We start from the raw sequence: 549,010 nt of genomic DNA, 5'->3' as shown, positions 1-549,010 counted from the left end.
CTATCTGAGGCAAAGTGTTTATCTTATTAGGTCAGTACAAGGAAAAGACTCAGGTAAAAATCAAGCTTTAACAATTCTTGATGCAAGGTGAAAGGAATGAGGTTTGGTGGGCTAATTGTCCTAAGGCTACTGAAGCTTAATTACAACACATCACTTCTGGAATCATCAAGGCACACAGAGCACCTTATCTAAGGTATTGATTAATCTGGCGTCAGGGAGTCTCCTGAGAGTTCTGGTACTTTATCTAGTTTTGCATCGGGGGCTAGCATGAGGACACAGCAGGTTGTATTCTTCAAGGAGATGTGAGAACAAAGGTCAAGACACCAGGTACTGGGAAAAATATGGTAAGAGAGGCTGTGCAAACTCCATTATATCTCAGTCCAGGGTTCATGCCTGGTCCCCAACATCCCAAAGGCAACCCAAACACTCCTCTGATCTTCCATTTCCTCCCCTGTAAAGTGGGTTCACAGATCTCTGTGTTTCTCACAACGGTTGTGATCAGATAAGACATGTACACAGAAGCACATTTTAACTGTACAGCACTGAAAACATACCTTAGTGTGGCAAGTACATAATAGAAATGACACACATGTAACATCACCAGATGACACAACACACTAGAATCCATTTTTTTGTGGAAGAGCACAGAAAGGAAGTAAAGCAAAGGGTCCCTGATGGCTGACTGTGTTAGGCAAGGGTGCCCATTGTTTAGACACCACCAGTTTAGATGCAGCTGTGAAGGTGTTTCTGGATGTGATTTACATTAAAATCATTAGACTTTAAATACAGCAGATTACCCTCCATAATGTGGGTGGGCCTCGTCCAATCAGTTGAAGACCTGAACCTGAATAGAACAAAATAAAGACCTCCAACAAGCAAGAGTGAATTCTGCAGCCACTATCCATAATGAAATGAGTCAGTTTCTTAAAACAAATCTCTCTCATGCCAGGGATAGTGGTGCACACTCGTAATTCCAGCACTCAGGAGGTGAGGGCAGGAGGATTGTGAGTTTGAGGTCAGTTTAGGTTATATAGCGAGACCCTGTCTCAAAAAAACCAATGACCAGAGATCACCTTAGTGGCAGAGTACTTGCCTACCATGCACAAGACCCTGGGCTCAATCCCAACCAACACACACACCAAAAAATCCTCCCCACCATCTATGTATGTGTGTGTTTGTGCGCACATACACGTGTACATGCATGTGCCACACACACACATTGTATTGGTTGTGTACCTTTGGAGAGTCCTGAAAGACATGTCCACATGTGTGCATTTCTCACAGAGCCAGGCTGTAAGTACCCTGGACAAGGATTCACAATGCAGTGCTCTGAGAGGCAGGGGTCTCATGAGGACTCATACCTAATCCCACAAGTGCTTCTCACCCTGTGCTCACTGTAGGTACAGAGGTAAAGGAACCCAGTAACCCACTCCAGACCAAGAACTGCCCTTGTGCTTTATCCCCTCCTCTGCTCCTGGGAGTCTCCTCTCCAGACAACCCGATTCCAGGCCCTTCCCTGTGTTCTTCCCACCAGTGCATCTACCACCCTCTCACCAAGGGAACCAAATCACATTTCTCCCTGGTGTTAAACCCCTGGGTCACCATCCCTGCGCCTTCTCATCAGCACTGCATTCTTTCGAATCATAATTACATATGCCCTTCAGTTCCTTGGGGCATTGGTTCCAAGACCCCTTTTGAATGCCAAAATCCAATGCTCAAGTTCCTCATACGAACTAGCATAGCACTTGCTCATGACCTACCTACACGCTCCTGTAAGCGTCACCATCTCTAGATTACTGCAAATGCCATGTAAATAGTTATTAGACTGCATTTTGTTATTTTTTATTGTATCACTGTTTTCTTTAATATTTGATTAACAGGAAATAATTGTACCTATGTATGGGATACATTGTGATATTTCAATACATGTATACAGCATGTAATGGATTATTAATTAGCATTTCCATTCCCTTACTATTTATGTTTTGAGCCTTAAAGATCCTCTCTTCTAGTTTTTCACAAAGCATATAGTAGGTTTTATGAACTATATGTGATTTACGATTGTGCTGTGGAAGACTAGAATTTACTCCTTGTCTGTGTTTTGGTGCCTATTATCAAATCTCCTTCTATCCCCTCTACCTCACTCTTCCCAACCTCTAATAGTCACTATTCTATATTCAAGTACATTTGATTTTTTAGCTTCCACATATGAGAAGCGGGATTTGTCTTTCTGTGTATGACTTATTTCAGGTAACATAATAACTTTCAGCTGCATCTGTTTTACTGCAAATGCAAGGATTTCATTGTTTTTATGGCTAAATAATATTCCTCTGTGTGTGTGTGTGTGTGTGTGTGTGTGTGACACATTTTCTTTATCCATTCAACCGTTGATGGACACCTAGGTTGCCAAATATTGGCTATTGTGAATAGTGCTGTAATAGACATGGAGTATGGGTGTCTCTTGGATATGCTCGTTTCAGTTCCTTTGGGTATGTACTCAGGAATGAGACAGCTGGATCATGGTTTAGATCTACTTTTAGTTTTTTGCATTCTCACCGACAGTGCTTAAGAGTTCCCTTTTCTCTGCATCTTCACCAGCATTTCTTATTTTCTGTATTTTTGAGGATAGGCACCCAAACAGGTGAGATGATATCCCATTTGGTTTTGATTTTTGTCTCCCTAATAGCTAACATTTTTCACTTATCTGTTGGACATTTGTATTTCTTCTTTTGAGAAATATTTGTGTAGATTCTTTGCCCATGTGTTTTACCAGATTACTGTTTTTGTTGTTGAGGTTTTTAGTTCCTTATATATTCTGAATATTAATCCTTTGTCAGATGAGTAGATGACAAAGATTTTCCCCCATCTGAACACAGTCTCTTCACTCTGTTGAAAGTCTCTTTTGCTGTGCAGACGCTTCTTAACTTGATATAAATCTCATTTGTCTATTTTTGTCTTTAATTACCTGTGCTTTTGGGGTTTTTATCCAAAAAAAATCATTGCTCATGCTTCTGTCTTAAAGACTTTTCCCTATGTTTTCTTCTAGCAGTGGCATAATTTCAGATCTTCTATTTGGGCCTCCTTCGATCCATTTTGAGTTGATTTTTAGACAGGTTTAGTGTCATTCTTCTGCATATGGATATGCAGTTTTCCCAGCACCACTCAGCAGAGACTTTCCTTTCTACAATGTGTTTCTTTGAGCTTCTGTCAAGAATCTGTTGGCTATAGGTGTGTGGGTTTATTTCTGGGATTTCTATTCAGTTCCATTTGTCTATGCACCTGTTTTTATGCCAGTGCCATGCTGTTTTGGTTGCTATAGCTCTACAGTGTGTCTTAAAATCAGGCATTGTGATTCATCCAGCTTTGTTTTTTGTTGTTTCCTCAAGACTGCTTTGGCTCTTTTGGGGCTTTTGTGATTGGCCATGAATTTTAGAATTTTGTCCTAGTTCTGTGTGGTCTTTGGATCGGGAAGGCATTGATTGTGACTTTGCTTTTGTTTTTGCCTTTTTTGCATCATCAGTGGTGTTAGTAGGGATTGAACTCATGACCTTGCACTTACCTACCAAGTACACATGAACCACACCCCCAGTCCTTTTGCTTTTCAGCTTGTTTTTGAGATAGAATCTCATGCTTTTGCCCAGGCTGACCTCAGACTGTGATCCTCCTACTTATGTCTCCTGAGATGCCTACTGGATTTATGCACAAGTGCCAGCACACCTGTGATTTTGAGCTTTCTGCATCCCCAATTATAAGAATCCACAAAGGCAGATATGGAACAGAAGATCAACTGTACTTACGTGTTCTCAGTCTCATGCCCACTGCTTCCTACTCAGCACCTCTGCTCAAAGGGCTATTTCTGTTTAGAATACTCTTGTCACCTTGTCTTCTCTTGTCTAGCTCATGTAACCCCAGTGCAAGCATCACTTCCTCTGGAAGGCCTCTCCTGCCAACCCTTGCAGCAGCATGCACCCCCAGCTCTTCTGAGGAGCTTCTTTACATTGCAAAGATCAGGCTCTCTTTTATTCATCTTTGCCTATAAAGCACTTGGCTCCATGACTGACATGTGGTGGGCCCTCCCCAAATGGTTGACTGATGGAAGTGGATTAAATGCATCAGATGCCCAGGTACCAGCTACTGTGCTGACAGTAGAGGAGGACAGTGGAGGATGGGGAAGGTGTCTGTGAACACACCTAGCTGGAACCAAAGAAAAGATACCCTATTTTACCTTGGGGGTGGTCAGGAAACCTGAAGCTAGTGATCTGGTGAGTATCTAGTTGGGACGAGACCAGAGGAAGGCAGTTTCTGAGCCGTGCACATGGCTAAAAAGGTACAAGTGTGAAAGAGGGCAGGATGGCATTGACTGACAGGTTTATGGGTTCAGAAAGACAAGAGGCCATTAGGCCTGAGCCTTCAGAGAAAGATCTAGAGTTATGTAGAGCCTGGGAAGTAATAAAGCAAAATAATGATAATGATGGCCATAAGAATAACAAGCCAGACTAAAATAGAATGAAAGGTGGCTGTTAAGGGATAGCAGAAAAAGGTAGAGAACAAGCAAATAAAACTGGAGACTCTTAATTGAAGAGAAACAAAGTGCGGGCAAGTGGAGAAAATGGTGACAGGTGACATGCTTTTGTTTAGAAATCCAATACTTCTCTTAAAATGGTCACAGAATTTTCTATTAATTTCATTTAGAAAGACTTTTGGGGAATGATGAGCTCTCTATGACATAATAGGATGCTTTCTTTGAAGTTTCCATGAATTTTTCATGGCCGCCAACATTAATTACATTGTTTATCATAATTTTCCCTCCTAAAAATGTTTCAGAATGTAGTCATGAAATTTAAAACATTACCTTAAACCCATATGAAAGAATAAAGTAAAAGAACATTCAAGAAATACAAAAGAGGAAATTAAATTCAATTTTTTTCAAAGGAACTTTACCAAATCCTAATAAAGGAATGATTTGTAAAATCAATAATTTCTTTCTTCTGTGCCTGTAGAATCAAAGTGGTTCAAAAACAAAACAAACAAACAAAAAAAAGAAGCCAAACTTTTTACATTAAGAACAACTGGCACACTAAAATAATTATTTATAAGTAATAACATGTTAGTCTGAAACTTTAGATACCAGCCCTAACTCTCAGAACTGGGAAAATGCACTTGGCCCAGTTAAGAAGCCACTGGAACACTGTGGGTTTGGCATCTCAAGTCAGGCCCAATCCCTTTGCTATTTGAATTCATTTATTCTTGGCAAAACATAACTTCCTGCCCCTAAGAAGAAAGATTTTTAAAGTCTCATAAAAACAATTCCAAAGTTTTCTTGAACTTCAAAAGGCTCTTACAAAACAACATTTTTATTAGTTAAGTTTATGGAATATGGTGCATATGGATATTTTCTCCTATCTTAAATAAGTAACAATTATAGCAAAACCAATGAGATGTAGAGTTTGGAGATATCTGGCAAAGGAGAAATCCACAAGGGACCTCTTTATTTACCATGAGTTATAGGAAAAGACATAATCTCCAAAGAGGGTCTGTGTTCTCTCTAGGAACTCCAAGACTGGAGAACAGCCATGTTTCTCTGTAGATTATCAAAGCCCAAAGCCCACTATAAGGGAGGCATCCTTACAGTAGGGTCCACTAGAGCTCTCAAAGGTAGAAGCAAAAATTTCCACTAGTCCACTATCCTTTTTGCTAATTAACACAACCTGTAGGCACTACTTCCTACCATGAGAACCTCTCTCCCAATTCCCCTTTTATGAGACAAATAAATGAGATACTCCATGAAATGACTCTCCCGGACCAGTTCCAATAGCAGGAAGCAAAGGCAACCTGATATGCTTACTGAAGGCATCTTACTTGGTGGGTCATGTTCTTCAAGAAATGGAGAAGTTGAATCATGATAGAACTTCCATCTTAGTCACATCCACCTTAATCCTTGCCAGCACTTGGGCATTACTTTCCCAAGATGGGACCAGGCCCTTGCGTGGCCCTGGTTTACCAAAGAAACCCAATATTGGTGGAAGCAACCCTAAAGAAACCTGGTTCCAGGGTGAGGACTTGAAGTGGGGGGATCAAAGAAGTTAACATTTCTAAAACCCACTAGACTTTCTGTAAAAAGTGCTGCAAGCACCACCCTCACAAAGTGACACAGTACAAGAAGGGCAAAGATTCTCTATAAGCACTGGGAAAAACGGTGTTATGACAGGAAGCAGAGTGGCTATAGTGGGCAGACCAAGCCGATTTTCTGGAAAAAAAAAAAAAGCTAAAATTACAGAGAAAATAGTGCTGAGGCTTGAGTGTGTTGAGCTCAACTGCAGCTCTCAGACAATGCTGGCTATTGAGAGGCAAGCATTTTTTAAATGGGAAGAGATAAGAAGAGAAAGGGGCAAATAATCCAGTTCTAAGCTTCATCTTCCTCATAAATGAGGAAAATAAAATCATGAGGTCGAGTTCAAAAAAAAAAGAAAGGAATGGAGACTGTTGAAAGTCTCCTTCTCCAGTAAAGGGTGAGAATCAGCAGAAAGAGCCATCCTGTAGACAGAAGCATATGAAGGTTGTGAGTCTTCCCAAGTTCAGAGGGGCCTGGGAAACAGGGCCAGAGAGAAGACCCAAAGGATGCTGCTCAGCCCTTCCAGATGACTGACCAACTTGGTTATTCTTAAATTTTGAGTCATGAGTTAGTTTGAAAGTCTTAGAATTCAGTCACCGATTTATTTTATATGATAGATCTTTCGTTATCCAAGCATTAATTTGGTGAATTCTTGAGGATGTCAAAAACCATCATGGCCTTAAATGTTTACAAGTAATCTGACAACATGTAAAAATTAGCCCTCACTCCAACAGCTTTCCTGGCTGGGTCTATCCCACACTTAAAATCAAATCGTCTTTCAGCAGTTTTTCCTGGTAGTCTATGGTTGTAAATCCTAAACCAATAGTATTCAAATGCTGCAGATTAATAACACAGGGAAACACAAGTCTTGCAAATGATGGAGTGGAAGTGACTTTGGGGATCTGCTCAGAGTGCAGGCCTGCCTGTTCCTCATCCTGCCCTAGAAGGTAGATGGACAGATAGCAGCAGAGTGGGACTGTCCTGTGTTCCACGATCAGGGAGGAGAGGTCAGAGCTGATGGGCTGAGAACATCCTATGGGCCCCAGAAAACAAGCATGATGTGTGAATAATAGATAGTGGGCCAAAAAAACTCCACCCAAAAGCTCCTAGACCCCATAAACAGCTTCAGCAAAGTAGCAGGATACAAAATCAACTTTAAAAATCAGTATCCTTCTATAACATCAACAATGAACAGATTGAGAAAGAACATAGGAAAACAATTCCATTTATAATAGCCTCAAAAAAATCAAATACCTAGAAATAAACTTAACAAAGGACAAAAATGACCTCTACAAGGAAAGCTACAAATCATTATAGAACAATTGAAGAAGACTACAGAAGGTGGAAAGAGCTCCCATACTCATGGGTTGGCAGAATCAACATAGTAAAAATGGCTATACTACCAAAAGCAATCTACATGTTCAATGCAATTCCCATCAAAATCCCTATGACATTCATCACAGAGATTGAAAAATCAACCCTAAAGTACATTTGGAAACACAAAAGACCACCAATAGCCAAGACAATACTGAACAAAAAGAGCAACCCTGGAGGTACCCGATTTTAAACTATACTACAGAGCCATAGCAATAAAAAAACCAGCATGGTACTGGCATAAAAACAGGTATGAAGACCACTGAAACAGAATAGAGGACCTGGATATGAATCCACACAGCTATGCCCACCTTATTTTTGACAAAGTCACCAAAAGCATATGATGGAGAAAAAACAGCCTCTTCAACAAATGTTGCTAGGAAAAGTGGTCATCTGCCTTCAGAAAAAGAGCCATGCCTGTCACCCTATACTAGTATCAACTCGAAGTGGATTAAAGACCTTAACATCAGACCTGAAGCCTTGAGGTTAGTACAGGAAAGAGCAGGGAATACACTGGAAGCAATACATTTAAGCAAGGACTTCCTCAGTAGAACTCAAGCAGCCCAACAACTAAGAGAAAGAATTAACAAATGGGATTACATGAAACTAAAAAGCTTCTGCATAACAAAAGAAATGGTCTCTAAATTGAAGAGACCACACATAGAATGGGACAAAATCTTTGCCAGCTATACACCAGACAAGGGACTGATAACCAGAATATACAGGGAGCTAAAAAAACTAAACACCCCAAAAATCAATGAACCAATAAAGAAGTGGGCAACTGACTAAACAGAACTTTTTCAAAGGAAGAAACCCAAATGGCCAAAAAACACATGAAAAAGTGTTCACCATCCCTGGCCATAGAGGAAATGTAAATCAAAACCAACACTAAGATTCCACCTCACTCCTGTTAGAATAGCTACCATCAAAAACACCAACAAGAACAAATGTTGGCGAGGATATGGGGGAAAAGGAACCCTCGTACCCTGCTGGTGGGAATGTAAACTAGTATACCCACTATGGAAAACAATATGGAGGCTTCTTAAAAAACTAAACATAGATCTGCCATATGATCTAGCAATCCCACTCCTAGGGATATACCCGAAGAAATGTGATTCAGGTTATTACAAAGGCACCTGCACACCCATGTTTATTGCAGCACTATTCACATTAGCCAAGTTATGGAAACAGCCAAGATGCCCCAGCACTGACGAATGGATAAGAGAAATGTGGTATTTATGCACAATGGAATTTTACTCAGCCACAAGGAAGAATGAAATTTTGTCATTCGCGAGTAAATGGATGGAACTAAAGAACATCATCTTAAGTGAAGTTAGGCTCAGAAGGCCAAAAATCACATGTTCTCCCTCATATGCAGATTATAGACTTAAAACAAATGCAGTAATATTATTGGGCATGGGTCACACACCAAGGAGAGAACATGCACAGGAGGAATAGGGAAAGGGAAGGAAACCTAAAACTTGAATGTGGTTGATGTGCTCACTGTAGAGGAGCAAATACAGCAATCTTAAACTGGCAGAGGCCGCTATGGGAAGGGGACTAGGAAGTAGTGAAGAGGTCTGGTAGAAATGAACCACTGTGGGTTGTAATACACAAGTGCATAGAAGCAAGACTAGGAATCTCTCTGTATAGCTATCTTTATCTCAAACTAGCAAAAAGGCTATGTTTTTCATATTATCTCTTATCTTTTCTCTTCCACAAAAATCAGAGAATAAGAGGGCAAAGAGGGCAAAAAAGGTCCTGCCTGGAAGTAGTGGGGGGGAGGTGGCCCAAATAATGTATACACATATAAGTAAATGTAAAAATGATAAAATAAAATTAAAATTAAAAAAATAGAGCGTGGAAAGAAATCAAAGGTGCCTGTTTGCAAGGTTCTCACTGAAAAGCTGTCATAATTTAAACATCAAATGATGATTGAGTAATTATTAGTGTAATGGCTAGTTGGGATGATTTGCTCTATAAAAGACCATGAGTAAATCAGGAACTAGACAAGGATGCCCACTATCTCCACTCCTATTCAACATAGTACTGGAATTCCTAGCCAGAGCAATTAGGCAAGAAGAAGGAATAAAAGGAATACAAATAGGTAAAGAAACTGTCAAAATATCCCTATTTGCAGATGACATGATCCTATACCTTAAAGACCCAAAAAACTCTACTCAGAAGCTTCTAGACATCATCAATAGCTACAGCAAGGTAGCAGGATATAAAATCAACATAGAAAAATCATTAGCATGTCTATACACTAACAATGAGCAAACTGAAAAAGAATGTATGAAAACAATTCCATTTACAATAGCCTCAAAAAAAAAAAATCAAATACCTAGGTGTAAACCTAACAAAAGATGTGAATGACCTCTACAAGGAAAACTATAAATTTCTGAAGAAAGAGATCGAGGAAGACTATAGAAAGTGGAGAGATCTCCCATGCTCATGGATTGGTAGAATCAATATAGTAAAAATGTCTATACTCCCAAAAGTAATCTACATGTTTAAGTCAATTCCCATCAAAATTCCAATGACATTCATTAAAGAAATTGAAAAATCTACCATTAAATTTATATGGAAACACAAGAGGCCACGAATAGCCAAGGCAATACTCAGTCAAAAGAACAATGCAGGAGATATCACAATACCTGACTTCAAACTATATTACAAAGCAATAACAATAAAAACAGCATGGTACTGGCACAAAAAAGACATGAAGACCAGTGGAACAGAATAGAGGACCAGGATATGAAGCCACACAACTATAACCAACTTGTCTTTGACAAAGGAGCTAAAAATATACGATGGAGAAATAGCAGCCTCTTCAAAAAAACTGCTGGGAAAACTGGTTAGCAGTCTGCAAAAAACTGAAACTAGATCCATGTATATCACCCTATACCAAGATTAACTCAAAATGGATCAAGGATCTTAATATCAGACCACAAACTCTAAAGTTGGTACAGGAAAGAGTAGGAAATTCTCTGGAGTTAGTAGGTATAGGCAAGAACTTTCTCAATGGAACCCCAGCAGCTCAGCAACTAAGAGATAGCATAGATAAATGGGACTTCATAAAACTAAAAAACTTCTGCTCAACAAAAGATATGGTCTCTAAACTGAAGAGAACACCCACAGAGTAGGAGAAAATATTTGCCAGCTACACATCAGACAAAGGACTGATAACCAGAATATATAGGGAACTTAACAAACTAAATTCTCCCAAAATTAATGAACCAATAAAGAAATGGGCAAGTGAACTAAACAGAACTTTCTCAAAAGAAGAAATTCAAATGGCCAAAAAACACATGAAAAAATGCTCACCATCTCTAGCAATAAAGGAAATGCAAATTAAAACCACACTAAGATTCCACCTCACCCCTGTTAGAATAGCCATCATTAGCAACACCACCAACAACAGGTGTTGGCAAGGATGCGGGGAAAAAGGAACCCTCTTAAACTGTTGGTGGGAATGTAAACTAGTACAACCACTATGGAAAAAAATTTGGAGGCTACTTAAAAAGCTAAACATTGATCTACCGTTTGATCCAGCAATACCACTCTTGGGGATATACCCAAAAGACTGTGACACAGGTTACTCCAGAGGCACCTGCACACCCATGTTTATTGCAGCACTATTCACAATAGCCAAGTTATGGAAACAGCCAAGATGCCCCACTACTAATGAATGGATCAAGAAAATGTGGTATCTATACACAATGGAATTTTATGCAGCCATGAAGAAGAACAAAATGTTATCATTCGCTGCTTAATGGATGGAATTGGAGAACATCATTCTGAGTGAGGTTAGCCTGGCCCAAAAGACCAAAAATCATATGTTCTCCCTCATATGTGGACATTAGATCAAGGGCAAACACAACAATGGGATTGGACTTTGATCACATGATAAAAGCGAGAGCACACAAGGGAGATATGAGGATAGGTAAGACACCTAAATATTAGTTAGCGTTTGCTTCCCTCAACGCAGAGAAACTAAAGCAGATACCTTAAAAGCAACTGAGGCCAATAGGAGAAGGGGACCAGGAATTAGAGAAAAGGTTAGATCAAGAAGAATTAACCTAGAAGGTAACACACATGCACAGGAAATCAATGTGAGTCAACTCCCTGCATAGCTATCCTTATCAACAAAATTAGAGATAAGGGCAAAATAGTTTCTGCTGGGTATTGAGGGGGTGGAGGGGAGAGGGAGGGGGTGGAGTGAGTGGTAAGGGAGAGGGTGGGGGCAGGGGGGAGAAATGACCCAAGCCTTGTATGCACATATGAATAATAAAACAATAAAAATTAAATAAATAAATAAAATAAAAGACCATGAGTTCAAAATCAGAGTTAAAAGAGAAAAGTTAAAACAAATAGTATAAAATAGAACTGTAATACAAAAGAAAGATAAAAATGAAATGCATGCTTGAATCACTAATTATTTCATTAAGAGATGTATATATGCCTATATATATCAGTGTACATATGTACAGTTTTATACATATATATATACACACAAATTTTGCTGCTACATTATTTTACACACAAATATGTATGTGTAATAGATAACACATGTTCTCAGTAAGTAGAAAAGAAAAGTGGACAGAAAAACTGGGGGGTGGTTGTCTATTTTCTACATAAATAGAGGAACTCTACTCAAGACAGGAGGGGCTGGTCAGCATCCCAGACTTACATTATAGCCAAGGGGACTGGCATTGAGCTACTCTGGCAGTCACACAGAATAACCAACTAGAAAGAAAATTCAGCAGTGTATTGCAAAATGATAAAACAGAAAGATGGCCCAAAGAGGAGAGTTCATTGAACGGACTAGCTTCCTCATCTCCTAGGGCCAAAACCTTTAGGTAACTCGCAAATTATAAAATACTAACATGGAACACACACATTAGTGCCTAATGATGATGTAAAATTGAGTCATGAACCATGAGAGTTGGACAATGGAAATGTATTCAACTATGTGAAGCTGAAAAGATGCCTCACGGGGAAGACATCAAGTCTCAAAAAATTTAAATCAATATGTCAACTGGGACTGAAAACATACCATGAAAGACATGAACACTAATGGGCATTTAGTCTACTGAGCAGTGTGCAGGCTTGAAGCTCCTGGACTACACTAGAAGACCCCACCCCACCCAAGGGTTCTGCGTTCTTGTCACCTCTGCTGGTCTGAAGCCACACCCCTTTTAGGTGGGGTCTAGAAAGATTACTGGGACCAGTCTAAGGAAAACAGCCTCAGGAAAAAGTAAGGATAAACACTGCAGTAAAAGCAAAGATCAGGATAAAGCCTTCTATTAACTGCCTTAGCAGTTATGGCTCAAGTGGAGTGCCTGCCTAGCAAGCACAAAGTCCTGAGTTCAAACTCCAGTATGTGCCCAAAATAAATTGTCTTAGTAGTGAGTGTGTTAAGCCCTTTTACAATGCTGATAATATTATGTTGGTCTGTTTTTAAAGGCTTTTATCTTTTCTTCCTTTGTTTTTTTTTTATTATTTTTTTTTAATCTGTTAAAACAGGGTTCATTATGTAGGCCAGGCTGGCCTGAAACTCCTGATACTCCTGCCTCAGCCTCCTGAGCACTGGGATCATAGGCTAAGGTTTTCAACCTTCAAAAGCTAATCCAATCTTTAAGTTGCAATTTTAATTGCTTAACATGTTTGATGACGTATATAAGTATTATTTAAATGTTGGGGTAAATGATTAAGATAAATTTTGTAACTATGTGAAGACAGTACAATTGTTAAATTTTTTTAAATGCAAAAAGTTTTGTGACTAGTTAGGCGAATACAGTTATGCTGAATACATTTCCACACTCAAAGGCATTTAATGAAAGATCTATGTCTTCCTTGTTCATTCTAAAACTAACCACTTGCATGATATTAAATCTAACTTACTTTCATAAAGTTTTTCTCTCCAAGGTAAAGTCTTGACTCAAACCCCTGGTACATCAGAGCTGATGTGCCAATTAGCCTGGTTTCACCTTCCTTCCCACTGATTCTATCAATACCTTAGAGCAATAAAAAGGGAAAGACGTAGCAACGGCTTTAGGGGATTTTTAGGATGGAGAGAGGAGCAAAGGTGTCACAGTGCCTACATGAAATAGATACTGTTTAGAAAAGTGACTGACTCTTCCCACACCTAAGTAAGGGGAAATGCTATAAATTATGGCCATAAAGCATGCAGTGATGCTGCTGTGGCTCTAGTCCTCTGCTCAAGAGTTCCTCTCAGTGGACCAATGTTCAGAAAACTGGGCTGTTGCTGTGAGATTTTCAGTGAGTTGTTTTACTTGACTTTTTCTCAGTTTACAGAAAATACATTGAAAAAATTGGCAACGATACCTTCTTGTTATTGTGAGGATAAAATAAAAGAGGGTGGAATTTCTCCTTTAAACGTATAAAATGTTATAAAATTTAAGGCAGCTGGGAGTTGTCATGGAGGAGGTAAGGTCATAAGAGGGAAAAAAAGATTCAGAAAACCCAGAAGATGAAGTAGGCATTTGAAAGACCATAAAGTGATGAATGAGTGACACTGATTGATTTAAAATCTTTTATGGTGTCTTAAAACAATAACAACAATAGCCCAGAGTAGTGGTACACACCTGTAATCCCAGCTATTCAAGGGAGGTGGAGACAGGAAGATTATAATCTGAGGTTAGCCTGGGAAAAATTAGCAGAACCCTACCTATCTCAAAAGTAAACTGAAAACAAAAGCACTAGGGGTGTGGCTCAAGTGACAGAGTGCTTGCTCCAGGCCCTGGGTCCAATTCCTAATGCACACACACACACACACACACACAAGCCTTTTCAAAGGGAGGAATAACAGAAAGAAGCTTCTTTCAGAAGGAAGGGGCTCCTGCTAATTTAGCAAGGACAAGGTCATTCAATGGCCCATCCAGGCTCTGATGAGCAATTAGGACAGAATGTGGAGATGGTTCCTGGTCCCCATCTTCCTGCCACACGATCTACCCTACCCACCCACCAGGCTCCATGCCTAGGGTGACAAAGATGGGAAGTCTAGAATCAAGGACTGTTACGTGTTCACTTACAAAACAAGATGTCATCTCCACCATGCAGCACAGCCAGACGGTGATTTCCCCAGGGACTGTGCCAGGGTTCTCCAAGCTCAGGTAAGAGCTGCATCTACCACCCAATCTCCTGCAGCCAGGTAACCACCCTGCCTTCCTTCTCCACAGGAGGCATGGGTTCCCTTGATTTTTGTGGCCAGCCAGATGAGCAGGTGCTACCTGGCAAGAAAGCTCTTAAGCTATGCCTGACTCTAGATTGTCACTGCTGTCCCATCCATATAAACCCTTAGCTTTTTAATCTGGACCTTGACCTTGAACCCAGCTCTTGACATCAAAGCAAATTACCTCCATCTTTTCAAATATCTCCCACACCTTTTAGGTTTAAAACCTATAGCTCCATTGAGTAAGATGTCATTGGGGAGCAGGCATTCATACACACAGCATGGCTACACGGAATGCTCATTTAGTCCCGGGGGAAAAACACGTGTAAAGGAGACTCAGTAGACACCACTATGATAGTTACTTTTTAAGTGTCAACTTGACTAGACCACAGGGTGCAAGACATTAGGTCAAGCATTGTTCTGAGTGGGTCTAGGAAGGTGAAATTAACATTCATATTGTAGACTGAGTAAAACAGTTTGTCCTCCCCAATGTGGGTGGGCCACACCCAGCCAGTTAAAAACTGAATAGAACAAAAGGGCTGACCCTCCTGTGCATGAGTAGAGGGTTCCGCCTGCCTGATTCCTTGAGCTGGAGCGTTGCTCTTTACCTACCTCCAGACTCCAACTGAGAAATCGCCTCATCTTAGACCCCAAACCTGCTTGCTTGCAGAGTAGAAGTGCACAGCAAGTCCTGGGGCTGCAGCTTGTCAACTGTCTTGGAACTTGCAGTGTCTATAATCAGGATTGAGCTCCCCCTCAATATATACTTCTATGTTTTCAGTTCACTTAATGTATGCAAGTGTGAAATGTCTGGCCTTTATTTAAATGCTTCAGGAACAAAAGGAAGAAAACAGGCTAGATGAATTATACATGGCAGAATCCTGCTAAATGGATGATGCTAATGTTGATAAGTTGGGGGGTGGCTACACTGGATTCATTACAAACTATATTGTGTATGCTCAAAATTTTCATAAAAATTGAATATACTATACATTAAATATGTATTTCACTTAACCCTTATTAAGTCTTTTTTGTCTTAACAGATTTTATTGTTTTAGCAGGAACATGAAGCATCAATATAAGAAGTGTTGTTGGTGAGTATTTAGTGCCCTGCAGCTAGAAAAATGATGTTATTTTCAAGAGATCAGCAGGAGGAAGGACAGAGGATGATCCTCTGAAGCCATGGTCTTTCTGAAATTCCAAGCAGGAAGGAGCCCAGTCAGAAGAGAAGAGACAGTTGCTGGCACAAGGACAAGGGCTAGATTATTGTGCCTTTTTTTTCCTAGTATTAGTTCATTAAATTAGCTTTAACAAAGATCCCTCTTGTAAATTTTGTATCACCTTGGCTTTGGGTACCCATGGAACAATTTCTCAGTGAAAGTGAGAACTTTAAGTCAGACTGAAGTTACTACTGGGAGAAAGAGGCTGACTTCCTTCCCTAACCAATGTCTGAAATCCTCTCCAACCATGAACCTAGAGCATCAAGTCTGACAAGCTGATCTCAGCCCCTGAAGGACAAGTTTCAGTGTCCATGGAAAGCCTGCACAGCTGGATCTCCAGTCTGACTTATCAGACTGTCAGGTGTGGCACATTAGACAGCTCACTCTGTCCAGTTCTAAGGTTCTGGTTTGCTTTGGGATAAGATGGTACAGAGTTGTACCATCCAGGCCCTCTATATGAATTCTTCAACACAGAGTGCAATTTGCACTTCATAAAGAGAAAAAGTAGAAAATCAAATAATTCGTTTAACTTGAGCATAACTCCAAAAACTTATTGCTCCGGAGAGTTCCTGATACCTGTCTATCTCCTTGCCCTGGATTTTTTCAGGTTTGATTAGATTTCTCCTCAAAGCAAACTCCAGAAGTGAGGAGAGGTTATATTGCAATGTGACCACTAGATGGCAGCAGGAACCTACCACAGAATAGTCCCAAAGCTGCAAGCACCCTCAGACAGCTGTTCCAACTAACTGAGCCTGCAGTGTCTCCCCTACACCCCCTCCTTTTGTCTTTGATTATAAGGAATCTATATGAGTTTCACCATTGATGGGAACACAGATATTCTTTTGTTGCAATCCCAGAATACTGACATGCCTTTACTTAAATATTTTTATTTTCATCATGGATTTTTTGCATCTATTTTTATTTTTTAAAAATAGTACATTAAGAGCTGGGGATATACTCAGTGGTACAGCACTTGCCTACCATGTGTGAGTTCCAATCCTCAGCACCACCAAAACAATAGTACATTAAAATTATTTGTTTTAGTTACTGAGGTGTTGGTACTCAGGACAAATGTATCATTCTCCTCACCTTAGCTTTAAAAAAACAAGATTGCTTCCAGTGACCAAGAAACTAATCTTACATAGAAGCTAGATCAAAGCAGAATGGAAGACACTAAAAGTGTCATTTCAGAGAGCTCAAACACAAATGGAAGCTCAATAGTAATAATAAATGGTTTTCGAATGAACCAGGACTCAGAAAATGAATGCATGAGCAAAAGATAAGACCTTCCTTGATCTACCCTTCTTCCTGTTTTGTGTTCACTGTTTCATGGTCTTCTTTATCACTCTTATCCTTCCAGAGCAACACCTGCCTCACTGAGCTCTACATTCCCTATCTCACACCCTATTGTTTTAAATTTCCCTCTATTCTCATCCTGCACCCCCTTTTGATGTAGAAAAGTTGCCCCTAGTTCTGCCTCTTGTTCTATCTTACTGTTTTTTTAGAGCCCAGAGGAAGTGAGAAGATAGGGTGGCTGGGAAGAGAAAATGGGGAAATAGTCAGAACATGAAAAACATCAAAGAACTGAGTCTGAAAGCCAATTTTCTCCATTTAGACTACAAATTCCTTGGGATACAGATTATCCCCCACTAGAGCCAGCATAGTGCCTTGCACAAAACAGGCACATGACAAAATTTAGTGGGTACAGATGACTACTCAAGTTAGCTAGCAATGTGTTTACACAAACAATGAAAAGTCAATGCCCTGTAAATGCTGGCTTCGAGAACTTTTAGCAGATAACATCTATTAACACTATAGCTGACTCCTTTTATGCCTCTCCCCTCCTCCCAGTAGCTTCAAGTCTTAATTTCTGAAAGGTATAAAAAGTGGACAAATTTCAGCTTCCTCTTGGGACTTCCTCCAAGATCACACTCACAGTAAGGCCACAGACACTGTGGCGTGGCCCTCATAATCAGACATGGGACCCTTGACCAACCTCTCCTTAACTCCCTGCATATAAAACATGCTGTGCACTCAGAACCCCATTCTCCACCCAAATAGGTGGTGAAGGTCTTAACCCAATTCTGGCTCAAGGTGAGTAGGGGGTTATGGCCCTGGTGTTCCACCCACACACACACATACCCAGGCCAATGGGCAGTTATTTGTGGAATGAACAGAGGTTGGATACCCAGATGAGGATATCTATCTCACTGCTGTGTTCTGGTGCCATGGTTGTAATTCCATATGCAGACCTAGCCTTCAAGGTCACAACATTAAGTATCCCCATTTGTTGAGATAGAGAACAAATATTATTCAACAGTGTGTCCACCTTACTTAGAACCTTGACATATCTTGAGTTGTGATGTTGGGCCTTATCTGTATGCTTGCCTTGGGCCCTGAAGTGGTCAGGGAAGGCCTGACTACTGACTCCTGCTACTCACTGGCCCATGAACCTTCACAGCTTTCTTTACCCACTCCTTTGTATACAGCCCCTGTATCCTGTGTCAACTCTTCTTGAATTATCTCAATGTGAGAGTGCTCTGTGTTTATTGTTGCCCTGACTGATAGTACAAAAGCCTAACAATATCTTGTGCATAAGATCTCAATTTTAAAGAAAGTCATTGACTCTAATAGGTAGAAAAGAGAGTAAACATAAAACTGATACAGAATAAAACTCCTACTGGGGTCAACTCAAGCCAGGTGAAGTGGGGTAGGTATATTAAGGTAACACTCTTAGGGACATGTGTTCCTGGAAGTTACAGGCATTTCAAAAGCATGAAGGAGGGACACCTAGTCCAGCCACACTGGGCTATTGCACTTGGTCCATGGGCCACTGAGGTATCTTGTTACTCTTTTCCAATGATCATTAAAATTCTACTTTGAAATAGTTGTGTAATAACACACCAAATATTCCATGAAAGTACTGATGAAACGATCACTGTTCAAGTGAGATGTTCTTGAGTGGATCCCTCCGATTTAGTTGTCCTGGTATCTGTGGAAACAATATTGAAAAAGATGGCAATGCCCTCACATCATGGAAGGTAAGCTCTAGTGGATGAGACAAGATAACACACAGATAAGCCTCCAGGTATTTTACTAATATTTACTAAGCATCTTCAATGCTCTTCTAGACTCTGAGGACACAGAACTATATGAAATACAAACATAGATCCCCTGTCCTAAAGAAAAAGAGATAGAAAAGAAAGTTAAGAAGTCAAGTAAACACATGTGATTTACACTGGGTTCCCTCAAATGCAGAACCTGAGGAATAGCTTATGGGTTACACTTCCTTTGACAGTGAAATCCCAGATGAACAGGAATGAGAGAAGAGGTAAAGCATGGAAAGAAGAAGAAATAACACAGGGGATGGGAGACCAAGCAGGCTATAGCTTCCCTAAAAATACAGCTGTGTCCACTTGTACCTGAGCAGGCATACGGGAGCAGGAATAGCCACCTCAGAGGAACCAGCTGCCCAAGGCAGTAGCTACCTTGCTGCCTCCTAAGATGGTGACAGCAACTTGTGCCTGCTTTCCTGCTCTCCAGCAAGATGGAACCCTTCCCTCTATAGACCACGGGAATGTAGAGGGTGTCAGAGATCTGATCTACCTGAAGGGCCTCGGCAGGCAGAAAAAGCATAGACCATGGGATTCAGGAAGTTTTGTAAACTGGGCAAGAGAGTAGTTAGAAAGCAGCAAGAGTCTCAGGAATACAAGGACAGTAGAGATTTGCAACTTTGCTAGAGCAGCCAGAGAAGATGCTCTGAGTAGGGCATCAGCATTTGATGAGTACTTGAACAGTAAGGTGAAGAGTGGAAAACAGTGTCTCATCCACAATCCCATACATAAAACCTTTGAAGAATGATAAGATCCAGCACTGGAACATTTACATCTTAGAAATCAATATCCTGCACATCCCCCGCTGCACATGATACCTTCAGCAGGGCCTGGGCAGCACCTCCCATCAATCATCAGCATCGCTGCAGGAAGTGTTTATCACACCAAGCAGCGTAAATAAACCATGGCTTCATGTCAGCTCAGTACACATTTGGCTGCTGCATGAATTTATAACAAGTCTGCTTTTTTTTTTTTAATGTTTCAATGCAAGGCCCTGTTTTAAGCATTCACACGCAGTAATTCATTTCAATTTCATGTCTACTCTAGGGACAGTTATGCAATTTGTCGCTCTGTGTTACAGACAGTAAACAAAGATGCAGAAGGTTTGCCCATGTTTCTGATGCAACAGAGTCCAGCTCACCCACTCCTGGGTTAGCCCTCTTAACTGCTATACCATAGGCAAATGCAAATGTCCTGAGGTGGGAATGAACAAACTAGCAGGAGGTGATGAACAGGAAGGAGTTGTGGAGGGTGAATGAGGACCCTGGAAGGGCTCATCCTGTAGGTTCTCTGAAAAGCTAAGAATCCTAGGTAAAATGTCTCCTTCTTCTAAGTGTTTCCATCTGCCTTTGCACAAGTTAACATGGCCTATGTCATCATAGACTCCTGGTGGCTCCTCTATAGGGAAGATATGGCAGGAGAACATTGTGGAAGCAAGTGGACTTATCACACCTCCCATCCCACCACTTCAAATTCCACATCCTGATCTCCACAGCCTCATAAAACCCGAATAACACATTGAGGACTTCAGCTTGAGGAGGCTCTAAAAATGGGAATGTGGATATTTTCTTGGCCCATATTGGTCACATTTAACTAAAAGGAAAAAATCTATACCAGAAATTCATTTACTGTCTACAGTTTGTCCCATATAAATCCTCTCTGAGAAATTTCCTTAAATAAATGCTTCCTTGTGTTTTATTAAACCCACTCCTACCTTGACATTGCTTCATGCCTGCTAGGACTTTTTCAGTCAGTTATTCCTATTATGTCACATGGTTCCCACAATGCCGCTTGACAGCTTGCCTCACTTTATCACAATAATGGGACTGGACACCATGTGTTTGTTCCAGAGTGCTAAGCCACAATGACAGTCACATTCTTCTCCCTGCATCTTCCCTAGCCTTAAGTAGAATCTGGAAACACTGCTTGGAAAATTCGCCCATGGGCTTTTGGAAGGGAATGTGCTTGATACATCACTGTGCTCCTGGATCATGAACCATCAGAACATGCAACATTAAGGCACCTACAAGCTAGCACTCAACAACACTCCTCATCACAGCCTCATAACTACTTCTCCCCAACTGCCATCAACCACATCACTGCCAGTTCTCTGTCCTCTTCCCTTAGACCTGTATAGCACAATACAGCAACCAGCCACTGTGGCTGCCAAGCTTGGGAAACATGGCTTTTCCAAATGGAGCTGGGCCGTCAGGGCAAAATGCACACCAATTTCCAAAACTGAATATCCCAAATCCAAACAACTGGAACACATCTCAATAATTTTTATATAATCAGTCACATGATAATATTTGGGGTACATTGGATTAAATAAACTTATTAAAATTAATATGCTTTATTTTAACTTTTTAAATGTCATTATGAACTGTAAAAAAGGAAGAAAGAAAGAAAAAGAAGGGGGAAGGGGGAAAGGGGAGGAGGGGGGAAAGAAAAGAAGGGGAGAAGGAGAGGAAGAGTGGGGAAGGAGAGGAGGGAAAAAAAAGATTGAAGGAAAAAAAACTATGCCTTAAAGCCATTGCCTGTTTCCTCTGGTTTGTCCTGATTCTAGGTTTCCCAGACTCAGTGGTATTTCTGTCATTCAAGGAGGTCCCCACACTCAAAGTCTATGAAGTGACTTTTATCTTTAAGGGAACAAGTGTACTACAAGCTTCCTTTGATCAGCTTCGTTTTTCCTCTGGTCTCCTGCGAGTCTCCCACCACATTTCATGCAGGTGGAGTCTCTCCTCATGAATGTCACCAAGGGGATGGGAGACTTGCTCAGCTCACTGGGGCTTTTAAGGCTTTTATCTGAACCACTGTAGGTATATTGATTGCCTCAAGCCCAACCTAGCTGGGACATGGTTTATTAAAAAATAGTAATATTGGGGAGCTCATTATTTTCTTCTTGCAATGACTTCCAAATGCATAGAGAAAGAAGAATGCACAAAGCTCTTTCTTCTTGGAACAAGTAGATTTCTGGATATAATTAAAGGCAAACTTTATCTTCCTATCTTGATAAATATTATAATGTGCCTAAATGCTATTTCATCTCTTTAAATGACTATGGCTAAATTGTTAAAATATTGCAAATATACCATCTGTAACAGCACCCTTAAAAGGAACTGAGTTACATCATGAAAGGATATTTTTTACAACTTTCTCAAGATTTGCTATTGCCATTTATAAATCAAGTGTATTTTTAAGTTACCCTCGCCCCCATACCCAACCTCCTTCTTCCACTGTAATTGGGAAATAGCTTTGTTACACTCATCAGAAGACAGCCTTGGGGTCTGAATTAGGCTGGACAAATGTCTTCCTTCTTTTCAGGCATTAACTCTACAAGGAGAGTTAGTTTGGCCAACGTTCTTGGAGAAGTCATTTTCAGCTCTGCAACATCACAAAGTAAATATTCACCTGGTTACGTGCTTTAAATCATTTTTTCCTCCACTATGCGAAATGCCCTAAAGTTTTTTGGGTTTTGCTTTCCAACTCCAGGGAGTCCTTGGAGAGTCAGACTGAATACTTTGATGACTGGCAAATGCTAGTGATCTCAGCCAAAGACCTGACTTCATAGTCTGCTCTTTTGTTTTATTCGCTGACTGTCCAGAACACAGACCACAAAACTGGCTCAACCTTAGTGTCCCAAGCCTATGGCAGGTGCTGTACGTTTTCTGTGCAAGCCCCTCCTCTGTAAGCCCTCTATCATGGACTTTTACTAAGTCTAGAGACTCAGCCAACCCCTGAGTAAGAAACTGCCTATGCTGGCCATGTAAGTAAGCAGGGAGAAAATACTTTAGGAATAGAAGAAGACATTTCTTTCATTCTCAGGGGACCAGGGCAGCAGAGAACAGTGTGAATGTGGATTCGTGTGTCACATGGCCTGTCTCCCTTTCAATTCCACACAGAGAAATGGAGCCAACTGCCCATTAAGGCTGAAATGGTAATGTTGTGGTCTTGTATGTCTGTAAAGAGAATGAGAAAGGGCATAGGAAGATGAAGAGAGAGAACAAGACATTTCCTCAAGTACTAAAATTACTCCATCCAGCTTCTCCATGTGCCCTCCAGAGCAAAAGTGTTGTGTACACTGTAGAAACACAACACTTGCAAATACCTGGTCTCTCCCACCAGAAGTGCATCTAGTGCTTTGACCTGTTTTGGATAAGAATTGAATTTGGAGAATGGAGTAGGCCTGCAGGCAGGTCATTTTTCATCTAAAGAAAAGATTGTTGGTTGCTTCCCAATACCCATCTCCCTTCTTTCTTGGTCATAGAACCGGGGACCAAGCGCCCAGCAAAGTGTCCACATTATCCCCTCCACTGATACAGCTTGACACACCATCTACTATGAAACCAAAGATAAAGGCTCAATCCACAAGTCACACTATGATAGAAATTCTGACACTGCCTTGCTAATTAAGTTTTCCTATTTCCCCAAACCCAATAAGAAGACTATGCATTATTTGGGGTTCTCCAAAGAAGTAGGGTATGTAGTCAGATTGTTCTCAATGTCCAGGTTTTCAGCTTCACAGTGGCACAAAAGCAATAAGAATTCAAAAGACACCGTGCTTTTAATGTTGATGTTTTTCTAGGCTAGTGATATGCACTACAATTTCTTTGTCATGCTGGACAACGGCAGCAAGCTCAGACCTCAGCTAGCCACACAATCTCAGCAATACCTGGCACTCTATTGTGTACTGTGGTAAGCCAGGACATTCAGGAAGTGAGGTATATTAAATGTATTTTTGCTTTACAATATTTTCACCTTATGATAAGTTTACTGGGACATAACCCCATTTTAAGTTAAGAACCATTCATGTACACAGAGAAAGATTTAGTCCAAGCATTTCACTTGTGAGGTTGTGGAAGTCAATAGGTCCAAAATCTATAGGGCAGGCCAGTGGACTGGAGACACAGGAAAGAGTTGAGGCTGCATCTGGAGTCAGAGGCAGCCAGCTGGCAGAATTCCTTCTCCCTCAGGGAAGGCCTGTCTTTTTTGGTCTTGTGGCCATCGACTAATTGATAAGAGCCACCCACATTATGGTGAGTAATCTGCTCTCCTCACAGTCTATTGATTTAAATGTTAATCTTATCTTAAAAAAAAAAGCCTCACAGAAACACCTAGAAGATTGTATGACCAAATATCTGGTACTATGTCCTAGCCAAGATGACATATAAAGAAACCATGACAAACCACTCCATGGAAATACCTACTAGAAAATTTAAGACATCGTACGTCTCTTCCAGGATGCACACTGTCCATTCATCATTAGTCAGGGCTTCCTGGTCCCCACCATAATACAATGAGTAGCACCCACCTTCCATTACCAATATGTGTCCATTCTTGACCATGCTGTGACTGCCCAGGTCAGGGTCACTGTGTGGGAAAAAATAAACCTCAACACTTACTTGTCACTAGAGTTAAACTCAAAATGGATCAAGCACCTCAAAGAAAAGCCAACACTATGAAACTTTTAGAAGAAAATATTTAGAAGATACTATTCTCAATAGTTAAAAACAGGAATTACTAAACAATGCAACATTGGCTACTTACATACGTGGTAAAAGCCTAAAGGAATGCGTGGGAATAAACTCAGGATAGGGGCTCACCCTGAGTTAGTGTGGCAGGAAATACCCCAGGCAGAGGCTCCTAAGGAACTTTATGGTCCTGCTGATACCAACCAAGCAGGGCCCCTCTTCAGAGCTCTGGGTCTCATATCTACCTGCCCCTCCTCTCAGCTTTTAAGTGTCAGCATCCCAGCTGCTTCTCTGCTCTCCAGCTGCAGGGTAGCTGCTGCCTACAGCAGCTGTCTCTGTGACACCTCAGGCTGTCTTCCCACACTTCAGTTACCTAGTGACGAATATTTCACACTTCTCTATCTAAAATTCCCTTTGTTTAAAGAACTAGTACAGCATTAGTCACTAATTGTACCATGATTAGTAAAAGATTACTTAGATTGGATTGTAATAGTCTATGGGTATTCATTTTATTAATATTCTTCATAATAAATTATGAATAAAACAAGTATGCTTTTCTAATAAATATTTCACTATTTCCAAGATGAACAGTCTCTGCATCAGAGCACATCATTGCTCTGCTTAGACCACTGCAGCAGTTTCCTAGTGTTCTGGGAGAAATATCCAAACCTCAAGCCTGGGCTGAAAGTCTCTACCATCTACCATTCTCACCGTTGCTTCCATGATGGAATCTGATTACAATAAAGTTCAACCACATTTTATGAGCCTTTAGAGCAATACTCTTTAATCTGAAGATGTTCTGTTCTTCTACTCTCCCTCCCATATGCTTCTTTCTAATTCAGTGAAAAATGCCTGCTGGAACGGAGAACATAAGTTACTCTTAGAGTTGTTAGCAAGTGACACCTGCCTGCTTCATACACAGGCAGCCTATAGAGAAGTCTGTTGATCAAAATATACTACTGCTCATTTTCATAGCAAAAATAGCATCTCTCCCATTCTAGGGAGAAATCTGCACAGAAGGTAGACATATACATCTTCAGGGGGGAACCTATCCATGTAGGAACATTGTGTATATTTACATATGTATATCTACCATACTTACAATATGTAAATATGTACCTACTATAAATATACATATATATATACACACACACATACAAGTACGTATTGTATATATACAATACATTGCATTAACTTTATTTTTCTTTCTGGTTACCTGGGAATTTTCTTGCTACTCAGTATTGAAGACCAGCAGCTTGCTAACCATGTGGTACTGATTCTCAGGCATACTTTTTTGTCCCCATTTCAGTAGCATTAGAATCACCTGAGAATTTGTTAGAAATGCAATTCCTTGGACTTTATCTCCAAGCTACTGAATCACATTTTTTTCATAAGCCCCTCACATGATTCTAATGCATGCTAAAATTTGAGAAGCATTGATTTAGAAATGGCCAGGCACAGTGTCACACCTGTAATCCTAACTACTTGAGAGGCAAAGATTAGGAGGATCAATGTTTGAAGCCAGCCCTGAGAAAACACTAGCAAGACCCATTCTCAATCAATAAAATCTAGGTATGGTGGTGTGCACCTGTGATCCCAGCTATAGGAGGTTGTAGGGAGGAGGATAGTGGTCCAAGGTCAGCTCCAGGCAAAAATGTGATACCCTATCTGAAAAACAGCTGAAGCAAAGTGATAACCACTCTAGCAAGCATGAGGCCAAGTTCAACCCTCAGTATTGCCCCCCCAAAAAAGAAAGAAAAAAATAGCAAGAGTTGTTTTGCAAAAAAGTGTATAAGATGAAATGGAAAAGACAGAAAAAGAACCATGAAAAACAAAGTAAAATAATATTACCAGAAGACGTCATAGAAGAGAATAGCTACAAAGAACCCACTAACCACCAAGCAGGATGAACTCACATAGACACTAGCAAGTAAATGTGAAAAAAAGAGTTCTAAAATTGTCCACATAGGAAATACTCTTTGCTCAGGGAGTCCCAGGCAATTCTTTCAATGTCTAAACTATACCACTGAATCTGGTGTCTCCAGCCTCCCACCCAAGAAGAGTAACATGGAGTCAAAATGAGTCAGGATTAAAACCTCTCAATTCCTTCCCACCTACTTCTCACATGGCTTTTCAAACCTGGTAAATTCCTTGGTGTTTTCATATCTGTTATAGAACACTGACATGAAATAAGAATGATTTCAGATAAAAGTGAGAGTGAAGAGCTGGGGGTATAGCTCAATGGTAGAGTGCTTCCTAGGCTGACTTCCATTTTGAGCACCACCAAAATAATTTAAGTTGAAGAAGCACAAGTGCTTAATTAAATGGTATTTGTTACCTTTTAGATGCACCAGACTTTATTAACAATGACATTTTAATTGCCAGCTGTAAGGAAGAAACCAATCCTGCCATAATTTAGCAGTTTTGAGTCTAGCAATATTAAACTATATAGTTTCGTTAAAATACACATTAAAAAGAAAAACATAAGGTTTTAGCAATACATTTTATTTTGATCAAACACAATAGTTGAACATGTTTCATTTTTAGAAGGAAAAACTTAAAAATATATGAGGAATTTCCAGGACCTTTTTGCAATTTGGTTAACTCATTGTGACTTAATTCCAAAATTACCAAGCACTTACGCACCCACCAGGCTCTGAGGGGGCTAGAGTAAAAAGCTCCTCATGGAGCTTCCGTACTGTTGAAAGACTGAACTCATCACAGGTGGCAATAGGTGCCAACTATTTAAAGGCAAGGATCAAGATGCTGGGAAGAGAACAAGGTTGGGGAGGCATCCTTACAAAGTGTGGTTAGCAACCCTGGTGCAGGTAGAGACCAAAGGGATGAGCAACAACCATCCATGTAAAGAGAAGGATTCAGACAGTCCAGGCATAGGAAAGAACAAATACAGAAGTCCTGAGAGGGGAAAGAGTGGAGGTTATCTTGGGAAGTCAAAAGACTAGGCAAGGGAGAGGCACAGCAGGGGTTAGATACACACAGGCCTGATGTCTATGGGGAGGAGTAATGAAAAACCAAGGGGAGTTTTAAGCAGGAAGACACATTATTTGTGTTTTTAAAAGATTACTCTGCTCACTCATTGGAATGGTTATTATTAAAAAATAAACAAAGTAACACATGTTGGGAAGGACATGGGGAAACCTGAAGTCTTCCTGTACTGCTGTTGGGAATGTAAAATGGTGCAGCTGGTGTAGAAAGCAGGAGGAAAGTTCCTTAAAATATGAAAAATAGAATGACCATATGATCTAGCAATTCCACCTCTGAGTATAGACTCAAAAGCAGGGCCTCAAACAGACATTTAACAGCAAAGTTCATAGCAGCCTGATTCACCATAGCCAAAAGGCGGAAGAACCCAAATGTCCATTCTTGTGGCTGATTGAATAAACAAAATGTGGTGTTTACATAAACAGGATATTATTCAGGCTGCAAAAGGAAGGAAATAACACATACTAAAACAAGGATGAACTTTGAAGATATGCTAAATGAAATAAGCCAGACACAAAAGGACAAGTATAACACAATTCCACTTGACATGAGGTACCTAGAGTTGTAGAATTCTGAAGCAAAAACAAGCATGGTGATTACTAGGCCTTAGTGAGAGGGAAGGAACGGAGAGTTTCTGTTTGAAGAGGTACAGAGTTTTAATCCGGAAGCTGAAGATGTTCTGAAGATGGACACTGGTGATGGTAGCACAACTCCATAAATATACTTAATGCTATTGGTGAGTACACTTAAAATTGTTAGAATGGTAAATTTCATGTTAAGTTTATTTTACTGCAATAAAAATGCCTTCAAAGATACATAATTCTGCTGTGGTATGAAGACTGGGTGGGAGAGGGACAATAAAGAAGTAAAAAGACCAGGTGGAGGACTGTGGAAAGCAGAGGCTGGGGCTAGAGAGGGCAGCATCTCCTGTCATTGGTGAGGCCATCCTGACAACAGAGTCTATATAGACAACACAAATAGCGTCATATTTGCATTGAACATAACCTATACACATTCTGGTGTGTACTGAGATTACTAGAATACCTAATAAAAAAAAGACAACACAAATTAAGTCTTCAACTTCCATTATGACAAGTAGATTGAGCAAAGGCACTTGCATTCCTAACCCAATGGGTTCCATATTGAGTTGGTTTAAATATCAACAAACAAGCAAACAAACAAGCAAAACAAATGCCCACAGTGTTCTGTTTATGGGTGTGTGTAGGATACACATGCAGGTGCCACACAGAGGAGGACCACAGCGCCACTCTCTAAAAAGTGGGACATCCTCCAAGGATGTTCACATGGAGGATCAACTTGGATTTCCAACTACTTCTTGATATAAATGATACTTTAAAATCACCAAAAAAAAAAAAAACAAATAGGTAAGGCTCCACCAATTATAAACTTAAGCACTGAGATAAACACTGAAATATTCCTAAGGACTGAGTACTTTGGGTTTTTTTTTTATTGAATGCTTTTTACTTCAACAAATACAAATATTAATTGGTCAGTGAATTTTGCCTAATACATTTTTATAGTGTAAGTGACTAGACTTCTCATCTGCATGACATGTACATACAGAAAAAAATCTAGCAATTACCACAATTTTAAATATTATGTATAGCCAGACGCAGGGACACATGCCTGTAATCCTAGTACTTGGGAGGGTGAGGCAGGAGGACTACAAGTTTAAGGGGTCAGCCTGGGCTTCAACACTTTCTCCAACACAAATACATATATATATATAATTTAAAAGATCCTTTGTGCTGCATATTTAGAAATATGCATTTCTTTTTCTGAATATGTTTCTTCTAAATTTCAGGTTAAGTTCCTGTGATTTCTGCAGTATAGTTGAACATCCCTTATCCAAAATGCTTGGGACCAGGAGTATTTTTGGTTTTGGAATTGTTCAGATTTTAAAATATTTGCATGTACATAATGAGGTATCTTGGGGATGGGACCCAAGTCTAAATATGAAATACATTGTTTCATGTACATCTTATTTACATGGCCTGAAGGTAACCTTTTTTTTTTATTTCTTTTACTCATATATGCATACAATGTTTGGGTCATTTCTCCCCATTTCTCCCTGCTCCCTCCTTTTCCCCCTACCCCTCCCTCTCTCCATCACCCTCTCACTGAAGGTAATCTTATACAACATTTTTAGTGCACCCTTGGAGGTCAGGTGTGGAATTTTCCACATGTGGTGTTATGTAGGCACTCACAACTTCTCATATTTTAGAGCATCTCTGAGTTATGGATCCTTGACCTGTGTAAAATATTCTACTCTGGATATCTTGTAAAAGAAGCAAGAACAGCTCCCATACGAAGCATTAGGCATGTTTTAAAGTGATGTGTAATATGTCACCACAAACACTCAGAAGGACTGTTTCCCCAAGAACACCTGTTTGACAGACTGGTGGCAAAAAGTGAAACGATTACCCTTTGCTGATACTTGTTCTCTTTCTATTCTCAGGACCTGTTCCAGAGTGATTTTCTTTTATGTTATAAATGAAGATTTGGCTGAGGGGATATTTTCCCTCTTTTCTTTTGGCTTCTCTCTCCTCCCATTATAACTTATAAATCATGTAAGCATATTTCTTGGTGAAATATTTCAGAATGTAGCCTTTCATTCTGTTCTGTCCTGAAAGAGACATTATAAAGCATTTCATGCTGGCACATGAACAAACAGCTTCCGTTTGTAAAACAATGTCTCTGGTTTTTAACTCCAACTTCCTGAAAGTTATTCCAGGGAAACAAATCTGAAATGCTGCATTCTCTTTGTTCAGATGGAATTGCTACATCCTAATAAATTAATCTTCTAAGAATTTTACATCTTTCTTGACAGCAAAAGTTCTGCAAACTGTCTATGCAAGGACAACAGAAAATTAGAAGACAAAGGGAAAGGTCTCCACAAATCCTCTGTAGGCCACTGTGTGACCCTGGACTGAGCACCAGGACAGTCTTGCTCCAAATTGAAAACACACACAATGCTTAAGCCAGCTGGGAAACTGAGATTCTGCACATGTGAGCAGAAGATGTGCTAGAGGACTTCTTAGCTGAGCATTGAAAAACCTAAGATCGTCACCATGGCTACTAGTGCACAGTGAATAGCTCCATAGTTAAATTAACAGTTGCTAGGAGTTCTAAAATGAAACAAATCAGAAGTAATGTCCAGACGTTAACTTCTGAATTGTTTTCAAGGGAAAAGGAGCTTCCTTCATTATAGTCTGCAACACGAGAGGCAAGAGTAGATTTTGTTTTTCCTGCATTTTCTTCTAAATTAAACCATATCACTCTTTCCAAATCTACCAGGACCATTATGATCTACCATCACTATGAAGAACAGTAGTTGCTTTTCATAGAGCCCCCAACTAAAGTCACTATGCTCTGAATGAGTCAAAAGCAAAAGGTAGACCAGAGGAGGATCACAGTTCGAGGCTGACCCCAAGCAAAAGCTCAAGACCGTACTTGAAAAATAACAAAAGCAAAAAGGGCTGGTACAGCTTTGCCTAGCAAGTACAAGGCCCTGAGTTTAAAACCCCAGTACCAAAAAAAATTGAATTTTCATCTTATAAATGTATACATATTCAGGTTACTTAAAAAAAACTGTCTGATTTAGAATTTTATTCTCAATACTTGAAAATATTTAGTATGATCCTGTGTTAATGTTTAAAAGTACTAAATTCCTATTTTAACTTCCTATAAAAATGCAATGTGAAAATCACGGATCCTATGGTGCACTTTTACTGAGTTATAGGGAAGTTCTTGAAGACATCCTAGTTCAACAAAGCATTTTAAATTTTTACATTGATGTCACATTTAACCATAAAGCTAACTTTTTTGAAACACAAGTGTAATAGCTACATACATGTTCCAGAATTGTCTTTTATAGGTTTTTCTGATAAAAAAATTCTATTTGGTTCTTATTAAAGCCAAATAAAGGCTGTATTCCTGTGTGTCTCAAGTTTTCATGTGCATGTGAACTTCCTGGGGATTGAAATGCAGTTCTGGGCGTTGGGGATTTAGCTCAGTGGAAGAGCGCTTGCTTAGCAAGTGCAAGGTCCTGAGTTCGGTTCCCAGCACCGAAAAAAAAAAAAGAAAGAAAGAAAGAAAGAAAGAAATGCAGATCTGCATGCATTAGTTCTGGCACAGAACCTGAGAATCTGCGTTTCTGACAACCTCCCAGGGCATGCTGTCCACCGCAGTTCATTAAGTATACTTTGCTCCCTGTCTACCCCGTATGTGTTTTGACATAGAAGGTTTTCTCAGTGATTGTTAAATGAGCAAAGCACAACTCTAAGCAGTAGATGTTGTATGATTCCATTTGGGGGAGAAAGCATTTCTATATTTCCCTCCCTCAAGGGAGGGAAACTGTTCTTTAAAGCGACATCTGCAGAACTGTTTCTTCCCATTGGAAAAATGGCATGATTCCTCTCCAGCCTGGATTACATACCATGTAGTAAAACCACCTGAGTAGGCGCCTCCAAAGAATGATCTGGGAAGAAGTATAAAAACAGATAGACCATTGAACTGTTCCACATAAGGACAGCATGGAGGATGGAGTAAGGAGAGGCATTGGCTGAGAGCGAGGCTGTAGCACTGCAGTGGGACCCTCGCTCTCCTGGGTGAGCCAGTGAGGCATCCTCAGGATGAAGGAGGGAAAAGGTTTTTGAAGATGGAGCTGTCTTAAGGGCATGCTGTGGTCTTCTGAAACATATCCCAGCTCCCTGCTCCCACCCTCAGCAAGAGGAACCCCAGGCTCAAGGAGGAGGGACTGTGTCCCATGTCCAAGTGCACACAAAAGACTGGACATGAGGGAGATCAAGACAGCGGTGGAAACAGGAAATGGAAGCAAGATGTGACCAGGAAAATTGTTGGCCCAAGTCCCAGGGAGCCCTAGAGAAACTGTAAGGCAAAAAAAACCCCATTTTCTACTGTAAAGGAGTTGTCCCAGGGTGAATTATGTGTAAAATTTACAGAATAGAATGATTCCCACCGATTATAGGACTTGGGGTCATCTAAGAAACTGGTATTTACTCAATGTATACAGAAAAAAAAATGGTTTGGAAAAATACACACCAAAATGTTGACTATATTTATCTTTGGGTGGTGGGATTAAGGATAATTTTGGGGGTTTATCTATATTTTGTAATTGGACAAGTAAAATGGATTACTCTGGAGTTGAAAAAAACTGTTTAAATTCTACTCCAACACCACCAAATGATGCAACAATCTAGCAAAAGTAACGTTCAAGCCGAGGCCTAAGGAATGAAGGAGCATTAAGAGTGGTTAAGGGTGGGACTCGGTAGGAAAGCTCTCCACATGCCAAGCCCCAGCCAGGGAAGAGCTCGCTGCATTGGAAGAGCTCAGAGACGGCGCTGTTGGAGTGGGGAAAGAGGAGAAAAATGGCAGGTGGAGACCCAACAGATGTGAGATAGCATCCAGAGCCTCAGAAGCCACAGAAGGCAATGGGATTTTATTCTAAGGACCAAGGCAAGTCATTGAAAGGTTTTCAGCAGGTAGCCATAGGATGTGGTTATGTTTTTAAAATGTCAGGGCAGGAAGACCAGGTATGCTGACTCATGCCTATGATTCTAATTACTTGGAAGGCAAAGATAGGAAGATCTTGGTCTGAGGTTAGCCCAGAGAAAAATTTAGTGAAACCCTATCTCAAAAACAAGCTGGGTGTGGTGGCTCAAGCCTCTAATCCCAGCTACTCAGGAGCAGAGTTAGGAGAATCAAGGTCCAAAGTTAGGCTAGGCAAAACAGCAAGACCCTATCTGAAAACAAACTAAAGCAAAAAGGGCTGAGGTCATGCTTCAAGTGACAGAGCACTTGCTGCCCAAGGCCCTAAGTTCAAACCTCAGTACTGCCAAAAATAAATGAAATAAAATAAAATAAAATGTCAGGGCAGGAGTATGGATAAAAGTGAGATTGATGGGCAAAAGTACAAGCTAGGGGTCACTTAAGAGTCCTTTGCAGTGCCTACATAGCAAAAGACAGTGGCTTTTAACTTTCTGTGCCACTAATGCATCTAGAATTGACAGGTCTTAGAGGTGGATGGACTAAGGAATAGGAAATTTCAAAATAGACACCAAGGCTAGGGAGCATGGTCTCTATGGTTTAGAGCTCAAGCAAACAGGTGAGTGGAGGTCATCTTTTCTGAGATGGAGACTCAGGGGAAATAAGCTTTAGAAGGAAAAACAGAAGTCAATTTTAGAACTGTTAAGTGAGAAACACATGTACAATATCCAAGGAAAGAAGATTGGTAGAAGATTCAGTGAATGAGAAGTGATGGATGAACCAGAAGTCATCAGTGTCTAAGCAGGGAGGATTTACAATTTATTATCAAACTGGGACACTTCTAAGAGCAAGGGAATGTTACTGAGAATTTTGCTGAGGTCATAGGTAGAAATAGGGTCACCTATGGGAGGACATTAAGGCAAAGAGAAAGGGACCTAGAAATGACCTCTGAGGAATTCTAATATATATCTGCAAGTAGCAAGTAAAGGAGGAAGGGCTAAAACACAGAAAGAAAAAACATTCCAGAGACTGCAGTAGCATGAAATCTAAATGAGAAAATATTCTAAGAAGAAGGGATGTTCAACCCAGTCACACAGAGCTAACGACTCTAGTAAGAGTCTAGTAAGATTGCTGAAATGTCCGTTGGTCTTGGCCACATGGGAATCATTGATAACCTTTGTAGAAAAGGTTTAGGTGGAATGATGGGTACAGAAGCCAGCAGAGATTGAGCTGAAGAGAAAGTAGAAGATGAGAAAGTAGAGGAGGTACATACATAACTCTTAGGAGAGTCTTGACAGGAGATGAGAATACAGACATACAATAGCAATGGCGAGAGAATGTAGAGGAAGGGTAAAGATGGGAATTGTGTAAGAGACACTAGCGGATGCTTGAATAATAATGAAGATAACTCAGGAAAAACTGTTCTAGCAGAATAAATCTACGTAACAAAACCCAGAAATAACCCAGGTGTCTACCCACAGGAGAGAAGATGAATCTATTACGGCACATTCACACAATGGAATATTACACATAAGTCAAAATGAATAAACTGTAACACAGCAATGTTGATGGGTATGGGCAAAGTGAAAAAAAATAAATCCCAAAACAAATACATATACTGTAAAACTTTTATAAAGTGAAAATGCACCTTTTAGGACCCTAAATAAATGGAATAAAGCCATGTAAAAATAGCAAAAAGGAAATGATGAACATGGACGTTAGGATGGTCATTCCATGTCATCTCATGTTGAGATGGGGGTGACAGGAAGAAAGATTGGGACCTGGAACCTGGGACTAACATGAGATTGCAAATTTCCAACGTGTTTTTCAAGTGATGGATTGTAAAAAAAATAAAAATAATCATGAATAGATCTACGTTGGGATTACGACATTAATCACATCCGTGGTTGGCCCGTGTCTCTGAGGTCCAGTGGCCGGGTCTGGGGGGTAGTTTGGCGGAGAGTCCAGGTTGTCATGTCTATAGCAACCTGAAGACAGTCTCACAGTCTCCTATTGACTTCACACCTATTGCCAGCAAAAGGTGAGAGAAAGGAAACTGCCACAGAGACACAATCAAAAGCTGAAAGAGAAGTCCTCCAGTCTTTTCAGTGAGACATTTCAAGGCATTTTCTCTAACCAGGCATGCAGACGTGTTCTGTCATCTTCAACTCTGATATTTCCTCTCACCTCTTTTCCTGGGTATCAGAAAATATTCTGTCCATCAGTGTGAGTTGTTTGGGGCTATTTTATTCTCCAAATCTGCTGTTCTTCTTGCTTCACGTACAGCAGGTACTTGTCTCATGTGAAAATGATGAACTAATCGTTCTAATTTTGCTATAGTTATGTTGACATAAGACTGCATAATTATGTCATTTTAACACGTCATGCAATTCATAGGCATGTTATTAGCCTAAGCCCCGCAAGCATGCTCGGTGGTCTTATTGAGAGCTACATTTTCCCAGTTGAAAACTATGTTTTCATTTCTCTCCATATGAGCTACTTTACTAAGCTTCCTTTGACTGATTTCAGCCCATCCCCCCTTGTCAAGATCAAATTGCATTTTAAGAACATCTCTTCCATCATTTGGAATTCTTCCTCAATTTTTGTCGTTTGCTGATGTATTCCATTACAGACCTTTCCACTTTCACTTCCAAGTGCTTCCGAAACAAATACAGAGGAAAAACGGAGGCAGTCACTCGCCAGTGAGCAAGTCAGAATTTTGTTGCATGCTAAAGCAAATGCAATAGGACAGCTCCGAGACTCCTTCCTCACTGTGTGGCTAGCAGCTGTTACATACACTTGCACGAAATCTCCCAGTAGCTTGGCTTTTGCTCTTCCTAAATCCCAAGCCCTCTGCAGATGGAGTGGGGGGAGATCACTGATTTCCTAGGGGTTATATTAACCAAATGTTCTTCCCTAGAAGCAGATTTGGCCATATTCTCTCCCCCAGGAATTCTCCCTCTGAGAAGACTCCAAGGCTCTGTAAGCCAGTGCTTTAATCACCATCAGCAACCCTGAGACTACTCGTAGTGCTTCAGCAGCCTGCACAGCACACACCAAGCAAGACAGGCAGCTGGCAGCCAGATTTTCCACCCTTCTTCTGGATTTTGATTAATTTGTTAATGTGTTAATTGATTAATCTCTTCATTTATTTAAGTGACTATAACGTCTAGTGTGCACTCAGCCTATCATGGCTTTGGGTCTAGTTGCTCTGTTAGCTACTTACAACACGAATAACTCACCGTGGCTCCTGCCTGCCATGTTCCAACGCTGTCTTCCCCACTTAGGATGTTTCTTTTGGACAGAGGCAAGCACAATACAAGCCAGGACTTGAAATTTGCAAGATACAACATGTGGGAACGTAAAAGGCTAAGCAGTAAGAAAGTTGGGCCCAGAGTTCCTGCCATAACAAAAGATTGGAAGGAGGCTAGAAAAAAAACAGAGCATCCTGCCTGCACAGACTTACAGATAGGGGAAGGAACAGCTTGGAGGCTGTGTCCTGTCCTACCCGGCTGAGTCCAGCATGAAAGGAACACCTTAAAACTCTCTTAGAGATGATGTTCAGAGCCAAGGATCCTACACCTTGCTTCTTGGGTGAAATCCTGGGAATGGGTGCTTTGGGGAGAAAGGTCCCTATATCTGCAAGACCTCAAAAAAGAACACTTTGCAAAACCAGCAAGCCCCCAGCATTCTCTGTGCTCTGCCCTGCACATGGAGAGTAGGTTTGTTGCTGATGGAGTGTGAAGAGCCAACCAAATGTTTCTTCTAGCAGAGAAGAACAATGTGAATGGGATATGGAGAAGCAGGAGCATGGGTGGGTTTCTGGTGAAGGTCACAGACTCCAGTGAGAGGACACAACCCAAATGGCACAGGGACTGTGTGAGTCAGGCTCAAAGAGAGACTTTGTCTGCCTTACTAGATACCATGGGTCACTGCTGGTTACCATACCCAGGGGACTACTGGCACTGTCAGAAGATGCCAGAGAGACTGAGAAGGCCACCCAGTTCCAACTCAGCAGGGCTATGATACCGAAGCCCCTTCACATGTAAGTGCAAAAGAGCATGTGGGGAGGAGAAAACCCAAGTTGATTGAGAATATCTTGAATTCGAATAAGAAAAATCACTGAAGGGAAAAAGTTTACCTAGAAGGAAGAAAGGAGAACAGGTTTCTGTACCAAGATCATTTCAAAATACAGTTTAAACCTGTACTGAAAAAGTGATAAATTCTACTTTTCAGACCCATGAAAGAGCATCTTCCACATTGATAAGAAATACCCCTACTTTCAAAGAACCACAATGCAGCAAAGACAAACATAATTTGTATTCAAAATACTTATAAGTATTATAGTCTAACAAATAACTCAATTATAAGCTTAATGCCACACTTCCCCATAAACTCCTTATCAGGGACCCCTACATAGCACAACGTCCACTACACAGCAGATGCTCAAATATTGTTAACTGAGGTAATTATTATTATTATTCATGCTGATGAATATTATTAATTATTGAGATAGTAATATTTTCACTGACACTTGTGTGCTGGCCATTACACCAAGCCCCTAAGCACATGTCGTTTAATATTTGCAGTGAAGAAACTGAAGTTAAGAAATGAGGTAACAGTGTGCTGAGAATCTTCCATGTGTGCCCCATGCTGTTCTGTGCCCTAGGAAGCTGTCCTGTGGCTAGAACATCAATGGCCACTTTGCCTTCTGACTTTTAGTGGAGTTTGACTGATAGAGAGTCCTGGAAGAAATCTATGTAACTGTTCAGGGTCCATACAACTCATCTCCTGATGAGCCTTCTCAGGCCTCTCTCCTTCTGGCTTCATACAGCATCTCTCTCCCCTCGCCCCTGAATGCTAAGCTGAGGTAGTACTCTGTGCTTCACTTAGAAATCACCCTCACCTTTGCAAATAATTCCCATTAAACCCTCCTCAGATTATTCTAATTTTAGTGCCATGTCTTTCAAACTAGGATCTGGCTGATCAGAAATTGTGCAGTGTCACCCAGCTAGCAAGAGTCAGCACTCATATTGACTCAGGTGTGGATATAAGCAGGGCAGCTCCTAGCACTGGCCTGGTCATAGATCTTGGGTTATACAACTGAACAAATCATTGGCTCCAATGTCTATTCCATTTCTGTCCCCTACAGGTTGCCAAGAGTGCAATGCACCATGGGGGGGATGATGAATGAAGGAAAGAAAGAAGTAAAGACGGAAGGAGTGGGTGGTGGTGCACTGGGGAAAGAATGATGGAACATCGGAACTAGGAAAAGTGATATTATAGAAGGCAATAAGAGGATGAGGAATAAGTTATAATCAAAACCTGACTAGTAACGTTTATTATTTCTGAATTAGAGCCAGTAATGGCTAGGCAGTAACATTCAAATGGTAGTCATGAGAATGGGGGGTTTGATGTGAGTGGCAATGAAAGTCATGTCCAGATAACACAAAGATAAGAAGTCAGATGATTTGGTTCCAAGATCAAAGGTAATGTCAGGGGCTGATTAATGAAGGGAATGAGTCTATTGTTAGAACGTGCTACAAACATAATTGGGGAGCCAAGGAGATGACAATATCAAGGATAGTCCCGGACATCTGAAGAGGCCAGTTTTAGAAATGTGGAACAGCACAGAAATAACAATGGATTCTCAGGAGCCACGGCTTTAAACCCTGGGCACACACTGCACGGGAGGACAACCCACCATCTCCTGAAAGGGAAGTCAGATTCTTTGACCACAGGACAATTGGATCAAATTTCATAGTAAGTACAAGACCAGCCCTAAGGAAGTGAATTAAACCCTTTTGCAAACTATGTCTGCTGGGAGGTTAGCCTGCTCCACACAAATGGCAGTCCACATTCACAGCTCAAGACACATGGGTGACATTATGGAGATCCAACTTCCTTTGGTGGCTTTGGTTTGCTTGTTTTTATAAAAATAGCTTTCAGGAGGGATCATAACAGTAGTCGTGGCTCTGGACTAACTCCCTGAATTAGCCTAGGTAATGCCTTCACCTGTCTCTTCTCAGTATACTCATTATTAGGAGGTGACTGGCTGCTTACTGATACTTGAAAAGTTCTATTATTGAGGTAATGAAAAAAACCAACATATAATGGTAACCTTTGACTTTCTCTTTAGAAGCAACACAATAATCATTCAAACAATATTAATTGAGCAGCGACTTTGCACTAAAACTGCTGTGTGTTACAAACTGTGCTAGATGTTGGCAAAAAAAGAAAGAAAACAATAAATGAAACTGATAACAATCTCTGCCTTTAAGGCACTTATGGGCTACTCTAGTTAGAGCATGGGTTAAAAGAAATGCAAATTTACCATTAGTACCTAGCTGCTTCCTCCACTTATGACATAATCTGTTATAGATTTGCAGCACACTTGGGGAACTGCAGTCTAACAGCCATTTTCCCTCTTCCATACTGATAAATACTCCCATACTGCCATTCTCCCATACTGATAAATACTGAGTGCAGTGACAAGCTGGCCAGTCTCCACAGGTTAATCACAATTAAACTTCACCAGTCCTTGATATGCTGTTCCCGTTTCCCAAATACTTCCAAATATTTCCAACCAGAAGTGATCTGCCCCAAGACTAGCCAATGATATATGTGGGGATAGGTTTTCTGAAAGATTTTCTCTTTTGGTCAAAGGAAAACTCTGCCTGCTTGAGACTCAGGCATGGGTTCTGATGCCAGAGACCATCTTGCCAGCACAGGGCAACAGGCCTGAGGATGAAAAGTCCCCCAGCTGGTACTGGTGGAAGCAAGCCCAGGTCATGGTGACGCCACTGACAGTCCCCTGCCTCCCAGCTTCCAGCTGTGTGAGATAACTAGAAGTTTCACTACAAGCCACTCTTGCTGGGATTATAGCCACAAACTCATATGGACAAGAAACTTTTCTTTAAATAGGCTTCTGAAGCCAAAGTCAGACATATTGTGAAGTTCTATCTCAGTCATGAATGTAGCTATCCCTTCCTGTGGGTGCTGCACAGATTGTGCAGCTTCTCTGGTCTCCAGCCAACAGGTCTTGGTACTGAAGAGTATGAGACTTTCTGCCCCTCAGAGATGGGAATTCCCTGTTCCTGCACCCTAAGGTATCTAGGATCACTGTGTCCAGCCAGCCTCCCTTGGAGGCTCTCTCCTCCCTGTGGCCACCAGTACGCTCCACAATGACTCCCGACAACACAGGGGATACAGGTGCAGGCCTGGTGCTCCCCGAGCCCTTCAGCCACAGGTACTTCCCAGACTTGGAGAAATTATTCCCTCCCTCTTACATAAAACCTAGAAATGCCTGTGGTCATCAAGCAACTTCTTCTTTTAGCCACACCCAAATTCCTGAGGAAGTTACAATGGACCAGGTTACCAAAATTGTTGGAGAAAAAGAGAAAATAAAGGGAGAAAAAAAATTCAATATTATCCTACCTATGTCACTCTTATGTACAAAATCCTTTAGTAATTTTTCACTACTTCTAAGTGGGACTGCCAACCTCAGGTAGGATTTTTTCTTCTGATTCTGCTTCTGCTTCTGCTTCTTCCCCCTCCCCCTCCCTCTCCTTCTTCTCTAGGATCTGAACTCAGGGCCTCTCTACCTTGCTAGGCAAACACTCTACCACTTGAGCCACATTCCCAGTCACCCTCCCCCATTTTTTTTCCAATTATGATTTCTGAACTAAAGTATAACAGTGTCACTCAACTACTGTATTAAAAACCCTGATTTACAAAAGTGATTACTCTGGCCTAATAGGCCATATATATGAGGCTGGATGAAAAACAAAAATGGTGAAGTTAATGGAGTCTCAACACATTTTTAAATAGATCATTCAAGAGTTTGTGGCAAAATAATGAGCTAGAAAGTTATCAAAATGGATGCAACACACAGATAAAATTGTGCATATGAGCAAAGGCCATTGGGCTATCTCCCAAAGCATTTAAAACCATACATGCAAAAGATTTACAATCTTTTAATCACAGAACCTGCACACTGTTAAGAACACTACAAATATATTACAAAATTATGTCTCCTTAATAGAATATGCTGGCTTATAACATTTTGCAGAAATTAAGTTATTAATAGTAAATTGTTTAGACAGCCTCACTATGTAACCCATACCGGCCTTGAACTCATAATCCTTCTGCCTCAGCCTCCTGAAGACTTGAAATTACAAGTGTGCGCCATTGCACACAGCTTAAAATGGTAACTTAAATTTTCTCTTAAATGTCTGTTTTCTTCATTAACAGAGACCCCCCCCTGCCCCCCAGTCCATGTGCCCCTTCCTTCTTTGCATCAGAACACCAGTGTGTGGTTCAGTCATGCACCTGGATGAAGGCTGCCTTCCTGCCTTCCCCTTGCCTATGTATGGCCATGCTGCTCAGTGTTGAGAGATGGTGGTGAAGCTCTTTGTGGGCTCCTGGGAAGGCTGCTTAAAGGGAACTGACTCACCTGGGAGGAGACTTCTGTTCTTCTTCCTTCTTCCTCCCTGCTGACTGGATCACAAAAGAAACTCCCAGGGAGAGATGCAGCTAGGATAACGGGACACAAAGGAAGGGGACCAAAATGCTGGAGACCAGGTTGCTGCTAGAGCAGCCCTGAGTTCCTGTACCCCATACTCCTTGTTTCTGACAGAGAAGGGGACCTTATTTTGTTTAAGCTACTGTTAGTTCTCAGTCACTGCGGCCAATTAACACGGTTTGGGAGGGAACACTGACACCACAGCCCTGACCACTGCCCATATGAATTTGTAGCCATACTCTCAGATGGCCAGGAAATATGTTTCTTAAATAAGCTTAAATTTCATTCTGAGCCCACAGAATGACCAAAGTTCCAGAATCAAAATCAAATGTAAGGACTGGGGGCGGGGCTCAAGTGGTAGAGCACCTATCTCACAAACTCGAAATCTTGAGTACAAACCCCAGTACCAGCAAAAAAAAAAAAAAAGTAAGTTTGAGTATTTGTTTTAACTTTCTTTTGCCATTTTTAAACCGCTCATCTTAAACTCTTCACTTTACTTGCTAAAACCTCACAACATATACAGCAGACTAATTTGGGAGACTGGACAGAATAATCAACTCATTCCTCAAAATATGCATATTTCTTCTCTATGTCTGCACTGAGTTTAAAAACAAAAAAGAAGAAAAAACAGATATAAAAGGCCCATGAGCAGAATCTCTATAGGTTCCTCTATTAGCAGATGTACCTGCCTACAAATATTTCAAATTCAGACTGCAATTTTGTAAAATTGTAAATATACAGATTTGCAAAATTCAGAATTTACCTAGGTACACCACCACTAACAATTTTTAAGTTACACAAACTTGAAGGAGCATGGCAGTTTTCTAAAATTGATCTAATCAAACTGCCACTTTCTTTGGGAAAAGTGACCTGAACCCAAGTCGGTTCATGTGGCACCCACCCTGGTTTTGGCTGATGCCCTATACCAGCTGCTGTTTAACTGGTTCTATCCTCAGTGATTCCAGCCAATTAACAAGTATATTCCTATTCAAACCCTAATTAACAGTGGTTAGAGTGAGATTTGATTTTTTATAGGAAGACATCATAGATGGCACCACAGAATTCACCCACAAGAGGAAGCGCCCCTTGTCTGGTTTTCTTGCCTTTCGTGATGCTAAATTGATCAGAGCATAATTGATCAACACTTGACTAGTAGTTTTACCATCTGTTGGTGACCATTCCCTGCACCCGAAATTTTATTAGAGCCTTCACAAGGCATTTTCCCAATTCCTTTTTACCTTCTTTATTTATTAGCTGAAATTTTTCTGTACAGAAAACCTTCCCCTTTGTCTGGCAAGGCCATTTGATTACCCTGGAAAACAGCTTATACCAGAAAGCCAAGATGACTACTTAATTCTCTTCTTTTAATTATGGGTCTTCAGAGTAATGAACTGTGCCCGGACCACTCTTGTTCTTAGCCAACCTGAAAGACACCACAACAACGCATTCATTATGGCACTGACCATGCATATTAATGAGCATTCAGCCACTGCTCCCTTCAAGACCTGTTCCCTGACTATTGAGCGTTTCTTTATGCTCAAGGAGCATGCGGGGAGAAAACAAAGCAAAAATGTTGAGTCACGGCCAATCTTAGTTAAAACTGTGAAGCAGGTGCTTGCTTTCCCTGCTCATTACCCTACTCCTTTATCCCTCCTAATTCTCTGCTATATTGAAATGCCCAGAGCTGTTTCACTCCTCACTCAGTGATGCCCAAAGCTTCCAAATTCTTCTCTCTCTGTGGCCACAAACAACTATGATTCCCACTTTCTTTTCAATTGTAAAATCATAAAATAATGCACAATACGATTTCAGAATGGAGTATTAAAGAAATATGACATCACACCAATGAGAACAACAGTTGGTACTGATTGGTGTAAATGTCTCCAAAGTCCTTTGCTACTGCACTTCATGCATCCCATGGTAATCCGTCCCATCTATGTTTTACCCTCAACTAGACCATGAACTTCTCAAATTTAGGATTCCATCTTACTCATCCTTGCATCCTCTAGCACATAGCATGGTTCTTGTAGACACTCAGTAAATATTATGAATGAGAACAATAAATGAAATTTTTTCATGAATGAGAGCCAGTGCTATGTATCATACACACACCAATCCATACCAGAACCTGGGATGGGAATAAGAAAGGAGCACCTACCTTCTTGTTATAAATCCTCAGCCATAGCAAATCCAGGCCTTGAAGAAGGAAGGGGTGGAAACAGAAGGGTACCTCAGTACCTGCACCTGTTACAAACCTAGCAGCTGAATTATAGCTGTCAAAGAACAATGTTGTTTGGTACTATCTGACACTTCTGTAAAGAAAAACGCAGCTCACATTAGCTGGCACTTTAGTCATCAAATACTGGGAAAACTCAAAGTAATTATGTGTCATTTGACTGTTTGGAGAGGGCTGTCCCTGCACCCCCCAAATCTCCCAAGAATAATGTATTTATTTATTACTACATAATATATATGGCACATATCTGTACAATATATATATACACACATGTATTTATAATACCATATGACAACTGAGACAGGTAAAGGAAAATTAGTCATGTAGAGTCTCAGCATTCAATTTTCTCTCATCTCACCGTACCTTCCCCAAGAACTATTCTACTAAATTCATTTGCATATTCTCCCTGGAACTTTTTGTGTGACTTAGGGAAAAAAATATAATGATATTTTCCTGCCAACACTTCTTTTATAAACCTGGTGGTTCATTGTTTGTGGTCATTTTCAGTGATACTTGAAAATGTAACCATACATGCAAAACTAAGTTTATTGAAATGTCTAGATGTTTAATCAGTACCAACGTCAATATTTGAGTTTAGTTGAGGTTGCCTAATATTCTTGCAAATTTTTGTTGATATGCTATTTTATACAAACCTAGACATTCAATTTACCACCCAAACTAGTATAATAGGGTTAATACTATCACAGAAAGACATTGTAAGATTTTACTCTTAACTGTCCAGAGACACACACTGTTTTCTTGTGTGTGTAGATTTAATTCCCTAAAAATAATATTAATGCCAGTTTGAGTTGAAAAAAATTATTCTTAGCTTACCATTCCCTAATAAGGCAAACACACAATACTGAAAATACTGTTAAATCTCTTCTAATTCATATTTATGAAACAATGCTCTGCAGAGCTTAACGTTCAGATCTATGTGACTTATTCTTTTGCCCTGTGCTCTCCATTTGCTGGTGGATCATTCCACAGTGCTCCGCTCTGCCATCCAGTCCCCTATCCGCAGTGTTGCTCAGTCCTTTCTCCCTGCCCCCAGGTAGTAGGCACCATGGCTCTGTCTTAGCATCTGCTTTCTTTTTCCCAACAAAACATTCTTATTTTTTCTTTAAACACAGTGAAACAAAATTGCAATTATCAAAAAAGAGATCAGCCTTAAGATTGCACTTTCCCTTTAATCCCTGTCAAAGTCAATGCCAGGTAATGTTGGTTTGCTTTATTAATGTGTTTCTAATGCATCTATTTTTTTCTAATGTAGAAAATGAGATATTACCCATGTGCCCCATGGATAATGCTGACCTAGACCTGCCCACCTTTCCCTGCCCTGCCTATTTCCTGACAAAGATCCATCAAAACCCCCTGAGCCTTAGAGCTGGTCGTGTTACTCATTAGTTGGAGCAAAGGAGTTAACCATGGTGTACATGGAGCCTCTATGAACATAGGGCAATGCTCCAGGCAGTAAGATAGGAACTGTCCCCTCACTTCTTTGTTCTTACTGTGGAACAGAAACTATGGCCTCATCATTACATCCCTTCACTCACTACATTAGTTGGGACCTGGAGGGGAGGGGCAGGCTTCTGTTTTGGAAATATAAAAAGAAAAGAGCAGGATTCCTGAGCAAAATGAGAGGCTTAGACAGGATCCTGCTTAAGTCATGTTTTCTCCTGAAAATAGATCAAGGAAAGGAAAAGAGATGGGGATAAGATGGCCAGAAAAAGAACAGAGTATCTCCACAGCCAGCTAGTATCACTCCCATTAGAAGATGAAGTGTTCATATGGTGAAGCTAGAAAACTCAAGCCCATCAAGTGGGATCTTTCAAAGCATCATCTATTAAAAAAGATCCCTCTTAGTGTCTTCAAAGGGCCTGTTTACTTACTGCTAAAGAGCACTGTGTCACCTGAGTACTGGGCTCTAAATGTCTTGGAGACGAGAAAACAGTGCATCCTTTTTCAAAGGTTTCTAAAAATAGCTAATTATGAAGATGATGGTCACCTTTCTTTCCAGGCAACAATAAGTTCTGAAAGGAATAAAATGAGAGGCCAGCTTCTCTTGATTCGCTGATGAATTCCTTATGTACTATGAGGAGAAATGGCTGGGTTAGAACATTTGCTAAGAACTAAAATTTGTACATATGTTAAGAAACATCATACCATAAAATGATTCCTAGAATATACTTGGTAAGTTTGTAATATAATATATCCAAACAAAACCAATGCTTAGGTATAAATGCAAATGACCAATCCTTACCAATCATGAGATTCTACATTCTGATTGGCTCAAGGATGAAACAGGGTCAAATAAGATCAAATCGCCAAGTAGGTCAAATGCAGTTATACATCTGGACCCTCCATGACTTTTTTCTTCTCTGAGGTTTTGAACTGGGAGAACTTGTAAGCCTAAAGCTTTTCAGTGTCCTTTCCTCTCATTCCTGGTTAAGTAGCAGACATAGTTTGGGGGCACTGGCCCAACCTCCAGGGGCCAATGCCCCTGCCTCAATGGAATACACAGAACTTCTGTTTGATGACTGGGATAAGAGGTGATCCTGCTCTTGCCCTGGAGAACATGGTGTACTGATGTGACATCTTAAGCTGCTTCAAGTCAACACAAGAGTATGGTGAGCACAGGAAGGGAAGAGCCAAAACTAACAGACACAGACACAGAGCCCTGATCAAACCTCTAAAATGAAACCTCTAATTTTGTAAACTATGCAACTACTTCATCATCGAAGTCCACTTCACTACATTTTCTAGCACTTGCAGCTCAAAGCACTCAAACAGATAAAGAGTTTGCTACTAAGAATGAGGAAGTAAACCCCTGAAAGAGAGACATAGCTGAGAAGAGGCAGGACAGCAGAGGGCAGTGTAGAGCCCAATATTCCAGCAAGGCCTGTTCAAAGGCAAAGCATCAACAACCATTCATCACCTTAAATTGTGCTGCACACCCTGTACAGGAAAGTACATAAAAGCAAAAAAAAAAAAAAAAATCACCAAGAATCCTGCTGGCTTCAAAAAAGAGGGCTGAAGGATCTCTGGGCCTGCCTTACCATTTATGTCACAGTCAGACCCCCACAGGCCTTTGAATACACCCTAGTGGCCTGGAGTAGACATTGTCCAGATTTTAGGAGGTGGAAGGAAGGTCACAGAGTGAGAGGGATTTAAACCACATTATCTCTGAGGTCCTAGGAGTCTGTAACTTTCAAATACAGTGTATTCTAATAGCTTCTATTGATTTTTTTCTAATTGTATTTTAGTCGACTAAGTCAGCCATAAAATTAGGAGGCTGTCATGGATCCTAGAGTATCACCAAGTGACAATACTTTTAAAATCACTATTATTAAGCTGTAACTGTTTCAGATCTTCTCATTCTTGAACTTTTGCGAGCTCTATCAAAATAGCTCACGGCATTTAGAATTCACAATTTTTAAAACTTTATTACAATAACTAAAAATTATTGTGTCAAACCCATCAAGAGTTATCAGGATCTTTATAAGAACAGTACTATCAAATACAGCACCAAGAAAGAATATTGTATAAAATCTATGTAACTAGATTTGTTACTGTAGAGGTGCCGTAAAGGGAGTAGGTGAAAGTGAATCACAAGGAAGCAGAGATCTACTTTGTGTTATGTGATAGGAAGAAAACACTAGGAAAAAAACTTAACTGTGCACTTTGCCAAAGAAACAAAATTATCGAGGGTGATATAATCAAATCTAAGGCCATATCCTAGAGGTAGAACACCAGAGTTCTGTGTTAGAGCTGAGCCTCTGCAAACAGGTTGCAAGTTGGGATTTCCAAGAGCCTGTGTTTCGAGGACTTCTTACCACTTGAGTCAGGACCAGCCTGAACCAATTTCTACAATCATCAACATCAAAAAAAAAACTTAGTAAATTAAAATGGCACACAAAAAAACCTGTGCCATTGTATGTGATAGTGAAGATGGTAAAATGTAAGCTTGGATTCATCAACATTTTCTCTTTAGTTAAAAATAGTAAAGAACAGGACAAGGTATTATGATGTAAAAGGGAGAGAATTTCCCGAGCTCAGGACAGCTCTGCATGATGAAATAGTGCAGTAACTATTAAGAGCATGGGCGTGGAGCTAGGTTGCCTCAGTTGAATCCATCTCTACCACCTGTACATGGTCACCCTCCTGTCCCTCCATCTTTTCATATGTAAAATACAGCTGATAACACTACCCCATAAAGCTAAGCCCATTCCATGGGCTAATCAGGTTAAGATAGAACAGGACCTGGTGTCTGGCAGAGCCTCAACACATATTCCCATGTCCCTAACACCTGGATGCTGTCATTTTGCAAGATGCTCAATAATATCAGCTCCATTATGAGGTTCCATAGCTCACTCTGTCTACACAACTGCTGGTGGCTTTCTCAGAGCTAGTTGACTTCTGCTGGCCTGGACTTACTAGAAACCTTGTGACTCTGCTTAACCAGGCTATTCACCTGCCATATTCCCTGAAGCTCAGTGTCTGAGACTGTCTGAGTGCAAATGGAACTTTACAGTTCCATGTATGAAGTGAGTGACTTTTGTTAAATGGCTTCGTGAGGACAAACATGGTAGTTATTGACACAAGATGCATTGCACTGGATGGTGGTCACTTTCCCCTGTGAATTGTAATAAAACTCCCCCCAAGAGAGTGTAAACAGCTGCATTGTTAGGTTTAGGGATACCTTCCTGCACAAACAGGATATATGTCAAGGCTAAAAATTGGGTTACTGTGCAAGTAGGGGAAAAGTGATGGCACGGTACTTACAAAATTATTTTTAGTAGTGCCTTCCGCACTGCTGCCAGAACTGTCTCTGAGACACAGATGGGTTTGTGTTACTCTAAGGCTTAATGGTCTTCAAATGGCTTCTCACTGCCTACAAAATGGGCCAACTCCTCCACAAGCTTGGAAGAATTCAGTCCCTCTCTACTGGATGAGCCCCCTTGGCTTCACGGAACACCTTGCACTTACTGGCTTCTATTCCTTTTTATACGTGATTCCCTCAGTCAGAAGCGTTTGCCCTTTCTGGTGCATATTATCTTCCATCAAGCTTAATTGGTGCACTAGCTGTGTTGTGCTGATGGTTACTTCACCTCTTACTCGCTTTCAGGACGCATTAGTCATCTCTGATCTTCTCGGAGAGCGCTGTATTGGGGATACAATGGAATCAAAGCAGATGTCATCCTAGCTGTTATGGAGTTTAGAGTCCAATGAGGAGTCAGATATTAATATCCCAAATATGAAAAAACTATGGGAAGAAAAACATGGTGATATAAGAAAATTTAGAAATTTTTTAAAAATCTTTTAAGAGATCTGAAAAATCACTGTGCAAAAAACTAAGTGAAGAGGGCAGGAAGAGAATAATCATGAATGGGGATATGCGCAAAGGCCCTGTGGCAGGACTGAGTCTGTGTGCAAGGGCTGCAAGTGTAGAGTGGCTGGAAGAGAAAGAATGTTGGGGAATCTCTATGTAGTTCAGTTGACTCTGGAGAGTCAGACAACAGGCATTCTTCTTAAGCCTTAAGCTACTCCAATTAATTCTCTGTGTAATTTAGGGGAAGATAACATAAGATTTCAAAAAAGCTCCATACGGAATTTGTCAGATTTTCAATATATTGTTGATACTGAAAAATCATTCTCTATAGAAACTACTTCCAGCATGCATAAATAAAATTTATTCTTTCAGTTCGTTCCACTCTGTTTCTGACATGCAGCTCATGAGTTACAAAAGATGTGGCCAGCACCAGAAGTTATCTCTGCTTAGAAAATGAGGTAGCAACTTGTTTTCCACTGCAGGAGTAAAATCAACCCCTCTGCAGACTCCACTGCCTGTGCGCCCTCCACGCACACCCCACAGGATATCCTGTAGAGGCCAGTGAGTACATCGCTGGGGCAATCAACAGCTCTGCCTTAGTCCACCTATGTTATTCACCAGGCTTCCAGTGTCAGTGATCCCAGAAGACTGAGTGTATCATTCTCAAAGAAAATTCTTTCCAAAAATTCAAGAGATTCACTTGCCAGGATCTGTTTGTACAAAAAAAAAAAAAAATAAGGGGGATGTTTAATCTCTCAGAGTTCATTACAAAAGCAAGAATTTTTCTAGATTCTTCAGTGCTGAGGTTTGAACTCAGGGCCTTGTGCTTGCTAGGTAGGTACTCTACCTCTTGAGCTGTGCCTCCAGCCTTTTTTCCTCTGGTTGTTTTGGATATACAGTCTCCCCTTTTGCCAAGGCCAGCCTGAACTGCAATCCTCTTCTATGCTGCCAACCGTCACTGGGATGACAGACACACACATCACTACATCCCGCTTTTGTCCTGTGCATGGGGTCTCACAAACTTTTTGCCTAGGCTGGCCTGGAACTGCAATCCTCCTGTCTCAGTCTCCTAAGTAGCTAGGATTACAGGCATGAACCATCGGCACCTGGCTAGGTGGTAGATTCTTTGTGGAGTTTTTTGTGTATTTTGTTTAAGAAGGACAGTTTTATATTTGAATTATATGTGCACTGTAACTAGAATATGCAAAGACTTGATACTTATTCTCTTTACTCTTTCAATAGAATTATTAAGTACTTACCATAGGCTCATTGCTATCATAATTATGGTCACAAACATTAGTGATCTGTATATTTTATTTTCATAACTCAGAAAATTAAAGTGTGATGAAAAACAAAGTGGCCTCTATAAGACTTTCACATGCTTAATTTGCTTGATTTTCATATGCACAAGTAACAGGTATTAATTTCTACTTGGCAATTGAGAACATTAGCATACCATAAATATAGTGCCAGTTCCAGAAATGATAGATGGATGACAGGAATTTTGAAGATGAGACCAGAATCAAACATTCCATCACTTTTGATAGAATCAGAACAAAGCTTTCCATTCCATTTACTGAAGGAAGTTACAGAGTAAAGCAAAAATGTAACTCCTCTCTCAATTCTAAAGTTAGGGCTCTTTTGTTTTTACTAACTGTATTTGTGGGAGCTTCTTTCCAGCCATTCAGGACAAGGAGTCCCACAGGGATAGAGAGAAGAGGGAACCATGGCAGACAGGTCTGTGCCCTGTTTATGCTGGTAACCCTGCTGTTGCTATAAATGCAGCTGTCGCCTGCTTGCCCACAGGCGGCCTGTCTTCAATCAGACCTCCATACTCCTTGTTCTAGTTCCCTACTAAGTTCGGCCTCGGGTTCTCTCTGTTCTTACATGACTTCCTCGGATACCAGAGACTCCCACTTGCCGCGCAGCACTTCATACTTCTGTCTCCATCTGTCAGGTCTCTGAGTTCTCATGATATCAAATTCTCAACCTGGAATTTATGACTGTGAGGAACTGAATCCTCTCCAAGCAAAATAAGGGAGACAGCAGTGTCCTTTCCCCCATTAAATCGCTGCTTCATCAAGCGTTGTCCTTGTGATTCTGGAGAACTTAAACTCAGTATTTTGTTTACAACCCAGGGTCGTTCTGCTTCTTGTGACTGTATATGCTTAGATTAACTTCTTGAAAATAGAGCATTGGCAAAAAGAAGATCTCTTTAAAACCAGATCCTCAAGGACTTCAAAATTCTGTGGAAAGAAGCTATAAAGAAACTGAAAACTGACATTTAAAACCTACAAAAATCTTTCACCTTGCAAGACAGAGTAACTTTAGTTCTCTTCAGAGACTTGTTATTTCTTTGCTCTTCATGATAAGCAAAGAGTCACCCTTAGTTACAAAAATAAAAAGAAACATTAATCCATGATCTTTGGGGACACCTCTGAAGCCCCATAAACCCTTATGTTGGCATCGCGACTGAGAAACCATCAGGTCAATGTGCTGGTACCAGCTGGATGGAGCCTCTGCACACATTGCTGTGTTGGTAGTGGTGTTGGATGGTCAGTCTGTCAGAGAAAAAAATATTTCTTTTTCATTTGGGACTTAGGGTACACTCTGCTTAACAGTTGTAGAGAGTTTGTGCAAAGAAACTGCATTCTTGTTTTAGCAAAAACTTTTAGACAAGATGAGAAGCTACCAAAAAAAAAATCTGAGAATAGGATGGATATCACCTTCCTCAAGACAAAATTGAAGAAAATGCCCAAAAGAAAACTGGACAGACCCTCATGACCTTTGGGTAGGAATGTGCTGTTAAGTTTTCCTATGCTACAGCTTTGGAGACTATCCAGACTTCAAGAAATGAGCTGATTTGACATGATTTTGTCTTAAGTGATTAACTAATTAAGGCCAGAATATGAGATCACTCAGACATTATGCAATAGGGACTTGATGACAGTGGATATTTCAGCTGGTCATCTAAGATAAGACATAATTCAGGAGCATAAGAGGAAGTCCTTAGACTTGGTGAGGGAAAATCTTCTTGCCCTGTGGCTGTCTGTAATAAACCTGAAGATAACAGGCAAATTCTGTTGCTTTCCTGATAATGAGGGACAACCCACTGCCACCTACATGGAAACAGGCTGGGAGCAGCCCTATCTACACCAGAACTAATCATGGGTACCTGGAAGATTTTGTAGGAGTCTGCATCTGTGAATCTGAAAGTCACCCTATCCAGATACAGCAGTGTATCTTTCTGTGTTAAACTTCCTATGGACTAAGCCCAAAATTTCAGTTTAAAAAAAAACCCAAAGTATAATACAATAAGAACTGAAATGAAAAAGTGAGTAGAGGGGATAAATGCAGTCTGAGGAACATAAAGGAAAAGTGATGAGGGAAAGTATACAGAGCCTCAAGGACTTGTGGGACATCATCAGATGAACCAATGTATACATCATGGAGATTCAGAGGAAAAAAGATAGAAAGAGACAGAAACAATATTTGAAAGAAATAATGAACAAACATTTCAAAGCTTAATGACCCCCAAGTAGAACAAACTCAAAGAGTTTGTCATGCTGTTAAATTACAATGAACTTGGCCCAAGGCTGTAAGTTTGAATCCCCACAAAAGGTACAGCAATCCACCTGATACACACAAGTGACTGCCGAATTTAGCAATATGTATGAAGGTGTGTGTATGTATATTGGGGGCTGCTGTACTGGGGTTTGAACTCAGCACCTCACACTTGCTAGGGCAGGTGCTCTACCACTTGAGCTATGCCTGCAGCCCTTTTTGTGTTGGTTATTTTTGAGACAGGGTCTCACCTCATACAGGGACTGGCCTGACTCTGATCCTCCTATTTGTGCTTCCTGGAATAGCTGGAATGACAGCCATGCGCCACCTTGCCCAGTCATTGACTGAGATAGGGGTCTTGCAAACTTTTTACTGCATCTATCCTGGAACACATAACTATGTTCCTACTGATGTCTACCTCCCAAACAGCTAAGGTTAACAGGTATGAGCTCCAGGATATATTTTGTAACAGCTGAATCTCAACCAATCACAAGCAGCCAAGCTTTAGCCAATCATAGACTGACAACTGATCAGACCATGCTCAAAAAAGGAAACCTGGCCAAGATGTAACCAATCAAGCTACATCTGTACCTCACTTTCATTCCTTGACTGTTAATACTTCCTGCTCAAACTAACCATTCTCTGAATCTCCTGAGTCAAATCAGCTGCCCAATTGTAAATCATTGTTTCCTCACTCTGTTAAATTTGTCTAAAGGTTTTAATAGTAGTCAGACTATCAGAAAGACAAAGGCAGAGACGTTGAAAGCAGCAAGAGAAAAGTGCCTGATTCTAAGAGATTCTGAATAATATTAACAGCTGATTTCAGATTTAAAAAAAATCATTGTGGTCAGAAGCCAGTGGAGCAGTATAGTCAAAGTACTGAAAAAAAAATCTGTCAACCAAGAAGTTATATCCAACAAAACTGTTCTTCAGAAATGAAGGAGAAATTGACATGTATTTACAGACTAAGAAAAAAAAGAACTTAGCAGAATAACTGGCAGTTAGCTTGTGCCCAAAAGCAACCCGTCTTACTTATACCTAATCACATGCTCATTGACCAATTTTGTTCCATTACTGCTCTTCTTATTTTAGACTGGAAAATCTTGATCCTGACTTTCTATTCCAAACTAAAAGTGGAATTGTATCTCTGAATTTATTTAGAATGTATTTTAGACATCAATGGGAACTAATAGGCATTTATTAAGGCTTAATGTAACCAAACAGATTTAAAAGTACATTTTCTGCTATTTTGAATTAAAATATTGATACAGCTCTGCCTCCCTAATTTCCATATATGTATCTAGCAGGTAAGAATCAAGGAAGTTCCCTTAGAAAGATGAAAAAGAAGTATAGCTATAAACATCTTCCAGAATTCACTTAAAACTTTTGGTAACTGCTAAGAGTAGGTTAGGCTTATGATGCACATCTTAAATATTGTCCATTATTTGAGAACTCGCAGTATGGACTTTGTTCATCTTTGGCAAAGATGCTTTAAAAATAATCAAGCACTACAGTCTATCTGCCCATTGGATGTGCTAACATTAGTCTAATTATCTTTGACTTGATAGAGGGTGATTTCTAACAAGACAGGGGTGAGACCAATGAGCAAAAGTCTCACTGAGGTCAAAGGATTGCTAAATGGGATGCCTGAAGTAAACTAGGACATGTTGGGAGACAAGGATTCAGAAGTGCACATCCATGAAGTCAAAATGTCCACGAAAAAGGATAGAGAAAGTGAGGTGAAGAACATTTATAAGATACAAGAGGGACTCATTTGTAAATTATTCTGTTTAAGAAAACTAGAGCCAGGCATGGTGCTGCACACCTGTAATCTAAGAAATTGGGAGAATGAGGCAGGACAATTGTGAATTCAAAGCCAGCCTGGGCTACCTTTGTCTCACTAAAACAGAAAACTGGAAAGACTAAATTCATTGGCCAAAAGGGATTAGGGTGATACTTATCAACAGTTGAGACCCTAGGAACCAGAGTACAACATTTATTTTTCAATAAGCTTCTTTTACTGCAGTTTTGCCTGCTTAGGGAAAAAAAAAAGAAAACCCACAATCCATGAATAGTATTAGACAGAAAATTAAAATTATTCCTGTGCTATTTCTCTCTCATGGACTGCTAGTAATCTGGGTTATTTGTGTTAAGTGCTAATTTTGTTCCCCCATAATCCATAGGTTGAAGCTTAAACCCCCAGTCCTTCAGAATGTGACTGTATTTGAACACAGAGGCTTTACCAAGATGATTAAGTTAAAATAAGGCCAATAAAGTAGACTCTAAACTTACACAACTGGCATCCTTCTAGGAAGAGGAAATTTGGACCTAGAGAGAGAGAACACCTGGGATGTATGTATAGAGAACAAAGGTTATGTGAGGTTATAGCAAGAAGGAGGCTTTTTTTGGGGGGTGATGGGAGACTGGGGTTTGAACCTAGGGCTTCACACTTGCAAAGCAGGCATTCTACCCCTTAAATCACACCTCCAGTCTATTTTGCTCTGGTTACTTTGGAGATAGGGTGTTGAGAACTATTTGTGCTGGCTGGTCTTGAACTGTGATCCTCCTAATCTCAGTCTCCCAAATAGCTAGGATTATAAGCATGAGCCACCAGCACCCAGCTAGAAGGTAACCATTTGCAAGCTAAGGAGAGAGACCTCAGGAGAATCCAGACCCGACTCCCTGATCTTTGATTTTAGGTTCAAGAAAGGAAATTTCCACTGTTAGGTCCGCTCTGTAGTGGGACTCTCAACTGTTTTTTTCTTTAAGATCTCAGAATTCATTCCATTTTACTTAGTCTTGAGTTCAGAATCTTAGTAAAAGGGAAGAGAGTGTCAAATGAGATTCAGTAGCCCATTTCCCATTCCCACCAGGCTTTGACTTGAATCTGTGCAGATCTAGGCTTGGACTATGAAGACCATCCTGCAAAAACTCATCCACAAGAACACAGCCGAGTCTTTTCCACAGCTTGTGCCTGGAAAAGTTTGAGTACAAGCTGGCAGTAATTTAAGAACATCCTACAAGTCCAAGTTCTTTCCTGCCTGCCTCCACCACATGTTTTCCTTGTAGCAACTGATTTTCCATTGGCAAGCAGGCAAAGGGATTTTATCATTCTTGAGTTGAGGTGTTTCTGCTAAAACATCCAGGAAGTGAACAGGGGGAGAAAGAGGGGTCATTTAGTCCTAAGGAAGCAAGAGGTGAAACATGAAAACTGAGAATCCTTATGAAGGACAGACAGCTTGGCAAGATGACACAGATTCTATTACCAATGACAATTAATACAGACAGTTTTATCTACTTGGAAAAGTTACAATGCAAACCTAATGTGCCCTGGGGTAGTCCAGCTTTTGTGTCCTAGTTGCCACGACACTAATTTGTGCATAGCTTTCTACTCTTCCTGATTTTAAAATATTTATAGAAACCACCAACTTTTTGGTCACCAAGCAACTTGTGTAATCCCTCTACCGGGAAAAAAGTGGAAATTGGTCAATAAACAAAAGCCATGTTAGACTCTCCTGTGTTGTTTATTTCTCATGTCACCAATATAGCTAACTCGTCCTTGGCAGCAGAAGCCCTTTTAAAAAATCTACACCTGGTGTACTGAATTGAAGCCTGCCAGCTGCTCAGAGAGGAGCTGGTCCTCTGTGACTTCCTTGAGAGCAACCTTCACTGCACCCATCAGCAAGCACACTCCATCTTTAACTTGTCCTGTGAGGCTTCCCTGCTGTTCTGTCAGCTAACGCAGCACGTGCAGAGTGGATGCTCTCATTCAGAACATGCCTGGATTCAGTGATGCTCCATTTGACGCCCAAGAGGCTGTATAAACAGTAGTCCTGCCATGAATGCCTGGCATTGCCAAAAACACATGGCAAGAGAAAGGGTGTGTGTTAGAATGCTTGTTGCACAGAGGGAGACGTGCATGCATTTTTAAACAAACAACAAAGTTAAAGGCATAATTACTGCTCCTGCCTCTTTCACATTACAGTCTCCTACACTGTGAGAAGACAGTCTTCATGCATCTCCTGAAACCACAGTATTCAAGACCACAATTTTATAAATGAGACCCAAAGAAGACTGCTCAAGGTCACATAAAAGGTCACTTTTTTTCTTAATGTTTGAGGAAAGATGCTTGTGAAAATTTCACAGGCCCTATGTCCCACAGATTCTGATTCAGTGAGCCTGGGCCATAGCCCAGGAATCTGTGTTTAAACAACGTCCTCCTCCTCCATTCTAATTCAGGTGAGAGATACAGGCCCAATGAGTTAATTAATAGCAGGTCTTTTGTTTGCTTTCGGTTCTGGTGGTACTGTTGTTTGAAATCAGGGCTTGCTAGGCAGGCAGTCTACCACCATCCCCCCACCCCTTTCTTTGCTTTAGTTAGTTTTTGGATAGAGTTTCACATTTTCCCTGGGGCTGGCCTTGCACTGTCATCCATACTTGTATTTATAATCTTCATGTGGCTGGGATGACAGGCACATGTCACTATGCCTTGCTTATGGTTGAAATGGGTGTCTCACTAACTTTTTGCCAAGGCTGGCAAAACCATCATCCTCCCTATCTCTACCTCCCGAGCAGCTGGGATTTACAGGCATGAGCCACCAAATCCAGCAATAGCAGGACTTACTGCTCTCTGTAGTAGCAGCAAGCTACCTCTTGTCTTAAATCATAAACAGATCTTTGGAACTCAGATTGAATCACATCTGCTAAGCCTGGCTCACAAGCACCTAAAGAGTTTGTAATTATTTCTTCATAAAGCCATGAAGGGATATTTATAGTGAACTCTTTTATATAGAAGATTATTTAATCATAGAGATGAAAGAGTCAAATACATAGCACTTGGAAAACTGACAGGTTTACATTAAAGTGACTGCCTTTTATACAGACAAAACTGGGGTTGAAAAAAGTTTCCCCACCTTTCAACAAAACCAGTGTCAGGCAAGAAAGGACACATGGCGGGGTGAGGGGAGGCTACTGGCATGTGACAGCAGACAGACTAACCTGGGAGTGAGTGGATGTGGTCACTGTGCTCCTAACCCACTTGGTGGCCTCAACTCACAACATTGTGAAATCTTGGTTTCCTGTCTAAACACACAAGACTGCACTGGCTCCTAATCCGATGGCCCCCGAGAATCACGCAGGTGCAGATTCTTCAGCTGTACTCTCAGAGATTTTATTCGGTACACCTACTTCCTCATAAACACAGATGTGGGGATCTACTCGACTCCAGGCAACTCAGTTCCCCTATAGTGTGGGAAGCCATGAGCTCAAGGAACCAGACACCCTATTGGCAAAATCTGGCCTCACACTCCCAGACTTGGAGTGGCAGACCTGATGTGGAAGTGGCCTGTTTGGGGAAGTGCTTTCTGCTTTAGATGGGAATCCTAAATGCTATAAATTACTTGTATGCTTACATACAAGTAGTTTAGTTTAGAAATTTTTTTTTTTTTACCAATTTGCCTTTAGATACAATGATTCTTTTTGGCAGTACTAGGTTTGAACTCAGGGCATCACCCATGCTAGGCAGGCACCCTATCACTTGAACCACTCCTCCAGTTGGATATATTGATTCTTAATACATCCCACAGCATGTGACAGTTCTCTTAAACATAATTCAAGGTGCAAAAAACTGGGGATTGGATCATTTGAATTGGAATCCTCTTCCAAATTCACTTACTTCTAATCATAAATGGATCTCAAATTAGTTCAAACATTTTTCCTCACTTTTCTGACAAAAAATAAATATGGTTACTACAATTTTTAGTAGTGAGAGACTAGTTGATGTTTAGGCTTACATAAAATTATAAGGGCCAAAATAATATGAATAAAAAAAGAGTCAGAAGCCCAGGGTCATCTTATAGACTCAGACATGGAGGCAGGAATTCTACGTACCAGAGTCAATAGATGGTTCCACAAACATTCACTGAGCAAATCGAACACCTACAATCTTCCAGATATCCCATTGAGGGGACGGAGGGAATAAATGCAGAAAGGAAACAGTAGTGTCTACTTCCTTTACCCAACAATGAGCACTAATTCAATACCACGTATGTAGCATAAACAGTGGTATACTGAAGTTGCCTCATTTCGGCTGGCAAGACCTCATTATTACCATTTTAGATTTTGTAAGTCAGTTGATAAATATAGCCATAGTTTAAATTATTTAAACTTATAATAAAATGCATTATATTATAAATAATAGCTATAAATACTCAAAAATCAGTACTTCCTAATTATTTTACTACATTTTGTCATGATCTTTACTCTTGGGATTATTTACAATCATTGTATCCATACTGCAGAAACACACAGAATACGTCTCTTTTAAACTGCAAAATTAGTGACATCACATTGGTAGCTTCAAACCAAAGAATTACAGTAATACAAGACTTGATTCAGCTTGCTGTTGCTTGAGTAGTCCAGAAGTTGGCAAGCATTTTCTAGAAAAACACATGATAAACACGTCAGGTTGAAGGCAACACTCTCTCTGTCACAACTACTCAATGCTACCGTTGGAGTGAGAAAACACTCAGAAGTAATGTAATGATGTAAATGATGACATGCCTTTGTTTCAATGAAATTTTATTTACGAAAATAGGTGGCAGCTGGATTCAGCTTGAAGGTCATAATTTGTTGATCCATGATCCAGACTTAAGGAGGTAATGAAGAAATGTATATCAAATTTAAAAATGTACTGTAACATAATGTAACCAGTACATTATGAAGAACACAAAAACATTCAGGAAACATTCTTCCAGTATTCTAAAATTATTTTCCATTTCAACAAATAGGACTTGTTTCATTAGTGAATCAGTGAAGCTCTGACACTATAGTTTCACTTTCATCTTACTTGTTAACTTAAAAATATCAGCAAACATTAATGTCTGAACTAATTTAAAATTTTTATGTTTCCAAAGTAATCATTGTGTCACTAGTTTTTTTGGTCAAATGTAACATGTTTGCAAATTGGATGACATCACTAATGTGTTTTTTCTTTAAAAAAAAAAAACATTCAAAAATAAGGAAGTTTTCTGGCTTAAAACATGAAAAGATCAAGCAGGTATTACAGTTGATACCATCAGTAGTGCCAGCTCCAGGTTCTGGCTGTTCTATCCTTGCTGTGTGTGACTTCCTGCTTAGGCCTGATATAAAATGACTATACTACTTCTGAGTTACACATTGGCTGACAAAAATATCCAGAGGAAGCCAAAAAAACTCCCAGAAAAGAATGGATGCACTTTTCCCATAATCTCTAATAAACCTCTCCTTGGTGCTTGGTGCTTATCGGCACAAGTTGAGTCATGTGACAATTCCTGAGCCAATCCCTGGCAAGGGGGATAAGCTTTACCCCCAAGCCCACTCTCAGCCTTCCTTCAGGTAGAACCAGCCCAACCAGAGAACTGGCAGGGTGGATACCTAAACATACAGGGGATGAGGAAAGTGCTGATGAGAAGATCTCTATATGTGTTCACTGTAATTTATTTTTTATTTAGCTAAGCAAGCTAGGTTGTTCCTATTATTTTGCCAGGCATGTGAACCTAAGTCAGTAAAGAAATCACTGAGCAGTTTGCTGAGGGGTGAAGGGAGGTGTTTTCAATGCTAAAGGGTGGGGACATTCATCAGCTATGCTAATTGGCATTAAAATTTTCCCTCTGCATATGATATAAACAAGCCTCATAGCTCACTGATTAGTGTGTCAGTTTTAGTAAGGGTCAAAGTTCATTGTCCATCATCAACTCCAACCAATGAGAACCGGCTGTGATTAAATTCAGCATTCAGTTTTGGTAACTCCTAGGCAAGTAAAATTTTCTTTTTCATATCACTATGAACCTTGCATCAATCATGGTTCAGCAGCCAGCAACCACACTTGCATTTAAATGGAAGGCATTTAACTCAGAGATTTGGATATGCAGGGAATTGACAGGAAGAAAACCCGACAGCATTTCAAGAAGCCACAACCCCAACCCTAGGTTGGAGGGACAAAGGGAAGGGCAGTAACAGTGGAGTACAAAAGCCAACATCAGCTGATGAATCTGAGGACAGTGATACTCCTCCCCAGAGGCTAGAGGTGATGTCCTGCCAGGCAGGGCATGGGACAGAAACACCCTGGGCATCTCTTTTCTTCAAGTCCTCCAGTCTCTCCACAAGGTCTTCCTTTGGTCAGAGGAAGGAATGGATCTGACTGCATATAGGTGGAGGCCTGATACAGAGCATCTGTCACTGAAGGAGCATGCATGTGAAATGTACATTGACAGAGACACTTCCAGAAGTCTATCTAGTCAGAAGAATGGTATCATTTTTTTCTGATTTATAGTGCTTCTATTTTCTTATTTATAATGCTTTGTATTTTGTTTTTCAATGAATATAGATAACTAAACTTTGTTTTTAATTACAAGTTGATTTTAGCAGTTGTGTTATTTAGGAAGGAGGTGATATTGCAAATGGTTGGTCAATGAATCACAGGTACTTTCATAAAACCTTCTGTATTTCTATTTATGACGATGTTGCCTAGTAGGGCAGGTAGGTATAATCCATCACAAGAAGTCAACTCCAATTCTTTACAGTGGAAGATCTACAAGGATAGACAAGTCTTTCTTTTGCTCTCATTGGCTGTCCCTTGCAATAAAATATCAATACATTATTGTGCTAACAGAATGGACTTCCAGTTCTTTGGGGGTGAAGAGTGGAAATAAAAAAGTAGAAAATAAAAAATGTCAAAGGAAATGTCATTTGGTCGCACAGGTCAAATGGTTCCAATAGTTATCTTCTCTGTAAGAGTAAAGTAAACTTGTAGAATTATCACGAGACAGGAAGATAGTGATGGACAATGTTTCCTTCAATGCATGTGAAGACCACATTGCATGGGAACACATAGAGAGGGTTAGAGAGAAGCACGCTCACACTTCCAAAGCCCTCTGAATGAATGAACATACCAGGATACTAGGAAAAGGACAGGAAGGAGAAACTCTCACTTGCTGTTCTCACAGAGATCTTATTACCACCACATAGCCCTTGCTACTGTTAGCAGACAATAGTCGAGCACTTGCCTGTCCGATAGGTGTACATAACTGCTAACCCAGGCCAGTGCATTCCAAAATGCTTCTCAGGATGTTGAGAGACTGGGTGAACTGAAAATCAATTTCCCTGGTACAATGTATTATTGACTTCAACTGCCCATTAAGGGGAGCTTTTTTGGAATACCAATACTAGAAACTCATGCCTAGAAATTATAATTAAATAAGTCCTGTGTAGACTTGGATCATCCACAGTTCTAAAAACTTACCAGCTACAGCCAGAGTTAAGTCTCCTAAACCAGACAGAACTTGGCCTAAGCCTCCCATGGCCTTATATCTAAACCTGTATCTAGATAAACACATGAATCTCTCACTGGGAACACTACCACAGGCAGTCTGCCTCTCCAGCCCAGAGCAAAGACTGAATGGAATTTTCCAGTTGTTAATTTTAGACAGTTTGAAAAAGGCCATTTTGCTTAACTATTGCCCCTACTCAAAAGCAAGAGTGAAGGATCCAGGGATCCAGGTCTATTTAGCCCATGGAAGCATTGTAGCCTACGATCCTTTTCCTCCATAGAGGGTGAGGTGTAGAACTCAAATAGGGTAAAATATTTACCTAATTCTTTGCAAGTAGTTTGGGCATATTGTACCTTTGCTTATTTTCAGGTCCCATACAAGACATGTTCACATGAAAATTTAGGTGCATACCCACAAAAACAAAAACACAGATAATTTCCTAGTTTTAGTCCAAGTCTTGCTTGGAGCAACTGGGCCTTAGCTATGTTACTGCCCCCATTTCACAATAGTGAAACTGGAAAGGGATAAGTTTGATTTTGCCTAGTCTAGGGCACTCTATCACATTTTAGAACAGACATAGAGTTACTCTTTGATTTTCAAGTGAATGTCATTTTTGGCATGCATGAAATCAAATATCCTAATATATAAAGTCAAATTATCTATCTATCTATCTCTATCTATCTATCTATCTATATATATATATATCTATATATATATCTATATCTATCTATCTATCTATATATTTTTTTTTACCAAAACACATTCCACTTTAAGGAACATAGTAGGAGCATGTCATTGTCTTATGTAACAACACCTTCAAAATTGACGTGGAATTTGGACCAGGTCTAATAATAAAATTTAGACCCTAACAGATAACTAAGTAACACCTAAGAATGTACCCCAAATTGTATCAGAAATAAATTCCAAAGTTTTTATTTGTAGAGGAAGAAAACAACAGGCATGGAAGAAAGTAGGAACATTAGAGGTGATTGGAAGGAACCTTGGACCAGAGTGCAGGGGGTTTACAGGATTGCATGCCATGTTGGCTAGGATTTACACACTTACTGGAGTGTTTGGAAAAGAATCAGCAGTCTGTTATTACTTAAAAATAAAATTAAAAGATGTGAGCCAATAGGCTCCATTACCTAGAAATCTGCCTGTTTTCACTTAAGAATGTTGTGGAAAAGTGGGTCTAGTGAATGCATATTTTCAGAATTTCATACTTTTCCTTAAGCAAAGAAAAGGTATGTTTAAGCCATCATGCAAAAGAAAAAGACCTTGTTAAACAAGTGTATCCTTTCCTAGCTTTCACATAACCTTCAATATATGAACATTTGACTCAGTCATGCTTTCTCTCTTTCTCTTTCTCCCTCTCTCTCCAATTGTGTTGTGATTTTGTTCATTAAGGGACTTGTCTAATGGGATTGTTTCTTTAAAAACATTCCCCCTTTCAAATGAAGTCATAGGCAAAAAAATAGTCACAAAATCTCTTTCAAAAACTTCTGTATTTTCCTTTTCTCTTTGTCTTCTCTATTTTGTGAACTCATAGTTACAACCAATAGCTCCACCCATCCTGCAAAAGTGAAGATCTGGTACATCACTCTTCTCCTGGGCATTTGGCAAAGCTCAGAGAGAAGGCTATACTGTCTTTTTCACAAGCCAGCTTTCCTGTCCTCTGCATTCTACCTTAGGGAATACACTGTATATTTCCTCCCAGTGTCATCATATGATCCCTTCCTGGTGGAAGAGGGAAAGGCAGGTTTCTATAACTACATTACACCTTTTGGTCAGAAAGAAAAGCAGTGTGAGCAAAGCAAAATTCCCTTGGTGATAGGGGAGGAAATGCTGTTGGAAGCAGTTGCTTAAGAACAAAAATATAAATGCAGATACTCAGGCAACCAGGTGACACATCAATGATTGTGGGCCACGCTCAAGTAGCAACTAAAGAATTAGAAACCTGTCAGTTGTTCAGCTTAACCTCAACAGTGGATACCAGAATAGTGGGTCAGGTCTGTATCAATTCATTGCCAGCTCTGACAGCAGAAGTTCTTGCTCCAAGTAAAAGATACGGATTTACAAGCCTGGCCTGGGAATTATGCATCCAGCTACAGCAGATCAGGTCTGGGTGCTCGGCAGATATGTACAGTATGTACAGTATGTTTAGGAATTAACAATCATAAAACAAACAAAAATCTTCAAATAGATAAAAACAGTATGTTTAGGAATTAACAATCATAAAACAAACAAAAATCTTCAAATAAATTAGTTATGAGAATGTACCAAAATGTTACTAAATCTTGCTTCAAGGGAAAAGTCCTACAGCAGATCAGTTCAAAGATTCAGTAAGGTGTTTTGTAGGAAAAGAAAATACTCAATCAGTGTTTCTCCTCCTGAGCACTATTGACACGTTGGGCCCGATAATTCCTATTGCTGGGGATCTCCTATACTACAAAATGTTCCCTGCCTCTGGCTGAGAAACCCAGGGTTAGATTAGCATCATTAGACTCAAAAAAAGAGAAAGGTTTGTTAAAGGTTATTAAACGCTGAAGGATATCTGGGCAGACGACTGACTGCATTTTCTGGACAAGGTGTCATCTCATTGAAGTACCTCAGGACATTGCCTGGACATTTGATCAGGAATTCATTCTCCCTCCCTGGAAGGAGACTGTGAATGATGGCACACAAAAGTTCTGTCCCATATCAAGTTTGGGGCAATTTTCTTTTACAACTTCTTTGTATCCATTACCATCTCCTCAACCATTCAGGCAAGAACAGTTTTCACATGTGCTGCTATTAAGGGAAGCATATAGAGCATGCAAAAGTAAGGTCAGCAAATTTATAAATATTAACATTAAATGGCTTGCATGGGAAAATTAAAGTGCAAGCGCCAGGTCTTCAATTTCAGGAACGCTTTTTTGAAGACCAAACATGTTTTGAGCTCAAAATTGAGAATCTGGGGCATTTAGAGTAGAAAAAGGTGCAAAAATATAGCATCCCAACCCCCAAATCAGAACTGGTCAAAATATAGAGACAGAGTTAGACATAGGGAACTGTTTCTGAAAGGGCTTTATGCTTGAACCCAACCAGAGTTAAAAAAAACAAATATCGGGGAGTGGGTAAATCAAGAGAAACACCCAGATCCTAGGAGTAATAAGGCCAGGTCAAAACAGATAAGGGTATAAAATGACTCTGTAGCAGAGCACTAGAGGACTGACCATGAGTCATGCTGCAAAGGAAGACAGCTAGACCTTGGGGGAAGCTGCAGCTACACCAAGAGCTGGGTCAGCTAACTGAGGAGTATTAGACCACAGTCCCCAGGCCACACTGGAAGAAGGAAAAGCCACAACAGTGGTGGACAGTCTGACAGTGGATGCAGCAAGAGCAGAGCACAGAGAAGTGGAAGTGGGGCAAAGGAGAAGATCTCAGAAAGTATCAAGACATGAGCTTAGAGGCATGGAGGAGGGCAAGGCTGGGGTTTGAACTCAGTGCCTGTGCTTGCTAAGCAGGCAAGCTACCACTAGAGCCATGCCCCCAGCTCTTTTGGCTTTAGTTATTTTTCAGGTAGTGTCCTGTATCATTTTTTTTGCCCAGGGCTGGCCTCAGACTGTGATTCTCCTACCTATGCCTCCTGCATAGCTGGGATTTCAAGCACGTACCACCACACCCATTCTATTAAAACCATATCTTTTAAAATAATAAGTGATAACAAAAGAGAATGTACAACTAACAAGGCATGTTAGGAATTATGGTATACAATAAAGAACATAAGAACAAATAATTATGCCACAAAAGAAATAGGAGATGAAAAGGAAGAAATTCTTAAAACAAAAGGGAAGTGGTGAAAGAAAACACAATTTGAAAAATCTGAGAGAAAATGATAGGTTTAGAAAATAGGCAAAGAAGCTTTGGCAAACATGGTATAAACATCAATAATTCAATAAAATTCCTGAACTAACCAAAAAACTTAAAGCTGCTTATTTTAAGGACATTTTGTCTACATGGCAAAAAATCAAATCAAACATCAATACATTTTCTCATACAACTATCAAGTATTCAAAAAGAAAAGGTGGGGAGTGGGGACCCACGCAAACAGACCAAGTCACTTGGTGAAAAAAACAGATTGACATTTACTTTGTAAGAGCAATGCTTTGTGCCAGAAGACAATTGGGTAGTACCTATAAGTGGCTAAGAAGAAAATGTAAGCCAAATATTTTACATCCAGGCAAAATGACTTAATTATTTTTTTTTATTATTTATATGTGCATACAATGATTGGGTCATTTCTCCCCCCTGCCCACACTCCCTCCCTTACCACCCCCTCCCTCCCTCTTCCCCCCACCCCCTTGATACCTGGCAGAAACTATTCTGCCCTTATCTCTAATTTTGTCGAAGAGAGAGTATAAGCAATAATAGGAAGGAACAAGGGTTTTAGCTAGTTGAGATAAGGATAGCTATACAGGGAGTTGACTCACATTAATTTCCTGTGTGTGTGTTACCTTCTAGGTTAATTCTTTTTGATCTCACCTTTTCTCTAGTTCCTGGTCCCCTTCTCCTATTGGCCTCAGTTGCTTTTAAGATATCTGCTTTACTTTCTCTGCGTTGAGGGCAGCAAATGCTAACTAATTTTTTAGGTGTCTTACCTATCAACATATCTCTCTTGTGTGCTCTTGCTTTTATCTTGTGATCAAAGTTCAATAACCTTGTTGTGTTTGCCCTTGATCTAATGTCCGCATATGAGAGAGAACATACGATTTTTGGTCTTTTGGGCCAGGCTAACCTCACTCAGAATGATGTTCTCCAATTCCATCCACTTACCAGCGAATGATAACATTTCGTTCTTCTTCATGGCTGCATAAAATTCCATTGTGTATACATACAACATTTTCATGATCCATTCGTCAGTAGTGGGGCATCATATGTTTCCATAACTTGGCTATTGTGAATAGTGCTGCAATAAACATGGGTGTGCAGGTGCCTCTGGAGTAACCTGTGTCACAGTCTTTTGGGTATATCCCCAAGAGTGGTATTGCTGGATCAAATGGTAGATCAATGTTTAGCTTTTTAAGTAGTCTCCAAATTTTTTTCCAGAGTGGTTGTACTAGTTTACATTCCCACCAACACTGTAAGAGGGTCCCTTTTTCCCCGCATCCTCGCCAATACCTGTTGTTGGTGGTGTTGCTAATGATGGCTATTCTAACAGGGGTGAGGTGGAATCCTAGTGTGGTTTTATTTTGCATTTCCTTTATTGCTAGAGATGGTGAGCATTTTTTCATGTGTTTTTTGGCCATTTGAATTTCTTTTGAGAAAGTTCTGTTTAGTTCACTTGCCCATTTCTTTATTGGTTCATTAATTTTGGGAGAATTTAGTTTGTTAAGTTCCCTATATATTCTGGTTATCAGTCCTTTGTCTCATGTATAGCTGGCAAATGTTTTCTCCCACTCTGTGGGCGGTCTCTTCAGTTTAGAGACCATTTCTTTTGTTGAGCAAAAGCTTTTTAGTTTTATGAAGTCCCATTTATCTATGCTATCTTTTAGTTGCTGTGCTGCTGGGGTTCCATTGAGAAAGTTCTTACCTATGCCTACTAACTCCAGAGTATTTCCTACTCTTTCCTGTACCAACTTTAGAGTTTGTGGTCTGATATTAAGATCCTTGATCCATTTTGAGTTAATCTTGGTATAGGGTGATATACATGGATCTAGTTTCAGTTTTTTGCAGACTGCTAACCAGTTTTCCCAGCAGTTTTTGTTGAAGAGGCTGTCTTTTCTCCATTGTATATTTTTAGCTCCTTTGCCAAAGACAAGTTAGTTATAGTTGTGTGGCTTCATATCTGGGTCCTCTATTCTGTTCCACTGGTCTTCATGTCTGTTTTTGTGCCAGTACCATGCTGTTTTTATTGCTATTGCTTTGTAATATAGTTTGAAGTCAGGTATCGTGATACCTCCAGCCCTTGTTCTTTTGACTGAGTATTGCCTTGGCTATTTGTGGCATCTTGTGTTTCCATATAAATTTAATGGTAGATTTTTCAATCTCTTTAATGAATGTCATTGGAATTTTGATGGGAATTGCATTAAACATGTAGATTACTTTTGGGAGTATAGACATTTTTACTATGTTGATTCAACCAACCCATGAGCATGGGAGATCTCTCCACTTTCTATAGCCTTCCTCAATCTCTTTCTTCAGAAGTTTATAGTTTTCCTTGTAAAGGTCATTCACATCCTTTGTTAGGTTTACACCTAGGTATTTGATTTTTTTTGAGGCTATTATAAATGGAATTGTTTTCATATATTCTTTTTCAGTTTGTTCATTATTAGTGTATAGAAATGCTAATGATTTTTCTATGTTGATTTTATATCCTGCTACCTTGCTGTAGCTGTTGATGATGTCTAGAAGCTTCTGAGTAGAGTTTTTTGGGTCTTTAAGGTATAGGGTCATGTCATCTGCAAATAGGGACATTTTGACAGTTTCTTTAACTATTTGTATTCCTTTTATTCCTTCTTCTTGCCTAATTGCTCTGGCTAGGAATTCCAGTACTGTGTTGAATAGGAGTGGAGATAGTGGGCATCCTTGTCTGGTTCCTGATTTTAGAGGGAATGGTTTTAGTTTTTCTCCATGAAGTACAATGCTGGCTATAGGTTTGTCATATATAGCTTTTATGATGTTGAGGTACTTTCCTTCTATTCCTAGTTTTCTTAGAGCTTTTATCATGAAATGGTGTTGGATCTTATCAAAGGATTTTTCTGCATCTATTGAGATGATCAAGTAGTTTTTGTCTTTGCTTCTGTTAATGTGGTTTATTACATTTATTGATTTTCGTATGTTGAACCACCCCTGCATTCCTGGGATGAAACCTACTTGGTCGTGGTGAATACTCTTTTTGATGTGTTGTTGAATTTGGTTTGCCATTATTTTGTTGAGGATTTTTGCATCAATGTTCATTGCTGGGTAGAGTATCCTGGGGTTGAAGTTATTTTCATTCAGTGCCCAGAAGATCTCACCCCAAGCTCTTCTTGCTTTTAATGTTTTTGTTGAAAAGGCTGCTGTAATTTTGATGGGTTTACCTTTGTATATTACTTGTTTTTTCCTCTCTTACAGCCTTCAAAATTCTTTCCCTAGTTTCTAAACTTGTTGTTTTAATGATGATATGTGGTGGGGTAGCTCTATTTTGATGTGGTCTATTTGGTGTTCTGGAGAACTCTTGCATGTGTATGGGAATAGCTTTCTCTAGATTTGGGAAATTTTCTGTTATTATTTTGTTGAATATATTACACATTCCCTTTGCTTGCACCTCTTCTCCTTCTTCGCTGCCCATGATTCTCAGTTTGGTCTTTTGATGGAGTCAGTGAGTTCTTGCACTTTCTTTTCACAGGTCTTGAGTTGTTTAACTAATAGTTCTTCAGTTTTTCCTTTAATTATCATTTCATCTTCAAGTTCTGAGATTCTGTCTTCTGTTTGTTCTGTTCTGCTGGATTGGCCTTCCGTTTTGTTTTACAATTCTGTTTCGTTCTTTTTTCTGAGGTTTTCCATATCCTGGGTCCTTTCCTCTTTAATGTTGTCTATTTTTGTCCTGAGTTCATTTATCTCTTTATTAATCGTGTTCTTTGTTTCACTTTGGTGTTTATACAGTGCTTCTATGGTTTTATTTATTTCTTCTTTTGCTTTTTCAAATTCTCTATTTTTGTTGTCTTGGAATTTTGAGTGTCTCCTGTACATTTTGGTTGACCATATCCAGTATCATCTGTATAAAATTCTCATTGATTACTTGTAGTATTTCTTCTTTTAGATCGTTCTTGTGGGCTTCATTGGGTTCTTTGGCATAGTTTATCTTCATTTTTTTGGAGTCTGGATCTGAGTATCTGTTTTCTTCATTTCCCTCTGGTTCCTGTACTAATTTTTTGCTGTGGGGAAACTGGTTTTCCTGTTTTTTCTGTCTTCCTGTCATTGCCCTTGGTGTTGTTATTGTCCCTGTACTGTGTGCAATTAAGTATTTTCTAGCTTGTAATAATAACAATGGTGATATTTAGAATGGAAGGGTGAGAGGAGTTGGAAAGCAAAGAAGTTAAAGAAAAATGGAAAAACAAATAAACAAACAAGTAGAAAAAACATAAAGGAACAAAAAAAGAGTTTCAAAGATATAAACAGGGAGAGATAGTGTAGTAATCAACAGTAAGTTGAACAGGCATTAGAGAGACAGAAAGGATTGAAAAAAATTAAAAATTAAAAATAAATAAATGAAAAAAAAATCTCCAAGTTCAAATGCAATAAAGTTTCAGTCTTAATAATTTTGGTGTTAGTCCCTCAGCCTCCAGTCGTGGAGATGATGTCTCAGAAGTAGTTCTTTCATTGTCTCATCAAAGGGGAAAAAAAACCAAACAAAACAAAACAACACAAAATTTAAAAAACACCACAAAGTGTCCCAAGTTCAAATGCAATACAGTTTCATTAAGTTTTTCATCATGCAGGTGTAGTTCGGTTGTTGTCTCATCAAAGAAAGAAAAAAAAGAGTCTGGAGACAGGTCTGTGAATGGCTATCTGAGGCTGTGGCTCATCTGCCCACTGCTGTCAGCCTGCTGTTGCTGGAGGCTTTATTTATGCAGATCTCAGGAGTAAACTTAGCATGCACCTTGGCCCCGCAGGCTTTGTTTACTTAGAGTGTGACTGCCACTGGTGCAAGATTTCACCTTTCCAAGCACATTGGGGGAGGTGACACTGCACCCACTTTCTCAGGCCTGCTTGTTTATTTACAGCTCATGTGGGAAGTGGTTCTTCCTTATTTTTCATACAGATTAAAAATCGCTGAAAGAGAATCTGGTTTTCTGAGTTGAAAGGTAATAGCTTCGTGAAAAATGGTGAGAGTGATGGTTTTTGCTTTCTGTCAGCAAAACCACAAAGATTTAGGAGGTGATTTAATGATATTTCTAAAATTAATATTGTGGAAGAATGAGTAATTCTACTAAAAATGTTTAGAAATATATTAGAGTTTCAGAAAAACTAGAATCCCTCAATTTTACAGCAGTTGTATACAGCAAACTTACAAAGCCTTCAGAAAGATAATTAAGGGACCTGGAAAATAAAATTTATGGGGCAAAGTTAGAGAAAAGTCCTGTTCAGCAAAGTAGTTGAGAAACTGAATAATAATTTTCACATCTATAAAAGTGAAGAAGGAAACCAGCTGGTTCCAATCTCCGTTAATGATGTAACCAGAAAGGGAGTTCAGGGGGAGGGGGAAATGTGCAACTGAGACCTGGACTAACTACAAAGACCCTGGCAGCAAGATGTGTCAAACACAGGATGAGTTACTAAGAGAGGTTGTAGCATTACCTCCTCCTCTCCTGAGAGATGCTTCCCTCATCTGTCTGACATAGTGCAATCCAGCCTCAAGAGAGGTGAACACTTTCATGACTTCCAGGCTCGCCTTGTGCTGTATCTCAGACAAATTTGGACAAGGGTACATTGAAAGCTGAAACAATTACATTGCCTTCCATCACTCTCCACCCCAATGTCCAATAATGGGATAGTTACTGTAAAAGTTTATGAGGCAGCGTGGCAAAGAAGAGCTCCAGCAGATAACTTAACAAAAAGAATGGACCATGAAACAGCATAAACCTGGCTCCACTACACACGAATTTCAACAAAGAAACTTCATTGTGTCCTGTAAACCTAATTAAAATGTTTTTGCTGGTTTCCTAAATAATTTGTTTTACTTTGGACCTTCCTATTAATACAGACTCTTAAAAGTGGCTATAAAGCAGAGCCTTTTGCAAGATGGTCATGTATTATTTTGCAATCATCTTTCATTATTACTTCTTTTGTTATTTGGATTTTGAATATTAAACATTAAATTAACATCTGTCATAAAATAACAATGAAAAAGTGATCAAGGATTGTTCCATCACATTGGGGAATAAGGATCAAAGAAACAAAGCACTGTGAAGAAACCACTGGAATTCAGCCTAAATTCATCAACGGACTTAAATGTCACAGACATAGCTAGTGCCTTGAGACCTAATTTTTAAAAAATTTACCTGTGATTAAAAAACCCCACATAAAATAAATTTACCATCTTAACCATTTTAAGTGTACAGTTGAGTAGCATTAAGTACTTTACACTGTTGAACAACAAATCTCAAAACCTTTTTCATCTTGCTATATTGAAACTCTATGCTCATTAGACAATTTCCCCTGACCCCACTTCCCACCCCTGGCAACCAGAGCTTGCTCTATTGTCCCTGACTACTACTCATTTTTATAAAAGAGAGTAATTTTAACAAAATACTCTGTTAATCTATTTTTATTACCTTCTACTTAATTACACTATTTTAGACATAATATTTAGGAAAATTTTTAAAATCTGCTATTGGCCTTTAAATATAAATTGCTCTCCCTTGAAAAGCAGAAAGAATCTATTCATATTTTACAATGATAGTGTATGTAAATATAAAATTATTTTTATATTAGACTTTGGAGAGTCAGACTAATGGAGCTATTCTGGAGAGTAAATTTCTGGCAGTCAAAAAAAGGGTGCATATATCCTATGACCCTACAATCTCACCCTTGGTTATATATCCCAGAGAAAATATCACATGATCCAGAAGAATCTTCACTGCAGCTTTACAGAACCAGAAAATGAACCAATGAATCCACACTAAGGAAGTACATTCAGTAAAATTTGAATGTTTCTAATTAGAAAGCTGAGCAATCACATTTACCAGCCTCCTTTGCAGCTAGGGCTCTGAACATGACTGAGGCTCCTCCATCAGGTACACTTGCATTGTTACAGGGGCTTCCTAATCACACTGGCCTCCTGTGACAGGGCAGCTTAATTCTGGTGCCACCAGTTTCCACGTTCAGGAGCTCCTTGATGGCCCTTGGGTTCCTAAAGCAATTCTTGAAGCCTCAATCTTTAATCTTCCTAATGATCCTGAACTATTAATTACCCTGTATTAAATCCATTTCTGCCTGAACAAACCAAAAACACATCTTAGTCTGTATTGAAAAGGATGCCTTGAGCATAACCTGTCAAGACCTGAAAAGAGCAACCTACATCTCTGTAGCAGAGTAAACAATGTTTACGCTTTTAAAAAAATTTTTGCTAAAAATAAAATAGTATCTAGTATGTTTCATGGTCAGTAAATTTGGTATAAATAATAAAGCTGCTTAAAAATAAACACACAAGGGTATCTCCCACCAGCTATATATACAAAATGTTTAGAAATATAATCTGTCCACATTGCCAAGCACAAATATGACTTTATTTATACCAATATGCTTAGTGCAAGACTTGCAGGCACCTCAAGGGAAACCTTGAATCATGTTCTATTTATTTTTCTTTTACTTTACAGTCTCAGCTAAAATTGAATACATTTTCTTCATTTATCTACTTTTACTCTAGCTTATATGAAACTAAGTCTGGAATTTGAGGGTTCTTAAGGAAGCTTCTCAGATGGTCCTGCAGCTACAACCACAGCCCCACCAGCGTGTAGGATGTGCCTTTATTCTTAGTGGGCACTTTCTACAGTCCCTTTCCAGCTAGAAACAGACATTGTCAACATTCAAGAAGGAAGGACAGAGTAATGCTAGTGTTACAATAAGGCGCATAGTTTTATAGAAACAGCACATTGTTAGGTTGTCCAGGGTTGATGACAAGGACTACATAAGAGGATGTTGAGGCCAGTGAAAGGAGGCCTCTGATAAAGACTGCAGTTCTCTGTCCACCTGTAGCCATAGGCCCCGACACCTGCAGTGTACCAGAACTTTGGGCACCTTGGCTAAGCTTTCCTCATTTCTATCTGTCATGCTGCAGCCATCTGCACCTTGGGAAAGGAATTGGGAAAATATGTTCTTATTTATCAAGACAAAATGGAAAATTTTAAGCCTTGATAGTCTAGAAAAGTAAAGTGAATCTTGATAGCATTGCTTTTGTTATTTAATTACTAAATGATGAATTTGAGGATTAAAAAGTTGAATACCAGTGCCCAACCTAATACTCATTAGCTCTAAATCTTGAGTCATTCAAAACAGGTTTCTATTACTTCAGGGGAAATTTCTTTCTGGTTTAATCCTGGAACTGGAGCTAGAATCATAAAATATTGCATATGAAATCTTCTTGAGGAAAATCACACAATTGTCAGGTGTTAGTGTAAAAATATGTTATATTCTTGTTATCCGTGTAATGACTATCAAGTTCTAAAAACAACATCTGCTCCAAAACTGTTGCTACCAGACACGGATCATACTTCTTTAGTAAATATTTATCAGGCATAAGTGTTTGTTGGATGAATGTACGTATGAATGACTACCCCGTGATTGATTGTAGCATGCAGTGAATACACAACAAGATGACACACAGAGCCAGAAGAAAGGAAAGCAGATGTTTCTTTGCTTCATTATCCATTATTCTCACTGAAGATGCATCAACTAAAGTGTAATCACTTTCAAAATCCCTTGCAGGTGTTTTATTTAGCTCCTTTGCTGTAGTTCCAAGGACTTTCCACATTCTGGGATCTGTGGTAATGGCAGATAATAATATATGGTGACAGTAATTCAATTAGGAAAGGGAGGGAAATGTGTGTCATGGCAACTCTCAATGACCACAAGACATAAATCTTGCTTCGGCTGATTTTGGAGCAGTTTGGTGGTGGATGTCATGGCAATACCCAAATCCTAATGGATGCACTGATGTGTTTTCCAGAGTCATTTCACAGCCTGGGTGCATCTGTGTTAAAACTGCTCAGTCTCTGATGGAAATGGAAAGCATCACTTCCGATGGGAAGCAGAAAAACACTAAAGAACTGAACAATTCTTAAAATCGTGTATCAAGCATTCTCCCACTTCCTCTTCTAGAGATACTAGCATGTTCAGCTTTCATACAGAAGCTTCTCAAATAACACTGAAATATGAAATCAACAGTTGATTTAATACTCATAAGAAATCACTTTTCAGATTTAATTACAACAATGACTACTTACATGTGCACAACATATGATCCTGATTTTTCTTCTAAATTTGAAACAAACTCTAAGCTCTGGAGGTTATTTCTGATCTAATATTTTACAAAAAGTTTTCTTATAGCTTCAACATCCCAAAGAAAATAACATAAGAAATGAAAAATCTTGAAAAGTTTAGAATCTTTGTCTCTTGGCCATGAGGGGGTTGGTTCTAGGACCCTTTGCAGATACCTAAATCCATGGATGCTCAAGTTTCTTACATAAAGTGCCACAGTACTTGTGTACATTCTCTCATATACTTTAAATAACCTCTTGATTACCTGTCATACCTAGTACAGTGCAAATGCTATCTAAGGAATAATGAAAACAAAAAGGTCTGCACATGTTGAATACAAGTGCAATATTTTAAAAAAAATAAACATTTTGATCTGTGAATGGTTGAATCCATAGATGTGGAACCCACAGATACTATATTTTGATGTTGACCACCACTGTCTGGAAAGTTCCTAAAGATTATGTGAGGCATAAGCTCTTCCACTAGTCCAAAACACTTTTCCTAATACATTTTCTAATGTTCACAAAGAAACTTATCTTCTAAGAAAACTCCAAAGATAGCATATTCCTGAGCTCTGTCCCAGACCAATTAAATTGGGAAAAAGTACATCCATTGATTCTAAGTATTCATGAGCCTTCTCAAACATCAGCCACCCCTACTTAAAAAGCTAGACATTGATCTACCGTTTGATCCAGCAATACCACTCTTGGGGATATACCCAAAAGACTGTGACACAGGTTACTCCAGAGGCACCTGCACACCCATGTTTATTGCGGCACTATTCACAATAGTCAAGTTATGGAAACAGCCAAGATGCCCCACCACTGACAAATGCATTAAGAAAATGTGGTATCTATACACAATGGAATTTTATGCAGCCATGAAGAAGAACGAAATGTTATCATTCACTGGTAAATGGATGGAATTGGAGAACATCATTCTGAGTGAGGTTAGCATGGCCCAAAAGACCAAAAATCATATGTTCTCCCTCATATGTGGACATTAGATCAAGGGCAAACACAACAATGGGATTGGACTTTGAGCACATGATAAAAGCTTTAGCACACAAGGGAGGGGTGAGGATAGGTAAGACACCTAAAAAATTAGTTAGCATTTGTTGCCCTTAACGCAGAGAAACTAAAGCAGATACCTTAAAAGCAACTGAGGCCTATAGGAAAAGGGGACCAGGAACTAGAGAAAAGGTGAGATCAAAAAGAATTAACCTAGAAGGTAACACACACACAAAGGAAATTAATGAGAGTCAACTCCCTGTATAGCTATCCTTATCTCAACCAGCAAAAACCCTTGTTCCTTCCTATTATGGCTTATACTCTCTCTACAACAAAATTAGAAATAAGGGCAAAATAGTTTCTGCTGGGTATTGAGGGGGTGGGGGGAGAGGGAGGGGGCGGTATGGGTGGTAAGGGAGGGGGTGGGGGCAGGGGGTAGAAATGACCCAAGCCTTGTATGCACATATAAATAATAATAAAAAAAAACATTAGCCACCTAAAAATTTGCATGTCTAAGTTCTAGGTAATGTTGATGCTCCTGGTCTCGGGACCACTTTTCCATAACCTTTTAAAATCTTACTAAAATCTCTGTAAGAAGTGGTGATTCAGAGATTCCAAGATGGCGGCTAGAGGTAGGAAGCAGAAAGCAACCCTCCTATAGTGAAATCTTGTAGAGACGCTGGAGACACACTTTGCAGGCATAATCACCGAGAAAAGGCATAACTTTGACTCCTCCACATCTCCAGCCGGCGCAGAGAATCTCCACTTCACGTTAAACGGAGAAACGAGGAGGGCTCCCGGGGCCGCCAGTGGCCGGCGCCCATACAGCTTGGGAAGACACGGACGAGGTGAGCTTCACGGTACCACGGTAGCCCCACAGACAAGCCTGGGCCAGAGCAGCATAGCCCCCTGGACAGACTGACCTCCACCCGGGAAAAAAAGAGAAACTGAGTAATAAGCAATAAGAACAATAAAGACACACGGGAAAGAGGGTGGGGCACACTGAGCGCTGAAGATTGGGGGAAGGGAATCCTTCCTGGGACTGTAAATAAACAAGCCAGGCGGGCCGGAGAGCCTCTGGCGGGAGCGGCCCAGCAACCAGGAGCGGGAAAGCTTGTGAGAGGAGGGAAGACCCACTTCCCACATGAACTGTAAACAAACATGGCGGCCGGCAGGATCAGCAGCACCGCCCAGTAAGCAGGAGCAGGAAAGCTGCTGAAAGTGGCAGTGGGAAGAAAACTTCAGAGGAGAGAGGCTCCCACATGAACTGTAAATAAACACGCAGGCCTGACAACACGGGGCAGTGTCACCTTTCCCAGTGCTTGGAAAGGGGAAAGCCTGTAGCAGAGGCTCCGGCACAGGAGAACTCTGAGCAAACAAAGCCTGTGGGACCAGGTGAGTGCTAAGCTCACCCCAGAGATCTGCATAAATAACGCCGCCAGCTACAGGCTGAGAGCAGCAGGCAGGCAAGCCACAGTTGCAGATACCATTCTCAGAACTGTCTCCAGATGCTTTTTTTTCTTTTTCTCCCTACCTTTGATGAGAGAACAACCGAATTACACCTGCAAGCTGAAAAACTTACTGAAACTGTATTGCATTTGAACTGGGGACACTTGGTGGGGCTTTGTGTGTGTGTGTGTGTGTGTGTGTGTGTGTGTGTGTGTGTGTGAGTGTGTAGTTTTGTTCTACTTTATGCATACCCTTTGATGAGACAACTACAGAACAACATCTGAGGCACCAACTCCAGGACTGGAGATTGAGACAGACACCCAAATTATTAAGACTGAAACTGCATTGCATATAAACTTGGAAGTTTTTGGTTTTTTGTTTTTTTTTTAATTTTCTATTTTCCATTTTATTTTAATTCATTTTTATATATAGATATTACTTTCATTTACTTATTTTTTTTTATCTTTGATTTTCAATCCTCTCTCTGTCTCTCTAATGTCTGTTCAGCTTACTGTCGATTAATACACTAACACTCCCTGTTTATACCTTTGAAACTCTCTTGTCTGATACCTTGTTCTGCTTTCTCCCTCTTGTCTGTATATTTGTTTTCCCCTTTTCTTTAACTTCTTGCTTTCCATCTCAGCTCACTCTTCCATTCTAAATATTACCATTGTTATTATTACAATCTAGAAAATACTTAATTACACACAGTACAGGGACAGTAACAACACCAAGGACAATGACGGGAAGACAGAAAAAACAGGGAAAACAGTTTCCCCACGGCAAAAAATTAGTACAGGAACCAGAGGGGAATGAAGAGAACAGAAACTCAGATCCAGACTCCAACAAAATGAAGATAAACTATGCCAAAGGACCCAATGAAGCCCACAAGAATAATTTAAAAGAAGACATACTACAAGTACTCAATGAGAATTTTATAGAGATGATACTGGATAGGGTCAACCAAAATGTACAGGAGACACTCAAGAAATTCCAAGACAATAAAAATAGAGAATTAGAAAAAGCAAAAGAAGAAATAAAGGAAACCATAGAAGCACTGTATAAACACCAAAGTGAAAGAGAGAACACAATGAATAAATGGATAAATGAACTCAGGACAAAAATAGACAACAATAAAGAAGAAAACTGCCAGGATATGGAAAACCTCAGAAAAAAGAACGAAACAGAACTGCAAAACAAAACGGAAGGCCAATCCAGCAGAATAGAACAAACAGATGACAGAATCTCAGAACTTGAAGATGAAATGGTAATTAAAGGAAAAACTGAAGAACTATTAATTAAACAACTCAAGACCTGTGAAAAGAAAATGCAAGAACTCACTGACTCCATCAAAAGACCAAACTTGAGAATCATGGGCATCGAAGAAGGAGAAGAGGTGCAAGCGAAGGGAATGCGTAATATATTCAACAAAATAATAACGGAAAATTTCCCAAATCTAGAGAAAGATATTCCCATACAGATGCAAGAGGCCTCCAGGACACCAAACAGACCAGATCAAAATAGAACTACTCCACGACATATCATCATTAAAACAACAAGTTCAGAAACTAAGGAAAGAATATTGAAGGCTGTAAGAGAGAAAAAACAAGTAACATACAAAGGTAAACCCATCAAAATCACAGCAGACTTCTCAACAGAAACATTAAAAGCAAGAAGAGCGTGGGGTGAGATCTTCCGGGCACTGAATGAAAATAACTTCAACCCCAGGATACTCTACCCAGCAAAGCTATCATTCAAAATAGATGGAGCAATAAAAGTCTTCCATGATAAGCAGAAACTAAAACAATATGTGACCACAAAGCCACCATTACAAAAGATTCTGCAAGGGATCCTGCACACAGAAAGTGACACCCAACTTAACCATGAAAAGGCAGGCAGCACCAAACCACAGGATAAGAAAAAGCAAGACAGTAGAGAGTAACATCAAGTTAAGTACACACAATCAAACCTTCAAACAAAAAGACAACTAAATGGCAGGAATCACCATATACCTATCAGTACTAACACTTAATGTTAATGGACTTAATTCACCCATCAAAAGACACCGCTTGACAAAATGGATTAAAAAAGAAGATCCAACAATTTGTTGCTTACAGGAGACTCATCTCACCGACAGAAATAAGCATATGCTTAGGATGAAAGGCTGGAAGAAGATTTACCAAGCAAATGGCCCCCAAAAACAGGCAGGAGTAGCAATACTTATCTCTGACAAAGTAGACTTCAAACCTACATTGATCAAACGAGATAAAGAAGGACATTCCATACTAATAAAAGGGGAAATAGACCAAAAGGAAATAATAATCATCAATCTGTACGCACCCAATGTCAACGTACCCAATTTCATCAAACATACCCTGAAAGACCTAAAAGCATATATAAACGCCAACACAGTGGTTGTGGGAGACTTTAACACTCCATTATCATCAATAGATAGGTCATCCAAACAAAAACTCAATAAAGAAATCCAAGATCTAAAATATGCAATAGATCAAGTGGACCTAGTAGATGTCTACAGAACATTTCATCCAACCTTACACAATATACATTCTTCTCAGCAGCCCATGGAACCTTCTCCAAAATAGATCATATCCTAGGGCACAAAGCAAGCCTCAGCAAATATAAGAAAATAGAAATAATACCGTGCATACTATCTGACCACAATGCAGTAAAAGTAGAACTCAACAACAAAAGTAAAGACAAAAAACATGCAAACACCTGGAAACTAAATAACTCATTACTTAATGAAGAGTGGATCATCGATTCAATAAGAGGAAATTAAAAAGTTCCTGGAAGTCAATGAAAATGAAAACACAACCTACCAGAACCTATGGGACACAGCTAAGGCAGTCTTGAGAGGAAAGTTTATAGCCATGAGTGCATATATTAAAAAGATTGAAAGATCCCAAATCAATGACCTAATGATACATCTCAAACTCCTAGAAAAACAAGAACAAGCAAATCCCAAAACAAATAGAAGGAGAGAAATAATAAAAATAAGAGCTGAAATCAACGAAATAGAAACCAAAAAAACCATACAAAGAATTAATGAAACAAAAAGTTGGTTCTTTGAAAAAATAAGCAAGATCGATAGACCCCTGGCAAACCTGACTAAAATGAGGAGAGAAAAAACCCAAATTAGTAGAATTAGGAATGCAAAAGGGGAGATAACAACAAACACCATGGAAGTCCAGGAAATCATCAGAGACTACTTTGAGAACCTATATTCAAATAAATTTGAAAATCTTAAAGAAATGGACAGATTTCTAGATACATATGATCATCCAAAACTGAACCAAGAGGAAATTAATCACCTGAATAGACCTATAACACAAAATGAAATTGAAGCAGCAATCAAGAGTCGCCCCAAAAAGAAAAGTCCAGGACCTGACGGATTCTCTGCTGAATTCTATCAGACCTTTAAAGAAGAACTGATACCAACCCTCCTTAAACTGTTCCATGAAATAGAAAGGGAAGGAAAACTGCCAAACACATTTTATGAAGCCAGTATTACACTTATCCCAAAACCAGGCAAAGACACCTCCAAAAAGGAGAACTATAGGCCAATCTCCTTAATGAACACTGATGCAAAAATCCTCAACAAAATAATGGCAAACCGAATTCAGCAACACATCAAAAAGATTATTCACCACGACCAAGTAGGCTTCATCCCCGGGATGCAGGGGTGGTTCAACATACGAAAATCAATAAATGTAATAAACCACATTAACAGAAGCAAAGACAAAAACCACTTGATCATCTCAATAGATGCAGAAAAAGCCTTTGATAAGATCCAACATCATTTCATGATAAAAGCTCTAAGAAAACTAGGAATAGAAGGAAAGTTCCTCAACATTATAAAAGCTATATATGACAAACCTACAGCCAGCATTATACTTAACAGAGAAAAATTAAAACCATTCCCTCTAAAATCAGGAACCAGACAAGGATGCCCACTATCTCCACTCCTATTCAACACAGTACTGGAATTCCTAGCCAGAGCAATTAGGCAAGAAGAAGGAATAAAAGGAATACAAATAGGTAAAGAAACTATCAAAATATCCCTATTTGCAGACAACATGACCCTATACCTTAAAGACCCAAAAAACTCTACTCAGAAGCTTCTAGACATCATCAATAGCTATAGCAAGGTAGCAGGATATAAAATCAACATAGAAAAATCATTAGCATTTCTATACACTAATAATGAACAAACTGAAAAAGAATATATGAAAACAATTCCATTTACAATAGCCTCAAAAAAAAAAATCAAATACCTAGGTGTAAACCTAACAAAAGATGTGAATGACCTCTACAAGGAAAACTATACACTTCTGAAGAAAGAGACTGAGGAAGACTGTAGAAAGTGGAGAGATCTCCCATGCTCATGGATTGGTAGAATCAACATAGTAAAAATGTTGATACTCTCAAAAGTAATCTACATGTTTAATGTAACTCCCATCAAAATTCCAATGACATTCATTAAAGAGATTGAAAAATCTACTGTGAAATTTATATGGAAACACAAGAGGCCACGAATAGCCAAGGCAATACTCAGTCAAAAGAACTATGCAGGAGGTATCACAATACCTGACTTCAAACTATATTACAAAGCAATAACAATAAAAACAGCATGGTACTGGCACAAAAACAGACATGAAGACCAGTGGAGCAGAATAGAGGACCCAGATATGAAGCCACACAACTATAACCAACTTGTCTTTGACAAAGGAGCTAAAAATATACGATGGAGAAATAGCAGCCTCTTCAACAAAAACTGCTGGGAAAACTGGTTAGCAGTCTGCAAAAAACTGAAACTAGATCCATGTATATCACCCTATACCAAGATTAACTCAAAATGGATCAAGGATCTTAATATCAGACCACAAACTCTTAAGTTGATACAAGAAAGAGTAGGAAATACTCTGGAGTTAGTAGGTATAGGTAAGAACTTTCTCAATGAAACCCCAGCAGCACAGCAACTAAGAGATAGCATAGATAAATGGGACCTCATAAAACTAAAAAGCTTCTGTTCATCAAAAGAAATGGTCTCTAAACTGAAGAGAACACCCACAGAGTGGGAGAAAATATTTGCCAACTATACATCAGACAAAGGACTGATAACCAGAATATACAGGGAACTTAAAAAACTAAATTCTCCCAAAACTAATGAACCAATAAAGAAATGGGCATGTGAACTAAACAGAACTTTCTCAAAAGAAGAAATTCAAATGGCCAGAAAACACAGGAAAAAATGCTCACCATCTCTAGCAATAAAGGAAATGCAAATTAAAACCACGCTAAGATTCCACCTCACCCCTGTTAGAATAGCCATCATCAGCAACACCACCAACAACAGGTGTTGGCGAGGATGCGGGGAAAAAGGAACCCTCTTACACTGTTGGTGGGAATGTAGACTAGTACAACCACTCTGGAAAAAAATTTGGAGGCTACTTAAAAAGCTGGACATCGATCTACCCTTTGATCCAGCAATACCACTCTTGGGGATATACCCAAAAGACTGTTACTCCAGAGGCACCTGCACATCCATGTTTATTGCGGCACTATTCACAATAGCCAAGTTATGGAAACAGCCAAAATGTCCCACCACTGACGAATGGATTAAGAAAATGTGGTATCTATACACAATGGAATTTTATGCAGCCATGAAGAAGAACGAAATGTTATCATTTGCTGGTAAATGGATGGAATTGGAGAACATCATTCTGAGTGAGGTTAGCCTGGCCCAAAAGACCAAAAATCGTATGTTCTCCCTCATATGTGGACATTAGATCGAGGGCAAACACAACAAGGGGATTGGACTATGAGCACTTGATAAAAGCAAGAGCACACAAGGGAGGGATGAGGATAGGTAAGACACCTAAAAAACTAGCTAGCATTTGTTGTCCTTAACGCAGAGAAACTAAAGCAGATACCTTAAAGCAACTGAGGCCAATAGGAAAAGGGGAACAGGTACTAGAGAAAAGGTTAGATCAAAAAGAATTAACCTAGAAGGTAACACCCACGCACAGGAAATCAATGTGAGTCAATGCCCTGTATAGCTATCCTTATCTCAACCAGCAAAAACTCGTGTTCCTTCCTATTATTGCTTATACTCTCTCTACAACAAAATTAGAAATAAGGGCAAAATAGTTTCTGCTGGGTATTGGGGGGGGAGAGGGAGGGGGCGGAGTGGGTGGTAAGGGAGGGGGTGGGGGCCGTGGGGAGAAATGAACCAATCCTTGTATGCACATATGAATAATAAAAGAAAAATGAAAAAAAAAATAAAGGTCTGATAGAATTCAGCAGAGAAAAAAAAAAAAAAAAGAAGTGGTGATTCAAAACAGAGCCACTCAAGTAATTTGACTGAAATTACTAATTGTTGAATTAGTAATTTCTGTGTGGGTTCTCTTTCCTTCAGAGATGAATAATTTATAGTGTATAATTTATAAATTTTATTACTTGTCCATACATCTAGAGGTCTATATAGCACCTAGAAATGAGTTATAATATTTCAATTCAATTGCCTTGAATGTCCTGATGATCTCCATTAATGAAACTAGCTTTCCATAAGTTTACTATTTTATTATTATTACTGACATTGTTTTGGAAGTTCACTTTCCATGGTAGAAGATTAAACAACTTGTTAGCTTAAATTATAATTTCTAAATATTTAGGTATATGGGATAACATTTGTGTCTTGTCTGGATCTCACAAATATTAGGGGCAGGCTTGAATTATAACTCACTGCACAGCTTAGGAAACTCAATAGAAAAATGAAATAAACAAAAGAAATATTTAAAACATTAAAAAGTTGGAGAAAAGTTTAAATATTTATGTGATTAAATATCTTAAGAAGATAAGAAATTCATGATATTTCTAAAAATTCTGATCAGAATCTTTATAAATTTATTTCTGGAATTTAGAGAATAAGAACTCTCTCATGGAAATAAAAGTAGTGAAAATAAAAAAATTTCAAAATATGTTCTGATTGAAACGTAACAGCAAAAAAGAACCCAAATATTTCAATCAGAGCATGAATAAAAGACATGAACCGACATTTCACCAGAAAGGATACATAGATGGCAAATAAGCAAATAAAAAGATGTCAACATCATTAGATGCTTATATTTACCCAAATACAAATTAAATATAAGTTAAAGTTACAGTGAGATATCCTATATACCTGTCAGAGTATATTAAATAAAAATAGTGGCAAAAATCAAATGCTGGGGAGAATCTAGGAAAACTGACCCACTGTATGGTACTAATGAAAATATAAAATGACACATTACTTTGGAAGAGTTTATTTCCTAGAAAATTAAGTGTGCAGCTACCATACAATCCAGCAATTGTATACTTGGGCATTTATCTCAGAATATGTAAAGTTATGTTTACAAAATAATATATATTATATTCACAAGAACTTTCATAGCAGTTTCACTCCTAGTGGTCAAAAACTGAGGGGAGAGAGGAAGACATCAAATCAGAAACATCCAGCATGTACCTCTGTTGCCACAAATCTGAAACAAAACATCAAAAGTCCCTGACTTTTATATCTCTAAATCCCAAAGGCCTCCTCTTCTCCATTGGCCAAACTAGCAACTATCCTGAGTCTTGGTGTGGACCCAAGAAACAGCTTGTGACTCGGGCTCAGACTCATGGACACAGGTCTACTTTGGTGGGAAGTGTGTGCCATGCCACAGACGGAAAGCAAGGTCAATTACAGTTGGGGATTTGTGACCCAAACGATGAAAAGAGGAGAGACCAGCTGTATGTGAATGTGAGTGTGCTAGAACGGAGACTGGCCTGGCTAGGGCATTTGGGGTCACTTAGTATGCTGTACTTCATCCCTCCATTCACAATTGCTAGCCTCAAAACAAATGCCTAGGCATGAACTTAACCACATATGATACAAACATCTACAATGAAAAGTATAAAGCGCTGAAGAAAGAAACTGTAGAAGACACTAAGAGATGGAAAGTCTTCCCATGTTCATGAATGAGAGAACTAATATTGTGAAAATAGCCCTATTACCAAGAGCAATCTACATAGTCAATGCACTCCCCATCAAAACTGCAATGATATTCTGCACACAAATAGGAAAAAAAATCCTAAAATTCATATGGAAGCACAAAAGCTATTAAATAGTCAAAAGTGATCCTGAGCAAAAAGAGAAATGCTGGAGGTATTACAATATCTGATTGCAAACTATACATACTACTATAGGAACTACTCAAACTTCTATAGTAATTATACTTAGTAACAACAACAGAATGGTACTGGCACAAAACCAATCAATGGAATGGAAAAGAAGACCCAGAAATAAACCCACACAGCTATAACCACCTGCTTCTCCACAAAGGTGTTAAAAACACACATTGAAGAAAAGACAACCTCTTTACCTAATAGTGTTGGGAAAACTGGATGTCCACATGTAGAAAACTGAAACTAGATCCCTATCTCTAACCCTGTACAAAAGTCAATTAAAAATGAATTAAAGATCTTAATGTAAAGCCTAAAACTTTGAAACTACTAGAGGAAAACATAGGGAAACACTTGAAGATATGTAAGCATAAGCAATGACTTGCTGAATAGGACTCCAATTGCCCAGGAAATAAGAGCAAGTATTGACAAATAGGGTTGCATTAAGTTTTGTTTTTAGTGGTTCCAGAGTTTGAACTCAGGGCCTCATGCTTGCTAGACAGGCACTCTACCACTTGAACCACACTTCCAGCTAGATCGTATTAATTTAAAAAGCATTTGCATATTGAAAGAAACAATCAGAGCTGGATGTGGTGGCTCATACCTGTAATCTGAGCTATTTAAAAGGTGGAGACTGGGAGAATCACAGTTCAAGACCCCATCTCAACCAATAAACAGATATGCCTGTGATCCCAGCTACACTGGAGGCATAGGTAGAAGAATCATTGTCTGAGGTTGCCCTGGGCATCTGAAAAATAACTAAAGCAAAAAGGGTTAGGAGTGTGATTCAAGTAGTAGATCGCCTGCCTAGCAAGTGAAAGATTGAATTCAAACCCCAGTATCCCCAAAAAAGAAAAAAATAATAATCAACAGAATCAGCAGAGTGAACAGACAGCTTATAAAATAGGATCAAATCTTTGCCAGCTATTCATCTGACAGGGCACTTATATCCATAAAATATAAAGAACTCAAAAATTAAGCACCAAAAGAATGAGTAACCCAATCAATAAATGGGCAATGGAACTGAACAAATGGAGAAGTACAAATGAAGAAGTACAACGGCCCATGCCTACATGAAAAGAATGTTCATCATCCTTAGCCACCAGAGGAATGCAAGTCAAAATTATTCTGAGATCCCATCTCACCCCAGATAGAAAATAAACAACAAATGCTGCTGAGGATTCCTGCAATGGGAACCCTTGTTTGCAGCCTGTGGGAATGTAAATTGTCCAGTCACTATGGAAATCAACATGAAAGTTCCTAAAATAATTAAAAATAGGACTTCCATATGATCTCACCATACCACTCAGGGTATATACCCCAAAGAATCAAAACCAACTTACTATAGATATACCTGGATATTCATGTTTATCATGGCAGTATTCACAATAGCCAAATTATGGAGTCAGCCTGAGTGCCCATCCATAGATAAATGGATAAAGAAAATGTGACACACATACACAATGGAGCTTTACTCAGTCACGAAGAGGAATGTAATAACGTCATTTACAGGAAAATGATAAATCTAGAGATCATCACAGACTTTCACCGTGGTGAAAAAAGTCAGTCCCACAAAGACAAGTACTGCATGTTGTCTCATGCATGGAATCTGGGAGGAAAAAGGAAGAAAAGAAAGGGGGACTACTATGCATGTGGAAAGGGAAAGAAAAGGGAAGAAAAAGAAAAAAGAATGGAGGGGTAAATATGATTAAAGTGCATTATATGCATGTATGGAAATTATGGACCCCTTATTTTCTACAACATATGCTAAAAAAATAGCAATACCAAATTTTACATATTGCATGATTCCATTCATTACATTCTCAAAATGACAAGATTATTGAAATGAGGGGCAGCTTAATGGTTGCAGGAGTTAGGTTTAGGGTAGGAAAAGGAAGAGGGTGTGGCTGAGGAATCCTTGTCATAATGGAAGTGTTCTACATTGTGACTTTCAATATCCTTGATGTGCTGTTGTACTGTAGTTTTTGCAAAATAGAATCATTGGAGGAAAGTGAATAAAGAATACATAGCATCTCTATTACTTTTTACAACTGGACATGGATCTAAAATTGCCTCAAAATAATAATTTTAATTTAGAAACACAGCAAGCAGCATGAGTTTTATATGGTTCTCTTTGTCCGCCAAGTCCTATGGGGCAACAGAGCAATCCAGGTATATTCTGCAGATGCTGTAGGTTTGTGTCATTGAGCTTGAGATACAATAATATTGATGGTGGCTTCAAGCAAACCTTCCAAACTTTGCACCAAAGGGACACATTACCTTTATTATGGTAGATTACAAGTATAACTGTCCTCTCTTAGAAAGGGAGACACTATTTCTTTCAAAACTTCTGTATAAAAGTATCTTTGGAAAGATAGTTCAGAACAAAATGTTATTAATCACTCAGCTCATAAAACATGTAGAAATGCTAGAGACCCAGGGAGAACTACTTAAATAAAAATAAGGAGAAAATTCAAAATGTTTCCACAAGGAAAATATAGTTCTATTCAGATTTTTCATTACTAACCCTAGAAATGAAAAGACAATGAAGTAATGCCAAGTCTAAGGGAAGTTATTTGTGACCTAAAATTTTATAGCTACCCAAAATATCAATTCAGTAGGTGATAAAATAAAAACGATTTGAAACATGCACAGGTTTAAAAACTAGTAATTCTTAAGTATCTTCTACAGAAAACTACCAACAACTTATGCAGAAAATCAATGAAAGTAGAAAGGGAAAATACGAAGTATAGTATATTCAACATAAGTGATCAGCAGAGAAATTCTTTTTTTTTTCCCTAGGTCTGTACTCTTTTTTTCTTTATTCGTTTATTCATATGTGCAGACATTATTTGGGTCATTTCTCCACCCTGCCCCCACCCTCTCCCCTCAACCCCCCTCACTTCCAGGCAGAACCTGTTCTGCCCTGTTCTCCAATTTTGTTGAAGAGTAGACATAAGCAATAATGAAAGACAAAGCATTTTTGCTAGTTGAGATAAGAATAGCTAGACAGAGAGATTCCTAGCATTGCTTCCATGCACAAGTGTATTACAACCCGAATTGATTCATCTCTACCAGAACTCTTCACTACTTCCCAGTCACCTTCCCTTAGTGACCTCTGTCATTTTAAGGTTATTGTATTAGCTCCTCTGCAGTGGGGATATCAAACTTTCAAGTTTGGGGTTTCCTACCTTTCCCTATTCCTCCTGTATGTGTACTCCCCTTAGCGTGTGACCCGAGCCTAATAATATTACACTATTATTGCATTAGTTTTAGATCTAAAGTCCGCATATGAGGGAGAACATATGATTTTTGGCTTTCCAAGCCTGGCTAACTTCGCTCAGAATGATGTTCTCCAGTTCCATCCATTTACTTGCTAATGATAAGATTTCATTCTAATTCATGGCTGCATAAAATTCCATTGTGTATATAAAATTCCATTGTGTATAAATACCACATTTTCTTAATCCATTCATCAGTAGTAGGGCATCTTGGCTGTTTCCATAGATATTGTGAATAGTGCTGCAATAAACATGGGTGTGCAGGTGCCTCTGGAGTAACCTGAGTCTTGGCAGAGAAATTCTAAGATGATGGTGAAAGAAATCCCAGGATAACTGTGCAGCAGTTATAAGAGGTAGAAGAGTATGCACTTTAGGGTTGGGGGTGTAGCTCAAGTTGTAAGTGCCTGCCTAGCAAACATGAGGCCCTGAGTTCAAACTCCAGTACCACAAAAAAGGAGCATTGACAGGGAATGATAGATCTATTCAAATTTGTAGCCTAATTAGCAACAGGTTGCTATGTTCTGAATTTTTGTGTCCCCTACCGGAATTCATTTCTTGAAACCTAAACACCAGTGTGATAGTATTAGCAGGTGACTGGGGCCACTGAGAAGCAAGTGGGTCTTCAGGGGACAACCCCTCATGAGTGGGATTAGCACCCTTATATCAGTACCCGTATAGAGCTAAGAGACCCTTGGGAAGCTAAGCAGCTTGTCCATCACGTAATGATGCAGCTCCATGTGACAACTTTGAACCACAAAGCAGACCTTTACCAAAAACTGAACCTACCACTGCCTATGTCTTGGTATTCACAGTTCCAAGCAGTGAAACATACATTTTTGGCTTTTATAAGCTACCTATTTTATGATATTTTGTCATAAAAGTCTTAAAGAATAAACATAGCTATATTTTAAAAACTAAGTAAAAAAAAAAAACTTGAAACAATTATTACCCCCAGAAAAGCAAAGTTGTGGAAAAAAAGAACAGCACTATAGTACTTGACCAGCAGAGACAAAGATTCAATAACCAACATACTTCGCATACTGGCATTGGATAGCTGTGCTGAAATTCCACTGAGAAGACAGGTGCAAAAGAATTGGAAGAAGCAATTATATAAAAAGTAAATTCTCATCTGCCGATACAACGCAACAAATGTTGCCTACCATTAACAACTAAGAAATCACTACTTAAATATTTCATTTGAAAAAGTGGAAGTAACTTCAAAAGAAATAGTTTAAAATGTTGAAAGTGGCTTCTTCATTGAGTAGAGGGACTAGAAGTATACATGAATGAAGCAGGGGAATGTCTCTGTGGAAGCTAATAGTTTTCTTATTAACTTCAAATTTAGTATATATATTTAAATTCCATATGACTTTCTTAATTCGGACAAAGTTTATTTGATTCAAACAAAGTAAACTGTTACAGAGCACCAGGTTTATGGGGCACTGCTGGAGGCCCTGCCACTCTTAAAGGCACTAAGTCACCTCCGTTCCCATTTGTTTTGTACGGTGGGATTCCATGCAGGTTAATTTTAAGGCAATTCTGTTAAAATATAAGTAGCCTGATAAATAAAGCTGAAACCCAAAGTAATAATACAATCTAACAAAATAAAATGTCATAACAAAATAAGTAAGAAAATAATATGCAATAACGGCAAGTACCATCTGAATGCCAAGTGATAAATTCCTCATCATAGGACATCACATATCAGAAATGGGCTAATGTGACAGAATTTGAAAGCCAAAAGGTGATTTTTGTTGTTCTTGTTTTATATCAACATATGACAGACCAAGCACTATCTAACAGTCAACATGTAATCCTTCTCAGGAAGGAAAACATTCCCTTTTACATTTATATCAGTCAAATGTTATTAATGCATTTATACATCTAAGTCTTTTGATTGTGAATGGTGGCAGTTCAGTTCAAATTACCTTAAGGGAAAATAAAATGGAATTGATTGATTTGTGTTAACTGATGAACTTGAGTAGATTGTTTGGCTGTATGTACCCAGGAGCTCAAATACCAGGCCTCAGGTAGCAGGTCTTACTCTGCATTCCTCAGTTCTGGCTTCTCTATATTGACTTTATTCCAATACAAGACCTCCACCATGGCATGGGGCTGCAAGCTGGTATCCAACCGTCTCAGTTATCCCACAGGAAAGAGTCAGTCTTCCCCAAAAATTCTATACAAGATCCAAATTGTTCTGATGGAACCAACTCAAGTCATGTGCCTTTGCATAAATTAAGGTCCATATGGAACACTGTAAATTGGAATAAAAGCAGCAGCTATGCAAATGCTGGCATAATGCCTATTGTGTAAGATGCCAGTCCAGGGGACTAGTTACTGGAAAAGGATATAACTTACTTACTTTGTGTCCAATGGCTGGCCAGGGGTTCTTTTGCTCCATTGGGACAGAAATCACAGATAGGCATTTCAGATGAGGGCTACACTAGATTTCCTTCAACCTCACCAACAGTTTAGACACACACACATGATCTGATGCTACTTGGGAGGCTAAGATCAGGAGGATCGTGATTTGAGGCCAGCCCATGACAATAGTTTTCAAGACTCCATCTCCAAAATAACCAGAGAAAAATGAACTGGAGCTGTGGCTGAAGAGGTACTGCACCTGTTTTGCAAGCATGAAACCCTGAGTTCAACCCCAGTTCCATAAATCAAACAAACAAAAACAAAGCAAAACAAAAACACTGAGGACATTACATGGAAGGCCTGGGATGTGACTATGGAGTCTTAACTGTCAGGACGTGGGTTCTGCAGTAAATTGCAGCACAGTAAAGCCACAGGGGAACAACACGTTGAGCCTTTTCTCATGGTTGTTCGTAATTTATTTTGTCCTTCAAGTTAGTGTGTGACATATATACCAAGTTTTACCTTTACAATGTTTTCTATTCCACTTGGGTAGAATTCTGGGCTCTTTTCTTTATTGCAAATTTTATTTCACCATTCTCTATTAAATGACCAAATTATATATTCTCCTTGAAAACGAAGCAAAGCAGATCTGGAGGTAACTCTGGACCTCTCGAGTAGACATGGGGGTGAGGTAGAGGAGAAGTAGCTCCACCATAGTGAAACACTGCCACAGGAAAGTTCTCTGCACCTTGACGTCTATGGTGGTCCCAGCCTGCCTTCACGCATAACGCACTGTTCCAGGGACCATCTCTAACTGAGACCTCAAACATCCGCCCACTTAAGACAGAGGTACAAGTATGTTTTCAAAAACTAGGGTAACTAGTAGAAGAGAAAAAAAACAGAGGTCTGGAGTTGATTTGGGGAGCAAAAGAACACAAACATTATAGTCTATTTTATATACATGTAATTTTTCCATGGTTGGCATGTATTATACATATAATTTAAAAACTCCTGCAGAATCATACTGAGCTTATTTTATCACTGTATTATCCCCAGTGTTTGGCCCGTAGTGTATGCTAAATGGATAAAAGATTGGAATTGGATGGATGGACAGATAGACAAATGAGTCATTCACAAAATTAACTGCAGTCATTAAAATAAATAGCTATATTTCTACGAATCAAAACCAAAATAAATTGTGTTAGTTTTGGCTTCACAAAATAGAAAAATCCTTAATTCAGCAAAACTTGCAAATTAAGTACAATTCTCTCTTAGGGACTACATAAAAAGAAGTGGTCCCTAAGGAGAAGAACTGAATTTAGAAAGGATCTGGCATCTATCAGTGCAACCACATTGCCAGCATTGGTGCATCAGCCTGTCCTAAGGCAGTCTCCTTACAGTCACAGGAGAGTTGCTACAGTGCCAGTTCCTCCATGCAGTATGGGTGTGTCCAGCATAGGAGCTGCCTCTCCCATGTATTTTAAGTACAAGAAAAATGCTTTCTAATAGATTTCCTTTCATGTCCTGGCATTATAAACTCATTTCTAAATCAAGGCACAGGAAAAAGAATAGAATTTCCACTGGGCCCCGAGGCTCATACCTGTAATCCCAGCTACTCAGGAGGCAGAGGTTAAAAGGATGGATGTAGGAGGCCAGCCCATGCACAAAGTTACCAAACTCTACCTCAATCAGTAAGTTGGGCCTTGTGGTGCAAATGTCTATAATTTTAGCTATGCAGAAGGATCTACATCTGATGCCAGCCACAGGCAAAGATATGAGACCCTATGTGAAAAATAGCAAAAGCAAAAAAGGGTTGAGGAAATGGCTCAAGTGATACACCACCTGCCTATCAAGTGCAAGGCCCTGAGTTCAAAGCCCAGTACTGCAAAATAAAAAAAGAAGAATTTCCATAATTGTCAACCCCATGGTAAATAGCTTGGTGACCCCCATGGTCATACAGTAGAGGGCTGAGTATTTGAATGAAATCAGGATTCTCTATTGGTGGAGGAAGAAATGGTCTTTGGCTATACTACAGGAGTACTTGCCAAGGAGTGAGTGAGTAGAAGAAAGAAGTGGCAAAAAATTGTATAATGTAGTTTCTAATGGTGTCTTTTATAAGATATTATATAAAATTAGTGATAGATTTATAAACACATACATTCTATACTCCTAATATTTGCATTTTTGATACTATAAGTACATATTGGCTATATGGAAAAATTACTGTCTCACAAATTTCTCTGCTTCTAACCTATAATCTTCCAAATATTCCTCTACCTAATGTAGTGAGTTTCACCCTCAGGGCAAAATAACCTTACACTTTACAGAATGCTTTGGCATCAGTGACCTTTTCCTTCTTTTCTTCCTTAGCTTATGTGACCACACTTCTTTATCTCTGACTCACCTTTCAGTTTCCTTTGTTCCTTCAGTTAGTGTTCCTCAGCACTTTTGTCCTAAGTCCTCTTGTCATGCTATGCAAGTTACTTGACCAATCTCTTCTGCATTGATTTCCTTAAATGCTGTGTAAAACCAAATGTCTAGTAAGGGTGCATCTTCCACACTGTTCTTTCTCATAGAGTTCAGAAGCCATGCCTGATGCTATTGATGTTCACTGATACCTGCATTCTCTTCTTTGTGCACAAATGAGAATATATTTTTCAGCTACTATTGCAGTTCAGAGTGACTATGCATGTGTTCTTGATGTGAGAGGAAATAATATTTATCACTTCTAGGTTGGCCCTTAAACCTGAAGCAATACTCTTTCTGCCAGGTGAATTAAAGAATATGAGAGACTTGGAGGAAAGTCCTAGATGGAAGGAGCCTAAGCTATCACATGGAGCAGATGCCCATCCTGCCACTCCAACCCACACTGGGCTTTTAAGTGGGTGAGAAATAAACTTTTATTGTATTAAACTACTGAAGCAGCCACTGCAGATTGTAACCAACACAGACCCACACACCTAATCCCTTCCATAGCTTTGTCAAACCCAAGCAGACACAGAGCAAGCTCTTCTTTTTCTTCTTTCCCCTGACGTCCCCAATTCTTTTTCCAGTTCTGATATCTCTCTGTGACTACCTCATCTGCCTAATTACCTAAGGGACACCTGCCAGTCTTACATCCCTCTCTCCTGTATCAGTTAGGGACAATCACTAAGAGCTCTCTGGAATGAAATCGCCTTTCTCTGTGCCCACTGCTGCCACTTTCATGCCAGGCATCGTTATGTCTGACTGCTGCAATGGCTGTTTGTTTTCTTTGTTTATTTTTGCCAGTGTGTTCCCTATAGTAAAACCAGATTGGTCTTGGAAAAGTGCAAGTGTACCCATGTTCCCATTTTACTCATTATTCTTAGAATAAAGTTTAAATACCTTTGCATGGCTTAAAACACCCTATGTTACCAGTTCTTTCTGTATCTCTTTCAGTCCCATCCCCTATGTCATTTCCTCTTATACCCAGTCTCCTACTATGCTTAACATTCTTCTGTTCCTTGAACATATTACAAACTGTATTTCTTTTTGCTACTGCCTATTAATGTAACAGCAGTAACACCATTACTTCTGCAAATTTCCACCATTTTTAACCCTGAGTAATACACAGAGTCGTATATTTCCAACACTACTTTATTTTTTTTCTTTTATTATTCATGTGTGCATACAAGGCTTGGGTCATTTCTACCCCCTGCCCCCACCCCCTCCCTTACCACCCACTCCGCCCCCTCCCTCTCCCCACTACCCCCTCAATACCCAGCAGAAACTATTTTGCCCTTATTTCTAATTTTGTTGAAGAGAGTATAAGAAATAATAGGAAGGAACAAGGGTTTTTGCTGGTTGAGATAAGGATAGCTATACAGGGCATTGACTCACATTGATTTCCTGTGCGTGTGTATTACCTTCTAGGTTCATTCTTTTTGATCTAACCTTTTGTCTAGTTCCTGGTCCCCTTTTCCTATTGGCCTCAGTTGCTTTTAAGGTATCTGCTTTAGTTTCTCTGCGTTAAGGGCAACAAATGCTAATTTTTTAGGTGTCTTACCTATCCTCACCCCTCCCTTGTGTGCTAAAGCTTTTATCATGTGCTCAAGGTCCAATCCCATTGTTGTGTTTGCCCTTGATCTAATGTCCACATATGAGGGAGAACATACGATTTTTGGTCTTTTGGGCCAGGCTAACCTCACTCAGAATGATGTTCTCCAATTCCATCCATTTACCAGCGAATGATAACATTTCGTTCTTCTTCATGGCTGCATAAAATTCCATTGTGTATAGATACCACATTTTCTTAATGCATTCATCAGTGGTGGGGCATCTTGGCTGTTTCCATAACTTGGCTATTGTGAATAGTGCCGCAATAAACATGGGTGTGCAGGTGCCTCTGGAGTAACCTGTGTCACAGTCTTTTGGGTATATCCCCAAGAGTCCACCACTACTTTAGATGAAACAATTGAGAAGTTCTGATTCTGGCAACTAACTAAGAGGGAATGATAAACACTGAGATGTTTTGACTACTTAGACCAGAGCAATTTGATCATGTAAAAGCAAGCTCCCTGCCTCTGGTACAAGTCCAAGAGTGTAAGACAGTTCTGGGACTGGGGATAAGAGAAAGACACACTTCAGTTCTCTTAGCAGCTTTTATTTCCTTCATCCTTTTTTGAATCTATAGATATGACCATTCATTTCCTCATTCTCACTTTTCATAAAATTTCATTAATAAGCAAGCAAGGAAGAAACAGAAGAACACATCCTAGAGCCACACTCTTGCTCCCTCCTTCCAGTCCTGATTTATCTCCATGAAGCAGTCCCAGCATTGCTGAAGTTAAAAGAGTCTTAAATGATGGCCATATTGGAGTGATTCCATTATCTGTACAGCCATATCACTGCAGAGCTCTCAAAACACTCTGTGTACTAATGTGGCATAGTTACTATTCTGGTGTACCCCTCTCCCAAATGAGGCTCAGGCAATGAGGAAACCAAATAAGATAGGATGTCTAATTTTTGGTAAACTATCCAAAAGTTTACCAGTAAGGGATATCAGAGAAGAGGGCAGAACAAAGTTAGATTTCACCCATTACTAAAAGAACCTTTGAAACTTTATAAATGTGCTTCTCTCCTCCCCTCCATGTCTGCCTCCAGATTTTTCTGACAATATTATTGAAGCCTGCTGGGAAAATGGAAGGTTGCAATGAAGCTAGTTAAGAAGTGGTTAATCAAACTGAGTGATCTAGTCTAGGAAAACCCCACATCAAATGCAACCACACTGAGCAGTTAGAGTAAGTTCCTCAAAACCTCAGAGTACAACCTTCCATGAACCTCATGCCTTTGAGTTAGGTACTGTGTTTAGCACTTTATGTTTTTGGCTCTATTCTCTACTCCAAGAAGCTAATTCTGTGAGATAAACATGATTGGCTCCAATTCTCAAGTAATAAAATCAATGTTCAGAGAGAACAATTTTCCCAAGACCAAATTGCTAATACATACCAAATATATTACTTTGTGTGTGCTTTTTCTACCACACATACTGTTATAAGAAAGAGTCTATGGGAGTATCTTGGTCCATTTAGCTGCTATAACAAAAATACCATAGACTGGGTTGCTTAAACAACAGAAATTTATTTCTCCCAGCTCCGGGGGCTGGGAAATTCAAGCCCAAGTTATCTGCAGATTTGGTGTCTGGTAAAGGCCTGCTTCATGGTTTACAGATGTCCATCTTCTCATTGTATCCTCATGGAGTGGGAGACAGGCAGACAGAGGTGCTGTCTTATCTCCTGTCTTTTTTAAAGGACACTAATTCTCATTCCTGAAGGTTCCATCCTCATGACCTTCCAAAGCCCCTACTTCTAAATACTATCATATTGGAAGTTAGAATTTTAATATACAAATGTGGAGAAGACACAAGTGTTCAGCCTATAGCAGGTAGATTTTTAAAAAACTAACTTCTTCTCATTAAAAATATGAAAAAGAAAGATATGGATCATTACATATTTTAGTAACTAAGGAGATATCCTGGCTACAGAATATGTTTTCCAAAGATTACATAATTCCTTGGATTGATAAATTCTAGAGATAGGTTGGAGAGGAAAAACACAAAAACAAAGAAAAGGGTAGGAAGAAATAAAACCACAAACTCTGTTTATCCTTTGGCCTCTGCAAAGCTTGGAGTGAGCTTTAGATTAAAAAAGAAGGGCTGGTGGAATGGCTCACATGGTAGAGTGCCTGCCTAGCAAGCATGACATCCTGAATTCAAACCCCAGTACCACCAAAAATAAATTCCAACACATATTCAACATCAGTGGGTCTTCAATTACAAACTTACAAACATAAAAGATTATTTTAGAAACCCAAAATGTTTGTTTGTTTTTCTTTTCATAGGTAAATGACTTTTTTTATATTCATTTATTCACATGTGCATACATTGTTTGGGTCATTGCCCCCCCCACCCCCCATTCCCTGCCTCTCCCCCACCCGCCTCCTCACTTCCAGGCAGAATCTGTTCTGCCCTTATCTCTAATTTTGTTGGAGAGAAAACAAAAGCAATAAGCTAGACAAAGCATTTTTGTTAGTTGAGGTAAGGATAGCTATACAGAGAGATTCCTAGCATTGCTTCCATGTACCAATGTGTCACATCCCAAGTTAATTCATCTCTTACTGACCTTTTCACTAGTTCCTGATCCCCTTCTCATGTTAAGCTCTGTCACTTTAGGGTTCCTGTATTAGTTCCTCTATAGTAGGGACATCAAATACTTTCATGTTTTGGGTTTCTTGCCTATGTCCATACTTTCCATGAGTGCTCACCCCTTATCATGTGACCCAAGTCCAACTACATTGCTGCACTTGCTTTAGATCTAAATTCCGTATATGAGGGAGAACATACAGTTTTTGGTCTTCTGAGCCTGGCTAACCTCGCTCAGAATGATGTTCACCAGTTTCACCCATTTACTTGTGAATGATAACATTTCGTTCTTCTTCATGGCTGAGTAAAATTCCATTGTGTTAAGTACCACATTTTCTTAATCCATTCTTCAGTAGTGGGGCATCTTGGCTGTTTCCATAACTTGGCTATTGTGAATTAGTACTGCAATAAACATGGGTGTGCAGGTGACTCTGGGGTAACCTGTGTCGCATTCCTTTGGGTATATCCCCAAGAGTGGGATTGCTGGATCATATGGCAGACTTATGGTTAGATTTTTAAGAAGCCTCCAAATTTTTTCCAGAGTAAACCCAAGATATTTTGAAACTTATTTGTATATGATATTTTTATTCCTTCATGTGAAATATGCTCTTTAATCCATTATTACAAAATTATATAGCTATCATTTTTTAAGTGACTTTAGTCTTTACTATGGTTGTGCCTTGGGACTTAGCTCACATGGCATCTCATGCAGAAGAAAAATGCCCACTTGATAGTACCAAATTGTTTTTGCCTCTTTTAACATAATTTTACATGGTGCTAGATTTCTTTTCATGCACATAGAAAGAGTATCGGTTCCTGAGTAGACATTCAATGGTAGACATGGGAAGGAGGAAAGGAAAGAAACGGGAGAGTAGAAGAGAGAATGTACTAATTGGTCTGCTTGACCACATAGACTACCAGACACCAAGAAAAGAATATTTTCCCACAATGTACTCAGTCATGGAAGAGAACACCAGTGTTGTTACCACTCGCAACATTAATTGAGTACTTGCTATGTACAAAGCTCTACTGTACATATGGCTGTTATTCTTCATATTGTTATGGATCAGGACACTGAGAAACAGAGATTATGCAACAAATATAATCACACTTGTAAATGTCACACTAGTAAATAAAGAACCATTATCTAAACCTTAGATGAGTCTAGATCTCCTACCCATAAGTAGGATGTTCTACTACCTTCCAGGTAAACAGTAAATCCCAGTGTTCCAAGTGCCAAAGAAACAGAGGAATATTCTGCTGATAGGAAAAGTGAAGGTGCTTACATAGCGCTAAGGAGCTGGATTGAGAAGGTACTCAAAGAGGAATGGTGTTGGGTTGAATCATGGGAAGGAATTTTTCAATCATTGTGATTGGAGGAAATGAGGAAGGGAAAACAAGCCCAGGCAAAAACAAAATTTTGCTCCAAATTAGTGAGATTTGGACATGACATTTCCATGTATGAAGAAAGTAGTAAGGGAGGAGGCCACAGGGCTAGAGACTATCAATGTAGGTTGGAAACTGTGAAACCTGTTTTCATCTTCATTCCATATTTAGCAATCAACAGCTGTTTATCAAACACCCACTACATCCCAGAACATTGCATGAATAAAATAGAAGCCCTTAATGGGGCTGACGTCCTAGTGGGGGTGACAGACAAACAGGTATACAATGTAATTAGTGCTAGGAGGGAAATAAATCAGGTAAGGAGGCATAGAGCAAGGAGTGGCTACCATTTGAGATAGATGGTCAGGGAATGCCCTTCTACCAGGCACTTGCACAGAGAACAGAGTGAAGGAAGATTTTCTCTTACAAACAGGGAACATCCATGAAGGATTAAGAAGGAATAGGACTTAATGAGATTTCCTTTTCTGAAAGCCAACTCTGGCTAGTGACGTGGGGTGCTGAGAGGAGACTGAGACTCAAGTAAGGAGAATTAGATAGAAAATTATTATAACAATTCAGACACAAAGTATGATGGACTTAACTATAGCAGCAGCAGAGGCGTAATTTAAAAATGAGAATAAGATCCGAGTGGGCTCTAGAATGCTGAGGAGGAAGTCTCTTTTCAATAACTTGGACCACAGGCAACTGTGAACATGTTAAAAGCCCAAGGATATCAGGAAGCTGTTAAAGAGAACAGCCAGGAGTTATTTATTGCTTAGTCTGCAGCAACAACAGATACGAAGATGAAAACCTCAAGAGAGAATCTGGACCTTTTCCTCACTTCCAAAAGCAGGAGTTACAAGGAGGAAGAAAACCTAAGAGCTGTCTTAGCCTGCAGCCTGTATCATCCAATGTCTTTAGGTCCTGGGTGAAAGTGGGAGTCAAAGTTGGCTGCTCAGTTCTTCATAGTGACACTAACTTCCTCAGCTCAATCTGCCACCAGCTTGTGAGTGCCCACCACAGTGATCACTGGCATGCTCTGCAGATACCATGAGGCCAGGTCCTGCCAGGGCAGCAGAGACAAATAAAGTAAGGAATTACACACTGGCAATGGGAGAGAGCACAGAGGTATATAGTCAGGAGTAAGGGACAAGGAGTCTGGGATGTGCCTGACCTGGCTTCCTTTACCCTACCCTTAGAGGATTAAAGCAATTTAAACAAGTCATAATGAAAACAAATACCAAAGAGATGGGCAACAGGGGACTTCAGGACACTGCCCAACCTGGAGGTTGAGGACGGCATGAATCTTTTCCTCTTCCCTAAAAGAAACAAGGCAGTAGTGGGTAGGATTCTGGGGAAAAGTAAAAAAAAAAATATTACTAAATCAGAGTTTCTACAAATAACAGGTTTCTCACAAGATAGTGATGGTTGTATTTTTTTAGAGTGATGACAAAATTAAGTGATTTTAAAACAATCATTTCCAAATTTGCAATAGTTGAAATAATGTTTAACAAGCATTTCTGTAATGGTCCCTCTGTATGTTCCCTAAACCCTGAATTCTGTAGAGAGCCCTGTAAACATGTAACATGACTCCATGTGTGGAATAAACATGTAATATTTTTATGTATGCCATGATGTACAAAGACCGGTGGCACTAGATGAAACTCTTGTTGGTTTTTAGACAAGATGTGATTTGCAATTAAGTTTTATTTACCACAGTGTCCTTGTCACCTAACAGAACAATGCATCAGGAAGAGGTTAATAAATGCTAAGAAACTGGGAAACTGTTTTAGAGCCTCTGGTGGCCACTTTGGTGGCTGGAGGCCCATTTGGGCACTGGAGATACTTTCACTATGTAAGTCATTTGGTTCTGGGGAGCTAAGAAGAACTGGAGTAGGGCAGAGAGGAAAGAAAGTTGGTTACCAACCAGACTCAAGAGGCAGAGACAGGGAGCTCCCAAAGATTTTGTCCAGCATATTCAGCCCAGCCATTCTCAGGAGGGCAGGTGGCAGGGACCTGGCAGGTCCTGCAGTCATGTGATGGACAGTAGAGTTGCATGATGTATATATACAGTTAACTCCCACACAGTCACCTACTTCTGTTCCATGGAAGCAGGGAGTGGTAGAAATGGGGGTGGCTGTCAGGGGTAAGGAGCCAGGGGAAGGAGATGAGAGAAAGAGAGGATAAATGAGAAATAGCCATATGGCTTCTACACACTGAGCTTCTTCAAGTGGGAGATGTACACCCATTGTTCCATTAGCCACCTGGTCCCCACAATGCCTCTCCCAATGGGAACATCTTACTTCAAATATTAGGTCTTTTTAGAGTAAGGCATCTAAACATATGTATTATATCTTGCTCTCAATTATAGGGAAAGAAAGAAAGCAAGCCACTCTAACTTTGTTGCACTTATAAGTGAAGGTATCTTATCTCCACCGTGACACTGTCCTAAGATTTTCAAAGGCTATTTGGCACTTCACGATTTTCACTTCATCTGCTGGACTCAGTATCTCAGGAAGCATGCATTGTTATATTGCTCAGGGACCTGTTGGTGATGAATTGAAAAAATCATCTTTTTCCAGCAAGGGAATAGATGCTACTATTTTGAACAAGATGTGAATTTGCCAACTTAGCAATATGATGAAAAGCATACATGCGAAGACATGGCTTTCCCTCAAGAGTATTGCTCTGAACATGTCAAATTTAGCTAGACCTTCCTAACTGTAAAGCAATGAGTATCACTTTTCCTTCACATTAGTCAGTCTCATAAAGACTTACTTCTTCCTAAACCATATCCATCATAGTCTTCCCAGCAGCCCTTGCTCTAGCTCTAAGACAGTTTTACCTTTGCCACACTTTCACACTTTCATGTTCTGGAATCTTTATGCTGATCTTTCAGGGTGAAAAGTCCTTTCTCCCATCTTCTACACCTACAGAAATTGTATTCTTTCAAAAATGTGTCTGAGTAGCTCCTTCTGTATTGTGTTTATTAATTCACCTTCTATATGCGCCTACTTGTCTACATTAACAGTCGCAATATACTTAATGTGTTGCTTGGTGAGATAACAGGTATGGAAAGGACTTTGAACTACATGTACAGTGCCCTCACTTGTTCAGTACATTATGTCCTGGGATTCTACTTTGTCTTCTCCCTGTAATAGTAGTTTCCAATTGCTACCATAACAAACGATCATAAACTTGGTGATTTGCAATAACACACACTTATTAGCTTACAATTTAGGTAGTCAGATATTGGATCTCACTAGGATAAAACCTAAGTGTTAGCAGGCTTACGTTCCTTTTGGAGTCCAGGGAAGAAGCTATTCCTTGCCTTCTCTGGCTTCTAGGGGCCTTTTCATTCCTTGGCTCATGTCTCCTTCCTCCAACTTGAAAGCCCACACACAGCACATTCAAATCTCCTTTGACAATGACCCCTGCCTCTATCATCGCATCTCCAGCTTGGACTCTTTCTGTCTTCCTCTTACTTACAAAAACCCTTTTCATTTCTCTGGGCCCATCCAGATTATCTCCCCCATTCAAGATTTATAATCGCATACACAAAGTCGTTTTTGCATGTGAGGCAAAGAGGTTTCCAGATTTATGACAGGGACATCTTGGAAGGCAGCTATGCTAACCTCTATACCACCAACGCTTCACTGACAGGGACATCTTGATGGTGAGGGGAATTTTATTCTGCATACCACGTCTCTCTACTGAGTGTTCCCCACCTTCACTGAAATTGACAGATAAAAATTGCACGTGTTTAGGGTGCACAATGTTTTGATATATGCATACATTATGAAACAATTGCCACATTCAAGCTAATTAATACATCTACCATCTCATGTAGTTGCCTGTTTTGATGTGTGAGAGATCTACCTTTTAATAAGTTTTAAGTATATATTAACTCTCATGTTGTGCCTTAGGTCTCCAGTAGTACTGAAGGCTTATACCCTTTGACCAATCTCTCTACTTTTGTGTCAAGTAATCCTCATTCTACTCTGTTACTACTATGAATTTGACTTCTTTCTAGATTCCACATATAAGTGAAATCATGTAATATTTGCCATTCTGTGTCTGGCCTATTTTACTTAGCTTAATGTTCTCAGGGTTCATTCAGGTTGTTGCAAAGGGCAGAAATTCCCTTTTTAATACAGAATAATATTCCATTGCATATATAGTCCACATTTTTTTTGCAGTAGTAAGGGATGAACCTACGGCTTCATACTTCTTAGGCAAGCCCTCCACGTCTTCTTTATCCACTTGTCTGTCAACAGATATTTCCTCATCTTGGGAACTGTGTATAATGCAATAAGCATGAGAGTGTAGGTATCTCTTTGAGAGAATCATTTTATTTCCCTTGAATATACACCCAAAAGTGGGATTGCTTGATGATATATTAGTTCTGTCTTTAATCTTTTAGGATCTCTTACAGTATTTCATATAATGGTAGTACCAGTTTACATTCCCACCAGTAGTACACAAGGGTTCCTTTTTCTCCACCTCCTGACCAATACCTATTGTCTTTTGACTTTTTGTTAATGGCTGCCCTAATGGGTGTGAGGTAATATCTCAGAGAAGTTTTGATTTATAAATTTATGATGATTAGTGATACTAAAATTCTTCTCAAAAACCTATTGAACATTTGTATATCTTCTGTGGAAAAATGTGTATTCAGAGCCTTTGCCCATTTTTTAATTAGGCTATTTGATTTTTACTATAGAGTTGTATGAGTTCCTTATACTTTGAGTAGTAATCCTTTATTGGCTATGTAATGGTTAATGTTGACTTTCAACTTGATTGGATGGAGAGATGCCTAGGAGGTTGATAAAGCATACTTCTGGGAGTGTCTGTGAGGACATTTCTAAAGACAGTAAGATCATGAGGGCTCTGACCTAATCAACAGTTTAACACAATGATGGATTCAAATTTTGAATAGACTACTGGAAGGTGGTAGAATGGTGGAAGGTGGGGCCTAGTTAGAGGAAGGGAGTAACTGGGTGGATGTCTTTGAAAAGTCTATCTTTGCCCTGGCCCCCTTCTGTTACTTCTGTTTCCTGTCCACCATGAAGTGAGCTGCTTTGCTCTACCACATGGTCTCCACCATGATGTTCAGTTTTACTATGGACCCAGAAGAAAAGGAGCCAAGTGATCATGGATGGAAACCACGGAAACTATGAGCCAAAATACATTTTCTTCCTCTTAAATTATTTCTCTCATGTATTTGTCCCAGTGGCAAAAAACAGACTAACATAAGATATATGGTTTATACATTTTATTCCATTTTGTAAGGTGACTTTTCATTCTTAGGTTTCTTTTAGTATGTAAGAGCTTTTCAGTTTGATGTACAAAACAGTGACCATGTCATATTCATCTCTGTATCTTTCACAGCAGCACCATAGTACCAACCATGTAGTAGATGCTCATTAAAATGAGTAAAAAGAATGAGTGCTGCCCTTATTGTTCTATCTGTTGATGTTGACCCTATAATAATCACATTTGCTAATTAAAGTCTAAATTCCATCAGACAAACTTAAATACCAATTGATCAAAACCAAGTACTATTTCATAGTTAAACATAAAAGGATAGATGAGAAAAGATTTGGGGTCCTCAACTTCAGAGATGCTTAAGAAGTTACTTCTACAACCTTGCACACCAATGACTTGTATGCTGACCAGCTAAAGGGAGAAGAAAGGATTAGATGTGAGATGGGCTGCCTTGCAGAAAGGACAGGTATCAGTCATCTACCCAATGGCCCTCATCCATACAGAAACCTAATTTTGTTCACTTTCCTCTCAGTAGCCATGCTCTCTTATTGAGGTTGCCCTCAGTCTTTGTACTGTATCCTGAAAGTCCTTCATTTTCTTGAAGGACTTTCATTCTCTTACCAAAATTTGATTTTGGTGTTTCTAAACCAACACATAATCGGATGTGATTCTGTCCAGTTAAAAGTGAGGGGAAATTGACTAATATGCTTCAGAAGGGCCTATATTACTCTTAGAAAACAACTACAAAGACAGAAACATTTCCCTTTCTCTACCTAGAAAATCTTGCCTTCAAAGACCACCTCAACTGTGGCATCTACCATAGGGAAAACAAAAGAGAATGGCAGACAGAAAAGATAGAAGGGTCTGTATTAAAATTTGAGCAATCCTTCAAATTGCCCTTCCTTCAAACTCCTAGGTATTCAGTATAATAAGTTTTCTTTTTATTTGGGCCACATTTTGGTGTGTATTTCCCAATACTTGTAGCCTTTGGTAAATTGTAGATATCTACAAACTCTTTTCTTCTTCCACTGAACAGCAGAATCTAATTTTTCTCCTGGCTTGGCCAATAGAACACAATGCAAGACTTATGAGCCCATCTACCTTTGGACACCCAGCTGGCGCATCTCAATGACCTAGAACCCCCTAAACTATTTGCTGTACTTAAGACTGGCAGGTGAGGATGGGAAGCAGGGAAGGACAGAGCTCAGCCTCCAGGAAACAAGGCTGGTCTCTCTTCCTTGGTTATGACGAAGGAGGCAGAGTCCACAGCAAGAAGAAAAACAGTTTTGTTTTCCTTTTTCCCATAGCCTATTACAATGCTATTTCAGAAAGGAGAATTTAGCATTCTAGTCCATAAGGGAAAAGTCACTGAGAACTGCTACAGTACATTTAAATTGTTTCTAGAACTAAAGTGATGAAAGGGTATTTCAGAGGAAAGATTCGAAGGTTAAAAAGTTCATAGAAAAAACTTTCCTTATCTATAGCCTGACCTTCCCTTCAAATCAAGAGCATTTCAGTTCATATCAGGACAATTAATAGACCTGCAGAAGCAGTATCCCTAACAAAGGTGATACTTAAAAGTGCCTATTACACTAAAAAGCAAAATATACTACACAGCATAAAATTGTCCTGTGGGTCCATTTCAAAAATTCAATCTTTCCAAAAAAGAAAAACATTCAAAGACTCAGCACCTTAGAAACTGAACACAACCAGCCAAACATGAAAGGAGGTTTCGATATTGATAGATAAAAGGGCTGTGTTGAAGCTATTACATTTAGCAAAATCTGGCAGCAATTTGAAAGAGGTAATTTCCAGAGGGGTTATCATTCAACCATAGTGTCTTTCTTGCAATACAGAAAGAGAAATAAGGTGGAGGTTATGACTCTTTGCTCCATCACAAAGGAGCATGACCACAGGAAGTTCTCCATGCCTGCAGTTAGAAGGCCTGGCCCTTGGAACTCAAACATCACCCTGGGGAACTTGGGCCAGGTCACTGGCTAGAAGTTTCCCTTCCTCATTCCTGACTTGGAGATACCACTTACTCCCCTCCGCCTACCTCTCAAGGACTCAAATGGAAGAAGTGTGAATCTGAATCAGTTTTGAAAAGGAATTTTTCACACTTCTTCCAGTTAGCCTATCAAATCTATCAATCAAAGTCAGGCTTACAGTTGAGGTATGGCCTTAGGATAGAGGGGATCCTGCCCTAAGAACCTAGAATGCCCAAGGTTACAATGATGTGTGTGAACATATCCCAGAAAGAATAAATAGAAATGCAATGTTTTCCTGAGGAAATAAATATTTGTGTGGGCATAATTTTTCCTCAAGTTAACTCAAGTCCCTTTACTTTCTTTGGTATTTTTAAATTTCATTATGAAAAATTTCAACTACAACACAAAAATAAAGAGAAATACATAATGAACTCCTATATGCCCATCATACACAATCACAACATTCTGCTTGTTATCAATTGACTTGTAGTGTCCTTAAATTGATACCTTGAAGCTCTAAATCTAGGACCTTAGGATGCAGCTGCATTTGGAGATAGGTCTCCTAAAAAAGTAATTAAGTTAAAGAGAGGCCATTAGGACTGGACCTAGTCCAATCTGACTGGTATCTTTGTAAGAAGGTAAAATGAATCACACACATAAAAAATGACACCTGGGGATAAGAAAGAAGATAACCATCTATATGCCAAGGAAAGAGGCCTCAGGAGAAAGAAAACCTGCCAAGATGTTGATTTTTGATATACAGCCTCCAAAACATGAGAAAATAAATTTCTGCTGTTTACGCTACCCACTTCATGGTTCTCTATTACAGAAGCCTTCTCAAGATAATACACTAATGCTGTCCTCCTCTATTATTTTACTTTTATTTTGCCAGAGATCCTTAGTAATTTGGGCACTGATGAGAATATTGTCCTTCAGCTCATGGGCATCCTAAACTAGCCTGAAGAGGTAGTTAGGACCATGTTCCAGGAGAATGTCATCACCTGAGTCCCACTGTCTCAGGAACAAACAATATACGAAATGACAGCTCACATGGCATTGCACATCAGGTAACACAGAACAGTCCCTGAGGGATGGGAAACACATGAGATAAGCCCAATGGATGCCCCAGTTTACGCCTAGAAAAAGTTTTCAGCTATGGTGCAAGAATGGGAACCCAGGCAGAGCCCAGTGATTTGATGACATAGTTAGGAATCTAAGGACCACTGGCTACACTTTGTTGGACAGAGTACTAGAAAGGTGATAGTCACACAGAGACAGAAACCCAGGGATCTGCAGAGGGTCTCCTTCAAGGACTAAGTATCCACCTGCATTTGAGGAAATTACCTGAGGCCTGGGGTGGGGTGAGGTGGTGGCTGGAAAAGAATGGAAGAACAGTGTCCAAAGATCATATGAGATCAAGAATAATACTTGCTCCTGAGAGCCAGAAATTATGGAGAATTGGTTAGAAAGCCAGAAAATCCCTGTCTAAATAGTAGGGAAATTTTAATTCTTGACTAAACCTCCTGATAAAGCTTATAGCCAAGAGACAAAAAGATGAATCTATTTCTAAGAAAATAACTATTGCAAGATATAGCAGAATATTTAAAGGAATAAAAAAATCCAGCAAGATATAACATACAATGTCTAGTATCCAATCAGAAGTTGTTAGGTAGGTAAAGAAGCATAAAAATACACCAATAATGACAAGAAAATGAATAAAAACAGATCCAGAAATTATATAGATGACAAACTTACTAAGGTCATGAACCAGTGCTAGTGTAGTATTGTATTATAATTGTTTTATAGCTGAAATTGAAACCATACTCCACAGACTCAGTAAGTTAAAGAGAAGATCAAACAAGGTATGAAAAATACAAAGATCCAATTTGAACATCTCAGAGATGCCTGCAATGAAAAAAACACTGTATGGTATTAACAACAGCTCAGATATTGTAGAAAAAAATTAGTAACCTGGAATACATAGCAATAGAAACCATCCAAAATGAAGCGCCAAGAGACAACAATAACTAAGAAAAATGAACAGAGCACTAATGAACTGCAGAACAATTTCAAGAAAACTCAAAATTCAGGTGTCCTTCAATGGAACTTTACTGAACAATAAGAATGAACAAGTGATACACACAATATAAGTGTAAACAGTAATTTATACTTATAAATACCCTTATAAATATAAGTATAAATAATTATTCTGAGTGAAAGAAGGCAAACAAAGAAAAGAATATGTATTGAATGTTTCCAATTATATAAAGTTCTAGAAAATGGCAAATAATCTATAATGACAAAGTGCAAATCAGTTGTTGCACAGAGATGGGGGCTGGAGCAGGGAGGCACAGAGGATGATTACAAATGGGCTTTTGAGGAAGGGTCAGGGATGCTCATATCCATCATCTTGATGGTGATGAGGGTTTCACCAGACCCTTTAAGTGTGTAGTTTATTATATGTCAATTATACCTCAATAAAGCGATTAAAACCCAGGCTTTCCTGGTTACAATGGCTGTACGTTTCCCCACCAGGCTCTATGTTACCTTGCATGGCAGAAAGGATCTAAAATAAAAGCCTTATTACTGACACCATAGTGTCAACAGCAGTTTGCAGTCTTTAATCCAATTTCTCCGACCTTGGGGTGGAGCTTGTTAGGAAGACACAGCTGCCTCTTCACAGGACTCCTCTGCAGGCACCAGAGCCACAGGCCTCAAACTCACCAGGAATGGGCCTGTAGTACTTACCAAGTCCTCACCCGGCCCAGGTGCAGCCTTTAAGACATCCTGAGAGAAGCCAGTGTCCCTCCATTTTTGACTCCAAGAATCCAGAGGAGTGTAACTTTTCAAATAAGACTGTCTTTCACCATCACAGGCAAGCTTCTCAGACAGCAATTACTGAGACTGAGATTCTCGGGAAGCAAACACTGAGACCTAGTTGGGTGCATAATGATTTTTTAGGGACCACCCATGAAAGAGAAGAGACCGAAGTAGGATTGGGTGGAGGGAGAATCAAACTGGACCAAAGTCCAGCAAAGCCTTGGACACCTTGGAGGGAGGTTTGGAGTATTCCTGTCAGGTCCCTTACATTGGTTCTTTGCACCTCTGCTATACTCCTGCATCAGATGCAACTGCACAGGAATAGCTATGAAAATGGTTGAGAATGACCTGAAGGGGATAATGGCTGGATGCTGTCCAGCAAACTGACCCTTTGTGGGGAGCCAACAGGTGTATTGAATAAGCTGCATATTTGAGTTTGGCACAGCCCCAAACCGCAGAAGGGAGCAAGTGTCCAGTAAATTGCACACTTAGATTGGCACAGCCTCAGTTGCAGAAGTGGGCAAGATGGAGTACAGCTGCTTTTTCCTTTACTGTTTATGTTTGGAGAGAAGCTGTCACAGGTTCCTCCTGTTCCTGAGGATCACAGTCACACCCCCTCCCCCAAGAACTGCTGCTCCACCTCATTTTGCCACTGTATATAATAAACTCACTGGAGGTGGATGGTGCTGGTGTGTCTCCATCAGAGCATCCAGTCTACCTGGCCCCAGCTTTATGCATGTTTTGTCTTCTGTCTGTTGTCTTTTCTGACATCTCCCATCACCCCCAGTTAGGTTTCTAGGACAAGCTCTTGCGGGTTGCAAGAGCCCTTGTAGAGCCAAAATGACTTAGGATCATTATACTGTGTCTTATCATTAAAAACACAAGCAAGCCAGGCATGGTTGTACACACCTATCATTTCAACATTCGGGAGGCTGAGGCAGGCAGATCACAATTTCCAAACCCAGCCTGGACTACATAGTGAGACTTGGTCTCAAAAACCAAACAACAAAAAGCACTGCAGGCAGGAAAAAAAAATTAGTGTGCAAAATATAAATGTGGTCTCTTGATCATTTTGCTCAGCAGGAAACACATAGGAAAGGAAATCAGGTCCTCTAATTACAAGTGGATCAACTTCATTAATTTCTCTTTTGTACCCTCCATGCATTGCTCAAGGATTCCAAGCCTTGCCACATTTTGAGAGGTTATGTTGGGTGACAGATTTCAGAGCTGGCAACAAATGAAAATTAAAAAGTAGAACCACATGCTCAACCTACAAGGAAGAAGCCACAAATTGCATTCAAAAGAGAAAGCATACTGTTATTAATGTAGAGTTCTCTGCCTTCTCTGAAATCTGAGGACACCAGATAGGTGCAGCGCAGGAGAAACTGGCTAAAGATAATGAGTCAGCCAGCAGGGACTGAGATCCTATTTCTGGTGCAAGGAGCCTAAAATGGGTGTTGGCAGAAACAGCAGGAGGAGCGTGGTTTGGCAGGTCTGTGATTAACGGGAGAATTTCAGGGAAGTGTCGTGCAGTAATAAGATTCTGCCAACTACCAAGAGCAAAGAGTTAGCATCTAGAGGACCAAGAATAGAAACAAGTGGCTGCATTGGTATTTCTCAAAAGTGAACTGTCAGGCGAAAGCTTTTATTAGTCAAATGTTAATATTTTACTGCTGAATGATAGTGCTTACAGGGTGCAGAAAAATGAGTAAGAAGTCATAGAATATTCAAAATGCTGCTCTATGAGAATAAAATGCCTTGGTTTGAATGAACGAAACGAGAATTTTCTTAGATATGAAGTCAGGGGACAAGGGTAAGCAGTGCTGAGGATGGAATAGGTGGTAAAGATTGGCACAAATGGGCCTCTGGTGCTTCTGTCCTCTCTGTCTCTTCCACAGCCTCATAGAAGCCATGGTCCCTAACAGTATTGGCTCTTATTCCTCATTGCTGTCCTCTCCTGGTCCCCATTCACCAACCCCTTCCCAACATGCCTGCTCAGCTTCTTTTATCCATTAACACCTTAATAAGAATGCACAGCAGAGAGCCACTGAGCCTTTTGGTTGATCTCTAAATAAATTAATAATAATGTATATGAGCCTTCTAGAAGCATTTGGATTTTAAAGAAGAAGCAGGGGTGTGGGAGGGGGCACTTTCTAGGTTGTTTAGAGGTCATCCAGGGGTTCTCAAGTCACACAATGTAAGCAGTGACCACATTGGGGGTGGGGGGTAGGCCAGACCACAGTCTAACCTTTGCTCAGTAAAGTTCATCAGCATGACAGCATGAAGAACCATCTATCTCCTCCTCTCATCTCAAGGACAGTGTTGTCTTTCTATGACTTTTTTCCTGCCTTTTTTTTAAAAACAGATTTGTTTCCCTCTGAGCACATTGATGAGGCAACTGGTACAGTAAAAAGAACAAGATGGACCCTGACTTTTTCAAACCCTTTGAACCCTACCTTTGAACCTATAATTCGTCCCTAAAATCTGGTGATAATATCTACCTTATAGGATATCTGTGAGGAGAACTGTTTGATGCTTGGGACATGCCAGGCTCTTGGAAGTCAGTTTCTTTTCTCCAAACCAGAGAGTCATAAACTAAGACTGCCATGTGTTCTCCTTTGCACACCAGCCTAGACATCCCTCTAGAAAGAATCCCCAGACACTGAGTAGGTGGGAAAAACAACCCTTGTGCTTACACCACAAAAGGCCACATAAGGGAAACTACGAAGTGACCTCACCATATTCAAGACAGTGAAGTGCCTCCCTGAGCTCTGGGTCCTTCAAACATAAAAGGAGGACAGCCTCTAACGGCCCTCTCAATTCCAGAGGAGCAGAGTGAAGGTCAAGGAGAGAATGACTTGGGCTAGGGGTGTTGCTCAGTGGTACAGGGTTTGCCTGGCAAACAAGAGGTCATGAGTTCAATTCCCAGCACTGCAAAAGAAAATAAAAAGGCTTTTAAATTATACACTATTGAGTAGCATCAAGCAAAAAATGAGAGCTAAGGAATACTGGTGTTAAAAACAGGTCTTTTCCAGGAGTGAGTACACCGAGAGCAGGGAAGAAGAAGAATGATTGTGGGGGGTGGGGGAGGGGGGGTAAATCTAAGATATGTTGTAAGCACATAAGTAAATATCACAACGTAACCTCCTGTACAACTCTTATATGCTAATGAAAAAAAGAATCAACACTTTGACTTTCACCTGTCCTACTTTCCTCCTGACACAAAATTAAGTCTAGATTCACATTTAACCTCATCTATGAGGTTAAATTTATTCTTTTTATTTTCAAGAAGCTAAAATGGTCTCACTTTTTGGCAGGACTGGGCTGCAACTGCAATCCTCCTACCTCTACCTCCTGCATAGCTAAGATTACAGGCATGAGCCACCATGCCCAGCTATGTTTCTCAAATTAACCAAAATTATTTGGGATGAAGAAAGCTGTCTATACATAGTCTATATATCTCAAACTAAAATTTGATTTCAGAAGGAAATCCACACCAAATTAACATAACCAGTGCAGCACATGCTATTGTGACAGCATTATCATCTGTTCCAATAACCATGGCATCTGATGCTCCCAAACGATGCATTCCTGGAGAAGGGTGAGAATGGAAGACAACAGGAAAGATATCTGTGAACCTCTGGGAAGTTTCCCGAGGCCTTCAAGAAATAACTACCTACATTTTCATATGTGGGTCTATAAAGTCGTGGTGAGGGCAAGAGGCAGAAAGCTGGGGATCTCATTCATATTCACAAGCCGTGGAAGCTGGAGAAACATCTTGACATGTGTGACACATTCTCGTGTCTACAGACACAACCAGGGACCAGAAGGCAAGGGAACAAAACACTGATGAAGCCCCTCCCCCAGCTGCCCTACATATTTAACATTCAGAAGTCCCCTAAGGTCCTTAAGAAGAAGACTTCCAAAGTCAACTGAGTCAAATCCTTTCCATGTCACCTTCCCTGAACATATTTAATTATGAAGAAAGCATTCACTACCAGCTCTGAATCTTGATATTGTAATTAAATGCACCAGAGGAAAAGCCTGTATTGTTTGAACCAACACCATAATCTTCAGGGTTTCCTTTGGTCTAGCTCAGTCTCTACAAAGGTCTTAAAACAGGAGGCCAGTCTAGGCAAATGAAAACACATATGCCACTGAATAGGGCTGGGGAGAGAATAGGGTGGAGTACAAGTAGAGAATTGAGGGGATATGTGGGCAAAGAGAAATACCTTGGTCAATATGGTTTACATGACCAGGGTAAGATATTTCCTCAACTACAAGTTACTTTAAATTGGTGGAAATTTGACAAGTACACAGAAGCATTCAGTGTTTGCTTGACTTGTAGATAACAAATGAAAGAATAAGACTTTTCTGAAAAAAATTGTATTTTCTTTCCTTCTAAAAATTTTTATCAGACCAAGGAAAGCTTGCTAGCAGGATGTCAGGGAACAGGTATGTTAACCTCACCCTCCTCACTTCTCCCCATCTCCTTGAAGACTCTGCTGTGGCCTAACCCACGCAGAATGCCCACTCCTTAGTGGAGAGGTCCAGGCCAGCACCAGGTCAAGAGGAGTAAACGGGGTTGGAGGCTGGGTGAGAGAGAGAAGAGGCAGAAACAGCACAGCCTTCAGGAGAAAATGTTGACTGAATTGCAGCAACCTCTCCACCACACTGTCTACCTCCATAGCTGAGGGCCTCTTCCATCTCACCATTCTGCTCACCTGCCTTTGTGAACCTCTGGGCCCTCTCCTTGCCTCCTGGATTTCCCTAGGTTACCCTTTGTCTCATCTAAGATATAGATTTTTTTAAGCAATATTATAATTCATGTACCATAAAATTCACCCTTTCTGACTTATCACTTCTTGTTCTGTCCCTAAATCTTCAACAGCTCTTTTTGGCTCCAAAAATAAAGGACTTGTTATTCTTCATTCATGCCCGGTACTGAGAACTAAAGGCCCATGCAAAAATCTGCATGTTGTTGACATGTAATCAGTGTTATGAGCTGTATGAAGAAAAGTTCAAGGGACTAGGATTCCATCCTGAAGTGACCCAGCAGTCTGTCTAGTGGATGACAGCAGTTTCCCCCAAGTTTTCAGATACCAGTGATATAGAGAATGATATAGAGAAGACCCAAGAAGCTTCCAGAGAGAGGACAGTTTCCACCAAGAATAAGAATCAAAATGCCTCAAACATCTTGACATCAAAACAAGGCCGGCAAGCAATGGAACCTTCTCAGTCTGAAAAAATCATGGTCTGACCAACCTGGGGTTGCAAACAGCCGAACTGCCAGCTAAGCACAAAGAAGTTTCCAGATATGCAAGGGTTCAGATTTACCTAATCTGGATGCTTTGTCAAGGTGTAAGTGTCAGGGCAGGCCTCCAACAGAAGAGGTAGGAAGAGGAAGACAACTGGAAGCAGGTGCCCTTCCAGTAGATAGTTGTCCCCCCTGTCTTCTTCAACCTTGCCATGCCCTGTCAAGTCTCCTTCAGGTGTGGCCTTTGAAACTCATAACCAAGAAGTGGTAGAAATGGTGGCATCTGGCTTGTGAACCAGGTCCAAAAAAGCCTTGGCATCACCTGCTTCTCCTGGGACCTTAAGTCTCCAGATGCTTTCACTGAGAACCTAACCTCAATGCTTGGGGCCGCTCAGGTCACACTAGGGAGCCACATGGATGTGTCTCATTCAACAGTGACCACTGAGACTAGGTATTAGTCATCCTGTCTAGGTGCCAGACACAGGAGTTAACACATGAGAACCAGTCCCAGTTTTGAGTGGGGGCAGGCCAGCAGAGTCACCTCAAATACCTCCCTCTAGTGCCCACAACCTTTACCCTGGTCAGGCTGTCTGCCATCTCTGTAGGCAGAGACTACTGCTGGGGCTCCCCAAAATCAGCTTTCTTGATTATAGTCTCATGCAGAGAATGAACTGAAAAAGTTAACTTTATGGGCAAAAATTTTATCCTAACTTGAATAAGCAAGAGGTTTGGAGAAGATAAAGCATGATGTACATGCATACTTTTTTTTTTTTTTTTTCATTTGCAGAGTGGAGAAAGTCACTGGACCCAGACACAACTGCAGACATCCAAGTCCTACAAGACTGGGTCTCTCTAAGAAATACAGCTTCAGCTGGTTACCTAACCCCTGCTTGGAATGGTCAAATTATGCTTTATTGGGTCCTTAAGTCCCAGTGGACTTTCAGTCCCATGTCAGACTATTCGCAATTAGCCAAGGCAATTATACCTCCTCATCTTCCACCACCTCCTGCAAACACTTGAATGCTTGCAGCAGCCCTTCCAGCTGGGAATGGTAACAGATATCTTCCCCCCAACACCTAGAATCCAGGGAACAAGGAATTTCACTCCCCCTTCTAGTGGTCCTAATTCACCACTTATAGAAAACACCTCCTGCAATTGTTGAGTTCAATGTCCCCAGGATCCTTTGACACTTGTTTTTGCTAAGTCAGATTTTTCTTACCCATTTCCTTTGTGGATTCTTTTTACTAGAAATCCTTGTTAGCTGACAAGCAAGCTGGTATTCCCATAAGCCTCTTCAGCTCCTGTGGCAGGAGACAAGCTTACGCTACTCTCCAAGTGGTCAACTCCTCTAGGTCAGAGCCCACGACTTTCTCTTTATGTCCCCAAATCTTGTTTAATGCCTGAAAAAAAAAAAAAAAAGAGCCAACTGGCAGAAGTAGGAAGACAAGCCTTGTTAGGCTACTCTACATGAGTGAGTGAGTGACTTCAGGGCAAAGGTCCCTGTGACTTCTTCTCCTTTGGAATCCTTTATGAGTTGCTTGGGATCCTCCAGGCTCCTGTAAGGGCTGCCTCTCTGCCACCTGGTTTCATAGTCCCACCCATTCTGGGCAAGTCCTCTCACAAGACACAGGAGCACGAGCTTTCTCATTGAAGAATGACCAGTATGTCCAAATGTCAGTTGCAAAACATGGTAAATAGTGTCCCCAAAATGCATGTGCACCTGGAAGCTCAGAATGGGACTTTATGTGGAAATGGGGTCTTTTCAGGTATAATCAGCTGAGAATCTTGAGATGAAAACTGTCCAAGATCTGTGATTGCCCTAAATCCAACAATGGATTGCTGGGAGAGCTGGTCTCAAACTTCTGGCCTCCAAAAGTAGGAGAGAATAAATTTGCATTGTTTTAAGTCCCTCCCCGCCATGTGTGGTACTTTCTTACAGTGACCTTAAAAAACTAAAACAGAGTGCCAGTCACCCTTACATATGACAACACCTGCCTTCACAGCTCACTATCTGCTTTCACCCAACTTGTTTGCTCCCAGCTTCTGGAATATACTCTGCTTGGCAGGTGTGGGTGAAGATGGTGTGATATGAAATAGCGAAAAAGAACATCGGCTTTAGAATCAGGTTGTATGCCACAACTGGGACTGAGTCACTGCTATGTGATGCCTCACTTCTCTTTTCTGCCAAGGGGAAGTAAGATGCTCCATACTAATGAGCTGATTCGAGAATTTGGTGAGATAATATGCACAGGAGATTCTGAGGTATTTTAAAACTACCAAGTGTATCTGGACCAAAACTAGAAGGTAGGACCATGTGTCAGAGTGATATGATACAAAAACAAACATCAAATTCAAAGCCAAAGATCTCTAAGGTGATTAAGCTTTTCAGCTTTTGTTGCATCCGGAAACCACCTGGAGATCTTTGAAAATGCATGAGTCCCACCCAGACTAACCTGTGGAGGTGGGGTGCTTTGATAATTTCTAAAAGGTTCTCCTTTGTCTAACCTTTCATATTTGTTTCTGTTTCCCAAGACATGCTCTTTTCAGTAGTCTACCTAGTGATGTCTTCAGTAGTTTGCTTCCCTTATGTCACATCACAGGAAATGTGATAAAAGAATGAGGGTTCACACACAGAAAAAGTCAATCCCCAAACAGTGACCTTTGCCACAATCCCCAGTAGCACAGACACTTGCTGGAAAGGATACCACTGATCACCATCTTCATCTCTATGACAAACTGCACAGTCAAGATGGCTGACAACAAACCCTTCTCCTTCGGTGCTAAGCATGCAGAGTGACTGTTTATTATACTATGACATCTATTCTGCTTTGTTGTTGATGTTGTGAATGTGTGGAAGGGATTCGGGTGTGCATGTGTACATTTTTAAGTTTGTGTATATATTTCCAAATAGCAATAGGCACTTTATTTCCTGTCTAACCCCATTCCTTTAGCTATTTCTGTGCCTAGCCATACAAAAACTTCCCATAATGCAGCATTGCATAGTCCTTTAGCATAAGCCCTTGTTTCCTTCGTGAAGAGACATTGATTGCATTCCCATCTCAAGTGTATGTAAGAATGTCATTTCTGCAGTCACAGAGCATCACAATGTATCCAAAAATAGGTATTAGTGAAGATAGTTTTGAATCTTAAATCTAGTACAGACCTTCCTTAGGAGAGAGGCTGACAGTGTCCTTAGTGATGGCGTCGCCTGTTGCCCTGGGAATAACCCAAAGATCCTATGACATTTCCTGGGATCACATGAGCTAAGTGTAAGGATGCCTTTTAGACACAAGTCCCATGTTCACTGAGGAAACACTGAGGAAGGGAAGACTCAAGAGGAAAGGAATGCATAAGTCAGTTATGTGACTAGGCCTTACAAGACTTCTATCTGAAAAAAATGTTACTTTTAGCTGGTAAATGAACTGCAAAAGAGCAAAATGAGAAAAAAATAGATTGCCTAAATTTTAATCCCATTAAATTCTGAAGAATAATGTATGGGATAATTACACACTCTCTGAAGATACTAGCAGATTTGTCATTTTGACATGTCTAACTCCACCCCAGACAAGCAGTACTAAGCTTTGCTGTTCACACTGTCTTGGGGCCTGTAGAATCAAGTCCAACCACTCAATTGCCTACCTTCATGCACATTTTGTCACAATCTGAGTTTCAAGTGAACAGACTGGTTCTTCTGCAGCAGATACTATATGGTTTAAAATCTATTTAAGTATGCATCAATGTAACTAGATCACCCATCCATGCTCTATCTAACCTGGCTTATATACTTTTGTATTTAATAAGTATTAAGCATTTGCTTTTGTGATGCACTGCATGAAATACCATGCCTTATAATTTAATATTATAAATTCTGTACAGTAATACAATTACTATCCAATTTTCAGACCAGATTGAGGCCAAAGCAGATAAAATATTTTATTCTAGGTCTTTTAGCTCAGAAAAGGCAAAGCTAGATTTGACCTTGAGGAATTAAGATTCTAGAGCTTACCCAACGAGGGTCCTATGGTGTATTAAATCTGGAAAGGGCTCTGCAGAACACCTAACCTAATATCTTTAGGCTTTTTTTTTTTTTTCACAATAGTGGAAGTCTTTTATCAAGTGAAATTTTATGTGGATGTCATTGTGATAAAGTAGTTGGAACACAGCTCTTTGTTCTAGTTGGAGAAAGTGGGGGATTCCCTGAGATTTACAGCCTGACCAGGCTTTCTGCCATTATTTATAGGCATGTGTGTCTATGTATCAGGAGCCAGTCAGCAGCATGTTATGACCAGGTCTAAGTTCTTGCCCGTTCTGTGAAAAGTGCATTATGGGAGTTTTCTAGCTCTATAGTCTAATTCCTCCCATGTCGATGTACGCAGTCTTGTTGAGACTTATATTCTACTCCCCTCAGTACTTTCAAGATCTGATCTCCCAGGTTCTCCTGGTGTCACCAGTATACATTAGCCAATTGTTTATGTGGCGAAGCTAGGTTCTTTTGGATCAGGGACATATTTCCCCCTCCGTGCTGAGTCCTTACCTAGGTCCTGGTCTGGAGGAATGAGGCAAGCTGAGGGTGACTTGAGGACAAATACCATCTTTCAGGGCTTCTTTCCCTGGTCAGTTCTCTGATCTCCAGGGAAGGGAAAGGAAGAGGTTTCTGTCTTCGCCCAAAGACAAGAAAAAGAGGTTTCTTCTACTGGCCCAGTGAGTTCAGCAGAATCCAAACAAGGTTCAAGGTTCTGGGGGGGGGGGGAGGAGCTCATCAATCTAAACATGTTTTCTTTATCAGAGCCTTTATTTGCGTAAGAAATCTGTCCCACCTGTGCATTCAGGCACCTTTTCCCTTCCCCACACAGGTCTGATGGTCCTTGCAGTCTGCTCTGTGGTTCGATGAGAAAAGAGAAGAGACTTTCTATAAAAGCTACCATGAAGGACTTCTCATGCTTCACTCTGACCCTACCATAGGTGACTGAACGGAGCCTATCATTTTCTCACAGTCAACATCAAAACCCTTTAAATAACTACTTCGTCCAGGTATTCAGGAGCTAGAGCTGATATGTGGGCAAATCCTTCACGTGTACCTCATTTTAATCTACCCCAGGTGAGTCTTTTTATGAGGCTTCTCAGCCATACCACAGGTTGTCATCAGGAATCACTCACTTACCACCAGCAACGGGCACTTGCTGGTTGATTGTGGTTGTTCTAGAATCCTATCCTACAGGTCTGCTTCCTAGAGCTACTCCTGGGATAGTGTATTTTGGGCTCCCCCAAATCAGTGTTTGAGACAAGTTGTGTATGTAGGATCTAATTGCAGGGAAGAGGAGTGAGCCACTAGGAAAAGTAGAAAAGGGGAAAACAACAAAAACATCAGCAATATAGGGGAATTATTGACATTGCAACTACAGACAACAAAGGTTTGATTTCACCAGGACCTGCTGAGTGGTGTAGAAAGGGCATCCCAAATCCGTGCTCTGGAGGAAGTAGAGGCAGAAGCATTTATTCACTAGTCCCTCCTCGCCACCTCCCCTCTGGGAAGTTCACTCCCAAAACCAGTTCACATGGAATAGGTGCTCTGGTCAAGAGGATGTGAGGGGTCCAGGGAGCAGCTGATGCACTTGTTATCACCTTCCTTCCTCTAAGCACTGCACCACTACCCAGCAGTGAATAGATCTCTCCATTGTCTGCTCTTATGTCATCATCTTTTCCTCTCCAGAATCCCCCTCACCATTTAAACATGCTCAACTGCAATTTATCTTAATTTTTAATTGACATGTACCACATGACTTGAATTTATCCTTGTACAGTACTGATGCTTTCAGTAATTCTCAGTGTATTTATAAACTAATGATATGCGGTGATATGTAAGGATTTGCCTATTCAGGACATTTCATATAATAGGGTCATGCAATATGTGGCCTTTTGTGTCTGGCTGTTTCACTTAGGATAATGTTTTCAAGGTTTATCCATTGTTGTACTTCATTCGTTTTTATGGCTGAATTATTTCCACACTATAGTTATACTGCATTTTGTTTATTCATTCATCAGTTAAGGGACAGTGGGTTTGTATTAGAGTTTTCCAGAGAAACAGAACTCTCTCTCTCTGTCTCTGTCTTTCTGTCTCCAACCCCTTCTCCCCCCACTGCCCTCACAAAAACGATTGATTCATGCTGTTACGGAGGCTGACAAGTCCCACAATCTGCAGAGTGAGTCAGCAAACTGAAGAGTGAGAAGAGCCCCTGGTTTGGTTCCAGTCCAGGATGAGCCTAGAGACCCAAGATGAGCCCACGTTTCAGTTTGAGTCTGAAAACATGAAAAAAGCTAATGTTCCAGTTCTAAGGCCATCTGTCAGGAAGAAGTCTCTCATTCAATGGAGGGTCAGCCCTTTTCTATTCATGCCTTTACTGGCTTCATGAGACCCACAAGCATCATGAAAGCCAATCTTCTTTGCTCAGTCTACCAATTTAAATGTTAATCTCATCCAAAAACACAGCCACAGAAATATCCGGAATACTGTTTGTCTACATAGCAGAGCATCCTGTGGCCCAGTTACCTTGACATAAATTAACTAGCACTGGGTTGTTTGCACTTTTTTGTCAATCATGAATAATACTGTTTTGAGTATTCCTATACAAGTTTGTGTGTAGACACATGCTTTCGTTTCTCTGGGTGTATACCTAAGAGTAGAATCTCTGGGTCATATGGTAACTGTGTTGAACCATTTGTGGAAGTGCCATGCTGTTTTCCAAAGCAGGTGCTCCACTGTAATTCTCAACAGAATATGACTCCATATTCTTCACAACCTCACCAATACCTATTATTTCTGTCTTTTTTGAGAATAGCCATAATAGTGGTTGAAAAGTAATGTCTGGTTGTGGTTTTGATTTTCATTTTCCTGATGGCTAATGGTGGTATTGCCTTTCCACATGCTGGTTGCTTGTATGAATATTTTATTTGGTGAAATACCTATTGAGATCTTATGCCTATATTTTTTCAGTATCAGGGTTTGAACTCAGGTCCTATACCTTGAGCCATTCCACCAGCCCCTCCCCCCCCTTTTTTTTGTGTGTGATGGGTTTTTTTCAAGGTAGGGTCTTACAAACTATTTCTCCAGACTGGCTCTGAACCATGATCCTCCTGATATCTGCCTCCTGAGAAGCTAGGATTATAGGCGTGAATCACTGGTGCCTGGTTTATGCCTATTTTTTAAATTGATTTCTTTTTATTATTGAATTGTAAGAATCCTTTAATTATTAGTAATTTCTTAAACCTTAAACCCCACCCTCTCTACCTAGAATTTTTTTTTTTTTGGCAGTACTGGGGATTGAACCTAGGGCTTCATCCGAGAGACAGTGCTCTCCACTTGAGCCACACCCCCAGATCTTTTGTTTTCATTTTCATTTTGTTTTTGAGATAGGGTCTTGCTAACTTTGCCTGGTATGACCCCAAACTCACGATCCTCCTGCCCCCACCTCCTGAGTCACCTGGGACATTCTTAAGGACCAGCCCCACTCACTTCACTTCTCATCCTTAGGCCTCCCCTCAGGCTGCCCTTCTTGTGCGATGGGTTCCCATACTTCCTCTATATGAGTTTATAAAACACCCACGGGCTTGTCATCCTGTGCTTCCCCCACTATGGCACTTACAAGAATCCACTTTTATTAAGTGCCTGCTATGGGCAGGTGTGACACCCAGCTAATTCTCTCAACAGTTTCATGAGATATGTACTATTATTATTCCTATTTTCAGACATTAAAACTCCATTTTCTAATAAACAGAGGAACTAGGATATGGACCTAGTGAATCTAATCCACAACCTGTGCTTTTCTGTGCTACATTGTTTCTTGTTGTGCTATATGATTATTGAATTGAAACACTATCTTTCTAAATGATACAGAAAATAATGGTGCATCTTATAGATAATGAAGTATAATACTTTTCACAGTATAGGTTCTCGCTATATACACAATAAATGCATCTAGCACATAATAGGCACTCATTATTTTTGAAATGGTGTTGTATTGAGACTTTTTGGCTCAGAACTGTGAACATTTTTCTCTTTTAACTTACTTTATAACTTTATTACTAAGTCACAGTTTTGGTCAAAGTTACCTGGAACTCAAGAGCTAACTCTTAGTGGTAAATTAAATTCACTTGCTAACATTAACCATTGTTCTAAACAAGAAAAATTAGCTTATATTATTTTGATTACATAAACATGAAAACCATCATCTTCCCCTGCTCTGAAAGGGCACCCTGCTGGATTGAACTTGAGCCACACTAGTGCCTTTCACTAGATATGTACAGTAATGCTGCATATATAAGGAAGAAATTTAGTTTTAAATGTAAAATTATGAGGCCTAGAAAAATATTCCAATGAAGATAAAAGAATTCCAGCATGAATCCTTTAGTAAGAAGATCTTCCCAAGCACAAATGACTGTGAATAGCCAGGACAGTACTGAGCAAAAGAGCAACACTGGAGGTATCACAATACCTGACTTCAAACTGTACTACAGAGCTATAGCAATAAAAACAGCATGGTACTGGCAGAAAACAGAAATGAAGACCAGTGGAACAGAATAGAGGACCCGGATATGAATCCACACAACTATGCCCACTTTATTTTTGACAAAGTCACCAAAAATATACGATGGAGAAAAGACAGCCTCTTCAACAAATGTTGCTGGGAAAACTGGTTATCTGCCTGCAGAAAACTGAAACTAGAGCCATGCCTGTCACCCTGTACAAGTATCAACTCAAAGTGGATTAAGGTACTTATATTAAGTACCTTAATATAAGATCTGAAACCTTGAAGCTAGTACAGGAAAGACCAGAGAACACACTGGAAGCAACAGGCATAGGCAATGACTTCCTCAGCAACTTGGCTCAGCAACTAAGAGAAAGGATTGATAAATGGGACTACATGAAATTAAAAAGCTTCTGCACAACAAAAGAAATGTCTCTAAATTGAAGCAGCCACACACAGAATGGAATAAAATCTTTGCCAGCTATACATCAGACAAGGGACTGAAAACCAGAATATACAGAATATACAGAAAGCTCAAAAAACTCAAAAAAACCTTCCCAGGGGAGAGGGTGTGGGCAGGGGACGGGGGAAGAAATGACCCAAACAATGTACACACATGTGAATAAATGAATAATAATAATTTAAAAAACCCTAAGTTTCCCAAATAATGACTCAATGAAGAAACAGGCAAATAAACTGAATAAAGCCTTTTCAAAGGAAGATGTTTGAATGGCTAAAAAACACATGAAAAAATGCTCACCATCCCTGGCCATAAAGGAAATGCAAATCAAAACCACACTAAGATTCCACTTCACCCCGTTAGAATAGCTACGATCAATAACACCACCAACAACAAATGTTGGCGAGGATGTGGGGGAAAAGGAACCCTCATATACTGCTGTGGGAACATAAACTAGTACAACCACTAGGAAAACAGTATGGAGGCTTCTTGAAAAACTAAACACTGATCTGCCATATGATCCAGCAATACTACTCTTAGGGATATATCTGAAGGAATGTGAGTAAAGTTACTACAAAGACACCTTCACATCCATGTTTATTGCAGCACTATTCAAAATAACTAAGCTATGGAAACAGCAAGATGCCCCACTACTGATGAATGGATTAAGAAAATGTATTTATACGCAATAGAATTTTAATCAGCCTTGAAGAAGGAAATTTTGTCATTCACATGTAAGTGGATGGAACTGGAGACCATCATCTTAAGTGAAGTTAGCAAGGCTCAGAAGGCAAAGCCACATGTTCTCTCTCATATGTGAGATACAGACCTACTACAAATGCAGCAGTATTATGAAACTCACTAAGGGGAGGTCATGCATGGGAGTGGCAGGGTAAAGGAAGGAAAATAAAACTTGAATAGGGTTGATATACTCTCTATACAAGAATGAATATATAAATCGTAAACCAGGTGAAACCACCATAAGAAAGGGACTGAAGTAGAATGTATTAAATTAGAGAAGATAATCCAATTGGGGGTGTAACATGTGTATACATGGAAATACCACAAGGAAACTCCTTGTATAGCTCCCTTTATCCCAAATAAACAAAAATGTCATGTTTTTCTTTTTCTCTTCTGCAAAATCGAAGAACAGGAGGGTGGAACAGGTCCTGTCCACGGGAGAGGGTTGGCACTAGTTGGAGTAGGGAACTGGGGGGAAAGAGGGTAGAAGGGAGAATACAGGGCAAAAAATGTGTACACATGCATGTAATTGTAATAATGACACCAGTTGTATCTCCCCCATGTATTCCATGAATTGGGGGAGGGGGAATAAAAGGGAGTGGTGGAGGGGGTGAATTCAAGTGTGATATAGTTGATACATGGTAAGAACCTTTGTAAATGCCACAGGGTACTCCCACCCAGCACAACAATAAAGGAAAAAAATTAAAAACAAAAAACAAAAAGATCTTCCTAATGCTACTTCTGTTAGCTAATTCACTGTTCTTTCATTTTTTACTTTATAATGTCCATGAAAGGATATTTACAGGGCATTTCCTATGTGCCAGAGACTGATGATAAACAAGCAAACCAACAAATAAACACAATGCTCCAAAGAAATAAAACAGCAAAGGGTTGGAGGATATTTAGAGACACTACCTCAGATTGTACAATCAGGGAAGGCCTTTCTGAAAAGATGACATTTAAGACCAGAATGACACAAAAAAATGAGTCACTTGCAGTGCAAAGACCTAGTGCAGAGGCAGGAATGAGGTTGGTGGGTTTGAGGATAGACTGTAGTAACACAGGCGCTGGCAGAAGATCTAAGTAAGCAGGGCCACAGCCTTTGTATCATAAGTGTGTTGAGAATTTGGGTTTAAGTACAAGCCATGGCTATTTGAGGGTTTTAAGTAGAAGCAGGGTACAACTTTTTTATATACAAATATATAGAGATTCATACATATAATTTTTCATCCATTTTGTCTACTGTGGGGAAAATAGACTAATAACTATTTTATTAGAAGTTATTTCAATAATCCTGGCAAGACAATGGGGACATAAGGTGATAGAGGTAGTGACAGAGTTAGAGATGGAAAGAAGCAGGAAGATTGCAGATATATTTAGGAGATGCTATCAGGAGTGGGTTCTAATGGAATGTGAGAATAGTGGGGTAAAGATGGCCTCCCAGGATTTTGACATGAGCTTCATGGGAGATGAAATGCTGTTTGGTAGGAAGTGGAACATTAGGAGAACAGACAGTAAAGGAGATGCAGGATTAAAATTGAAGGCTTTTTTTAACATGCTTATTTGACTTCAAACCTCTCATAGCTGTAGTGGAGGAGAATACTACCAACACATTTGTGACTTAAGAAATCTGGCACTGTTTTGAAAGTTGCATCTAAGAGGCATTGCTACATGAAGATTCTTGGCACATACCTTGAGGAAACAACACAATGTATTCATCACTGACTGAAAAATGAGCTCATGCTCCATAAAACTTTATCCTATCTGTAGAGTATATTCTTCATGAATATTTAGGAGACAATTAATGAATGAATATTCTCATACAAATTTATTTTAAATCTCAGAGGTGTCAAAATGTTCTCTACAAAAAAAGGTGGTATAAAATCTGACACTACTCACAAAAGAACAAACATAGAAACCAATTTTGATAGTTTCTCTTACAATTTTGTTTTTAAAATATCAGAAACTCCTTAAATTGTCCTGTTGAACTCCTCCTCACAACTGAATTGAGTTGGTGACACAGAGAAAATGATAGTAAAGAAATCCATTGTGGTATTTCAACTAAAAAACAAAAAGAAAAAAAAAATACTTCCTGATTTGTTTATAGTCACAACACAGAACTTCAGTGTAGAAACCCTTTTTTTTTTCACAAGTCTGACGCATAAAACAGGCTCAGAAATGTGTCTCCAGGAGCAAATAGAAGAACTACGAGCTAGAAGTTCGAGGTGACAGTAATACATAAGAGTCAAAATCCAGTGATGATGATCCAAGGGTAATGGGAGATTTGAGTTGGTAGAGGAGCCAACACAGAGTTCTGACTGATCTTTGTATAGTGGCCTATCATGAGATTTTAAAAATTGTTAATCTTTACCTCGCTGAAAATGCTAACTGAAAACTTGAGCAGGAAGGTGTCAATGAACAGATCACTGAAACAAAGAACCAACCAGTAAGGTGGGATAGCAGCTGGAATACAACGAAAAAACATCAGAAGATATGACTATAAACTGTAAATCTGGATCTTTGACCATGTGTCTCCATATTGCTCTCCCAAAAGTCATAAAGGCCTCCATAGGTACTATCTACTGAAAGTTGGCCTACATGCCAAACAGAAGTTAGAATATTGCAAATCCAATACTTAGGCCTCCTTACCTAATTTGCTATGATTGATGTACTCTCCTGGCCATGTCTTGAAGGATTGAATTTTATAAAGGAAAATTCAGAACACATGGTATTTTAAAGTATGGACATACTGATGAAGGACACTGCAGAAAATCTAAATTCTGAACTTTTCAGCACTCAAGGTCAAACTACTTATACTATATTGCTGACTGGTCACAACTATATCTTCTAAGCAAAATAGATAAAGAGAACGTTGAGAATATGAGGCATTAATATTAGTTACTGAAAAAATGTCTCATCATTGAATGGTTACAATGCCCTTGATATTGTGTTTGAATAGCGTTCTTTTCCATTCAGCTGTGTCTCATTATTTTCTGTACAGATAAGAGGTGCTGTACAGTATTCTTGTGAAATCTATTGTTATCCTTTCCTGTGTCGGTGTGGTGGTTTGTTTTACCCATCAAGTAATTGTGAATTTCTTGTTGAGAAATTTGTGGTTACATAAATAAAAGACAGATAAAAGGACTTTATGGCAATGGGCCAGGAGCTGTATGTTTGTTTTAGCAACCCTAAAATCTAAACATTTATATGCCATATTTATGAAGAGATTATACAGAAGACATAGCAATATTTATGTGGTACATTTGGTAATGGAATAATTACAGACACAAAATGTACAGCAATATCAAATCTACCAAATAAGAGATAACAGACAAACTATACCTATTTTTCTCTCTCTCATCTTTCTCTCCATATATATGTACATCATAAATTCCAATGTATATATTTCTATATGTTCCCTCATATATAATATTTATATATTCTTTCCAATCAGAGTCTATGGAAATTTAAGGAATTTAGAAAGAGTTTAGAGCCTAGAAGTCCCCAGAATGCCAGCAAGATGGCAGTAACACCCTCATCATGATAAAAATATTTAAGGAATTACAATGCCCATCATTCTATCCTTGGAGCTTCCTTGAATTTAAGCTTAAACCAACTATGACCTAAACGTATATTTAATGACTTACTCTTCTGGTTTTCTTTATCTTGCTGCCAAGATATTGCTAAAATTCCTGTGGTGGAATGAAAGGTCACCAAACTCAGAACCAGTAAGTGCAACTTTCAGGACCCACTAGGCAAAGAAATATGCTTTGGTTTCCCCAACAGTCAAATGAGGATCATAAAAATATTATAAAACATAAGAATATTACAAAACAAAATACCACATCATTCACTTAGGAATAAAATTAATTTAAAAAAGTAAAATCGTTCCCTCTTATTAGCACAAAGTTGTCTCTTTTTTTGGGAGCTGGAACACTTGAGACTTCTTAACCCTAAAATAACAAGGACCGCCAAGTATGTAATTCATACCTAAGGATGCGGGATTTACCTCTTTACCTAAATCTAAGTCAGAGATTCAACAGCATTTAAGCTGGAAGAAAAGAAATTTAGCAAGAATAAGCTCATGATATTTCTTAAGGAAAAAAATATTTGGATAAACATTACAAGAGACATCAGAAAAATTTAGAATGAATCTCGTGAAAATACTGTGTAACATAAAGAAATAGACCATACATAAAAGATCCTGTGACATAACGCAGCACAAGAGTTATGGAAGGTCATACTTGTAAGTTGCAGAGAAAATTTTAGATAACGTCTTATTTATATCAAATAAAATGTAAGACCTAATTTCTATTAATCAAATGGTCTTCTGAAAATTTCTTAATTTACCTGGAGAATACCCTAGTGTTCAAAAGCAGAATCAGCAACATTGCTGGTTTGGCATGTTCTCACTGTTCCTCATGAAGAGTGAAGTCTCAGCTGGCAGAGTGGCTCAAGCGACAGAGCACCTGCTAATTAGCATGAGGCCCTGAGTTCAACTCCTAGTACTGTGAAAAAAAAAAAAAAGAATGAAGTCTATTGAACTTCTCCTCCTTAACATTGTGTATACCTCTGTGGCTGCTTCAATGAATATAATATGGTAGAAATGATGCTATCTAGCTTACAAGGCTAGATTATAAAAGCCTGAAGGAATTCTTTTAACATTCCTTACAGTGCAGGTCTACTGGAAATAACTCAAATTTTTGAAAACTTTTGCATAATTCAGCAAAAATTTGAGCACTCTCTTGGGGCTGGAGGTGTGTCTCAAGAGGCAAAGCACCTGTCTAGCAAGTTCAAAGTCCTGAGTTCAAATCCCAGTAATGCCCCCCCCCGCCAAATTTTGATCATACTCATAGACTTCTTGTAGAAGTTTAAGTTGAACCAGTTTTCCAGACTATTTGGAAATTTATCTCCAAATTCCTATAATCCTAAACAGAGTCTGAAGGGATATAAATCAAAATAATAATAGTTGGTGATTTTTATTTTCCTTTTTTATCTTTCTCTATTTTTGAGTTTTTATATAGATTATTAATATTTTCTTTTCAGAAGAAAAGAAAATTTATAGGTATAAAGAGTTAATTAGTCTGGCTTAAGTTTGGGGAATAAATTTAAAATCAAAATCACCAAATAAATATTCTTCTTATTTCATATTACCAGACAGACATAAGTTCAAAATCAGTTCTTCCATTTACTACTTCAGTGGTCTTGGGCTTTCTCACTTAGAAGATGTCAATGATAGTACTTACCATCTTTGCCTTAAATCCCCTTGGTGATATAAAGATGAGTAAGTAAGAATAGAATTGATATCTAAAACACTACTTTCCCAGCATCACCAAAAGCTAAGTGGCTAGAAGAGGGCTTTCTTTTCAGCAGTTCAAGTCTAGAAAGGAGACAGATACTTGTAGAATGTCATAATATGGTAGAAGCAAAATAAACAGAAGGTTTTGTTTGCTTTTGCTCTTCTATCCACAGGTAAAATAATCATGGAGGACTTCCCCCTTTCAGCTCCCCTATTTTCAGATTTGAAAGCTCCTTTCAGCTCCACATCTCACTTCCTATCTAGAATGATGCACAATGGGATGAAGCAGAGTGTTAACAACTCTTTGCCAGGAGGACATCAGATGAGGCAGACCCATATCATGTTCTCAAGAATATTTTGGTAGAGGCCAAGTGCAAGAGAAGCTCTAGAACAAAGGGAATAATCTAAGGATGCTACTTCCAAAGAGAGGATTTGACCTTGAAGTATAGAAACATATAAATATCTTTTTGAGAATCTGCCACCCTCTATGTTCTCCCACTTGTCTGCATCACCAGTGAGACATGGATTGATCCAAGTTGAATTCTAAGAGGTGAATTCAACCAACCTGATAATGTCAGGTGGCTTTTGTTTCTGTCCATAGCATCTCTGCTTTATCATAAGGGGATTACATATCTGCATTTCATTATTCCTTCTACCAGCAAATTAGGTATCATAGAGAGTGGAGAAACTTTTTCAGGCCATTGTAGTACACTGGAAACTTGCCTTAAAATGAGTTCAGGCACCTCCTCCCCAAGTGCCTCGTTTTAAATCCAGGGAATAATTTTTATCATCTGTGGCCCATAGAAATATCACACCCTTTAAGACGTAGCCCATTTTCATTATCTTTCTTTTTTCAATTAACTCACAATAAAATAAAACAAGAAAAGTGTTTTTTCATATCTTTACTCTTTCAGTAATGTGCAACATGAACATAATGGTGTGAAGTCAGAAGTGGCACAGTAGCGAAAAAAGATGTTTATAGTTGCAAAATTTCAACAGTTACCTTCTCCAGGTTCCCCCAAATTAGCATATTTGTTAACCAAATTAATTAAGAAGCTTTTCAAAATAAAAGCAATGTTTTAAATAAATATATTCTTTCATAACCATAGAACATTTAGTTCTGTGGGAGGTAACAAACAAATATTACACTCAAGTACTTTATGAAGACATTCGGGTAAAACTGATCCAGATGCAATTAGAAATGTACCCTAATTAGTCATTTACTTCTTTTTTGTAAGTGTTTTTCTGTATGTGTTAAAATTATAGATGTTGTATAATCAGTTTTTACATCATTGTAAAGATGTTATCTGACTCATGGAATTTATACAAGCTTGACACAATGATATGATATTGCTTGAACATTATAAATTTAAATTTGGTATACTACATTAAATCCAATCAAAATCAAGACCTATTAGCTGCCCATCTGTTGTAGAAAATGAATGCTAGACTCCTGGTCCACAAGAATGAGACTTTACAAGTCCTGAAATTTCATAATTGAATGTTATTGTCACGTCAAAATCTTTATTTCAACAGAACTTTCAGTGTGCTTCAGAGTATCACATGGGCAGGTATAAATAAATTTATGACCAGCTTTTCCATTGAAACCATTTGTTTCATAAATGACTATAGAAGACTTCCTAAAATTTGCTTTTATTTAATAAATACTTTAAAGCATTTTCTAACTGAAGAATGACTTTACTGATGTTTCCAGAAATTCTGATTGTTTAATCTTTCACTCAATTTTATTTCTACTGTAATTCTTAGGAATTTTAATCTATATTTAATCTATCAAAACCTCTATGTTTTGATAAATTTAGCTTTCTTCAATAATAAGCTATGCTAAGATCTCTAAATTAAACGACAAAGGCAGAAAAGTAAACTTAAACATAGCAACAGGTAACAGTAAGTGCTCATTAGACTTTCCGGTTAACAAATCTGTCTTAAAATGAAGAAAATATGGAGGAATAACTTACTAAATGAAGATTTCTCTTTCTCTCTTTCTCTCTCTCACACACACACACACATGCTCATACATCCACAGGCATCCATACATGGGTGTGTATACATGTCTCAGAATTTAAAACACTGTGATTAAAGGTTTTTAACTTAGATAAATTAACTACATTAAAATACTGACACTGTGAAAAATTTTGCTCAACATCCCATAGAGGACATCATTTTTGTGAACATGTAAAAAAATTTTGAAAAAAGAAAACAAGAATGAGAAACCAGAGTCCCTGGCGAGAAGGATGTCACAGGTCCACATTGCCAAGGGTCACAGTTTCCCATTGTCCTCGCTGCTTTCCTTCTCCACTATGGCTTCCAGGCTGCGCTTGCCCTTGACCTCAGCACCAACACCGCTGCTGGAGGCTTTACTCAGTCCACAAGATAGGCATGCCAGCTGGATCTGCTTCATGTTTTCTATAGCTTCATTCTTGGCATTCTTCAACAGGTCTCCTTGTCCCTACAAACAGGTAGACACAGACACAAAGAAGAAAGTTTTATGGGCCAGGCTCATCCTGAGTGACACTGCTCTAGACACCTAGTGTTATTGCTGAATGAGAAAACAGACCCAGACCCACAAGCTTACTTTTCCAGGATTTAACCCAAGGTTTTTTCCCTGTATCATTGAGGGACTTTTCTTTGCAAACCCAGGACTTCAATCTGAGCCTTACCGACTCAACTGACTGCATGGCTAACTGCTGACCCTGGAGATTTTTGTAGTGGGCATCCTCCTCCTTATGCACTGAGGACAGTTGACCCTTATATCATTGTGGTCTGGGACTTTGCACACTGCTTCGCCTCCTACCCACTCAGACCCAGCATCCCTAGGCTTGGAGAAAAGAAGGAAAGACGTTCTTCCTTAGAAAATTGAATAAGCCCTTCAGTGTAGAAGAGTTCACAAAGCAAAACATCTTCTGTAATGTAAATCACACACCCTGGGCGTGCTGAGCTTGTTCTTAATATATTGAGTTATCCTTGCAATCTTCCTGTTCATAAACTATTAGTTACCCACATTCCTTCTGAATTTTCCATCATCCTGAGGACAATGTTCCCATCTGGCTAATGAAGTCTCCAGAGGCTCCAGAGGCTTAACACATCCAGCAAAACAAAAAGTAAAGCAGGATTGCAGGGACATGTTGGCTGTCATTTACATCAGTGCCTGAGAAAGATGTTTTCCTCACTATCCTTTTTATTCTAGTTCATTGTTACAACGATCAAGTGTGTACATTAGTTACTGGCCCAGGGGCTGGAGGAGTGAAGTGGATAGAGTCTATAGTAAATAGACAAAAGAGGAAGTAGCTCCCCCTCTAGGCAGTGCCTGAGAGTGTGACCCTGAAACTGTGAAGTCAAAATGGGAGGAAACAGAAGTTTGTGCTGATGCTGAAGCATTCTTCTATAAAGCAGAGGCTTGCTCAGAGAAAGGATAACTCACCTATTATATACAAAGTCCTCCACGATGACTTGCTATACCTCTTCAATTTAATGAATGCCTTTTTCTTGGGATGTATGTGGAAATAAGTATTTAAAATGCCTTAGAATATATATTTCCTCAAAATCTGTAGAGGTACTTGGCAATTCTATCCTATGTAATGACAGCTAAGTCCTTCTAATAATGACCTTTAATGATACAGGGTGGGGAGCTGGGCTTTGCAAATGTTTGTGTCAAAATGAACTTCCCTTCTGTTACCTGAGTCACGAATGGGATTTTAGAAGTAGACTTGGAGGTTGTATAGTTTAGCCTTCCCATAAGGAAAAACAAAGGAGAACCTGATGAGATTAAACGCCTGGCTCAAGGTCATTGCTGGCTGACTGAACTAGACTAACGCTCTGGTCTTCGCTTCTTGGCTCAGTGCTCTTCCATACACAGCATGTGGATAAGCTAGTCAAAGATTACAGCAGACTGAGGACGGTCCATGAGAGACGTATTTTCTGAGGGAAAAACAGTCACACCACCACAGAATTGGGGGCGTCTATTCCTAACAGTATGGATAGTGAATAAGGCTCTTCCGGACATTGAAAAGTAAAGTCACATCCGCTTTGGAAAATGCATTTTTAAGTAATAATAATATTACAATACATAAAGTACTTACTCTGTGCAGGCACTCTTCTTTGTGCCTTTCCTATGTTTATTCATTCAGTCATCACAACGTCCCTATTAAGTAGGTGCTTTTATTAATCTCGATTTACCCATGATAAAACTGAGGCCCACAGTGACCATCCTTCCCAAAGTTACAGCTGCTCTGTGGTGGAGTGGTAGTTGGTTGGCTTGAGGGTCTGTGATTTCACCACATCACACATGGCATTGCTCAAAGGCAAAGTATGCACTCTCTTTAACATGCAGCGAAGCCACCTATTCATTGTTCCCCATGGCATCAACACAGACAGAAAAGAAAAGCATTGTCTGTGTGACCCCACCTGATGGAACTTAGAGATGGGCTCTGGGGCCCAGAAGACAGGGTGCAGCAAGAGCATGCCAGCAGAACAAATGTCAGTGTATCTCCCACCGATTTCAACCTAAGCCATTTTCTCTTCCATAAAAATGATAAAAATATTTTCTTACCTTCCCCATAGTTCTAAGATTAAATAAAATGTGTTGAAGAGCTGTTTATGATTTAAATGATTATAAGTGAACTGTGCTATATAAAGTGATTTGGAAAGCAGTTAACATTTTCTATTACTATAATAAATATCTTTGTACCATCTATATTTTAGTATACATTTGATAAACTTGTTTAAAATGCATGTACAAAGAGTCTGTTTTACAGATAAGCATATCACTACTGTCTTTGTAAATGGAAAGATTCCTTTCAAAACAAATTGTACTAACAATGAGATTATACCTATGATCATTTTCAGTATTACTTGTAAGTGATCTCTTTTTACTTAGTTTTGAAATTATCACCAAGCATTTAAAAGCAAATTTGTGTATGAAAATATCACAATGAGACCCCTTTGTACTATTTATATACACTAATAAAAAAAGCAAGTTCTCTCTGACTGTATGAGAACAAAACATGAAAAAATACCAAGCTTAACACTGAATACGTAATGCTCTCACATGCCTTTTCCTACAGTAGGTTATGAAATGGATTTTAATCAACCCAAATGTCATCTCATCCATTCTGAGAGGTGGCATCCAAGCCTAAATGCCAGACTGTGCCAGTTCTGGTAAAAAGAAGTCAGTCTCTCTAGAAAACAATGGCCAATTGGAGAAGACCGTTTGTACCAGAACACAAGAATACAACTACATCATCTCCTGATACCCAGGAGACAACACACGCTGCCTGCACAATATAGGCAGGAAAAACAAAAACCAGAAAGTCCAGAAGCTACACTAGTAACTAATAAAGGAAGCAAAGATGGAAGGCTATGAAGAGCTTACACTTTAAGAAGGAAGAACAGGGGTTATCATTCTGTTCTGAGAAGTCACATACTACCTTCTCCTCCTGGGGTCCTCCTACGTAACACCAGACCAGAAAAGTCTCTTTCTAGACAAACTGTAGAGAGGGTGAAATTGGTTGTTAGTAAGCCCATCCTAGCATTCCTTTTTAGTGCTGACTTTTTTGCTGCTTTATGTGCAGCAATTTCTCCTAACCATCTAGCTACCTCTCCATTCTGTAATAAATACTTGCCAGCCAGCTGATAGCACATCCTTTCCCTGAGATGTATGAGATAAAGTGTTCACAGGCAGTGTGTATTCAAGGTGTAGTCTAACGGGGCATTCTTAAAATGCTTTATTTCAATTCTCCCCAAGCAGAAGTCTTAGAGGAGAAGTCAAGAGAATTCATCTTATTTGGTGGTATATAATTTAAACCTCTCTTGCATATTAAAATAAATTGGGGATTGTCACAGCATAGAATGCAAAATTAATGTACAATTTGACCACAGAACACTCAACTTGAAAGAAATGTCAAACTGCAACCGGCTTTTCTATATTAGAAATCCCATGGGAATGCACAGTTCCTCTGTTCTGGTACCAAGGGTGCTTCAGGAATAAAATGAAAAGGACTACTTTAACTCAAAGGAAAGTAAGGGTAACACAGAGCCTTAGGCAGATTGACGCTGATGGTTCAAAAGAACTAACAGAGTCCTAAGACTAGAAACCACTGCTCATTCTCCAGTCATATGGCTTCTGAAGGTTACATTACCTGACAATTCCAGCATAGTTTAAAAATAACAGTCTAGTCACAGAAAATCACAGAGATCATTATAGAAATTTGAGTCCAAAAATTAATGATGACTAATGAATATTTTAAAAACAAACATTAAGCATTTCTTTTTTATGTAGTACTGGGATGAGAACTTGGGGCCTCACACTTGCTAAGTAGGTGCTCTACCACTTGAGCCACTCTGAGAGTCCTAAAGCATTTCTTTCCAAATCTTTGCAACTGCATTAATTGCAATTAAAGTATATTATCTAAAAATCAGGAAATACCCAATGGATTTAGACTGTAAACTGAGCTGTCACACTGTTATCATCATGACTTTGATTTCCTCTGGTAAGTTGATTACTGACAATAAAATATTATCATAATACAAAATAGTAGCTAACATGTTTTGAAAACTTAGTATACTAAGCATAAACCAATATGCACACATTTTACCATAACCATAAAAGAAGCCAGAATTCTAAATATAAATTACGCATTAGTTATATATTTTATAATCTATCTGAAGACATTCAGGAGTTTTGTAGTTCCTGTTCTTACCAGGAAATGCAGTTCTTCTTCACTGTTTGAAAATAGTTTTGGCTACAGTCTGGTAGAGTAACTCACAAAAGACATCTGTGGTTCCTTCACACCCATTTTTCCCATGAACTGCACTATCCCTTGTGATATTAGTGCGTAAAAGAGCAGAAGGACATCATAGCCAGAGTCCTTGTCATGTGTGAAGAAAATGCATTGGCTGTCTCAGAGCATACCACAAGTATTTAAAGCAGCTAATTGGGACTCTGGGAATGGAATGACCCTCACATGTACACAACTACACACATAAACACATGGAGCTCATCTCCAGGCTAGTCGTGTGGGTATCTCTGAGCACACACTCAAAGACAAACTGCTTTCCCAGGTCTTCTTTCCACAGTAGAGTCTACATCCACAGGTAGAGTTGGCCCATGGGGTAGGAACAGCTCTTTATTTGTTCCAACCACCATTTGGTGGATCACACTGTGGTGAGCTATGCACAACCACTATCTCACTAGTTCAAAAACCATGATTTTATGGAATCTCTGTATTGTTTAAAGAGATTAAATGCCTTGCTCCAAAGAAGACAAAACAACTATTATAATGTCTTCCACTTGATAAATTAAAGCACCAGGTGAAAAATTTTTTTTGTATCATGACAGATATTTTCCTCTTAACGCTACACTTCTGGTATGTTGCTGTGTTTGAAGTAATAGGTAAAGATATTCAATGATGGCAGGAGACCCTTGCTCTCTAGAATGAAAGCCTTACTGTGTAAAGAACGTACATGATGTTTACAAGAGTTACAGGACACAAAGCTGTGGACATTAGGAGGTTATATATAAGATACCTTAATTGCACAAAAAATGTAAGTTTCCAATACGTTGAGTTATCAGTGCCAAGATTTATTATTTTTCAACATCTTGACAACTGATTATTTTTGGTGCATTCTAACTGTCACTAAAAAAGTTGAATTTTTGTTCAATGAACCCTCAAAAACTATGGCTGAATGGTCAGAGAGTGAGCCAGGTCCAATGATCTTGGCTTCATGGAATTTTGTCTGTTGAGTTTTTGAAACTCTGAACCCAAAACAAATAAAACACTGCTTTTTAAACCATTATCATTGGACTGGGGTGTGGCTCAAGTGGTGGATAACCTGCCTAAATCATTATCATAGAACACAATTAAGTTATGTAACCTTTATAAGAGCAGAAATGTAACTACATAGGACATGCTCACCCAAACCATTAGATTTTTAAATTTCACATCGAATTCATTTTTAAAAATAATTCTGGTGACTGATATATTTTAGAATTAGTCATTAACTGTAGTTAACAGAATATTTTTGAAGACTATGAAGGCAGAATGTAATAGGTCTCTTTAATAACCTGGGAATCTTGTACTGAGGGGAAAATAATTTATAAAATGTAAAAGATATTTTAAAGAAATTTCAAGAATAATTTAATACCAAAGAATTCATTGGAAGTTGCAAAATGAAACGGATACCATGTTTAATAAACAACACAACATAAAAGGCTCTAGAAAATATGAAGTCATAGTGTTAATATTCAACATGATGAAAATTAAATTTGAAAAATCTTTTAGCACATTTCTTTCTCAAATAACAACCTGCATTACTACAATACCTTTCTCATTGGAAAATCTTGGTTAACTTGAAGCTGAAGGAATGAAGGACCTCAGTGACTTCAAGATGGTAGTTAACTGCACTGTAAATGAAAAAACTTTGTCCTAGCCATGATTTGCAAAAATATCATAAATACAGAGAAGTCCATTTTCATGTCCTTGCTCTTACAGAACACTCTATATAAATGAAGTAATTTAAGGTTATTTAAATGCTACTCACTAGTTGAACAACAATAACAACAATACATAACAACCAGGCTAACAGGTACGGGTAACAACAGATAATATTTGCATCACTCAATAAGACCTACTGCACTGACAGCCCTTGTTGACCAGAGCTTTAAGAAGAAGTATAAAATTGAATGTCTCAGATCCTCATTTGTTGTCCTAGTTGTACTGTGATCTAAGCTATCTGCGTGTTCATTGAAACATACAGACCTCTTCCCTTTGCAACAAGAATGACGTGATCTCCTTTAGCTATCAATGAGAACTTAGGCTTTAATTTTTACTTCATTCATCTATCCATCAAACAAATATTTACTAAACATTGACTATGCAACAGATTTTTCCTTTAGCCAGTGGTTCTTAACCCTACCCAAACCAAAGCCTTTTAAAATTAGAATTTTTAAGTTTCTCTTTACTAATCTAAAATGAAATTTATAAACAATATAACCCACTTATGCATGATTGAAAATAAAGTAAATATAGTACCCTAGTTATAAAATAAAGAAAAAAATAAGAGAATACTCCTGTAAAATAATGTGCATTGCAATATGTAAATGCTCAGGCAGTTGCACCACAAGCCACAATCATGTAGGCAGATGCTAGTATTTAATATGAATGAATTCAGATTTAAAAGAGAAATAGGAAGATCAGATGCTATTACACACACACACACAGGAAAATGACAATGTAGATGAACCAGAAAGACTCTAGTATAAAACAAATAATGGCTACCAGCCAGACTTATTTGCATATAATCAAAAAAGGAAGGAAATATCAGGCAGTCCCAGAAAAACCTGGTAATTCTTCAAGTAAGGAAGAAAATAAGGTCCATATTTTACAACAAAATTGCCAAATCTTCAAAAAGACCTCAATGGATATTTTCTTGTGATTGGTAATATCAGTTCCTACTTCATGAAATTCCTAAGAGGTGTTGTCAAAAATAAAAAAGCATCAAATTACAATCACTATCTCATCTCCCAGTTTGTGCCAATATTACTGCATAGTAATTATGCAAACAAGTGGACATAATGCCCAGAGTGAAAAAATTATTTGATGATTTGGAAACAATGTCTTTATTTCATTTAGGCTTCTCTCTCAGAGCTCATGTACTGGGCCCTTCACATGATTTCTTGCAGGAATTACAACTAATAATGATAGTTAATATCATGTACTCAAGTACTCCAAACTGTATTTTAGAGGGTATAGCTAGGTAGGGCTTTACAACTATGCCTGGCATTCAAGGCAAACTTGGCTGACTGCGAGTTAGTATTATTATTTTGTAAACAGAAATTTAAAGGATTTCAGTAAATACAATGTTATCAATAATGACAATGTCATAGACAAGTCTTCTATACTTTATAATATGTGAGGAAACAAAGAACTCCTTGCACAAGGCAATTCTTTATTATGTCACAAGGTCCTACATAGTGCAGGACATTCTTGGCTTACTCAATCAACTCCACAATTACTTAGAGCACTCCCTAGAGGGCAGTGCCACGCCCACTGAGAAGCACAGGCTGGACCAGGGGAGTGCAATGGATAGCACAGACACCATCCCTGCCCGGACACAACTTCAGTCTAGTGAAGAACTCAGGCATCTCACCACCTCAAAGGCAAAGTTGTGTGAAGTCACTAAGCTATGCTCAGCGCAGAGGGAAAGGAAGGTGTGGCTGTGAGGACTTGAGGTCTAGGGGATCAGGCAAGATTTCCCTAAGAAAGTAACAAGGGAGCAATGATTTAGAAAGATGAGTAGGCAACCGCGTTTCTTTCCTGGCATCTCATAGTCAGTGAAATGCGGCATAAGGATCTTTTGATACTTGCCTTGAGTCCCCATACTCTATAGTCCTACAGTTAGAGATGGCGTGGGAGTGTTCTGGAAGGATTCTGCCTCTATGACACAGCATCAAATTGCCAATACATCCCATTTTTACTTATACTTTCTCAATTTAAAATCTCTTTTCCTTGAAATTTACACCTGAAAGGAACACTGAAAGTAGAAAATGGTAAAAATATTACTTAGGGACAGTATTATTTCATTCTGTTAAAAGAGAGTTGTTAATAAAATTATTTCAAATTTTTGAGACTTTGAAGGAAAGCAATACTGTTTTCGTAACTTTACAAATGAAGAAATAGACTCAAAAAAGTAAAGAAGTAACCGTGAAGGACAAAATAACCATGCTGCTTCCCAGGCCAACAGGTGGTTTTCATCACAGTCCTATTCTTTTTATTTAGCTTCTGCTATGATTTGAATATGGCTAAGTTTGTGCCCCAAGCCATCACAGATTGGAAGCTCAGTCTCCAACGACAATGTTAAGCGGTGGTGGGACCTTAAGTGATGAGGCCCAGTGTGATGATGCCAGGTGACTGGAGAACATGGCCTCAGCAAGAGCTAAGGCAGTCCTCATGGGACTCTTGTTAGTCACTATAAAAATGCCAGTCTCCATGCCTTCCATCTCACAAGTAATCTCACACGTTCCTGCCATGATGCCAAGTGCCATGATGTGATACAGCCAGGGAGAAGTTGGCCAGAGCTAAAGCCATGCTGCTGAACCTTGAAGACTGCAGATTTCTTTTATTTATAGAATACCCAGGCTCAGGCCTTTTGTTACAGCAAAGTAGAATGGACTAATACATGTACATTATATGACACATTACACATGCTATCTAATAGATCTTAGAAATATAGAGAAGGAAGGACGGCAGAGTGGCCTAAGCTATAACAGCACCTGCATGAAGTCCTGAGTTCAAATCTCAGTGCCACTCAAAAAACATTAGAGAGAGAAGGAAAGACAGCGTGAGACTTCCTTGGTTTATAAAAGAAAAAATCTGATAGAGTCCCATAAACGTCCAAGACATGAATACTACCTTTAGCTGAGACTGTGATTTCTGACCTTTGTCTTCATTGTAGGTATAGAGTTTGGAAGCATTTGTTAACTTCAATCTGAGTCAAATTTTCAGAAAGCTGTAATTATGAAAGTGATGGCACAAGACTTGCAAGTAGGGGAAATGCTAGAGAAAACAACAAGTTTACGATTTAAAGATGTCATCATAAACCCTGATAGATGAGATCCAAAGATATTGTTAAAGAATTAAATGCATTATAGGCACCAGCTGAACATTTCGAAGGACGCTATTAATGTGAGGCTTCTCACTTAATCCTCAAATGCTAACTTCTTGCAGCACTGATGAGCCCAAATAATGTCCCATATGGATTGGCTGCCCAAGATGGCAGCACACATACTCAGAGGAGCAGAACCAGGACACCAGGAGTGAGGAGGAAATAAATGGGACTCCAAGGGTTCCATGTTTCTTTCAATGATCTGGCCTAGAGGCTTGGAATGATAGCCACATCACTGTTCTATAAGTGAATCTACAGTGTGGGCTCCACCAGCAAACCACTTGGATTCAGATACTGGTGCCTCCACTTAGTAACTTTTTTATTTTGGACAAGGTCACTTGGTCTTTCAGTTTCCTCATCCGTGAGATGGCTATAGTAAGTGTACCCATCTCATGGAGATTGTAAGAGAAAGAACAATAATATACAAAAAAATCATTTAGAATAATGCCTAGTGTACATGGCAAATTATTGACAGCTGTTATTATTCTATAAATAGAAAAAGAGTTTCAGTACATGTAATGTTTTCTATCAACAATGACAATGTTTGATAATGACAAAGTCTACTGTATTTTGCCTTATAAAATTCGAGGAAACAAAGAACACCTTGAAATTTAAAAAGACACACTGGCAAAGACACACTGGTGAGGGAGTATGATAGCCCCAAGAATGAAAGCCAGGACTGCATCACTGATTCATCCTATGAATGACCTTGTAATTATTTAATTTTTTAAGGGAGTAATAATTGCATTGATCTGAAATTTCCTTGGAAAACCCCAGAGTATGTCAGCCCTTTCCCCCTTCAAAAGCTTATTTTCTTACTTGAAATTCAGAGGCTACCACATTTTTTAGTATAAAACATGAAAGGGTGCTCAGTCTGGGAATAAAAATTTTAAGACAGCTGTTTCATTTAAGCCAGATGAAAAAGTAAAAATGAGCTGAAATCATCTGTCACCAAAAGAAATTAATGACAAACATTATCTTTTGTGACAGACCTGTTATATTTTTGAAGATACCCTAAGATAGGTTCTACGAGGGTTCTCTGTTTGAGAAGCCATCTGTCTGCTGTGGGCAAATGATTGCAAGCTTAATCCACTTACAGAAAATGTCAACAAAATTGCTTCAACACCAGTGAGCTGAATAATAGAAAACCCTGAGCTAAACTTTAAAAATATCATTCAGCTGCAGAATGCTTTATGAATTTAGGTTTGTGTGATGACACCAGTGTCCCGAGAATTCTCTAGCAGTCATTTTGACAAAAGGACCATTCAGTAAAACAATAGAAGTCACTGCTGTGGGTTCCCCTGCCCCCTACTCTTTCCTTCCCTTGCTGTGATCATCTGCCTCTGTGTCAACAGATCTAATAGGAAAAGGCAGAAGAGTAATATCCACCTTTAGCAAGGTGACAAACATAATTAATCCCATTTCAAATGAAACTTCAGTAATGGATGATCATCAGCAGAACAAACAAGCACCATCTAAGGTTCCAATACGTTGAATTAACTTTGCATGGATAATAAATGACCCTGAAATAAGAATTCATACAACCACTATGATTGTCACACAGCAAACACAGACAAAGAAAGAGCTTACAAGAGAACCTCACCTTGGCCAACTCATGCTACTTCCTCTTCAGAAAGATCACTTACAATGGCTTGAAAGAGGTAGGATACACACAAAAAAATTCAAGCCTGGCCACTCTGCAGTCTTTCTGGTTTCCTTTCTTGTTATGTAATCTCTGTTCCTGCTTTCCATGGCAGAACAAGCTATAGGGATAATACTATTAGAAGAATGTTTTTAAAATGCATTCTGGTGTTTGCTGGGTAAGGTTTCCCTTTTAGAAGTTTCTGATTACATGGCTCACATTATTGGTTACGGAATCCACCCAAAAAAGTAATTTTTCAGAAATGCCAGAACAGGACTGCAGATGAAACATCAACAGTTCCCAATTAGGGTGAACTGATCTGAAAATGGACTCAGCTGCTTCACCCCTACACAGTGCTGGGAATATCAGCGCACATGTGGTTTCTTGTGACATCTGGCCCCATGCACATCTCCAAGGGCACACTGCTTTCCCAGCGTGTGGCAATCCCTGCAGCCCAATGACAGTACTGCATCTGGTCTAGACATGCCCTGTTACCAAGGACATTCATTCTTTATTCTCGGTCTTAAGTAGTCTGAAATTGTCCCCTTTGAGAGTTCATCATAGCCTGTTCAGGGCTGGCCTGCTCCCTGGCCCCATGGGCCCCCATTTATGCTGGCATGAGCTTCAGTCAGTTCAGTGTCACTTTGAGGGAACAAAGAGTTATTGGGAAGACATTTTGAAGGGGCAACCACCTTATACCCTCCACCCAATGAGTCACTTTTTAATGAGACTAAGAAAGCTATCAAATGAAATGTGTCACTTCTTCTTAATAGTTACATTAAGGATTTGGCCAACTTAGCTTCGCCAATCACGGCTGGTGAAGATTGGTCATTAATGAGTATTTGCTCTGGCTTCCCCAAATTCATTAGAACACTTGGTTAAAGATCAGAATAACAGCTCTTCCAAGGAAATTGTCAAGACCTATTTTCTCTAATCCAAGACTCAATTAGGTTTTATTTTTAAAACTTATTTACTTATTAATTCTTGTTTTGCATTTTGAGACAGGATCTCACTGTGGAGCCCAGGCTGGCCTCAAACTGGCAATCCTTCTGCCTCTGCTCTGAGGACTGGGTTTACAGATACGCACCACCATGTTTCAGATTTAAAGCTCAAGCCATCCACAATGCCAAACTGTTAACAACATGTTTTCCTCCAATTTTTTGTTTATTGTAAATGTTTTCAGCCCTACACAAAAGTTCAAAGACTGGCAGTTGTTCATACAATGTCATGTTAGCTTGGTCAACTCAGTTCTCCCCATCTGCATGTGTTTACTGCGCCATGCCATGCATGCTGTGAAGGTAAGAACATTCTGTATAACCATGATACTTCTGCTATCCCCCAAAGAAATTCATACGCATTCAGGATCGTCACCTGATGGGCAGTGCATACTGAAACTGCCCAACGTCCCACAGCATCTTGGATCGTGTTACTTTTTAATCCAGAATCCAGTCAAGGTTCCCATATTGCTAGCATCTCTGAGAATTATGACCCAGTTCTGTGGATGGTGAGTAAAAGCATGACTGTCAGAAGCACAGCACCAGGTCACAGCAGTGAGTGCCATTTATGCGAGAGTCACACGTTTCCACAGCCTCCGTCCTGCCGAGTTTATGGATAGACACCATCAAAGGCATCATATACACTTGCCAAAACATTTCTTCTAAACCTCAAATACCATCACTCTTACATTCCTATTTTTAAATCAACTTTAGAAATATATATGACTGCAATAATTCACCATATAAGCCAGGTGTGGTAGTGGTGCACACCTGTAATCCCAACATCAGGAGGCTAAGGCAGGAGGATTGGGAGTTCGAAATCAGCCTGGGCCACATAAAAACTCCTGTCTCAAAAGGAAAAAAAAAATTTACCATATGGTCACAAAATCCACTCAGTTTTGTTTTTCTGTTAATGACACTCTAATCCCTCTTCTTCTCCAGGCCTCAGATTTCTTCCCAGAATAGATTACTGGGAGAACGAAACTAACAGCCACACAGTGGGAGAGAAGCATTCATACTCAGTTCCCTAAGAGATCAATAACTAATATTTCTTTGAACTTAGACAAGTGAACCAAACACACACACACAGGTTTTTTTGAGGGACTTTAAATTATCACCATGTAGAAAATTCAGATCTTCATCTGACAAACCTTGGTGACATTTTCCCTGGCCATTGTCTGAAGTTAAATAAAACACCCCCAGGCTGACCTTGAGTTGGGATGGCACTGCTCTGTTCTTCTTGAGCCAACTCTCCCCAGCCATATTTACACATACCCAGTAGCTGGTTAGTGACCTATGAGATAACCTCATGCCAGACAGTAATGACAATAATTAGACAAACAAATTAGATTAATTCTTTAAGAGATTGGGAAGTTCAAAAGTTTGAGTCAGTTCCAACAGAAAGAAGAGCTAGAAAATATACAGAGGAGGACTAGGAATGAGGTGCAAGCCTATAATCCCAGCTACTTGGGAGGAGGAGGTAGGAAAATCACTTCTGAAGCCAATCAGGGCAAAAGCGTGAGACCATATCTGAAAACCAACCAAAAGCAGGAGACCCTGAGTTCAAATCCCAGTGCCCCGAGGCAAAAAAAATACATATACATATACATACATATATATGTGTGTATATGTAAGAAAGAGAGGAGCAGAACTGAGCTCTTCTAAGCCCACAGCACCAGAGTGAAAATCAACAAAACTTTTGCTCCCAAAGGAGAAGAAACGATAACAAGTCCCCAGAAGCCTGTTTGAACTGTGGATAAGCTTCTAGCCTGTGAGGCTGCCTGTTCTGGTCTGTGGCTCCTTCTCTTCCTACAGGATGTGCTCCCTACATGGTCACACTGTCACCTAAAGAAGCCCAAATGAGTTTCTGTTCCCTGTAACACACATGAGGAAAAAAAATATTTTAAATACGAAATGACAAGCCTGTTACAATTTTAATCACACTACTTGATTGGTGAGTAACAAAGGCAAAATTGGGTTTAAACTATGCTCTTGTCCCAGTTAAAGCTTCCTAAGCTTCTTGTAGACAAAACCAGACAAAAAAAAAAGGACAGAAAGAATAAGTTTGTGGCTGCTGTCAGCGGCAGGAAGAATGACTAATGACTTATGAAGCAGCTCTATGACCTTAGAAACATCCCTCACTCTTGTGGGCAACGGTTTCCTTTTCTACTAAGCATTTGATCTGATGAGACCTTCTTTGAGTTCACCTTACATGCTAAAAGTTTATTAATTAGGATTTGGTTTAAAATCATGGTGTAAAAATTCATCATTCAATTGTGTTGTATAAGAAAGACTGTCTAGGTTACTCCAGAGGCACCTGCACACCCATGTTGATTGCAGCACTATTCACAATAGCCAAGTTATGGAAACAGCCAAGATGCCCCACTACTGACGAATGGATTAAGAAAATGTGGTATCTATACACAATGGAATTTTATGCAGCCATGAAGAAGAACGAAATGTTATCATTCGCTGGTAAATGGATGGAATTGGAGAACATCATTCTGAGTGAGGTTAGCCTGGCCCAAAAGACCAAAAATCGTATGTTCTCCCTCATATGTGGACATTAGATCAAGGGCAAACACAACAAGGGGATTGGACTTTGAGCACATGATAAAAGCTTTAGCACACAAGGGAGGGGTGAGGATAGGTAAGACACCTAAAAAATTAGCTAGCATTTGTTGCCCTTAACGCAGAGAAACTAAAGCAGATACCTTAAAAGCAACTGAGGCCAATAGGAAAAGGGGACCAGGAACTAGAGAAAAGGTGAGATCAAAAAGAATTAACCTAGAAGGTAACACACATGCAGAGGAAATTAATGTGAGTCAACTCCCTGTATAGCTATCCTTATCTCAACCAGCAAAAACCCTTGTTCCTTCCTATTATTGCTTATACTCTCTCTACAACAAAATTAGAAATAAGGGCAAAATAGTTTCTGCTGGGTATTGAGGGGGTAGGGGGGAGAGGGAAGGGGCGGAGTGGGTGGTAAGGGAGGGGGTGGGGGCAGGGGGGAGAAATGACCCAAGCCTTGTATGCACATATGAATTAAAAAAAAAAAAGAAAGACTGTCTATCAGGAAGGAGATAAGGAAGCAATTAAATTGGGAAGAACAGGGTCCAGTGAGAACACATAGCAGGGCTACCTGGCTCTGTTTTGGGGAGGGAGGGTCAGGAGGAAGGAGGTATTGGCAAAGGCACCCTGAAGACTTGCTACCTGAGCTGAGTGAACAACCTGAAGCAGGTAACAGTGCCCCATGCAGGCTTGAAAGAACAGGGTGGGGCCTCCAGAGACCAAGGGTACAAGACGTGCTTTTGAGGCATAAGGACAGCACAACTGCTTCTTGGTGCCACTGAGAAACTGGAAAACATTGTGTGGCTGGAGCAGTGCATGGAAAAGGCAGGTGGTGGGAGATGGAGCTGGAAAGGAAGGAGGGGAGCAAGACAAGAGGTCATAAGTAGCTGCATGGTTCCTGTGCAGGAGCCATGGATCTTGGCAGCCTAAAGGAGGCACCGGCTGTGAAAATGGCCACGGGCAGTCTTACATTTAGAAAGTTCACCCCAGCTGCTGTGCTGCGGAAGAGGGCAGAAATGTATGAGAAAGCAAAGACTTCTCACAAACTCGGTGGGTAAAGAAATGAACCAAGGTGTGGGAATGGAAATGAGATGTTCACCCAACAGTGCCTGGTAACTGGCTGGAAGTAGCTCATTAGGTGAAGGAACAAGGCTCACTCCCAGGATTCTTTCGGGGATAACTAGGTTGTCATAAGGTCTTTCAAGTAGGAATATAAGAGGTGTCACTGGGGCAGGCAGGAGGTGTGGATGCAGGTAAACAGTTTGAGACATGCTAACCTTGCTGTGCTGTGGTCTCTGGGGGGTAGTAGGATGTATGAAGTGTGGTGGTGGAGTGAGTGTGGGTCATCTGCAGATAAGGAGAGACACCTGGGTCAAAGATTGACGTTTGAGCCTGACAGCAGGGTAACCCAAACCATGTGCACAGACAGCTGTCATCCAGGGAGCGAGGGTGGAGTAGGAATAGAAGGCAGCCGAGGCTAGAACCCTAAAAAACACAAGCATTTAACCTAAAGGCAGAGGAAGGGGGACTTGCAAAGGATCCTGGGAAAAAGGAGCCCAGGGAGGAAGAAGACAGGAGAGTGAAGTGTCCCAGAAACCCTGTTGTAGGGAGGAGGGAGTGACTGGGAAGTTCCCAAGTAGTGGAGGGAGATAAAAGCTGTAAGTGTTCAGGAGATTTCAGACAAGGAGGTTCTGGTGACCTTGGTGAGAACAATTTAATGGAGTGTCAGGGGAAGAAGACAGATTAAAGCTGGCTAAGGAGTGAGTGGGAGGTAAGGAAGTAGGCTCAACAAGTATAAACAACCTTGTTAAGAAGTTTGGCTGCAGGCTAGGAAAGAGGAAGGAGAGAAGCTGGAGGGGCTGAACGACTTTTCTAAGACCCTTTTATGTATAGAAGTATTCTTTGTTCAGTTAGGCTGCACATGGGATTGTGAAAGAATAAAAGACAAAATACGAGATGGAATAACTAAAAGCTCCTACTAGGACTGACTGTTCTTCAAACTTGATTTTCCTAGTATTCCAATGTGGGTTTTTCTTTTTATTTCAGAGCCCCTTTATTTGTATCATGTGGAAAAATAAAAATATAGCTGGCCACTGGTGGCTCATGCCTGTAATCCTAGCCACTCAAGAGGCAGAGTTCAGGAGGATCACAGTTTGAAGCCATCTGAAGCAAATAGTTTGCAAGACCCAGCAGCTCAAGGTGTAAGCCCTGAGTTCAAATCCGACTACAATAAAATATATATTAATAGAAAAGTATTATTAATCTTATTAATAGAAAAGTGAAAAAGCAAAGATGTCTTCGGTGCAGGACCTCGAGACCAATGGCGATTTCTCACTTTTTTCAGCAGGTGGCGCCCCTGTTTTGGGCTTAGGGAGTGATTGTCCGCGAACAGCTTGTGCTCCAGTGGGTAGAAATGTCCTCGTAAAATCATTTGGCTTATTAATAAACCCTAATTCCATGTACATTTACCCCATTCATTTGGGATTTGTAAAAGTGACTGAAAATAAATTCCAAGAATGTACAAAGTCATAAAAGTCCATTATGTATCAACAACCCGTATAAGTCAACATTTAAATTCTAAATGAACACTACATACACAGATTTTCAAATGGAAAATATCTTTCTTGGCATAATCTGAATTTGCCATGCTCTTCAAAGCCAGAACACTTTTCTAATTACTTGCTTTCCAAATCTGGTGAATGGAGGGAAAAAATTGCAATTTAAAAATATGTCCAATTTATTTTATATAATAAAAATAGGTTAAAATATCCATGCTCTTGTATATATACAGTGGTGTTTTTACACTTACTGTTTGGAGAATTTTAATATATATATAACTTAATCTAATATTACGCACAGCTCCTAGGCTGTTGTACTTTGTTTTTAGTTATAAGACAAAGTTTTCCCTCTATTTGACATGATTGAGCATATGGAAATGTTGTCATCATGCATCTACATTCAAAGTAAAGAAAATCTGTGAACTGAAAGGTGGGTGGAAAGGTCCACCCCACAGATACTTCCCTTTGGTTCTCACCCACTGAATGGTGCATGGAGTGCCAACTAAGAAAAGAAGGGAAAAGAGAAACCGCACAAAGGAACACACTTACACTCGTTCACCACAACAGTTAAAACCAATTTCGTCACTTGCAAATCTGCTGAGGAAATGGGTTTATCCTTTTTAACTTGCTAACAGAGCAAAATGAATATTAGCACCTCAGCTTGGGAATGCAAACGGGAACAGGTTAGTGCTAAAGGAGGGAGGCTCCCTCTACAAAGCCTTGGGTCAATCCCATGGTCAAGGGCCACAAAACATTTGATCTCTTACTCTTTCTATCTTTCCTTGCTGAAAAACTTGGGGTTGGGTGAGGGAGGGAAGAAAACGACAGATTAGCCACTGAGAAAAACTGCCTCCAAAGAAGATGGGACTGTCATAGATTTATAATCATAATGTACTTCTTGTTCAAGGACATGTTTGGAGGGGAGTTTTATACACTATGGAGAAGTCGGGAGAGAGCAGAGGAAAACTGTGTGCAGAGACACAGGAGCAGCAATAAACACGGGATGTTTGAGGAACTCCAGAGGACAGTCATGGCCTGAGCACAGGGGCTCAGTAGAAATTAATGGGGGAAAATGAAAGTGTGTTATTTAGGAAAATGACATAGTTAAAAGAGGGGGCAACCCCTCCCTGGAAACAAATTAAATGAATTATAGACACCCACAGAAGATTTAAAACTTTGTTACCCTAGAGACTTGAGAAGCTATATTTATTCCTCCAGGGAAAATAAGTGCTCATTAATATTTGTATACTAGATCTGGTCAAGTCTGCTATGGAGCGTAAGCAAAAATTTGCATATATCTATTTCCTGTAAACATAAACTCATTCTAAACAGTCTACCGTGTGATCCCATGGCCACTCTTCCAGCTTTCCATATTTATTTATTCAAATCGCCAGGCTGACACCTGCCAGAGGATGCTTCAGTACTAGCAAGAAATCAATGGATCCTGGTGGCTGTCTCAACTTCCTTCAAAGGGTGACCTTCAGGTGTGGCAGCGAAAGCAAATCCCCCACCGCAACATGGTTTTTTATAATCCTCAGCTTGAGTTGCATATTAGTAAAGTCTTCCACTAATGTCAACTTCAAGGGTATTAAACCATCACAGTTGATTTCCTTATTCTATACTCAACGTGTTCTTTCTTTTGTACTTGAAAAACTGGAGATCGGCTGTACTGAAGTCAACTTTACTTTCTTAGCTATTGATGGTCAATAGTATTTTTAAATGAAAGTTTCCAGGATGCCTCCTAACTGTACACCACAGGAGTGTTCATTTTAGATAGTCAGGTTTTTCAAATAAAAGGAAAAATAAAACAATCCTCTAGTTATTGTAGACAAATTGCTCACACATGCAACAGAGTGCAAAACCCCAATGTTCAAAATGGTAAGAGAAAACGAAATCTGTCTCTAGTCTAAAATCATTCAACATTTTGAAGACCAGACTAAGGTGAGTGAGATTTATACTGTGGAAGTGGATATGTACATGTATATGCCTGCCCCTAAGGAGTTACCAGTCAAGGGCTCTCTCATTTTGCTCTACAATTTTGGTGTGACTCTATAACCCAGAAAGTGCTGTCAGTGAAAATCTCACTGAAGGGCTCTGCTGTCCACTCTGGGAGTCATTAGCCATGTGTGGCTACTGAGCACTGGAACACCACTCATGAGATGAGGAACTGAACATACAATTTCATTGTAATAATGTATTTAAATAAACACCTGTGGTAGTGTCTCCTGCACCGGACAGCATAAAAAAAAAGATGGTGCCAACCTTCAAAACTATAGTGAATTAAGTAAAATTTTTCCTGTCTCTGCAGCTTTTTCCTGATAGCACTTGCCACAGCTGTAATTAAATAACTGCCTATGCTCACACTTGTCTAACCCTGCATCTCCTGCAGGAACAGGAACCCCTGAGTGCAGTGGTGGCCTCCATCCTGTCCATAGTTGGATACCAGCAGTGAGCACAAACCCTTGCCCACAGCAAGGCTCCCAAGCGTTAGCTGAATGAAAGAATAAATTGAAGTGCCACTGAATACATGTTCACCTCAGCCTAGAATTTCCCAGACCACTACCACCTACCCCTAGAAAAATCTCATTTTTAAATTTCATTTGGCAAGGAATTGACAGCTTGCCCAAAACTTTGCCCATCCATTTATTTCTAGTACATGCCCACTACATTTTACTTGGGTCGTTTATTGTTCTGGAGAGTTCTGGAGAAAACTATCAAGTGACACACCATGATGCTAGCTGGCAATACCCAGGTCAGGTGGAGTAATAACAGACACACCTGAGGGAGGCCTCAGTCAGTGCCCACACAATGGGTAGATTTGGCGGGAGATAAGTGAGTGGAATTCTTCTAATCATACTGCAAAGAGGCTGTCCTATCCGCCACACCGAGAGCAAGTCATGTGGCCAAGGCACCCCACCTCACATAAAAGTGCATTCTAATTGTGTTTTCCAGCCAATGAGCAAGACAAAATTAAGGGATTTTAAATTTTTTTCCTGATGGTTTTATATCAGGAAAGTAACTTTATCTTCCAGCCCTTCCTCCCGGGTCACCATACTAGTATCCAAGGGTTGCCATAACAAAGAACAACTTTGCTGGAGTGGCTTAAACAACAGGAATTCATTTTTCTCACCTTTTTTTTTTTTTTTTTGGCAGTACTGGAGTTTGAACTCAGGGCCTTGCACTTGCTAGGCAGGTGCTCTACCACTTGAGCCATGTCTCCAGGCCTTTTTGCTTTATTTTTCAGGTAAGATCGGCCTGGCTTGCCATCCTCCTACTTATGTCTCCCTTATAGTGCAGGTCACCACACTCAGCTTTGGTTGAGTTGAGGTCTCACTAACTTTGTGCCAGGGCTGACCTGAAAATGTGATCCTCCTGTTTCCCACCTCCTGAGTAGCAGGGATTATAAATGTGAGCCATCATACCCCACATTTTCTCGTAATTTGAAAGGCTAAAAGACTAATACTATACGATGTCAAGCAGGGTTGGTTTCTCCTGAGGCCTCTCTCCTTAGCTTACATACTGCAACCTTCTTTGCAGTATCCTCACGGTCTTTCCTCTGTGAGCAAACACGCTTGGTGTCACTTCACATGTCCAAACCTCTTATCTTCCACCAAACATATTGTGTTAGGGTCCACCCTAATGACCTCATTTCAACTTACCTACCTCTTTAAAGACCTTATGTCCAAACATGGTCACAATCTGAGGGACTAAGGGCTAGCACTCTTAAGATAAGAATTTTTGAGAAAGGTACACCATACACTATATAAGGATCACCCCTCTTCCCACCTGTCACAAGTGCACTTGTTACTGCTATTCAAACCCAGTAGAAACCTCTTTGTGAAAAACAAGGGATTAGCTTTCCCACTGTTCTGTGAATGACCAACTCTTTCCTTCAGACAGATGCCTGTCTGAAGATGGGCATCTATCCCTCTGCATTTATGTATTTGTAAGTTGAGAGCTCAGTTGTCGTTATGAAGCACCATGTTACCATTGTGATGTGACTTCATCCTCTGCATGTGAAATGGTGGTGTAATGGTGGGGCAACCTGCCAGTGCTCCAGTCCTGACACCGACCCTCCAGAGCTGCTTGAACTTGTTAAGGGTCAGCTAATACTTAGCCTCTCTGTCTCTTGGTTTTCTTGTGGATAAAACAAGAATATTAATTAAGCCTATGTCATATTGTTGTTATTAGAATTAGATGATTTAATAAGGACAAAGCACTTGGACATTATCTAGAAAGAGTGAGCATTTCATAAATATTAGTTATTACTATTTGCTATGGATAAAGTAAGTATATTCTGTAGTTTTAAAATGTAGAGCCAAAAGAGAATCAAATCCATCAGTTCCAGTTTTAGGGTAAATATTCAGATTTTCCCTAAAATGTCCCATTTCTTGCCAAATGTGCCCATGGTGTATTTCAATAATTCTATAAGTTATTGGATAAAAATAATAACAAACTCAAAATGAAAGGATTATTCTAAATGCGTAATTGAAACCAGACAAGGAAGGCTTGCCAGTTTGAGGCCAAAGTGAACACTAGGAAAAGGAATATTTTCTCAAAGCATTTTCATGTATTTATAGCATGAGGTATATGGTGAGCTGTTGATAAAAATTTAAACAGTGATAATTCACAAAGGGAAGAAGGAACTCAAAGATGAAAGTTATGCAGCTATAGTTAAAAGATTAATATCCAGAATCTACAAGGAACTCAAAAAAACTCAGCACCCAAAGAATCAACACCCCAGTGAAGAAATAGGCACATGAATTAAATGGAATTCTCAAAGGAAGAGGTACAAATGGCCAGTAAATACATGAAGAAGTGTTCAACTTCCCTGGCTATAAAAGAGATGCAAATAAAAACTACACTTAGATTTCATCTCACCCCAGTTAAAATGGCCATATTCAAGGGTAGTAACAACAACAAATGCTGGCGAGAATGTCGCAAAACAGGAACCCTTACACACTGCTGGTGGGAATGCAAATTAGTATTACTATGGAAAGCAGTATGGGGTGATAGACATGGATCTAGTTTCACTTTTCTGCAGGCAGAAACATTTGTTGAAGAGGCTGTCTTTTCTCCATCATGTTTTTTGGCACCTTTGTCAAAAACAAGGTGGGCATGGTTGTGTGGATTCATATCCAGGTCCTCTATTCTGTTTCAGTGGTCTTCATACCTGTTTTTATGCCAGTACCATGCTGGTTTTTTTATTGCTATGGCTCTGTAGTATAGTTTAAAGTCGGGTATTGTGATACCTCCAGGGTTGCTCTTTTTGTTCAGTATTGTCTTGGCTATTGGTGGTCTTTTGTGTTTCCAAATGTACTTTAGGGTTGATTTTTCAATCTCTGTGATGAATGTCATTGGGATTTTGATGGGAATTGCATTAAACATGTAGATTGTTTTTGGTAGCATAGCCATTTTTACTATGTTGATTCTACCAATCCATGAGCATGGGAGATCTTTCCACCTTCTGCAGTCTTCCTCGATCTCTTTCTTAAGAGGTTTGTAGCTATCTTTGTGGAGGTCATTCACATCCTTTGTTTACTCCTAGGTATTTGATTTTTTGAGGCTATTGTAAATGGAATTGTTTTCATATATTTTTCTGAATTTGTTCATTGTTGGTGTATAGAAAAGCTAATGATTTTTGTAAGTTGGTTTTGTATCCTGCCACATTGCTGAACCTGTTTATAGAGTCTAGGAGTTTTTGCGTAGAGTTTTTTGGATCTCTGAGGTATAGGATCATGTCATCTGCAAATAGGGATACTTTGACAGTTTCTTTACCTATTTGTATTCCTTTTATTCCTTCTTCTTGCCTTATTGCTCAGTCTAGGAATTCCAGGACTATGTTAAATAGGAGTGGGGATAGTGGGCATCCTTGTCTTGTTCCTGATTTCAGGGGAAATGGTTTTAGTTTTTCTCCATTAAGTGTAACGCTGGCTGTAGGTTTGTCATATATAGGTTTTATAATGTTGAGGTACATTCCTGGTTTTCTATTCTATTCCTGGTTTTCTTAGAGCTTTTATCATGAAGTGGTGTTGAATCTTATCAAAGGCTTTTCTGCATCTATTGAGATGATCAAGTGGTTTTTGTCTTTGCTTCTACTAATATGCTTGTTACAGTTAATCATTTGCATATGTTGAACCACCCCTGCATCCCTGGGATGAAGCCAACTAGGTTATGGTGAACTTTCATATACATTGTTGGATTTGGTTTGCCATTATTTTATTGAGGATTTTTGTTCATTAAAGAGATTGGCCTATAATTCTCCTTTTTGGATGTGTCTTTGTCTGGTTTGGGGATGAGTATAATACCGGCTTCATAGAATGAGTTAGGCAGTATTCCTTCCCTTTCTATTTTGTGGAAAAGTTTAAGGAGAGTTGATATTAGTTCCTCTTTAAAGGTCTGATAGAATTCAGCAGAGAATCCATTAGGTCCCAGACTTTTCTTTTTTGGGAGGCTCTTTATTGCTGCTTTAATTTCATTTGGTGTTATAGATCTGTGTAGGTGGTTAATTTCCTCTTGGTTCAGTTTTGGATGATCATAAGTATCTAGACATTTGTCCATTTCTTCAAGATTGTCAAATTTATTGGAATATAGGTTCTCAAAGTAGTCTCTGATGAGTCCCTGGATTTCCTTGATGTTTGTTGTTATCTCCCCTTTTGCATTTCTGATTTTACTGATTTGGGTCTTTTCCCTCCTCATTTTAGTCAGATTTGCCAGGAGTCTGTCAATCTTGTTTATTTTTTCAAAGAGCAAGCTTTTTGTTTCATTGATTCATTGTATGTTTTTTTTTTTTTTGGTCTCTATTTCATTAATATCAGCCCTTATTTTTATTATTTCTCTCCATCTGCTTGATTTGGGTTTTGCTTGTTCTTACTTTTCTAGGAGTTCGAGATGGAGCATTAGGTCTTTTATTTGAGATCTGTCTGTCCTTTTAATATATGCACTCATGGCTATAATCTTTCTTCTTAGGACTGCCTTTCCTGTGTCCCATAGGTTCTGGTAGGTCGTGTTTTCATTTTCATTAACTTCCAGAACCTTTTAATTTCCTCTTTTATTTCCTCAATGACCCACTGATCATAGAGCAATGTGTTGTTCAGCTTCCAATTCTTTGCATATTTTCTGCTATTGTTTTTGTTGTTGAGTTCTAGTTTTAATGCATTGTCATCAGATAGAATGCATGGGATTATTTCTATTTTCTTATATTTGCTGAGGTTTCCTTTGTGTCCTAGGATATGATCTATTTTGGAGAAAGTTCCAAGGGCTGCTAAGAGGAATGTATATTGTTTGGATGTTGGATGAAATATTCTGTAGATGTCAACTAGGTCCATTTGATCTATGGTGTGATTTAGTTCTAGAATTTCTTTATTGATTTTTTTGTTTGGATGACATATCAATTGGTGATAGGGTAGTTTAAAGTCTCCCACTACCACTGTGTTGGAGTCTATATGTGCTTTTAAGTCCTTTGGAGTATGTTTGATGAACTTGGGTGCACTGACATTGGGTGCATATAGGTTGATAATTGTTATTTCCTTTGGTGTATTTCCCCCTTTATTAGTATGAAGTGTCCTTCTTTATCTCATTTGATCAATCTAAGTTTGAAATCTACTTTGTCTGATATAAGTATTGCAACTCTTGCCTGTTTTCGGGGGGCATTGGCTTGGTAAATCTTCTTCCAGCCTTTCACTCTAACCCAGTGTTTGTTTCTATCAATGAGATGGGTCTCCTGTAAACAACAGATTGTTGGATCTTCCTTTTTAATCCAGTTTGCCAAATGGTGTCTTTTGATGGGGAAGTTGAATCCATTGACATTCAGTGTTAATATTGATAGGTATGTGGTGATTTCCTGCCATTTAGTTGTTTTTGTTGTTTAAGGATTTGATTGTGTATAGCTGAATCAATGCTATTCTGTGATTCCTTGTTGGAATTGTCACTATGAACCCCCCCCCCATAATGAATATATCCTAATAAAAAATTTATAATAAAAAAGATTATATAAAAGAAACTCTATGTGACTGGTGGAGTGGTTCAAGTGGTAGAGCACCTGCCTAGCAAGCATGATGCCCTGACTTGAAACCCCAGTACTGCTAAGAAGAAAAAAAAAAAAACTCTAAAGTTCAACCACTTGGATTATTAATTATATCTTAATCTTACTGGAAAAAACAAACAACAACAACAAAAAAAACCCTAGAATATAGTGAAAACATTTGTCCCAATCCTCTTATGAGCAACTAATGGTACTAGTTTCTAAAGTCTTACTGCACTGAGAATTTTTGCTATTCTTTTATAGGTTTATATTCATATAATTCAATTTGACAAATATCTTGAGTACATACCAAGTATTTCTTCCAAATAATAAAATATGTGGACCTTGAATTGTAACTTGTAAAACGAGGTCACCAAAAACTAGATATAATATATACTCAATACATCTGTGTGTGCACATAAATCTGTATGCTATATGAATTGGAGACTATGGCTGGAAGGAGTCAGAGCCCCTTGTGCAACTCTATAAAATAATCCTAAGACAAGTCACCAGCTGCCTGATAGTCAAAAGATGGCTACCAAGAAGACAAAAATCAAAGCTGGCTTTGGCTCCACTGACAGAAAAGCTAAAACCAATCACCTGCCCAGTACACAGTGGTACCTGCCTGTATTCTGCAAGGCCATAAGACACTAGTGGGGAAAGATGAGACTAAGTAAAAGGGCAGATGAGGGAAAAGGAAAGTCCACAGAGGTGGAAGAAGAATGTGGAGAACAAAATGTCAGTCAGTGGAGCTGACAAGAAGTACAGTACAAGTGGCACAGGGGCAACAAATCCATGGATATTAAAACAGGTTTGGGGGTTTGATCCCCAGTACTGCATAAATAAATAACAGGCCTGGCACTTGAGCATTAGATGATGACTGTAGACACCATGACCATGGATGTTAGCAACAGGCTTTGGAGTCACACTGATCAAGTTTTGCATCCTAGTTGATCCCAGTATCTGAACGCATTGCATAGCTTCTGCAGGCCTCTGCTTTCTCACCTAAGCTCAGCTCTGTGCTTAAGTGCAGTCCCACCCTGAAGGAGCTGGGTTTAGTATGAGAAAAAGACAAGAGGACAAGGCACTACAATATAGTGACTCAGCATGGTGAACAAAGTAATAAAACTGTGTATAAGCTGCACACATCACACTAAAGGAGATCATTTGGTTTTAATGAGAATGGGGGTATAGTAGAGGGGAAGGAAAGCGTCCCTGGAAAGGTAAAAGAGAAAGAGTGCTGGCCCTGACTGACTTAGAGAAGCTGGTCAGGTGACTCAGAGAGGAAAGAGCATCACCTCAGCCAGCAAGAACAGCACGTGTGAAGACATGGAATCCTGAAGCTGTGGGGTATGGTCCAAGAGACAGAACTGTGGGAGCGTGAAAATGTGACATGGAAAAGGCCTTGTCACAGAGGATCTTCAATGCAGGCTGAGAACTCCAAGTGCTTTCTTATAGCTGAAGGACAAGCATCAAATCATTTCTCTCAAGTCTACTTGGGCTATTAAAAAGGGTTTTTTAAAATGTATTTTTAATTCTTAAATAGATTTAGAGCATTTTTCCAAAATGCTCTAAATTAATTTTTAATTAATTTTTCACTCACAAGGAGGTTTTATTTATTTATTTATTGGCTGATTGATTGATTGACTTGTGGAGGTTCTGGGGTTTGACCAGAGCTTTGTACTGGCTATGCACGCACTCTATTGCTTGAACCATACCCCTAGGCCCAGGAGATTGTTTTAGACCTGAAAAGAGGATTGGATATTATTTTTTCAGTGTCTTCTGTGTCTGTTGTGGAGTTATAAACAAAATCAACAATATTTGGTTGTCAAATCAAAGCAAAGTTTCCTCACCTAACATACTCTGGATTGCCAAGCTCCTTTATTGTGCTTCAGTACACACATAAATGATAGGTTCACAAGGAAACATATTACCGCATATGAATTCTTTTGAAATTATTAAAGATTTCTCTTAAATGTAAATCTTTTTAAGTAATCACTATATTTCACAATGATTATAATTAATATGAGTAACAGTTAAAGGCATTCAAAACTTCATGGAAAACAGAAAGCTAGAGATAGAAAAACACTTAGACTGGCAAGTATACAACAAATCTGAGGGTAACACTCACACGGATTTGATGTTAATGCCTTTCCTCCAAAGTTTGTGCAATGCACAACTTACACAATACCAAGCACAGTTCTGCCCAAATCAGGCATCAGATTGATAAACCTTATGCAGAAAGAAAGAAACAGCCCTGATAAAGAAATGTCTACTCAAGAGGTTCAGGAAGATAATTTTGGTTGTACTGATGTGTAACTTCAATAAAATTTATGAGGTCTCATTATCAATTGTCAAGGCCAGTGTAGTTCAGAGATCCCTCTGGAAACCGCTCCTGGGCATCCTTGACACATGAGCCAAAGGAACTGGCCTTCCCAGGAGTAGCTATTTAAAAAGTAAGCACAGTACAAATCACTTCACTATTTGCTCCCTCTCCCTCTGACCAGAGAAGAATTTCTAGAACAAAATTACACTTCCTGAGATGAACCAAATCATTTTTAAGGTGATGGCTATTAAGCAGAGGATGACAGAAATGATTCCATCTGGTCAAGGTAACTGATTGAGAAACAAAGAATATGTTTTCCAGAATTTGGAATTAGAATTTCTACTCTGACAGTACTTTTAATTAATATATTTAATTATTATATTGCTTTAATTATTATATTCTATGTTTTTCCTGAGAACAGAATTAGATAACCAAAAACCCAGAGGAAAATGTCATTCTTCTAGTACTATTATCATTGTCTATGTTTGTTTTTACAGAGCTTATAATGAGCAGGGTCAATAAATGGGTTGTTTAATATAAGAAACAGAGGCCTATGTTATTAACACAAACACACACACACACACACACACACACACACACACACGTGTTCCTTTCAATGGCATTTTCCTCTCCCAGGCTAAAATGTATTACAGATAAAGTTGAACCGGAAGGAAGTGGCTGGTGCTTTCTCTCTCTGGTTTCACATTACAGGGAAAGACTTTAAGGGCTGACTCAGGATACACAATATACATTGTTAAGAATCTTTAGTTCTTACTCAGATTCAATATAAGGACACATTGCTAACACATTACTTTTTCATTTATAAGAATTCACATGCTAGATGCATTTTTAGGAGTCTTAGATATCAGTTTCTTGATCGATATCAAACCCACAATAACCAAAAGCCAGTTTCCTGCAACATGTGTAGTAAGACTAGAGAATCACCTGGAAGGTAACAGAATGAGGAAGTGGTGCGTAACCAGCCATGTTTTCATCATCAAAAAAATTGTGTGAGGTTTGAGTGTCTACATGATTGTTCCAATGTACGTTCAAAGTGTGCCCTTCTAAGCAGTGTGCAGGAATAAATTACTGATTGAACAATGAAGACTTGAGGAACTCTAAAATGTTTTACCTTCTCTCTGTGTATTTTTGCCATTAGAAAAAAAGTGAAGCACAATTAAATCTAGAAAAACAGAGAATCACAGTGAAATACACCCATATTTCTGAGCCAAGGCAATTAGAACTTTTGTGGAAGCCTGTACTTTCAGGGTAAAATTTTAGGGTATATAATTTGTGTTAGATTTTAATTCTGTGACAAAATACCCAAGACAAACAACTTATAAGGAGGAAAGATTTATTTCGGATCATGATTTCAGTCCACGGTCACTTGACTGTCGGTTTGACCTGAGGTAGCACAGTACAACATGGAGGTGCTCACCTCATGGAGAACAGAATGTAAAGAAAGAGAGAGGAAGGGGCCAGGTCTCAATACCTTCCTCAAAAAAATCTCCAAAATGACCTAACTTCCTTCCACTACACCCCACCTCCTAAAGGCTCTACCACTTCCCAGTAGCACCATAGGCTGGCAACCAAGCCTTTAGCACATGAGTTGGGGGGAATTTAAGATCAAAACCACAGTGGTAGTATATTTTAAGTGTATATGAGATATGCATCTTTTAACACATGCTTAAGAAAAGGAGTTCAACTCTCTGAGACTAGATTAGTTGGATAATTGATCACGAATTTCTTTTGAGTCCAAGAGTCTTGATACATCCCAGACATAAGGATCCACTGTCTTTTGTTACACTTAATAATGCCAAATGCTGAGTAGCACACAACTGGAAAATCCAGTTCCTTAAAGGATACCTCTCAGACCTCTGGATGGCAATCTTGGAATCCTGGAATACACTGTAAAGCAATTTAAAAACTTCCCGTATCAGAACACAATTGACTCAAAAGTCTATTGAGAGTAGTATCTTTTAAGTAAACACTCAGAGTCCCCCTATTTTTAGGACACGCTATTTTCTCCTGGCAGATTTAAAAACCAAATTGTGCGGGGCTGGTATGCTTCATTTAAGGGTTCTCCTCAGCCTCTAAAGGGCTGCAATCTAATGACTTGATAACCTTTCCACAGATTCATCTGGTGATGCAAAAGCCAAACACTCAAGTCTGAGTCATGATATGTGATTAGGCGTAGTTTCCGACATTAATCTGATGATCATAATGGTGACAATGATCCTTCTTTCTTACCTTATTCAAATAGCTTTCCCAAGAGTTACGTGTGATTTTTTTTATGAATATAAAGTGATTTTCTTAACTCTGAGGGGATTTCCTTTTGAAAGAGTCTTATAATTAATCTTGTCCTAAAGTCATGATTGTTTTCTTTAAGGGAAACTTTAGTTCTTAATTACTCTGTTGTGGTAAATAGGTATCTTCACTTACTACAAATGCTTAAAGTATGGATAATACATTGAGAGTGGTTAATAACAGCAGATTGTTTCGTAAGAAGTGAGGAACAGAGGAGAAAGTTTTATCCCCTGGCATGTTCCCTTTCTTGCCTCATTGGCTGAACTATTTGGACGCATTAACCAATCTTGAGAAAATGTCTGCCACCTCTACTTAGCCAACTTTAGTTCTGCTTCTCTCCTCCCCTGAGGTCCTTGACATTTGATCCACCCACTGTCTGGCCAAAACACACCCTTCCCTATAGCCTCTCCCAAGAAAAGACCAACCACAAGAAAAGACCTTCCCTAATGGCAAGATCAACAGTGGAGTCTCCACTCTCCCATGAAAAGTTCTTCCTAACCTTCTTTGCCCCTCCATATAAAAGAAAAATCCTTTTTGCTTGACCTTTGAGATGCTTGCAGATCTTATGATAGGAGCATTGTATTATAATAATATTCTCTTTCCTTTGTTGAAATAATCCTTTATCTAAATCTGGATTTGGTTTTATTTGACCACTTGTGTGTGTTGTGTGTGTGTGTGTGTGTGTGTGTATGAGTGTGCAACTGTGTGTGCACATGTGTCTTTGTGTGTAACTACACATACATATGCATTCGGAACACTGCTAGGATTTGGGTTAATAATAAGGAAATTAGATGTACGCCATTTTTTTCTCTAATGTCAAAAGACGAGCTTGTATCTGTAAAACCTAAACTGGTGACAAGAAATTAGAATGTAACAATTTTGTTATCAGCCTTTTATTTCTACTTTATCATTGTAGAAAATAGTTAGCAGAGAGTTATATCCAAGTCACCTTAGCTAAAATTCATCTCACTTTAAGACTCTGTATGTAGAAACTAGATTTTCCCTAAGGAAAGTTTTCCTGTGAGAAAAGGGAGAACTTTGATAACCTCACAGCTGGAGCCAAGTTCCCTGGTCTCTGATGTATCTGTTTATTAGGATCTGGCCACTTTTGAATTATTCAGAACCATGATAAAATGCAGCTTTCATCTGGGAAAAAAGTGCACCTCCGAGAGACACTAAATTTAGTTCTACTGGAGATAAGGTAGAGTAGTGCGTGCTCCCACGATCATGTCAACAGCCTGGCTTTTATCTCTCCTAAAGGCTGAGGCAGCACAGCTGGGATGCAACCACCTAAGGCAGAAATCTGGACACCACATACGGCCTGCTTATTGTTAAGAAGCATTAACATTCCATCCGAAGCATCCTATGTTGTTGGATAAGAGCTATTTAAAACCATGTTGTACTTGTAACTTTTTATCAATATAGATATATTAATTGTACTTTTTTCTTTCCTTTTTTTTTTTGGCTATATTGGAGTTTGAACTCAGGGCCTCACACTTGCTACACATGTACTCTACTACTGGAGCCATGCCCCCAGCCCTTTTTTGCCTTTTAGTTTAGTTCAGATAGGGTCTTTCATTTTACCGCTGGCCAGCCTTGGACCCTGATCCTTCTTCCTCCTCCTCAGTAGCTGGGACCACATGCCCTTGCTGCCATGTCTGGCTTGCTTTTGAGATAAGATCTCACTAGCTTTTGTCTGGGCTGGCCTAGAACTGTGATCCTCCTGCCTCAGACTTCTGAGTACTGGGATTGTAGGCATGATCTACCATGCCTGGCCTAATTATACTTTTCTTTTGGCAGTACTGGGGTTTGAACTCAAGGCCTTGTGCTTGCTAGACAGGGATTTTATCATTTGAGCCACATCCCCTGCCCTTTTGTGCTTTAGCTATTTTTTGCATATGGTCTCAAGTTTTTCCCTGGCGCTAGCCTCAGACCACAATTCTACCTATGCTTCCCTTGTAGCTTGGATTATAGCGATGAACCACCATGCCCAACTTATTGATTGAGATAGGGCCTCACTAACTTTTTGCCTGGGCTGGTCTTGACCATGATCCTCCTGATCCCCACCTTCCAGGTAGCTGTGATTACAGGCATGAATCACCATGCTCAGCTTCCAATTATACTTTTTAAGGAAAGAATTCACCTGGGGTTTTAACACTAACAGTCATATTTTATATTACTCAACTCTCCTTAATCTCTCTCTCCTCTCCCTCTCTGCATCTCTTCAGCTTTAAACTACAGAAATCCAACTTTGTATTATCCTTTTCTGCAGTTTAAGTTGTCAAATGAATTTTATGGATTCACATGGACATAAAACATTGGCCCAGATTACTTTTTAGAAGGTAGGTGATTAACAACGTGACTCATGAGCAATTTGCTGTAATAACAAATCAGCTATGAGCCAGTGAGTGGTAATTAAATGAGCAAGGCGGGAGCTGTGGACCTCTCTGGAGCATGTGGAGGCATTCCAGCACATCTTTATTTTGATTTGTTTTCCTTCCACCATTATTTCCAGATTATTTTGGCAAACACACCCCAGTACCAAGATACAAGGCAGTGTTTGGGGAATCTAGGAAAAATGAACTTCCTCCTAGAAGTTGTCCCTGACGTCTCCACAAAGTCAGATCTTACCACACAATCTCATGGTGCCAGGCAATTCTCCTGTATGACACTCAGAACAATGACAAATTTAATAAATAACTGTCATTAGATTGTCAGCTCCACACAAACAGAGGGCCATGTTTTATTTACCAGTAAATACAGGCACAAAACCTAGTACCCAGTAGGGACTTATAGATATATTTATTAAATGAATTAATTCAGTTTCACCAAAAATAAAATAAAATTTCAATTTATCATTTGCTAGATGGGCATGGTGGCACACACTTGTCATAATCCCAGCATTCAGGAGGCTGAAGGATCTTGAGTTCAAGGCCAGTCTGGGCTACATGGCAAGACCCTATTTCAGAAAAATAAATAAATAAATAAATAATACAGATTAGAAGCCTCCTTTATGCTTGGCAATGCCTTATATATAAATGTTAAAGTAGAAATAAATTAAATCAATTTCTTCTGCACTAATGAACCAAACAGTAAGAGGGTTTTAAACACGTGTCTTAGGAGTACCTTTTTAAACACCTACTTCCAGGATAAAGACAAACTTAGCTTATGATGCCCCAAGAGTAGATGCTATGCCTTTCAAATGCCCTTCACCTCTTAAGGCCTAATCATACTGTTTTGGGATATAAAGACAATGGTACACTGTCACCTAAGAGTCACACTGTGCTCCGCCATTCTCTTTCTCCTGCCACCGCCTTCTTCCTGTGAAACGTAAGGCAGCTGGCTAAGGCCACAGGTGAGTCAAGCACTTGCTACAATGAGTGAGACTAAGCCAGCTGTCACCAGTGTCAGGCCTTCGATTGGAGCCTCAGTATTATTGTCCCCTCTTAGACATATTCACTAAACATTTCCAATTTGATGGTAATATAACTACTTGTCAAAAATGCAACATTATTTTTAAAACATTTGAAAGTCAAAAAATTTTACCTAAAATGAAAAGTTTTAAATTCATTTTGCCTAAAGAAGATACTGCCTAAATCAACACACAGCCTTTCTTTCATTAAATATTGGACACACTTAGACTAACAGTAGTAGAAATTCTTTAGGGGAGGAGGTCAGTTTTTGGGCAGATGGATACACAGATAGCTGGATACATAGATAAACAGACAAACAGATATGTCCTGAAGTAGTAGCTGCTGATGTGGTCTGTGCCGCACTTTTTGCTTTTTACTGTGAGCCCTTAACCATGGAGCTTAACAGACTGTAATCTACATTTCCAGGGAAGAACTATGACATGTAAACCGAATTCAATTATCAGAATCTCTCCAATGCTGTTGAGTATTCTCAATGCAGGGCAGCCATGCAGAACAAAAGCATAAAAGATCATTTTGTTTGCAAAAATTCCCAGCAGGATGATGGCAAGAGCAGATTATTCCATTTGGAAAGAAGAATAGAAAGGAGAGGGAAGCAATGGCAGGAATCACGACAGGGAAGTGAACTAACAGTAAACAGAGTGTAACTGGGGTCTTACAGTGCCATGGGTTTAAAAAGAAATAAAAAATAAATCCTCTAAAAAAAAAGAGGATTTATACACAGAGAGAGGTTCAATATATTTAAGAAAGAATGAAGTAAAACTATGGGAAAAGATTGAAAATAATATATTTCATATAATCACAGAATGTACAGAACTGTAATAGTTAAAAGTCTGATCTTATTTTAGTTAAGAAACCCAGACTCAAAGAAGGCAAGAGAATTTTAAAAGATTATATTACATATAGTTAGTTGCATATTTCTAGACTCATGGCCTAGTACAATATTATTCTGCTTCCTATACATCTAAGCTCTTAGATAACCCTAAGATAAGACAGAAGGGAATTTGTAGCCCAAGAATTTGTGTTATATGTATCAGAAGGAAATATTTTCTTCGCACTTGGCTGAATTAAGTTTCATTTAAAATCCTTGAATGTTCAGTTGTCAAGGTCAGTGACTTAAAGGCTCTTCAACCTTCATCCAAAGAAGGCTCCTTTCTTCTCATGGGCCTGTTGGGGAATCCTGAGAAATTTATTCATCTCTCATTTCTAAGTCAGTTCAGGTGCACTACTAAAAGGAAAAAGATTCCTGGATTCTGCTCTAAGACTTCAGGGGATAGAAGATAGGAGTCTGAGCAGCAGAGGATTGGGCATAAGGGAGTAATATGAGAGGAGAATGGCCTTCACAAAGCTCTGCTGGAGGCATGGCTATAAAACTCCCTCCATCTCATCAAGACATGGTGGCTGGCCTGAGCTAGTGGTACATATCTAAATCCCAGTTGGGAAGATTGCTTTATCCCAGGATTTCAAGACCAGGCTAAGCAACATAGCAAGAGCCTGTCTCAAAATTTGGAGATGTAGCTCAGTGGTAGAGCACTTGCCTATCATGTGTTGAGGCCCTAGGTTCAATCCCTAATCCAATAAATAAATACGGTGGCAAAGCTGTCCAATATATATCAGAGGAGGCTGGATGGGTTCTCAGGGGTTCAAGGTCTGGTCCCCTGCTTGGGTACTTTTGTTGTTTTCTTTACTTTCATGATTCCAGTGGTATCTTCCCAAGGGCTTCACTGTGTCCATTCACTCAGCGGTGATGAGACCCAAGGGAACTGATTTATGCTAAACAAGCTTATAGGAAATGGACCAATAAAAAGGAAAGTCAACTGCTTCATTTACAAAAAGAAATGTAACTATCAGGCAGATGGAATTAGTTATGTCACTTGGTCCATCCCACCCTGTTTCCACTGGAGAAGTAGACTTGAGACACCAGCTTGACAGTACAGTTCCTTAGAAGACAGCAAGAATAAGTGGTGGTGTAAAGCTCCACTTGCTTTGCCTTTCTGCACTGTAGGATCACACGGCCAGTGTGAATGGAATACTCCCTTGGACTTGACACATGGAAAGCCCTCAGTTAATATAATCAAGTATGATGACGGTGCAGTACATATTCTGCCAATGGTGACTGTCATCTACCAGAGATGGGTTCTCAACTATCTCCAGCCATAGATGAGTTAGTGTGCTTAGCACGGAACCTGGCATGTCAAAGTGCTATGGGAGTAGCAGAGTGGGCGGATGGCATATGCTCTGCCATTAAACCCTCGCTCCATCACTTGCTATCTAGATGCCGTGGGAAGGGTACTAAACATCACAAGCCTTGGTGCCCCTCTCTGTGAAATGGGGATAACAGTAGCAGCTTTACAGGGTTATGTTTAAAATTAGTTAAGATGCTGTATGCAAATCACTTAACTAATCACAATAAACAAACTGACTGTTTATCCTCTGTAATGAAAGTAACAAACACTCCCATAACACTTTTTACATGCCAGGTACCGTGTTAAGCACACTAACTCATCTACAGCTGGAGATAGTTGAGAACCCATCTCTGGTAGATGACAGTCACCAATATCTTCTTCCCTTGCTGGAGGAGGTTTACATTTGCCTACTCCACTGAAGTCAGGATTGACCATCTGCCTTGCTTAGGCCAGTCAAATGTGAGTGGGAGGAACATGTGACACTGCTGGGCAGAACTGTTTGGTTTGAGGCAGGGTCTTGCTATGTAGTCCAGGCTGGCCTTGAATTTACAATCCTCCTGCCTTGGCTTCTTAAGTGCTGGGATTACAGGGATGTACCACCATACCTAGATCTGGGCAATTTGTGCTTCCCTAACTTCAGGATTTTAGAAACATTTGTTGAGCTGGAGTGCCCATTAGCCTGGGTTCCTGAGTGGCCCTTACTGACTTATGATGGACATGCCACAGAAACAAGAAATAAATTATTGTTTTTAACACACTAAGATTTTTTTTTTTTCAGATTTTTGTCACCACAACAAAACCTAGGGTGTCCTAGGTTCAGAAGCATAGAGACAGAAGGCAATTTTCCCAAGGCCACACAGCTAGAAAGAGAAAGTGTCTGGCTGCAGCCTGTACTTGAACCACTTTATTTTTGTTTCTCAGTAGTTGATAGCAACACCATTATTAACCATAATTTATTAGGAATGCATTCTGTCATTGTTTAGGGCTCTGTTCATAAACTTCATAAATAACTGTTTTTTCTAAATGAATTGGTTCAGAAGGAAACCTAGCCTCTTTTCTAATTCTACTGCAACAACAGACAGCAGCTACCAGAGACCACCAGAAAAACTCTCAAGTGAGCAACACAGAGACAACGGACACATTTCTTCATGTACCCTCACAGCAGCCCCAAAAGCAGAGTCACATGGCTTCCAGAAGAGCCTGGCTTGATCATCTCCTGAAACCATACTCCCCACCCTCACCCACACATAGCATCTCATGGAATGATTTCAAATATCTATGGCTGTTCAGTTCAAAGTAGCCCATCCTCGTTCTTGCTCGATCTTTCACAGATGGATAAATGCCTCTCCTCAGATTTCTTTTCCTATTAGCCTATAACCTTGTTTTCCTCTTCTCTTGCCTCTCAAGTACAGGCAATATGAGCAAAGGTGTTTTCTGGCTCTGTGAAAAAGCATTTCACTACACTGACATCCATGTAATTTCCCTGATGTAGCAAGATTCCCCAGAGCTGCGAGGGCCTGAAATCTGGGAAGCCAATAAGAGAGTCTGCAGTACTCAGGGAGGAGAGGTGCAAAACTTCAGCTCCTACCCTTCCCAATAAAAATGAAAACACGGTGAGATAGAAGTAGACGCACAGGCTCAAGCAGTGACAAAAAGCCAAAGAGTTAGGTGGAAGACATTAGTCACATCTACTCACTACAACTCTAAAAGAGGCCTAGTTTTATGGCACACACTGGAATGCATCAGTCACCAGTTAGAAATCTATTCAGGCAAAATATGAATACACACCTAGTAGTAGCAACCACTGACAAAGTAATAGTTTTATTCATTTCTTATTCACTACATGCCATTGACTAGTACTCAACGAAATTCATGAGTAAAAAGGCAGCCACTTCTTAGCCCTTTTTTCCTTAACCTCTAGTGAACACCCACATCATAGCTTTTTCTTTATAATAAAATGTTTGCTAAATGAATTTCTTCATTATTTTTAGATATATCTGCTTGATACTTCTCCAGCCTGCTAAAAATTTTTTTCATAAATACTTTTAAAATGTAAAGATAACAGAAATATCTAGTTTTAGATAGTTCCTTAAAATAGTCAACAGGCCAAGCTAGAAAAATATATATGTTGAAAAAGCTCTCTCAGACTCTACTCTCAGATTCTTTCTAAATACTGTTTTATAGATGTGATAACCTTACAATGCAGTTAAAGGTTAAATCACTCCAGATGGAGTCCAAAACTTTAAATCAATTCTACTGCATACTAAATAGTGTTTTTATTGATGATATAGTATAAATTCCTATCTTTTCAGAGATTAGACTGTTCATGAGTGAAATGCTTCCAAAATTAAAAACAACTCACTATAACATGAATTGTTAGTAAAATAGTTGTTTAAGTAAAGTTGTAGTGTCTCTTTTTGGAAGCCTTAAAGAGTAAGAAAAGTTCCCATTGTGATATTTTAGTATTATGTTAACAACCAAAATGCTATGGCTGGAATGTTTGTGTCCCTGTCACAATATTAAGAAGTGGGCCCTTTAGGAGGAGATTAGGCTATATGGACTTTACCCAAATGGATAGAATTAATGCATTATGAAAAGACTGGAGGCAACTAGCAGGGCCCTTTTGCCCTTCGTTGCTCTTCCTTCCTTTCTTCCATGTGACACAGCAATTATCGCCTCCAGAGGACACAGCAAGAAGGCATCACATTGGAGAGAGATAGGGCTCTCAACAGACTCCAAACCTACCAGTGCCTTCGACTCCACTACTTCCAGAACTATGAGAAATAAATTTGTATTTATAAATTACTCAGTGTCAGGTATTTTGTTATTGTAGCACAAACAGACTAAAACACACAATTTATTTCTGATAGACATGATGGACAAATGACAGATGAAAGGCACTGTTAATGTGTGAGAATAGAATTGGTATGAAGTTATCTTGGTATAATGATTATTTTGAAGGGTACTGGGGACTGAGTCATTGAGACCTATATCATCATATCATCCTAAATGAATGTGTAGGCTATTTAAGGAATTCAATTTTGCATACAACAGTGAACAGGACAAGGAGAGGAAAATGACTGGTATAGTTGGATATAGGTATATAACAAAGTGTAGGAAGATGCAAAGGATCAGTTAAGCAAGGGCCTAGGGATTCATGTGTGGTGCTAGAACATGAATTAAAGAAAAACACACAAATAGGAGCTAACAGGGCTATCATCCTCCCTGCTAGATTCTACAACAGGATCTCTCGGAAAATTTGGCACTATGATTACAATCCATTCACTATATTATAAAGCTATTCATCTTCCTGTAACTATTTCTCCAGCTTTCCTATCATTTATTGCCATTAGATTATTATAATACTGAACTGAAAAAAACATAAATTAAGGAATTTGCTTTTTTAGCCTCAGCTCAATTTACTCTAAAGCCAATAGCCCTTCCCCACCACGCCATGCTGCCAAGCTACCATTTCACTGGGGTACATTTCTCAGTTTTTCTAGCCTTTCCCTTACTTGTTGGAAATTATACCAGAATTCAATATTTTTAGAAACATGAGCCCATATATTTAATCGGTATTGGTAAATTATAACTTCCTTCCTCTACCTAAGGGAGAATACCTGTCCTAATCATGTACAAGGACTGGGACTAGCCAATGAGGAATTTTACTATTCAATGAGGAATTCTACAGGTGAGCCTTGCCATACACTACTAGTTAAATGATTTGATTTAAGCTATAATAATAGAAGATCAATTCTGTTTTAAAAGCTCTGTCTTGGAATAATAGCATTTGCTTAGTCACATCTAGAAATCAGCTGCTGTCACTAAACCAAACACACAAACAAGCCTCAGAAAACTAAGTGGGCTTAAGTCAGAAGTAAAGAGAGAAACAAACAAAAGTAACAACAGAAATCGTGTTTCTACAAGGACAAGCCTCACCTGGAAAACATACAAAAAGTAAAGCATATATATATATACCGTCCGGCTTTGTGCACTGTGATTTAGCGCTTCTGTATGTATTATCTCATTTAAGTTCTCATAAAATCCAAGCTCTATGCATTATTGCCATGCACAGGCAGATGCGTAACTAACTAGTCTCATCACCATCCAGAAATCCACACAGACCTTGCACTCTTTCCTGCACTAGACTACCTACACACATGGATGGAGCTTCAGAGGAGACAGGACAGGGTAGTGGTTAGAAACATGGGTGTGAGTTAAAAATCTTGGCTTTGCCATCTACTATGCATGACTCCACATAAGAAACCTAGACCTCTGTAAGCCTCAATTCCATCACCTGTAAGATAAGGACGACCATATGCAGGTCAGCAGGTGTTGTTGCAAGGGCACACAGTAGGTGACGGAAGAAACAGAAATGTATATAAAGTACCTAGCCTTGAATGCTGGCCACAAGTAAGTGCTGAACAATTAACTGATGGCCCTACTAGTTCTATGTCTGTCTCCTTTGCAGGCTAGTCCTGGAGGCCCAGGTACTATTTTGGGTACTCACATCCCTAGCACCTTTCTCAGTGATTGGCACATTAATAAGCTCAAATAAATATCTCCAGAATAAAATGTGTTTACATCAAGTTCAGGCTGCTATGTTAGACTCTAGGATTATAATAAGCTCTCCTTTTAAAGTTTAAGCTCATCCCTGCCACTTAAACAATGAAGCCTATCTTCTCCCACAGCCTCTGGCTGCTGGTTTCAGCCAGATATAGAGGCCAGCGTCTATATCCCTAGTGCTGACTACAGAACCCAGAACACAGTAGCAGCTTAAATGTCTGTGGAATGAATTTTTAGAGGTGTGTATAATATGTCTTACAGCTCACCTGGCCCTTTCCCACACACACAACACACTCCACATAGCATCTCTGCAGAGCAGGTTAAATACATGGGCTTTGGAGTGAGACTGCCTGCGTTCAAACCACAACCCCATCATTCAATAGCTGAGTGACCTTAGATAACATACATAAGCTTTCTAGGCCTCAGTTTCCTTACCTATAAAACGAAAATAATAGCAGAATGGGGTAGGTATGAGTATCAAATTGTTAACTCATATATACTTCAGAAGTAGCACCTGACACACAATAGGTTTCCTCTAAATGTTAGCAATTATTTATTGTTTGTGACTGTTTTTCTACCATCACACTGTCAAAAATAAATTATTCCAACTAAATCATTTCTACTTTCATGTAAGAAAACACACAAAAAAATGGCATCTTTACTTTGAAATCCTGAAATTAAGTTGTAAACACACAGCAAATCACAATCTCAAGAAACTGACTTCCAAAGCTATTTGGATAAAGAAGTGCATTTACAGAGACTGTTCCTAACATAAAAATCCTAAATATCCCTGATGTTGTGCAGTATAAACCTCTTCCAAGTCACCTGTATTGGAAATTTCCCAGCAGCATTTGGCATGATTCTTTCAGGAGAAGTATCAGGTGAGAAAATGTGCACACGCACATAAGCACATGCTAGGCAACTGAATTAAGTCTCACATATGTGCCATCCTCTGCCTCCACCACACACCTCATCACTCAGTAAAACAAAACGTGGGTGTACCCAGACTGCATCACCCCATCTCTTAGAGCATGAAGCAGGTGATCAGGCCACACATGACTTAAAAATCTAAATCACCATGTTTAATAACTGCTGCTTCTCTCCATGTGGGAGAAGGGAGGAGGGGAATAGAGGCAATGGGCAGCTGGGTACTTTATCTACCTTCAACACCGTAATGTTCCAAGCAAAGCTCTCAGTTGCCTTATTGAGTTTCCTTCCTTTCAAGCCCTCCTTTGTGCCCAGGTTATGAAGTTCTTCATGGAACTCCATCCCTATGAAAAGAGACCACATAAGAAATCTTAGTACAACTTACAAAAACAGACATGTTTATTATGAAAATATTCATTTTATATTCCTGTCTTCTCCTAATTTCTAAATCCCCAAACTGAACTTTCCTTTCCATTTTATAACTGGCTGTCCGGAGGGAAAAACTAACAATAATCAATACAGGTGAAATTACATTTTTTAAAGCCAGGAACCATTGATGAAGACATGAGAAATAAGAGGCAATCCCTTCCAACAGTTGTGTGCCCATTTCCTAAGTACCACGTGGAATGTCAACCCTATGTGAGGTGTGCATGCATCTTGCTTTTCTTTATGAACCAGCACTGGCTCAAAAACAGGCTCCAGAGCCATACAGATAATAAGCAGTAATTAGTAAATGTTGACTAAAATGAAAAAGACTTTTTAAGATACAGCATTTCTGGACAGGCACAGAGGCTCATGCCTGTAATCCTAGTTGCTTGGGCAGCAGAGATTGGTAGCACTGAAGTCTGTGGCCACCCTGGGCAAAAAGTTAGTGAATTCCCATCTCAATCAATAAGCCAGGCATGGTGACATATGCCTGTGGTCCCAGCTATGCAGAAGGCATAGGTAGGAAGATCTGGTCTGAGTCTGGCCCTGAGCAAAAACACAAGACCTAATCTGAAGAATAACTAAAGTGAAAAAGGGCTGGGGCACAGCTCAAGTGCTAGAGCACCTGCCCAGCAAGTGTGAGGCCCTGAGTTCATCTCTGGAAACACCCAAGTGTTGGGAATGGCCTTCCAGTGTCTTTAACTCAGGTTTGACTACCATGAAAACATCACCGTCACCTGTTTCTGCAGCCTTTCTCTTAGCACCCAGGGCTGGTAATTACATTCTTTTACGGATGATTTGTCCCATCTTTGGGCAGCTAGGACTGATCCTGGGCTAAAATCTCCTCCTCAGTGCTAGCTGGACCCAGACCAATATCGTCTAATCTCTTAGCCACAGTGCAGCCCTTTGATATTTGGAGAAAGATAATGGATGGAATTCCCTCAGGTCCTCTCTTCTTGGAATGAAGCATTCTTAAAGTTTCAGCTTACTAATAACTCTCCTTTCAGGACAGCAGCCAGGCAGGGCCACTGCATTGCCAGGCTTCCTAGAATTGAGTGATGTAGGCACTATCCAGGACTGCACACTGGACTCAAGATGGGCGTGAAGCAGTCCACACTGGGAGGGATTTACCCCATTCTCTTTGGTGTAGTTAATATATTTTTGTTAATGCTGAGTTAATGTTGACCTTTCTGGTGCTAACACCACAAACCCAGCACATGGAGATAGCATGAGCATGGAACCCATGCTTACACTCTGGCTCTCCCACTTACTAGCTGTGTGACTGAGCAACCTGTGAAAATAGCGGGAATTCAGTTCCCTCACTGGTAAAAAAGGTGGGAAGTGGGTCTCTCATGGACTGTAGTGAGAATTAAATGGGTTGACACGTTTAAAGCTTTCAGAGCAGCACCTGGAATTCTATAAGCACTGGGTACTTTCCTTTTTGTCATTCCTGTGAACTGAAACATCTAAGCCTGCCAGTCAAGTCAATAAGGAGCACCAGTTTTAAAATCTGGTCTGAACTCAAAGTCAGCTCCACTGTGTGTTGATATGGGACCTTGGGTCATTCGCTCACCCTCTCAGAATCTCAGATGGCTCATCTGTAAATTGGATATACAGAGATGTTATAAGGACTAAGTCAGACAACACCTGTGCTTTGTATGTCATACACATATTTATAAAGCAACTGTCACTGCTGTCATCTTCTTCATCATAATCATTATTGTGTATGTAGACAGAGGAACACATGGAACCAAGAAATAAAAGCACAGGTATGGACAAAGGTGAACCTAAATAAACAGAGGTGAACATTCACAGGTGCAGGATGCCTCCCATTCTTAAAGAAAGAACGAATCTAAAATGAGGACTAGTAAATGGGGCAAAAAAGAGAAGATAAATGGGCTCAATCTGAAACTATGAAGTAGTTTTAAAGAGCCATGTGGAACAATAGTTTCCATACCAGTAGTAAAAGACTGTGATTGGCTCCCAAACCACAACAGTACTCTCAGACTCCCTCATTTCTAAACATCTTCAGATACCCTCTGTATACACAAATACCACTTACCTATTGTTACCTAGATTTCTCCTTTACAAAACAAAGACATAAGTGTAACTTAAAGTATAGTTAAGCAATGCCATAAAATATTTGGATTTTAAGAGAAAGATCAGCAACATTTTGATTCTGCCAAGAATTATCATTGTATTTTTTAAGTAAAATAGAAAAAAATTACCTGCTTTCTGACACTGCATGATCTTTTCCTGGACTGTATCTGCCATTTCTATGAGAAACCGGCTCTCTTGAATCATCTGCCACACACACACACACAAAAAAAATTGAAAACATGGTTGTTAGAAAATCTTAAACTGATTCATCAGGAAGACAACATACAGAGGGACCCAGAAGATGCATCCAGTATTAGGGAGTCATAGCCTTAACTACCAGAGATGGGAGCAAGAAGGGGAATGTCTGTCTTGGACCCCATCCATTCTAACACTGAGGCTAGTTATGTTTCTCCAACTGGGTAACAATGCCAGGCATGCAGTGGGTGCCAAATAATAATTGTTGAACAAATGCATTTATAATCTCTAAGTCCCAGGTCATATCATAAACATCTCTGATCCTACTACCTTACCTCAAAGGTTACTACAACATCAAGGTAAGTGGTATTGAAACAATAGCAATGAGAATCGAATATAACGATGAGCTATAGGCTGCTGAATATATCAGTGAAGTTAGCAGCTCGATATGGGTGGCCCAAAGATGGGGAGTTCTGATTTTCTCCCTAGCCTGCTCTGCTGGCAAGAATGAGGAAGAGGACAAATTTCAGAGTGAGGAACTCAACAGAGTTTACAGATAACTACATAGAAATGGTTATCCCTGCATTCTACATTTGAGTACACATCAAAATGTCTGAGGTGATTAATATATCAAATGAAATACAGAAACTAAGACAATTGTCATGCTAGTGAAGAAAAGAATCTGTGTATGAAGGCAAGGGGTGAGAGGTGGAGATGATAGGTAAAGAACCTATGATCAGAAACATAGGGATCAGGGTTCTTTGAAATACATAAAGTGACTAAAGAAAAGCAACCACTTGGTAAACTAACAGTTCATGAACTTCCAGCCAGTAAATGTAGACCTGTTTCTTCTGGCTATTCCATGTTTATCTGACCCAATGATCTGAAAGGAGCTCAAGGCAGAAACTGAGGTAAACATAAAAGGTGTTCAGTAAGACATTTTCCTGTTTTCACAATCAATAGATGTGATGAACATATTTAGTCTTGAATAATCACTTCCACATATAAGGAGAATGATATCTTCAAACATTTAATAGAAAAGGACATTGAGTCACAAATGTTTAATGCCTTAACAAATCTGTAAAAGTAAAATCACATCATTCACCCATTTAACAAGTCTCTATTGAGCAGCCACTGTGGGTTCAAGGAGCAAAATGCACTGAGGAGCAAAAACAGACATGTCTCTCCCTCCATGGAGCTCAAGATCCAGCAGGTAAATCAACTCAATGAATGAATGGAAATATTACAATTCAACTGAGCAGAAATTCAATTACTCATATTCTTTGCCAGAGCCATAACTTCTTTAGCGGGCTAAATTGACCAGAAACACCATAAAACTACATACATGTAGAGGTCTAGCCTGAGCAAAACTTTTGAACTGTACTAACTCTAACTCCCAAGAGGAATTGGAATGCTTGTGAACAATTTATCAAATAGCTGTTGGTAACCTGGATTACTGAAGCTTTCAATTGAAAGAAACTTCAGAGGAAAACTTAATATGAAGCCATTGTAGTCTTTTTCAACATCTATACATGCAATCTTTTTATTTTCAAAAGTTATCAGATGTTCCAATTAGTCAAGTAGCATGTGTTCATGAAATTCAGTCAAGGGAAGCATTCACAGGGCTGGTGGAATGCTTCAAGTGGTACAACACCCGCCTAGCAAGTGTGAGCACTGAGTTCAAACCCCCGTCCCACCAAAAAAAAAAAGAAAGAAACATTCACAAACAATGGACAAATTCTGGGAGTTTACCATAAAAAATATATTACTGCTACAGTTTGGATCTTAAATGTTCTCAAGAGGCCCATGTATTAAAGGTTTCACCCCCAGGGAAGAGTTGGTGAGAGGTAAGGGAATCCTCAAGAGGTGGGGTCTAGAGGATCTTTAGATCACTCCAGTGATCTTTACTGCAATGTGCCCTTCAAAGGGACTCTGGGATCACCACTTCCTCTTCCTCTCTTTTACTTCCTAGCCATGAGATGAGCAGTTGGCTCTGCTGTGTGCTCCCCAACATTACCATCCAGCACCACCACCAGAGGCCTGTAAGCAATGGGTCTACCTAATCATAGGCTGGAACTCTAAAATCATGAACCAAAATAAACCTTTTCTCTTTATAAGCTAATTATCTCAGGCATTTGTTATAGTGATGGCAAGGTGATTGTTACAGTGATGGCAATTACACATTTTTTTAAAAAAATATCTAAGACTGAGGGAATCTTAGATGTCATAACCACCTCCTTCTTTTTGTAGGAAAAGAAACTAAGACAAAGAGGGTAAAAGTCCTGTCCAAAGAAGTAGAACTAGCTGGTGATCTGTTGAATTTATACTCTGTTTCCTGGAATTCGATCTATTTCCATTCCAAGATGTCACTTCTATTATTTTGTCTTGCCTCATCGTGCCACATGAGAGCCCAAGGGCTTGCACACACAAGCAACCTTTTGAGTCTAAAAGGTAGAGTTCCAAAGCTACCTGGTCCAGTCAATGGGAAAAAACATGGGAACATACACATAATCCATTTCAGACACATTCTTATCTGTCCTTTGGGGGAAAGACTCTTAAAAGGATGATTGATAATTTCCTTTGGTAGTATCTTGACTGAGTTTATGTTCACTTTTCTTGATTTTGCTCTCAGAAGAGAAAATGACACCATTCTCTAGTAAAAATAAATCCCGCATCCAGTGATTCATGGCCAGTTTTCTTTGAAGTATTTTACATCTCCCTGGTGTTGAGTACAGGAGGAAGACACTTCCTGAATTCCGAAATGCCACAGCCTCTTTGTAACAACCTGAAAAGGAAGTGTCCTCTTTGCCAAAGCTATCTCTTGGGAACTCGTTTCTAATGACCCCTTTTTTGCTCTCATTTACAATTTCTGCCTCTCTCCTGGCTTCTTCCGTGGTGAACATATCATCTCTTAACATCAACAATTAACAAACGAAAGACCAACACTCATTGCTTTGACTCTGCTGACATTCAGAGTTTCACATCAATTGCTACATTGCCAGTCCTCAATCCTCACTCTCTAACTCAGAAGTCAATACATCTGAACATTCTTTCTTCTTGAGTCCCCCAACCCTGGTTCTTTTTTCTGTTTTGCTTTCTCTATCTTCTATACCCTTTCCTTCTCCTTTTTCATATTTGCACATGTAGGAATCCTCCAAGCCACCTGACCTCAGTGCTCTACACTTTCTCTTTTCTATTCTCTCTCTTCTTAATAATCTCATCCATTCCTAGAGCTTATAGAATATTATGCACCCATGAATCCTGATATTTCAAAGCTAAGGTCTCCAAATCTGACCTCTTTTCATAAATCCCAATGGTCTACAATAGTAGTTTCCAAAGTAGGGAAGTGCATGCTTTCTGGAGCAAGAAATGGGGGACAGCATTGGTGAGCACAGCTGCCTTCCAAAGGGGGCACACAACATAGTTCTTTATAGTGTGAGAGGTTAAGAATGAGGATTTTTGTTCACATTTATTTTATTTGTAGAAACAGAAAGAAGTGAAGCTTTACAGATTGATCCTGACTACCTTGCTAAATTGAGACCATAAGTTTCCAATATGGTAAGTGAGGCATAATGAGGAAAGAAAGGAATTCCACTCTGGAGAAAGGCTGCCAGCAGCAACTCTTATATATTAATTTCTTTCCAAGTATTTCAAATTAAACATGTCAATTAAGTAAGTATAATAACTGTTATAAATAAACTAAGCTTTTCCATATGGACTCCTGAAAAGGAAATAAAGAACACAAATACAAGCAAACAACATCTTATTCTATACTCTCCATGATTTCTTCCTTAGCAACAGTGTGAAGAAAAACAATGAGAATCTGATCAGAGCTGACAAATTCAATAACATTGGGAGAGCACAAACATGTCTATTATTCATGAATAAATATAGACATTTGTAAACACTGTGCTAGTTTCTACTTTGCAAGTTTTACTATGTATATATTGGTGCATTAGTATATGTAATCTATGAGAGTGTATATTCTTGAAATATTTTTTGCCTGTGCCCCTTCAGATCCAATCTCAACTGGACTCTGTGCTGGGAAGGTTGATTATTATGGAAATCACCAAGGCTCCCTTGTCTTCTGACTTCTGTTGGAATCAGTCATGGAGCCACCAGCAAAGATCAAGGTCATAAAGCAAGAGAGAAGGTTTAGGGTAATTACCCCCTCTGTAGCTCCCTTCTTGCCAGCCAGGACCTGAAAACTTCCTCACTGCAAGGTCACAGCTCCCGACAGGTACAGATGCAGACATGACTCTGCATCAGTAATGGCTGCTTCCCTTTGCCCCTTTAGGCTTGGGGATATTGGCAGCTCTCCACTGTGGTTGGTTCCCTAAGCCTAGCCGTTACTTTTATAAACAGGCCCTCCATTTAGTCTTCAATTTGCTGAGAGCCTGATATAGTGCTTGATCATAAAACCTGAAGATGCCTAAGTCCCTAGATAACTGTAACCATGAGTCCTGCCAGCCTCCTATCTCACCTACACCCCAGCTCAAATCTCAGATGTCTTCTGTGCATGCATCTCTGCACAGGTGAGCCCTCATCCTACCACTTCTAACCTTTTGCTTCCTTCCTCACTTCAACACTTCCAGATCAAGCCCTTATTCCCACTCCTTGGACCCTCTCTACATTTCAAATGCTAATTATCCTTCCAGAGGCAGCCAAATGTCATTTCTAAAAAAAATTGTCTGCTCCATTTCATTTACTCCCCAATACCCTCCCCCACCCCCTAAAAAACTCTTATCTTTGAGTTCTCAAAAATTCCCTTCCCAGAACTCAGAGGTGGATTTCAGTTCGTGCTCAGCTATTGTCAGGTTCTGGTCCTTTCCATTTCATTCCTTCCTAAATACCAGTTTTAGAAAATTGTCTTCCAAAGCACAGTACCAGTTCATATCTAGTTTTGTCATTTTCTCTCTTGCTCACTGAATCAAGTAAAATGTTTCTATTCTAGAGCTTAAGTCTCTCATGCCTGGGCCCATTTGTCTCAACAGCCTCCCCTTGTGGTTTCCCAGTTCCCCTAGGTCCCAGTCAACTGGATGAACCATACTTCCCTAAATACATCCTATTTGTTCCTCCTACCACACATTTCCTTCTATTAGCAAAGCCTTGTTCAGCCATGTCTCCTGGTCAAAATCCTATCAGGACTTAAAGATCAATTTGATGCTCTGTACTCCATTGCTTTCCTGACTTCTCCTTTTATACCATCTCGCCTCCAAATTTCCAGAACACTATTTTTGAGTCTGTTCACAGAGTTTTTTGTTTTCTATCTTAAATTATAATTTATTGCTTTCCTCTATTATCTTCCACCTACTCACATTCCAAGTAATTTGTAATTCCAGCAGAATTGAAATCCAATCTTATTTACCTTTGCAAAAAAATCCAGATTTATCTATTCATTTATATAATCACCTTTATCCTAATTTTCTGATACTTACTTCTTTCCCCTATCTTCTATGCACACAAATGTGCACAACAAAAGACTTTATTAATTGCTGATCGCTTCTCAAACTTGTACTTGATTTTGGACTCTGTTTTGGTCTCTCTCTTTATCTCTAGGTTTCTTCATTCTTTTCCCCCCTAGGCTTCTCCATTTCTCTACGGTATTTATAAGCTCTTAAATTCCTTTTAAACTGAATGCTGAAAGATAAGCATGATGCTCTTTATGGAATTATCCCTATAGAAAATATAATACTCAAATATCAGAAAATGAGCACTGAAACTTTATTACTTATTTGAGATCAAATAAATTCAAGATCAAGACATACTACAAACCCTATAATTCAAGTTCTCCTCAAAAGCCTCCAAGAAAATATTTGTTAACCCCATAGTCTAAGAAATTTGCTTTTCCCATTGTCTAATATGTCACATCATAAAGAGAGTCACGAATGACCTATCCTCCAAAGAAATTTCTCTTTGAGATTTCTCAGAAGACAACCTGAAGTTCTTTAGAAATAAAAGTATAAAAGGACCAATTATATTTTAAAATGCTTCATCAACATTCTCAAAACTTACAACCATTACTCATATGAACATTTATTCTCATAAAAGCATTTGATCCTCTTTATAACAGATTCTATTTATTTAGAAGACAATTTGTATTCTATTTTCTGTAGTCAGCTTTCAACTATCAGTAGTTTTAGAGAAAACAGATAAGATGGATGTTGTAATGTAGAAATAATTCCAAACCACATTTAAGTCAACAATTTCAAACTTTCCTCCCACTACGTAATTTATGTAGGTTGTTTGTTAGGAGAAAAATTGTTGACTTGAGTTTCATTTCCTTCCTATCTTTCTGTGACACTGATGAAAATGAAATATAAAGTGCAAAAGCCAGGGAGAAAAGGTGAGATATCCTCAGACAATCCCCAGCTGGGCAGTTCAGACACTCCAGCAGCAATGATCAGGTCAACTCAATCAATGGAATAGAGCAATGCCCTGATTTTCAGATCTGATATCTCAGCCTGAGCTCCCAGTTGCCTTTCCCAGTTGTCGTAATACAAAGAGCTTTTTTTTGGTTCTGTCACAAGGATATCTCCTAATGGATCTCATTTCCTTGTCCAGGTTTCTAAAAGAATAGAGGATTTACCCAGATAAAGGTTGGCATTACTTTATCCGTTAGGCATGTCCTAAGCAGGGGTGTGTGAAGTTGTCGGTTAAGAGCAAAAATATTTGTTTGAAAGGAAAAGTTTACTGAAGGAGACAGTAATGCTTTCATTCAGAGATGGACTAAATGAGATTTGTGTGGAAAAAACTGAGCTAAAACTCTTCTCAATGAGCAGGTGAACTAATTGCATAGATCATTGCAGAGTCGATATATATATATAACTACTTCATGGTACTGAAAAGTTGAGTTTTCATCCTGTCAGGACTCAAAAAAATCTTCCATAGATTCTAGTTTTCTCCTGAATTGTGTCTAAATTCCTAGATTTACAGAGCTTTCTATTTAAAGTCACCTTAAGGACTGTCTATCATAGGCAATCCCATTTTATAGATGGAAAAAACTGAACTGAAAGTTGGCTTGCCTAAAGCCACAGAACTAGGGAAATAAGTTAGAATCCAGGCATTCTTGAGGACCAGACCTAAGCTTATAAGTTGTTCTGTGACCAATATTAAATGGTAGAGTTCCTTTTGGAAGTGCAAGTTGGTAATAAACACTTAATAAAGTAGTATTCATCAAGTAAAGAAAGCATCATGAAAATGAATTTTTGCCATGACTACTTCTCTCTCCAAGTCTAATTCACAACCCACATCAACATTGTGAATAGCATTCCTATAAAACCCTCTTCCAATGAAGAAATGTATTTAACTTGCATCCCTACTTTTTCAGGATGGAGTTAGGAACTTTGGAAAGGCTATTGCTTGAGAACACATGCGTCAATAAAGCTAATCTACTCCAGACCTAACTTTGTTCTTTCCCCTTAAGACTTGAAATGGTCCATCTATCTGTTACATTCCTTCTAAATCGAAAGACCAGGTCCTGGGTCTTTGGGTCTGCAGTGGCTCATCTGTTCAACTTGTTTAAAATGAGACTTGGATTTTATTAAACTCGGTGTATTTGTAAGTCAGATTGCTGTTTACATCTTATTTGCTAAATAGAATAAAGAAAGTTCCTTTCATTTTTGAGTTCCTTACTATATTAAAAGAAACAAATAATAGCATCATGAATAGATTGGCATCTTCTGCTTTTAAGTAACCAACCCTGTCAAGATGGCTAACTCCCCATGAAACAACAGCAAATATAAAAGTCAGAACATCTGCAAGATGACTGGAAGTCCATACTGTCTTTGGTATTTGCAATGAAGTGTTCTCTGCAGTAGGACTGGCTCCATGTCACATTTCTAAGCCTGATTTATATGGTGCAGGACAAGAGAACTGGTATACAGCAGGCCACAGGACACTTGTCCCTATGTTTATGATAGGAACAGGATCAACTACCGTGAGCAGCTCTCTGAATGAAGAGATCATTTTACCTTTGATTTTCCCCAATTGTTTCCCAAACTGTCATCAGCTACTCCTTGAGAAATCATTAAAAAGGTTTGTTTTTATTCAGCTATAATTACAAGTTAGCTCAGTCATAAAAACTGCCAGACGATTAGCCTTCATGAAACTTCTCCAGAATTTTCAGGCCAATTTGACTACCTTCCTGCCTTTCACTAACAGTGTTACAAGAAGTTGAGGATTAATGAATGCAAAGTCATTTTTGAGGATGCATGTACTTTGGACAAAGAAAACAGCCTGAAATACTTGCTTATGGATGCATGTCTAATACCCAGTGCTCTTGAGACCCTGGTACCAACTGGAAACTTTGCCACACCTCAAGATGCTAATAATTATCCCCTTATACAGAAAATGTTGTCAGAAGATGGTGCTCTACCCATGACTGAAGGAAGTTTCCATGTACTAAGTACACATCTTGTTTTTAAATAATCAGCCCAGGTTGGGCACCAGCTAATAGGCAACTCTTTTTCTGGTTCCATGACCATAAAAGCCAATGTAGCTTTTGAATTGCAAACTAATATAAGGTTCCACACAAAATTTACAATGAGAGTGATGGAAGGAGACTAACCTTTGACTTACCCTAACTTCAATTTAAATTGACTTCAATAATTATTGCAAAACTCCACTGGAGAGCTATAAACATTCCCACAACTTTTCTCCATTCTGAAGCTGAACATACATTGCTAGTAACACTGGCATAGAGTGTGTACTTCATATAACACATTGTGCTTGGCTCAACTGTGATACATGCCAGTGGTTCTATTGAAAGTGTGATCAGACAGCAATGAACTTTTTCCTACATTCCTTCTTACGCCAGCACAATCAGCTACTTTCCAAATCACACCCCAACTGACTTAGTAAAAGATTAACACTTAATCTGTGTTCTCTAAATTGTTTTGGCTTCTTGTTTATCTTCAGAAAATCAGTGGCCCTTACTGTAGTGTAGTTTTAACTTTTATGTTAATATTAAATAATTCAGCACAGAAATTACCTTTGGAGGATGTTTTGGATTTACTTTTTACAGCTGTAGTCCCCTGTAACTATTCCACCTCTGAACACCAATTACATAAATGTTTTATCACTTTAATTTGAAAGACAGAAAAGGATTGACAATGTTAAGCAAATACTTTCCTTACTGTGCATGAAAAAAAAATAGGCAGATGAGAAAACTCAGTTATCCAAAGAAAAAGTTATATTAAAGTGAGGTAATATTTTTCTCTCAAAATTATTTACAAGTAAAATTCTGCTGAGTACCAAGTGGAATGAAGTTAGACAGGTGTGTTATAAACCACTGTGAAGTGTACCATAAGACTCAAGGTCCTTGAATTCTAGCAGGTCAGGATATGAAGTAACATCTGCTCCACTCTCTGGCCACTGTGTATCACTGTCCCTTCCCTAGTTAGGTGCAAGTCCTGCCTTCTCATCAGGATTGCCTGTTCCTCAAAGTCAGAAATTTCACTTCACACCATTTCTTTCCTCCAGTATTTTGCACATAACAGGTATCCAAAGCATGTTTGCTTTGTTGGCCAATGAAAAACCTAAAGACATAACAAAATGATATTTCAGAAGAGAAAGTGTTATTTCACAGGTGGCAATTCATGTTTCCACCACATTTTCCTATTTCTCTGGAGTTCTAGCGCTGTCATGCTTTAACATCACGGCTATTTGTGCTAATATTTGTCTCTATTTATTCATCTCTGTATTAAACATAATGTACTAAAATCTTTATATATGATATGTATCAAACATGCATTGCATAAAGTCAATAAATGAACGTTTTCTTAATAAGGTCAGTTTTGGGAAAGGTTAGGACAAAAGGCTTGACTTAAAATGATAGAGATATGAATAAGGCTAGGAAAGTATTCCAAATGGTGTGGAAAGAAATACAAAGGGTACAGAATGAAGAGGAGGTGGGAAAATAAATTAGCCAGGCTGAAGGAACGGGTTCAAGCAGAAGAGAATTGTTAAATGAGGACGGTAAAATGGGCATCACTGGTAGGTGAAGGCTGTGGTAATCACTCCATGATGTATTTATATGTTAAAACATTGTGCTACACCCAATAAATGTTTATAATCTTTATTTGTCAATTATGCCTCAATAAAGCTGAAAATTAAAAATTTAAAGGTAATTATTCCGATTACTGAATTAGAGAGAGGTAGAGAGTAAATGGAGTAGTGTTCAGATTATTGTAAAATCCAAGCAGGAAGAGGGAAAGCTAAAAATCTGAGCCATGACAATGAAATGAAATGGATACTTAAGAGAAATATAGTGAGGGAAGAAGCAATAGATCTCAGTAGCATCACATAGTAAATTAAGAGACCTTACTGAGGTCTCTATTAAGAGAGTATTTGAAAATGACTTGGGATTTGGGACCATTTGCATGATGCTTCATAGTAGCCAGAAAGAAGTGACTGAGAACCTAGAAAACAAAGAGATGAACTCAGTTCTTTGACCTGTTAGATTTGTGTGTCTTTCAGACACACAAAAATGATGTCGTGTAATCAAACACAGAAATGTGACTAAAATAAAATATTAGAGATGGGACTAAAGATAGGTGTGGAAATAATACTAAACCTGCATGCACGAAAACACAAATGTAGAATGGAAAGTCCAGCCTATTCAAATCAGCTAATTTTGTAGTGTCCATGAAATTACAAAGTGTTTCCCAGTGTCATCACCCACTGTTACAACTTATCATTAAATGAGAAGGGAAATCTGAGTATCACCAAGCACAGACTCCAAGGGCTGGTGATTTCACCAGGTCACTCTCCTGACTGTGAGTTCCAGGAGCACAGGGTCTGCAAACCTTCCACAGCATCTAATGTAGTGTCTGGCACACAGAGGGGCTCTGTAAATCTTAATAAAATAAAACATCACCATTTTCTGTCTGTAACACTAGGTAACTCCTTCACTAATGAATTTTCATTTTTAACAATCTCCAAATTAAGATTCATTCCACACAGAAAAAAAATATTGATGTTATTGGCAAAATATAATTATATAACACTAGGTCTTAAAGGACAGCTCTATGAATGTATTACCTACATCAATGGGGCATTTTCCTAGAGAAACGATGCTCATTTGTTCGTTCAGAGATCTGAGCCAAAACAAATGAACAGTAGGATCAACAAAAGAAAACATGCAATGAAGAGATAGCCACTTAGAAATGGGCTTCTGATTTTAAGTTCCAGGAATAGTTCTGAAAAACTGTCCTAATGAGCACAGGGCCACCAAAACAGCACCACAGCTAAGAGTCTCATGCCAACAGCTCTCCTTTCTGTGTCTTTAGTGTGGGAAGAAGGCTTCAATTCCACATTTAACTCTCAGGGCCTTTTTGCTTGCCTGAGTTATGGATTGATAATATTCCCAGGTCCCTCTAGCACACTTCCCCTTCCAGCCGTGACATGAGTCTCCTAGCAAGATAGTCACCTCTGCTTCAGTTGCTCTAATTCTCACATAGGCATTACATAGGCACATCCCCATTCAGGATAATAAAGGAGACAGCAGAAAGGCTGCTCTCAACAAAACTGTGATTCTTTGTGCAGCCCTACCTACCTTCCTTACACAGGCTCAGGAAACCCTCTGTCATTATGATTTCTGCCTTTCCCAGGGTAAAAACCTGCTGGTAGAACAGGATCTACTAAATTCATTCATAGAGATGAATAAATTACTGATAACCCAAGGTGTTACAACTCACAGAGATGTTTTACATTTTAAAAAGGTTAAAAAAAAAGTCTTAGCCCTAAGGAATTGGTTGTAATTTTGAAATTTGAACTACCAGGGGCACATATAGAAAACATGATTAGGGGGTGGGACTCCCCAGTCTTCTGAAATTATGCCAAGTAAATAGGCCCTTTCTACTATGAATATGTTTGGTTTTTGATTTCTTGGTATCAATGCAATTGGTATAACAGAATTATAATTGCAACAGTAATATCAAAATTACTTTTAAGGCTGAATTTTAAAACCCTCAGAAGGAAATATTTCTAAATATTAAATGACCAAATGTTTGGTAATGAATAATGGTCATCTCAGGTCATTGCAGAAAGGTAAATTTAGAAAAAAAATCTGTGCAGATGAATTCAGGATTGATGTGTTCAAGAATATTTTAATCTTATCTTTCCTTGCTAAGTAGCCTAACTTGGTGCACTGAAGTTGGCTTTCAATAAATGTAGGCTGCTTGGTTGCCTGACTTGATTCTATCCATACTGAAATAAGGCAAACATTTGTGCCTCTCCTGAAAGGATTTTAGGGTTTTTATTCTAAACATATTCTGTACTTGTTAGTTGGTTGAAATTGTTCTTATGGGATGGCATATGTGTACTTCATTACCATTTTTTGGAAATCCAAACATTTAAGCAATTTGAATCTAAGTTGAAGCTAAACTGCTCATTTTGGAATCCTTGCCCCCACCCCTTGCCAATAAACTCCAGATTTTTCTGCCTTATTCATCCAAATAAGTTTTTATTAATGGTAAAAAAAAAGTAGGGATTTTTTAGACTTTATTTTTATGAGAAGTTTTAAGTTACATGAAAATTGAGTGGAAAGTACAGAGGGTTCTCATATATTCTCTCCTCTCCTCCCCTCCCCCTGCCCATTTGTCCTACTGTCTGCATTTTGTATTAATGTGGTATATTTATTACAACTGATAAAACAGTATTGATACATTGTCACTAGCTAAAGTCCATAGTTCACATCAGGAATGACTCTTTGTGTTGGACTTTCCACAGGTTCTGACAAATGTATAATGACATGTAATATCATACAGTATAGATTCACTGTCCTGAAAATCCTCAGGCCTGCACCAGCTCATCCTGAGCCCCCACCCGACACCCACTGATCTTACCACTATCTCCACAGTTCCACCTGACTCTAAGTTTTTAACTTAGAGAGGGCGCAATCATACAAGGCTGGCATTAGAAAGGTAAAACCTAAGGATTTTAATGGTCAACCATAAGGCGCATTCAATTATAGAATGAGACTGCAGTGTTTTTTATTCAACTAAAATTAATTGATAACAAACTATTTGAAACACTGTCTTAAATGCTGGAGATAACAGGAGCAAGCAGACAGGGTCTCTGTCTTTCTGGAATATACATTCAAAGGACAAAATGGAAGGTAAAAGATTTTTTCAAAAAGGTCAAGCAAATTATTGTTCAATTCTTCTAAATCAGATGATGGGAAAGCACATACCTATGTAATAGAGGGCAGAAGAGGGCAGTGGTTAGGAAAGGCTTATCTCAGGAAATGTCATCTGGGCTAAGAATTGAGAGACAAGAAGCAACTCTCCATGCCCAGGAAGAACATCCCCAAGATAAGCACAATGTGATTTCAATGTCCTGAGAAGGGGACAACCTTGGTCTGAAGAAAGAAAGAAAGTCAGCATGGCTAGAGGAGCCCGGAGTGGGGGGTGGGGTTGGAGGGGCAGGGAAGGTCATAGGCAATCCTGTAAAACCACACAAGACTTTCAATTTTATGATAACGGGAAGCCATTAGAGAATTAAAGATGCCGACCAATACAATGCAAGTCCTAAAAAGTGAAAATGATGTTTTTATTTTCATTACATGCACCTCTCCCTACCCCATACACCCCAAAGAGAAATATTTAACCAAGCCATCAATAGGATTTTCAATCACCTCTGAGGTGTATTGAGTTTATCATTTGGTGCAGGGATTTTTACCCTCAGTTCCCTACTAAATGTGGAGTCATTTCCACAGGGAACTATAAATGAAGACTTTACTATACATAGTTCTGCTTCCATGATAGCATTCTATTTTAAGTTTTGGAAGACCATGCTTAGCCTGCAATTACAACATTCATTTTTAAAAAACAGATGAGAAAAAGGCTAATGTTCAGATTTGGCTTTAGCAACTAAAATTAAGACAGAACACCACCAGACCCTTGAGATGCAAAGAAGAAATTGCCCAGACACAGTCCTGCTGCCCCAGCTCTAGGGGCCCCCACGCCCTTCTCAATGACTGATTTTCCTTTCTGAGCTTACAAGGGATAAGTGATGTCTACTGTCTGTCTCTATGGCAACTAGTACCCTAATTTCACCTCTTAGATGGCAATTATACCTATTCACTGAATGGCTTTCAATTCCCACTTTTATGATGAAAAAATTGATTTCATGAAAAATATGACACAGGCAATACATGAACTTTTCCCCTAGCAGCATGGAGTACTGTTTATAACCAGTACAGTCACTCATGAGCAGAATGTGCTCTGTGAAAGCTTTTCCATCTCAGTTGTAATATTCTTATCCCAAATGTCTTAATTCTAGTAATTTTTTAAGGATAAAATATTAATCTTTTTTTTCCTTACATTTTAGTTTTACTCAATTATAAAACTGATCACATACATAGTAAAGAGTCTGGCAAATACAGAAAAAGTATAGCAAAACAGAAACAAGAAAATAAAATTTAATCTCATACAAAAATAATCACTGCTTATATCTTGCTATTATTTTAGGTATAATTAAATTTTATTGTGCCTAGGTTCTGCAACCATATTATTATATATTCTTTTAACACATGCCTTTGATGGCTTCAAATGAGGCTATTTATGGATTATTATATTTTGTTTAATTAATCCCTCTATACTGACATATTCAAAATAAATATTTATCCACATCTCTGTTATCTTATAATATATCCAAGGGAGATAAATATGTAGAGTAAATGAATGAACATTTTGCTATCATTTTTTTCTCTAAATTATGTATTAATTTATTTTCCCACTAGAGGCAGATGTGTTAAAGCAATAATTTCCTTAAATTCTTAGTCAAAAGTACTAATGTCTAAAAAGAAAAAAGCATGCTAATTTGATGGAAATGGAGACTATCGTACTACATTTTCTTTTCTTTCTGCCTTTTTTTTTTAAGGGATGAGTCTTGTTATATCGTCAAGGCTGGCTGAAATGCTGGACTCAAGTGATCCGCCTATTTCAGTCTCCTGAGTATTAAGGACTACCAGTGCACGCCATCATGACTCGCTTATATGTTTCTTAACTTCTTTAATTAGAAACTCATTTTAAGGTTAAATATGTTTTACATTTTCATTGTTTTTTTAGGGAAAAAGGGGTGAATTGCCTGTTAACCTCTGTAGCAAAGTTTGTTTATTAGCCCCTAATATCCTTTCTTCCTCTAGACTTAAGCAACAGAAGAGACTAGTTTTAGTACATAGTCTCTTGAAAGACATTTCTGATTCTTCTTTGCAAACAAATATAGCTATGTATCAATGCCATGTTGATGGTGTAAGCAAAAGTTATCTATGTAATTTCAGAGAAATGTCCTTAAAGGAAGAGGGTTTATCCTCCTCCTTATTCCTGATGGCTGAAGTGTAGATATTATAGTTGTTCCATAAGAATAAGGGCTGTACTCTAGGGATAGGGGAGTAAAAACTTACGAGCCTGGGTTCCTAAGAATTTTGCAGAAAAATTTTCCCTGGATGATTGATCTCTAGACTTTTGCGTGAAATGAACTTGGTGTTTATAAGCTATGATTAGGTTGCATTTTTTGCTGTATTGCAACTAGGCTTAATCTTGGTTGATATAAGATTTTTCCTGTATCATTTCTTCTTATTGATTTGTAAGTGTTCTTTCTACTTTACATATATTTATACTTTATCTAGCATATACATTAGAAATTTATTTCTTAATTTTGTTTATAGAATTAGAAAATGCAGAAATGTCGTTATTCTCAAACCTCATTACTACAAAAATCCATTATATGAAAAATCAGATGAAGGTATTAGCTTAGAAATCTAGTTTCCAGAGAAATCTTCTGTCTCAGCCACCATAAGGCAACACTGAGGCATACATTTACCCTTATACAAGCAAAGGGTTAAACTGTAGGCTAAAGTCATTCACATGGTGAGGGTACATATTTTTGAGGATTTGTGAAATATCTGCATTCTTTGCTAAGGCAGAAATTTTTCCATTTGCAATCTGTGGAGCTCCAGGTTCAAGGCATTTCCTCAGAAGTCTCCACTGGGACGTAGTGGAAGCTGAGCAGCTTGCTCTGGCCTACCTCCAACCTGTGTTTTATAGGCAGTCACTCTGTGCTAGTCACTGCAGTTCCACAAATGACCCCAGCCATTAGAGATTTTCCATACATAGAGACAAGAGTTATGTATGGAGTTCTGGTTTCCTACCAGATCATAAGCAGCCAGCATCTTCTTCTGCACATCTGGAATGGCACCCAGAGGCTCCAGGCAAGGAAAACCATCTTTCATCACAAGAGAGACTGATGGAGCATTGTCACTGGTGATGAGACGTGAGGACAGGGTTAACAGGCACTGCTTCAGACTGGCAATCGGAGGGAGTCCACACAGCTCCTTAATAGACACTATGGTGTTCTGTGGGAAGAAGACATGGAATTGCATGTGTGACCACATGGCACAGCACCCCAGTACCCCAAGGTTTACATGCAAGCATATGCATAAAAGTGTACCCTTAAACACATGTAGAATATGGAGCAAAGCAGATTACAACCAACCTAGCACATCACATGCCAATGAGCTAATTCATAGGATGGACCCTTCATCTTTCTCAATGTTTAGTAGACGTACAAATATGTGACAAAAGTAAAGCAGATTGTGCCCCAAAGCTACTTTTAAAGCAGAACACTGGAACAGTCACACAAACTAGCCCAGGCTGGACATGAATAGCTCTTCCTGGACTTATATCATGATGATCAGGAAAACATAATGGCAGTGTATATTGGAAGCCTCTTGTTTGGGCTGTCATTGCTCCCCATCCACCATGTGACTAACCAGCAATAATGTTCCTTTGTCATCCTGTCAGAAATGTGCCTCACACACACCAAAAATGCACTGTGTGGACAGCTACCTTTGTCCACATTATAGTCATTTTTAAAGAAAGCATTTTGAAATAGGAATTATTACTATTTTTACATTTTATCAACAAGGAATAGTTTCTAGCCTATTAAATGTTTCATGATTTAGTGATAATAATGGTATTTATTTTTCTATTGCTTAAGCTCCAAATAATCCTTAACCCCTAATATTTTATGTTAAGATAATATAAATTATTGGCACTACCTGAATAAGCGTCATAACCAGCTCTTCTTAACATATATTCTAAATACATGAGATGTAAAGGTTATAGTTCAAGAATTAGGTAGAAATATTTAAAATCTACTTCTAATATAGACATAAAAATGACTTATAACTAATCTAATGCAGAGATTTACAACAGTGCTAGAATTATGTCAGAAAATACCACATTCTGATATACAGAGCCTATTTTTTTAAAACAGTGGCAAGGGCAAACCACCTGGAGTCAAATATTTATGATCTGACTATTTAAATGTGATCTGTTATTATACTTCCCACTGTTTGGAGTATTTAAAATCTACTTTAAGTCTCTCCCAGAACTTCTTTTTTTTTTCTTTTTTTAATTATTTTATTATTCATATGTGCATACAAGGCTTGGGTCATTTCTCCCCCCTGCCCCCACCCCCTCCCTTACCACCCACTCGGCCCCCTCCCTCTCCCCCCAATACCCAGCAGAAACTATTTTGCCCTTATTTCTAATTTTGTTGTAGAGCGCGTATAAGCCATAATAGGAAGGAACAAGGGTTTTTGCTGGTTGAGATAAGGATAGCTATACAGGGCATTGACTCACATTGATTTCCTGTGTGTGGGTGTTACCTTCTAGGTTAATTCTTTTTGATCTCACCTTTTCTCTAGTTCCTGGTCCCCTTCTCCTATTGGCCTCAGTTGCTTTTAAGGTTATCTGCTTTAGTTTCTCTGCGTTAAGGGAAACAAATGCTAGCTAATTTTTTAGGTGTCTTACCTATCCTCACCCCTCCCTTGTGTGCTAAAGCTTTTATCATGTGCTCAAAGTCCAATCCCATTGTTGTGTTTGCCCTTGATCTAATGTCCACATATGAGGGAGAACGTACGATTTTTGGTCTTTTGGGCCAGGCTAACCTCACTCAGAATGATGTTCTCCAATTCCATCCATTTACCAGCAAATGATAACATTTCGTTCTTCTTCATGGCTGCATAAAATTCCATTGTGTATAGATACCACATTTTCTTAATCCATTCGTCATTGGTGGGGCATCTTGGCTGTTTCCATAATTTAGCTATTGTGAATAGCGCTGCAATAAACATGGGTGTGCAGGTGCCTCTGGAGTAACCTGTGTCACAGTCTTTTGGGTATATCCCCAAGAGTGGTATTGCTGGATCATATGGTAGATCAATGTCTAGCTTTTTAAGTAGCCTCCAAATTTTTTTCCAGAGTGGTTGTACTAGTTTACATTCCCACCAACAGTGTAAGAGGGTTCCTTTTTCCCCTGCATCCTCACCAACACCTGTTGTTGGTGGTGTTGCTGATGATGGCTATTCTAACAGGGGTGAGGTGGAATCTTAGTGTGGTTTTAATTTGCATTTCCTTTATTGCTAGAGATGGTGAGCATTTTTTCATGTGTTTTCTGGCCATTTGAATTTCTTCTTTTGAGAAAGTTCTGTTTAGTTCACTTGCCCATTTCTTTATTGGTTCATTAGTTTTGGGAGAATTTAGTTTTTTAAGTTCCCTATATATTCTGGTTATCAGTCCTTTGTCTGATGTGTAGCTGGCAAATATTTTCTCCCACTCTGTGGGTGGTCTCTTCAGTTTAGAGACCATTTCTTTTGATGAACAGAAGCTTTTTAGTTTTATGAGGTCCCATTTATCTATGTTATCTCTTAGTTGCTGTGCTGCTGGGGTTTCATTGAGAAAGTTCTTACCTATACCTACTAACTCCAGAGTATTTCCTACTCTTTCCTGTATCAACTTTAGAGTTTGTGGTCTGATATTTAGATCCTTGATCCGTTTTGAGTTAATCTTGGTATAGGGTGATATACATGGATCTAGTTTCAGTTTTTTGCAGACTGCTAACCAGTTTCCCAGCAGTTTTGTTGAAGAGGCTGCTAGTTCTCCATCGTATATTTTTAGCTCCTTTGTCAAAGACAAGTTGGTTATAGTTGTGTGGCTTCATATCTGTCTCCCAGAACTTCTATGTGAGGTAACATAAAAATAAAGTTTTCACTAAGTCATGGATTTGTAGTTCTGTGTCACGTGAACTAAAGTGGGTTTTTGTATTAGACACTATTGAACATAAAGTCCAGCGTTATTTATTAACTGCAATGTTTGAGAAATTAGTGAACCTCTTCAAGTACATTTGTATTTGCAAGCACAGATTTGGGAGTGAGGGTTATTAAGAAACATTAGGTAAAGACAAAGTGAACTGAATGATATTCCCTGTGCACACTGCAAGTGCTTAGCAAATATTTGTTGTTTGACAGCTTCTCAGTAACACATGCCTAGAATAAGTATATTAAGTAGTATGAAGCAAATCTGTAACTCTCTCTGACTAAATGCATTAAAAAAGAGAAGGAAAATAACACTGAATTTCTCCATGTTAAAACTCGGCAAGTTCCAGATACTCATAACAACCTTGTTTTGTAAGTATAAGTATTTTACCTTAAGCAGAGAAAATCGACAGAGACCTGAGCTAATTTGCTCAAGATTACCGAGGAATAGACTTAATATTAATCCATTTTCTTTCAATTAAACCACATTTCTAAAAGAAAGCTAAATAGTTTTCAATGAGTTTATGTGCTGAATTTTGTTTGCTTAGTTTTTCTTGTTCTTGGATAATAATTTATTATTGCTATTATTATAAACATTTAAACAACTAAAAAATCTAATAGGAATTATGTTTATTTTATGTTTTCAAATTCTCTTCCATATTCATATTTGAAATATATATATACATTTAATTAGTATGAGTGTATATGTACTTTATATCTTCCACTGTTCACACCATTTCATATTTACACTTTCACATATCTATTTTATATACTAATATATTTATTTTATGTACTAACTATACTTAGTAGATGCACAGTATTTTGCCACACTGATACTCTTAGATCAGGCCAAACTTACCATAGCGCTCATAGTTAGAAACAAACTATATCTGCTTTCTCACAGATAATATTGAATATAGTTCTTCTATGGTACATAAGTTTATACAACATTTCTGATAATTTTTTGCAAATCAAATCATTAGCAAAACCCTGGGAAAAGAAGGGTAGGAAAAAACAAGGGTAGGGGAAGAGAGTGTAATTTTTTTTCCTACCTGCATGTTTTCTCTCATATCTATGGCTTCTCGTAAGGGATGAACTGCTATTTTGAAGATGTCATCTACGGTTTTAAGACCGATATTCCTAAGCATGGTGTACTCCCGAACTTTCTTCCCCATTCTCACTGAAAGGCTGCGCTTCTGTGCCTTTCCTCCTCCACTTCGATTGGTTATTGCTATGTGGACAAAAAGGGTCACATGCTCCATGATGTCACCCACAAAGGAGCGGAGGGGCACATGCCGATATCCAGGCTGCAAGCATTCAAAGGGTATTGTGTACTGTCCTATAAACTCGTCACCGATGCAGTCATCATCCAGAACAACAAAACGGATCATGGCCAGCTCAGGAAGGTTTACTTGAAACTCGAAAGTTTCATCAAAAATAGGATTATCACTGTTTTGCTGTACAGTTTTAGTTCTTTGTTCAGAACAGTCGGCTGGAATTCCATGTATCTCTATACAGACATAGGGATCTATGACATCCCCTTTGGCACAAGCTCCCTTGGGCTTTGGGAAATTCTGGCCACTGATGATCTTGATGTGAAGAGCCAAAGGAGACACCCCGGGAACAATGCCCTTTGTATTTGCACTAAAGTAAGAAACTTCATCTCGCATGATAGATGGTCTTAGAACATAACCACATCCTCCATTTTGAAGAAACCAGCCAGTGTGAAGATCCATCATGGGACCTGGAGTCTGAAAATTCATTGCCACAATCTGGCAGCCACAATTCCAAAAATCTTGTGGATTCAAGTTACTGGAATCAATCCGCATGGCACTTGGATAGATCCTTGATAAGAACTTCTTATTATAATTTACAAAATCCTCTGGATATTCATTTGCAATTCGGCTAGCCTCTGTTTCACTAAACGAACAAATTTCCCAATAGTTTTGGCTTTTCATAGACAGTTCAAAATCTCTGTACTGAACAGATTTACAAATAGATACCAAATCAGAGAGCTCCCTACAGAGCCAAATGTGTTTCTGCTCACCATTGTAATCTGCTGACATCCTTCGAGACATTTCAGCCTCTTCATCTTCATCTGTTACTTCTCCTTCTAATACATCTGAATCAGAAGGCAATTTCTTACCTTTCACAATGATCATTCTTTTTAATTTTTCAGGTGACGGGAGGTAGGATTCTGATGGCAAAGGTGCTTCAGTATAGAGTTTATTGCCGAAGACTTTTTTCATCTGCTGAACCATGACCTTTTGCTGTGGTAGGGAGCAGTGAGTCCCCAAGCAAAGAATGAGTGGGTACTCAGAAGCAACAAAGGCAAACTTATCAATCACCTCTATGACACTTCGAAAGGAAAGGTGTGTTGTCATGTTATTTCTGTTGCAAAGGATTGGCTCACTATCTGAACCGTCACTCACGTCAAGTTCCAGGCTACGACAGCCCATTTTCAAAGCCCTCACAAAACCACTGATGTCAGCTGGTCCTCTGAACTGGTCTTCTGTTAGATAGGTATTATGAGAGGCATTGATATAGTAGTGACATAAGGGCTGGGTCATATCCTGAGCAACCTTCTTTTGCTCAGGATCAAAAATGTCACATTCTGGTGACAATAAATACTGAGTAAAGCCATCAATTGCCAGAAACCCTTTTTGACGCCCTTCCTCAGAAAGTTCGTGTCTCCTAATGATGTCCAAGCACATGTCCTCAGTGATGTGGGTGACTCCTTGCTCAGCTTCTAAAAAAAGCCTGAGATCATTGGCATCTAAGTATTCTTTGTTTTTAGAGATCTGGACAAGTAAGAAATACACTTCTGGCCTGGTGCAAAGTTCACAAAACGCTTCGCAAAATTCCTCTTCTGTCACTCTGGTAGTTAGCTTTTCTTTGCTCTTCTGGATTTCTTTAAACTTTAACCTGATCTTGGACTCCTTCAGGGTAGGGTTGAGTTGTTTTATTAACTCTACAGAAGTGTCTTCCAACATAACCCCATTCCCATCAACATCTGCTGCTTCAAACACTGTTTTCAACCACATGAACCGTGGTGTGTTCTGGTTGCCCTCCATGAAGTCAAGGGGCTGCCTACTGCGAGAAACCAGGTACCGTAACCCAGACACCCAGATGTTTGCCACATCTGCTGAATTGGCGACTAGGTCCAGAGACTCATAGTTTTCCCCGTGGAGTATGGAAAAGGCACAGTCCTCGCAAATCTGGTCAGCAAGGCCATTGTTTCTGAATGTCTCCGTGTTCTTCCCCAGTCGGATCTCTTTGATGGCCGTGATATCAAGCTTTGCTTTCTCAAGGTCTTTCTTAGATGGCTCCCAGCGAAGAGCTTGGAGGTCTGTGTCCAGAGTGAAAAAACGGTTGTAAATGCGAGAATTTGCCCGGACTTTCTTCAGCTCGCAGCCGGCCTGCATGAAGCTGATGCAGTCATGCGCACTGCTAATTTTCTTTTCCGATGGCATGCTGCTGAATGACACCGTTTTCTTTCTCCCACCGCATTTTTGGTTTGAAGGATCCTGTAAAATAATTTGAAAAGAATGAATCAGCCTCCTTTAGAAAATACACACATACTCTATGGACTTCTCCAATTCCACTCAGCTAGTGTGATTATTTGAACAGAGGCTAGCCAAAGATTTACCTTTTTGCTGTTTTAGAAAAGTGAAATTTTCACGTTATTAGACTCTGAAAGAAGCTTATTTTTAAATGACTGTGTGTCCTTTGAATTAAAGTATTAAGTATAAATCAATGTTATTTGCTCATTTGAGCATACTTTTTAAGAACCTCTACCAACAGGACATCAAACTTCATTCAGACTAGTCTATTTTAAGTAGGTTAAATATTCCTTGTGGCTGTTTCCTTCGAGGGTATATAGGACTTCTTACATATTGTCCATCCGAAAATACAGGTCCAGTCTTCTGAACATTCATAATAAGATGATAGGCTTCACCTTATTCTTGTACTGTGTCTGTCACTGTCAGTTCATTTACACTGAACATCTGACCACTTGCCACCTAAAACTGGATATTCTTTATACTTTCCTCTGTTTATACCATACACTCAATTTAATAATGATTCCAATCACATTAGAAATTCAAATTATTTTGCCAAAACAAATTTCCCTACAGTACCTTAATGCATGTACCTGATTTTATAAACCTATCAAAGAGGCATCAAAGTGTAGCGTGCAAAGGGAATTGTCTTTAGGACAAAGATAAGTAGTCTCAAGTTGTGAGTATTCCCCTTGCTAAATATATAACCTGGAGTAAGTCATATAGCCTCTCTGAATCTTAATTTTGGCCTTTCAAGTAGGAATTAGTAATTTTATATATAATATAGTTATATTATAATTATTATATATAATACATAAATAATATGTTACATATAATATAGTATGGTTGATACTCAGACAAGAAAGTGCTCATGACTATCCTTCATAAACTATATGTGCTTATAAGGTTGATCTTTTGAAAGGAAGAGGACTGACTTTAGACACCCATCACTAAAGGACCATTGGTGGGACTTAGCAACAAGTTAATTCATTCTTAACTTCTGAATACTTTAGACAAATCTTCAGTGATAAGTGAAAAATAGTTTTTAAACAGCTCCATGATATCGTTGTTTGAAAAATACAACCATAATAACCCTGCACATCTCTTTCACTGGCATTCTTTGAAAACAGGACAGAATCCTTTCCCTGGGGCCTCATTTAGTTGTCTCTGCCCATATAAGTCTGTCCATCTTCTGATTAAGTAAAAGGAGGGTGATTTATTATTCAATTGGTTAAAACTCTGCCAGTGAAAAGGAAACAATATTTGCCTAAGATATAGGATGCTGTTGGCATGATTCATTGAGTCAACTATACATCAGATTTCCAAGTAACAAAGATATAAATTACCTAGTTTAGATTGCAAAATCTTGCCTCATGGTGCCCTGGTATTTGACAACTTAGCTCCTGCTTTTCCAGCAAGTTGCTATTTTTAATTATCCCACAGTGGTCAATTTCCTCATCCTTAAGTTAAGAAACAACTATAAATCTTCAGCTGTTTATACACGTGTGCTCCACTAGAACATGTTTACATTTGTCACAACCTACATGCTCAGAAATATCAGATGTTTGTGTGCATTTTTCCACACCATGAGAGCAGGCACCTAATGACATTGCTGAAATAGGATTAATCTACCAAGTAAAATAAAGAGGGGAAACCATGAATTGTGATGGTAAATTAGACTGTGACTCAGCTTTTAAAACTAACCAATTGACTTGCCTTTTATACTAATGAGAAATGTCACATTAAGCATTGTCTTTATAGAAGACCATGCTCAAATAGAATTACTGTCAACAGAGAAATAAAATCTCCAAGAGTTCCCACCAAACATAAAATGGGAATTAGTTCTTCTCTACATGCCCACATGGCTCCTCTGCCTGCGTGTACAATTGCAGTCACCTTCTTCACACTATTCTCTTGACTTGAGGCACTGCTTGTTTATGAGAACAAACTGCCACTGTCACAACAGCTCTCTCTTATAAGCTTCTCTTCTTTGTGATGTTATCTCTTTGAATCAAGACTTTGCCCCACAGCTAGATAAGCCTTCAAGCGATAAATGTTTTCTATCAAGACTATGAAAGAATCCGCCTGCCCACAATGCTTACTTCTTGCCTTGACTTGCAATTCCAACATGATTATAAAACTTATACCACACACCTTATAAATCGGAATCAGAGAAAAAGATGCAATTCTCAAGTTGTCATCTCTCAAAGACAAAATGCAATGTTATTACAAGCCCCCAAATGAGCTAAAAACTGGCCAAAGCATGTGTGAACAGTAATTAGCCTGTCTGTTGATGAGGAGAGCCAAGATTATTTATACTAAGACATGCTGGAAAAGGTTCAGGACTCCAATATTTCTCTAGTTCTGCCAAACAAAAAAAGTGTCCAGACCCAGAGAGAATCACACTCTTCTTGCAAAGGTCATGCTATCTATGTGCTCGCTTGGAGGAGGGGTAGAAATGGTGGTTGGTGGACAGGGAAGAAGGAGACTTCAGTCTCCTTCAGAGCTTCTTTACTACTATAGCCTCTTTGCCAGTGTGCTGCACCCCCACACTTTCATTTGCCTCAAGAAGATCTCGGCAGATTGGTGGTGGGGAAGAGGACTGTGAAGGTAAAAAATATTGGCTGTAGGTCTTCCCTGTTGATAAATTCAAAAGAATATATGATGGGATGAGCAAATCTACCACAGTTATCTAGATATTGGGAAGACAGGTCCTTAGGGCATGTTCCAAGAGAAACGAGGTATCGTCTCAGTGCTGGTATATTTTTTTCAGCTTCCAGCCAATCAGGTGGTTGAATTGACTTTAATGGCCATAACATGTATCTAGATTTTTATAAAGTAGGAGAATTTTCAATTTTTACCAAAGCTAACTTTCTTCACTCTGAATAAAGGGAAGAAGCTGAAGACCTACTTTCACCCTCAAACTCAAGTTTCGCTTGGAGCAAAATACAACAAAAAAATAAAAGTGTAAATCTAATAGGATGAATAGCACATTGAGATGCCTTTGTTCTTAATTAAAGATTGGTCTCATATTCCAGTGGACTATAGTAGCTATTGGGCTCAATCTTATTTCCCAGCATTCTATGTTTAAGTTTCCAAATTACCATTTTCCATGAAGAGATCACATTTAAACAAGTTAAAAGGTAGGCCAAATGAGTCAAATTGGATTTACATATGGTCCATGAATACCTCCAGATAACACTTCACCTTTTGGATCTACATCTTCTTAAATTAAATCAACACTTTATAAAAGATTTAATCATCAGAATCAATAAGAGTAAAGCAAGAGACAAATATTTTACTCTTTTGTTAAACCACAAGACACCAATTTATCAATAGGTATTATTTCTAGTATATTCATATCATAAAGATAATTTCTGCCTAATCTCCTGCTTTAAGCACTGATTTTTAATCTTAGAAATTACTTTGAAATACTAGGAGGGAACAGCCAAATATTATTTGTTTTTCATTATTTTCTACAACATTGTTATTTTCCATTGTTAGGAATAAGATACCAATCATGATTAAATTAGGCTCCTTTTTATACACCAGTAAAAGATTTTCAGGTCTTTAAGTATATTTTATTAAACTAAAATTAGAATAGATGTTCACATAAGTTAAATGAGAAAAACTGTTTCTATAAATTCCATTGACATTTAGTTTCTCTGCTATCTGTTCAGCAAGGTCAGATATGCTGCATGTTTCTTAACAAAACTCAACAAACAAAATCATTTTTTAATATAACACATTGATAAGCCTCAGAGAAACTCTGCTTATTTTGGGAAAAAAAGTACACAGAAGGAACACAAAATGTGAATATGCTTAATGTCATAGAATTATATACATGAAATGGTAAATTTTATGTTATGTACATTTTAACACACAACACATACACAAAGTATATTGAAACAGAAAACAAAAGTTAAAAATGAGTAAAGAAAACATCACACCAAGTTTTTATACTTCTGACCTGATGAGTACATTTAACATGTAATTATACACCCCATACTTTTTTATTTTTTGGCACATTATTTTTAATAAACAGTTCTTAGATTCTTCGTTAAAACAGAACCAATTTAGAAAACCATACAAAACAGAAATCAAAAGACCAGTTGTCAAACTATGCAAAACATACATAATACAAAAACTCCAGCTACACAAAGCCAGTACACTAAAAGTGACATTCTCTTATAGTATAAGAATGGAAAAAAATAATTTTTGAAATATTCTGTTAAAAGTGCCTCAATGAAAATTTAATAGGTTATAAATAGAAGACAAAAATATACAGGCACATCACTTTTATTTTCACCATCAGGATCACATCTATTCATACAGTCAATGTACAAACTACAATGCATTACTAGTGATATTCATTCTGGTTTTATGAACTTGTAAGTCAAACACAGAAACAAGAAGTTCAGCTGAAATCTCTCTAGGATGTGGAAAAAACAGTCTAGACCATGTTTGTTACAGACTAAAGAGAATTTGGGTTGAGATTTTTAACAAAAATCGGAAGAAACTGACACAAGAAATGATAAGAATAACAGTAAAGGATACCAAGTTATCTTTTTGAGTCACAATTTAGAAAACACTGTATCTTGATTGATATTTGTAAAATTCTATTTATTAAACATCTGGAACTACTCTGATGTTTATTCAACAATGAGAAGTAAAGTGAAAAACTGCCCCTCCCGGAACCTTTTTGTATATACCTTCATTTCTATGACATAGTCATGCAGAAAAACCATTAAACTCAAATGGAAATCACTGAGCTTTTATTGCAGAGTCAAAGACTGTTGTACTTGTTTGGATTTTTTTTCTTTTTCAATAAGGAAACTGAAGTCCATGCATGTGAGGGGACTTGGCTAGAGAACACAATGTAGATAATGGCTTTGGAAACTCATGTCTCCAGACATCCACTTTATTCCATTGTTTCAGTAACTCTGCTATTTCTGTTTCCCCCATTAGGACATGAGCCTGCAACTGTTTATGGTGAAATGACACTGACCAATGGGCTTCCTCTACTCTTCATGGGCCTGAAGCACTGCATAGTTTTGTTAGTACTGTGCCTTAGCAGCACCAATATGAACAAAATGAGGTAGATGCCAATAAAGGTCACCTGACAATTATTCAGTGGCCTCAGAGAAATGGCTTGCTATTAGTGCTGTTCCTCCAAGACAGATGTCTGCCTCATGCTCAAAACACTACATTTAAAATTAATCAGTAGCTGGTGCAACTCTTAGCAGAGGTGCCAAGAATCAAGTGGGCTTGGAGTCTGAGATAGGATTGTATCTTTCTGCAGCAGACCCTGGGCACAGTAGGACCCAGGAACCCTGGATGAGCCCATGTCAGCCCCGACTTTGTTGTCTCTGCTGTGAGGATTAACTGGAGGTGCTCTCCATGGAATGTACAACAGCCTGTCCCTTTAAGAAGTAAGTCCTTAATGATGAATATCTAAATGCACACTTTTAATACCTGCATTGCTATCTTTCAGTGTATTATTACAAAGATTAAATTCAATACCCCAATTTCATGGGGATAAGCAAAAGATGATTCTTTACTGGGGCCTTTATTGGAAATTGATTAATAATTAGGTACATCGTCAAATCTATGCATAATTTTATTTTTTCATTCTAACCAATGTTGCACATCACTTAAAATATTTTATTTAAAATATTAAGAGGAATGGAACATTACTAAACAGGGTTAATTTCACAAACATTCCTGGCAAGATTTCCCATTTCCCTTTAAAGCTAAATAGTCAGTTCACAGAATAGTTTTTCCTTCATTGTGACTCTTCAACTATTAATGGAATATTTGTCCTCAAATATGAGACAACTGTGTATTATTTACATTGATTTAGTCACTTTGGAATTTAAATATATTCTTTGACCATTTAGATAAAATATACGTAATATGGAAAATGAAAGGCCCAGTATGCTTCAGTACTATGTGAATTCTACCATTGGTTACCACAAGTGTGTTTATTGGGGCTGAGTTTCAGAAGTAGCTATGATAAGAAAAGAAGCAACCCATTTATAGTTATAATGGCTGAAGTAGAAATAGGAGATATAAGCAGCCTTGCTTTGGAGAATAAAACTTTCATTAATGAAAGAGAGTCTGACAAATAGTCACTTCCAGGAATTTATGGTTTTCTTTGCAACTCTTGGTGAGGATAAAATTCTAGATTATATGTATCACTAATAAATTCCAATCAGAGGCATATAAGATGTAAAAAATAAAAATTATATATAAAATATAAAAATAAGTCAAATTTCTTAGAGATGGAATCAATCTTATTTGAGCAAGAGACACATGTAAGGGCTGGTGGAGTGGCTCAAGTGATAGAGTTCTTGCCTGGCAAGTGTGAGACCCTGAGTTCAAACCCCAGTACTATCAAAAAAAAGGAGACACATGTAGTTTTTCATTTTAGAAAAAAAAAATCTCAGCGTATTTTGAAATAATGAATTTACTTTAAAAATATTTTTAACTGTGTGTGACTTGGACACAGATAGTCTATTTTAATTTTGTAAAATCTTAATTATATTCAAACTTAAGAAACAATCCAATAGTCTAAACTATCTTTCTCTAGGCTTGGAGAAGTCTGGTCGAGTATTTAATAAATAGGTGTATATCTTAAAATAGATCCTTTCTTACATTTTTATTAAGTCTTCCTCAGTTCTGAAACTGAACTATTTTAAGCTACCCAATTCAGTGTTTCTTCTGTACTAAATCCCGAAAGACAATCTCTGATCTTTCTATAACATAGATCTCTGAATCATGTATAAAATAGAATGTCAATTCTCTTGACCCAAGTGTTATGTGCAAACACATTCTTAATGCTTTTTTCTCTTGAGATGATAATAGAATATGCTCTTTGGGACTAGTTAACAAAGGGCTACAAAAGCTTTGGATCAAATGGCCAACTTGACTTGAACATCAGGTGAATCTAATTAAAGGTTTCAAGTTTTATCCATAACTTCCAGAATGGGTTAGAACCATCTAACACTTTAATCCTGACTGCATTACCTCTGATTAAGTGAACATTGGCATCTGTCCATATGCAAGGAACAGATGGCAGATCACAGAGATGGATTATTCTTTCCTACAGAGATTCTTTTAGGAAACTCTCCTTTCCCCCCACTGATACTCAGTGAAAGCTCATGGTCAAAACCATCCTTTTCATGTAGAAAAAATATAAAAGGAAACTATGTAAGAATTGTTTTTATTTGAGAAAATAAACTTTAAAGCCTGTAAATGGCACATAGATAGTACCGAAGTAATTAAATTACTTCTCCCCAAAGTATTACATTAAGGATTAACAAATTTTACTCATCATCACCTCCTATTTGTGTGATTTTGTGCCAAGCACAGTTCTATACCTTTAATCTTTATTTTTCAAAAACAACATAAAAATTCCTACCCTAATTCCCAGGTCTATGGGAAGGGTAAAAGGAAATGAAGCATGCTATAGCACTCAGGAAAGCCTAGCTCACCACTTGATAAAATTGAAAAACAGCAAATTATAGATCTACCTTTCTTATGAGTATATGCAAATTATAGCCATGTATTAAAATAGCATGTATTGAAAGTCTTCAAAAAGTCATGTTTGTTCCACCAATGTAAGATTAGATCAATATTAAGCAACCCATGTATGTAATTCAGTAAATAAAGAGGTTAAAAGAGAAAAATAAAAAGGTCAAAGGGAAAAGTTATAGATTGACTACCACTTTCCCAAAGATATTTGATAAAATGTCGATTATCAACAATATCAATTCCCAACAAAATTCCCACCAAACTGGGAAAAAGAAAAAGCTTCTTCAACATGATCAAAACCATTTCAGAATCCTATAGAAAACATCTTACCAACTGGAGATGGTTCAGAAGACTTTTCATTCAAATAAAAAACAAGAAGTCTGCTATTTATTTACTCTATATTTGAACATAATTTTAAGAAATTAAACTGAAGCAATAATGTGAAAATTTAAGTATAAAATATTATAATGGAGATGATAGAACATTATTACTTGCAAAGAAAATCCAAAAAGATCAATTGAAAAATTTATTCGAACTAACAAAAATAATACTGGAAAAAAAACCACATAAATATATAAAAACTGACAGACACCTAATATACCAACATATTTCTAAAGGTAATGGCAATAGTGGGTGGGATTAAGGGAAACCCCATTCAGATTAACAACAGACAATTTAGATTAACAATAGACACTATAAGCAAGTAAGAGTGACTGTAACAAGATAGGTGCCAAATTTACTTAGAACATTTTATCTCACTTAAAGTTATAAGGGAATTAAAAAACATAAAAAAATTACTAGAGATAAAATATTGGCAAAATTCAAAGTCTCTAACACTAATTAATAGACAAATGTAATAAAATTGTATGAAAAGCCCAATGGGATATTTTCAAGAGATGGCAATACAAGAGGCATTTTAAAAAACAAAGAAATATATGTTTAATTATTAGTTTAAAAGTCACTCTTCATTTGAACAAAAAATAGATTTATGTTTTATATCAAACCAAACAATTCATATGGATTAAAAGACAAACAATACACAGAAGTACAAGAAGAAATGTCAGAGCTTATTTGGAGTGGAGAAGTCAAACAATACACAGAAGTACGAGAAGAAATGTGAGAGCATATTTGGAGTAGAGAAGGCCTTTCTTAGCAAATACATCAAATCAGAGAAAAAGACCACATCAAAACCTGAAACTAAGGCCAGGCGTGACGGTATATGCCTGCAATTTTAGCACTTGGGAGACTGAGATAGGAGGATCACATGTTCAAGGTCTGCCTGGGCTATACAGCAAAACTCTGTTCCCTCCGCTTCAAAAAGAAAAGAAGTAATCTTGAAACTATAAGCAATTTGTTTTTAAAAATATACTGCAAAATATTGGCTATATGTTTCTTAATTTACAAAAGTATTCACAAACTAATTTTCTAAAAGACAAATTCACAAGATTATATGACTGTTTAGAAAATATATGCAAGGATTCCCAAACATAATTATATACATACACCCATGCATATGTATACAAATACAATCATTTTTTATCTATCAGATTATTAAAGATTAAAAATATGAGACTGTAGAAAAATAAGAATTTTCAAACATGTTATTGAATATAAACTGGTACAACTTTTCTGGAAGGCAATATGGTGATAAGTTTGAAAATGTTAAAGAGGCATCTACTATGATCCAGCAATATTATTTTTGGGAATTTAATGAAATTCTAAGGAAATACCTGAACAAGTAAGCAAAGATATAAGTACAAGATCATTCACTGCCACTCTGTTGATGATTAAAAAGACAAGAATAAACTAATAAACTAAACATCTATCTCCAGGGAGGATGGGCAAAATAAATTATTCTACATTCATGAAGCAGGGTACTGTGCATCTTTCGTAATGGAGAACATAGATCTATAAGTCTTAAAATAGATACTGTGTATGTGTATGCATGTGCATACTTAAAAAGCAGGTAACAAATGAATACCTATAATATGAAAGCACAAGTCTGGTAGAATACATTCCCACCGATAATAGTGATTGTCTCTAGGGGAAAGGAAACAAAATTAAGAAATTTATTTTCTGTTAATTGTTGAAACTATTTTAAGTTAGCATATATTAGCATATGTTATGAGAAAATATATTAAAGCTCTTTCCATATTCAAAACAATTAAAACAATAGTCCTATAATTTTACCATTATTAGAAAAATAAATTTTGTAATGTTATTTATATTTCTACAACTTATTTGTTACTGAACTAAAGTAGTTAAAATTTCAAAGTTCATGGACTATTTTTTAAATTGCATTAGTAAAATTGAATATAATTTCTTAAACATTTCAAGGTTAATAGCAATGACCAATGTCTCCCTACTTCAGCATGGTAAAATATCTCTTAAAAAGCATAACAAACCTTTGATTCATCTTGAATCAAACTCTGCCTCTAAGCTTTGAAAATAGATATAAGTGATGGACATTCCCAGAGGAGGAGAAACTGAGATTTCCTCATTAGTTGTTTAAATCAATTTGATTTCAATTAAATGCACTTTGCTGATAATGAGATCCAAATCTGCCTTATTAAATTAGGACTTAAACATATCTCAAAGAAAACTGGTCTCAGCAAGAATTCCATCTGGGTTATGAGAACTTTAATCTTTCAGGATACACATCCTAGTTATAAAATCTTCACCCATAATTCTCAAATACAGATTGTAGCTATAAAAATTCTCCATCCCTTTGTTTTCACATCTAGATATCTGACTGCTCATTTCTCTTTGCATTCTGTCCTCCTTAACATGTGCCCAAGTCTTCAGAAAATGTACATCAATGTCCTTCATTGACTCTAAACCTAAATTCCTTTATTTCTTTAATTATAGCCATAGATTCTCTGCTTTGAGATTCCTTATCTAAACTCAACTAATCCCAACCCACAAAATTATTCCTTCAATTATTTCCCTGCCACTTAAGTCACTCTTCTACCAACTACTTAATTCTCTACTTGTGAGTCTTAGGACATTCAATTACGAACCCAATGTTCCATCTGAAATGTCCTGGAATATCACTTAAAATAGCAAACATTTTTCTGAATCACTTTTGGCTCTCAGGAAAAATAATGATTGTCAATATATTAAAACAAACTACATTGAACAATTACCACCAGGATTGATGCCTCATCAGAATATAGTCTGCAGTATGACAGTATAACCAAAGAAAGGAATAAAAGATGTAACTAGAATGAAAAAGTTCACATATTTCATGTAAATTAGAGACAAAGTCATTGGTTGAAATACTAACAGCCAATTTTAGTGTGTATAGTTTTGAAAATGAGGGGAAAATCACAGCTTTTTGCAGAACTACAAATCGTGCTCCTCTCTAGGCTATTGATTTGTCAGAACACAGAGATATTTAACACAAAATTTGAGTTGTGGGGTTTTTGGTTCTTGTTGCTATACAAGGTCATTAGTTTTACTAAAGGTCTCTTTGAATTCCTATCTGTTGTTGAAACTGACTGGCACAGCCCTAGAGAGGATAAATTTCTAATAAATCTACTAGTATTTTCTAAAAAGGATAAGATAATTTATTCCTGGGAGTATGAATCCCTTGGTGTAGAAACAGAGAAAAATGATCGCATTACAGATTCTTCTTTAGTGGTTAATCACAAAAGGATCACGGGCAGCAAGGATTCCAAGTCATGCTGGGTCAATTAAATTCAACTTGTTTCAAAATAACGTTTCATCTTCTAGATCTCATTTAAATTACCAGTAAAAGAGAATATTAAAGTCATTTATTACTATAGAAATGGTAGAGTGACAGGGAAATAAAGTACTTAATGAAACCATTTATAATCTATAATCATTGCCAAAATCAGCATTTTCACTAACCACTTAGCAAAAAATGAAAAAGTACGGTAATTTACAAATAGCTTAGAGACCAATCTCTAATTATTCTCTTAGAAAAAGAGATTTGACACCTCAACATATTTAAACTTCATTAGCATTGCTATCAGGGAAGCTTATAAAGAATAGAAAAGGAAATACATAATGAATTCACTACACTTACTTATTTTCATGTTACCATACCCAGGTGGTTTCTTAATAATAACTTGTATGAATTGAGAGAAAGTGACAGCTAGTCCCATCTATGACAGTGATTCATTATTGCTTTAAGAACCACCAAGTAAAATCCATTATGTTGGTAAATTAAAGCCAAAATAAGGAAAGGAAGAGCATCTCACATTTCTAAGAAATTTTATACCTTTCAAAGGGTTTCCACATTTGCTTTCTCGTGAGATCTCTGTAAGATTTTAAAGATGAGAAAAGCCAAGGCACTGGGAGACTGACTAATGTGTCAGGAATGTGTAAATCAGTGGCAGAACTAGATGCAAGCTCCCATACTCCTATTCCTATTCCTATAAGCTTTACATGGTCTCTAAATTTTGCTACACTTTTCTTGTTCCAGTGTATTCTCTTACCCCTCACCATGGTAAGGAATAAAGGTGTATAGCTTCTGCTATCTTCCCTCATGAATACTGCAGAAAAGCAGTTTGTCACACTAGTCATCTCTTTCCAACAGTGCCTTATCACTCAGCAAAACTGCCCCCTCCAGGCTGAGCATGCAGTTCATAACTATCGTCCCAGCTGTGTGGGAGGTTGAGACCAGGAAGATGAGGTTCTTAACACCCCATCTCAAAAAAAAAAAAAAAAAAAGCTGGGCATAGTGGTGAGTGCCTGTCATTGCAGCTACAGTGAAAAGTGTAAAATAAGAGAATCAAGGTCAAGCAAAAAAGGGCTGGAGGTGTGGCTCAAAAGGTAGAGCGCCTGCCTTGCAAACGTGAACTCTCAGTCAAACATCAGTACTGCCAAAAAAAAAAAAAAAAGATGCCCCCTCAAAGGAGGATATGGTAAGGAAAACTCATAATTTGAAATTCTTTCAATGTACATTTGTAAAGTTCCAATGGAGTAACAGGCACTGAGCTGGTTATAGAGTGAATGTACTGGAATGGCACTATAGAAGAAAAATACATTAAAAGATAATCACCCAAAGATGTAACTAAATATTGTAAGAACTGCTCTGAAAGAACATGTATTTTAGGTAGACAAGAGCTAAATTAGACTAAAGTAGGGCTCCAAGGATCCCCCAAGAAACTTACATTTAAGTTACGTAAATTGCCAGGCTAACAGTGTGGGAAAATTCAATGTAGAAGAAACAGCACAAAAGATCCCCAGATTCCAACTGCTGCCACTGTAGCAAATGCACAGTGAGGAGGAAACAAATGGAATGAAGCTGGAGGGTACAGTAGAAGCCAGATTAGTGAGAGTGGAATTTTGAAGGCCATTTTTAAGAAAACTGAAGTTTACGACAGTTTAAAGGGAGAGAGGTGAAAGTTCACATATATGTATATATCTACATAAACTTTATAAATGCCTAGTAATGGACCATGGGTTTGGAAATACCAGACTAAAGAAGAAACCACTTAGTAATCTGTCGATAGCAGGAGAGATGAACCACAGTAGGGGCAGTGAGATGGAGAAGGACAACTGAGAGGCTGGAGGAGCCACTTGTGAACATAGGGAAGACAAGAGGAGAAGCAGCGTCATCAGGGGCTGAGAACCCAGCGTGCAATGCACTTGGGAACTAGGTCTCAGGAACATCTGGGTTGAAGATATAAATGTGGGGTTAGAGACGGTCAGGATGAAATAACTTACAGAGAGAATGTGGAACGAAAAGAGTACCTAGCACTGATCTTTGGGAAGGTACAACATTTTCAGTTTAGTGAGAAGATGAAAATCCAACAAAGAGATAGAATATAAAAGCCTGAGCAACAGGAGAAATGGAGAAGAGGAAGCTGTGACACCAACTGAGAGAACATTGCAAGAAGGAAAGGGGGTCAACAGTGTGAATGCTGGAAATGGTCTAGGGAGATGAAGAAAGGAGTCCACCAGGTTTGGTAACATGAATGCTATTGATGACCTTAGACACAGCATATCAGTGGAGTGATGGCAGTAGAGAACAGAAAGTACAGACTAAAAAATGAATGTGTAGAGAATGCTTTCCAAAAGTTTGGTTGAGGAGGGGAGTTAAAAAAAGGACAATGGATGGAGAGGGACATAAATAATCGGGACTGCTCATTTGTTTTTGCTGTTGTACTAAGGGGGAAGAAAGAGGGAACAATTGAAGATACAGACACAGAGGGGATAAGTGAGGAGAGAGAGGGGGAGATCCAGGGCCCATCTAGCTTCGATAACAGAAATTCCTCTTCCACTGTGATAGGAAGGAAGCAGGAGTGCAGGAGTAAGTAGGTGATAGGACATGTGTTGGTAAAATGATGAAATTGCATCAGACGACTTCTGTTTCTTCTCTCAAGAGTAAGACAAATCATCTGTTGTGTGGAGAAGAGGTAGAGGAAATCAGAGGTTTGACAAGTGGAGAGCAGGCAGTCTTCACTTGTTTTTGCTGCTGTAGCCTCCGTTCACACTCCTGTGTGTTTTCTTTAGGGAATCCCCTTTCCCCATTCTCAGTCCAAGTGTATGATATGGGGCTGACAGAACTCTCCTCTCCCTTTCCTTCCCCCATCATTCCCGTCACTAATCTGCATCCTGGGGTAGGCATACCAGGCCTGGCCAACCAAAGCATTTGCTACCCTGCTATCTCTCACTGATCCATCCCTGTGTGAAAAAGAAGACCTGAGGAAGGGGCTTCCTAAGAGGGTAGGAGGTAAGTCTGAACCTTCTGGTACCCATCCTGATCTCATTTGGAATCAACTAAGAAACACAAAATCAATCCCAAGAAACACAGAGCTGAGAGATGGAAAGAAAATGGAGTCCTTACGAATTTTTCTTGCTCTGGATTCAGCTAAGTACTCACAGACTCCAGTTATGGAGCCAAAACCTTTTCTGGTTGAGACAGTTGGGTTGGATTGTTGACACTTGTGAGCAAGGCATCCTAAATTAAACAGGTTGTTCCTGCAGACAGCGGAAGACTGAGTCACTAACGTGGCTCAGGCACTATTGAGGGTTCTCGTGAATTTATAGTGATACATATTTCAGGATTTCCAATAAATAAATCACACTCTTAGAAATTGTCAGTCATGAAACATAACTCTGATACTTACTATAATCTACAATTTGATATAATTATTACAGTTATATAATTTAAAAACTATTTTAAAATAAAATTGTTTATAAAAATCTTTTCACTTTTCTTAAGCTTAAATTAAAGGAATATCCAATTTAAAGGTAAAAAGGCACAAAAGAAAGTCCTTCAGTGTTTTGAAGCCTAACCTGGCAAACAGCAGGCTGAAAGATGGCTTTCTTCTAAGTTGAATCCAGGATGAGGCAGAGGGTGTATTTGCTTCCAGTCTGACCAAGAAAAGCAGGCCCCATGAATCATATGAAATTATTCAACAGCCACAGACAGATGCAATTAATTCACTGTTGGGGAAATAAATGATTTTCTCTCTTTCAATGCCAATAAATCAAACATTTGTAGGTGTTCAGTCAGTATCCTTGCATAAAGCCAAATAACACAACCCTTTTATGAAGGACAAAAGAAACATACATGAATCAAGTGACAAAATAATGAGGCAATGACAGATCAAATACTTGGGGAAGTTTAAAAAAACTACTCTGAAGGATATAGGATAAACATTCTTTTAACCATGATTCTAAATGTAAACATCATTTAATTGAATTGCCATTTATCAGGCAATGGAAAGAATATTGTCAGAAATGTTAGATTATCAACATTTCCACTGAACTCTTTCCTGTTCACTTGGATTAGACAAGTGACTGGTTTTATCTGTCCTGGACTGAGGGAACCCTTTGACTACATTTTCAAAATAAAGAAAGGTGTTTTGAATGAAGTTTCCTGAACTGTCTGGTGAAGTGACACCTAAACACCTAGAAAGGAGGACACAAAACTTCTTTTTATATTATTCTAACCTGCTAAATGTTCCAATGGCTACCGTAATCTCAGGGCAGATTGGGCATGTCCACCGCTCTCTACAATGCAGTCTATGTTAGGCTGTGTGTGCATCCTTTCTTGCTCCTCAGTCTTACTTTGCACATCAAAAAAATTGTGAGTGGTACTGGAGTTTGAACTCAGAGCTTCCACTTGTTGAGCAAGCACTCAATCCCCAGCCCTTTTTTGATTTAGTTATTTTTCAGATAGGGTCTCATGTGTTTGGCCCAGGATACCTCAGACCTTAATCCTCCTACCTACACTCTCATGTAGCTAGGATTACAGACATGAACCACCACACCCAGCTTGTAGGATGAGATGGGGTCCTGCCAACTTTTTGCCTGTGCTGGCCTACAACATCAATTCTCCCAATATCTGCCTTGTGAGTAGGTGGGACTACAGGCATGTACCATCATGCCTGGCCTTCAAAAATCTAAATGCCTTTTATTTTCTTCACAAGTCTTATTTTCCAAAACTTAAGTGTGCTGCTATAAGCACAGAATCAAGCATCTTACTTACCGGGGGAAATCACTAATGCTCAGATCAGGACTAACTGTGGAGAAAAGATGGGCTCAAGATTCCTAGGCATAATACCCAGTGGGGATCCTGTGCGGCACCGGTTTTGTCATGAGTCCTTCCAACTGCCATTGCAACCTCTGGTCACTTTCTGTCATATTTTTCTACCTACATTATGCTTCAAAGTTTCTAGGACTGTGTTTTCTTTTTGTCACTATGCTACTTTTGTCCCTAATTTGGGGGCTTCTATGGGGCTCTGTTAGTTCTCAACGTTCAAGTCCTCAGGCAAATCTATACATCTAAAATATGCTACAGATTCTTAAAATCCTCCAGGTGACCAGAAGCAATGTTACAATGGTGTCTTCTATGTGTCACAGACCTGGATCCCATTATGTTTCTGCCTCCGTAATCTTCCCTATAGCAAATGGTCTGCTGAAATTATTTATTTCAACAATTCATGTACCTGAGGACAAATGGGTGCTTCCTTATCAGCAAAATACAGATTTTCATCCAGTCTTTACTTTAAATTAGTTATAATCATGTATAAGAAAGTAAAGTCATAAATGAGACATAGTTAATGATTAATGAAATTTTCACATATTTGGGCAAGACTAAACTTTTGTTATCCTTTTGGTCCAGGAAACAAATTTTACTGAAACTTTCAAACATAATAACAATATAAGCAGAGCAAGGTTAGTAGGAATCAACAGCTTTCTAAATTTTGTTGTTAATTCTGTCCTCAAAAAATGAAAATTACTAAAGTATAAATAATAGAATTCCTATGAAATTATAAACACCAGTACCTTTTCATTGTGGATACATTTTAAATTACAACTCTGTCAAATAGAGACTAAAACAAAGAGTGTCCATTAATATTTGCACTCTTAATATGGACAAAAATCTGTTTATACTTGAGAGGACAGAAATGAACTTTTTAAAGTTGCCAACTAACCTCTGTCAAATCACTGAATTAAGGACCACACTCTAATGGCTAAAGAAGAAAACTCTAAGCAGACCATCTAAGTTTTATGCTACTTGTAACAAACATTAAATGTCAACAATCTTGAAGTTAAGGCATCATGCTGGAACTTGGAGAAGGTAGGGGCTGTGTTTTGTTCTGCTAATTACTCCATGTTTAGCACCTCCTATTACTACATTAACTTTTTTTTCCATAGGTTTCTTATCACCTGACTCTCAGAGCTTCCTGAGAGCAGATGGGACTGTGCATGCACCACATAGACACTGGCTTAATCAGTGTTGAATAAAGGCTTGTAGAAATCCCATAGCTATACTCTATAATATTAGCTTATGGAGAATAACTGTGGCATAGGCCCAGAGCTAAAGATCCTGACTAAGAGGTGGAAGCAAGATTTGAGTCCAGGCATCTGGCTCTAGAGCCCTTGCTCTGAACCACTAGTCAAAGAGTTAACTTCTCCACGTAATATAGAGCTTCTATATGAACATTGGATTTTTACACCCAAATTGACTTTTAGTTCTAAATAATGAGAGAAAAAAATACTTCTTAGATGTCTGACTTCCAAACATCTATGCTATTGGAAAGCTAATGGAAAAAAGTACATATATATTTATTAACATTTTTGAACTCTAAATGTGGTGGTGATATTTTTTCCTTGGAATTCAACCAAATTTGCAAATCTATCATTAGTCATGTGTACAAGGAGAGCAGGTAGCAATGATTTTTATCCTCAGCTGACAAAGGAAACAGCACTCAGATGATTGGTTTCCCTATTCCAACATTATTTTCTTCTCTTCTGTATCTGAACTTTCAGAATTTGACAGTAATGATTCAGACAAACCATTCAAATTAATCAATGCTATCATGCAGGCAAGTGACCTTTCTCCTCTCCTCACAAAGTTATCTTGACTTTTAATAAATTCACTTTGTATTCTTGAGCTGGCTTCAGATTAGGCTATTTTTCTGGAATCTGGCTATTCCAGCATACAATTATTACTTTGTTGACCACTTGCCCTCCCTTGTACCCTTTTACCGGTCTGCTCCTCGTTGTCATATCTGCTTCTTTATTCTGTGCTTCCATATTTACCCAGTGTAGTTTTATTGCATTTCCTGAATGTAATACATTCCTCAACCTACTGAAGCAGATGGGTGGGACCTGGAAATGCATTACTTTAATAAGCTCCCTCGGGTAATTTTTATGATCAGGTACAATTGGGACCAGTGATGTAGTGCTGTAAAACTTTAGGATACATCAGAGTCATAAGGGTAGTCACCCTTGTCTTATGAAATCCTGAATTTCTTCTGAACCCCTGAGCACAATATATATATATATATATATATATATATATATATATATATAAATTTATTTAAGTATAGGTGAAAAAAATAGAAAATAAGAGAAGAAAAATTTCTTAAGGTTATTAGGAAATGATACTGAAGCTTCTCAAAGAAAAATGGATTGCAACCCAGCTGTGTCCCAATCCCATTCCTTCATCACAGCAATGATTTCTGTAGTGTGAACTTTAGACCACCAGCAGCAGCAGCATCAAGAACCTTATTATAGAATGCAGGCCCTACCCCAGACCCACTGAATCCCTTTAAATGTGTAGGTAGTACAAATTATACTGGAAAAAAAATTTGCAACCCAAGAATTTTCCAGTGTTCAAGAAACAACAGAAATTCTACCTACAGGATAGAAATGTACTAAAAATTCCTAATTGCCAAAGTGCAGGCTCTAGATAAAACTTTCAGTCTTTCCACTCCCCAACCCTGATCAGTGGCTTTCGGCAATCATTCCTTTCACATTTAGTCCATGGTCACACCCAACGTCTAATTACAATTACACATGCTCTTTTTTTAGGAGCAGATGGAACTAAAGTTCCATAAGGGGCCATTTTCAATGCTAACCATTACACCTGGCTGGGCTGAATTTGCAGTCCTTATTTCCAATTGAGATTGGTTCATCCCAAAGTACATTACTAAGAGAGTTTCTAAGTCTCACAGGGTTGCTGACTTACTAGGGTTAATAAACACTTTTTGCTACAAACCAAAATATTTCCTACATCGATATCAGTACATTGATCTGAGATAATCCCACTAACATTCCTTATGTTTCATTTCAGTTCACTGTATTTAGATGAAGGGACATAAAAAAAGATATTTTCCAAGTCACTTCAGGAAACTAAATCTATCATTATCTTGTAACAGAAAATTCCACATGCAAAAAAAATAGCAATGTTAAAATAGAAATCTCTATTCAATTGAATCTAACTATTCACAAAACAAATTCAAAATGTTTTAATGACAAAGTTCTATACTAAAGTTTTTGGGGGTGGTTGGGAAGTAATGAAAGAATCCATTAGGACTTCAAGGGCATGTGTGCCTGTCCTTGAATTCCCACCAACTGTCTCCATGGACAAATCGACAGCATGTGGACGAGCTGTAGGACTGAAATGTTCCTCATCCACAGCCACTGTGGCAGCTCGGCAGGAAAATCCATCTAAGACCAGCTCAGCAAGCAGCTCATTTGAGTGGGAGCATGTTGAACATCGCAAAATTCAGCAGTCTCCAGACACAGTTTACATGTCTGTGCTAAATTTAACACCTGGAGTACCTTATCTTGGAGATAGTTTCAACTCATGGGCAAATCCATGTGCCTTCATCAAAATTAGATAATTAATTTTCTGCTGAATATTGAAGTCAGATCCGCTGCCCTTACCTTAGTCTCTAAGTCAATACATTTTTCTGTGAAGAAGGAAGTGAGTGGATTGAACATCAAAGATTTTATTCCTACGCATTTTAAGGAGAACAGTAGGTTCTGATTTTAAGAAAAGAGGTGAGAAACAAATGACTAGCGATTCTTTATAAAGGACTCAAATCCAGCAGGATATCAGATACTTGTGTACTGTCAGCAGCAAAAGTCACCCTTACTGTGGACATGCAGAAGGACATCCACCGCGCATAACGTGATGTGCAGACATTCTTGGCCGGCCTACCCCCCCACACCCTCAGAGATTGAGAGCAATTCCACGGCCCCACAGCCCGAGCTCCCCGACCACACGCTGTGTGATCCTACAACATGAAGGCTCACAAATGGCCCTCTGTCCTCTGCTCCAGTTTGCCTAGGCCGCTTCTAATCTAAAAGAAACCTGCATACAAAACATAACAGTCAGAAACTTTCCCAATTTCCTTAAAAATCTGCACATAAATTAACTTTCTGATTTTACTTAAGACTCAGTGTGTGTGTGTGTGTGTGTGTGTGTGTGTGTGTGTGTGCGTGTCCTGTGGAGGAAGCAGAGGTCTCAAGCTGAAAACTGAAGGCCGTTGCATCGGCTCTAACCCTTCTCTCCCATTCTCTCAACTCCATTCTCCCTCGATTGAAAATTCTATTCTTCCAATAACACCCAGACTCCTCAGGAGCTTTTCTTTCTGTAGCAAGCAAAATACTCCTTTCTCCCCAAATAAAATGTCTTGCCTAAGAGAAAGAGATGATGTCTATCAGACATGGTTAGTCCTACCTCAGAATATACAAAACATACAACATAAAAATCAACTCTACTGCTACTACATAGAAACAGATCTTCTGAAAAAAATCCTGACTGTTCACACATTCTTTTTAATAAGTGAGATTTTTAAAATATAGACCTTTGATTTTTCTTTTTATACCCTCTACAACTTTTCACACATATCAATTGACAAAAAAAAGAGATTTTTCTCAGGCCATTTTGTCCATTTTCACAGTTGTATGTGTTCAAAAAGCAGGGCTTCCTGAAGCCTGAACATGTGGCTGGTTTCAGATGGATAAATTCAGACAAGGGTGGGGAGAGTCTTCCAGATTAGGGGACCTATTTATGCAAAAGGAGCACACAGTCAGGGACTCTAATTGTTCAGGAGGTAGTAATTATATAACTCAGCCGGAGCTCATGATTTTTTGTGGGGGTTACAGATGATGAAAGAGCATATATGCATGACACCCACAGAGACATTACTGGGGATTCTCTCATGAGACATCCTTAGAAATCATTAAGTAAAAGGCAAAAAAAAAAAAAAAGTCATACCCTGCTCTGTTATCTGGTTTTTATGAATATACAACAGGAATAATTTCACTTCTGTCTTTCACCCTGATTGAAAGAAGGAAGACTAGGATGAAACAGAATAAAATAATCCTATGTTGTAATTATTATATTAAAATCTAAAGAGAAGAAGATATTTTTAAACTGACCATAAAAGACATGTTTTGATAACAGCTAACATATAGCTATATTTCAGATAGTTGTGATATCTGGGAGAGGGAAGTAGAGCAACCTGCTTATACAGAATAGAACTAAAACACTTTATATTTTGTATTATTATGAACTATTTTCTTCAGAATGGTTACCTTAATGCTTAAAGAAACCATGAAGTCTGGTAGCTGCATGTATATCATCTTTTTAATTCTGAAAATAATTTATGATTTAACTATAATATAATGACTTATTTCAATATATCAAAAACTCATACATTGAAATGAGTGTTGCCCCTTCATGGGCAACTGGGATGGTATATATTTAATTCACGATGCAAAGTTTTCTTGAAGGCATTATTTTATTAAAAATTAAAATTGCTGTGATAGAATTATAGGAAAACATGGTCAAAAATTACAGAAAGACATAAAAAGGAAAGTAAAATTAAACCTAAATCACAAAATATAAGATACCACTATGAGTATTTTAGCAAATATCTTTCCAGCCATTTATTTAATAAAACATTATATAAACAAAAAAATTATAAAAATGTCATCATGACTGTATGTAGTTGCATAACTGTCTTCATCCCATATTATATCATTCAAAATAGGTTTTTAAGTCACACAGTATTCATTTATTGAATTCCATTTTTTTCCTTATTATGAACAACTTTACAATAAGTTTAATGCATTTTCAGAATATCATTTTGGAATTATCTTCTGAGTCTAATACACATCCATACTTAGTTTAGGAAACTGTATTTCTTTATATATACATATATAAAGATATATATTATATATATTTTTTATTATTATTATTGTACTTGGAGTACATTATGACACTTACAAAATTTCTTACAATATATCATAGTTGAAGTCACCCCCTCCATCATTCTCCTTTATTCTCCCTTCCCCCATTCCTGGAATAGTTTCAACAGGTCTCATTTTTCCTTTTACATACATGAGTACATAATATTTCTACCATATTCACCCTCCGAATCCCTTTCCTTATCTCCTCCCCTCTCCCACAGGTACTCACCCCCAGACAGGACCTGTTTAGCCTTCCTGCTGTCTTTGTTTTTAAAAATGAAATTTTTGTTTAAGATAGCCATACAGGGTGTTTCCCTGTATATGGAAATGTATGTATGTATTATAACCTGAATTGGTTCATCCCCTCTGTTTTTCTCTTTTCTACTTTAGTCCCTTTCTTATGGTGATTAACAGATTTTAAAATTCTATATTCAGTCTTGCAGAGGAAGTACATCAACCTTTAGGAAACTGTATTTCTCTGAGTGGATCTTATTTCAAAGTCAGATCTAGATAATAGGGGTAAGCACTATTTCTGGCCACACCTGGCTGTTACTAATGAAAAAAGTGCCTGTAAGTCACTGAGTCCATCTATCAGGTGCCTCTTTGGAGGTAGTACAATAGAGAAAGTAGTCTTTGAATCAGGCAGACCTGTTTGCTTTTTTACCAGTAAATTTTTATAAAAGTGTAGCATCTATACAAAAACATATATAACTAATACAACTCAATGCATTTTCACAAAACACACTGAGTAACCAGAATTGGTGTTTTTGTGTTTTTAATACTGTTTTTCTATTCAGTATATAATCTTGGACAAATCATCTCTCATAACCTATGAAATGGACATGATAAGACATACCTTGAAAAGGGACTGACAGAACTAAATTAAACAGTGTATACAAAGGTATCTATTATACAGAAAGTAAATGCTAATTTCCTCTTTGCCTGTTCTCACACCAGGAAGCTCCTCCCGGCCACATCTCCTGTCATCCCAGCACCACAAGAGCCTAGAACACCTTGTTCCTCACACTGCTCTGCTCACCTTATGGGCCTCTCCAGTGTGAAATGAATACTTCATGTTTGAGAAGTAAACAATCAGATAAAGGATCCTAATTTAGAACCACAAAGTATTAACTACAAAGAGATAGAGTCTCATCTCCATTAAGAAAAGCAGTTGTTAGAATGATTCACACATTTAGTTCTGCTACTTGTTAAGTGTTATCAAAAATACAATGAAATGCAAAGCTCTCTGGGTTTTCACCAGGGCACCCACACATGCCAGCTCAATGTGCATTATCTCCCCAAGTGTAAAACTCTATCTGTATTCAAAATGCCAAAATCAAGGACTGTGGATAGCACTGATGGAAACAGGATTTTGTTGTGGTGGTGGCGGTTGTTTTTTTTTGTTGTTGTTGTTTTTTGCCATTACTGCTAAAGCTGTGCAGGGGTCCAAATAAGAGTCAGCATGCCCAGCACTTGAACACGTCTTTCTAATCTGTGAGGTCTCACCCATCACTGGGGACTACTCTACAGAGACAGAATTTAGTAATACAGCAAGCAGACTGCCAAATGCTAACAGCTACAGAGCAAATAGCACAAAAATACAAAGAAAAAGCAGTTACTGTTAGTCCATGTGCCAGGCTTTCTGTTCTGTAGCTTCTTATACATATTATCTTATTTTCCTCTACAAAAGTTTTATGTGGAGGGGTTCATTTTCCCTGTTTTACAGATGAAGAAACTGAGGTTCAGAGAGATTAAGTAAAATTGCTTTTGATCCCTTCTGAGGTTTGTATGCAAAGCATTATACTTTTTCCCTGATGGGCAGTTAGGCCTAAAACAAACCAATCCCTTTTGAGTGAAAGAACAGCTTGATGATGTCAGAATGGAAAGAAATTATTTAACCTAAATATTTCCCTGGTGAAAACTCTTGTTGCTAGAATGTTTCCTTACTTTGTTTTTAATAAGCAGGTAATTAATAGTGGGATAAAGAGCATGAAGTCAGGGAAATGTTACTGATATGGTAGTTGTTTTCTATAATAATTTTGTCCATTTCTTTGAGTGCTTCCCATTTCAAAATCGAAACAGAGGCATCTTTGTGTAACTATCACTCCATCTGAGGCCAAACAGTGGTGGAAATTTCATATGGAAATTTTAATAATCCCTTTCTCTCCAAAGCCAATTATTTCTCTTTCCTGCTTGGAGCCAGCCCACCCTATTTGACTTCCAGCCATGAGCTTGGAGGTTGGTGTAAAGGCTGTAATGAGCAGCGGCTGCCAGCTTGTCAGGTTCCATTGTGTTTGTGTGATTGCTGATCTGGGTGATGCAGCAGGGATTAGCTTCATCCCCATCACCACAAATAACTGTGATTCCATGATAGCACTGGCACACTCCTCATTTGTTAAAAAGGAAAGGAAGAGATGTAAAGGTGACTATACAGTCATTATCAAAAAATATATATATATGCTCACCCCGAAGGTCAGCAGTTGATTTTAATTTTATATTATCTAGGTTGTTGTGAGATAAAAGGCTTCATTAATGTAAATATCAACCCAAAGAGAAGCATCATAGACATCATAGAGGACATGATATAAATGGTTTTCTCTAACCAAACCTAGTTCACTCAGAGTTGGGGGAAATAAAACATAGAAAATAAAAAGTTGAGGAAGCTACACAATATTGATGCATTTAAAATTCAATTGAGCCAATTATTCAATTAACTAGCAATTTATCTGGAAGTAATACATAATTTGACACTTTAAGGACATCTAGAACAGATTTTCTCTCTCTCTCTTACACATACACACACACACACAAAGCCTGAACAATAGCCCTTGAGGCTTGTGCATATTATGAGTTTACAAGTTTAAATCAATTAGTTTGTACATTTTTTCAGCCCCAAGTTCCTACAAAACAGGAAACATTATATTTGTAGAAGGCAGGTCAGAGAACTAGCTGTTTCTTCCCAGAACCTTCGACCTGTGCAACGTGACTGACAAAGTATCTGGGAAGAGTGTTTGGGAAGGGTTTCCTGTTTGTCTTCATTTACTAGACTCTTCCTTTCTTTTCCAACAAATACAGAACATATCACGAACGCTGTACAATATGCTCTGATTTGCCATATTGTTTTGTTATTCATCTGAGGTCATGTCTTAATGTATCTGGATATGGTTTCCAAAGATGCAGAATCATTTCTGTCCCTCAGAGATCATTATTTTCCATAATGTTTGAGCAATGATGACCATTCCCACTATGAACTATCTTCACCCATGGGGGAATCAAAACCCAAGTATCTGCTGTTTGGCTTACTAAGTCTAGATCTAAATGCAAGGCCCAAAAACATCTCTGGATTTCTACAGGCCATTTGGAAGTCAATTTTTATCTCCTCCCACAGCACTCCTCTTGCAAATGTTGCACTGGTTAGAGGAACAGTCTGCTCATTTCAGTCTCTTTGGAGAAGAGCTGCTGCCCACATGGCAATGCATGGCTCTGAGCAGCCAGCCTTCTATATCCACTCTCTGAAAAGGTTAGAGAGATAGGCCTAGAGTCCTTGCATCAGGATGTGTTCCAGGCCCAGCAAGCTTCCAGAGGGCTTTCCCTTCTAGGCCACACACCACTCTCCTTTCTTTCCTCTGAACTTTCTCTTACTCATTCCCAAGAGAGAAAAACAACTCCAGAAATATTCATGCAGCTGCAATATACTGAACTGGGAAAGGCAAAAACTGCACAGACTGAAACTGTGAACTTAGCCTTCTCTGATACACTCTAGGCCAAACCCTTACCTCCCATCACATCCAACGGCCTGTCTCCAGCAGTGGCAATCATCATAATCATCATACCACCATCATCACTGGAACTACCTGGTTTCTCCTTATCTCTTCTACAGAATCAGTCATGGCTCTGTGCTATCTCTCCTTCCCTTCTGTTCCTATCATAGCAGCCCTAGCTCTCCTCAGGTCACAGCTAGATTACTGATTAGGACTGTATCAATGAAGGTCCAATGAGGGAAACAGAAATCACCCCGGGCATTTAAGAGAGAAGGAATTTAATACAGGAAATTGGATATGCAGGTGACGAAAGAGCTGAGACACCAAGAAAAGCAATGAGGCAGCCCAGAGATGAACAAAAGTTCCTGTACTCCTGGGCTGGAGGGATGAATGGAAGAGGGAGAAGGCATTACCAGCACCCAGGGTCATAGAAGGCGCTGGAGCACTATGGCTTTGTCTTGTACATGCTGGAATGGAAACATAGCTACTGCACTCTCCCATGTCCCACCAGTGCCTGCCACGGACTACATACAGCTAAAAAGCAGAGCTAGGAAATCATTCCACTGGGATTAAGCCCTCAGTCATGCAGACAGGGAGTGGAAGTAAGGAACAGATCTGATAGCAGAATGTTCAGGAGCCAAGTTCATAAGCTAAACAAACACTCTCTTCTTTATAGTTCTCACAATAGGCTACTATATGCAATTGTTTTATGTTCAACAAAAGGGAAGACGAACTATGAAAGTATGGGGAATCTATACTAGTTGGTAGTAGGATTTCACTTGTAAAGTTTGTATCCATTAGGGTAAGGCAGAGATTTTTCAACTTAAATAGCCTTAAAGGTAAAGAGAGAACTCAGACCACTGGAGTTTGCATACTGCCAGCAATCATCAAAGAGCTCTATTTTAAGATAAATCTTACCATCTTTAAAAGGTATAAAGTTTATCCTATAATAATTTCATGTGTATTTTAATATGAAAGTAATGAGATTTGCCAGTGAAAATTCTAGTCAAAGTGATTTTCCAAGATAGAGTGCCCAATTCTCCCTCCCCAGACTGCATATACCATATAGGAGCCTTAAAAGAGGCAAAAAGATACTACATATTCTTAAGTATAAGCAAAAATACAACATTTTAAGTAGAAAATTTATTATTTCTAATTTTCTTTTAATAAGAAAATAAGTATTTCTAAAATAGTTTCATATTTATCATAATCATTGAAAACATAAAACTATAAGAGGATAACATTATAGGAAGCTGTGCAAAGGTTATACAGAAACTATGCTATCTTTACAAATTTTCTAATAATCTAAAACTGTAGCAAAATAAAAAATTTCTTTTAAAAATCCACTGTGTGTGGAAGGTCCCCATAGAGCCTTAGAATGTTTTCCATTGAAATGGGAAGCCCTGTGTTTGTTCTTGAGCCACTTTTTAGCCCCCTGTCTAATGACTTTTTTCTCCTCATAACTTTCTTGTCATCCCTGACCCTTTAATTTGATTTTGCTTTCTGTTCAAGCCAGGAAAATCAAGCAATTAGAACTTGAAAGAGATAGAACTGACTCAGCTTAATTTCCACTTTCTGCACTGTGGTTATACCATGTGAAATGTTTCCCCTTCAAGTAATTATACTGCATAGCATTTTAAATATGACTATTTGTGGAAAATCAATTTCAGAATATCAAAAATAGTTTACAAAGATGGTACCATACTCCTTAACCCAGGATCACAGATGCCTCTAAAAAGAGAGTTGCCAGGTGAAAGAAAATAAAGGAAGACTTAGGAAAGAGGCAAAGGAGAGAATAAACATATATAAAGACAGGGATGTGTTGGGGAAAAGTCCAAAAAGTTTAATTCCAATTAATAGACTATCAGCCGAACTGACCAAGTGGATAATATCAGGTGAATATGCCTTAAATACCATCATCTAAGCCAAAGGAGTGGTATGAGACATATTTTACAATTCCCTCCTGTCACACACCAGACAAAATAAGAGTTTAGTATTCAGTTTTGAACTGCAAGCATTCTATTAAGTATTGTCTTCTCCTCTTTCAAAAGCTATTTTATTTTATTTTGAGTTGACACATAATAATTATATACATTTATGGGGTACACTCTGTTGTCTCAATACATGTATATATTTTATAATAATCAAAATATGGTATTTAGCACATCCATAATTTCATACATTTATCATTTCTTTGTGGCAGCAACATTCAAAGTTTGCTATTCACCAGGTGTAGTGATGCATGCCTATAATTTCAGCACTTGGGAGTCTAAGGTAGTAGGATCATCAGTTGTTTGAGGCAAAGCCTGGGTTAAAATTAAAAAAAAAAACAATAAATAAATAAACAAAATCCTCTCTTCTAACTACCTAAAAAACTTCAATACAACATTGTTAGCTGTAGCCTCCCTACTGTGCAACAGGACACCAGAACTCATTCCTCCTATCTGTCGTCTTATATCTGTTGACCAATCTCTCTCCACTACCCTCTTCTTACCATTCTCAAGATTCCCAAAATGAGGGGGGAGAAATGACCCAAGCATTGTATGCACCTATGAATAATAAAACAATTAAAAAAAATTCCCCAAATGATACCTTTACTATATCACTTTCATATACTCATGGAAGATAATTTTCATTCTTTTCTTTTTTTCTTTTTCTTCCCCTGATCTCTCCCTCAGACCCCATATCCCTGAAACAAGCACAAGAAGGATGAAGGATCCTCAATCATCTACATATTAATCATGTTATTAGATTCTAAAAATACTGACTTTTGCTTTGTTAATAAGGTCAGTTTTCCTCAAGTCTGTTATTTCTCCCACATTTCACATATGCTTGTTTACATACAGTAACAATCACTGTGTGGAAAAAAGAATTGTTGGCAGGCAGATGTCCTGAATATTAAGCCAAAACCCATTTCTATACCCCAGCCAGGCAATGTGAGCTAGAACCTTTCTGCACCAGACTAAGCAGATCACAAAACCCTTCCTGGCCCCCTTCCTCACCAGGCAGAGGCCCACACTCTGTTTAGTACTGAGGCATTCATCCTTGCCAAAGCCACTTCACAGCTTTCACACAAGCTCTTCCAGGGTGACACCATGGGTGATGGATGTGCCCATCAACTCTTCAAATTGTTTACCAAAAGACAGACTTCTTTGGCATCCTCTTGTTCTCCTTTCTACAGAATATTTCTGCTTCCCAATCCATCGTTACTGGTACAGTCCCACCCAGTTTTATTGTTCAATGGAAGGTACCATCTATTAATACTACTGAAGTGAAGAGTAGTATGACCACCACACAGTAGTAAGCTGGAGGTGCCAAGTTTCACTCAAAGGGAGTGAAAGATGCTATTATTTAGAGAAGTCTTAATAAGCTGGTGACTTCTGGGCCTCTAGGCACCTGCTGTTTCTGCAGCCTCTGCCAGCTCTACTGCCATTTCTGTGGTACTGAGCACCCCAACTCACTTAGGAGAATTTATACTTAAGTTACATTGAAAATATTCCCTGCCATTTGAAAAGCCCATTTGGGGAATTTAGAGATGGGGTACTATCTTTGTTTTGGGTTTTTTTTTTTTTTTTGTCTTCCTCTTTGTGGCTATTCCCAAAAAAAAGAGATTCTCTATCAACTCTATAGTGAAATAAAATCAGACGGCAATTTTATTTCACATCCAACATTATACTATTAAAAGTCTACTGAAAGAAGAGGATTTATGCTGGTATATTTTATTCACTTGATATTCCTTCCCTCTAGGAATATGACTTGTCATCAGTTACAACTTGGAGCAGAACAAAACCATTCCAGTGAATGCCAATTAAGGTACACACATGACATTGTTTGACCTATCTATGATTCACCCCAGGAGACACTACAGAGCTTTTACACTTAACCCCATAATGTGATGGAATCAGAGAAACCAAGCTGACCAAAATGGGTGCCTTAGTTTCTCCATCATCCCTCTACCACTACCTCTTCCCCACCCTTTTTCCCTCTCTAGCCAATCTACTAAACTCAAGGCATAAACCATTCACTTCACCTATATACTTCTTCCACACAAAACAAGCTCATTGTTATGCTCTGAATGTTTATGTCCCCCTAAAATTCATATGTTGAAACTAAATTCCCAGTGCATAATAAGAGTAAGGTATCTGGGAGGTGAATGGGAGTAGTTATAAAAAGAGGCCTAAGATCACCTGTTTGCTCCTTTGGCCATGTGAGGACACATGGAAGATACTTTCAAAGAGGAATGAGCCCTAACCAGACACCAAATCTGCTGCACCTTGATCTTAGACTTCCTAGTCTCTAGAAATATGAACAATAAATTTCTGTTGTCTATAAATTGTTCAATCCAATGTACTTTATTATTTTAGTTCAATGACACTAAGACATTCATTCACATCCCAAAGGGTTGTTTCTCTATGAAGAAACTGAAATCAAATCCCATGCTCTCTACCTAGTCAACACTGCCACATTAACCTGTATCTTCTTTTGATTCTATTGAATTTTGTAGTTGTACAATGTGACAAAATGACTGTATTAATCTTCCACCATTCACATGGAAGAGTTATTCCAGGAGAGTAACTATTCTATGCTCTTATTTTAATCTTCTTCCTCTGTGATAACCATTTCAATATGGAGCAGAAGCACTCTACTGTTTAAAGCTAGGATCTGCTTGATTATAATACCAGAATCTCAAGGTACAAAGCCACATGTAAATAAAACAAATTGCTACTACATTATCTCATGGCACTGATGTTTGCATGTAAGTTCACACTAATTTATAATTGCCTCTAATGCCTCTTCCAAGTTCACCCTATCCAACATGTGTTCATTTACATACCACATTTTTCCCAGTTGTATTTAGTCCTTAAAGACATAATTGTACTGTGCGATGACCATAAGCTTCCCCACCTAAGTCCTCTTAAAACATGTTTTTTAGAAAGAGATTTGTTGTCATCTGTATGTATTTATCACTGAATTATCCTGAAACTGCCTCTTTCCTAACCCATACTTACGAAGGCCTAAGTACATCATCATTTTTGATCCCACAATTTGTAGAAAATCTCAGATTCCTTTAGAACTCTGATAAACATTCAATAACCATAAGTTGATGCTCCTATTTCCAAGTTAGAATGTCAGAAAATATCCTAATCTATTAATGTGCTCACATTATAATTCTGAGGACTCTGGTTCTAATCAGGTGGAAATAACTTTTAAATCACATATGTTTTTACATAGAATATATAAAAAGATTATTTTGCTACTGTCATACAATTCAGTCCCTGATAACACAGTAACATAGTTTTATTTTATTTGGTTATTTTATTTTTTTATATATTTCTTGCCTGGGGAAAGTTCTCCAAGACACAGAATAGGTTTCTTCTTTTCTGTCTCCCTTAGCATCTTGATAATTTGGTTCCAGACTGACATATAAACTGTAGTATGCTCTCAGTTTTAAAGAATAGTATAAAAGAAAAATTTAACCACATTAGAAGCTAACAAACTTCTAATATTGTAGGCTTCACAGTGAATATAGCCTTTGTCTCAACTACTCAACTTCTCTATTGAATGTGAAAGCAACCATGAACAATGCACAAACAAATGAGTGTGCCTATGGTCCAATAAAACTTTATTTACAAAAACAGAAGGAAGGATGGACTAGGCCTGCAGGCCATCATTTGCTATCTTGAACCTAAACTATGAAAACTTTGGTCCCACAATTTCATAGTACCACTCTGCCAGTCACCTTTTTAATTCAGACTTAACTCAACAAGCACTTTTTGACTGCTCATCACATTGATATTAAGAATAAGATATATATAATGAAACTCAGTCAAATTAAGTGGTACATTTATATTCTGGTAAGGCTCACTCTCAAGATTTTTGTGCCTCCTTACACCTTACTTCATCCCTGAAGACTTCACTCTAAAAGTAATAATGGCAAAACTCAAATAGGCAATTATATGCTGTTATTGATCATTTGCAGTTGTTCTTACATTTTGTCTGAGTCCAATAACTCAACTTCTAAGTAAATGCCTATATATTAAAAAGCACCATTTCTATTTTTAGTTGATCTATTGGTATCCAGCAATTAAAATTAATTATTCCTCCTCTGCCCCACTCCTGTTACTTTGCCAGTATTTATATTAAATATAAATTGATGCAAAAAATTATTACTTTCATTGTCAATTTCAAAATGGAAATTCTATAAAGCAAGATGAACTGACAGACCGAATATTTTTACAGCTAAAAGAACAATGAAATTATCCTATGTAATAAAAATGTGGACAACATATTGAAATTACAATTTAACTTTCCACATAAAATAATGCAGTATGTTTCCTATCATCTACACTCCCATGATTCCTAACACTCATAAAACAACAATATTAAATAAAACTGAATAAACATAGGAACGTTAGAGCAAATTTGGCTTGAATAGCCAGTTGATTCCTTCTAATGGACATCTGAGTTCCATTAGAAAACATAATGCAAAAATGAGTACACAAATGTTAAAAGGAGAATAAAATGAAATGATTTAAACAACCAAAATTAATTTCTGTATTTTGGCCTACAAATAAGTTAATTATATTCAGAACGTAAGACTAAGATATTCTATAGTTGTAGTTAATCCTGAAAAGAATACAGTACAAACCATAAAAGGTAAACCATTATTATATAATAAAACTGGTACTGTATTAAAATTGGTGCCAATATCCAAAAATTATCCCTCCAGAAGTTCATATAAACTTGGGTTTCACAGGATTCCTCCTAAGTTGAGAGCAAAGTTCTTTATATAGTTCAATTACAGTTTGGAAGTACCAGTTAGGAAATCATGCAACACGCCATCTGCCATCTCATTAAAGTAGTGGCTTTTTAAAGACATTTTAAAATCCTGCTTCACAGACGTCACAAGAAGCCACTGTGAATGGATGGTAGGAATGTTTCAGCAGTACTGTGGGAAGCCCAAGGCTGAATCCAGCAAGGATGTAGCTGAACATACAAAAGGGAAAAACATTGCCATACCTGGAATGCCATAATTGGAATAAACTTTATTTCATATTTAGTAGGTCTTACCAAAATGAGATAATGAGTTTCTATCCCTTTCCCTTCCTACTAACTACCTGATCCTCTCTCAGATATGGACAGCTGATAACAATGGCTCTCAAATCTGTAAAGATTTCTCTTAGAAATCATTGATGACCTATTTTGTCAGATTCTCCTTTGTTAACCAGACAAAGGTCCTCATCTTCTTTAATCTCTCTTGAATATCAAATACTAACAATGACCTTATTCACCCTTAAAACATGCACTTATTTGTGCCCTACGACATGTCCTGTGTTCTGGTAAGATTGCCCCTATTTAATCCTCTAATCCTGTGTTACTTCCTTTCACTATCTCCATGTTTATGTAACTGATTTATTTTGTTCCCTCAATTCAAACTAGAAGCATCATTTAATGCTTTTCTGTATGTCCATATCTACCATCATTAGCCCAAAGCTATAATGAAAGTTCACTTGTCTTCCTGTTTAGAAACTGAAGTTATCTGGTTTCTTCTCTCCTTCACTGAGTCTGTACTGAATTCTTTTGCTTCTTCTCTATGATGTCTGCCTCTCTCTCTATTCCTCTTGACACAGTCTTGTGCAGAACTTCACCTCAGGCCTCTGCTGCCACCTCAATTGCTAACTCTTCCCAATTTATCTTGTACACGATTGAAGATTAACCTTCCTAAAATAATGCTAAAACACTACAAATAACAACAAAAAAATGACTTGAAGTGTTTTACATAAACAGAGGTTGGTTTTTCTCAGCTAACAGGAAGCCTAGAAGTAAACAGCTCTTGGTGTAGGTTAAGCAAGTCAGCATGACAACATCTCTTAGCCTTTTCCTCATGACAGCAAGATTGCTATATGGTCCTATCTTCATTCAAGGCATGGAGAAGAGAAAAGGGGTCCCAATATTTTATCAAGGAAACAAAACATTTCCACAAATGCCATTAGCAGTCCTCAGCTTGGCCTCAATGAGGACACAGAGCTGCCATCAGTACAAAGGAGGTTAGGAAGGTAGGGGGTAGAACTGCCATGAGGGGATTAGACTAGTCATAATCCATTACTTGGAGAGAGGCAAAGAAGTGGAGATCATTTATCAAGGAAGAGGGCATGCCCACTTTATTCTTTTTTATTCCTCCTGCATCCTAAGTTTGCAGTCTGGTCTCTTCTTTTACTATTCGAAACACATGCTATGCTCAAATCCACCTTTTTTTCTCTCTTTCCCTGCAACATCTCTCCTCCACTCTGTGCTATTTACCCAGTATTACTTCTCTTTCATGGCTCTACTCAATGACACAATCCTGTTCACAATGGCTTCTTCCCTGAATGAACACTTCTTTCATTTATCTGTATTCAGTATTTACTTGCAGGTGGTTCCTACTGTAAGTAATGTCCACATTTGAACATGTCATTGTCCTTTGTTTTCTCTGACTTGCTTTCATTTCTCTCCAAGAACTGTGACCTACATAAAGACATGAACCATGCCTCAGATTTCTTACACAGTACTGAAAATATATGTGCTTAATAAATTACTGGCTGAAAATTCCATAATTACTTAGAAAGAACAATATATGAATTGCTGACTGTAAAAAAAAAACAACACTGTATTTGGAACTTTAAAAACAGCACATTATCTACTGATTTCTGGTTAAAATATACTCCATAAAACAAGAAAACAATAATGATTATATTTTCACTTCAGTAGCAAAGGTAGCAAAATACAATCCATTTCTTTGAGAAAGCTAAAAAGACCAACAGAGCTAAGTAAAGTTCAAAACCATCAGACAGAAAAACCATTTTCAAACATTTCAAACCTGAGGGTTAGTTTCCTAATCCATCCCCTGCACGTTAGGCAGAAAAAAATCAAGTGATTTATTTTAGAGAGATGATGATCTATATGGGGATTAAAAGATCCAGCTTAACACTGCTGTGAGCCACCAAGCAGCTTTAGAAGTGTGCTAAGAAGATTTCAAATGGGAGCAATTTAAGCAAGGATTCAATTCTCCCCCGGCTCCCTACTGACCAGGGTTTAAACAATCCTGTGATTTGCTTGTTACCCTTTCCTTGTGCAGTTTATTGAACAGACACAATCAGTCCCTCTATATTCACAACTGTATGGCCAATAGTTGGATACAGTCATTCCATCTATAAATTTCTGTGTGAAACTCCAGCAGACAACCAAATGAAGGCTCATTTCAACTTGTGTATCTCAGACATTTCGTCTCAGCTAACCTACAATGTATGGGAACCTGTTTTCTCCAAGTAGAAAATCTATGGCTTCACCACTCAGATCACATAGTCCATAGAGTAGCAAGCTTTGTAATATTTGCTTCCTTCCTCTTGGGCTGAGTGAGGAGAACCTTTCAGAAGTTAGAAAAAGAAAGCAGTTTGCAGGAAGCTCACAAGACTCCTTAGGTCATTGTCAAAAGCTGAAGTTCCACCCCCAGGAATGGTAGTCTAGAGTAACTATACCACTGCAGGCTACTCCTATTGGAGTCCCCACCCCCTCCCTGTCTCCACCGGGACAAGGAAGACCTAATGGCAAGTCCTGGGGAAAAGCTGAAAAGAGGACTCCTTTCCCTACCTTCATATCTGTCTACGCCACATGATAATCTCAGGATTGTTGCATTCTCAAAGAAAATACAAGTTTCAAATAATACCCCTGTAGAATAATGACTAAGACCTCTGTGCTGACCATCCAAAACATGAAACACAAGAGCCAATTTCTCAAATAAGCCGATGCCCATCTGACAAAAACCCTGTCCTACTTTGCCTAGTTTCTCCACCCTTCCTCAACTCACCCTCTCTGCTGGGAACATTTGCATATTTTGTGACTTTCTTTACAAAATAAGATTCAAAAAAAGGAAGTACGCGTGAAGGAAATATTACTGCAATCATTTTACTCTTAGACTTGAATATTAACTAGTATTTAAGACACAGTTTACTGCTCTATTTAGGGGGCAATATTCATTTATATTCCATTCCCTTGTCCTAACTCCAGTCTTAGTATCAGCCCCATGTTTTTCATACAGGCCAAGAGGTATGCTCACTTCATTCTAACAAAGAACTCGGGTCCTCTATTTCAATTATTTTTCATCTCTCGTATCCTTAGTTCTCGGTAGTTTTCTGATCCATAGTCATTGAATGACTATAGACTGGTATAGTTGCACATTTAAAATGTCTACTCTTCCTAGCATATTAAAAACTCTCCAAAATTTCTAAAAATGCTATATTGTGACTCTCTAAAAAGCAATAAAACTCATGCAACTGTAAGAATGATCATAAGCATGAGAACCTCCAATAAGGAGGTTCAAGAAGAGTTCAACCACAGTAGCACAAAAATAGAAGCCATCCTTCTTCATGGTACTTACAAAATAAAGAAAATGGTACATACAAATGTATCAAGAGATAGGGAAAGGTTTCATTACTACAATAACAAGAAAATCCTGAGAAGTAATTATTCCACAAGGTGGAAGTAATCACCCACAAGGTGATTTAGTAGAAAAATATGTGGCTAACTAAAGGAATAAGATTACAACATTACATCAAGAAAGCTCAAAAAGATGTACAAAGATCCCATCAAAATGAAACACATAGAGTTCATTGTTTTTAAAGCATTCATTGAATTACCAACCTAACAGAAGCACTGTTAATGTTTCAAAAAATAATATTAGACTGGGTAGAAATATCTTGTTTCATATTTAAATACAGATTGAAGTGTAGTTTGACAAATTATTGTCTTACGGCTGTTTCTGATATTTGTGAAAAACATAAGATAAAAAAACTCAAATGAATTCCAAACTTGTCTAAGAGCTTGGGTTTTTTCCTTTAATAAAAAGATCAAAGCAATATTTTTCTTTTTGTTCCATTTTGTGCAAAACAGAAAGTGTTTCTGTGCTTCACTAAAACTACAGGTCTCTACACAAACTCAGTCCTAACTAAAACTAAGAACTGATGGTTATATTATGCATTTCAAAAGAAAAAAATCGCTCCACAATAGAATAATTATTTTGTTTAGACAGCTCATATGAGTACAAGGGTTAACATTCTTAAATAACAATATAACTTTAACCTTAAACGTTAAATCATAGGCCATCAAGTCTAAGAAAACTCAGACTAAAATCAAACACTATTTACTGCACATTCTTTTAAGAACTTTTACTAGAAAACAATAGAAAAACAGTAATAAATAAAATTCATTCCCAGCGATGAAACCAAATACAGAGGCCTCAACTCAAAGGGATGCACATATGTATGGACCACTCCCAGGGAGAAATTTTTACTCATTTTTGACAGGGCATTATGCAACCCATGGATTTCTAATGAATCTGAAAACAAAAAACCTTAAGTAGCAAGTCAAAGATGGCAAAGGTTCTGAAGACAAGTGAACCTCACTTGATGAGACATGGTTAAAACCTTTGCTGAATATCTAAAAATATACCTATCTATCTATCTATCCATCTATCTATATATACATACATACATATGGATGTGTATATGTATATAGATACAAAAACACTTTTCCTAATCTTCACAGAATCTATAACCAGTTGCTTAACTAAAAAATTCAGTAAAGGTATGAAATAATAGAAATTAGTATATTTATACCTGAAATATTTAATTTAAATGTAAGGCTCTGAATATGGTCCCACTAATTCAAGTTCTCTATGAGTATTTATTGAATGATGATCGATTCCAATTTCTTTAAAGTGCCTAATAACTTAAAAGATACTTTGAAAGCAATTTATATAAAAAGACTTATTATTATTTTTTCCTCAAACCTTTAATAATTGTCCTAACTCTCACTAATTTAATAACATTTTTAGCAATTCTCCTTTACTGAGTCTTTCCAAAGCATTCAAGTTATTTTTCAAGGAAATAATAACTCTTTATATTTGCACTCAAAAGTCACAGGATTATGTAATATTTAATTAGGTTATATAATTGTAATTACAAGCACAAATGGAATAAACAGATTTTGGGAAAATCTCAATCGACTCTTTGTAAACACATAGCTCAACTGACGGACAGCATACTAGGGAGCAGCCTGCTGAACTCTAGTTTTACGAGAGGGAATGCTGAGACAGCAGTGAATATTGGTTAAGAAAGCTTCTAGCATAATCTCTAAAGCCATGTTTTCTAACACATATCCCAGGGAAAACTAACTTCAAGACTTCAATGAAAAAAAAAAAAAAAAAAAAGACTGGTCAACTGACTGGGAAATTCAAGGGGGAACAAAGCTAAGCTGGTTCTTTTGCTGCAGAACATTAACCTCTAAATAACTAATGTGCATGTTTAGTTACAAGATGGTGCTCTAGATGTGGTGCCTTCCCAATGTATTTGAGGACCTTCTTTCAACTCAGAAATTTGTGGGACTAGGTACAACTTGGTATGTAGACCATTTTTTCCTTTACCAATTCCATTACTAGTTGCAAAATTTACTTTTAAATACTTCAGTGTGGTGGACACTATGCTATTACTTTCAGGTTTAAACTATGAGGGCAGTAGGTTGCTCTAATCAATACTGTACTATCAATCAGTATTTTATTAGAAAGGCAATACGTCATACACAACTATAAGTACTTATATCTGTATCTTTATTAATACCTAAGAATAGAAAATCTTATAGTGAATATTAGCAATGGATTTTAATTGGTGAAACCAGTGGCTTATTCATATGAAGAATCTACATGTGGACTCTCTGAGTAAAATTTAAAATAGTCAAGAATGTATAGAGTAATGAACATATTTGAGAGATATTCTGCACTCCAGTGGAATGGAGTACAAGGATTCAGAACGCCATTCAGCATGGAAATAGAGCTGATCTTTGATTCCTAAATGGTCCTGTGTCCACCTCTAGGTCAAGAAGAATTAGGGACAGCTGATGTTAGCAATAGGATAAAAGAATCCAGCCTGTGGGACGCCACCCAGTCTGCCTTAGAGGAACCTTTATATCAGGGAGTGGAACTGGGACTTCTTCCTAACAAGTCATATTAACAAGCTGTATAACTGGTTTTAGTTGCTGGCTAATGTGTTTATTTAATAAATGTCTGTGTGTATAGCATACTTTAGTCCATATTACTTTCATTACAATGCAGTAACAAAGTTTTAGGTAGTAGTTAACACTCACCATAACCCTCTTCTGAATTACAAATAAAGGAAAAAAGAAAAACAAAACAAACAAGCAAAAACTACTAAACACCAAATCAGAGCAATCAGTTCTCAATACCTGTCTCCACGGCAGAAGAAATTATCTGACAATATATTCTGTGATATAGAGGGAGCACCAAAAGCCTCATTTGCCCCAACTAGACTCCCTTTTCTCTGATTCCAAGACAGATAACTTTTCTTAGCTACCCAGTGTTTGCAAATGCATTCATTAGCTGGCAAGGAAAGATGCATCCAGTGAACTTCTCTAGCTTCATCTTGGTAGAGACTCACAGAAAACAGGCTAAGTGGTGCATTGGAAATCTAAGCAATCTCAACAGATGGGCTAAGATATTATTCCAATAATGGGAAGACAGAGTATTCTTGGTCTTAGGTATTCACGCACATGGCAGAGGGGCAAGGGAAAGACTAACTTAAAAACAAATTTGACTGAAAGAACTGTGTGCTGAAAGCTGTGTACTGATGACTGAAAGGGGAGGAGTCAGGTAAAGCAAATCTAACATTATTTAAAGTGGAGAGAATCCATTGATGATTCTTGAATCATATAATCATTAATACAGCAGTCAAAAATTATGTTCATTCAAGCATTCCTTCTATATTTATTTGTTGGAACTCTATTTTGAGGAGCTGCTTTCCTTTTTATATATTTACTCATGTAATTATATAAGTATAGACTCAGGAATTCTTTTTTTATTCCAGCTGTTTATTTTTAATGTTCAAATTGGCCCATATTTGGTTCCTCAGTCCTTTTGACATGTCTCCATTATTCCTTGCAACTTCCTTACTTTCTAGTAAAACAAGCTGTTCCACTCTTATTTGTTCTTTTCCTACTTCAGCAAGAAAGAAGACTTAGTTGATTTTTATTAGAGAATAAATAAATAAGAATAAGAATAAATAAGAGTATTTAAAAACCAAGAATATAGTACTAGCTATACTCAATGTTACTGAGTTATCACTGCTTCTGTCAGAGCCTAGGAGATAGACAGATGACAGAAAAATAGGCATGCATCTAAAATATTTACGTAGAATAAGCACCAAATGTCAATCTAACATCATGTGGTGTCATTCTAGACTTCCACCCTTCCACGTTCATAATTCCCTACTGCAACAATAAGACTTATCCATAATAAATGTACTTATTTTCACAGTCTCAAAGTATCTCCCCACAAGATAGCTGTTACTTACAAGAGAAAAAGCACAATTTTACATTGCAGAAACACGGTGGATATCACATTAATTAAATAGCCACAAAAAAATAACACCAATAGATATCATATGCCCCTTGACATCAAACGTTCAAAAGGACACAACATCCTTTCTGTGGTATTCTTGCCAAAAATATATAATCTAAATCTAATCATTAGGGAACATCAGACAAACCCAAAATAACTGGCCTGTACACTCAAAAAATGTCAAGGTCATGAAAAACAAAGAAACACAGAGGAACTGCTCCAAATTAAAAGAGACTTAAAAAAATATAAAAGCAAAGTGCAACATGTTATCCTGGATTGATTTTCTAGACTACAAACTTTGGGTTGCCCTTTATAAAGAACATCGTAAAGACAACTTGCACAATCTGAATGAAGTCTGCAGTTAAATACCAGTACTATTAATACTGATATTCTGTTTTCAGTAATTGTAATGGAGGTATACACTAGACTGTCTTTGAGATGTACACTAAAGGGTCATTGAGTCTGTAACTTACCAGCATTTCAGGGGGAAAAATAGTACATACTACACACAGACATATATACGTAGACTGGAGGAAGGTAAAGTTAAAGAAAATTTCCAACCCGAGAGAGGACTAGTAGTTTCCAGTGCTGCACAAAGGTAAGCAGTCTACGGTTGGATGAAGGCTTATGGTCTTTGGCAACGTAAGCTAAAGGATGCTCATTCAACCATATGTATGCCAGCAGGCAGGATGGCAATCCAACACCCAGATGCTTCCTGCAAGGGCTTATACGGTACTGGCTGGCATCTGAGAAAACCAAGTCAGTAAATTCTGTCCCATTTGAGAACAGCTGATATTTCCAAATCCCATCTTCATGGTATGATCACATGGAACATTCTGGGAGCCAGTAAGCACTGGGGCCTTCAGGCTAGGTTCCCTCCAGGGAAGCAGGCAATTCTTTGGAAAAGGAGGTTACTGCTACAACTGGGAATAAGGGCCTTTGTGAGGAGAACTACACTCACCAAAGTCATCCCAGAGTCTGAGGGGTTTCATTAAGAAAATGCCTCAGAGAGAGGTTATTTCTGCTCCTGGTATTTCTGTGTGTGATATGCACTGAGTAGCCTTCAATGCTTCTCAGGTTCTAGGTTCTATTCATCATTGAAATTCTGCTTTTATTCCCCATTTACAGAAATCAAGCTTTACCTATTCTATAATAAAACAAATTTTCAACTTCGCACCAAAGCTGAGAGGAAACTGGAAGATTGCTCTTTATATGCTACCTGAAGACCTTACTTTTATTTGATTTGTAAAGTTTGGGAAACTGAGTAAAGGATCCTTAAGCAGCAAATCCCAAGTCCCAGTTCATAGTTTTAAAACAGATGCACTAAAGAAAACTTCCTAATAAAGTAATTTGGGTCAGATGGATGAATAAACACACATTTTACCTTGTTTTCCAGATAATAATAATTAAATTGAAAGCAAGTAATCTGTAACATTTTACAAAGGTATTTCAAGTATGTCTCTATTTGATCTTAAACCTTGTAGTAACCTGAATAAATAAAATTTCAAATCAAAAGCCATTGAAAAATATGATTTTCATTTCCAGGTTTCTATATAATAGTCTGTCATATAAATGTAGTTATACATTTGGAAATGTAATAATCTAAAGAAAATTATGTTAATCAACTAATACTTGATTCATCTGATTATGCTTAGCAAATAGATTAAAAAAGTAACAACAAAATTATCCAGCTATCTACTTCCTTGTATACTCCTTTGCATTTCTGAAAGCCAAAGACAGACCCATCTCACTTTATCTCCTAAGGCAACCTCCTGCCACCAGAGGCTTTAATTAAAATGGCAGTTAACATAGGGATTTGAAGGAGGTTTTGTTGTTGTTAATTCTCATTTATTTTGAGCCTGCTTTAGAAATGTTAATGCCAGTATGTTTGCCTAGTATAGCCATATCTCAGAGAAAAAAATGTCCAAATATTTAAAGCCAACTTTTTTTGGCTTTTTGACTTAAAAAAAAAGAAAAGAAACTGATAGGTTTTCAGTCTGTTAGCACACAAGACAGATTTGTTCTTAGAAAATGATTAGCTTTTTGGAGATACATGTGATAAAACTGTCATAGAGACCACAAAGAAATTTTAGTCATTAACTTTCCTTTTTTTCCAAGGAGCAGAATCAATATTTTATGTCTCCCTAAATACACATGCAGGAATAAGCTTTAATTCCACCAAACTATTGTGGATTCTTTCAACTAATGAAGAGAACTTAAATCTATAGGTACCATCTTTACGTGACCAGACTATAGGACTTGTGTTCTTAAATTATTTTTTATACAAGAATTATCTTCCATTTTCAAATTGTCACCCAGCATATTTAGAGGTAAATCTATCACAGTAAAAAGTAATATTCAGCCATTTGTGGCACAAATATTTATTAAGGGCCTATGAAAGGAAAAACACTCAAATATATTTCAATTCACTAGAGGAGAACAGACATATATATGGTTAACAGTAATATAAAAGCAAAAGATTATACAAAAGAAGAGAGATAATAAGGACTAGATATGTAGCTAACCGGTAGCATGCTCCTGACATGTGTGAAGCCTGGGTCCAATCCTGACATTGAAGAGAAAGGTGGGGGGGGGGGGGAAGGCAGGATTGGAATGCTATGGAAGTTGCTATATAGTTGAAAAATATAAAACTTCATTCTTTCCTATAATGCTACTGCTATTTCTAAATAGACATTATAATTAAAGCCAACTGATCATAATACTGAAATGTTGTTTTAAACTAACTTACTTCCACAAGATTATGAAAACAGCACAGAGCCAATTCCAAATTCACTATATTGATTCATCATATCAAAACTAAATTATACTTTTAAAAATTTAATAATGATGCAGCACAAAAAGCAGAAGATACTTATTTATCATTTCATCACTAAAGCAGCAACAAAGGTTTGAGGATTTTGCTTAAACATTTTTTGTCATTTTTTTTATTGTTGTGCTGGGGGTACACTGTAGCATTTACAAAAGGTCTTCCTATATGCTTAAACTATGCTAAGGAACTGATACTTTCAAGGAGCTCACTGATTATGAACCTTTGAGTAAACGTAAAATGAAGCCACACAGAAAATGTCTGGCAGATCTCAGTGCCCCACACACATGGAAAGTCTGCGTTCTATGCTACAAAACTCCCTGGATCAGGTACTGACCAGTCCCCCTGGGTTAAGCAGAAACAATGGAGTAGAAAATGTTTTTGTTAGAATCCTGCCTCTGTGATGTACTCCCGTGCCAACGTGGCTAGGCTCACTAAGCTACAGCTCTCTCCACAGTAGAACAGAGCAACAGTGCATCTACCTCCCAGAGCTGTTAAGGAAAAGATCTGCACAGGCACACAGCAAGCACTCAATAACTGATTACTGTGCCTAATATGGTCATATTATCGCTAATATGTGGCACATGTACATACATGTTCAATAACAACAGTGGTTCCATTCCAAGAGAGGAAAGCTATTAAAAATTCCATTATACTTTCTCTGCTTCCTAAATTTCCTTCATCTTCTTTCTCCTAACTTGAGGGGAGATTAGTACTGATTATTAGGAATTCTGAGACCCAAAACTTTGGAGTGACAGAGATGAAATAATATCATCACCAGATACCATTCCCCACCAGTAAGTAGCACAACAGTGGCAAGGAAGAAAGGTATCTGGCAATGGTGTCAAACACTTGCTCTAGCCTGCACGTGCAAAGGTTCTTAAGTCTCCAGGTGGTGAGTTCAAGCATAGCCATCCGCTCAGACAACACATCCCTCTGCCCTTTTTCTAACATACTGCATTTTCTGCACTTGGGCTGTTGCCCAGAGGCAGAGATAACAATACATAAAACAAATGGGACCAGTGGCTCACGCCTGTAATTCTAGCTACTTGGGAGGCTGAGATTAGGAGAATTGTGGTCTAAGGTCAGCCAGAGCAAATAGTTTGCAAGACCCTATCTCCAAAATAACCAGAGCAAAATGGACTGGAGGTGTGTCTCAAGCAGGGGAGTGCCTGCTTTGAAAGCACAAAGCCTTGAGTTTAAATCTGAATTTCACCAAAAAAAAAGGAAAAATTAAATAATATTCACAACTTCCTGCCACAGAAACAATTCAGATCCCCAAAAAGAATGCAATTCTCATCTCTATTATAGGAAAAATATAATTTCTAGTAAGTGAGCCTCAAGAAAAGATCTAAGTAGAAAATTTGTGTTGTGAAAAATCTTCAAATTACTCTCCACAATGGTTATGTTTGCTGAGCTTAACATGACAGACAAAAATAAATCTGAGACTCAAGTGCTAGACCTGTCCAATGAACTAAAGCAAGCAACAGGGCATACCAAAAAGAATTAAGTTGTGAGAACCATCAGAAAAGAACCATCACCTTGTTAAGGACAGAAAGTCTTTCAGAAGTTAAATTACTTTCAGCCTCAGTGTCAGAAAGTTCTGGAACACTGGTGTAGATCATGATCACTCTGTGAATAATAAAGTAAATCTTCTTGCTCTTCATTGGTATGCTGTGAATATACCAGGTGAAGAACTATCACCTACCTATTTGTCTATTTGTTTATTCAGCTTACCTGAATCCACTGTATTCAACTCAGAATGTTTGAAATTATTGTTCATTTGTGTGAAATCTCTTCTTTTTAAATAAATTTAAGATGTTTTGTAGAAAGAGAAAGGGAATTCCAAGAGAGAATGGTTTGTAGTTACTCTGAACATCAAAGCTGGATGAAAAAACAGGAAATTAATGCCCTTCTCCTTGAGTAGCCAAAGGTCAGCAGAGATGTGAGTAGAAGAAGGTGGGTACTCCAAAAATGACGGTGTCCTCTCCTGTCACATGAAAGATAACTAGTTTTACTCTTGTCAGGGAAAAAAGCAATTCAAGTAATAGTACTGTTTGAAGGGTAAAAAATCCCTTCTTTCTGCTAAGATGAAAACAGGATAACTTTCTACGGGGGTTCTGACTGAAAGGACTCTGGTGGCAAATGACATTCATCTGGAGATCAGACATTTAGGAAAGGGGGAAGCCAGCGGAAAATCTATTGCATTCCTGCTGAAATTGTTTGTGGCCTAGAAAATGTTTTACTCTTTGACAAAAAATAGTCCTCATGAGACAGGAAAATTTTACATTATAGATAGCAATTGTCATTTTCCGTATAATGTATGCATTTTTACTTCATTCATTCCATGTTTGTGAGTATAAATTTTTTGATGGTGATACAGGGTAAACCCCTTTCCACTTCCCTTGCCAGGCAGGTACTCTAACACTTGAGCCATGCCTCCACTCTTTTTGCTGTACGTATTGTTTTTTGCTGTAGGTATTTTTCAAATAGTCTTACATTTATGTCCAGGCTGATCTAGACTACAATCCTCTTATTTATGCTACCCACATAGGTGGGATGACAGGCATGTGACACCACACCCAGTTATTTCCTTAAGATGGGGTCTCATTAATTTTTTTGCTTAGGCTGGCTTCAAACCATAATTCTCCAGATCTCCATCTCCTAAGAAGCTAGGATTTCATGAGCCACTGCACCGAGCTATGTGGGTGTCACTTTTTACTTTGAGAAAATTTTATATTTACAAAAAGCTATAAAAATAATTATGTTTCCGATTACTCTTCCCCTAGTTTACATTTTATAGTTATCAAAAATAGGATAGCATAAGTGTAGTGCTCTTAGCTAACCCACAGATATTACGTGGATTATACTACATTATCTACCAACATTCTTTTTTCCCCTTTCTAGGACGTTCTTAATTGACAAATAAAAATTCTGTGTATACGTCTATACATACATATAGTATACACAACATGGTATTTTGAAATATGTACACATTATGCAATGGCTAAATTGAGCTAATCAAGATATGTTATTTCACATACTTATTGTTTGTGGTGGAAACACTTTTTTCTTATTGTATTACTATTGTACTGGAGGTACAGTGTGACATTTAAAAAGGTTCTTACAATGTATCATAGTTGAATTCACCTCCTCTATCATTCTCCTTTATTTCACCCCGCCCCCCCCACTCCTGGAATAGAATCAACAGGTCTCATTTTTCCACTTTCATACATGAGTACATAACATTTCCACTACATTAAGCTCCCTTCACCCTTTCCTTATATCCTTTCCCCTCCCACTGGTGCCAACCCCAAGACAGGACCTATTTTACTTATCTGTTCTTCGTTTTTGAAAAATCACATTTTGTTTAAGATAGCTATACAGTGAGTTTCATTGTGACATTTCCATGTGTATATTATAACCTGAATTGGTTCATCCCTTTATTTTTCTCCTTCCTACCAAAACACTTAAAAATCTATTCTTCTGGATATTTCCAAGGATATAATTAATTGCTATTAACCACAGTCACCATGGTGTACAATAAATCTGTTCAGTTTATTTCTGCCATCTTACTGAAATTTTCTATCCTTTGACCAATATCTCCCTAATTCCCAAACCCCTAGCTGCTGGGAAGAATCATTTTATTCTCAGCTTATATGAATTAGACTTTAAAATTCTACATATAAGATCGACCATGTAGCATAGCTCTTTCTCTGTCTGGCTTATCTTACTCAGCATAATGCTCTCCAGGTTCCTTCATGTTGTAACAAATGATAAGCTTTCCTTCTTTGTTCAGGCTAAAAAGCATTCCATTATGCAAATATATCACATTTTCTCTATACATTCATCTGCTGATGAACACCTAGGTTGATGCCATATCGTGGCTACTGTGAACAGTGCTGCAATAAATGTGGGGTACGGATGCCTCTCTGACATACTGATTTCATTTCTTTGATGCATACTCAATTGCAGGATTGCTGGATCATATGGAACTTCCATTTTTAAGTTTTTAAGACACTCCCATACCATTTTCTATAATGGTTTCACTAGTTTACATTCTCACTAACAGTATGCATGAATTCTCTCTTTCCCAAATCCTTGCCAACACTTGATATTTTCTGTATTTTTGATAATAACCATTCTAACAGGCATGAGTTGACATTTCATTATGGTTTTCATTTGCACTTCCCTGATGATTAGTGTTGTGGAACATTTCTTTATATAACCAGTTTCAAAAAGGGCTGTGGCCATTTGTGTGTCTTCTTTGAAATGTCTATTTAGGTTCTTTGCTCATTTTTAAATCAGGTTGTTTCCTTACTAATGAACTATTTGAGTTTCTTATGTATTTTGGATATTTCTTTAGAAAATTACTAAACTCCATATTTATTTCTTCAAATTGTTAAATATGGTGATGCTACCAATTTGCAAGCTGAAAAATCTACCTTCAGTCCATAATAGGCAAGTCTCTAACACCTGAGCCTCCAATTCCTCTCCTGTAACAGGAATGACAACTCTCCTGTTTCAATAATTCTCTCCCCCATCCAACTCATTCTCCAAATCATTCACAACCTTATGAAATTTAACAATGGTACCCAACTAACCAAATGTGCTCCATGAAAAACAGGCTCCATACAGAAAAAGTCCATGAAATCTAGTATTTTATTTTCTCATATTGAGAAGTCTCATGCTCTTAGAGGGCTCTTAGAAATCTTGCAGCAAATAAACTTATTAAAGTATTCCACATTTATTCAATTATGGAATACTTTGTTCCCAAGAGGATGTCAAGCCAAATACTGCATAAGTATATGAAACCAAAGCATGTAACACCTTATGGTCTTTTCCAAGACGGTAGACACAGTACCCTGGAATTTAAAATAGATAAATAGATAAATAGATTTTTAAAAACTCGCTAATGCCAGCCTTGTAACCAAAATTATAAAGAGAGAACAAATGGTCCCATTACAGATATAATTACACCTTATCTTCAATTTGAACAAAACCTTAAGTCAAGTGGTTACAGAACAAGTCACCTAATTAGTTTACTAATGACTGTTTTAAAAATTTAGAACCTAGCATTTTAAAAATTCCAGAAAACTTCATGATCCTTAGTGATCATTACCATTCACCAAATACTCCTTTTTCTGAGTCCTTAAAGTCTACACAGGAATTTTCCCAGGCAATCCAGGATTCGTCCTTGATGGTGATCAGAGGTGAGGGTATCTTGGCAGCATTAGACATTGCTATAGTTTGGATCTTGAATGTTTAAGCTTTTGTTGCCCAGGATGGCACTACTAGAATGTGGAAGAATCTTTCAGAGGCTAATACTGAAGGGAGGTCTTTAGGTCACTGGACACATGGCTCTGAAAGAGATTGTGGGACACCAGCCCCCTTCCTTTTCCTCTTTTTCGCTTCTTGGCCATGATGTGCTCAGTTCTATTCTACCATGCATTCCTTCCTACGATGCACTGCTTTACCACAGACCCAAAAGCAATAAGACCAACCAATCACGAATGAGAACCTTCAAAATTCTGAGCCAAAATAAACATTCCCTCTTTTTATCTCAGGTATTTCATTATAGTGTGACTAATACAGTCACACTAAATGCAAAAGTTTGAATTCTATTGATTTCCTGAGAACTGTGCCGAAGCTGAAAAAAAAATGGTATTCAAGCTCATAAGATTTATCTTAGGTATTAGTCTGCAATGAGAAATAAAACCAACAACAGGCTTGATATGCAAATGAGCTGATCAGCCCATTTCCTTTTCCACTTGTGAAATGTTAAAGTCTGATATGACAAATCATATATCTATCAATGGCAACCAAATAAATGAATAAATGTTATATAACCACATAATATGGTAGTGTGCAGCTAAAATAGAAGTGGAGTGATTTTCAGGATTTATGGTTACCCAAAAAAGCAAAATCAGAACAATGTGTCTGGTGTGTTACATTTATGTAAGAAAGAAAGGGAAGAGATTTATAAATAAATATATGTGTGAATAATCACACATTTATATTTTACTTATATATTCATATATATTTACCTACAATTTCAAAAAACTAGACGAATTGAGAACTAATTTTGAAATTTGCTTTTAGTAGGGGTATAGAATGCAAAGACATGAATTCTCCAAACATATCTTTTTTAGTTTTGATTTTAGAACCATGTACAAGTTTCAGATCATCAAAAAGGCAGAAAAGTAAAGCAATAAAGCAAGCTAAAAATAAAAATTAAACTAAAACAAATGAACTTAACTATGTAAAATGTTAACTACACATCCTAATGGGAAGTATCCTAAGGACAAAAAAGAACCACAAAAAATGTTTAAAACTATATTTGGGGGTCTTATTGCTTATGATGTTGTCATTAGGGTTTATGTTAACATCAATAGAAATAATAGAATTAAGATAATTAAGGAAATTCATTTATGTAGAATTTCTCATGATACCAACATAAAGGGGGCTATTAATATAAAATATTTTATTACTCATAGTAATTTTAAGATATGAAATTACATGGTATTCATATAATAAATAACTGAAATATCTTATATGGCAAAGGTAGAATCTCACATCTTTCAAACTCTCACATAATCTACAGCAGTATGCAGTGTACATGTAACTAAGTGTTTACTAATGAATGAATATTTGGCCAGTGTTCCTCAGGGAATACATATAAACTTGCTTAAAAATTTGTTCCATGTTATAATTTTTCAGAACAAATGTAGCATTTTGAATAACAATGTTATTCACTACATACTAAGAGCACTATTATCTGTCCATATTGCCAGGAGCAAACATTCTTTAGAGCTGAGAAATCAATAAGTCAAAGATCATTACAGCATACTGCACAGGTCTGTTCAAATCTTTGTTATACTAGAACAATGCCAAACATTGGTTTAAAAAACAAGGTCGTTTTTTTTCCTCCTTTCATTGATTAAGTATTGAGTGCCTGCTATGTGGAAGATGTTTTTTTGGTTCCTCTTTCTGGTAACAGAGGGTCTTGGAACACTCCAGCCCAGGATAGAGTACAACCTCTGTAGATTTAGTGGCACAAAGGCACAGCTACCCTACATGTTCAGTCAACCTGGGTCTCTTGAGGTATAATTTAAACTATGTTCTCTATTCCTTAGCCCAGTTTGAAAGCTGAATCATGTAAAACAATTCTAGATGCTTACAGAAGGAAGTTGCTGTTTAAAATTGGCCACAATCCGAGGTCTTGGCCCCCCTATCTATTGTCTTTTATGAAGGTGAATTCTCATTGTGTTTAGACACATGCTAAATGGGCATTGCACAAAATGTGGTTTAAATAATAATAGGCAATTTTGGCTGTGTTTGAAATTGTCAAGCAATAAGGCATGTTTTCTTTTCCTAATCACTATCATGATTTTAAGAGCCAATTTCATATGAAACTTTGAAAATTTTTCTAGAAGTACAAAGTTTCCTGTTGTCAGGATTCTGACTAAACTGTGAGGAAATGACACTTACAGAAGAACCAACCTAAGAATAACCTGGCACTGAGCTTGTAACCTCACATGCTTTCAGAATTGAGTCTTAAGTGATCAACAGAGCCAATGAAGTGTCAGGAACTGTATAATGCACAATGTGGCCATCTCATTAATCATCACACAACTCTATGAGGGCGGTGATTTCTCCTAGTTCAGAGACAGGGAAGCTGCAAATGAAAAAGTGAAATACCTTGCTCAAGTCTAGCAATTAAAGAGTGGCAGCTGGGATTTGAATTCAGAACTACTATGACCCAAAACATTCCCGCTAGACTGCACTCTCTATGCTTGCATTGCACACAGCATTGCATTTATGAATGGCTTCCTCAGAAGAGAGATGGCCACCTGGGACTGGAAGGGAGAATATCAAAGAAAGCTCCAGGGAAAGCAAATTCTTAATGCTTTCAAGTTGGAGGAAGAGAATTTTCTCACACAAAACTGGTTTGCTTTTTGTGAACAGCACAAGTAACTTGAGCATGCAGGTCTTTTAGTCTTCATCCCACCTGCTCTCCTATTAATCAGCTTTTACCACCTTGACCCTAGAAGTGAAAGACTCCATTGATCAGTGGTAACTTCAAATGTGCTGCTACCAACTAGACCCATTCAACTGTCTGCTCAGCAGCATCAACCTTCCCACTGAACAAGGCATCAGTCACTATCTTATGTATTAAACAAATTTTAAAATTCCATCCACAAGTCTGGCTGTGTATTTTCTATAAATTGCAATTTGAAAAGATCACAAGGTAATTTGCAAAATAAGTTTACAATCAGCGAGAAAGTCACACACACACATATATACACACACAAGCAAACATACATGCACACACACAATTTTTAGTCATTTTAAGTGCCACCGCTTCAGCATAGAAAGTATTTTCACAGGGGTACTCGAAATTTTGTCCCCAATGCTTTAATCATACTGCAATGACTGTGTATAGCAAGCACAATGCTTTAAATAAACCACTAAGCATAAATGACCGCCACCATACCATGACCACCCATATGTGTCTGCACATATGTAAGCACACATATGTATGAGCCCCTTGTCTCCTGTGGACTGTAGACAGTTTATTTACCATTTGTGATTCCAGTCTCTCAAGTTCCTGGCCCACTTTATAAGTGTCTGTTGAATGAATAAGTCATTTCCAAAAACAGAAACAAATTAAATGTATCTTTACTGTCAGTTATTAGCTTAACAGCTATTAAATGATCAAAAACTATAACCATATAGTTATAAATAGTTATATATAAGTTCAAAGATTTACTATGAACCAACTAAATTTAGACAAAAAAACTTGCTTTTCTGATTTTTCTGAACTTTAATTTACAATTTAAATTCTTTAAATTATAAAGAATTTTTTAAAATAAGCTTTATGAAATAATTTTTGTTAAATCATATATCACTTTTTATATTTACACTTATAAATATATCTTCCAGTGACACTTTATTCTGTGCTCTTGGGGTTGCCTTAAATTTTCTCTTTGTACTCCTAGCTAGCTAGCTAACTTGTTCATTAAACAGACAAGGGCAGTAAAATGATCCACGTTCAACTATAATCCCCCCAAGGCTTCAAATTTGATGGAATAAAAGGAAAACAGTCTGTTTTTAGTGGGTAAGAATCAGAGTTTCCTCATTTTATTTTCTTCTGAACCTCTGAACATGTAAGTGTCAAGGGTAAAAAAGACAATAAATTCTGAAATATTAAGACAAACTGGCTCAGAGACCATAGCAAAAAAAGCAATAAGGATAACTTCACTGCTACAGCTATACAGAGGTGCATGAGGATCAAAACTCTTTGTAGGAAGGGGAATCCTATAATCCCCTATATTTTCAGAACTGATAAAATAAAAAGGAAAGCAATTTGCACAGGTAGAGCACCCCTGTACACCTCTACCACATATTGCCACTAGTGTTAAATGTTAACTTTCCACATGATTACAATAAAGATAACATCAAAACCAAAGGTAACAATATCAAAAACAATAAAAAAGCCAATACCAGTTGAGATCTTACCATGTGCCAAGTACTGTGCTAATCATTCCTTTACACAAACAGCACATTTAATTATAATCAGAAGTCATTAAAGTCACTGGGCCCACTTTATGGCTGAGGAAAATGATGATTTGAGAAGCAACTTGACCAATAACACACAGACAGTAAATGGAAGACTTTTATTGGAACTCAAGCAGCATAACACTTGAGCCAGAACTAAGCTTTTTACTAATAAACTAGAATTATACCCTCAGAATTTCCATCCCTTTGAAACAGATGTCACTTTTCTTTCAAACCCAATTTGTCCACGTAAAACAGAAAAGAGAATTATTAAGCCAGGTCATGTCCATATGCAGCCCACCACTGCATCATATTAGACTGGTCTGCTTTCTATGACATAAAAAGGCTATCCAGATGTCTGTATGAAATATATACTGGGATGCTTTTCTAGAAATGTTGATCCATTTGCGTCCTTTTACCTACTTGAGCTTGGAGTGGTGACTCACAGACTGAATTAGGGAAGAGGAATCCAAGACAAAAGTTGTGGCCAAGAAAGCATTACAATCTAACATGTTCACCCAGCTACAAATAACATTAAGATCTTAAAAGGGATGAAAACTACTTGGGCTGAAAAATAATAATTATGTCTTTCCAACCCCCCTAGAATAGTCCCACTGAAGAGAGAGAAGTTTAATGCTCATACAAAATACTGTTTTAATTTGCTTCAGCTACATAAAATAATACATTAAGCCCATTGCAATGATTAAATCCCTAACTGACTGGTTAAATGGTATTTAATAATGATTCATCTCACAGCTTTCTTACCCATTTATCTATAATTGGTCACCACCCATTTTTGCCTTAAATTCAGACCACCTATGGATTACTTTCTAAAATTTTCTTGGTAAAAGTCAAAAGACTTTCAGTTAAACTGTGGTTGAATAAAATAGCAAACCAATTTCCAATATAACACTAATCAACCTAGTACGTAGACCTTATGTGAGTCTTGGGATAAGAAGATTTACCCAAAAGTGAATCACAAAAGTCAATTAAAGGGATTTAGCTGGAAACAAAGAAAAACCTTGAAGAAAAGCAGAAGTCCCAGTAAAGTCCTCACAGTTGAAGGATGGTGAGGAAAGTCTCCATCAGTCGCAGCACTTGCTATCATATTGACCCTCAATATCACCAAAAATTCTAAAACCAGTAGTGATGTTAGAACGAAACAGAACTGTAAAACAAAACGGAAGGCCAATGCAGCAGAATAGAACAAACAGAAGACAGAATCTCAGAACTTGAAGATGAAATGGAAATCAAAGGAAAAACCGAAGAACTATTAATTAAACAACTCAAGACCTGTGAAAAGAAAATGCAAGAACTCACCGACTCCATCAAAAGACCCAACTTGAGAATCATGGGCATCGAAGAAGGAGAAGAGGTGCAAGCAAAGGGAATGCGTAATATATTCAACAAAATAATAACGGAAAATTTCCCAAATCTAGAGAAAGATATTCCCATACAGATGCAAGAGGCCTCCAGGACACCAAACAGACCAGATCAAAATAGAACTACTCCACGACATATCATCATTAAAACAACAAGTTCAGAAACTAAGGAAAGAATATTGAAGGCTGTAAGAGAGAAAAAACAAATAACATACAAAGGTAAACCCATCAAAATCACAGCAGACTTCTCAACAGAAACATTAAAAGCAAGAAGAGCGTGGGGTGAGATCTTCCGGGCACTGAATGAAAATAACTTCAACCCCAGGATACTCTACCCAGCAAAACTATCATTCAAAATAGATGGAGCAATAAAAGTCTTCCATGATAAGCAGAAACTAAAACAATATGTGACCACAAAGCCACCACTACAAAAGATTCTACAAGGGATTCTGCACACAGAAAGTGAAACCCAACTTAACCATGAAAAGACACGCAGCACCAAACCACAGGAAAAGAAAAAGCAAGACAGTAGAGAGTAACTTCAACTTAGGTACACACAATCAAACCTTCAAACAACTAAGACAACTAAATGACAGGAATCACCACATGCCCATCAGTACTAACGCTTAATGTTAACGGACTTAATACACCCATCAAAAGACACCGCTTGACGAAATGGATTAAAAAGGAAGACCCAATAATTTGTTGCTTACAGGAGACCCATCTCACCAACAGAAATAAGCATAGGCTTAGGATGAAAGGCTGGAAGAAGATTTACCAAGCCAAGGGCCCCCGAAAACAGGCAGGAGTAGCAATACTTATCTCTGACAAAGTAGACTTCAAACCTACATTGATCAAATGAGATAAAGAAGGATATTCCATACTAATAAAAGGGGAAATAGACCAAAAGGAAATAATAATCATCAATCTGTATGCACCCAATGTCAACGCACCCAATTTCATCAAACATACCCTGAAAGACCTAAAAGCATATATAAACACCAACACAGTGGTTGTGGGAGACTTTAACACCCCATTATCATCAATAGATAGGTCATCCAAACAAAAAATCAATAAAGAAATCCAAGATCTAAAATATGCAATAGATCAAATGGACCTAGTAGATGTCTACAGAACATTTCATCCAACCTCTACACAATATACATTCTTCTCAGCAGCCCATGGAATCTTCTCCAAAATAGATCATATCCTAGGGCACAAAGCAAGTCTCAGCAAATATAAGAAAATAGAAATTATACCGTGCATACTGTCTGATCACAATGCAGTAAAAGTAGAACTCAACAACAAAAGTAAAGACAAAAAACATGCAAACAGCTGGAAACTAAATAACTCATTACTTAATGAAGAATGGATCATCGATAAAAAAAGATGAAATTAAAAAGTTCCTGGAAGTCAATGAAAATGAAAACACAACCTACCAGAACCTATGGGACACAGCTAAGGCAGTCCTGACAGGAAAGTTTATAGCCATGAGTGCATATATTAAAAAGATTGAAAGATCCCAAATCAATGACCTAATGATACATCTCAAACTCCTAGAAAAACAAGAACAAGCAAGTCCCAAAACAAATAGAAGGAGAGAAATAATAAAAGTAAGAGCTGAAATCAACGAAATAGAAACCAAAGAAAACATACAAAGAATTCATGAAACAAAAAGTTGGTTCTTTGAAAAAATAAACAAGATCGATAGACCCCTGGCAAACCTGACTAAAATGAGGAGAGAAAAAACTCAAATTAGTAGAATCAGGAATGCAAAAGGGGAGATAACAACAAACACCATGGAAGTCCAGGAAATCATCAGAGACTACTTTGAGAACCTATATTCAAAAAAATTTGAAAATCTTAAAGAAATGGACAGATTTCTAGATACATATGATCATCCAAAACTGAACCAAGAGGAAATTAATCACCTGAATAGACCTATAACACAAAATGAAACTGAAGCAGCAATCAAGAGTCGCCCCAAAAAGAAAAGTCCAGGACCTGATGGATTCTCTGCTGAATTCTATCAGACCTTTAAAGAAGAACTGATACCAACCCTCCTTAAACTGTTCCATGAAATAGAAAGGGAAGGAAAACTGCCAAACACATTTTATGAAGCCAGTATTACACTTATCCCAAAACCAGGCAAAGACACCTCCAAAAAGGAGAACTATAGGCCAATCTCCTTAATGAACATTGACGCAAAAATCCTCAACAAAATAATGGCAAACCGATTTCAACAACACATCAAAAAGATTATTCACCACAACCAAGTAGGCTTCATCCCAGGGATGCAGGGGTGGTTCAACATACGAAATCAATAAATGTAATAAACCACATTAACAGAAGCAAAGACAAAAATCACTTGATCATCTCAATAGATGCAGAAAAAGCCTTTGATAAGATCCAACATCATTTCATGATAAAAGCTCTAAGAAAACTAGGAATAGAAGGAAAGTTCCTCAACATTATAAAAGCTATATATGACAAACCTACAGCCAGCATTATACTTAACGGAGAAAAACTGAAACCATTCCCTCTAAAATCAGGAACCAGACAAGGATGCCCACTATCTCCACTCCTATTCAACATAGTACTGGAATTCCTAGCCAGAGCAATTAGGCAAGAAGAAGGAATAAAAGGAATACAAATAGGAAAAGAAACTGTCAAAATATCCCTATTTGCAGAAGACATGATCCTATACCTTAAAGACCCAAAAAACTCTACTCAGAAGTTTCTGGACATCATCAATAGCTACAGCAAGGTAGCAGGATATAAAATCAACATAGAAAAATCATTAGCATTTCTATACACTAACAATGAGCAAACTGAAAAAGAATGTATGAAAACAATTCCATTTATAACAGCCTCAAAAAAAATCAAATACCTAGGTGTAAACCTAACAAAAGATGTGAAAGACCTCTACAAGGAAAACTATACACTTCTGAAGAAAGAGATTGAGGAAGACTATAGAAAGTGGAGAGATCTCCCATGCTCATGGACTGGTAGAATCAACATAGGAAAAATGTTATACTCCCAAAAGTAATCTACATGTTTAATGCAATTCCCATCAAAATTCCAATGACATTCATTAAAGAGATTGAAAAATCTACTGTGAAATTTATATGGAAACACAAGAGGCCACGAATAGCCAAGGCAATACTCAGTCAAAAGAACAATGCAGGAGGTATCACAATACCTGACTTCAAACTATATTACAAAGCAATAACAATAAAAACAGCATGGTACTGGCACAAAAACAGACATGAAGACCAGTGGAACAGAATAGAGGATCCAGATATGAAGCCACACAACTATAACCAACTTGTCTTTGACAAAGGAGCTAAAAATATACGATGGAGAAATAGCAGCCTCTTCAACAAAAACTGCTAGGAAAACAGGTTAGCAGTCGCAAAAAACTGAAACTAGATCCATGTTTATCACCCTATACCAAGATTAACTCAAAATGGATCAAGAATCTTAATATCAGACCACAAACTCTAAAGCTGATACAGGAAAGAGTAGGAAATACTCCGGAGTTAGTAGGTATAGGTAAGAACTTTCTCAACGAAACCCCAGCAGCACAGCAACTAAGAGATAGCATAGATAAGTGGGACCTCATAAAGCTAAAAAGCTTCTGTTCATCAATAGAAATGGTCTCTAAACTGAAGAGAACACCCACAGAGTGGGAGAAAATATTTGCCAACTATACATCAGACAAAGGACTGATAACCAGAATATATAGGGAACTTAAAAAACTAAATTCTCCCAGTATTAATGAACCAATAAAGAAATGGGCAAGTGAACTAAACAGAACTTTCTCAAAAGAAGAAATTCAAATGGCCAGAAAACACATAAAAAAATGCTCACCATCTCTAGCAATAAAGGAAATGCAAATTAAAACCACACTAAGATTCCACCTCACCCCTGTTAGAATAGCCATCATCAGCAACACCACCAACAACAGGTGTTGGCGAGGATGCGGGGGAAAAAGGAACCCTCTTACACTGTTGGTGGGAATGTAAACTAGTACAACCACTCTGGAAAAAAATTTGGAGGCTACTTAAAAAGCTAGACATTGATCTACCATTTGATCCAGCAATACCACTCTTGGGGATATACCCAAAAGACTGTGACACAGGTTACTCCAGAGGCACCTGCACACCCATGTTTATTGCGGCACTATTCACAATAATCAAGTTATGGAAACAGCCAAGATGCCCCACCAATGACGAATGGACTAAGAAAATGTGGTATCTATACACAATGGAATTTTATGCAGCCATGAAGAAGAACAAAATGTTATCATTCGCTGCTTAATGGATGGAATTGGAGAACATCATTCTGAGTGAGGTTAGTCTGGCCCAAAAGACCAAAAATCATATGTTCTCCCTCATATGTGGACATTAGATCAAGGGCAAACACAACAATGGGATTGGACTTTGAGCACATGATAAAAGCTTTAGCACACAAGGGAGTGGTGAGGATAAGTAAGACACCTAAAAAATTAGCTAGCATTTGTTGCCCTTAACGCAGAGAAACTAAAGTAGATACCTTAAAAGCAACTGAGGCCAATAGGAAAAGGGGACCAGGAACTAGAGAAAAGGTGAGATCAAAAAGAATTAACCTAGAAGGTAACACACACGCACAGGAAATTAATGTGAGTCAATGCCCTGTATAGCTATCTTTATCTCAACCAGCAAAAACCCTTGTTCCTTCCTATTATTGCTTATACTCTCTCTACAACAAAATTAGAAATAAGGGAAAAATAGTTCCTGCTGGGTATTAAGAGGGTAGGGGGGAGAGGGAGGGGGTGTAGTGGGAGGTAAGGGAGGGGGTGGGGGCAGGGGGGAGAAATGACCCAAGCCTTGTATGCACATATGAATAATAAAAGAAAAAAAAAGAATATAAAATGACAAACAAGTCAAATGGGTCTGTGAGAAATCCAGAAACCAGTTACAAGGATCCCACATCACAGATAAAGACACAAAGGAATCATATCAAAGTGCAGTGTAAAAATTCATACTCATAAATCTGGTAGAGAATTTTTAAAATATAAAAAGTAATTATAACTATATGTTAATGGACATGCAATATAAAAATATGTAATTTGTGTCATCAATAACAAAGTAGGAGGGGTAGAGATGTAGAGGAATAGTTTGATTATGCTATTATAGTTGGTACCAGCTTAAAATTATTGTAACTTTGAGATATTTAATGAAATTACTGTTTGGGCACGGTAACTCATGCCTGTAATCCCAGATACTTAGAGGGCAAAAATCAAGAGGATCCCAATTCAAGATCAGCCGAGAGGGAAAAAAGTTACTGAGTCCCCATCCCAATCAATAAGCCAGGCATGGTGGTACATGCCTGTGATCCTAGCTACATGGGAGGCCATACAAAGAAGGATTACAATCTGAGGATGAGTTCTGGCAAAAATGCTAGACCCTACATGAAAAAGAAAGGAAAAAAGGATTGAGGGCATGACTCAAGTGGTACAGCAAGTACAAGACCCTGAATTCAAACCTTAGTACTGCCAAAATTAATTCACTTAATTAATTTTTTTATTGTTGCTCTGGGTGGGGTACACTGTGGCATATACAAAAGTTCTTACAGTATATCAAATATATCATAGTTGAATTCACCTTCTCCACCATTCTCCTTTTTCCCCCTTCCCCATTTCTGGAAAATTTCAACAGGTATCTTTTTTCATTTACATACATGTACACACAGCATTTGCACCATATTCACCCTCCTATACCCTTTCCCCATCTCTTCCCCCTCCCAGTGGTACCAACACTGCCCCCCCAGGTAGGACCTGCTCCACCCTCCTGTTCTCTGATTTTGTAAAAGAAAAAAACTAAAAATGACATTTAATTAATTAATGAAGTTGCAATGGTAAACTATGAAGAAAATGTCTATGGAAAATAATAATGGAATTAAAATATGTCACTAGAAGAAAACCAACTGAACACAAAGGCAGACAGAATGAAAAGAAAAGATGGGGGAAGAAAAGACCTTCCAGGCAGACAAAAAAAAAGCTACTAAAATGGCAATACTAAGTCCTTCCTTATTGGTAATTGCCTTAAATGTAAATGAATTAAATACACCAATTAAGACTTCATTTGGATAAAAGGATTAAAAAAAGATCCAACTATATGTCATTTTATAAGAGAATTATCTTAAACCTAAGGATACTGTAGGACAAGTCCCCAGATGGCCTTGGCTAGTCTAGCTTTTCCCCTATAAGGGTTGAAGGTGCTAGGCATGCAACATCGTCAGATTAGAAGGAACTATCTGGAGCAGCATGGGTCCTGCTCCTGTCCATTCTAGAACTCAATACCCTAACACTGTGATCCAGTAAGTACTGTTTCTCTTGGGTATAAAACCCAGAGTGGACTTCTTTCTGCATCTTTCAACTTGTGGTGGGAAGTAGGGAGACTCCATCTACCTTGGGCAGCATTCCTGGCTCACTATGAGCCCTAGGCTTCTGTTGTCCTTTGTTGCCTGCCCACGAGTAATAAAATTACTTGGCTAACTTGGGTGAGTGACCTCCCTCACCAGACTCATATAGTTGGTAGATATCTCTAATTGGTAAAGGTAAACGTACTTGACAGATATACATAGAACAAGTGAAACAGTAGGAAAAGATACTCTACATAAAGAAAATCTAAAGAGAAAGGGCAGTAATACATCAGACAAAATAGAATTTAAGACAAAGACTGTTGCAAGAGACAAAGAAGGACACTATCTAATAAAAAGATGAATTTAGGAGGAAGATATAACAATTATAATTACATATGCCCTTAACATTAAAGACCCAAATGTATGAAGCAAAATTGACAGAACTGAGGAGAGAAATAGACACCAATCCAATAACAGTAGGAGACTTTAATACTCCACTTTCAGTTATTGATAGAACCAGAGGATCTGAACACTACTGTAGACCAATTGGACCTAACATAACACTCTACCCAACAACAGCAGGATACACATTCTTCTCAAGGGCACAGAAAATTCTCCACATGTTCTCATATTAGATCACAAAGTAATTTCTAACAATTTTAAGACGATTGGGATCATACAGAGTATCTTTGTTAACCATAATGGAATGTAGCCAGAAATTAATCAAAAAAAGAAGATACACTAATATGTGGAAAACTGAAAATGTACTAGTAAATAACAAAGCACATCAAAAGAAATAATAGACAGAGTAAAAAGGCAATCTATGGAATGGGAGAGGATATTTGCAAATCATATACCTGGAAGGGGTTAACAACCAGAATACATAAGGATATAAAAATAGGCAAAAACCTTAAATAGACATTTCTCCAAAGAAGATATCCAAATAACCAAGAAGCATGTGAAAAGATACTTGATGTGATTATCATTAGCGAAATGCAAATAAAAGTCACCATAAGCTATCACCTCATACTAATCAGGATGAATAGAAAATGACAAGTGTTGATAAGGATATGGAGAAGTTTAAACCCTTGTTCATTATAGGGAAGAATGCAAAATGGTGTAGTCTTTTTGGAAAATATCATAGAGTTTCCTCAAAAAATTAAAAATAGAGTAATGATCTAGTAATTCTACCTCTAGGTATATACCCAAAAGAATTCATAACAGAATCTTGGAGGGGGCTAAGAAAGAGTAGTATAGACTGGGTGAATTTGATCAAATTACATTATATGCATGAACGTAAATGCCACAATGAAACCCCTTTGTATAATTACTTTATGCTAATAAAAGATTTTAAAAAGCTGAATGTTAAAAGTTAAATAATATAAGGGAGAACAGGATCTAAAGAGGTATTTGTGCACCCATGCTCACTGAGGCATTATTTACAATAGTCAAGAAGAAGAAGCAATCAAATACCAATCAACAGATGAATGAATAGACAAAATGTGATACATACATACAATGAAATATTATGCAGCCTTTAAAGAAAGAAATTCTGTCACATGCTAGAATATGAATGAGCTTTGAGAACATTATGCTAAGTGAAATAAACCAGTCACAAAGTACAAATAATGTATGATTCTACTTATATTTAAAGTAGTAAAATTCCTGGAAACAGAAATCAGAATGGTTGTTACCAGGGAATAGGTTGAGGATAACATAGAGAGCTATATAATGGATATAGAATTGCAGTGTTGCAAGATTTAAAATTTTCTAGAAATCTGCCATGCAACCAGGTGAGTAAACCTAACACCACTGCACTATATACGTAAAGTGGTAAAGATGGCAAATGTATGTTATGTGCTCTGTTTCACTGCTCCAAAGGGCACCGTGATCAGCAAAATGCTCCAGTCTCACTGTTAGAATATTAACCTAGAGAGCTCAAAGCCCAGAGCAAGGAGGTAGAGACATGGCTATAAATCAGCACTCCCCAGGAAGGGACTCCTTCATCCTATTACTTTATACTAACCAGAGCTTCCAGACTATCAGGAAAAATCATATGCTAAAAATATACGTAGCAACAATGAACTGAGAATAACACTGCATATGCGACTAAAACAATGGGAAATGTGACAACTCACCCAAAGTCCTTAGAGGGAAATTTCCCTCTTGAAGCATTTTTAGGGGATCTGTAAAAAATTCTTAGTTTACATGAAATTCAAATTTGTCTAGGTATCTCGTATTTTTTTTCTACTAAACCTGACATCCTGCCCTATTACACCAAAAATGTGTTTGGTTTCAAGTATGCCAGCACACATGGGCACAATGTGGAAACACACATAACCCCCTAACCTTCTATGTCCCTTCCTTTGATGGGGACAAACTGTTACACCATCCCTCTCGTCTTATTTAAAACATTCTTTTTCTAACCACTCACGAATCACTTCTCAGTATGTTAAGCGTCCTTCCTCCTCTGGCCCAAGTGGCTCCAGCAGCTTTCCTTTTACAACAAGCATTTATTAAGCAGGTATTACATACACACATGGGTGGTCACGGGGATGTGGAGGCTCCCCTAAAAAGCACTAAGCCCCCTTGCACTACTGACAGGGTTTGTATAATAGTTAACTCTAGCAGCCTTACTTCTCCCTTCTCAGGGATTTGCCTGGATTCTTCTCCTCTACCCCTTTAGACATTTAACCTGCTCCAGGGCTCCCTTACCACCCTGCACACCTGCCATACATTCTTGGCACCAGTTACTTTTTCATCCCAATTTGTCAACACAGTCAGGTTCCATATCCATTGCTCAAAAGCAGTTGGGGAAAAAATTGCATCTATACTGAACATGGACAAACTTTTTTTCTTGTCATTATTCCCAAAACATCCAACAACTATTTACATAACATTCTGCTTATATTAGGTGTATCAAGTATATAAAGAATATGGGAGAGGATGTCATAAGTTATATGCAAATATTATGCCATTTTATATAAGGGACTTGAGCATTCACAGATCAGTTGCATACTGCAGCTGATCTATGGATACCAAGGGACAACTGCATTTGTGTGTCTTTAATACTGGTCTCTCTCTCAAGATTATAATCTCCTTGTGGCCCAGTCTGCAGGTCCTTGTAAGTGTCTAACATAGGGTGGGCAGTCAATAAATATTCTGTAATGAATAAATAAAAGTATAAAAGAAAAGACCTTTCTCAAGCACTAGCTTGGAAAACGTTCAAGGTATAAATAAAGTGTGTTTTCCTTTCAGCCCTTCAAGGAGAACCTTCTTCCCCATCAATGGAGTAGGTATGTTCTCATGTGTACAGATGGCTGAAGATCACATCAAATGCTGACACAGTAGGCATATTGACCTCTGACATCTGGCAGTGAACTTGTCATAGTTTCCCACCCTTTTTACTCATTTCATATGCAAGGATAAAGTATATGCTCCATCACTTAACACTAGAAAGATCTTGAAGTGAAGCTCTGGGTTACCACAGATGGAGAGGGAGAAATAAGGAAGGTGGCTGTGATGGAGGGAGGGTGGGAAGGAAGCAGTTTTTTAAAAATCATTTGAAAACTCATTCTTGAATATTTTATTTTCACTAAGCTATCTTAGGAACTGAAAGCTAGAAATGACTATTTCTAGATGTGTTAATGGCCTCATGATTTCCTTTTATGTTCTACAGCAGTCACTAAATTAGCAATACATGCTTTTATGTTCATAGGCAAAGTTAGACCTTTTTAAGAACCTGAAATTGGAAACAGAATTTCCAATTTGAAATAACCATCAGACATGGCAAATCTACTCTCACCCAAGAAATCTCTTGTATAAAAGAATACAGGGACATTTATGCTGACCAACAATGTTATATGCATAGATATGTTTGCATTTGTGACTGAGATATGTTTAGATATGTGGGTTTTAAATGTTGGAGCATTTAAATTAAATCTATTATTTCTATTATTTAAGGATAATTACAAAAAAGTTGTAACAGTGGTCATCTCATTTTGATATTTATCACTTAAGTATGATCACCCTAGACTTTATAAACACCACTGACTGCTAAATTCTTAGATTTTTATCAAGGCCACAAAGATTCTTTAACCAAACATATCATGAACTTGACTTGTCCATAGTTGAGTTATCCAGAGATTATTATGAATTAGTATTGGAAGCAAACCTAAATAATATTAGTAGGGCACATCCAATATAATAAGACATCCATTTCAAGAGTACCCTCAAATGACAAATTCATTCAGAACACTTTAATTAGTTAAATGTTCCCAGTATTAGTGTATGTGAATGATACATCAAGGAACTGAATGACTAATCCAATAAACTTCTCTTTAACTCTTCTCAATCATTCCTTGTTTTTTGGTTTTTTTTTTTTTTGTCTTTTCTTTTTTGGTGCTGGGATTGAACCCAGGGCCTCACGCATGCTAGGCAAGCGCTGTACCACCGAGCTACATCCCAGCCCTCTTCTCAATCATTCTTGAAAGCAAAAAGAGGAGTAGCCTGAATGAATCAATGGCAGGGCCTTTGATTCACCACTGCCTTTCCACAAAAAGCTAGCTATCAAGGAGAACATTTATAGAAATAAGAACAGCTTCCAGACTTGTTTTAAAAAAAAAAAAGCTAAATGTATTACAGCCTTAAATAATGCTTAAAGTTTAATTTAGCTTACAAGGATACAGTAGTGAAATGTCAGTTTAGTTTCAGTTTTGAATTATCCTGTAAGTTGATTAATTTATTAGAACAGGAACTTTTGTCCTATGTGTGTATTGAGTAATATTAATCACTTCACTTTTGGAAAAGTATCATACATAAAAATAAGCTATGAACTGGGTTAAGTTCTTTTTAATGGATTCTCTAATTAGGATCTTCAATTATGTGCCTGAAGTGGAAAAGGTTTTGAAGAACAATTTCAAACCATCAGAAACCCAAACTTCTCCATCTCTATCTCCAGTTTCCAGAAATTTTACAGAAATACATGTATAGACCTGCAGGGAGACTGTGCTGTGAAAAGTTATTTGTCTAAGTCACATATTCTTCTGCAAGCCACTTAGATGATGACAGGGTGGGCATTAGCTAAAAATAGTCAGTATAAATTGGGCCCCAATAGTACCCAGGGCAAATTATCTGTAATGCTAGAAGGTAGATAAGGTGAAATATATACTTTCTCTATTTTGAGTAAAAGGTCTAAAAACCAGAAGCAAAAGTTTCTGGTTATCATTTTCCAAATTATAACTATTTAGTTGTATTTTGAAAATATAGTTGTATACTAACATATAAAATATTCCAGCAAGTAGCACCAAGACATGGCAGTTCCAAAAATGGTTTTCATGGCTGGGTTCCACAAGGAACATCTGTTTTTTTTATTGTTGTGCTGGGTGTACATTGTGGCATTTATGGAAGTTCTTACAATATATCAAATATGTCATTAAATTCACCTCCTTCATCATTCTCCTTTATTCCCTTCCCCACATTCTTGAAGCAGTTTCAATGGGTCTTGTTTTTCTATTTACATACATGTGTACACAGTATTTGCATCATATTCACCCTCCTACACCCTTTCTCCATATCCTCCCCCCTCCTACGGGTACCAACCCCCTCATCCCAGACAGAATATGTTCTGCCCTCCTGTTCTCCAATTTTGTAAAAGAAAAAAAATGAAATTTTTGTTTGTTTAAGACAGCTATACAAACCCTTGGTCCTTCCTATTATTGTTTGTACTCTCTTCAACAAAATTAGAGATAAGGGCAACATAGTTTCTGCCTGATAGCAAGGGGGTAGGCGGGGAGAGGGAGGGGGCATGCTAGGTAAGGGAGAGAATGGGGGGAAGGGGAGGAGAAATGACCCAAACATTGTATGTACATATGTATAAAACGAAAAATTTTTTTTAAAGACAGCTATACAGGGAGTTTCCTTATAACATTTCCATGTACATATGTATTAGAACATGAATTGAAGAAACATCTGTTTTTTTAATGCTTTAAGAAATTTAGGAGATTTTAGTTATTATACCATCACAGTAAGAAACATCTCTTTTATCCATTAATTTACCCATACATGTAGAACTGCTTAGACCGTCTTCCTTCATACAGGAAGGATACTGGAATCAAACCTAAGAGCACAATACCCCAGATCCCACAGCCTGGCACCTCTACCTCCTTCTGACCTTTCTACAGCTCTGTAGTTCAGTTTTTTCTAACCTCACATGCATATGACTCTTTACAATAACAAGCCTCTTCCCCATGAGCTATATTAATGGAAATGAGGCTCTGTTACATGCAATCTAAGAACATAATTCAAACAGAATATCAACAATTGCTCACCTAATTCAAGCTGTATTTTTGTATGACCTACCATGGATGTAACAGAATTTTCCAGATGTTAAAAAATATCCTATTTTGGAAGTGTAAATTGGTACAATCACTGGAAAACTATTTGTTAGTATGTATTAATATAAAACATATGTATATCTATCCTATTACCTAGCAATTTTACTGCAGGATATATATGCAAAAATGCATACATATGTTTTCAAAAGACATGTGTAAAAATGTTCAGGGCAACACTTATTCACAAAAGCCCAAATCCAAAACAATCCACATGCCCAGCAACTGAAAAATGGACACATAAAGTGTAGAATATTCATGCAACAGAAAACTCTAGATTCATGAGAAAGGATGAACTACAATTACATGAAACAAATAAATCAACATTTCAATATAATGGGAGCCAAAAAGTTAAAAATAAAAGAAAATAGTCTAAAATTCCATTCATAAAAAGTTCCCAAACAAGAGAAGCCCTGGTATTAAAACCTAGTTAATTATCCTTTTCTCCATTTCTATAGTGTGTATATTAACTATATGAACAGATTTCATTGTGATATTTCCATGAGTGCATATCACCCCCTCTATTACACTTTATCTTACTCACCTTTCTACAACAACTTTAACAGGTTTCATTGTTCTATTTTCATACATGTGTATAAAGTACTTCATCCATATTCACCCCCCTCCATCACTTTCTATGTTCACCCTTCCCCCTCCCACTGGTTTCCCCCAAATATTCCCCCCGTTTAACACTTGGGTCATTTTTTTTAGGTCTAGATTCAGCATATGAGAGAAAACATGCCATATTTGTCTTTCTCGGTCTGGCTTATTTCACTTAACATAATGATTTCCAGTTCCACCCATTTTCCTGCAAACCACATAATTTCATTTTCCTTTAAAGCTAATAATACTCCACTGTGTATATATACCACATTTTCTTTATCAATTCATCAGTTGATGGACGGCCAGGTTGATTCCATAACTTGACTACTGTGAATAGTACTGTGATGCACATGGGTGAGCAGGTATCTCCATTGTATGCTGCCTTTTATTCCTTCAGATACATACCCAGGAGTGGGAGAGCTGGATCATATGGTGATTCTAGCTGTTTTTGAGGAGCTCCCATACTAATTTCCATAAAGCTACTTATCCTTGAGGTAAGGTTGTGACTAGGAAAGGGCATCATGGGGCCTTCTATTTTGTGATCTGGTTCTACTTCTGCAAGTATGTTTGCTTTGTGAAAGTTCATGAGAGTTGTACACGAATGATGTGTCTGGTTTTCTGTCTGTGTACTAGGCTTTAAAGGAAAGCTTATATTAAAGTAACTAAATAAACTTAAAAATTCCTTGATAAGTGATGCAATAGTAATGTTTCATTATTCACAGTGCCCTTTTCTATCTGCTGTCTCCATGGGAATGAAATCGTGTGTGACAGCCAAGCTGTACAGTAATACCTCCCATTTATAGCTGTGGTAGGAAGGGAATAAACACCACAACACACACAGTGTATGTAGGTTACTTCACTTTGTTCTCTAAACAACCCTACCTATTATTCCTTATAAATTAGTTATATAACTAGTAAACAGAAAAACCAGGATTCACACCACACCTTTCTGCCTTCAAAGCCCTTTTTTCCTAATAAAACTCACTGAGGAAACTGAAGGCTCTGGAAATGTTTGGACAGTTTATCTATGCTAATAATTACCTTAACCAGCTAAAGTACTGCCACCCAGCCTTCCTTCACAAAACACTCGGCCATGTCCCAGCCCTACTGCCTGTTAAGACGACCTCAATTACCGCTGTGGTTGATGAAAGAGGCATTTTTATTGTGGGGTCTCTTGGTGTTAATTAAATGAAAGGATTATGTATAGAGCAAACTCTGCACCAATGTTTGTATACCATATTGTCTGGCATATAGTAAGCTCTCAATAAATAATTTATTATGATGACTCACAATAGGATAAATATTCTCAAAGTACAGGGTTCCATAAAAGCAGGAATATTTTTTCATCACTATGTACAGATTATGTACCCAGCTCGGTGTCCAGAACACAATAGAGGCTTAATAAATATTGTCTAAGAATAACCAAATTATAACACTCAAAACTCAAATAGGGACTTAAAATTTTTGAATAGTTCCTTTTAAAAAGTCTCTAAGGGGCAAGGCATGTTGGTGCATGCCTGTAAGCCCAGCTACTTCAATGGCAAAGAATCATGGTTTAGGCCAGCCCAGGCAAATAGTTCACAAGACTCTATCTCAACAAGTTGGGCCTAGTAATATATACCTGTAATCCCAGCTATGTGGAGGCAAAGATAAGAAGATCACAGCCAGCAAAAAGCATAAGACCCTGTCTGAAAAATAACTACAGAAAAAAGGTCTGGGGTTGTGGTTCAAGTTTTAGAGTGCCTGGCTAGCAAGCATGAAGCCCTGAGTTCAAACCCCAGTATGACCAAAGGAAAAAAAAAACTTCTAGATAAGAATGGAAAATAAATAAAATGATAAGTGGTTGTCTAGCTCACCAGACCTGTGACCTTGAATAAGTCACTCAGCCTCCTGGGAGCAGTTTCATCATTCATAAAATGAGGATTTAAGTCCTGATTTCAAGGCTGTGAGGGTATGGTGGGACACTTCTGTAATCCCATCTACTTCAGAGGTGAAGATCCAGAGGATCTCAGTTCAAAGTCAACCTGGCCAAATGTTCTTGAGACCTTCACATCAACAAATAAGTGGGCATGGCAAGGGGGACACATCTGTATCCCAGCCATGTGGGATGCATAGATCTGAGGATGGCCCAGACAAAAAGCATGAGACCCTATCTGAAAAATAACTAAAGCAAAAACTGCTGGGCAGGTGGGGGGGACATGGCTCAAGAGGTCCTGAGTTCAAATCCCAGTACTGCTATAAAACAAAAAGAAAAATAAACTCTGATTTCTCTCCTCCCTTCAAAGAGTAATATATTAGGCCTCCACGACCACACAGAAGACCCCACAAATGGATATTACATGGTAAAGTATTTTTGAAAAGTGAATGATGCTCTTACAGCAATACTTTTTCAAATTTGGGCTCACTAAATTGTCCTGGGTGAGAAGAGACTACATAATAGTGAATTTCACTTTTTTTTTTTCCTCAAACTTCAAACTAAGCAGATATATCTGAACTTACAAGTATCTACAAAGAGCAGGGCACTGCAAGAAAAATGTCCTAACCTAGGGCAAGACCAAGTTTCACCCCTTAACACCCCAGCATCATCTTTCTTTTAGGTGATTTAAAATGTATATAGATTTATGAAAAGAAAATATTCTACTTCAGCATAAAATTGTCACCCACTCTGGGAGATAGAAGATTATTAGAGAAAATAGCTTGGGTAATTTAACAAAATGGATATTATACATTTAATAATTAGCTGCAAATATATAATTTTATAGCTAGTTGACCTAATGAGTCAACTAGCTATGTGCAGCTACACTACCTTAGGTATCTACATTTCTGTTTCCTTTCTCAAACTCATGTATCCTAAGACACACAGATACATATGCACACCACCATGGCTGCGATGCCCTATACATCTAACCTATAGAATTCTTCACAGGAGAAATTATAACTGCACGTTTTCACTTGTCCATATTAAAGAGGTATATAGCTCTAAATTCACACCTGCTGGTGTGACTGTCAGAAGACAAATGAATATTACCTACACCTATTCTGTAACTATGTTGAGATATGAAAGAGATGTTAGTTACTAGGGTACAGGGAGAGCCACTTAAGTATGATGTAGTAAAAATGTTCTCATTGTACTAGCACTATTACTACTAGACCGCATTTATAAGGTACTTTTTCTCTTCTCAAGGTAATACACTAAATGCTTATATAGAGTAATATATTTAATTATGGCAGTTAATATCCTTACTGCATCCATGGGGAAACCGAGATGGTCCTGGCTGTGTTCTATCTGAAAAACCACTGCCCTTCTTTGCCCTTCTCTATCCTCCAGGCAGTAGGCCTTCATAGCTCCTGCTCCTTGTGTTTATCTTGGGATTTTACCAATGGGAGAGATTACCTGAAAAGAGAAAGTGCAAGACACTGATTCTTCCCCCACTCTCTCCCTGTCAGTTCTTGGTCTTGAAGTGCTTGCATTCTTGAGCCTATGGGCATAACTGCTGCTGGGAAGCCCTTCACCAGAGCTCCAACCCTCATGAGATCCAAGAACGAGCACCTCTCTCTCCTCTGGCCCCTTAGAGCCTTCAGGTGGCCATGTTTCCTTCTGTTACTAGTTCCCAGGTAATTCACCACCTTTTGCTGGTTCCTTCCCAGCCCATGTTGTTGGATGTGTCATCTGTTTCATAAAGGCTGTAAAAGGATGAGGAAATAGAAGTAAGGGGGTGTGCATATGATGATTGTGGAGGATAGCAACATATTGACTTTAAGTCACTGGAGGTGTCAATTTCTCTGTCAGGCTTAAACCAAGTGGAGATAAAAGCTCTTCTGATGCAACATCATTCATAGTCTTGGTTTCCTATGTTGCAACAGAAACAGAAAGGCCCCCATGACAGGAGAAAGTGGTTTGGGTGGACAATAAATATACTGTCATAACAGCCTAGAGATTGAAAAGAGACAAATGGTGATTTATAAGGTAAATATGAAAGCATCACTATGCACTGTCCACCTCCCTATATATGTGCATACACCACACACATATGTACACATACACATACACACCCCTCAACAGATTCACACCCGTGATCATAAGATCTCCAGGGAACCCAGCATCATTCTAAGATCTGTGTCAGCTGAGAAGAGTAGATTAGATGTCTGTAGCTCCATCATAAAAGCGAGAGCACACAAGGAAGAGGTGAGGATAGGTAAGACACCTAAAAAACTAGCTAGCATTCGTTGCCCTTAATGCAGAGAAACTAAAGCAGATACCTTAAAGCAACTGAGGCCAATAGGAAAAGGGGACCAGGAACTAGAGAAAAGGTTAGATCAAAAAGAATTAACCTAGAAGGTAACACCCACGCACAGGAAATCAATGTGAGTCAATGCCCTGTATAGCAATCCTTATCTAACCAGCAAAAACCCTTGTTCCTTCCTATTATTGCTTATACTCTCTCTACAACAAAATTAGAAATAAGGGCAAAATAGTTTCTGCTGGGTATTGGGGGGGGAGAGGGAGGGGGCGGAGTGGGTGGTAAGGGAGGGGGTGGGGGCAGGGGGGAGAAATGAACCAAGCCTTGTATGCACATATGAATAATAAAAGAAAAATGAAAAAAAAAAAGATGTCTGTGGCTCTTCCCAACTGTCATTTCCTAAACGGATGCTCCCACCGCACCCTTCACCCAACACACATGCACCAACAATCTCATACAGTGCATAACATACATCCTGCTTGAGTTCTCTTAAGGAAATGCCCAGGAAAAAAAAGAATTAACAGTTTCCTTTGCATTGGACTTAGTTTTCACACACTCTATCCCTCAGTGTCACTCTCCATGATCCCACCCAAATCAGGCCACCAAACCCTCATACTTTCTCCTCCACCTTGCCTTAACAAATTCCATGCTCTTAGCAACTCAGCCACCATAAAGGCTATGATTGAAAAAGGAATACCAAGAAGGCAATTATACCTCAACATAAAACAATAATCCTTACTCTAATGTGTTACTCAGTGAAATGGTAAGTATAGGATTTAGGGAACTAGCCTTCAGGGTACTCTTTTGTGAGAGAGGTACCATTCTTGCAGCTCCAGAAATCTCCCTGTTGGACTACCGTCATTTAGACAAAGTTCAGGCCTTCTAGATATTGTTTTCTCTAACATCTCCACTCCAAGGGTTCATGAAATGAAAGACAGTGGTCATGAATGGCATGCCTCTTCAAACCTATAATGCATCATTTGGGATTCTAATATTATAAAATTCTACAAATAGCCCCTTCACACAGAACAGAAACCAGGGAAGTTCCTGCCCTGTTGGCCAGTTGTTCACATGATACAGCATATGCGGACAGTAGAGAGGCCTCTCTTGGGCATGAATGGGGAGGTCATGCAGAGCTCAGAACAAGTGCCATTAACAAATGACCCTTTGTGCTATACAGTTTCAGCACTAAAGGGCAGTGTGGCTATGGGTTACAAGAGAAAGACATTACCTGTCACTTCTAATTACTAAAGGCTGACCTCAGCAGACCACAGGAAACCACTCAACTGCCACTTGAGCTTCCACCCAAGACCAGAAAAGAGAGGAAGTGGGAGTGGCTTCTGTGGACTAAGAAGCTCACATGGCACACAGGTGGATGGGGGAAAAACAGGGGAATGACCGATTTTACCCACTGGTTCCCTCCCTCCCTACAGTAATGTTACAGTGCCTGGCAGAGTGGCTTCTCAGTGTTCAGTGAGCATAAAAAAACAAAAACAAAACAACTTCACTAAAAATATTTTACAACCAAGCCTGGTTCAGGTAACAGAAAAAAGCTCAGTGTTTCCCTATCTTCCTCCCTCCCTTCTCCAACTCCCTGTCCCTGTTTCATGCAAGACTCTCAAACTCTGGTGGAGCAGGGCAGACTCTCCTCCCATGCACTAATGGGAGCCTAACAGCATTAATACAACCTTAAAAGCAATCAAAGCCTCCCTTTCTCAGTGCAATTTGGGCTGCTTCACTGCTAAATTGGAGAGGTTAGAAAAACAGGATGTACTACAGCCTGCATTCTGATAACTACCGATTTGTCCAACTGATTATCTCTCTCTGGAAGGAGTGCTATTTTTCTTCTCTTAACTGCGCTATTTGAGCCTGGAAAGAGCATGCTTACCACGATTCTGCAGAAGTTGTGGTGCATATAGATAACCCATGAGGATTTTTAGGTGGATTTAGGTTTACAGAAAAATTTCACCTCCCATACAGAGATTTCCTATATATTCCTTTCCTCAGGGTTCATAGTCTCCTCTATTATGCATATTTTGCATTAATGTGGTACATTGAAGCAGTACTGATGCATTATTATTAACTGAAGTCCATACATTACACTTCTCTTTTTGTTGTACAGTTCTATGGGTTTTACCAATACACAGTGTCATTTATCCACAGAATAATTTTACTGCCCTAAAATTCCCCTGTGGTCCACCTCACCACTGGCAGACACTGATCCTTTGACTGTCTGCAAAGTTTTACCTTTTCCAGACCATCATACGCTTACAATTATACAGCATGAAGGCCTCATTACCTGGTATTTTTCACTTAGCAATATGTACTTATGCTTCTTCCATGTCTTTTTGTGTCTTGAAGCTTGTTTCTTAGGATATCAATGTTATTATAGCATAAAACCCTTCTGTATGATGTACCATAGTTTATCCACTCACTTATTGAAAGACATTTTGGTTGTCTCCAACTTTGGGTGACTATGGATAAAGCTTCCATATACAGCCATATGCAGGTTTTTGTATGGACATAAGTTTTCAATGCACTTGGATGAATACTTAGGAGCATGATTGCTAGATTGCCTGGCAAAACTATGTTCACAGGCAAAAATTTTAGACTAGATGCTGTGGCTCATGCCTCTAATTCACCAGACCAAGAGGATTATGGCTCAACACCAGCCTGACCAGAAAGTTCTCAACCAACAAGCTGGGCACAATGGCACATATCTGCAATCCCAGCTAAGTGTGAGGAATTCTATCAGAGGCCAGCCTGAGAAAAAACTTCAGACCCTATCTGAAAAATAACTAGCACAAAAAAGGGATGGGGATGTGGTTCAAGTGGTAGAGCACCTACCTAGCAAGTGCAAGGTCTTGAGTTCAAATCCCAGTGCCACAAGAAAACAATCTAGGTATACACAAAAGGATGAAAGACCGGTGTACCAATAGGCTACATGGCATAACAAAATGAACACACCCTCTGCTGTGAACTAGCTGTATGGCCATCAGCAAGTAATTGAGCTCAGGTTCCTCATCTGCACAATGGGAACAGTGGCCTAATTTACATGACACAAAGTACACGGAAAGTGCAGAACAGCACAATGTTTGGCATACAGCAAGCTATTATATTCAAATCAATTTACTCATACAAATTTATAGGTTTTTAGTTGGCAGAGTTTCTCCCAGTCTAAAAGAGAAATACCATTCAAACTTACCCAACTCCTCCTCACTTACCAATCAATTCTCTTCCAATTTCCTATCATTCCATCTTCCCTTTACATTTGGTTTTTGTTTTTGTTTTTGTTTTTTTTTGATGGTGTTGTTGGATTTGTTTTTGATGGTACTGTAGCTTAAAATTAAGGCTTCATACTTGCTAAGCAGGCGTTCTACCACTTGAGCCATGTCCACAGCCCTTTTTGTTTTAGTTATTTTTCAGATAGATTCTCACTTTTTGCCTCAGACCCTGACCATCCCACTTATGACCTCTCACATAGCTGGGATCACAGGTATAAGCAAACACACCCTGATTATTCATTGAGATGGGGGCTTCACTAGATTTTCCCTGGATAGCCTTGAACTGTGATCCTTCCTATCTCTGTCTTTCTGAATAGCTGGATTACACGTGTGAGCCACTGCACCTGAGCTATACTGTTTTGTTTTTTAAGTAGTTTGTAGTCTATATTTCTCAATCACTCACTTTTCCATTGCAATTACATTTTTGTCCTTACAATTTCATCAAGGTGACGAAACACCTTCTAGCTTCCAAATTCAACTGACACTTTTCATTACTTATCATACTTAATCCCTCCAGCAATAACTAATGATTTTAATTTGAACTTCTCCCTTTCTTGGTGTCCACGATCCACTCTCTCCTAATTCTTCACTCACTTCTCTAGTCATTCCTTCTTGGTCTCACAATGGTTTTCATGGCCATCTGATCTTTCTAGATGACTTCATCCATTTTTACATGACCAATGCCTTCCTAATCTGTGCTCATGGCTAGATCTCTCCTCTGACATGCACCTCAAACTCCACAGAACTCACCAACTCCTTCCAGTCTACCTCTCCCAGCTTTCCCTTGCCCATTTCACTGTCCCCCTGCACAAACCCAATCCTCCTCTATACCCCCATCTTTTCACACATGACGAGACAGTGTTTCCAAGGCAGAAACCTTGACATTGTTTGCATTTTCCAGATCTAAAATGGTCTGTATCTGCACTTGTTTCTCCCCCAAATAATGCTTCCTATGCACTCACTTGTGTGACAACTACACTTTCAACTCTCACAAGACAACCATTTGCCACAAAGACCCAAAGCTCTTGCATTCATTTCACTGGAGTTATGCATACAGGGTGGTAAGACAAAGACAAAGCTCAGCAGAGAAGCAGGCATCAGATAACCAGCCTGGCTATGTGCCAGCTATGTGATTTGCTCTCATACACCATGCAGTAGGGCATGGTTTTCAAAGTTATGCCTCAGCAAAAATTACCATTGTCCCCTGCCATAAACAAAGCTAACACTGAGAATATTGGCCTTCAAATGCCCTAGTCCTCATGCAGCCTTGCTGTACTCTCTGCCTATGGCTAGCCTTCTTTTCCAAATGTGACATATACACAATGGAGTATCATTCATTTTAAAAAAGAAGGAAATTTTTATACATGCTACAACATGGTTAAAGACAATATGATATGCAAAATAAGCCAGTGGTTAAGGGACAAATACTGTATGATTCCTTTTACATGAGGGTCCTAGAGTAGACACATTCATAGAGACAGAGTAGAGAATGATGATGGTTGCCAGGGTCTGAGGGAAAAGGGGAATGGGGAGTTATTGGCTAATGGCCTCAGTTTGGGAACATGAAAAAGTTCTGGAGATCTATGGTGGTGATAGTTGCACAACAATGTAACCCACAGACTGTATACTTTAAAACGGCCAAAATGGTAAATTTTGATATACATTACCACAATTTAAAATAATGCCTAGGAGCTGAGCAGAGTGTCGTGAAGGATGAGCCAGTAGAAATGCTTTCACCTATATGAGAAGATTACAAATAAGAGATTCCCAGTGGTGGAGAGACCTCCAGAACCCAAAGAAGATAGTAAATTACATAGCCCTCAAGCGTTGAAGTTAGCAAGCTGGGAAAAGAAGTGAGGAAGCAGAAGCACTGAGTGGGAACAAGAGAAACTTCTCAGCATATCTTCCATTAGAGTTTGCAGCAGCCTGACACTGGGAGAAAGCAGAAGTTTTAATTTCAATGTTTGGGACAAATCTCCTGCTCTGGACATATTAATAAACAGACTGTTTCACAACACTCCAGATGAAGTGGAAATGACCAGAAGAGTCAGAAGGCTGTATCTAAATTTCAACCAAAAGCAAGAATAATTTGGAGAACAGAATAAATTTAAAAGAAAAGTGGGGTGACAAAATTAAAATTTCTTTATGATGACCCTCTGAATTTGTAAGGGTTCTCTAGAGAACTAGAACTAATAGATTATATATATATACATACATGTATATATTTATATATGAGAGAGAGAATGAATAGGGAGTATTATGTGTACACAGTTGGCTCATGACACATGGAAGCTAAGAAATCCTATATTTGCCTTTGCCAAGCTGAAGATGGAGAAAACACAGTGGTGTAATTTAACATGAGTCTGAAAGCTTACGTCCAATGGCAGGAGGAGACAAGATGTCCACACTCAAAGAGGAAGGTAGAAGCAAAATGGGAGAATTTCTCCTTCCTCTGCCTTTTGCTGCTGCTCTATGCTATTTCTCAGCAGAGTGGAGAACGCCCATCCACAGAAGAGTGGGACCCACTTCACTACACCTGCCAGTGCAAATGCTAATTTCATCCAGGAAGGACGGTCCCTCTAGGTACCACTTAACAACACACTCAAATCGCCATGTAAAATGAACTTTCATTTCTTCCATGATTAATACTTGTTCAAACCTTAAATTATAGACTAGTATTGGAACATTATAAATTCCATGAGACAATTTTTCCAGACTCTCCATTACTACCTAAACTTAAAGTCACCAGAAAGTTTTCTAAAATAGCACATCTTCACAACTATCTAAATTGCTAAGGAACTTTTTCTGAATATACCATCACTGAAATTTTTATTATAAGCTGTGATTTCTAGTCATATTAGGTTAGGGAAATTGTTTTCCTTTTGTTCTGAGATAGAAACTTGTGATATCCACAGTTATACTTACTACATTGCTTTAAAGGCCTGTTTAAAATGATACCCAGTACTTGCCACTGCAAACGTGCATCTCCAAGAATAATCAAAGAAACTGTGTTTGTTTCTGTTTTTCACCCATATCAGCACAGCAACATGAGCAAATAAAAATAGCACTGATTGAGGCACTGAAGTCTGAAGTATCTCCCCAAATAGTACTTTGCTGCTCACAATAAGGTAATTGAGCAAGCACCCTGCAATAGGAAAGAATTCATATGGACACCAATATGAGGTGATCCCCACAGTCATAGGAACAAAATAAAGCAGCCTTCCATACTCAATTCTATCTTTACCAAAAAAGGGATTCTCCATGTGTAATCTGTTGCCAGTAGGCCTCCCTGCATTCATTCGTCCTCCATGTGCTCTTTGGTCTCTACATAACCTGTGCTACACTTTGCAGGGTCTCCAAGTGGACACCAGGTGAGAGTCTGGGGAGATGTTTCTGCTTAGGAAGGTTTTCATTCTCTCCTGAGTGAGCGTTCATCTAAATTGCAACTGTTCACAAAGGAATTTGATAAACTCCACTGAGAATTATCATCCCCAAACATTTGTAAATGGAAATCATATCTTTTTTTTTAAAATAATACAAGGTGATTTCATCCCCCTTTTTTCTTTATTTTTTTAATTTTTTTGTTCATTTATTCACATGTGCATACATTGTTTGGGTCATTTCTCCACCCTGCCCCCCTCCCCTACTCTTCCCCTCCTCCCCACCTCAGTTCCAGGCAGGTCCTGTTCTGCCCTTATCAATAATTTTGTTGAAGAAAAGACATAAGCATAATAAGGAAGACAAAGAATTTTTGCTAGTTAAGGATAGCTATACAGAGAGATTTCTACTATTGTTTTTTTGTACCCCTGTGTTACAACCCATGTTGATCTAACTCTAATGTAACTCTCTACATTAGTTCCTAATCCCCTGCTCATGATAACCTCTGTCTCTTTAAGGTTTCTGTATTAGTTCCTCTGGAGTGGGGACATCAAATGCTTCCATGTTTTAGGTTTTCCATCTATTCCTACATCTCCCATGTGTGGTCTCCCCTTGCCATGTGATCCAAATCCAACCACATTGCTGCATTTGCCCTAGATCTAAAGTCCGCATACGAGGGAGAACATATGGTTTTTGGTCTTCTGAGCCTGGCTGACCTTGCTCAGAATGATGTTCTCCAGTTCCATCCATATACTTGTAAATGGTAAGATTTCATTCTTCTTCATGGCTGAGTAAAATTCTATTGTGTACAAGTACCACATTTTCTTGATCCTTCCATCAGTAGTGGGGCGTCTTGGTTGTTTTCATAACTTGGCTATTGTGAATAGTGCTGCAATAAACATGGGTGTGCAAGTGCCTCTGTAGTAACCTGTTTCACATTCCTTTGGTTATATCCCCAGGAGTGGGATTGCTGGATCATATGGCAGATCTATGTTTAGATTTTTAAGAAATCTCCAAATTTTTTTCCAGAGTGGTTGCACCAGCTTTCATTCCCACCAGCAGTGGATTAGGGTTCCTTTTTCCCCACATCCTTGCCAACACATGTTGTTGGTGGTGTTTTTGATGATGGCTATTCTAACAGGGGTGAGGTAGAATCTTAGTATGGTTTTGATTTGCATTTCCTTTATGGCCAGAGATGGTGAGTATTTTTTCATATCTTTAAAATGCAAATACTCTGGCCTCAGAGGCAAAGCTCTTCACAATTCGGCAGCCTCCAATCTGCCCAGCTCTCCCTTTAGCCAGAAGGTTCACTTTTTTTGTCACATTTGTCTCCTCACAGCTCGCTGCCACTGTGCCTTTGCTCTGCCACTCGCCCTCTCTAGAAAAAAGTCTACCATCTCTGTGGTATTTCAAATCCTGACCCATCCTCCAAGGTCTAGTTCAAATCCATAGTCCTCATCGCTAAGAAAGTCTTTCTCCAGAGAGTGCTGGGAAAAGCAGTATCTCTTTCCTTAAACCTAGAAAACACTGACTCACATGGCTTGTCTTGCATATAAGGCTTCCTATCTTCCTTTCCTACCTCTCCAAATAGATTGAAAGCAACCCAAAAGCAAGAGCCAGTGATTTTACATACTCAAAAGTAAAACTGCGCATATACTGCAAACTGCTATAAATAATTATTGAATAAATGAATAATAGCAAGAACAGCATTCATAATTATCTGGAGATGTTTTCATCAAACATTTTTACTCAAAAGTAAAACTGCGCATATACTGCAAACTGCTATAAATAATTATTGAATAAATGAATAATAGCAAGAACAGCATTCATAATTATCTGGAGATGATTTCATCAAATATTTTGTCTTATGTACTTTAAATGTCAACAATGCATGTTTTATTATAGTTCTTTTTAAGTCCCTCAGTTTTTCACTCAATAAGATGTAATTTATCCCCTTGGGTTTGAACTATATAATCCATTCTAGAACTAACACTTCATAAAATAAAAACAGTTGATAAACACAGTACTTTCATTCAACCCATTTGTTTACCTGACACCTTGTTTTTTTTTTTTAAATCACAGGCAGATCCCACCAGAAGTACTCACCTACCCTCACTCAGCCTCTGCATGGTGCTGCTTGTGATAGGCAGTCCCTGTATACTTCTGCTTCTACTTCTCTTTTCAGCCTCCCGGAAGATATTTACGATTATCTACCATCACCTGCCTTTCCCTCAGTTTCTCTTAGACATACACTATTGCCTAACGCTAGACATTCCACAAAGCAGGCATTCATCATATGCCACAGGATGCTAGAAAGAAACACACTTCTGCTTCTAAAACGGAAACTCAGTGTTGGTACTGAAATTCATTCAAAAATGCACCCTCCAGTCAACTTCTTCAATACAAAAACATAAATAAACTTCACTCATTCAATTTATGGGGACCCATATTTTTCAAACTGAAACCTACAACACATGATCTGATGCTTAGTCTGGTAATGAAATATTTGAATCTGAAATCTGGTTCATATGGCGCAAATACAAAATATATAGTATCACTAAAATATTATCCATTTATTAAAAAATACACATCTCTTAACTAATCACTATTTCCTTGCTGTCCTTTTATTCTTCAGTATAATGAATAATTTTTCCATGATGTCAGAATCTAAGAAAGGGCTCTGTTTCAGGATGCCTTCTCATCTTGGTGAGAAGGAATTATAGGTCAAGTAATGCGTTTTTGTTTTGTTTTGTTTTTTTTAAATAACACCATTTACAGGCCAGTATTACCTAGGCTCAGCCAAACACATCTGCAGGCCAGATGAGACCTTTGAGCTAGGAGTTTGCAACCTTTGCATTTCTTTCTAATGTAAAATTCTCTGTTTTCTCCTCAATGCTTACTTGATAAACTACTGAGATTTTATATTTTACCCATTTTTTTCAATAAACTTGGCTGAGCAGAAACATCAAGCAAAATGACATGGTAAAGAAAACATATGAAGCCACAGACAAAATTTAGTTTCTTCTTCACCATTAAAGTTGTATGGCTTTATGCAAGTGGCTTAACTTCCTGGCAGCTGACATTTTCATCATCTATAAAAGAGGAATAATCCCAACCCTTCTAACTTGCAAGGCAGTTGTGTTATTTGAGTGAAATTGTGTAAATGGAAGTGCTTTGTAAACCCTAAAGCACCAATGATCTCTCAGGAATGATGTGATTATATATTGTCAGTCTCTCCAGAGATGAATTAAAGGGAAAAACAGACTTTGGTATGACAGAATATCACTTATTTCAAAAAACAAAAGAGAATTTTCTCAGAACTTCCAGTAGAGACCAACAACTGTTCTGATATTAAATCTATCAAAATTATCAAAGTTAGTAAATGGTGATTTTGAACCCTCAGTAATTTGTAGCATACACACAGCCTTAGCTAGTTTTGCTCACTCTGGCACCCAAAATGTCCACCTACTCTAACAACTAGGCAAAATTCGCTCAATTCAGGATCTCTAGGTAGGAATATTTAATCTGCAATCTTTTAACTCAGCATTTAGGATGACTCACAAAGAACTATTAAGGATGACTGAATGCACACTTTGTAATGAAAACTCTGAATAATTTCCCTAGCTGTAGGCTGATGAAGAATGCCATATGGTGGGATATGTTCTCATCCTCTACTGCCTCCCCATTTTGAACGCTGGGATGTTTTTGATCCTGCCCAAATCCCCTTCTGTAGGTCCTATATTTGTTATACCCAACTGTTCCAAGGGCTCTCACCACTAATCACAGATAATACTTAGTCTTCTCTGGTTAACCCTGGGAATAGCTAAGTAATACTATAGTCTACTCCTAAGGTGTCTCTCTTAAGACAGATCCTCCCATTTGTGCAAATCATGACACTTTGTAATATGAATTAAGCAATTCCCTGCAAACAGCTTAGACCAAATGTTGATAAGCTTTTCTGAAAAAGGCCACACAGTAAATATTGTAGGTTTTATGGGTCAGAGCATCTATGTCACAATTATGCCAGCATAGCATGACAGCAGCCACAGAAAACACCTTAATGTTATGGCATGGCTGTGCTGCAATAAAACTTTAATTACAACAACAAGGAGATGGCATTTGTTTGTCTACTCATTTCATTCTATATGAAGTGAGCTATTTTAATATCTAATGAGCCAGGCATGGTGGTGCATGTAATCTCAGCTACTTGGGAAGCACAGGCAGGAAGATCGTGAGTTTGAGGCCAGTCAAGGCAAAATCAATGAGACTGTCTCAAAACAGAAATATAACTAACAAAACACTGCAAGGGCTCTACATACCACACTTGACTTTCTTCTCAAAGCTCCTAGTGAAGTAGTTGTAACTAGCTCAAAATTACAAAGCTAGTAGGCACAGATCCAGGGTCTCACCTAGGTTTCCCTGACCCTACCTAACCCTTCCACCAAAGCATCCAGCTGTCCATGTATTGTACTCTGGAATTGCTAAATGCCTCTAAAAATTCCTGAGCTTATCTAAGATATGAATATTCATTAAACTTTCATTAAAGAAAAAATTTAAAAATTTTTAGCTGAAATGAATCATGCTAAAAACAAAAGGAAGACTAAGACTAAATTCCATTGTTGTCCTTTTATTTTTGATTGGACCTATAAAGTTTTAGTTATAAACTCTTTTGTTAAAAAAAAAAAAAAAGAAAGAAAGCTAAGAAGGGGCCCATTTCTAATGCAATAGGCATTTTTAGGTGAGATAAATCATTTTTCCAGTAATTTTACTGGGCCTCTTCACTCTCTTTCTACAATATGATAGAGACATTCAGCTTTTTCTTGCACTTAAATTTGAAATACAAATCTATTTTGCAAATTGTTATCCAAGTCTATATATGACCACCCAGGAGATAACTATTAAAAGGAAAGAACCCATTATTTTAAATATCCAAATATTTAACAAGAAGAAATTGTGAGCTTGGTATTATTGCTATGGAGGATCTGATAATGCATATTTAAATATGTTATTTTAAATATATTTTCTTAAATATATTGAAAGTGGTTTTAAAATATGCCTTTAACTTCTTTGGAAATAAGAGCCAGTCCCTATTAAAGGTTTTGTTCCTCATACAAACATCACCATCTATGGTGCTGAGAAAAATTAGTTTCAAATGCTTTTAAGATAACCAAATTTTTCTCATTATAAATTACTTTGAGGATAAATGGAAAATTAGTAAAGTAAACCAAAAGAGTTTCTCTGTCTCCCAACCAGTAATATTCTATTAGCCATGAAAGCATGTAAGTAAAACATGTTTAGATTTTCAAGAAATTGGAAAGTACCTATTTACCACAGATCTGCCTAATCACTATACTGACTAATAAAAACAAATCCCAAAAGTTCTTCAGCAAAGCAAGATTTGTGCTTTGATAACAAACCAGATGAACCTTAGTGTAAATACAACAGGTGGTTTTGCTCCATTTATGACTCCTTTGAAGGGATATGAAAGATGCAACTGATAAAGCAAAATCAAAACCCTGGGGAGTAAAGCTCAACTTTAAGGAGAAGGCTCAACACTTTGTCATGATGAAAATGTACACTTTATTCAACCTTCTATAATCCTTTGTACATTTGCATAGATCTATATTAAAGAATAACAATTGTACAGAGCTGGACTGTACACTGGCAGAAGGCTCTAGATCCAACCTACAAAATAGCCAAAACTCCACCTTCAAAGAACAATTGTAATTCTAATTCCATCTCTACAAGCCTCAATACCAGGCTTTGATCCCTTTGAAAAAAATCCTTTTATCTCCTTTCTACCTTCAGTGCTTAGCACAGAGTCTGGCAATAACAACAACTAACATTAATTCCATCCTTTCCAGATGCCCGGCACTATGCCAATATGCCTTTTGCAGAAAATACTTACTCAAAACAATCTGCTATTACTAAGTACTCAGTAAATTTTAAATAAATCATATATTTGTAAATCATACTTTAAATGAAATGAGTGGTTTGCCCTTGCAAGAAGCTTCTCAGCAAGGCCATTGATCAGCCCAAGAGAAGTTTTGCAATGCAAATAGTCATTCCCTAACTCCTCACCTGAACAGGGGTACAAAAGGGAAGCAAATGTTACACAAATGATAAACTAAAATCTTTTCTATCAAAATGGTTACTTTGTAAGCCAATTTTTTATTATTTCTACCTACATGGCAAACAGCCATTTAGCTAAGGAAAAGATATAAACTTAAATGTTAGACAAGTAAAACTATTAATGTGGAAATATATTGCTATTTTTAGGCTTGACAACAAATTGCTGAGGTTCTTCTTTTCTTACTAGAAGCCAGTTGACTTGTGGCTTAGAACAGAAGCAAAGATCATTGAAGGCTCCCATGCAGGCTTGTGGTTACTGGGTAAGTCACTCAACCCACATCTTTGGATTACAGCTACTCTCTAACAGCTCAGTTATATTATAACTATATTACAAAGCTTTCTTTCTAAATTAAAATGATCAAAATCTTTGATCTAGGGCTAGGAGTGTAGCTCAGTTGCAGAGCACATGCTTGGAATTCAGGAGGCCCTGAGTTTGATCCCCAGCATACAAGCAAGTATGCAAGTTTCTTGCTAACTAGAATCCCATCAATACAAGGCTATGAATTCTGATAAGACCTCATGGAAGGGACCAAAATGATGGTTAAGGCCTACTTAAAATACAAAATGGTATATTACATTCTACACATGAACAAATCCCCGTAACTGATTATTACCCAAAATGGCCAGTTGTTTTCAAACTTTGAGATTCATAAAATTCTGGAAAGAGAATTTGGATTAAACAGAGGAGAATGAGTTGGCCTGCTGCCAGATGAAATAGACTGAAAGAAATCAAAACACAGAAAAAGAGGTTAATTTCCTAGAGAGCACAGGGGAGTTTTGAAGACAGTGAAAAGCACAGCTTTCCCTACAGCCCATGAGCAGATTCCGAGTTGTTCTCTGGAGTTGTATGCTTAAATATGAAAGGTGGAAATCATGTGAAAACAAGAAACAAAAAATAGGAGCCGTATATGAGAGCTCCTTCAAGTATGTTCTCATTTTATTTTGTCAGTTGTAGACTTCTGTATATGTACAAATTCTTCTAGTTAAAGCTCACCTCTTTCAAAAACTCAGACAAATAAGGATATTTACTAATTTAGCATACCAAATTGAATAAACAACAATTTTTACTTTCTCACAGTTAAATACAAACTGTCCATCTGAATTAAACACTGCTTCTAAAGAAAATGGAATATAATTATATTTAAATTTTTAAACTATATCATATAAAGCCTTCTTTCTAAATTAAAATGATCAACATTCTGTGGGTAACATTCTTCAAATGCATAGTTTGAAGCAAATATGCAAGTCTGCCAAGAAATAATATCCAAACTCACTAACTTGGAAGTTGTGACTTTTTTGTTGTTGTTGTTGTTTTCATTATTTTGATGATTTATGGAGTAACAATTTTGTCTCAAGCATTATGTTAAATGTGGTTTACATAAATTATATGATCCAAATACTTTATTTTTTTATTTTTTTATTCATTTATTCACATGTGCATACATTGTTTGAGTCATTTTTTCCCCCCTGAGCCACCCCCACCCTCTCCCCCCCTTCCTCCTGGAAGCTGTGACTTTGGATAAGACACTTGGCCTTTCTCATTTGTAAACTGAGGCCACTGAATTAGAAGATCCCTTCCGGGCTTCTTCCCTGCAGTAAAGCCTGATCCTCCTTTCATCATGTCTCTATTCTAAAAGATCTTTCTACATGCATTTCTTTTGCTGATTGCTATGGATAAATTCATTCTGGAAGATAGAAGCTGCTTTCTAGAATGGATGAATATTTCAGGCCCTAATAAACTTCTCTTCCTTTAGCTATCATAATCTAATTAAAAAAAAAAATCCTCCATCTAAGAACAAGAGGACAAATAAAAAGTAAAATTCCAACTACCAGTCTTCATATCTGCTATAAATGAGTAGTAAAGAAATAAACCTCTTTGTCAATATGATTTACTTGCAAACCTCCTATACAGTTGAAGGGAAATGAATGTAAAGGAATGGATGATAATTTCTTGTTCTTAAGAATTTTCTCATTCAGAATTTAGTCTAAGTAAGTAAGCAGATAAAGCAAGTATACCATTATACTTTTGCTGGGTTTGTTAGTGTTTCCAAACTTAATCTACCTTAGAATCTGAATTACTTTTTCCTATACTTTTTCACATAATTTTCTTAATAATCTTTACCACACATTAGTGATTAGAAATGAGGCATAATTTCCCAACCCCTGCCCATCAAGAGCCTACCAGGTGTCTTAATGTACACTGAAAGGTCTTTTGCTCTAATCTGAGTCTCTATAATGAACTACTGCTGAGTTGACTGATTGTAGTTGGACTGAGGTATGATGTATTTGAAGGCTAGTGTATGCAATTTTCAGTGTTTAAGAAATTATTTGTTCTTAAAACATTTTTTAAAAAGTAAGAGGAGGATTTAAATTTACTTGTATGTTGGATCCCCAGAACTGCAAAATAAATAAACTTACTTGTACTATACAAGGAACACTTCTCCTCCAGATCTCATGGCTGACTCTTTCACAATTCAGTTTAATATAATCTCAGATCACTTTCTCTGACCATTCTAGCAAAGACTGACACCGAATCATTTGTCATCATGTTACCCTGTTTCATTTCTCCCATGGAATGTATTACCACCTACATTTTAGGATTTTGCAAGGATTAAATTTTAAAATCCATATTACAAACAATGAATAGGGCCTGCCACATAACAAGAACTCTATAATATTAGCTATTGTCATCTTTATTAACTGATATTATCTTGTTTACTTACTTTATTATTGCTCCCTCACTATCATTTTCACTGCCACATTTCTAGTGCCTGGGACACTGCCAAGTACATAGAAGGTACTCAAAGTTGTTCATTTAATGAACTTATTTCTTTCTGTCAACATGATTAAGACATAATCACTGACTAGACTCAAATATTTATTCTCTGACTTGAAATGGAATTTCTATGTGTAAAGCAATGTGATAGTTACTGAGTATACAAAGTGAATTAAAAAGTGAGTGCCCTAATGGGAGGAGCAAAGCATATCAGTATATAATTATGTTACGATATGGTATGAAAACAAAGGAAAGGAATAAATAGTGTGCTGGGTAAATTCAGAAATCTCCCTGACATCAACGGCTATTTTCTTGTTAGAATCACCAACAAATGTATCAAAATCCTGGCCTCTTCTCTGGAGCTCTTGATTCATACAACCCACTGTGTGCAGGACATATCCACTACAGATGTCCTAAAGACACCTCAAAACTAAACTCATCATACTTCTACACCTGACCTACATGGAAGCACATACCTTATTTGCCACTCAGGGCAGAAGCCTGGGGGTTACTTTATTCTTTTGTACTCTCTGCATTCCCTCACATCTAATCAGGCACTAAGTACTCATGATTGTTCTAATGCATGGGGTTTCTCGCATTTGATCTCCTCTATTCCCTCTGAACTATCACTTTTTTTGTACATTTCCATGTATTTGCCCTTTTAGGCCCAGCATTTTTTACTGCATGGATTTCAACACATGAATAAATGGTACAGGATCACAGAAAAGAAGCCACTCTCTGAGGAGGACATGAAAGGCACCACAAATGAGGTGATACTTAACTGGCCTTAAATGGTCAATAGGAATTGGCCAAGGTAAAAATGAGGAGGGTACTCCAGGCCTCAGAAGAGCATGGATTTTCAGGAAGTCATGAGAATATGTGACTTGGGTTGGGAAGCACAGCTAAGTAAGAGCCAAGAGTTGGATCTGGGGAAGGCAACTATGATCTAAATCAAAAGGGACTTGGGAGTCCCACAGCTGGACCTGAACTCCAATTCTGGAAGTATTAGGGAACCAGAAAATATATATAAGCAGAGAAGTAACGTCATCTGGTTTGTCTGAGGTGGAGACAACTCTGCGGCAGACACATCAGTGAGAAGTGGTAAGGATCAGAAATGACATGCCAGAAGTGAAAATTACAGAGAAGGCTCTATCCAGAGGTATTTTAAAAGTACATTCAACAGTGTTTTGTGATTTATAGAACAACTATATTAGCAAAAACTTAGTATCTCAATGTTAATTTGGTGGTAACTATTTAAAACATTGATGCTATATTTCTTAACTAAAACATTTATACTAAAACTGAAATGACACAAACAACCCCCTACACTAGATACCCAAGGGAACAATTTCAGTTACACTATTTGGACTTTTTCCAGGCAAAATTATGTACAGTCCCAGAGGACCCCAGAAGCCGGATGTCCTCTAAGTACACACAGATACTATTAGCTTTGGGAGGATCATAGGTCAGGAAGAAGAGAAAAAAGTCCAAACAACAATGAAAATAACCAAACACCACGTATTTGAAGAACTACCCAAATATTAGTGGGAAACATGAAAACTGGGGCTACGGGATAATCAATAGTGATGCATGTGAAAAATAATCATATAAAGTAAAAGATGGCCAAACGTAATTACTGCAAAGCCAGAAAAGACAATAACTTCTTGCTAGAAAAAAGAGAATGAGGAAGGCTTTTAAAAGAAGGAATGGAATACTGGAGCTAGACCTAAGTGTATAGTCATTACATTTGTAGAATTGAGTGAAAATACTCTTCAAAAGGAAATGAAGATGGAGATGAAAAAAACTGTCAAGGGAGCATTAAAGGAACAGCCAGGATTGACCCATTAGGTACATGAAGAATAGTAACAAAAATCACAATTGAATATGTATAACTGGGTCAGGTCACAATGGACCCTGAATCCCTAGTAAGTAGTGTGGACTTCAAGGACCCACTAGAGATGGATTGAATAGAAAAGTGACATGATCAGCACCATGCTTCAGGAAGAGTGGATTGGCAGGGGTAGGTAAAGTAGAGTGAATGATGGGAGCAAGGTGATCAGTTGTTGGGTGGGAGTTAGGATAGTGGCAACAGGAACGAATATAGAAGAAATATTTGAAGCAAAGGAGAAGAAGGAGGAGAAGGGGAAGAAAAAGAAGGAAAGAGATGGAGGAGAAAAAGAAGGAGGAGAAGAAGAGGAAGACAAGGAGGAGAAAGAGGGGCTTGATAAGATTAGAACAGTAAAAGATACATATTAGTTCCAGTAAGGAATATAACTGGGAGCTAATTATTGATGATGTACTGGATGTAATTATTGATGTCTGTACTGGAAAGGGTTCTACCTGTGGGTTGATATTTTGGGTATAATCAATCAGACCAATTGGTTTTTTTTGCTGATTCTTGTCTCCCCACAGCCCAGGAATTGCACCAGCTACCCTACAACCAAGAATATAACTAGAAGGCTCTATGGCTTAGTTGGTTAAAGTGCCTGTCTTGTAAAGGAGAGAGAGAGAGAGAATAACTAACAAGAAACTAACAGTAATGAAGGAGGATGTGGGTGTGGCTGGGAATGGCAGGTCTTTTGTGGTGTTACTAGTTCACTGCATTAACCAACTATGGGACTTTGAGCTATATGCTAATATGTTCTAATAAATTTTCTTGTTCTTAAACATAAACCCTGGGCTTTGACTTAGATTTCATCTCACCACAGTTAGAATGGCCATGTTCAAAGGCAATAACAACAAATGCTGGCAAGGATGTGGTGAAACAAGAACACTTACACACTGTTGGTGGGAATACAAATTAGAACAACCACTATGGAAAGCAGTATGGAGATTTCTTAAAAAGCTAAAGATAGAACTGTCATATGATCCAGTGATACCATTCCTGGGCATGTACCCAAAGGAACCTAAGTCAGGATACAATAGAGACACCTATACACCGATGTTCACTGCAGCACCATTCACAATAGCCAAGCTTTGGAAACAACCTAGGTGCTCTACAAATGATGAATGGATCAAGAAAATGTGGTATATATACACAATGGAGTTTTACTCAGCCATACAGAATAATAACATGTGGTTTGAAGGTAAATGTATGTAACTGGAGGAAATCATGTTAAGTGAAGTAAACCAGGCTCAGAAAGACAAAGGCCACATGTTTTCTCTCATATATGGAAGACAGATCCAAAAGATAAACATATACACAAAAACAAACATGATCATATGCAAACCCAGATGTGGAACATGTTTGTAATAGTGGAACTACTCTATAGAACTATGGGAAAGAAGGAAAGAAAAAGAGAATGATAGAGTATCAGTAATACCATAAAACATAAGATCTGTGAAGGTAGTGAAAGCTGTTGGAAAATGGGGGTGGGGTGAGAGGTAAGGGGTAAGGGAGAGCAATGGAAGAGGTTAAACAGACCCAAGTAAAGTACACCCACAGTGGGCATACATTGTGAAACCCCTTTGAACATCAACTTAAATGTTAATAATGGAAGATGGGACTGTAAAATAGGTGCAGTGGGGGGGTATTAGTGGTAGTGGGGAGGGTGAATGAAGGAGATTAAAGTGAGGGGATACGGTTGATGGACTGAATATAGCTATATGAAATAAAACAAGCAAACCTCTTGTAATTGCTTTACGTGGGGTGAGGAGGGCTTGAGGGGGAGAGACGATGGGGGAAATGTAACTAATGTACAATATAAGTCTAATCGGAATTGTCACTATGAATCCCCCCCAAATAATGAATATATCCTAATCAAAAATTTATTTAAAAAAATTTAAACTCTGGGCTTATGACTTTGTTGTTGCTATTCTCAGTAATGTGAGAGCAGGGGTAGAGAAACCAAATGACAATCCCCAGAATGAGAGATCTGCAAAGCAAGTAAAATAGGACATGGGAACCAGAACTTGGAGGCCATCAAGCTAGCAAGAACCAAGTTTAAATGGTAGGCCAAAATGTCCATATAAATAGGGAGGTAAGTAAGGCCAATGTCACATGTTAAGGCAATGGATGGGGTGAGAAGCTGTTACAGTGAGAATAAAGCCAATAATACAGAAGAAGAAACTGAACCATAATCAGATATCAGTTGAGAAGATCACTTCAGCTGAGCTGAAAGAGGCAGTTTCAAATGTGGAGCAGATCTAGGTATGGCTATGCCTGTAACAAGCAAGAGTGTCAAAGAAATAAAGTTCTTGAGGTCCAGAGCCCAAAGATCTCTGAGGCAAAGGACTGGAACACCAGATAAGTGTGCAGGTTCCTAAAGATGATAAAATAAAAACAAGAAACTTGCAAATGTGAACTCTTACGGGGTAAGAAGTAAGCAGAAGATGAAACATAAAATGGAAAAAGTGTGGTACACAGGATAGAATAGAATACAAAACACAAGCTCCTGGGAGACAATGAACAAACAATAGACTGGATATGATGGTGAGAAGCAGAAAGTTTGCTGGCCCTGCTCCTCACTCTGAGAGACAAAGTGGAAGAAGTGACCATGAGTGACAAATTTGGCTCAGGAAATGATATCATAAAGCCAAGATTGAGCTTTGGCAGGCATACAGGGAAACTTTAAAGGAGAAGTTAAAGAATATGAGCTCTGCATAAGTAATAGAACAGACGAGGTAGCAGGAGGCATGGTTGGGGAGAAGGGAGGTATGACAGGGGAGAATAGGACTAAAATTTATAGACAGAGAGCAGAAGCTTCATAAGGAGGGCATGAGAGCCAAGGCAACCATTCTTAAATGAGATATGTAGATGGCAGGCAACTAGATACTCTGTTGGAAGGAAATAAAAGGGCTGGGAGGTGAAAACGGGGCTGGGAGAATAAACTACAGGAAATTTTGGTATTTTAATAGCCTGGTGGAATAAAAATTGTAGATGTAGCAGGTGGATGGAGATCTGAGTCTTAACTCTGCCATTTAGTTATGCGACCTTAAGCTTCTGTTTCTTAATTAAGAAGGAAATAAAAATATCTACTCTGCAGGGATCTTAATAAAACTTAGAGACAATCTAAATTGGCATTGTAACAGGCATTCAGTGCTCACTGGGTAAAGTGAAGCATCACTCTGTTAGCATACACAATCAGCCCTGACCCTCAAAAGACCCGAAGAGGAACTTCCCATATATGGGTAAGGCAAACTCTGTGCTATGTATTTTGTTTATTCAGTGAGTCAGCCTATTACCAGTATTCACAAATTGTTCTAATTACCAGATAAAAGTGATGTGGTTATTCTAATCACCTAGTAATCAACTACTACAAGAAGCCTAAGTAGTAAGTAATAATTACTATATCATTTTGTAAAGGAATTTTTTTTTCCTGACTGAGAGGAGCAAATGTTGACGATAAATTACAGGACTGGTTTACATTTTTATTCAGCTTCTCAAAATTCATAGAGGGTTATGCCAATGACACAAATTTAAGTCACCAGTCCTGGCTTTCCCATTGAGGTACAGGCAGCCTCTCTAAAAGACATCTTGCCTTCAGTAATTAATCATGTTACAAATGTAACATGGTAAAAGTAAGAAAGAATGCTTAGTATGTTTCCAAGCCAGTTCCTCCCATGTATCCCTCCCCTCCCCCCAACACAGCAGATGTTCCATCATTTATTCAAACGCAAAACATAGGCATCCTCCTCCATTTGTGCTTGTTCTCATTCTCCTGTAAGCATCCATCAGCACATCTTCTGAACTCTGTTCTAAAATATGTTCCAAAGCCCCATTTCTCAATTGCTGCTAACCTATCTGAGTCACCATCTCTCTCACCTGGACTTCTGGATTTACAAACTCCTTAAATGTCCTTTCCTTTGATCATTCATTCTCAACCTAGCAGCCAGAGGAACCACAAAAAAAACACAATCAGATTCTGTTGTACTCTCATTTAAATCTTCCAGTGGTTAACTGTTCTTAAAATAAAATCCAAACATTTTCCTGTAGTGAATAAGGCAAACCTAACTCCCACCTAACTACTTCTCTGACTTCAACTCCAGTCATTCTTCCTGTCACTCATGTACTATGGTCACCTTGGTCTTTGTTTCTTGAATACCTGGAGCTCATCTCCACCTTTTCCTTGCTTGTCCCTTACCTACAATAGCCCAACACCAGCCAGACCTTTTCATGCCTGGCTCCTTCTTCTTATTAAGGGGGAATGTTACCTCTCCAATGAGGCTGACCCAATCTTGATTATTACTTAGTGTTTCTCTATTGCATTACCTTGTTTTATTTATTTTTCATTCTTATCATCACCAAGGTGGCACATAGTTATTCAATCAGCACAGAAATAATGAATAAACCATAAATCATTTTTCCAATGAAATATGGTAAACACATCAGGCAGGCTTAAAGTATCACTCTACTTGGGCCATCAGGTCTCCAGGTCATCCAGAATTCAAATTCAATTCAAAAGTCAATCAAAAATCAGCTGGGTCGGCTCCCAGGTGCTTCCAAGCCAGTGAGGAAGAATGGAGGTAAACAGTCCCAGAGCAGAATGTCCTGGCATCCTTCTACAACTTCACTGTTCACCCCTGCACACACTACTGTGGCTAGGATCCTCTCAGAGAAGCCTGGACTCACCTAACAAAGATCCAGGATGTGCTTTTTAAAGAACCTGAGCTGACCTCCCACCCAAGTCAGGCAAAGAGAGACACAAGAAAAGAGCAGTTCCAAGAAGACAGAACAGCAAAGGATACTTACCCCTGTGAGGGAGAGAACATTGCTGTGTCTCCATCTCATGGATACAGACATAAACCTGAACCAGCTGAATTCTTCCTACAAATCACCACAGCCCTGTGACAACCAAGCAAAGGCTTCAAGGTGTGTGGAAAACCTTAAGGAACTTTAAAGAGCTCATAGTTACAGGTAATGCTATAAAGTCACCCACAATGCTTTTCATACCATGTAAGAATTAGACCTTGATTAAAAAGTTTGGGTTGATATATTTCAAAGAGTATATAAGTATATAAAATAATAGTTTGTGTTTTATTTTAAAAAAGTAAATCCCAGCAGAGACCACGGAAGTTCTTACAACCCAAATCCTCCAGAAGAGACAAAAAAGAAAAATTAAATAACTGCTCAAGATCCCCCAGAAATTCAGGATGTTTGGGATATATAAAGCTTATCTTTCACATATTTTTAAAGATGGGGGAAAAGTGAATTAATGGTGAAGGATAATTTTTCTTACTTTGCCCTTGCTCAGGGGTTTCAGTAAAATTAACCTCATAAGAATGTTTTCTATGAGGCTGTCAGACAGGCAATTAAATTCAACAAGGTCACAATCTCTTGGGGTAAAAAAAATCCTTTTCTCATCTCACAACTTACATTTTGCTTTGTCTTTTCTCTTGCTACATGTAATTTTTTGAAGTAGAATGCCTTCACACTGACTTTATCTTGGAAAGATTTTCCAAGAAGTTAGAGTTCCAAGTTTTCCAGATATTGCAAAACAAACCCTGTACTTGCCTTTCTTTGACAAAACTTGGCAGCCTGCCCCAAAAACGTATTACTCAGCATGTGCCCCCATGGCATAAATCCCAAATCCTCCAGAATCTTACAAAAGCATTTTTTCCTTTCTGAAGAGGCACTCACTTTCAGATAAGATGCTTTCATGAACTGACTCAGCTATCTCCTATGTCAGTTAGAAAATCCACTGGAGCCTGATGTATGGAGTAGGCTACAAGTCCTGTAAAGATGAATATTTAAAACATTCCCTAATAACTGAAATGAATGCATTGACTTAGTGTATTTCTGATTGCTTCCCTTTTTATTTATAATAATAAGACAGTTTTATTCAGTATCATTTGCATTCAAGAGAATGCAAGCAATATGGACAATTTCTGGTTGGTTGAGCTCTTAAACACTGTCATGATGTTACTCATAAATGTAAAATTGCTAGATAAGATTAGTTACTGGGTATACAAATGATAAGTGCTTATTTGGAAAAAATTCAAAAGGTATCATAATGAGTAAAAATCACCTGAAATTCTGCCACTCTCCTGAGAAGAGAATCACTACTGATACTTTGGTAACTACCTTGTCTTATATCTTTTGATGCACATAAGCATATGTGATCTCATGCAGATGAATAGTACATAAATTGATTTATGAGCAAGCCCTTGGTAATTCTACGGTCTTTTGATGGGGATATCTATCTCCCCTTGCCCCTGGGCCAATGAAACAACCAAGTATGTGTCTTTCCATAGCTTCCTCTGGATTCACACACTCCTATGTCAATAGCCTTAACTGATTAAGTATTTACAGTGGTTTCTAGTATATTGGTCTTTCATGTTTTCCCACCCTTCCTTGTGTAGACATGTTGTTCCTTTCCAGGGCTCCTGTACCAGATATTCTACTTTATGTCTCACTCCTCCAGAAACTGAAAGCACTGCTTTCTCATATGTGGAGTCCCCAGTTCTGAGTGGCAGAAGGAGCTGATGATGGCACATTTCTCTTTCTTGGTTTCCTTTTGATTTGCAGCACTAGGTCTTGTACAATGTGTGAGATAATTTAATAAACAGTCTCTGTGGTAGACACTGGAAAACAAATGCAAGCACAAGCATGACTCAGCAAGCAGGGGCTTCTTGGTTATTTTTACAAAGAAAAGAAAATGCTATTCATAAGGAATGACCCCACTAAAAATATAATCAGGGCAAGTATTTAGGTGTATAACCCTAGCATTTCTGTAATATGCAACAGTTTAAAACATTAACATAACATGAACATAACAAACATAACATTCAGTTTTCTGAAGATATAAAAAGATTTAAGTTATTCTTTAGCAAAAGCAAAAGAATGGAGACATGGTTTATTAATAATTAAACTTACATTTATTTAACATATCCCACATTGTAGACATGGCTAGATGTGGGAAAACAAGAGTGAAATCAACAGAGCCCCTGTATTTAATAAGCTCACAACTCACTGCAGCACTGTATTATAAAAGATACTATGATCCATGCATAATTTTTAAAAAGTAAAGATATGTTACTCCAGAGGCACCTGCACATCCATGTTTATTGCGGCACTATTCACAATAGCCAAGTTATGGAAACAGCCAAGATGTCCCAGCACTGACGAATGGATTAAGAAAATGTGGTATCTATACACAATGGAATTTTATGAAGCCATGAAGAAGAACGAAATGTTATCATTCGCTGGTAAATGGATGGAATTGGAGAACATCATTCTGAGTGAGGTTAGCCTGGCTCAAAAGACCAAAAATCGTATGTTCTCCCTCATATGTGGACATTAGATCAAGGGCAAACACAACAAGGGGATTGGACTATGAGCACATGATAAAAGCGAGAGCACACAAGGGAGGGGTGAGGATAGGTAAGACACCTAAAAAACTAGCTAGCATTTGTTGCCCTTAACGCAGAGAAACTAAAGCAGATACCTTAAAGCAACTGAGGCCAATAGGAAAAGGGGACCAGGAACTAGAGAAAAGGTTAGATCAAAAAGAATTAACCTAGAAGGTAACACCCACACACAGGAAATCAATGTGAGTCAATGCCCTGTATAGCTATCCTTATCTCAACCAGCAAAACCCCTTGTTCCTTCCTATTATTGCTTATACTCTCTCTACAACAAAATTAGAGATAAGGGCAAAATAGTTTCTGCTGGGTATTGAGGGGGGGAGCGGGAGGGGGTGGAGTGGGTGGTAAGGGAGGGGGTGGGGGCAGGGGGGAGAAATGAACCAAGCCTTGTATGCACATATGAATAATAAAAGAAAAATGAAAAAAAAAAAAAAAAAGTAAAGATAAACAGGTCAAATCAATTTAACCCAATACATCAAAAATACTATCATTTCAACATATGTTGAATATTCAAAATTAATAATGAGTTTTTTATATACTCTTTGTCATACTAAGTCTTCAAAATCCAGTGCGTATTTTTACACATTTAGACCAGCCATACTTCCTTCAATGGCTCAAGAGACACATATAATTGGGGCTATCATACTGGAAAGCATAGGTGTAATGTATCTGTTAGAATAGTTTAGGCTTTTCTGTGTGCAGAGAATCCCCAAATTAGTAAGTTAAAGCTTCAAAACCATATTTCTTAACCACTAGTGGTGGTGGCTCACCTTTGTAATCCAGTTACTCAGAAGGCAGAGATCAGCAGAATTGTGGTTTAAAGCCTTCCTGAGCAAAAAGTTAGCCAGCTCTCATCTCAACAAACAACTTGGCATGATGGCTCATGCCTCCAATCCCAGCAATGCAGATAGCATAGATAGTAGAACTGTGGTCAAACACTAGCCCTGGAAAAAAGTGCAAAGCCCTATCTTAAAAAATGTTCTTTACTGGACATTTGGAGATGTGCTAACTATATCCGGAAGTATTTCCAGCTCTCAGCTTTCTGGGCAGGTGATAAGACTGCACTTCTTGCTACCTTTGGCTACATGATTTGCTTTGACTAATGAAATATTTGCTGTACACCACCAAAGATTACCGTAAGTATTAAGCAAACATCAAACATCATGAGTCAAGCAATGTGAAAAACAAGAAGGGAGATAAAGAGACAAAGATAGAACTATAACACAGGGTGATGATAAAAGCTCTCACAGAACAGATAAAAGAAGTTCAAGGGAGGGCAAAGCTACTTCTGGCAGCCATGAATAATACTTCCCTGAACGAGCTTGTTTAGAGGACAAACCCACCTAATTAACTAGAGGCTATCCTTGAGAAACCACGTACCTCATCTCTATTATACAGTACAAATTTCCAATGTTTGCATCCTATAAAGAGGTATTGTACAAGACATACCAGACTCACATGTGCACTGTGAGGGTAGTTCTGTGTAAATTGTGCTTTTAAACCATTCACTTTGAGTTTATAAAACAGCCTTCTCTGAGCTAGCCATAATATTATACAGATCATTCTAAGATCTTAGAAAAGGGATGGGGGAGTAGTCTTCAGTGACTAACACACTTACTATCTTCTGAAAACTTCTAGTAGTACAAGAAATGCTATGAAAGATCAATGTCAAGAACACTTTCGATTTCCTAAGAAGTATCCTATGTTGTTATTGAGAAACTTTCTCTTTTCCTTTTGTAGGCTTCACTGGACATTTGGAGATCTGCTAGCTACATCGGGACATATTTTATATATTATACAATTTTGAGATTATTAGATTATTAGACCAAGGAATATAGAACTAGCAGATATCACCTTCCCAAGAATACTTCATGAAAACCAGAGGCCAAACTCTCATCACATATCTGTACGAGTGGGTGGGTTCAGTAAAATAAACTTCAGAGAAAGACAATTCACACCTTATAAAATATCTACTGATTTGTCATTCACTACATAAGACACATCCCATCCTATCAGTCATCAATGGGGGAATATCCTATAGTAATTCTCATCAAATATGAGATAATCCCCTAAATCATATGCTCAACAAGAAACCCAATGGTCATTGATTCTCCAACAACCCTGGAAATGTCAGGGTCATGAATGTATAATCCACAAAGAAACAATAATTTTTTGAAGACTGTTCACTGATCCACTGTGTTATAAAAGATGCATCTTATTCTGACAATCATTTATCATCAACAAAACCTTGTCCCCAAATTGTTTCCATAGAAAAACCAAATGTTAGGTAACTGTTCACTAAATCCTTTATATAAATGTCAATAAATATTGTTCTTTAAAAATGTAGTAGACACTAAGATTCTCAAATTACTTAACATAATTGTCAATAATGTCATAAGAATTATAGATTATTACCATAAAAAGAGCTTAACATCTTTGATTATGTCTTATATCTCAAACACAGTCACATGATAAGAACATAAAGAATGTGAGAATTAGAGGACCATGCAAAACCCATTTCTCTTCAGCCTTCCATTAATTTTGACAGTGGCATAAAGGGTCATTGATTAGAGCTGATCCTTTGCAGGTTTTAAAAGGGTAAAAGATACAGTTCTCTGTCTTTAGCTCTGCAAAAAAAAAAAAAAAAGATACATCCCCATGCAAAGATAAGTTAAAAGCAGAGAGAGCACTTTAGGTTAAGGTGGTCAAAAGACTTCTCAGAGTGGGCAGAAGATAAGCTGACTCAAAGGATTTCAACAGCCAAGAACAAAGCCAAGCATTCTAGGAATGCTGATGAATGGATGGACAAGATATGATGTATCATACAATAGAATATTATTTGACAATAAAAGGAAATGAAGTACCAATACATGCTACAATATGGATAAGCCTTCAAAACATTATGCTAGGTGACCTAATCCAGTCATAACAGACCATTTGTATGGCTCCATTTATCTGAAATGTCAAGAATATGTAAATCTTTACAAAAAAGTAGATTAGTGGCTGTGGATGGAGGGGAGAAGTGGAATGACTGCTAATTGGTAAGGGGTTGGGGAGGTTAATGAGAAGGTTTTAAAATTGATTGATACTGATTGTACAACTCTGTGAGTATACTAAAAATATCATTAATAGTACACATTAACTAGGTAAGAAATGTGGTTATATGAACTATATTCAATAAAACCATCCTTCAAAAAAATGCTAGATACATTTGGTGGGATCTAAAACAGACCATTCTGACCATATAAAATAATATTAATAGTGGAGAAATGGAGGCTAAAATTGGAAAGCTAAGTTAGTACAATGGTGTGCTAGAAGCCCTTCCAAGTAAAGAGAATGAATTTGAACTGCATTCAGTACCCTCAAATGACAACTAGTCTTGTTACTGTTACTTTATAGGGGTCTTTAATAATTCTGTGTGATGCATTCATCTTGCTGGTACCTCTGGATTGACTTCTCAGAGCCTGCCTACACAATTTCTGAGTTTTTTGTGATCACTTGGATTTAGTGATTCCCAAGGTCAAAGTTCCATCCAACTTAATATAATTTACTTCTGAAGATTAAAAAAATAACAGAAGACCAGCTTGATTTTTGGATCCAAAAGAAGTAGAAAATGATTTCAGAACCTTGAAATCCTAAAACATAATGTTTTGCACAAAAGCAAAGACTACATAGGTAAATTTGACTTGTAAATTATCTTAAGGTAATAGAATATCAATGGACATTGTATTCTCACTTACTAGTGAGGTTTAATTAAGCTCAGTAAAGGCCGTTTCACCAGAAGCAACTCAGCCAAATATGCACCACCAGTAGGAATTTGTCAGAGAATAACAGTCTGTGAGAGTGTCTTACCAGAACGAGAGAGAAACCAAGTCACTAAAGATTTTCACCTCACCCCTGTTAGAATAGCCATCATTAGCAACACCACGAACAACAGGTGTTGGCGAGGATGCGGGGGAAAAAGGAACCCTCTTACACTGTTGGTGGGAATGTAAACTAGTACAACCACTCTGGAAAAAAATTTGGAGGCTACTTAAAAAGCTAAACATTAATCTACCATTTGATCCAGCAATACCACTCTTGGGGATATACCCAAAAGACTGTGACACAGGTTACTCCAGAGGCACCTGCACACCCATGTTTATTGTGCCACTATTCACAATAGCCAAGTTATGGAAACAGCCAAGATGCCCCACCAATGACAAATGGATTAAGAAAATGTGGTATCTATACACAATGGAATTTTATGCAGCCATGAAGAAGAACGAAATGTTATCATTCGCTGGTAAATGGATGGAATTGGAGAACATCATTCTGAGTGAGGTTAGTCTGGCCCAAAAGACCAAAAATCACATGTTCTCCCTCATATGTGGACATCAGATCAAGGGCAAACACAACAAGGGGATTGGACTTTGAACACATGATAAAAGTGAGAGCACACAAGGGAGATATGAGGATAGGTTAGACACCTAAATAATGAGCTAGCATTTGTTGCCCTTAACGCAGAGAAACTAAAGCAGATACCTTAAAAGCAACTGAGGCCAATAGGAAAAGGGGACCAGGAACTAGAGAAAAGGTTAGATCAAAAAGAATTAACCTAGAAGGTAACACACACGCACAGGAAATTAATGTGAGTCAATGCCCTGTACAGCTATCCTTATCTCAACCAGCAAAAACACTTATTCCTTTCTATTATTGCTTATACTCTCTCTTCAACAAAATTAGAGATAAGGCAAAATAGTTTCTGCCAGATATTTAGGGGGTGGGGGGGAGAGGGAGGGAGCGGAGTGGGTGGTAAGGGAGGCGGTGGGGAAAGGGGGGGAAAATGACCCAAGCCTTGTATGCACATATGAATAATAAAACAATAAAAAAAAGGAAACACACAAAAAAAAACTTTTCTAGCTTTAATGGATCAAGCCTTCAAGTTACATGAGAAAGCATATATCTCCTTCCACACTTCTCTTTCAAAAAAAATAATTAAAAGACCATATTACTGGTAGAGAAGTCAGCATTTAAATTACACTGATATTTTATTAATATTAAATAAAAAATAAAGCAAAAGAGAAGATGTAATTTTTTCCTCCTGGTTCTTCCATTTATTTCCATTTCATTTAGGACCAAGAGGGAGATAAAATTTTTCTGGCCAACTTTTTAACTATGAAAGAGATCATGGATACACATATAAGTCACAGGAGCATCACTAAAGAAAACTCCAAAGTAAAAAAATGTAAAGGGAAAAGCAGTGCTCCTACTCTTGAACAGACAGTTCCAGTTTTAAGTGGTCAGATTTAAGGGTATTTTCTAATAATACCCCAGTTACTTCTAAATTTAAGACATTATTAATAGTGAACAGAAAAGGAATGAAACCTTTGTCATAGTGTGGAGATTCTCCCACAGAGTAGAAAAGCCAGTTTGTGTGAGGCTGCAGGGATAAATTCTCTCTTGGGTTCTGCAATGTCAGCACCTGTTCCACTCCCTGCCCCTCTCATCTCTGAACTAGAGTGGCAATCTGGCTTCTACGATTTGGTTCTGTCCCAGACTCTGATGGTCCTCAACTTCTAGGGTTGGTCTAAGAAATAGTTAACGTAAGTCAGCACACAATAATGGGTGGCCCAGAAGAACTCTGAGTTAAAAAAAAAAAAAAAACTAACGAGAGATTTAAAAACCACTATAGATAATCTACCTGTGGTTAGCCAGGGATCACACAGATAAGCCATTAACATTTTACTCTACTTCAGATGTCCCAAAGTGCAGTGGTGATGCTGGGCATCTGCCCTCTGTTCAGGGGGGCACTGGGTGGTTGGTCTCTCCACTGACACCCTAAATGGTCCATTGAATATGTATCCCTTTTCCTTAGTATTTATACATATTTAAAGGAAAAGTGAGAACAACAATGAAGATAAAGGGGTTTAAACAAAATCTGCACACTATCCTGAGGATATAGTATATTTTACAATTAATTTTTCTCTCATTAAAAAAAAAATTTTACTAACTCCTCATGCCATATAAATGCCAAGGACAATTTGACCACTTCCATTACTCAAATACAAATTATTCATGATCCTAATTAGAATACTACTTCAAACAGAAAAGGCTTTCCTCTATTTATTTTTCTAAAACACAATATACTTCTTGTTACTTTCTACCTTTTACCTGAGTTGAAGAGGCAGGAAATGTCTCAGTCTTTGCTCCAAGTGAAAGCACTATTATCACCTATACCTGTAGATCAGAAATAATCCCGAGGTCTAAAGTTTCATTTCCAAAACTGTCTCTTACATAGAGCCTATTATCTGATTGGAGGAAAAAGATGTTAACTGCAATGGCCCTAGGAACTAAGCTTATTTTGTCTCTGAGGCAAGTAAGAGTACAGTTTCTAATAGAATGGCATAAGGAATCTTCCAAGAGCTAGTCAATAATTTACTAAAATTACTCCAAAAGACAGCATAGGAAACATAAAATTTTTGCTAAGAATAATATTTTTCCTGTGATTTCAAATAAAAGGCATATAAAAAGAAACTATTTGGTGGATTTAAAAATAAGAAAGCTACAAATATATTCAAGAGGAAAATGATAACCCTAATATGTTCAAAATTAATAGAGAAAATGTTCTAAGAATGGAAAATCTAGAGGCAAGCATATACCTCCCAAGCAGAAATCTAACATTCGACATTAAAACCTATGATTGTCTTCATATAGTCTATCCACATGAATCCAAATACAAAAAAGAAAACTTTTCACATAAAAGTCAATATTCAAATTCAAATATCCACTCAAGGAATAGCAAAAACATTCTTGTTGGACTGGAATACAGCAGCTACTTCAACCTAACACATTTATGACTATTATAAACTATTATTGATTGAGATTATTAAACAGTAACCAAATGCTGAGTTCCAAAATAAAATTTGGAAGCATTCCAGAATTCTTCTAACATTGTAGAGCCTACAGAGCATAAATTTATAATTAAATACTGTTTGCCAAAAAGCTGACAGAGATTTTAACATTCCTGAATTACTTTTATGAAGGATGACTTCTAGAGAAACCATAATAATGCTATACACATCTGAAATACATTTTTAAACACAGAAAAGTAGGGCATGTTTGCAAACCATATGCCTGACAGAATTAATTTTCAAGGTCCTGAAGGTGATGTATATAAATTTTGTCAAAAAAAAAAGAACCACAGCATGTTAATATGAAAAAAAGGTTATGGCTGCACCAGCCACATTGAGCAGTTAGGAAAGCAAATCTTGGTTCTCTACACCTCTCCATCACTGTGCCCTTTTTCCTATCCTATTTTCAGATATACAAGGGCCTTCGGTTTCATCTCCTCAATTCCCCCACCAAAATCTATTTTAGATTAGAGCAATATGGCTCTAATATCACCACCTTGTTCCTGTGTCAATTTAGGCCATGTGTTGTTACTCTCAATCTCTGCTATATGAACTCTCTTTCCCATTATGAAATAAAAAGCTTTGCCCTGGTTGGAGTAATTCCAGTACTCGGGCAGCAACTGGGGAAGTAATGAGGCTGTAAAATGAAACCTTACTATTATTAAACAACTTCCCTTTCTGTTTTGCCTATAGTAACTCTCATTTGAAAATGCTTTGTGAACTAATTTAACTCAATGCAAAATTAGCAGATTCTACTCTTACATCAATCAATATTCCTCCACCTTTTTATCTGGTGACCCCACTTAGTGACTCTAAAGAACCTAGTTCACACCTTCTACCATTTTCCTACCAAAGTATGCAGGTATATAAAAGCATCCTTTTTATTAATTCAAAAGGGAGGTAGTGATCTGAGGAGCCCAGAGACTACAACTCTGGGAAAGGTGATTGATAAATCTCATGCATGCAATGAAGAAAGAGCTCTACATTCATTTTGTTTCAGAAATCCTAGTTCTTCCTTAGTGTTTTGTGTACATGTATCATCCTCCCCACAGTGCCAGGGATCTAACTGAGGGCTTTAAACATGCTAGGCAAGAACTCTACCACTTAGCTCCCTTTGTCATTTTTAAGGAGGAAGATGGAGTAAAAAACTCAAGTGCCAGCAAGGTGCCAGTGGCTCATGCCTGTAATCCTAGCTACTCAGGAGGTAGAAATCAGGAGGATTGCAGTTTGAAGCCAGCCTGGGCAAATAGTTCATGAGACTCTATCTAAAAAATAACTAACACACACACAAAAAAAGGGCTTGTGGAGTGGCTCAAGGTTTAGGCCCTAAGTTCAAGCCCTAGCACAAAAATAAAAAAACACTCAAGTGCCTGCAGGGACTCAGAAGCTCAGAGATAAATGTAATAGACCAAGTGCGTGACATGTAATGGGGAATTATGAAACTGAAAACCCCTCCTACAGGTGGCCTCTGTGACTCAGCTACTCTGCAGCCATACTATGTTGCCAGGTCATCAATTTGTTTCAAGAAATCAGGAATGCAGATTTTTATGTAGAATTTACTAGCAACTATAAGCAATTCAAATTTTAGAAAATACTAAGTGGGACAACTCTAGTTTAGTGAGGCAAACTAAAGCCATGAATTGTCAGAGTGTGTCTCATCAATCACCTATTTAGTGCCTTTATTTTATAATTATGGTTACCTGACCCAATCCCTCCTGTTATTCTCACTGATAGGATATTATTTGTGAGACCCAGAGGGATTGAGTGATGTAATGGGTAATTTTGTGTCAATTTAAAGGGTATTTTTGGATGAGGTTAACATTTAAATTGGTGAACTTTGGGTAAAGCACATTGTACTCCACATGCTGATATCATCCAATCAGCTGAAATCCTGAATAGAACAGAAAGACCAGCTTCCTATGTAAGAGGAAATTCTCAGAAGACTACTTTCCAGTATCTGTGTACCACTGGCTTTCCTGGGACTCCAGCCTGCCAGCCCATACTGCAAAGTTTAGACTCACCAGTCTCCATAATATCATGTGAGCCAATTCCTAATAATAAGTATTTTTCTAAATATATTTACACACATCTTACTAGTCCTGTTTCCCTATAGAACCTGGACTAATACAAGTAATTAGCCAAAGCCACATAGCTAGTTTAGGTAAAAAAAGCAGTCTTTCTCTAGAGTATGTTCCAATGTTCTGTACTGGAATGGTAATCCTGGTGAAGTAGGAGATAACATTACGAAGTTGTCTCTGTGTTTACAGTCATTATAAAAACCTGAGGCAACACATACAAGACAAAGATTCTCTGAGTGCACTTGTAGGACTACAGAGTCACGTGGCTGCTTCTTTATATGCAGATTCCTGGCCTACCTCCAGAGCTACTGAATTCAGCTTTCTAAGATTGAGGCCTAAGAATCTACAGTTTGGAAGCTCCTCAAGATGATTTTCATGCACACCAAAGTCTGGGAAAACAAGAGTAATTAAGAGTCAACATAGACTAGCGGTTAAGATAGATTCTAAAGCCAAATTGCCTGGGTTTTTCGCACAACTCTGCTACCTACTACCCACGTGAGTGGCCTTGGGCAAGTTACTTAGTGGCTGTGCTTCAGAGTAGACCGTACTTCACACTCGCATCTCAGAACGTAAGGGTGTAAACACTTACGCACAATTAACATCCAATGAACAGTAGCTACTATTACTAAACTCTCCTGTCACAATCACGCTAACTCACACTTACTGTGGTGTTCACACTAGCATTTTAAGATCTTGAACGCTGTGGTTAGATGCTGTGTGTTTCATTACACACAAATTCTCTGAAATTCGGTAATGTGTATAATCTCTACGGTAACTTTCCAGAGATTCTGAACACCACAGTACTAACTATGCTATTTAACAGAGCAGTTGCTGAATATGGTATCATGTATGTGAATAAATACTGAGCGAGGTTTTCTTAAGAAATCTACTGATCATCCTCTCTCTCTACTTCTATTAGGGTTGTGGCTATATTTTATTTATATTTTAGTTCTCCAGACCCTTGTTTAGACAGCCTCCATAAAAGACATTCAAATATAAATATTTGTTGAATTAAAATTGTCACACTAACATAATGGTTTTAATACAACATTAATTCAGTAACAAATTCCCATAATAATATCTAAATTGAGGTCATAAAATAGTCATAAAAGGAATCTTGAAATAGTATGGATATAAGAAATATTTAAGTCTCTCCATCCCCCCAAAAAAGTCTCACTCATTTTTCAACCTTTTATTCTACCAGTCTTTTATCACTAGCTAATAAATTGAAACTGTAGAAAAAAAAGAGGTTAGCAGACAAATAGAGTCATATAAGAGAAAACTGAGAAGGGCCAAAAATGTGGTATTCTTCCTGATCACTTCAAACTGGATATTAACTTGAAATTTATTTGTGTTTGAGAAGATAAAAAAGCAGTGTTTTAACAGAGTGGATCTGCTTTAGGACAACATAAAAAATATTTTGCAGATCTTATATGATATAATTAAAAACTTGAAGGTGAAAATAAGAATAATGGAGACTAAGACATCACAGAATTTGACTTGGAACACATGGAATACAGCGAAGAAATGGGTAAAATAAGCCTTTTGCCATTAAAAAGTAGCAGTCTTCTATTTATAGCTTGAAGGGGCTGTCCAGAAGAGATTATCCTGGATGCCAACAGGCTAAAGAACAAAGAGTGCTCCCTGTAGAAGAGACAATCTAGGACTGTGTGAGAGGATCAGCAACTGCGTCTAGACCCAGAGCAAAAATACCAATGGTTATAGCCTAACCACCTAAGGACAGACAAACACATCTTTATGTGCCCACTATCACATAAAACCCACCAACTATATGTTGGCAAGAGTTTTCTAGATCAAAGAGAGAAGAAAGAATAAAAAACTGCAAAAGAAGAGGTTTTACTAAAAACCTTCACCCACTAGTCCATTCATCTAGCAATCAATCATACAGGCCAACCCTGTGCAAAGCACTTTTCAAGGGTGGGGGGCAAAAAGACATAGCCTTGCCCTGAAAGTTATTATCTAGTAAAAGAATGCATCATAAATCACATATGCACAAGAAACAATAGCACAAATGAACAATTTTAAAATGCTTTAAGTGAGTTTCAGTTTTCAAGCAGAATTAAAAGATATTCCTAACAGAAATTAGTTGGAAAGAATAAACACAGTTGATATTTTAAGAAAGCCTAAAAAGTTCAGCTTGACTTGACTGTAAGACGGAAAGAGAGAAACATATAAAGAAGTGTCCCAAACAAATGCCCGTGAAGAGAACAGAAAATGACCAAGGAAAGTAAGTAGGACTAGGCTAGACACAGGAGCTCAAGTCTAATCCCAGCTACTCAGGAGGTGGAGATCTGAAGGGTCCCAGATTGAGGCCAGCCCAGTAAAAATGTCAGCAAGACCCCATCTCAACAAATAAGCCAAGCATGTTGGCATGCAGCTGTGGTCCCAGCTACACAGGAAGCATAGGAGGATCAAATTTTGTGTGTGTGTGTGTGTGTATGTGTGTGTGTGTGTGTGTATCTCCTCCAGCTGCTATGACAAAGCATAAGTCTTTTCCACTGACATGGGCTTAAGCTATGTAGTGAGTATTACAAAGTCACATTTAGAAAAGAGTAAGAAAAGCTAGGTAACTTCTACAAAAATCCAGAACAGTGACAATAAATGCCTAAACTAGGTAATGGGCATAGGAGTGGGAAAAAGCAAATTCAAGGTAGTGACACCTGTTCCTAAAATGCGAAATATTCTGATAAAAAGTTCCATTTACACTGTCTACAAAATGAATATATATCATGCTTATTGCAAGTAGAAAATGTTTCTAATTCCAGATGGTAATTCTCCACATACCATTCCCATATATTTCCACATGCATTCTTAAAACATTTCTCAAATGTTTCCTCTCAAAGAGAAATTTTATTTTAGTATTTTTTAGCCTCTAAATTAAAATAAATCATCCTTATCATGGATCATTACTTCCTGGGCTCTGTCAAAGGTTCTTCCATAACTGCCATGTAGAGAGGACAGACCAAAGATGGTTAGAAATGGAGCACATGAAGAATGCCAAACAGTTCCCGCTGTTAATGAGCTTAAACATGGAATTCATCAAAGTCGGTAGCAAGGTCCTCCTTGCTGAATATAAGCACACTTCAGCAACACCACCTCTAAAACTATTATTCTGATGCCACCATATTATTATAAATTACCACACAGATCGTGACACCCACAAGACTAACATGAAAGAAAACACAGATGCTGAAACACGACAGAGATTAAAATCTCTCCTCATCATTTTGAAGGAAACAGGAGGCAAGCCATCTGACAGACTAAGCTGAGGCTTTCTGTAGTCCTTCCTGCCTTCAATTTCTACCCCAGGATAGTGAACACCACAATGTGTGGTCAGGTTTTTTCTTTCCTATTTCTAAAAGGGTTTGTGATTAGACATCAGGAAACAATCTCCAATTGTTTAGCATTTGAGAATTCCAGCTTTTTTTTTTTCTCTTTTGCCATACTGGGGATTGAACCCAGGACCTTACAAATGCTCAGCAAGCACTCTGCCACTAAGCCACACCACCAGCCCAAAGTCTCAGCTTTTAAGTTGAAATGAAACCTACAGATCCCTTCACTCAATCACCACAATTTATGGCCAAGAAAGATGAGGGTTGAGGTCTACATCTGGTGTGGCAACGCATGTCTTTTCATTACCAATTCGAGGTTGTCCCATTGCCCTCTGTGTTGTTTCTCACAAACTTGTAGTTCTAAATACCTATATACCTAAGTAACAGGGTCCAGCAAACCATCATACAATGGGTCAAAGTCAGACAGAAAAAATTTAAAACGGCCATATACACACAGAACAAAATTGCTTTAGCTTCATCCCATCACAAAGAAGTGTATTGTTTCCAGATTGTAAATCAGTAAGGATTCGTGTACATTTATTCCACTGTGGCACTGGTATCTACTTAGGAAGCTAGAGAAAAGAGTTAACATTTTTTTTTAAAAAAATTCTGGAATACACAAAGTATTATTTAAAATGTCTAGAAAAATAATAAAAACACCTTTAAAAGATTTTTGATTCTTGAAGATCTCTTTCAATTTTCTCTAAGAATATTAAAATATTATTCAATTTAGATGCCTCTAAAATTAAGTAAATGATGGAATGTTCATTATAGTAATTTATCTATGCTTTTACTTTTCACAGTGTCAGTTGTCCACAGTCAAGCATGATCTGAAAAGGAAAATTTCACAAAACTCATGTGTTAAAGAGTGTGCTGTTCTGAGTAGCATGATGAAATCTCATGCTGTCTTGGACATGAATCATCCTTTTGTCTGGTGCATCCACACTGTATACAATACCTGCCAATTAGTCACTTAGTAGCTCTCTATTATCATTTCAACTGTCTCAGTATCACAGTGCCCTATATAGGGTTCGATATTATCTACAGTTTTAGGCTTCCACTGGAGGTCTTGGAAATGTATCCCCCAAGAATAACGGGGCACTGCTGCACTCACATATTAATAATACATAAGTAAAAGCTTAACTCTGATCCATTTACAACTTTTAGGGATGAATAACTCCTGATATGAATCAGGATCATAAGAAGTTATTAAGAGACTCACAGTTCTCAATCAGTAACTCAACCACCACAAGACAGCATGTAATAATTCCCCATTAGCTGGAAATTCCCTGCAGAACTAATCTCTGATCAAATGGCAGGCAAATAACCTGCACCCAGAGTCTGTATATCATTATTTAGTGACTCTTAGTTGATATCAGTCTCTTCTACAGCTGAGTTATGATCCATGGTGAGCTACCAGAGTTTTCTGGTCTCTGGAAATTACCACAGTAACCACTGCCCACTCCCTACCTAAAGGTAGTAGGTAAAGAGATAACTCAAAAAGGCCAGGAGTCCACTTGAAGGAGACAGCACTGGTGAGTGACTCTAAGCTTATCAGAATGGTATGGAAAATCAGACTTTGGAGATTATATAGCAGTCAGCATACTTTAGTTACAGTTCCTGTTAGTCACATGACCTTAGCCAAGCTGCTTACCTTCTCTATGCTTATGCTTAGTTTCCTCCACTGTAAAATGAGGATAATTATACCTACCTCACAGCACTGTTCTTAAGCTTGACTTTAATGAGATAAAGTATGAAAACACCAGCAGTATCAAGCACATGACAGCTCCCTTCAAGTGGAACGTATTATTACACTATAGAAAAGTGTGATTCATCCATACAAGAATAAGGACTCACACCAGCATATATAGATGAGACAAAATACTACTTACCAAGAATGGTTATGTCCTATGAGAGGTTCCCCACTAAGAGAAAAATTTCAGGGTAAATAAATTTAACGGCTTTTCTTGCTGGTGCTGGGCTCCATCAAAAATAAATTAAATAAACAAAAACAATGTCTTAAATCCACAACTAACTCACACCAGTGAACAAAAGGGCAACAAAATAAACCACTGTCAGTGAATTTCACTCAGCCCTGAGTTGTTCATCAAATTCATCAGTTGATCACCAGCAGAGTACTGACCTGGTGTTAGGAAGGTTAAAGACAGAACATAAAGTTAAAAATCTAAAGTGCATCAGCTCATTTCCTGAAATGGCACTTTCTTGGACACCCAGGGAATCCCACAGAGAGGGAAAGATGCTATAGATGAATGAAAGGATTATAACGACCAACTTCACCCTGCTTATATGGCCAATAAGCAGACTTGACAGTGTAGTCTAAGGCTTTCCTGACTTGGGTTTTAAAAGGACCTGTTCCTCAGTTAGGGGACAGAGTACAGGGTCATCTCAATCCTAGTAAGTTAGTCACAAGTGCTCAATACACAGACAGATGAGTTTGAACAACTTCCTGACTAACCAAGAGATTGAGAGTCTTTAGGTTTCTTGACTAGCTTGGTGGGCCATTAACTCTGTATCAGAAGACAATCACTCAACCAATCCATGAGATTTTGACTGACTCAAGTCCATGTTCCTCAGTCACATTCTACAACCAGCCAGTTCAGTATTGTTAACTCCCGGATTACTTTGGTGACAACAACCTCAAGCCTTTAATTCAGTATCTTTCCTATGTACAAAGCCTAAGTGTTCATCAGAAATTTTTTGTTAAGTCACAGAAACTCAGCTTAGATTGGCTTAACCAAATGAAAACATGGAAAGATAGGTACTGAGCACTCAAACTACAGAAAGCACACTTCTCCACCATTTGACCTTTCCTTTTGACACTTGTTTCCTGCCCTAGGAAACAAACCTGGCTATCAAAACCTCCTGAGTTTTACATATCATCAATTCTGTAGCCAAAAGGAATTGACTCTTTCCTAATAAGCTTAAAAATTTCAAGGGAAGGACCAGCTGCAGTCATGTACCCACTACTGGAGAGTCCACTGTGGCCCTTGTAAGAATACAGATGAGAGTAGGGAAGGGGCAGGTTCATGTAAAGAAAGGACCCACTGGGAACTTTCCTTTCCAAGGAAAGCTGGCATTGTTTTAGAAGAAAGGCTGAGGGAAGAGTTTAAAAAACAACAATAGCACACCACTATTAATATTTATATGCATTTTTTATTCCAAAGACAAACATAACATGAAACTCTTATTTGAAACTATATCTTCACTAAATTTAACCATGGGACCATGTTATGCCACTCAAGGCATGTAACCTATAGTAGCCCTGACCTTCTCCACCCACTATTGCTACCATTCCTACCTCCAAATCTAGCTGGAAGACAATAAAACTCCTAAGTAATAACTTCCCTAGGAGGGAATGCATTACAATAATATCACAACTATGCTACTCTGTGTAGAGTAGTCCTCAGGCAAGAATTAGTTCCTTGCTATGCTACATGTCTAATTTTGGCCTCAGATAACTAAAGACATTTTTGCAATGCAGTTTTATTAGTGGAAACAACTTTATTACTGTATAAGAGAATATTAAGCAATTTTTAGAGTGAAGTCAAAAGGTCAGGATCCACATATAAACCATATTCTTATCTTACAATTCTGCCTACTTATATTTAGCAAATTTTGAAGTAGCAAAATACATTCAGTAAAAGTATTCAAATATTTTTCATTATATTAACATTTATAATTATTTCTTCTAAAAATGTATGTACTGACTTATGTTTTCAAAATAAAAAGCATTTTTAAGGCACTGGTTCTATTAGTTACAAAATGACAAGTAGTGAACCATTTGTTGCCTTCTTTCTTTAGTGAAGTGACTATAATATTACTTGATCAATTCTTTTCTGTTTAAATCCATGGAAAAACAAGTGTCCCACACATGCTCATGCCCAGAAAATAATTTCCCAGTATTCTGGGTCATATCTGGCCTCTCTTCCTGGGTGATCAAAGGTCTGGCTAGTTTCAGGTATTAGATGGGGTACAACAGAGCCCCTACTGTAAGACTTAAGAATGCTCTTCCACAAAGCAGAAGGAACAAGAGGAGACTCAGATGCAAAACAAAGGGAGGACAGAGGAAGGCAATAACACTGCTGGAGAAGAGACAGGACAGTGGGAAGACCCTTGAGTCAAGAGCACAAGTTTAATGAAACACAGTAAAGGTTCAAAGGAATCAGTAGGGCTCAGAGCACTTTAAAAGAGCTAGAACCCTAAATTTTGCCAAAAGAAATTATTTTTTTTATCCAAAATTTTATAATTCAAGTGTTACCTGCAATTAAAGTCTCCCACCAAAGCCCTGCCTCTAAGGGTTCCTTAAAAGTGTGTATGGCTCAGGCTGAGGAATGGCTCAAGTGGTAGAGTGCCTAGTAAGCACTGAGTTCAAACTAAAGTACCAACAACAAAAAAAGAAGATACAAGAAGTAAATGTTCTCTCCCTTCCCTCCTAAAATACAAGCCCAATGTTTAGTGTCTGACACACAGTAAGACAGTAAGCACTCAATAAATATTTATCAAATAAATTACTCAGAAACCAATCTATTCTCTTTCTCCTCTCGAAGCCCAAAGGATTGGTTTTATTTTATTTTTCTCTAGAGACAGAGCCCCTAAGCAAGATGTGTACAAGGATCTATGGTAGAATGTCAGAAAGGGTTATCAGAATCCAATCTTGGGGCTGGAGGTATAATTCAGTGGTAGAACGCTTGCCTAGTATGCACAAGGCCTTGGTTTCAATCCCTAGCACCACCACCATCAAAAAAAGAGAGCCCAACCAAATGGCCATGTGCCAACTCTGGCTCCTTCAGAAAGGAGGCTTTTCAGTGAGCATGTGAAGTAACTGCCACCGTGACTTCATTCACAGCTGGCAAGCCTCGTTAAACCACAGGTAACATGTCAAGGCATTTTTCCAAGAAACAAATCTGTGAGGGAGGAGTACTCAAGGGAGCAAGAAATGGGGAGGGGGCTGGGCACTCAGGTCAGAGCCCAAGGTAATCCCACCCAAAAGGATCTGTTGGGAGATCCTGGAATTGGGGTTATCTATCTCATTATGTATCTTCCCACCCTCCACTCACACCTCTGCCAATAAATGAAAAACAATGTTTTGATATAAAGTTCTGCCAATTATAGTGAGGGTCTTTTGCTTATCTTTACTTGCCATTTGTAACTTCTTTTTCAGTAAATGGCTGTTCTTGTAGTTTTCCTTTAGGCTGTTTGCAATTCTCCAATGGATTGGTAATTACATTTACTCCTGTCTCCGGGGCTGGCATTATTTTTCCCAGTTTGCTTTAACTATTGACTTTGTTTTGGTGATTTCTACCTCAGTCAGAAGTTAAACTTTTATGCAATCTTATGTATCAATCTTTTTACTTTAGGGTTTCTGATTCTTTGTGTCATAAATAGAAAGCTTCTACTCCTAATATATGAAAACATTCACCCACATCTCCAACACATCTATTGCTTTTCTTTTTTATGTATTTTTTTTCTTTGTGGTACCGGGATATGAACCCTGGGCCTCACTCTTGCTACACAGGCACATTACTGCTTGAGCCACTCCACCAGCCCTCTTTTTTTTTTTTCATTTTTTCAAGTAAGCATTGGGAGTTATGAACACAACTGTTATGAAAATTCATGCAATAAAAATCATTTCGTTTATATATACTGGTCTTAATTTTCTTTCTTCTTTTTTTTTAGGGTTAAAGTTTTGACCTGTCTGAAGTTGCTTTATGATGAAGGTTGAAGAAAGTTGCTAGTTTTATTTTTTCTAAATGATAAGTTCATTTGGGAAACTGCAACCTCAGCATTTAGCATAGTAAAACTGGTTGATATTTGTGTTTGTTAAATTATCACGAGGGTGAAGAAGCCACAAAATAGTATAGCTCAGATGCTATAATATATTCCAGTGGAATGTGTGTACATATATGACTTCAATATGATATGAATGTAAATTTTAATAAATATGCAAATGTTAACCAATGCCAATTTTGTTATCATTACTGCCAACAGTAACAACTATTGAAGTTTAATAATTTATTGGAGCATAGTAAGGTATTATGTATCATATACTCTAAGTTCTTTAAATATATTGATTCATTTAATCCTCAAAACAAGTCTATGCTGAGTTTCTGTTCCCATCATAATTTTACAGGTGAGAATACTAAGGCACCAACAGATAAAGAAATTAGCTCAAGGTCCCATTACCAATCTTAGGGTGTAACTCTATGATTGAAGCACTGAGGATGCCCAGCCTTCAACACTGTTATCCTGTCTCAAAAAACATTTGGAGAATGCATAAAAGGCAGAAAATCATTTGCACTATTAACATAGAAATGTGTATACATTTTATTAGGACACTGTACATCTCTAATTCTGTATTTCCTATCTGAAAATTGAATAAACATATCCCCAGTCCTGCTCTCACATATCTCCCCCCAAAACACACCTACTTTAGAACTCAATAATAATGGCTTTGTCTACAAGATCTGATAAAGGACCTATGAGGGTTCAATACAAGGAAACTAACTCAAGACTTGATGTCTACTTTCCTTCACATCTTTTAAGTTCAAAGTCCCACCATGTACTACTGTAATTTCCAAGCATGCCCTGATCTAAAATGTGCACACCACAAAGCTTCACTAAATAATTTGCTCTATACAGCAAAGTAAGAAATTACTTTTCACTGGACTATTGTCCTAGCTACGCAGTAGGCAGAGATCTGGAGGATCTTGATTCAAGGCCAGCCCAGACAAATAATTTCTGAGACCCTACCTCCAAAATACCCAACGCAAAACAGGGTTAGTAGGATGGCTCAAGTAGTACAGCCCTGCCTAGCAGGTGTGAGGCCCTAAGTCCAAACACTAGTACCAAAGAAAAAAATTGTTTTTTATGAACTTATGCTGAAAATTAGATTTTAAATACTTAGACAAGATTATTGAAAATATTATTAACAAAAGATGCTATTTTATAACTAGTTTTTATTTAGGAGACTGAGTAGAACTTTGGGTGCACAGAGATAAAGGAAAGATATTTTTGTTTCTTTCTTCTCTCAAAATTCCAAAACCACAATGACGATAGGAGAGAAAAAATGCAAACTCCAACACCAATGAAATGAAGAAGTGACTATAACATTTAAAGGTGGAAACCTGATTAAGGAAATGTTTTAGCAGAGAGAAGAAATATTAAATCAATGACTACAGGAAGTAAGCCAATTTGCCCATGGAACTCTTAACAAATGGAGACACTGGGTACTGTGGAAGATAAAGGTGATTAAGGGCTGATGCTAACAGGAAATTGTATTTAGACTCTCACTTGTTGATGGGCTATAGCTGGCTTCTACTGGGGCTTGCAGGAGCTCATTCTTGGCATCCATTTCCAAATCTGTGGTGAACTCACAGTGATAGAAATCCACCATAGTGAGAGTATTTATACTATAGAAATTGGTAAATGCTACAAATCTGAGTTTTGTTTTCTTTTTTATCAGAGAGGTGGTTCTCACACATTTGCCAGCACAGGACCTAATCTTTGCCACCCATTGCAAAGGAGGGCAAGTGAAAGGTTTAGTGTTGAAAAGAAAAATATTATGTGAAAATCTTTGCTCTGAGCACTGAATTCCTTCAAGTCCAGAACATCAGCATTCAGGTTGCATTCCCTTGGCAGAAGAATGAAGATTCCATTCTGAAAAAACTAAACATCCCAAGAGAACAGATTTATATAAAGCAATAATTTGTAGGAGCCTTCAACAAAAAATCCACCTGTCTTGTCTGATCACCCTATACTTAAAGTAGTCCATTAGACCTATCCACCCAGATCTGCAAAGTCTAAAAAATTCATTTTCTGAACACCCATTTTTAAGAAGCCACTATAGGATGTACCCAAACAAAACAAATGAATAAACAAACAAAAATAGATGACATGGATTTAGGACACACAGAAGAGGGGCAATGAGCATTCCCAGAATGATAGTATACTTCAGACCTAAAGAACATAGTACACACTGGGGCAGAAGACAGAGGGTTCCAAGAAGCAGGAATGAAAAGGAACTGGGAAATTATCTGACTGGCCATGTAGAACAGTATAATGATAGATATTTTGTAGAACTGTTAAAGGATGTTAGAAGACTTAACATTCAGCAAACATTAAACAAAAGGGGGAAAATGAAGCAATTATAAATTCCAGAAAAAACAACAAAAATAAGATAACAAATGCAGTCAAACAATAGATCACTCAACAGTGGAACACATATACACAGTCATAATAATGTATTGAAAAAATATAGCTAAATCTTTAAGCATAATTAATTATATACAGGAAGTTTATAAAGGAAGAGGAAATATGAGTAAAAATCCTAAATATACTAGCAAGAAGTAAGTTTATTAATCAATGGGCATATTTTTAAATAAAGAGGTAAATACCAAAACAAACAGTTAAAACTCTAAATTGGTTCTTCTAGGAAGTGACACAGTGCAGTGAGAAAATAATATTGTTTTTGGTTTTATGTACTTTCTGGATGTATTTCCCTTATTTTCATGCAACAAATTCACCATAATTTTTAATTTAGATAATTAAGAAACAACAAAAAATAAAAATAGTGTATAAATTATGGGCAATTGCAGAGAATGTAGGAATTATTTTGATACTCTAGTAATAAAGGGATTTTTTCACTGTAACAACAGAACAAAATTTCCAAATAGGAAGAAGTCTGGTTGAAATATCTTGTTAATTATTCTCTTAATTGTTTGAGTATCCATCATCAAGTATGGTAATCAAAGCCTTTCTAAGTTATGAGTCATTAGACAAGAGAACTTGTGATGAGCATGTTAAGGACAAATCAGGACAGTTCTTCTGATTTTTTGGAGCAACCAGACTTACTCATCAAATTTTCATAATTGACATAACTCATATGTCCCTTGTATATTTTTGTTTCTAAAGAATATCAAGAATAGCTTTTCTTCACAGTTCTCATCATACATTTTATTTTCTGCTTTGAAACATATCCAACTGCTAAGAGGAAACTTGACTTCATAATTAGAAGAGGAACTTACTGAGCAGGCAGGTTTAGACTGGTAAGAAGAAGCACAAAACTTAGGGGTAGGGAAGAAATAAATTAATGTTCCTAGAAGTTTGGTGGGGAAAAGAATTGATAGGTAGCAGCTAGTCATAAGTGATGAGAATATGCAAAGGGAACCTAAAATGAAGGATTTTTCAAGGTAAGGGGCAAGAAATATTAAGTACCAGGTCAACATAAGCAGTGGCCACTAGAGAAGGAAGCGATCACAAGGTCTCTGAGAAAAAACATTATACACTTTCCAACTCACAGGTGACAAGTCTCTGTTAAGTTCAAAATGGCCCACCAAGGTCATGGGATGTCAAAAGATGTTTTTGAGCCCCTCATCAACTAAGATTAACGAAAGGCTTTAATCAAGCCCACGGTGGAATCTAAGGTAGGTCCACATCAAACAGCTCCTTACAAAATAAAGACCAGGCCCTAAAACAAACCTTAATGGGTTAACTGAACCTAAAAATTATTTGTACATTGTAATTCTATAAATCCCACCCCCAAGTCTGACACTGTTGCTAAGCTGTGACCTGTAGTCTGGCCCTAAAGAGAGGAATTTCTCATAAGCAATCTAAACAGTCAAATTCCAAAGGCTCTCACCCTAGAGACTATGGGCATTTTCAGTCTATTCAAAGTGTATTCCTTTCCCAACAAACTCTGCTATCACTTTCATTGTGTTAATTCAAGAATCGAGATAGCTACTCTGATCTTCTGGTAGCAGAATGAAAAAAATCAGTGTTAGCAGTGTTATGGGGCAATTGCGTTTATTCAAAGTCAAAAGGGAAAGACACAATGTTTTTTAAAGTTATATAGTTGTGTGAAGGGAACTAAAGATGTAAATGGACTAATTGAAAAGTAAAGGTAGAAGGATTTGCTGTGTCACCAGGTCACCATTTCCTGTAAAATTCAAAGAAATACAATGCCTACCTAAGTAAATAATAGGAAATGTGAGGGATATTTCCTGAGGATTTTACTGAAAGAAAAGATGCAGTCATTTTCCAAGGGGAAGTTAACACTGAGACCTTATGAGAGCAGAAAAAAATTTTAAAAAGCTGCCATTCTTAAGAATGGACCACCAACAGTCCCCAAAGGCCATTGCATGGACCAGTGGAAGGCTAATTTCACCAAGAGTCACCCTGGGAGATTCCTCCATTACATCTTCAGAAAATTCAATGCTAGATCCAGGATGAAACTGAAGACTCAATTATTAAACAGGCTCCCCAAGGGTATCTATGAGCAGCGAAGTCTGGAAGCCACTGAATATTCTCTAGATATGAAAGAATGCCAATCTGTATAAAAGGCATCAATGAGCCTAAAATGTAAGCTTTTGTAATGGGTCATATCTATTAACCTTTGTTATTTTCTCTGATAAAGGAAGAAAGAGAAAAAGAAACAGAATAGTGAGGGTTAATCTCAATTAGGAATTTCAGTGACATCGAATAGTTAGCCAAATCTTACCTTCTGGTTCCATGATATAAGTCACTAAAACCGAAACACAGAAGTGAGGCAAGCTAGTAACAGGGAAAGAAAAAAAACACAATGGGGTTCAACTCTCCTCACCAAAAGGTCACCAACTCCCATGCTGGATGCATGCTTTTCCCTGCCCCGTTTCCACTCTTGAACACTCCCTCTTATGTTCATTTTATGGTCAGAACTACAATTGTAACTCTCTTGGAGGGTTCAGACCACAAAATGGCACATGCTGGGTAAAGAAAATTTGTCCTCAACCTGACCTCTCTAGCAAAAATTCCCATCATAAGAGCTTCTGAATATTGGTTGCATCTCATTATGAACCGGATCATCTTGTAAGTGAATGTGCAGAGTGCCCCATGTTATATAACAAGACCTTATCAATCAAACCAGTCAATTACCCTAACCTCACCTGAAGATACCCCACATCATATAAATTGCCAACTGAGTCAGGAAATGAGGGCTCTTGAGCTATCCTGCTGCAGCCAGCCACTTTCTTGTGTATATTGTCCTACTTGTGTTTTTCTTTCATTTTTAATAAAACTTGGCTGCTGTTTCACAATCTGTGTGTCTCCATCCACTTCTTTGTTTGGGATGTTAATGACTTGAGATTTTCTGAGACCAACCACAGGTAACAGAACCTCATTTCTCTTTTTTTTTTTTTTTTTTCAATCCATTTTCAAACAAAAGTAGCTCCTTTCATTAAAAAATCATTACCTAGTTCTTGTGGCTACTAGTGTCCCAAGTTAGTCCTTAATTTGAATAAAAAGAAAACAGGTAACTTGATTCCACTCTTTTGTACTTTGCTGATGGTCTTCCAGGGCTGCATTCCTAAGTGTTTTTCAAATAAGATATCTAAACAAAATATATTTACATCTAGTTTAATTTCAGACTTTGGAATTCTTACAGAGCTTTCAACAACATATGGCTATCTCTAAAAATAATGGATCATGAATGTAAAGTGGGGGCTGTGGAGGGACTAGTGAGAGGGTGGGAAAGAAAAGGATATTGGAGGTGAAAAAGATCCAGGTATGATATGTACACATATTAGGATAGCAAAACCAAAACTACCAAGCACTGTTTGAAAAGGGAGGAGGATGAAGGGAAAGCATGGGAATATAATGGAAGGGTGAATTTATTTGAAGTACACCGTGTGCATCTATGGAATTTTCACAATGAAACCCCCTTGTGTTAATTACGTGCGCTAGTTTTAAATAGAGATGTAGCTATCTCACAACCAATTCTAATTTCTTAATTAGAAATTAAGATACTACAGAGATGTAATAACAGGTTTTGTTTAAAAAGCAAAAAGCTCACATCAGCAAATCTCTGCATCAGAAAACAACAGAGACAGGACAAAGAAAAATCAACCACTCCGCTGGGGTACGGTGATTCACACCTGTAATACTGACTACTTGGGAATCTGAGATCAGGAGGACTGTGGTTTGATGCCAGCCTGGGGGAGGAAAGTTCTGAGACCCCATCTCAACAGAAAAAACTGGATGTGGTTACCCACGCCTGTCATCTCAATTACAGCAGGCAGTCTAAAATAGGAGGTTCACTGTCCAGGCTGGCCTGAGCAAAAAGTAAGACCCTATTTCCAAAATAACCAAAGCAAAATAGTCTGGAGGCATGGTTCAAGTGTAGCACCTGCCTACAAGCATGAAGTCCTAAGCCCAAACCTAATAATGCCAAAATTAATTAACTAATTGATTATTCTTCTAAAACTATACATTTGAACAGAGCTTAAGTAATGCTCCTCTACTCTTAAATACTGTTTCTACATCACAAATAATTCAGTCAAAATGGAAATCGTGGTACTTAGAAGTAACTTTTTTGCAAATACTATTAAGTCACAATGGAAAAGACAATGTCTCTGTGTCTAATACAGCATAGCAGAAATGATCTTTTGTCACTGAAACAGTAACACTGTTTCCTTACCCAAGTGCAGCCTTCTTTCAAGCCAGAGTAAAGAAATGCACACATAATCAATTTAAGCAAATTACAAAGGCAGCTGATCCATTGCTTTATAAAATAATCTGTCACAGTGCAGCTTTCTGGGAAGCAGCCAGCTGTTTTGGGGCACTAATGAAAAATGCCAGATAAGTGGCTTTACTTCAAAACCAGAAATTGGCTTGATTAAATCAAGGAATTTCTCAGATTTTGGTATCATCTAGAAAGGAAAGTCTAGCATTCTCCTGAAAGCTGTAAAACATCATTTCTTTTATCAAGAAATTTTCTTAATGAAAGTTATCACATTTTAGTCAACTTAATCACTAAAGTGTCGTTATTTCACTTCATTTGCTTTCTGAGTGAAATGCCCAAATTCCTTTGATTTGTTTTCATTAAGTAGAAAAAACTGTTAAGTCACATGTAAAAATAAATGATGACAAACATCATGCCTGACATCTGAAACTTTACCACCTTAGAAGTTCTAGCTTTTTTTAGAACTGAATATTATATCATTAGACACATACAACTAAAAAGACACTGTATTTCTTAAGAATTTCCAAATAAGAAAATTTGGAGAAAGGCAAGAAAATACACATTCTTGTAAAGTTAAGAAACATAGACATTAAAGAGGTGATGTTCAAACCTAGCTACACATTAGAATCACCTAGGTGACACTGTAAACTAACAATACCCCACCCACACTGATCACATCAAATCGATAAGGGTGCTGATCCCTAAGTACTAACATTACTTAGAAAGCTGACTCTCAAATGTGGCTGCACACTGGCATCACTTGTAGGCGGTTGTTAAGAACACTAATGCTTTGATCTGTTATGGGTTGAATTGTGTCTTTCCAAAATCCATATGTTAAAGTCCTCCTAATCCCCAGTACCTCAGAATGTGACCATATTTGGAGATGAGTTCTTTTAAAAGGTAAAATGAGGTCATTGGAGTGGGCCTTACTGCAAAATGACTGGTGTCCTTATAAGCAGTGCCTAGGACTCAGCTGTGTGCAGAGAGAACACTATGTGAACACACAGGCCACCTACAATTCAAGAAGAGAAGTATCAAAAGAAACTAACCATACTGACAACTTGTTCTTGGACTTCTAGCCTACAGAATCATGAGAAATACATTTCTTCCATTGTGGAAGCCACCTAGGCTGCAGTATTTAGCTATAGCAGCCTCAGTGAAGGAATATAGGTCTCATCTCCAGAATTCTGAGTTTGTAAGCATAGCTGCAGCCCCGGATCAAGACTTTCTAGGTGACTCAGGATTAAGATCCACTGCTTTAGGTATCCTACAGTCTGACTTCACCTGTTTCCTACTTGACATTAACCTGAGAGAGCATCTAATTCCACATAACATCTCTCTACTGGAGCTATTAAATGGATATAACCAAGAAATTGAACAGAAAATTAAGGGTTTTTTTTTTAGGACTTTGCTCCACCCAGTTAAGATCTCTCACAAGAGAAGGTGCCACTGAAGGTATTTTTCTTATGTTTGCTTCCTATAATTCACAATTCACAAATTCATAAATGGTATCATTCCTATTATTTGTGTTCACAAAACACAAATGTTCTTACTTCTATTTCTTATCTTTTTGCTCTTAACACTTCCATTTTAGCCTCTTCTTGAGATTTATGGGAACTTTACATAATTATTTCAAAATATGGACTTTAAAAGTGTCAGTGTTAATTTGAAATACAGGAACTATATGTTTTCTTTCTTTCCCCCACAATAGTGGTCTAGTGGCTTCTGAATCACACAAACCTCAGATCCAATCAGCCCTACCACTAAATAGCTATGTAACCGTCAAGAAGTTGTATAAACTCTCCAAACTTCTAAGTATTCCCCTTGAATGGACTGAGCACCTAGCTCTTTTTCCCACTCTTTGCTGATGAGAGATGGAAATAAGTTGTGACTTGAGCCCAAAATAAAAACTATTTTGAGGATAGTAGAATAGCTCAAGCACCTAAAGATCCTTTGCCTAGCTTAGATATTACTTGAGAGAAAAATATCTATCTTGTCTGAAACACTGTTTTGAGGACACTATGTTACAGCAGCAAAGTTGCACCACATTCTAACCATTGCATAGAGAACAGTTTTAAGAAAGGAAAATGCAGAAGACACAAGATCAGTTAGGTTACTGGAGAAGTTTAGGCACAAGAGTTGGTGGCAGTGAGGCAGACTTGGGAAGTTGTTAAAGGTATGCTTTGGAAATATAGTGAACATAAATTGATGATGTGCTGAATTAAGAGGAAGGTGTCAAAGATGGCTTTCAAGGTCCTAAGAAGATAAAGGCATTATTTACTCATGAAGACTAGAAGAGAACATAATTCTAGAAATTTAAATGTATAAAACTTTGAGGTATCCATGGGATATAAGTGTGATCACATCAGAGGTGAAGGTTTGTGTCTCAACACCAAACATATTTGGGCCACAGACATCTAGGGAGTAACTTCTCTAGCTCCAGCCTGAGGACCTTGCTGGACCAATACAAAGTAAGCACAGTCAGCCAAGCAATATCTGAAATATTTAAGAAACATTATGGGGCCTCAGGTCAGTCATTCCTCTACATGGAAAAGACCATAATTCTTTCCATCCTGCACTTGGTTTTAGTATACAGCCTTGTCTCCGTGGTACTAATTGATTAAGTTCTTTAATCCTTTTGTAAAACATCAGATTGGTTTTCATTCAATCTTTCTTTAGAACTGTATGAAGTTTATGTTTGCTCCAAAATCCTATGTCTCTTATGGTTGCTTCAAAAAACAAAACTCTTAATAATTAAATTTAACCAAAAAAGTGAAAGAGTTATACAGTGAAAACTATAAAGTGTTGATGAAAGATCTCAAGAACATAGAGATGAATGGAAAGATATCCAAGTTCATGGACTGTTAGAATGTCCTTATTCGTAGTGATTACAGATTCAGTACAATCGCTATCAAAATTCTAATGACATTTTTCTCAGAATTAGGAATAAATACTAAAATGCATATGAAATTATGAGACCCAAATAATATGACAATCCTGAAAAGTAACAAAGTTAGAGGCCTCCCTCTTCCTGATTTCAAAACATAATACAGTGAAATAGTAATTAAGACTTAAGACAGTATAGTACTGGCAAAAAGTAACATATAAAAATCACTGTCACAGAATAGAGAGCCCAGAAATAAATCCGGAATTTACACTCAACTGATCTTTGACAAGGGTGTCAAGAACACAAAAAGGGAAAGAACAGTCTTTTCAATAAATAGCGCTGGGAAAACGAGATCTCCCTGTATAGAAGAATGAAATTGAACCCTTATCTCACACCAAATACAAAAAGAAACTCAAGTGGATTAATGGCTTAAATTTAGGAGTTGAAACTACAAAACTCCTGGAAGAAAATATAGGGGGAAAAGGTCCTTGACACTGATCTGAATAATGATTTTTGGATATGGCCCCAAAAACATAGGCAATAAAAGTAAAAGTAGACAAATAGGACTGTATCAAACTAAAAATACTTTGCCCAGAAAAACCAATAGGGTAAAGAGACAACCTATGAAAGAGAGAAAATATTTGCAAACCATACATCTGAGAAGGGGTTAATATCTAGAATATAGTAAGAAACTCAGACAACTCAATTGCAAGAAAACAAATAATTGTTTAAAAATATGCAAAAAATACCAGACATTTCTCAAAAGAAGATATATAAATGGTAAACTCAGCACCACTAATTATTAGGGAAATTCCAATTAAACCAAAATGAGATATTGCCTCAAGCTTATCAGAGTGGCTACTATCAAAAAAGACAAAAGAGGGCTGGGGTATGGCTCGAGTAGGTACCGCATCTGCCTAGCAAGCACAGGCCCTGAGTTCAAACCCCAGTACTTAAAAAAAAAAAATTAAAAAGACAAAAGAGGGCCAGGTGTGATAGTGTATTCCTATAATCCCAATTACTTGGCAGGCAGAAAAAGGAGGATGACAATCTGATGCCAGTTTGGGCAGAAGTGCAAGACCCTAGCTAAAAAACAAAAATGGTGGGGATCATGGCTCTTATAGTAGAGTGCTTACGTAACAAGCACAAGGCCCTAAATTCAATCCCCAAATACACACACAAAAGATAAAAGTGTGTCATTCAACTTTCCCTTATGGTGACAAAATTCCTGAGATAATCAACTTAAAAGGTAGAATGATTAATTCTGGTTCACAGTTTTGGAGGTTTCAGTCCATGGTTGCTTGCTTGGCCATTTTGCTTTGGCCTGTGATAGCATAGTACAGCATTGTGGGACTACATAGCAGAGGAGACCTGTTTACCTCATGGTGGACAGGCAGTAAAGAAAGAGGAAGAGTATGTACCAGGGTTTTAATATTCACTTCAAGGGCATGCTCCCAATGACCTCACCTCCTTCCACTAGGCCCTACCTCCTAAAGGTTGTACCACCTTCCGATAGCTCCATGGAAACTACTTTTGAAGGCTTTCGAAATATATGCCATTAAGAGGGACTTTCAAGATCCAAACTATAGCTTCAAGCATGGTGAGAATGTAGAGAAAGGGGGAGCTTTGAACACTATTATTAGGAATGTAAGTTAGTACAACCATTACAGAAAGCAGTGTGGAGGTTTCTCAACAATTAAATTAGGACTACCATATGAACCAGTAACCCTCCTTCTAAAGGAAATTAAATCATTATGGCAAATATATACCTTCACTCCCAAGGTCACTACAGCATTTTCATAAAACCAAAGATACAGAGTCAACCTAAGTGTTCATCAGTGAAAGAATGGGAAAAGAAGTCACACACACACACACACACACACACACACACACAATACTACTCTGACTGAAAAAAAAGAAAAAGCCTGTCATTTGCAAAAATACAGATGTACCTATAGTGTATTATGTTAAATAAAATAAACCAGGCACAAAAAGAAAAATACTACATGATTGCATTAGCATGTGGAATCTAAAAATCTGTAGCTCATATTGTAGAATGGTGGTTGCTAGAAGGTTGGGATTGGATGTGGGGGTATTTGGAAAATGTTGGTCAAAGGGCACAACATTCAGTTGGGCAAGATAAATAAGTTTTGGATATCTATTGTACAACATGGTAACTATAGTTAATAATAATGTATTGTATACTTGAAAATTGCTAAAAGTGTGAGTCTTCAATGTTCTTGCAACAAAAAATTCTAAGTATGTGAGGTTGTGGATATGTTAATTCATTTTTCTTTAATCATTTCACAATGAATACATATGTCAAAACACCATTTTGTATACCATTAATATATGTAATTTTTATTTATCAACTATACATTAATAAAAAAATGTCTTTCTCCAGGGGTCAGAATTTAAACTTATGCCTCTCTTATCTGAAAGTACATCATTCACATAGCATTAATTATCTTAATAGATAATATCTATTATCTTATTATTATTATTTTATCTATTAAAATATCTTATTTTTTGAAATAAGGTAGAAAATGAAACCTGATGACTTGGTTGCTATGGTTATAGGAAAGGTGGTATGGATGCAAATATGCTTCCTTCACAAAGTCAAAGACATTAACAGTAATCTCTTCCCAGCACTAACGGACATTCTGCCACTACAGCAGCACACTCATAAACGTCCACAAACTCTGATAGAGGACTTGGAAATTCATTGCGTACTTTATCATGCTGTATATGATTCCCTGCTCATACTACTTTTAAAGTAAGTGAAGAAAGAAATCCCTTGGAAGACAGCTTCCTGTTCATTTACAGACTAGAAGGGATCCTAACAACAATGAAAAAAAATTACTTGCTGGCAAACCAAACCATTTTTCCTGAGAAGAGAGAAGGAACCATACACACATTCATCTAAAAGTACTCATCTTTTAACCATATCTGCTAATATAGAATGACAGTTACCATAAACTCTGCTTGGCTGAGGTGCATTAGAGTTAAGTGTGTTGAGCCAAAATGCTCTAGCATTTGCCCTACGGATTTCTAGAAACATTTCATAGCACATATCTCTGCAGTTATAACCATTGTTAACTCAATTCACTCTTCCAAAGAGTTTATTTTAGGCTCAGAGCTTTAAATACAATACCCCCTAGATACATAAAAAAGTATAAAGACTTCACAAAATCATTAGATGACAGAGGCCAAAGCAGGAAAAGATAATAAAATAAGAAAAACTCTGAACTGTATCAGTCAAGAGCTTTCCTCCAACTCTTAGAACACATCCTGACCTTAAGTCACTTGGCAAGGCCAGTTCCATTGATTTCCATCAACACTCAGTTATCCCTGATAATGATGGGAGGTAGAAAAAAAAAAAAGGTGTGAAACAAGACAACCTAATAATTCTCCAAGTGGATAATTAGCTCCTGAATAATTATAAATCAGCTAAGAAATGCTGTCCACTCTATTTACTAAAAAATTTTGGGAGGCTGAAACTGGGGTTTAAACTCAGGGCTTTGTACTTGCAAAGCTAGTGGTCTACTACTTGAGCTATATCTCCAGTCCATTTTGCTCTGGCTATTTTGGAGATGGGGTCTCACAATCTATTTGCCCCAGGTGGCCTCAAACTCAAACTGTGATCCTCCCAGTCTCAGCTTCCTAAGTAGCTAGGATTATAAGCATGAGTCACCAGTGCCTGGCTTAACTGACATTTGAAAGTTCTCTTTCCATACCTTAAGTCATGGGCAAGCCTTTTTAAAAAAGCACAGTGTCAATAACTGCTCCATTCATACATGGTTTGTTTCTAGGAGCAGATACTTTAAAATACTTCCTTTATTAAGTTCTAACTTTTTATAGATTGGCCCTAAGCTTCACCAAAAGAGAGAAGGAAAATAAAACAAAACCAGCAGGCTTGGTATGCGTGTCTACCATGCACTAGGATTTGATGTCTAGCAGGAAGAAGGGAGTGAGGGAGGAAGGGAGGGAGAAAATACGTACCTAAAAATGAGGAATAACTGTGTGCTGTGGTTTGAATCTGCAAAAAGTTCAAGTGATGGAAATTCAACCCCCAAATTCACATATTAATGGTATTTGGAAGTGGAACCTCCAGGAGGTAATTAGGATTAAATGGGGTCAAGAAGGTTGGGGAAACCACACTAGCATTAGTGGCTTCATAAGAAAAGGAAGAGATCTGAACTAACATGCTTGTTCTACCTCAGCATGCAATGCCATCCGCCCTGCTATGATGCAACAAGGTCCTTACCAGATGCTGGCACCATGCCCTTGTACTTTCCAGCCTCCAGAAATACGAGCTAAATGAACCTCTATTCTCTGTAAGTTACCAGTCTTGAGTATTTTATTATAGCAGTACAAAACAGATGAAGACACTGTGTTCACGTGGTATAGAGAGTACTAGGGTGGCAGTTCATAAACCAGCACAAGTAGGAGAAAATTCCAAAATTCCTAGCATAATCTCATTGCACGGAATCAGAGCACTGAAGTAAGCCATATCCCATCAGATAGCAGCTCTGTGGAGTGGGAACTGGAGGGCCCCACAAACAATATGAGTAGCAACGGCCCAACATAGAAAGTGTGGGGAAAATCACAGAAGCCCCAAACACCCCTTAGTCATATCATGTCCTACTCATTGCCTATTCAAAATAATTTCTTCTAAAATAGCCCATTTCTGATCTATTTTGGATTTTGATAATCTACCCTTCAACAAAATTGAGGATACACATATAAAGTGTCTAAAACTACCCCTATCCTCCAGTTTTAACAACTTTCCATTTTTACTTTCATATTCAGCTGAACGGTACAATTATGAAAATCTTCAAAAATAACTTTCTAATACTTCACCTTGAATTCAAACCTCAGAATACAGAAATAAAGGTTGGTTGGCTGGCTGGTTGGTTGGTTGGTTGGTTGAAGACAAGAGGTCTTTCCAAAAATTCCTCAAATTATACATACTCAATAAGGCCCTCTTCAAATAAGAAAATACAAACCCTACCAAGACAATTTGTATAAAGTTACTACCTACTAAATTAAAATTCCCCCTCAAGGTTTGTACTTTGTAGGTTAATGAGTCTAACCACTGGCAACTCTATCATAAGAATCAATAGACTAATATCTATAAACATGCATCACTTTTCCTAAATTTATAAGGAAATTAAAAGTATCAAAAAATAAGGCATAGTAGGAAAAGGATGTCTCTTTACCCAATAAAATATTAAAAAGAAAAACCAAAGACCCAGTTCTTTCATTTTATTTTTAACCCCTCAATTTTCACATATTCAAAAGTCATCAAATATAAAATAACCCAAACATCTTTCTCTCAAGAAACTTCCACCAAACAGCTCAACTGCCAAACATCTGGGACTGAGTTCAATCATCATTTTCAGGTATTCTATTCTATGCTTAGGTAGTGTTTCTAATAGCCAAAATTATATGGTTTCTTAAAGCAAAATAGCAATGTAGCTGATATTTTCAAAACATCTACTTAAAGTGGGAGGCTAGGATATGTGGTAAGACTTGTATGCTAAAAGGCCACTACCTTCTCTTATAAAAGTGTGATCTAGTTAAAAGGTCCCAAATGGCATATATTCCATTTCAGACTACTTCAATTACTTTTAGGTTGTTGATGTCAACACAGAACATCAGTAATAAAGAGTTCTTTACTTTGGAAGTTCAATGACTAGTAGTCATTTGTACTAACTATTGCATACAGCATGAGAAAGACTTCCTTTTCTCTCACAATTCAACACTCAAGGATACATCTGTATATTACAGAAGAACAAATAGCAAGAGAACAACCTTAGGCAATGTCTGATTCAGTAAATGAATTGATAATAGGTATATTGGGATTTTTTTTCTTTTTCTTTCCATTATCCCGTAACTTAAAACTGATAGATAAAAGATGAGATTATACAAGTCAAGGAATGAGAAACAAAAATAGGAGTGGCATAAGAAGAAAATCTTCTATGTTACTCACTCTGCTTTGCTTCACATTCCTCCTACCTAACCTCCTGAAGCTCCTAAAAGCTGACAAGAGATGGGGAAGAAATTGTTGCTGAGGATTCCAGTGAGTCACTATGAGTCACAGACTTGGGCCAGGCCTCCCCTGCTGGTCTGGTAATAACAGAGTTGCAGCCACTTCCAAGCTAAGACTATGGAGCCTTCCTGGCCACTGGAGTAGAAGCAGGGAAGCATCTTATACCACCATTAAGAAACAGCTGCCTCATGGCCTGGGAGCTGGTGTTTTCTTCTGGAGTATTTACAAGACTACTAACATAAACGTGTATAATCAAAAGTGAAGCAGGTAGACAATAAATGTCACAGTGCCACAAATGATGCTAGAAAATGGCTGGCCTAAAACTTTTCATTGTTTATTCATGAATATAATTTAATGACTAACAAAAATCATGGAAGCATACTTATTAGTAATCAGAGTGCCTCATTCAGTTATTTGACACATGCCCATGCTAAAATGTGCTCATTATACAAAGGTGAAAAAATTATAAGAGAAAGGAAAAATCACCAAAAGTTAAAAATAGCCTGCAATTAAGACAACGACTATTGACATATTGGAATATTTTTCTAGGCATATTTATTTCTGCATTGTTGTGCCCAGATGTGTGCATAATTGTGAATTTTGTTGTGTAATTTACTACTGTAACAACTAAGTTATTAGAAGTGCTTTATAAATATCATGTTTATGAATGAGTTCAGTCTTGAAATTAAGTAAAGACAGTAACTCATCAGTGACTTACACTTAAAAAACAAAGTTCAAACATATATTCTCATTATAAACATTTTGTCATATTACTCTCATAAGTACTTTTTGACTGTGGGATTTAATGTAAGTTAAGAGAGAAACAGGGTGGGGGGAGCAGAGAGAGAAAGCCTTAAAGCACTATTAAGGCTTAAAACATTTTCAAAATAATAACCCACTTCCTAAATCTTTAGACCTAAAAAGTATACCAGTGACAATAATGTTAGCATGGATTCCGCCCAAACAATTTGGAATATTCATCTAAAACATATCCCCAGCATTGACTAGCATCTATCTTGCTTCTTTAAGAATATGATGGACTCAGCAGAAAAGTTTTCTATCAGCAACTGCCTCAAAGCTCCTAAAATCTCTTCACATTTATTATTTACTATAAAATAAACAAAACTGACACATTTAATGTCACTGAGAACAAAGTTTCAGCCTTGATAGTTAAGTCATTTATGTTGAATGACAATATAAATTAGAAGAAATTTGTTGTCCAAAGTAAAGAGCTAATATATCATTTTTTCATGCTTATCCACAACATATCAAGTAACACTAAAAGAAAAATCAACACTGAAGGAAAGTTTCTGAAACTATATACTATACCTTTAGTTAAAATATGTGTATATACTGACTAGGTAAAGATATAAAGCCATATACCAATAAAAATTTTCCATACCATCAAATTTTGATACAAATGACTCCTGGTTCCAAATTTAAGCTTAAGAGTTTGTAAATTTCCCACAAAACTGGCCTTTTGTGCTTATCCTGAAAGAAGAAACAATTATACCCTTCCTACCTGTTTATTGATTTTCACAAAATTTGGACTAACTTCACTAATTATAAGTGCTACAGCTACTTAGGTTATTCCTGACAAGCTGTATAACTTTTTTACATAATACACGCATAACATTTCTACATATCACATATAGATGTTGATACTCATTTCATCTTAACCCATGGGGAATATAGTAGTATCTCGACTGTATACACTTGAATCAGAAGCCTAAATCACGAGACAAGGTACCTAATGAAAATCCATTCTCCCAAACAGTCTTTCCAAGTGAGCCAGAGAAAGTTTCCAAATCTGAAAATGGTATAGCCTCTTCTCCAGAATTCCTGTAAAGATGCTCTGTGAGTTGCCTTATATAATACTTGGCTGATTTCCTTAGAAAAACTAAATTTATTTATTATGTTACTTATGGCCTTCTACCTTCCTCCTGTGTGTTTCTAGCATAAGCAAAAGGCAGAAAGTAATCCTCAAAATGATATGAGGACATCAGTCAAATTCATGCTTAAAATCCCAAAGGCAAGAGTCATGATGTGAGTGAATGCACTCCTTGCCCATTGGCAGTACCAAAATTAGTCAAGATAACAAGGAGAAAGAATTAATATTGAATTACATAGTGAGAAAGCCATTCCCCTTTCAGTTCTCTCTCAGTCCTCTGATTACATCAAAAAGAACACCAAAATTTCTGTAAGTCCTTAACACTACTCTGACAGTAGCTGTGGTACTGTCTTTGCTGTTCTTGAATCTGGACTGGACTTACCGACTTCCAAATCAATAGAATAGGTTAGGATGTTTTGGAACTTCACAAGCTAGATCAGAAGCCTCACAGGGTCCATGAAGATTTCTTTGAACACTCACTATTGGAATTGAGCTGCCATATGTTAAGGACAAACCACATGAAGAAATAATGTGTAAGCACTATGGTAAACAGCTCCAGGTGGTCCAGGCATCTGTAGTCCTGCCAAATAAGAGAGCTCTCATGGATACACAGACTAATTGAACCTTCAGATCATCCAGATGTCAAATGAAACCACATGCAAGACTCCAAGTAAGAACCACCAGATGAGCCAAATCAACCCACAAAACCATGAGAGATGATAATAAAGTGTTATTTCCAGCCACTAACTTTTGGGTGGCTTGTTTTATACCAAATGATAACCAGAACATTTCCTGTGCCTCGTTTTCAAGAAGAAAAGAGTAGGCTTCAGGTTCAGCAAACACATGAGCCAATGAAAGATAAAATATAAAAAGACTTTTCTAGGGCTGGGGGATAGCTCAGTGGTAAAGTGCTTGCCTAACATGTATAAGGCTCTGAGTCTATTCCCCAGCACAGAGAGAGAAAGAGAAGTACAGTTTGATTTTGAAAGCCTAAAACAAAAAACAAGAGGGTGAATGGTTATGAGTAGCTGACAAAGAGTTGAAGAGTAACATGGAAAGGTTCTGAGAGAATAGACCTCCTAGGATCAGGAAACCAAATTCTCTCTTTTATTTTTTTATTTTTTCGTTTTTACATTTGCTCACATGTGTATACATTGTTTGCCCCACCCCCACCCCACTCCCAGGAGACCCTGTTCTTTAAATAGGGATACTTTGAGTATTTCTTTACCTATGTATCATTTTTATTTCTTCTTCTTGCCTTATTGCTCTGGCTAGGAATTCCAAGACTATGTTGAATAGGAGCAGGGAGAGTGGGCATCTTTGTCTTGTTCCTGACTGTAGGGGAAATAGAGGAAAACAAATTCTTTTATTTTGTTTAGAAAAGGCAAAATGGCAGTGCAAAATTCACAAGTAGGTTCAGCCTAGGCCTACCATGTGCTGGTGTTCTCTGCCCATATGTTACCCCCTGTTCATAAGCTCCCAATGCAGGATCCTAGAGCAACTCTGACTCTCCCACAGGGATGGTTTGGGTGCTCCAGAGCATGCTGTCCTGTTTTTAAAACTACTCATATATTCTTTAGAGGTTAAAAAAATAACTATAGGCCTACTGAAGTTTGACAAGTCATTTGCTGACATGTTGTAAACAGGAAGTTCATACATTGTAAAATAGCAAGTAAGTATTCAAAATGATGAGAGGGGAAACAGACACCACAAGACAAACCAAAAGCCATAACTGACAGACAACATAGAATCAAATGAAAGATGACCTTCACAGCCAGAATGAGTTTCATTCAGAATATGTTCAGAATTGTGTCAGTCAGCTTTCGACACTATAACAAAATACATGAGATAATTAAGTTACTTTAGATCAAGGTTTTAGAAGTTCCAGTCCAAGGTCAGGTAGACCTGTCACTGTGAACCCATACTGGGAATGTCAAGGAGCACATGGCACAACAAACTTCACGTCATCGGTCAGGAGGCACAAAAGGAACTGAGGAAGGAGCCATTGTCCCATGGTCACCTTCAACTGCATACCTCAATGACCAAAGAGCCTCACACAAGGCCTCTTCTCCTAAAAGCCCCCAGCATTTCCCAACAACACCACTCTAGGGACCAAGCCCTTAACACATGGACCTTTGGGGGACATTTGCCATCCAAACTATAGCAAGATTTCAGAAGAAAAACCAGGTATGCTGCAAAGGGAGTGACTTTAAATATGATTACACTGAAGAGCGTGTGAAAGTGAGTAGCAAAATCAAGCCACTGGTTAGAAGAGAGATCAAATGAGAAGAGGTTAGTGACAAAGATGGGGAAGCTCTGGCAGGAGGCTCTGCTGACACAGAGGAGGAGTGAGTGAGTAAGTGAGCAAGTGAATGGATAGAAATTGTAATTTAAGTTCGATTAGTAGACTATTAGCATTTGTGATAGATGTCCTTGGGTTCTGGAACAGAATAAAACAACATATGATTTCCTCCATAAAATACATACTTGAGAAGATGTGGGTACAGGGTTTCTCTTTGCTGTGAGTGGCTCCAACAAATCAACCTATGTTCTTAACGTCATATTTATGATTTGACAGAACTATAAATCACTACATTGCAGACATTAAAATTCATTTCTAACTTCTAGAAATTGAAAATGTTCCATCAAGGAATGCCAAGAGTCTACTGTATTCACTTGGGAAGAAATTTTGTCACAAAAGCTGAGCATCAGTGACTAATTAAACAATCCACTGGCTAGAATTGAACCACCCCACCCAAAATTCAAACTAAATTATTTTTTAGTTAACCAATTTTTAAAATTTCCCCAACATATTTCTATAGCACATAAACAAATCTTCCACAATTCTGAAGAATTTATTCATCTTTTTTACCATACTACCCAAATAAACACAGATTTTTAATAAATACTTAAAATATTTTCAATATGGGAAAGTACATATGTTATTGATAATTTCCTAGCCAGTATATTCATAAATTAGAGACTATTAAGAATTATATCACTATACACAAAAGTCCATCAGAAAAAAATCAAGAGGCATTTTGGTTTATGAGCCATTTTTTCCATCCTAAAAACAGCCATAACATGGTCTTACTGCCCTAATTTATTTTTTATTTACTTTTTTATTTATTGTTGTGCTGACATTTGCAAAAGTTCTTACAATGTATCAACCTAATTTATTCAACCAATTAGTAGGAAAACTAGAGCTAAAATTCTGTATTCCCTTCATTTATTCTGTGTTCAGATATAGATCACTCTCAATTATTATGGAACCCTAAATATTTAATTTATAAGGGCTCAGAGTTTTCAGACAACCAGTCCTCAGAACATAATGAATACTTTTCTACTCATGACTCCCAAAATGAGAAGAGTATTAAACTGAGCAGCTGCCTGTCCTGAATGACAGGCAGGCATGCACAGTGCTTGAGAGCAAGGCCCTGGAGCCAAGGCCCACTCTGTGAAACTTCATCTCATTACTGCTTCAGTCACTGTGCTTCTCCTGGTCTGTAAAGTGTCAGCAATAATAGTATTGTTCATGGGGTTGCTGTGAAGATTAAACAGGACCATGTGTAAAATAGTATAATGTATAAAAGAGTAAAGGCTCCTACTGTTATTGTTGTTGTTAGGATTTACCACAACTCAAATTAACTCTAACCTAAAAGTGATTTCTATCAGAGCTCCCACTAATATCAATACCAATGGAAGGTTCACCTGAAAAGATGTCTGGTTATATAATATGACTGCCTTCAATCCACCAGCAATTAAAAATTCAATCAGCCTATTGTGTCTCTATCTATAACCAGAATTCTGCTTATAGGGTGCTTTCCTTAAGTAACAGCCCAAATGCAAAGAGGGGAAAGTAGAAATATAAGATATAAAGATAACATAACATTGCATAGTGTTAAATTGTGAGAACTATAAGATTTGAAAACCCATTCTCATAAAGAGAAGGATAAGCATGAACTGGAGAAGTCAGCTGATATTTTGGGAAAGATAGACAATTTCCATTGAGCCCTGTGTATTTCCAGTGGGAGAGACAGTGTCAAAGGTATAGAGACAGGAACATGAGTTGAATAGAAATTAAGAAATGAAATTTCTTAATTTCATAGAAATTAAGAGATGAAAACAGAGATCTTGGTGAGTAAGTACTGGCATGTTTCTCCAAGGCAGGGACTGCTTATGTATTCATTAAAATGTTGTTTATGTACTTTTAACTTTTATCTATTTCATTAAATTTCATTGCCTTTATTACAAGCTTACATCTGTCAAAAATGAGTGCATTTTTATTTATAATCAAGGCATACATTCTCACTTCATGTAACAATTTTTCATCCCCAAACTTTTGAAAAGGATCCCAATTAACAAAGGTACCTCTTATTTTTCTATTCATAGGTCCCATGCCATTATAATTAACACACAACAACTTGAAACCTGAATGGTTTGCTATCATTCAATATAAGCCAAATCCATAACTATAACTTTGATTTCATCTCCATATCCTTTCTCATTGGACTGGGAAATTTAGTTGTTCATAAATCAAAATATGAAAGACTTGTATTTTGGTTTGCAAAAAAAATTAAATTGGCTTGCAAATAATGCAGGATATTTGCCCACTTTTGGAAAACAGTTGCAACAAATTTATAGAAAATATGCCAACTCATCTTCTAGAGGGCATGACTTCAGCAGGTGTATCTTTTTACACTAGACACTGTAAGAAGTATGATAATTTCAGTAAGCATAAACCCAACATGAGTAAGATTAGTACTTTTTTCCTATTTTATTGTACACTTTCTCTATTTTACAATTGTTCCACTAATTTCAATTATTTCATTTAGCAAAGTATTATAATAAAATGAAGCATCTATTTGGTTAATAATAAAGACAAGACAAGGAGTCTATTTTAGAAGCTAGAAAAATAGTAACACTTTATAATTTCAAGAAAGAAAACTCAGTCTGCCTAGGAGCTCTGCCCTCTGTCTGATTTAGCTTCTCATATGACACTGTAGTGTCCAGTTTCCTGATGTTTCACAAACCACTCAACTTCAAAAGCACTAGAGAGAAAGATGATACAAGCAGGTCCTCCAGGGAGCATTCTGAGACAGCGTGTGAAACAGTTGTCCCTCTGACACTACCCTGTAGGAATAGCTGTACTATTTTGGACAGCATTGCACTTACAACATTATTTTCAAAACTATAATATGAAGGACCACTGACAAAGTTTGAGCTAAGAGTCAAAAAGTCCAACAGAGAGACAAGGACCCAATTGTTACTGACTGTGTACCAAGGGATGACACACGTTAACTTATTTAATCCTACCATGAGCCTATAGCAGAAGCATTACCTTTTTTTTTGTGATGGTACCAGGGTCAGAAGCATAATTGTTATCCTCACCTTTCAGAGAAGGAAATCAAAGCACAAAGAGGCTAACGGACTTGCCCTGTGTAGACAGGATTCAAACTCAAGCAATCTGACTTAACAACTTGTCATTGGCTAAGCACAACAAAATTTATTTCTCATTCATGTTACAAGTCCAACACAGATCTTAAAGGGAGATCTGCTCTCCACAGTCAGTCAGACAATTGAGCATGAAAAAATATGATCAGGATACATATTTCCTCACTCATGAAGATAAGAAAAGAAAATGAGAGAAATCCCACAAGTCCTTGAGGTTTCCTCCTGGAAGGAGTATGAGTCAATATCCCCTCTTAGTTCACTGATCATTACAAATGACATGGCCATGCTTAAGTTCAGAAGAGGTACAAAATGCAATCTTACCATGTTCCAGGAAGACAGGGAGCCAAGATATTTCAAGTCAGAACTAATGACAGTCATAGCGCAAGTCAATGAATGAAGATTTCAAAAACAAAAGGAACATTTCAATCAGCAAGAAGGTAGAACTTCCAAGATCAGTGTTTTAGTTATGTTGAAATATCATTACAGCAAATGATACACAGGTAAATTTTTGTGCTTCAGTAGAAAACTACACATAGAAAGCCACCTCTAAGTATCTGATTCTAATCCTGTGATATTATTGTAGATAATTGCATTATAAAATCATTCTGTCCTGTACAGTGAAGGTTCTGTTCACTTGCCATCCTCACAGTAAAAGTGGGTAGTTTGATCTCTGTGTACACACATGGAATATTCTTCATCTAGAAATGTGACTGATCTTTGGGTTCTTTAAACAGGTTACAGAACCTACCTTGCTTCTTACTTATGAGTTAAGCAAAAATCTTTAACACTATAAACATTTTTATATCTGTATGTGGGTCTGATTTTTACTTTTTTTGGCAGTACTGGAGTACTGGGGATTAAACTCAGGGCCTCATGCATGCTAGGCTAGCACTCTCCCACCTAAGCTATACTTCTCCAGCCACTTTGGGTTTTGTTTTCAAGACAGGTGAGCCTTGAACTCAAAGATACTCCTGCCTCTACTTCCCAAATAGCTGGGATTACAGATTACACCACCATGTCCAGCTTGTTTCTTGAGATAGGAGCTTGCTGATTTTTTTTACCTGGGCTGGCCTCAAACTGCCATCTTCCCAATCTCTACCTCCTGCTTATCTTGGATTACAGCCATGACCAACCATGCTTGCCTTAACTTTTTAAAATTATCTTTTAACTAGTCCATTATTTTCATAATGAACTTTAATTTTTACAACAGCTTTAGATTACAGAAAAATTCTGAAGATTGTATTTTCCATATCCCTCACAATTTCCCCTATTAAAATTTATATATATGGTCTCTTTATCACAGTTAATGTGCCATTACTGATAATTACATTAACTGAAATTCATACTTTGTTCAAATTTCCTTAGTTTTTTACCTAATGTCCTCTTTCTGCTCCCAAAGTCTGTCTAGGATACCACACTAGTTAGTTGACATGTCTCCTTCGGCTCCTCAAGGCTGTGATAATTTCTCAGCTTCCTTATTTTTGACAACCCTGGTAATTTTGAGACGCACTAGTGAAGTATTTTGAAGAATGTCCCTCAATTAGATTTCACCTGATATTTTTCACATGATCAAACTATGATTATGGGTTTTGAGAGGAAGACAACAGAGGCAAAGTGCCGTTTTTCTCACATTATATCAAATGATTTACCATTGTTGATGTTGGCCTTAATCACCTGTTTACTTTTCATTGGTTTTCTCCACTATAAAGCTGCTTTTACCCCCTTTCCATACTGCACTCTTATATCAGTATGGTCTTATGGACATTTATTTTATATTTGAGGTCATAATGTACTTTATTTATTTTAATAAATACTACTTTATTTTGTTGCCCAAACAGTTCTAATTTAGCCATTGGGCACTCTTACAACTGGCCTCTAAGTGTCTTTGACATAGTCCAGATCACTGTTGATTTATTTTGTTGTTGTTTGGCTTTTTTATATTTAGAGTACTTCCCTACTTGTGGGCACTACAAGACATACAGACCCATCTGGTATATTTCCTGCTCAGTCCTAGGATCATCCATTCCTGAAAACCAAGCCCTGAACACTGGGTGTGCTTATTGCTCTAGGATTTTCATCATTTCTAGGCTCTCTCAGCAGACAGAGCAAGCAAATGTATGCATATGTAATAACCCATGTACAGACATTTTTCTATAAATATTTCCAAACATATCCATCTCTAGCTATATTAAGCTAAATGGGTGACACAGATGTCTCCAATTCTCAACCAAGTGGATCATTCTAGACCTTTCCCCTGGGTTATCTGTAAATGCTTATTCCAACAGTGAGAAACTTAGCTCCCAGCATCCACTGTTTATTTACTGAATTGTTCATATACATATAACATATATACTATACATACATAGTAGAGCAAAACTATTAACCCATATCCATGTAAGAAACAATTTTTCCAACTAGTATATAGGGCTTAGAACACAGTTTCTTCTTTTGCCTTAGCATATGGACTCCACTCCTTTCTAAGAAAAAAGGCACCTTTTTCTCTCATTCCCTTCAGAAGATTGTCTCGCACATGGGTGACACAGTCGTATTACTTTAACACTTTCTGCACTCAACCCTCCAACCCCTGAACCTCCCAAATGATTTTTTACATTCACAAACATTAAGGTTCACTCAGTGCTATAGTTACACAGATTTTAACATATGTATGTTATCATTTCATCACCTAAAAAAAATCTTGTCCTTCATGTATTCAACTCTGTCCTTGTGTCCCCACCAACCAATGATAGTTTTACTGCCACTATAGTTTTACCTTTTCCAGAATTAGAATTAGAATCCAGACAGCATAATGAATCCCACCAAACACTGTTTTAAAGGGGAAGAAGAGGAGAGGAAATGGGAATATAATGGAAGGGGTGAACTTGTTCAAAGTATACTGTACTCATATATAGAATTTACACAATGAAGCCCCCTCATATTATTAATGTATGTTAATTCAAAAGATAATAAAACTATTAGAGTAATATAATAAAAAAAGAATTAGAATCATACAGTATTTAGATTTTCACTTAGCAACATGCATTTAAGAAGAGGTCTGGTAGAGATGAACCAATGTGGGTTGTAATACACATGTGCATGGGAACAATGCTAGGAATCTCTGTATAGCTATCTTTATCTCAAACTAGCAAAAACACTATGCCTTTCTTATCTCTTATGTTTTTCTCTTCAACAAAATCAGAGAACAAGAGGGTGGAACAGGTTCTGCCTGGAAGAAGGGGGCAGAGGGACAGAGAAGTGGCCCAAACAATGTATACACATGTGAGTAAATGTAAAAACAATAAAAAAATTTTTTTAAAAGACTCATTCATGTCTTTTTGTGACTTGATAGTTCATTTATTTTTATCATTGAATATTTTATTATATGGATGTACAAGAGATTACTCACCCGTTGAAAAACACCTGGGTTGATTCCAGTTTTGGTGATTATGAATAAAACTTCTCTAAACATTCACAAGTTTTTATGTGGATGTAAATTTTCAAATTAATTTGGTAAATACCTAAAAGCATAATTGCTTAATTGTACAAGACTATCTTCAGCTTAGTAAGAAACCTCTAAGCTATCTTCCAAAGTGACTATATTTTTCATTCTCACCAACAAAGAATGAGAATTCCCGTTCTGCAATCTTGTCATGAATTGGTATTGGTGTGGTAGTTTAGGACTTTTTGGTTTGGTATTTTTGCCATTCTAATAGATGTCTAGTGGTATCTCATTGTTGTTTTTGTTTGCACTTCCCTAACAACAATAATATTAAGAAACTTTTCATATGCTTATTTGTCTCATATGTATATTATAAGCTATATTTCTTTGTACATAGATAGATAAATAGATATCTTCTTTATAACTGTCTAGGATAACTGACTGGCTTTTTGCTCATTATTTAATTGGACAGATGATGACTTTTTAGAATAAGTTATTTCCCTGGGCACTGACCCCCTTGATTTCCTCTTTACTCTTATTTTGGGGGAATATCTAGGATACATATTGAATTGTCCTTCTGTAAAATCCAGTGCACTTAACAATTTCCCTGGCATGGTCTATGGATCGTTGGAGCTAGTGGTGACCATGGTTATCTTTATGGCAAGATGTACTGAGTCCTAGCTGTGTGCCATATAATATGAGTGCACTGCATGGGTTATTTCACTTATTCCTCACAACCCTAAAAGGTAGGTTCTTTCCGTATACCTGTTTTATAAATAAGAGACTGAGCCTTAGATAACATTAGGTAGTTAACCCATGTTTATAGTTAACAAGCAACAGAAGCACTGTTGAATCCAGAGATTTTGAGTCCAAAGCCTGATTTTATCCACTGTGGACTATCCAAACTGCCTAGGAACTAGAAAACTAAAAAGTTAGGATAACTTACATATTTTCCCAGTTCTTAAAAGTATTTCACCTGAGACACCAAACTATTCATTTTTGGAAATGACAAAAAAGATCATTATTACCTATGAAACAGGAATAGAACAATTACTTTTCATCCATAAACAATGTCTACGTAGTCGAGATAATGTTATCTTAATGCTGCTACTGAATAAGATATAGAGGAGAATTAGGCAGTGTTTGCTTCCAGGATGTAATGCTTAGGACAAAGGATGTTTCAATATCCCCAAGTCACAACAGTGATGTAACCACAAAAAGCCACAGACCTATACCTATGCCTACCAGGGCTCTCAGCTGTAGTAACTAAAGTTGGCATACCGCCTGATGCTAAGTTAGCCATTCCTCTCATTGTCCTCTGAAAAATCTTAATGCTATTTCTAGAAATCACAACTAAGATACCTAAGGAAGTGTCCCTGATAAAAGAATGACCACTCACTGCGTCCCAGGCTCCCCATGACCAAACCCCTCTTGACACTTGAGTTGGAGCTTTGAGATGGAAGAGAAGGCAGGCCTCCTCAGACACAAATAAGATTCCAGCGCCTCAGGGAAATGAGTGTTGCTGGGCCTCAAATCATCATTAGGCTGTCTGACACTGGTACAAAGGCTTGGCCAGCCACCTCTGCAAAAGAAGTAAATGCTGTGAAGAAAGACTCCACCACCACCTGCTCAGCTACCAGCACCAGTACTTGGGAACTGCACGTTCTGCTGTCACTTTCACCTGGACTTTTTCTTTTTTTTTTTCAATCCTCTTCTGGAAAGTAAAATTTTGACTTTGGTAAAAACCTCCTTTTATCCACAGAGTTCTTGGAAAGAGTGTTTTGGGATTCTTTTTTTTCCCATGCTTGACATGCAAATTCTGCATGGATTCATTCCTCATTTAAATATGGATAGGAGATAAGATTTAGACTTGGTGTCCTGTAAAATGCAATTGCTTATATTCAAATCCTGCTACTTTATTTTTGCATTGTTGACACTTCTTTTACTGATTAATTCTTGAGATCTGCTTAAATCAGGTGAATTCATTTCCAAACATTTTTTAAAAAGCAGATTATATGAAGGCTAAATCCCCTCTTGAGCTCAAAATTAAACAACTCAATCTCATTTGGATGGTGGGGCTGTTCTAACCTAACTTCAAGCTACTTAGGGCAAACAGCCAAAATGAGAATTCAGGATCTCTGGAACTCTAAATGGTATGTTGGCTGCTAGGGACGAGCTCATTTTAAACAATCTCATTTTAAACAAATGCTCCTTCACCCAACTCTTTTTTTTTTTTCATTTTTCTTTTATTATTCATATGTGCATACAAGGCTTGGTTCATTTCTCCCCCCTGCCCCCACCCCCTCCCTTACCACCCACTCCGCCCCCTCCCACTCCCCCTCCTCAATACCCAGCAGAAACTATTTTGCCCTTATCTCTAATTTTGTTGTAGAGAGAGTATAAGCATTAATAGGAAGGAACAAGGGGTTTTGCTGGTTGAGATAAGGATAGCTATACAGGGCATTGACTCACATTGATTTCCTGTGCGTGGGTGTTACCTTCTAGGTTAATTCTTTTTGATCTAACCTTTTCTCTAGTACCTGTTCCCCTTTTCCTATTGGCCTCAGTTGCTTTAAGGTATCTGCTTTAGTTTCTCTGCGTTAAGTTCACCCAACTCTTAATTCCTACAATATGAGGTCGTGTTCCACGTTACTCTAGGAGGAAACAAGCAGCTCTGCTCAGCCACCGTGTTGCTTCCTTCCAGATCACTACCTCAGGGCTGCCACTCACATGCAAAGTTGTGCAGCAACAGTTGTACAGCAATTGCTTCCTATTATGGTGACCTGACCTCTATTAGTAAAAGTGGACTGAGAGCAAAAACTGTGCTCTTTCATCTCTGAATTCCCTGAACACAGTAGGTACTGACTAAATATTTACTGAATTAAATAAAGCACCATGAGACACTGGATTCTTATTTGGTGAAGCTGTTTAGCAGCATAGCTAAACAAATACTGAGTGTTAAACCATAAAAATATAAATTAAAAAAATCAAATAGGACCTATGTATCTTCACTAAGACATAAATAAGATATTCACTTTTATTTGCTTGTTGCTTCTTCTTTACATCTATGTCATATCTGTGGTTCACAATGAAATGCTTCAACATTATGAATCTATATTATAATATTTCAGCAAACCTTACTGGGCATGCACACTCCACAGAGAGTCCGCTAACATTTAATCAGAAAGGCCACACATAAGTGGCTACTACAATACTTCAACTTTATTTATCTAGAGTCATGACTAGAGGCCTTCTACTTAGCATAATGAGTGTACTTAGCATAATGAGTGTTAGAAATGTTTTTTTCTAAGGGCCTGGTGAGGTGGCTCATTCCTCTAAACCCAGGTACTAGGATGTAGAGATCAGGAGAATCATAGCTTAAGGTCAGCCCTGAGATACCATGTCAACAAATAAACTAGGTGTGGTGCTTAAGTCTGTTATCCCAATTATGTGGATGGCATGGACAAAAGGATTGGGTCTGGCCAGGACAAAAACAGAAGACCTTATCTGAAAAATAACTAAAGCAAAAGAAGTGCTAGAATATAGCTCAAGTGGTAGAGTGCTAAAGTTCAAATCCGCTGTCATGCCTTTCAAAAAAGAAATGAGTTTTTCTTGGTGAAAATAATGGCTTATTATTAGAAAAATGAATGTTAAAATTGGGCTGCCAGTAGCAAAATTAGTAGTATTCAAGATAGACAAATTGGTTAAAAAACATTAAAGAGACATTCCCTTGCCTTACATGGAAATGCACAGGATGCTTTGACTCTACTATGGGGTGCAACGCTGATCCCCAAACAGTCCTATGTGCAGCCATAGGATTGAAAGGTTATGGCAGAGTTAACCAAATGCTGCCCCTAAAATACTGTCTTATCTGCTCTGAGTAAATCTTTCATGCAATGTGTGAACAAAATATTTCTTCCCTAATCACTTGAGACTTATTTAAGTTTATAAAACAAGCTGTCTAATAAGTGCTTACCTAAAAATAGCTTTTAAAACAATCTGTGCTTATGGTGGAATTTGGGTCAGGTCTTGATTTCAGTGTAACCTGGTAGAGGAATGTAGTCAAGTAGTTAAAACCTTTGCCTACCTCTAACTTCAGGTAAAAGTTGTATTTCTCAAAAAAGAACCTATTAGTATTGCATAACACATTTATTTAGGTCATTGATTTGTAAACTGGTTCCTTGGTTTTTGGTTTAGTTTTTTGTTTGTTTCTTTGTTTTTTGGGCTTTTGGTTTTTTTGGCTTTTATTTGCCCTTTATGCTAAGAAAGCTACAATAATGAAGCAGCTTTTTCTACAGTTGAATATCGTTGATGTAGAATAAAATTAGCAACCTCATTAGAATATGGGACTCTAACTTGGCAAACTGGATTTAGAATACCATATATGATTAACATATATATGAATATCTTTCAAGTGTTTTCACATAGGCATTTTTTGTCTAGTAACCGAAAGCCACCTCTGCCTCTAGAAGGAACACTCATGAAGTCACCCAATAGGAAAAATGATTCACTTCCTATCCTTTAGCTAAAATGAAGTATCAGCTGTGCTCCCATCATTTTATCTCTACATATCTCAGCTTACATTGTTGAAGTCAAAGTGCGTTTCTCAAACCAAAGTCTGAAGATCTAGCAAAGAGAAAGGTTTTCAATATTCCTCGCCCAATTAGAAAACCAACAGAGGTCCAAATGGTTCTTGTTGCTGTCATTTTTGTTTCATTTTTGAGACATGGCCTCACTATGTTTCCCAGGCTGGTCTCAAACTCCTGAGTTCAAGCAATTCTCCTGCTTCTGCCTGCTGAGTAGCTGACACTATAGGCGTGCTCTACTGCATCTGTCTTTAAATGTATTTTAGGGTCTGGCATCAGAAAACAACCCAGAAGTGTTAATATTTGTATAGTGATAATCCCTCTCTACCTTTTCTTCAAAAGTATAACTTTCCAGTGATTCCTATGCATTACAGGAGGGTGTGGAATGGTTCTCTATGTTCTAGTAGTGTCTCGGGGGCAGCATATACTGGAATCTGGAACAAAGGTACAAGCTATGTTGCAGGTCATTGAGAAAATGCCCAAAGTTTTACTAAAATCTCATGATCTGTCATTCCAGTCAACATTTAAAAGTATTCAGGTCCTGGACTCAGCATATCAGGAATCTCACCCAAATTGAGCAGGATGTAAATAAAGAGAAGAAAAAGGAATGAATAACAGTATTATGAACTCTCATATCCACTTATATAACACTCTTGACACCACGAAGCAATGGATGATCCTCCAAAGGCAAATAAAATGTGACACTGTGTTAAGTTTATCATTTCTGTGGGGGAGGGGGTGAGTTTGACAAAGATATATTGTAAGCACTTTTGTAAATCTCCAATATACCCTCACTACAAAAATAATATGATAATAAAAATAAAAATAAATTCTTACTTTCCTCAAAAAAAACACCTTTATCATTTCTGAAATGCCCCTGATCTTTTTGTGCTCTTGAAGAAAACCTGACTTTTGAATATGCTCTCAAATACTTCTCTTCTATAAATTGCTAAACTATTTTTAAATGATGACTAAATCAATATACAACTATGTGGTTTTGAGCTTTGAATAAGGTATATTATACCCAAAATATCCATGTTTGGGATTGTGATTCATTTTACAATGTTTAAAGGCTTAATTTGATTTAAAGGAATACTATGCCCATTGGTTTTCCATAGTTAGATAGTTTTTTATAGTGCTGGGGATTGAACCCAGGGCCTTACAATGCTAGGCTCTACTACTGAGTTACACTCTTAGCCCCTCTATATAATTTTTTTTTTTTAAAGCCAGACTCTGGCAAATAGTTCATGAGACCCTATCTTGGAAATATCCAAAACAAACAGAAGTAAACCAAGGCTGGTGGAATGGATCAAGTGGTAGAGTGCCTGCCTAGGAAACGTGGGGCCCTGAGTTCAAACCCCAGTACCACTAAATAAATACATACATAAATAATAGATAATATAAAGCATGATGCAGAATAGGGAGGAAGTTTGGTCCCAGGTTTTTCATTTTTGATTGTCTGGTCATATTTATTTATATGCAATGATTTTGGAATGATATGAGGAAAGTGTTAATGGGGATTATTTTGGGAAAATGGGAATTAGAGCTGGAATGGGAGGAAGACTTACATTTTGTGGTGTGAACTTTATGAAATAAATATTAAATTAAGATAAAGGTCTTTAGGTAGTTAAATTCTTTGGATTTAGAAATCACTAGATTATATATCTATATATATTTTTTTCTTTTGTGGTGCTGGGGATGCTATGTAAGCACTCTACCACTGATATATCTTTATTCTAGCTGCTCTCCTGCAACTTTGTAGAGCAACCATAGAGGCTGGACTTTAAAGTATATACCAAATATAACATGTATTACATTGAGCATAAACCTATTCGCTTCTCCAGTAACTTATTGTACACTATTTGGGTTGGGCAGCAGAAGTTAAAAAATTAAGCCTGAACTAACATGAAATTCAAAATGAAGGGAACTAGGAGGAAAGGAGAATTTTTTCCCCAGGTGGCTGGGAATAAAGGAATTTGGTTGGACATTCAAATCCTGTGGAAATGCAGAGGTGAACAGGATGAAGACCATCAAGTGGAAAAGAGACATACAGTGAGAAACAAAGTGAAAGAAGTTATGTAGTGAGGTTACAAACAAAAACAATAAAACTGAAAGGGCAAGAAAAGAAGCATGTGTGTGAGGAAGAGGTGGGGTGGAGGGAGGCTTGGGAAAAGCCTTTGGAGAAGACAAGCTAATATTTCTTGAATACCTTCTAATTGCTGCCCAAGAAGGACAAGACAGTGTGTTTTAATCTTAAAACTGTTTCTGAGGAGGATGTAGTTTTACAGAGGATGAAGCCAAAGATTATAGAACACAAATGCCTGGGCATCTTAAGATAGACATCAGGATCAGGATAGAACCAAAATGTGGATGGTTCCAAAGTCCGTGCTGTTTTGAATAAAAACACTTGTTTTCCTGCAAAAATCTGCTAACCCCCATATACATTAACCCACCTAATCTTATTTAATCCCCACCTAAAATCATGTGCAATAGGCTTTGTCAACCCCATTTTACACATTAGAAAAATAAGTCCAAAGAAGGAAATTAATTGACCAAAGTTCTACACCTTGAGGAAGGTTTAAGATTCAAGCCCAGATCTAGCTTACCCTTACTTGGAGATGAGCTTGAAAGAAGTACAGTAGACAGAGAAGGAAAGAAAGGCACAGGAGAGCTGCTTCCCACTTCTGATGCCTAAAGGTCACAGTACACGTAAAGTCAGAACTGAGAGTCTCCTGGACATCTCATTTTCCCAAAGAGCATTTACTACACTATATGACCCTTAGCAAAGGGCAGACAGCATAAACTTCCTAAGCTGACTGCTACCAGCACAACTTTTCCCTAGAGAACTCCGCTCTCCAAAATTCCAGGCCACCATCCAAAATTCCAAATGCCCTCCCAGAAAGGGAACTCTGAGTTAAACAGATCCCATCCTCAGAGAGTAACTGAGGAGCGTCTGGCCATGACTCAGGAAATTAGGCACTGCTATGATTCACCTCTCTACATGGGGCTTCCTGAGGCCATGAGTAGGAAGCAGGCTGGGAAGGAATGAACAACTACCCCCACACACAGATGGACATGTAAATGTTATTACAGGAGTGATCAGGGTCACCTAGGAAAGGTTCTCAGGACACTTGGGCTGTCCTCTAGGCTGGATCAATGCTTAGTTCTTCCAACACAAATTCATAGTGTCCATTGCTACTCTTTGAAAAAAAAGAACACAAGAATGAACTTTTAATAGCATCCTCTCTGGCCAGAATGGGCACAAAGGTTTCTCCAGCTATATATGGAAACACATCCAGGCTCTGCCAAGAACCTAAAGCAAGAGTCTTTAATTCTCCTCTGAATATGAATCATGATCTAAACAACAAATTCTGAGTTGAAAATAATTTTCAAGGGAAGAAAGGGGAGATCAGTTATGCAAATATGTGCATACCTTCTGGAAATAAAAGCAGTGGGAAACTAAATGCCATTTCAGTTTTCTTGAAGAGTAAATCTTCTACAAGAGAAATAGCAAGTCTCCTTCTAGATGGCTTGTATGGTTGTTTGTATGACTATATTGTTATTTAACTTTACAGACTTTTAAATGGCCATGATCTTCACTCTTAAAACAAAAAAGTATTTGTTTCACATTGAGATAATCCACATTGAGATAATTCTTAAAAACAATTATAAGCATCTTTAATTCAATAAGATGTAATGTGGTTTTACATTGGGGGGGTTGAGGCAGAGTCTCATCCTGATAAATTGTCCATTTTTAAATCTAGTATTTTTAAAAATCTAATGGAATATAGCCAGGCGCCAGTGGTTCAAGCCTGTAATCCTAGCTACTTAAGAGACTAAGGTCAGGAGGATCACAGTTTAAGACCAGCCCAGGCAAACAGTTCACAAGACCCTGTCTCTAAAACAAACAAAGAAAAATGGACTGGAGGTGTGACTCTAGCAGTAGACTGCCTGCTTTGCAAGTGCAAAGCCCTGAGTTCAAACCCCAGTCCCACCCCCTCAAAAAACTATATACACACACACACATATAATAGATTATAGAAAGAAAACCATTATTCCAGAGAAGAACATTACATCTTAAACATGGTAAATAAAGTTTAAGTTAGGATATTTAATGTTACTAAATGAAGACATGCCGATCAACAAACGCTTATTTCCTTAATTAATACAGTTTAAGGTACTAAATTAGCATTTATGTTTAACTGATTTGGCAAAAAAAAAAATGTCAGAAAGGATGGTTATTGCAAGCATATTAAATGAGGACCTGGTAACTTTGGATTCAAGGAAGACAACAGTTGAGTGTAAGTTTCTCCTGAGGCTTTAGGTCTTTGCATGGAAGAGAAAGTGGATTTGTTACAAATAGCTCCAAGGTAGACAGAGTATCATCAGATGCAAGATCATCAGAGCAAGGCAGATTTAGGGTCAGTATAAAGAAGAACCTCTGAACTATTTTTGCTATACAAAGATAAAATGAATATTTCATTCTCCATAGCAAGAAATATTTTTGAAGTTTTAGCAAGAATTTATTTTAGTATAACAAAGTATAGATGGGGGTGGGGGGCGGAGAAAAAGAGAGAAACATTTCCTGTTACCCAAACAGGAAATGGGAGCAAAGACTCTAAATGGTGGTTTAGTGTCTCTGGTCTTAATACTCTCCTGCGATGGCAGAATCCATGTCATCAGAAGTCTAGCAACACTAACTATTAGATAATGGTTCTGAATGCCCAAGATGGGTGCTGTTTATTATTGTAAAATACGCAGAGGTTACCTAGACCCACCCAAAGCACAGGGACAACAGGTGGAATTTAGGACTTTCCTTGGTCAGGCAAGCCTTTTCATCTAACCATCAAAGCAAGAAATATTTAAGTAAAAGTTGGTAAGTACCTGGCAGTAATTCTTTTATATTTTTAGCTATAGAGAAGAATAAATCTCTATTCTGTTTTGGTTAAGGCTAATATTCACTAATAATTTTCACCTCCAAACAGAGTCTCATGGGTTGCTCAAATTTTCATATTTAATTTTCTCTCCCAAATACAATGTCTACTTTTGCTGTTTCAGCCAATGCACCTTCATCCATTCATTGCACAAGTCCAAAACCTAGACCACATCCCTCTTTCTCATGCCAAGCACAGGACTACTCCCCAAGTTCCAACCACTATCCCTCTCAAATATCTCTTACATCAGGTGATAGGTTAAAAGACTTTCAACCTTTACTCCTCCTTAGAATTATCTAGAGGGATTTTTAAATTGTGGTATGATTTTAGTGTGCTCAAGCCATCTCCAGGATAATTAAATACAAATCTCTGAGGGTGGGACACGCTAAGCAGCAATATTTTTTTAAGTCCTCGGGTGTTTCCTATGTGGAGCCAAAACTAGAGCCACTGAAAAAGAGGAAGTAGACCAGATAAGAAAACACTGGATTGAAGTAATAAAAATATAAAATTATAGACTAGAGAAATTTACAGTTGGGATGCAAATTTGAAAAACAATTTGAAATAACTAAGAGAGATCTTAGAACATGGTGCCAACCTTATACATCATCTCATTACTGAGTATGGGTTAAATGCTTTTTATGTGTCAGACATTAGAAGGTATATGAAGTTGAGTAAGAAATCAGGAATTTATAGTCTAGCAGAAGAAATAACCTATCATGTAGGTTAGTACTATAACAAATGAATAAGATAAAAGCTGGTGAGATGCACAAGATTAAAAAAAAAAATTAGGTGACCCACTAATGAGTGAACCAAAATTTCTTTTGGTACTTCCCATAAGTGTTTTGTTCATGCTAACTGTCCCATAGCCTATAAAATTCATGAAATATGTCAACAGATTTTAGACATGCATTATGCACAAAGTGTAGCTTCCTTTCAATCAATTGTAACAAAAGTGCAGAATCAGTCATCTCCTGTCCTGGATGTTGAGCTCTGTCTCTGAAACTAAATCTCATAACTGAAATTCTGGCTGAGAAATCTCACAAGGCTAAAGCATCCCCTATTGTGAAGAGTCTCAGCTCCCTTAGAATCACAGAAGCTCACTCCCAGAAGCTTAATTCATATGCTGGCCAAAGGGTTCTCTCAGGATAGATTTAGTCTCATAGCACACCCATAGGTACACAGGGAAAAGTTTGGCACTTGCCATTATTAAATGCCAAAGGTTGTAAACCCTCTTGTTCCTGATCCCAATCAGTTCACTTATAGATTCAAATAGTTCTTAAGCCTATAAAAGTAGATTGAAAATTTCCTCATATACTGTTCCTAGATTCTAATTAGTAAGAGCTAAACATCTGTCTGTAGAGTTTATCATGAAAGTGGTACACTTAAGAAAACATGTAACTTTACTATTGAGAACTTCTGCCAGAGATAAAGAATAAGATATGTTGTCTGCCTAAACTTGTTTCTTTACTATCTTAACTACTTGTTCTCTTCTGTACTCTTGTGTGATGCCAAAGATATAACATTTCATTTACACTTGAGACTGACATCTGCCAACCCCAACTTGCCATGCTGCCTAACTTCCAACAATTACTAATGTTCCCACCCCATTCTTGGATGACCAAATGGCTTGAAAAAACAGACATTTCTGAATGTCTAACTTTCAGCACTGCAAAACCCATGAAATTAACCGAAACTATGACATTGATTAGAACCACTCATTTCAGGGTCCACAAGAGTAGCAGACCCAGAGTTCCCTTTTCTGGCTATACCAGGATAGTTGAGTGCCATTCCCACAAAAACAGTGTGGTAATAAAGAAAAAGGGACGGCTCAGAGCTGCGACAGTCTCTGGAGCCACAGTCAGGGCCCCATCCTTCTTTGATACAGACTGCTTCTGTTGTTTTCCTTCAGTTGAAAGCAATACATCTTCTTTTTAGCCCTCTAAAAAAAAGATGTTTATGAAGGTTCATCTGATTTCTTTCCTGGTCTGCATTATCATGTGCAGAGATCAAAGTTACTTATTTGATGAGAAGCACACAACTTAGAAAATTATTTTGGGTATATATAGGTCTTTGGGGATTTTGACTTTTGCCCAGAAAGAACAACTGGAATAAAAATCAGAAGAGATCTGGGTTCTAGTTTTCTATGTCAAACTGTTACCTTGGAGAGGCATCTCTCTTAAGTAAAGTTCTTAGAATAAGTGAACTACAGATAAATCCCATCCCCCTTCTCAGTAGATGGCCTTGTCCTGTGAGCCAATGAACTTGAAGCTATGAAAAGCCAAGTTTTTGTATCTCTCTCTAAATTGAATTATCCTTCCTTCTAAAGGTAAGTTGTCCACCCTGGCTTTTGACTTCATTTCTTCGGTCTCATCTGGATCATTGCTGTTGCCTGAGCATGACCCATGATTTTCCACCTCCATGCCTCTGGCTCATGCTGAATTGCCATTCACTTCATCAGAAAATCTTATTCAAGACCCAATAGAAACACCATTCACTGACTTTTGCCTTTTTGAATCTTGTGCATCTCACCAGCTTTTATCTTTTTCATTTGTTATAGTACTAACCTACATGATAGGTTATCTCTTCTTCTAGACTATAAATTCCTGATTTCTTACTCAACTTCATATACCTTCTAATGTCTGACACATAAAAAGCATTTAACCCATACTCAGTAATGATGAATAAAGTAGATTGAAAATTTCCTCATATACTGATCCTAGATTCTAATTAGTAAGAGCTAAACATCTGTCTGTAGGGCCTATCATGAAAGTGGTACACTTAAGAAAACATGTAACTTTATTATTGAGTAGATTACTATCTAATCACAGATTCAACTTGAAAAGATATCACTTCTCAATATATAGGTACGTAATTCATTTTCGCTTCTCTAGTTTAGAGACTTGCTTCAAAACCCCAGCTAGCAAAGTTGAATAAGAAAGAGATTAGCAAAAAGGGTTTTAAAAAACATTTTATAACCTTTGGAGAAAAATAATTGTATATATGGAAGCTTTGGAGATAAGGACCAGATATCCATTGCAACCAGCTTTCTCTTGCAACTTTCAGCAAAAGACCTCCAGAAAACTCCTTAGATTTTGCTAGTTGTCAGAAATCAGATTTTTCTTGTTTTGAAAAACACCAAAATATTATTTATTTTGTTTTTATGATAACTCTTTTACTTTGTAAACAACCAATAAATATTAGCTGAGTGAAAAATAACAACTTCCTGGTAAGAGTACAAGAGATTAAGAGGTAGTAATAAAAACCGAAATCAGAATCCAGTTACTCAATTTATCTTGTTCAGATTCTTTAGGAATTTTGTACCAGGACTAATTTAATAAGGATTCCAAGGTCCAAGAAATATTCTTCTACATACTGGTAACCCGCAGCATCTTCTGAACTCAAAGTAAATATTTCTGAATATTTACACTCTTAAACAATATATTGAGATAAATAACATTAAATGGTCTTCCCTGTTCCTTTTCCTTATTCTTTTATTTTCCTAGCTAAGATTTATTTTATTCCCTCCAAGAGTCTACCTCTTTAAATGTTAATCATTATTCCTTCTCTGCTCTTGTAAAAACTATAATGATCTTTTGCTTCATTTTGCCTAAACTTAGTATTTAATACATCCTACTTGAAATATTTTAAAACATTCCCTCTATAAAATCAGTATAGTCTTTTATGCATTGATTTATTCATTTAGTTAGTATTTATTGACCACTTACTATATGCTATTTCTAAGTGCTGGGAATATGCCAGTGATTGAAACATACAAATTCTCATTCTCAAGTAGCTTACATTTTTGTGAAGGAAAAAAATAATAAATACACAAGTGCTATGAAGAAAGGTGAAACATGATATGGGACTAGAAAGCATTAGGGAGAAGTACTATTTTAGGTAGTATTCTCAAGGGCAAAAAGAGGGAGCAGACCTTTAAAAATCTAAAAGTGCATTCCTGGTAGAAACAACTTATGTGCTAAGGCCCTGAGGCAAAAGCCTGACTGGTGTAGGGAAGAATAGCAATGAATGATTAAGAAATTCTATATCCCATCAGATTACAGCCGCTAAAGACTTCATTAAGACTCATAAACTTTCTATTTTTTAAATTGCTTTTGCCATAGAAATTGCCATATGAAATAAAATAATCTATAATATATTGTTTCCTTGAGTTAATTATGCTAAGTACCTGTAAGACTTAGTTCCAGATCGATCTAAAGTATCAGATATGAAAATGACTTGGTGTAACAGTAATGCAGTTTACAGTCTTGTTCTCATTCTCAGCCACAGTCTGTCCAGACATATGAAATGACAAGCTAAGTACATATACATGTCTAAGAATTTATCACACTTATTGCTACTACCTTTATACTTAGATATTCACTTTCTCTTCCACTAGAATGTTAAGTTCTAAGAGAGCACAGGCTTGGTTTTGTTAAACTTATTCCAGGTGTCTAGAAAATAGTACCTGAACTACCTATTAGACATTCAGTAAATATTGAAGAGCAAATAGGAATGTTACAAAACAAGATAAAAAATGTGACAGAAATAAAAGGGATATGTTGGGATGGTATAGAATGTCAGGCACTGTGATGACTGCTTTAAAGTACAGTAGACAATAAGTATAACAACTTTACAAAGTAAATACTGCTTTTATCCTCATGTTACAGTTGAAGAAACAGTGACTCAGAGAGGCAGATTTAACCAATTTGTAAGTGTCCAAGCTCACATATGAACTCAGGAAGTTTGAGTCAAGGAATAAGGAAATACACAAAATTTTTTATTAATAAACTGTAAGTATTATGGTATATTCTTTTTCAGGAACAGAGCACTTCTCAGATAAAGGAAGGGAAAAATACAAGGGTTCTCTTGGAAGGGATGCCAAAATCAGCCTCGCTATACATCTTATAAATGGTTGAAGAGACTGAGTAATATGGTGTTTCAGATTTTGCAAATGACACATTAAGCATCCAAATGCCAACCTGACAAAAATAAAACAAAGTACAGTTAGAGAATGGCAAGTGATAAGGTCACAGGGCTCAAGAATGTGATCTGGCAACTCTGTGAAGCAGGTAGGTGTCTCTCCAATTTCCATCCCAGTATGTGTTTCCCTGGTTCAGTCTGTCCCACTGTCTTCTAATTGATTAAAGCTCCAGAACATGGTAACCTATCCCATGTCAAACTTAAGAGTACAAGGGGCACTAGAACTCACAGAGCAAGCCTCAACCTGAAATCCAACCTAATCACAGGCTTTGTGTTCTGACCAGGATGTCAAATCCCACAGACTGGAAAGAGCTAGCTCAGTCCAGTCTTCCAAGAAACAAATGCCAGGACAGTATAACTAAGGTGTCCCTTCTCAAAGTGAACAAAAGCCTTTTAGCTAAAATGCCTGGCTGCTCTTCAGAGTGAGCCTGTTGAACTGATCATTATCACACATGACACAAATTGAAACTACAAACATGTTTAAAGAGCTTCTTAAATGAATTCACAATCATGAATCTAAATGGGATTTAGCAAAGCAGGGGCCACTTCTGAGAAGACAAAGATCAGTTTCAACTCCTGTCACATGCTTCTTGGGCCAGTATTGGATATGTAATGCTACAGCTCAAGGAATTATATAGGTTTATATAATTCAAGGAATTATATAAGGTTTGATATATATGAAACTTCTCATACAAAATGTTCAGTAGCTACCAGACCTCAGAATAACAAATTTACTTCCTCATACTTATAACCTTATAATCCTTTAGTGTATTTTCATATGCTATCAAGAAACCAATAATCCTTATCTTTTAAGTCACTACACAAGCAATTACAACATGAAAAAAAAAGTTCAGTAATGAATATCTTACTGAATTTAAACCTAAACTAATGATAATTTTTATTTGTTTTCATCTTAACCCATATCCAAAAAATACAAGTTAGGTACTCTTAGGTAGTAAGCATATGAAAACTGAGGTTCTGAGAATTTATGTGACTTAAGGTCATGTGACTACTCATTGGCAAAGCATGTACTCAAAGCCTGGCAGTTTGACCTAGAAACCACACTAAGCCATAACCACTCTCGATTGCTTCCATTCTTTTCTATAAAAATAAAAATTTATCACAAGGTACTTCCTTACACAGTAATCTTCAAATCAATCCATGTCAAATCAAATCCTCTAATCTAACACAATTGATATTACATATAACAGAGTTAAACAAAAAAATAGATGAGGATTGTTAACTTATTTTCCAAAAGTATTATGAAATGTTCAACTCTACTTTGTAGCTTAATCAGAAAATACTAAAAGCACATCTATAGTTTTCTACTGAAAATGGGAATTCTGTCTTAAACTCCATATCTTAAACAAAGAAAATTTTATCTCCTTTCTTCTCTGGGTGGTTTTAAAACAGAAAAGCTCAGTTGGAGAGTCATTAGATGACATGTGGATAGAGATAATATTTCCATGTAAAACAGAGATCAACTACCCTGTGGACACAAAAATTTCTATCTGGGAAAAAGTCATCAAGCAAAGAAAAACAAACACAAAACTGTTTTAACATTTTAACTAAATTACATGTAAACAAAGACCCCGAAACTTCAAGCAGCAATAGTTGTGGTTTGTAGAAAATGATCTTGAACACAGACAGATGTGTAAAACCACGAGGATCTGCAATTTATTATGCCTGATGTTAAAGTGCCATTCTCACACCTACAACATGAAAAGTCATTTAAAACTGTTTGACATGCTATATCTTTTAAAGTCATATACCAAAATATTTGTGAATGAAATGATATGACTTGACTGGAAATAATCCGGATTGGGAAAAGCAGAGAAAGAAAAGGAGGCGCAGATGAAACAAGGAAAGCCAGGACATGAATTGTTGAAAAGGCTACAGATACATAGGTGTTTGCTATATGATTCTCTTTGTTTTTTATTTATACTACTTTACTTGTCTATGCATATGTCTGACATGTCCCAAAATGAAAAGGTTTTTACAAGGAAGCTATTTAAGAGTTTTCAAAGTACAGAGTACATTTGAGCTAATTTGGAATATTAGTGTGTGTGTGTGTGTGTGTGTGTGTGTGTGTGTGTTTGTAACAGTCTGTGCTAACAATTTAAAATTCAGAGAATGAATACAATACAAATGCCTCTACTACACAAGACACAGTTCTCAATCTGCCTCAGTTAGTTCAGGGAAAACATAAAATAACTAAGTCAAAGCCAGAGGCTCATAGTTTGTTTTCTTCTGTTCTTCAGATTTATAATCCTAATCTCAGCTAGCCATTTCAAAATTCATTTAGGCCTATAAAACAAAGATGATACATATTGAGTGAGGACAGAAATCACAAAGAAAAGATACATCATTTTATGTGACAGTATCACCAACAGATACTCAGTTCAATAGGAATTGCAAAACATGGTTCCAATAAACTTTAAACAGCCACGACTTGGAGCTTCCCTGATAGGTTTCACTCTCCCTCTAGCCTTCTCACTCAAGGCCCATATTTCTCACGTAAGTTTTGGTTCTCATGATCACTCTATGACACCAAGCTGCAAAATACCACAGTTTGTTTTTACTAAAGATAAATGGCCCAATCTTTCACTGAAATGTTTCTTGGTTGTTTATCAAATCTGTGTCCCCAAAAACTGTTGAAAGAATATACAATGAAATTCTCTGAATTTCTCATTGGAACTACCAAACCAAACGGATAATAGCACTTGATTATATTTTAGAACCTACTTTTAAAAAGCAACTGTGAGACAGGAGGAGTGGTTTAAGCAGTAGAGAACCTGCTTTGCAACCACAAAGCCCTGAGTTCAAACTCCAGTCCTGATGGAAAAAAAAAGCAACTGTGTCAGAAAGTAGACCATAATTGCCTTTATTCACAATTATGTGACCTTCTACATATGAAAAACAAACAAGAAAAATGAATGATGTGTGATTTACTTATATTTTCTCTTAGATTCATGCCTTCAAATTAGTATTTTCTTTTGAAAATAACCCTAATACGACCTTTTTACTTCCTTGACTCAAGCTAGATTACTGGGGCAGAATGGAGAAGAAAGGAGGGAAGGGGAAGATGGCAATGGATTCCATTTTGAGGAAGCACTCTTATCCTGGGTAGAGAGAATCCCTTCTCCAAAGTGATTTCAGGATCAGTTAACAGGGAACATTTTTTTATTAGACAGGATTGCTGTGTATTTAATAAGAAGGGAAGTCCACTGGGCCAAAACTTCTAAATTACTTCCCCTTTCTGTAAGAAACAAAAACTAAACCTTTTTTTTTATCAAAGGAAATAGATAAACAGCTTCCAAGTTCAACAAGCCCAGATGTTTTAGGGCACACAAGAAACTATAAATGGGAGCTACAACCCAGTGAACACCTTTTCTAACCCAGACCTGGTGCCATTACTCTCATGCATCCTGTCATGAACCTCTCACCCTCACCTGAAAAAAGAGGGGGACCCTGTCTCAGGAGATAAACCAGGATTATAACACAAATCCATCTGATTCTAAAACTTGTTTCCTACTCCATTTACCTGGAAACATAACACATCCCATCACTTTGCTACAGTTTAAAGCAGCCTTGGGAACACGCCTATGTTTTTTCACCCCTAGGTAAACACATAATCCAAAACCTGATGATTCTATACAATTCCCAGATACAAGAAGCCACATTTTAATTCCTATATTTACTAATCTACAAACATGCACAAAACATGTTTACAAAGGATGATAAAGTACATGTGTAATATCACACAAATCTCATGCTAAAAACATACTAGCAAAAAACTACTAACCAAAAGAACCCAATGTGCCTTCTCACAATATAATTACACCAAAATAAGTGAAATCTAAGTTATATAATTTGACTTCCTCAGGAAGTCATCAGAAAAGGGCTGCCTAACACTGAGAAGCAAAAAAAGCAAAGTTTTACAGGGGCAACAATGGTCACTCAATGTTTATCCAATGCTGTTTGTTTCAGATAAAATTACAATAAGACCATGACAGACACTGTAGGCTGGATCACTTAATATCCACTGTCAACCACTTTCTCCCTTGCCTACATCTACTTTTAAGGTTGGCAAAGCTAAAAAAAAATTCACTTTTTCTGACTTTTTTGTAATAAGTGGCAAGGAGGAGGGATGACAAGGACAGATAAGAGGACATACCAAATCTCTGGCCAATACAGCTTAAATTTCATCTGGTGAGATTTCTGAGCTTTTTGTTAACCTCATAAGGACAAAAGAAGTTGGCAAACCTACCCTCCACCCCCACTGCACACACACGCCATCACCTTTTTGCCAGAACAAGAACAGCTATCATGCAACTAAGAGGAGACCAGCATGAGGAAAAAAGTCAAAGAGTGCAAGAATAGCAGAGCAAAAATCAGAAAGATACTGGTTCACTGAGTAGCAGAATCAATACTACCAACTGCCAACCTCCAGCTTCCTGAGCTACCTGGCACAGTAGCTCAAGCCTATCATCCCAACTACTTGGGAAGGTGAGATCAGAAGCATCACAGTTCCAGACCAGCCCAGACAAAAAAGTTCATAAGACCCCATCTCAAGGGAAAAAAATCTGGCCATGGTGGCATGTACCTGTCATACCAGCTATACTGGAAGCTTATACAGGAGAATTTTAGTCCAAGCCAGACCAGGCAAAAAGAAGGATCCTATCTCAAAAATAACCAAAGAAAAAAGGCTGGGGGTGTGGCTCAAGTGGTAGTGCACCTGCTGAGCAAGCACAAAGCTCTGAATTCAAACCCCAGTGCAGTCAAAAATAAAAACCAGTAGCATTTCTACATATAATGAACAGTCTGAGAAAGAATTTTTTTAAAAAATACCACTCAGAATAGCTTCAAAATATTTAAATACCTAGGAATACATTTAATGAAGGAGGTGATAGACCTATACAATGAAAACTACAAGTTGCTAAAAAAGAAGTCAGTAAAGACATCAGAAAATGGAAGGACATCCCATGCAAATGGATCGGCAGAATCAATATTGTAAAAAATATCTATTCTATCAAAAGCAATCTATATGTTCAGTGCAATATCTATCAAAACTCCAATGATATTTTTCACCAAGATAAAAAAGTCAGTCTTAAAGTTCATATGGAAACACAAAAGACCTCAAATAGTCAAAGCAATTCTGAGTCAAAAGAGCAACCCTGGAGGTATCACAATATCTGACTTCAAACTATACTACAGAACCATAGTAATAAAAACAGCATGGTACTGCACAGAAACAGACATGAAGACCAATGGAATAAAACAGAAGACCTTGACACAAACCCACATAACTCTTCTGATTTTTGACAAAGGTGCCCAAAACATGTGCTGGAAAAAAAGACAACCCCTTCAACAAATAGTGCTGGCAAAACTGGATTTTCACTGCAGAACAGAAACTAGGTCCTAGTCTCTCACCTTGTACAAGCATCAATTCAAAATGGATTAAAAATCTTAATGTAAGATCTGAAACAGTAAAATTAATCCAGGAAAAAATAGGGAACACACTGGGCCACACAGGCATAGGTAATAACTTTATGAATAGAACTCCAATAGCTCAGCAATTAAGAGAAAGTATTGACAAATAGGGCTGCATGAAACTAAAAAGCTTCTGCACAGCAAAGAAACAGTCACCAGACTGAAGAGACAACCTACAGAAAGAGAGAAAACCTTTGCCAGCTATACATCTGACAAGGGATTAATAACCAGAATATACAAGGAGCTCAAAAACTAATCTGTCATCAACAACCCACTGAATAAATGGGCAAAAGAACTGAACAGACAATTCTCAAAAGAAGTACAAATGGCCAATAAACATTTGAAGAAATGCTCAACATGTCATAAAGGAAATGTAAATTAAAATTGCATTGAGATTCTACCTCACCCCAGATAGAATGGCTATGATCAATAATACAAACAACAACAAATGCTGGCAAGGATGTGGGGGGAAAAGAAACACTGCTACACCATTAGTGGGAATGTAAATTAGTACAACCACTATGGAAAGCAATATGGAGGTCCTTCAAAAAGCTAAAAATAGAACTACCATATGATCCATGGATACCACTTCTAGACATATATCCAAAAGAATGTACTGCAGGATATGATAGAGCCACTTGCATACCCATGTTTACTGCAGCACTATTTGCAATGGCTAAGCTTTAAGAATCCCAGATACCCTACAACTGATTAAGAAAATGTGGTACATACCAATCCTAGGGAAATACCCAAAGGAATGTGACTCAGGTTATTCCAAAGGCACCTGCACACCCATGTTTATTGCAGCACTATTCACAATAGCCAAGTTATGGAAACAGCCAAGATGCCCACTACTGACGAATGGATCAAGAAAATGTGGTATCTATACACAATGGAATTTTATGCAAAGAAGAATGAAATTTTGTCATTCGCAAGAAAATGGATGGAACTGGAGAACATCATCTTAAGCGAAGTTAGCCAGGCTCAAAAGGTCAAAAACCGTATGTTCTCCCTCATCACGGACTTTAGACCTAACACAAATGCAGTAATATATTGGACATGGGTCACATGCTACAGGAAGAACATATATAGGAGAAATAGGGAAAGGTAGAAAACTCAAAACTTGAAAGTAGTTGAGGTGCTCACTGTAGAGGAGTGAATAAAGTAATCTTAAACTGACAGAGGCCACTATGGGAAGGTGACCGGGAAGTACTGAAGATGTCTGGTAGAGATGAACCAATTTGGCTTGTAATACACATGTACGTGGAAGCAATGCTAGGAATCTCTCTAAATAGCTATCTTTAGCTCAAACAAGCAAAAATGCTTTGTCTTTCTTATTATTGCTTATGTCTACTCTTCAACAAAATTAGAGAAGACAGCAGAACAGGTTCTGCCCAGAAGCAAGGGGCATGGGGGGGAAGGTAGTAGGCACGGGCCAGGGGGAGAGATGGCCCAAACAGTGTATTCACATATGAATAAATGAATAAACAATAAAAAAGAAAGACAAAAAATGAATATACTTTGTAATTCAGCTAAAAGAAAAAAAAGAAAAGAGATTCCAAGATGGTGGCTAGAGGGAGGAAGCAGAAAGGGTGCCTCCTAAAGTAAAATCTTGGAGAGACACTGGAGATTCACCTCACAGGAAAAACCACTGAGAAGAGGCAAAACTTTAACTCCTCCACATCTCCAGCCCGCATGTAACATTCCCACTTCACATTAAATGGAGAAACCAGGAGGGCTCCCAAGCTGCGGCCAGACAGCAGCGCCCTGATGGCCTGGGAAGATGTGGACCACAAGGTGAGCTAAGCGGCATGCAGTACTCCCACAGACAACCCTGGGCCAGATCAGCATAGCCCTGTGGGCAGAACAACCCCCACCCAGGGAAAAAAGAGAAAAAAAAAACTGAATAACAAGCAATAACAACAAAAAAGACATGTAGCAAAGAGGGTGGGGCGCCCTGAATACCGAAATGGGGGGGGGATCCCTCACAACAAGCCGGCTGGAGAAGGCAGGAGTAGCAACATACATCCAGCAACCAGGAACAGGAAAGCTTGTAAAAGTGGCAGTGGAAGGAAAACTCCACAGGAGGGGGGAAGGCCCACTTCCCACGTAAGCTGTAAATAAACAAGCAGGCCTGAGAAAGCAGGTGCACTATCACCTCCCCGAGTGTGCTTGGAGAGGGGAAAGCTTGTAGCAGTGGTGGTCGTGCCCAGGAGAACTCTAAGTAAACAAAGCCTGAGGGGCTAGGTGAGTGTTAAACTCACTCCTGAGATCTGCATAAATAAAGCCTCCAGCAACAGCAGGCTGACAGCAGCAGGCAGGTGAGCCACAGCCTCAGATAGCCATTCACAGAACTGTCTCCAGACTCTTTTTTTTTTCTCCCAACCTTTGATGAGACAACAACCAAACTACACCTGCATGCTGAAAAACTTACTGAAACTGTATTGCATTTGAACTTTGGTCACTTTGTGGTGTTTTTTGTTTTGTTTGGTTTGGTTTCGTTTTGTTTGGTTTTTTTCCCCCATTGATGAGAAATGACAGAACTACTTCTGAGACACCATCTCCAGGACTACAGGCTGAGGGACTAACACCAAAATTATTAAGACTGAAACTTTATTGCATTTGAACTTCGAGATTTTTTTATTTTTTTATTTTTTTAATTGTTTTTTAATTTTTATTAATATTTTTTTCTCAATCCTCTCTCTGTCACTCTAATGCCTGCTCAGCTTACTGTTGATTAGCACACTATCTCTCCCTGTTTATATCTTTGAAACTTTTGTTTGTTTGTTTGTTTTGGTTTTCTTTGTTCACTTGTTTTATCCTCTTTAACTTCATTGCTTTCCCTCTCCTCTCACCCTTCCATTCTAAATATCACCATTATTATTATTATCACAAGCTAGAAAATACTTAATTGCACACAGTACAGGGACAATAACAATACCGAGGGCAATGACGGGAAGACAGAAAAAACACAGAAACCAGTTTCCCCACAGCAAAAAATTAGTACAGGAACCAGAGGAAAATGAAGAAAAGAGATACTCAGATTCAGACTCCAACAAAATGAAGATAAACTATGCCAAAGAACCCAATGAAGCCCACAAGAATAATTTAAAAGAAGAAATCCTGCAGGTAGTCAATGAGAATTTTATAGAGATGATACTGGATAGGGTCAACCAAAATGTACAGGAGACACTCAAGAAATTCCAAGACAACAAAAATAGAGAATTTGAAAAAGCACAAGAGGAAATAAAAGAAACCATAGAAGCACTGTATAAACACCAAAGTGAAACAAAGAACACGAATAATAAAGAGATAAATGAACTCAGGACAAAAATAGTCAACATTAAAGAGGAAAAGACTCAGGATATGGAAAACCTCAGAAAAAAGAATGAAACAGAACAGCAAAACAAAACGGAAGGCCAATCCAGCAGAATAGAACAAACAGAAGACAGACTATCAGAACTCGAAGATGAAATGGTAATTAAAGGAAAAACCAAGAACTATTAGTTAAACAACTCAAGACCTGTGAAAAGAAAATGCAAGAACTCACTGACTCCATCAAAAGACCAAACCTGAGAATCATGGGGATTAAAGGTGGAAAAGATATACAAGCAAAGGGAATGCGTAATATATTCAACAAAATAATAACATAAAATTACCCAAATCTAGAGAAATCTATTCCCATACAGATTCAAGAGGACTCCAGAACACCAAACACATCAGACCAAAACAGATTTACCCCACGGCATATTATCATTAAAACAACAAATACAAAGATCCGAGAAAGAATATGAAGGCTATAAGAGAGAAAAAACAAATAACATACAGAGGTAAACCCATCAAAATCACAGCAGACTTCTCAACATTAACATTAAAAGCAAGAAGAGCTTGGGATGAGATCTTCCAGGCACTGAATGAAAATAACTTCAACCCCAGAATACTCTACCCAGCAAAATTATCATTCAAAATAGCTGGAGCAATAAAAGTCTTCCATGATAAGCAGAAACTAAAACAATATGTGACCACAAAACCACCACTACAAAAGATTCTTCACGGGATTTTGCACATAGAAAGTGAAACCCAACATAACCATGAAAGAGCAGGCAGCACCAAACTATAGGAAAAGAAAAAACAAGAAAATAGAGAGTAATCTCAACTTAGGTACACACAATCAAACCTTCAAACAACTAAGACAACTAAATGACAGGAATCACCACATACCTATCAGTACTAACACTTAATGTTAACGGACTTAATTCACCCATCAAAAGGCACCATTTGATGAAATGGATTAAAAAGGAAGATCCAACAATTTGTTGCTTACAGGAGAACCATCTCACCGACAGAAATAAGCATAGGCTTAGGATGAAAGGCTGGAAGAAGATTTACCAAGCCAATGGCCCCAAAAAACAGGCAGGAGTAGCAATACTTATCACTGATAAAGTAGACTTCAAACCTATGTTGATCAAACGAGATAAAGAAGGACATTCCATACTAATAAAAGGGGAAATAGACCAAAAGGAAATAACAATGATCAACCTATATGCACCCAATGTCAACGCACCCAATTTCCTCAAACAGACATACCCTGAAGGACCTAAAAGCATATATTAACTCCAACACAGTAGTCGTGGGAGACTTTAACACCCCATTATCATCAATAGATAGGTCATCCAAACAAAAAATCAATAAAGAAATCCTATATCTAAAATATACAATAGATCAAATGGACCTAGTGAATGTCTACAGAACATTTCATCCAACTTCTACACAATATACATTATTCTCAGCAGCCTGTGGAACCTTTTCCAAACTAGTTCATATCCTAGCGCACAAAGCAAGCCTTAGCAAATATAAGAAAAATATAAGAGGATATTAAAAAGTTCCGGGAAGTCAATGAAAATGAAAACACTACCTACCGGAACCTATGGGACACAACAAAGGCAGTCATGAGGGGAAAGTTTATAGCCATGAGTGCATATATTAAAAAGACTGAAAGATCCCAAATCAATGACCTAATGATACATCTCAAACTCCTAGAAAAACAAGAACAAGCAAATCCCAAAACAAATAGAAGGAGAGAAATAATAAAAATAAAAGCTGAAATCAACAAAATAGAAACCAAAAAAACCAAACAAAGAATTAATGAAACAAAAAGTTGGTTCTTTGAAAAAATAAACAAGATTGCCAGACCCCAGGCAAACCTGACTAAAATGAGGAGAGAAAAAACTCAAATTAGTAGAATTAGGAATGCAAAAGGGGAGATAACAACAAACACCATGGAAGTCCAGGAAATCATCAGAGACTACTTTGAGAACCTATATTCAAATAAATTTGAAAATCTTAAAGAAATGGACAGATTTCTAGATACATATGATCATCCAAAACTGAACCAAGAGGAAATTAATCACCTGAATAGACCTATATAACACAAAATGAAATTGAAGCAGCAATCAAGAGTCTCCCCAAAAAGAAAAGTCCAGGACCTGATGGATTCTCTGCTGAATTCTATCAGACCTTTAAAGAAGAACTGATACCAACCCTCCTTAAACTGTTCCATGAAATAGAAAGGGAAGGAAAACTGCCAAACACATTTTATGAAGCCAGTATTACACTTATCCCAAAACCAGGCAAAGACACCTCCAAAAAGGAGAACTATAGGCCAATCTCCTTAATGAACATTGATGCAAAAATCCTCAACAAAATAATGGCAAACCAAATACAACAACACATCGACAAGAACATTCACCACAACTAAGTAGGCTTCATCCCAGGAATGCACATTAACAGAAGCAAAGACAAAAACCACTTGATCATCTCAATAGATGTTGAAAAACCCTTTGATAAGATCCAACATCATTTCGTGATAAAAGCTATAAGAAAACTAAGAATAGAAGGAAAGTACCTCAACATTATAAAAGCTATATATGACAAACCTACAGCCAGCATTATACTTCACAGGGAAAAACTGAAACCATTCCCTCTAAAAATCAGGAACCAGACAAGGATGTCCACTATCTCCACTCCTATTCAACATAGTACTGGAATTCCTAGCCAGAGCAATTAGGCAAGAAGAAGGAATAAAAGGAATACAAATAGGTAAAGAAACTGTCAAAATATCCCTATTTGCAGACAATATGATCCTATACCTTAAAGACCCAAAAAACTCTACTCAAAAGCTCCTAGACACCATCAATAGCCATAGCAAGGTAGCAGGATATAAAATACAGTATAGAAAAATCATTAGCATTTCTATACACTAACAATGAACAAACTGAGAAAGAATACATGAAAACAATTCTATTTACAATAGCCTCAAAAAAAAAAATCAAATACCTAGGTGTAAACCTAACAAAGGATGTGAACAACCTCTACAAGGAAAACTATAAACTTCTAAAGAAAGAGATTGGGGAAGACTATAGAAAGTGGAGAGATCTCCCATGCTCATGGATTGGTAGAATCAACATAGTAAAAATGTCTATACTTCCAAAAGTAATCTACATGTTTAATGCAATTCCCATCAAAATTCCAATGACATTCATTAAAGAGATTGAAAAATCTACCATTAAATTTATATGGAAACACAAGAGGCCATGAATAGCCAAGGCAATACACAGTCAAAAGAACAATGCTGGAGGTATCACGATACCCAACTTCAAACTATATTACAAAGCAATAACAATAAAAACAGCATGGTACTGACACAAAAACAGACATGAAGACCAGTGGAACAGAATAGAGGACCCAGATATGAAGCCACACAACTATAACCAATTTGTCTTTGACAAAGGCGTTAAAAATATACGATGGAGAAAAGACAGCCTGACTGCTGGGAAAACTGGTTAGCAGTCCGCAAAAGCCTGAAACTAGATCCATGTATATCACCCTATATCAATATTAATTCAAAATGGATCAAGGACCTTAATATCAGACCCCAAACTCTAAGGTTGGTACAGGAAAGAGTAGAAAATACTCTGGAATTAATAGGTATAGGCAAGAACTTTCTCAATGGAACCCCAGCAGCACAGCAACTAAAAGATAGCATAGATAAATGGGACTTCATAAAACTAAAAAGCTTCTGCTCAACAAAAGATATGGTCTCTAAACTGAAGAGAACACCCACAGAGTGGGAGAAAATATTTGCCAGCTACACATCAGACAAAGGACTGATAACCAGAATATATAGGGAACTTAAAAAACTAAATTCTCCCAAAATTAATGAACCAATAAAGAAATGGGCAAATGAACTAAACACAACTTTCTCAAAAGAAGGAATTCAAATGGCCAAAAAACACATGAAAAAATGCTCACCATCTCTAGCAATAAAGGAAATGCAAATTAAAACCACACTAAGATTCCACCTCACCCCTGTTAGAATAGCCATCATTAGCAACACCACCAACAACAGGTGTTGGCGAGGATGTGGGGAAAAAGGTACCCTCTTACACTGTTAGTGGGAGTGTAAACTAGTACAACCACTCTGGAAAAAAATTTGGAAGCTACTTAAAAAGCTAAACATGGATCTACCATATGATCCAGCAATACCACTCTTGGGGATATACCCAAAAGACTATGACACAGGTTACTCCAGAGGCACCTGCACACCCATGTTTATTGTGGCACTATTCACAATAGCCAAGTTATGGAAACAGCCAAGATGCCCCACTACTGTCGAATGGATCAAGAAAATGTGGTATCTATACACAATGGAATTTTATGCAGCCATGAAGAAGAACAAAATATTACCATTCGCTGGTAAATGGATGGAATTGGAGAACATCATTCTGAGTGAGGTTAGCCTGGCCCAAAAGACCAAAAATCGTATGTTCTCCCTCATATGCGGACATCAGATCAAGAGCAAAAATAACAAGGGGATTGAACTTTGATCACAAGATAAAAGCAAGAGCACACGAGGGAGATATGAGGATAGGTAAGACACCTAAATAATGAGCTAGCATTTGTTGCCCTTAATGCAGAGAAACTAAAGCAGATACCTTAAAAGCAACTGAGGCCAATAGGAAAAGGGGACCAGGAACTAGAGAAAAGGTGAGATCAAAAAAAATTAACCTAGATGGTAACACACACACACACAGGAAATTAATGTGAGTCAACTCCCTGTATAGCTATCCTTATCTCAACCAGCAAAAACACTTGTTCCTTCCTATTATTGCTTATACTCTCTCTTCAACAAAATTAGAGATAAGGGCAAAATAGTTTCTGCTGGGTATCCAGGGGGTGGCAGGGAGAGGGAGGGGCGGAGTGGGTGGTAAGGGAGGGGGTGAGGGAAGGGGGGAGAAATGACCCAAGCATTGTATGCACATATGAATAAAATTAAAAATAAATAAATAATATTTGATCAAAAAAAGAAAAGAAAATGTATTATATATACACAATGAGATTTTATTCAGCCATAAAGAATGAAATTATGCTGTTTGCAGGGGAATGGATGGAACTGGAGAACTTCTTGTTAAGTCTAGTAAGCCAAGCTCAAAAAATCAAAGGTCACATGTTTTCTTTCATATGTGGAAGCTAGACCTATAAGTTAAATGTATAAATAGAAACATATATGATCATACACACATGCACACACACACACACATATAATGAGAGAGAAAAAATTGTATTAGTCTATCTGATGGGTATAAGGGAAGTGGGAGAGAGAAAATGTTAGAGAATGAAAAATATTGAAACAACCTATCTATATATGAATATAACATAATGTAGTGTAAACTGTTGAATATTAGGGGAGCATGGTAATAGAGAATGAGTAAGTAATGGAGGGGAGGGGGCTAATTTGAAAAAAGCATGATATATACAGACCTGAAGGATCAAGGTGAAACTCCCTTGGGCTTTCAACATACACTTAATTAAAAAAATATGAAGGGCAGGAGGGAAAAATCTTTTTGGAGGTGGGTACCAGTGGGAGGAGGGTAGACACAAGGAAAGGGGGAATGAGGGTGTATATAGTGAATGTGCTTTGTATGCATATATGAAAACAGAAGACTGAAACCTGTTGAAATTGTTCTAAGGAGGGAGAGGGAAAGTGAGAGAATGATGGAGGGGTAAATCTAACTAAGATATATTACAAACACATACATAAATATCACAATGCACCCCCCATACAACTAATATGCTAATAAAGTCATTAAAAATATAACATTAAACCCTTAGTATTTCTCTAACAAATATAAAGAAAGGCAGTGTTAAGTACTCACTTAAAGTTCAACTTACATAGAGCATTTGAGAACCTCACTTTGAGTTTTGCATTCTGAGCTGAAAAAATACACTGGAATCTAGATCAGTCATTAACAATGACTTGTTTTCAACCTTAGACAAATCATTTCATTTCTCTGAGCTTCAGTCTTCTCACGTTTATAAAACAGAGACAATGATGCCTCCCTAGCATACACGACTGTGCTTTATGAATGTACAATTTGTACGCTCATTTAGTTGCTACCTATATCGCTCCCAAATCCTACAGCAAATACATTATGGCAGAATTTACTAAAACACCAAACATGATAACACTTAATGGGTTTTTAATTGTTCTTCCATAAAATATATTTATGGCACCTCTCTAGTCAACACACAGAATCTATTTTGAAGTAGGAGTTCGAATGCTATGAAAGTCAAGATATGTGTAGTCAAGGTCAGAATTAAAAGGCACTCTAAAGTCACAGATATTCTAAATCCCATTTTTTAATTCATCAGTTGGCATTTGATTAAGGAACAATTATACCAAGAAATAAGTAACATTTGCTTTGGGGTTAAATACATTTAAGCAATTCAAACCTCTTAATCTATGAAAGCTCCTCTACTCAATAGCATTTTCCAGGTCTTTGAAAAGGTACAAGATTTAATTAAAAATTAGCTTTGAGTTGTATAAATATTGGTTGGCTTTGCACTGAAGCTTTTGTATAGTAAATGATGAGTAAACAGGATATTATTTGCACAGAGAAAAAGATCAATGGAAACATAAATGCTGGGGCTATTACTATAACAGATTACAAAGTGAGTTTACTGAAATTCTAAGATTACAGGAATGCTCACGTGTAAAGAGCACAGTAGAAATTCTCACCTAGTGGAACACCTTCCTATGCAAGTGTAGTGCATGGACCAGGGACATCTATCACCTGGGAGCTTGTTGGAAAAGCAGGCTTGACCGACTAAATAGAAACTAGCAGTTTAACAAGGTTCCAAGGGATTCATAGGCACATTCAAGTTTGAGAGGCATTGATTTCCTGCCCAGCTGGCATTTAGTTCTGATTTATTCTTGTTGAAAATAAGCTGCCTGGGGAAAGGGGCTGGAAGGGTGAATACAGTGCAAAAAACGTGTACACATGTATGCAAATGCAAAAATGATACCTGTTGAAACTACTCTAGGAATGGGAGGAAGGGAGGATAAAGGAGAGCAGTAGAGGAGGTGAATTCAAGTATGATATGTTTGATACATTGTAAGAACTTTTGTAAATGCCACAATATACCCCCACCCAGCAGAACAATTAAAAAAAGAAAACTACAAACCAAAAAGAATTGGTTATGTATCTGCATAAGAAACTGGGAACACATTTCATTTCCTGCCCTTCAGATTAGTTTATCTAAACACAGTTCATTAGATTTCAATCCTTCCCATCACTTACCAAAAAGTTCTCAAGCCCTCAGTTTGATAGTTAAGAACCTCTGTCATCTGGAAGCCCACAATGGGTCCCACCTTTGACCTTCAGAATCATGTTTTCTAGGTTACAGAACTAGGAAGATGTGATCTTACCCAGTTCTTCCAAGTGATTCTTGACTAACAACTGTCTGTGCTTTAATATTAATTCATGGGCCAGGCCTTCAGTGGCCACACACCTGTAATTCCAGCTACTCAGGAGGTACACATCAAGAGAATCACAGTCCAGGCCAACACAGCCAAAAGCCATGAAACTGTCTAAAAAATAACAAAAGCCCAAAGGACTGAGGGCATGGCTCCAGTGGTTAAAGTACGTGCCTAGCAAGCATGAAACCCTGAGTTCAAACCTAGCACCACCAAAAAAAACCCTAATTCTCTCATTCTTGGTCAAGTCTCACTGTACACTGCAAGTTTCACTGGGCACCCACCAATACCAGGCCATTTCATCCTTAGTGCCAACACAGCTCTCTTGTTCCCTCACACAGTTTGTCAATTACATGTTTCCAAGCCTGCTCTCCTTTGGAGCCTGTAAAAGTAAGAAATGTATCATATGTATCCTTGTATTCCCAACATCAAGCACATCCCTGGTATAGCCTCAATATTTACTGATTTACTGCAACATTGTTTATATTAGGATTAAGAAAATGAAACAACCTAAAACTCTTTTGTTTGGAAACTGCCTAGATTAACTACAGTACAACCATCCAGTGAAATGCTATGCATTGATTAAAAATAATGGCATTGATTATTTATTGACTTGGGGGACACCCAAGATGTACATAGCAAAAAACAGCAAATTGCAAACATAAGTATAAAATGATCCTGAAGAATATACACCAAAATGTTAACAGTGGCTGGGCATAGTGGTGCATGTCTGAAATTCAAGCAACTTAAGAGACAGAGATAGGAGGATTGTGATCAAGGCCAACTTGGGCAAAATTTGCAATCCTATTTGAAAAACAAACTAAAAGCAAAAGGACTAAGGTCATGACTCAAGTGGTAGAGCGCTTGCCTTGAGTTCAATTGTGATCAAGGCCAACTTGGGCAAAGTTTCCAATCCTATCTGAAAAACAAACTAAAAGCAAAAGGACTGAGGGCATGGCTCAAGTGGTAGAGCACTTGCCTTGAGTTCAATTCCTAGTATCACAAAAAAAAAAAAATTAAGTATTATATGTAGGTGGTAAGATAATAAATAACATTTTTTTTAAATCTATTATTTGGATTTTTGCAATAAACATGTATTACATTTCAAATTTTTCACCACTTGAAATGCTTATGGAATGAATGTTGTCGTTATAAATGATGGTTTTCATTTATTCTGCTTCCAAGGACAGGGATTTGCAAAAGATGGCAATGATTCAAACACTGGAGACATTCTTGCTAAGAGGAAGAAGGAGAAAGTAGCAAATGGGTAGTTTGCTCTCAAAACTGTTCCTTTTGTTGTCTGGAATTTAGGGAAAAAAATTAAATGTTCTTTAATATCTTACTTCATAACTTTCCTAATAAAAACTTCGACTTCCAGTGGAAACAATATAGCTTAATTTGGCAATAGTCTCAGCATAAAGAAACTGTTGTCAATTTTTTCACTTGTGAAACCAGATTCCAAATCTCATCTCATTTCCCTTATTGGTTCTTCTGTCACTTTTCAGAATGTTCAGCATCCAATGTGAATTTATTAAATACTATGTTTTCCTCTATTTAGCGTGATGGCAAAGCAGATATGAGAGCTGATGTCAATAATTTCAATTACCATCACCTAACGGAGAATTGCTTCTGCTATGAGAAGGGAGGGCGGGGGTACAGATAAAGATGCTCCTGGCCTCTTTTCTTCTAATACAAGGAAAACCTTCAAGCAAATTTCACTCACATGAAATCAAGATGGTTTGAAGAAGAATAACTAAAGTAAATTAAAATTAAATTCCTACCTTCAACAATAGGAAGAATGTCAATTAATCTATAATTACTTCATTAATGTCAACATTCAACCTAAAAAACAAAACTAAGATATATAAGGACACAAATAAAAATAATTTTGTCAGTGCTGGGATTTGTTTGAATGTTTTAAATATGCATGATGTTAAATAATATCAGCAGAAGAATAAGCATTGTCATAGCTCAACAGCACATCTCCTAGTTAGGTTCTAAAATGTGATTACTACCTGAAATAAACAGTGCAAAAAACTTAAAAGGCTCACTAGAATATTAAAACTCAGTGTAAATTGAAGTATGAAGGAGCAGTTTTTAAAGCCTGTCTTTTTTTAAGTTAGCTCAAAATCATCCACCTAGCAAAATGAGGGTGCAACTTATTTTCTCTGAGGCTCAAGGGACATGGCTGCTCATCTGGTAAGTTCACAAGGAGTATGCCTATTGCCATATGCACTAGACAAACAGAAATATGACCTGTGCGTTCAAAATGTCATCTGATGGGGAACAGTCCCAAAGTTGGCAGAAAGGAAACGCAAGAATTTTTCCCTATTGTTCTGCAGTGGCCATGTGATACAAACTAGTTACTTGGCTTCTAGGGATTCCCTCATCTGTAAAAACTGGCATAGGGCTAGAAAAAGTCTAGGTTCTTTCCAGATCAGAATTTCTTACAGCACTAATTCTACACATTCCCTCTACACGTCTACAAAACTGAAAGCATCCTGTTTTTGTAATGCAACAAAACTGAAACTAAAAAACTGCATTTTAGCAAATTTTCCCCTGAAATGTTGAAAAAAGATATAGGCCTATTATTTTAACACAATTATTTTACTCCCCAATATTATCTTTTGTTACTCATTAGCATTATTAAACTACCCCTGTTTTCTAGTCTCATAACTGGAAAGAACGTTGTCTGTACTAATTATGGAATCAGCAGGAATCATGAAATAGGTTAATGGTAAGAAAATATCTGAGATATAATGATTATTAGTTTTATCTTCCAAACAAGTAACTGAAAGCAAAAATTCTAATTTTCCAAAGTATCATATTCTAGTGTGCAAGATAGCTGTTATCAAATCAGTGATAAAAACTATAATCAACTTAGTACTATGTATAGTAGTACACCTTCGTCATGGCACTAAGTCTTCATGTCCCTCTATAGCTGAAAAACTGAGGTCCCTCATGGGGTGTCAAATGGAAGAATCATTTGTCCAAGGTCATAAGGCTAAGAAAGCACCAGATCCATGAGTAACTCTTGACCTTTTACTATGAATATCTTGCTCTCTCCATGCCATTCTGCCAGTTTATAAATCCTTAATGTTTCCAACTAAGGCCATGTGCACCTGACTGAATGTAGACGGTTGCACATACACACCATAACAGTGAACTGAGAACAAATATTTGAAACACCTAAAACAGAAAAAGGTTCATTTCCTATCCTTAGGATTTAATGAGTCCTTAAAATTTGACAAAAAGGAAAAGACCAACAACTCAACAAAAAACTAGGAGAGAAATAGAAACAGAATTTACAAAAAAATTCAATGCAAAATAGCCTAGAAACACTTGGGGGAAATGCTCAATCTCAGTCAATTAAATAACTCCAAGTAAGAATAAAGTTTTCTCACTATCTTATTAACGTAACTTTAAAAATTATTCATGTGTTTAATTGACCGTGGTGTAGGGAAAAATTATCCTCATACACTATCAGAAGAGTATGCACTAGTTAAAACCTCTTTGACAATTTTACAAAGTATTTAGCAGCACTAAAAACATATTGCCTTTGACATAACAATTTCACTCCTAGGAATTTATTTGTTATTTATGTGGGCAAAGAAAAAATGTTTGCCATATAAAGGATGCTCCTAAGAATACCAGCAGAAAAACCAAAGATAATCCAAATATCCACCCATTAGATGGAATTAAATTTGGAATGTCTCATACAAGAAAACACTGCACTGTGATATAAAACACTACACTCAAAAAAAAAGCAAAATAGTATTATAGTATAGTACCTTTTAGATATGAACAAAGAATACATGGATATTATACTACAATCTGAGCTGGTGTATGCTTAATAAAATATTTCTGAAAAAAAACCAAGAAATTCCTCTTTCAAAAAGGGAACTGAGTATTCAGAAGTCTAGTTTGGAAAGGGGACTTGTGCTTCAATTATTTTTAAATTTAATACTGCTTGAAATGTTTAATACTTTGCATGACTATACTCAAACCTGGCTGATATGTCACTCTAATTAGAAAAAATAATGTATGTGAAAGTATTTTACAAACTGAAGATAGTGTATGCTTTATCACTAATGTTTAGAAAGACTTTTTATTGATTAACCACCTACTGCTTCAAGCTAAAACAAGTAAGCAAATTCCTCAATAAGCACTTCCTGAAGGACTACAGGATTCTTTATTAAAATGCAAATGCCCACCTAAGAGCCTGAAACAGTCCTTCTCAAACTTTTCCACCAAATCACCCCTAATACCAAAGATACTGAGTTTGCTCCCTCTTGAGACCTAGAAGGTATATCAAAAGTCCTTCGCCTTTTTAATATGCCCAAACCTTTTCTGACAGAAAAATATTTTCCCACAAATGTTCAAACAAAATAGAAGAATCCAGTAAGTAGTAGGTTTATTCCTAGGCCTTGCCCTAAGAACTGAGCTAAAAGCAATTTGAAGAATTTGACTTTAAGGGTATGTGTTAACATCTTAGTTAGGGAGAACTTAAGTATGAGACAAAGAGCAAAGAGGAAAAAAAAGTAGAAAAAGAATAGCAAGCTGAGATTATATGCTCTGGATTTAATGCCTATAGCCAACACTCTTTCAACAACCTACTAAACTCCTGTGGGCTATGGTCCCTTCCCTCATGAAGCTACAATTTTTAACATTTTTATTAGTATAGTTGTGCCATTTATTGAAGAATTTTGCTGATACAGAGATGTAAAGATGGATATGATGTTCTTATTAAACATCCCAATGAGACAGTCCTCATTTTAAGCTTGACAAAACTGGATGTCAAGTCAAACAGCTAGTTTGAGATAGAAAATTTGAAGTAAAGGCAGTGTGACTCCAAGTTCAAATTTGTGCATCATTCTGTCCTATACTGGAAAAGAAAAGAAGGAAGGCACCAGAGCCAAATTATTTCAATAGCATAACCAGTTCTGCACATGGTACCCAAAATAGCCTCACTCTGCCCAACACAAGGAAGAATTATCTTCCACATGAAAGTATTACTATTTATATAGTATCAGTATTATATTGCTTTCTTACCTTTTTAAAGACTATATATATCTATATTTATACATATAGAGATATATAGATATTCACCTGGTCCATTCTCTTAGATTTATTTCTATTGTATTAAATTGCTACTTATATTTATAGCTGCTCTGATAATTAGATATATGCTGAACTTCATTCTGAATTCCTATTGCCTTACCAGGTAATTTTGAATTCTAACACATATACCACCCCAGAGCCAGACCTTTCCTTACATGGCACACGAATTATGTATCTTGTAGGATAATAATGATAAATTCTCTATAGGTCCCCATACCAATGACCCTAACTACTAGTTTTTCTGATGAAAAAAAACAGATTCAAAAAAAAGAACAGTACATCTGTCATGCCTTCTTCAATCTACCAGGCCTGTCATCATACAAAAGAGAAAATCTGATTAGTGAGGCAAGTCTTGTTTTTAAGATCAGACTAATGGCTAGAAGTGTGGCTCAAGTGGTAAAGTCCCTGCATAGCAAGCATGAGGCTCTGAGTTCAAAGCTGGTACTACCAAAAAAAAAAAAAAAAAATCATACTGACAATTGGCTTTACTTTAAGTATTCCTAAGCAATCATAAAAGATTTTTTCCCTTGATGTGTAATATACATACTGTAAAGTACCTAAATCTTAAGTGGCCAACTTGATGAGATTTTACAAAATGAGTAATGAGTACCTTGTATGGAGGGTAAATATGATCAATGTACTTCATGTACTTGCATGAAAATAGAACAATGAAACCAGTTGAAATTGGTTTGAGAAGAGGGAAAGAGGGAATGAGGAGGAATGAGGAAGGTGAATCTATTCAAGGTATACTGTAACCACATATGGAAATGTCACAATGAAATTCCCCTGTACAATTAATATATGCTAAGAAAAGTGTTTTTAAAATATTTGGAAAAACAATACAATAATAATACAATAAAAATAATAATTTTTTAAAACATGAGCACCCTATGTAGTCAGCACCCAGATCATAAAATGAAACATTTGCAGCATTCAGAATCCTCCCCTGACAGTCATCAACCCCTCTGAATAAAGCTAACCATTTTCCTAACTTCTGATTCCACAGATTGACTTTGCCTGTTCTGAACCCAATATAAATGGAGCAGTGCAATATCTAATCATTCATTTAACATTGTGTCTATAAAATATATTCATACTATTGCAGGTAGCCACAGTTTATTCTCTTAGATTACTACATTGAATTAATTCATTCATTCTGTTGCTAATGGACATTCAGATTGTCTGCAGTTTTAGACATTATAAACAATTCTGCTATAATATTCTTGCCCAACTCTCTGAATTCACACTAAGGGAGGTTTTTCCCATAATGGGCTACTAAATGACTTTTCAGGAGAATTCAGCTGTGAAAATAATAACCTATAACGGTTCTGTGTTTTCTTCTGTGCACAAATGTTTTTCATCCTAAACCCTACATGTGCTAGATAATAGAATCTTAATTTAAATCTTCTACTTCTTTTGAAATAAACTGCATTTCTCCTTATAGACTAAGAAAGGAATTCAATTTTCTCTTGTGTTTTCTACTGTCTTCTGTATTAGAACATCTAAGATAAGTAAAACAATAAAATTACTTTAAGAAGTGAAAACACAGCAATAAAAATCAACTCTCTTAAGATATCTTAGTTTTTCTTATCACATAAAAATAGATGAGTCCTCTGGTCACTGAAAAAAGCATAAAAATAATATAATCTGTACTTAGAGCATTCAAACATAGTTCCAAAAATTTTACCATTGAGGGAAATTTAGCAAATTACAGTGGTTTACTCAAGATCCCTTGTGTGCTCTGTGAAAAAAGAAAGAGAAAACAAGAAAACCAAGCACATAATTTCATAAACATTAGATCACTTCTCTGTTTGTAAGTAAGCATTGCCAAAAAGATTTATAATATAAAAAATTATTGATTTGGACATTCATAATTTTGTGGAGCTTTTATTCCTAAGGTTGAGAAATAATTCTTCTCCTCATTATAAAACATTTATCTATTCCCACATTCAAATCCCCTGAGTTTTTATGCACTCTATCTCACTGCTAATCTAACAGTGTGTGAAAACTAAACTGTTTTGAAAGAAATATAATTGCTCCAAGTTAGCATACTGGGAAAAATTTTTCTTAAAAGTTAAATATTAATTTCCTTCACATTCACATTATTAAACACCTCATGTTTCAGCCCCTAAATTTAATTAAACTGCAGGATTTAGGGGAATTAAAAATGGTTTGCATAGACCTTAGGTAACAAGGTAATGGCTAACTCTCCAACAAGGTGGACACAGTTATGTGTCACTTAGCAAGGATTTGTTCTGAGAAATATGTCATTAAGTAGTTTCATCATTGTGCACTAACACAAATGTAGACATATACCACTAGTATACCTCTAGCCTACTATACACTTAGGTTATATGGTACAACCTAGCGCTCTCAACCTGTTTGGTGGGTTACTGTGCTGAATATTGTAAACAATTATAAGCCAATGATAAGCATTTGCATATTTAAACATATGTAAACATAGAAAAAGTACAGTAAGAATGCTAGGTGTTAGGAATTTTTCAACTCCCATTATAATCTTACAGAACCACTGGTGTCTATGTGATCTGTCATTAACAAAAATGTCATTATTCAGCATACAACTGTAAGTTTGGACAAAGCGATTTCTCCATCTTTATTAGAAATGGGTGGAAAAACTGGGAAGGAAAACTGCCTGAGTTTTCACAGCCCACCACTTCTACCCAAAATAACTGAATATTTAAGAATTTAAAATGTACAGACTCATTAATTAAACAGACAGCCCCAAATCTATTAAAGATTCCTCTGGATTTAGCCCAGTATATGTTAAAGCATAAAGAAATCATGTCAGACTGGAAGTATGGCTCAAGTGGTAGAGCACTTGCTTTACAAGTGTGAAGCCTTGAGTTCAAACTGCTGTCCCACTTTAAAAAAAAAAAGGTATTAAGAAATCATGTCTTAGGAGGCTACACATACCAATGTCTTTCAAATGAATCAACTATTTTTCTTATGGCAAAGAAACCTAGTTTTCATCATCAAATTCCATTATATTCCCAGAAATATAATGCAAGTACTACTTAGATAAAGCACCACTAAAATTACAGCTTCATACCAGTTTTGTGAACAAAAATCTGAACTGGATGTTTGTTAGGACAAATAAGCATTTTAGGCATTTATGTTCTTACACTCTCTGCCAACTCCAGACCCAAACTAGAAATTCTAAATTCTTGGAATCTGAAAATTATTAAATTTCATGGCCAGATGCCTTGTAAAAATAATAAGACTATCAAGAATCAACAAGATAACTATTATACAAAGCCAAGTCACTAATCAGAAAACAAAAGCAATCTCAAAAACAGCTTTAAACTGATCTCCAACTCAGAGGACTCTAGAAATCAGGCAGGTAAATAATTGCTTGGGCTGGTCATGAGCGCACTGATTCATTGTGAGAGTGCCTAGCACTTGACCAAGCTGCAGAAGGAAGCTATGGCCCAAGGGCAAGGGGGGCAGCTGCCCCTCAGGTCCAGCCAATTGTTCCTATCTTCTGATTTCTGAAGACAGGCCAGAAATGCAGATTACTATGTGAAATCTTCCTATTAAAATGTTGGCATAAAAACTTTAAAAGTACTGCATGGGCCAAGTAAAACATGTCTATGTACAGGATTCAGCCAACTGGCTGCCAGTTTGAAATCACAGGGAAACAGTAGAAAAAGAAAGGAGTAAGCTATTTCCTCCTCAAGGAGTATTTAAACATGGACACTTTACTTTGATCTACCATACTTTTCTCAATGACCTTTACATGCACATGTACCAACACACACACACACACACACACACACACACACACACACACACACACACACATCCAGGATCATAAATACTATTTGAAGTGTTTCCATAATGAGTTGAGATGTTATCTTGTTTGTGCACACCAGGAAAGGGAAATCCATTTAAAACACATGTATATTCCAAAAGATAGGTTAACCTTAATCATAGTTGTCTTTGCTCTTAACAAAAAGCAAAATGTACTTAGTGCAAATTGTTCTCCAGGATCTTAAATAACCTATTCAAAACCCAGAAGGCTCATTCTCAATGACAAGTCAAATGCTTACAGCTACCAGGCCACCCTTGGTTTATTCGTTACTCATTCTGTGAAGTGGTGCAAACAAAGTGTGGGAACCAGAGAAAAATAAATGAAAGACCAAACTTGTACTTTACACATAGCTCTGATAATGAGGAATATTATTTTTCACTGTCTTTTTTGCAGAGCAAAGCAATATAATACAGAAGAAAATAAAAATCTTGCATCTCAACCAAAAGAATAAAATACTCTAAGCAAACATTTTAATAACACAGATATCATTTTATTGCCTTCCCAGAAATATAAGCACCTTTCACATTTGTTACCATAAACATGAATATATTTTACATGCTTATTATATTTGCTAATCTATTCACTATCTTTTTAACTTAATGTATGCTAGTCACATTGGTTCAATCAATAGTTCTTAACTGTTTAAAGAAACTGGTAAGAGTGGAGGGCCTACCTGCTTCTGAAAAAAATGCTTTGATTTACATTTTACACACTTTTAGGGGTTCAAGGGTCCCCTGAAGAAGTCTATCCCTTATTTACAAATTCTACTACCAAACCACTGTAATTTCATTTATTCTAACCTCCCAGGAAACATTTCAGTATATGCTTTAAGAAATTAAGGTAGTGCCATTTCATGCATTTCCTTCTTATTTGTATATATTTCAATAATTGCTCATGTTTTGAAATTATAATCACTTTTAAACCAACCAGATGTGGGTAAATCAGTAGGCTACCATACTGGTTAAGAATGAGTTATCATCACTTGCTAAAAAGTATGCCTTTTTTAAATTTCTGAACCGTACAGAAGTGCTTTTTCCTTTCCATTATTAGCTTATTACAAATATTTACATGACATGGAAAATAAAACAAAATATAAGAGTATCACTTACAAGAGATCTTTCCCATAGCTACCGTGTAAGATGGACTAGTGTGTTTGACTTCACAATTTTCTAAGGTCTAATCAATTTTTCAGATCTATGAATAAACAGGGCCCATTCATCTCTTACTTTATTTTATCATTAACTCACTGTTCTTTCCCACTTGAACTTCCATTTATTTTCCAGGGTATTCTGCCTACAAAGAAGAAAGAGATTTAAGAAATTCTCTGTATATTACCTCACTACCACTGATTGTAAAATATTTTAGAGACTCTCCTTAGTGGATGTCATTAGAGATGTCAAGCAATATGTCCATCAGTAAATGCAAAATACTATTTCTGCATATGGTTTTGATGCTATATTCTCCTCTGTAACTGAATCTCATTGCTGAAATCTGATTAGGCCTGACCTCTGTTTACAAACAAGAAAACATATACTGAACCCAATAAAAAGAAGAAAATAATGTAGACACCACATCTAAAAAGCAAAAATGTCCAACCTTGGAATGTTGCTTATGTTGGTATTAGTATTGTACATAGAACTTTATTTTCTGGCTCTTTAAGTCCATTTTAACATCTATAAATGAAATCTATAGTATAATGTTCTTTTTATCAAATATAAACATTTATTAGTATATAGTCATTGTACAAAGGGATTATATCATGGTGTTTCACACATGCATGTACTAGATTAACCGCCCCTATTGCTCTCTTTTCCCCACACCCCCTCCCCATTTTTCAACAGCTTTTAGTGAGTTGCCTTGTGCTACTTCATACATAGACAATGAAATTCAGCATTGTTCCCCCATCATTCTCTTTTCCTCATCCCCACTCCCTAGTCCCCCAGACAGTCCCTCAATTACAGTCCTGTTTTTATGTATATGTATATACAGAGAGATGCATATGAAAGAAAACATAACACAGCCTGTTTTTTAAAAAATAATACCATCAAAAGGCTCTATGCAGCTCAATTGAATTTATCTATAATTAGATTCCGATAGCATGATTTGATGGTGCTAGAATGTGTCTGAAATAAAATATATGAACCACCATGAACCCAACAGTTCAGCACTTGAGATGAAATCGCTCCTGATAAAACCAGCTCTTCCAAAAACAGCTCTACAAACATCTTAATGAATTGGCTATATTCTTCTTCACCCATAGGAAAAGACAAAGGTAGTACACTCAGGAGCATTCAGCGGCCATCTCTGAACATTCTGTTGTTTCAGTTTCAGAAAGAAATGTGTTCTGTAAGAATTTAGACTTTCCTAAAATTAGGAATCAAAATATCCTAAGAAGAAAACGTGAGAAATCTGACCTATCAAGCTTTAAAAGACCAAAATGCATGCAGGTGTATTTCACTTTAGCCTGAGGCACCCCCTCCTTCAAGACCATCCCAGAGGCACCTTCCCCTATCCTGTGAAGCTGATTTCTACTCCTGTGCAAACCTCCATCATTTCACTGGTTACATTGTCTCATGGTCAGACTCCCCCAAAGGCGGGCACAGTACTTTGTGCTCAGAAATGTGTGTTGAATCATTGAATAACACCCTTCCCCCACTTGCTTGACCACAGTTCTTCAATATAAATGTAAATTTAACCTACAAATATTTTTACACTTAGCATCTGTTTGAGATCATGGAAAACTTTTTTCTCTCTGAGAGGATGAGGGTTTTAGAAACTCTACAATATTTATGACTTTAGCAGAGTTCTGTAATGAGACAACACAGAAGAATTTCAAAAGAACTGCATTCCAATCCCAGGGGCAGCCAAACATCTACCCTCCCTGTATCTACTTTGCTTATCTGAACAATGGAGACAGCAATACCAGTCTGTCTCCCACATCAGATGCACACAGAACTAATAAAAATTATTAGCCATCTAGAAATATTTAAATGACTTAGAAATTTTAATCACAACAGCGACAAAACAAATGTTAACAGTTTCTACCGTTAAAAAAAAATCCTAATGCATTTTTGGAAACTATGAATAAATGACAGTAAAGCAGATCCTATTGCCCAGAGGATACAATAGGGAGACTGGGGGGTATTTCATGAGCAAAGAATAGATATCAAATAAATATGACTCCTGTAATAATTGCTAAAATTTTTGTCCTGAAAGACATCATACATAGTGCAATGTACAGAAAACAAAAAGGAAGATCAGGGAGATCACTGAATGCTTTTTAAAAGTGAATGCCAGACATGTTGGTTAACTCCTGCAATTCCAGCTACTTGGGAGGCAGAGGTTGAATGACTGTAGTGTGAGGACAGCCTGGGCAAAAGTGCCAGATCCTATCTGAAAAGCAAACTAAAATCAAAAAAGGTGTGGGGGGGTGCTATTTAACCAACATACAATGTAAGGCTATTTGGATTGTCACACTGAATCCCTCCTGTACAATGACTATATCCTAATAAAAATGGGGAGCATAGGGTGTGGCTCAAGAGATAGAGTGCTTTGCTTAGCAAGTGCAAGCCCTCAGTTCAAACCCAGTACTGCAACAACAAAAGTGAATACGCCTTTATAGCCATCACCCAGGACAACAAGTAGATAATCTTAGGCACCCTAGATGATCCCCCTTCCTCCCCTCTTCCTCCATGCAAAAGTATCAAGTATCCAGCCTTTCTAATTATATTCTGGCTTCCTAATTGCCAGAATTATCCTCACTATAGTCCTACCTATGCTGAACTTACATAAATACAATCATACATTCCATGTATTACTTTGTGTCAGGTATCTTGCATTCAGCATTATGTTCATGAGAATTATCCATTGCACACAGCTACAGTTTGCTTATTTCATTGCTATATAGTATTTCACTATTACACCATTATTTATCTACCCTATTGTTACAGAACTTTTTCTTTATTTTGAATATTATGAATTTAAATCCATAAAAATTACTTTCCAAACCCTGGGAAACAGGCAAAAATATGCTATATGCTACAAATGCATGACAAAACTTGGTTCACAACATGCAAATTGAGTCCCAAGACAAAATTCTGCTACAAAATGTAAAAATACAATGACTGAGTCATTAATTTAAATCTAAAATAGCTACATATGAAATATTTAATTAGTCTTTTTGCTTTTTAATTTTTCAGGTAAAATGTTGATCTGCTTGCCTTTTAATACTTTAGTGGACTTTGGCTTCCAAAAATCTATCAAGGTTAATCAATTTAATTTTCTGTTAATATATTTTCCTATAATACACAGTCATTTTTTAAAAAATCATTCCATTATTAAAACTAAATTTAACATCTCTGGATGATGAGATTATTAACTATTTAAGTATTTTTCTTTTTCTTATATCCTAAAGCTTTTAAACTACAAGTATTATAATTTTTAAAGATACCTACTTCTTTAAAGAAAATAGCTAACTTTAAAATTGTAATATTCAAAAATAATCTAGTTTTCTTTTCTCAGTGAATAAAATATTACTATTTGAATAAGACATCAAATAAATAATTTATTCATTTATCTCTGAAAAAGACAAAAAAAGAAAACAGAGGGTATATCAGGTAAGCAAATATTAACAAAGTAGGGAAATCTGAAATACCAGGAAGGCTAGTGCCTGCCTATTAACTATGGAAATGTTACTAGAAGCCATTGAGATTTGACTCAGTCATTATTTTTGATAAGTAGTCATTTTTCCAAGCAAGTGCTATCCAATGGGAAGTTTATAAATAAAATTTTATAAGCTTGCTTTGAACTTATGCTTACATTTTGGTTAAAGCACCATTCGAGATACTATTGATAATACTGTGTTACTCAGTCAAGCCAATATTAGCAAACACAAAAATGGTTTTCTTAGGAAGAAAAAGCTATCAGTTAATAGTTGAGTGAGAAGATGAAATGAACTACACTGGGAGATCAACAAGAAAGAAATCAATAAACAAACAGCAATGCTAAGCCACTGAACATCAAAGGTTTGTTTTGTTATATTTGGGAGGAGAATGTGGAACCGGGGTTTGAACTAAGGGCTTTGCACTTGCAAAGCAAACGCTTTACCACTTGAGCCAAAACTCCAGTCCATTTTGCTCTGGTTGTTTTGGAGATGGGGGTCTCATGAACTATTTGCCCAGGCTGGCCTTAACTACAATTCTGCAGATTTCAGCCTCCCAAGTAGCTAGGATTACAGGTGTGAGCCACTGGCATCCAGCTAGTTTTGATATTTTTTTAATCCACTAAAGTCTTATCCAGAATGTCTAGCATAACCACTGAGGCCCTGGTTGCAGTGTGCCAGGAATCTAGAAAGGTTGAGATACCAGTGTCAGATTTATTTTGGGGGGCTTTGGGGGGGCTTTCAGGAGTTTGGGGAGCCTTTTGGTTTTTTTTTTTTAAGATTTTTCTGCTCATGGAAGGAATCTGATAGAACGGCTAGGCACAAGTCACCCCCAACCCCAGGCTTGGCTGTGTGACATTGTAGACCATATGGATGCATGAGTTATGACTCATAAGTCCCAAAGATAGCCACAAATAAGGGGTTCCATTATTTGTCCATGCATAAAACTCATAGCTAGATGGGTGGGAATAGCTGAGCCAACACACTCTCTACTTCAAAGAGACCAGTTATAGCATGGTTGTGAGTAGCACAGCCCAGAAGAACCTCTCCCAGCAAGGAAGATCCCCACCTCAGAGTGTAAAAAGCTGCCCAGAACAGCTTGATGACATTGTCCCTCTGACCAGTCCATGCTGCTTTCTGCTGGCCACAGGCACTGACCTTCCTGTTGGCTGTGTGATCCAGCCAGTCACCAGAGAAAAAGGTACTCTTTGCTCCCACCTAGAAGATAGTAGGGCTTTTTATCCATATCCCAAAGGAAATATGTATTTGTGATATTTGTATTAATAGGAAATTGTTTGAATAATTTTCATTGACTAAACATAACAATGTTGAATAATTCTATAATAAAATAAGTAACTTGGAAACCTTCTCTCCATCACTCTGTTGAAGCTAGTAGAGTGACTGTAACATGGTACATAATAGAGTCTCCCTTGTTAACTCTGAAATGCTTCAAATAAGTTACTTAAACCTCTCTGTGCTTACTTCTCATCAAGACAATAGGATAATGGTAATAGTTCCTAAAATACCATGATAACTAAATGGGATCATGAGTGAGATACTTGAGAATGGTACCAACGTTTATTAAGAGCCTCATGCATGTTAGTGGCTATACAAATAATTGTACTCAGTGCCCATCATTCTATAATTATTAGCTTCCTTTCTATTATGAAAAATTGTTTATTCAAGTCTATCTTACATGCATTTTAAAGAAAGTAGAATAGAGAAAGTAGTTTGGACAAAAATAGCTATAATAATAAAATAATAACTATTAAAGTAACAGTAATCACAAAAGTAGCTGAGAATTTATGTATCAAACACTTTATAAAGAATATCTCATCTAATCCTCTCAGTCATCCAATAATGTAGGCATTATCATAATCATTATCCCCATTTTCAGATGAGAATACTGAAGCTCAGAAAAGTTGAATAAATTGTCCAAGGTCACAAACTAGTAAGTGGTAGATTTACAATACAAATCTATCTGTGGCATAGCCTTTAATCATCAGGGTACAATGCCTCTCAGCAAAGGATGCCAATCATATGTTTCCTATAAAACTCATGATTGACATTGAAGTCTACCAACAGTTTAATAAGGGAAGAACAAAAGGGTGTGGGAGAGGAGGAGGGAAGGGAGATGGAGATGGAGAATAAATATAAATGAGCAGGAGAGGAAGTAGGTAAGCAGAGATCAAGACCCACATGCCTTCCAGACTTAGTACAAAGGAGTTAAGACAGGTTGACTGATATTGCTGAATTTGCTTTAATTCAAAGGGCCCCTCTACTTTCATAGAGCAGGAAATGTGCTAACTCAACCCAAATTAAGGTCACTGAAGGACCAGATAAACTAAGCAGAAAGTTTTTGGATTAAGCCAGAGGGAAAAAAACTAACAAACTATTTTCAAGTCAACTGAAATTTTTCTGTCTTTCTGCACTGTAAATATTAGTTACAGTTGCTCACAAAGTGTTTTTAACTCAGATTTGAATTTAATGTCTGCAGCAATAAGGCTGCAGCACAGCTGAACTTACATTTACAGTTAAACTTACATTAACTAGGAGTCAGAGGAGCTAAGAACCTGCCTCGGTTTCTCACCTACTAAAGATAATATCCTTGGACAAGCCATCTAAAAAGGTCAAGAAAGTTGATTTGCTTTTAAGAGCTTCTGAGACCTTTGGGGGATGGGTGCTATGGAGTAAGAGTCACAGCTTTCCTTAACAGACACATCAATATACAGTCCCATTTGTCTTTTTATCAGTTAATTGTTAACAAACAGACCGATCAATGCTAAATTAGCTATTTATTGGAAGTGTAGGGTGCAGCACTAAGGAGTCCACCTAACTGAGGTTGCAGATTTTGTTCTTTGCTTTCTATTGATTGGGTTGGGGGTAAGAGTTCTAAGAAGGCTTCCTGGAGAGGTTATGTGTGGGATGAATCAAGTGTTTGTAGAGTAACAATGTGGTTCCCTGTTCTGACTTAACTGTCAGAGAGATCTGAGTTCAAGCCCCCATAAGGCCACTCATTATGTGACAATGAAGTTTCAAAATAAGATCAGAATCTCTCTCTTAGAATACGGTAAATCTTAAGCAAAATCATGGACATGTGGCATAGTACTCAATAATTGGAGACTTATATTACGAGAAATCTAACAAGTGTTTGATCATGTGCTTGTAAGAATCCAACCTGAGCAACCCCAGAGCCAGGCACTGCCCATCCCAGTCTTTCTCAAAGTACATTCCTAAGACCCCAATGCTGTCGGCCTCAGCAGGGCCATGCTGCCTTCCCCTAATAACCCTCACTCTGGGAATGGGCCCAAGAGGACCCGGGAGCCAGGGTTATGCAGAAGACTTGGAGGCTTCTCTCCAGACTCAGCACAGGCCCTCTTTGGCATCACATTGATGAGCCAGCAGCTTTAAGGCCCTTCACACCCCTCAACTAACTTCGCAGGAATCTAAATTAAGGCCTAGAAATTTGAATGTCTCCTCATTCCTACTTGAAAGTGTCAGGCCTCTCTATTTAGTATTAGGCCCAGGAAAGTACCTCCTGCTCTAACACCAGTCCAAATATGGAATTTTACAGAAATACAAAAGATTGCCATCTCCCACCTCAATTTCATTCCTGAGGAGTTCAAGGGAAAATATGGATCTTCAAGCAATACAAATTGGCCAAGGCAGTTGAATGTGGAGCTTTGGGAAGTCGAATAAGGATGTTCAAAGTTATTCACTGCTTAAGGTTGACACTTCTTTCTTCTTTCTCTCCTAACAAATATGGGGGCTCCTGAGGCTTAGAGGTACCATGTATTCAGCAGGGCCTATTTTCCTTAGGAGGCCTATGCAGAGGTTCTCAAACTTGCATGAGACTTGTGTGAGGATCATATCTTGAGTGCACACTTCTAGGACCTATACCAAGAGATTCTCATTCAATGGATCTGTCACTGCATTCTAATTCCAAGAAAAGGAAATAGAGGATCGATTACTTAGGTCTTTAGCCTACAATTTATGTTAAAATCAATAAAAAAAAAAAGTCAGTCTTGATTACCAAGATGTAAGACTGGACAGGGGCTGGGAGCCTGCACATTCATGAGTGCCTTTGCACCATCCCTCTCTGAAACCAAATAGTTTGATGATGCTAAGTGATCAGATCAGAGTTCACATGGGAGCGAGCACCCTGAAAATGAGAACCAGACCCTGAGATTCTACTCCAACTTCTACATGCTTTACTCTTCTACTTCTCACATAAGCCAATTCTAATTAGTTTTTTTTTTTAAAAAAAAAGCTCATTTTATATAACATTCAGTAGAAGTACAAAAACCAGTTTACTCCAGAGAAAAATGCTTTATGGACTTTCTGCCACACTGGCATTTTTACTGTCACTCATGCTTGACAAATTTGGTTTCTTGATTTCTAATAAATAGACCTATGGGGGAAAAAAATATGCTTGAAACCTTTTTACTCCGGCCAGAAGCTGGGGCAGGGGCGGGGGGTGGAGGGAAGGAGGGGGAACCCAAACTATGCATACACATATGAATAAATGTATAAACAATAAAATTTTTAAATTTTTTTTAAAATAATAGAAAGAAAGAAAATGCTTTTACTAAATCAGGTAAGAAGCTAGAAAATGTGATTTTCTTTCAAGTGACCCCTGAATTATACAAGCAATCTCACCATGAAATTTACTGTTGCAGAGGGCCTTCTGCTATGTTGTTGCCCTGCTTTTACCTGACAGATAAAAACCAACAGTATCAAGAACTGGGAGGGATCATCTGAACACTGGGATAACATCAAAACTTCTATCACTCACGTCTGTCCCCAACATCATCCTCTCTGCATTAATGAAGGCTCAGCAAATAAATGACTTTCACATCATACTCTTTAATTACCATATCACTGGAGGCAGTTGCCACAATTATCTTGCAAAGAGTTCTAGTCTTGATGTCTTCTGGCCGCTCTTTCCTTCACATGATCTCTCATTACAAACATTTAAAGAGCAAGTGTACAGCTTTGTAAGTCAAACATTGACAGGCATTAGGCCAGAAACAGTATTGTAAACTAAATATACACAAAGCGCTAGGTTAATCATACAAATACAAACCCAAATAATCAATGCTTCTACCTCTCTATTCAGAGGCAAAAAGAACATGATGAAAATTCTGTAGGGGGAGAGGAGGTTATTATTAAGTTCCTCTAAGGAGTATATTGCTCTGAAAATAATAATTCCACTAAACACATTATGGAATGGCCCATATGAGGGGTGTGTGTGTGTGTGTGTGTGTGTGTGTGTGTGTGTGTGTGTGTGGTGCTGTCAACCACCATACCATTGGGCTACCCACCCCCCCCCAGGCTGAAATGGTCCACCTGGAAGCAACTTGCTACAACAGTAAGTCAGACAGCCCTAGGCTTAATTCTTCCTCAGGCATTCAATAACTACTTGGCCTTGAGCAAATTATCTTATTCCTAGGAGTCTCAGTGTTTTCCTATTTTTTTCTGTTTTTTTAAACTTTATTTTTTTCTAGCATATATTAATTGTACAGAGGGGTTTCACTGTCATATTTCCATAGATGCATATAATGTACTTTGATTATATTCACCCCTCTATCTTTCTTATTGCTCCTCCTCCCACCTTTAAAAAAAAAACAATCTTTCCTATTTTTAAATGGCAACAATAATGTCTATTTCAAAGACAGGATCTAAGAACTAAAGAGGACACTGGTAAAAAGGGTATTGTATTTCTTGGCACATGAAGGGCATTCCATAAACAGTCATTTTGAAGCCTTCTTATCAGTAATTAAAATGTGACTCAAACCCACTGTTCTACTAAGCTTGACAATTTGAGTATTAGTAAAGTGTATATTTTCTTACTTTGTCTGGTGGTCTATTCTCCTTCCCCTGCTAATTTTCTACTAACCAAGAAATCATGTAACTAAGACAAACCTGTTAAACTCACGCATCAATTTAAAAAAGGACCAATTTTGCATGGGGCTCTTGCAGGGGCCCTCCAGGGAACAAAGTATGTAAGACAGCTACAGCACAGACACCGGGATATTGCTTAGGTTATCTCATGGCCAGTTCGACTTCCTACCTGCTTCTTGGCTAAGTTCCACCTAGCTGCAGTTGCCAGATAAGCAACAGAGCTGATAAAAAAAAAGATGATGTAGTAATTTACTATTAGTGAACAGCTCACTGGTGAAAACATTATATGAACACTTGTTTACTAAGAATCAATATTCATAAACAAGCATATGCAGAGAATGTAGTTTTCACTGGACACAAAAGGTTCAGAGAACTTCCAGGAATATAATAGCTAAGACTATACCCATTTTAATGAATAATGTAATGATAATAAAGTAGGTAAGCTATTTCAAATACAAAAATGTTTGCCCTATGTTTTCAGTTATCATTTGATATTTTACCTATGAGAGCAATTATTGTCATCTTTCAAGTATACGATGCACTTACACAATAGTCATGATTAAAAGCAGTTAAAAGGTAGGACTCCAAACCCAGACAGGATTATACCTGTAATCCCAGTCACTGAGGACAGCTGGAGCAAAATAGTGAAATCTTGTCTCAAAAAAAAAGAAAAGAGGAGGATTCCAAGATGGCGGCTAGAGGGAGGAAGCAGAAAGCGAGTCTCCTATAGTGAAATCTTAGAGAGACGCTGGAGACACACTTTGCAGGCATAATCACTGAGAAAAGGCATAACTTTGACCCCTCCACATCTCCAGCCGGCACAGAGAATCTCCACTTCACATTAAATGGAGAAACCAGGAGGGCTCCCGGGCCGCCAGTTGCCTGCACCCAGACGGCTTGGGAAGACGCGGACCAGGTGAGCTCTGCGGTACCGCGGTTCCCCCACAGACAAGCCTGGGCCAGAGCAGCATAGCCCCCTGGACAGACTGACCTCCACCCAGGGAAAAAAGAGAAACTGACCAATAAGCAATAAGAACAATAAAGACACACGGGAAAGAGGGTGGGGCGCCCTGAGCACTGAAGATTGGGGGAAGGGAACCCTTCCCGGGACTGTAAATAAACGAGCCGGGTGGGGCGGAGAGGCTCTGGCGGGAGCAGGGGCACGTGCCCAGCAACCAGGAGCGGGAAAGCTTGTGAGATTGGCAGAGGGAGGAAAACTCCACAGGAGAGGAGGGAAGACCCACTTCCCACGTGAACTGTAAACAAACATGGCGGCCGGCAGGAGCAGCAGCACCGCCCAGTAATCAGGAGTGGGAAAGCTTGTGAAAGTGGCGGTGGGAGGAAAACTGCACAGGAGAGTGGGGAAGACCCACCTCCCACATGAACTGTAAATAAACACGCAGGCCTGACAACGCGGGGGCAGTGTCACCTTTCCCAGTGCTTGGAAAGGGGAAAGCCTGTAGCAGAGGCTCCCGCACAGGAGAACTCTGAGCAAACAAAGCCTGTGGGGCCAAGTGAGTGCTAAGCTCACCCCAGAGATCTGCATAAATAACGCCGCCAGCAACAACAGGCTGACAGCAGCGGGCAGGCAAGCCATAGCTGCAGATACCATTCTCAGAACTGTCTCCAGACTCTTTTTTTTTCTTTTTCTCCCTACCTTTGATGAGAGAACAACCGAATTACACCTGCAAGCTGAAAAACTTACTGAAACTGTATTGCATTTGAACTTGGGACACTTGGTGGGTTTTGTGTGTGTGTGTGTGTGTGTGTGTGTGTGTGTCTGTGTGTGTAGTTTTGTTCTACTTTATGCATCCCCTTTGATGAGACAACTACAGAACAACATCTGAGGCACCATCTCCAAAACTGGAGACTAAGACAGACACCCAAATTATTAAGACTGAAATTCATTGCATTTGAACTTGGAAGTTTTTTGGTTTTTTGGTTTTTTGGTTTTTTTTTAAATTTTCGATTTTTCGTTTTATTTTAATTCATTTTTATATATAGATATTTCTTTCATTTACTTATTTTTTATTTTTATACTTATCTTTTTTTATTTTTGATTTTCAATACTCTCTCTGTCTCTCTAATGTCTGCTCAGGATTTTCAATACTCTCTCTGTCTCTCTAATGTCTGCTCAGCTTATTCTCGATTAGTACACTAACGTTCCCTGTTTTTACATTTGAAACTTTCTTGTCTGATACCCTGTTCTGTTTTCTCCTTCTTGTCTATGTATTTGTTTTCCCCCTTTTGTTAACTTCTTGCTTTCCATCTCAGCTCATCCTTCCATTCTAAATATTACCATTGTTATTATTACAAGCTAGAAAATACTTAATTGCACAGAGTAAAGGGACAACACCACCAAAGACAATGACGGGAAGACAGAAAAAACAGGGAAACCAGTTTCCCCACAGCAAAAAATTAGTACAGGAAAGAGAGGGGAATGAAGAAAACAGATACTCAGACCCAGAATCCAACAAAATGAAGATAAACTATGCCAAAGATATTCCCATACAGATGCAAGAGGCCTCCAGGACACCAAACAGACCAGATCAAAATAGAACTACACCATGACATATCATCATTAAAACAACAAGTTCAGAAACTAAGGAAAGAATATTGAAGGCTGTAAGAGAGAAAAAACAAGTAACATACAAACGTAAACCCATCAAAATCACAGCAGACTTCTCAACAGAAACATTAAAAGCAAGAAGAGCGTGGGGTGAGATTTTCCGGGCACTGAATGAAAATAACTTCAATCCCAGGATACTCTACCCAGCAAAACTATCATTCAAAATACGTGGAGCAATAAAAGTCTCCCATGATAAGCAGAAACTAAAACGATTTGTGACCACAAAGCCACCACTACAAAAGATTCTTCAAGGGATTCTGCACACAGAAATTGAAACCCAACTTAACCATGAAAAGACACGCAGCACCAAACCACAGGAAAAGAAAAAGCAAGACAGTAGACAATAACCTCAACTTAGGTACACACAATCAAACCTTCAAACAACTAAGACAACTAAATGACAGGAATCACCACATACCTATCAGTACTAACACTTAATGTTAATGGACTTAATTCACCCATCAAAAGGCACCGCTTGACATAATGGATTAAAAAGGAAGATCCAACAATTTGTTGCTTACAGGAGACCCATCTCACCGACAGAAATAAGCATAGGCTTAGGATGAAAGGCTGGAAGAAGACTTACCAAGCCAAGGGCCCCCGAAAACAGGCAGGAGTAGCAATACTTATCTCTGACAAAGTAGACTTCAAACCTACATTGATCAAATGAGATAAAGAAGGACATTCCATACTAATAAAAGGGGAAACAGGCCAAAAGGAAATAATAATCATCAATCTGTATGCACCCAATGTCAACGCACCCAATTTCATCAAACATACCCTGAAAGACCTAAAAGCATATATAAACGCCAACACAGTGGTTGTGGGAGACTTTAACACCCCATTAGCATCAATAGATAGGTCATCCAAACAAAAAATCAATAAAGAAATCCAACATCTAAAACATGCAACAGATCAAATGGACCTAGTGGATGTCTACAGAACATTTCATCCAACCTCTACACAATATACATTCTTCTCAGCAGCCCATGGAATCTTCTCCAAAATAGATCATATCCTACGGCACAAAGCAAGTCTCAGCAAATATAAGAAAATAGAAATTATACCTTGCATACTATCTGATCACAATGCAGTAAAAGTAGAACTCAACAACAAAAGTAAAGACAAAAAACATACAAACAGCTGGAAACTAAATAACTCATTACTTAATGAAGAATGGATCATCGATGCAATAAAAGAGGAAATTAAAAAGTTCCTGGAAGTCAATGAAAATGAAAACACAACCTACCGGAACCTATGGGACACAGCTAAGGCAGTCCTGACAGTAAAATTTATAGCCATGAGTGCTATAAAAAGACTGAAAGATCCCAAATCAATGACCTAATGATACATCTCAAACTCCTAGAAAAACAAGAACAAGCAAATCCCAAAACAAATAGAAGGAGAGAAATAATAAAAATAAGAGCTGAAATCAACGAAATAGAAACCAAAAAAACCATACAAAGAATTCATGAAACAAAAAGTTGGTTATTTGAAAAAATAAACAAGCTCGATAGACCCCTGGCAAACCTGACTAAAATGAGGAGACAAAAAACCCAAATTAGTAGAATTAGGAATGCAAAAGGGGAGATAACAACAAACACCATGGAAGTCCAGGAAATCATCAGAGACTACTTTGAGAACCTACATTCAAATAAATTTGAAAATCTTAAAGAAATGGACAGATTTCTAGATACATATGATCATCCAAAACTGAACCAAGAGGAAATTAATCACCTGAATAGATCTATAACACACAATGAAATTGAAGCAGCAATCAAGAGTCTCCCCAAAAAGAAAAGTCCAGGACCTGATGGATTCTCTGCTGAATTCTATCAGACCTTTAAAGAAGAACTGATACCAACCCTCCTTAAACTGTTCCATGAAATAGAAAGGGAAGGAAAACTGCCAAACACATTTTATGAAGCCACTATTACACTTATTCCAAAACCAGGCAAAGACACCTCCAAAAAAGGAGAGCTATAAGCCAATCTCCTTAATGAACATTGATGCAAAAATCCTCAACAAAATAATGGCAAATCAAATTCAGCAACACATCAAAAAGATTATTCACCACAACCAGGTAGGCCTCATCCCAGGGATGCAGGGGTGGTTCAACATATGAAAATCAATAAATGTAATAAACCACATTAACAGAAGCAAAGACAAAAACCACTTGATCATCTCAATAGATGCAGAAAAAGCCTTTGATAAGCTCCAACACCACTTCATGATAAAAGCTCTAAGAAAACTAGGAATAGAAGGAAAGTTCCTCAACATTATAAAAGCTATATATGACAAACCTACAGCCAGCATTATACTTAACGGAGAAAAATTAAAACCGTTCCCTCTAAAATCAGGAACCTGACAAGGATGCCCACTATCTCCACTCCTATTCAACATAGTACTGGAATTCCTAGCCAGAGCAATTAGGCAAGAAGAAGGGATAAAAGGAATACAAATAGGTAAAGAAACTGTCAAAATATCCCTATTTGCAGACAACATGATCCTATACCTTAAAGACCCAAAAAACTCTACTCAGAAGCCTCTAGACATCATCCATAGCTATAGCAAGGTAGCAGGATATAAAATCAACATAGAAAAATCATTAGCATTTCTATACACTAACAATGAGCAAACTGAAAAAGAATGTATAAAAACAATTCCATTTACAATAGACTCAAAAAAAATCAAATACCTAGGTGTAAACCTAACAAAAGATGTGAAAGACCTCTACAAGGAAAACTATACACTTCTGAAGAAAGAGAATGAGGAAGACTATAGAAAGTGGAGAGATCTCCCATGCTCATGGATTGGTAGAATCAACATAGTAAAAATGTCGATACTCCCAAAAGTAATCTACATGTTTAATGCAATTCCCATCAAAATTCCAATGACATTCATTAAAGAGATCGAAAAATCTACAGTGAAATTTATATGGAAACACAAGAGGCCACGAATAGCCAAGGCAATACTCAGTCAAAAGAACAATGCAGGAGGTATCACAATACCTGACTTCAAACTATATTACAAAGCAATAACAATAGAAACAGCATGGTACCGGCACAAAAACAGACATGAAGACCAGTGGAACAGAACACAGGACCCAGATATGAAGCCACACAACTATAAGCAACTTATCTTTGACAAAGGAGCTAAAAATATACGATGGAGAAATAGCAGCCTCTTCAACAAAAACTGCTGGGAAAACTGGTTAGCAGTCTGCAAAACACTGAAACTAGATCCATGTATATCACCCTATACCAATATTAACTCAAAATGGATCAAGGATCTTAATATCAGACCACAAACTCTAAAGTTGGTACAGGAAAGAGTAGGAAATACTCTGGAATTAATAGGTATAGGCAAGAACTTTCTCAATGGAACCCCAGCAGCACAGCAACTAAAAGATAGCATAGATAAATGGGACTTCATAAAACTAAAAAGCTTTTGCTCAACAAAAGAAATGGTCTCTAAACTGAAGAGAACACCCACAGAGTGGGAGAAAATATTTGCCAGCTATTCATCAAAGGACTGATAACCAGAATATATAGAGAACTTAAAAAACTAAATTCTCCCAAAACTAATGAGCCAATAAAGAAATGGGCAAGTGAACCAAACAGAACTTTCTCAAAAGAAGAAATTCAAATGACCAAAAAACACATGAAAAAATGCTCACCATCTCTAGCAATAAAGGAAATGCAAATTAAAACCACACTAAGATTCCACCTCACCCCTGTTAGAATAGCCATCATTAGCAACACCACCAACAACAGGTGTTGGCGAGGATGTGGGGAAAAAGGTACCCTCTTACACTGTTAGTGGGAGTGTAAACTAGTACAACCACTCTGGAAAAAAATTTGGAGGCTACTTAAAAAGCTAGACATTGATCTACCATTTGATCCAGCAATACCACTCTTGGGGATATACCCAAAAGACTGTGACACAGGTTACTCCAGAGGCACCTGCACACCCATGTTTATTGTGGCACTATTCACAATAGCCAAGTTATGGAAACAGCCAAGATGCCCCACTACTGTCGAATGGATCAAGAAAATGTGGTATCTATACACAATGGAATTTTATGCAGCCATGAAGAAGAACGAAATGTTATCATTCGCTGGTAAATGGATGGAATTGGAGAACATCATTCTGAGTGAGGTTAGCCTGGCCCAAAAGACCAAAAATCGTATGTTCTCCCTCATATGTGGACACTAGATCAAGGGCAGACACAACAAGGGGATTGGACTTTGAGCACATGATAAAAGCTTTAGCACACATGGGAGGGGTGAGGATAGGTAAGACACCTAAAAAATTAACTAGCATTTGTTGCCCTTAACGCAGAGAAACTAAAGCAGATATCTTAAAATCAACTGAGGCCAATAGGAAAAGGGGACTAGGAACTAGAGAAAAGGGTAGATCAAAAAGAATAAACCTAGAAGGTAACACACACACACAGGAAATTAATGTGAGTCAACTCCCCGTATAGCTATCCTTATCTCAACCAGCAAAAACCCTTGTTCCTTCCTATTATTGCTTATACTCTCTCTACAACAAAATTAGAAATAAGGGCAAAATAGTTTCTGCTGGCTATTGAGGGGGTAGGGGAGAGAGGGAGGGGGCGGAGTAGGTGGTAAGGGAGGGGGTGGGGACATGGGGGAGAAATGACCCTAGCCTTGTATGCACATATGAATAATAAAATAAAATAAAAAGAAAGAAAAATGAAAAAATAGTTAGGATCCCAAACAAGAGTAGTATACACAGCAATTCTCAAATTCATTATGAGTTTTCTGTGAGACCACTGGAGTTAAGAGAGGCAACTCTGAGGCACTGCTGTTGAGGACATCTGATTGAAGATGGAGAGCCAAGCCGGAAATCCTAGAGCAGAGTAGGGGAAAGGATGATAGCTTTTGCCTAACTACTACCTTGGGGTCCCCCAATAAACCACAGAAGCAAGGTGCAAGTGAGGCATCAGCAGCAACTAGCCTGACTGCTACCACCAGTTAAAGCTGAACGATTTCCTTATCATATGAAAACTCCATTAGCAAGACCATGCACAGAACTTACAGGAGTTGAAACAAAAGGTCAAAGAATATTTATTTTACATCTATCTATCTAGATTCTATTTTATTTTATCTATTTATGGAAGTTCAACTCAGGGCCCCATGCTTGCTAAGCAGGTGTTCTACCACTTGAGCTACTTCACCATCCCTTTCTCTGTTGGTTATTTTTGAGATAGGGTCTCTCTTTTAGCCTAGACTGTGATCCATCTATTTGTACTTCCTCATGTAGCTTGGATGGCAGACATGCAACACCATCCAGCCATTGGCTAAAATGGGGTCTCTCTCTAACTTCCTGCCTAGGCCTCAAACTGTGACCCTGCTAACCTCTGCCCCCCAAGTAGTTAGGATTCCAGGTTTGAGCCACTTATAACTATTTTATTACTAATTTTCAATAACAAATTATTAGAAGTTAATTTTACCACAGACTCTTTGAAGAGAAAATATAGTATATGACAATATTCTCTAATGTATTAGACACAGAGAACAGGGGCATAATGGTCCCTAAAAGAACCACAGATGCTAAAAGTAACTGATGTCACCAAATTTGATCTAATTCCTGTCAGCACAATCTTCAGAACTCAGTGACCATTAATCACCAAGTATTTGTCATCTATCTGTGTAGTTCTGTGGAAGATTTAGCAATAAAGCATAAAATGAGATCGCTACCAACACTCATTGGGTCAAAAGGGAAATGCAAGTGTCAAAGAAGTTGTTGCAAAACTCCTCCTCCCTAGATGGCTAGTTCTGCAGCAAATCTAGAGCATCATTCTGACTTCAGCCTCACCCTCCCAGCTTGGCTCCGGGGCTTCCTCCAATGTCAGAGTTCCTGTGTTTGCTAATGCATCTCTGGTCATGCCACATGCCCCCTCCATTCCATTAGTGCACACTATTGACCCTGTAGGCCTCCTTCAGTTTCGTGAACAATGCGGCTTAGGTAAAGCACTTGAGAGTTCCTAAACTGTGATCTCCTTGGGGTTAGTGTAAGAGGTGCACAGAAGTGTGTTAACAAGATTGCCTAATGCTCAGATTTAATTTGTGTTCTCCAAAAGAAGATTCTAAGACACAGATTCAGGTGCAAATTGTTCATGTGGGAAGAATAGGGAGCAGTGGTGGGAAAGTGGGGAGGGGAGATAAGGAAGGCAGGGCCAGGGTGTGTGTCAGGAGCTGAATTCCATGGGAACACTTTGGGAAATGATGCAAGGCACAGCCCCAGAATTATCTCATCTGAAGATGAGGAAGCTGATGTATTTTATGTGCCAACTCTAGAGAGTTATTGGATAAGGCCTGCTGAGGAAGGGGAGCATTAATTCCCAGAACTGACCTATGACCGTGGACAAAGCAGCCTTTGAGATCAGCCCTCAGACACAGAGATGCAGATGCTGGCAGCTGAACATCCATGAGAGCAGAGGGAAAAGTCTCAGAGACAAGGGCAGCACTCACAGCATCTGCCCCATCAATGTTCAGGTAAATTACCTATGTCTGTCACTAGAGGAAGTGACAAATTAATTTGATATGGAAGTACTAGGAAGAATAACTAAATCTTTTTTAAAAAAACAAAAGCTTTCTTTTTCATGCTGGAGAACATATTTAGCCAACACAGATGTTCAAGATATTTCAGTGTGTTATCTTAAAAAAGCTATCATAAATTTCTATTCATTATGCTCATTTCTTAATAGTATAATAGTTAAAGCAACAGCATTTGAAGCATGACATTTAGTCCCATTGATGTGTTTAATCTATTCTAATGTGATAATTAGCATTTTCAGTCTATAGTTGGGCTTTTTTTTAGTCAAAAGTGTTAAGAAAGATTTATAAGGATAAACACTCAAGAAGTAAAACTCCCTGAAACTAAGCTTCTATTAATAATAGAAAGTGATGCATCTAATATATTCCTAACATTATACTAGACCCCTAAATAGGAACAAGAAAGAAGTTTTAGACCCAGTCCTCTCACCCTCAAGAAACTTACAACCCAATAGGGCTGGACAAGGCAAGGGAGACCAGAATACAATATATTATACAATATAATACAAGGAAGACCAGAATATATAATGTGGCCATAAGTCAATAGGAACTCAGAGAAGAACCAAGCCAGTATAGGCCACATGCATTTAAAAGGAAAGAAGGTGAGTAGTGAATCCTTACCTGAGTCTTTAAGAATGGGAAGAATTAGAGTAGAAAGGAAACTGGGGTACATATGGGGGAGTTACTTCAGTCTAAGAGATATCTCTACCCACCCCTCTCTCTGATTCCATCACTTATGTTCTTTCCCACACTATATTTTTCAACCCCTCTGGGTTCATTTCTTTCCTGCCTCAGGCCTTTGTGCTTCCCATCCACTCTGCTCCCCCTACTCTTTCCTGGATCTTAGCAAGGCTGCTTCTTCTTTTCATTTATCACTCAGCCTAAAAGTCAGCTCTAGCACCTCTGTCTATGTTTGCTTTTCAAATCAATAGAGAAGAATATTGTGTTTTTATTATATAGTCTGTGATTAACATCTAACTAGTTGAGAAGGGGAAAATTTATATGATTAATTGCTATTATATTACAAAGTAAAGAATATGTATTTCTGATATACATATATACCTCTTTCCTATATGTATGTACTTATCTCATTAATTCTAAAACACCTTCTCAGTACACATGCAAAGGCAGAATTCATCATATAGAAAAATATTAGTAGATTTGACTACATAAACATTTTAAACATCTGTTCATTATTTTTAAAACAGACCCTAAAATTAAAGGCAAATAGCAAATCGAGAAAAATAGTCACCATATAAGATAAAAAGGTTATTTTTCTTAATACATTAAAATTATTGCACATTAATTTTTTAAAAAGCCAAGAACCCTCAAATGCAAGGGCTATATTTAAGCCATTCACAACAGAAAGAATACAAATTGGCAATAAATGTAAGAAAATATTTTCTCTCACTGTAAGTCAAATAAAAATTTTAAAAATAATTTACCACTTTTTATCTACCAAATTTGGAGAGAGTCTTAAAAGTATAATCTCCAGTGGCTGAAGAGGATACAAGAACTCTTATCTTGTTCTCAGGTTTTGAGAGGGAAACTTCACAATACACATCCAAAGCCTTGAAACATTACACCTATCAAGAAATGTATGAACTCTACACTCCCTGTAGAGCTATCCTTACCTTAACCAGCAAAAACCCTTGGTCCTTCTTATTATTGCTTATACTCTCTCTTCAACAAAATCAGAGATAAGGGCAAAATAGTTTCTGCCTGGTAGCGAGGGGTTAGGGTGGGTAAGGGAGGGAGTGGGGGGGCATTAAGGGAGGGGGCAGGGGGAAGGGGGGAGAAATGACCCAAAATTGTATGCACATGTGAATAAAAGAAAAAAAAAAGAAATGTATGAACTCTAAAATAGCCAAGGAGTTGTACACTATTTATAATAGTAAAAGGGAATTCGAAAAATCATCCAATTACAATATCTCCATATCACAATTCTGTGCAAAATTTATGTGAGCATAGAGAGAATGTGTGTATATAATTTAGGGATGTAATCAGATTTTTAAAAATCAAGCTTTAAAACGAGGTATGATATGATTTTGTAATGTTTGTAATTTTTAAGTATATATATACTTATAAAAAATAAAAACACTAAAACGTAGCAGTTATCACATCAAACACGAACAAAGGATATCTCTAAGGGAAGGATTATCGAGGTTTTTCATCTTATACTTCTCAATATTTTCCAAACTTAAAAAAAAGTAAGATTTACTTTCAGATTGTTTTTTAAAACCAGTCCTATATTGTTTTTAGTAGTTTGGAAAAGGGAATCAGAACCTAGTGAAATTTCTTCAATGCTGAGAAATGGCCCTCAAAGTTCTAGTCTGCCTCTCCTGCTGGTTTTCCCCATTCCTCTCAAGGATCCTAGGACCTGATGAGGGGACCTCCCAGCAGATCACTATTCTGGACAACCAGAGCCTTTGACTTCATTCTGAACACTGTCCTTCAACAAGTCACTTAGTTTCATCTAATCTTCTTCAATTATAATATATAGATATAGATATAGATATAGATATATGTCTTGCTGCTTCTTACCTTGATTCACACACTGAGTACAAAAGGGCAAGTCATTACAGAATTACAGGGTCTCTATGCAGTAGGCATAAGATCCATCTAACTTTAAATAAAATGGTGTAAAATGGCTCAGATCAAGGCACAATCAGTATTAAGATCACTAAAATGACCTGGAAGATAAGTACATAGTGTGCTGTGCTTTCACAAGGAAGACCTCAACTACTTCTGTTATGCTGGTTTATAACAGGTTTTTATGGCTTTTAAAAGTGCTGGTGACATATGAATTCACATTGTTGAATATTAAGTTACCAAAATGGAACAGAAATTATACTTAACAAAGAATTCACTCTTTAAAAAATAAAACAATGGAAATATTCCCAGCAATAAAATAAACAAGAATTAGTATGAGATTTATTGCCTTCATTATCTGTCCTCTAATACCATGAAGGTCACCCAAAGGGACAAGAATAAGACAAAGATAAATTAATGAAATTTATAGGGTTTTTCATTGAAATTAATAGGGTCAATCAGGGAGACAACAGACCCTCAGACTTCTTCTGCCTCCTACTGCTTTGTCAATTACACAATTAAGATATCTTGATCAGGCTAGTCTCTTGTGTGTTCTAAGTCAGTCTAAGAGGAGACCAGAGACATGATGGAAGACCTACATCTGTCATTCAAAATAACTCAGTTCTTCCTGTTGCTAAATACTCTGCTAGAGAACACAGGGAAAAAAGTGAGACTTCCTAAATACTATCAAATCTGTAAGTATTTAATGATACTAGCTCTTAAAGGAAAAAATCGTACAGGCCAAAAATGTCACATCTAACAGATCACTTATCAGACTGCTTTGCAGAATGATAAAGTATTCTGACACTGTGTCTCATATAGATACTTTACTATTTAAGTTTACAGTTAATAAAAAGTTGCTTTGTTTATGCAGATGCCAAACTTGAAGTCATGGTTTATCTAGATTTTATCTGGTCTCCCAGTTTAACTTTCCTGTGTCACTCTCAACAGTGTCCTGGTTTGGATGATCGATTATATCATCACCTATTTATACAGTAATCTGTGACAATAAAAGGAAATTTCATGATATCAGACCCTATATAACCTCTAAACTTCATAAATAATCCAAGTTGGTAGGAAGTAATTCATCTCTGATTTGAATCTTACCAATAGATAGAATGAATTAGAATTCTGGTTTTTAAAGTAAAACATCAATTATGTCCAAAAAAATCCTTTTATTTCTGTATCTCTTTTCACTCATTAGTCTCTCTTCAAGTCATAAAGTCAAGTGACTTTAATAATAAACATTTATTATCATCAGCTATATAAAGAACAAGTGTTTCAAAGTAATTCTCCAAGTGGTTGCTTTAGCTCTGATACTGGCTATTACGATTATAGCATGACCAGGATACCTGATTCACTTTCATAACAACTTAACAGGATTTTATAATATATAAATGCAATCTAAGTCATTACGCATAGCACATCCAGAGTCCTCAGACTCTGATTAACTTAATTACTCAATTAGCAGATAATTAATTATCACTTAAAGGAGAAAATCTTTGAAATTTTCCTTATTGGATTGTCCTAATGACGTAGAAGCTTCTAAGCTAAAAAAAAGAATACAACAGGCCTTTATTAAAACTACTAGCCATATTCCTTTTTCTGTATTTTAAATTATTTGTTCATATTCATTGCAAAAGCAAGCTTTCTTCATCAAATTATTTGATCTAAACAGAATAAAGGCAAAACATTTTAGTGTTTCACTAATTAAAATACCACAAAAATGTTAAGCATTTTATCTTGAAAGGGAATCACTGGGTTAAAAATCAAATCTAGCTTAAAAAGTGAGTTAAGAATTTGCAAAATACACATCAGACACATCTGTGGAAACATTATTTGTGTACAATTTTTCTCTTCTTCCATGGAAGACTTTCTTTATTTGTTTATTTAACCTTAGCAGAATTAAGATTCAAGGTGGGAAGAGGAAAATGAAGATCCTGATCTCCATTCAGGATCTTCTATTTTGGGCACAGAGTTTATGGTAGATTATAAACAGTCACAATTCTTTGCAGCTCATTCTGTCCACCCCTTAAGTCTGGGCTGACCCTGTAACTTGCTTTGACAAATAGAATGCAGCACAGGTGGCATTGTGGGAGTTCTAAGCATAGCTCTCAAGAGATCTTGCAGCTTTCACTCTCTCCCACTTAGAGCACTGTGCCATTGAACAACTCTGAGCTACTGCAGCCCACTGGAGAGGCTCTCTAATGCAGAAACAAGGTGCATCTAGCCTGGCAACTGCCAGAAAGGTAAGTGAGGCCATCCTACAGGATCTAGTCTCTACCAAGCTACCAACTGATTGCTACCACGGAAATGAACCCAAGCCAGATCAAGAGAAGAACCATCAAGCTGATACCAGGTCCCCCAGATTGTGAACAAATAAAGCAGTTGTTGTTCTAAGCCACCAAATATTGAGATGGGTTATTTGGCAATAAATAACAAATACAATGCTTTACATAGTTACTTGACACAGTAAGAATTTTAAAAGTTAAATCATAGCAGACCTAGAGTTTTTGAGGATGAAACTTACACAATTTGTAGAGCTTTCTTTAGAATAAATAGTGAATATAATAAACAATAAGAAAATAACACAAAGGAAGTTAAACATACAACACTAAGCCCCAAAATATCTACTACCATACATACTACAGAAAGTGTGATAGACAAAATATCTAGAACCACCCATACTACAGAAAGTGTGATAGACAAGTCAGAATGGAAAGAAATAGCAGGCTTAGCAAAAACATACAGCCATGTGAACAAATGACTTGGACCCTTCTAGGGACATCATTAACAAAGCCTCACTAACTTCACAAGAAATTCACTTCAACAGTTAGCATTACTACCCCGTATTATACAGAGGAATTACAACTACGAGTGGTTGTCACCCATCTTAGGGCACATGGATAGTGAGCTGAAGAGGCAGGATTTGAGCCCAGAACCCTTTGTTCCTAAAACATATGCAACATATGCTCTTTACAACACTCTTATTGTTTCCCAATCAGTAGATTACATTTTCATTTTTACCTTGTGATCTGTTTTGGGATAGAGTTACCCCCAAATTTATACCAATTGAAAGCACCTCTATTTTAAAATCCCAAAATGTATCTCTGTGAATGGAAGTTCAATGAAGAGTCCACCAAATCATTTCCTGTCTTATGAGGTATGCTCCAGCTCCCTCTGAAGCAGTAATAAGAGGAGCTGGCTTCCTGTCCATTTCTGTGACTAGATGACTAAGGCAAATGCCCCATATCAGGGATCCTTTTAGCTTCTTTGTTTTCAGGATCCCTTTCACCATATTCCAGCTTCCTCTTGGGCAAGGTTATAGAATGTCAAAAACAGAAAGTAGCTATCTTGTTCTCCCACCTTATTGGATGCTCTTGCTTTTACATTTTTACATTTACTATCTAGCATTCCATCTCCTCCTGCCGTAGTCATTTATATCAAGTTCCTTCAAGCACGTATCCAAAGATGCCTCTGCAGAATAAGCCCAGGTATAGTCAGATATTAATAATTTCTAGTTAATTCCTCTGTGTTCAACTATATCCATCAATGTTCCCTCTCCTTTCAAATGACCTTCACCAGAAAATGAATGAATCATCACTACAATGTGGAAACCAGACTTCTCGTTTAACATTTACCTAGGTTGTTTGGAAGGAATTCCTAGCTTTTCATCTCACTAAACTGATCCAATCTGCTGATCATTTGTTTTGCAGCTCAGTCTCAAGGTCAGAAGCCCTGATCAGCAGCGCTGCAGTAGTTTATTCAATGTGCTTATTCCTATCAGAGAACAAACTTTCTGTGTAAGATTTAACCTTGGGTGAAAAAATGAAGTTGCTAGGAAAAATAGCTGGTACTCCCTGCAGAAGTTTTATTGGTGGCAATGTGCATGCCAGACAGCCTGGTAGAGCAGAAAGAATGAAGAAAGGAATCTGGACCTCCAAGTAAGACTACTGGCCTGGGTGATGTTTCTAGAGGTTTCAGCTGTAAAATTCTGAGTCTATTGTCTTTCTCTATTATCCTTACCAAAGTGGTATTTTAAAAACAGTGTTCAATTTGCAATAAATAAATATAGAATTGGACCACTTTCAAAAAAACACCAAAAGAACTCATCAAAATACATTTCAAAAACTAGTTTTAAAAAGCAGCAGAATGAAGATAATGGAGAATAATATAGGTAATAAATGCTGAATCACAGTATTACAACTAATGGCAAAATAATGACTCATTTCATCTTGTTTATAGAAACTTGGAAACAGAGCAATGAAATGTCCTTTAAAATAGTTTTCATATCTTATACATTATGTAAACTTCTGGGCTAGCATTCTTCGACTTCTAAGTAAAATAGTACAGATTTGAATTTTAATAAAATTCCAAATGAGGTCTCCCTTTCCAGAATAAAATATGATATTTGGTTGCTAGCCAAAACTCTTATTTATATAATTTCTAACTTCATACATACAATAAATGAAAAATGTTTGACAATAACATCTTGTTAAAAATAAATGCTTCTCTTACTTTTTAACTTCGTTTCATGGATATGTAGCTTTTGACAGATTGTTTTTAGAAAGTAACATTTATAAAACTATCACTCTAGTAACTGTAAGCCAATAGCATAAATCTAAGAACTGTGGTTCTAAAGAAATTTAGCAGTGTCATGATGACCTATGGCACTGGGCCTACGGAGCTCTAAGTAGTTCATGAACTCCATGAATTAGTAAACAAGATGTGTATGTGTGTGTTTTCTCTAGGACCAACACAAAAAAGCACAACTAAATAAGCAAATCAAAATCGCTTGAAATGTTTAGAATCAACTTAGAAGGTAAGGCTTAACCAAAGAAAAAATTGGTGGCAACCCCTGCTGGATTCTGTTTTAGGTCAAAAAGAGGCAGTCAAGCTACAAAAAAATGTTTTCTGAGTAACATTCTGAAGTGACATTTTACTGTGCTTAAAACTGCACATTTTGACACTTTATGGAGCAGCAAAAGTTTTTAACCAGGAATTTTATCTTTTAGTGAATCAAAAACACAGATATTGTCCATGTAGCCACTAAGGTGATTTTGGTTGCCTACTGAAGCAGGATGGGCCCTGTCAAGGAAAGCTAGCACACAAAGACCATACAGGGACTTACCAAGCAAGCAGGGATGTGGGACAAGTGAAGGACATCAAGTGGGCAGCTTATGTTAGGTAATGAGTAAAGGTAGAGAGAGGTCTAAGAAACTAAGTTCTTAGACTCAGAGAGATGTGGCAGCAGGTAAATTAAAACCCAGCCAAGAAGGCTGTTCCAGAGAAGACTGCTGAGGCCAGGTACGAGCCCATGGCCAGAATAACGGGTTACTAGACAAGGTGGAAAGAACATGATAACACAGAAGTTTGGTCACCAGAAAAAGAAAAAATTCTGTTATCAGAATCAAACATAGGCATAGCAAACCAACCAAAGCCTGACATCTTCTGAATGACCAGATTCAGTCTCTAAGAACAAGATTGGTCCCAAAACTTAAGCAGGAAAGACCTACGTGGCTTATGAATAAATTAAGTGGCTTCAGTTTTGAAAACACAGTACAGTGTTGGAATAAGAAGTGGTATTCAGATAGATGGATTAGAATGGGAAAGCACTTCAGATGAGAGGAAAGTCAACACAAACAGGTACCTGTCACAAACACAGAAAGGTCTCGTTTCTTTCAACCAGCGATCAGTTCATCAAAATGCCTTCCCATTTTCCCTAAACTAAACAAGGAAATCAGTTTACTGACCTGAATATTTATGAGCTTTATTTTTTTTTTCATTTTTCTTTTATTATTCATATGTGCATACAAGGCTTGGTTCATTTCTCCCCCCTGCCCCCACCCCCTCCCTTACCACCCACTCCGCCCCCTCCCTCTCCCCCCCCCCCCCCCCCCCCCCCCGCTCAATACCCAGCAGAAACTATTTTGCCCTTATCTCTAATTTTGTTGTAGAGAGAGTATAAGCAATAATAGGAAGGAACAAGGGTTTTTGCTGGTTGAGATAAGGATAGCTATACAGGGCATTGACTCACATTGATTTCCTGTGTGTGGGTGTTACCTTCTAGGTTAATTCTTTTTGATCTAACCTTTTCTCTAGTACCTGTTCCCCTTTTCCTATTGGCCTCAGTTGCTTTAAGATATCTGCTTTAGTTTCTCTGCATTAAGGGCAACAAATGCTAGCTAGTTTTTTAGGTGTCTTACCTATCCTCACCCCTTCCTTGTGTGCTCTCGCTTTTATCATGTGCTCATAGTCCAATCCCCTTGTTGTGTTTGCTCTTGATCTAATGTCCACATATGAGGGAGAACATACAATTTTTGGTCTTTTGGGCCAGGCTAACCTAACTCAGAATGATGTTCTCCAATTCCATCCCTTTACCAGCAAATGATAACATTTCGTTCTTCTTCATGGCTGCATAAAATTCCATTGTGTATAGATACCACATTTTCTTAATCCATTCGTCAGTGCTGGGGCATCTTGGCTGTTTCCATAACTTGACTATTGTGAATAGTGCCGCAATAAACATGGGTGTGCAGGTGCCTCTGGAGTAACAGTCTTTTGGGTATATCCCCAAGAGTGGTATTGCTGGATCAAATGGTAGATCAATGTCCAGCTTTTTAAGTAGCCTCCAAATTTTTTTCCAGAGTGGTTGTACTAGTCTACATTCCCACCAACAGTGTAAGAGGGTTCCTTTTTCCCCGCATCCTCGCCAACACCTGTTGTTGGTGGTGTTGCTGATGATGGCTATTCTAACAGGGGTGAGGTGGAATCTTAGTGTGGCTTTAATTTGCATTTCCTTTATTGCTAGAGATGGTGAGCATTTTTTCATGTGTTTTCTGGCCATTTGAATTTCTTCTTTTGAGAAAGTTCTGTTTAGTTCACATGCCCATTTCTTTATTGGTTCATTAGTTTTGGGAGAATTTAGTTTTTTAAGTTCCCCGTATATTCTGGTTATCAGTCCTTTGTCTGATGTATAGTTGGCAAATATTTTCTCCCACTCTGTGGGTGTTCTCTTCAGTTTAGAGACCATTTCTTTTGATGAACAGAAGCTTTTTAGTTTTATGAGGTCCCATTTATCTATGCTATCTCTTAGTTGCTGTGCTGCTGGGGTTTCATTGAGAAAGTTCTTACCTATACCTACTAACTCCAGAGTATTTCCTACTCTTTCTTGTATCAACTTAAGAGTTTGTGGTCTGATATTAAGATCCTTGATCCATTTTGAGTTAATCTTGGTATAGGGTGATATACATGGATCTAGTTTCAGTTTTTTGAAGACTGCTAACCAGTTTTCCCAGCAGTTTTTGTTGAAGAGGCTGCTATTTCTCCATCGTATATTTTTAGCTCCTTTGTCAAAGATAAGTTGCTTATAGTTGTGTGGCTTCATATCTGGGTCCTGTGTTCTGTTCCACTGGTCTTCATGTCTGTTTTTGTGCCAGTACCATGCTGTTTTTATTGTTATTGCTTTGTAATATAGTTTGAAGTCAGGTATTGTGATACCTCCTGCATTGTTCTTTTGACTGAGTATTGCCTTGGCTATTCGTGGCCTCTTGTGTTTCCATATAAATTTGACAGTAGATTTTTCAATCTCTTTAATGAATGACATTGGAATTTTGATGGGAATTGCATTAAACATGTAGATTACTTTTGGGAGTATTGACATTTTTACTATGTTGATTCTACCAATCCATGAGCATGGGAGATCTCTCCACTTTCTATAGTCTTCCTCAATCTCTTTCTTCAGAAGTGTATAGTTTTCCTTGTAGAGGTCTTTCACATCTTTTGTTAGGTTTACACCTAGGTATTTGATTTTGTTTGAGGCTATTGTAAATGGAATTGTTTTCATACATTCTTTTTCCGTTTGCTCATTGTTAGTGTATAGAAATGCTAATGATTTTTCTATGTTGATTTTATATCCTGCTACCTTGCTATAGCTATGGATGATGTCTAGAAGCTTCTGAGTAGAGTTTTTTGGGTCTTTAAGGTATAGGATCATGTTGTCTGCAAATAGGGATATTTTGAAAGTTTCTTTACCTATTTGTATTCCTTTTATCCCTTCTTCTTGCCTAATTACTCTGGCTAGGAATTCCAGTACTATGTTGAATAGGAGTGGAGATAGTGGGCATCCTTGTCTGGTTCCTGATTTTAGAGGGAATGGTTTCAGTTTTTCTCCATTAAGTATAATGCTGGCTGTAGGTTTGTCATATATAGCTTTTATAATGTTGAGGAACTTTCCTTCTATTCCTAGTTTTCTTAGAGCTTTTATCATGAAATGATGTTGGAGCTTATCAAAGGCTTTTTCTGCATCTATTGAGATGATCAAGTGGTTTTTGTCTTTGCTTCTGTTAATGTGGTTTATTACGTTTATTGATTTTCGTATGTTGAACCACCCCTGCATCCCTGGGATGAAGCCTACTTGGTTGTGGTGAATGATCTTTTTGATGTGTTGCTGAATTCGGTTTGCCATTATTTTGTTAAGGATTTTTGCATCAATGTTCATTAAGGAGATTGGCCTATAGTTCTCCTTTTTGGAGGTGTCTTTGCCTGGTTTTGGGATAAGTGTAATACTGGCTTCATAAAATGTGTTTGGCAGTTTTCCTTCCCTTTCTATTTCGTGGAACAGTTTAAGGAGGGTTGGTATCAGTTCTTCTTTAAAGGTCTGATAGAATTCAGCAGAGAATCCATCAGGTCCTGGACTTTTCTTTTTGGGGAGACTCTTGATTGCTGCTTCAATTTCATTTTGTGTTATAGGTCTATTCAGGTGATTAATTTCCTCTTGGTTCAGTTTTGGATGATCATATGTTTCTAGAAATCTGTCCATTTCTTTTAGATTTTCAAATTTATTTGAATATAGGTTCTCAAAGTAGTCTCTGATGATTTCCTGGACTTCCATGGTGTTTGTTGTTATCTCCCCTTTTGCATTCCTAATTCTACTAATTTGGGTTTTTTCTCTCCTCATTTTAGTCAGGTTTGCCTGGGGTCTGGCAATCTTGTTTATTTTTTCAAAGAACCAACTTTTTGTTTCATTAATTCTTTGTATGGTTTTTTTTGGTTTCTATTTCGTTGATTTCAGCTCTTATTTTTTATTATTTCTCTCCTTCTATTTGTTTTGGGATTTGCTTGTTCTTGTTTTTCTAGGAGTTTGAGATGTATCATTAGGTCATTGATTTGGGATCTTTCAATCTTTTTAATATATGCACTCATGGCTATAAACTTTCCTCTCAAGACTGCCTTAGCTGTGTCCCATAGGTTCCGGTAGGTTGTGTTTTCATTTTCATTGACTTCCAGGAACTTTTTAATTTCCTCTTTTATTGCATCGATGATCCATTCTTCATTAAGTAATGAGTTATTTAGTTTCCAGCTGTTTGCATGTTTTTTGTCTTTACTTTTGTTGTTGAGTTCTACTTTTACTGCATTGTGGTCAGATAGTATGCACAGTATTATTTCTATTTTCTTATATTTGCTGAGGCTTGCTTTATGCCCTAGGATATGATCTATTTTGGAGAAGATTCCATGGGCTGCTGAGAAGAATGTATATTGTGTAGAGGTTGGATGAAATGTTCTGTAGACATCTACTAGGTCCATTTGATCTATTGCATATTTTAGATGTAGGATTTCTTTATTGAGTTTTTGTTTGGATGACCTATCTATTGATGCTAATGGGGTGTTAAAGTCTCCCACAACCACTGTGTTGGCATTTATATATGCTTTTAGGTCTTTCAGGGTATGTTTGATGAAATTGGGTGCGTTGACATTGGGTGCATACAGATTGATGATTATTATTTCCTTTTGGTCTATTTCCCCTTTTATTAGTATGGAATGTCCTTCTTTATCTCGTTTGATCAATGTAGGTTTGAAGTCTACTTTGTCAGAGATAAGTATTGCTACTCCTGCCTGTTTTGGGGGGCATGGCTTGGTAAATCTTCTTCCAGCCTTTCATCCTAAGCATATGCTTATTTCTGTCGGTGAGATGAGCCTCCTGTTAGCAACAAATTGTTGGATCTTCTTTTTTAATCCATTTTGTCAAATGGTGTCTTTTGATGGGTGAATTAAGTCCATTAACATTAAGTGTTAGTACTGATAGGTATGTGGTGATTCCTGCCATTTAGTTGTCTTTTTGTTTGAAGGTTTGATTGTGTGTACTTAACTTGATGTTACTCTCTACTGTCTTGCGTTTTCTTATCCTGTGGTTTGGTGCTGCCTACCTTTTCATGGTTAAGTTGGGTGTCACTTTCTGTGTGCAGGATCCCTTGCAGAATCTTTTGTAATGGTGGCTTTGTGGTCACATATTGTTTTAGTTTCTGCTTATCATGGAAGACTTTTATTGCTCCATCTATTTTGAATGATAGCTTTGCTGGGTAGAGTATCCTGGGGTTGAAGTTATTTTCATTCAGTGCCCGGAAGATCTCACCCCACGCTCTTCTTGCTTTTAATGTTTCTGTTGAGAAGTCTGCTGTGATTTTGATGGGTTTACCTTTGTATGTTACTTGTTTTTTCTCTCTTGCAGCCTTCAATATTCTTTCCTTAGTTTCTGAACTTGTTGTTTTAATGATGATATGTCGTGGAGTAGTTCTATTTTGATCTGGTCTGTTTGGTGTCCTGGAGGCCTCTTGCATCTGTATGGGAATATCTTTCTCTAGATTTGGGAAATTTTCCGTTATTATTTTGTTGAATATATTATGCATTCCTTTCACTTGCACCTCTTCTCCTTCTTCGATGCCCATGATTCTCAAGTTGGGTCTTTTGATGGAGTCAGTGAGTTCTTGCATTTTCTTTTCACAGGTCTTGAGTTGTTTAATTAATAGTTCTTCGGTTTTTCCTTTAATTACCATTTCATCTTCAAGTTCTGAGATTCTGTCTTCTGTTTGTTCTATTCTGCTGGATTGGCCTTCCGTTTTGTTTTGCAGTTCTGTTTCGTTCTTTTTTCTGAGGTTTTCCATATCCTGGCAGTTTTCTTCTTTAATGTTGTCTATTTTTGTCCTGAGTTCATTTATCCATTTATTCATTGTGTTCTCTCTTTCACTTTGGTGTTTATACAGTGCTTCTATGGTTTCCTTTATTTCTTCTTTTGCTGTTTCAAATTCTCTATTTTTATTGTCTTGGAATTTCTTGAGTGTCTCCTGTACATTTTGGTTGACCCTATCCAGTATCATCTCTATAAAATTCTCATTGAGTACTTGTAGTATGTCTTCTTTTAAATTATTCTTGTGGGCTTCATTGGGTCCTTTGGCATAGTTTATCTTCATTTTGTTGGAGTCTGGATCTGAGTTTCTGTTCTCTTCATTCCCCTCTGGTTCCTGTACTAATTTTTTGCTGTGGGGAAACTGGTTTCCCTGTTTTTTCTGTCTTCCCGTCATTGTCCTTGGTATTGTTACTGTCCCTGTACTGTGTGCAATTAAGTATTTTCTAGCTTGTAATAATAACAATGGTAATATTTAGAATGGAAGGGTGAGCTGAGATGGAAAGCAAGAAGTTAAAGAAAAGGGGAAAACAAATATACAGACAAGAGGGAGAAAGCAGAACAAGGTATCAGACAAGAGAGTTTCAAAGGTATAAACAGGGAGTGTTAGTGTATTAATCAACAGTAAGCTGAACAGACATTAGAGAGACAGAGAGAGGATTGGAAATCAAAGATAAAAAAATAAAAAATAAGTAAATGAAAGTAATATCTATATATAGAAATGAATTAAAATAAAATGGAAAATAGAAAATTAAAAAAAAAATCAAAAAACTTCCAAGTTTATATGCAATGAAGTTTCAGTCTTAATAATTTGGGTGTCTGTCTCAATCTCCAGTCCTGGAGTTGGTGCCTCAGATGTTGTTCTGTAGTTGTCTCATCAAAGGGGATGCATAAAGTAGAACAAAACTACACCCTCACACACACACACACACACACACACACACACACACAAAAAGCCCCACCAAGTGTCCCAAGTTCAAATGCAATACAGTTTCAGTAAGTTTTTCGGCTTGCAGGTGTAATTCGGTTGTTCTCTCATCAAAGGTAGGGAGTCTGGAGACAGTTCTGAGAGTGGTATCTGCAACTGTGGCTTGCCTGCCTGCTGCTCTCAGCCTGTAGCTGGCGGTGTTATTTATGCAGATCTCTGGGGTGAGCTAGCACTCACCTGGTCCCACAGGCTTTGTTTGCTCAGAGTTCTCCTGTGCGGGAGCCTCTGCTACAGGCTTTCCCCTTTCCAAGCACTGGGAAAGGTGACACTGCACCTGCGTTGTCAGGCCTGCGTGTTTATTTACAGTTCATGTGGGAGGTGGGTCTTCCCCCCTCTCCTCTGAAGTTTTCTTCCCACTGCCACTTTCAGAAGCTTTCCTGCTCCTGCTTACTGGGCGGTGCTGCTGCTCCTGCCGGACACCATGTTTATTTACAGTTCACGTGGGAAGTGGGTCTTTCCTCCTCTCCTGTGGAGTTTTCCTCCCTCAGCCACTCTCACAAGCTTCCCTGCTCCTGGTTGCTGGGTGCGTGCCCCGCTCCTGCCAGAGGCTCTCCGGCCTGCCTGGCTTGTTTATTTACAGTCCCGGGAAGGATTCCCTTCCCCCAATCTTCAGCGCTCAGTGCGCCCCACCCTCTTTCTAACGTGTCTTAACTGTTCTTATTGCTTATTACTCAGTTTCTCTTTTTTCCCCTGGTGGAGGTCAGTCTGCCCAGGGGGCTATGCTGCTCTGGCCCAGGCTTGTCTGTGGGAGTACTGCGGTACTGCGAAGCTCACCTGGTCCGCGTCTTCCCAAGCCGTATGGGCGCCGGCCACTGGTGGCCCCAGGGGCCCTCCTCGTTTCTCCGTTTAACGTGAAGTGGAGATTCTCTGCACCGGCTGGAGATGTGGAGGGGTCAAAGTTATGCCTTTTCTCAGTGATTATGCCTGCAAAGTGTGTCTCCAGTGTCTCTCCAAGATTTCACAATAGGAGGGTTGCTTTCTGCTTCCTACCTCTAGCCGCCATCTTGGAATCTCTATTTATGAGCTTTATTAAGTTACTTGCTCCTAGAATATTAACTGAAAGAGCACCTCCACTAATACAGTGATAGCTACCCTAGTAACTGGCCAATTCTGTTTTCCAAAAGAATACTCCACAGAACTAGCTACAGAAATTCTGCCTTTATCATAAACACAAATAAATTAGCTTAAGCTCTAAACCAAAACCAAAGGAAGGGAGAGAGAACTGTAGCATTTAGTACACAAAAATGAGGTAAGCCATCCAATTAGTTCCCTCCATACTAACTCAAGTAGCTAAGTGATACTGATTTCCTACACTTCCGAAAAAAGTATACAAGTACCAGTATACAAATATACAAGTGTAGTATTTGCATACAAGTTTGCATATTATATACATATTTCTTTATACATAAATTTTACTATAATTGGAGAAGAACCTGTTCTGCCTGGAAGTGAGGAGGCTGGGGGAGAGAGAAAGGGGGTAGGGGGGCAGGGGGGAGAAATGGCCCAAACAATGTATGCACATGTGAATAATGAGTAATGAAAAAAAAAATGTTACTATAAATTGTAAAATCCAGAAAACTTTATTTCAAATTCCTACACAATGCCTTTTCAAGTAATATAATGGTTAATAAAAACTAACCAAGTCTGGTAGAGATGAACCAACATAGATTGTAATATACATATGCAAGGAAATTCCCTGTATAGCTATCTTCATCTCAAACTAGCAAAAACACTATGTGTTTCTTTTTATCGTTTATGTTTTTTTCTTCAACAAAATCAGAGAACAAGAGGGCAAAATAGGTTCTGCCCAGAGGTGGGGGGGGGTGGCTCAAATAATGTATACACATGTAAATAAATGTAAAAATGATAAAATAAAATTTAAAAAAGTAAAAACTGAAAGTTTTTCCCTTGAAACTAAAGAAGCATTAAGACTTTAGCCAACAATCTGAAGTAATTTAAGATAAAAATGGCCCATTTCCTTCCTTTAGAGGCTAAGGCAGAGAGAAGGCCCACTCAGTAAGAAATCAATGAACATTTAGATTGACTTGATACTCCACTTTGGGGAAAAGACAGAGCTAATCTCTACCCCCTATTTCTGCTTGCCATGCCCACTGTGGACCCATAAGAAGCCTGTCATTCTGACCTTATTTTAGTTCAGAGCATTTTCCTTCAACAAGCATTTTATACTTTCCTTTGGGCCAGGAATTGTACTCAGGGCTAAGGATGCAGTGTTGAACTGACAGAGGGCAGAATCCCTGAACCCAGGGGTTAGTAAAGAATGTAAGAATGACCCTGGAGGAATGTTAAACATTCAGATTCCCAGGCCTAGAGACTTCCTGTCCCCACATGATTCTGGTGCAGATAGTCTTTTATAGCACACCCTGAGAAACTGGCCCAGACAGAGCTCCTTGCAGATAGATCCTAGAGATGCCATAAAAACAGAAAAGGAGCATGGAACATAGCCTGGGTAGAAGCCCGGACAATGTCCTAGGGAAGGCAGCACATGAACAGGTCTTATTATTCACAAAAGCCAAAAAGTGGAAGCTTTTGTCCATCATTAGACAGAAAAACAAAATGTGGCACATACATTGATTATGTAACCTTCAAAAGAAAGGAAATTCTGACACCTATTCCAAAAACGGATGACACTTTAAGATGTGATGCTAAGGTAGTCATGAAAAGACAAATAACATATGATTCTGTTTATATGAGTTGCACAGAGTAGTCAAATTCATGGAGACAGAAAGTAGAACAGTGGCTGCCAGGGACCAAGCGCAGGGGAAAGAGGGGAGGTAGTGTTTAATGAGTACAGTTTTACTTGGGGAAGGTGAAAAGTTATGGGGATGGAAAGTAGAAGAATGTAAGTATACCTAATGCCATCAAACTGTACACTTAAATATGATTAAAACAGTCAATTTTATGTTAACTATATTTTACCACAACAAAAATATTATACACACACACACTACACAAGGATCCAAGCCCAGGTCTGCTTCCTAGAAAGCAGCTAGTGTCACCCTGAGGACCAAAGAGAGATTTAAAGAAAGGGCTTAGCCAAAGCTCCTAACAGCCCAGCACCACCTCAGCATCTTAATACTAATCATCACCACCTGGCACCTATCAACATCTCTGTCCACATTTGACCATGAAGAAAAATCATTCAATATACAATGTGTAAATGTAACACATTAATCTTGAAAACCAAGTGATTTTTAAAAGAACATAGACTTGCATGCTTTCTTTGGATCCACAAAAAATGCAAATGAATGAACATATTAAGTGTTGCATTGCTTTTTTTAATAACTACCATACCATTTCAGGTACATAAGTTTTTTAGAAAGCATAGCAAACAAATAAAAGTTTCAAAGGTCAAAAAGTCACTATAATCGGATGACAATCTACAGCCAAGATGAGCACTCTCCAGCTTGTGTGTCAGAGTTTGGCTGGCCAGGGCAGGCGGCTGCACACAGTGGTACCACCTCCCCACAATCCTCCCTACACCCTCCCCCACCCTGCCACACTGCAGCTGTGCATCAGAGGTTGCCAGGAACTGAGAGGCACATTGCCTTGGATGACATTTTGCCCTCATTCCCCTTGCTGTTATGCTCCTCCTACCCCCAACTATCACAACCCAGCACATCAAAAACCCAGCCAAAGCCTGGTGCTGAATTCATTCACTGCATCTGCTGCAGCTTTCAACACACACAGAAATCATCCTATTTACATAGGAGAGTATGTCATCTGAAGATCGTTCTACATTTGCCTTTAACTGCTAATGACAAATGCCAATGCCAGGCCAGGAGCCATTTGTCATGTGGCCTCCCACAAGCACAAGCTGAATCTTAATATATAATCATCAGGACTTGAGTGAGATGAAGTCAGGTGAATGGAGTCAGTTCTCCTTCTACTTCACCTTGTACAGATTTAAAGGACCCTCAAACTTCATCCAAAGCTGTGGCCTCCTAGCCTCTGCCATATCTGTTTCTGCACCAGGACTTTCAGGCACAGGGTGAGAAAAGTGAAATTGCTCTCCTAGAGCTAATGTCTTTTCCTCTGCTATCTCTACTGCACTTGACCATGTCCCCTGGTCTTCTCTCTTTTCTCTCTAATCACTTGTGCCCAAATTTCAGGTATCACTGGAAAAGTCTTTCTTGTCATTACCTGGATGATGGGACACATTTCCTAGAGCAGTAACATTAAACATGGTCATTCAGGCACCTCGCCTTCCCATAAGCATCACGTACTTCATGCGTTTCTTCACATAAAAACCCCTGCAGCCTATCAGAACACTACTCATACTTCCACACTGTGGAAAATACTTTCAGGTTCTAAGCTGCTTGTTGCTTGATCGCCATAAACCACTTCATTACCGAAACATCTGTACTGAAATTTTTATTTTTTATGTATTTCTGTATTTAGAACTCCTGAAATCTGAAGTTTCCAGAAATTTTATCTTTATGTAGCAAAATTGCATTCATGCTTGCCTAGGATGCATGAAGACCTGGGTTTAATCCCCAGCACTGAAAAAATATATATTGAATTTACATCAGGGAAGAAATTAAAAACAAACAAACAAAAAAGGAATCTTTGCCTCTAATCTCTTATGGTGAGTTCCTGGAAATATGTGAATTCAACTGACAAAAAAATAAGATTAGCAAGATAAAAGGAAGTACTTTGTTTGCACATGCACTGCACATAATGCTCAGTGATGAGTAACTCAAAGAAGTAGTAGTAGCAGAATTTAGAATTTATATCTATCTAATTTTGTAGAGAAAGGGAAGTAGGGGAAAAGACTCTTATGGGAAGAACAAATAGTTTTCCCCTGGAAAGACAAAAAAACAAATAAGTTTTTAGTAGTGCAAACAGAGATAAGAAAATTTTTGACAATGTCTGTTTTTGCAGGTGCAAGGGGTCTTTCTGTGTTCTTCTTCATGGCCATAAAATTCCCCTGGAGAGAGGATCTATAGCAGGTTCATTTGCAAAATGTTGCTGGTTTTACTCAGTAAGGGAAGCTCCACAATACTTTCTAGAGAGAGGATTTAATCTCAAATGACTTCAGCTTAAATTTCTATTGGGGCTGGGTGTGTAGTTCAGTGGTAGAACACTTGCCTAGCATGTGTACAACACTGGGTTCAATCTCCAGCACTAGCAAAAAGAAATTGTATACCAACTCTGGGGTTCCAAATGGGATACTACTCAGAAGATGAATAAGATAATTACAGTTGTTGCATGCATGGTATGACCTGTCCTCTTCAAGCTCACAAGGGGGAAAAAGATTAAGCTTAGAGCTCACCTGATGTGTATATGACCTTCAGGCTTATTCCCTGTATAACATTAACTGTTGCCCAATCCTAATGCTTCACATTCCAAATATTTTCAAAAATTGTGAGCTTGGTCATTTGCTCTACATGCATTCCATTCTCTCACACAAATACACACACTCATTTTATTAAGAAAATTTTGCATTCCAGATAGGACTCACACTTTCTCAATCATTCCTGCATTCTTTTAGTTCATTTTGTTTATAAAAGCACTTAGCTCACTGTCTGAACTAGAAATGGTTTAATTACCTTGGAGAAGAGAGAGAAAGAGAAGACACAGAAAGGTTAGAGTTAGATGGAACCTTGAAGAAAATCTGATTCAATCCTACCATGTTACTAATGAAGGAACCGCCAGGCCTCAGAAAGGTTAAATGGTTAAATTACTTGCCCAAGGGCTGGTTGCCATGGTGTGTGTGCGTGCGTGTGGGGGGGGGGTGTGGGTGTGGGTGTGTGTGTGTGTGTTGGAAATGTGTGTTCTGGCACTTCAAGAGCACCAGAGCCAACTTGAACCGTTCACTCAAATGATGATCTACTCTCACTTTAATGATCTCCCCAGAGGCTGCCTCTAGGTAGGTTGTTTGGACATTAAGCTGACTTGATTAAAGGCTAGTTCCATCCTTGCTAAAGATGTTTTCAGTTTCCTTTATTAGTCTTTAAATCCTCTTGGTTTCCTCAGACTTCCTTCCCCTTGTCCCTTTCCCACCCCTTCTATTGAATATTTTAAGAAAAGAATAGTCAAAGGTTATTTTTAAATGTCACTCTTCTACTTTCATATTTCTCCAAATTTCTTGATTTGAACCTATCGTACCTTTGTAATCAGAAGAAAAGAAGGCAAAACAGGTATATTTTTAAATGTCTATTCTTTATCTCAGCTGGACATCTTATAATTAGTTTGATCATACAGATTGGTAAATGTTCCTTTAAAAGTCAAGGCAAAGATAAAGACCTTAAAAAAGTCTACTTTCTTTTCTGTTACTATTTTGTTGTTGTTTCTAAATTACAAATATGACAGAATGCCCAGGGTACTGCAAGCCAACTGTTCCCTGCTTTTGCTACTCTCTTGCCTGCCACCATTACCCAAGGATTAAAGAAGCGAAGAGCAGGTTTATACTCTATGGACTGTGGCCTTGGGAACAGAGCCTCACCTGCCTTTCAATTCCCTCAGTACCAACCCTCTGGCACTGAGGGTATAAGACATACCTCATGAAGCATATGGGTCAGAGGCACAGAAACCTGCAAGCACAAAGGCAGCTGCAAGGATCCTTCCTTGCAGTTAAGGAAAGGAATTTATTTTCCTTCCTTCTCTTTATTCTTCTCTTCCCTCATCTTTGTGGCCCTGTAGTTCTCCTGGCATAGGTGGCTCCAGACACCATCACATGGATCAGGCCAAACTAATCTCTAAGCAGCAACGCAACACCTCTGGCAGATTTAGTCTTTCTTGCTCAGAAAAAAAATCATGACGTTTATCTGTTTCCAAAGCCATCAACTGCAGTCTGTCTTCTCAATCTTCTGTTCTGCAAGGTCTGCCTTGGGTAACTTTCCACACCATGAAATGTTTAGTTTGTTTTGATTCTGTTGTCTCTTTTCAATGTTCTCTCACAGCAATCCACTGTGGGTCCTTAACAAGTGATTGTCCACATTTACATCAAATAAGCTTCAGCCTATTCCTTGTCTCCAAAAAAAAGTACACTTACACTCTGTAAATCAATGAGAAAAACTCTCAGAATAGAACTCTATGAATAAACCAATTCATTTCTCCTTGTACAAGAACCTATTTCGAATTCTGAAGTGTTCCTGTTCTACCAAGTAAATTGGATTTCTACATTACCTTCTACTCTTTTTGCAAAAGTCCTAGTCTTTCTCCCTGACCCTTCATCATGTACAGGATGTTCAAGTCAAAATTCAGTGGCTGAGATGCCCCACTACTGACGAATGGATTAAGAAAATGTGGTACTTACACACAATGGAATTCTACTCAACCATGAAGAAGAATGAAATCTTATCATTCGTAAGTAAATGGATGGAACTGGAGAACATCATTCTGAGTGAGGTTAGCCAGGCTCAGAAGACCAAAAATCTTATGTTCTCCCTCATATGTGGACTTTAGATCTAGGGCAAATACAGCAATGTGATTGGACTTGGGTCACATGATAAGGTGCGAGCACACACAGGAGGTATGGGGATAGGTAAGAAACCCAAAACAAGATAGTATTTGATTATTCCTCACTGCAGAGGAACTAATACAGAAACTTTAAAGCAACAGAGGGCAATATGAGAAAGGGATCAGGAACTACAGAAAGGGTCAGTTAGAGATAATCAACTTTCAGGCTGTAACACATTTATACATGGAAGCAATACAAGGAATCTCCCTGTATAGCTATCCTTATCTCAACTAGCAAAAATACTTTGTCTTTCTTATTATTGTTTATACTCTTTCTTCAACAAAATTAGAGATAAGTCAGAACAGATTCTGCCTGAAAGCGAGGGGGACCGGGGAGGCAAAGAGAGGGGGATAGGGGGAGAAATGGCCCAAATAATGTATGCACATATGAATAAACAAGAAAAAAAAAGTGGCTGGCAAATGTCAACCACTCACCTGCTCCAGGAGTCTGCGTGTCTCAACCCCAGCATTTTGACTTTCAACAAAACAGTTCACAAGTTTCAGAAGCTCATCTGCTCACAAGGAGCCTACCAAGTTTCATTGACTTAAATCCACTGGTATACTATAATATATCTGTGCTTTAGACAAAATTCAACCACTTTGTTCTATGGTATGGGTTCTAAATAGTTTGGTCGACCTCAGCACTTCAGAAATCTGATTAGAGCTCTGTTTGATTTGGCTCTTAAGAGGCTAGGAGAGGAAAAAACATCTTAAATTGCACAGCTGGACATTCTGACTCAAGCTACCTAGCAACTGTCAAAATACAACCCAAACCACAAAGGTGTCTGAATCTCTAAGAGAGATACTGGAGATTTCTCCACTGTCATATGTAACATGGCACTTCCGGGAGTTAGCTTGAGGATGGGAAAGTGTTCTGATGGCCAAAAATGTCTGAATATTCTCCCATGTGTTGTGCAGAATATAACATGAGTCAGAGCATTAAACTCCCATGTTTTAGCACAAAGAGGAACATCATTAATACTAGTTTCTACAAATGTCAGCATTGGAACATATCTGCACAAAACCAAAGTAACTATGTCTCTTAGGTCAAGTTGCTTAATCCTGCTCCTCAAAACTCAGGTTTCAGAGTCTGTTTGGTAAAAGAAGGTAACTATGTTTATCTTTATGCTTTCCAGAAGTAAAATGGAAACCTTTCTCTTCTGAAATAAAACCATACATTGTGTGAAAGACCCACTAGAAACTACTAACAATATTTGCCTCTCAGGGTCTGGGGATCTACAGCTTACTATTCTTCCCATAGTTTTTTATGTGGTTTAACTTTGGCCACACTTACTTGTTGCATTGCAAATATTAAAACACCAATTAAAAAATAAAGTGACTTGAAGGTGGCACAGGTTTAATAATGAGATTATCCCCTGGGCTCGGGAATGGAACCATATTTAGCTACAGCCTGCAGACAATCACAGGCTCCTGCAATAACCACTCCTCTCCAAGAACTTACTGACCATATTGAAGAAATATAGCTTTTCTCACTGAGACTCCTGAGAAAATAAACTGGAGTTCTATTTTGAGAATTCAAAGTACATACCATTCATGCAAAACAAAAAGCACACACTTGCTCAACGACCCAGGGCTTCATAGTTAGAAAATATGGAAAAGAAACCTTGAGCTCATATCAGCAACACAGCCATGCAATCCCCAGACCCTTCCCTAAAGAACAGGACCTACTATTCGTCACAGAGTCATAAACCCACAACACATCCTGAGGACCCATCATCTCCACACGACTCTGTCTCACCAGTATTTACTATCTATATCTCTGGAAACTTCTTTTCTTTCTTACTTTATCCTCTTATCCTAAATATTTAATTTTTTCTTACCTATGTTGAATTAAACTACAAAAAAAAACCTGTTTTTTAAGTTGCTGGGAACTATTTCATCGTATTTTATATATACATAAGACAAACTATCTTTCATGCCAATTATCTAAGTTTTTGCTCCTTTTATTGTCAGTTCCTTGAGGTCTAGGGAACTCTGTCTTATCCAAATTTGCAGCACCAGTATTCAGCATATAGTAGACCCTCAATAAATGTGTTTTAAAATTCAAATAAATTCTTCCTCAAAATGGTTCCTAATTTTAGCTTTCAAAATACATGCCCCTTGCCAGGCATGGTGGTTCACACCTATAATTCCAGCTACTCAGAAAGCTTATATAGGAAGACAACATCTGAGGCAAGCCTCAGATCAAAAACTCGAATCCTATCCAAAAAGTTACTAAAGCAAAGAAGGGCTAGAGGAATGGCTCACATGGCAGAGCACCTGCCCAATAAGCTCAAGTCCCTGAGTTCAAAACCCCAGTACTATCCAAAAAGTGTATGTATGTATGTATGTATAAACACATATATATACACACACATATTTGTATATATATAAAATACCCTCCTGACAAAAGTTTATTAAGTGCAGTCCTCATGTTGTACATTAGCTTTCTAGACTGTTCATCTTTCATATCTGCTATTTTGTACCCTTTGCCCTACCTCTACCTACTTCCTTTCCCCTTTCTTTCCTCACTTCTGTGGTAACTATTGCTTCATCCTCTATCTCTGTGTATCTGAGCTCTTTTTTAAGTTCTATCAGATAGTGACATCAGATGGTATTTTTTTCTTACTATCTGGCTTATTTGACTTAGTCTAATGTCTTCCAGCTCAATCTATGTTGCAACAAATGACAGTATATTCTTTTTTAAGGATGAATACTATTTTATTGTATTTTTAAATAAGTAGATTTTCAATAGAAAGTAACAATATGAGTTAACAGACATGTCTATATTCCACTATAGAAATTACTTTATCATTCATATGGTCATGTAACACCATGTTGTAAGCCTCAAACATACACAATAAAATTTATTTTAAAAAATATAACCTCCTGGTAATGTGCCTTCTGATTATCTGAATATTCAGACAACACCCAATATTTGGTTCTCTCCAGCATCAAGAGTTTTCCTTAGCATTTGGTTGGCTACTTCCTTTTCTACATGGAGTCCCATAAACACAATTTGCCTTAATAATTATTCTGATCTCTAAACAAGTCATTTCCAGATCCAATTCTCCAGTTCTGGTTGTTTTATTAACTCATCTTTTATTTCTTGTACCTGATGAATACCTCTACTAAATGCCATGGAGACACACAATTCTTCGAATTCCTAAGACAAAACACTCCATTTTTCTATGCAAAGTTTTGTAGCTATAACTCACTATCATTGATAACTTAGTACAGAACCTTGAACTTTGTGGAAATCAGTATTTCTTCAGTTTCCCCTCAAAGTAGACTATTTTCAATCAAACCCTTTTTCTTTTAATATTCTTATTTTACTGAATTTCCCAGTCTAGTTCCCTAATTTCAATTAGTCCCAATTGCACTCAGGAGGGGACCTTGTTTGCCTCGTTTATTCTTTTGACTCTATCACTTCACCTTGGCAGTGTTCAAACAGGGAAGTGGAAATGAAAAACATATGCACACAGAGGTGTGTTGGAATGTCCAGAGGGATGTATGTAGTTATTATCTTAGTTCAACATTGTGATCTAGTTTATATTTGGGAAGAAATCCCTTTTATGCAATATAAAGACTGAAGCTCACCAAGTGTGGTGGCTCGGGCCTATAATCCTAGCCACTCAGGAGGCCAATATTGGAAAGATCACAGATCAAGGCCAGTCTGGGCAAAAAGTTCTCAAGACCCAGTGCTGAAAAAGAGAGAAAGAAGGGAGAAAGGAGAAAGGGGAGAGGAGAGAGGGTAAAGGGGAGAGATAGGAGAGATGAAAAGGGGAGAGGGAGGAAAGAAGGAAGGGAGGGAAGAAGGAAGAAAGGATCGCCAGACCCCACTCCAACCAATAACATTTGAGCATGGTGGCACACACCTGTCATTCCAGCTATCTGGGGAAACACAAGACCAGGCTGGTCCATGCATCAAGGAAGACCTGATCTCAAAAATAACCAAAGTTTCAAAGAGGTTGGGGATATACTTCAAGTGGTAGAGTGCCTGCCTAGCAAGCTAGGCCCTGAGTTCAAACCCCAATACCACAAAAATAAGAGGTGAAGCTCAACCAAATCATCCTGGCTGGAGTTATATAGAAAACAATCGCCTATCTAGGGAGTGGAATAAGCAGAATCTAAGGCTGGAGCAGTCATGATACATGCTTAGCTAAAGGAAGCATGCCTTTAAGAAAGGTTGGCAAGATGCCCCACTACTGATGAATGGATCAAGAAAATGTGCTACTTGTACACAATGGAATTTTACTCAGCCATGAAGAAGAATGAAATCTTATCATTGGCAGGTAAATGGATGGAACTGGAGAACGTCATTCTGAGCAAGGTCAGCCAGGCTCAGAAGCCCAAAAATTGTATGTTCTCCCTCATATGCGCACTTTAGGTCTAGGGCAAATGCAGCAATGTGGTTGGACTTGGATCACATGACAAGGGGAGAGCACACACGGGAGATACAGGAATAGGTAGAAAACACAAAACATGAAAGCGTTTGATGTCCCCACTCAGAGGAACTAATACAGAAACCTTAAAATGACAGAGGTTATCATGAGCAGGGGATCAGGAAACAATGTAAACATCAGTTAGAGATGAATCAACAAGGGTCGTAACACATGGGTACATGAAAGCAATAGTAGGAATCTTTCTGTATAGCTATCCTTAACTAGCAAAAACGCTTGTCTTTCTTATTATGCATATGTCTTTCTTCAACAAAATCAGTGATAAGGGACCTGCCTGAAACTGAGGAGGGGAGGAGGGAAAGGGTGGAGGAGGGGGGCAGAGTGGAGAAATGACCCAAACATTGTATGCACACGTGAATAAATGAACAAAAAAAAAAAAAAAAGAAAGGTTGGGAAGCACTGACCTGGCATTCTATTGCCTAGAATACCAATTCATATTTCTAAGAAAAAGCTGACCACATGCTCACTGCCTTTTCCCACACCAATGAACCATCTTTCCTTGCAAGCCTCCCTCACTCCCTCTTCTTCCATGTACCTGGCTTTCACCCCTTGTGTCCAAACAACATTTCTTTGCTCATTTATCTCATTTCTCATACTTTCAGAGACTAGTTCAGAGTTCCTATCTTTCTTCCTAGTCCACTTAAGAGATATTCTTTCCTTCTACCCCTCCTCAGTCACATTTAGCATATTTAAAAATCATTTGTTCTAGTATCTACTTATTAAACCTATAGAATCTTTGACTTGTCATTTTCCCAAATAAATTATCTGCTGCTCCTGAAAGGTGGGAATTCAAAGCTCTTGCATCTTGATATTTTTAATCTTGCGGGTATTCTACAAACACTAATTGATTCAAATCTGAAAACACAGTAGTAAAATTGACTAGCTCATTAATCTACTATAGCCTATGCACACAATACCAAAATACATATCTAAGAACTACCTTGAGCTGAACTGGATTAGATACAGATACAGATGCAGATATCACATATATACATATGAACTTTAAAGAGGTGGGGTCTAGTGAGAGGTCCTTAGTTCACTGAGGGTATATCCTCAAAAGAGATTATAGAACCCCATCCTCCCTCTCTCCCCCTCCCTCTCTCTCCTTCTCTTTCCTTCCCTCCCTCTCTCTCTTTTCCTGTTCTGGTTGGAGATATGAGTGCTTTGCTCCAAATGTGCTCCCAGCATGATTTACTGCCCCCACCAGACACCCAAATTAATGGGGTCACCCAATCTTAGATTTGAACTTTCAAAACCATGAGACAAAATAAACCTCCTTTACTAAGTAGACTATGTCAAATATTTCATTACAATGGCAAAAAGCTTATACAATATTCAAGTCTGACCTCCATATCCTTGTACTGACAGGAAATTTCTGTCATGTTCTTTCTTCTGAATGCATCACAAATTTTAGTTCCTAGGGGAATTAGGATTGACTATTGAATCCATGAGTTCCCAGTCACTTAAAGAAATACCATACATGAAGTTACAAAACAAGACACAGGTGGGCCTGGTGTTATGTGCCTATAATCCCAGCCATTGGAATGTTGAGGCAGGAAAGTAGTGAGTTCAAGATCAGCCTGGGCTACATAGTTAAGACCCAGTCTCAAAGAAAAAACAAAGAAATAAATAAGAATAGGACTCAGAGGGTTTACTTCTACAATAAGGCAGAGTTTTCCAGTCACTTTCCAGATTACTTTAAAAGCTTTTCCAAAGGACTTCTATATTGAAATCACTGTATTCAGGGAAGGGGGAGGGTGAATGAAGGTGATTAAGGTGAGGGTATATGGCTGATGTATTTCATATACTTACATGAAATAGAACAAAGAAACCTCTTGCAATTGCTTTAAGTGAGGCAGGGAGGGGGTTGGGGTAAGAGACAGTGGGGTGATCTAACCTGTGTACAATATAAGCCTATATGGAATTGTCACAATGAATCCCCCCATACAACGAATATGTCCTAATTTTAAAAAAAGAAATCATGTATTCAGAGAACATATCTATAGTCCTAAAATTTCAGAATTTGTATAAAGCCTAGGCATAACTCTCTGAAGAAGGTTAAAATAAAGGAAATAATGAATAGGCTAAATAATACAAGGAATTTTTTTCATCTTAGACATTGTTATACTTTATACTATTTTTCCCTTTGGTGGAACTAGGGTTTGAACTCAGGGCTTCATGCTTCCAAAGCAGGTGCTCTACACCTTCAGTTCTATACTTAAGGCATAGTGAACAGTCACACAAAGACACAGGTAAATCTCACAAATACTTTGCTGCAGGAAAGAGCCAGACAAAAGAATATGTGCTATGTGACTCCATTTATATAAAAAACAAATTAAGGTCAAACTAACCTATGGCATCAGAAGTCAGGAGAGTGATCACTTTAGGGTGAGTCAGTAACCTCTGGGAGGAGGCATGAGGATGGCTTCTGGGGAGCTGGTACGGCTCTGTTTCTTGATCTGGATGCTAGATATGCAGATGTTTTCACTTTTTGAAAACCCATCAAATTGTTCACTACTTCAAATTGGTACTACTTCATTTATACACACACACACACACACACACAAAGTTTACTCATCAAAATAATAATGTCTATAAACTTTTATCTCAATGAAAAGTTATTTTGCAGAAAATGGACACAGAATTCTTGGGTTAATTGCCAATAGCATGAAACTTATCAGACAAGAATAATAGCACAATCAATGCATGTTCCTCCAAAATAAATAATATTAAATAAATAAAAATTAAATTAAATAGGAGGCTACATTATCTAGTACAAAGATAATGGACCTAACTCAGAAACCCAGGGTTAATGTCAGCATTTTCTATGAAACTGGACAAGTCACAAATATCCCTTGGCTCTAACTCAACTATTTGCAGTAAAAGTTTCTAGCCTAACATGGTGACATGCACATGTAATCTCAGTACTTGGGAGGCTGAGGCAGGAAGATCATGAATTCAAAGCCAGCCTGGGTCACATAGCAAGGCTTTCTCTCTCTCTCTCTCTCTCTCTCTCTCTCTCTCTCTCTCTCTCTCTCTCTCTCCCTCTCTCGCTCTCTCTCTCTCTGTCTCTGTCTCTGTCTCTCTCTCTTTAATACACACACACACACACACACACACACACAAAGTAAGTTTCTAAAGTCTAAAATAGACCTATTAACATTGTTCCTTCTCCCTCCATGATGGGGAGTATGTAAAGTTTGAAAGCAAGAGCAAATGAGAGAGAGGCAGCGGCTGAGCCTGAGATGGATGCCTCTTGCACTGTCCAGAGTTACCCTTACACGTCTATCCAACATACCTCGTATGCACAAAACCAAGTGTAGAGCACTCCATTTCTCTCCATGCCATCTGTTCACCATTCTCCTTATGGATTTTCTACATGATTCCATGACCAACTCTCATATTCACTTCTGTCTCTATGTCTACCTTTGGGATCTGGTCCCTATCATTGGTCTCCTAGGCTCCTAATTCTCAAGAAAAAACTTCTAATAGGATGGGGAGAAGAAAAACTTTGATTTGACTCATTCACCTAAAAAATATTTAATGAACATCTGTTTATACTATCTATAAAGGATCAGACAAAGCAAAATAGGATAATTATGCATTGGGGTGGGGGAGGGAGAGGACATGGCTCAAGCGGTAGAGCACTTGCCTAGTAAGCATGAAGCCCTGAGTTCAATACCCAGTACCACAAAAAAACAAAAAAAAGAATCATCTGTACTATACATTGGAGGATCACATAATGTAGTAGGAAAAGGAACACACTAGCTCAATCTTACACAGAAATATCTAAAGTAATACAGTAGTCTATAAGTAGACTACTACATACTAGAGATAGGTAAAACAAAAAAAGTTTTCTTCTAATTAACAATTGACCTAATGCTTGAGGAATCTGTAGAATCTATAAATGCAAAATGTAAAACAGGAAGGGAAAATATGCAGCAAATGCAACAATGCCTGGCTAATGTACAGTCCCTGTGTGGTCCGTCCACTGCCACACCCATGGCATACATCACTATCTGATAGTGCGATCACTCTTGCTGAGTTGTTCCAACCCTAAGAATTCTCCTCAACACATTCTCCTTACCACAACCAGTAATCAAAACAGTCATGTAAAGTGAGATCCATTTTCTATCCCTGATATAAGAAAAACACAAAGATGAATTTAAAAAACATGAGAAAAGTAAGCACTACAGCTTGGTGGAGCATAGAAAACCTACAAAGGAATAATGGTAGGCAAATATGAACATTTATGTTAAAGGTGTATCCAAGTGACCTAAATGCCAGGATTAACAAATGTGGATTCTCTTCTATTCCTTGCTGTTTAGCAAATGAAGCTCGCTGCCACATCTCTCCCTCTCTCTCCTCTCTCTCCTCTCTCTCTCTCTCTCTCTCTCTCTCTCTCTCCCTCTCTCTCTCTCGTGTGTGTGTGTGTGTGTGTGTGTGTGCACGCGTGTGTGTATGTGTGTGATGAAAAGTTTCTGCTTTATAACTTTCTCCATCAAGAGAAAGCGTATATGGCAGAGATGAAATAAAGATAAGTGAACAAAACAATTTTAGATGCTGGCAACAGACCTCCTTGTTGATAAGAGTTGTGGATCTAGGAGAAGACCACCCAAGAAAGGAAAAGCGCAGGTCAATGAATGGTGAGAAAAAGTCAAATAAAACAATGGACAGAAATTACAAGACCGCGGAGAGGCAGTGTAGAGGTGCTGGGGAGGAGTGAGGATGAACCCTGTTAATGTGAACAAATGAAAGCTGTGAGGCCAGTGCTAACAGGATCAATGATGTAATGACAATTTTGAGGAATGAGATACAGAGTAAGAACAATAAAACTGAAGAGTCAACTGCCTGCTGACCTTCAGAGGGGAGCAGCACTCTGAGAGGTGGCACTGGAACAACAGCTTAAAACTTAAGCAGAAGGTATAGAGAAGTGTGCTCCTGGAAAGAAGGGCAGGAGGATAAAAATGACTATGGGGGGGAACTTGCAAGGGGACAGGTAGGCTATGGTTGTGGCAAGAAGACAGAAGGAAGATGGAAAGAGTAGTATGTAGGCGAGTTGAGCTATGACATACCTACAAAAGTTAACAGTTCCTAATGGGCAGTCTCAACTCTAGGAAGCCAAGTAGTAAGGCTCCCTATTCCCCCCATTATTTTATTTTACTTTTTTGGCAGTACTGGGGTTTGAACTCAGGGTCTTGCACTTGCTAGACAGGCACTCTACCGCTTTATCCATGCCTACAGCCTCCTCCATTATTTTAATAAGCATATGCTTATTAAACATATGTTGACTAAAAAAAAGCATTCTGAGCAGTTTTTACCCAGGAGAAGAATGGAGAAGAGGAAGATCTTCCCCATGGACTGTCAATAAGACTATGAGCTAGTGGAATGAGCAACAGACCACATATGTCCAATCCACTGCACACTTCACAGTTTTTCCTCCCCCAGTACAGGGTTTGAACTCAGAGGCACACCCTTGCTAAACAGGCACTCAGACTTGAGCCACGCCCCCAGGCCTTTTTGCTTTAGTTATTTTTTCCATAAGGTCTTGTGTTTTTGTTTGGGGCCAGGCTTAGTCCACAAACCTCCTACTTATGCTCCTGAATAGCTGGTTTTACAGATGTGAACCACCATATCTAGTTTGTTTATTGAGATAGGGTCTTGCTAACTTTTTCCCCAGGTTGGCCTCAAACAGAGGTTCTCTCAAATTCTGCATTCTGAGTAGCTGAGATTACAGGTTTGAGCCACCATAACTGGTCTAACTTCACAGTTCTTAAGAGCAACTCCATTTCTGCTCTTTTTTTTTCCTTCAAATTCATAAGTTCTTTGCAGAAAAATTAGCCTTACCATTTGATTGAGGAATTACACTCCTTGGTATTTACCCAAATGAGCTAAAAACTATTATCCGCCCAAAAACCTGCACAAAAATGTTTATAGCAGTTTTATTCACAATTGTCAAAATGTGGAAACAACCAAGGTGTCTTTTACCTGATGAATGGATAAACAAACCCTAGTACATCTATATAATGGAATATCATCCAACTGGCAAAAAGAAATAAACTATCATGCCACAAAAAGGCATGAAGGAACCATAAATGCATACTGCTACATGAAAGAAATCAGTTTGAAAATGCTTACTCTGTAAGACTGCAATTCTATGTCACTCTAGAAAAGACAAAACTATGTAAACAGTAAAAAGACCAGTGGTGGACAGGGGGTTAGAGGAGGGAAAGAAGATGGCAGGTGAAGCATAGGACATTTTTTTGAGCACTGAAATTATTCTATAGTACATGTCTTTATACATTCAGCCCTTTTGTTGAATGGACAACAAAAAGAGTGAACCCTAATTTAACTATGGACCTCAATAATAATATTAGTTCATCAGCTGTAACAAATGTACCACATTAATGCAAGATGTTAATTATAGGGGAAAATGAGGAAAGAGTCAGTAAGGGGTATATGGGAATTCTCTGTACTACCTGCTCTGCGAGTGTTTTCTGAAAACCTAGAGCCGTTCTAAAAAACACACTCTGTTATTTTAAAAAATGTTAGCAAGGTGTGATATGGTGGTACAAGTCTATAATTCCAGCACTTAGGAGGGTGAGGCACAAGGACCATGGGCTTGAGACAAGCCTGGGCTACACGGTAAAAGCTTGTCTCAAAAAAAAAAAAAAAAGTAGTTATCCCTGAGATGTTGAAGAAATTTAACTACTTTCTGGAGTTTCTTTCGAAATACATTTCTATGGTCATAAGTGGTAGTTTTTTCAGTGATTTTCCACCAGAAGATTGATTAGTCACATCTGGTTATTTGAGTGGCAGAAAAATAGACCGTCTCCCTCAACTGGTAAAACCAATCAAATAGGACTGTAAAAAGGCAGAGTGTTATGGTATCTTTAGGTTCCACACAGATGTTCTCTTGGCCACCCAACTTAAAAGATGGGCCCAGGACCATGGCTTCTATCTGGTCCTTCCTTCCTTCGGAACCCTTTTGGGAAAGTTTCTTCATCCTATTTCTGATGCTGAGAGTAGGACTTGCCCTTTCCTCAGACCTTTTTTGAAATAAAATAGAACAGCTTAAGTAGACCCAAAATCTCCTCCACCCCCAGTCTTCACACAATATACAATGCAAGACAGACTGAAAGAGTGATTTCTGAAGTTAATGAACAAGCTTATGCAAAAACTCAGGTTGGAAAACAGTTTGTCCTGCCCATGGTTTATGTAGACAGATCTCTAAAACTGATAACATTGAAATTATATTCTCATGCAAAAGGATGCAATATGCATTCTGATGAACCAGCAAAGTTTTGCAAATCTATGAAGATAAAGTCCCTTACTGACCAGACATAGGGAGAGCAATTTAGGTGCAAAGGAGCTTCAGAAGAAAGTGAATCAAACTATCTTTAATTTGTCTCAAAGTTTCAAGTTTTATTTCAGAAACACTGCCAAGTTTCAGGCTAAAATAAGGAAATTTCCCATCCCCTCTAGCTAACTATTTCATTTACCCTTCTTAAGATACATTCTTTCCTTAGAAACCTAGAGTCTTTTGTATTTGGAGATGACCTTGCATTTTCTGCCATAATAGTCTGTACACAAGAGAACAGTTTTTCACTGCCAGGTTTTAAATGGTTCTTATCAAGAAGAAAAATAAATTCAGTCTGAATTGGTATTTACATTTATTTTCTTAGAATTCATCTCTATTAGGCAATTCTAGTTGCACTCTCTAAAGGTTAAAACCACAAAAGAAGTGAAAATGCAACTTTAGAGCTTACTAATGCAGGTTTTCACAAAATAACGTGTGGGTGATTTTTCCAAACTGGCTTTAAGGACTCCCTAGAGAAATAAAAAAATAAAACCTGTTTCTCTAAAGAACACTTTATCCCATAATACACTGCTTTCTTGCATTGCATATTAAGATAGCTTCTTAGAATTATTATTTAGTGTATAAGTTTAACGTGAATTGTACGTGTGGATATTTCTACAGGGTGCTTTCAAAGTTTTTATAAGACTAATCTGTACACAGCTGATAAGGAGATAGCAAATAATAGAGCTTGTGTTCATGAAATGCCTCTTTTGAAGTATTCAGGGCAGTATTAAGAAGACTGCTTTTCCAAAACAGATGGAAGAAGAAATAATGTGTTAAATTCTTTTACAAAAATTGGCAACAGCATTAGGGTTTCAAATACTGAATAAAGTTGATTATAGAGTAATACCTGTTCACTGAATACTCTTTGATCTATATGCATATACACTAAAGCAGTGGGTTGTTCATCTTTATAATTTTACTAGTTGTCAGATTTCCAAGATAAGGTAGGTTCCTAAGAGAATTCTCAAAATTAAGATGAATCAGGGAGAAAACCATTTAGGGATCAATTACGACTAAACCATTGGCTCTAGTGTGGGTCAGGCCAGCCACCAATTTGGACCCAAGCTGTTGATACACCTATGCAGTGCTAAGTCAGTTCCTCCACTGTCAACTTCCATCCTCCATTGTAAAAGAGGAAGGGACTGAGAAGCTCAACAGCCACTTGCTCTTCTTAAAGTGAGATTTTAGTGATTCTACGATGCCCATATTTATATTTCCTTTGAATAATGTTCTCAAACTCATATCCTAGTGGCTTAGAAGCACCAAGCATAAATGGAAAGCTGTAGGACTTTTTCAATTAATGACTTCTTTTTTACTAAAAGAAACTGAAAGCAGGCTGTATATTGTTTGAGCTCCAGTACTTTTCAAGTCAGGAAGTTGTTTCTTTTCTAAAAACCCCAGCTTTATCCTCCTCCAATGCTAAAGCTGAGAAAATAACCACTGTCTACATTTCTCTGCCACTCCAGAGTAGAACATAAATATTAACAATGAAAACTATTAGACCTCTTATGATTCATTAGTTAGTTAAGTGCTTTCTTTTTGGAGAAGCTAAAAGCTCTTCTAAAGTGGAACAGCACAGTCCTCCTAAGTGAGGAAAGCAGAGGCAGTTTATCACATGGAACTCTTGAGATAGTCAGAGAGAAAAATAAAACTGTGGAAGATGACTAGCTAGCATCACCAGTACCAACAGAGCTCAAACAAACTCACAGCTCCTGGGTGTGGGAATCTTCTTCCTTTAAACGCAGTGCGGATGCTAAATATTTTCATCCTTAACTCCATCTACCAGTTTCAGCTTTTGAGGAAAGAAACCTTATGCATCACATACAAATTCAAGAATATAAGAATTATTAAATAGCTGAATCAATTTATGAATGATCCTCTGTTCTTTAAAACAAAGAAAAAAACATGTATTATAAGAATCTTTGAAAAACACAATCAGAAAGGAGAGCTCCAGTTTCAAACAGAAAACCACTACTGTTTACCTTCCCCTGCAATGCTAAGTTTCATGTCTAGTTAGAAGAATGTCTTTTTCTACATTCAACTCACACCAAATAATTCCTATAATTGAGGCCTGGCACAACTTTTGAATAAAGTGTTGAAATTTTCCTACAACCTTAATTTTAGCTAACAACGTTATACTCTAACTTTGTGTATTTAAACCAGCCATCCACTTAGGTGATTCAGTGGTTCATCCCCCCAAGACATTACAAGATGCCTTTCTACCAGACCCTCCTGATCCTTGTTCCCCATGCTCCATTCTTCAGTGCCTGCCCTTAGTGCAGCAAGGATGGATTTTTATTATCCATCTGTCTGAAGAAAGTGGTGAAGATATGTGGCCAGAAGTTGACTTAGACTGAGGTTTAACCTAAATGTATTTATGATGCCCTCCTACCTTGAAAGCCTTTGACTTTGAGAAAATACCTGAGGTGGTAGAAAAAAAAGTGGCAATTGAAAACTACTGTTATAATGAACATTTTGTCAAATATTTAAAATATCCTTATTTTCTTTCCATTACTTAGGAAGAAAGGTCTATAAATTGTGTCATCATTCTGCTTTTGTCCTGCTGATGCAAAGCCTCATTTACATTAGGATATCCCATCTTCCCCTCAGATAAAATATGGCTACAGCCTAACACCTCAGTCTTCCAGAATGCATACCCTTAATCTGCAACCTTAAGTTTCAATGCACAGCACAATGAAACCCATTTGTACTATTAATATACACTAATTTTTTTTTAATTTCAATGTGCAGGTAGCTTACCTTTCCAATGGGACTGTAAATTCTTTCAGGAAAGAGACCATGATTCAGACTTTTCTGAATCCCTCACAGAAACTAGTCCCTAATACTTTAGAATAAAAAAGTTCTCAGTAAATGCTTTTCAACAGATAAAGCAAAAACAGTTAAATATGTAACTTAATACAGGAGTTAGGCTAATGTTCACAATTTGATTATTTGGCTAGTTGAACACACCTTGGTTCCTGGCATAGAAAAAACCTGTTTTATCAGAGCTAACAAAAATTTGATAAACTTAAGTTAAATCTCCTTTTATTTTTTCTGCATACTGTAAGATGGAGGTGGCCAACAGTAGACTAGACAAAGAACATCAATTGTTTATAAACAAAAAAAATTTGAATAGGAAAAATAGGGAATTAGATAACCAAAAATAAAATTCATAAATTAAATCACTGTTTAGTTTTCTACTGGCAATAGCAAAAAAAAAATTATTTCTGTACATATATCAAAGCATTGTTGAAAACTTCAGTTTATAAAATATAGCACTTGTGATTTCTATAATCTAAGGTAAAAAAATTCATTTGTAACATATTATGAACCATCCTAGGAAACAGGTAGATTTGAATTCACAATTACCTACCAACAAAATACAGTAGGTTCACTGGCTCCTGCTGAAGCCATTAAAATTGTCTAGTTGAAAAAATGAGTTAATACTTTGAAACTAATCTGTGCCCATTATAATAATATCACTTACTAAATATCTATTATGAATCAGATGTTTTACACACCTCATCTCATGTAGTTCTTCCAACTGTAAAATAAATTACTAGTTCCCTTTAAGAGGTGAGGAAACTGAAACTCAAAGAAATCCAACAATTTGGCCCAGATTACAAACTGGAAAATAACAAGAAGAGTTTGACTCAAGTCTGAATTCTCCCACTTTATCATATTTCCCCTATTAACATGGATATAATGTTAATGATATATTCCTATTAAAAATCACTTTCACAAATTCTTAGAGACAGAAAGTCAAATTGTGGCTGCCAGGGACAGGAGGAAGGACAGAGTGAAGACTTATTTCACAACTGTGAAGGTTCAATTTGGAATGATTACAATTCTGAATGATTGCAACGTGGATGTGCTCAAAACCACCACACTGTACACTGGACATGGGAAATTCCATGCTATGTACATTTTACCACCATGTTAAATGGCCTTCAATGTTACCCATTTAGTTGATTTCTTATAAATTCTGCACTTTTAGTACAGAATTCAGAATGCTCTAAAATCATAGTCATTTCAGTTATCTGACTGTGATAGAAATTTCAAGAAAATTTGAAGCTGCAAATTGAAATAATGAAACTTTTTTTTAGAAATTTAACAGGTGCTTTTTATACCATTCATAAAAATCTCATTAGACTCTTTCATAGGGTTTTTTTCTTTAAATAAAAATGGAGATTAAAGAACAAAACCCTGCCACAAATGGTGGTATACAACTGTCATCCTAGTACTTGGGAGGCTGAAATAGGAAGATCATGAGTTTGAGGCCAGCCTGGGCTACATAGGGAGATGCTATCTCAAAACAAATAAACAAAAAAGAATAAAAACTTTGAAAGACAGTAATACATTTATTCCTATGGGCCAATAGTAGTATGTGTGACTAAACTGATTAGTAAACAAACCTTATCATCTTTCAATATAGTTCCTATTAATTTTTCAATTATTTAATCAAAATGTTTCTTCTATACTTTTGAATGTTCTCAATTTGTATTATCATTGGTTGTTCCTATGAAGAAAGGTTCCACTAAAGCAGTAAAGATGGAAATAATGTTTTAAAAATCAAAGTCATTTCAACCATTCTCAAGAGCACATTTTTAACTAATGAAGTATGTGATGTTTTCCTCTTTATTTTTAGGGAGAGTCCAGTTTCAAGATTTTTTGTGACTGTTATATCTTATACATTTATATTTATAAATGAATGAATAAAGATCGTGAATTATCACATGTAATTATTCTATACAATACCTGCCTAATATTTTTCCTTTTCTTTTTTTTTGCAGCACTAGGATTTGAACTCAGGGTTTTGCACTTGCTAGGCAAGTACTCTACCACTTAAGCCACATCCCCAGCCACTTGCCTAATTATTAATGAGGATTAAGTAATAAAAGGGAACCACTGTCTGTCATGGGAAAAAAAGTCTATCCCATGGCATGCAAAATGTACTAGATGATTGATAGCTGCAGCAGGTAAAACAGAGGCTGGCCAAACCAAAGAAACAAGCAGATCATGCACCGTTCCAAAACATGGCTCCTTCCCAGTGGCATGGCACAAATGCAGTAATTCAGCCTTAACAAGAAAATTAAAAGCAAATCACTATTAGTTATGCAGCAAGCAAAAACATTTGGCTAAACTAATGAATGTCATTTAAAATAGAACAGCAAAAATCTACATGTACTTCAAAAATTCTCAAGTCAAAAATATCAAATTTTGAAAAGCAAAAAAATAATTTGTTGATAAAAATGTACTTTGATTATTTTAACAATGTAAAACTTCAATGTAATAACGGATGAAATAGTATAGAATACCAGAATTAAGTTTATTTTTATTACCAGTATACTTTTCACCAGTAAAAAGTATGAGAAGTAGCAACAGAGCACAGGCTCATGAGCCTGACTGCCTAGGTTCAAATCTCAGCTCCAGGTATTATTTATCACCTAGGTAGCCAGGATATTCATTATTTAATTCTAGATAAGTGTTATAGAAAAATTCCAATCCATCAGAAAAATCTGTTCCTCTACCATTACTTACAATTCTAACCAGTCCCCTATAGCTAGAGTTGCCAGATTTAACAAATAAAATTACAGGATACCCAGTTAAATCTAAATTTTAGATAAATAATGAATACTTATACTAAAACACTGGATGTTGTTTCTCTGACATGCAAACTTAATTATGCATCCTGTATTTCATCTGGCAGCCCCACCTACAGCAGTTCTGCCAATACTATACATACTATTTTTCACTCTTCTATTTAGTAAGCACACCATAACAACAACATCATAAATCATGCTTTGTGCTAAATGCCACGTAATTACACAATCAGCTGCAGCCCACCCAAAGGACCGTAACAGATTTAACAGGATACCTAACTTCTGAAAGAAAGTGGTAGCCATTTATGGAACTGTTTTAGAACAGTTAGACACTGTTTCCATCTGTTCTTGATATACTTCTTAAGGAGACATAACAATTTTAATATAAACTTTTAATATATGGGAGAATACTTAATTATGGATTAATTATAACTATGAAATGGATCACAACAACTTTCTGTATATACAAGTGCATTTCACATCACTGTGTGGTGTTTTTATAAAATTTCCCTCATCTTTGCAAAGCTATGAGTTTAAAAAAGATTTTATCTAAATTTCCAAATTAGCAATTTTGAACATTTTTTCAAAATCCACTGCAATCATCTAAGCACTAAGAATTTTTAAATCCTATGTTAGGTAGCAATTCTACTTAAGCATATACATTGAAAGAGCAAAAAATTAAAACTATAAAACTTAAAGTCTAATTTAAAAGCACAAAGGCATTAATTAAACAATATGTTTTGTGCTCCTTTGTTACTGTCAGTAAAACTTAAGTTTTGAATTCAAAGGTAATTTTGATCATCAAAACATTTCAAGAATATAAGAAAGTCCTTTGTAACAATTATTCTGTCCCAAAGCAATTTGAAAGTTATCAAATGAACCAACCAGTCTCTTGCAAATAAAGTACTATTAATATGAATACCAGTGAAGTACTAATTATTTTCAAATGATCTATTTACCTCAAACAAATTAAAATGGATCTTCCAACCCAAATAACAATACAACTGAAAAAAATAGTAGTAACAAACTTTCCTCTATTCATCGCTAAAGCATGACCTAAATGATTCAACTTCAGGTTATTAATATTTGTCATGCTAGACATAAAAAATTAGAAAATTTAAATTTTATTTCCTCCTTTATTGAAAAGTATGTTTGCTAATCTGTAAGAGTAAAAAACATAGATTTTGCCCATGAAAAGATAAAGATCAGAAAGCTAAAACAGTTACATTACCTATGAGTCATCATATTCCATTGACTAAAAGTCACAATTTAAGGAAATTCTCTAGCCACCTAAATACCTAACAACAGTGCCATGACCACTGGGGGAAATTTGGATAACAATGTAAATCTTGAAGAGTGAATGTCTGGTGACTTTTCTAAACCAGATCATAATCTCAGGAAACAAAACATCCTAAGATTCAAGAGTCCTTTTTTACATGCAACACAAATTATTCTTCAAAAACAACCCAAAAAATTGTAGTATCCAGTCAGTTGTCAGAACCTAGATGATAGTATATCACCTCTGAGCTTTCCTTTCTATCTCTCATATTTAATGCTCCTGAAAACATTTTTTCAACTGTGCACTTTCTAAGAAGACATGGGGTATAAAAGTAAGAATCACTAACACATGTTGAATAGCTATAAACAGGGCACTGTGCCTTTCACACAGTGTCACTACATAGAAAGGAATGTGACAGGTGGCAGGTGGTAGGAGTTGGAGCTAGAAAGATAAGCAGGGTCCATGTTGCACTGGGACTCCTAAACGATGTAAAGGAATTTGTGCATCACTCCTAGGGCAATGAAAAGTCACCAGTAAGTTTTAAGCAGGAAACTGATACAATTAGATTTGCCATTTATAATCCATACTCTAGTTTCTATTCTGCAGAATGGACTAAGAAAAGAAGTAAGGTGGAAGCAGAACAACCAGTTAGGAAGATGCTGTGGTGACAGAAGCCAAGCATGGAAGTACCTGAACCAGAGTAGCAATGAAAATTGTCAATCAAAAGAACCCAGTAGTAGACTGGATGTGAAAGGAGAGAGAAGGAACAGCAAATGAGGACATCCAGATTGCTAACAATGGTTACTAGGGGGATGTTGGTGCTGTTTTTGAGGTGAAGAACACAGAAAAAAGGAAAATATAGGGACTGGGAAATACCCAGCCAACAGGTATACAGATCTAAATACATTCATTCATTCAATAAACATTTTAAGCCCCTACCTTGGAGCTCAGATCTGTACTTCTGTTATAGTACCTATTTTCTATCTGGAATTACAGTTTTAATGCATTGGGTATGAAATATATCTGTTTCACCTTTGAATCTCTATATTGCAAAACAGTCTTGTCACAAATAAGCACCAATGAACAGATAAATGAGTGAATCAGTCACGAAAAGTAACTTTGCCAAATACATTACAGTGTGAAAAAAATGATTAGTGTTGCCAAAGAAGGCTGTTAGTAGAGACAAATTTCAATGGCCTTGGTTCCACAATGGAGTCATTAAGCACATATTTAAAGATCTAATATAAAACAATGAACAATGAGAAACAAAGCTCACAATCTTCATCAGCCTGACATATATATTATATATCAACTCAATTATCAATATTTGAAATGACTCAAAGTCTATCATAACTAAGAAATTCCTTTTTATATAGTTACCTAAAGATTTAATATTATTTTCATTTTAGTTGGATCTCACAGTATGAAGAGCAAATAGATGGCAGGGCATGGATCCCAGATGTGCCCCATATTCACACATAACCTTAACTATTATGGACTGGATACCATAAGAGAACAATAGTGTAATTTGACTAAATATATGTTATATGTTAAGAGACAGTAGTTGCCAGCTGTGGTGGCTTATGCTGAGACAGGACGATTGTGAGCACCAGGACAGCCTGGGATACAGAAAGAGAGAGAGAAGAAAGGGGTAGGGGAGGGAGACAGGGAGAATGGGAGGAACAGAGGGAGAAAGGAAGGGGAGGAGAAAGAGAAAGAAAAAGAGCCAATAAAACTGCTTCTCATTAACACTACTACACTGTTGAAAAGCTGAATGAAAAGATACTCAGGAAGAAAAGCTGGCCACAGTTCCCAGAAAAGTATATAAACCCTGTTGCAAAATTTTTTATAGAACTGGAGACTTTCCATTACTAGCCAAAAGGCAATATTTTTACTAGAGGAAATACTAGGTAAATGGATTGTCAAGTTTTCTCTTGTTTAGGTACAGCCTAAAATATATCTAAAATATTGTTCCACAAATATACTTCATTTTTACCTCCAAATTTTTATAGTAAAATTGCAGGATAGCATTAAATTCCCATTTGAGAGCCCAGAATGGTGTTTAACACCTGTAATTCCAGCATTCATGAGGCTGAGGCAGAAGGATCACAATAGGAGACCAGCCTGAGCTAGACAAGACCCTGTATCACAAAAAAAAAATAAATAAAAATTCCCATTTTACCAATGAGGAAATTGAAGCTCAAGAAAAAAAAATTTAAAGCATAGACAGTAAGTAGCAAAGATGAGATTTCAGAATCCTAGATTGAAATTTCAAATCTGTGTCCTTTTACCTACCCAAGATATTGCCAAAGATTTAAGTTCCTAAGTAATGTGAACCTAGAGCACTAGATTGCATTAACTCAGGACATGGATCCCTTCAGGAAGGTGGAAGAAATGGTTCCGTTCTTCTTAGTTCAACTGTTTCTTTCCAGGAGGAGGAGGTGGGGGTAAAAGTAAATATCTAACAGTAGGAACTAGAGAAGATGAATGAAAAGACTTCAAATGTGAGAGTTGGTGAGATGAAACTAACAAAGAAAAAACAAAGGATACAATAATTCCCCAGTGTTTACAGGATGGTTTCTAATTTAGTTTATTCTTGTCAAAGTCAAGGTATAAATGATAAGCTAAAGAGAATACTGCCTATATGTTCTACAAAAGGGCTTATTACTCTTAAAGCTTCCAGAAATAGTGATCCCTGGACTAAGTTTACTGTGTGGTGCTAGAACTGGGCCCAGTGTCATTCAGCCACACCACACTGTCTCTACCTATTATTACAACCTTTCAGATAGAATCCATGATCGGTTTACAAAGACTTCAGACAAAATTCCAATTCTTTCAGGATGCTTTCATAAAGAAAGCTATGTTTAAACCTAATGGGTATAAAGAAAAAGGCAGATTCTCTTCCACCCACTGACTTGCTTCTCATTCCATAAGAACCTGGTGGATAACAAACACCTAAAACAATAAACCACAAGGCACTTCAGATTCTCAGCAGCCTTGGTTGAAAAGTCTACAGAAAAAGCATTGACCTAATTATTACTCACAATAGAGTGAGTAATAGCTGTCAATTTTTATGGCCCATGACTTAATTTTAAGAATTTATTTTAAGGTTGGTCATTATTTATTTAAGTCCCCCTGTCTTTACAGAGCATTGTACTCTGTCCTTGGGAAGACCACCAAACCAGTGTGAAAGAGTTCTGGCTTTGCTGGACTTTACAATCTAATAACGAAAACAGAATATGTTAAGTACGCAAGCTGAGGAGATAAAGTTCAGTGGAAGAGCTCTTGCCTAGCATGCGCAGGACCCTGGGTTCAATCCCTAGTACTGGAAAAAAAAAAAAAATCTGAAAACCTGAGTCTGAGTCAAGACATAATTTTTAAATATTTAAGTTTTCATTCTAATTTTGTATGCACCCACAAACTTTAATAACATAATCAAAATACAGGAAGAAAAAAAAGTCTAAAGCCATTAGCTAGAAAAGGCCTTTTACTCAGTAAAAAGTGAATTTCAAAGATGCAATTGAATTCTAAGCTGAAATTGGTTCTGCTTAGCAGACAGGGTAACAGTTACAAACACTGCTAGCTGTTTTGCAGAACTTTTTTGTAAAGAATGAAAAGTTTTCTTTTTTAATAACTACTGATTATTTCAATCCACATATAAATCTCTGGGTATTTTTCTTTGCAATGCTCTAATAAATCAGAGAAAAAATATTGATGATCAATCCTTACAACTCCAAAGACCATGTGCCATAATGAAGTTCCCCTATCACATCAGGAATGGGTCACCACAATCTAGTCAGGTTATATCTAACAGCCAAAAGACATATTTTTCTCCATGTCTCTAGTCAAAGCCCTCCATGATCAAAATCTTAAGAATTACTTTTACTTCTTGGTTCCTAAGAAGGAATTGCAGAGGTAAGAACCTATGAAAAGTCCTGATTTTATCTCTTCTATTTTGAAATGATAATGATTATCATTTATTGGCTAGCTATCATATGCCAACTATCTAGCAAGTAGGGAGTGGAGGGTAAAGGGGAGTGGGGCAGAGGAAAGGAGAGGAGAGGAGGGGAAAGGAGGGGAGAGGAAGAAATAGGGACATAAGACAATACACTACAGTGGACTATAGTACTTCTAGCATAGCAACCAATGTTGTGACCTAAGAATATTTAAAATGAAACACTGACAAATCAGAATATGCCATTAACTTACTATGTCAATGTTGGAAAGTTATTTAGCCTGTGGCTCAATTTCCTCATCTATGAAATGGGGTACAGAATCCCTACTTCATAGGTATAGTGGGAAATACATGAGTTAATACATGTACAGTACTTAGAACAGTGTCTGGAATACAATAAGTATTCGATAAATGTCAGGGGTTATTACTGTAGTAGGAGTGTAGGAGGAGACACCCACATAACTCCCTTCAAATATGTCAAGCGCTGTCATGTGAAAACTTAAACTTACTCTATATGGCTCCTGAAGGGAGAAATAGGACTGCCTAGGAAATGTGTCAGAGAACAACTTGACTTGGGCTCACCATATGAGTTTTTCCAGACAACAAAAGCATCCTAAAAACAGAATTGGCTCTCTTGTGAGATATGGAGCTCCTTGCTGACTGGAAGCCAATTCCACACATTTAGAAGGGTTCCTGCTACATCTAGAAGGGGTTCCTGCCCTAGTGTGGTTAACTGCAAAACAACTTCCAAACGCTCTCCTAAGAGAGTTCACCATAGACTCTTTTACACAGTGTATGTCACTTGGTAGGGATTCAAAGAAGTCCCAATCACACTTGTTTGGGGGTTCTCTACAATTTACCAAGTGTATACATTTGCAAGTCAGGATAAAAAGTGCAGTTCATGCCTGTGTCACATAATTTTGAAACAGGACCTAGCACATTAGCCATGTTGCAGTCAATTTTCCTAACAAGATCAAACAAAGTGAACCTCAGAACAGAGTATTCTTTGACTCCATCATATCACAAAACACTTTGACTCATAATTAAGTTAAGAACATATCCCATGACTAATTCTTTCAATCTTAACAGAAACTTACCATTTCCTCTTCTTCATTTTACTAAGAAAAATGTTTAGCTGAGCACATGGCCACCCAGGTAGATAGAACACATTGCATCTTGGCATGACCGTAAGACTAATGGACCAATGGGTATTAGCACAAGTGTATGTGTAACTTATAGGTCATTTCCTTAAAAGGAAGCTATTTGCCACCCACTTTCTTTTTCCTTTTATGAGGTAGAGTGGAGATATGGCAGTGGAGGGACAGTTTCTTCAAAGGGACAAGTGAATACCCTAAGAAATAACTCAAAAAGAAGCCAAAAGGAAACTGCATACCTAAATTACTTTGTGGAACAGAGGCACCTATATGATTTGGAATAAACTGCCTATTGTTACTTGTTAAAGAAATACATATTCACCTTGTATGAACTACTATATGTTGGCATTTCTTTGTTAGAGCAATGTAACCTCATAAAAATGCAAGTATTTATAAATATGGAAAGTGAACCCCTTCATTTCAAAAGTTCAGACACTCATGTATAAATATTCTAAGTTGAATTATACCTTTAATAAAGATTTTTATAGTGAGATTTTTTTTGGTTCGTTTATTCACATCTGCATACATTGTTTGGGTCATTTCTCCACCCTGCCCCCCCTTCCCCACCTTTTCCCCCTCCCACCCTCAAGTTTCAGGCAGGTCCCATTCTGCCCTTATCACTAATTTTGTTGAAGAAATGACATAAGCATAATAAGAAAGACAAAGCATTTTTACTAGTTAAGGATAGCTATACAGAAAGATTCCTACTATTGCTTTCATGTACCCATGTGTTACGACCTATGTTGATTCAACTCTAACTGATCTTTACATTGGTTCCTGATTCCCTGCTCATGATAACCTGTCCTTTTAAGGTTTCTGTATTAGTTCCTCTGAGTGGGGACATCAAAGGCTTTCATGTTTGGGGTTTTCTACCTATTCTTATATCTCCCATATGTGCTCTCCCCTTGTCATGTGATCCAAGTCCAACCACATTGCTGCATTTGACCTAGATCTAAAGTCCGCATACGAGGGAGAACAAATGGTTTTTGGTCTTCTGAGCCTGGCTGACCTTGCTCAGAATGATGTTCTCCAGTTCCATCCATTTACCTGCCAATGATAAGATTTCATTCTTCTTCATGGCTGAGTAAAATTCCATTGTGTACAAGTACCACATTTTCTTGATCCATTCATCAGTAGTGGACATCTTGGTTGTTTCCATAACTTTGCTATTGTGAATAACGCTGGGTGTGCAGCGTGCCCCTGCAGTAACCTGTGTTGCATTCCTTTGGGTATATCCCCAGGAGTGGGATTGCTGGATCATATGGTAGGTCTATGTTTAGATTTTTAAGAAGTCTCCAAATTTTTTTCCAGAGTGGTTGCACCAGCTTGCATTCCCACCAGCAGTGGATTGGGGTTCCTTTTTTCCCATATCCTCGCCAGCACTTGTTGTTGGTGGTGTTTTGGATGATGGCTATTCTAACAGGGGTGAGGTGGAATCTTAGTGTGGTTTTGATTTGCATTTCCTTTATGGCCAGAGATGGTGAGATTTTTAAGTTCAGTTGTAGATCAAGTCAGTCATCTAAAGCAAACATGAAAACTAAGCACCACCAATAGTACACTTACTTACCAACAGCAATGGTATACTTCCTGAATGCTGAAAATGGAAAAATTTATAAAAGAAAAGACTCAAATGACAGAAGAAAAACGTGCCTGAAGAAAACTACACAGACAGTCCCTCACAGGTCATAACACCAAGGTCCTTAGAGGAACAAGACAATTAATCTACCTGAATCATCTACTTCATCTGTAAAATGTGTAAGCCATTTTCAACTGTAAAAATATCAAAATTTAAACTATTAGTAAGGTACAGATAGATTTAAGATATGTAATCAGAAAAACACGGTTAAGCTTTTATGTCTATAAGAGACCTCAGAGCAATACTTTTATTAGGCAAGGTAAAAATTTAAGTCACCATTTGTCTCTCTACAGATTTTTCATGAAGAAATTCAGAACAGAAAAAGTATCCTGTGCAGAGTTTTCATTTCATATAAATACAGATCTACAAACAGAGATTTTTAAATTATGATTCCAACTTTTTATCTTACTTAATGCTGTTAAGTGATTACTACACTCTCAGTTGACATTCTCCAATGTCAGTGGAAAGTACTGTTTTTCTCTTTTGGATTTTAATAGGCTTGATACAATGGAAAACTTTCTATAAGCTGATCTTATTACCCATGAAACCAAATGTCAATTTATTGTCTATGATATGAGCTTAGATGGAAATTACACTTTGATATAAGGCAGCACTAAGGAAACTGTGGATTTTTATTCTTGTTTCATTATCTTTCTTTTGTTTTATTCCCCTACAGGCTGGAAATCCCATTATATTAACAATGCATACAGGAACACAATAATGACTCTAGAAATGCACATTGTTTTAGGTTACTAAATTTGTAGTAATTTGTTACAGCAGTAATAGGAAACCAATACTTAGGTCTTCTAATATGTAGATTTTCAACCTAGGAGTTGTGCCAAAACAAGCTCCTAAGATCCATTATTGTCCCCTAGATCTCTGTGACTCTAGCTTGAATAATATGTAAGTATCCAGCTCAACAATGGCTGCTTTCATTGCAGAGCAATACAACAAAAACCATCCTAACTTTGTTTTCCTCCCAGCTCCATTTCAGCCAGCTCAATATATTGTAAAATCATATTTTGGTTTTTAGAAATCTGGGGTATCAGAGTTGAAGGTTTTGCAGGATAAAACCTATACACACACTTAATAGCTATAAGACCTAGAACAAGTTTCCTTACCTCTCAAAACTTTGACTTCCTCATCTGTGAGGTGGAAATGACAGCTTTGTCTTACCAGACTGTTATGAGAATTGAAGAGGATGTGAGGTTTTGACAATGTTAGTGCTCTTGATTATTCTCTATCATAGAATGCTCGAAAAAGAAAACCCTACTACCTATCCATGGTATTATATACAATTCTAATTCAATTGTTTAATTATTACTAATAATCTAATTTAATGGTTGCTTGGAAGAATGAGAGAGAGATGGTATACACCCATGCTTAGCAAAATAAACTGGTACAATTTACAGAGTGATCTCTAAGTTTCTATCCAGATCTCCAATTCTATAATAATGTAACTGGAAATTAAGCAGTCTCAAGTTGGAGTATACACATGGAACTGCTATTTTTTTTTCCTAACTGCCCATTCCAGTATCCTTTTTCCCTGTGTGCTACAGTTATTATCAATCACTCATTAGGTTCCATAATGGTTCAGTTTATGTCAGTCATTAAAAGGGTTATTTCAAATCCTTAAAAACTCAGTCCTGTTCATTTTAGAACTACAACCTCAGACTTGGTTTAAAGTCCTCTTTTATATCTCACAGACTCCAAAGCAAGTAAGGATGGTGGGAGCAGTGGCTGAGGCGGGGGCTGGACTACTCTACCCACTTCTCCCTTTCTCTTCCCCCCAGCACTTCCCTTCTGGGGTTGAGCTGGATGAAAGATAGGAGGCAAAGGTCTCCCATGATGAGCCCCATAGGATGCTGTAGGCCCCAATGGGTTAACTTTTTCTGTTTCTCAGTTTAACCCAAACTGACCATTGGCTTTCTTTAGGTAGCCAAATGTTGACTCTCTGGCTGGTTCATTGTTCTCCACAGCACCCTTCCTTCCTGCACATTAATCATTCTGGTGTTAAGAGATCTACTATGGACACTGACCACCACCCATCACTAGTACCTGAACCTTTTTCTATGAGAGCTCCTTCACCCAAGTAGCCTCTTTGCATGGTCAACAAGAGACCTATCCACCTTCTACAGTGTCCCCTTTATCCATATCAAGAACAGCATCTAGGACTCTGACAGACCAGTAACTCCGTGTCTTCCAAAAAGATGAGCGTCAGTCCCAACTTACAAGGAGGCTTGGTGGATGTCCACCACCATTACCTGATTCATCATTCACTCAAGCATCATTTCTTGGCCAGGCATGGTGGTACACAGCTGAAATCCCAGCATTTAAGGTGCCTTAGAGGCTGAGGCAGGAGGTTCAAGGATTTAAGACCAGCCTGCCTTGCACAGCAAGACCTGTCTCAAAAAAAAAAAAATCATCTCTTAAGTCTTTTCTCTCCTAAACACAGAAAGAATGATGATCCTTTCACTCCAAAAGGAGGTAAGTGGAAGAAACAGGCTCTTGTCAGGAACCACAATTCCCCTCTAAGACTACTTTTCCCGCCCAGATATCCTTTTATTTAGCCTATGGGAAAGGGTGCGACCAAAAGCAATAGTGAGTAATACGGCAGAAGGTGAGAGGGCTGAACACAACAGGTCATGGTCTCCTGAAAATGTGGATACTTGGAGCCTTTTGTTTTGAACATTGGTGGTAATTCCAACAGTCACAACTACTTCCATCCTATTATACCAACTTCTATAATGGCTTGATTGTCAGAAACCATTTCTCTGAACTGATGAACCTGTTACGGTAAGGTTGTACCCACAGAGAATTCCGTTGGACTTTCCTAGCACTAAGGCTAGAAAAATAGCAAAAGAGACAACATTTATCATTAATGCCAAGCATCCCCAAAAACAACCCAGACCAATCGTCTAGCAATTACTTTGTGTCTAGTATGTTAAGACGTGAGGTGTCCGTTAGTTAAAAAGATCTCCAGAAGAACCAAAAATCATCAAACTCCAAAACAAACTAATTCCAAAATGTCCAACTTCTGGCACAATGAATTAGGTACAGAGACATTTGTTGAGTCATTTACTCAACATTTATAAATATGGTCAACATTTATAAAATGTATAGATTTACTCCATTTATAAATATGGTCCCATTTGACCCCATTCACCTCTACCACACCTGTTCACTCTTCCTCCTCCCAGAAATCTTAACTTCTGATCAAGCTTAACTGCTAATATTCTGAGTGTAACTTCTCACAATGCATGCAGTTATTTTTCTGATAAACATCTTTGGATAAATATCATCATTCCAGATGTAGGACAAAAAGATAGGGATCAAAAGATTAAGATTACCTATTGCTGACTTTCAATGTGTCTAGCCAACACCATTGCTTTTATCACAAAATGAGTTTGATGACATATTACCTACACATGAGAAAACATTAAAACAAAAACATTCTGTAAGTTTGAGATGTTTGAGAAGACTTTTTATCAAAAAAATACCCACTTTAAGATAATGTAACCAAGTACTTTATTGTACAAATGTTGCAACAGAAGAGAAAGGAGGAGAAGAAGACAAAGAAAAGAGGAGGAGGAAAAGAGGAAGAGAAATTGATCTTTTCAATAATTTAATGTAACTACATTACATTTAATTAATGGATAATTAAAGCTGCCATACAAGTGTCTCAAAAAGTGGGTACAAACTTCTGGGTACCATTTGGCCATAGCATTTTATCACTGCACAGCAGAATGGGCTGATTACATTTAACAGAATAAAGCAACCACAAAGACAGTAATTTCATAACAGAATAATATACATGACTTTCCTACACAATAACCTTGGAATTTATTTTAAAAAAATTAAAAAGTCAGACACTATCAGTTTGATGGAATGTGACAACTATTTACAGAATTCCTCCTGTGGGTAAGGCACTATACCTACTTCAAAGCTAAGTGGGAGGAAATCTCAATCATACAGCATCATATCCACAGCCACTTAACAAGAAACTTATGATTTCTGTGGATTAGAAACTCAAACATTCCCTGCTGATTTACTGATACTGAAAGACAAAACTATCAAGCTACGAATCATATTAGTTTGCAATGATTAATAGTTCAAATTTAACCTGTATAATTTATAGCAAAATTGAATAATAAGCTCTTGCTTCATGCTAACTTTGATCAAGGAGTAAAAACATAACAAGAGTCCCAATCTTCTCAACAGAAAATAGAATACAATTTTAATGCAAAATCATTGATATTTTGTATAAAGGCTATGAAACTAGAAAAAATGTATTCAAATAATCCTTGAGAAAATTTCTCTAAACAGTTTTCAGAAACATTTCTTTTTGATATATCAGCTGAACTTAGTGTGTCAGATAACAAAAAATCTGCAATTTCATGCATAAGGTTTAAGTCAATACAGAATAAAGATTTAAAGTAACATCCACATCTACAGTTTGGGGCCTATTTTCCCAGCCCTGCATTAACTAGGTTTTGTGATCTTGGGCAAGTCACTTAACATCTTCCCATGTGTAAAAACTGAGACAACAGTAATAATACTCATGTCATATGGTTATTTTAATGAGTAAGTGATTTAATACACATTAAGTCCTCAGAACAATGCCAGATTCGGAGTATAAATTATAAAAGCATTTGCCATTATTATAAAAACAATTGTCAGTAGAAAAACCTCAAGACATTACTGTGTGTTTTATGTATTATATTAACATAAAAATAAAACTATGTAATTATTAATAGCATTTCTAAATATATAGTATTTAATTATTTTATAGAATCAATAATTCCAAGATAATTCAAACTGGACTTCACCAAATACTGAACAGGACTTTGCATCTTCTATGCCAGCCTCCAGGGGGAGTACAAGGCTTCATTCCCTGACACCCTTACCTCCACCCCTTCTTGCAAAATTTAGTCATGGTCAATGATTATTAAGAAACTGCAAGTTCAAGAATGTTAACAGAACTACATTTTATGGGGGAAGCTTTCCAAGGAGAGAGACATCAGATGCACATCACATGGTCTCTTCTTTCTCCTCCTGAACCCAGCAGTCAAGGTGGACCTGAAGGAGAGCAAGATAGGTCACTCTTCTGAAGGAGGTGCTCTTGTCCTAACCTGACCCTGACACAGCCTGAGTCAAGGGAGGCCTCCTGCTCTCCACATCTCTGACACCTATTCTCTGGCCCTAACAGTGTATACCTGAGCAGCACACCCTCATCACCAGCTGTCAAACATGGGAGAGAGGATGTGGACTTTCAGCACACAGGCTATTCGCCCTGCTTTGGTTTGAAGTCACTAAGGCCTTAGGGAAAGTGCCTACAACATGGTCGTGTCAATCTTTCCAGAGTTCTACATTGCAATGTTTGTCCCAGATAATCATAAAGTGTCCTTTGTCTCTTTTTACCTTCTTTGTGCATTTATCTTCTGCAATATCTCATAAAGAAAGTATTCTGAGTTTGACTACTTGTAATTCCCCAAACTCTCAGTATCATCACAATCTCACCACTTCTAATCAGGATATGGTGCCATGCAAATAATAAAAATTTGCTGATTTGTATATACTGCCTGAGCTTAGTCTGTGCTTCATCCAAAATTAGCATATTTTAAAAGGCTCTTGAAAAAGGTCAGCATGAAAGAATGAACAAAGCAGATGTTATCTTTCAAAGGTATTTTGAACTTTTGAATACAAAGTTGTATGGTTAAGGACAAACACAATATCCTTGACTATAACAGCTCTATCTACACTTACCTAAATTTATAAACACAAACTCAGAAATACTGGGAAACTAAACATACTTACTGAAATAGTTTAGTTTTTGTGGGTTTTTTGTTTGGAGTGAATTGTATTGTTTTCAATATTGTTCTTCCCAGAGTGATAATGATGATATAAATAATGGCTTTTTCTACTTGGCAATCCTCCTTTTCTCAAAGTAATGATAGACTGATGATAAATGAGATGAGTTAAATGGTATTGTGCAAAATAAACTAGATAATATCTCTCTTAAACACACCCACATAAGACGTTACAAATAAAACTACAAATCAAACCTAATTTTAAATCCAAGAGACTATTCCAGTACTTTATCATACAATGACTTTGATACCATCCATGTTAGCTGAAATACAATACACTGGCCAGTCTTAAAACAAGACATAATGTTGCTGTTATAGAAACTGGCCATTGGCCTAATTGTCAATAGTTTAGTACAGTCATTAATTATAATAAATTCAATTGTACCTTATGAAAACTAGGATATGGCAATAAAGCAAAATCCAGAGATGAACAAGATTCAACAAAACTATAAACTTTTTTACATTATTAAAACACTTGTCAAAATATGAAATTTTGCATATCTGACAGATTACATTATAATAAGATTTATTGACTTATTACTTCACATTTAGATTGAAAATTCAACAAATTAATTCTCTCTTCCCATCTTATAATTGGTGGTTAATTTACTGGTGATGAGCTATCATAGGAAAACTCAAAAAAATCATTTTGCTCTGCCTCTTCTAGTCATTTGAAGTTGTGTCACTTTTTAAATATATCTCAGTTTGGACATTAGTCCTGAACATGGAATTATTTTTAACATTCACAATTACTAAGGCTGAACAGAAGCAACTGGAGGACCAAGAAAGATAGTCATTGTGCTACCTGGGCCACTGTCTGATCAGTTGCTCTGCCTTACCCAAAAGCAATTGATAGATTGTTTGTTCAGTAGCACCAACGTAAAGCCAACTGTCTCCTGAAGTGTTTTCATAATGCCCTGCTGTGCCTGAGGTGCTATTTGGCAATAAATGTTGAATTGACATTTTACTGTACGAATTTAATTGCCCATTTTCTCCATTGTAAAAAGGGAAAGTCTGGGACAGCAATTATTTTTAAGCCCTAAATGGCTATGCAATTAGCTTATACTTTTTTAAACCTTAATATAATTCTCCAAAAAGGAAAACAAATAATGTAAATTTTGATAGTAGGAACAAACATTGATTCGCAGGCACTTCTAGAATCTTTCACCAAAGTATAACAAGGCTCTTTATCTGAAGTTTATTTTTAATCCTCTCAAGAAATGTCATAAGAAGTCAAATAAGAAAGTGGTAATAAGAACTAACCACTTGTAAGGTAAAATGTGACCATATTTCTGTGGCGGTTTCAGAGAAAGTAAACATTCTGACTGACTGAAATTGCTGGAATAATAAACCACAGCCACCTAAGAGATTCAATGTCATTTATATAGCTGAATCATACTTCAGGAGAACACCAACTAAACACCAACTCTTATTTCCCCTTATAGTAAAAGCTGGCCGCCTCCACTGAATAATCGGGCCACTGCTTTGAAACTCATCTGTAAGTTCGTTATTTGGAGTTTTTAACACATACTGGTGTAAGGGGAAAGTCTATTGATACCAATTAATTCCCAGTTCAATCTATAATAGTATACCTAAAATTTTAAGTAGTTTTTCAGTCACCTTCTACTTCCCTTCATAACTGTCTCCATAAAAATATGTTCAGCACTCCAATGAAGTTTCACTATTGTTCTCCTTCCTTGAATAATACATCCTCCTGTGTCCCAGGTATTTGTTCCCTCTGTGTATCAATTGAAAAGAAAATGCACCCCATTGTCTGCAGAGGCCTGGTATATAGGGCCCACTGTTTACAGGGCCTGATATAAAAAACCACAGGTGTGAGCTCCAATATTAACACCAAGAAGAGATGTGAGTTCCATATATTGACATCTGCCAAATTGTTCTGCCTTTTCAAATATAGCACAGGCCTAACAAAATGGCCAAAGACAGGAAAGGTTGCGATCCCTTTCCTGAGTCAGTGACCTCCGGATGTTCTGAATTGGGGAGAGGAGGTAAAGAAAGGATAATTTACCCCCCAGGCCTTAGGATTCCTTGGATACTTCTTCTGCGTTCAGGCTGTTTCTAACCTAGAAAGTGTTGGATTATGAACTTTCTGCCTCTGAAAAACAACCTAAAAGCACAAGCTCTGGAGTTAGACAGACAGGCTTTGACTCCTGATTCTACATGGGACATCAGGAGCTTTCTGCCTCTCCTCTACTTTAGAAGGCTTGCTGTGAGGACTAAGTATGAAAACTCTTGTTAAGTACCTGACTCATAGGCAGCACTTAATGTAAATTCTATTTCCCTTGCCCCTAGAGAAAGTCATAATTTACTATGAGTCAACCCGTACCCATGGTGCATCTCTGAGACTTCAGCTTACAAACCCAGATAGAGTGACACTGGCCATAATGCTACTCTCACGAGGCATGAATACCACAAAAGTTAATCATTACTTTAGATGCTTAGTTGCAGATCTCAGCACATCATTCCCAACTTGTATCTTCACCCCACACACTCATGCCCGTGAGCCACGTGACAATTTCTACCCTTCCTTGCCTAGAGAATTGACACTTACATAGAATCAGAAGACAGTAGAAAAATCAACTACTTTTAAAACATACAGGTATCTCAGTTCCTACCATCTAGTATAAGGAATAAGCTACACTGCTTCCTATTTTCAGAATATTGCAGTTATAGAGCTATAACATTTTAACTACAATTTAAAATGCTAAATATTTAAATGTTATAAAATTGATATCAAGTACTAGATAAATGGCCTAATATCTTAATTAGAAATATATTCAGATACAAAATAGTACATAACTGTTTTATCTAACTTTTAGCATTTTCCTAATTTGTCATTGAAAACCACATGTCAAGAATAAATTAAAACAGACTTAATTGAATTATGATATATTACAATATACTTACCAAAAGAACATGCAAGATTTATCAACGTTAATGCTGCTTAAAAAATCACACGGAAAAAAGCAGGTGGAAGAGAATCTAGTTTAATTCATACATGAAAGTTTTTGAAACCTAGGACTGAGAGTACAGGGAAGAAGCACAATGGCAGTGGAAAGTCTTTTGAAGCTGTGCACAGATAATGTTGCCACTATTTTCATCAGCTCAGAAGGAAATTGTTTTCTCAACTACACACATGTTTTCCAATTAAAAAGGGCAAATTTACTGAAAACATTCTTTTTATTAATATAAGACAGTCTGTTTTCTGGCAGAATAGAGGAATGCATTATTCTGATTTATCTAATATTTAAGTTAATAGAGAATTAGCATTGAAATAATTAAGATAGAAACAATACCATAAAATGAGCTGAAAAATTAATATTTGATGATTCACAACCTTTCTAGGATTCAAGGGTGTGATTATGAATATCAATTATTATTGTACAATGACTACTTGGACCAGTATTTAGTCATTTTTATTAAAAAATGCACTTAAAGAACTTTCCCAATGGAACCCCAGCAGCACAGCAACTAAGAGATAGCATAGATAAATGGGACTTCATAAAACTAAAAAACTTCTGTTCAACAAAAGAAATGGTCTCTAAACTGAAGAGACCACACACAGAGTGGGAGAAAATATTTGCCAGCTACACATCAGACAAAGGACTGATAACCAGAATATATAGAGAACTTAAAAAACTAAATTCTCCCAAAATTAATGAACCAATAAAGAAATGGGCAAGTGAACTAAACAGAACTTTCTCAAAAGAAGAAATTCAAATGGCCAAAAAACACATGAAAAAATGTTCACCATCTCTAGCAATAAAGGAAATGCAAATTAAAACCACACTAAGATTCCACCTCACCCCTGTGAGAATAGTCATCATTAGCAATACCACTAACAACAGGTGTTGGCAAGGATGCAGGGGAAAAAGGAGCCCTCTTACGCTGCTGGTGGGAATGCACAACCACTCTGGAAAAAAATTTGGAAGCTACTTAAAAAGTTAAACATTGATCTACCATTTGATCCAGCAATATCACTCTTGCGGATATACCCAAAAGAATGTAACACAGGTTACTCCAGAGGCACCTGCACACCCATGTTTATTGCAGCATTATTCACAATAGCCAAGTTATGGAAACAGCCAAGATGCCCCACCACTGACGAATGGATTAAGAAAATGTGGTATTTATACACAATGGAATTTTATGCAGCCATGAAGAAGAATGAAATGTTATCATTCACAGGTAAATGGATGGAATTGGAGAACATCCTTGTGAGTGAGGTTAGCCTGGCCCAAAAGACCAAAAATCATATGTTCTCCTTCATATGCAGACATTAGATCAAGGGCAAACACAACAAGAGGATTGGACTTTGATCACATGATAAAGCGAGAGCACACAAGAAAGGTATGAGGATAGGTAAGACACCTAAAAAACTAGATAGCATTTGTTGCCCTCAACGCAGAGAAACTAAAGCAGATACTTTAAAGTAACTGAGACCAATAGGAGAAGGGGACTAGGAACTAGAGAAAAGGTTAGTTCAAGAAGAATTAACTTAGAAGGCAACACATATGCACAGGAAATCAATGCAAGTCAACTCCCTGTATAGCTATCCTTATCTCAACTAGCAAAAACCCTTGATCCTTCCTATTATTGCTTATACTCTCTCTTCAACAAAATTAGAGACAAGGGCAAAATAGTTTCTGCCTGGTAGCGAGGGGTTGGGGGGGAGGGGGCGGGGGGAGGGGAAAATGACCCAAACATATGCACATATGAATAAAATAAAAAAATTTTTTAAATGCACTTAAAGTCTTTCTTTTTTGGGTGTATGTTTCAATCCCAAATAAAAAAAAAACCCTTGATAAAACTATAAAGAATACATTGTTCTTCAATACAGAATATGTGCTATGTATTTTTTATATGGTATTAGGGTTCAGATATGAAACGTCCCCCACAAACTCATGTATTGAAGGTTTGGTCCCCAAGGCAGTGTTCAGAGGTAAGGATTTTGAGAAGTGATTAGATCATGAGGGCTCTGACCTAGTCAATGGATTAATAATTTGATGACATTACTGGGAAGTGGTGGACATTAAAAGGTGGAGCCTACTTAGAGGAAGTAGGTCACTGGGAGTGTGCCCTTGAAGAGTACAACTTGTCCCTGATCCCTCCCTCACTCATTCTGATTCCCCCCCATCACAAAATGAGCAGCTATCCTCTGCCATGCCCTTTAGCCATGATGTACTGCCTCACCACAGGCCAAGAAACATAGTCACTGGTGACCATGGCCTAAAACCTCTGAAACCATAAGCCAAAATAAAACTTTCCTCCTATAAGCTGATTGTCTCAGGTTATTTTGCCACAGCAATGAAAGGTGACAACACATATTGTTTATACCTTTTTTTTAGAAATTCTTAATCTTACTATGCTAAGTGAACAACTCATGGGGCAGCAAGTTCAAGATGTCAAGAGAAAGTTCTTCATCTTAGAGAGTAGAACTGAGCCCACCTGTCTCTTTCCCCCCTCAGAAGGAATGAAGGCCTCTTAAAAACAGATTCCAACAACTGCTGCCTATCGGAGACCCACTAGGTCATCCTTAAAGACTAATTTGCTTATCACAATAACCTTAAACAAACCTCTAGGCACCAAAAATGCTTAAAGCAAACTTGAAGCTATGAGTAAAATAAAGCTCTATCCAAATTTTATTATATAAATCAGTAGCCTCAATATTCCATCATGTATATGAATAGGTACACATGTGATGGTTAAGCTTAATTGTCAACTTGATTGGATTAAGAAAGACCTAAAAGTTTAGTAAGGCACACCTGTGGGTGTGTCTGTAATGGCATTTCTAGAGGTGATTAGATCATGAGAGCTCTGATCTAATGGATGGATGAATTCCTTGATGGATTCATAATATGATGTTATTATTGGGAGGTGGTGAAAGATAGGAGCTGGGGCCTAGGTGGAGGAAGTAAGTCACTGAGGGCGTGTACTTGAGTGTTATATCCAGCCCTAGCCCCTTTCTATAATCCTCTTTTCTCTGCTTCCTGGACATCATAATGTGAACTGCTCTGGTCCACCATGCCCTCCCTGCCATAATGGGCTGACCTTTGAAACTGCAAGCCGAAATAAATCTCTCCTCCCATAAGTTGTTCTCTCAAGTACTTTGTCATAACAATGACAAAAGTAACTAATAAATATGCTTACATATGAGGGGAATATTTAAGTAGGATACATAAATATTAACAGCCATGAGGGTGGACTGTGTAAGTGGAAGTGTGGAGTGGCTAAGAATCTTCCCTCCACATTCCTTTGTTTTTGTAATATTGATTTCTAAAAATCATATGAATATACTTTTTAATTAAATCTAATTTAAAGCAATTCACTTAATTTTGTAGTGTCTTTAATTTTAAAGACCATTTATTATGTTTATTTAATTTACCATTACATAGGAAAAAGTTGATACTTTGCTGTTTCCCTCCTTTTTTAGCACAGTAAGAAACCTGAAAACAGGCACCATTACATAGCAATGACCCTTCTGAGGATATATACTGGCATGGTACAATTTAAAAGTGGCAAACTTAGTTGCAAAAAATTATATATTCCTTATACATCATTACTTGTATTTTTTACAACATTACAGAGCTCCACTGCTTATCTTCATATATTTTAAACTACTTTGCATTGCCTACTTTCACTCACACAGGTCTACATGTAGTATCCATAGCTTATAGTGCAAAATGTAGGTCTTTCCAAATTGCAATGTTTTCTTAAGTTTTGAGACAATATGCTTCCTCACATAGTTTAAAAAGTGGTCATTTTCCTTTTACCCAATTCATACCCTTTTCTTATAATCAAAAAGGCACAAAAATAACTGAAACTGCTACAAGTTATTTGCAATTGCCACCCACTCTTCTTTTAATATAGAAATGTCCCTGGAGGTTTAAATTTCCACGTGTCCATGTTGGGAGAAAGCCTAGATCACACTTGGAGCTAGATGGATGTACTGCAGGCCCAAACACTGGGGCTGGAAGCCTGGGAAAGAGACATGCATGGTGCAGAGTCTGCACAGCTGCACCTAAACAAGTGTTCTGAATGTATTACCACACCAGTAAGTGGGTAGCTCCAAGTTCATCTTTCACAGACCGTCTTCTTTGATGTACTACGTATGCATATCCGCATACAAACATACTGACTACTCTACCAAACCCAACTTTAATCTCGCATGTATATACCTGACTACTCACATACATTTATGCTGAGAAGTCCTTTTCCAGAGCTTCTGCCAGGGCTCTTAAGCGCAATGAACCTTGCCCTATCATGACCCCAAAAGATGAAATCTCAAACGGAGAAAACAAGGCCCAAGTGGGAAAAATAAAGAGGTAGGAAAGAAAAAAAAGGTTTACAAATTCCTTACCAAATGAATAAAGAGAAATGCTGTGGAGGTTTGGGAGGGAGGGATAGGAAGCGTTTTCCCCGCATGTGGTGTGGTAACCACACCGACTATAGACGAAGCTTAAGGACTGATTACCTTCCAGTTCTATTTTCTGCACAGCCAAAACTCTTTCATCGTTCTTTACAGTGCTGTAGGATCCGCTGATAACTGCCTGCCTACACGGAAAGTTCCTGCGTCTGGGGTTTCCGGACCATTTGTTTCTGGAAGGGATTTTTTTCACTTGAGAGTAAGCTGTGCTTTTCCTTTACTCTCCAGGAAAAGCTAACACTTCGCTGGGCAGCAGTGCACAGCCATCCCGTGGATCTGCATTTACCCTGAGTTCTCCCTCCTCCTTCCATCAACGGTTTAGTGAAGCTTGCAGAGAAAAGGAGAAAAGCATCCGTGAAAACGCATAGACGCAGAGCGGAACTTTTCCTCCGCTGATGATCGGTGGGGGGCAGTGGGGGAGTCACTTCTGCTTCTAAAGGCCAAGAGCTGAGTCTGGGAACGTCCGGAATCGGCAGGAAGGTTTGGCAATGAAGAAGGTGGGAGAAAACAATGCCGAGCCTGTGAAGCCTCCGGACACAGTACATCCTGCTAGAGTCCCCGATCCACCCACACCCTCACCCACGCCCGGGAGAGGCTTCCTTACCTTGATGATGCTGCTGCGCCTGGGGGTCGCCCGCGCAGCCTCCAGGAGGCCGGCCTCGCTGTCTGCTGGAGCCCCTGAGGCGCCCGACAGCGCGACCCCGCTGCGACGGTCCCTCATCCGGCCCCCAGAGGCGACCGCTCCGAAGTCCCCGGAGGCGTCCGGACTCGCTCGAGGGTCGTCTTCGCCCCCGGCAGCATCGGGCGGCGCCAGACCCTCCCTGCTGGCCGCGCCCTCGGCCATGGCCCGGCAGGTTTCGGGATCCCCGGGGGCAGGCGGCAGGCGGCACGCCCCGCAGCAGAGTCCAGCCACTGGGCACGGGAGCGCTCAGGCACCGCGAGGCAGCCCAGCCAGACTTTGTTTCACCGCCCGGCGGCGGCGGCAGCTATAGCGGCCGCAACTTTCTGGAGCGGAGACATCGCTCGGGCAGAGACGTCCTCTGGCTTTGGTCCAGGAGGTCAGCAGTCCGGCGAGGGACGGCGGCGGGGCTGGAGGCGGGGAGAAGATGTGAGCGAGAGGCAGCAGGAGAGGCGAAAAGGCGCGGGAGGTACCCGAAAAGGGATGCAAACGGCCGCTCTGCGCCAGACAAAAGACACCAGGCGCCCGGCCAGGCGGCCTCCGGGGCCGGGGCACACGCGGCCCGAGAGAGACCGAGCCGGCTACTGCGGGCGGCGCACCCGCCACCTGCCCGCCCGCGGACCTCGGCGCAGCGGCCCAGGAAGTGCGGCGGCCGCGGCGGCCTCCAGTCCGCTGTTATGACAGGGAGGGAGACTTGTTTTGACAGCCCGTAGGGATTGGCAGGCGCGCGGGCCTCTTAGGAGCCGCAGCTCGCCGAGGGGAGGGTCGGCCCAACCAATCCTCACTGCGGAGGGGTGTGCCCGCGCGCGAAGAAAGGAATGTGCTGCAGCTGAGAGCTGGCCGGCCCCCGGCACTCCGGCACTCCGCACTCCAGCGAGGGGGGCGCGCATGTGTGCCCCGCAGGCCCTCCGCGTACATTTGAGGAAGTTTAGAGTGCGAAACCAGCGCGAAGATGAAACGACATACGGTGGGGGGGGGTTGGTGCGGAGGCAAGAGACCCTAGTCTGCAAAATAAGGCAATTTGGAGGAAAGGGGGTGTGAGTATTAAGGTCAAAGCGTTTGGGGAGACAGTTAAGCTTTCCAAGCTCTTAATTTAAGCCAATCCTTAGAAGTCAAATCCATTCAAACATAAACTAGGGTTTGCTGGGACCCTGGAGTTTGGTAACTTGCTTCAGGTTTATGACTCTGCCATGTGAATAAATATGACAAGGAAAAGGAGTTTGAAAGAGGTAAAGGTAAAAGGAAACTGAAGCAACTAAATCCCTCTGGAGATAGCTCCTAACAAAGTGCAATATGTATGATGAAAGTCAGATAAATACTAGGCGGAATGTGAGGTTTAGTCCCTACCCTAAAACATTCCAATTTAACAAGGTTCAGCCTCCTTTCTTTAAATCTATAAAAGCATATTCTGCTCATTTCCACCAAGCTAATGACCAAGAGGAGAGATATCTTTGGATGATGCATTAAGTCACTGAAGTTAACCAAATTTTTGCTCAAATGCAAACAACGGCTCTAAGGTTCTCTGAAAAAAGATTTGACATTTTAATTGAAAGACTTTTTAGCATTAGAATCTATATTAAACCTCGTTACAACACTAAATTGTATTTTAATTATTAATTTAATAATTTAAGATTTTTCTTCTTCCTTAGTCTGGCCAACTTTTTAAACACAGCTAAACACAGAATTTTGTTAGAATCTCAGAATTTTAGATGCACTGGGGACTTAGGTGTCATCTAGGGCAGCCCTTCCATTTAGTAGAGGAGATAAAAATCCAGGGAGCCTTGTCTACCGGTCAGGCAAGAGCTGAAATTAGAATCTGCCACCCTTCCCCTCCTAGAATCTCTTCACTATTTTATCTGGCTTCTCTAGGACTACAACCAGCCAGAGTTGACCAGGACCCTTGGGTGCTTTCAAATTTTACATTTACCAATTTCTAGGGAAGACTGAGGTTTGACTTTACCTTTTCTTTGAAAATAAATGCAGCCCAGAAATAAATGTACTATAGATCAGCAGCATCCTTTGATTTTAGAACCAACACCACCCTCTAGTGAGATCATGAGAACTACATCCATTAAGCAAATTCTTCCCCCCCACCACACAGCCAATATGTAAAATGCAGGAGGAAAAACAAAGTTTCCCTTTCAATCAGTCTTTTTTACCAACAGAGTAGAGAAAAGAAATAAAAGGGTACTCAAGTCCTTCATTTCCATTAGTTCAGGGAATTACCACATAGGAAATATTTTCACTTATTGTCCTCACAAATATAACTTATTTAGGCTATTATTTTTCTTTGATATTCAACTATTACTATATTTGACTTTTGTCTTTTGTGGTCCTTGTCAGTGCTTCATTTTTCTTTATTACTTTAATAAAAATTCCATTTGTGGATTGGCCTTTGAGGAACATAAAACTAATTGTCTCACTTGTTATTGTATTCCATGATATTGAGAGTATTTACCAATATTTCCTATCCTATAAGTTTATACAGCATTATGATAAGTTATTTTTAAAAGTACTAAAATTAGCATTATCTATTAACATTAAGGTCAGTCATCATCAAATAAGGAGAGGCCAGAAAGTACTGCATTTAGTTTGCAAAATGTTTTACATTTCAACTAGACAATGTCCAGTTAGACTCTTCCCTCTTCCCTCCCTTAACAGCCTTCCCTCTCACTTCTGTGAAGGCAAAACACACACATACACACACACCCCACTACTAAGTCCTCTGAGTGGAGCATCTGTTCATAATTCATTCTGCTTTAAGAAAATAACTGGAGCTGATTGAGTGGCTCCTATAGAAAAGCACCTATCTATCAAACATGAAGTCCTCAGTTCAAATCCCAGAACTGCCAAAAACAAAGAAAGAAAATAACTGAAGCCTGATTTAAAAAGCCTTTTATTCTGTCATTTCTACCTTAAGCTCAGAAAGCTTCTCCAAATATGTATGCAATTAAAAGACCCTCCTATGTACCTACTTATACCTGCAGAAAGATTCTGTTCTGTGATCCTATTTTGGAGACAGAGAGAAGAGACAGATTTGGTTAAGCCGGAAGCTATGACCACATTCCTACTCCTCCATCAATAGTCCTCCTTTCATATAAGGAAAGTATGTAGGAAGGTGAATATGGTAGAAATATTATGTACACATGTATGTAAATGGAAACTTGAGATCTGTTGAAACTATTCCAGGAATGGGAAAGGGAGGTAAAGGAGAATTGTGGAGAGTATGAATTCAACCATGATATTTTGTAAGAAATTTTGTAAATGTCACATTGTACCCCCAGTACAATAATAAAAAAGGGGGAAAAAGTCCTCCTTTATAAATTTATTGTCACCCTAATTCCTGCCTCTTATCCTCTTACTGAATCATGCTGACAATCACTTGACTGGCAGATTGGAAGTTGAGAGCATGCAGGTGCACAGGAAGTGGCAGGTTAATAGAGAAAGGAATAGGTGATTTAAATGTCACCACCTCAAAGAGGCTTTCTTTGCCCACAAATCTCAAGTTGCTCTTCTAACTCCCCACACATGCCATGTCACTCATATTATTCCTTTTCTTAAAGAATTTTATCACTTTGAATAAACTGTTCTGTCCATAAAAATGTTTCACATAGTATATCATACTGACCACCTATCTCTGTCTCATTGAAACATAGGATACAATTTCCATGTACAGAAATACCTTGTCAGTTTTATGCACTGGTGTATCTCCAGTTGCCAGAACCATGCCTGGCACACAGGAGGTCTCCATAAATATTTGTGGAATGAGGATCTTCTAGTCTCCCACTTATCTAGTTGTGATATCACTGTGATAAAAATGATCCTTCCATTTCCAATACCATAGGATTTCTCATCCTCAAGATGAATCCTCTAGAATTCTAGAGTGGAAATCAGAGAAGATCCAGAGCAAGCAGTGGCAAAACTAGCAGAAAAGGACTTTTAAGATGGAGTAACTAGAAGTCTGGGATTAAATGGAAAGACAGCTGATAGGAATCCATCAAGCTCTAACAAACTTGAAAATGCATAACCCAGAGTCCAAGACCAGATATGTCAATGAGGTCCTTCCAGGCTAGGGAAGTCACTCTAGAACCCTGGATCTAAGAAAATTCCAGTGAGAATATTAAGATTTGCCACATACTACCAGGAAATCACAGTGTGAAGAGTCATTTTGATAACTGTTTTTCTATGTACCATAAAATCCTCTATAAAATCTCTACTTTAAAGTTAAGGAAACTAAGGAGCAAAAGTTTCAAGTAGCTTTCTCTAAGTTAGAGCCAACTAAGAAGTGATCTGAGCCCTAGTCAATAACTTCAAAGCCTGTTTTCTTCCTGGTACACAAAGTTCTCATACGATCAAGTCCAGTGGTGGCTTTCCTGAAAAAAGAAAACCACTCCTTCAGATCTGGGACCCTTCAAATTAGTCACAAAGATCTCTCCTGGTAACATCGGCCTTATATCTGCTATAGTTTGGATCTGGAATGTCCCCCAAAGGTCGATGTGTTAAAGGTTTATTCCCATCTTGGAAGGTGGTGGAACCTTTAAGAGGTGAGTAGCTTCTACTGGGAGGTTTTAGGCCATGAGGAAAAGTGCTCCCGAAGGTTCCAGCCTACTCCACCAGGCACTTCCCACCATCATGTGCTGCCTCACCACAGGCACAAAGCAATAGGATCAATCAGTCATGGACTGAAACTTTTAAAACTGTGAGCCAAAATAACCTTTCCTCTTAATAAACTGATTTATTTTAGGTATTTTTTACTTAACGGAAACTTGACTGACACAACCCCTACGTCATCAACATAGACTGTATGACTGATTCATTAGTGTGAATAAACACATTTATTCTCTCACTTGCCTATGTGCAAAAAATGATGGTAAGGGCCAGTTCTCATGGTAAGTTTATTAATGCACTGAATGTGATCAAAGAATCCAGCACTTTCAGATGAGTCACCTGAATTTTATTTTGAGTCACAGTCCTCTCCAATGTATTATAATCATTCGATTTGCTAGTTCAAGAAAACAGAATTTATACAGTAAACTTGTAGCATAAGAATTATGGTAAAGTAAATACATAAGAGTCAACAAAAGATAAGCAAAACTTAAATACACTCTATTAAAATTCAAGTTTTTTCAAGGAAAAAATTCTGTCATTTATATTAGAGATTAAAGCCAGCTATGGTGGTACATGTCTTTAACCACTTGGGAGGCAGAGATCAGGAGGATCATAGTTTGAGGCCAGCCCACCCCGCCCCCCAAAAGTTAGACAGATCCCATCTCAATAAGCAGATCCGGAGTGGTGGCACACACCAGTGGGCTTGGCTGTGCAAAAGGCTTAAGTAGGAGGATCATGGTCTGAAACTGGCCCCAGGCAAAAACACACGACCTTATCAGAAAAATAACTAAACCAAAAAGGGACTGGGTGCATGGCTCAAGTGGTAGAACACCTCCCAGCAATCTCAGGGTCTTGAGTTCAAGCCACAATAACAACAAAAAAAGCCAAAAGAAAATTAAGTAAGAAATTTCAGTAACTAAAACATAAAAATCAACTAACCTTATTTCAAAGTACAAGTAAGCTCTATTCCATAATAATTCTTATAAAAATGAGAAGTTACAAATTGTTTATAATAAGCCTACCTTCCTCAATTCAATGAACTGTCAAAGTGCTGAAAGTGTTGAGTTTCAGAAATATTTAATTATGGCCAGTGTTCTTCAGTGTCTGGTAAGTGCTGCTTCATTCCAATGTTAGGAAAGTTCTACTGCCTGAGAACAGAATGCCCAGTCCTTGCCCCCATTAACACAATAGGAGTTACCCCATGGAAACCCTAAGGCTAAGATACTAGCAGAAAGTCCAGGCCCATCAGTTAGGAACAGTCTGCATGTGCAGGGCAAATGTCTTTTAAAAACAGACAGGCAGTGTTGATTTATTTTCTATGTATTAACTTACTTTGACACAGATACTAGGAGTTCACGTCACGATGTATTCCCCACTAATGCAAAAACTATAGAGGCACTTATGAAAAGCACCACTGAACTGGTGTCAATAAAGCCACCATGAAGACTTGTTTCTCCATTTGACAACTGGGATCATTTTCAGGTATAAAGTTATAACAGAAAACTCTAAATCAAACATCCATCTGATGCCTGACGCTTTCTGTATAGGAATGAATACACAGTAGGTTCCTACTACCCAACCCACATCCTAGGAACACACCATAAATCTAATTCATCTGCACACTGGTCAGGGACTTTCCTCCAGTTTCTGCCAAAACATGAAGTTTATTAATGCTTTTGAGTGTCATGGTGAGGCAGATTAGACATAGGAAAAGTTCAGGACTTTTAAAAACTGAACAGCCTGATTTAGAGCACTTTGCTCACCCCTCCCTTACCCATCTCTCTGAGTCCAGAGAGCTCCTTTTCAATTGCAAATCCTTGTTAAATTCTTAGGGTACCTGAGAATTAGCAAAGGTGTATGTGTGAGTCCACCCGGATCCTCCCCCTGGCCCAAAGGTCATTGGAGATAGGAAGTAACACAGGTCTTCTCCCCACCTCCAAATAAAGGATGACATAAAAATTAACCCAAATAAAAATTCTTCCCTTTTTTTCCTTCATGTGATGCCTCCATTCCACCTGTAATCCCCTTCACTCTTTCCCTCACTACATCCATGTGTTCTGCTTGAATTCTTCCTTGTCAAAGTGCAAGAACCAAAATCTTGTGATCAGAATCATCAGCAACTTTAACAATAGGACCCACTGGGAAAAAGTCATTTCTTTCTCTAATGCACTCCTTTCTTTTGGCCATGATGTATATCACTCTTATGCCTAATTTTGTAAATCTTATTGATGTATCTTTGTTGCATTTTACCTCACATCTTTTTGGAGGAAGAAGCAGGGTGAAAAAGTTAAACACAATTTTTAATGTGGGTTTTAAGTTAAAATATAAAACAACAGTAAAGTATGGTTTCTTCGTAACTTTTTTTGTTTTAAGCCTTTTTTGTCTCAGTTTTCAGGTGTATATCTCTTTTGTTAACTACAATATAAGTTCATCTACTTTACAAAATAAGGAACTATAAAAAGTCTTTAAGAAAAAAAAAAATCCCATGAAGCCTAATGTCTGGTGAAGCTGAATGGCCAGAGTTTGCTCTGTCATTAACCCCTGTGAGAATCCTGAATTTCCCACCCTTACTGAGTCACATAGGTCACCATGGATACAACCCTTATCCTAAGGCTCTACCCTTAGCCTGCAGTAGAGGAGCAACAGCTGTTGAACCCACTTGGACTTTTGCCATTCTCTGTTCTATAAAGAATGTCACAATTGTTTTTGAAAGATTAAAAAAAAAAAGCATGTTACAGGAAACATCTAAAATATTAAGCAATAGCAAAGGATTTTAGCCTAACCTTTGAAGTGGGATAACGAGTGAAAAGCATTGCATCTAGTGTTAGCAAGATGTAGAGCTTTTCTTCAAATTTTTACCTAACCAAAATGGGATTTCAAAAACTAATCTGATAACTGCAGATTGGAATTGTCTGGGAAAGGACAGGTGCTGTGATTCAAGCCTGCAATCATCCCAAATTACTTGAGAAGTAGAGATCTAGAGGATTACGGTTTGAGGCCAGCCCAGGCAAAATGTTCACAAGACCCCCATCTCAACCAATGGCTGGGCATGGTAATGCACCTATCATACCAGCTATGGGGGGAAGGATAAACTGGAGGACTGAGGTCCAGGTCATCCCAGGGATAAAGTGAGACCCTATCTCAAAATAACCAAAGCAAGATAGGCACAGCTGTCATCCCAAACTATGTGGGAGGCTGAGATCCAGCAATTGCAGGAAACATAAAATAGGAAGACCAATGTCCACACAAGCCTGAACCAAAAAGCAAGATTCTGTCTCCAAAATAACCAGAGCAAAAAGGGCTGAAGGTATGGCTCAAGCCATAGAGTGCCTGCCTAGTATCAATTTGCATGTTTTCCTTCACATGTGGAAGCTACACCTGTAAGATAAAGATAAGAGAGATCCCTCTCTCTTATATATGGATATGAGAGAGAAAGAACATAATTGTATTAATGTGTCTGAGAGGACGAGGGGAGGCAGAAGAGGGAAAGAGAATGTTAGACTGAAAAAGAGCATCCGTGTATGAAGATAACATAATGCAATGCACCATATGCTGTTAAGTAAGAGCAGGGTGACAGAGTAAGTAATAGAGGGGCTAATCTGATTTAATCGAGATATACATGTGTGAAATACTAAGACAATATCCCCTTGAAATATCAATATACACTTTAAAAAATGAAGGACAGGAAGGTAAAACAGCTTCTGTCCAGGGGTGGGTACTAGTGGGAGGAAGCAGAACATAAGGAAAGTGTGAAGGAGGACAAATATGGTGAATGTATTTTGTATTCATGTATGAAAATAGAACAATGAAACCTGTTGAAATTGTTCTGAGAAGTGGGGGAGGAGAATGAGGGAGCCTGATGGAGGGAATAAATCTAATTAAGATATATTGTAAGCACATATGCAAATGTCACAATGTATCACCCCCCATAACTATTACATGCTAAAATATTTTTAATAAACTATCAATTCTAAAAGAAGAGTATCTTTTCTGATTTGTTTTTTGTTTGGTGAAGTTTGAGCTCAGGGCCTCTCTGGGAGGACAGGTGCCTATGGCCATGCCCAGCTTTTTTCTGATGAGATGGGGTCTTCACAAATTTTTTGTCCAAGCTGGCCTAGAACCATGATCCTCCAAATCTCAACCTCCCAAATAGCCAGGATTACAGACATGAGCCACCAGTGCCCCACTTCAACAGTACAATGTTATAATTTTTATACGTTTTATTCCTCAGATTCCCAAGACTATAATTGTCTGATCTAAGGGTATATGCACTTTTAATTTTAACAGATAATGCTAGATAGCTTTCCCAAAAAGTTATACTACTTCACATTCCATCTTAATGGCATTGTAGCTCTCATTAATTTCTGTCAATCTTATAATATTATACTGTATTGTTATTTTAATTTTAACTTACCAGATTTCCAAACATCGTTTCAAATGTTTGTCATTTGGTCTTTGTCTTGAATAGTAACTTGTCTATACATTATGCTTTGACTACTTTTCTGTCAGATCAAATGCCTTTTCTTTGTCATCAGAGTTCCACAGCAAGCGCAGACATAACACATGCAGATATGGTTTCAGCAAATGACTTACTCCCCAGCCCATGGAGGAGCTTTAGAGCAATTGTTGGAGGATTTTTGTGATGGTGGTAGTGGGCCACCATCTGTGAAGTGGGTCAGGACCCACTTGTTGGACATGGCCCAGTAAAGAGAAGGGCATGCCCTCAGCTACCAAAGCCTTTCTTATTTATTGTCTATGGGCTGCCCCAAGAAGACTGTTATGTTGGCTTAAGAGTTGAGGTGGATTCTAAAACAGTGAATATCTAAATTCAGATATTCAGCTGAATTTATATTTAGATATTCAGCAGTCAGTGAATTATACTCCTTGCAGCTGATGTCTAAATTGAATTTTAAAAAAGGAGTAATTATCCTACTGAAGAGAGGTGGGAAAGGCATTTCATGTAACCAAGATGTGAAAGCATGAGATAACATATGACATTCAAAGGACTTCAAGAAGCCTGATAGTCTAGAGTATGAAGGAAAATAAATGGAATAGCCAGAAAGGAAGCCAGAAATAGAGATAGGAGCCATAGCCACATGTGCCAAAGTGCCTGCACTCTATTCAACTAGCACTGGGTAGCCAATGAAGTTTAATAGTGGAAAGTGAGACTTCTACTTTCCACTAAAGTAGAAGGAAGATAAATAGTAGAACACAACACAGGGTTAATAATCAAGTTAATTGTATGAGATGGGAATCAGAGCAAAGAATCCAGAATTAGGTTGAAGGATATGTGAGAAATTAATATATGATAAGATAGATTAAACAGTGAGAAAAAACAGATGAACAGTGTTGGCAGGGAAGATTGGGACTTTCAGAACATGGAGAATTTGACAACTACAATTCATTTTCTGGTCCATGAGCCCACTTAAATGAATTTAAAAATTATATCCTGTAGTTTATACTAAAACAACCCAAAGTAGATAAATGGTTTAAACACTGCTGGAAAACATCATGAATCAAAAATGATTCTAGTGAACACTCCAAAAATATCAGAGGTGACCCTTCTCCTGTTCCCACCAGACACATTATCAGCCATATCATTAAAAACAATGACAGTATACCTAACAAGAAGCCTCCCCCAAAATAACACTTTGATATATAGATGTGTACCTGCTTCTAAAAACAACCCACTCTAGATTGATACTGTGTCTTAAGATATTAGTTAACAATAGTGTAAATCCATCACTGTTAGCAAATAATGTTTGCTTCATTTTCTTAAAAATCTTTGTGTAGGATTTAAAATGTCCATAAAGACTAGTAAAGAAGCATGCATATAATAGATAAATAAATGTAAATAATGTGCATCCTCAAAAAACAAAGAATATGCAAACAAAACATGTGGAAACCCCTGAACAAGATCCAAGGCCTGTTCACATTTTACTAGATCAAGACATTTGTGAAGGAAGCATTCACTGAACATGTTGAGGATGAAAGGAAATTCTTTGCAATGAATTGAGCTACAGGGAAAGGATGGGAGAGAACTTAATGGTGAAAAGAAGAATTGTGGGAAAGAAAACACTACAAAGACTATGGGAAAGTAAACCAGAGCAAAGCAAAAACCTGATGGACAGGAACCAGTCCATCCCACTAGCAATTAGCACAGTAGTCAGGACATTTAGGATATAAGCACCCAAATTTGTCCATATATTTTCCAAGGCATTCTCTTGTACTAGATAGTTATTGCTCATGTCTATTTTCTGCAAGGGGAAAAATGGCAATCTGAAGAAAAGTTTGTGGTTTGAAATTATAATTAAATAAATTAATGAATAATCCAAATAAAAATAAAATTGAAAACACCTGAACAAAAAATGAAAAACATAAGTAAATAAAAATAACCCAACCCAAGTTAATAAATACAGCAGGCCAAAGTACCATGAGCTAAGTAAGGTTTTTGTGTGACATATTTGCTTTGTAAACAAAATACTTAGGTAAGACCTTGGTTAGTAAACTAACTTTTTACCATTCTTTTTAAATTTATTTTTGTCTTACTTTACTAATTTTGTTTTATAATGATAAGAATATTTAACACGAGAACTTCCCTCTTAACAAATTTTTAAGTTTTCAATACAATACTGTTGAGTATAGGTAAGTTTTTACTATTCCTATGGAAAATACATTTACTAAATGTAGGCTTTATGCCAGGACTTTATCTGCATGTTCTCATTTAATCTTTCCAATAGCTTCATGCAGCAGATGCTATCATCCTTATTTGGGGGATGTAAAATATACATTATATGGCTTCTTTGAAAGCACACAGCAGAGACAGAATCCAAATCTCCTCCACCACCATCAGATCACTATATTAGTAAAACATCATTACCAAGTTTATCAACAGTAGATGATCAATGAAGCTAGTCCATATGCATAAATGATGGTTTTGTTTGAATTCTGGGTGATCCTACACTTTTTTAATGCTTCAAGGAGACTCAACCTTAAATAAGTCCAGATATACAAGGTAAGGGCAAATATAAATTAAAAATAAAATACTTAATTCTCTCTATTGAAAATAAAGACACTTCACCCTTTCTCTTTACTTTCAGAATCTTTATCCTTTCCAAATGTATGTACATTTAAACAAGACCCTTGCTAGTCTCATAACTCAGAATATTTCCTGAAGAACATGGGACCCATCTTTTTAAAATGCAAACATCAAAGGAGATAGCTACCCTATCTCTCAGTTTCAGTGGAAGAGTAGGAGTCTAATGTTGGTGAGCACCTTGCTCCAATTTGCAAAACTACCTTATGCCATAATGATGGGAGAAGTTTGTTTTTCCTCTGGATAATGCCAATAAGCTAACAGATAGTCATCTCAATTACCAGATGAAGTTAGGATGAGAGTGGTGATAATTCAGTTCAAATGTTTGTACACAAGTATTTGAAATGTTATATATAGAAAGACACTAGGGAAAGGAAGAACTGACAAGATACCCATGGGTATGATAAATGTGAATTAAACAGTGTCATAATAAAAGCTGTGAAGAATATACCTCATGCATCAAATCCAAGGATGAGATAAGAATGAAAAGAGGTTAAAAAAACAGCTAAGTTAGTGGTCAAGAGGTGAAAGTAGTTTAAATAAAAGGGCAAGCTGAGGCAAATACTGCAGGACTGAGTCTACAAGTGAACATGTTCTTGGGTAATATTCTTAGGATGACGTCTTGCTGTTATGTATCTTATATTTGGTATGTAAGTAGTTTTATTTAATCTTAGTTAAATATCTGATAATCTATAGTTAAATGAATTCTGGAGAATTCTTCCCCTAAAAAGCAACAATTATTCAAATCATGATTATGTGAATGAATAAAGAATCAATAAGGTTGCAGGATATGAAATCAATATACACAAACCAGTAGTGTTTCTATATACTAATAACAAATCATCTAAAAACAGAAGACAATCCGATTTCCAATAGCAGTAAAACAACAAAATACTTAGAAGTGAATTTAGCCAAAGATGTAAAAAATCTTAAGTTGAAAACCATAAAACTTCAATGAAAAAAACTGAAGATCATACAAATAAATATTCTGTGTTCATGGAGTGGACAAGTTAATATATCCATACTGCCCAAAGCAATCTACAGACTCAAAACCTCTACAAAACAACAATGGAATTTTTCACATAAATAGAAAAAAATCCTAAAATCTGTATGAAATATGCAAAAAACCCCACAAGTAGTCAAAACAATCGTTAGGGGGGAAAAAAACTGAAGGCATTTTCTAATATAGTTTTTCAAACTATATTCCAAAACTGTGTAATAAAAATAGCAGGGTACTGGCATTAAAAAAACAAAAAGACACATAGGCCAATGGGACAGGACAAAAAGACCATAAATAAAACAGGACATTTTGTGGTCAATTAACTTTCAACAAAAAAGCCAAGAAAACACAATGGAGAGAGGACAGTCTCCCTGATAAATGGTGTTGGAAAAACTGAAGAATGAAATTGGTCCATATCTAACACCATAAACAAAAATTAACTCAAAATGGATTAAAGACTTAAACATAGCACCTGAAACTATAAAACTTCCAGGGGAAAACTCTATGACATTTCTGTGGTCAATAATTTTTGGACATAATCCCAACACTAGAGGTAAGAAAAGCAGAAATGGATGAACTGGATTGCATCAATCTAAAAGCTCTGCACAGCAAGGGAAGCAAAGAGATAACCTATTAATTGGGAGAAATATTTGCAAGCCATGTATCTGATAATGGGCTCATACCAACTCAATAGCAAGAGAAAAAAAAATAATCTGATTGAACAATGCCCAAAGGTCCTGAAATAGATATCATTCAAAGGAAGGCATATGAATGGCCAAAAGATATATGAAGAAGTAGTCAACCTCTCTACTCATCAGGAAAATGAAAATTAAAACCACACTGAGATAAGAGATAAACACACCTTTTAGAATGGTTATCATCAAAAAGACAAAAAGCTATACCACTTCAGGGCATAGGAAATTAGGTCAGTCTGTGATAGAGATACTGTGTTGACAGGCTGGCCTGGAAATCCTCCTGTGTCCTTCTCCTCCTGAATCCTCACTTATAGACATGCACTCCACAAACCTGAAAGATAACCATAGGTTCGTGGCAAGGATAGTTGTACTGATTAGTGTGTTAAATAAGAGGTAGCCAATTTATAGGTAGATCATCTCTACAATGACCAACCTCTAAATAGGCCTTTTAAAGCACAATCCTGCCCCAGGCATGTGGTCACCACCAGGAACATACCCTGCCACCATCTGATCTTTGTTGGTGGGATTTTTTTCCTTTCTTTTTTTCTGGACCGGAGTAGCCTCTAGTCCATGAGGATCACCTGAAATGCTAAAAACTGACACACAAGGCTGTGAGCCTGCAAGACCTTGGGGAATCAAGGAATTCGGGGAAAGGGAAAAATCACTGACCACCAACCTCACCTCAGGATCCCACAGATACCAGAGAAAGGAGCCTACAAAACATTCAGGTGAGCTAGCTGCTTTGGGCACTGAGTACTACCTCACAGACCAGCTCAGTTTGTAGGCATCTTTGTGTTTTTCTCTAGGGGAAAGCTTTTGGCCTAATAAACTGAGCCTAATAAACCTCCCACCCTGCCTAGTGAGGGAGGGACACCAAAGCCACAGCACAGCTCAGTCTGTGTACTTCTATACAAAAGAAGACAGAGACCGTGCAAGCTAGCTAAGCCTGAGCCTAGCCTGTGGGAAATAATAACTCATTCGACCACCTCCAAGAAGTCTAGTAGTGACCAGAATCTGATTCCCCACCCACACACCATCCCTGTGACCCTTGAAGAGAAGAGTTTTTAGCCAAACAGCTGAACTAAAATTCCCACACTTGCCCAGAAGGGGAAGTGGGCAGTTGCTCCCTGCTCAACACACCACCTCCAAATCTGACTGCCCCATCCCTCCTTAGTGGAGCCTTTGGCTAAGCAACCTGAGTGAAGCGCCCACAAACCTGCCCAGAAAGAAAGGGTTATAACCACTTGCCACTCAGTCCCGCACATTTTTCCCAAGGAGGAGCAGGGACTGAAAGAAAGCCTCTGTCTAAAGAGATGTAGACTTGTATAGCTAGGGAGGGGAGCCATCCTTAGGGGACACATGAGAACTGCAGACTAAAACCTGAAGACCAGAAATTGCAGGAGAGCAGACAAGTGCACTGATTTGACCACAGAAGAAACTCACTGCTCTCCTCAACAAGGAAGAAGTTTGAACTTAATTTTTTTTTCCTTTTTGTTAAAGTTTCAATTGTCTATCCATCTTTTATTCCAAAAATTTTCTCCTTACTTTTTCAATTCTTCTACCCCTTTTTTCCCTTTCCTTTTCTTTCTTCTCCTTTTTCCCACTTTCCCTATCTTTTCCTTACAAAACACTAACTAGTGATTTATTCTGCCACCTTCACATATTACTCCCATCTTTTCTATTTTTCTGCAATCCCTAACAATAGCACCCTCCTCCATAACAACTAAACTACACCTCTATACACATTAGGGTCTTATTAACCTGCAGTCCCCACACCTCACACCACTTCTTCCCCTCTCCCCATCCTCCTTCCTCTTTATCTCCACTCCCACTCCTATAATTTTTACTGCCTAAGTTTTAATCTCTATACAACTTTTATTTTTCCAACACCCCTCTGATGACAGATAATACTGCCAAGGGTTTTATATTTCACATAAATATCTGGCTTGGTACTGAAATTGTTATTGCTAAGTTATACCCCCAGGTCAGTGGACAGAAACTATACCACAATCTAGCTAATAACTAATCATGCCAGAACACAGAAGTTGATTCAAGGGAAGACTTTCAGTGACTAAAACCCCCAACCAACTAATCAACAACAGACGAGCAAATCTTAAAACAGACTCGAGGGGAAAAGGAGAACGCAGGAAAATATGACTCCCCAAAAGGTCAACAACCGCACAACGAAAGAGCTGATGAAAGCAAAGGGGATGAAACCTCAGTTTCTGAGCACAAAAGAATGATGGTAAGAATGATTAAGGAGGTTAAAGAAGACATGCAAAACCAAGCCAATGAAATTCAAGAGAATATGGATAAACAGGCTTGAAAAGGCACAGAAGCCAATGAAATTCAAGAGAATATGGATAAACAGGCTTGAAAAGGCACAGAAAAGAATACAAATAAACATCTGAATGAAATCAAGGAAGATACATAAAAGATGAAGACAATATGATATGTGAAAGGGAAATTAATAAATATATAGAAAGTCTAAAAAAAAACATGTAAACTCTGGAAATAAAAAGCTCCTTAAGTCAAACAAAAAATACAGTTGACAGTTACTTCAGCAGACTGGAACAAATGAAAGAGAATTTCAGGACTTGAAGACAAAGTGGACATAATAGAAAAAACAGATGAATACATGAAAAAAAAGAATGAAGAAATATGAAAGGAATATGCATGAACTCTGAGACTCGAATCATAGGCTTCAAAGGAGAGGAAGTGCAAGCCAAAGGCATAAAAAAACATACTCGGCAAAATAATAGCAGAAAATATCCCAAATCTCAAGGAAAAAATGCCTATCCAGATACAGGAGGCTTATAGGACACCAAGTAGACATGACCAAAATAGAACCTCTCCATTGTATATTATAGTTAAAACATAGAACAAACAACAAGAAAAGAATATTGAAGGCTTCAAGAGAGAAACATCAAATCATATGTTAAGTTGGGTTTAACAGCCAGGCACTGGTGGCTCACAACTGTAATCCTAGCTACTCAGGAAGCAGAGATCAGGAGGATCGTGGTTTGAAGCCAGCCCCAGCAAATAGTTCGAGACCCAATCTCAAAATAAACCCTTCATAAAAAAAGACGGCCAGTGTAGTGGCTTGAGGTACAGGCCCCGAATTCAAGACCCAGCACTGCAAAAAAAAAAAAAAAAAAAAAAGATATAACAGATTTCTCAACAGAAACCTTAAAAGAAAGAAAGGCATGGAATGAGTTATTTCAACCATTGAAAGAAAATAATTTCAAACCTAGAATACTCTGCCCAGCAAAGCTATCATTCATTACTGAAGGAGAAATAAAAACTTGCCATGATAAACAGAAACTGAAACAAAATATGACCATTAAACCAGCAATTAAGAAACTCAAAGGACTCTTACACATAGAAGATGAACATAAACATAGCCATGAAATGATGGGAATAGTTAAATCTCAGGAGATGAGCAGTTAAGCAATTGTAGAGTAGCAAAGAATCAATCAAAACACGTACACAAGCAACAAAATGGCAGGAATTACCCCTCAATGTTAATTGTCTCAACTCCTCTATCAAAAGGCATAGATTGGTGAGCTGGATTAAAAAGAAGACATGATGATTTGTTGCTTACAAGAAACCCATCTCACTGACAAGAAACAAGACTGGCTTAGGGTGAAACAGGAGAAAAAGATATCCCAAGCAAATGGCATTTGAAGACAGGCAGAAGTAGCTATCAGAAAAGGTAGATGTCAACTAAGTCCCTTGAACTCACCCTTTGAGAAGTGGACATTTCTCTCAGAAGTGGAATGACAAGAGCTTTGAGGAGTTAACTCTTTTTGTCCTCCTCCTCATCTGACAAATAATAAACTTTATTTCCTCTTCCTCAAAACCCTGCTCTTGTTATTTGTAAATTAGCATTGAGGTCAGGGGACTGGATCTCCAGTAACAGAGCCTATGACTAAATGTAGATGGCTTTATGAGAAGAGGGAGGGGGGGTACCAGAAGAGACACAGGTGCATACCACCATGCCTAACCAACCCCTTCTGCTACATCTAAAATGCCTTGAAGACAGATGTTTGCTGTTTACCTTTGTATCTCCCATAGTACACATGCACTGCACATAATTAGAACTCTATAGGTGTCTACTAAATTAGATTGATTTGTTTAACATCATTTATTCAAGTTTTAAAATCAAAATTCCTTTTGGAGTAGAAATTAAAAGAGCAACAGAACACAGAATTACAACACTGAATATATAGCATATTCCACTAGCATCCACCACTGGCTTGGAATACAGCCATTGTTCCCTGAATTTTGTTAATTTGTGTCAAGCTGACCACTGACCATGGCAAATAAATTTTTGCCATGTCTTCAAAAATTACTTTTTAGTAGAAAAAAAATTGTGACAAAACAGAGGATAGTAGTATCTAATGATAGATAGTAAATCTATCATTACTGCTGGAAAAAAATACCCAGTAGAATTATCATACTCTAGAATATGAGTTTTAATCTGAATAGGTTTCTATTTTTGCTTCCACAGAAACTAAAACCTGAGAAAATGAGTTTAAATTGCATGCAGAAATGTATAACTCTTAGGATGCTTTAGTTAAAATGAACAAAAACTCTTCCATTTTATTTCTGATAGAGAATATGGTAGCTAATCTTTGAACCAATCAAAACAACTGTGATCACTCTGCTCATTATTTAACCCATCTTGAAAGTAAAATAACGCAGAGCTAACCCTTAGTACAAAAGTTACCACCGATGTAACTTTTTACAATTGGTGCTGCTGATTCTTTAACATGACGAAACCACTAAGATTAAGTACTGAGGTCAGGGAGCCCAGGGGTTCACATCCTATAGCTGTGGACCTCTACCAAATCACTTGCCCACTAAACCTTTGTTTACTCACCTGTGATGTAGCCTGAGTGTCTATGGGAAAGGATGCTGGGGGAAATGACCATAAAGTACTGCGCCTGAAACAAGAGGAGCCCTTGATGAATGACAGTTGTAATAAGCAGCCATTACTACATGTCTACCTTACTGAAATATTTTCCTTGGAGAGATACACATAATCTCAGCTGCCTTTTGGAAACATTTTTTTATTAGTACCTAATTATTGTACAAGGGGCTCTGTTGTGACATTTCCACATATACATATAATGCACCGCAGTTTGGTTTATTCCCTCTTACCCACTCCCGTTCTTAAAATAACACCAACAGGTTTCAGTGTTTCACGTTCGTGTTTGTGTAGGAAACACACGACCCACATTCACCCTTCCCTCCCACTATTGCCCTGCCGTTAACATGACCTGTTCGACATGCCCGCCCTTCATTATTTAAGCATCTGTTCACTGCTCGTAGGAATTTTGCCTTGGCATTTTACCCGTGAAAATGCTGTGCTTTAGTCAGTGTGAGCCTCTGACTCTCCCTCCGCCTTCCCCACCCTGTGCTGTTGTTTTCAGTGCGTTTCCTTGTGTCTTGTTCTACACAGATGCGCTCTATTTCAGTACTATCCCCTATCATTCTCGTCTCCTTTTCCCTCCTCGTCCCACTCGTCTCAACTTCCCAAGCAGAGAGGTCTGGAAGCGGGCGCCCTCCCGCGCCGACCCGCTCCCGAGGCCTGGGACACCTAGACCCGACTGCGGGCGGTCCCGCGGGCTGAGTGACGGCGACAACAGGTGCAGCGCGCGTCCGCCGCTGCTCGGGAGCCCGAGTTTGGGGCGTCCGTCGGGCCCGGGGACGGAGTCGACGGTGGAACGGCCTTCCTCGCCCCGTAGCAGCTTCGGAAGCCCCCCTCCGCCTGCGTCAGGCCACCTCCATCCCTCCACAGCCGCCAGTGGAGACCAGCAGGGGAAAAAAGGCGGCCGCGCATGGAGCCTTGTATTTCCCTCCGCTCTACCCTCGCCGGCCGTCCCAGAACCCAGCCCTCGACCCGCACACCCCACGCCCGCCCCAACCTGCTCCGCGACCACAGCCCAAACCCGCCCGCCCGCGCCCCGCCCCGCCCGGCTGGCGGCGCCCGCCCGCAGCGCGACCCGCCGCCCGAGCGACGCCGCCCGCCCCTCCCCACCCCCAGGCGGCAGGTTCAGGCCCCGGGTCCGAGCCCGCGCCCTGCAGCTGTCCCTGCCGCCGCCGCCGCCTGCGAGAAAGAGCGCCACTGGGGAAAGGTAGCGTGGCCTCTTGTGCGAAGGTGCTTTCAAACTTTAGGTTCCTGCGCCTTCTGCCCGTCTGTAAAGAGGAGGGAAAGATGGAGCCCGAGTCCGGGGCGGTGAGTACTGCGAGCCGGACCCCGGCCCGAGGTGGCGGGGAGGAGGGGCTGGACTGTACGGGCGCGCTTTAGCGTCCAAACGCTCGCCATTTGTCTCGGAAGGGCGCCCCAGCGTGCCCGTCGACTGCAGCGAAGAGCCGCCCGTCGGACGGTGTCGCGGAATCGGAAGGGCGGCTGCCCGGCGGGGCTGGGGGTGGGCGGGGGGAGGTGTCAGGCGTGGCCAAGAAGCTTCGGGACGCTGGGACGTGTGCACCCCACGGAGTGCCTTTGGATGAGCGCTTTCCCGTCCAAACTGCAATAGGCCGCGTCTTTGACGCCCGCACTTGCGGGCCTCAGCCTAGCGCCCACCGCCAGGAGCCGCGTGGTCGACGCCTTCTCTCCCTGACCGCTCTGTGGGGCCCAGAGGGCCTGAGCGACAAGGGGGAAGAAGGAGGACACGTGTGGCCCAGATCTGAGCCGGTCCTCCAGCAGGGGTCTGGACCCATCCTACACTTGTGGGCGGGGGCCGGGGGCCCCACAGGCCCGAGGGCCGGCGGTAACGTGCCGCCACGCCCCGCCCCGCGCCCCACCAGCAGCCAATCAACGCGCGCCACGTGGTGCCGAGGCCCGCTGCACACGAGGTGGGCGGCGGGGTCGGTGCCGTTGAGGGTTCCCGCCACGGCTGCTGGCGGGTTTGCCTGGCAAAATTTCTCGCTGGCTAGCCTTCTTTTCCCTCCCGCACTTTGGTGGGGAGGGGGTGGATCCTCGTATCGGTGCCCCGGTTCACGATGACCTGCGAGAACCCGAGGACGTTGTCGCTGCGGCCATTTCCCCCAGCGCCTCCACCTGCTGGCCTCGGAGGGGAAGGAGCACCGAGGCCGTGACCGCGACGGTTAGCCGGTCCCTTAAGTTGTCTTTGCCAACGCGGTGCTAGGGCTCGGGTTTGATGGTCCAGGGGAGGCGGCGGTGAGGGCACGTTAGTGCAGGGAGCTGTGCTGAGCAGAGGACCCTAACCGAACCCCATAGCAGCCCTTCCTCCCCGGGGGGCTTTCCGACCGCCAGCCCAGGCGAAGCGTGCTTTGCTGTGTAGCTCAATGCATCCGCTAACCGTCAAGGAACTTAGATGTCGCCTCTGCCCAGCCCTGTTCCTGCTAACGTTACAATATTTTCTAGAGTAGCAATCGTACTCTATTCGTGTGTCCTCCTCCAAAGTGCCGCGGGTCGCGAGCAAGTCGCTCCCGAAGAAATGATCCACTCCCTTATTCCTTCAAAGCTCGGTCACTGAGCACCTGCTACGGAATGCCACTGCTGTAGAGGCTGCTGTGCTTAGCACAAACTCCCTGCCCTCGTGAGCATTAAGGGGTTTTTTGTTTGTTTGTTTGTTTAGTGACAAGAGAGAGAAAGTGAACGTACTAAATACATGATGGATGTGTTAGAAAATAGCTAAGCGGTAAGGAGAGAAGTTAAGCACGCGGAACCCACAATAGAGACAAGAGAAGGAAGTGAATTGATTGTAAAAAGTTTCTTTTCTCTGTAGTTTCTCGGCGTAGGAAATAAGGCACTTTTGTTTGGTTCATTTCAGCCCTTTCGCACTGAAAAATAATGGAGTTTGTTTTTTACTTAAACTGGAGAAAAAAGGAGTTCATCCATTAAGCTCTTATTTTGTTTTTAGGAAGACAAGTTTGTGAGGACTGATTTGTATTTCTTTATTCATTTACTGCAGCACTGGAGATTGAACCCAGGACCTCTTACTTGCTGGCTGAGAACTCTAGCAGTTGAGCTAAGCTCCTAGTCCAACGACTGATTTTTTTTAACTTAGTAAATAAATAATTTCTACACTATAAACAAATGGCCTGAGAGACAAGGTTGTATCTACAGGAGTTGTTAGATTATCTTTAGGAGTACAAATCCACAGTTGAAAAATAACATTAAGCATCCCAGAATCCTTCATTCTCCCAGAATCATTACTGAGTAAAGTGAAGTTACAAATAACCTCCAAGTGCCCAGGAAAGAAACTAAGATCTTATTTCCAATTTTTTCATTGGAAATTACAACACAGCAATTATTAAATGTGATGACTTTTCAGTAGCTTAAAAGAAGTGCTATGACTCCTCACTAGGCAATATATGTTTTCCTCCTTAAGACTGCATGGGGAAGAGAGCCCACTAAGTCCAGCCTATAGCCCAGTGTTCACACTGGCCTACTTATGTCTCTGTGCATTTCCAGAAATTAATTTAGGGATTCTGATTTTATTGGCCACGAAGTTAAAAAGAACAACTGTGCTATCAAAATTAGAAATTGATTTTCATGTGTTTATTCCTCAGCGAACTGGAATTGTGAGCGTCAGTCTTTTGTTTGCTTTGCTTTGGCTGCACTGGGATTTGAACTCAGAGCCTTGCGCTTCTTAGGCAGGGGCTCTGTCACTTGACCACACCCTGAGCACTTTTTTGCTCTAGCTCTTTGTCTAAAAGGGTCCCAAGTTTATGCTCAGGCCAGCCTTGACCACAATCCTATTTACACTTCCCACATAGCTGTGGTAACAGATGCAGGCCACCACACCCAGCTTTTTTTTTTTTTTTTTTTTTTGCATGTGGGGGTCTTGCTAATTTTTTGCTGGAGCGTGCAGCAATACTGATTTCTGCCTCCTGAGTAGCTTGAATTACCGCTGTGAACCACCATGCCCACCAATTTTACTCAGTCTTTTTGAAGCACCCATTTAGTATGTTAAACTATCTCACAAGTCTTTTGTCTTTCTAGAAGGAAAATACCAAGTTTTTGAATAGTTTTCTCCTCAAGATTCTATTCTTAATTTTCTTACTCTTAATTCTTGATTTTCTTTTCAGTTGTACCTTACAAGTCATTGTAAAGTACTTGTCATTGTGTAAAGGCTTAATGTTCATATAATTTTATTACATTTAAATCCTCTGGTGAGTTGAATATGATTAAAGTACCTTGTATGCATGTATGTAAATATCATAATGAAACCCCTTTATACAACTCATGCTAATAAAAAATTTAAATACATTTAAGTCCTCTGGCTTAGAATTGTAAGCATATGGATATGAACTGAGCTGAATTCTTTGGCGTGAAACTTTATGAGTATATGTAATTTTTTTTAACCAAATCAGTGTAGTCTTCAAATATACAATGCATTTAAAATTTGGATTTTCAGGCTGAAAATACTGAATTTGAATGTCAGAGTTTATCAGTGCCCTTTAGTCAAAGACTACCAAGAAAACATCTATAATTTAATACTTGGGTCTCTTCAGTCATTGGAACTAGGAAGAATATGCACCATGGGTCCTCTTAGATAGTGTTAAGAAGTACTTACTGTAGGATCTAGGCTCATGTAAATTAATTTTAATCAGAGTTTCAGGGAGAAGAGCTTTACCCTGGAATACATTTTGGGAAGTAGGAGTAGTAAGAATTAAGAATTAACATAAGATTGTGTATATTCTTACCTAAAGTGCAAGAAATATGGATCAGTGCTAAAGCTGTGATTGATAAGGCAGTAGTCCCTCGTACCCACAAACAGAGGGGTATTTGGTCTTTCTTGTGGGTTGGGCAATATTTTTTTGTCAGTGTTCAAATATGATTATGAAATGGTCTTGTTTTTACTTTAATTCATCATAATCGGAGAGTGACCTTATCTGAAGTTGGTATTCTGTTGACAATAGAATACCATTGACTATCTGTGAGTATCAGACCAACTTCTAACCACGCCAGGGCCTAATTGGTTCTGCCAATCCAGTCTCAACTCTGGATCTGCTTTTCTCTTTGGGACTTCTTTATGAGTTTAATATTCTTCCTTAATATTCTAATAATAATTACTGTAAGCTTATTTAAATAATATATTTAATAGTTAAGATCGTCTATGTAGTAGGGTCAGATTGTTTTATTTTTTGTTGCCCTCAAAAGCTATTATCTCTAATTACAATAGTGCAATTAATATGTAGTCATATTATATATAATTATAACTGTCTTCATAATATTAGAACAAAAAAGTCTTCAGCTACTACCCTGTATCTAAATGACTCATCTTTTTGAAGATATATGTTTACAGCCTGCATTAAAACTTACAACTGGTGCTAAAAGTTTAAAAGAATTTTATTTTACAGCAAACATCAAATCAGACGCAAACAGATTCATTATCTTCATCCCCTAATCCTGTGTCACCTGTGCCTTTGAATAACACAACAAATGCCCCAAGATATGGAACTGTGATCCCTAATCGCATCTTTGTAGGAGGAATTGACTTTAAGGTACTTATTTAGGCATGCAGCATAAACCGGTTATTTTGCATTAGAAGTTGTTTCTTGGTATTTCCTTGTGCAACTATAAAGTAACATTAATATATTGATTAATAGGTTTCAAAGTGTCTTCATATAAAGAATATTTTCAACAGTTATGTAAGTTAAATAAAGCATGTATAGTTGTGCAGTTTCACATATAAGGAAACTGAGGCTCATTGAACTTGCTGTAGGCTCCTAACTACTTACATAGTGGCAGAAGGTGACTAGGATCTTCTCTGAGTCAAAGCTCCATATTTTTCATGTCACCATACACATACACACTAGTGCTTTCTAACATAATACTCCAAATGCCCAAATAATGGGTGATTATAATTTTCAAAAGAAGATTCAATCTTTTAAAACTTGGTTCTATAAAATCCTGGCTTTTTAATCCCAACCTTTATCTCAGGTTCCCAAGCAACTTCCTTAACTTCATCTGTTGTAAATAACTTTCTATGATAGGATTTAGAAATTGGTCACCAAAAAAGGACTATATGTTGTCGTCAGAATAAAACATCTTAACAGTAATATACTTAATCAGGTAATCAGCAATTTCATACTTTCAGAAAAGCATAGTTGTTGTAAGATGATTACTGCCCTATATGGGGGGTATAAATATATACAAGAAATGCCTGCATAATATTTTAACTCAAATACCCTTCCACATGGATATGTAGAAGGCTTTCTAAGCTCATGTATTAAATGTTAGAAATTATAAATGTCTTTTTTTACAAAAAAAATCTTTATGCCATTAGGTATGACATTTGATACTCATTATTTCTGTGTAATTATTTTCTCACAATTTAGGTAGAATTACTTTTTTCCTGCGTAAGAGAAATGTTACACTTAGTGTACTTGGAAAAATAATGAGTCTTAAGTATGTGATTGTTTCACTAAAAATAAAGAAAATTATTTCTTATAAGTGTTTATTTTTTTAATTTTTCTGCGTCCACAGAAAATATTAATGGCTGATCATAAATATTCAAGATGGATATTCCTTTTCATAATTCTAAACAAGAATTTACATTAACTCAGCATTTGTTATTGTCCAGTTTAGTAGGCTTTGCCAACCAAAACTCAATGGTGTATTTATTGAGGTAGCAATACAACTCAAAAGATATAGTTGTGTTCTAAGGCATGTCTTTTTCTTACATGTATAATAAAGACATTTTACCCCCCAGGGACACTTAAAAGTTACTTTTGGAGACAAACAGTTATAACTGAACCATGAAATGAAATTGCAATGAATGTAGCATAAATACTGTAGGACTACATGCCATGAGTCTGTTATCAGATCATTTTAAGTAAAACCAGATATTCCCAAACCATCTTTCTACATGTCTTATGCATTATAAGTCCAACTATGATTAATTTTTATTTTTAATGTCATGTCTGTATTTAGCTGAAATGTATATTGAATACAGACAAAATAATAACTTTAAGTCTTGTAGTCACTCTATTATCACAAGTTGAGTTCAAGTACTTTTGGAAATGCATTCCATTCCTAAGGCCTGGTTCTTGTGGAGTCTATGCTGCTTATGAGAAAGTGACTGGTGTAGGCCAACATAACCTATTTCCATTGCTAAGACTGTTGGTCTCCCTACGCTACAGAGCCAATTAGATAACATGCCCTTACTATGGTTATAGTATACCTAATTCAAATCAGTTTTCTGTGAAAACCGACCAACCAGAGAACAAGTGTCACTGGAAGATTCCTTTAAATAGTGAATGTTCTTTGTAGCTTTAGAATGATTTAACTTAAGGTACTCTGATTTGAATACAACAATTTAAAAACAAAGATACTGCATAAAACAAGATTGAATAATCTAGTATTTTATGCACTGTTTTAATGATAGGCATTGTTCAACCCTAGTATTATTTAGAACTTTTTCTGTAGCCAAAACAAGCTTGAGAGCAATTTCATCTTTTGTTAATTAAAATGTTTTCTTTTTATGCCTTCAGACAAATGAAAATGATTTGAGAAAATTTTTTTCCCAGTATGGGTCTGTAAAAGAAGTGAAGATTGTAAATGACAGAGCTGGAGTGTCCAAAGGGTTAGTATAATTACAGAGTGTGTGTGGAATTAACAATTGTATTTTTATTGGAGTACTGGATTGTATATGCTAATTTACTTTGGCTCCATTTTTCAACAGAATTTCATATTCTCTTTTTTCTCTTGCCTTTTGGTGTGTGTGTGGTGTGTGTGTGTGTGTGGTGTGTGTGTGGTGTGTGTGTGTGTTGTGTTGTGTGTGTGTGTGGTGTGTGTGTGGTTGTGTGTGTGTGGTATATGTGTGGGTGTGTGTGTGTGTGTGTGTGTTGTGTGTGTGTGTGGTGTGTGTGTGTGTGTGGTGTGTGGTGTGGGTGTGGTAGGGTGGACACTATAGTGTTCCTTACTCCATGTGGGCAGAGGGGCAGCAAGTCCTTAATGTTGAGAAGCAAATGAACAGTGACTAAGGAAGCAGAAGCTAAGGCATCAGATACTTTGGGAATTGTATCCCTGCTTTAGACAGACTATGGAGAGCTTTATTGAAAACAGCTTGACTCCAAGGAATGTCTATAGGTTGTGCCTCAGAGTCCTCATTAGGAAACTAATGACAATTACTTTCATTGTCAGCTCAAAAAGAATGAAAGTGGAGAGAAAGCAATAGATTGTGTATGGAAATGGATAGAGCTGTTTTGGTGTATTACTTTGTGTACAAAAGTAAATTCCAAAAAGGGAAAATGTAGTTTGCATAGTACATTCACATACGGAGTTTTCCTGCAAAGGTAAAAGAAAATAGGGCAGTGGAAATCCATGAGGGATTGTGATTTATTGGAAGAGAGATGAGACATACATATTTATAGACATAAGAGAAAGGACCAATGAGGTGAACAGAAAACAATATTAATCAGAAACAATATATGACAGTTGGGTACTCTGAAAGCAGTGTGTTCCTACAGAGAGGTTATTTTTAAGCAAAATACTTCCTCTGCCAAATAATATTAAGAAGAACTGAGATTATATCTTTTATTTGGCTAGCAGAATACATGGAAATGTAAGCTGTATTTTATGCATTTTCCACTGGGTGGTGTATATATTCCATCAAAAAATTTAGTGTAAAAATAATTCCTTAACTCTTGCTTAATGTTTGGGCAAAGAGAAATTTGTTTGCTTAAAAATAAACTTTAGATCTACAGTTACAGGTCCGTGGTAGAGCACCTGCCTAGCATGCACAAAGCCCTGGATTCAATCCTCAGCATCACAAAAACAGGTAGTATTTAAAAAGAAAAAATTAAGCTAGTTGTCGGAGATTCACGAGTCAAGGCCAGCCTGGGCAAAAAGTTAGCAAGACCCCATTTTAACCAATAAGCCTAGTAGCAAAAATGGCTGGAGGTGTAATTCAAGTGGTAGAGCAAGCACAAGGCCCTGCATAATTATGAATTTTTTTTAATTTATTAATAAAAATAATATAGCATTACTTAAACCAGGCACCAGTGACTCACACCTGTATCCTAGCTACTGGGGAGGCAGAGATCAGGAGGATCAGGGTTCAAAGTAAGCCCCAGCTAATAGTTCTCCCGACCCTATCTTGAAAATATCCAATTCAAAATAGGACTGGCAGAGTGGCTCAAGTGGTAGAGTGCCTGCTGAGCAAGTGTGAGACCCTGAGTTCAAACCCCAATACCACCCAAAAAATCATAATGATTTAGCATTACTAAAAAGGAGTTTTGCTTTAGTTGATCCACATCTTATTTGTTTCTTTTTTCTCTACCTAGATTGGATTTTGAGCATAGCATACATCATGTATTTGCATCTTTGTATCTTATTTATTTATTTATTTGTTTATAGTTAGTACTGAGGGGTTGAACTCAGGGCCTGGAGCTTGCTAGGTAGGTGTTCTACCACTTTTGAGTCCCTCTGCCAGCCTGTTTGTATTGATTATTTTTGAGATAGGATCTCCCTTTTGCCCAGGCCAGCCTGGACCACAGTCCTCCTATTTATGCTTCACTACATAGCTGGGATGAGAAGCACACACCACTGCACCAGCCATTGGGTAAGATGAAGTCTTGCAAACTTTTTGTCCAGGCTGACCTCGATCCATGATCCTCAAATCTCCACCTTCCAAATAGCTAGGATTGCACACTTGAGCCACCATGCCCACCATTTTTTTTTGAGACAGGGTCTCTGTACAGCTTAGGCTTGCCTTGAACTCATGATCCTCCTGCCTCAACCTCCTCAGTGCTGGGATTATAGGCATGCGCCTATATTTTGACTATTATAACAATTATACTTAAAGGTAGCAATCATGTATGAAGAGCACATATGAAATATAGGTTGTGTACATAATATTGATGTTGTTTGAGAAATATACTAATAATTGCATTACTAGTTTATACATCCCAATAATAATAATTAAATAATACATTTGTACAATCCTTTACCAATACAAGAAATTTTTATTGTATTGAATTTTTTAATTTTAAGGCTTTGCTTTCTATTTTTATTCCTCTAAACCAAAGTTCTACTGTTTTAAAAGGGAAATTATAAAATTAAAAAGAAAGAGATTATAAGGCTGGGAATGTACTTAATGGTGAAGCACTGAACTAGTGTGCATGATCCACAGCATCAGAGAGAAAAAGAGAGATCGTCTCTTTGGACTGGACATTACTTCCCAGTTTTTAAACCAAAGCATGAATCTTTCATGCTTTTCCTTTTTTACATACAACAGGGCAGTAAATGTTTCAAAATTCCTTGTTTTGGGCTAGGGATGTACCTCAGTGGTAGAGTTCTTGCCTGTCATGCACAAGGCTTTGTGTTTCAGCACACAAAAGAAGAAAAACATTCTCTGGTTTCTTTTTTCTTCTGTCAGTCCCCTTCATTTTTTTTTTTTTTTTTTTTTTTGCCTCGGAGTGGAGGGGGCTGGGGTTGAGTTTTGAACTAAAGGCTTGCTGTACTGCTTGAGTCATGCCTCTTGAACATTTTGCACTGGTTATTTTGGAGATGTTGTCTTGTGAACTATTTGCCCAAGCTGGCCTCAGACTGCAACCTAGGATTATAGGTTCGAGCCACCAGCACCCAGATAGTCCCCTTCACTTTAAAAGGAGAAGGTAAGAGTATTAAAAGTTGAATGACTCTTCTAAGGTTCCTATGCTGGTGCATCATAAAAAGAGGCTTACTCCTGCATTGGCCCATTCTTAAAAAACAAAAATTTTAATATAGGGCTGGGTGTAACTCAGTGGTAAAGCACTTGCTTAGTGTACATGACACCCTAGGTTCAATCACCTACAAAAAGAAAATTAATGTAACTAATGCAGTGTTCTAAGAAAAGAATTAGTAATAATTAATGCTTTTATTTAGGTATGGTTTTGTCACTTTTGAAACACAAGAAGATGCACAAAAAATTTTACAAGAGGTAAGATCTTTTGGCATATTTAACTTCATTTTTGGAACTTATTTCTTTGAATCTTAAACCGTTAAGATGTTTAATAATAGAGTGCAAGCACAATGATCATTTGTAGCAAAAAAAAAAAAAAAAAACCTTATACGCATCATAAGATTGCTATTGGTTTCTAAGCAACTGTCTGCAGAAGAACAAATGCCAAATCATTATGTGAGTATGATTGAGAAGTTGCAATACAATTTTTCACTTTATTTGCTTAAACTAATAACTTGGATATATATGTGTGTATATATATGTATATATATATATATATACATATATATACATGTATATGTATATATATATATATGAAGTGTTAATAGTTTTTTGAATTCCTAAAAAAAAAAAACTACAAATTTAGATTTCTGGAGATTATTTCCCTCCATGAAAACCTTTATTTTAACTAAGTGCATTAACAGAAAAAGTCCATAGCTTACAGTTTAGTGTAATATTTTAAATTACGGCAAGAGTAACACTGAATTTTTTACTTAAAAAAGTTTGAATTATATATCATTAAAATTAAGTATATTCAATTCTTGTTAGTCATAGTATATTCTGTAAAATCACCATGAACACTGAATTAGCAAATCCTGACTGCTGTTCTTCCTCAGAGAAATGCACAGTCAAGCTCCTAAGAACCTCTGGTTGCAATATTGCCATTAATCAATCAGTGCATAGCCTTGTTTTATGTGTGTTTCTGTTTAAAGACACTGTTAGTCAGACTTTCATTACTTGTCACAAATAGCTGAGAGAAAAACAAAAGATGAAAAGATTTGTTTTAACTCTTGGTTCGAGGTTTCAGTCTATGATCAGCTGGCTCCCTGTGGACCTGTGGTGAGGCAGAACATTATGGTGGGAGCATGTGACCAAGGAGAATGAGGAAGGATTCTATAACATACAACCCCCCAAAAAAAACACGCTCCTAGTGACCTATTTCCTCCAGCTAGGCCCTACCTCCAAAAGTTTCCATCACCTCATAATAAATCAAATTATGAGTCCATCAGTGAATTAATCCATTGATTAGAACAGAGCCCTCATGACCCAGTCACCTCTCACTTGGACCCACCAACTAGGGACAAAACTTTAACATATGAGCCTTCTGGGAGGGACACTTCATATCCAAACCATAACAGACACCATATTGAATAGATTGTTGATTCATTAACATTAAATTCATGTGCAACAGCACTGTAACTCAGCCGTGAATTAAGCTCATCTAACACATACTTTCTTCATAAGGCTTATGACATTCTTATGTTTAGGAACACTAGCCAGCACTTCAGCACTACACTTGGAAGCCCGTTAAATAACAAAAGCACTAACAAAAGTCCAAATAGAATATGAAAGGGACATATTTCATTGTCGGTTGAATGTTTATGACAGCTGAAAGAAGAAGAAGAAAAGCATCGCCTCAGGCTAGAACTTGTCTGTAAAGCTACTCATATTTTCCACCACTCTGTACATGTCCACTCATAACCTTGAAATCACCAATACTATTGATTTGGGTGTTACAAATAAATATTAGCAAATAGACAAATTCACAAATAGAGAACCAATGAATAATGAGGAGTGACTGTTTTACAAGTGAAGAGGTAGGAGGGTCAGAACATTGGAACCAAGGTTAAAACCCAGAGTTTATTGGAATTCAAAAACTACCCTTTCCATTATGTCCTGCTGCTTCCCAGATGTCAGTCTGAACTTTTCAAGAGTTTTTGTTTATTGCTGACAAAATAATAAAATAATTTTATTTTTTTCTTTATTTTAGGCTGAAAAACTTAATTACAAGGATAAGAAACTGAACATTGGTCCAGCAATAAGAAAACAACAAGTAGGGATCCCTCGTATGTATTGAGAATTAATGTATTTTTCAATATTATTGCATTGGTCTTAATATTTTGTGAGATACTAGACTTTTATAGACTGTTATTAATATCACATTTCATGTAATAAAGTTATTTTAGCAAAATCATTGGTCAAATAAGTATTTTTTTACCCAAAAGTAATGTATCGTAGGTTTTTTTAGCTAGGGAAAAATACATAAAAATAATGTCACACTAAATATGGCAGAATGATTGCTATTGTTAGGTGCAAGGATTAAACTGTAATATATACCTTGTGGTTCTTTAACCCACTGTCTATGATGAATCCTTTCAAATATACAAATAGCTTTTTCAGAACTATTTAGGACAGAGGTTAATGTAGTAAGAGTTTCATTTATTTCATGAAATCTTCACAGCACCCTAGAGGTATTATTAACTATATTTTTATAAATAGACAAGTCAGTCTTAGAAAGGGAACTTTGTTTTATATGCATTTCTGCTGAAATACTTCTAATGATAGAGGAGAGTTATGCTTGGACAGTTGTGAATCTTAACTGGAATTGCAAATTTTCTTTAAAGTCTCATGATTTATGTAAGCACTTCATGCATAGTTTTCATTCTGTTCCATGATAATAATATTTATTTGAGTACAAAAATATTTCCCTAAAACAACTGTTTGAATAAAACTGATTCTATGAGAACATCACCATGTTCAGTTAAGCATTTTCTTATCTCCTGGGATAACATCCCATATTTAAATAGTGAGTGGTATACCTACCACTAGGCAATTAGCCTTCAACTCCAAGATCATTTGACTCCAAAGCTGTCTTTACTTTTTCTGCAAAGAAAAACTGGTATTAAAAAATACATTTACAAGCCAGGTATTGTGGCTCACAACCATGGTTCAAGGCCAGATCTGGCAAAAGTTAGTGAGATCCTATCTCAAAAAACAAGCCAGTTGTGGTGGTACACTTCTGTGATCCCAGCTACATGGGAGGTAGAGGTAGGAGGATCATGGTCCAAGGCCAGCCCTGGGAAAAAGCATGAGACCCTATCTGGAAAATAACTGCAGCAAAAAGGGTTGGGGGCATGGCTCAAGTGGAGAAGTTCTTGCCTATCAACTTCCAGGGCCTAGCACCACAAAAAAAAAAAAAATCCATTTACAAAATATAAGCTTCTTATCTTAATTTTTTTCTCAAATCTGTCACTTCTTTCCTCCTCCGTTACCAACACCCTAGTCCCAGCTGTCTACTTCACTTCCCTGGATTACTGGAAACCCCTCCTAAATGGACTCTGTGAATCCAGTCTTGCTACCTTTCAATTCATCATTCACAAACCAGCCAGAGTGATCTTTCAGTCAGAAGTGCACGTCTTATCATCTTATTCTTCCTTTTTCTTTTTTATTGTACTGGAGTTTGAACTCAGGGCTTTGTGCTTGCTAGGCAGGTGATGTACTACTTGAGCCATGCTTCCACCTCCCTTTTCTCTCTGTGCTTTAACCAACCAACCTTCTCACTTCCAGAACATACCAGACTTCCCTTCTCAGGTCTCTCTGATAGATCGTTCCCTTACTTAGAATACTCTGCTATCCCATTTGCTCCTTAAAGCTCAGCTCACAAATGCTCCACAGATAAGGAGAAAGATTCACTTTTATATTAAAATAGTGTAAATGTTCAGTAGATTGCTCTACACTACCTCTTCATATAGTTGTCAGATTTTTTATTAATTTCTTGTGTAATTAGCTAATGACCGTCTTCCCTGTCAGAATCTAACTTCTATAGAGATGTCTAATTTTTTTTAATTTTGCTGTATCATAGGACTTAGTTCAATGTCCTATAGTACACACTAAAATTTTATTTATCTAACATATATACTATGGTTCATTGATGATCTTTGGGAGGAATTCATGGGCCTCCTAAATTGTGTATAAAATTTTGTTTGACCATATGTATTTTTGAGATAAAGGCCCATGGCTTTCATCAGATTCTCAAGACTATGGTTGAAAACCATTAAATAGTAACAATACTAATACAAATGCAGTGAAAACATAGAAGCTGACAGATAGAAGTGCTACTTAAAGTGGTAGGCCAGTGCTAGTTAAAATGTGATTTCCAGACAGCATCTATTGATGCTGTTCAAAATACAAATTCTTAGTTCCTAACTCAGACTTACTAAAAAAAAAATCTCTGAGGATGGGTCTGTGGAATTTGTATTGGGTGATTGTAATGTATGTGAAATTTTGAGAAGCACTGATACAGTGGAGCAAACATTGTCAGTTCCACTAATTTATAGAGTATTGCTGGGCAGGTACTTAATCTAATCTAATTTACATAGCTTTTAAAGTATCCCCCGTGACAAAATGTGTGTCTATGTATATAATTTTTTTCCTTTTACGATTTTTGGGAGGTGGAGGGGGACTGTTTATTTTTTCCTTTAGGAAAATTGGTTTGGTGTGGTGTGATGTGGTGTTAGGCTGTGTTGTGTTTTGTACAGCCTAGCCTAGAAAAAGAGGTGAGGACTCTAGGCTGGCCACTTGAAGACTTAGGTCATGTTTGCAATGGCAGCAGTTATGACAAAGGGAGACAAGATAAAAGACCGTCATAAGTGAATGAATGCTTGCTGATAGGAAAGAATTAACAGGGAGGAACCAAAATGTCTTCAGGAAATTAGAATTTTCTCCAACTTCACTGCCTGCATCATCTTTCAACTTTCACAAATAGGTCTAATTATCTTAGGAACTTTACTACAGTGTCTGCATTCTTCAAGTAACTCCAAAGTATATATAATTATGTTTTTAAAAATAATGACTTGGCTGATAATAATGTAAACTGTTAAGCTCTGTGTTTTATTATACCAGCATTAGAACCTGAATTGGTAGGTTTCTAATATTTTTATTAATGTTGCCTCTTTTCCATTTAGTCATCTTAACCTAATAAAAGTCCTAAAGTAATGAATTTGAAAATAGCATGCTTCAAAAATACATGTAACATATGGAATTTTAAAAAGTATTGTGACATTTTACTGTAGCTATGTAGGTGTGTTAAGATGAACATTTTTCAGCTGAGATTGGAAGGATCAAGGTTCAAGGCCAGCCTGGGCAAAAAGTTAGAGAGACCGCCTTCTCAACCAAGAAGCCAGCGTGATGTGTGCCTGTGGTCCCAGCTATGTGGGAGGTGTGGGTAAGAGGATCATGGTCGGAGGCCAACCCCAAGCAAAAAGCGCAGAGACCCTATCCAAAAAATAAGTGTAGCAAAAAAGAGCTGGGGGGTGTGGCTCATGTAGTAAAGTGCTAACCTACCAAGCATGAAGCCCTGAGTTCAAACCTCATTAGAGCCAAAATAATAATAATATTTTTCCAAAGCATTTAAATAAGAAATTACTTGTTTAAAAGATAAATTGAACATTTCAATTATTGTTTAATCTTTGCTTTAGGTTCTAGTATAATGCCAGCAGCTGGAACAATGTATCTAACAACTTCAACTGGATATCCTTACACTTACCATAATGGTGTTGCTTACTTTCATACTCCAGAGGTAACTTCTGTCCCACCACCTTGGCCTGTAAGTACTTTCATTGTAGAAGAGTTTCCACCTATGACTACCTAATGGTTTTGAATATTTATTGTATTTCTGAAATACTTCAAACACAAACAAGTACAAATAACAACTATCTCCCTACCACCCAAATTTAACAGATGTTAGCATTTTCCCATATTAAGTTCTTTTTAAAGGGTAGCATATAATTTGGCAAATTCAGGTAGCCTCCTTAGCCCCATTTCTTTTTTTTTTATTTCTTTTATTCATATGTGGATACAATGTTTGGGTCATTACTCCCCCCTTCCCTTCACCCCCTCCCTTTCCCCTCACCCCCTCACTTCCAAGCAGAAACTGTTTTGCCCTTATCTCTAATTTTGTTGAAGAGAGAGTATAAACATTAATAAGGAGGACCAAGGGTTTTTGCTTGTTGAGATAAGGATAGCTATACCGGGAGATTCCTAGCATTGCTTCCATGTACATAGGTGTTACATTTTGAATTGATTCTTCTTGAACTGAACTTTTCTCTAGTTCCTAGTCCCCTTCTCCTGTTGTTGCTTTGAAGTTTCTGCATTAGTTCCTTTGCATTGAGGACATCTAATGCTATCTTGTTTTTTGTGGGTTACCTACCTATCTTCATACCTCCCTTGTGTATACTTGCTTTATAATATGATCAAATTCCAATCCCCTTGTTGTGTTTGCCTTGATCTAAAGTGCACATATGGGGGAGAACATACTATTTTTGGTCTTCTGGGCCTGGCTAACCTTGCTCAGAATGATGTTCTCCAGTTCCATCCATTTACTTGCGAATGATAAGATTTCATTGTTCTTCATAGCTGAGTAAAATTCCATTGTGTATAAATAGTACATTTTCTTAATCCATTCATCAGTGGTGGGGCATCTTGGCTATTTCCATAACTTGGCTATTGTGAATAGTGCTGCAATAAACATGGGTGTGCAGGTGCCTCTGGAGTAACCTGTGTTGCATTCCTTTGAGTATATTCCCAGGAGTGGGATTGCTGGATCATATGGCAGGTCTATGTTTAGATTTTTCAGAAGCCTCCAAATATTTTTTTCAGAGTGGTTGTACTAGTTTATATTCCCACCAACAGTGTAAGAGGATTCCTTTTTCCCCACATCCTCACCAATACCTGTTGGTGGTGGTGTTGCTAATGATGGCTGTTCTAACAGGGGTGAGGTGGAATCTTAGTGTGGTTTTAATTTGCATTTCCTATATGGCTAGAGATGGTGAGCATTTTTTCATGTGGTTTTTAGCTATTTGAATTTCTTTTTTTGAGAAAGTTCTGTTTAGTTCACCTGCCCATTTCTTTATTGGTTTATTAATTTGGGGAGAGTTTAGTTTTTTGAGCTCCCTGTATATTCTAGTTATCAGTCCTTTGTCTGATGTGTAGCTGGCAAATATGTTCTCCCACTCTGTGGGTGGTCTCTTCAGTTTAGAGACCATTTCTTTTGTTGAGCAGAAGCTTTTTAGTTTTATAAGGTCCCATTTGTCTATACTTTCTCTTAGTTACTGAGCTGCTGGAAGTCCTTGCCTATACCTATTAATTCCAAAGTGTTTCCTACTCTTTCCTGTACCACCTTTAGAGTTTGGGGTCTGATATTAAGGTGCCTGATCCATTTTGAGTTAATACTAGTACAGGGTGATAAACATAGATCTAACTTCAGTTTTTTGCAGACTGCTAACCAGTTTTCCCAACAGTTTTTGTTGAAGAGGCCGTCTTTTCTCCATCGTATATTTTTAGCATCTTTGTTAAAAATAAGTTGGGTATAGTTGTGTGTATTCATATCTGGGTTCTCTGTTCTGTTCCACTGGTCTTCATGTCTGTTTTTGTACCAGTACCATGCTGTTTTTATTGCTATTGCTTTGTAATATAGTTTGAAGTCTGGTATTGTGATACTCCAGCGTTGTTCTTTTTGCTGAGTATTGCCTTGGCTATTCGTGGTCTCCTGTGTTTCCAAATGAATTTTAGGGTAGATTTTTTTCAATCTCTGTAATGAATGTCATTGGGATTTTGATGGGAATTTCATTAAACATGTAGATTGCTTTTGGTAGTATAGCCATTTTTACTATGTTGATTCTACCTGTCCATGAACATGGGAGATCTCTCCATCTATAGTCTTCCTCAGTCTCTTTCTTCAGGGGTTTATAGTTTTCCTTGTAGAGGTCATTCACATCCTTTGTTAAGTTTAATCCTAGATATTTGATTTTTTTTGAGGCTATTGTAAATGGAATTGTTTTCATATATTCTTTCTCATTTTGTTCATTATTAGTGTATAGAAAAGCTAATGATTTTTCTATGTTGATTTTATATCCTGCTACCTTGCCATAGCTGTTTATGGTGTCTAGGAGTTTTTGGGTAGAGTTTTTTGAGTCTTTATGGTATAGGATCGTATCGTCTGCAAATAGGGATATTTTTCCTTCTTCTTGCCTTATTGCTCTGGCTAGGTATTCCAGTACTATGTTGAGCCCCATTTCTTTACCCTCGTTGCTTCCTCAGAATATCTTTCCTGTCCATTCTGTGTTTTTACTGCAAATGTACGTATCTTTATACAGCATAAAGTATTGCTTTGGGTAGTTTTTAAACACTATAAATAGTCAGGATTTTATACTCAGCATTGTGTTTTGCAGACTAAACTGTGTTGATCCTTTTATTAGAGTATACCAAAATAGTCCTTATATATCTAGTTAATTTATCTTAAATCCATTATTTGAGTATACTACAATTTTTATATTCCTCCATTTACTGACCTTTTCTGCCACAATGCCAGATTGAATATATAGATCTTTTATAAATTATGTGACTTTTTCTATGGTAGTGATTTTCAAAAAGCTATAAATATGCTCACTCACTTTTAAGTTGATATCTGAAATTTATCATAAATTTAAAATAGTTTAGGCCTAATATAGATCATAGACTTGCTTTAAATATCTTTATCAAAACTTTTTAAACTCTATACTTAGCTTATTTTAAATAATTGAAAATGTCTACAGGTTAGTCAACTGAATAAAAATAAATAAAGCTTACTGTTAGAAAATTCTGACTTTATGGTTAAACTTAAATAAATGAGTTAATGTGTATCCTTGTGATCATCATATAGTTGTACATGTTCCTGCAGGAAATAAGGTGCCATCTCCCTTTAATATTTGTTATATAGCTTCTGTTTGTTTTGTTCCCTCCTGTTTCTTACAACATCACCTTTTTGAACTGTGTATTTGATGTCCTGATGATATCATAGCAAGATCCAATAAGTGAGAAGTGCACCTTTATTAAGGGAGAGAAAAGGAAGGAGATGAAAGGGGAGCTTTGAAAAGATGAATCCAGAGTATACTGTCACATTCATAGGCATATCAAATCAAGGACTTTAAGGGTCTGAAAATTGGTCCTTGTGGTTATTCATGACCTTGTGTCACTAGAAAAGTTTTGTACTCCTCAAATGAATCTTGGTCTGGGCTAGAATATGTGCATAGAGTTTGAATTTCTCACTCCTAAAGTGTGTATGTTTCAGACTGCATGCTGACAAGTAGCTTTAGGAAGTGTAACCGAATACAGTAGCCAATGGTTTATGAGCGCTTCAATTTCTTCATAATGCACCAGCCTTTAAAATGACAAGACGTTTGGGTTGTTGCCACTGTTATTATGTTGTCTTTATTTTCATTTGACTAATTACTGGTAACATTGAACATATTTTCAGATATCTATTAGCCACTCCCAATTTCTTCTATGAACTGTGTGTTTGTATTCTTTGTGCATTTTTCTTATATGGTGGTTTATCCTTTTCTTGAGTTCATTATATGAATTTTGTTAATTATAAATTTCTTCCAGTTTATGGCCTGTCCATTAACATTGTTTATGTTTTTCTCATAAAAATTTATGATTTTGTGTTGTTTTATTTTTATTTATTTGCTTATTTATTGGTGGTGTTGGAGTTTGAACTCAGGGCCTTGTGCTTGCTAGGCAGGTACTCTTTCTACTACTTGGGCCACACCCCTAGCCAGTTTTACTTTAGTTATTTTTCAGTTAGGGACTGTGGCTTTTTGCTTAGGGTGGCTATGGACTGTGATCCTTCTACCTCTGCCTTCCATGTAGCTGGGAGTGTAAGTATGAGCTACCACACCCAGCTTTTTTGTTAAGATGGGAGTCTCTAACTTTTTGCTTACACTGGCCTTGAACCAAGATCCTCAGATCTCTGCCTCCCCAAATAGTTAGAATTTAGCATGTACCACTATGCCCAGCAGTTCTTTGTTTTAATGTTGACAAATGTATTAATGTTTTCCTTTATGGCTTAAAAGTATTACTCTTTTAAAAGTTTTAATCTTTTAAAAGTTTTAATCTTTATTATAAGAATATAGATAATGTAAGCCAAGTGCCCTGGCTCATGCCTGTAATTCAGAAAGATCATAGCTTACGGCCAGCCTGGGCCCATTTCAACCAATAATAAGCTGGGTGTGGTGGCACATGCCTGTCATCCCATCTGTGTGGGAATGTAACAGGAGAGTCACAGTCCATGCTGGCCCAGGCATAGCTGCGCATCCCTGTTCAAAAAAGACTAAAGCAAAAAGACTGGCAGCCTTTTTGGCTCAAGTGGTAGAACACCTGCCTAGCAAGCACAAAGCCCTGAGTTCAAACACTAGTACTGCCAAAATAAAGAAGATAGATAATATACTTTTAAATTTTTTAATACTCTGGTGTTGCTGCTTTGCACAACTAGATTTTAAATCTCTACTTTATGTATCCACTTCGTCTGTTCCTTTTCTGTTTTGAAATGAGTCCTCTGTCAGATGGCAAGATTCCAGTTGCGAAGCTCTTTCTGGACTCTCTAGTCAGCCCCATTGTGCACTTGTCTCCCTTCCCAGTTCTGTTTTCATTAGTATGGCTTTATCACGAGTCTCGATGGGACATATCTTCTCACTTTGTTCTTTGGGAGCCTCTCATCTATCCTTAAGACTTTGCTTTTATAAGTGTGAATTTTATAACTAAGTTTGTCTAGTTCTATGAGATACTGTTATAAAGTTTTGGATTTTGTTTTGGGATTTGGGACATTTAGTTTTGTTTTGGCAGTACTGGAATTTGAACTCAGGGTCTCAAGCTTGCTAGTCAAGTAAATGTTCTATCACTTGAACCACACCCCCAGCCCTTTTTGCTTTTTTAGTGTCTTTTTAGATACGGCTTCATGCTTTTCCTGGGAACAGCCTGGGACTATAATCCACCTACCTCTGCCTTCTGAGTATCTGGGATTAGAGGTGTGCACCACCACCCCCAGCTTGTTTTTTGAAATAGGTTCTCACTAACTTTTTGTCCCAACTGGCCTCAACCACAGCCCTATCTCCAGCTCCTTGTTGGGTTTGTATTAGAATTGTGTTCAACTTTCTCAATGAAACCCCAGCAGCACAGCAACTAAGAGATAGCATAGATAAATGGGACCTCATAAAACTAAAAAGCTTCTGTTCATCAAAAGAAATGGTCTCTAAACTGAAGAGAACACCCACAGAGTGGGAGAAAATATTTGCCAATTATACATCAGACAAAGGACTGATAACCAGAATATACAGGGAACTTAAAAAACTAAATTCTCCCAAAACCAATGAACCAATAAAGAAATGGGCAAGTGAACTAAACAGAACTTTCTCAAAAGAAGAAATTCAAATGGCCAGAAAACACATGAAAAAATGCTCACCATCTCTAGCAATAAAGGAAATGCAAATTAAAACCACGCTAAGATTCCACCTCACCCCTGTTAGAATAGCCATCATCAGCAACACCGCCAACAACAGGTGTTGGCGAGGATGCGGGGAAAAAGGAACCCTCTTACACTGTTGGTGGGAATGTAAACTAGTACAACCACTCTGGAAAAAAATTTGGAGGCTACTTAAAAAGCTGGACATCGATCTACCATTTGATCCAGTAATACCACTCTTGGGGATATACCCAAAAGACTGTTACTCCAGAGGCACCTGCACATCCATGTTTATTGCGGCACTATTCACAATAGCCAAGTTATGGAAACAGCCAAGATGCCCCAGCACAGACGAATGGATTAAGAAAATGTGGTATCTATACACAATGGAATTCTATGCAGCCATGAAGAAGAATGAAATGTTATCATTCGCTGGTAAATGGATGGAACTGGAGAACATCATTCTGAGTGAGGTTAGCCTGGCCCAAAAGACCAAAAATCGTATGTTCTCCCTCATATGTGGACATTAGATCAAGGGCAAACACAACAAGTGGATTGGACTATGAGCACATGATAAACGCGAGAGCACACAAGGGAGGGGTGAGGATAGGTAAGACACCTAAAAAACTAGCTAGCATTTGTTGCCCTTAATGCAGAGAAACTAAAGCAGATACCTTAAAAGCAACTGAGGCCAATAGGAAAAGGGGAACAGGTACTAGAGAAAAGGTGAGATCAAAAAGAATTAACCTAGAAGGTAACACCCACGCACAGGAAATCAATGTGAGTCAATGCCCTGTATAGCTATCCTTATCTCAACCAGCAAAACCCCTTGTTCCTTCCTATTATTGCTTATACTGTCTCTACAACAAAATTAGAGATAAGGGGAAAATAGTTTCTGCTGGGTATTGAGGGGGGGAGTGGGTGGTAAGGGAGGGGGTGGGGGCAGGGGGGAGAAATGAACCAAGCCTTGTATGCACATATGAATAATAAAAAAAAAAAAAAAAAGAATTGTGTTCAATATACAGATTAACTGGAGACATTGAGGTATTTTATAATACTTAGCATGATAAACCTCTCCATTTATTCAGTTCTTTTATTTCCATCCATCAAGGTTTCTTTCTTCACAAAAAAAGTTGGCATGTCTTTTGTTAAATTTTATTCTTAGTACCCTATAGTTCTTATTGCTCTTATGAATTCTATTTTTTTAAAAAAATCATATTCCCTAACAGGTTTGGTTGGTGAATAGTAATGCTTTTGATTTTGTGATGTTGATATCACATCAACTGTCAAACTTTTATTTAAGCAATTAATATATTTCTATTCTTTCCTCGATTTTTCCCCCTTGAGCTATTATATTGGCAGTGTCTGTGCTGCAGTATTACCAACTTGTCCCTGAAAAAAGGAGCAAATTCAGTGACTCATGATTAGGCTTTATATACATTCTCATTCTCTGTCATTCTCTGCCCCCCACCAATAGGCTTGAGAAGATAACTCTTAATCCACGTTTTGAGGCCCTGGCATCATTGCTGTTTTGGAGCAGATGATGTATTTGTTATGAAGAAATGTCCTCTGCATTGTAGGATGTCTAGAAGGGTTCCCAGCCTCCTCGTAGTTATAAATAAAATGACACCCAGTATTGCCATATTTTCCCTATGGGGCACTATCACCCATTATTGATATTTAGTGCCCTAAATCACGTAAGGGTGTTATTCTCTATTCTGTTTGATAAATGTTTTTAATCATAAAAGGCAATTTTTGAAACTGCATTTTCTGTATCTGCTGAAATTTTCATATTTTTCTCCTTTAAGCTATTAATGTAGTAAAATACATTATTGTTTTCTAATGTTGAACTGTGGCACAATTTTATTAGTGTATCAAAATCTGTGAATTGTATGAAACTATGATTCTTTTCTTCAGTTTCAGTGGTGTGAATATTAAGACAATAGTAAATTAAATTTTAGTTACTGCCATTAAAGGTAATTTTACTTATCTTAAAATACAACTTATTTGTTAATGATCTGATATTAAATAATCTATTTTGGGACCAACTCTATCACTTTGAGTAACTGAGTATTCTACTTTCATCACATATAGACATCTCACAAGTTTTTGGATGATTAACTCATTTACATGTCAAATTGCTAAACTAATAGAATTTACAAATGCTCCAATAAATATATTTGCTTTGGTTAAATATATAAGAAGATAATAGAATGTTGATTATTTGTAAGTAGTGAAAAATCAATGCAAAATCAGATATTATTCGTTTAGTTCTAAATACTATTGTAAAGGTTAACTATCTACTACTGGAACTAGACAGTGTCATCCTAAGTCCAATTACCTTTTCTGAATATTCTCTTAGACCTATATCTGCATAATCCTTGGAGGCAGTACATTTCAAACTAAAAGCAACTTTTCAGGTAGTTATTTTAGCATTATTATGGAAATAGGAAATTGTGGTGATTTTAATAAATAAACGAGTATAGTTGGTAATAATATCAATAAGAGGTAGAAAAATAACATTTTTAATCATAAGCCAAAAGTTGACTGGGTTTAGGTTATAATTTGAAATAAATGTTATTATGATATATTTAAGGAATTTATTTTGCCTAAAATAATTTTTCTGTTTTCCTTTCCTGTTACAGTCACGTTCCATATCTAGTTCTCCTGTGATGGTTGCTCAGCCTGTCTATCAGCAACCTGCATATCACTACCAGGTAGACATTAAATTGCAATTAAAATCCTCTCTGATACATTCAGGCCTTTTCAAGGTAGGGTCTCTCACGTTTCTACCCAGGCCCACCTGGAGTCACCTTCCTATTTATGCTTCCTTCATAGCTTAGATAATAGGCGCATGCCACCATGCTCAGCTTTTATTGAATGAGATGTGGTCTTGCAAACTTTTTACCCAGCTGGCCTCAAATACAGTCCTCCCAGTCTCTGCCTCCAAAGTAGGATTACAGTCATGAGCCACCATGCCCAGTTTTTTTTTTATGTTACTGTCAACATGTCAATTTCTCATTATTATATAATGTAATAGATTAAAATAAGTAATATTGTGATTTATGACCTATTATAGCAGCCTCTTTTTGTTAACTAGCACTCTTCATTAATTCTAGTAGGAAATTGAAAAGAGGTGAACTATCATGCTGAACCATTTTGGCTTGTAGCAGGGTCACCAAACAATGGCTTCTAGATCAAATGCAGGCAACAACCTATTTTTGTAAATAAAACATTACTGGAGCATACCCATATTTGTTTATGTAATAGTGAGGGCTGCTTTTGTGCTAAAGTGAAAAAGTTGAATGGTTATATTCTGCATTTATTTTTTAAATTTATTTTTATATTGTTGTGCTGGGGGTACATTGTGACATTTACAAAAGTTCTTACAATATGTCATAGTTGAATTCACCCCCTCCACCATTCTCCTTTATCCCCCTCATCCCATTCCTGGAATAGTTTCAACAGGTCTCGTTTTTCCATTTATATACATGGACTATTACCATATTCACCCTCCTGCACCCTTTACTTACTGGCCTACATTTTTTAGAATATTTACTTTCTGGCTTTCTAGATTGAAAACATTTTTCAATCTCCAGTCTATAATATTTGCACATAAAATCACATTCTTTCATTTTTTTTGGAGTAATGGAAGAGCTTTTTATTTCATTACTTTCCTTTTTTGAACTTCTAAAATAGACCTGTATGAAATGGGTTTTTGTTTGGTTTGGTTTTAGTAGTACTGAAGTTTGAATTCGGGGCTTCATGCTTGCTAGACAGGCACTCTATACCCCTTAAGCCACTGCACCAGCCCAGACCTATATGAAATTTTGAAGGGACTGAGAATGTAGGTCAGTGGTAGAACTCTTGCCTAGCATGTACAAGGCTCTGAATTTGATCCCTAGCACAGAGGGAGTGGGGAATTGTTGAGTTAGTCTATTAGACTTACTTTTGGGAAGTCATTTTTGAATTCTGTCACCATGCTAATAAAACTAAAATCTTTTCTTTATTTATTAAAAATGAAAGTAACTTAATGGCATTTACTTAAAATATATATGTGGCATGACCCAATTTCAGCAGAGGCCCCAAAGACAGATCATCAGCTAACATATCATGTCATATGACAAGCCAAAAATGTGAAACCAGTCTTGAGCCCTTTTGCTTATTGCCCACCTGGAGCACATATCAAGGAAGAGTGAGCAATACGGGAGATTGACTACAAGCGTTTCTTTAACAAGAGAGTTGTTAAAGTGCTATGGCATTTCCCCATCTTCAGCCAACTGAAGAGAACTTCAGAGAGTGACTGAGTGGTGTAAAATCTGTAGCTACTGGGCTGGCAGAGTGGCTCAAGTGGTAGAGCACTTGCCTAGCAAGCATGTAAGCCCTGACTTCAAACCCCACAACTGCCACACAAAAAAAAAAAAAAAAATATATATATATATATATATATATATATATATATATATATATATATACATATATTCCTCTGGATTTGGGATGATGTTTGTACTTTTGGACCTGACCTCTCCTAAAAAAAAAATGTCAAAAGAATAATCCTGTGACAAAGTCAGGGAAGAAGTCTACAGTAGGAATGTGTTGAACTTTCACTAACAGCAAGGAAAGGTACAGGTTCCCCAAAAGCAAGATGTGAACTTCACAGAAGAAGTAAAAAAGTAATTTGTGCAAAACAGACTCCTTGAGTCAAGGGCTAAACCTACAGTCAGAAGTTCCTAGCATCATACCGTCTAGCACAGTACACTAAAGAGTCAACATTTGTAGTCTGCTAAACCCCAAAACAATCATCTATCCTAGATAAAATTCAGGGACAAGGAAGAACAGCTCAACAGTGCTTTAAAGTGTCAGGGGTGAGGACGAATGACATTGCTTTCTGACTGTGCCTCACTGAGCCCAGCAGCTCCTGTGCTCCTTTAGTAATAGATTATACACAGCTGTAGTTCACTTGCCATGTGAAAGTCTCTGATGCAGTTTAATTTATTCTTTGATTCTGGTTTTATGCTTGTCACAAATTAAAGATGCATTACCTGGATACACTGTAAAGGTTTTGGTACCAATTTATAAATCATAATATTTGTCAATATAAAAAATAATTTCACTTCAGACATTTCTTTCCAGTTATGTGTTCATGATAATCCTCCCCTTAAAATTCTTAAAAGAATCTTCCTTTGTTCTTTCTTTTTATAAATTCTAAGACTGATAGTTTCATCACTTTCTATTAGTCAAGGCAGGTAGTACATGGTTTAATCAGTATTTACCTCCATACAATTTTTCACCTAATAGTTATTTCATTATCTAACAAATTCACGTAACAATCATTGTATTTCTAGATTTTTATTTAAAAATAATGGGGGGGGGTGTCTCATTATGTAGCCCGGGCTAGCCTTGAATGCAGTCCTCCTTTCTCCACCTCCCTAGTGTGGAGAATTACAGAATTAGAGTCGTGTGCAGCCTTAAAATATTTTCTTTTTCTTTTTTTTCTTTTTTTTTTTTTTTTGTTGGTGGGACTGGGGTTTGAACTCAGGGCTTTGCAATTGCAGAGCAGGCATTTTACTGCTTGAGCTATGCCCCCAGTTAAAATATTTTCTTAAAGAAATTATACTTAGCTTGGCACTGGTGGCTCACACCAGTAATCCTAGCTACTTGGGAGGCTGAGATTGGAAGGATTTTAGTTCAGGGACAGCCCAGGTGGGGAGTTAGCAAGACCCCATCTTAACCAATAGCTGGGCACAGTGGCATTCACCTGTCACAAGCTACACAGGAGGCAGAGATTGGGAGGATTTGTTCAGTCCAACCTGGGCAAAAAAAGTCTGCAAGATTCCATCTCAATGGAAAAAAGGCATGGTGGTATGTGCCTGTCATCCTAGCAAAAATGGGAAATGTGAAATAGGAGACCTGGGCAAAAAGCGAGACCCTATCTCCAAAATGACCAGAGCCAAAAGAGCAGAAGGCACTGCTCAAGTGATGGAACACCTGCTTAGCAAGCCTGAAGTCCTTGAATTCAAGCCCCAGTACTGCAAAAATAAAAAAGAGATAATACTTTATCCTGACATTCTTAATATCATGTGTAGAACACAGTCTTCATATTATCTTGGTCATCATTATAATACAGTGGTATCATCCTTAGCAAGAACTAGTCAGAACTGAATTTACAATGATTTGTTTTAGATGGTAGATCTATGGAATCATATTTTTTCTTTTTTTTTTAATTTTAGTGAGAAGACTTCATTGAAGAAATAGTCTTTTATATTGTCATCGTTACAATAAGTACCATAAATATGACAGCTTTTTTTTTTGGTAGTACTGGGATTTGAACTCACAGTCTTGTGCTTGCTAGGCATGTGCTATACTACTTGAGCCATGTCCCAGCTCTTTTTTGCTTTAGGTACTTTTCAAGTAGAGTATTGTGTTTATGCCTGGACCTCCTACTTATGCTTCCCACGGAGCTGGGATAATAGGCACACACCATGTGCCCAGCTTTTGTTGGTTTAGGTAGGATCTCATGATCTTTTTGCACAGGCTGTCCTCAGACCACAATCCTCCCCATCTCCACCTTCTGAGTAGCTAGCATTGTAAGACTTGAGCTGCCACTATGCCTGGCTTCGACACTCTTTTATAACAGCTTTATTTGTATAGAATTCACATACTATACAATTCACCTATTAAAAGTGTACAATTTTTGAAGCCATAACAAAAATCAATTTTAGAATATTTTAGTCACACCTCCCCCCCAAAAAAACCTTAAAGACTAATAGCTACTCCTTCCCACTCCAAACCCCACCAAGCCCTAGATAAGCAGTAATCATCTTCCCTGTATTACACATTTGCCTGTTCTAGACATTTCATGTAAAAAGAGTCATGATTGGTTTCATTCATTTAGCATAATGTTTTCAAGATTTATTCATGTGGAGGCATGCGTGACTACTTCATTCTGGAATAAAATCCCATAGTATAGGTATGCCACCTTTTATTTTCCACTAATCAGATGGTGGACATTGTTTCCACTTTTTTACTGTTTTGAATAATGCTATGATGAACAGTGTTGTACAGGTTTTTTTGTGGACATCATGATTTCATTTCTCCTAGATCTTATACCTGGGTGGAATTGCTGGGTTATATGGTAACTCTGTATTTAACTTTCTCAGGAGGTGTTTTCCAAAAGTACTGTACCATTTTACATTCCCAGATTATGAAGCTCTAATTGCTCCACATCCTTGCTCACACCATCTGCTTTTTTGGTTATAGCTATCAGTAGGTATGAAATGGTACCACGTGGGTTTGATTTGTATTTCCTCAAATGCTAATGGTAGAGTACTTTTCATATGTTCATAGACCATGTGTATATCTTGCTAGGAGAAAAGTCTATTTATATCATCCGTCCATTTTTAAGTTTGGTTACTTTTTTTGTGCTACCAGGGTTTGAACTCAGGGCCTACACCTTGAGTCACTCTAACAGCCCTTTTCTGTGATGGGTTTTTTTGAGATAGGGTCTCACTAATGATTTGCCCAGGCTGGCTTTGAACCATGATCCTCTTTATCTCTGCCTCCTAAGTAGCTAGAATTAAGGTATGAGCCACCAATGCCCAGCAAGTTGGGTTACTTTTGTTTTTATTTTTGTTTCAAGTGTTCTTCACATATTCTTAGGCTTGGGGTGTGGCTCAGTCGTAGAGTGCTTGCCTAGAATTTATGAGGTCCTGGGTTCAATCCCCAGTATAGCAAAAAGGAAAAAAAAGGTTTTTTTTTTAAATAGTCTGGATAAGAATTCCTTATCAGATATATAGTTTCTAAATGCTTTCTCCTATTTAATGAGTTGTATTTTCATTTCCTTGCTGGTGTCCTTTGCAGCACAAAAGTTTTGATGGGGTCCAATTTGAATTTATCTATTTTTTGTTAGGACTTTGTTGCTTGTGTTTTAGATATCATAATTTAAAAAACATTGCCTAATTCAAAGATTTATGTTTTCTTCAAGAGTCTTATCATTTTAGCTTTTGCATTTAGTACTCTGATCCATTTTAGTTAAATTTTGTAGCATAGTTTAAGGGTCCGATTTAATTATTTCACATGAAGATATTCAGTTTTAGCATTTGTTTGTAAACTGAGTGTGTTTGTTTTTTATTTTAGGCCCCAGCACAGTGTCTACCAGGGCAATGGCAGTGGAGTGTTCCTCAGGTAAATATTAACTTTCAATGTCTAATTTTAAATCCTACTTTCACTATGTTCTTATGAACACTGTCTGAAAACTAAAGTTAGGAGAACTAGGTTTAAGACCTTCCTCTTTATTTATTAACTATGTTCCCTTCAACAGTTTAATCACTATATTCTCATTTCCTCACTTGTAAAATACATATAATGATACCTTTATAAATTTTCATCCAAGATTTTTGTGAAGATCAAATAAGATCATGTAAGTAAAAGCATTTTATAAATAAGTGAGTGTTATATAAACATTTTTTGACTATTAGTATTACTGTAAAATTTAACATTTTCCTAGCTTCACTTCACATTTTGCTTGTTTGATTTGTGCTCCTATATAAAAACAGAGTGAATATCCCTTATATCCAAAATACTTGGGACCAGAATTATTTCATATTTTAGAATTTTGAGGATTTTGGAATATTTGTGTAGATTTTACTAATTCAAAATCTAAAATGCTTTGAAATCTGAAATTTCAGAGATGTTCAACCTGTGTTGTTTTCCAACTTTTGATAACAAACAGTATACCACCAAAAATATTGTCTAGTTACATTTTTCCACTTCTGTTGGAAGTCACAAAGCTTAGAGTAGTCACATACAAATTTAAACATCATAGGTCATGTTATTACAAACTTCAATGGTGATATTAATATATCCACAATTACCTGAATTTATATATGAGGTTTAAGGCACTAAGAAAACTTTTAATACTTACCAGTGATAAAGTTCCTTAATAGAATTTATAACAACCCAGAGTCCCTAGTCTATTGCTGAGATAATTCAGTGCTATTCCTGAAAAAGAATTTTAGGAAAATATGAAACAAGTATTTCATTTTGTTTAACAGAAATAACTAGTCATATCCAAATGAGCAATAATGGTTTTGTGTTTTAGTCTCCTGCTTCTCCTACTCCATTCTTATACCTGCAACCTTCTGAAGTTATTTATCAACCAGTGGAAATTGCACAAGATGGTGGATGTGTTCCTCCTCCTCTGTCTCTGATGGAAACTTCAGTTCTAGAGGTACATGTTCACCTTTTTTTTTTTTCATTGCTAGGAATTGAATTCTAGCATGTGCTAGGCAATTGCTCTGCCACGGAGCTACATCCCTACCCCTAAATTAGTCTTAAAGTAATTGATCTATAACTACCCCACTTAACATTTATTTTTTGTTTATTCAAGACTATCATTAAAATTCATGTTTCTTTTGATTTATTTGTGTCTCTTCCCCATGTTTATGTCTAAGGTGCTTTTTCATCTTTGACTTCTTCATTAACTAGTCCTGAATCATTCCCCATGTCTCCTTGAAAATAGTAAGAGATCTAATGTTTTTGCCTTCTCATCTTCCTGTCATTCTGTGTTGTTGCTCATATTCTGTGAAAAGTATGTGATCTTTAAGCGAATAAAAAATACTTTAATTCTTCCTTCAAACTATAAATCAAATTTATTTTATAATTACAAATAATGAATATTACCTGAAGTGTCTTTACATTATATCATTGATCCATTACTAATAGCCTCCCTACCTATGTGCCAGGAACTGTGCATGTGACATGGTGTGTTTTAAATCTGTGTTATGAAAGATTAGAAATTAGCACCCACCTCCCAGCCTGAGTGCATTGTTCTATTATTTTTATATTGCTAAAGTTTATAACATAATTTTATTCTGGAATAAAATTGGATCTCAATGTTTGGGTCTTAATGTTTACTATCAGTACTTTTATTGGGATTCCTCTATTCTTTGTCTCATCCTTCACTTATTTTTTGTATCTGCTCTTTTCTTTTTATTTCCAGCTTTGCTAAGATATAACTGATGAATAAAAGTTATACTATCGGTATTTATAATAAACATAATGTTTTTATATATATGTATGTATGTATATATATATATATATATATATATACATTGTTAAATGATTACCATAGTCAAGCTAATCCATCACTTCACATGGTTATTCTTTGTAGTAAGAAAATTTTAAGATCACTCACTGATTTTCACATATATAATTCGTTATTAATAACCGTGGTCAACAGAAGATCTCCAGAACATATTCATCCTGTCTAAATAAAACTCTGCACCCTTTGATCAGTATCTTCCCATCTTCCCCCAGTCTGCAGCAACTACCATTTTACTCTCTGCTTCTATGACTTTTTCAGATTTCACATATAAGGATATAGCATTTATCTTTCTGTGCCTAGTTTATTTTGTAGCATGATGTCCTCCAGATTTTATCCAGTCCTATCACAAATGATAGGATTTCCTTCTTTTTTAAAGGCTGAACACTGTTCCATTGTGTACATAATACCACATTTTCATCATCAATTGATGGACACTAAGGTTGATTCCATATCATTGCTATTGGATCAAACAAGAAGTTTTTGTTTTCTTGTAGTCTTGCAGTGCTGAGGATTGAACCCTGAGCTTACACATGCTAGACAAGCATTCTACCACTGAGATATATCCCCAGCACTTATGCTATTGTGAATAATTCTGCACTGATCTTGAGAATTCAACTATCTCTTCAATATACCTATTTCATTTCCGTTGTATAAGTACCATGCGCTAACCAATTGCGCAACTGGAACTAGTGATTTCATTTCCTTTGGATATATACCCAGAAATAGAATTTCTGGATCATAGAGCATATATTTTTAATTTTTTGAAAAATCTGCATACTGGTTTTCAAAATGTCTGTGCTAATTTACATTCCCACCAAAATATAAAGGGGTCTCCTCTTCATATCCTTGCCGGGGGTCATTTTGGTTCCTAGTTAATCCATTTTCATCATAGGTTTTCTGTATTGGGATACAGTAATTACTACTTCTTTTTTCACTTTCCATCTACTTCATCTCTGGCTGTGTTTCTCAGCTAGAAGGCTTGATAGTAGACAACAAAAATGGTATAAACATGAGCCAGGTATGGTGGTATATACCTATAATCCCAGCTACATGGGAGGCATAGGTATGAGGATAGAGCTTCAAGGCTCTATCCTGGGCAAAAAACGCAAGACTTATCTGAAAATAACTAAAACAAAAAGAAAAAAAAAGGGTTGGGGCATGACTCAAGTGGTAGAGCACCTGCCTAGCAAGCATGAGGCCCTGAATTCTCTAGTACCACAAAAAAAAAAAAAAAAAAAAGGTGTTAACCTAATTTCGTCTTCAGGTCTGTCTTCCTTGATGTTAAGCGTTGGATCTGTGTGGAGGTATTCCCTACTTTTTCCTTGGACTGATCATACAGTGCACCCCTAACACTCAAGACTCTAAAGAATCTTTGGGTAGGTCTTTCATTGACTTCTCAGGAAATCTTTATCCTTTCTGATGTCTGAGGAGGCTTTAGAGTCCTCTCTCATATTGGTTCAAATTGTACAACATTAGCAGATATTCTACATTGTGATTTGGGGATTGTGGCTATTTTCTCATTAACTGGTAATAGCATTTTAAAAATCTATCTTTTGTTTTATCTTTGTTGTTTTCTGGCTTGCAAGAAAGGGTGTGAAGTTAGAATTCTCTTACATTAGCAATTTGGTCAAAAATCTACTTTTGATATTAAACCATATTCTTAATTACTGATATCAGATATTTATCATCTCCTTACTGGAATCTAATAAGATTTTTTTCTGAAAATGTTACTCAGTATTATCTTATAACTTGTACTTCACATGGTATTTCCATACAGAATGATATTTGTATGTTTTTAATACTATTTCTGGTTGAAGGTATAGTCTGACTAATACATAATGAATAGAGTGTGTGGTTTATAGTTTGTTTTTCCTTTTTCTTGTTATGGTCAAGTTTCCATATATATATTTCAATAGCTATTTTAAACTTTACCAAGCCTTTAATGCTTCCATTTCTCTCTTTTCACTCTTACTATAGCTTTGCGTTCTCTTTCATAAACTAGAAACCAATTTGTGGAAAACACTTCAGCCTCCAGCTCCCAACATACACAAACTTATCCAAGTTCTAATTCATCGTAGCCTGTTATATTTATTTAGTGACTTCCAGTCTTGTCCAAAGTTATTTTTGCCTCTTGTGCTCTGGATACCTTCAGTTCCTTCCCCTCAGGGATCTCATCCATCTATTATCATTTTTTTCCTCTTACATTATAAGTCTTTTTCTCTCCAGTGGTTCACAGCTTCACCAGTTGAAATGGTGAAATTACTTAACCTTCAGTCTTGCTTTCATAATTTCCTTATTTGTAAAATGAGGACATTGAGAACTATACTTTTAAGGATTAATGTAAAGATTAAAGATGTTGCCTACAAAGTTCTTTGTATAGTGCACAGCACCTTGTGAGGGACAGTTATCCTGTGGCACACTCCTCCACCAGCCTCCCAGTTCTTTCCTACCTTTCCAAGCCAAGATTCTTTTTAAAAAAATAGTCTACATTAATATTTCTACTGCTTTACCATCCCTTTATCCATACCTGCTGAGGTCTGCTTCATTATATTTCTGCTGAAGCTGTCTTTGAAAAAGGTCCTCAGCGACTTCGTAATTGCTAAATACTTTCCTTCCTTTTTAATTTATTTGATCTCTCAGAGGCATTGTACATGGAAACCTGTGGTTTCTATGATACTGCTTTCTTCTGGCATTCTTTAACTGTTTTTATTTTCACTTGTAAACTGATTTTTTGTTCCCCATGATTTCATGGTTGGTTCTATGTTCTTTCACCCTATATCCTCAGTCTGATGTTATCCACGCCCATACTTCTAGCCCCACCATCACCCTTGAATTCTAAGCTATACTATACAATATAACAGTATAGCCTTATACAGCATTTGAGCACATGAAATTTGGCAAGAACAAATTGAAATGTCCAGTAAGTATAAATATGCACAAGGTTTTAAAAACATAGTATAGAACAGTAGTAAAAAAAAGGTAATTTTAATATTGTTTATACTCTGATATAGTAATATTTTGAATCTATTGGTTTGAAAAATATATTATTCAAAGCTAATTTCATCTGTTTCTCTACTTTTTTAACATGGCTGCTGGATATTAAGTTACATGTATAGCTCACACTGTATTTTTATTGGACGGTGCTACTATAGAGCCATCTATCTTTGTATCAATACCTCCATTAGAATTCTACAGTTTCATAAATTTTATAGGTCACAAACCTAACTACTCTCCAACCCCTTCACACACAATTATATAAACATCAGACTTTCCTTGTATTCCATCACCACACGTAGCTGGGAATGGGTTTTTAATGTTTGTTTGTTTTGCTATCTTGGTATTGAACTAAGTATCAAGTACTCTATACTTGAACTAGTCCCTGTCCCCAGCCATTTTTGTTTCTATTTTGTTTTTGAGATAAGATCTCCTTAACTTTGCCCAGCTGGTCTTGAATTCTCTATTCCCCTTCCTCTCCCCGTGCCACCCCCACCACCTGTGATTACAGGTGTGTGCCACCATGCCTGCCTTTGGGAATGAGTTTTTATCTGTTTTTCTCCATTTTATAGCAGAATGCTTACTACATGGTAAATGCTGAATAAATGTTTTAATTAATAAATGAAAATAATCCATCATTTCTTCCTCTCTCTCTCTCTCCCTTTTCCTCTTCATCTCCATCCCTCTACCTTTCCTTCTTCCTCTCCCCACTCTTTCTCTCTCCCTCCCCCCACTTATAATAGCCTTATTCTGATCATGGAGTTCAAGCAACATATCACCAGGTTTATGCTCCAAGTGCCATTGCTATGCCTGCACCTGTGATGCAGCCTGAACCAATTAAAGTAAGAAGTTTGTTTTGATTTTTTTTTTCTGTTTTTCTTCAGTTATGTTTTAAGTTTTCAAAATTTCTCTTCTGGAAAAGAGAAAGTTTGGATGTTTTTAGCACATTTGTGATCAGAAATATATAATTAGTGAATTATTTTATGTGAAGGAAATATAATTATAAATTAACCATAATTCATATTTGTTTTAAAGAAGTTAGAAACCATACATACATGGTCAAAATTTATTTATTGTGATAAAATATATATAACTTAAAATTTAACATCTTAATCATCTTAAGTGTATAATTCAGTGTCCTTAATTACATTCACTATGCTATGCAAATCATCACCACTAATTCCAAAGTTTTCCATCACCCAAAACAGAAATTCTTTTCTTCTCAAGCAGTAAATTCAGGACTGGAGGTATGGCTGAAATGGTAGAGCCCTTGCCTAGCAAGCACAAGACCCTGAGTTCAAATTCCCTATGCTACCAAAAAAAAATAAAAAACCTTAGAGCTGCCACATAGCCCAGGTGGTAAAGCCCTTGTCTAGTGAGGCCCTGACTTCAAACCCCAGTACCACCAAAAATAATAACAATAATAATAATAATAATAATAAATCCTCCTTCTCTTCCCCTCCTCCAGTCCCTGGTAATCTTTAATCTACTTTCTATTTCTTATGAATTTTCCTATTCTAGATAGTTCACACAGTATTGTCTATGTCAGTGATACATAATATTTAAGGGGAAATGAAAAACAATTAATGATATCTTCTTTTTGCATGGGAATGTGTTCATGCTCCTTGAATTAGATTTGAACCAAAGAATGAAAATTTAGTTAGATCCAAGTATACATATTCAACATACTTTGGCTCTCTACTATGTAGCAGGGAATTCTTCCTATTCTCTTATGACCGAGTTTCTTATTGAAACTCAGCAGGACCATCACTTTAAGGAAATTGGTTTTATCTCAAGAAGAGAACTAAAATTTGATTAACTGTAAGGATGGTAATATAAATTTTGTGTGCATTGTAGTTTGGTGAGGAAAGGGAGCATACTCTTCACAATAAAATGATGGAGATTAGCTATTTTACACTGTATTCATCCTTCTGATCCATCCTATGTACTGGCCTCAATACCAAGACAATCTACATTAAAGAGCCTCCCCACTCTTTTATGTCATCTCACCCTGTCATCACTCACTGCCATGACTACTCTCTACATCCTCTCACTGTCTTTACCACTCTGCTGTAAATTGTAATTATGCCACAATTTTGGCCTGATGTCAAAATTTGAGATGTTACTAAACCTTATTTATGAGACTTCATTTTGTTATTGTTAGAAATTTTTCAGAAACAGATTTCCTCTGATGTTAACATTTTCTCAAATACATTTCTCTAGAAATAGCTGATGTTGCTGTGCCATATTACAAGCACTAGTTATTATCAGTTATAGATAGATAGATAGATATAAGTAAGGAGAGAGAAGTTGTAGCTTAAATAATTCAAATAGAGAATGAAGTGGTGAATGGTACTAGGATAGGAGAAATTTTCAAGGAATGTTAATGTTAAGCATTCTTAAAGTTTAGTTTTTCTACTTTAAGAGTATACACTTTAAATTGTCTTAGATTGTAAGTAGGTAGTAGCAAAAATTATACAGAAAAATTGGTATCTTGCTCTAATTTAATCATGTAAGGGGGCTTTTTTTTTTTGTCAGTACTGGCTGGGGTTTGAACTCAGGGCTTCACACTTGCTAGGCAGGTCCTTTAGTGCTTGAGCCACACTTCCAGCCCTAATTTAATCATGTAAAAAAATTACCCATTCCCCCTTTTGTTGGAGATGGAAAAAAAGAAAATTTAATAAACTTTTGAAGTAAAAATTGGAACACAGGGCTATTATACAAAAGTTTTATACTTCCTGCTTTCATTTATTAATAAAAGATAGAGTTTTATATTCATTTTATTTTCAAAAATTGTTGGCAGTGCTGGGTATTGAATACAGGGTTTCATGCATGCTGGGCAAGTACTCTACACTGTGGTACTAGGCTCAATTTTTTAAGTTGGAGTTTTCTGTGCATCTTATAGGGCTGGGTGTTTTTCCTTCAGTGATTTAGTGGCCCTCAAAAGAAATTGGTGCCCCTGCTCTGGGACAGAACTCCAAAATCGCTTTCAGAGTTCTGTAGAACTATACAACCCTGTAGAAATTCTTTGCTATATAAGTTTTAACCAAGTGTGGCAAATTAATCCACTTTGGTTTATTGTGTATGAATATTATAACATAATCTTAATATGCAAATGTGTGCTATCATTAGGAAATACTCTTTTTCTAAGATATGTTAAACTGATTTTAAAATATTAATGAATAACATTGAAATAATAGCCTTTTTCTTTCTGTGAAAATTTTCCCTAGTACCAAAAACCTTGGTGACTTTTAAAATAGAACGATGGAAATATTCTTTGTAAGAACTTGAGACTATTATAGACCTGCATCTTGTTGCCTTTGCCTTTCCTAAAATGTGGAAATCAAATCTAAGGTGGCCTTAAGATATTAAAGGTGAACACTGTCACTTTTTGTACTTTAAATATTAATGATGATAGTATGACAGCCATGTGCTGTCTTGAATATCTTTTCATGAAAAAGAATGACATACTGATTCTTAAGGGCATTATGCAATCATCTCTGCTCCAATCCTTATATTTAATATAGTCAAGGAGCTACTAAGATTCTGCATTGAGTTTGTTTTTTTAAAATTAGGATATATTCATTGTACAAGGGGGATTCATTGTGACAATTCCAAATAGGCTTATATTGTACATTGGTTGGATCACCCCCACCACCATGTGTCGTTTTCCCTCCCAGCCACCCCACTGGGAATTGCAAGAGGTTTCTTTACTCTATTTCATATAAGTCCATCCCCCATATACCCTTGCCTTAATCTCCTTCATTCCTTCTCCCCCACACACAGATACACTCACACACACACACACACACACAAACAGCAAATGTAGGTAGAAGTATATAATTTATTTCCCTCATAATCTCTGTGTTAGACTTTGTACTGCTGTGAGAAAATACCTGACAAAAATAACTTAATGGAGGAAGGACTATTTTGTCTTCAGAGGTTTAACAGTTTCAAAAACAAGATACAACCCCCAAGGACACACCACCCCCCAAATGACCTGCTCCTCCAGATAGGCCCCACCTCCTAAAATTTCCAGAACCTCTAAAAACATTATAGCAAGCTAGGGACCACAATGAGCCTATGAGGAGCATTTCATATTCAAACCATAATATTCTGCCCTGTGGGCCCCAAGAGCTTATATCCATCTCATAGGCAAAATGTATTCAGTTCATCTCGCTCCAAGATTCCCCATAATCTTAGCAGTTCCAACACTGTTCAAAAGTTCAAGTCCAAAGTCTCTTCTGAAACTCAAGGCAAACTCTTGGCTGTACGCCCCTGTAAAATCAAAAAATACAATGGCACAGAGTAAACATTCTCATTCCAGAAAGGGAAGAATGGGGACATAAAAAGGACAGATGTGACCAACATTAAAACCCAGCATGGCAAACATTAAATCCTGTAGCCCCCTCTCCTCCTGTGGCCTTGCCTTTTGCAGCCCATATGGCCTCCCTCTTGAACTGCTTCAGTTCATTGCCTGTGTTTCTACTTGGTGTATGTTCCACGCTCCTGTCATCTGTAATTCCCTGGGGTTTCCAGTGTGTCTCCACACACTGCCCTTACATGCTCCCCATGGAAATGCTGACCTTGATACATATTGTGTGGCCTCCCTGACTTTCTTTTGAAATCTCTTGTGAACCCTCTGTGACCCCAAAACCCTTGCTTTTGCGTCCTTGTATAACAAGCATCATATAGATGACATCCAGGTCTGCAGCCAGCTCAGTGAGTAACCAGACCCACTTGGACCACAACTGTTGCAGACTCTGAATGTCTGGATGGCTAAATGCCAGGAAACACTTCCTTAGGTGGCCCTTGCAAGGGAATCCACCCTGTAGCTCTCTTCTCAAAGCAGAGTTTTTCAAATAAATTGAAACCATTACATCCTTGAACCTGTGATGGGTGGGGTCCAGATTCCTGAAACGCCCTCAAGGAACTTTACCTATTGTCCAGGTACAAAGTAGTGGCTTCCTTTTTAGTGAATCTAACAACTCTGCCCTTCTTATCAAAAACATTAAACACAGTCCTTTTATTCTAGTCAAACTCCACATTTTTCAAGTCTCTTTGCACTGCTCTTTTGCTTCTAGTCTCACTATAAACATTGCTACAAGCAGCTAGTAATGACCATGCCACAGCCTGAATGCTGGGATGCCATGAAATTTCTTCCATCAGATTAATTAGTCCATCACCTTCAAACTCAGCCTCACAAAAAGTCTCAGGCATGGACAAAGTGTAGACAAGTTCTTTCCTACAGTGTGACATGTATGGCATCTAGTCCAATTCCAATAGAGTCCTTACCCCCATTGAAGCCCTCATGAGGGCCTTTACTGTCCACATTCTATTGGCATTATGGTCTTTTTAAGCTCCCATCAGAATGACTTATAGGCTCTGCTGACAGCATTCCAGGGCTTCTCTACCCCACATCTTTTTTTTTTTTTTTTTTTTTTTTTTTCATTTTTCTTTTATTATTCATATGTGCATACAAGGCTTGGTTCATTTCTCCCCCCTGCCCCCACCCCCTCCCTTACCACCCACTCCGCCCCCTCCCGCTCCCCCCCTCAATACCCAGCAGAAACTATTTTGCCCTTATCTCTAATTTTGTTGTAGAGAGAGTATAAGCAATAATAGGAAGGAACAAGGGGTTTTGTTGGTTGAGATAAGGATAGCTATACAGGGCATTGACTCACATTGATTTCCTGTGTGTGGGTGTTACCTTCTAGGTTAATTCTTTTTGATCTAACCTTTTCTCTAGTTCCTGGTCCCCTTTTCCTATTGGCCTCATTTGCTTTAAGGTATCTGCTTTAGTTTCTCTGCGTTAAGGGCAACAAATGCTAGCTAGTTTTTTAGGTGTCTTACCTATCCGCACCCCTCCCTTGTGTGCTCTCGCTTTTATCATGTGCTCATAGTCCAATCCCCTTGTTGTGTTTGCCCTTGATCTAATGTCCACATATGAGGGAGAACATACGATTTTTGGTCTTTTGAGCCAGGCTAACCTCACTCAGAATGATGTTCTCCAATTCCATCCATTTACCAAATTCAGCTTTTCCAAATTCAGGGCTGGAGGCATGGCTCAAGAGGTGGAGTGCCTGCCTAGCAAGCTCAAGGTCCTGAGTTCAAACCCTAGCACCATAAAAAAAAAAAACTTTTCCAAATTCTTCCATTCTTTCATAAACCAGTTCAAAAGACTTAAGAGCCACAGGTAGGTTTAGTCACAACAATGACCACACTGTCTGGTACCAATTTTTTCTGTGATGGACTTTTTATTGCTGTGACAAAAATACCTGATATAACTTAGGAAGGAAGGATTTATTTTGGCTCACAGTTTCAGAGGTTTCAGTCCATATTCCTTGGCTCTGTTGCTTCTGGGCCCGTGGTGGCAAAGGCTGTTCATCTGGTCACACACAGGAAGCAGAAAGAAAAGAGATGGGACAAGGTATGCCCCCCAAGGACTCACCCCTATTAACCTACTTCCTCTAGCTAGGCCCCACTTCCTAAGGTTTCCAGAGCCTCCCAAAATAGTGCCACCACTGGGGTCCATGCCTTAAATAATAAGCCTGATAATTTATTATGTATTTAAAAATATTTTTGTCAGCAGGCATCAGTGGCTTGCTCCTATAATCCTAGCTACTCAGAAAGCAGAGTTCAGGAGGATCATAGTTCAAAGCCAGCCTAGGCAAATAGTTCATGAAACACTATCTCAAAAAAACCCATCACAAAGAAAGGTCTGGTGGAGTGGTTCAAGTCATAGGCCCTGAGTTCAAACCCCAGTACCACAAAAAAAAATTATTCTCAGAAAAATTCTGATAGGCTTCAATAGACTGCCAAAAGTTTCCGTGGTGCACATACACATGATGGGTGTGATGGTACAAACCTGTAATCCCAGCACTTGGAAGGCAGAGACAAGAGGAAGATCACAAGTTTGAGGCCAGCCTGGTCTACATAGTTGAGACCCTGTCTCAAAAAAATTTATAAATGCACTGGGGACATGACTCAAGTGATAGAATACTTCCCTAGCAAGTTGCCTGAGTTCAACCCAGCCATACCACAAAAAAAAAAAAATTTGTATAGAGTCACTTTATTTTACTTGTAATAAATGTTTGTAAGGAATGATGTCTTCAGCTACATCTTCCTAATTCTAAGAGAGCTTTTTGGTCTTCCATACTGGTTGACGTTACTGAAACTAGATAAGCAGTGCCATAGAAAACAGACTGATAAGGAATAATATCAACCAAATATGGAAAATATAGTTTACCACATTAAGTAAAGACATGCAGAGTTCTACAACAAACATTCTAATAAATATAGCTTTTATTTAAATAAAACAGTAATAGTATCACAGTTTAAAAGTTGAATCCTGTATCAGGCATAGTGGCACTTTCCTGTAATCCCAGCACTTGGGATTACTCCTGAGGCAGGAGGATTATGGGTTCAGTACTAACCTGGGCTACATAGTGAGAAAAAAGAAAAAAGTGTCAAATCCTTGGAAGTATTAAAAACAAACATTTTTAAAAGAATTTTAACTGGAGATCATTATGTTATGTGAAATAATTGAGGCGCAAAAAAAGAAAGTACCACATCTCATTCATGAGATATCTAAAACCATTGATCTTACAGAAGTTGTGAGTAGAATGGTTGTTACCAGAAACTAGGAGAGTAGAGGTGTAGAAGGATGGGGAACTATTGATCAGTGGGTACTGAGTTAGTTACAGATAGATAGCAGCAAGTTCTAGTGTGCTATTATATAGTGGAATGACTACAGATAATAATGTAATGAAAAAAAGAGAATAAAGTTTTGAAAGTTTTAATCATAAAGAAATGGTAAATGTTAGAGAAGATAGATAATGCTTACCCCAACTTAAACATTGTACATGCTTACATACACTGAAAAATCACATACCAGTTATTATGTGTAATCTTTATATTTTTATGTATCATTAAAATGGAATTTTTTTAATTCACTATTATAGAACTCTTGATGTTTTTGTAAATACTGACACTCAAATCTAATTCTGTTCTTTGTAGTCTCAAAAACACTATTATCAATTGCTTCTTCATTTTGCTTAGGTTTCTATTAAACTATAACTTCTGCTTTTGACTTTACTTAAGGGCAACCCAACTTTTTTAGACTCCAATAATTTTTAAGTCAGGTAATTATTTCCTCAATACAAAGTTGTCTTAGTTCAGCTGCTACAACAACTATACCATAGAGTGTGTTGCTCAAGCAACAGCATTTATTTGTCACAGTTTCAGAGGCTGGAAAATTCAAGATCAAGATGCTAGCAAATCCAGGATCTGGTGAGGACTGAGTTCCTTGTTTGAGATGTCTGTCTTCTCATTGTACCCCCACAGGTGGAGAGCACTAAGAGTGAAAGCAAGTTTTCTGTCTCTTCTTGCAAGGGTATTAATCCCATTCTCCAGGGTTCCACTCTCATGACCTAATTACCTTCCAGAAGTCTCATCTTCATGTACCATCACATTGGAGAATCTGTTTCAACATATGAATTTGAAAGGGACACAAACATTCAGTCCATAGCAAGAATATATTCACCCTGTGGGCACTTAGGGAACTTTATTAAGGTTTTCTTTCACAGGATTTCTGAAATTCTCCACATGAATACTAGTATCCAGCCTGAAAAGTTAAACCAAGGGTCAGCAAAAAGGCTCAGTAGTAAATAGTTTAAGCTCTGCAGGTCACATGGTCTCTATCAAAACTATTCAACTCAGCTAGGAGCCAGAGCTCATGCCTGTAATCCTAGCTACTCAGGAGGCAAAGATCAGGAGGATCACAGTTCAAAGCCAGCCCAGGCAAATAGTTTGGGAGACCCTATCTCGAAAATATTCAACACAAAAAAGGGCTGGCAGAGTGGCTCAAGTGGTAAAGTACCTACCTAGCAAGTGTGAAGCCCTGGTATTAAACCCCTATAAAAACAAAATTAAAAAAAAACCCAAACAAAATATAAATGAATATGGCTGTGTTCTACTAAAATTTTATTTACAAAATAAGTGATAGGCCATGTTCGACCTTTAAGCCATAGTTTGATAACCCTTGATATAATCCATTGTCAGGTTACTGTATCCTCTTAAAGTGTAATATGAAATATAGTATAAATACTTTGGTTATATTTATATCTTTATTTTTAAATCTACTTTTATCTTAATGTAGATTATTTGACCCTAAACCTGTAGACTCTTCTAATTGCATTTTTCACAAGTTCTTACCAGCCAAAGTAATTAATTGGGGTAGAGGAGGGTAGGTAAAAGATAATTTGAGGTGTTTAGTAATGACTATGTAAGGAGGGTATTAGTTTACATGATATTTTAAGTAAATTTTTTTCTAAATACTTTTCTATAAATTAGAACTGTCTTACTGCTTTGCACACCTTGTTTTCATATCCAATCATATGTTTCTTATTCTTAGTTTGAGCACTTTCCTTGCATTCTGAGTCTCATTCTTTGTGAACATTCTTTTCTCATTTTTTGCTTTTCCCTCAGAACTCAGGCTACTTGGATAGGCACTTTACATTTCACAATATAAAATTCAACATATCAAACCTTAATTCCTTACAGGATATCTTTCTAAATGTTTTGTGAATCTGCACTCAGTTTGAGGACACGTAAAAGCAAGATTAGGATTAGGATTTTATATTACATACTTCATTAACAATATTTTAAGTTTAGCTGTTTTGGAAAGACATGGGGGAGGAGTAGAGGAGATTATCTTTTTCATTCCACGTGAATTATTGTTCCTTCTGTGTTAAAGTCTATTCAAACTAAAATAGACCCCCCCCCATCCACAAGAGATATGTTCCAAGACCCCCGGTGGATTCCATGAACCTTGGATAATACCAAACCCTATATGCATATAAGCACTGTAATCATTGATCCAATAACCAACACAGGTACTAAATAACCTAACAGGTTACAACATGAATATGCTGGGCAGGGGGATGATTCTCATCCAGGTCGTGATGGAGCAAGATTTCCTCAGGCAACTCAGAACCACAAGCAGTTTAAAACTTACGAATTATTTATTTCTAGAATTTTTCATTTAACGTTTTTGGGACTCAGTTCAAATTGCCTGTAAATGAAACCATAGAAAGTAAAACTGAGGGTAAGGTAGAACTACTGAACCCATCTAAGATAAATTGCCATGATTTGATGACTTCTTATTAAACAAGTCCCAAGGGTCTTATGCTAGTTCTTGTCTCTTAAATTCTCTTTACTTCAGTTTGATCAACTAGCCTGTCGTCAAGTTTTATTACTAGGATATGCCTCTTGGCATTCAATTTTATTTTTCAGTGTTACTTTCAGAAATATATTTCTTCCTCTTTCATCGAATACTAATCATAATATAGTTTTCTTTGCCCTCAAAACTATCTTCCTAAAGGAGTTTTCAGTTTTCATTTCTATGTTAATAATGCTTTAACTTGATACCAATGTTTTCATAATTTAATCCTAAAACATTACCACCTTGATGATGGTTATAGGCTACTCAAACTGAAAATCAAGAAACGCAATTTCTTGTACACTATTTTTTAAATCCTCACCTTTTATGTTTGCCCATCTAACTTCTCCTCTAAAATCAAAGCAATACCAATGATTGTTTTGACCTCATGGTATCATTTTTTTTTTAGCTCAGTAACTTGCTGAGAAGAAGAGATTCATTTCTCTCTCCACTACCAAATCCCTTTATAAAGCTCTTTTACTGCTTAGTGGAATTTGCTATATATTTTTTTCAAGACTTCTCCATCTTCATTTTCCATGCTTTTAATCATGCATAAAATAAAAATTTGTTTGGGTTTTGTTTTGTTGAGGTTTTTGGTTTGTTTGTTTGTGGAGTTGGGGATCAACCCAGGACCTTATGCATGCTAGACAAATACTCTACCACTGAGCTATATCCTAGTCCCTTGAATTTAGTTTTTTTAATCTAAAATTATACTTTCCATCAGGTACAGTAATACATTTCTATAATCTCAGCTACTTGGGAGGCTGAGGCTAGAGGATTGCAAGTTTGGACACACCTGGACAACATAGACTCAATCAAAAATAAAAATAAAAGTAGCATGTTCCTTCTTATCACTCTCATCCACTCATATCCACATCCTTGCCAAATTCTTTGCCATTAACTAGTCTGTAGTTTTCCACTGTTCATTAACCTAAATTATTCATATATGTGTATAATAAAACTAGCACTGCTCCCTCTTGTCTCTAGACACTGAACCTTTAAGAAATCTCATACAAAAAACAAAAAGTTTGACTTCACTTCTCTATTTCTCCCAAGAGAACTAGAGTATATTGGGTTACAACCAGTAAGTTATGAGTAGTGACTAGGCATAAATAGCTATATATTGTCACAGTAGATGTCATGCACTGAACAAAAATACTTACACTGATATAAATGCAGCAGTAGACATTATTAAGTCATATTGGACCATATATTATAGGCTGGAAAAGCCAGGCCAGAGTTTGGTTTTAGCAAATCAGACAAGTTTGAACACTTGCTATCTCCAGTAACCACTAGTCATGTGAAGATACTTAATTTAACTTTTAAATTAAATGTAAATGAAATTAAAATTTTAGTTCCTCATTTACAACTAGCCGCATTTCAAGTGCTGAATTACTAATGTATGACTAGTGGTTATGGAATTTGACTGCAGATATGGAACATTTCCATCAGCATAGAAAGTTCTATTGGATAGCACTGCTCTGGAGCTATCACAACAGATATGGAACCCCTTAAAAATTAAAACTGTGTTAGGAAAGCTTGGTCCACTAAATAAGGAGCATGCCAATGCCCAAAGTGTCAAAATCTAGTAGCAACTAGGTTGTTTCTTAGATCCAGCTGGTCATGTTCGTTTGTTTAGTACCTAAAAAACAGAATTTATGACTGCCTCTTAATGATTCCAGGCTCAGTTGGGTGCATCTCATTTAGAGTCTCTCCTACAATTGCAGTTGTTGTCAGCTGAGTCTGCAATTAACTGAAGACTTGCCTGGGCTGGATGTCTTAGCAAAAAAAAAAAAAAAAAAAGGCCAGGATGACACAAGTATATGGAATTGCTTTGGATTGTACAACATAAGTACCTATATTCCCATCCCACCAGCGCCAACTTGAAGGATGCTTTTTTGGGGGGGTTGACAACTTTCTAAATAGCCTTCTGTCAAACACTATCCTCCCTTTTTAAAACAAGTCTTTTAAACCCACCTAAAGAAGGAAATATAACTCATAATCTGTGTTGACCTGTTCCTCATTTTGTATCCTAAACATTTATACTATGACACTAGAGATTATCTAATAACAGATTGCAACCTTTCTAAAAGCAGAGTGCAAACCTTTCCCGGGTTCTGGACCCCTGCTAGTTGCTAGTTTCTTACTTCATAGCACTCTAGGGAGTAGAGTTCTACAAGCATGTCATGAATGTTGATTGATGTTCTACACTCATTTACTCTAACTTAATCCTTTTTTTTTTCTGTTCGGTCTTCCTGATCTATATTTTCTCTTTACTTAACAGACAGTGTGGAGCATTCATTATTAAGACAATTGGGCAGCTCTAGTCCATCTCAACTGATTTCTTGTCCAGTGATCCTTGTGTGACCAAGATCCAGCTTCAAGGAACCGGCTAGAAGCTGCCCATTGTGAAACTTAGGGTTAGTTAATACCTCAGCATACTTATTTATTGCACTATAAACTGTCTAAATTTAATGAAATTTCCTTTTTCAGCTGTTTTACAAAATGATTTAGGTAGATGTGGCATGTTGGTTTTTTTATATGTTAATCTAACTGTAGTAACATTTTCTACAACATGTTTTATCCATTCCATAAATAATAACTATACTGGGAATAGTGAGGTGTCTTATTTTCTCTGTTTTGTGTTATTTCTTTTCTTCTCAGAATTTTACCTTGTGTTTCATATTCTTTGGAATTTATTTCAATATTTAGGATAAGAATCATTTCTAATTCTGGTAGAATTTTAATACTTCCATACCTTTTAGAACATATTATATTATTTAGCCTTAATAGTTTAGTTTTATTACTTTCCATTGCTGTATTGTCACTTAATATACTTTTGTCTAATTTTTTACCTATGTTACTACTACTCCTTATTTAATTTTGCTTCTTCAATGTTTTTTCTGAATTTAAATAATACTTACACTTCTTTTTTATAACATCTTCCAAGTATTAGAAATATCAACATGATCAATATTCTTGCATTTTTCACTTCCTTAATTTGACTGTATTAAATTTTTTCTTAATGTTTGAGATAATACTGTAACCCTCCTATAACATCTGTCTGGTACCAAATTTTGTATAATATAAATCTACCTCATGGAATTTTGATCAAAGAAGGGCTCACCTCTGATATAACATTAACTGACATTCCACTGTAGTAGTGTAGAGTGTTTTAACCTCGTTTTTTTACCAATATACTCAATTATACATGATTAATTTTTAAAGGATAATCATTTTCATAAAATGCAAAGTTATTTTTTACACCAAAGGAAAACTTTAGATTCTGATTCCAGGGCCAATTCACATTATAATCTTGGAAATGGCAAGAGGGAGTCTGTTCAAAAGATACAGAACAAATCATAAGTATTTAATCACGAAATTTGTGTAGTAGTACAAGAAATGCTCCTTTTTATATTCATTTTTAGTTCTTTCACTGACTTCCTGATTTTAGAAGAGAAAGGGAAAAGCCTAAAAATTGGCATTACCCCAATAAATCTCCTTTTCCTCACCTGTTCCAACCCCAAATGCTGACCCCATGCTTAGCAGCAGCAGCAGAAATAACGGTACAGACCCCAAAGTTTGTCCCTATGACTCAAATAGGGTGTTTTCTTTTGAAACCATAATGAGTATGTTTTGCCAATCAAATGGTTTCATGAAAACAGTAGGACCCCATGAATGTATACATACAAAGATCTCATGTACATTAATTATTCTCAGTTTTAGAAATGTAAATAGACTAATAAGTCTCCCACAATGAAATCTCAAAAGATTTTGTTCTGTAAGTAAAAAAATTAACCACTGATGTTAGAAATCTTCTTTTAATAGCACTATCCTTGAGAACAAAAAGTTAATGTTTTGATTTTCAAAATGTTAAACATGATGCTAAACAAATCCTTGACTGTTAATAAAAATTAATGATGTATATTATTGGGCAAGGAATTGTGATAATTCATACCCAAGTGTGTTTCTTCCACAGCTATATAGATTATATACACACACATATTGTAAACATATTTATAGATAATATGTGTACACATGTACATACTGTATACATATATATAACTCATACATGTATACTTTCTTAGAACTTAGCTTTATTTTGAAACACTAATAAAAACTTTGAATTTATTGACAATCTGAGTGTATGGATACTATCATCTTTCCTTCATTGCTTAGCTTGATAAGCCAAGCATATTACTCCTAAAAACATAGGCTGAAGGACAAAAATTCTCCTTACATATTCTAAGGGAAGCCCATTTATGTTATAATATATCTTCTGTCAATAATTTGAAACCTAAATTTTGTTTAATACCCATTTTGAAAGGGCATCTGAAGAAATTATCTGAAATTCACCTTGTACCAAAATGAAATGGATAATACAAATATTAGTACATGTAACCAAATTACAAAGTAATAATCTTACAGCCCATTTTCCTAAAGTTTCAAATATAATCAAGATAGAAGGATCTTGGAAAATTAAGACTTTAACTTCCTGTGAGCTGTTTCAGAAAGATGGCTTGGAAAGAGGTATGATTTAGTTTATAACAGATGCAGCACAGTATTTTTGAAGAAATTTATACATGACAATTCCCATATACATAGGAGTGTGTTTCCTTGATTCACGTACTACCTTAAGTATAAAATAATAAATGGGGTCATACACAAAAACCGTATCATCCCCAGAAATTGTGCTTACATACTATTAAAATACAGAATCAGAGGCCTGCAGGGTACTTTAGGAGGCATCCAACTTTGATGCTATGCTTCAACATGTTCTGTGGTCACTGAAGTAAATCCTGGCCCCTAGACCTATACTTTGATTAAGATTTCTTCTCAAATACCAATAGAGTTCACAGGGGCACAGGAAAAAATTTTGCCCTAACAATGGACATTAATATTCATATGGTGCTATTTCTCTCAGCACTTCCATCCCTCAGCACACACTCCTAGAGATGTGTGTCAGCTCCCATCCTTCCCTATTGAAGCTAGTGGCTGCTGTTTGTTGTATGTGCTTTGCTTCTGTTTCTTTGCTCTATGTGTTGCATAATTTTTCTGTTTTCTGCATTCTGCTGTTTCCTTTTCAGGAATCAAGTGCTACTCAAGATACTTGTTGTATTTCACATTGTCATTTTTTTATTTCTCCTTCCCATGTGACAGAATCCTTCACTTTTCCACATACTAGTTCTATGGTTGTCTCAGTGTTGCCCACTTTCTGCCTGTCAGGATCTGCAAATATAAAATAACAGGTATAAATTTCAAACTAGTTAACTAATAGATTCTGGATTTCTAATCTTACTACTCTTTCTTAGGTATGCTGCTTGAATAGTATCAATTAGTATAATACCAACCTGGTAATAGTTACTGTGCATTTTTAGCACAGTAGCAGGTTAAATAGTTAAGATAGTTTACTTAAGGTGTCACTGGTGAATGATATTATATTTGCATCTAACTTATTTCTTAAACATGTAATTTATAAATTTTCCATCTATTGATTTGTCTATTTCACTCATCTGATAATGTATTTCTTAATTAATCAATACCAAAATTTGATTATTTTATAATATTTGGTGATAATCTTAATGAACTTAGTATGTTAACCTCAGTTTTGCATTTCTATCAAGGTATGGACCTATATATTAATTTAATCATTCATTTAGTAATTCTATCATGGGTCATAAACATCTCCTTCACATAGTTCTTCCCTTTGGAAAGCAGGGGTGTCTCTGTATTTAGACACTGAAGCCTAAGAATCCTCTTCTCACTTTAGCCCTTTTACTTATTGGTGGTGTTCACCCAAGAAAAAATTTGGGGAACCCTCATTTGTTTTTTATTTTTTGCTTTAACTAATTTTTTTTTGATAGAGTCTTGCATTTTTTGCCTGGGACTGGCCTCAGATGATGATCCTGTTACCTATGCCTCTCTCTTAGGTGGGATTACATTCATGTGCCACCACACCCAGGCCTTAGATTCTTCACTGTTTTCTTCTTGGGACAGTTGAAGACTAAACACACTTCTATTTTTTTTTCTTTTTCTTTTATTATTCATATGTGCATACAAGGCTTGGTTCATTTCTCCCCCCTGCCCCCACCCCCTCCCTTACCACCCACTCCGCCCTCTCCCTCTCCCCTCCACCCCCTCAATCCCAGCAGAAACTATTTTGCCCTTATTTCTAATTTTGTTGTAGAGAGAGTATAAGCAATAACAGGAAGGAACAAGGGTTTTTGCTGGTTGAGATAAGGATAGCTATACAGGGCATTGACTCACATTGATTTCCTGTGCGTGGGTGTTACCTTCTAGGTTAATTCTTTTTGATCTAACCTTTTCTCTAGTACCTGTTCCCCTTTTCCTGTTGGCCTCAGTTGCTTTTAAGGTATCTGCTTTAGTTTCTCTGCGCTAAACACACTTCTAATGGGGAAAATAATACTTTTAGGAGATGGTAGTTTTGTTACTTGGTTTTATAAGGAGTCAAGTTTCTTTCCTGGAGTATAAAGACTTCAAAGTTCTGTCCAAACTTCTTAATGTTTATTTCCCCCATTCTTTACCACTGTTATCTCTCCTTGTCTTTTGTAGGTTTCAGTACCTTAAAAAGCTGTTTTCTATTGAAAAATACCAAGGTAGAAATCAGACTATACTCTTCTGTCCTATGACTTCCCTGACTGATTTCCCTAATCGATTCTCAATCTGGGAAGAAATCCCTGACTGCCTACCTTATTAATATCCCCTTCCAGCTTGTTCTGCATATCTTAATTTGGATCGATTTAAAAACAAAACCTGAGTGTGCTGAAAATGAGCACACTTCATTCTGGCATTTCCCCCTTTCTGGTCATTAGCATGCTGTGGGACATGTATTTTCTGTTTTGGGTAGAATTTCTCCAAATTTTTAGATAGTATGAGTCTTTTCTTATCTGCCTAATTCAGTTATACCTTCTTGACTGAAATGATAGAACTTACGGATCTTTATTATGTACCCATTAGTTACACACTGTCATCCTTACTTCTGTTTTCAAATAAACCTCTAAGCTTAAAAATATAGTTAAGTATTCGTATTTTTGTAAGAGTTCTGCGCAGTTCCAACCATAATGCAAATGGTGTTCCAATTCAAAGAATATTCCCATGACAAAAAAGTCTATAGTGAGGTAAATATAAAACCTAATAACTAAATCCAATTCTAGATTTGGAGAATTTCTCAAAAGCAGAAGAGGAAAAAGTGTCTTTTCCTCCCTCACCTTCTATAAGAAAGGATTAGAGACAATGCCTGCTAACCCAAAAGATTTAATCCAGCTTGGTAGAAATTTCAGCTGTATAACCTAACATGAAAAAGTTCAAGCTCAAGTACTATGGGGAAAGATATTTTGTCTTACAGATTACAGCTTTTAAGTGCAGCTCATTTATACTTAAGAATGCCATTCTTGGTTTTCACAGCTTCTTTCTTTCCATTTCAAACCCACTGGTACTTTTAAAGGTCCACATTTTTCATAATGGTTTTTAATAATACAATAAGCATTTTCAAAGTATGGAAAGTGAGAATTGGAATGGCTTTCCTTGAACATGGAGTGTTACAACCTTTTAATCCTTAATTAAATTTGCTTTATATATTATAAATATTCTGAGACTAATTTAAAAGGTGACTATTATCTTTGTTACTAAATTCTAAAATTCAGCTGAAATTGGGAAGGATGTTTGTTAATATATATATTTTATGTGCATAAATATGTTTACCTTTATTCCAAAATGCTATTGTGTTTCCTCAAAGAATTTCATGGGCACAGCTATAGATAATAATGAAGTTATTATCTATAATATAATACTATCATACTGCACTTTAGTAGATTCTATTAGTGAAAACTGGGTCTGTCACAATCTGAGTTATCTCAGTATGTTCTTCATCAAATGGAGTTTTACTTTCTCATCTCAAAGATAAAATTTTTTCTAAGTTCATCTTTCAGTATTTCGTAGTATTTTGATTTCAGATGCTGTTTTGGATGTAGTTTGGTTTTTTTTGTTGTTGTTGTTGTTTTTTTGTGGTTCTGGGGGTTGGACTCAGGGCTTCCTTCTTAAGGGAAATGTCCTCAAGATACTAGGACTAGAGGATATCCCTAATCCCTTTGCTTTCAGTTTATTTTTCAGATAGGGTTTCCTGCTTACTATCTGGGCTGACTTCCAATGCAATCCTCCTGTCTCCACCTCCCAAGTAGCTATGATTACAGGCATCTACCACCATGCACAGCTTGTTCTATTTTTGTAAAACCAGTTGCATATACTCTGGATCATCTGAAACTTTAGGCTTTGTGGTAATCTATAGTAAAGTCCCCTCATAGACATACCTGAGTAATTAGAGCCACCTTTTACCAATCACACATGTATATATGTGTATATACAGATATATATATACAGATATAAAATAAGGTAACAGGGAAAGTGTATAGTAATTAGTACGGATATCAAAATATTACTTATTAACAAACACTGTAGCACCAACTCTAGGTGTCCAAATTGGAAATCTGAAGCTAGAGACAAGTTCTAATTTTTAATGGGGTTTTTTGCAGCTTTATCTAACATGTCATTCCATTCCTTTGTAGAAAATATCAAACAACTGATAAATCCCCACATGTAATTAATATCAAATTTTTGTGAACCTGTTTCTAGTTGAAGAGAACTGACCAAAATCTGATGTGTGAGAAATATAAAATTCTGAATTCCTTGTTAATATTTAGCTCTTTCCACATCAAATATTTTCACTGTGGGACTAGAGATGTGGCTCAAGTAGTAGACCACCTGCTTTGCTAGCATGAAGCCTTGGCTTCAAATTCTAGTCCCACAAAAAGAGTGTTTAACTGTGCTTTCCTACAGACTTGAGGGAGTGTATTTCTGTCTGCATCGATATTCTTTATACTGTTGTTTACTTAAGTTATTCCTTCCTCTCACCCCACCCACCAGGAAATAAATTACTTGTTATCTTAATAATTCTGTTAAAAAATAACAATAGAGAATCCAGTAAGCCTCCTGCCACTTCCAGTGTAGGAAGGCAGGATTCATTGTTAGCCATCATATGGAAAAGGGCTGGAAAGCTGAAAAGAATATGATGTACTTGGTTTTTCACAGAACTTTTGGAAGTTAAAACTTCTTTTAAAAGACTTTAACTCTGATTTAGGTATTAACCGTATACCACACAACTCATGTAGTTTATTCACTTGATTCTTGAAAATTTCTTTCTAAATCACATGTTGTCTTTACTTAAATTTTGTATGCCCAATTACAAATAATTCTCCTTCCCTTATAATGAATAATGAATTATTTGACAAAATACCCAGAATTCATACTAAAGGTCATTTCATCATATCCAGTTGATCTACTTTCTTTATTAAACATCCTTCAAACCAAACATCTCCAGTTCACACAATACAGTTTTTGCTGACATGATTTTAATCTGAGGGCATACAGTTTCAAAACAATCTTTTCTCTATTGTTAGCGAAGTAGTTTTTTCTAGTATAGTAAAACAGACTTGTAATTGTAATTAGAGTTATAGGCCAGAAGCCCAACTCCAGAGGTTTCAACATGTCAGGTCTGTTCACTTGCTCCAAAACACCAAATAAAGAGATGAGTAGTTGAGAAGGTCAGAAAAAGGAGATTTATTATACAGCACAGGCACACCACAGGAAGAGGCAAAGTAAGCATTTCAGCCCATCATCAGGGTACAGATGTGACCCTTAGGTTTAGATAGAGGAAATACTGGGGCAGGGGGAGAGAGGTATGCATAATATAACAGTCTCAAGCAAATTGTGGCCTGATTGATCATTATCTCAGTTCTGGTTCTCCAGAGAAGTTGGAGCAATCTGGTTCCCATGTGATGATTACTCCTGCTCCAGGGTCAGCCTCATCATAATAGGGTAATTATCCTCACTTGGGAAATGGTGTGCCCTGCTAGGCTGTGCCATTCCTTTCCTTGGGAGTAGTCTGGTTCCCTTGTCATGAAGATGCTACCCATTGGTCCTGTTCTTTCTGGAACCCAAGGTGATTGTGGAAAGACTCAGAATAATGGAGACATGTAAAATGGAGGCAGAGATGCTTTTAGTTAATTCATGGGCCCAAGTAAGGTGTCATTGTTTTTTTTTTAATTATCTGTTATATAATTAGGATCTATCTGAATAAAGTTGCATACAAACATAATACCATCTTTTCTCAGAAACAATCAAAAGCTTAGAGATTTGCCAAGTTGGAACTTAGTTTAACATTCTCTGAAATATCATTATATGAACTCAGAATTAGGCATCCTGGCTCTCCAGCACATATTTCCTCTTAAGTCTTGTTCCCACTTTCATTGAGGAACCCCAGACTTAACTTGATGTTAATTATCTTTATAGGAATGAAGGTCCTCTAATGTTTTATCAGTCATGGCGAGTTCTGCTGTCACTTCTGCATCTTGTAGTCATCAGATAGTTCTTGACTTTGCTGATCTCTCTTTTCCAAGTTCTTATTATATGAGGTAATCAGATATTTACCATTCAAATCAGAATAATTGACATAAAAGGAAATTATATAATTTTGAAATTTATATTGATAAACCTATAAAATAATACCATTCAAAATGTATTCAAAAAAAATTTTTTTTGCTGTACTGGGGTTTGAACTCATGCTTGCAAGACATGTGCTGTTCCAACCCCAAAATTCTAATAAAACAGTTTTAGAATTCTAATAAAATAAGATAGTTGATGTAAAACCTCAACTGTCCTAGGAGAGTTGAAGGATAACTGTATTAATATAGTACAAAATACATCTGATCCTCTTCATGGGTTTTGCATCTGCAGAGTCAATGAACTGTGGATGCTTTTTTCCTGCCATTATTCCCTAGATAATGCAGTAAGTATAGTAACTATTTATATAGCATCTACATTGTATTATAAGTAATCTAGAGATGGTTTAAAGTATGAAAGGATGTGCATAAGTTATATGCAAATACTATGCCATTTATATATGGGACTTAACCATCCATAGATTTTGTTATCTTCTGGGTGCCCTAGAACTAATTCCCCATAGATACTGAGGGACAACTGTAAATGTAATGTTAAACAATGGTGGAATTAAAAAGTTTAATCTGAAAAAAGGATTAAGCCATAAAGGTTAGGCTCGGACTTCTCTATTACTGAACCCTTGAGGCTTTATGATTTCTAGTCTAGCCATTGATACAATGCCTATATAAATTGACTGAATTATGTTTACATATAAGCCTGTTTCCCAGTGTTATGAACATGAAATCACAGAATCATATAACTTAAGAACCCAAATGAATCTCAGAGAACCTATTAACCTTTACATTATAAATGAAGAAACAATAACTGGAATAGTTTTGTCTTAAAATCTTGGTAATTTAACCTATGTTCACTAAATTTGCTGTATAATTTTTAGAAAACTTTGGTTAAATCATTAAGGATTACTTAAAATTCATTGTAACATCCCTTATAATTGTAAAAATATATTAACTTGGTTGATACGTACTATAAAAATCATACCTAGAACATTTTTGCCTACTGTATCATTTCAAGACATTTATATAACACATTATAATTTATAATGCAATTCACATGCATTATCTCATTTTACTCAATATTTTTGTAAGATGATCAGGCAGTTTTCTGTAAGAGAACTGAAGCTTACATAGATTAAGAGAATTATCCAAGATGACACTATTAAGTGGTAGTAATCAGAGGTTCTGATTAGTAATACATGATGACCTGTAAGGAGGCAAATTATCTCTGAAGAACAGTACAGAGAGAAAGGGAAAATCATTAAAATAAAAATGCAGTACTTTTCAAAAACAATTTTGTCCCATCTAAGAATTAATAGACAACTTTCATTTAATCACTAAAATTAAATGAAATGCCTCGCCTTCCCGGGACTGTAAATAAACGAGCCGGGCGGGCCGGAGAGGATCTGGCGGGAGCAGGGCGCGCCCAGCAACCAGGAGCGGGAAACCTTGTGAGAGGAGGGAAGACCCACTTCCCACGTGAACTGTAAATAAACACACAGGCCTGACAACGCGGGGCAGTGTCACCTTTCCCAGTGCTGGGAAAGGGGAAAGCCTGTGGCAGAGGCCGCTGCACAGGAGAACTCTGAGCAAACAAAGCCTGTGGGACCAGGTGAGCGCTAGCTCACCTCAGAGATCTGCATAAATAACGCCGCCAGCTACAGGCTGAGAGCAGCAGGCAGGCAAGCCACAGTTGCAGATACCACTCTCAGAACTGCCTCCAGACGCTTTTTTTTCTTTTTCTCCCTACCTTTGATGAGAGAACAACCGAATTACACCTGCTAGCCGAAAAACTTACTGAAACTGTATTGCATTTGAACTGGGGACACTTGGTGGGGCTTTTTTTTTTTTTTTCTTCTGTGTGTGTGTGAGTATAGTTTTGTTCTACTTTATACATCCCCTTTGATGAGACAACTACAGAACAACATCTGAGGCACCAACTCCAGGACTGGAGATTGAGACGGACATCCAAATTATTAAGACTGAAATTGCATTGCATATAAACTTGGAAGTATTTTGGTTTTTTGGTTTTTTTTGTTTTTTTTAATTTTCTATTTTCCATTTTATTTTAATTCATTTTTATAAATAGATATTACTTTCATATACTTATTTTTTATTTTTTTTATCTTTGATTTTCAATCCTCTCTCTGTCACTCTATTGTCTGTTCAGCTTACTGTCGATTAGTACACTAACACTCCCTGTTTATACCTTTGAAACTCTCTTGTCTGATACCTTGTTCTGCTTTCTCCCTCTTGTCTGTATATTTGTTTTCCCCTTTTCTTTAACTTCTTGCTTTCCATCTCAGCTCACTCTTCCATTCTCAATATTACCATTGTTATTATTACAAGCTAGAAAATACTTAATTACACACAGTACAGGGACAGTAACAACACCAAGGACAATGACAGGAAGACAGAAAAAACAAGGAAACCAGTTTCCCCACAGCAAAAATTAGTACAGGAACCAGAGGGGAATGAAGAGAACAGAAACTCAGATCCAGACTCCAACAAAATGAAGATAAACTATGCCAAAGGACCCAATGAAGCCTACAAGAATAATTTAAAAGAAGACATACTACAAGTACTCAATGAGAATTTTATAGAGATGATACTGGATAGGGTCAACCAAAATGTACAGGAGACACTCAAGAAATTCCAAGACAATAAAAATAGAGAATTTGAAAAAGCAAAAGAAGAAATAAAGGAAACCATAGAAGCACTGTATAAACACCAAAGTGAAAGACAGAACACAATGAATAAATGGATAAATGAACTCAGGACAAAAATAGACAACAATAAAGAAGAAAACAGCCAGGATATGGAAAACCTCAGAAAAAAGAACGAAACAGAACTGCAAAACAAAACAGAAGGCCAATCCAGCAGAATAGAACAAACAGAAGACAGAATCTCAGAACTTGAAGATGAAATGGTAATTAAAGGAAAAACTGAAGAACTACTAATTAAACAACTCAAGACCTGTGAAAAGAAAATGCAAGAACTCACTGACTCCATCAAAAGACCAAACTTGAGAATCATGGGCATCGAAGAAGGAGAAGAGGTGCAAGCGAAGGGAATGCGTAATATATTCAACAAAATAATAACGGAAAATTTCCCAAATCTAGAGAAAGATATTCCCATACAGATGCAAGAGGCCTCCAGGACACCAAACAGACCAGATCAAAATAGAACTACTCCACGACATATCATCATTAAAACAACAAGTTCAGAAACTAAGGAAAGAATATTGAAGGCTGTAAGAGAGAAAAAACAAGTAACATACAAAGGTAAACCCATCAAAATCACAGCAGACTTCTCAACAGAAACATTAAAAGCAAGAAGAGCGTGGGGTGAGATCTTCCGGGCACTGAATGAAAATAACTTCAACCCCAGGATACTCTACCCAGCAAAGCTATCATTCAAAATAGATGGAGCAATAAAAGTCTTCCATGATAAGCAGAAACTAAAACAATATGTGACCACAAAGCCACCATTACAAAAGATTCTGCAAGGGATCCTGCACACAGAAAGTGACACCCAACTTAACCATGAAAAGGCAGGCAGCACCAAACCACAGGATAAGAAAAAGCAAGACAGTAGAGAGTAACATCAAGTTAGGTACACACAATCAAACCTTCAAACAACTAAGATAACTAAATGGCAGGAATCACCACATACCTATCAGTACTAACACTTAATGTTAATGGACTTAATTCACCCATCAAAAGACACCGTTTGACAAAATGGATTAAAAAAGAAGATCCAACAATTTGTTGCTTACAGGAGACTCATCTCACCGACAGAAATAAGCATATGCTTAGGATGAAAGGCTGGAAGAAGATTTACCAAGCCAATGGCCCCCGAAAACAAGCAGGAGTAGCAATACTTATCTCTGACAAAGTAGACTTCAAACCTACATTGATCAAACGAGATAAAGAAGGACATTCCATACTAATAAAAGGGGAAATAGACCAAAAGGAAATAATAATCATCAATCTGTACGCACCCAATGTCAACGCACCCAATTTCATCAAACATACCCTGAAAGACCTAAAAGCATATATAAACGCCAACACAGTGGTTGTGGGAGACTTTAACACTCCATTATCATCAATAGATAGGTCATCCAAACAAAAACTCAATAAAGAAATCCAAGATCTAAAATATGCAATAGATCAAGTGGACCTAGTAGATGTCTACAGAACATTTCATCCAACCTCTACACAATATACATTCTTCTCAGCAGCCCATGGAACCTTCTCCAAAATAGATCATATCCTAGGGCACAAAGCAAGCCTCAGCAAATATAAGAAAATAGAAATAATACCATGCATACTATCTGACCACAATGCAGTAAAAGTAGAACTCAACAACAAAAGTAAAGACAAAAAACATGCAAACAGCTGGAAACTAAATAACTCATTACTTAATGAAGAATGGATCATCGATGCAATAAAAGAGGAAATTAAAAAGTTCCTGGAAGTCAATGAAAATGAAAACACAACCTACCAGAACCTATGGGACACAGCTAAGGCAGTCTTGAGAGGAAAGTTTATAGCCATGAGTGCATATATTAAAAAGATTGAAAGATCCCAAATCAATGACCTAATGATACATCTCAAACTCCTAGAAAAACAAGAACAAGCAAATCCCAAAACAAATAGAAGGAGAGAAATAATAAAAATAAGAGCTGAAATCAACGAAATAGAAACCAAAAAAACCATACAAAGAATTAATGAAACAAAAAGTTGGTTCTTTGAAAAAATAAACAAGCTCGATAGACCCCTGGCAAACCTGACTAAAATGAGGAGAGAAAAAAACCCAAATTAGTAGAATCAGGAATGCAAAAGGGGAGATAACAACAAACACCATGGAAGTCCAGGAAATCATCAGAGACTACTTTGAGAACCTATATTCAAATAAATTTGAAAATCTAAAAGAAATGGACAGATTTCTAGATACATATGATCATCCAAAACTGAACCAAGAGGAAATTAATCACCTGAATAGACCTATAACACAAAATGAAGTTGAAGCAGCAATCAAGAGTCTCCCCAAAAAGAAAAGTCCAGGACCTGATGGATTCTCTGCTGAATTCTATCAGACCTTTAAAGAAGAACTGATACCAACCCTCCTTAAACTGTTCCGTGAAATAGAAAGGGAAGGAAAACTGCCAAACACATTTTATGAAGCCAGTATTACACTTATCCCAAAACCAGGCAAAGACACCTCCAAAAAGGAGAACTATAGGCCAATCTCCTTAATGAACATTGATGCAAAAATCCTCAACAAAATAATGGCAAATCGAATTCAGCAACACATCAAAAAGATTATTCACCACGACCAGGTAGGCTTCATCCCAGGGATGCAGGGGTGGTTCAACATACGAAAATCAATAAACGTAATAAACCACATTAACAGAAGCAAAGACAAAAACCACTTGATCATCTCAATAGATGCAGAAAAAGCCTTTGATAAGATCCAACATCATTTCATGATAAAAGCTCTAAGAAAACTAGGAATAGAAGGAAAGTTCCTCAACATTATAAAAGCTATATATGACAAACCTACAGCCAGCATTATACTTAACGGAGAAAAATTAAAACCATTCCCTCTAAAATCAGGAACCAGACGAGGATGCCCACTATCTCCACTCCTATTCAACATAGTACTGGAATTCCTAGCCAGAGCAATTAGGCAAGAAGAAGGAATAAAAGGAATACAAATAGGTAAAGAAACTGTCAAAATATCCCTATTTGCAGACGACATGATCCTATACCTTAAAGACCCAAAAAACTCTACTCAGAAGCTTCTAGACATCATCAATAGCTATAGCAAGGTAACAGGATATAAAATCAACATAGAAAAATCATTAGCATTTCTATACACTAACAATGAGCAAACGGAAAAAGAATGTATGAAAACAATTCCATTTACAATAGCCTCAAAAAAAATCAAATACCTAGGTGTAAACCTAACAAAAGATGTGAAAGACCTCTACAAGGAAAACTATACACTTCTGAAGAAAGAGATTGAGGAAGACTATAGAAAGTGGAGAGATCTCCCATGCTCATGGATTGGTAGAATCAACATAGTAAAAATGTCGATACTCCCCAAAGTAATCTACATGTTTAATGCAATTCCCATCAAAATTCCAATGACATTCATTAAAGAGATTGAAAAATCTACTGTGAAATTTATATGGAAACACAAGAGGCCACGAATAGCCAAGGCAATACTCAGTCAAAAGAACAATGCAGGAGGTATCACAATACCTGACTTCAAACTATATTACAAAGCAATAACAATAAAAACAGCATGGTACTGGCACAAAAACAGACATGAAGACCAGTGGAACAGAATAGAGGATCCAGATATGAAGCCACACAACTATGAGCAACTTATCTTTGACAAAGGAGCTAAAACTATACGATGGAGAAATAGCAGCCTCTTCAACAAAAACTGCTGGGAAAACTGGTTAGCAGTCTGCAAAAAACTGAAACTAGATCCATGTATATCACCCTATACCAAGATTAACTCAAAATGGATCAAGGATCTTAATATCAGACCACAAACTCTTAAGTTGATACAAGAAAGAGTAGGAAATACTCTGGAGTTAGTAGGTATAGGTAAGAACTTTCTCAATGAAACCCCAGCAGCACAGCAACTAAGAGATAGCATAGATAAATGGGACCTCATAAAACTAAAAAGCTTCTGTTCATCAAAAGAAATGGTCTCTAAACTGAAGAGAACACCCACAGAGTGGGAGAAAATATTTGCCAATTATACATCAGACAAAGGACTGATAACCAGAATATACAGGGAACTTAAAAAACTAAATTCTCCCAAAACTAATGAACCAATAAAGAAATGGGCATGTGAACTAAACAGAACTTTCTCAAAAGAAGAAATTCAAATGGCCAGAAAACACATGAAAAAATGCTCACCATCTCTAGCAATAAAGGAAATGCAAATTAAAACCACACTAAGATTCCACCTCACCCCTGTTAGAATAGCCATCATCAGCAACACCACCAACAACAGGTGTTGGCGAGGATGCGGGGGAAAAGGAACCCTCTTACACTGTTGGTGGGAATGTAGACTAGTACAACCACTCTGGAAAAAAATTTGGAGGCTACTTAAAAAGCTGGACATCGATCTACCATTTGATCCAGCAATACCACTCTTGGGGATATACCCAAAAGACTGTTACTCCAGAGGCACCTGCACATCCATGTTTATTGCAGCACTATTCACAATAGCCAAGTTATGGAAACAGCCAAGATGCCCCAGCACTGACGAATGGATTAAGAAAATGTGGTATCTATACACAATGGAATTTTATGCAGCCATGAAGAAGAACGAAATGTTATCATTCGCTGGTAAATGGATGGAATTGGAGAACATCATTCTGAGTGAGGTTAGCCTGGCTCAAAAGACCAAAAATCGTATGTTCTCCCTCATATGTGGACATTAGATCAAGGGCAAACACAACAAGGGGATTGGACTATGAGCACAGGATAAAAGCGAGAGCACACAAGGGAGGGGTGAGGATAGGTAAGACACCTAAAAAACTAGCTAGCATTTGTTGCCCTTAATGCAGAGAAACTAAAGCAGATACCTTAAAGCAACTGAGGCCAATAGGAAAAGGGGACCAGGAACTAGAGAAAAGGTTAGATCAAAAAGAATTAACCTAGAAGGTAACACCCACGCACAGGAAATCAATGTGAGTCAATGCCCTGTATAGCTATCCTTATCTCAACCAGCAAAACCCCTTGTTCCTTCCTATTATTGCTTATACTCTCTCTACAACAAAATTAGAGATAAGGGCAAAATAGTTTCTGCGGGGTATTGAGGGGGGGAGCGGGAGGGGGTGGAGTGGGTGGTAAGGGGGGGGTGGGGGCAGGGGGGAGAAATGAACCAAGCCTTGTATGCACATATGAATAATAAAAGAAAAATGAAAAAAAAAAATAAAAAATAAAAAGTGTTACAAGCAAAAAAAAAAAAAATGAAATGCCTCTTCTAATCCCTTGAAGTGTTTAAAAATCCAAATCAGAAAATATTTCAATTCTAAAAGAAACAAATTATAATAAACATGAAATTGTTAAATTGTATTTTTATCAAGCAACCCAAGTAGGAACCAGTTTCCTAACCAAACAGTGGAAATAGAATTACTCTAGAATTTCATTTTGTTAGGTTTCTCATCAAAAGTTTTCTTTAAAAGTATTGTTCAACTCAGCATCTGGGAAATATAAGAAGGAACACAAGCTAAGAACAAAGCGCCTCTACAGTATCCCAGAAAAAGTTTAATCCTCTGATAGCAAAGGATATCCTTACCCTATGCCATCTATTATTGGGAACACATGCTTTTGAAATAATTATGTCCAGCAACAAAAGTAAATGTTTTTCTTCTTTCTTCCCTTTCTGTTGCTAGTACTACACAGGCTATTGTATAGACTTTTCATGTTGTATTTGCTATTTTTGGAAAGGGTTATTCAAGCTTGGGATTTTGGAGATTTTTGTACATTCTAATTGGCAGGTACTAGACTCTATATTAACTAAATTTGATGTAGTTCTAAGATAAGTGGTCATTATCATAATTGTCTAGTGAAGTCTCCTTAGCTGAAAAACTATAAAAGTTCCTCAGACTTACTATAGCCTGATGTCATTGGAGTGAATTTTCTCACAATACTGATTGAATAAACTATCCTTAACTTATTACAATACCACAGTGTGTTTCTAGACTGTTTTGTAACTTCACAAAGTATCTCGAAGTGGTATTGATACACTGCAATTGCATTTAAAACATTTTTAACCCTAGGTCTGACATGCATTTTAAAAATTACCCATTCTTTTTATGACTTACTCCAGATGGTTATCTATTCTAGCACTGGTAGGTTATTTCATTGTTTGTAGACATGTTCAGAGTCTTGGTAGGTCAGTAGAATGGCCTGTGTGCCCATATTATGTAAACTGCAACTATATATAATCAAACATGCCTCTTTAGAGAAATTATGCTTTTTATCTTAGAAACTTTAGTTCATTTCCCTTAATTGTATGTAAGTTACTAGTTAAGTTTTTCAGAACTACTGAAACAACTGTATTCAATTTTTGTGGTCAGATGCAGTTGATTTAGCCTAGTTGCTACTTCAAAAGTCTCATTCAAGACCAGGTGTGGTGGTGCACACCTATAATCCTAACACTGGGGAGGCTGAGGCAGGAGGATCAAAAGTTTGAAGATGGCTTGGGCTATACTAGCGAGACCCTGTCTTTAAAAAAATAAAAAAGTCTTATTCAGTTTTATGACATAAACTCTGCCTTCTTAAATCACAGTATTCAAATTCAAATCATTTAAAGCAGGCAGAACAAATGAACTTTCTAGGCAAAAAGATTTGGCTCCTTTTGATGCTCTGAAGTAGGCATTTAGTCAGTATACATGCCTTACCTGAAATTTCCTATTCTCAGTGTCTTGAGCACAGCAGTGTCTCTGATCATCCTTATGTTTAGCAGTGGATCAAATAAGTCACTTCTTAGAACAGAACCTATTCACTGGATGTTTTACTTAGTCATAGGATAAAATGTTACTCCATTACATGAACTAGTACATTAATGTTTACCTAATTGTCTCTGAATAGCTGCTTTCTCACTGATAGGATCTGATTCATATTCTTACATACTCTAACTACAGTTTTGGTGGAAAAACATCTTTAAAGGTTAGAGATGAGACAAAGTAAGTATAACCTAGTAATTTAGAAATATCATTGAATATGAGTATTCTCAGGTCCCTCATGTTGAGTCTCTTGTTAAGAGAAAGAGCCCTAGGAGGCCTCCTGTCCAGTACCAGGTTTTAAAATGACTTCCTCTTTACAGTGAGAATTTCCTGAAGCACCCCTTCTCTCTCCTTAGAATCCAAGCCCAGTTAATCTTATTTTTAAAATCTTTCCCCTAAGTAACTATAAAATTGGAGCCATTTAAAATACATTAAAACCCTAATTTTCTTTAAATCTCTTAATAGGAACCAAGGTTACATTCTGTGAGAAGAAACTTTTCTCAGACTTCATCTATAGGCTTGAAACCTCGATATTCTCGAAGCCCACACTTTCATCCTAGAAAAGATTTCAGAGGATTTAATTCTTACTCCACCTTCCTCTACTGACTTTGTTCAATAGAACGTTGAATAACAGAAAATAACTAGTAGCCACATATGTGCTGTAGTAATGAATGAGGGTTTGGGTATGCTTAAGGTTAAATGTTTTTGCTCTTTTAAGAGAAATTAGAGAAATCTTAGTACCCAGAACGTTGGAAATGCAGGATTAAATCATGGTTTCACTTATTCATACACTTACGTAATACAGATCTATAACCTGTAACAAACAAAACAAAAGTTGTATCTGTAAGACAACAAATGTCTTGATAAAGTTGTTTAAACAGTTGGTCATCTGGCTGTTTTAGCAATGTGATAATCCCACACAACCACTTAAAACATCTTGGTGTTTGGACTTTTCAGTTTTATTCCAGATGTTTATTTGTACACAATAGCCACCGCATATACAGAAAACATGTAGCAACCATTTGAGGTAATACTGTACAATTTTAAAACAGGATCCTGTTAGGGAGAGTCTAGCTTCCTCATTATTTTGGTTTCAATATATTTAGGTTTGTATGTATTTTACCTATATTAAATGGTTTTGGTAAAACATTTCAAACTCTAGGTTTATATTACAGATTTTGAAAAACATCAATGCATATAAAAATCTATATATTATAAAACATAAAATATCTAGAAATATGTCATATTGTGACCATTGATTTTGTAACAGGTACTACAACCAAAGTTCACACTAAACTATGCTTAAAGTTTATTGCCTCTATGTCTGGACTTCTTTTTGTCATTTATACATGACATTTTTATCACTTACGCATTTTAGCAAGTATAAGTACTCACTGTGTATATCATGTCAGGTTTGATACATATTTCTTCCTTTAACACAGTGACACCATCACTGTTTCTTTTTCTTTTAGTTCTTAGTTTGTGAGGTTTTTGGGCTTTTAAAACATGAACTTTAACTTAATAAAATTTACCCTAACACATTTTCACTTCGTAAATACAAAGAAACTATGAATGCCCGCTGTTACCGAATTAGAGATGTTTTTAAAAGCTAAAAAATGCCGCACTAATTAGCAGTTTTTAAATTAAAAAATAGCTATACTAACTTTTCTCTCAGTGCCTCGTTTGCGGTATATTGTAACTTTCTTCTATAAAAACATTATATTCCTTTTATAAAAGTGGATTAATAAAACAAGTTATATATATAAGCAATATTTAAATTAGCTACAAGGAAATTTATTCTAGAATTTAATGAAATTTGATTTACAATACTAGGTAATATGAGGATTCACTACTTTAATTTCATGTCCACTTCAAGAGCTAATATTGGCTTGTATTTCTGTTGGGCAGCAGTAAGAATTATATATACAAACCTTCTTATAATAACAGGAAAATTATAATCCAGTAATTTAAAGTAAATTTTTATCCTGTCTCATAAAGGGTAATGAATATATCTATGGATGTATATTTTGGGGGTATATCATACTAATATTTTTGAACTAAAATATTTAGGTCTAGAAATACAATGTAAGAAAATAATTATATTAAAGAATATTAAGGCATATTCTAAGGCCACGCTATCCATTTAAGAAAATTTTATTTTGCTAGTTATTTTCAAAGTAACATGCTGTGTGTTATGGCCCAGTATTCTATGACTAGAGCCTAGTCAGAATATCATGAAACAATCTAATATTCAGCTTGTCCAATATTTCTAGAATTCATTTTAATCCTATATTTATTATTCAGGCTTATTCAGTATTCATCAATGCATTTTTGTTCTAAAAGTTTTATAAATTTCAAAAGTCTGAGAATAATTCTATCTTGCTTCAAAAAAACTGACACTGAAGTGTTTTTTCTAGCTAATTTATTTTGGGCAATTACGCATTGTGCTTCCAAATTACTCTCACTCAGTTCTATAAAAATTACATATTATGATATTTCTCTCTCTGGACCATAAAGTACAGAACAAAGGTGGTATGAAAATATGTTTTCAAAAAATACCCCCAAAAAACTATTCTGCTTAAATTATGATATTTCACTCTTATTTTATAGGTAATATAGCACACCTATGCTAACAAAGCAACAGCTTTAATAAGAATAAAAAAATCAGCATTTTAGCTTTTAATTATCCAGGCCCTTTTTATAAGTCATGGTAAAAAAAATTAAAGATATGGAAACGATATTATTGCTTATACTCTCTCTACAACAAAATTAGAGATAAGGGCAAAATAGTTTCTGCTGGGTATTGAGGGGGGGGAGCGGGAGGGGGTGGAGTGGGTGGTAAGGGAGGGGGTGGGGGCAGGGGGGAGAAATGAACCAAGCCTTGTATGCACATATGAATAATAAAAGAAAAATGAAAAAAAAAAAAAAGATATGGAAACGAAAACTTTATCCTTAACCTCAGATAGTTCTAAGCAATCAATGACAGTATATAAAGGAAATGTTTAATTAATAGAAAAGTATCCTTTTTGCTTTGTTGTTTTAAGAAAAAAAATCTAAAGAACAGTTTTAAAGTATTCATTAACAATTTGAACTGATTTGATACTTACAGTCTGTTTCTTGCTAATCATTAGAATCCTTGGTTTTAATATGTCTAATTAAAAAGTACCAAAGCAAAGAAAGCTACACAGTATTGACTTACATAAGAAAAAGGAGAATAGACTCAGCAGCAATCCTGGTTTACCAAAGATATTTTTATGCCTGTGCCCTGGCAGTGAGTATAATTTTTTAAAAATTTGTTTAAAACTTTTCAGCTCAGACTTACATGCCTCATATACTGAACATTTAAATATCTACCTCAACAAACTTACCAATGATGGGTTTTGATAACTTGGTTTAAACTTGGCTAGTCCCCTTCTCATTGCTGTCAGTGTGAAGCAGTTTTCACTATTTTTCCTGTTTTTTCCAACTGAGATCACACCAATTTCCTCATTTTTACATTTAGCTGTACATTTATATTGGTTTTTATGCCACAGAGCTCATAGTTCCACATTTCACTGGTCTCTATTGATTATACAAAAAGGAAGAAGTGCTGTATATTCTCTTTAGGATAGAAAACTAATTTTATGACATAAATTTAAAATGTTTGATTTAAAATTTGATGTGAATTAACTATCTTCTAGTGACTGATTTAAGAAAAAACTTTCTACTTTGAGGATTAACCATTTTTTATATTAGGTCAGACAATGTCATAATGAATGTTGAAGTATTTCCTTTATATTCAGGCAATAGATACTCCTTCCAACTCTTAACATGGCACAGAAATCCAACCATCAGCTTTTAACCATACATATTTTAATAATTAATTTTATTTTAGTACTTACACTTTTCTTATACATTGTAATTTTAAGTACATTCCAGAAATGGGTAAAAAAATAAAACACTGCTCAGTGGTAGAGCAGGTGCCTAACATGCATTAAGGTGTTAGGTTCACTCTCCAGCACCAAAAATAATAAAACTAAAACTAAACTCAGTACTAAAAAGTTCTGCTTTCTATATAAAATGCAGGAAGTTTCTACAAAATAAGTTTCATAGAACTTTAAATATACAGTGACTTCAGTTTACCAGTATTGAAAATTTTTACTGTGACTTACTAAGCCTTCTAAGAGCTGGGTGTGTGGCTCAGGTGGTGGAGTGACTGTCTAACAAGCACAAGGCCCTAAGTTCAAACCCCAATAACATCAGTCTGATCCTGTCAACAGGTCATAACCTATTTTATAAAAAAAAAAACTGAAAAATGTCCGTCATGCCTTGTTAACTATGGGAGTGTTTGCATTTAAGCAGAATCTTGAAGAAATTACTTAAAACACAGAATTAAAATGTAGGTTTTCTTGCCCTTCCTAATTAGCAATAATTTAATACCTTTAGCATATCTTTTAAAACACATTTTACATGATATCTGAGAAATATATAGAAGTAGGTTTCATCATACTTCCTCAAGACATAACTCATATCCAACAAAGTAGCTAATGTCATAAAACCGGAAAATTCAATGCTAAGTATTTTTATGCAACTCATAATAAAGCCTCTAGTCTGGAGAGGTGGGACATGTCTCCACTGTGATATGAGGAATAATTTACCAGGAATTGTCTGATATGTGACATTTTAGCTAATGAGGTGGTATTTGCATTGGTAATAACTGAAGTCAAAGACTCTGTCTTCTGCAGGTTTGTTAAGAAAGATGTCATGTGAATACAGTAATGTTCAGTAAAGTCTTAGAATTTAAATTGTTAGTAAAGAGATAAGTCTTATCATTTGTATTAAAACTGTATGTATGA

The 549,010-nt window shown here is 37.7% G+C and overlaps 2 protein-coding genes and 2 long non-coding RNA genes across 6 annotated transcripts; 1 reads left to right on the top strand and 3 right to left on the bottom strand.

Moving 5' to 3' along the window:
* Nucleotides 1–130,605: 130,605 nt before the first annotated feature.
* Nucleotides 130,606–461,047, bottom strand: Plcl1 (phospholipase C like 1 (inactive)). The gene is made up of 6 exons (XM_074071339.1): nt 460,323–461,047; nt 195,808–198,282; nt 191,807–192,010; nt 175,584–175,659; nt 173,164–173,273; nt 130,606–132,185 (listed from the first exon to the last, which is right to left on the bottom strand). The coding sequence occupies exons 1-6, from the start codon at nt 460,560–460,562 to the stop codon at nt 131,997–131,999; spliced, it is 3,294 nt and encodes a 1,097-aa protein (XP_073927440.1). The 5' UTR covers nt 460,563–461,047; the 3' UTR covers nt 130,606–131,996.
* LOC109690265 (uncharacterized) lies at nt 284,245–334,564 on the bottom strand. 3 transcript variants are annotated; one of them, XR_012447321.1, is made up of 4 exons: nt 331,723–334,564; nt 295,594–331,074; nt 292,209–294,040; nt 284,245–291,341 (listed from the first exon to the last, which is right to left on the bottom strand). It is a non-coding gene; the product is annotated as an uncharacterized lncRNA (long non-coding RNA). The 3 variants fall into 3 exon arrangements; XR_012447320.1 differs by having other exon boundaries at nt 284,245–292,301; nt 293,097–294,040; XR_012447319.1 differs by having other exon boundaries at nt 284,245–294,040.
* Nucleotides 449,906–460,315, bottom strand: LOC141422613 (uncharacterized). Its single transcript, XR_012447322.1, has 2 exons — nt 459,767–460,315; nt 449,906–451,480 (listed from the first exon to the last, which is right to left on the bottom strand). It is a non-coding gene; the product is annotated as an uncharacterized lncRNA (long non-coding RNA).
* Nucleotides 461,048–489,654: 28,607 nt separating the features above from the next.
* On the top strand, nt 489,655–546,964 carry Boll (boule homolog, RNA binding protein). The gene is given in 9 exon segments (XM_074071337.1): nt 489,655–489,704; nt 491,497–491,572; nt 494,984–495,111; nt 503,427–503,498; nt 508,918–508,965; nt 509,882–510,010; nt 514,624–514,722; nt 544,641–544,744; nt 544,746–546,964. Coding segments are annotated over 7 exon segments (618 nt in total). The 5' UTR covers nt 489,655–489,704; nt 491,497–491,572; nt 494,984–494,994; the 3' UTR covers nt 544,795–546,964.
* Nucleotides 546,965–549,010: the final 2,046 nt, after the last annotated feature.

This window comes from Castor canadensis, chromosome 4 (assembly GCF_047511655.1).
Source record: "Castor canadensis chromosome 4, mCasCan1.hap1v2, whole genome shotgun sequence".
In the NCBI taxonomy this organism is placed as follows: domain Eukaryota; kingdom Metazoa; phylum Chordata; class Mammalia; order Rodentia; family Castoridae; genus Castor; species Castor canadensis.
The sequence above is the reverse complement of the archived record's forward strand: the minus strand, read 5'-3'. Positions and strand labels throughout refer to the sequence as shown.

What these genes read in the sequence shown, in the direction of transcription:
- Plcl1 (XM_074071339.1), bottom strand. Translation starts at nt 460,562, where the DNA reads ATGGCCGAGGGCGCGGCCAGCAGGGAGGGTCTGGCGCCGCCCGATGCT. An exon ending in GGCGCAGCAGCATCATCAAG is followed by an intron (nt 198,283 to 460,322) that starts GTAAGGAAGCCT and finishes ATTATTTTACAG; the next exon opens with GATCCTTCAAACCAAAAATG. An exon ending in ATATGAGAGAAAACATGCAG is followed by an intron (nt 192,011 to 195,807) that starts GTAGGAAAAAAA and finishes TTCTTCCCACAG; the next exon opens with AACACCATAGTGTCTATTAA.